This window comes from Agelaius tricolor, unplaced genomic scaffold (genome assembly GCF_023055355.1).
Source record: "Agelaius tricolor isolate 1412-34295 unplaced genomic scaffold, bAgeTri1.0.p SCAF_28, whole genome shotgun sequence".
NCBI classification, from domain to species: domain Eukaryota; kingdom Metazoa; phylum Chordata; class Aves; order Passeriformes; family Icteridae; genus Agelaius; species Agelaius tricolor.
The window spans coordinates 2,113,781-2,666,151 of NW_027269288.1; the positions used below are offsets into that span (position 1 = coordinate 2,113,781).

The window sequence follows — 552,371 nt, forward strand, 5'->3', positions numbered from 1 at the left end:
AAGAATTGTGTTTTCCCTTTCTCTGAGGTTCAGAGAATATGAATCTCAGAAATCCTTGGGAAGAATTGTGCCTTGCTTTTCTCTGTGAAGAGAAATGTGGCAACACCTCACCCCTCTTATTATAATAAAAAGAAAAAGGAGCTGCATTTGTAATTCTTCTGCTGGGTGTTGCCTTCTTGCGAAGGCCACGGCGACCTGGTTTCGGAGTCCGGCACTGCGATCTCCTCCTTGGGATCCTTCGTGACCAATAACAGACGCTAACACCAATGTGGTGGGCGGTTAAAGGCCTTTATTGAAGGGTCTCGAGGGTATTTATGGACTAAGGGGTTTCTCTACGTCAGACAGGGGTTTGGCTATACATTCTAGGGTTAGTATGGAGTGGAAAGTTACTGGCATCCATAGGTTAGGGGGGCTACCTGTTTGGCTACATTCCAAGGGTGATCCTTATCTATGGGGAGGGGGGCAGAAGGATTCCTGTAATTTTCCGTCACAGCCCGAAATCTTCCGAACACCTGTCCCTTACTACTACAGCTGGGACCTTGCAGAAGACAGAACAGACACATCTTGAGAGGTTTATCCATGGCCAATTGAAACCTCAATCAAGTGCTGACATAGAATGATCAAGGAGATTCTTTACCTGTAGAATATCTACTTCTATTATATCACTAACACAAGGTTTACAATATCAGGAACCCAAACCACCATGCAAAGAAAGTTCAAGTTTAAAGTTCAAGTTTCATTGTTTCAAGTCTAAACATCTCAGTTTCAGGAGAAGGCCCATTCATTCACCGGAGATGTTGCTCTTTGACATCTCTGAAGGTCCTTCCTGGTTCTGAAATAGACCTGCTGAATCCTGAAACAGAGAATTGCTAAATAAAATTACTAATAACTATTAGAAATCCAAAAGTATTTAAAAATCTCTGGAAAACCATGGCCACAGCCTATGCATGGCTCTCCAGCACTCTGGACTGACAATGAGAGGTCAGCCTTTTCCACCTTTTTTTTTTTTTTTTTTTTCTCAGAAACACCAGCAGCAGCAAAGGGTTTTTGGACGCTGCGTGGCAGGGTGGGGCTGAGCCCCTGGCCCTAGTCCAGGTGGGCGGACCAAGGACCCCAGACCCAGTTCACGGGACGGCGGCCTGGGCCCGGGTGCAGGGGTCAAAGCCCCCCAAACCTGGCGGTGGGCAGGGCAGGGGCTCCGGGCCAGGGGGATGGGCCAAGCGGCCCAGACCCGGCCTGTGAGGCGGGGTCTGTGTTCTCACAGCCCGCCCCCACCATGCTGCGAGTGTCTCGGCAACAGGAGTGGCCAAATGCCTTCTCCCTCTCCCCCCAGAACCACTGGTGCCCGCGGCTGGGAAGGAGAAGCTTTCCCGGGGATGGGGCACCCAGATCTCGGGGTCCCGTCTGCCCAGAGCAAACAAGTGCCCTCCACCCCTTGCTGCGCCGTTCTCCCCCACAATACAAACGAGTGTTGCCCAGCCCTCTGATCAGTGGCACCATCCCCATCCCCTCGGAGCTTGGGACCGGAGGCAGCACCTCCGGAAACCACCCCCCCCACGCCGCTGGCGCACGCGGGGGGAACCAGGCACCCCAAATCCCAGTAACAACGCCCAGACCAACCCAGAGTCGGCCCGCGAGAAGTACCCTGTCCCAGGAAAACACTGAGTTTCAAAATGTTCAGCTGACAGGCGCCGGCTGGGAGCAAACGAGCCGCGCCTCCCCTGCGGGACAGGCCGGCGTCCCCTTCCTCTGTCCCAGCTCCCACCACAGGGGCAGCCTCAGGACAGCCTGAAAAACTCAGGGGGGAAGCCGGGCAGGTTGCAGGTGCCGCAGCAGCCGGTGCTGGGGGTGGTGGGGGCGGCAGGATCGGCTGCCGGAGCGGCAGAAGAGCACAAGGAAGCCCTGCCGCGGTCTTTCTTGGTTCCGGGCGGTGCAGTCCCGGTGAGGGCTCTGCTGCTGAGGGAGGGGGTGGCGGGCTGGGTGCAGGTGTTGAGGCAGCCGCCGCCGGAGGTGGGGCTGCGGGCGGCATGTGGAGCAGTTCTGTGGGCTGGTCGCCATCCTCAACCTCTTCCTGAACAGGGCCGGCGGGAGGTGGTGGGGGTGGTTGGGGATCGTCCCCAACTTCAACATTTCCCGCTGGCGCGGCGGGCAAGGGCGGGCCCGCCGTGGTTGGAGCGATGATGGACCGTGCTGAAGGCAGGCGGCGGGCGGGGCTGGCAGGGGGCGGAATGCCGCCACTGGAGCAGCGGCCGGCCCTCTCAGCCCCGGGAGGGGCAGAGGAGGTGGCCCCTGCACATGCTCCAGGGAGTCAGACGAAAAACTCTCCACCGACGCCTTGGGCAGAGCCTCGTCTCCCCGCTCTGCGCTGGGGGACAAGCCAGCGGCGGCGACTGTCCTTGAAGAGCCTCTTCTCCCGCGCAGGGGGAGACATCCCCCCACATCTCTGCCGGAGGCCCTCACAAAGTCAGAAACGCTCTTGAAACGAAGGTGGTCCCCTCTCACAAATGCGAAAAGCAGCTCCCAGGTCGGCAGCTACCAATGGACCGACCCAATCCATTAGAAATGCCTCAGAAAATAAGCACCCAGGGCATTCCACACTGGGGGATTGCAGGAGGAATTCATGCCCATGGGGAGCCCATGGTGTTTGACCCAGCCAAAAAACTCATAAAGTTCTTGCTGGGGCACGAGAACTCCATGGTCATGAAGTGTGACCTCCCAGAATTCCTAAGTGAATCTCTCTTCCCATGAAAATTGAGTGCTCATGTCCACAGACATGTCTTCCCAAAGTCAAAGCCCACCCAATCGGGCAGTGTCTGCCAGAAGAGCTTCCCCCGGCCCCGCCTCCAAGGCTCGGGGGCTAAACACAGTCGGAAAGGACCGGGTCTCTGCCTAGGAGACTCAGGAAAGGGGTAATACCTTCCTCTCAGGGGAAACAGGCAGCAGCATCCAGTATCCGGGTCTCGCAGAGTCCTAGAGGCTTTTCCCACCCGTCCCATGAAGATCTCTGGGAAGAATTCAGCAGATTATTTTTTGCTCAGATGTGCTGCAAACGCTGCCAAAATTCAGGGTCTTGGTTCTCCAGTCCAGGCCACAGCCATATGTCAGGTCACCATTTATTGTAAATCAAAGGCGGCTCCAACAATGAGGAGAGAATGATGAGGAGAACTCCATGGATATCAGAAGGCTAATTAATTACTTTATTATACTATATTATATACATTTCATCTAAACTGAATCTACCAAGCACTCACCCTGCACACAACGCTCACACTGCACTAAATCTCGTGACTGTCAGCCGACAGTCCCGACACCCATACACACTTGGCCCTGATAGGCCAAGGAAATATCCTCACTTTGGATAAGCAATCTCCATATTGCATTCTACTATGTCCCTGGTCACAGAGAGCAGAGATCAGAGCTGCCCCTTGGGAGGAGCTGCAGCCTCCAGAGAGGTCTGACCTCAGCCTCCTCCAGCTGAACTAACCATGTGACTTCAGCCTCAACTACTTTTAATCTCTATGGCTGCATAGAGTTTAATGAATATTTTGATACGCTTACATGTTAATTATCAATTACTGTTGTATTCTGTTCATACAATTTATAACTGACACATTAAATCTACAGGTTAACCTAAAGAAGTGTAAGCTTTATTTTTACTAAATGTCTAACATCTTATGTACACCCTATAGGATGTGTCCATTAGCAAGTATTTAACAATATGGGAGAATAAGGGAAAATTTAAAAGAATACAACAAAACTTTGTGAAGTTCATTACTTTTACTTCACTATTGAAGTATAAGTACTCATACAATCCCTTCCATAAAAATTACATGTCAAAAGTGATCTTTACCCACTCCTGGGAATGAGAGCTCGGGACACCCAGGGACACATGAACAAACTCCCCTGACACTGAGCAGCATCCCAATGCTGATGGCTCAGAGCATAGGGAAGCACTGCCCTGACACATGGTGCCACCACATCCTGGGCTCCCCTCAGGGGCATCCAGCACTAAAACACAAGAAGGAGGGAGAAGAGCAGTGGGGCCCATGGAGTAAGCCCAAAAGAGCATTTCCCCATCTCTCCCTCAGCCCCCACTCTCCTCCAGCTCCACCACACACCCCAACACCACAGCTGTGCCACTGCAGAGCTCCTGCTCCACTCTCACATCCACCCAGGATGTCCCAAGAAGGGACAAGCCACTGCAGTCCACATCATGGAAGAGGAAAAGGACAAGACAGAGACATGTGGAGACCCGGGGAGGGGGCCATTCCCTGGTCTAGGGAGACACAAGAAGCTTCCCTCAAAAAGCTGTTAGACCCTACTGGCTCCTTCCCCTATTCCTACATCTGTTCCTATGTCCCAGCACCACTCCTTCCCTATTCTTTGACTGGCCCTTATCTTAGTATTGCCTCGAGACCAGGGTCAGGCCCCAGGCTCCTGCAGAAAGAAAGCTGGAGCCTCCATGTGTGCGTGTCTGGAACCTGACTATCTCACCACGCAGCTGAATGAAACATCTGTGGATATTATGCAAAGGTCCTTTTTGTTTCCTTACCCTGGACTATGCTCGCAGCAATTCAGCTTGCTACAAATGGCGCCCAAACAGGGACCTCTTCTCCTAGAAAACATCTGCACTACACCACCCCAAGAATTTTGTTGTCTTACCCCAGTGTGTTGAGTTTGAAGTTTTAGTTCCTTCCTCCTTTTACTCTTGGGTGTTGGGAAGATACTGGGTTAAGATGGAAACAACACTCACCCATGCAGAACAAGAAGTTCACCTCCACCTTAAAAAGTCCTTTCTTCAAGAAGATTTGGGTTTTTCAGAGGGGGAGTTAAAGTGTTATGTACACTGGTTATTTAAGCATTTTCCTTATATTTCGTGGTACATAGTCCTAACCAATGACTTTCTAGAAGTAGTTTGGGAAAAATTAAGAACTGAAGAAGAATTCCATAAAGAGTTCTATCCTTTTTTTAATATGATGATGATAGGCATTCAGAATCTTGAGACACAGTTAAAAAATAGCGAACCCCAGCTGAAAACCCCTTCTCCAAGCTCTTCCATCTTTACTCCTGATGCCCAGGTTTGCTGTCACTGCATGGCCACAGCTGCGTGGTTGCATTCACATGCTCAAGATGGTGGAGACCACATGGCAATGGCCATGGAGTCTCCCCTTCCACCCTCTAGTCCACACATCTCCTCCAACAGCTTCCATGGTCTCAGGAGGGAGGGAGGGAAGGTCAGAGGAGTGGCCTCTGATTGGCACCAGTTTCTTACAACGAAGGGGAAAGAAACCCCACGGTCACTTGCACTGTTGGAAGGGATAGTAAACAAAAGAACAGACGTGTTTACCTTGGTTGCTATAGCACCACAAGATGTGGCCCGAGTGGCGAGAGCTGTCCCTGCTCACACTGAACAGCTGCCTCCGCGGAAAACCCGCAGCCGAGCCCGGGTCGCAGCAGCCCGCAGCATAGGGGCTGAGGGCAGGTGGGTGAGACAGTGGGCGGGCAGCCCTGCTGGAGGATGGCTCAGAACCGCAATCCTGGCAGCGAAACCGCCGCCCCCCACCCGCCTACAGGGCCCGCACCACCAAAGCCCTGCGCCAGCAGTGCCTGCGGGCATCAGCTGAGAGAGATCCCCAAGGCAAAGCCACGTCTCAGCGCGGCCGCCAGTGCCGGGAGCAGGATGAACCCCACACGGCAGCGCACCAACCTCAACACCAACAACATGTCCAGCACCAGCAACACAAACACAAACCCACTGGCAGAGGTAAAAATGTCCTTGCCATGAATGTTTTGGGGACAGCAAAATGGTTCAATGTAAAAAACAGTTACGGTTTCATCACCCAGCATGATAACTGTGGGAACTCAGCACATCGCTCCCGATGTCCAGAGTTGCCAGGAGAACCCTTGGGGGTCTCGGAAATCCTGGAATGTTGCGAAGAGTGCTTGGTGGCTTGATTTTGATCCATCCACAGAAGTGACAGCAGTTTGAGGACTTGAGAATCACTTTAGAGTGAAGGGTGTAAAAGGGACACATTTATAGGGTGAAATATAAACTTTAAGGTTTTTGGTACAGGGGGGTTATGGAGACAAGATGGAGGGATCAGGGTGTGTCTTGTCCTTCTTCTTTCTTCTTCTTGTCTTCCATCTTCTGTGGTGATGTTGGCACTTGGGGATTGGTTTATGGTAAAGGTGCACTTGCTAACGTGGGTGAAAAGTATTGGAAAATAAAGGTAAATATCATGTACGTAGATTTTAGTATAAAAAGACATGACCACCCTGTGGGTGGTCAGGAGTGCCCGTGGCTGCCTTGCAGATCAGACCTCTGTTGGGCAGACAGAAAATTTTGTAGATAAGAAACAATAAACAATCTGAAGATCGAAAAGCTGAAGAGTCCAGACTCGTCCTTTGAAACGCGGGGCACCCAAGAGCCACCCTACCCGTGTCCGGGCAGAGACAGTCAGCCGAACCGGACAGATAACAAAGGAGATGTGTTTGTTCATCAGACTGCTACAAAAAAAAAAAAAAAAAAAAACAACCACAAGAAATACCTCCACAGTCTAGGAGATGGAGAAATTGTGGAATTTCATATAATACAAGGAAGAAAAGCCCCCCAAGCAGCCAATGTGACAGGACCTGGTGGAGTTCCAGTGCAAGGTAGTAAATATGCACCAAACTGCAAACCTGCGAAATATTACCCACATCATGGAAGTCCTCCACACTCTTACCAAGGAAATAAAACCCAAAACCGACAACCAAGCCCCAGCAACAGTCTAAAAGCTGAAAGAGCACAGAACACCGATGAGCCGTCCTCCATCCAAGAGTCCACCTCCATAATGAAAGAACCCTCCAGTTCAGTAAGTACCACTTTTTCTAATACCCTTCCCCAATTCCTGTGGCCTCCCTGCCCCCCTCCCACTTTCCCCTTTGCCTTTCCGTTGTCCTATTACCCCATTTTTATGTTCCCACAAATTCCTACCACCTTTTCCCCCTTCCATGGTCTCCCTCCACTAATCCCTTTCCCCAGAGTTCCTTCATAATACCAGAGGGAGGGTGACTGGGAGGGAAAAAAATGAAAGTTTCCCTAAAGTAACCATCTTTTTCTTAAAGTTAATGATTTCTATTTGGAGTTTCCAGCAGACACACCACCACCTACACTACCATGTACAGAGCAAATTACAGCCAACGACACTGCCACAGGTGGCAGAGAACCAGTCCCTGCTGAAGGAACCTTCTCCTGACTCAGTTTCCTGATAAACCATACTAAGAAAACCCCACATCCCTCCTGCCAGCTCTAAGAAAATCTGTTTGGACACTGGGGACTCAGAATTGTTTGCATTTTGAAAATTGTCTTATGAGCACTTTTAATTGTTTTCGTCATTTTGTGTTGATTCAATTGATCCTTCAGAGAAGCTTTCTTAATAATATAAAAAACGGGGAATTGTGGAGACCGTGGGGGGGCATTCCCTGGTCTAGGGAGACACAAAAAGCTTCCCTCAAAAAGCTGTTAGACCCCATTGGCTCTTTCCCCTGTTCTTATGTCTGTCCCTATGTTCCTGAGCCACTCCTTCCCTATTCCCTGAGTGGCCCTCACCTTTGTACTACCCCGAGACCAGGGTCAGCCCCCAGGCTCTTGCAGAAAGAAAGCTGGACCCTCCATGTGTGTGTGTCTGGGACCTGATCATCTCACTGCGTGGCTGAATAAAACATCTGTGGCTATAATGCAAAGGTCCTTTTTGTTTCCTTACCCTGGACTATGCTAGCAGCAATTCAGCTTGCTACAGAGCCATCTGTGCCCAAAGTCAAGCACCAGCTCCCTGCACCCCCAGCCCATGGGACAGCCCAGTCCCAAGACTCCCTTGGTGAAAGAACTGGGGAAATAAACAAGGGCAAGTGTCGGCGATGAAGAGAGATGGGGAAGACTGATTCGGTGATCAGAATCTGATTTTAATAGATACAATTAGTAGCATGTGAAAAATAGAAGGGCGATTTAAAACAATGCGTTATCAATTTCTTAAATATTGTACTATTACTTAGAGTCTGTAGTATTTGGCAAGCTTTATTTTTTAAAGTGAGAGCTTTGAAAATCATTCCTGGGTATGATTTCAAGTTCACTTTAAAAGGAGGTTTAGCTGTTATAGGTCCAAATTCAGCAAGTCAAAATTATACTTGAGTATAGTTTTGGTGTAGAAAAATTTCTCTACTAGTTAAGACCAGGACTTGGCCAAGTGTCCAGGCTTATAAGTGGAAGAATCTCTTTAATATATTTTAGAAACCTCTTAGTAATAGTAGTTAGAAAAATAATATATGTCTTATATATAGCTATACAAAGATATATGAAGGTTTGTAAAGTAGCTGGTTTTGTCATTTAGTGTTAGTTAAACAGTTAAACATAGACACATAGCAAATGAATAAAGTAGTAAAAGTCAGTGAATTCACATCATAAGATTAACAGCATAATCAGGGTTACTAATACATCAGTAGGAACTGATAGAAGAAATTGAGGTTATAATTGAGGTCCTTCAGAAATGGAGGTTATATTTTCCTAGACATATATGACATTAAAGCAAAAAAGTAAAAAATAAAGCATTAAATAACCCATAAGTAATAGCAGTCATAATATGGAGACTCATTTTCCAGTACTACTTATAAAAAAAATAAAATAGCAAAAATTGTTCTTATTGCGATAATAAAAAAGTTGTATTTTGTAATTTAAATAAGCAAATTTTGACAAAAATTCGTTCAGGCTTTATGTCATTCACTTGTATAGCAAAGGAATCATATCTTGTAATTCAAACAGGTATGCTTCAACAAAACTTAAAATCAACTTCACTAAAACTTAACCTTAATAAATATATTGAAAAGAACTTAAAGTTAGAACCCCTGAGACTAAACAAAAATTAATCTTAACAAGAATTAACTTATTTAAACTCTATTATTACAAAAAGGTTATTGAAAATTTGTCAAACAGTTAAACATTGTGAAAAATGCATATTATATGATTGGCTCTTTGCAAATATTAAAATGAATACTATATGCGTTATGTTGGAAAGTTATGCTGTATTGATCTCTTTTAAGTAGTGTGGTAAATATAGTTTTTAGGCTATAGCATAGTATTAGATAAAAACTCTGTGATGTAAGATACTTTTTGTAACTAGCTCAAAGAATGGAAAAGATAGAGATTGCAGCAAACAGACAACAAGATCCCAATAAAAGAATTACTGCCTCCTTATCAGGAAGGCCCAGACTTTGAGGAACCAAAGATTGATTTACAAGATGAGGGTGGGGAAGCTGAAATTAAGCAGAAACACTCTAGTTTGAGAGGAATGTTTGAATCATGTATGAGATCATGAATATGCAATAGGCTATTGCTTTTAAGGGGTAATTCTTTGTTAGCAAGGTGTGCCTTTTGGCAGAATGTCAGGCACCCAGACGTCTGTAATTCTTTGCTTTTTATTGTCTCTTATTGTCCTAATTTTTATTACTATTTTCATTACTATTTTATTACTATTAAACTTCTAAAATTTTAACACAAGTGAATGGCATTTTTCACAACATCAAAGTAAACAACATGCAAGTAAACAACTGTACTGAAATATTTACAATAAAATTATGTTGTTAGAACTATGGAGTAAAAAGCAAGCACTTAATAAAGCTGACAGTGGAGTTAAGTCTCAAATAATTACTGCAGATTAAGTTCAAGGTTTGTCTTGAATGTGAGCTAAAGAATCTTGAATTTACAATTTATCTAATTACTCTCAGTGAACTATGCAGGTTTGCTATGTTACTAATATGTAAGAAGACACCACCTCTATAAAAATACCTTTGAATTTTTCTAGTAACAATCCTGTTAAAAATCACAAATCACAAGTTACTAAAATTAGAAGATAAATCTCAACACTGGCTGGTGCCAGGAAGGGGTGGCTGCTCCCCCTGCAGCAGCTTTAAATATTGCTTGTAGGATAGATTTGTTTGGCTTAGTAAGAGTAATGGGATATAAACATTGAAGGCTAAAATAAAAAAATATTTAGTTATATAGTACTAAATGGCTGTACCAAAAAATTCACAACAAAATACATTGTTAAAAAACCACAAGCGACTGGTAATATACCAGTTTGACCAGGGCTAGGTGTCCCTCAGGGCTTTAGATCTGCATGAACTGTGGCTTTTGATAGCTGGGTTGCTCCTTTCAATGCTTCAAAGTGCCTGGGGTTCTTCAGCCAGGGACCATTGTGGGGGTGTGAGTGTCCCCAGTGACTCCTATACAAAATCTGAATGCATGAAGATTCCCCACTGTGTTAACACATCCCTTCCCCATAAAACCAGGGGAACAGGCAGCACATAATGTTTAACTGTGGCTGTCCGCCCATCAGGCCCTGTTATTTGCACCGTGTTGGCTTTGTAGGCTTTTGCTATTCCCACCCACACAGGAGAGTTAATGGCCACTCACTGGGCCATTGGCTTTTTGAGATAACAGTCATATTGGCTCTTGTATCAATGAGTCCTGTTAGGAGTGTCTCTGCCTTTCAGAGTCTCTTTGCACTGGCATGTGGGATGCTGAGACCTGTGGAAGCAAAAAATCTGTGGGACCCCTGTAGAACCGAAACCCCTCTCCCTCTTCTCAGTTATCAGGGATGCAGAGAGTGGTGCTGCCAGGGAAAAGATGAGTTGGGCTATTGTAAATATTTTTTCCCAACATCCAGGAGGACTCCATGTTGTCAGAAGGCTAATTTATTACTTTATTATACTATATTATATTAAAGAATACTATACTATACTATACTATACTATACTATACTATACTATACTATACTAAAGAATACAGAGAAGATATTTACTGAATGCTAAAAAGATAATAATGAAAACTCATGACTCTTTCTAGAGTCCTGACACAGCTTGGCCCTAATTGACCACTGAGTCAAAACAACTCACACCGGAATCCAATCCAGCAATCACCTTGGGTAAACAATCTCCAAACAACACAGAACAACACAGGAGAAGCAAATGAGATAAGCATTGTTTTTCTTTTCTCTGAGGCCTCTCACTGCCTTTCATCTTCCCAGGAGAAAAACCCTGGGCAAAGGAATAATGTTCAGAGAATGTGAATGCCACATTTGCCTATATTGCTCCTGGCCGGGACTACACAGGGCAGCTGGGGAGTCCATACCAGGAGCAGAGTCAATAGCTCCAGGGAGAACAAACAAAGTGTGCATACGCTGTCCAGGTGGTCCAAAAACTCCTGTGGGAAGCAAATGAACAGATGAATCAAGCAACATTACTGTGTTGGAGGTTGGCAGGTCCATTCTTGGACTGCCTGGGGTGGCTGGTCGGTGATGGTCCGGCCAGGGCTGCCTGTGGTCTGGTGATGGCTGCCTGGGGCAGCGGCTGGGCTGAGGCTTGGTCCGCTCTGAGGCATGGGCTGGGGCATCTCCTTCCTCACGTGATGCCACACTACAGCTCCAGTTTCCCGGTATTGGATGCCCTTCAAAATCATACTTAGACCGAAGTTGATCGCGGCACCGAGTGCAAATACTGGGAGTTTTGGATCTGGCCTTGTGAAAAGTACATATTACATGATTGGCTCTTTGCAGATGCTATAAATGATCAATCATGAGCCAAATTATCAAAAATTTTGGAAAGATTTACTAATCTATCCACGCAACCGAATTTCGGTCTCCGAAACCACCGCAGCCAAAGAGACAGTGTCGAGCCTGGGATCGGCGCTGGGTGAACCTGGACCCGACCCCTAGAGTGTCAGAGTCTCCCCCATTCACGAATGCCGCTTCTTGCGGTGAGGTTTTATACAGTTTATTGTGCCCAGGGCAAAGATATCCAAATTTCTTTCGTAACTCTTCTCATTCATCCCTGTTCTTTTCAATGTGCAGAGCTGGACAAAGACTGGTTCCAGGTGTGTAGTCAGTGTTGATGGGCTCCAGGGAAGCCGTGTATTCAGATGTATCAGTTTGGCGCTGCTGACTCTCTTGATTGATGCAATCAGCAAGGCGATAATCGCTCTTAGCTGGTTCTCAAGTCTCGAGATACCAGTGATCATCGTCCTGAAAGCTTCTATTCTTACGTTAAAGCGTCGATCGATCGTAATCTTAGCTTGTGTCCGGGAATTCGTTGTAATCTGAATAGACAGCTGCTCTCAGGCATGGGTGTTCAGAGACATAGTTTTGGATTTTTACAATCTTTTATACCATACAATAATAGCATGAATTATCCCTATCGTATATTACAATCCCTCCCCTTTTATATCACCAATTTAATTCATGCTCCCTTTATAACCCAAATTGCTAAACTCTATATATTTCTACTTCTACCCACCACCTTTAAGGGTCTTTCATAAAGAAAGCAAAACTTTATTAAATTATCCTATGCTGTCTTTGTGGAATTCCCTGATACTCTGTATTGTTCATACTCGTTTTCACTCGTTTCTCAAATTTCGTCAATACTTCAGCAGCATTACTTGCATACTTCTTTTCTCCCAGGCTCATGATTTTAGGTGTGTTGCTTCCGGAAGCCAATTCCAGGTCCATGGGCACTATTGCTATCTGCATTCCCTGCACCACGGAATGAATCAGTCTAATAAAACAAGGAATTAGACATGGCAGAAATAGGATTCCGGCTACTGAACACAACACAAAGAATATTATTTTGTTCCACCAGGCCCCATCAAAGAGTCTGTCCCACCATGATGATTGCAAAATTGAATTCCATTTTTGGACTGGGACATGGACCACCTTCTTGATCTCGGCTGCCAATCCTCTTATGGTCTCCCCATAATTATCAGTCTCAATACAGCTTTCTGATTCATTGAACTTCCCACACACTCCCCCTTCTTCGGACAGCAAATATCTAAAGCTATTTGATTTTGGTACACAAATGCCCCTACCTGTGTGTGCTGCCGACTAAGTAAATCCAGGGCCTCTGAGGTGTGATTTGATACAATTTCCACCACTGCCTGCAGCCTAATCAGCCGGTTCAGTAGATAAATCAGAGTCCTATATCTTCCATCTTGAGCCCATGTGGCCGGTCCATAATAATCAATTATTCTTGCAGCCGGCCACTCTTCCTCCCCCCAAGTTTGCTTGCCACTTATGACAGGTATCATCTTTTTCAGACTAAAAAATAAATAGGTTTCTGTCCGGGGAAGGTAATTCCCCATCAGCATATTGTTTCTCAAGTAATTCATACTGTTCTCCCAGAGTTTTTAATCTCTCTTGTTCAATTCATTTCTTCCTCAATTCTGACTCCTTTCTCTTCAATTCCTGAGTGATTTCCCTCAGGATCCTCACCATCTTTATTTTTTGCGAAGCAGACAACCCTGTCATATTGCAGGCACACCCTATCATCATTTGCCTGTGCAAAATCCAATATGATTGGTTCCCTGCTTAGGGTATATTTGCTATCAAATGTAACAATTCTTCCCATCCAATACATTTTCCTATTCATCATGCATATCCCCAGCCTCACATTGTCATAACACAATGGATTCACCTGGTGATAAGCGACAAAAATCAATTCCATTTTCCCCCAACCCACATTGTCCAATTACATTGGTTGCAAAGAGGGATTGACATTATTTCCACATTCCTTCTCTGTATCTGATGCTGGTGCTTGCCTGACTGCCCATTCCTTGACGTTGCCTCGGGATTGATACACCAAATCCCTTTGTCCAATTTACATAAATTGACCCTCGTGCCGTTTCTCCAACAGTACCTGCCAGGCTCCCTGATGCATTCCTCTGGGGCTTGGTATGCTGAGGATCTCCCGTCCCCTTGCTCAGCTGGGACCACCTGAGTGCAATTTCCACACTCATCTGCAGAGCTCTCGTTTCCGCCTCTCATCAGGACCTCGATGTGCAGACTCTGCATCCTGCACATGGCTAGGCTCAGGTCAATCAGGATTCCCACCAGGCGTACTCCTCTGCCTTTGCCTCCTCCCCCTGGGGTGCCACCAGCGGTGGGGAAGACCATCTTCACGGCAGCAGGAGTATTCTTCAGGGAACACATTTTCTGACCTAGCCGCATACCTCCTTTTAAAGGCGCCTCACCGTGAAACCTTGACGGCATCTGAGCTGCACGGTACCTTGACTGATTTCCGGCACTCCACATCCAGAACCTCTGCCTTAGATCTGAGCTTTCCACGCACCCCATTCTGAAAAATGTGAAACCACTCCTGTGAATCTAATTCAATGATTCCTAGGCTTGTGGCTAGGGTTAGGATTCAGTCAGTCAGCTCAAGCTCCTCCTCCAGACACTGAGTGCACAACCCCTTTGGCCTCTGTCCCCTTCTGCAGTGTACAACAAACACACCCTGACAGTATTCACATTTGAAATGTACAAACGGATAGCATACACAGTCAGACAGTATACAACTTATCTGCTTGCAATCAGTCATTTACAAGGATGTTGGAGTTTGATTTTCAAGTCGCCTGGGGAAGAAGTGACCCTCCACTCGGGTGCTTCCTCCTGGTGTTCAACTTTCTTCACCCTAGACGCATGTGTCCAGCCTTTCTCCACTGTCTGAATGGTCGTGTCTGTTGTCAGAAGCACACAAAAGGGACCTTCCCAGTGAGGGGAGAGGGGTACATCTTTCCACACTTTCACAAGCACTCTGTCACCCAGTTGAATTTTGTGGATAGCGAATCCCAGAGGAGCACTCTGAGATACTATCCCTTGTTTCCTAAGTTCCTGCAAATTTTTGTTGATCGCAACTCAAATATGGTTGAATCTGGCTGTCCTCAAGCCTGGGGTGTCCCACCGGCATCCCATGCCTATATGGCATCCCATGCCGAGATGGCATCCCATATAGCATCTCAAACGGTAGAGCCCCGTCTTTGAATGAGGCATCGTCCTGTTATTAAGCAATGCTAGAGGCAGGCATTTCAGCCAAAACAACCGAGTTTCTAAAATCAATATAGATAACTGTGCTTTCAAGGTCTAATTCATCCTTTCCACCTGTCCTGACCTCTGGGGATGACACGGAGTGTGATATTCCCACCAAATGCCTAGTGCCTCAGCCATCTGCTTAATAATCTTTGACATGAAATTTGTTCCTTGGTCCGAATCAATGTAATTCACCACCCCATATCGGGGCACAATTTCCTCCAGTAATTTTCTGGACACCATCTGAGCCATTGCCCGTGGACTGGGGAAAGCCGCCACCCAATGGGTCAATTTGTCCACAATCACAAGCACAAATTTGAATCTCCCCACTTTTGGCAACTCTGTGAAATCGACTTGAATCCTTTCAAATGGTCGGTACACAAGGGGGCGACTCCCCAGGATGGCCTGCCTTGCCTTAGTTTTGTTAACTTTCTGACAAATCAGGCATCCTTGTACCTCCTGTTTGGCCAATTTGTAAACCCCCTGCACCCAAAAAATTTCAAAAATTGTTCTGCCAGGGCCTGTGCTCCCCAATGTGTTCACTGGTCCAGCTTCCTCAAAATCCTCCTGGTAAAACCCTTAGAGACTAGTTCCACTTACCTTCTTCCAATTTCCCCCCAGTTTTCTCATGGCTTTCGATCGCCTTTTGGGAGAGATGAGGGTCATCTGGGACCTCGATCCCTTCAATCTCCGGGGTACTTACCGTCATCAATGCCACGGTCTTGGCTTCCTGGTCTGCCAAATTGTTTCCCTGGGTTCAGAACTGAATCCCTGCCTGGCATCCCTACACGTGGACCACTGCAATTTCCTACGGCCACCTTAGAGCTTCTAAGATTTGCCGGTTCAATTCCCTGTTCATCAGTCCCTTCCCCCTGGTGTTGATCAGCCCCCTTTCTTCCCAGATTTTCCCAAAGGTGTGAACCACTCCAAAGGCATACCTAGAATCTGTAAAAATTGTTCCCTTTTTCCCTTTCAGTCCTTGCAAGGCTCTCAGAACTGTGTACAGTTCACATGCTTGTGCCGACCAACCCGTGCTCAGGGGACCTGCTTCAATCACTTTTCCCATCTGTCCGTCCATGACTGCATATCCCGATTTTCTTTTCCCATCAATCACCCTGCCTGACTGTTGCAGTGTGATTCCATTTCCTTTTTCACCTATCCCAATCCCCCAGGTGTGCCAACCTCTCCTTTCCCCTCCCCTTGTCCCCGGGCTTAAAAGGAGATGGGACCATGCGGTCTGCATTCTGTTGGGAGCTGTTACAAGATTCAGAGGTCTGTCATCCTGGAATAAACTCTGGATTAAAACTCTATGGCAGAATCCTCTCCTTTTTCTCTTCACCGTCCCCTGAACCTTTTCCACCAGAAGTAAACTGAGTTTCTACTATGCCTGATTTGTTCCGGGTGCCTAGCTGCAGCATTCAGCCGGCCAAATGTATCTCTGAGGTGAAACACCACAGCTGCCGCCTTTGGCCCAGCAGCAATGGTCAGATGAGCCCAGGCACATCCCACCTGATAATATTGGGATTAATATTCCATACTTGACCCATCTACAGACCATTTCTCTCCTTCATCTAATTCTTCCTCCTCCAAATCCTCTCTGATCTTTATTTGTAACTCAGCCACCTCCATGCAATTGTGAACAAGCTCCTCTGAAGCCTCCCCAAACAAGAACTGCGCAGGGTTCTGTGCGGTCGTTGTCCGCAATTCCAAATCCTGTGAGTGAATCAAAATGGCCTCGTACTTTAGCAACCTAGCATCACTGAGCCATTTATCTGCTGTCTGTTGTAGTATGCCCCACATATTTTGTGGTGCAAATACTACCAAAGGCGCCCTGAAGGTTACCTTCTTAGCTTCCTCCACCAGCAATGCTACAGCGACAACCACTTGCAAACAGGTGGGCCAACCCCTGCTGACCGGGTCCAAAAGCCTCGACAAGTAACCCATAGGTTTCCTGACCCCTGCCCAGTCCTGTGTCAGCACACCGTGTGCTGTGTGACTGCTCACATCCACGAACAACTGAAAGGGTCACTTCACATCAGGGAGGCTCAGCACTGGTGCCGCTGTGAGTGCTTCCTTGACTCCCCTGAATTCTTCTTCATCCTTTTCCTTCCATTTGACTCGGTCCGTGGTGAGTTTCTCGTACAGAAACTTCACCTTTTCAAAGTACCCTTCAATCCACTGCCAGCAATATCCCAACAGCCCCAAAAGTTGTCTGACTTCCCTTTTCATTTGTGGGGATGGTAAGGCAATAATCCCTGCCACCCTCTCTGGATCTAATTTCTTCTTTCCCTTGGTTAACCAATGTCCCAAGTACCTGACCTCGGGCTCTGTGAACTCCAACTTTGACTTTGACACCTTCAACCCCTTTTCCCCTAAAAAGTTCAAAAGTTCAATGGTGCTCACCTTCACAACCTCCTCCCTTGGACCTGCAATCAACAAATCACCTACATATTGTAGCAATTTTGTTCCCTCCATTGGTACAAAGTGTCTCAGCACCTGCTCAAGTGCTTGCCCGAATAAATTCCGGGAATCCACGAAGCCCTGAGGCAGCAACATCCATCTGAGCTGCTGCTTTCTTTTCGTCTCTGGGCCTTCCCACAAAAATACAAAATAATCTCTGCTGCCCTCCGCTAAAGAACAGGTCCAGAAAGCATCCTTCAAGTCAATCACACTGTACCACGTGTCCTCAGGAGAAATGTTATTCAACAAGTTGTAAGGATTTGAGACCGTGGGGAACAAAGTCTTAGTTCTTTGATTCACAGCCCTTAAATCTTGCACTAGCCTAAAGCTACCGTGTGTCTTTTTCACAGCCAGAATTGTGGTGTTGTGCCAGGAGGTGCACGGCTCCAACGTTCCTTTATTAATTCATCAATCACTGGTTTCAATCCCCTCCTCCCCTCCATAGAGATGGGATATTGCTTGACCTGAATAGGGTCCTCTGGTCTCTCAATTTCGACACAAATTGGCTCTATGTCCAACCTCCCAGCTTCCCCTTGGACATACCAAACCTTAGGATCTATTTTCTCCTCGTCCTGGACAGTGAGTTTATACATTCTCACCCTGGGCCGGGAATTTTCCACTGCCAAGCCGTTTTCTAGGGCTACCATCAAGTCCCGCCCTAGTAAATTAAAATCCACGTCCCTTATCAATAATATATTTCCTGTACATCTTTTGTTTTCTGTCTCTATTTCTACATCTTTTATGATCGGAACCTCAAAGGGTTCCCCTTTTGTCCCAATGACCGTCATCGAATCATCGTTCAGAGAGCACCCTTGCGGTAGCTGCTGCACCGCTGTCCATTCCACCCCTGCGTCTACAAAAAAACACGTCTCCTGCCTGTGGGATCCTATTTTTAATTTTAGCAAGGGCTCCCTCGGTGTTCTGGACCCCAAACTGAAAAGCCACTGACACCCCAATCTTCTTGAAACATTGCCTGGTCCTTGGCTTTGTTGGGACAATTTCTTCGGATGTGTCCCTTTTGCTTGCAGTAATAGCACTCGAAATCTTTCTTTTGATTGTTTGATCCTTTTCATTGGGAAGTGTTCTGCTTCTTTGCAGGTGCCGCTTTTGCCATGTCTCTGACCTGTTCCTGTTTTTGTGCTTCCCTTACCACAGCTACCAATACCTTAGCTTGGATCATCTGTTTCTCTTTGTCTCATCTCATGCAGACTTCCTGGGCTTCCCAGAGCAGCTCTTGCAACCCCTTGTCCTGCCAACCATCTATCTTTTCTAGCTTTTTCCAAATGTCCTCCCAAGATTTTGCTACAAACTGAGTTTTTAGCAAAACCACCCCAATCAGAGAATGGGGATCCATCCCCGAATACATTCTCAGGCTCTTTTGGAGCCTCTCCAACCACTCTGTGGGTGTCTCATCCTTTCCCTGGCATTCTCTGAGTACCTTACTCATGTTCTGCCCCTTGGGTACCGCTTCCCTGATACCCTGAATTATCATGTTCCTTAGATTTATCATTTTCTGCCTCCCCTCCTCCATCTGGGCACTCCAGGACGGCTTCTGGTTTGGCCACCTCTGGTCCCCACTTTCCCCATTGGGGTTTCTCCGTTCCCAGTCTTTGATCGCGGCTTGTCTGATCATCTCCCTCTCCTCATTGTTGAACAGTGATCTTAGGATCGCGTTGAGATCCTCGTAGGTGTAGGTGCTGGTCCCTAGAAATTCATCTAGCCTTTCTGCCACCCCCAAAGGATAATCTATCAATTTTCCCATCTCTTTCTTGAACATTCTCCCATCTCCGGTATCGATCAGAACGTGTACGAAGCTGATAACTCCCGGAGCTGTCGGCATCTCCGGTAAAGGGAAGATGCTGGGCTTCTCTTCCTCGTCCTCACTGTCTCCCATGGTTGCCCTCCTCATTCGCTGCCTCATTCAATGGGCCAGGGGAGAGCTGACTTTGGGGAAGGTTACCTGGTTTTCTTCAGTTTTGGGAAGGGTCGGCGGCAGCGGCTGCTCACATGGGAGTGGAGGTGCCGCCGCTTGTTCACGTGGAGGGGAAGGCGCCGCAGCCTGCTCCGGTGGGAGCGGCAGTGCCAAGACCTGACCCAATGGGATCGTCGCCTCGAGAGGCAACGCGAGCACCAGCGGTGCCTGAGCTGGTCCAGGCTGGGGCGGAGGAACAAGGTAAGGAGGTGGAAGATTGTCCAAGGGTTCCCATTCCTTTCCCCCGTTTGCTGGGCGTCAGAGGGTTCATACCGCATATAAACTCGTACAAGTGTACCTCCACATTTCAGCATACTCAATTTCCTCAATATCCTACGGGCGGCAATCAAATACGTGATCTTACAGGGACTCGCAAGTCCATGCATCAAATGTGCTGGACACCAGCTAGACCACGTATTTTCTGGTATCCTTCCCTTCCCATTTTTCCATGCAAAAATGTATAATTTTCTCTTTGGACCTGTCCAGTCTCCTGGGGCTGTCATTCCAATGTTCTAGCATTCACCCCAACAGACTCTCCCTTGGGATTTCTGGCAGAACTTTCTTGGGACCCTGGGGAGATTTTTCCTGAGGCTTTTTTTGGAACCTGCTTTTTCCCAACTCCATTTCTCAAAAAATCCCACCTGCGAATTTCCTCACCTTGTCTCCTCCGGCTGGGACACTCGTCGCAAGTCCCGAATTCTTGTCTGATGTCGATTTCCTGAGCTTGCGAAACGCCTCCAGTCTTACTCAGTCACATGGAGAACCGTTCCATGGACTTTTCAACTGATCTGTGGTTTTCTTACTTGTTTTCTCCAGATCAGAAGGCAGACGGGCTCCTAGAATTTTCCAGGACCGTCTTTTTCCCCTTTCTGACCCAACTGTGACTGGTTCCCCCCTGAACTCCCTACAAGTCCTGGGTCCCATGTGTGTTAAGAAAAACAAGCGTCCACTTCCCCCTTGACCAACCACATCCCTCACAGGATGGTGAAAATGCGATCGTGGGGTCCACACTCACTTTGTGACAGAGTCACGTCTCACACACACACTTGGTCACACCCCAATCAACCATGCGATACTTACGGTTCCTTTCCTGCGTGGATTCTTCGTGCACATCGATTTCCAAGTGGAAAAAGCATCTCGGGCTTGGAGATACCCTGGATCTTGCCGAGATTCCGAGAACTGGGCCCATTTTTATCCCTCTTTGGCTGTGGCTCTGGTTTCGGTTCGGTGATTTTTTATTGGTCTTGCGAACTCCCAATCCCATTCAGACCACTGAAATCAGCGGGGCGCCTTCTGGCCAGGAAGGGGTCCCAAACCCCAAATTCAAATCACGTCGGGGTCACCAGATTGTAATAAATGATCAGTCGTTAGCCAAATTATCAAAAATTTTGGAAAAAAATTATTAATCTATCTGCGCAACCGAATTTCGGTCTCCAAAACCACCGCAGCCAAAGAGACAGCGTCGAGCCGTCTCTGGGTGAACCTGGGCCTGACCCCTAGAGTGTCAGAGTCTCCCCCATTCACGAATGCCGCTTCTTGCGGTGAGGTTTTATACAGTTTATTGTGCCCAGGGCAAAGATATCCAAATTTCTTTCGTAACTCTTCTCATTCATCCCTGTTCTTTTCAATGTGCAGAGCTGGACAAAGACTGGTTCCAGGTGTGTAGTCAGTGTTGATGGGCTCTGGGGAAGCCGTGTATTCAGATGTATCAGTTTGGCGCTGCTGACTCTCTTGATTGATGCAATCAGCAAGGCGATAATCGCTCTTAGCTGGTTCCCAAGTCTTGAGATACCAGTGATCATCGTCCTGAAAGCTTCTATTCTTACGTTAAAGTGTCAATCGTAATCTTAGCTTGTGTCCGGCAATTTGTTGTAATCTGAATAGACAGCTGCTCTCAGGCATGGGTGTTCAGAGACATAGTTTTGGATTTTTACAATCTTTTATACCATACATAATTAGCATGAATTATCCCTATCATATATTACAGCAGATATTAAAAAGGAATATTCTATGTGTTATGTTGTATTAATTAGTAGCATAATATATGTTATAAAATAATTTGTGCTAAAGGAAATTAAAAACCACAGCAGTTTGTGTATTAAAGCCAGTGTCAGGCAACAAGCAGTAATAGTGAAGTAGTGTAGTGTAGCAGTAGCAGTAGTGTAGCAGTAATAAGTGATAAGGATGGAGATTCAAACACCAGGAGGACGACTGTCTCAAGAAATGTATATTTCAAGGGATTTTTTCATCTGACAAGACCTCAGCAGGATTCACCAGTTCCAAGAAACACAGCAGCAAAAAAGAAAACACTACAATAATATGCTAAAGAAGGGCCCCTTCCAGAGCCCAAAAAACTGTATAAAACAAACCCCTTAGAAATCACATTTGGAGACCCATGGGGACTTTTGTGCAATAGAGGCCAAATCCTCAGTATCCCCGACTCTGATCGCCTGGCTAAGAGTCAAAGTGCTTTTGGCAATTTCTAAATTTATACTTTGATTATTTAATAAATTTCCTAAATTATTAAATTGGAGTATTCGTTTATAACAGTAATACTGTATTTTTTTTAGGTAGTGGCGTAAATATAGTTTTAGGTTATAACATAATGTTAAAATAGAAACTATGCAATGTAAGATACTTTTTTAACTAGCTCAAGAAAGGGATGAGATAATCAACAAATTCTTTGCACAGAGAAAACAGCAACAAGACACCTAAATCCGCAAGAGAAGAATTATTGCCTCCTTATCAGAAAAGACCAACTTTCTTCTATCTCCTTCCTGCCTGTGAGGAGCCAAGACGATTAAGGGGGAGAAGTTGACAATAACCAGAGAACACCCTCTGTTTGAAAAGAATTTATGCATCATGTATGAGCTATATGAATATGCAACAGGCTATTGCTTTTAAGGGTTAGTCCCTTGTTAGCGGGGGTGCTTTTGGGGCTTAATTGCTCTCGCATCCCAACATCGGTATTTCTTTGCTTTTTATTGTCCTCTATTGTCCTAACTCTGATTGTCCAAATTCTTATTGCTCTAATTTTTATTACTATTTTTATAACCATTTTATTACTATTAAACTTTTAAAATTTTAAAACAAGTGATTGGAGTTTTTCACAGGCCTCCCCCTTTTCGAAACAGTCCTTTTGCAAATGCCAAGATTTCTTGCACGCAAAGAAAGATTGGGGGGTCCAAGTCTTTTTCTTTAGTTGCATCCATTTATCACAAGGCTCAGGACGGAATGGATCAGTCTCATAATCTGAGTCTATCAGCCCTAGATCAAAGGGCTCCCCCTCCTCACTGCTAGAGCCCTGATCAGCAATATAAACTGCTAACGACCGTGGGAAAGGATGCCTTCCCCTCCCTTGTCTGGGCAGTGTTGATGGCTGTGGCTGGTCTTCAGACCAAGAGGTGCCAGTTTCAAGTGGGCAGGGAGAGTCAGAGTGAGGAGAGACAGAGCCGGGTAGGGGGTTAGCAGCATCCGGCCGCTCTCACTTTTTCAATGTCTTAAAAAGTATTCTCCAGGACTGGAGTAAAAGTGACTTAAGGTCCTGCTTTGCCATGGGGGAGTCATGCCTGCCCAGAAGGGCAAGCATGGTTTCACAGATGTCTCTCTTGGGACATTTCCTTTCCCGTTTTTAGTTCTTTTTTTAGTTCCCCTGGCTCACCTGTCAGTCACAGCAGACTGCGGATTGTGGGCCCAAACACAGTTCTCTCACCACCATGATCTCTTGGGTTTCTGTGGTTGAAATGGCTCCCAAGGTATTAGAAAGTCTCTTTTTTCCCAGCCCCTTGACCGAAGTAGAAGTCAAGATTTGTCAGTTCTGCATTTCAAGGTTGTTTATTTTCTCTTATCTGTTACATTCTTTCTCTGACCTGCTGAGATCTGTCCAGCAGGTCGGTTCATGCCACACTGACCGCCCTTGGGGTGGTGTTAGCTTTTTATACTAAGAACTAGGTGTACTTTATTTACAATAATTTTCCAATACCTATCGCCAATGTTAGACAGTCTGTCTCTATTCTAAACCAATCAAATAGTGCCACCATCCCAGCAGAAGATGGAGGAAGAAGAAGAAGAAGGACAGGACATACCCAGATTTCTCCATCTTGCCTCCTGAACCCCCATTCTAAATCCCCAGAATTCTACTTTTTCACCTTGTGACAAATTAACTATCATTCTACCCAAAGTCTTGGGGCTTGTACATCTTCACACAAAGTTGGTAATTGTTTCCATGGGCTAAAATTGAAGGCACAGGTGTTTTTGACTCCGTGCCAAGGTCTCTGAGCCCCGTCAGGGTCTCGAGTCCTCCAGGGCAGCCAGAGGAATGTCCTGGGTTCCAACAAAGATCAGTTCCAGGGGCTCGCCGACTGCTGCCAGTCAGGCCAGTTCATTCCTCACACGGAGGCACCAATTGTCAGCGATGGAGAGAGACAGGGAGACTGATTTGGTGATCAGAATCCGATTTCATTGTGGCATACAAATGCTTATATACTATTTTAGGAAGACTAGTAAATGTGTACTACAATGATTAGGTTAAAATCACATACACAAACTTATGTGTGAAAAATGCATATTTTATGATTGGCTTTTCGCAAATATTGAAATTAATATTATATGTGTTATATTAGAAAGTTATGCTGTATTAATTTCTTTAAGTAGTGAGTTAAATATAGTTTTAGGTTATAACATAATGTTAAAATAGAAACTATTATATGTAAGATACTTTTTTAAAGAGAGGACTCACCAAGATAGCAGCCACAGGACACCTAAATCTTTCAGAGAAAAAGAATTTATTGCTCTCTTATCAGAAGAAACGAACTTCTTCCTGCCTCGGTCAGCCCTGAAGATGATGTTAGGATTAAGAGGAAGAAGTTGAAACTGACCAGACAGAATCCTGTGTTTGAATGGAATTTATGCATCATGTATGAGATGTATGAATATGCAGTAGGCTACTTCTTTTAAGGGTTAATCCTCTGTTAACAGGTGCCCTTTTTCAGGTTTATTTTGCCCAGAAAGAGGTACCTGGACTCTCTGTAACTCTTTGTTTTTATTATCTCATATAGTCCTAATCCCAATTGTTCAATTATATTACTATTTTTTAACCATTTTATTACTATTAAACTTTTAAACTTCTAAAAACAAGTGATTGGCGTTTTTCAGATATGAATATAACAATATCTCTTGCTTGCAGAATTGAATGGGATTTTCTTTTTCCGGTAAAGCCATCTGATGGAATCTTACTGCAATCTAGGTCTAATTTTCAAAGTTCCTTTTGCTTTTGCCAAGGCATCCTGTAATCAAATCTCTTATGTTAACTAGGTCTGAAAGCCATCTTCTGTCTTGTGTCTCCTAACATCCCAATAGGGAAGAATGCAGGGTCACCTTTCCCAAAGGAAAACAGGTCCAGGGGAGATGGGATCAGCACCACCTGTACACCCAGGTGCTCCGTGCAGAAGTAGCAACACAGAACAGGGCCGTGGGGAAGGGGACACATGTGCAACTGAGTTCTTGGAAAACCTTGGGCAGAGGCAAGGCCATTCCAGCCACATCCTGGCTCCTGCTGGACCCCCTTGGGGTGCCTGGCTGGCCCTGGCTCCCTCTGGCAGAAGTAGCCACACCTGTCCAGGTGCTCTTCTCCAGCCACATGTGGGCATTGGCCTCCACCACTGCCCTGGGGCACCCACCACCAACCAAAGATACAAAGATACAAAAAGAACCCCCAAAAATAAACTTCTACAGTTATCTTCAAACACATATCATAAACACAACAATCTAAAATGAAAACATAAAGCAAAGCAAAAACCACCCAAATCCAAACGCATGCAATTGACAGTCATACATGGAATAGCCACTTGCTCCCAGGCTTTCCTGAGCACAGAATGTACCACCAGCATCCACGATGATGCCACAGCCAAGGCAGCAGCCAGGAAGAAGCACCCAGACATGCCAAGGATGGATACACAAGGTGAACAAACACTGACAGGGACTCAGAGATCCCCAGTGATGAGCCTTTCAGGAAAGGGAGAACCTTATCTCTGGGGAACTGAGGGGCTGGGGGCAGAGAGTGTCCTGGGGGAGTCACTGCTCAGGGCTGGGGGGCAGCAGGGCTGCCCAGCCCCTCACTGACAGCATCATGGCTGGGGGGCTGTCCCAGGAGGGAGTGACCCTGTGCCCCAACAGGGACCCTGCCCCTTCCCAGAGCAGGGCCAGGTGTCCCCACCATGTCCCAGCATGGTGCCAGCACATGAGGGGCAGATGTGGCCATTCCCAGGCAGGACCGTGAGTGCAATAAGAGCGGGCAATGGGGCTGAGGAGCCCCTGTGCCCACAGCGTGGGACAGTCCCCACGTGTCAGCAGCCAGCAGGGACACTCCAAGGTCCCCAGCAGTCCAGACACTATAAGAGGGGTGAGCAGCCCCACCACAGCACCTTTGCTCCGCACAACCATGCTGGGGGCCGTCTGTCTCGTCGTGCTGCTGGGCTACGGTAGGTACAGGGGATGGGGAAGGGTCAGGGCAGGGGGGACGGGACCGTGGCGCCTGCCCTGGCCCTGGGCACGGGCACAGGCAGCCTCTGATGTCCCTTTGCCGGGTGTCACACAGCCTACGGATGCGGTCAGCCGGCCGTGCCACCACAGCTGAGCTCCCGCGTGGTGGGCGGTGAAGACGCTGTAGCCCACAGCTGGCCATGGCAGGTGAGGGGGCACAGGGACAGGGATGGTGACAGGGATGGGGACATTCCTGCTCTGACCCTGTGCCTCTGCCCTCGCAGATCTCGCTGCAGTACAGCCGTTCTGGATCCTGGCGCCACACTTGTGGCGGGACCCTCATTGCCCCCCAGTGGGTGCTGACAGCTGCCCACTGCATCAGGTGGGTGTTGGGGTGCTGGGGGGCATCTCTACAAGCAGCATGAGATATCTGTGGGGACTGACACTCTCTCTCCCCCTGGCAGTTCTTCCATGACCTATCGTGTGGTGCTGGGCAAGCAGGACCTGTCAGAGGATGACGAGGCTGGTTCTGTGGCCGTGGGTGTGGAGAAGACGATCGTCCACGAGAAATGGAACTCTGTCCTTGTCATGTAGGGATGGAATATATCCAGGAGTGGGTGGGGGGCAACAACGCTGGGGACCACTTCCTCATGCTTCATGTCTCCTTGCAGCAACGACATTGCCCTGGTCAAGCTGGCAGAGGAGGTGCAGGAGACTGACACCATCCGTGCCTCCTGCCTGCCGGCTGCTGGCAAGATCCTGGCCAATGACTACCCCTGCTATGTCACCGGCTGGGGACGTGTCAGAAGTAAGTGGGATGTCCCCAGGAGGGTCCCCAGGCTCCCTGGGCAGGGGGTGTGCAGAGTGTGAAGTGTGACTGTCCTTGCAGCCAACGGGCCCCTGGCTGATGCCCTGCAGCAGGCTCTGCTGCCTGTGGTGGACTATGAGACCTGCTCCAAGTGGGACTGGTGGGGCAGCCTCGTGCGCGACACCATGGTGTGCGCCGGCGGCGATGGCGTCGTCTCTGGATGCAACGTGAGTGTGGGCACTGCGTGTGGCACCTGCCCCCAGCCCAGAGTAGGACTGAGAGTGGTGCTGGAGCAGTGCAGGGCAACAGGCTCCATGAGAAGCACAGGAAGGGAGGGCATGGAGCTGCGGTGGTGTGTTGGAATAAATCAGCCAAGGCTCCATTTTCTTCATGCAGAAAGCGAATTCTTTATACACAAAACTTATATTTATAGGAAATATCAGAAGGCACTGTGTTAAACCTAGTTGGTCAGCAATGCAGTGAAATTCAGGTCACTGGTTGGTAAGCACTATTGAATAAGTCTACCAAATTTTCTCTTTCTAGATGTTTCCATTTTCCCTTTGTGGGTTCTCATGGGACAAATCTTATTGTTTACAGAGGTGCATTCGTTTTTCACCCTCAGAATAGACTGTTGTGTTAAATGAACTTCTCATTCACAAAATAGCTTCACATGGGAACTTGCAAATCTCTTGTTAGCTGCACTTAGGAAAATGACATGCCAGCTTCGGCAATTTTAGCAGAGCGAGGTCTGACTTCATAAGGCCTTTCTTTTATAATTCTTCTACCTGTCTATGACAGTGGTGGGTCCTGTGTGGGATGTGGGGTGTGCCAACAGGGTGCCCAGGACAGATGGCCCTCACTGTCTGTCTGCACAGGGCGATTCTGGGGGCCCCCTGAACTGCCAGCGCGAGGATGGGATCTGGGAGGTTGAGGGCATCGTCAGCTTCGGCTCCGGCCTGAAATGCAACATGATAAAGAAGCCGACAGTCTTCACCAGGGTGTCCGCCTACATCGACTGGATCAACGAGGTGGGTGCCCCTTCCTCTGCCCCCATGCAGGTTGGCCACACTGCCCCTGCCCTGCCAGAGGTCTCACCATGAGCCTCCCCATGTCTTTCTTTGGCAGAAAATGAGCACGAACTGAGGACACAGCATGGAGCACAAGTACTGACTGTGATAAAGACAATAGTGCTAAGCTGGTCTCACGTGGTTCTTTCAAGGGGATGTGGTGGAGCAGAACCAGGGGGCTGCACCTTGTGGTCCTGGGCTTCTGCCTGTGTGCTGGGGAGAGCCCCCACATTGTGCAGTGAGGCTGGGCAGGCTCCTGGGGAGCCAAAAGTGGGCAGAGATCCCCCACAAGTTACTCCCAGCTACGTAGATCCATGGCCATCACCAAGCCAAAGGGTTCAAACCTTGACTGGTGGTTTGATGGGAGAGTGGCTGGAATCTGGCCTGGTGGTCCTGGGGGGCTCTAGCGAACTTGGGGAGGGGCTACAGGGCTCCTAGCTGGCCCAAGGAGTTTTTAGGTGTCTTGGCCGGTGCTGGGGGTGTTTCAGGGGATCTTGCTGGTAACTGGGCTACTTGATGGCAGCAGATTTATAATGGGGGTGTTGAGGTAACTGGGTTGGTCCTGGGGGTCATTCCACAGCCCCACCACACTCCCTTCACCACCTGTGCTGCTGGAGTGCTCCACTCTGTTCTCATCTCTGCCAGGGATGCCCTGGAGAAGGAACAGCCACTGCAGTCCATGTCATGGAAAGGAGAGGGACAAGGCTGAGCCATCTGTACCCAAAGTCACCCCCACCCCAGTCCCAATGGAACTTACTGAGTGCTTAGTGAGGGAAGCAGGGAAATAAACAAGGGGAAGAGTGCAGGGTCACCTTTCCTGAAGAAGAACAGGTCCAGGGGAGATAGGATCAGCCCTGGGATCACCTGCACATCCAGATGCTCTGTACAAAACTGCATAACATGGGACAGGACAGCCCAGAGCCCCACTCCCCTGGGGGATGGAGAAGGGAAATAGAGAAGGAGACAACCATGAGCTCTCACAAACACCTGAGCACAGGCAAGGCCACCACAGCCACACCCCAGCTCTAGCTGCACCCTCCTTGGGGTGCTCAGGGCAGCCCTGGCTTCCTCCTGCAGCACCCTGAGAGCACCTGAAATGCTCCCACAGGAGTGTGGAAATACACAGTGAGTGCAAAAGCAGATTGGATAGTCCCAGGTTCCCTGGGAATCCCCAAGGACCCCTCAGCACAGACCTACCTTAAGGCCTCTGCACCTCCCAAGGGTGGCTCCAAGGATGCTTTTCCCCCTCAAAGTCCAACACAGATGCAGGATTTCTGACCCAAGGCCATCATGGTAGCAGGTCCTTAAGAACTTTACCTCAGCACTGGTATTTCAATGAATCCTCATCAGTTTCCTGCTCTAACTCCCAACTGACTCCTCAAAAGGATCAGGATGCTCCATAGGTTGGCACAGCCACATTGTAAATGACCAGACAGAGCAGCACAGACATGAATGAAGGTTCTTACTATTCCCACTTTAGAGGAGCCTTCAGGAGGTGCTGAAATGGCAATGAGGAGATGGAACAGACAAGGGAATACAGCTGAAGATTTGCTCTTTAATTGCATTTATTAGAAACACTGACTGCAAAACTCATCCCATTTCACTTGAACATCAGACCCTGGTCCCCTCAATCAGTTACCTGGACAGCACAGGACACAAATATCATGATCAGCAAAGAAAAACCCTCTGAGGCTGAGTGTGGCCATGTCAGGATGAGCCAGAAGTGCTCTCTTTTGGCTCTGTTCTCCAGCAAAGGGACTTCCTGCTCCATCCACATTTCCCATTGGCACAGCACAATCTCCATCTCATCTCCATTCCATGGCAAAGCCAACACTCATGGATCACATTTCTCCAGACAAACATCTGGACACACAGACAAAATCCACAGGGAGCACTGACACCAAGTCGTGGTGGGCACAGATTTCATTCAGCCACAGAAGAATGTCCAGTGCTTGGCAGGGGGCTTGGAGCCCAGGTGTCAGTGGCACATGAAGAAGAATTTTTTACGGAGGAAATTGAAACATCCCGGCATCTGCTTGTACCTCCCCTTGGCAGAGACAGCATGGGCCACCTGGGAACAGAGGAGAGGCTGAGGAATGGGATGCTCTCCCCATCCCTGGGAATCAATGGCTGCCATGCCAAGGTGGCCAAAGAAGCACCGCAACAACCAGAAAACAACAACAAGGTGATTCTGTACGTCCTCTTTCCCTCCACACTGGAACTTTTCTCCTACCCATGGAGAACAGAAAAAGTATCTGGGACACCTACACTTGTACACAACTTTGGCAATATTGAGTCAACAAGGGACACGAAGGAAGATGCTGATCAGCCAGACTCATTCCATATCCCTGTGCATTGTGCTCCTGCACCCCCAGGACAAGCTTACAGGAGCACTCAAATCTCATCAGCTTGGATAGGACAAGCCATGACAGTTTTAGCAATTTCTTCAGAAGTATTAAAGCCTGTATTGCCAAGATTACTTCTCACTGGAGAAACCTCCAATGATTTTTGGCAGATTGAGGCTAGACACTTTCCTTGTAACTAAATCTCTCTGCAGTACCTCCAATGAGCCCATCCCTAAACTCAACACTCAATATTCTCATTCCTTTTTTGAGTGTAGGCCTCCATGCCCCAACTGATCACACCCCTGACTATGTCCTTCATCAGCAAAAAGCAGAACAAAAAAGACATTTACCGTCACTAACATGCTGAGCAGGTCTTCTGAATGGGCATACTGCTCCAGCACACTGTCCAGGGTTTCCACATACCACGAGCCACTCGACTTCTCCCTCCAGGAGACAAAACCTTCAGAGAAAGAAGGAGAATTTTATGCCAAAACCCATCTGCTGTTCTCATCCCAACAAGTTCCTAGCACTCCAACAGAGCTCGGTTGTCCTGAACTGCCCCTATCTTTGGCGATGAAGCTCCAACAGTTTTGCGAATTCCCCCATGCTCAGAAAAGGATTTGCACAGGCTGCTTTACCTGGAAAAGTTGAGTAGGAAACCAAGATGTCGCTAGGTGTGGGCAAACTGGCAATGGCATCGGGCTCATCCACGTTATCCGATGAAACCCGAAACGGGGTCGCGTCCGACTCCAAGGAACCTCCAGGAGCTTCCTCTTCAGGCGAATCACAATTCACTACAAAGCCTTGATCTCTTTGTTCTGAAAAAAGCAGCAACAAGACAGCTCCTGACGTCCATCTCACCCAAGAGATTCACAGTTGTTCATCCGACATTAAGAAAAGATGGGGAAAGAAAAGGAAAAAGGCCCTAGAACAAAGTAAAGCTTTCTGGCCGTTCAGCTGCACTGGTTGAGTCAAAGTCATTGGTAGTTTATACAAAATTCCTCACTGTGTGTGAAGAGCTGGAGCAGCCTCTCAACAAAGGTAAAAGAAGAGGCAGCTGGTGTGAGAAGACAGTTGGAGAGAGGGGCAGTCAATGAACAGAAAGGGAGCCAAAGCCACAGCCTGACCACATCTCCGCAGCCCAATGCTATCGGAGCCAACACAAAGATTCACCTCCACCACAGGCCTGGATGAAGAACAGTTTGGGTTTTCCTCTCAAACTCGGGCAATTGGACCCATTGAAATAGTTCACAATCTTTTCTATGGGAATAGGTTTTCCATCCGTTCCATAAACGCCTCCAGGGAACTGAATATGGCTCGTCTGCAAGAGGAAAATGCAGGAGCTAGTGACAGGGAAGGCAAGGCCAGTTCCAAGGGGGCCCATTTCCCATCAGGTGCTTCATGGCATAAAGGTACCAGAACAAATCCTGGTGTTTGTGGGAATCCCTGTGGCCAAGTCAGGGTGAGGGGACGTCCAGGAGACATTTGAAATGCTCTAAAACCCAGCAATCCAACTTCTGTTATCCAACTCATATCCCACATCCTCCAGCAAAGGAGTTCTTCATCCTTTGGTACAATGGGCACATACCATACACCATTTTTCTAAGAATGCTTCTCCTCATCCTTTAGGAACTGACTTGGAATAAAGAGGCTTTATTGCTAATAACATCTCCCAGTCAGAGCTGGAGAATGGGAAGGACTGAATCACCACAGCATGAGGCTGACTGGGACCTCCCTGGATTTCCAAATTTTTAGCCCCAACTTCCAAAATGGAAAACACTTGTCCACTGGCACCATTGGATCAGACCACACCAGAGAAGCTCCTGTTTTCTTTAACCTGGAATAAGGGTGTAACTCTCTGAAATGCACTGCAATGGCAGAACAAGGTTTTGACAGACCACTTCCCTCTCACCCTTTGTGAGACCACAGGACAGGGAATTAACCCTTCCCCACAGCAAAGGAACAAAGGGAGAGATGGGACAAACCCACCTGACAGCCATGGGAAAGGATCACCACAATGCAGCAGTCCAAAGCACTGTGGTCCTGCCGAGACAGCTTCAGCAGCTCCAACACCATTTCCTGTGTAGAAAATATCACAATGAGAGTCTTTTGAATCATATGTCAGCCACAGGTTACTGCCAGGCCCTGTTCTAACTGCACTGCCATGGATCCTGTCAACCTCTGCCACAGCATAACATGAGCCCCACGTACAGCTGGCAAAAGCCATTGGCAGAGAGTGAGAATTTCTGCATCTCTGCCCTTTTTTAACACTGGCTGCTTTAATCACACAGATTTCTCACCTCTCTACACCCTTTTCAACACAGCACCACAAACCAAAGCACATTTCCACATGATTTATCTGATGAAATGTCTCTGACTGGAGCTGGTGGGTGAGCAGAGAACCATATTTTACTTTCAGATGATCAAGTTCCCCCCAACACTTCCAGTAACAGCCAAGGATGGCACAGACAGACATGACACAGCTGTCCAAGCTATCCCAAAAACACAGTTTCACCAAATCCCTACAAATCCCAATGAGGATTCAACATTCATGCAGAAGGATGAAAATGTGCAAGGTCCTCTCCCCTTCTGCAATTGCAGTGCAACAATAAAGTAAGAGGATGCAAGCGGGTCATTGTTTCTTTGTGGGAGGTTTTTGGTGTGCTGCCAACACAAGACACATCCCCTAAAGCACTCCCATTGCTTCCAGGGGCTGACCTCTCATCCCTCGTGTCAGCAGGACACACCAAGCCTCACCTGAGCTTTCAGATCCCGCCGGGTCAGGACCGTGAAGTGCAAGGCCCTGAAGCGCCTCTCCAGCTTCTCACAGTCAATGTCAGAGCCCTCTCGGGTGGACAGACCCGAGTCTCTAGAGAAATTGACGTTATTGAGGATCAGGCAGTGTCCACAGGGATCTGCTTTCATCTCATAATCCTGGCAGGGACAAGTCACAATTAAACTCCTTCTTATTACAAGTGCTTGCTGGCTAATCCAGCAGGATACAATGCCTGTGAGGAATGGGAGTCCTTAAAGTGGCTCATTTCACAGATTTTTAATTTCTCTAGTCCTAGGGATGGGTAGAAGCACCCTTTCTCCACACAAATCTTCTCATCAGCAGCTAGCAACAAGAAACAACCCAGTAAACTGGGGAAAGCCGTTGTGGAAAACCAGCTGCTGCTTTATCTGCAGCATGTCCAACAGCAAGTTGAAATTTCTGGGAAATTTTTTTAGGCATCATCATCAAACCTCACCAAAAGGAGCCAAGAATTTGTGTTATCACTGTGGTAATCTCAAGGAGGATCTGGCTAAAGACTGATCCACTCTGAGACCATCAGCCCTATTACAGCCTTGGAGCAATTGCTCAGGTATGACAAAGTGAGAACCAGCTCCTCCAGACATATTTTCTGGAGTCACCCCTGAGGCATAGAGCTTTTGCCTAGTAGGGAACACTTTCAGCCTTCTCAAATACTAACCTGGTCACGTCTCCTCTTGTCAACAGCGGAACCTACAACACAAAATGGGCACAGGATTCAGTTCACCACACTCCACAACAAGACCACGCTCCTAAAGTTCACATCTTTCCCAACACATATGAATTTCCCCTTCCCACCACACTGGAAATGAGCCTTTGGCATGCTGTGGCTCTAGGAGTGGAATGTGGCTTACCCCGGGCTGGCACAGGAGGCATTCGAGGTCTTTCACTCTCAGCTTGCACTGGGATAGACAAACGTTCATGAGGAGTCACATCTGTAATGGCATGGGACAAAAATACAGATGATGAATCTGAGCTCAAAAGGTTCTACTGCTGAAAGGCAGGACATACAGGCTACCCTGATAAGCTATGGAGGCCCCACCCTGGCAGTGTTCAAGACCAAGCTGGACAGGGCTTGGAGCAACCTGGGATAGTGGAAGGTGACCCTGCCCATGACAGGGGATGGAATGAGATGAGCTTTAAGGTCCCTTCCAACCCAAACCATTCTAGGATTCCATGATTGTTCCAACAGTCACCTCTACCAGGATAATAAAAATCATGACTTCCCAGACTCTTGCCCACAGTGAGAGGGATCCCAGCTGCCACCCCCTATGCTACTGTTTGCCAAAACCACACCACACCCTCAGCACTGACTTTTACGCTGCTTTTCCTCCCGCAGCTCCAGCTCCACGGGCCGCAGGTCCGGCAGCTGCGGTGGCACCGGCCGGGATTCGCACTCCTGGATCAGCATCTCAGCGAGGTCACCCTGCCCGGTGTCCCGCAGGATGGAGAGGAAGGCAGGGAAAGCCTGCTTCCCTCGAGTCTCCAGGTCGATGATCAGCTGCCGGGCTTGCTCCCCTCGGCTGCCAGTGCTCTGCAGAGGAGAAAAACCCAGAACAGAGGTTTGTGCAGTGCCTGGACAGCCCTTCCGACCGCTCTGAGCAGGAAAATGTGGGATCCACACCCAGGACAGGGACACGGGGTAAACAACAGCAAAATGAGTGGAAATAGCCAGAGACCCCCCCACCAGACCCCCAGGCCTGACCTCCCCCCAACAACAATGGTCACCACTGGGACACCCAGCCTGATGAGCGGTCTAGAGGGAAAGGGGGAGAGGGAGCACCCCAAATCTGGCCCCTGGGGACAAAAAGGCACCCCTGGGCTGTCACCAGTGGGTAAGATGGGGTAAAAACACCCCCAGGCCTGTCACCTGTAACCAAGGGGGGAAACAAGAACACCTTAAGGGTGTCATCAGATTGGGAAGGGGACACAAAGAGAAACCCCTGCACCTGGCACTGGCCAGAGCTGGGGACAAGAAGGGACAAGTGGGGGGGCAGTTCTCAAAAATCTGCATAAGGGCCAACGCCAGGCCTTGTCATCAGAGTGAGGGGCCACAGGGCCATCCCTTTGGGCCTGTCACCAGGACTAAAGGGACATGGAGCTCCCCTATGAGCTTGCCACCACAGTGAGGGGACCTGGAGTCGCCCTTGGACTTGAGAGGCCACAGGACAATCCTTCCCACATCTGTCACTAGAGTGAGGGGACTTGGGGGCCACCCCCCTGACCTGTCACTGGGCTCAGGAGACGTGAGTACCCCCTTTGTGTCCAAGAGGACACGGAGCCACCCCTCTCAGGCCTGTCACCAGGATTAGGAGACACGGGGGCCACCCTTCAGTCCTGTCACCAGGGCTCAGGGGACGCAGGAGCTACCCCACCATGCCCATCCCCGGCTCTCAGGAAACATGAACCCTCCCCGGGCCACCCCCGGTGCTCGGTGTCCCGCTCCCTGGCCCACCTGCAGCTCCTCCAGCATTGGCCGGGTGAAGAGCCCGCGCTGCTCCAGCAGGTCCCAGAGCGGCTCCACCCGCAGCGCCGCCACCAGCCGGGCCCGCCCGCGCCGCAGCGCCCGCCGCTGCTGCTCCTCCATGGCCCCGGAGCCTGGGCTGCCGGAGCCGTGCTCTGCCCGGACACACCGCCGCTCAATGCCCGGACACACCGCCGCTCAGTGCCCGGACACACCGCCGCTCAGTGCCCGGACACACCGCCGCTCAATGCCCGGACACACCGCTGCTCAATGCCCGGGACCGCCGCTCAATGCCCGGACACACCGCCGCTCAACGCCCGGACACACCGCCGCTCAGTGCCCGGACACACCGCCGCTCAATGCCCGGACAGACCGCTGCTCAACGTCCGGACACACCGCCGCTCAATGCCCGGACAGACCGCTGCTCAACGTCCGGACACACCGCCGCTCAATGCCCGGACACACCGCCGCTCAATGCCCGGGACCGCCGCTCAATGCCCGGACACACCGCCGCTCAATGCCCGGGACCGCTGCTCAATGCCCGGACACACCGCCGCTCAATGCCCGGGACCGCCGCCCAATGCCCGGACACACCGCCGCTCAATGCCCGGGACCGCCGCTCAATGCCCGGACACACCGCTGCTCAATGCCCGGACACACCGCCGCTCAATGCCCGGACACACCGCCGCTTAACGCCCAGACACACCGCCGCTCAATGCCCGGACACACCGCCGCTCAATGCCCGGGACCGCCGCTCAATGCCCGGACACACCGCCGCTTAACGCCCAGACACACCGCCGCTCAATGCCCGGACACACCGCCGCTCAACGCCCGGACAGACCGCCGCTCAATGCCCGGACACACCGCCGCTCAATGCCCGGACACACCGCCGCTTAACGCCCAGACACACCGCCGCTCAATGCCCGGGACCGCCGCTCAATGCCCGGACACACCGCCGCTCGATGCCCGGACACACCGCCGCTCAATGCCCGGACACACCGCCGCTCAGCCCCGGAGCCGCCGCCGGTCCCTTCCCGGAGCCGCTGCTCAAGCCCCGGAGCCGCCGCTCTGCCCCGGAACCACAGCTCGCTGCCCGGAAGCGCCACCGCCTCGGAGTTCCAGAATCACACACGGACTCAGGCTGGAAGAGCTCTGCTGTGGATCATCCCAGAGCAAACGGAATAGGATCCGTCCTTTTGGTGTTTTGTTAGGTTTTTTTTAAAATATCTCCAGGGATGAACAGTCCACGCCCTCTCTAGGCAGTGTGTCACCAGCACAGCAAAGTTCTTCCTCATGTTCAGATGGAACTTCCTGTGCATCAGTTCCCTGCCAGTTGTTCTTGTGCCATTGCTGGGCCCCCCGGAGAAGAGGCTGAACCCTCCCAGCAGACAGGGACAGACAGGGACGGGCATGAGGGCCCCTCTCGAGGCAGAATAGCCCCTCCTCCCTCAGCCTTTCCTCAGCAAGGGAGATGCTCCTGGCAAGGAGCCCAGGGCTGGACACAGCACTCAGCTGTGCCCCCCAGGGCTGGGCAGAGGGACAGAGGGGCAGGGTCACTCCCTGACCTGCTGCCAGTGCTCCTCCCAGTGCACCCCAGGGCCCCCAGGACACTCTGCTGGCTCCAGGACAGCTCATTGACCACCCCAGGTCCTCCCTGCAGAGATGCTCCAGCAGCTCACCCCTGCCTGTGCTGGTACTTGGGGCTGTTCCTCCCCAGGGGCAGGACCTGCATTGCCCTTGTTGAGCATCATTAAGTTTCTCTTTGTCTGATTCTCCAGCCTCTCAAAGTCCTGCTGAATGGGAGCACAGCCTTCAGGTGGATCAGCCATTTCCCCAGTTCCATATCATCACCAAAGCTGCTGAGAGTACATTCCATCAGTCTGTCCAGATTGTAGATAAACAAGTTGATTAAAACTGGACTACTGGACCCAGTATAGATCTTTGGTGAAGCCACTGACTGCAGACTTCCAGGTGGATGATGCCCTCTGAGCTCTGCCACCCAGACAGCCCTTGATCCACCTCACCACCCATTCATCCAACACACATTCCCTAAGCTAGCTGTGGTGGGTTAAGCTGAGCTGGAAATTAGGCACTACACAGCTCCTTGCTCAACTTCCCCCTTCTTTTCTCCTCCCACCCCGTGGAATGGGAAGGAGAATCAAAGTAAAACTTGTATGTTGAGAAAATAACAGCTTAATAATTGAAAATAAAGTAAAATACAGTAGTAATGGTAAATTATAATAACAACAACAAAAAAACAACAATAACAATAATAATGATAACAATAATAAAGGGGAAAACAAATGATGCACAATGCAGTTGCTCACCACCCACTGACTGATGTCACATCCCCTTCCTGAACCCAGATCAGTTCCTTCCCAGTCACTCCCCCCAGTTGATACACTGGGCATTCTGTGGTGTGGAATGTCCCTTCGGCCAGTTTAGGTCACCTGTCCCATTTGTGCTCCCTCCCCGTTTCCTTTGTGAACCTCCTCACTGCCAGAGCACGAGACAAGAAAGAAGTCTTTGACTTTGGATAAACACAACTTAGCAAAAAACCAAAATAGAATCACAGAACATGCTGAGTTGGAAGGGACTCACATGGATCATCCAGTCCAGGTCCTAAAGAGGACAGCCCAAGAGTCACATCATGTCCCCTGGAGCTCCTTGAACTCAGACAGGCTCTGTGCTGTGCCCATTTCCTGGGGAGCCTATTCAGTGCTCGACCACCCTCTGGGGGAAGAACCTTTTCCTAAATCCAGCCTAACCCTGCCCTGACACAGCTCCAGCCGTTCCCTGGTCCTGTCGCTGTCACCAGAGCAGAGATCAGGGTCTGTCCCTCCTGTTGCCCTCAGAGGAAAGTGTAACTGGGATGAGTCTCCCGTCATTCTCCTCCAGCTGAACAGACCAAGTGCCCTCAGCCGCTCCTCCTCCCCTCAAGGCCCTTCACCAGCTTCTCTGCCCTCCTCTGGACGCTTTCTAACACCTTAATATCCTTCTTATATTGCGGTGCCCACAGCTGCCCTCAATATCCCAGGTGAGGCCGCCGCAGAGCAGAGCGGGACAATCCCCTCCCCGGCCCGATGCCCCCCAGGACACGGCTGCCACCATCCCCATTCCGAACCCACGCCACGGCACTGCCGCAGCCTCCGAGCCGCCCCGGCCTCTCCGCCGGCCCTCACCTCCGAGCGCGCCGCCGGCAGCCCCGGTCTCCCGGAAGAGCTCGGTCTCCATGGGGACGGCGGGCGGGCGCGCCGGAAGCGGCGGCGCTCGGTGCGGGAGGGCGGCACGTCCGCTCCTCCGCCCGCGGCCCGCCGGACCATGGAGCCGGGACGGGCCGGCTGCCTCCTGCTCCTCCTGCTGCTGCCGGCGCTGGCAGCGGCCGCGCCGGGCGAGTTCGACCCGTACCGCGTGCTGGGGGTCGGCCGGAGCTCCAGCCAGGCCGACATCAAGAAGGCCTACAAGCGGCTCGCCCGGGAATGGTACGTGCTGCCCTTGCACCCCCTCCGCCCGGCCCCGGGAGCGGATCCCGGCCCCGGCTCGGTGCCAGCGGCAGGCCCCGCGGCCCGCGGTGCCGTGAGCCGCCTCGCCTGGCTGTGCGCCCCGGCGTCCTCGCAGGCCGGCGGTCAGCCTGGCACACGTAGATGCTCCATGCCGGCGATACTGCTGTAAAACCCTCTGGAGTCCGGCTGCGGGGGGAGAAGTTCGCTCAGAGTCTGCTTACGAGGGGGAAAAGTTCTCCCAGAATCAGGCTACATGGGGGAAAGTTCTCCCAGAATCAGGCTACATGGGGGAAAGTTCTACCAGAGTCTGGCTAGGGTGGGAAAATTCTCACGGAGTTTGGCTACGGGTGGGGGAAAGTTCTCCTGGAATCGGGCTGCAGAGGGGAAAGTTCTCCTGGAGTGTGGCTGTGGGGGAAAAATTGTTGCAGAGTCTGGCTACAGGAAAAAAAGATCTTCCAGAGTCTGGTTAGAAAGGAAAAAAGTTTTCCCAGAATCAGGCTAGAGGGAGAAAAGTTCTCCCAGAGTCTGGCTGTGGGGGGAAAAGTTCTCCTGGAGTCTGGCTGCAAGGGGAAGAAGTTCTCCCAGAGTCAAGTGATGGGGGAGAAAGTTCTCTTGGAGTCTGGCTGTGGGGAGAAAAATTTCTCCTTGGGAACTTCTAATACACGAGCATTGAAGTCTCAGCTTGATGCCTGGATGTCCAAGGGCCATTCAGTCGCTCTGCTGTGGAAGGGAAATGTGTTGGATGCACAAATGTCACACCCCTCATGCAGGTGCTGTGTGGTGAGGGTCAGGCTTACAGCATAGAAATAAAATTAATAAAGTAGGCTTACCTGCAGCTTTTAGAGCCCATGTTGTTCTGTGTGAGGCATCCCCAAGGCCATGGCAGGAGGTGATTCAAGTAAGAACCTGGTAGTTATGTAGGGCAGCAGCCAAGGGAGGCATTGCTAGGAAGGAGACACGCTCCATGTCCTGGGCTCAGGCTGCTGGGGATGGAGCAGACAGAGGGACTGGTCCACAGGCACACAGCCCACATCCCAGCTGCATTTTGGGATGGGGCTTGGGCAGGGACAGCATGTGTTGGGTTTAAATCTGACCTCAGCCTCGGGGATGTCAGTGCACGCCCTCACTGCCCATGTCCCCCTCACCTCCAAACAGAGGCCAGCAGCTCCCCCACTGACCCCTTTTCCTCTGGTTCTGCCCCACAGGCACCCTGACAAAAACAAGGACCCGGGAGCAGAGGACAAATTCATCCAGATTAGCAAGGCCTATGAGGTAACACATGCTTCCTGTGAACTCCTGGTATCATTAAGTGACCTTAGTTTTCCATACGTGTCTATGTGTTTTTCCAGTGTATGTATATGTGGGAAAGGTGCTTGACTCTGTGGAGGTGGACATTACCCACCCAAATATTTGCTCAGCTTTGTTAACAGAGCTACTGGGGTCACCAACATGGTTTCTGCTGTAAATACTTTGCTACAGGTCTGCCTTGCTCTGCCTAAAAAGCCTCAAAGAAGGAAGGAGTGGGTATTCCCCAAGCCCTGCCCAGCTGACCGGCGTCTTGACTGTGTCACACATACATAAAAGCATTTTGGGGTCATGTAAGCAACGTTCATCATCACAGGGATTTAGTCACCTCAAATTATTCTTAGCAGTAGTTATTTGCACCTTCTGGAAATTGGTCACTCCAGTTTGTGGGAGCCAAGCCCATGGAAATCAAAATAAATCCTTATTTCCCTGCTAAAAAATGCAGTTTCTCTGCAGGGCTTCTGGCTGCTCACTGAAACTTTTGGCACTTTCTGAACCCTCCAGATTTAAAGAGACATCAGCAAAAGCCAGAAAAGAGTGTTTGTGCTCAAAACACAGGATGTAACCTGAGGAGCTGTTGGTTACAGAAGTGGGTACAGCAGTCTGGATTTAGGGGCTCCTTTTCTTTGGGCTTTGAGGGTTTTTTACCCTTATTTACCACAGTGAGCCGAGAAGGATGTGATGCTTCCTTTTTCCAAAATATTTATCTGTCTGATTTGCAGCAAAGACTGCACATTCCTTATGTTATTTACTGAGGGATTTACTGAGTCAGGGCAGTTCCCCCTCATGGTTTCAGGCAATCATTTTTCCATCATTTTCTTTCCAGATTCTCTCCAACGAGGAAAAGAGGGCAAACTTTGATCGCTACGGAGATGCTGGGGAAAGCCAGGGCTTCTCTCAGCAGCAGCATCGCCAGTTCCACCGCTTCCACGATGGCTTCTATTTTGATGAGTCCTTCTTCCATTTCCCTTTCAATTCCGAGAGGCGCGACACCTCCGACGAGAAGTATTTGCTCCACTTTTCCCACTACATCAATGAAATTGTGCCAGATAGCTTCAAGAAACCTTACCTCATTAAAATCACCTCAGACTGGTGCTTCAGCTGCATCCACATCGAGCCCGTGTGGAAGGAGGTTGCTCAGGAATTGGAGGCTCTGGGTAAGGATGAGGTTGTTGGGGGTTGGGTGTGTGTCCCTCGCCTCGTAAGGCTGCAGTGGTTTGCCTTCAGGTTTGTGTGACCCAGTTTAGACCCTGTGGATTCCCTCAGGGTTTTATCCTAATGCTCTCCCAAACATTCCTAACTCCAAAGCAGGCTGCTGGTCATCAGTTTTGCACTGGGCATTTGGGCTGTGGGGGATCTTAGATGTGAACCCAGTGCTCTCCTTTTCCAGGAGCAGGAATCGGCGTCGTTCACGCGGGGTACGAACGGCGCCTCGCCCACCATCTGGGTGCCCACAGCACTCCGACCCTGCTGGGGCTCATTAATGGGAAAATAACCTTCTTCCACAACGCTGTCATTCGGGAAAACCTGCGGCAGTTCGTGGAGAACCTTCTGCCAGGGAATCTTGTTGAAAAGGTAGGTTCTAGCGGGGGTGTCAGATGCTGCTGCTCCTCTCTGCCTGGAGATCCCTCTCTCCTTGGCTGTTTTGGTGGTTAATCTGTTTAATTCAGGCTCCAAGCTGATCTGTGGCACAAAGCTCCAAACCCTGGAGCTGTCAGAAGTGTTCCCACCCCACACCTCTGTAACACTAGTCCTTGAAAAGAGGATCCTGCTACTACATGGTCACACCAGTGATTCTAGTGGCAGCTGACCCCAGCTGTGACACCCCACAGCTGCCAGGGCTCTACCCAAGCTATCCCTAGGACAGGAACCTACTGGATTTCACTTCTCTCCTGCTGTCTTGGCATTTCATCCCGCAAATTAGGGACCACTTGCTACCTCATAGGTCACGTCTGCTAAAACTCACTGACACAGAGTCCCGTTTGTTTTGTCCAGTTTTCCTTCAGACCTTTGAAATGAACTGACAGCACGAGCCCTTTCAAAGTCATAAGTAAAATCTCCTAACTGATAATATATTCCCGTGTTTCAGCCTTCTGGTCATTTTTGACAGAGTCCTAAGATGCCCACCACCCCTGTGATGTGGCTGGGTCAGCCCCCACAGCACTCTCACTTGCCTGGCCTCTGCTCATGGCCTTGTTCACCCCACCCCATTTTCCCTTGGGATCTTTACCAGGGGTCACCTGCCCCAATAGACTCTTGACTTGTCTTCTGGGAGTTATTGAACTTCTCGCCCCAAGAATAGAGATCATTTCCCCTTCTACAGTAACTGCAGCCATTTGTGTACTTTCTGAGAGGTAGCACACCTGAAACAGAGCAAGTTTACTGGAGCTCTCAGGTGTCTTTTAAACCTTGGCTTCCCATTTTTATGTATATATAAATAATATGATCCCAACAAACAGGAGAATAACAGTGATGTTGGCATTGACTTGGAATGGCATCAACAGAGGCTGCAATAACTAAGATGGCTGAGGGAGGCCAAGAGTGATGGTTTTAATTCACTCATTAATCAGGAATATATGTTGGAAAGACCAACCCACCGTCTGCTTCCTGCAACATCTGGACAGCATTTTCAGGCTCAGCCCTTGTTCAGACACCTTGTTGCAGTGTTGCTGCTGTCTGACAGCTCCGAGGTTAAACTGACGTTCTGCTTCTGTCTAAAGATTACAGATAAAAACTACATCCGCTTTCTGTCCCACTGGAGGAAAGACAACAAGCCCCACGTGCTGCTCTTCGATCACATGCCAGTTGTGCCGTTGTTATACAAGGTAATGTCATTTCTCTCACTGCACTGTTGACTTGCTTATAAATCCAGATGTTCCAAATTACAGAACGCCACTGCCATGAGCAGAGGTGGACTGATGCCTCCAGACACCACTGACTGGTTCAAGGAGAGCAAGCTGATTTGTGCAGGTTGTAAATGATGTTGCCAGGTGACCAGCTTTGTAAGGAGTCTGTTTGTTTCTTCATCCTGACACAGTTACCCTTCACGGGTGTGAAGGTGCAGGTGTCTTTCAGAGGTAGCAGCAACACAGGTGCACAACCTTTGTTGGGAATGAGAGGTGTTTGTGGCATATCTAATTTGGGTTGCTGAAAATCCCATTTCCTAAGAAGCCCCTGCCACCCTACAACATGTCAGGCTGTAAATAAAGCTGTGGATCCGTGGAGACTCCTGGCACAATGACTAAGAGGATGCAAAATTTGGTTCAGTGAGGGAGAGGAAGGGCTTGTACTTCTCACAGCACATCTGATGGGATTCAAACAGTGGGATGTGTTCTTGGAGCAAAGTCACCACGGGCACTTGGGGGAGCAAATGCTTACTCTGTAACATAACTGTGCTGGGGATTTCCTCCTGGCCAGCTGACGGCCTTTGCCTACCGAGATTACCTGTCCTTTGGCTACGTGTACGTCGGACTGCGAGGCACCGAGGAGTTGTCCAGCCAGTACAACATCAACGTCTACACTCCCACCATGATGATCTTCAAGGAGCACATCGACCGGCCCGCTGACGTTGTGCAGGTATCACTCAGAGCCCTCTCCAACAGTTTTGGGAAAATGGGCACGGAGCTTTTCTGACCGAGCTGGTGATGAGGGCATGGTCAGTGGTGCAGTTTGGAGGAAGAGTGTTTGTTCTCAGCTTAAACTCAGGCTTTGGAGGAGGAGAGAGAGTGTTAGGACAAGGGAAGTTTGGGGCACTCCAAGCCTGTTGGGGAGCGGGGACACCTGTAACTTTGCAGTCTTGGGGCCTCAAAACATCTTGGGTGATTGCAGGCACGACCACAAGGGCTGGCAGCCTTCTCCAGGAACATCCAACAGCTTTCCCCTCCCCTTCCTGCTCATTTCCGACTTCTGCTTTCTTGGTCCTTGCCAGGCACGAGAAATGAAGAAGCAGCTCATTGATGACTTCCTTTCCCAGAATAAGTTCCTCATGGTGGCCAGGCTCACCAGCCAGAGGCTGTTCCAGGAGCTGTGTCCTGTGAAGAAATCTCACCGTCAGCGGAAGTAAGAGGGGTTCCCATTTTGTTTCCCAAGGCTCTGGGGCTGCTCCTAGAGTCACTTTTGGTTTGATTCTGCAGGAAAAGAGCAATGACTGCATTGGATCATGCTCAATATCCATGCTGTCAGAGAGGTTTGGGGCTCATCAGGATTGTTCTGCCAAGAGGAGAGGGGTTGGTCATTCCTTCTCATCTCCAGACTGGCTCTTAATCTGCATCTCATTGTGTCACCCAGGCACTGCGTGGTCTTGCTTACCGAGGAAGGAGAGAAGTTTGCTGAGGCTTATGAGTCATTTTTGACTTTTGCTGTGGCCAACACAAAAGACACGCTGAGGTTTGTGCACATCTACAGTGATCGGCAGCCGGAATTTGCAGATGCCCTGCTGATGGATGAGGAGAAGTATCGTGGAAGATCAGCTGTGAGGGTTTCCTTTTATTTTTTTAATCCCTTCTTCTCTTAGCCTGTCATTTAATTGATGCTGTACCTTGATGTGACACCTGATTCTGGGAAGTGGTTTGAAATGAATCATCTGTCTAGAAGAAAACAAAAGCCCCTTCCTCTCTGACATGTGCCATGCTCTTGGCTCATTCAGGTGGTCATTCTGGAGAGACGCAATAATGCAGGGAAGATAGCCTATAAAGCCTTGGAGGAGGCCTGGCAAGGCAGCAAAGAGGACAACTTCATCCTCCTGGATCTCCTGGACCAGCTGAGAACAGACCCTGGTCTTCTGTCATCAGAGACCGTTGTGGCAGACCTGAATGATGAGCTTGCTCCTGTAAGTGCACAGCCTTTCCAGATGCCTGACATTCGAGTTACCTTTGTGGACAGTCCCATTATGGTTGTTCAGAGGCATTATTTATATTTCAAAATAACAAAGCAAAACTCTTAGAAGATTTCTTGCTTACAGAAGGAATCTCATGGCATGCTGTGAACCTGTTGGGGCTCTTTATAGTAGTTTTGTCATTTCATTTTTTGCTTTTCATTCTTTTCAAACAGATGTTCCTTATCCGATGGTTCTACTCCACAGTGGACTACATCTCAGACTGGTGGGACAGTTTGTTTCACAGTAACTGGTATGGATTGGGAATCCATTGTTGATATTCACAGCTTCCTTGTCATCTTATTTTAAAACAGATCCAATTTTAGCATCCTTTTGGGTGGGAGCAGGACAGCACTCAAAAATATGATGACCTTTAAGACCCAAGAAACAAGCTGAGTTTCTGGGGAAGGCACACAGTGTTATCTGACTTAGGCAGGAACTGAAACTGAGGCAGAAAATGTGAACTCACAGACCTGACTGCTGTTTGCACATCTTCCCTCAGGCGAGAAATGATGCCACTCCTGTCCTTGCTCTTCTCAGCGCTCTTCATTCTCTTTGGCACCGTTATTGTTCAGGCTTTCAGGTGAGTGTGCACCAAAATGCCCTCAGGGGTAGCTCTTCAGTCCAACCCCAAGGCCTTAAACACACACAAAATGACTTTCCTCTGCAGTGATTCGAGTGACACAAGGGACGCTCCACCCTCGGGGAAAGAAGAAACGGCCGCAAAGACGGAGAAGAACGACGCGAGCTTCAGCAAAGAGAGTAACAGGTTCCCCCTCTTAACTTCTCCAGAATGTTTTCTGCAGAAGCATTGCTCAGGGAGCACCTGTGCAGGGAGGGTTAGTGAAGAGCAGAGAAGTGCTGAAGTTGCACATAGTGCAGTTGTGCAGGGCAGTGCAGGCACAGCAAGGAAGGAGGACCAGTGCACAGCCAGGACCCAGCCAGCAAGGACAAGGGGACACTAATCTGCTTATTAAACAATTCCCACCAAGTTTGTCCTCAGGGGAGAGGTAAAGGTCTGACCCACTCATTGAGAGAGGTGCAAACCAAGCTATTGCACCGGTTACATTGGCTTTTGCTACAGGGCACAGGGATGGCTCAGCATAACAGGCTGGCAAATGCACTCCCAATTTCTCCATCCTCAGTTGCTCCCAGTCCTTTGCCCCCCTTTCACTCGGTGTTTTTGTTGCAGCAGGATTCCCAAAAAGAGCTTTGTTGAGGTGACTGAGCTAACAGACATCAACTACACCAGTAACTTGGTGCGCCTGAGGCCGGGGCACATGAACGTCGTCTTGATCCTGTCCAACTCCACCAAAACCCCACTGCTCCAGAAGTTCGCCCTGGAAGTCTACATGTTCACAGGGTAGGCTGGGCCCTCTCCCAGGCTTCTGTTGCTGTATTAACCACTTGTGTGATGCTGCTCTGGTGACACATCAGGAGTGTGGGTGGTTCCATTGCCATGAGTGAATGCTTCTGGTGATCAAAGCAGCCTCTGCCCTCATCAGTGGCAATGAGCCACCAAAAACCAAGAGGCTGTTCCCAGCCAGACTCGGTGGTGGTGGCCAGAGGGGTTGGGTGCTGGTGCCACTTTGACAGTACCCATGTTTTAAAAAATAGAAAGCACGACAGTGCTGCATACACTGAGCTGAAAAAGGAGCTGCAGCAACACAGCACTGCCCTGTCCTTGTTGACAATTCCTTACCTGTCCAGTAGGAATCCAGCCAGACCCAGGACACTAATCCCAGTATCTTCTCTGCTCTTCCCCCAGGAGCAGCTCTCTTCACTTCTCCTTCCTCAGCCTGGACAAGCACCGAGAGTGGCTGGAGTATCTGCTGGAGTTTGCGCAGGATGCGGCCCCCATCCCAAACCAGTACGACAAGCATTTCCTCGAGCGTGACTACACAGGCTATGTCCTGGCTCTGAATGGCCACAAGAAATACTTCTGCCTCTTTAAGCCTCACAGATCAGGGGACGAGGGGGGAACCCTGGGATCGTGCGAGGATTATGATGCTTTACAACATGCAGAAGCCAGAGGGAAATCCTCCTGCAGCCCAGGATCTAGATCCATTAAAAACAAATTACACAAATTGTCCTTTTGGATGGAACGCCTTCTAGAAGGTTCCTTACAGAGGTTCTATATCCCCTCGTGGCCTGCACTAGACTGAGGAATTTTACAGAGATTCTAAGGGGACAAACTTTTTATGAAGATGACAAGGGACAGCTCTTTCCAGGAATACTCAAACAAGCTTGATGAATGGACTTTAGGTTTTAGATGAACTTTCCTGGGGCCGGCAATTAGAACACACCTCCCGTGTCTGGAGCCCGGGAGCGCAGCCAAGCGCACCCGTGTGCCCTCCACCGCCCCGCCGTGCGTTTGGACGCTGTACAACCCAAGAGCCAAGAAGTCCATTGTGCCCCTCTCGTCCTGCCACGTCTGCTTCCCGAGTCGCCCCCATCCCACCTCTTGTTTTACCTCAGTTGAAGAAATCCGTGACTTCCCTGGGTCCGGACCAGCTGTGGCCGGTGATGCAGGCCGGGTCATGGTACTCCCTCCCCGTCCCCGTGTGCTTAGCCCATGGTGCATGGTGTAACTCTGGCAAGACCCTGCAGACCCTCCAGGCCCTGCCCTTCCGAAAGGCCTCCTCCCACCAGGCAGTGGTACTCTCTCGGCTTTCCCCATGGTAAGTGATGCAGAATCCAGTTAGGAGCATCTCCCTTGTAGCAAACTTTAGCTGGGACCCCCCCATGGTGCAGGCTCGTGGGCGATCTGCATGTTTCATGCTCCTCGTGTCATGGTTCCACCTGCAGCTTCACTGGCTGAACCGTAACAGGGAGGAAAAGGGCACGGCCGTAAAATACTGTCAAAGTGTTGAGTCATTTAAATGTCACGTTGATTTTTCAGATGCCTTTTCTGCTTCTGTCGATTTTAGACGATGTATCCTAGAGCCATAACTTTACCTGCGTCCTCAGATTGTAGGCGTGAGCTGCTATGAGCCAGTAGATGTGTAAGAAACTACGTAGCTGCCAGGGAGTCACCTGGACTCCTTGCAAACACCTTTCCAGCTGTAGTACAAACCAACCTTCCTTTGTATCAAGGAACCTCATCCTTCAACGATTGTACTCTTGAAATGTTGCCCCAGAAGTGCTGTATCATCAGACTGTTGCGTGCGTGTGAAGCTCCTTTGGTTTAGTTGGAGGTTGAGATGTTGGGTTTCAGCCTCTCACCCATTTCCTTCTTACCCCAAACCTCCATTTCTGCACACTCAGGCTGCTCTCGTGGCTTTGTGTTTGTTTGCTTGGGTATTTCTTTCATCTTTTGGAAGCATTGGGGGTGTGTGAGGTTAGAGCAGCTGCACAGCCCTGGGTTTGCATGTTGCTTTGCTATAGCGTCCCAACAGCTGCTTCCAGCACCACAGGGAAAGGGTGCCCCTTTCTGGGTAAGGTAGAAGGATGATAAGCAGCAGCCTGGTGGCTGCTTAACACTCCTCGAGTGGCCAAGCGAGGCAGCAGGGCTTCTCTTTGTGGCAAGGACTGAAATCCTGTGAGGTTTGTTCTTCCTTTTCACTGCACCGGGGCTGACACTGGCGCCCAGGCCTTCTCCTTCTGTGGATCTGGAACCCTGTGGCACCGTCAGGCTCCAGCATTGCCAAGCACGGGGATGGAGGCCAGTGGCCTTTGCCACAGGGCTTAGAGCACGGAGCACTCAGTGAACACATGGTGTTAATTCCAAACTCAGCCCTTGCCACTTTAGTTACCATCTTAGCAGAGCAGCCATTCAGTAGGAATAACTGCCAACCCCTGAGCTAGCTGCTAATCCCGCAGAGAAGTTGGGAATGCTCCAGTCATTGCACTCCCTACGTGCCCTAATTGCTCCCAAAGCCTTGCCTCATTGCATTTCCCCATCCTGGGAGCAGACTGGCATGCTCCAACCCCCACAGGTACCTCAGATCCCCTGTACAACGTGCTTCAAATAAAGGCTGCGATGCTACAAATGATCCCTATGTGAGGTTAGTTCCAGCCCAATGCACTCTGGGCCACGGAATGAGGCACTAAAGTAGAGGGAAGGAAGGCAGGTGATGTCTTCTCCCTGCCCAGGAGCTCCTGTGAAGGCACACAGGCAGTGCTGACAGAGAGCAGAGGGGGAGTGAAACACCAGCCTGATGCTTCTAGACTTCATTTCCACCTGGCTGGAGCAATCACTGCAGCACTCCTGCACTTTTCCAACAGCTTGCCATGCAGGATGTGGTTGGAATAGTTTTTAGCCCAGCAGAAGGCTCCACATAACATCTTAAACATTTGCAGTAGCAGAAGAATGCTCTCTGGCTCTCTGCTGTTTCTTCAGCTGATCAGAAACAAGGAGAAAACCCTCAACTCATGAAAAAAAGTGCCTAGTTATGCTACAGTGAGGGAATTCAGCCCAACCCTGAGGAAGGGGGGAGAAGGCTTTATGGCCTTCACATCCATTGTGTGTTGCATGCTGCCAGAATCATTGGGTTTATTTTCTTTTTAGCACAGGTAACCTCCCCTTTCAGCCAGGGAGTGCTTGCATCAGTCCACCAGTGCTGACTGGGGCTGGACAGGAGCACAGCTCCTGGATTTGTATGGAAATTTTGCCTAAGTTGAAGCAAAAGCCAAGCTGCTCTGCCCCCTGGTTTAATTGGCTGCAGTGCCAGCATGGCACTCCAGGTGTTTGCTGTCTTGAGACCATGGTCAGAGCTGCTTATCCCGGGATCTGCCCTCTCCCAGTAGCCATGAACCATCACCCCATCATTTTCTGAACACTTGTGATTCTGTTCCGCACGCGGTGATTTGTTATCCAAAGATTGAGGAGATTGGGTCCTAGTGCACTTTCCTAGTGAGATTTGAGCAATGGCACAGTGCTCAGAGCTGAGGCAAAGGGATACAGGCCTCAGAGTGGAGATTGTTCCCAAACTCCTCCCTGTCCCTGTCTCTGCCCTTCACCCACAGCAACCAGGAGCCAGGACACGAGCGCAGCCTGACAAGTAGGACTGAGAACTAGGTACCTATTTTGCACTTTTGATACTGGGAGGGGGGGAATTAACTTATTTGGCAAACTTGTCTTTTTTATTTTTGGGGGGTTTTGTTTTGTTTTTGTATTTGTGATCAGGCACTGATGTCATTTTGTTTTAAGACAATAACAGTTTCGCAACCAAAATAAACTATTTTAATGTGTGATGAGGTGGCTCTGCGTCTCCATGTCCGAACTAACCTCACCTCCACGTCCTCTCAGAAATTTCAGGAGTGTTAAACTGCTCCTGCCATAGGAAACGCCTGGTTATTTCACCAGCAGGCAATCTAGTCAAATATCTCCCTACTGTCAGCAGGAGGCTCAGGCCCCCTTCATATCCTCCCTTCTTCTACATTCATTGTCCTGCTGCAGCATCCTAATGGGACAAACCTTTCACCAGTGACAGTTTTTTTCCCAGGAGCCCTGTGAGCTGGGTGAATCATTCCAGAGGCAAAATGGCATTAGCCTCATCTATGCCTTTCCCAGGCCAGCTCCAAAGCTCCAGACCCCAGTTAAATGGGGTGTCTAGCCTGTTCCCTACAGCTTCCCAGCTAAAAAATACATTTTCTAGTGGTCAATGGCATTTATTTCATGCTGCAAAGCCCATGCTGGCTGCAGCTGTCTGAAGGGAAGGGGACATGGAAAGCCTGGCTGAGAACACAGAGAAGCGTTGCCCCAGGGCAGGTGGGAACTGCCCTCACAGTGTCTTCACTCCTGGGAGGACACAGAGCATCTCGAACAGTAGGTTTGCCCCCAGGAGGGCTGTATTGCCTAAAAATACAAGACAAAAAAAGGAAATCTGTTTATATCCAACGGCTTTCACCCACAGGCACATGTGCCAGGCATTTGTCTTGCCCTCAGGCATCTTCACACTCACCAGAGACATCATACATTGGTGCAACTTCCACAAGGTCACACCCCACTATGTTCAGGCCTTTGCAGCCACGAATAATCTCCAAAGCCTAGGGAAAAAAATGGATTTGGGATCAAGAAACACATCTGACCTAGCAGACTGGTCCAGGCTCTGCTTTCCCCATATTCCAGTAAGGAAACCCAACCTCTACAGACCAAATCACATCAGTCCCACATTTTCCTTCCTCACCACCATGAGGAAACACTTCCTGGCCTCTTTAACTCCCACTTTGCTGTGCTGGTGAAACGACCTCCTTTAAGGGAGCAAAAGAGCCCTTTCCCCCTGGGCAGGGCAGCGTGTCCCCTCACCTGTGCAGGTGTGAGCCCGGCTATCTCGGGGGTGCCGGTGCCCGGGGCGTAGGCGGGGTCCAGCCCATCGATATCGAAGCTGATGTAGATCGGCCTCTCCCCCATCTGCGCCCTCACCTCCCTCATCAGCGGCTCCAGGGACTTCATCCAGCACTCCTCAGCTGGGACCACACGGAAACCCTGTGGGAGCACAGACACACGGGCACCTGCTTAGGGAAAGGGGGGAGACGAGGAGCATCCCCTGCCCTGCTGGGGAATATCTACCGGGAACAATCCTCATTCCAGGGCCAAGCTGCAGAAGTGCATCTGTAAGCACCTTCCACCCCACACACACACTAACTCCCCACTCAGCTGACATTCAGTGAGCCGGGAGTGCTTGTCCTGGAGACAAGCCGCTGGCATGGAACAGGAGGCAAAAAAAATGCATTTATTTCCCGTCGGAAGCCGAGTAAATGTTACTGACGTGGTATTTATGGCAGGGGGAGCACACAGCTCTGTGTGCGGATCAGTTTACCTGTTCCCGGCCGTACTTGTGGGGATCGGGCTCATAGGAGGAGCCTCGGATGCCGATCTGTACCACGCGGCCGCAGTCCAGCAGCCCTTCCTCCACACAGCGCCGGAACGGGCTCCCGTGGTAGATCCTCTGCCCCAGGGCCGTGTCCCCGGTGTCCGTGTGAGCATCCACGTGCACCAGCCCCACGGGACCGTGCCTGCTCGAGACAGGGTGGCCACGCTAGTCCTGTCCCGTGCATGGTGACCCTGCCAACAGCAGGGACAGCAAACCTGGAGCCTTGCTGAGGCTCTTTCCCAGGTCCTTTCTCTCCATCTCCAGATTACAAACTTACTTTGCCGCCAGGGCCTGCAGGATTGGGTATGTTATGGTGTGATCTCCACCTGCAAGACACAGGGAAGAGGGGGAATACACTACAGGAGCTGCTCAGTGCTCATTACTTTTGCTCCCAAGTAATTTTTTCCCTCTTTGCATTTATCCTGCACTTATTTATGCAGAGCTTCATTGCCAAAGGAAAACTAACACTCCCATCTGCAGATTGCTTCCTCTCCTGGGTCCTCTCTTCTCCTGGTCTTCCTTTTAGGGAGGACCAGATATGCAGACTGCCAGCAGGGACAGCCTGTGGAGCAGGATCCTTGATTAGGCTTATATAGGTATTTGATCAGCTTCTAGGATGCTGTAACTGGTGACTTGCCCCTCGTTACTCCACACATTCATTGCCTTCAGCATCACTAATGCCAAGCACTAACAGCTGCGAACTTGAACACGCACCCAAATCAGGCCTTGTGTAAAGCCTGGTGCTCACTCAGCTGGAGGGACACAAGGGACAAAACCTGCTCTTGCTTTGGGTCCTGCTCAACAGCATACCAAAAACACGTCACTGGTTTTATTTGCAGACGGACTCATCCTCCTCATTTTTGACCCAAAGGAAGAGGCATCACAGAACATTCTGTTCAGCCGAGAGCCTGTGAATTTACCCATGATACAGCACAACAGCCCGGGCAGGGAACAGACTCATCACTTGCCTTCTGCTAAGCCTGGACTGAATGACAGGAGAAGCAGAGGGAGTTTGACAGAGCCAGGATGCAGTGGCAGGACAGGGAGACTGGGGCTCCTACCCAAGGTGAGGGGCACACAGCCGGAGGCCACGATCTCCTGGTAGGAGTCCCGGATGAGGCGGCAGCTCTCAGGCAGGTTGTAGAGGTTCACGTTCACGTCCCCGATGTCGGCCACCCGCAGGGAGTCGAAGGGCGCGGCCCCGGTGCTGCCGTTGAACCTCCTCAACATGGCCGACTCGGCGCGGATCTGACGCGGGCCGAACCTGGGCCGTGACACGGCTGGGAAATGCCACCAGGCATTGGCCCCAGCACCCCTCTCACCACAGGAGAGCTGTGCCCGATGGCCAGAGGGAAGCATGAGCTTCCCTGACTGGCCCTTACCTGGCTCCCGGCCGGTTGGACGTGCCTGTGTCCAGCGGGACACCGACAAACGCCACGTCCAGTCCCTCCGCAGACGCCTGCACGGGAAGCCTCATCATGGAGCAGACCCCCACAGGCCGGGCCACAAGCAGGGCACTGGGGGGCACGTTGAACTGCGAGCTCCAGCAGCTGGGGACTCTGCTCCCTGGGACCAGGGGCTGGAGGAGTCCTGCAGACACACTGGCTGGGGAGCTGGAGGCGGCCAGAAGCACCAGAGGCCGCAGGCTGTGATGTGATGCGGTCACCATAGTGGTCACAGCTGGCTTGGGAGCGCAGAGCCCAGCTCCCCGGGGCAGCAGCTGGCTGCAGGCAGCCCAGAGCAGAGGCCTCATCCTGACCCACACACTCCCACCCTCTCTCTCACTGGGAATGCAGCTAGGTGTGCTGTGGAGCCCGTTCCCAGCTTGGGCAGAGTGCCAGCTGCCTCTGCCAAGCCTCTCTCCAGGGATCAAAGTGCACCGGACACTTCACTGCCCAGGGAAGGGCAGAAATCCAGCCCAGCCTCCACATTCACCCTCCCAGCCAACCCCTTTCCCAATGGCATAGTCCTGGCAAACACTGGGAACAAACATAGCAGTGAGGGGCAAGAGCCTGTGCAGGGATTAGTGGCACAGGGTGGGAGGGACATGCTGGGAGATGTCCCAGTTTGCTCCCCTTGGGCATTTGCAGACAGCACAGTAGCATTTGTTGCATTAACAGCCTGTACTTTTAACCTGCAATCCACAAAAGCACCTAGAATGCTGAAAAATCATAAAAATGTCTCGTTAGCGGAAGGCAGAAGGGAAAGAAAACAAAAGGCAAGCCTGACCTCAGCAGAACCACGGGGGGGACAAAATGCAAGCAACAGGGGAAGCATTAACAGGGATTTAAGGACTTGAGGGACAAGCTGCAGGACAAGCATTTTAGGCCATTTTTGAGGACAGAATTGAAACAGTTTCCAGGGAAAGCAAGTTTCCAAGGAGTGGAGTTAATCAGTGCAGATAAAACCCTGGTTGGGCAAATACAAACACACTTGATACTGGATGGCTCCAGCCTGTAATTCTGCTCCCTACTTGTATAGAGACAGGACCTGGGAGAGAGAGGGAAAGGCACAGGAATGATGTTCATGGCAGAAAGAGGGCTTAGAGACCTCCACCACACAGCAACAGCATTTACTCCTCAAAAGGCTCCACAGGGTCCAGGGCATGGGACTCACTGCCAGACCCAGGCACACACAAAGCAAAGGCAGCAGAAACATAGTGCAAGAGCTCAGTAATGTAAGAAACAGCAGCAGACACTTTGGTTGGGTCAGGTCAGTGTTACAAAGGCCTTTTTTTGCAGCTTTGTCCCCCAAGAGCTCATTTGCCCCAGTTCCCCAGGCTCTGTGCTCTTTGCTGCACTGGAACAATGTGCAGAACCAGAGTGCAGGTTACCCTGTGATGATTAGGGGTATCAGCCACTGTCTGATACTGCAGGAGCAGACAGTGATTTACCATGCAGCAGAGTATGAAACACATCCCCAGGGCAAGGTCTGTTCCTCTTTGGGAAATTCCCCTTGGAGTAGAACACCGTGTTCCACAGTTAGCACTGGAAAGAGCTGAATTTGCGTTTAAGACACCCCCGAACCAATGCTGCACAGTCCAAATTGGATTGAGAGAACCCACACAGCCACAGCCACATTAAATCTTTAATTTATTGTGCAACAAGCATAAATAACTTTCTCCCCAAGTTCCTCTAAACACAATTATAGCCATGAAATTGAATACTGTTTCATAAACATGGCTGTTGTTATTTAAAGATCCACGTCTCTGTCCTCCACACCAAAGGATATTATTTCATTGAAGGAAACACAGGTAGGTTTAAAGAGCAGAGCATCACACTGAACTCTTTAAACAGGGGCTGCTGCCCAGCCTCACTCTGTTTGGAGCATTATCCCTAACTGGAGAGTCTGACTCAGCCTTGGACCCTGGGGCAGCCACCACCACAGAGCTACAACAGTTAAGAACAAGGATAAGCGGGATTTGAGGATGATGTGCTTCCACTATCCTGCGTACAACTTGAGGTTTTTAGTGCTGCTGACGCTCACGTTACCAGGCAGCACCTCATCAGGAAGATTTCAGGCTGTCATTTCACAGCTCAGAAGAAAATGAGTTTCAAACCACCATGGTTACCCCAAGAAGAGAGACTGCAGTCCCCTTTGTCAGCTTGGATTTCTGTGTGTTGAATTGTTTCTCTGTAAAATGCAGCCAGACAGTGCCTTCTCCCAGTCACTCCTCTGAAAGGAATCTGCTTCATTTAACACACAACTTACAAGTCAATTAATTCCCAAATGGGAGCAAAACCAACCACAAACCTCTGGACACCTGCAAGGTCCACACTCCCATCCCCCCAGAGGGTAAGGAAGCAAGGGCATCTCCTCTAGCAGGGACAGAAAAGCAGCGTGGTTAACACTTGCTAGAGAGAAACTCAAGCTCCTAAACACAGGCCTGCAGCTTGTTCTCTAAAGCACTACAGGACTGCAGACAGACAGAAAGGACAGGTTCCTAAGTGCCTTTTGAAAGTGCCATTTATGTGGGATGCTCATGTTCCAGGTGGTTCCAGGTGAAGCCACTTCACCCAGAGTGGCTTCTCCATGCCAGCAACAGGAATATTGCTGCCCAGAGGTCTTCAAACTCGAGGTTTGCCAAGAAGCACATCTTCATTTTGGTTTCTACCTGGCTCTTCTCTGCCAGCCTGTTGGTGAGCAGGGTGGCTGCAGACTGGCAGAGCAGCCAGGCAATCATCTGGTCAGGTTTCAGGGTCCTGGATGCCACAACACTGTCACCCCAGAGGCTCAGGTGCAGCACGTTCGCAGCCACCCTCGCAGACAACCTCTGCAAGAGGAAAGGGAGGGGAGATCAGCTGATCCTGCTACACTCAGCCACATCACCAGCATGGAGCCTTGGCACCTCCAAAACTCCCTGGAGCCCCCCAAAAGGCAACACCCTGTGAATCAGAAAGCTCTTTCAGACTACTACTGTATATATAATGTTGTGTGGAACCCTCCAGTGTGAGGTCTGGTCCTGACACAAACATCTGAAACAATTCAGCACCACTCAGCAAAGACTTTTTTGGCTTTGATCCTTATGTTGTCCTTTGATCCTGCAGTGAGATCTGGTCTAACCCCTGCACCCACAGCCCTCCAAGGCAAAATGATCTGCCAGGGATACTCCCAAAGAGGATATCTTGAAGGCAACAGCTTCTTACCTTGTTGGGATCTCTCTGAAGCAGCATCTTTATCACCTGCCTCACCTCGAGGGGCACGTGGTTGGGCAGGCTTGGCAGCTGGTCCTCCTGGTAACTTCTGCTTTCCAGAGTGGAGTCCCCGTGGCCATAGAAAGGATTGGCCAGTCCCAGGATCTCATAGGCAATCGCTCCAACAGCCCAAGCATCAGCTTTGCTGTAGTTGATCACCGTGCCTGGACCAGGTGACGCTGTGATCACCTGCCACAGAGAGGGGGCTACTCAAACAAACAGCTTGAGTGCTGAAATTCGATTTTTAATGCTCAAACCTGCATTTTCCCTGTAATAAACTTAGACACTGAACCCAAAGGTGGGTTGCATCTGAATCTGTGCTGTAAATATTCCCTATTGGCATGCTCTAAGCCTCTGGCACTGCTCTGCCCACTGGGATGCTGGGAGGAGTCTGAACATTGCACTGAGGCTTTAGCTGTTGTCCCTGACCAGCACTCCCAGAGTTCCAAGGGCTACCTCCTGCTGGAATTATGGAGACAGGACACCTGCAGACGAACAATCAACACCACAGCAAGGTGCTCCAGGTCCAGCAGACAGTTAAGGGTGTCTTGGCTTTTATTATTTCTTATCATCAAAGAAATAAAAAGGAACTGTAAATAATTTCACAACAGTCTTGAACTTTAGCCAAAAGCTACTGTTGCAACTGCTGCATAAAATTCTTAATAGTTACATGGAAAGGGGCCTGAATAAAGATTAAAGAGTAAATTTGGGGGAGGGGAGGAAAAGCTGATTCTGCCTCTTAACACCAACTGATTACATTTCACCTGTTAGAGCTCAAGGTGTCTATTTGACATAGTTCAGCACAGATGTTTACCAAGCCTAACTCAAGATAGGACACAAACCTTCTATGCCACTAAAACTTTTAGCCCCAACAATGGGACAAGAAGAAAACCAGCACCACAAAGCACTGCTACAGAGGGATTTACCTCAGGTGCCATAAGGCAGCCGTTGCCACCCCGATCCACGTAGGAGCTGGTGAAGGGCAGCCTCAGGCCGATGCTTTCGTCTGCCAAACAGCAGCCAAAGTCAGTGATGACCAGCCAGGGGCATCCAGCTGTGAACAACACAGAGTTAGGGTTCAGTTTGGGAGGACCTGGCAGCACCAAACACCACATCACATCAACATCCAGCTTGGTGTTGGAATGCAAACTGACTGAGGGGGCATTCGATCCCCTCATCAAGACTGTGGGCAAAGACATTCAGTAGAGTGACCTGGTCTAGTGGGAGGTGTCCCTGTCCAAGGCAGGGGGTTGGAATGAGAAGAGCTTTAAGGTCCCTTCCAGGCCAGGTCATTCCATCATTTTATGATTCTAAATCCTGAGCCCTGGAGAACAGAGAATCCTCTGTCGCCTCTGGAGCTGGTCTCCAGGAAGGCAGGGTGGATTCCAGTGGTCTCTCTGTGTCTCTCTCCCTGATACTCTTCAACCAAATTCTTCCACTCCTAATCACACAGACCTGCCTGCCTCCTATTGCTCCTGCCAATTTGAATCTCAATCAACCAAAAAAGAGCTCAGATAATTAAAACTGCTGTTAGAGGCTGACAGGAGAACACGTAGAAGAAAATGCTAGATCACTTTCTTCCCAACCCATGTTTCATCATCCCAAGGTGCAGCACCATTAACCTGGGCATGGGGTGGGATTTTAAGAGGCTCTCTGTACTCTCTGGCTTGGGAAAGATGACAGAACCAAGAGCCTGAAGCAAAGGCTCCTGCAGCATCCCAAATGTGGTGTTCCCGGATGCTCCAGTCAATGTTGGCTGTGCTCATGCAATCCATCATCTCAGCAATACACTATGTCCATGTTAATGATCCAAAACCTCAGGCACAGGCAGGATCGATGACTTGTTGCACTCATAACAAATACTAAGCTAAAAACTAAACCTGAAATTATTCAAAAGGTTTGATGCTTCTTCCCCCAAACACACAGCCAGGTGAGACTTCCCCGAATACCAAGGTGACCGAATCACTTCTGTGAATTAACTGGCATTTATCCTCAGGGATCTACCTACCACAATCAAATTCAACCAGGATATTGTCAGACTTGAGGTCTCTGTGTGCTATTCCATGTCGAACAAGGTGGTCCACGCCTTCCAAGAGCTGCAGAATCATCACTGTGGAGAGGCGAACATCCGGAGTGTTCTCCTGCAGATACTGGCGCAGCGTGAAGGGGTAGCTAGGCAGAACAAGGAAAAAAATGGGAATTAGCATCCTGGAGGCTTATCACTGGCAGTTCTACCTCAGTGTTGGCTCATCTCATTACTGATTCTACTCCATCTCTAGCAGTGTGCTCAGACTAGGGGTGAAGTTCAGGCTTAGAAGGGCAGACAAATGGGGACAAACTCCACATTTCTCATTTTAATTTGGGGTAATTATTAAAAAGAACGGTTTGTCTTCATTGTGGAAGCACAGTCAGAACCTCAAGAACTTGGAACAGGTCCTGGGAGGCGTTTCCAAGAGCATACTCTGCTCTTTGGCAGCAGCCCAGACCCAAGCTTTGCAGGGACAGAGAGCCCAAGTCACGTTAACCAGCTTCTCTCCACTTACTTCTTCATCACCAGGAAGAGCGTGCGGCTGTGACCAATCCCTCTGGGGTTCAGGCTCAATGGAAGGACATCAGGATAGTCAGCAAAGGCTCCAGGCAGCAAAGGGACAGAGGACGTGAACGCTCGGATCACCTGGATTATATTTGGATGAGGCTGCAGCTTCTTCCTCCCAAGGACTGGTTTTCTGTGCAGAGTAAAGACACCACAGATTGCACCAATGCCTCAGTCGGTTCTGATGGATCCCAGGCACATTGCTGTTATTGCTGGAACTACTTTTCATTATTATGGCCTGTCCTCCACACCAAAGGGCTTCCTAGCAGGGAGCAAACACGTTTTTTCTGCACTGGAAGCATCATCAGAGAGAGATTAAAGCTGCACAGGGTGGATTACAGGACTGCACATTAAGCAAACAGTCAGACACTCACATCCTGGAATCCATTCACTGAGCAAGAGCACGGGCAGCAGTTTCATGGCCTATTTCCTAACCAGCATCTCAGCCCAGCACTTCCCAGGTGAATGCAGAGCACCCACAGCCTGGACGGACCCACTGCAGCCACGGGCATCTCCCAGCACCTCTCCAGAGCTCAGAATCCACCCCAATGCCTCCCAGAGCAAACTGAGCCAACCAAGGTGTCCAAGGGGCTCTTCTGTAACTGGATCTCCCTATTCACAATGGCCAAATAGGAAATAAGGTGCTTTACCTGCACTACAAACAGAGCATGATAAAAACCTTCACACATAACATGCAGCCTTCCTTTTTCTCAAGCACCACTAACCCTTCTATGCTGCTAACAAAGGCAGAGCCAGGCACAGGCTGCTTCTCCATTTAAAAAGAGCCACAGCAGCTCTAGAGAGTAACACTCAAACACAATTACTTTGTTAGACATAATAAAGGTCAACTCCACACTGGGAGTATCAATTTAGAACCTCTATTTTATGGCAGAGGCACGAAGCTCTCCCTACCCTGAAATGCAGGTTACCTATTTGTCTGCAACACAGATCTCTCATCCCCTGAATGTCAAATATCCCTTTGGCTGCTCTACTGCATTCCCAGCCAGCCACGGGCACAGCATTCATTATTCATTTGTATTGGCAGCCAGGATGGATTTGAAATTTAAATCAGACAATCTGGGCTGTGGACTCCATTGTTTCAAATGGAAAAAAAAAAGATGCATTTCTGAACAAAAAGGTAGCTAACTTGAGGTAATTTAGAAGTTTCCATGAGATTTTCCACCTTCATGCCATTTGCTCACTTCCCACTCAGGTCAAAGAGTACAAACTAAGTCATTTCCATTTCCCTTCTCATCACTTTTCCTGCACTAAAACAGTTTCAACCTCCCTGTCCAGCACCCATCCTATCCCAAACCAGTTCTCAAACCTCACGGTCAAATTGTATTACAGTGAAATAATTTAATGTTTAATACACTCAAACTGTTACCGATTGCAGCAGTGCAATTAAAAAGCATCACAATACAAATTTAAATGGTGTTCAACCAGTGGCTCCTCCAGCCTTTACCTCAGCAAATGCCAACACATTTCAACACAGGGAAGCTAAGGCACAGCCACTAGACCCTGGTGGGACCCCAAATGCTCCCAAATTCTTGGTGCACCCTTTCAACCCCCTCTGGACCAAATACTTTAGCAATGCAATTCCCTGCATGCAAACAAACTTAACAATCCCCAGGCTTACCTGCTTTCAGCAGCTATTCTAGAAAGCCCTGTCCACCTTCTAACAGTACAAATTGCTGCAAAATTAATCAAGGGATAAAACCAGCACCTTGCCACCTCCATACCTGCGGCCAGAGACAGCTCCGTATTCCCCGGACAAGGCCAGGCCTGTGGCTGGGACGAGCTCTCGGCCCATGGCATCCAGGATGGCTTCACTCGAGGAACCAGCCTGCAACAACAACCACACCCCATGTGGGTTCCAGCTCCGAAATCGCCCGGCCCCAGCGCGAGCTGAGCGCAGATAATCCTGATGCTGGCACCATGTCTGGAGCTGGGTCAACTGAGACCAGATTCCAGGACTTCCCTCCCTTGAAGATCAAAGAAGGCAATTAACTACTTAAAGAGTTCACTAAGGAAGGCCACAAGGCCTTTATTTGCAGAAGGAAATCTATTTGTCACTTCAAATGCACCCTTGACCATCAGCAATCCAGACTACACCTCAGCACTCACTTTCAACTTCCAAACCCAAGTGGAAGAGCCCACAGCTAAATGCCAGGATACATCTGGAGACCAAGGGATTCCAGATGTTGGCATTTTGGAAGATTATCTTGAAATATTCACTTGTCACATCAATGGGGAAAGCCACGTGGATTTTTTTAAACATAGAAGAGCCACATTGAGGAACTGGATCTCCAGTCACCCAGGCTGGGAAACACTGGAGCAGATCTTGGACAGCCACTCACAGCAAGGGGACACAGCAGGCAGGTTACTGTGCACCCTGAGACCATTGACTCTTCAGGAAGAAAACCCACCTCTGTCCTGACACTGACAGGACACCAATTCCGAAATCACTGGCAGCAGTGGCTTTCCCCTTCTTAGACCTTTCCAATAGAGCCAGCCTCAGAAAACCTTTTCTTCCCAAAACATCACCTCCATACCCAAGAGCCCCAGCAGCAGCTCTCAGTGCCGATTCCAGAGGATGACAAACGCCAATTACCTCGCTCTGGGACTCTGCACTAACACGCGACATCTCCAGTGTCACCTACCAACAGCTCTGTTGAGACACACTCATCCTGCACTCCATAATTAGCGCTTTCAACACTTCAATATTAAACATTCCAGCCAGAATTCCCCAGCAACAGACACAGGGGATTCAGCGAACTCCTTACCGAGATGTTCCACATCATTTTGATAGCTAAGGGAAAAGCCCCTTGCGGCTGGTGCTTCACCACAGGCTCCTCTTCAGCGGCCTGGGAAGCTGAGGCATGGTGCTGCTGCAGGGCTGGGAGAGGGCTGCTCTCAGCAGGAGCCCGAGGAGCGGGGCAGAAGGGAATGGCTGCCTCGTACACGGCGGCACTGCAGCCCTTCCCGATGGGCTGGCCGATGAGATACTCCTCCAGCTTGAAGCCCTGCCAGCGGAAGGAGCTCAGGGGATCTTTCTGCGGCTTGTTCTTCCCAACAAACACGGTCTGAAAGGAACACGAACAGAAAAACCCGCTCAGTTAGCCCAGACTTCCCAGTGAAGGAGAACTGGGTGTGTCAGTGGTATTACACACCCTGGTGGGATGGTCCAACCTGAAAGTCTCAATCAGACTCTAAGCACTGGGCTCAAATCACTGTAACCACATGAAAGATCATCTGCAGGCCATATATTTCATGCGATACAATTTACCCCTAAACCAGTCTTTTCTAAAGGTGCCCTTTTTAAGGGAAGAAGAGGAACCAGGAGGGGGAGTCATTTGCCAATCTAGAATATAAATGTATTTTCCCACAGAAGCTGTGGCTGCTCCATCCCTGGAAGCGTCCAAGGCCAGGCTGGACAGGGATTGGAGCAAGTTGGGATAGTGGAAGGTGTCCCTGCCCTGCCAGGGGTGGGAAGAGATGGGCCTAAAGTCCCTTCCAGCCCAAACCATTCCATGATTCTGTGGTTGTGTAAAGAAAAGTTTAACTGAACACTTCTGAAATCAGATGCATTATTACACTTTTCTCCCTCTCCATAAACAAACCAGACAAACAGCATTTTAAAGAAAATTGAATTGAAACCAGCAACAGGAAAAACAGTGGCCTTTTTGAGGCAGTCAGCTGTGAGGGCTGGTTAGTGTGAGGAAGAGTGAATCTATGATGGGAGGGAGCTGGGGGAGAAAATCAAGAGATGTGGAAAAACAACACACAGGAGGCTGTTCTGGAGTTTCATCACAGTTCATGATCCTACAGGTCTGGTGCTGCCCCAGCTGTCTCCATACCAATACAAATAAGTGGCCTTCTCCGTGAGCTGCAGCCCCAAAGCAGCGGTGACACCCTAGGGATGTGTCATTGCACACAGACCAGGGACAGCAAATGGAACAACCCAGCAAGGACAGAGGAGAGAAAACATCCTCTTCAGGAGAAACTTCAGGAATGTGTCTGCTGGTCGGTGGAGCAGGTGACAGCTGGCTCTGAGCACCAGAGGTCTATTTTTACCCAGGAAATAAGTTCAGTACCATCCATGCCCCGTGCCCTGCCAGCACAGCCTGGCCCAGCACCACAGGATCCCCATGGGGATCAACATCAGTGTCCTGGGACATGAAACCCCCACCACCAGGGCCCTGACCCCCTCCCTCTGTGGAGGGACAGGGAGTGAGGGTCCCTTGCTTTTTAAAGTACCTGCTTTAGGGTGGTGAGGAGCTGCTGAGTGAGAGGCTCCCCCAGGACCCTGTTTTTGGGGAGAAGGAGGTGCCTGTGGGGCTGCTCCCAGCACTCCTCCTTTGGGGAGGTGCCTGACAGCTGCTCATTGAAGCACCCCCCACCTTCCTTGGGGAGAGATGGGGAGGTGTCTGGGGGGCTCCCCAGTGTGCCCTTCACAGGGGCTCTTGGGGGGCTCCCCACAGCAGTGACCCCCCCCTTCCCTTCATGAGGGGTGTCTGAGGGGCACCATAAAACAAGGCTCTCCCCTTCAGCAAGGGAGTCTGGAGAGCTCCCCACAGCAGTGACCACCCCCCTCCCCTTCAGAGGGGACATCTGAGGGGTTCCTCAGAACCCCTCTCCCCTTTTATGGATGATGTCTGACGGCTTCTCCAGAGCAATGAGCACTACCCTTAGTGGGGGGTGTCTGAGGGACTCCCCAAAACAAGGACCCCTCTACCCTTCGGGGGGGGCGTGTCTATGTAGCTCCCCTCAGCACTGACACTCTGCCGTTCATGGGGGGGTTCAAAGGGCCCCACACATCAAGGACCACCCTCTCTCTCATGAAGGATGTCTGGAGGACTGTGACCCCCCGTGCCCTTCTTGGGAGGTGACTGAACGCCGCCTCCGCGGCAAGGCCCCCCCTTCCCCTCACGGAGGGCGCCCCCAGGCGCTACCCAGCGGGACCCCCGAGCCGCTTCCCACCTGGATGTGGCGACACGCCGCCTCAGCCCGGCGCTGCTCCTCCAGGCGCGGCTCCACCAGGCCCAGCGCCATGGCCAGCGCCAGGCAGACGCCGCCGCGGCCCCGCCGCGCAACGGCCGCCAGCCCGCCCGCCGGGCCGCGCAGGAAGAGGCGGCGGGCGGCCGGCAGCCAGGCCAGCCAGGGCCGCCATGGGGCAGGCGGCGCGGCAGGCGCGGGGCCGGGCGCGGGGCGGGGGTCGGGGCGGGGGGCACGGGGCGCGCAGGGCGGGCGGCACCGCGGGAGGAGCCGCAGGGCCCGGGCCAGCAGCAGCCGCACCGCCATGACGAACGCGTCACCGCGGGGGGCGGGGCCCGAGCGGGCCAATGGCGACAGACCGCGCCCGGAAACACGCCCACCGGATCGCTAAACCACGCCCATTGGGCACGAAACCACGCCCCCGGCACGGGAAAGGGACGGGGAGGGAACTGGCGGGGAATGGGACAGGGAATGGGGCAGGGAGTGGGACAGGGAATAGGGCATGGAGTGGGACAGGGAATGGGGCAGGGAGTGGGACAGGGAATGGGGCACGGAATGGGGCACGGAATGGGACAGGGGATGGGAATGGGAATGGGACACGCAGTGGGACAGGGAATGGGCATGGAGTGGGACAGGGAATGGGGCACGGAATGGGGCAGGGAGTGGGACAAGGAATGGGACACAGAATGGGCATGGAGTGGGACAGGGAGTGGGACAGGGAATGGGCAAGGAGTGGGGCACAGAATGGGGCACGGAATGGGACAGGGGATGGGAATGGGAATGGGACACGCAGTGGGACAGGGAATGGGCATGGAGTGGGACAGGGAATGGGGCACGGAATGGGGCAGGGAGTGGGACAAGGAATGGGACACAGAATGGGCATGGAGTGGGACAGGGAGTGGGACAGGGAATGGGCAAGGAGTGGGGCATGGAATGGCCATGGAGACAGACAGGGAATGGGGCACAGAGCGAAGTGTGGAGATGGGCATGGAATGGGGCATAGAGCAAGACATGGAGCAGGCATGGAGTGGGGTACTGAGCAGGGCATGGAAGGGGACATGTAGCAAGGCTTGAAGCAGGATATGGAAGGGGAGATGGAGTGGGGCATCAAGCAGGGCATGGAATGGGTCATGGAGCTGGGCACAGAGCAGGGTGCAACCAAGGTAAAGCATTGTGCAATGCAGGGCATGCCACTGCTTGGGAGTGCCTTGGCATGGAGCACAGCACTGCCCTGGAAACAGCCAGGGCACAGCCCAGTGTGTGGAATCGTCAAATCACAGAATCACAGATTGATTTGGGCTCGAGGGGACCTCAAAGTCCATCCAGTCCCACCCTTGCCATGGGCGGGGACACCTTCCACCATCCCAGCTTGCTCCAAGCCTCGTCCAACCTGGCCTTGGACACTTCAGGGATCCAGGGGCAGCCACAGCTTCTCCGGGCACCCTGTGCCAGAATCCCTCCCCTGCTGCCTGTGCTGTGGGATCAGCCCCACAGCTGAGGCACATCCAGCCTCTCATCCACCAGCATCTCCAAGTCCTTCCCAGCAGGAGTGTTCTCCATGCCCCAACCAGTACAGATACTGAGGGGCTGCCCTGAGCCAGGGGCAGCACCCTACACTCAGCTTTGCTGAACCTCATGAGGTTCCCAGGGCACATCCAGCACCCTCGGCCCTGCCTGGGCTGCAGGACAGCCCCAGGACCCCACTCCCTGTGTTTCATCACTTGCTACAACTGCAGGAGATAAACCAGAACTGCTTTTATTTCACTTGGGCATGGCAGAAATGCTCAACCCAGTGCTGGTTGGGAAATGTAATGAATTCATTTATCATTGTATTATAAATCAATATACAATCAACAAATGGCATTACCCTGGAGGCACAAAACCCTCCAGAACACCCCAAAAACTTGTCCTCTTCTTCACCCCAAACAGAATAAAAGCAAGGAAAACAAGTTGGAAAGAAAGGAGCAAAGGACACGGTCAGTGCAATAACCACCCTGCAATCCACGTAATCTGGATTGGGTCACTAATCACTGCTGGGGTTGATGGACCTTTTCCCTCTTGCTTTCACTTCTTTTTAGAGCTGAAGAATCCAGCACTTTCCCAAGCAATGATTTTGCATTATTCAGGAATGGTTTCTGTACCAAAGCCTGATTGAGTTCTGCACCAAAGCCATGTCCTCCCTTGCCTACAGGGATGTCTGGACGCTTTTTTTACTAATAACAGGGAATTTCTATGATTTGATTTGCCATTTCCTCGGGGCAAGGTGGAGCTGGAGCCTGCAAATCAACACTGAATTAGAGGATGAGACAGAGGAACGGGCAACTTAACAGTATAAACAAATTTCCCACTGTGTTGTTCCCAAAAAGTTGCTTACAGGCTGAGAAAATTGGGGAAAACCATTGTCCCCTGTGCCTAAGGGCAAAGGCTGGTGGTGGCCACACTGCTCAGACCTTCTTCAGGTCCTCAGGGCCAAAGGAGGTAGGCAGCAGCTCCTCCAGCCTCTTGACAATGTAGGTGCCATCTCCTTTGGTCAGGTACACATCCCAGTCTGTGCCAAACTGGAGGAGGAGAAAGAAGAGCGTGATGAGGGAAAAGAAGGGAAGAACCTGCATTTCTTCCCCAAATTACTCATATACCCCGTTTTCAGAGGTTCACAGGGAGCATTCCCCTCTATTACATGTATTTTGGGTTGCCTTATCAGCATTACCTCCCCCAGAGGATATTTTGGGCTCAGATCCTGTGTTTTCACCCCACCAGTGTGAGCCCCAGTGCCTCTGAACCTGCTGAATCTGACCCTCGATCACAGCCCCACGACCCATTAAATATTAACAACCCCAAAACAAGGTGTGGGTGCTGGGATTCCCGTGCAGAAGGAAGACAAGAGCTGGATAGAATCTGTGGGAAGCTCAGCTTTTGCAGGAAAATCCCCATTTTCAGGCTTGCCAGAGCAAGGACTCAAGGGCAAAACCCCGCAGCTGGAAGGTGAGCTAATGAATTCCCACTGAACACCCACCCAGGGCTGGAATACCCCTTTGCCGGGAGATAAAGAAATTTGAGGAGCCTGGAGCCAGCCCTGGGGCTGAGGACGGGGGGGTTGCACCCTCCTTGGAACCTCCAGGTGTTTTAGGGGGAGATGCCTGGGGTCAGGGGACGGTGTCTGGGGTCAGGGAATGAGCCATGGAGCCCCACACGAGCTGTCACCTCTCTCATCACTTGTCTGCAGGCGCCACAGGGTGTGATGAAGTGGTCCCCCATGTCACTGCCAAAGGAGAAGGGCACAGAGTCCTGAGGTCAGAGGAGGGGAGAACACCTGCAGAAGACCTTCATGCCCCGATAAATACAGAGCTGCAACAGATTTGTCCCCCAATTCCTCCAAAAACACCATGCAAAAACTTTATTTCCCTCCCCAAACAATGGGGCTGCTGCAAAAGAAGCTGTCCCTGAGGAGTAGTGGGGGTTCTCCTGCTGGTTCCCCACCCCATCCCTCAGCACTCCAGCTCTCGGAGCACCCTCACCTGGTGATGGCCATGGCCTTGAAGCTGGTGTGCCCCTCAGAGATGGCTTTTTGGATGGCACCGCGCTCAGCACACATCCCCAGGCTGTAGCAGGCGTTCTCCACGTTGCACCCTGCAGGGACAACCCCGGCATCAGCCACCCCAAACCCCACCAGCTCCTTTCTTCCCAGGGAATTGACAAAGAAAAGCCATTTTCCCTGCTTCCCTTATTTATTTCCCCATCCGCTGTGATCTTTGGCTCGGTCCGGGATGGCGGCTGCCGGGAGGCAGCGGGGGAGGACACACAACACCAGCACCCCGGGATGACCCCGCTACACCCTCACACACGAGCCAAGGCTTGCTGGGGGCTCCCCAAAATCCCGGGGGGGGTCTCAGATCCCCTCTTACCCGAGAAGATCTCCCCTCCGGCGGTGAGCAGTGCAGCTCCCACCGGGAACCGGCTGTAGGGGCAATAGGCGCAGTTTTTGGCCTCCCGGCTGCGGCGCAGCAGGAGCTGCAGATGGTCACCCTGGGGCTGGCCCGGGGGGACAGCAGGGAGCGGGTGCTGCCCACTTCTCTCCATTGCTGCAGCTGCCTGCCCTGCCCGCTGACGCCGCGGTTAAATATTTCCTCGCCTGGAAAATAGGCTGGCCGGGATAACGCCCCGGCACGCAGCTGAACTCTGGGAAGCATCCCAGGGGCAGTCCTGGCCCCCACAGCACCGTGTGCAGGGATTCCCACATCCTCTCCCTGCCTGCTGCCTCATTTTTTCCAATTTCTCCTGTTTTCGTTATTTACTTCCTCCTTTCTCTGTCCCGGCAGAACAGTTTTCCGCCACCATCCTGGAGGGTTTTTTTCCTCCTCAGTTCAAAACTGGTTCTGTGGCTCCAAAGGAAAATGTCCTTAAATCATTCCTGATGGGAAGGAACAACAGCTCCTGATCAGTGAGATCAAAAGAAATAAATTAATAAGATTAAAAGCATTTAAAAAATTATAATAAAAAATTATATTTTCCCAGGTCTTCTAACTACAAGCAGTAGGGGGAACTGGCTGAAGACACAGGTGGTCAAAAGCCCAATTTCAGATGCCCTCAGGCTGGAGCCCAAATTCATTTTGGCTGGTGCTTCCATGGGAATTAGCCCACACAAGGTAAAGGGCTCCCAGGTGATCATCAAATTGCTTTTTAATTAAAGATTTCTCTATTTTTCCCCTTGCCCAAGGAGCTTCCTGCCCATTTTCTAGCTGCAAGGACGGTTGTCACAGGTCCCAGGGATTTATCACTGGGATTTTTGTCCAGTTTGTTGGATTTTGGGAGGATTTTGGCCTTACCTGCTGGTTTTGCCATCAAATCTTGCTGCTGGGTCACTGCTGAGGAGCCACAACAGGCTGGGAAGCAGCATCCAAAACTGGGAGTGGCTTCTGATGGGGCTGAAACTCCGGGAGCTGAAACTGAGTATGGCACAGTGAGACCACCACAGGCACCCCAAGAAACCAAAGCTGGGATGCTGAGATCTGTACTGTCCAAGGGATAACCAGGAAATCCATCTCCCACACACTGCCAGGGTGCTTGTTCCCTCTGAAGCCCAGTGATGACAGTTCACTACTTGTCAGGGCAGGATGCTGAGATCCCTATTGTCCAAGGGATAACCAGGAAATCCATCTCCCACACACTGCCAGGGTGCTTGTTCCCTCTGGAGCCCAGCAATGACAGTTCACTACTTGCCAGGGCAGTGAGTAAGAGGAGGGATTGGCAGCCCTGAACCAGCCCACAACTCTTTTCCTCAGCTTTCAAGTGCAAATCTAGGTTGTTTCCCCCTACATACAGTGCAGAGCCTCCCTTGCCCCCTAAAATCTGGGAGAAAATAGGAAAACCAGTCCTAGGGCAACTTGTGGGTGGCACTGTGGGATCAAACCAGTGTAGAGGGACATCACAGCCCCCTGACCCCAATAATGTGGAATCTCTAAATAAAGAAGCTTCCAGAGTGGGTTCACATCTGCCCTGTCAATATGAACACTGAGCAAGTAAACACAGTCCTCACCTCAGTCAACAAGAGCAAGAATAGAAATTATGAAAGACAGAGGCTAGCATGGATAGAAATCTCTCTCATTAACACTAATTCCCTAATTGCCATCTCCCCAAAACCATCCTTGCACTGGGAGCAAACCATACAGCCCATGTTTGCATCAGAAAAGCTGAAAAACAGACAAATTCATGCATTTTTTATTATTTTGGCTGCAAAATCCTACAAGGCTGTCAAGGCCACGGCAGTGAGAGAGTGGGGCTGGTGCTGTCTGCCTGTGAAGCTGCTATTTTAAGGTTGTATTTGCTTCACTCAAACTGCAGAAAATCTGGGAAGCTGCTGGAAATGGCTTCCCGTTCCCTGCAACACCCCACTCTGATTTTCTTCCCTAAGCAGACTAAAAGTGGGGGAACATGATGTTATTCTACCCCTTTCTCCTCTCCATTTTTTAATCCCAAGGCAAACAGAGCATCCCCAAGCCCAGGGGTCTCCCTGCTTTATGTCCAGATATCAAGAAAAAAAAAAAAAAAAGGTGGAAATCAGGGCTTGAGCCAAAGGCACTGAATCCTGAGCAGCCTCAGACTCCACTGCAGGGCTGAAACCTTGCAGTGCTCCCCAAAAAATTCCCCCCGAGCTGTGCCATGGGGAAATAAAATTCCATTTCTCCTGGAGAGAAGCTGTCCTAGGGCCTTGGACAGAGATAAAAGCAACAGGTTAAAAGCCAGCTCAGCCCAAAAGGAGAGGAGCAGCAAGGAGATCTGACTGGCTTGGATATAACAGGAGCAAATGGGAGGTTTGGAGGAAAAAATGCCAGCAAACCTGCAGGATCTGCAAACCTGCAGGGTCTGCAAATCCTGGCACACACCCTTGTGACACGTACTGATTTGGGGGGAAAAGCCCCCACCTTTTTGTCGTTCCCGTGTCAGAAGCCATCATCTGACCCTCCCAAAATCATCCCCACACCCAGGTGGGAAATGAGGGAATTTCCCCTGACGCCGGTGTGTTTCGGCGCTGGGGGTCTGGCTGCTGCATGGGCATGGGGGGCTGGGTTCCCCCCCGGCTTCCTCTCGCTGCCGGGGCTCGGAGCGGGCGCGCACGGGGCCGTTCACCGGCGGGGGCCGCTCACCGGCGGCTCCCCGCGTGCTCGGGGAGGTGGAGCAGCCCACGGAGGAGCCGCGTCCCCGCAGCCGCCGCCGCCGCCGCTCCCGCAGCATCAGGCGCAGGCGGCACCCGGAACGCGGCGGCTCCTCGGCTCCGCATCCTCCGTGGGCAGCCGGATCGGACACGGGGCCGCGTCCCGCTGCCGGGGTAGGGCACGACACCCCCTGCGCGGGGGGTGCGGGGACACCCCCCAGACCGGCTGCGGGGCTTGGGGGGGTGGTCCCGCTGCTTGCGAGCGAGGCCGGCGGTAGCGGAGCGGAGCCGAGATGCTGCCCTGGCGCCGGAGCAAGTTCGTGCTGGTGGAAAATGAACGTAAGTGCAAAGGCAAGAGCCTGGGGCCGGGGCTGAGCTACGCGGCGCTGCTGGCCGGCTTCCTCCGCTCCTGCCCGGACCTGCTGCCCGAGTGCCCGCTGGAGCGCCTGGGCAGCGTCTTCCGCGGGAAGCGCCAGAAAGTGGAGCTGAACAAGGAGGACCCGACGTACACGGTGAGGTACCTGGGCAACGCCGTCACCCTGCACGCCAAGGGCGAGGGCTGCACCGAGGAGGCGGTGGGCAAGATCTGGGCCAAGAGCGAGGCGGGCGCCGGCGGGGCCAAGATGACGCTGACGCTGGGCCCTCATGGCATCCGCATGACGCCCTGCGAGAAGGGGACCCGCCGGCCGGGCCACGCGTACCTGCTGCACCGCATCACCTACTGCGCCGCCGACCGCCGGCACCCCAAGGTGTTCGCCTGGGTGTACCGGCACCAGGTGAAGAACAAGGCGGTGGTGCTGCGCTGCCACGCCGTGCTGGTCTCCAAGGCCGACAAGGCGCGCGCCATGGCCCTGCTCCTCTACCAGACCTCGGCCTCCGCCTTCAACGAGTTCAAGCGCCTCAAGAGACAGAGCGATTTCCGCCACGTCCAGCAGCAGCTCCTGGGCGACGCCATCGTGCCCTTGGTGCCGCTCCGCAGGCTCCTCAACGCCAAGTGTCCCTACCGCCCGCCGGCCGAGCGGGCCCGCTGCGCCCCAAGGCTCAGCTCCATCCTGGAGGAGGAGGAGGAGGAGGCCTTCGGCGCCGGGCCGCCCCTGGGGGACCCCGAGCGAGCGGCCGTGCTGCGGCTGGCCAGCGACATGAGGGGCTGCAGCCTGCGCGGGCCCCGCGCCGCCGTGTGCTGAGCGCCGGCGGGACACGAGGTGCCCTCGGTGCGCCCCGAGCCGGTGCTGGACCCTCCTTGGGGAGCAATCTGGACAAGACGGCGGCTCCGTCTGCAGGAAGACCCATGGTGGGGGTGGGTTTGCACCCCAGGGACCCCCACCCGGCCCCGCACATGAACCTGCTCTCGTGCCTCCTCCACAGCGGCCATAATAATAAAATTAATGTGTGTTTTCTGCGGTGTGACGGCGCCTGTGTCTCACCCAGACCCCGGCGGACAACAGAGTTAAGCTCGGCTCTGAGGCAGCTTGGGGGGTTTATATTGCTTTTACCCCTCGAAAGGCAAGCCAAGGAGGGGGGGCTGCAGGGTCCACGGTGCTTTCCTGCGGTACCGAGGGCGGGGGAGAGCTGATCTGTGTAGTCATGGCAACTTGAATTTTTAAATATAGAGCTGGGGGGGAGGCGGTGCCGCCCACGTCAGGGGAGCAGTGATGGGGGTTTGGCCCCTTGGACCCCACTGGAGAGCACAACTTGCCTGCACCCCCCTCCCCACTCCAAATTAGCACCAAGGGCCTGAAGATCAATAATTTACAAAAAATTGCTATTTTTTTTCTTTCCCTTTTGCTGTTTTCCCAGAATAAGCGATGGTAAGGAGATGGGGGGGGTGGGGGTGGGGGTGGGTTTGTGTCCTCCCCGGCAGGGACCTGCCATGGCCCTTTGTGGGGTGGGAGAAAGGACTCTGCAAAGTGGGGCTGGGGGCTGCGTCCTGAGGCTGAGCCCCCACAGTGGGGGCCAGGTGGTGCTGCTGCCCCACAGCCCAGTGAGGGGTTGTAAGCCCTTCCCCAAGGTATTATGGGGCTGGGATTTGGAGAGATAAACCCTCCCAGCCTCCCGGGGGGACAGGCGCTGGTCTGACCACTGCCAAAACTTAGCAGAAGGTGAGATTTGGGTTGCCCCCCCAGCCCCAAGGTGGCAGGGGGGGTATGGGGGATGCTCCCTCCACACGCCCAGGGGCATTAGGATTTGCGGCCAGCTGCCAAGATCCTGATTTGGGCTAATCCCCCTCAGATACTGGTGAGGCTGGAGTTTGATGTCTTTCCCAGGACCGCAGGGTGAAGGTAAAGGGGTGGGGAGGTAAAGGGGTGGGGAGGCTGCCATCTGTCCCGCCCCCCCAAACTCCAAGGATGGGGTTTATCCCCCTAAAGCTCCGTGGGACCGGGATCTGAGCCGCGTCCCCCGACTCACAACCTCTGTGGGGGGATACTGTGTGTGACCCCGCACCCCAGCAGGGTTGTGTGAAGCCCCCACGCCCCGCCCGGCCTTGGCGGACCCCCCGTCTCGATGGCGGCGCTGCGGCGGCCAGAACGCCGCTCGTGACGTCATCGCCGTGCGTCGGCGCGGCGCGCGGTTGCCGTGGTAACGGCGGGCCTGGCCGCCATGGAGGGCGGCGGGCGGCCCTCGGCCGCACAGGCCGTGCTCTTGGCCGCCAGCACCGCCATCACTGCCCTGCTCTACTCCATCTACCGGCAGAAGGCTCGCGTGGCCCGCGGGCTCGAGGTGGGTGTGAGGGGTGCGACGGGGGGATGCATGTGCCCGGCCCCCGAGCCGCGGCCTGGTCGCGCTGGCTGAGCCGCGGCCTCTGTTTGCTCCCGCAGGGCGCCAGGAAGGTCCGGCTGGACGGGGACCTGCGGGCCGTGCTGCTAGAGGCTCCCGGACGCTGCGTGCCCTATGCAGTCATAGAAGGTAAGGTCGTGTACAAACACCAGAGGTTTATGTCCAAAAATGAAACAGAGGAGTCCTATAACTTTATTCGAACCAATGGAGAGGTCATGGGCATTTCCCATGGAGTCTCTCAAATTACTAGAGGATGCAGCCTCCTTTTTATTGTCACTTCCCGGCCGCATTTCCCTCTCTTTTTCCCTATTGGCTGAGGCACTTTAGAGGTGCAGACTGCCCGAAATGCCTGATACCTAAGACTCACTTCTAATGTATAACTTTCCTTTCCTTTCCTTTCCTTTCCTTTCCTTTCCTTTCCTTTCCTTTCCTTTCCTTTCCTTTCCTTTCCTTTCCTTTCCTTTCCTTTCCTTTCCTTTCCTTTCCTTTCCTTTCCTTTCCTCCTTTCTCTTTTACTTTCACTTTCCCTCCCCTGCGTCAGTCAGTGGAAATCCTGTGGAATTTGTGGTTCTTCCCATTGTTTCTTTTATCTCTCAGTATCTAGTTTTATCTACCACAGTTTGTTTGTAAAGACAAATCCCTCATTCCTTTCAAACAAGACCTGAAGTGATGCCCCAAACAGGGGTGGGGGGGGGGGGGGGGGGCACATCCTGCCCCACAGCTGCTCCTCACTAGGGGATTTCATCCCCAGCTCTTCCTCCCATGCCCATCAGGTCATTTCCCCCCTGCCAAGCAGCCACAGACTCCTGACAGCAGAAACCACAAGCTCTTGGCCCTTTTGCCCCCATCTTAGAATTCTAGAAGGGTTTTGGTAGAAAGAGACCTTAAAGCTCGTCCAGTTCCACCCCTGCCATGTGCAGGGACACCTTCCACTGTCCCAGGGTGCTCCAAGCCCCATCTAACCTGGACTTGGACACTTCCAGGGATGGGGCAGCCACAGCTTCTCTGGATACTCTCAGCAGCCTCACAGGAAGGAAGTGATTTCTTCCTAGCAGCCCAGTGAAGCCATTCCCCATGGTCCAGGGTTTGTTCCACGAGCCCTCATGTGGCCCCTGGGTTCCTGTTGCAGGTGTGGTGCGCTCGGTGAAGGACACCCTGAGCAGTCAGTTTGTGGAGAACTGCAAGGGAGTGGTTCAGAGGCTGACACTGCAGGAGCACAAGATGGTGTGGAACAGAACCACCCACCTCTGGTATGTGCCTGGCACCCTCACACTCCTGTGGTACCCTTGGGGGGTCTGACGGCCTGAAATGGCCTCAGGCGTGGCCAGAGTGACCAAGTGCCTCAAAGCTGGGTCCCAAAGTAGCCTTCACAGTGACAGCTGCCATAATGGGGGGTTTGGCTGATTCTAGGGCTTTCACAGAGGGGCTGGAGGGGAAGAGAGCATCGAGTAACCCAACATGGGCTGAAGATTGATCAGCCCCACCTTGTTACCCCACCAGAGGATGGCATTTCAGAAAAGACCCACTTGCAGAACAGAAATTAATTGAATTTGGGTGATCCCCACACCCAGGGGTCCCAGAACTGCTGAAACAGAGCCCAGTGATGCTGTTTGATAAGCATTTGGTAACACCAAATTGGGATGTGTGACACGTGGTGCTTCCCCTCACAGGATGGTTTGTGAATGCCACAGGCACGTCAGGAGGTGGGGATGGGGGAAGCCCCCAGTACTTGTGGAGCACTGAGTGAGGGTGGAGTGGCCTCGTGCACCCCTGACAGTGCCACGAGGGGAAAGGTGTTCTCCAGTGTAGCAGCATGTGGCTGCAGTGAGGATCGTGTCCAGGGAGGCCACAGCCGACAGCAGAGGAAACAGACAGACAAGTCTCTTCCTTGTTTAGCACGAGAGTCCATTTTATTTCCCCCCCTCCACCCCATGCCGTAGGGGGAGGAGGCAGAGTCCCGGGAGCCCGAGCAAAGCCCAGCAAAGCCCAGAGAGCCGAGAACAGAGAGAGAGGGACACAGACCCGGGGCGGGGTTTTATCAGGTGTCCCATGGGAGGAGTCTTAGGATCAGATTACAGCCTCCTCGGAAGGGAAAGGCTCCACACTCCAGACACCCCCATCAAAGAAACTCCTCAGGTCGTGTCCCATCTGGCAGTCCCCAAAACCAGCAGGCCATCCCAGGCTGTGTTTCCCATCGGGGGCAGTCAGTTCACTTACCCCCTTTTCCCTCCCCAGGAATGACTACGAGAAGATCATCCACCAGAGAACCAGCACCACCCCCTTTGACCTGGTCCCTGCCGAGGACGACGCCGGCGTCACCGTCCGGGTGATGAAGCCTCTGGACGCTGCCGAGCTCGGCCTGGAGACGGTGTATGAGAAATTCCACCCCTCTGTCCAGTCCTTCACGGACGTCATCGGCCACTACATCAGCGGGGAGCGTCCCAAGGGCATCCAGGAGACCGAGCAGATGCTGAAGGTGGGCACGGCCCTGACTGGGGTGGGAGAGCTGGTCCTGGACAACGCCACCATCAAGCTGCAGCCCCCGAAGCAGGGCATGCCCTACTACCTGAGCTCCCTGGATTTCGAGTCCTTGCTGCAGAAACAGGAGTCCAGCGTGCGGTTTTGGAAAATCCTGACGGTGGTTTTTGGCTTTGCCACGTGCGCCGTGCTGTTCTTCCTGCTGCGGAAGCAGTACCGGCACCACCGGGAGCAGCAGCACCTGCGGCAGATGCAGGAGGAGTTCCGGCAGGCCCAGGAGCGCCTGACCGGCACCGAGGGCGGCGAGGTTCTCAAAAACGCCTGCGTGGTCTGCTTGAGCAGCACCAAATCCTGCGTTTTCCTGGAGTGTGGCCACGTCTGCTCCTGCCACGACTGCTACCAGGCTCTTCCCAAGCCCAAAAAGTGCCCAATCTGCAGGCAGGGCATCACCAGGGTGGTTCCCTTGTACAACAGTTAATTTTTTGTGGTTCTTCGGGGGGGAGACTTTGGATTTAAAGCTGCCACTGGCAAAGGGGTTTTGTCGCCTCGCTGCTTGGGTGGTGGGTTTTGGGGAAGGGGAGGGAGCTTGAGGGAACGGGTGTTTCACCAAGGGGGCAGAGCAGAGTCTGAAAAGGTGACTCTGCAGCTGATCAGGGCTCACGCTGTGCTATGGAGGTGTTTTTGAGAGAGATGATTCTTTGCAAAGGGTGAGATGCTTGGGGGAAGATGCAGCTTGAAGCTCTTCTATTAAGGTTTGGACTCTCAGGGTTCGTGTCATGGTTACAGAGCCTGCAGCCCCTTACCCAGCTGATAAAAACATGGGAAAAACAAAAATAAAATGTATTAAGGGTTCTGGGAGGCTGCAGAATTCCTGTGAGGCTGCCAGAGGGCTGCAAGGCCTAATGGAGCAGGAGGGGTTGTCGGAGAGCTCGTACCAGGGGGTGTGAACACAGGTAATTCTGTGATCCCCCCAAAATGGCTTTGTCACACCAGGGTATGAGGATGGGGATGTGAGAGTGCTGTGGCTAATGGCTGCTGGCTGTGCTTGGCTTGGCTTGGCTTGGGATAGCAATTGAGGTGTAAAGTAATAAAACAGGATGAAAAGTGTGTCTGTGTCGGATTATTCCAGGTGAGTGGTGACATTTGTCCTCCCTGAGGTGGACATGGTGAGCCTGGATCATCCCAAGCCATGATGGAGGTTGGCTGAGGGGGGAACCTGTCCCTCCTGCACTGGACATGACAGTCACTGCTGTCCCCTTATGACACAGGTAGTGCCAAACCCCCAAACTGACACAAAAAAGGAAAATTCCCTTCCCTGACACTCCTATTTTGCCATAAATCCCATATGCACCCAAGAGGGTTAATGGACCCAAAGTCCTGCTGCACCCTGAACATTTGCTGGGGAGGACAATTAGAGAAACATTCCAGGGGAATGAGGGAGCCTCAAGTAGGAGCAGTTGAAATCCCCAGGACTGAGGCAGCCCCTGGTTAGCCCTGCTCCAGGCAGAGCCATCCACATCCCCCAGGCACATTTAAAAAGAAACATTCCCATCGACTGGCATTTTAAACCCCCTGAATTTACAGTGAAAATGATGAGTTGTTTCTCATTAAACATTAACCAGAGCAGCTGGGCAGTGTCCAAAGGCCATTCTGGCTGTGGGGCACAAATCCACAGCTGGATTTTGAGGAGGAGCAGGTCCCTGGTGATTCCAGTGCTGGATTTTGAGGAGGAGCAGGTCCCTGGTTGTTCCTGTGCTGGGAAAGGGCCGCGTCCCACCAGCTGTAGATGGCGGTGGCTGCCTGCAGGGCGAGGCAGCCCGCGGAACAGAATCCCAGAGGGAACAGCAGAACACAGCTCAAAAAGCCACACTGCAGCCCCAAAACCCAGCAGACAGATTGAAAGGGCAGAATCCCATCTGCTGGAAGAGGTGTCCCTTCTCTTCAGGGGAACGAGCACCCCAAAAAGCCTCATCCCCTCACTGGGGACAGGGGGGAGGTCAATCCCCCTCAGACCAGTGCAGGACACGGCCTTGAGCCTCCGTGTTTTGCCCAGGAGTGGAGCATCAGGCAAAGCCTAAAAATACTCCTTGGAGGGGCTGTGCTTCCCCATTACCCCTCGCCTCCTGTTTCCAAGCTTTCCCTGTGATTTCTCGGGCGTAGCCGCAACCTTATGTAAGGAGCTGACAGCTCGGGGGCGGGCAGGAGTGCAGGGGAGAGGGGCTTGTGCAGCTCTGGGGGCTGAGGATTCCAGCAAACGAGGGCTTTGGAGATGGGAGCAGCCCCAGGACAGCTCACCCCAGCCCTGGCACCACCAGGCACCCTGTCCTTCCATTCTGCTCAGCCCCAAAATGAGCCAGGTTCCCAATTCCAGAGAAACCCTGTAACTCAGCCTTGCACAAACAGGTTCTTTGCTGCTGCTGCTACTGTCCTCCTGCTCCCTTTTGTGGGAGATGCACCACAGATGCCTGAACACCCCAACATAGCTGTGGTCTTTCCCAAAATGTTATCCCCAACCTTCCCATCACTCGCTTTGCCAGGCAGTAACCCCAATGACCCACACTGTTGTGGTAACTCTGCATAGAAAACCCCACGGGAAGCTCACAGTGACTCAGAAGTCCTCCTGCAGTGCCCCAGCAAAGGCTCGTGCAGGAAGGGGTCCTGGGGGCCCCCCGCCAAGCACACCCAGTCCCCCCCATGCTGCAGCCCCCCACAAAGTGCCAGAGGTCTCCAGATGGCTCTGCAGGGCATGTGAGGCTGTGCCCAGGGCTCCTGGGAGCGGGCGCTGGGCTCCCCAGGGCTGTGGAGGGGTCAGTTCCAGACTTTCCCCCGGAGTGGCTGGGGAGGCTCACTCTGAACTCCCCAAAGGTGTCTGTGAGGTACTCTGGGCTCCCCAGATGTGGCTGTGGGGCAGCTCTGGGCTCCCCAAAAGTGCTGTGGGGCCACCTAAGATCTCCGAGGGTCCTTGCAGGGCAGCTCTGGACTCCCCAAGGATGCTGAGGGGCAGGCTGGGGAATCCAGAGCCCGAAGGCGCAGAGTGTGTCTGCCAGGCAGCTTTGGGATCTCCGGGGATGCTGTGGGACACCCCGAGGATGCTCCGGGACAGCTCCGTGCTCCGCGGGGAGCCGGCGGGGCAGGCCCGGGCTCCTTGAGGATGCTCCGCGCTCCCCGGGGACGCTGCGGGGCAGGCGGCGGGGCAGTCCCGGGGATCCCCGGGGTGCGGGATCAGCCCGCGGGGCGGTGCCGCCGCCGGTGCCGGGGGCCGAGCCGGTCCCGCCCCGCCCCGCCCGGTCCCGCCTCCCGCTCCTCTATCGCCGCCGCCGCCGGAGCCGCCGCCGCAGCCGCGGAGCCGCGAGCAGCGCCGGCCGGGCCGGGATGTGACGGGGCGGCTGCCCCGCGCCCGCTGCGCCGCTGCCCCGGGCCCGCGGGCCCCGCGCCCCGGGAGGCTGTCGGGGGGCGGCGGCGGCGGCGGGTCCCCCCCCGCCGCCCCCATGTCGGAGGGGCCGCCCTACGGCGAGGGGCAGCTGGCGGGGGACGCGGCCGTGGGGCAGCTGCCCTTCCCCGTTCGCCTCCGCGGCGGCGACGGGCTCCTGGCCGGCGGGCAGGGCAAGCGGCCGCCCAAGCTGGGGCAGATCGGCCGTAGCAAGAGAGGTGGGTGCCGGAGGGGCCGGGGCGCACCGGGAGCCGTCCGGGATGCGGGACACGGCCCCAGGGATGCGGCGGGATGCAGCGGGTGTCCCGCGGGGTGTTGGGGCTTCGTGCACCGGGGACCTTCCTCGGGGACGCGGGACAGCGGGGACCGTCCTCAGGGACGGGGCACGACGACCGGGCTCCCTGAGGATGTCGGGCATCGCGTCCCGAGGACCTTCTCCAGGGCTGCAGGGCACTGGGTACCGTCCTGAGGGACAGGGTATGGTGCACCGGGCTCCCTGAGCGATGTTGGGCATCGTGTTCCGTGGATCTTCCCCAGGGATGGGGCATCGAGCGCCTTTCGGGGATGCAGGGCACCGGGAAGCGTCCCCGGGGACGGGGCACGATGCACCAGACTCCCTGCAGGATGTCAGGCAGCACGTCCCAAGGACTGGCACCGGGGTGTTGGGTGGCCGGGACCCTCCCTGGGGGCAGAACATCGTGCCCTGGGCACTTCACCGGGTGTAGGGCAGCAGGGACCTTCCTCAGGGACAGGGGACATTCCCTGGGGACCATCCCATCCGCAGGGCACAGAGGTGATGGGACCTTCCCTGGGGACATGTCCTTTGCCAAGTGTCCCCAGGGACAGGGCACCAGTGCCGGGGCGTGCGGTACTGGGGACGCTCCCTGGGGACGGGACGCGGTGCCGGGTGCCCTGCGGCGGTCGGGGCTGTGTCGCTTTGCCAGCAGCCACACCAGGGATGTCGGACCGCTCCAACCCCCTCCAGGGTGACCTTGGGCGGGGGGAGCACGGCGGCAGAAAATTCATCGTTCTTCTGTTTCTTTCTGCTTTCTAGTGGTTATTGAAGATGATAGAATTGATGATGTGCTGCAAAACCTCTCCGAAAAGGCCCCTCCCGGTGTTTAAAGCCTCCCTGGGGACGCTGGGCCGAGGCCCGGGGTGGGGTCGGTTTACAATGGCACAGGTGACCGGCAGAGAATAAACCCCAGCCCCGCAGCGAGCGCCGAGCGCCGGGAACGCCGCCCGCAGCCCCGCGGCTCGTCCTGCCCTCCGGAGACGCGCGGAGGGGAGGGCGGCGAGCGAGCCAGAGCCCAGCCGTGAATTCAAAAATGATAATAAATTAAAATATATCTGTGTAATCGGGAAAATAGTCACCTGCTTCAAACCCCCCACCCCGAGGGATGGACGGAGGAGGCACGCCGCGGCTCTGAATTACTCGGGATGGCTTTTCTTGGGCTGATGAACCTTGTGCCGCGCTAGATCGGGGGGTAAGAGGAAAAGGGGCAGCGGGAGATGGGGGGAGTGGGGGGAACAGCCCCTGGAGTCTCCCTCCAGCCAGGGCTGTTCCCAGCGGGCACCTTGTTTACATGATTTAATCTTGCAAAAATGAATCCGTGCACTTGGATGTACCACGCTATCCCCTTCTGTATGAGTTTCTTTTTTTTTATGTTGATGTCTTTGGATGTTGGGAAATTATATAAAATAGATATATATATATATATTTAATTTTAGTCACGTTTTAAGGTTCTCGAGGGGGAAAACCAAAACTTTTATAAAGGAAAGGCCTGAAGGAAGAATTGCTGGTTTATTTTTTAAAGCTTGTACTTCTTGGTTGCTGTGAGCAAAGGGACAGATTTTATATGTATGGGGGGCGGGGGGGTCGCTCAGCTTTTCTAACTACCATGCAGTCTGTAGTGTGGGTGATCTTGGTTTTCTTTTTTTTTTTTCCTTATATTGTGGCAGTTTCCTCTCTTTAATAGACTGTATTAAAACATATATATAAAAGAAATTATTTAATGTAATCACAAGAGTGCCAAACACTTGGAGATGCTGGAGGGCAGCGATTCCCTCCCCGAGACGAGCAGCACTCAGAGCTTTCTGCTCTTTCCAGGGCTCGGTCGATCTCTCGTGGGGTTTTCTCTGACTTCTCTTTTCTAATCTTTCTTTTTAACTATTTTGCATGATGTGCATAAAAACAAAAGGGGAAAAAAAAGGGGGGAGGGGGACAAAAAGCGCCTCTGGTGCCCGGGCTTGGTTCTTGTTTCTGTTTGCGATTGACTGACAGACCTCAAGGCAGGTTTTTCTTTCCTCCTTTTCTTAAATATTGTGTATGTTGCACTTTTATCCACTACACAGGGCTATTTCTGCAATGTCCGAATAAAAAGGAAAATGAAACAAAACGGAAAAAAAAATTATAAATGCGGATCTGCCGTGTTTTCCCGTGGGCTGCCAGGGCCACACAGCATGAGCATCCATCCTGTTCCCCCAAATAATCCCAAAATAACTAAGGAAAACCTCCTCACTCTCTAGCACAGACCCCTGTTAATCTGAATAACTAATCGTAATTAATATTTATTTGTGAGATTTTTTTGTTTGATGGGAAAACACTTCAGGGGCACAAACTTAATGGAAAAATTCAACGTTGGGTCCTGAGAGTGGCTGTTGGGAATGGGGAATAAAAGGTGGCTTGCCCTTCACTGGTGGGAAAGGTGTGGAAAATGGGCATTTCCCTTCCAGTATTGCCTCCCTTCCCCCCAGACCCCAAATCCTGGTGTTAAAAAAGGCCATTATCCCTTCTGCCCACGCCACCGAGGGCACGAGCCAACCTTTGTGCCCAGGGAACAAGAATATAATCACAGATGGGAAACAGGTCCAGGGGTGGGATTTTATTGCAAAGAAAATCATATATTGCAATAAAAGCAGGATGTTGCTGAGCTGGGATTTGTACAGGATGACCTGGGGGGAGATGGATTAATTTGGGGTGGCACAGGGAGCAGGGGTGTGAAGGCTGCACAATGCTCCTGTCCCCACCACCTTTGCTATTTATTGCTCCATTTTAAACCCACACAGGCTCTCCCACATCCAGGATATGATGAGGAGCTTTGTTAAATTGCTCCCTTGAAAAATCCCCAATTAGTTTCAATTTTTCCCCAGCGAGTTCAGCTCCGAGGTCGTGGCTGTGTGGGTTGGACGCAGCACACACAGTTTTGGCTCCCAGATTTTCTGTGCTGGGGGACCTGCTGCACCTCCAAACCACGAGATGGCCCCCAGAAGGGAGTTTTTTTTCTCCCAGACTAATGGGTTTTGCCCCAGTCAGCATCTGGGGGTGAGCCCAGGGCATTGGGAGAGCAGACACAGCCAGAGAGGAGCAAAGCATCCCAGGTGTGCCAAGGACAGCGCTTGGGAGCTCTCAGACACAAAGCCATGGGTTGGATGCAGCACTGGGGTAATTAAGTTCACCTAAAACCCCCTCTTTTTGTAAAAACCTGATCTATGGGTCTGCCAAACCCAATTTCCCACTTTATCCCATACATCAAAAGATCTCTGAGCACTTAAACCTCCCCAAAACCCAGACCCGTCTATGGGTGCTCCGAGGATGGGGCTCAGGCACAGCCCGAGATCCCCCCAAAAACACCTGGAGGCCTGGGAGGGGCCGAAATGCTCCAGAGAAAGCCTGAAGCCAGAGGGGGAAGGGAGGCTGAAAGAAGAGGAGATTCTGCTAAATTATGAACCGCTCTTTTATATGCATCTTTCATGCACGGCGCATAAATAATGGAGCAGGAGAGTCCGGCGAGATCGAGCACGGGAGGATGCGGGATGGAGGGGCGAGGAGAGAGCGATTCACGGGGGATGGTGGGGAAAGATGCACCCAAGAGACCGAGCCGGGCATCCCGCACGGCCGGGAGATGGTATTCTGAAGGAGGATTTAAGGATTAAGCTGGCCCCGGGGCAGGAGTTTATTGCATACATTATTTAACAGATGGCCCAACGCAGGCGGCGGCTGCCTACGGTCTCCCCGGTGACCTTGGCTGGGAGATGCCGGAGCCGGGAAGGGAGCCCGGTGCCATCACCATGCTCCGGTTACAGGGATCAGAGGAAAAAAAAAAAAAAAACGAACCAAACCCCAGAAGCCAGCACCCAGCAGCTCCAGAGCCAAATCCCCATGGAAACTGCAAAAATCCCCACCCAACCCTGCCCATATGGGCTGCTTGTTTTCGCAGGGGTGGGAAAAAAAAAGGAGGAAAAAATAAAATGTATAGAAAAGAGCCATTTGCAGGTTTATTTACCAGAGGAAACTTGGCACCTTTGGAAGAGCAGGGTAGGGGAGGGACGAGTGAGGTGCAGAGGTCCCAGCGACACCCAGAGCACTTGAGAAATCCCACTCCCATGCCCAAACACACACTTTAATCCCATTTTCCCAGGGACTTTGGTGCTGAGGGAAGGTGCTAACACAGCTGCTCCTGCAGCAAAGCCAACCCTGACCGCTTACACCCAGAACCAGGTGTGTCTTCATTCACCTCTAAACCTGCTCGTGTTCCACAGGCTTTGAGGCATCAGTCCCCGGAAACCCCCCAGCATGACACCAGTTCTGGGGGGCTCAGAGCAATGGACAACGATTTTGGGGCTGGATCAGTGTCCCCACCACTCATTTCCCACATCACCTAGGCAGCAACTCAGAAAAAGAAACCAAAATTGAGGGCAGTGTGTTGCAGCCAGGGCAAAGAGGAGCAGGGGGAGTGGGTGAGTCCCCCAAAGCTCTTCCCAAAAGGACGCCCATGAAGCAACTGCCCAAAATAAATATTCTCTCTCTTTTTTTTTTCTTTCCCCTCCTCCATCAAAACTAGGGCATGTTAAACTAGGCCAGCACTCCTAAAGTAATTTATTTATCATGGCGGGGAGAGAGGAGGGACAGCAGCATGGGCTGCAGAAGGGGATGCTCCATCCTGCCCCCAAATGCTGTGGGTTTGGGGAATAAAACGGGTCAGTTCTTCCCTCTTCCCTTGTTGAAAAATTGTAATTACTCAGAAGGAAGCAGCTTTAGTGACCTTTGGTGGAGAAGACACAAAAACGGTCATTTCAACGGAATCAAACCCTTTTTGATCCATTGGCTCAACTGTTTTCACCGCTGGGGTTCATGTTTTGTACTGTGGCATCAGACAGAAAATACACTTTAGAAAAATGAAAAATGGGAAAAGGCATGAAAGAAATTTTACCTTCCTTAAAAACTTGGGGTTTTTTTCTTGCTTTTTAACCCAAAAATGAGAAAAACCCAGTGGCTGCCCGAAACCTCTCCATCCATCCCTGCCAGGAAATGGGGCCAAGAGGGATTTGGGATGCGGCCCCCATCAGTCATGGCCTTGGAGCTTTTTTGGGGCCTTTGGTCTCCCCATAGGAAGAGTGGCTTCTGGTGGGATGGACCCCCAGCGTTGCTTGTTTGGGGGGCTTGGGGGGCTGCGGGTCCCCCTTTCCTGGGATCTTTGTCCCACAGCCACTAGAGGCCACTGAGGCTCTGTGCTCCCGGCTGATTTACTCAGGCAGGACATTTGGACACACACTGGCACCCAAAAGTCTGAAACAATGAATCCCCAGAGGCAGCAAAGCTGGGGAAAGGCAGGGCAGGGAAGAGCTGTCCCTGAGCTCCGCTGGTGTCTCCAGGGGCATCCCCACACCAGGACCCCACAGGGAACAGGGGCACTTTTCCCAAATCTGGTCAAGCCACTCAGCTGCCCAGACCTGTGCTGAGCACTGGTGGGAATTCTGTGTGTCCTACCCCAAGCTAAACATCTCCAGAGGACAGGGAAATGCTGCCCCACGTGCAGCATCCTTCCTGGGCTCACCAGGAATTTCATGAGGGGTCAAGAAGACACTCCCATGATGTGGCATTCCTTACCTTGGGAATATTCTGCAAGAAAATCCCTAGATCCCGGCTGCTGCTGCCTCAGGGAGCCTGGGAGTGGAGCTGCCTGCCTCCCCAGGCTCCTCATTTTCATTTTGCCTGGAGTTAAAATTTTCTAGGATATTCTAAACAGCCATTCCCACTTAGAAGGGAAACATCAGACATCTTCATTTACACACTGCTCCAGGTGTCAAACTGTTGCATGACAATAACAAGTGGGAGACACCTCACCCAAAAAACAGAGAATTTCCAGCTGCAGCCGAATGCAGCAGCAGGTGCTCAGATAAAACCCAAACCTGAGAACAGCATCAGGCTCTGCAACCTGGCCAAAGCCTTCCCAGACAAACAGTCAGTGTTTGGGAGAGGGACTGTATTTTTTGGAGGTTGGATGTCTGTGCTGCCTCACATTTGGGTATTTTCAGACCCTCGGTGAGCAGGTGAGAATGGCCACTGCCTCCTCTGGGCTGCCTCAGTTCCCAGCCTCACTGGCTTTGGAAGAAGATTCCCTGCCACAGATTTTTCCAAGACAATTCCTCCCCTGAGTTTTGACAGGATGTGCTTGTGATAGAAATTGCCCTGTTAAATTCATGTTGGTAATGCAACACCAGGAACGTGGAGGAATACGAAGAAAACCAGAGGAATTTGGGCTCCTCTCCATGCTACAACACCTCAATTATTAATATATATAGTATTACATTATATAATACTATATAATATTATGTAATATATATGGTATTATATAATACATACAATGGTATATATATATATAATTTTTGCAGAGATAAATGTGACACCCGCACAAGCCCTTTCCTTTGCAGGTGTCCCACCCTTTCCCAGGGGCAAAGGGGAGCAAAGTGGGAACATCTCAGAGTCCCTGGAGCTGTGTGTGCACACAGCTCAAAGCACCAGCCCCTTCTCAGGGTGGGGGGAATAAAAGAAAATAAAGGAAAATAACCAAACGGCAGAAATAAATCCCCAAACAGGCCATGTGACACAAGACTCCAAAATACCCGCGGTGAGTCACGGGTGTGGAGATGGGGCTGATCCAGCTCTGACTCAGCCCGGGCAGCCGGTGCAGCCTGTTTGTGTCCCCCCCACAACTCCTGTTTCCCATTTTTGCTCCAAACCTGCTCAAATATAAATAAATACTCTGTGACTAAGAGACATGTGGTGGGGCTCAGCCTGCAGCAGCCCCTTCAAGACCCCCAATTCCTGGTGGTTCCACAAGGGCTGGACACACCAGTATCCCACAAAAACCAGGCCTAGGGACCAGTGAAGTATTTAATGTGTTTTTTAAAATATGTATTTTTGGAGGGGGAAATACACACACACAGGAGGTTCTTGCTGATGCCACGTCAAGGAAGCACTTGGGATTTTCCAGCTAGCTCTAATTAATTAGTATTTTCTCAGCTTAGCATCGTTTTAAACCTGAAGCACCAATTCCCATGGGTCACAGACAAGGAAGCCAACACAGAGCAGAGCCTGCCCAGGTGGAGTGAAGCCTCCCTCTGGGACACCACATTGGAGGGCAGAGGTGCTGGTGGAGCTGGGATGAGACTCAGTTCCCACCTGGGTGCAATCCAGCCCCAGCCCTTTCGAAGCCACAGCATCCCCAGAGTGGGGGGAACCTCAAGAGATGGCTGAGTTTGGGGGAGGTGCCTTGGGAAAGCTGCTCTTGGATTATTCCCACTGGATCTGGACAAATGCTCGGGGGTGGAACTCCCCTTATTATTTACAGCTGGGTTGAACCCCCACGGTGTTTGACCTCCTGGGATTCTCCAGGTTGATCCCAGCCTCATCCCAGGTTAGAGCACCATCCCTGAGCCACAGGGTAAGGAAAGGGGAAAGGCAGGATCAGGATGAGACCCTGGCAGCATCATCAGCATCCATAACCAGTTTCCATAGCAACAGGTTCAGCCCCAGATCGGCAGCAGGTGCTGGGAAGCAGGAATGAGGAGGGAGCTCGGGGGGACCCTATGAGCAGCAAAAAATAGGGTTTGGTACAGAAAATCACTTTGCAACTCAGCCCCTCGGGAGCGAAGGGAGGCTGAGCTGAGCCGTGGCCCGACACAAACCCAGGACAGCCCTTTCAGGGACACCGGGGAGCTGCCCCCATCCCCCCACCCCTGCCAGGCATGGATCCTGTCCATCCATTCCAGGGGGATCAGCATTCCCAGTTTATTCCCAGCTGGGCACCAGGAGCTCTGCTGCGCCCTTCCCTGGCTCCGGCCAGGAGCAAACAGCCACGAGACCCCAGAGCATCCATCCCACAGTCCTGAACGCCGGGGAAGCGCAGGCCTGGGGAGTGATGGGGAGGGAGAGCCCGGACAGGGATGCTCCAGGCGTGCGGATGCCGGCGGGGCCTCGCCCCCACCCGCGGCTGTGCCCTCCTGCGGCACGGTTACACAAGGCTCCCGGCGCTTGCATAAGCGGCAGCAGCCACTGCAGCCTCAAGGAGAGAGGAGAAGAGAGCGGGAGCCGCGGCCCCGAGCCACGCCTGCGATGGGATCCCTGGCCAGAGCCCGGATCCCACCGGCGAGGGCCGCGGGTCTGGAGCAGGGCATCCTGCAGCCACTCCTAAACCAGGTGACACAACCCCCTGCATGCAGCAGGACTGGCCCCATCCCTTCACCGCCCTTGTGGATAGACTGAAAACAGCAAGAATTCAACGCTTAACAGCCATAAAAGGCTGCCAGAACCCCCAAAGCCAGCGAGCAGCCTGCACACCAGCCCTGTGGCATCCAATACTCACCTGCTGCCACTTCCAGGCCTGGAAATGGGGTTAGTCCCAGGCGAAAACCATTTTTAAAAGCCTTTTAACCAAGCAGGTGTGAGGGAAGCATCCTGTGGGGCTTGGGCTCCCAGGGAGCCTCTGTGGAGCAGGACACCCATGGGTCAGCATCAGCCCCCAGTCCTGCTCTGGGGGGAACGAGCACCGCCTTCAAACCAGCACCCATCAGCACCCAGGGTGCCTTTGGCCAACCCCTGGGAGTTTGGCACAGGGCAGCTCACCCTAAACCACGGTGTTCGTGCCCTAAACCACGGTGTTCGTGCCCTAAACCACGGTGTTCGTGCCCACTGTGGTGCATTGGATCTGGCTCAGCTCCACGGCTGTCAATGAGCACGTGGCCAGAGAGGGTTTTAAGAACCTGCAATGCCAACCAAGTCACCTTTCCCAGGGGATTTACACCCTTTACAGGCTTCCTTTCCAGGATTCCTAGGTGCTGTGCTTGCTGTACTGGGGCTGATGTTTTGACTCCAACTCCTTCCCATCCCACAACCCACATCCCTTGTTTTTCTGCCCAGTGCAAAGAAAGGATTAAAAACCACAACAAAAAGCAAAGAAATCCTCTAATTTAATGAGCAGAGAAGCCCACAAACCTCTAGCTTGGCTTTTTAGGTATGAACAATATCATCTCTGTGTCTTGAGGAGATTTAATTATTTTAACAATTAAAAGGGACCTCCCCAAGAGGCTACACATGGAGGGCACAAGCACCTGCAGGACTCATGTGCATCCCAGCCCAGCACAAACTTCCCATGGCAAAGGTAACTTTACAGGTGGCACAGAAAGAGAAAACCAGAAAAGGTCATTGCACAAGAGGGGCTGATTCTCCTGATTTAAATACAGCCCCACAAAACCACACTGCAAAGCCACAGGCACACCCAGAGCTGCAGCAAACACTCACCAGTGACCCTTGGGCAGTGATGCTGCTTCCTTGCAGGCAAGGGGAAACATTTCCATCCTCCTTCTTTGTATAGGGAATGACTCTATGGGAACAGCTGCCACCCCAAAGGCACGACACTGGGACAACCAGCTCACTGGCAGGGTCAGATACCCCAGCTCTGCACCCATCCCTCCCCTGAGACACCCCCCAAACCTCAGCCTCAGGCCTTTTATTGCCTTCAGGATAACAAATCCCAAAATCTCAGTGCAGCTGCCCTGGGAGGGGAAACAACACAAAAAGACCCAAGCCCCAGGTGCTTAGAGAGCTCCAAGCCCCAAGGTGAGCATCCAGCCATCTGATTGCCTCTGAAAACCATTGTTAAGGTGATTCTCAGCAGAGGACACGTGTGGCAGCCCCGAAGCCCCCCCAGAGTCTGTGTTGTGCTGGGGTGAGGCAGAGCTGCGGGAGGAGCGAGGGCGATGTGTGAAATCGAGGGGCGGCCACAGCTATTTCTGCTCCGTGTCAGCACCCACTGACAGCAGCACCCTGGGAACACAGAGAAGCTCCAGGCATCTTTTTTCTGAGTGAAATTCACCTGTACATGACTGCACTTCCCCATTAACCCCCAGCATTGTGAGGTGTGGAGCTCGCTGGTTCTGGGGGCAAAGCTGGGGGGTCTGGGGACACAGCGAGCTGCTGGCACCCTTGACATCTCCATTTAGGCTCCTGAGATTCCCCCTTATCTGATGGGCAGAAGCTTCTACAAATCCCTTCTCCTTCCTTCTGCTCAGGGTCACTCTTTTTTTCCCCTTAATTTCTTGGGACTTGGAGCGAGACCCAGGCAAATGCGACTGATTGTGTAACGTTTTGCTCAGAAAGCTTCTTAAACAGTCACATATTTCTATTGGATTTCCCTTGCCCTTCACTGCTGATTACTGGAGTATTTATATATAAATAGAAGCTGTCTTCCCCATAATCTGCTTGTTTCTCCTAATTAACTCAGGGCTGCTTTCCTTGGGTTGCTCAGCCCTTGGGTTTTGGGGGTGCAGGCACCCAGCAGCACTCAGTGAACCCAAATGCACCAAATTTCTGCTGAAATTGCTTTTTTAGCTGGTTTTAAAGATGCAAAACCCTCCCTTCCAAACTTTATGTGCTCAGTATCTGCCCCATCCTCCCAACTCCCAGCTCAGGGAAGTGCTCAAACGTGATTTCTTCATCTTCCTCCTTCCTCACAAAACTTTCCCTTAATTCAAGGAACGTCTCGATTTGATAATTATTTTAATCATTATTACTCATCTTTCCCCTTTCTTTCCCCCCTCAAAACTTCGTCCTGGGCCTGTCAATCACTTTAATAGCTGTTTACAACCTATCATCAAGTCTTGCATAACATCCACATGACTTCACTCAGATGCCTCCGACACCCAAAAGCTGCCCCTGGGCTCTATTTCAGGAGTGATGGAGCCCACGGCACCAACTGGCTGCATCCCCCGCCGGCATGCCCGGGGTCCTGGGATGGGGAAAATCAAAGCCAAAGACATGCCCGAAGCAAAACTATTTTGTAGTTAACACAAGGCAGCCCCACGCTGCTCCCCGGCTCAGGTTTTAGGGGTGAGGGTTGGTTTGGTGGGCTCGCACCCCTCCCCAGCATCGCAGGTGGATATTGCACCAATTTGTAGAGATCGGGAGCTGAAGGCATTGGAGCAGCCCCTGGATGGCAGCGTGGCCTCTGCCCCCAACTCCCCTCTCAGCACTGGGACACACGCACACCAAACATGGCAAATTCTGTTTAAAATGTCGTTTTCTAGCGAAGTTCTCCACGCCGCGGCATCGCCCGTCGGCGGCGGGTTGGCGGGGGGACGGGGCAGAGGCGCAATCTGTGCTGGAACGGCTGCCAGCCCTTTTCCTTCGGCAGCGACGGCTGGCTCGTGGGGCGGGGGGGGACACGACGGCTCTTTTTTAAGCTCTCCCGTCCTCCCCCTCTCCCTCAGATTTCATAACCCTTCAAAGCACGAAAAGGCTCCTCCGGTTCCCGGCTAATGAGCCCCTGCGGAGGAGGAGCGCGGCCCCGGCGGGAGCGGAGCTCGGCAGCAAAACCTCCCCCGGCGGGTGGGACGGGGCAGGGGGACACGGAGGGGTCTCTGCGGGGTCTCGCCATAACCCCAACTTGGCCAGTTCTCTCCCCAAAACCGCTCTTGGCACGAGGCTGCCCGGGATGGGACGTCTCTCCCTCCCCGTGCAGATGCTGCATGCAAATGTTTATTTACACAGCATTAGGGGGTTATTTATTAAGCCACGGTTGACAACTGTATTCAAACTAATTTCTCTTAATAAGGCACTTGCGGTCACCCCGGCAACAGCACCGGAGTGCCCTTCTTGAAGGAAAATACTGGGGTGAAATCCCCTTGGATGCCAAGAGGGTGCTCTGAGGGGGCCTCTGGAGATGTTGGGGCTGGAGGCACCAACTCCCTTCTTGGGAGATCTGCTCCATCCCCCGAGATGGAGTCCAGAGGGAGGGAGGAAACTGGGCTAGAAGTGTCTATTTTATGTGATAGATGTATAGATAGAGAGGTCACCAAAAGCAGGAGGGCATCCAAGGGGGTCCTTGCTTGCCCAGGGGAAAATAAGGGATGGCAGAGCTCCCATGTCCTGCTTTGGACTGGAAAACACAATGGCTGCTTTATCAATTCCTGTGATTACAACACTAATTAGGATGATGTGGGATGAAGGCAGGATTTCTGTTTCCTTGCACTGACCAAGGTGACAGGTTAAACTATGCAAAGAAAGACAGCAGATTTCTCAGCTCCATCTCTGTCTCAGAGAATAATCAAACCAAATTTCCCCTGGGTTTTAAAATCCTGGATGCATCAGTTCACCAAATGCTGTGCAATCCAGGGTTTGCAAAACACAACTCCCCAAAACTGGAAGGAAGCTCCTTTTCCCATCTGAAACCCAGACTCACACACTAAATCATCACGGGGTTGTTTTGGGGGTATTTTACTGAACAGTCACTCAGTGCTCCAACCAGCTGGGGTGGCCCCAGGGAAACCCACCAAGAACCCACCCCAAAACAAAGGATTCACACTGGGAATTAGAGCAGGCTGTGATTTACTGGGACAAAAACACTTCTGCAACAACAGAGAACACGACTGTGCTGAGGCACCCGGCCGGCAAACCTGCAGCAGCACTGAGCATTGCCACACTGGGGCCCTCAGAGAGGGGACATCAAAGCAGACACTGGAGGGGTGCTCGAGGTTCTGGGGAACCCAGAGAGCTGACACTGAGAGCAGAGACCAGAGGGAAGCTCCTGGAGACCCAAGAGAGGTGAAACCAGAGCAGAGAGCAGAAGGATAATCCTGGGGATCCCAGAGAGGCCACACTGAGAGCAGACACCAGAGGGATGCTCATGGTCCTGGGGACCTTGGAGAGGTGACACCAGAGCAGACACCAGAGGGGTGCTCATGGTCCCCAGCACAGGTTTCCCTCCCGTGTCACCCCCAGACACACAGACACAAGACAGAAGCCTGCTGGGACAAGGCTGCTACATGCCCAGGGAGGGAGCAGAAGGCAGTGGGTTCCAGACGGGCTCCACGGGAGACAGTGGCACACAACTCCCTCTGGAGGCACTTGATCCTTCAATCCCGGGCACCCTGGCTCTGCCTGTGAAGCTCCAAAGGCACACGTTGGCTGCAAGGGATCTCACAAACTCCTGCTGGGATTGCAGAGAGCCTGAAGGAGCCCAGCACTGTGTGGATGGGATGGGGTTTGGTCCCAGCCTCCAACTGGCCTGGCTGGGCTCGATCCTCCTGGCTGTGACAGCGGGGCCACTCTTCACATGCTCATTCCCAGCCCAGATTCCCTTTTATCCATGAGGTGAGCATGTTGTCAGACTTTGCCTTCTCTGAAAGCCATCTGAGATGGCAGGAGCCAGGCAGGAGCCTCAGGAAAGCAGGGATTTGGGGCTGAGGGGCTGCAGTGGGGGCTTGGCAGTGATTCAGAGCTGGGAAGAGGCATCTAAGCAAGGACAGGGAAAGTGGAACAGGCCACAAGATCTGCCCTGGAAACTGGGCTTGGACCAGAAGAAACCAGAATCAGAGGGAACTGCTGTAGCTGGAAGTGCTGATCTAGTTGAAAATAAAGAGCATCTACTGCAGGCAGTGGTAGGTTCCCTTCCAGGGCAAAATCCTGACTGCTGAGTGCAGGATTTAGCCCAGGCTGCTGTGTGTGCAGGGTTTGCTCTAATAAACACACACATCCCTGCAGCAGAGGAGTTGAGCTCCTTGGAGGCATTTCCTTAAGGATAGATCCCTGCTCCTGTGCCCTCAGTAATCTGCCCAAGCCTCCCTCCTCCTCCTCTTACACACTGCCTGGGTTGTAGCACAGCAGGTTGAACTCCAGGTTCTCATCCCAGTGACGGAGCAGCACAAAGAGCTGCTGGGCTGCAGCTTTCACCGTGGCCAGGCTGGATCCCTCGGGGAAGTCCTGCCCGCTCAGCCACAGGCTGGCTTTGGCAGCCACCAGCTCCCACTCGATGAAGTAAGAAGCTGAGCTGTGCTCCAGCCAGGCCAGGGCCACAGCCGTGGCCCACAGCATCCCCTCGGGCTCCGTCTGCTGCTGCAGCTCCACGTCTGAGAGCACAGCCTGGAGCTCCGAGCCGCCCTCGGTGTCCCAGCCGCTGCCGCTGCCGGCGGGGGAGGAGAAGCTGCGGATGGTGATGGCCGGGGGGCGCAGCTCCTGCTCCTGCTCGGCTCTCAGGGCTCTGGAGATGCTCTCGGCAGCGCTGCCCGACAGGTGCCGAGGGCGGCCCGCGTTCCCCAGCACTGCTCCCCCTGCCAGGTCTGCAGTGGTGGGGCCCTTCCCCTGCCCGCTGGGGACCAGCAGCTGCTGGGGGCAGTTCAGGGGTTTGTGCTCCGAGGAGGAGGAGCTGTTCCTCTTGCTGCTGTAGGAGCCCGAGGGGCTGAGGGACAGGCGGTGGCAGGCGAAGGGTGACGTCCACTTCAGCTTCTCCATGGGGATGTTGACGGCGTCGCAGAAGGCTGAATTCAGAAGGAAGGCACCGCAGGCCAGCTGCAGGGACACCTGCAAGGGATGGCAGGCACAAAGGGAAGCTCTGGCACCAATCACTTGTGGGTAGCTCAGGAAAAAGGCATGTATGGGTGAAACAGCTCTCCATCTCTGAGCAGGTCACTGGACGTGGTTGTCAGAGGTAGCAGGAGGAAGATTTGGGGGGATCCTCCTCTGCTCCCCTGCAGTGACCACACAACCCCAACAAGACCCAGGGAGGAGCTGCTCACCAGGGGAAGGTAGTCCATGCTCTCACTGTCACCCTCAGAGCTGGCTTTGCTCCCTCTGCTTGGAGATTTACTCATGAAGCCTTTGGCAGCTCGAACCAGCAGCATGGTTTTATTGAGGGTCAGCCTGTGAAAGGATGAAAAGGTGTCTGTGACCTCTGTGCTCATCCTGACACCCACCCTCCCCTCCAAACCATCCCTACTCCCCAGACACTGGCACCACGCTTAGCCCCAGCTCCAGTTCCTTGGGTCCCTCCTCTCCCCCTGGCTTGTGTTCACATCAGACCCACACAGGTGGAAGGCACCTGCTGAGGTCAGAGGAAGGTTGAGCTGGCTCATACCTGGCAGCAAAGAGCCTCTCAATGGATTTTTGGGCTTGTGCAGAGGAAGCAGACAGGCTGTGGAGAGGCCCTGGGGAGAAACACAGTGCTGGGTTAACAAGGTGCTACAGGGGAGCAAAAGGGAGCAGAGTCAAGGTCCTGGCTTGTTTGGCTGCTGAATCTTTGGCAAAACTCCTCCTCTCCCCTTGCCTCATTTTTCCTATATGGATAATAAAAATTCCTATACCTTTTAAAAATGAACCTGGGGGAGATTTTTACCAAAAGTCACATCAAGTTCCATCCTTTACACCTCAGAATGAGTCCGGCCCTGTGCTCACAAGCCTAGTTTTAGGTAATAAATTTTTATAAAATTCCCCAAAACTCAGCAGAAGCCCAAACCACTGACTTGATGGAGCTGCACGAGGTGCCAGCAGCTCTTTCCCTACCTTCAGGGCCACGGCAGCGCTCCCAGGCAGACAAGGACGGGGTGCTGGAGGGTGAGGGGCTCCTCTCCTCAGCATCTGCAATTGAGGAACCACATCAGCAACAGCACCCAGCCAAAGCCAGCACCTTCCCTCCCACGGCACGATGGGGTTAATGAGCCTCTTTGGGGCTCTGGTAATTCAGCTCCAGCTCTGACAGTGCCAGACAAGGTCCAATCCAACTCGTCTTCATTAGTGGAGGATTTGGTGACAAGTGAGTGTCTCACATCCCCCCTGCCTCTAATTACACTCGTTTCATCCTTCATGTTACCCACGCTACGGCTGCCAATTAACTCCCAAGCACTGCCAGCAGCACCCCTGCCATGTCAGGGCTGTGGGGGAAATTGAAGCTTCCTCTCCCTTCAAGGAGATGAGCCCCAGCTTGACATGTGTCTGGTGAGCACAGTATGCAAAGGGGAAGGCAGGATTTAAAAGGACCAGAGAAGGTGTCCCAAGCCACTGAGTGCCAGCCTCCTGCTGAGAGCAGGTTTGCCCCCAGGCAGGCTGCACAGGCCGGACAGCTCAGTCCTCTTACAGGTTCAGACTGCCTGAAACCCAAGCAGCTCTCAGTCGCTGGCAACCTTTAGCAAGCATAAGGGATATCAGCTCTTTAGTGATTATCAGCTCTTTTGAGTTCAGCTCTTTTGCTTGCTAAGGCGCTGCAGGCCGACCGGCAGATCCTGGCGAAAGAGGAGAAGGCCATCTTGGTGTTCCACAGCCATGTCTTTACTGGGGGTCTGTGAAGGGTTCCAGAGATGGCTCTTCTAACCAGAATGGGCTAAAACAGCCCATTCTATAGGGTATAGGGGGATCCAGAATTGTCCAATAGCAGGGGTTAAGGGAAAGTGACCTATGGGGTTACAGAGAGATAAGCTGGGGTCTGAAAGGTGGAAGACAGGGGCTTGCCATGACTTGGCATTTCCTATCTTTAGGCCTCTGCTCTCCACGGGGCCCTAGCAAGCCCCTGGCCTGCTACAACTGAGATCTCTAACACCAGGGAGGAGATAAAACCCCAGGCAATCTTACTCATGCTGATCAATCCATAGTCTCCATTCTGGCCACATGCTGCCTGAGGATGTCCCGGGGAAGAGCCACGACGCCTTCTGTTTCCTGAACTCTTCTGTTTCCTCTGGTTGCCTTGCTTGGATGTTGCCCCTTGGCATGAGAGAAGAGAATGGCCAGTTTTAGAGAGAGACTGGCACATGCATGATGGCAATGAAACCACAGAATGAGCTTGGTCAGGAACTGGAGTGACAGGACAAGGAGGAATGGCTTCAAACTGGAAGACAGTAGGCTTAGATGGGCTATTGGAAAAAAATTCTTTGATATGAGAGTGCTGAGGCCCTGGCACAGGTTGCCCAGAGAAGCTGTGGCTGCTCTCTCCATGGAAGTGTCCAAGGCCAGGATGGAAAGAGCTTGGAGCAGCCTGGGGTAGTGGAGATGGTGGCAGGGGGTGGAATAGGATGAGCTTTAAGGTCTCTTCCAACCCAAAACATTATGTGATTCTCTGGTCATCCCTGGGTATCCAGACCTCAGAGGAGACCAATTCCCTGGCCATAGAAAGAGGTTTGTGCCACCAAGATCTTGACCACAACCTTGGGTATGGGTCTGGTGCCAAATTGTGCTGCGGCTTCATAGGCTTTGCCCTGAGAGAAGTTCCCCAGTGACACCTTCCCTGCCAGGCCAAGGTTCCACCCCTGTGCCAGCCCCACGTTACCTGTGTGGGTGTACTGGACCAGGGTGGGCAGGTAGGAGCTGGTGCTCAGGTCCACAGGCACGAAGGCTGTGTACTTGCTGATGATGTTACAGGCCTTGCTGGTGTGGACAGCGCTGAGCTGGAACCGCCGCCCAGACCCTGCCACGGGAGGGACAGCAGGGTCAGAGTCCAGGGGCCCCAGGGGCTCCCCAGCCCTCACACCCAGCTCCCACACCCACCCCCATGCCTGGGGATCCATGCCCAGCAGGGGCTGTATCCCTTTATCTCTCTAAACTCTGCCTACTGCTGCTCCTGCTCTTGTTTCACAAGCCCAGATGCACCTCATGAGGACAGGGTTGACATGGCCCAGGGACATGTGTGGCCCACGGCAGTGATGTGTGGCTGCTGCTGGAGCTGGATGCCACTTCCCAGCTCCGAGTGACCAACTCCTTAAAAATAACCATGTTACCTCATGCATGAAGTAGAGGGATCACAGAATCATGGAACATACTGAGTCAGAAGGGACTCTCAAGGACCATCAAGTCCAACCCCTGCTTCTGAGGAGTGGGAAGGAACATGAGTTCAGGAATGACCATGTGCAGCAAGGCTGCAGAAGCAGAAGAGCACAAGGCAGCTGAAGGGAGCTGTTATCTGGGAGTTGTGTGAGACATTCCCTAATATTTTATCACCAGCAGCTTTTGTTTTCACTCCAGAGGCTGCTGAGACTGCTGGGAAGCCCTCCCGAGGCCGGGCAGGGTCTGCCTGCAGCCAGCTGTGCATTACCATGCTCGATTTCACACTCCCTCTCAGCGAGCTGCTCCAAGTCCTGGATGAGTGACTTGGCTGCCAGGTGGTGGAAGGTCTCACTCCACACGTCTTTGTCACCATCCTCGCGGCTCTCCCGCTCCCGGAACAGAGGGTGGATATCAAACGTGACTTCCCACTGCACAGGCTCGTTGTTCCTCAGCCCCTTCACCACTGCCCTGCAGAGGGCCCTGGGGGAGGAGCGCGGGGAGCCGCAGGCAGCGCCGATATCCAGGTCCTGGGGCTCCCAGTCGGAGGAGGTCTCTGTCTCAAAGGTGAGGGATGGATGCTGGGCAGCCTCTGCAGAGAGGGGAGAGGAGGATAATTATCCACCTCCCTGGGAGCTGAATTCCCCACTGGCACCACAAAACCATAATTAATCCTTCCCAACTGTCACACGGTGGCACGGGGTGCGATGCAATGGCACCAGACCCCGGCACGGACAGGTGAGGCTGGCCATGCCTCCCCCTCTCCCACTCACCCACATCCCCGGGGCTCCGGCTGTCCGATGAGGAGTGCAGGCTCCTGATGGCACCGAGTGCTTCCAAGCCCCTCGCCGGGGCTTCCTGCAGCCCGTCCGGGGGGGCGGCGTCGTGGCAGAAGGACACACAGCTGTGCTGGAGCAGGGCGGGGCGCCGGGCGCCTGTGCCGCGGATCCTGCCCGCAGAGCCGTGCGGGATGGCCGGGAGGGGCTGTGAGCAGAGCAGGTGTTAGGGCTGGAGCCAATGGCACAGACCTGCTCTGTGCCCTCTGATCCCATCTGCTCCGTGCATGGATCTGCTCTGTGCCCTCTGATCCCATCTGCTCGAAGTATGGATCTGCTCTGTGCCCTCTGATCCCATCTGCTCCAAGTATGGATCTGCTCTGTGCCCTCTGATCCCATCTGCTCTAAGCATGGACCTGCTCTGTGCCCTCTGATCCCTTCTGCTCCAAGCATGGATCTGCCCTGTGCCCTCTGATCCCATCTGCTCCAAGCATGGATCTGCTCTGTGCCCTCTGATCCCATCTGCTCTAAGCATGGACCTGCTCTGTGCCCTCTGATCCCATCTGCTCCCTGCATGGATCTGCTCTCTGCCCTCTGATCCCGTCTGCTCCAAGCATGGATCTGCTCTCTGCCCTCTGATCCCATCTGCTCCGTGCATGGATCTGCTCTGTGCCCTCTGATCCCATCTGCTCCATGCATGGATCTGCTCTGTGCCCTCTGATCCCATCTGCTCTAAGCATGGACCTGCTCTGTGCCCTCTGATCCCATCTTCTCCCTGCATGGATCTGCTCTCTGCCCTCTGATCCCATCTGCTCTAAGCATGGACCTGCTCTGTGCCCTCTGATCCCATCTGCTCCCTGCATGGACCTGCTCTGTGCCCTCTGATCCCATCTGCTCCCTGCCCAACCCCTGTGAGGGGTGCAGTCACACAGGTCCTTCCCTCTGCCCACCCCTAGCTGGGATCCATGCCCAGACAAAGCCCTCCACCAGACCTTGGGGTGTCCTCAAGGGACCCTGGCCCCAGGGGCTCCTTCCCCAGATATACAGAAGGTGAAATATGAGTTTCATCCCTCCAGACATTTTAATGACTTTACTTGGGAACCAAAGAAAAGAAGAGAGACAGAAAGATCAAGGACCAGTTGCTTAGTAACGAAAGGAGAGAGGTGCAGGGGATGGGAGAAAGGAATTTTTATCTTTTTATCTTCTTTTTTTTTTTTCTTTTATGAGACTGTTTCTCCACTTTCAGGAGACATGCATCCCCCACTCCAGCACCTGTGGTGCCACATTCCACAGAGATGCTCCCCTGTGCAAGGTCTGGGTTTCATCCCTGTCCCCAGGGCTGTGGGAAGATCCATCTGAACAGACAGACTCTATATTCCTAGGACATCAGCAGCAAGGAACAGAGGTGGTAGAAAGTGGTGGATGGAAGGATACTTTCTCTGAGTGACAGACATATATGACCTCCACCACCACCTAAATTCTGTTGCTCTATGACACCACCAGCAAAACTGGGAGCCAGGTGGCTCCAGGCATGATTTACCAAGCTAATATTGACACATCCTGCCATACCCTTTCTGTTCCAAACCTGCTCCTTCTCCTGCCTGAGCTCTCCTCCCAGCCAGGGGAAGCCAGCTGGGAATGGAGCTGGGGGTTTAAGCTGCCTGTGGCTGGTGCTGACCTTTCCTTCCCAGCATGGCAAGCATGGAGATGAGCTGAGGGCTTGGCTTCACACCCCTGAAAATGTCAAGCCCTGGCAGCAGGACTGGGAGCTGGGAGAGCTGCTGGGAGCCCTGGCAGCAGGAGGGATAGCAAAACCAGGCTGCATTTAATTAAGAGCAGGCTGCATGCTGTTAACCATTTACTCCCCCCCAGAAGGGAGTCAGTTCCATCCCTGCCCGCACACCAAGGGCAGGAGGATGCTCTGGGGACCTTCCCAATACAGGGAATGTTGCCAGTACCCCTAAAACCTGCTTGTTCTTGGTCACTGATGCTGTTCACCACCCTCACTGCTGTAGCCTGAGGGCAGAGGTCTCATCCCTCCCTCTGGAGCCCTGGCTCTGCTTTCCCCTTTGCCCCCTCATCTCCCCTCCCAGCCCTCACCCAGTGATCTCTAACCCAGAGAAGAGGGGAAATGAAAGTCCCTGCTCTGAGTTTCCATGGGAACACAAGTGCTGCTGTCCTCCTAGCCCTGCAGATGCTGATTGCAGAGCAGAGCATCCCAGCGATGCCAAGGATGAGAGAAAACTAAGAGAAAACTATTCCTATCCTTCCCAAAGATCAGCTGAAAAATCTGCCCAAATTCCACCTGCTGCAGGTAGGGGACAAAACCCTGTTCAGCAGATGTATCATCACACAGGTTCACATCTCATCCCAATGCTGTGTAAGGCAATGGATCCAGCTGGGAATCTGCTTTGGCACTGAATTCCTTTTCCCTGCCAGGCACAGAAGTGCCACAGCCATGGACAGGTTTGAATCTTAAATTGTAGGGAGGTAAGAAGGACCAGAGGAGCAGCAAGGTGAAGCACAGGCTGCTAAGGGGAAGGGGAGCAGGGAAAAGCAGGCTCCCATGGGGAGGGACTGCTATGGGATATCAGGATGGGATATCAGGGACATCAGGATGGCACTCTGCCCCCTGCTTGGCTCATTTCCTCAGTGTTTGGGATGTGCTGCAGAGCTGTATCTATTATCTATATCTATATCAATATTTTAGGGCTAGTGTGAGTCAGGCCCTTTCCTTCAGGCTCTTATCCACCTGATATTTTCCTCCTCCTCCTTGCTGGCTTCCACCTGCAGGCAAAGCCTCTCAGGGGATCACCTACCTGGAAATCCACCTGCCAGGGCTCAGGGCTGAGCTGCTGCAGGTCCTGCAGGTGGGTTTTCCTCAGGGGGTTTCTCACCAGGGCAGTGCCAGGGTCGCTGGCTGTGGGCACCTTCCTGCGGGGCTCGTGCTCGGAGATGTGGGTGGTGCTGTACGCCCGTCTCCTGGACAGAGCCTTCACATCCATTCCTGAACGGTGGGAGAGAGGATCAGCTCCACTCCACACTGGGATCAGCCAGCACCACCCTCTGGCTCACAGTGGGAGGCAGGGAGCCCTCACCAAGGTCCTGCCAAAGCTCAGGGGGCCACACTCAGCCCTGCAAAGTTTTAAACAAAGCAGCAAAACCACAGAAGGAAATAGAAACACAAAATTCCTGGGGATGTCAAGAGAGCAGGTTGGGAAGGTTTTGTCTGAGGAGTTTTCAGTCAAAAAAACGCCTGACTGCATTTCCTCAAACCTCCCTGGAGAAGACAAAGGGTTTACTAATGAAATTTAATTAGTGCAGACACGCTCCTGTCAGAGCAAGACTAAAATCTGCCTTGGAAAGACATGATTTCTCATTGCTTTTGACAAGTTTGAGGGGATGCACAGTACAGATCCTCTTGGAATAAAAGGGAAGAACATCCCATGAGTAACAGAGGTTTCCCCAGCTCCAGGGTGCAACAAGCTGCTTTATGCCACATGCTGCTGAAACAAACACCCAGCCAGGCCGTGGTGGGGAGGAGTGACACCCTGGGGAGAGGGCTTTGGATCCATTCTCCCCCTCTCCTGACTGGGAAGCTGCTTTGCAGGTACAGGGATGGTCTAGCAGAGCTACCCATTTGCTCACTCCACTCCTCCTCACACTGCTTGGGAAGCTTGTAAATAATTATGTGGCCAAAGCTAAAGCTGCTTTGAAAATCTCCAGGGAACCCAGCTCACCAGGGCTTCCCTTGATTTCCTGACAGGTTTGGATAAAACATCCAAACCAAACAGACTTGCTCAAGCCTCAGGAGATCTGTCATCTCTCCTGCAAACTCCTCCAGCTCTTTGCAGCTGAAGACATGTGTAAATCAGGCAAAAAACTTGGGGGAGCAGTGACAGAAGTTTGATTAGAGAGACAGGGCATCACCCCCCGCCCCCAGCATGTAGAGAGAAAAATCTGACCCGTGTCCGTGTCCGACTCTCCCCCAGGGTCTCTGCCCACGCCCAGGTGCTCGGGGGAGTGCTCGGTGGGGCAGGACCCCTCTGAGTCTCTGGAGTGGTTCCAGCTCTCCAAGCCTGCTCCCTCCTCCTGGGAGTGAAAGAAAACAGAGCTGCCCGACTCCTGGGAATGCATCGTGCTGTACTGCCGCCTCTTGTCCTGGGGGGAAGCACAGAGAGGGAACAGGTCCCACCACAGTCTCTGTCCACCAGCTCCCAGCTGAGACAGGCTGCACCAGCATCCTTAGCCACTACTGCCCCCCAAAGTCCCACCCATCACTCCCTTAAAGCCACAGCTGGGAAGCAGGAGACACCCCCTGACCATGCACAGAGCCAAGGCTCTTGTGTACACCCCAACACCCCCTGCTCCTGGGACAGACTCACAGCTCTGGGGTTGGACAGGTACGGGGAGGTGTCACAGATGACACCGTAGCTGACCAGGCGGTCACCAGGGAACAGGCAGCTGCTGCTGACAGGGGACACCAGGACCTCAGTGCTCTCAGGAAAGACCCACTCCACGGACACGTCGCTCAGGACCGGAGCCATTGCCTTCTTCAGTGACCTGATCATCTGCAAAGGGCAGGGAGAGAGGTTCAACACCAGCTAGACACAGTGGGAGCCATGGTGCACGTGCCATGTGCTGCAGGGAAGGGGAACATTCCCTCAAACAATCCCATCAGCTGATTCCTACCCTCTCCTGACATTCTGCTTCCTGTTAGTCTACTCTGATGTCCATCCAAACACCCCCATTTCCTTGGCACAGTTATACTTGACAGAGCTGGGTTAATGGTTGGTCTTTTCCAACCTAAATGACTCCATGATTCCATGATTTTTACCATGATCAGATAATGATGGAGCACAGGGCTGATCTCACACACACTGCCAGCCCAGAGCAAGGTGGGAGCTATTGGCCTGAGGGATCTTACTTGATGTGAGGCAGCATCCCTTGCTCCCCTCTAGCACCCAGGCCTTCACTGGTCTGAGCCCCAGCCCCAGCTCTTTTCCTGAGCCCAGCACTCACACACTGATAATTTTGGAACAGCTCATTGCTGGCACAAGCCACTGCCAGAGATCAGCAATGCTCTGCCTGTTACACATGTGGAGAAGACCAATATTCGTGAATACCTCATGGGCAAATCTCCCATGGAGCCATCTACATGAGCTTCCCTGCATGCCAAGGGAACTGAACACCAGATTTAGAGACAGAAGAGCTCAAATATTCCCCATTGTTCCCTGCTTTTTCACAGGCTTGGGAAGACACACCAGGCTGTGTTTTATAAGGCCATTAATTGACGCCTCAGACTGCTGAAGGCACCGAGCTGCACAGCCTGCAAAGCTCTTATTAATAGCTCTTATTAAACACCTCTCTCTTCACTGTCTCTGCTTTTAATTTACATCAGAAATGTTGATGCCATTCTGTCTTAGAGAGGTTTTTGTGTGCTCCAGGCTCCTGCAGAGGGTGGAGTTGCCGAACTCCTCCTTGAGAGATCAAGAAAGTAGAAGCTGGCTTTTTGGAGATATTTAGGAGCTAAAGACCCAATTCTCTCTGGGTTTAGTCAAGCAGCAGGTGACAGGCTGGGCTCTGCATTCACCAGGGGACAGAGCCATCCCTATGCCAGATTTCAAGCACACGGTTTTACTCTTCGTGGGGAGAGAGGGAATGGAGAGCCTTTAAAGCCAGCTTAATAAGCAAAGCCATCACAGCGCATTCCTCTCGCTCCAACCCCGCGTCCTTCTCGCCTGAGCAACGCCAGGGCTGAGCCCGACTTCAAAACTAATTGGCTGCTTTGATGCCGGTCCCACTGCCCTCGCCGTACCTGAGGCAGAGCCGCCTTTGAAGGCAGAGCTGCAGCACCGCGGCCATCGTGGTCCCCAGCCCCAGGCGGAGGCAGACGCACCCTCCGCTCCCTCCGACGGCCGCCGGACACCGAGATGCTCTTTGATCCCCTCCCGCTGCCCACCTGCTGCGGGGGGGGCTGGGAAGGCAGGGCCAGGATGGGGAATGAGCCCCCCGGGAGCCGCGGCCTCCCCCTCGCTGAAGCAGAGCATCCTTACAGCCCCGCGGGTGGCCCCCGGGGAGCGGGGCTGTACCTTGGGCTGCAGCCTCTCGCCCTCCTCCAGGAACTCGGAGACGCCCCTGGACACGGCAGCCAGACCCCGCACCAGCCTCCTGCAGGCGTTTGGCCCGAGGCCGAAGCTGTAGCACCTGCAAAGGGACAGGGAGAATCAGGATCCAAAGGAAAAGCCACCCACCAGCCCCATGTAGCTCACACACTCCCTCAGGCAGAAACTCCCTCTGGCTTTTTGCCACTGCTGTGTCCAGCAGAATAAACCAGCCCCTCTTTTAGGTATGTGGCAAGAAGGTTGAGAACCTCCCAGTGCCTAAAGGGGCTCCAAGAGAGCTGGAGAAGCACTTTGGACATGGTCATGGAGTGACAGGACAAGGGGGAATGGCTTTATGCCAAAAAACGGCAGGGTTAGACTGGATATTGGAAAGAAATTCTTCCCTGTGAGGGTGGCCCTGGCACAGGTTGCCCAGAGAAGCTGTGGCTGCCCCTGGGTCCCTGGAAGTGTCCAAGGCCAGGCTGAAGGGGGTTTGGAGCACTCTGGGCTATGGAAGGGGTCCCTGCCATGGCAGGGGGGTGGAATGAGATGAGCTTTAAGGCCCCTTCCAATCCAAACCATTCTGGGGTTCTATGAACCACCAGCCCCCTCCTCTCAGCAGACCCCAAACCCCTTCCCCAAAGAGCAGCCTTCAGCAGTGACACTCAGGGGTTCCCAGCAGGACCTCCAGCCTTCCCCTCCTCTGCAAACACAAACAAGCTGCTTTGCTCTCAGTTCAGCTCTTTTCCCTGCTGGCTGTGGTCAATAGCACTAAAGATCCAGTAATTATCTCTGCTTGCAATGAAAATAAACATTTTCTCAAGGAAGGATGATCAAGCCAGGTGAGGCTGCTCCCCCTCCCCTCCCAGGTCTGTGAATCAGGGTTTGGTTTGGGCTGAAGGCTGCAAGTCGAGCTGGAGCCCTGGCAGGGAGGGCAGTGCTAGGTGGGGATGGATGTGCCAGGAAGCCAGGAGGATGGGAATGGGTGGGATATTACATTTGGGCAGGGCAGGAGATTGCTGAGAAAGAAAGCACCTTGAGCAGCAAACTGCATCTGCACAAGGGGCTTTTCTCTTGGAGGGTTTTAATCCTCAGCTGCCTGCAAATCCTAGGCCAGCCTCACACCCCTCCTAAATAAGGCTCTGATCTTCTTTTAAGATGGGCCATGCCCAGCACTCTCCCTTCCAGGGTCAGCTGAGACCATGCTCCAGCTCTGATTGCATTTAACCCTCCCTCCCTTCCAGCCCTGCAAGAGCCAGGGGTGGGAGGGTGGGAAACAACCAGACCTCTGTGCAGTTACAAACCCACAGAGCAGCTTCCCTGATAACTCCAAAGTCTGAGAGATGGAAGAGGAATCAGGATTTCTTACATTTTCCCCATGTTTTGTGCCCCTTAAAGAGGCAGAGGAGAAACCAGAACAGCCTGTGATCAGGGCTGGGGAGCCAGGCTGGGAGCTTGTGCACAATTAGCTGCTTTTTACATTGCTGCCTTTCAGCATATTCAATTCTGCACAGCCCCATCCTGGAAGCAGCTGGGGCCAGCCCCAGATGTGCTTTAAAAAAAAAATATAAAAAAAAAGCAAGGAAGATTGTTGGCGTGTCAATCTCTCCTAGCAGGAAGCATCAGCCGAGAGCTGTGAAGTTGTCAGCTCAATTATCCTGCTTTTGATTGTTTAAAAAGCATCTGAACTTCTGGGATTCGTTCCAAACCCTTTGAGGTTCTCCCATGGCTCATAGCAGCAATCTCTCCTGCCTCTGTCTCTGAAGTGGGGACGTCTGTGAGAGGGAGCTGTGCTCAAGGGGAGGCACATGCCAGCCTGTGCCAGGTTTCTGGCCCTGCAGGGCTGAGTCTGTACCTGGTGGAGCAGGAGTGGTCCCGCAGCAGCTCCAGAACCTTCCCAGTGTTGCTGATGGCCCCGGCTGTCAGCACAAAGAGCAGCCGGGGGTGGCCCCTGTGGATGGGCTGGCGGAGGAGCCACTTCAGGGGGGACAGGAGGTTGATGCTGCCCATATCAGCCCGGATCCTCCTGATGCTCTGGCAGGCAATGAGCAGGCTCTCCTGCTCAAAGGAACAGTGGAATTGTCAGCACCAGCACCCTTTGAGCACCAAGGAGAGCCATGGGAGAGGCTGAGGGAGTTGAGGCTGCTAATCCTGGTGAAGGGAAGGCTTTGGAGAGACCTTAAAGCCCCTTCCAGTGCATAAAGGGGCTCCAAGAGAGCTGGAGAAGCACTTTGGACAAGGACCTGGAGTAACAGGACAAGGGGGAATAGCTTTAAGCTGAAGAAGGGCAGGGTTAAATTTGGTATTATAAGGAAATTATTTACCATAAGGGTGGTGAGGCCCTGGCACAGGCTGCCCAGAGAAGCTGTGGCTGCCCCTGGATCCCTGGAAGTGTCCAAAGCCAGGCTGGATGGGGCTGGGAGCACCCATGTATAGTGGAATGTGTCCCTGCCCGTGGCATGTAAGGTCCCTCCCCACACAAACCAGTCTGTGATTCTGTGAACTGTGGGCTCACCCACCTCACAGTAGGCCTGGCTGACAGGAAAGAGGGTCTTGAAGGTGGATCCAAACCCAATGATATTGAAGAGACACGCTGGCATCAGGCTCTTGAGAATGACCAACAGGGCATCCTGAGGGGCAGAAAGCAAACAGACATGAGGACACTTGGATCCTCCCTGGCTGCCCCAACTTCACCAGTAAAAGCTCTGCCCAGAGCCATCCCATCTTATTGCCACTTTCACCTGACAACGAACCAACTGCTTCTTTCCCATGCCTCTATATGACCCAGCTCTTTTCAAAGTCCCTTGATGATATTTGGGATGTGAAGCAGTGAGGAAAATGGGGAGTCTTTGGAAAAAAAAAGACAACAAAGAACTGAACAATTTTTTCTGTTTGTTTTTAAGGGATTCAATTTGTGCTGGCAACACAGTGCTGCAGCACAGAGCTGGTGGGTGAGAAGCAGAGTGTGAAATTGAGAAGTGCGACACGCAATGCATCTCAATGCCTAAACTTGCAGAAAATAAACAAACAGCTTAAAGTTACACAAAAGGAAAAGCCTCCCCCATCCCCAATTCTCTTGTATTCATAGCTGGCTTCAATTAAAATAACTGGGAGACAACAGATTTAAGCTATTTTCTTTACCAGAGGTGGTTATCTAATGTGCCTATTCCTGGGCTTTACATAAGGCAAGAGCAACTTGAATTGTCACAGTGGTATTGTGGACAAGTCCAGGACAGAGCTTGTGATCACAGGAACTGGGCAAGAGCTGCTTAAGGAGCTCTTGAACTTGTAGGAGCAATTATGTGGCAGGAGAGGAGACCCATTTAAAGCAAAGTGTTTATTTAAAGCAAAATGTAAAGCAAAGTGTTCAGGAGCAGCTCAGTTCTATTTAAATGCTGATCAAGGCAGACTCCTGCCAGTCTGCCGAGGGCAGCAGAAACCCTCTAGCCAGCCCCTGGAGGAGCTGCCAAGGTCACACGAGGAAGAATAGCCTCCTTGAGTTGTCCTACCAGTGGCAAAGACCAAGTGACCACAGAGGGACACAGCGAACTCCCTGCCTAGGTCCAGTAGGGATCCCAAAAGCTCCTCCTTACAGGCTCCCAAAGCCTGTAAGACTCAGCAAAAACTCAGAGCTGGAGCACTGAAAATCAGTGGAATAATGTACAAGAACAGGGCTGCCCTTTAACAGGCTCTGGAATACTTGAATCCAAGCTGTTATCTCAAACCTACGAGGATATATTTATACCACTGCTCCCAGATGGCTCCCGGGATGCTGGCTCTTCCAGATCTCAGTGCTGACATCCCATCTTGGAACTCATTACAAGGGAAAAAATACAAATTTCCAAATATTTCTCTTAAAGCACTTCCCAAAATGGGCAACCGATGCCTGCTTGCTATTTCAGCAAGCAGAAAGATTTATTGCTTCTTATGGTAAATATTGATCTTGATCCTGTTGCACTCCATAGCTTTATGGCAACTCAATAAGGAGGGATGTTTGCTTCTAGAAAAGTCAATTCCCAGTTATTAGTGCAGTTTTGCCAGCGAGCACCATCACAGCCTGGCTCTTCTCCCTGGCTGCATCAGGGTGGGAAAGGAACTGGCTGCAGGAAATTTAAATCCCTGAATTTTCCACTCCAGCTGCTTTGGACGGGTGCCCTCCTGCTCTGCACAGGCCCTTCCACCCCATCCCTGAGTGCATCCTGAGGCTACACAGCTCCAAGACCTGTCATGCCATGCATCCAGCCAGCTGAGGATGATGCAGAAGGTTCCACCAACCAAAACCCACCCAAACCCTCTCAGAACAGCTCCTGCTGTGAGGTCCCTGGTGTCTGCAAGTGACAAACAAGGACAGGACACTCAGAAGAGGGACAGTGAGTTTCTCCCTTGAGGTATCTCCTCCAAAATCTCCCACAAAATATTTTTTCCTGAAGGTGAACAGCCTTTTTCCTGTTTCTACAGCCCTCCTGAGATGGGGTTTCCATTTCAGGACCAATCAGAGAAGGGCTCTGATCCTGCAGGTCCCCATCCCCAGGGGACAATCCAGCCTCCACAGAGGCTGCAGAGACTGTGGTGCCCAAACTCAGCCATGCTATGAGTTGGAATGCAAAAATCCACGCTGGGAAAAGATTCTCAGACTCCTAAAGATGCTGGGGGAAGGGGTTACAGGCCCAGAGATATCCTGTTCCCCCTGGGAACAGCCTCCCTATCCCAGGGGATGTGCTGCAGCCATCTGCAGGCTCCCCAGCATCCCAATCCTTGTTGCTGAAGGTGTCTGTCCTTCTTCAGCAGTTCCCATGGAAACTGGAGACAGATGGGAAAAGAGATGTGCTAGAAGATGGACAAGTTCAGGAGTGGGTCTGTGGGAACCTCATGAGGTTCAGCAGACCAAGTGCAGGGTCCTGCACCAGGGCTGGCTCTGGGTAAGAGCCACATCTGACAGAGGAACCTCAGACCCACAAAATATCCTGACAATGCTATTTTGTATTCAGAGCTCTCAGCACAACTCCCATAACTATTCACCAGGCTGCTGGTGGCCATTTGTGCTTGGAAAAGGGATGTCTCATATTTAAATCATTTCTGTGGGTTCACAGAGATGCCCATCAGCAAAACCTCTCCTAATGCATGGTCAGCACCTTGCTCCCCTTGGAGCTCCCTGGAGGTTTCCTCCTAGGCAGCCATCCCCCAAAGCCCTTCTGGATACAGGGAGAACTGGAAAAAGGATGCACAAAACATGCCAGCAAGAGAGGGAAAGAAGTAATTTTATATTTTATGTGCTGATATGAAGAGCAGAGGAGAACAGGGGAGAGTCACCTTTGCTGCAGGTACCAAAGGAGCGCCATGGTTGAGATGACTAAAATACAGCCTATAATTACCCCCCATGCCCTGATAATGAACAGTTTCGCTCTCAGCACCCCCACTGCTCTCTCTCATTCATCCCTGCTGACAGGCAGGTGCTTCCCCTCCTGCAGGTACCTTGGCATGGCTGATGCTCACACCACTCATGCTCCTGCTGCGGTCTACCAGGAAGATGAACTCGCCCTGGGCTTTCCGGAGGCCTGGCTGCACAGTCCTCAAGTCAGGGCAGAAGTTGAGCATGATGACAGGGTGGTGGGGGATGTCCTTGTTCAGCCTCTTCCTGATGATTTCCATCTAAAAGAAAGCAGGAGATAGCTCCAGAGGTTGATTTCTCCACCCCATTTCAATTCAAGAGGAATCAGAGCAGGGCTCAAAATGCAAGTGCATGGCTTTTTGTGGGCCAGTATCTGCTTGTTCAGAGGTGACAACACCAGGGTGGGCCAATATCCAGGTGTCCTAATCTGTCCATACCCACAGTATTCACCATCCCTGCAAGTGTCCAAGGCCAGGCTGGACAGGGCTTGGAACAAGCTGGGGTAGTGAAAGGTGTCCCTGCCCATGGGAGGGGTGGGAGCTTTAAGGTCCTCTCCACCAATCCATTCTGGGATTATATGGAGCAACTGCACACTCAGATAAAAGCCTGGAGAAGAAATCAAAAGACCTCGCCCTACCCAGCACCTTGCAAATCTGATTCTCCAAACATTTCATTAGATCCTTCCCGAAAACCTGGTTCATTAGCACAGCTTAGCATCCCACCGAGGCACACCAGAGGTTTTCTCCGTGGTCACTCACTAATGAAGTGTGAGATGCAGCCCTTGATCTGCTGCATTCAGCACTCCAATTCATTCCTGCCGCCTCTGGTTTGCTGCTTTTTCTGCCCATTTCTTTTATCACTTTTCTTTGTAGGGATTGAAAGGCTTTGGAAAGCTGAACCGTTTGCTCCGGCCATGGCTCGATAGGAACCTGCATGATCTCTGCACTGCACACAGCTCCAATGGCTCTCCACATTTTCTCTCCTTCTATTTCAAGTATTCATTACAAATGGGATAAAATAGAACTGGTAAAAACCTCTTGTCATGGGTTTATAATGTGTTATTACATGCGTATCAAGCAATAACGGGTTCATGGCCTCAGCTGCTTTGGAGGGAGCTCCAGGACCCCACTTCAGCCCAGCCGTGGCCTTTCATCCCTGGGTCTGAGTGTGGAAAAAACTCCTCAACAGCAGCTCGATCCTCAGGGGCTTTGTTTGCCTCTTTTCTCCTCTTTCTGGCTGCTTTTCTCATTGGTTTCACAGGGACTAAACCAGACCCCAGATAACTGGGCTTGTTTTCTCCAGCCATGAGTCACATTCCTCAGTTTATGAGCTGACAACCAACCTTTGTTTTCTAAAACTCACTAACTCCCTGTGGCTCAACACACACACACACAAGCTCTGCTTTCAGCTCCGCTGCCTGAGCACAGCTTCTCTGACCCAGTGAAAAGACAGGTCCCACTCAGAGGAATAAGCCAAGCTCCCACTCATCCTCCTACCTTTCCCTTCTATGCTATGGGGCATAAATTAATCAGCTGCTGAGAAATCAAAGGGCTTTTTCCATTTCCATTTCCCTTCAGCCATATGACATTATTTTCTTTCACAACTTTTCCAGTTTATCACATTCCAGACTAGAGTGGTCCTTGCTGCTTCTGTACAAATACTGAATCATGGTCCTGGACCTATCCACAGAACTCCCTGGAATGCTCTTGGGTATCCATGACATCAATTTCCTGTGTGATCAGGATGAGCCCATACTTTGGGATTTCTCACTGACTGGAGGGAATTTTAGAGGCAAGTCTTCAGTAAACAGCTTCAGTGGAGCTGCTACAGGTCAGCCAGAAAAGAAAACACCTCCTCACCTCCCTTCCGTTCCCCTTCATCCATTATCCAATTACAGTAAAGTAATCAGATTTTGTTGAATAAAGTTGATTCCAGTGTGCATCCATCCCCACCAACCTGCAGCTGACAGCATCCAAGCCTTTTGCATAACAAACAGAGGGAGGAGAATTACTTATCATTTACTGCTGAAATTTCTGGGCTAATTTAATTTAAGCCAAGAAGTGGCCAATGTCCTGCTCTGAGCAGCAGCAATTCCAGCCCATCATCTACCCTAGGTATTCCAGGCATTTTCTCTGCTCCCTGCAGTTGTTTCCCAGTCCTCCTGGGGCACAGGTGGCTTTCCTGCAGGGAAATGTCTCCAGAATGATCCCCCCTTAGATAATTTGACATGCTAAATGTGCAGAAATAATTAGGGAGCCATCCGAGGCGTAGCGTGGGAGTTTCATCTCGTTCCACCTGCCACACGCTGAACACAATTAGAGGAGATGCCTGCAGAGTCCCAGCCCTGCCAGAGAGAGTGGAGGGCAAAGGGAAGGGAGGAGAGGAGGGTTGACAAGTCTCTGGTGAAAGGAGAAATCTTAGCAGCACGGGGAGACACCCCTGCAGCAGGTCAGGGATGTCTGCCAAGAGGGACCCAGGATCAGACACCCGGAGAAGGAGTTTAGGGGGAAATGAGCATCTCTGGGCACACAGGAGAGCCCTGGCTGTGTAAAACAGGAGCTGACACTGTCAGCCCCAGCTCTGGCCACACGAGCACGACCTGTCCCTTAGGGGAAGACGCCCACCCTGGAAATCCTGAGGGCTCTGAGCTGTCTGCTGCTCTCTGCTGATCCCAGACACACCAAAGAGTTGGGCTGTCACTCATTCCTTCAGAACTGCTGGAAGACGAGGCACAAATCCCAGCACAGATATTTTTCTCTTTGCTGCTCAGCAGAACAAAGAGAAGTCTCTCCTACCTTGTCTTCTGTTCAGCTCATTATTCCCAGGAAGATCACTTCTTTCTCTCTGACAGCTACCCAGAAACAGTAAACATTTACCAAGCAATTAAAAGAATATTTTATTCTATGTCATTGCAATAATTATAATACCCTTAATACTATCACAATGCACCTCTCTAATTATGCTATGCTAGACTAGCACTAATTATACACACAATAACCATCTCAGAGCTCCTTCCCCTCTCAGTTTATCAGCAGCACTGCTGAATTTCCCCCTCTTCCTCGACACAAGCCCCTCTCTGAGGGAGGATGCTGCAGGTCTCATTGGGACAGTGTAATATCTGATGCTGGAAACATGGAATAATCTTCTAGCACAGCTCCAGTCCATGGAAAGCCTCAGCTAACACCTGCAGCTTGTGTTTCTCACCTTTTTCTTGGCACTGGGGTCTTTCTTAGTGCCTTTAATGAAATCGTTCTTCCCCTTCAGGTGTCGTTCGTACTCTGCAGGGGTCATGTCACCCTCTTCCATTAAGACATGGGGCATGTGGGGCTCTGTAAATGCAGAGAATTGTGTGAAGAACAGCTGTGGTTACACTTTGAGTCTGGCAGAGATGCAGGCACCCTTGGCTGGGAAAACAGCAGTACCTGCGAGCTTGGAGAGCTCAGAAAACCCTGAGAGAGGCCAGGGTTACCTCCTGGGAAGCCTAACCTTGACAGTATTTGCAAAACCAGCACTAATCCAGCTGTCTGCAGAGCTACAGATGAAGATCCCAGGAAGAGGCAAGACCAGCAGAGGGGAAGCAGAGCCCACCTACCACTTGGATGGATCAGGATCTCCACAGGTCTGTCGAAGGTGTGTTTGTTGGCCAGCGTGATCACGATGCTCTTGGCAGAGTGAGCCGAGGGGTCGGCGTCTGCTCGGATCTCGTGTGTGGGGCTCTCAACTCCTGCAGGGAAAACGAGGTGCCAGTAGGGATTGAGGGTGGGGGACACCAGGGAGAAGGGATGACAAGGCAGTAGAGGACAGGAATCCACGTTAGCATCAATCCTGTACTGGTAAATCCACCCCAGCACAGTTAAGTTGCCAACACAGATTTACATTGTGGAGGAGCAATAAAGCCTCTCTGATTTGGCCTTATCATAAAGCAGAGCAATAGGGCTCACAGGAGCTCAGTCCCTGGGTAGGGACCGGGTGCCCGAGGCCAGCTCACTCATGCCAACGCTGCGGGGCTGCCATCTAGCAAGCATGGTGATTATCAGCTCTACAGTGATTGCAAGCTCTTAGGATTTCAGCTTTGCTTGCTTGGTAGTGGTGCCCCGGGCTTGAGGCTGCAGCAGACGGAGAGAGAGGAGAAGGAGAAGGCGCAGGCTGTTCCACAGAGATGGCTTTATTTGGGGAGGTCCGTGAAGGGTCTCTGCTCTTCTTCTTTCTCCCCTAATGGGGTACAGTATGCTTCTTTTATAGGGTTGGAAAGGATCCAAGATTGACCAATGGGTAAGGGGTTAACATGACATTGCCTTATAGGGTTACAGAGATAGGTTAAGGGCGAAGGACAGGGAAACAGGAATTTTCTTTTGCTGTTTCAGCATTCCTATTGTTCATATTCTCCATGGTGCTTTTCCTAAATCTATGGGGTTTACTACAGAGGAGGGGGAGTGTGGACATTGCCTTGGGGAGGTGATAAATCAGCCTTGTGCAGCAGGACAGCCCCAGTGCTCCTACCTGCCAGCAAACACGGCCCCCGGATCTCCAGGTGGAAGCTGAATTCATACTCAAAGGGGTTGGTGGTCTCACTGTCCAGCAGCTGAGTCAGGCAGAACCTGCTCCCTTGCTCCGGGCTCCCCAGTCCACAGGGGTGCTTGTCCCTGATGGTGAGATAAATCCAAATAAACCCTGTCAACATGTTCTATGCCTCCAGGAACTGCAGGTCTGCCAGAGGTAAAGGCTGCAGCCACTCTCCAGCCTCCTGCAGCTCCTGCTCATTCAGCCCTGCATTCTCCAGGATCAATCCCAGACAGAGCCCACCCCATGGTTTTCCATACATTTGGAGCTGGTGGCTGGAAAAGCTGCTGGCATTCTCCAGGCTGGGCTGGGAGACCCTGGGGACACACACAGCTGGCAGAAGGACCCTCACCACCCCGCTGGGCAGCGTCTGCAGCTCAGAAGAGGTGCTGATGAAGATGGAGACACTTTCCAGGGGAGGAATCATGCCCAGGTTGGCCACAAAAACAATCCTCTCCAGGTCCTCATCCATCATAAGCCTTCCTGCACAGAGATTGGACCATGCCAGGTATTGCAACCATGAAAAATGCTCCTTTCCAGGCCTCTCACAACCCCCAGCCCTGGATCAAACACCCAAAGCTGCCACCACTGCACACATCAGCTTTCTCTAAAGAGCCCCAGCTTCTGCATCACTCCTTTGGCTGCCCAGAAGCAGCAGTGCTTTCCAAGATGGATAAGACTGACACTTTTGGCACAAGCACCACAACCCCTCAGCTTCCCAAAAGGAGCCCCCTTGGTGCAGCAGCATACACCAGCCAGCCACCCCCATCACCTCCCCACTCCCCTTCCCCTCCTTTTCTCCCTAAAACACCCTCAGCCCCCTCACCACATCCATCACCAGCTCTTCCTGGGGGGAGGCTGCAGCTGTTGAAGTAGGTGTCATCCATCTTGGCTTTGTCTTTGATCTGCACAGTCACGGTGCGCCGGGACACGGCCGCCTCGAAGCCCACGACAGTTGTGCCCTCATCCAAGGGGTACACAAAGAGACCTGCCAGCCAGGAAGGGTGTCAGCAACACCCACCTCTTTCCTGGACCCACCAGCCAGGTCCCTCTTGGCACTTCCCAAGTGGGAAAAAAATCCCACTTGTGGGATTTTTCACACCTAAAAAGTTGTAGAGTTGGACACAATACATTTGGTTGTGCTTCCCACCAGCATCTAAAGGTGGAAGGCATGCACAGAAATCCAGCACTGCCATATCCTGACTTTAAAGTTCCCATTCCAAGCTTCACTCCTTAAAACTTGCCTTCCAAAGCCTGGGGGTCTGGGTTGTGGTAGGTGAGCAGGGCTGTCATCCCAAAGGCATAGCCACTGACGCAGGATGTCACCTCGGAGGCAATGAGGGGCAGCCGGGAGAGGGTCACACGGTCAATCAGCCCTGGCATCTTCCTGGGGGTCTCTGGGTGATGTGGGGAGCTGGAGAGAGAAAGGTGAGAATGGCTGTGGAGCCCTGAGTGCCCACAATGTTTGCATGGCTCTGCCACCTCATTCTGAAGCCATGAGGACAGAAAGGTGAGTGATCTGGGACAGGATGGGTTTGATGATTGCATTGATGGGGATGGGGATGAAGCAAGACCCCCATGTGAAGACAAGGCAAACCCTTGCCCCAAATCTCCATTGGCACAAGGGAGAAGGTTCAGATGAAACCTCCCTGGCTGGGGACACAGCCCTGGAGGTGCATAGTCCCCACCTCCCACACTGCTGGAGTCTGAGCAGAACAAGTTAACATCTTTTTCTGTCCCTCTTTCTCCTCATTATCCTCCAAACCAACAACTTTCTCCAGGATAAGACGATGATCATGAGAGTTTTCCTTTCTGGGGAAGGAAGAGTAGGCAGGCAGAGCCATCCATGCTCCTGCCCTCCCATGCCCTTGCCCATCCTCATCCTTGCTGATTACAGGGAAGTGCCATTGCTCTGCTGTCCTGCATCTCCAGATCCTTCCTGCACAGGCTGACTCATCCCTCCATGTGCTCAGCCGACACATTCAGATGCAAAGTGACTCCTTATGCCAATTACATTCCAACCCTTTTCCCTAAGCAGGTTTTCCTCCATTACAGCTCCTCTCCCCCAGGCCTCAGGGTTTTAAAGGAGACTTTTCAGGTGGATTTTAGGGCCCCATCCCGCTCCCCCAGGGAACCGGGAGAAGTTGCTAGGCAGCAGTTCTCCCTGGCTGGCTCTGCAATGCTTTATGCAGTGATTTACGAGGCCCAGGAGAAGCCAGCAGCACTGAAATACATCAGTTTCTCATTCTTGCGTTATTAAAACCCACCTTTATATGAAAATGCCACAGAAGACATCAAGGCCCCGAGCTCGATGAGTGCTTGGGGCAGGAAAACGGCGTTGAGAAAGGACAAAGGGAGAGCCAGGGAGAGCAAGAAGGACTGTCCAGGGTGGGGGAGAGCAGCCAGGGAAACTGAGCACAGGAAACAGCAGAGAAGATGATGATGATGGAAGACAGTAATCCCAAGGCACGCCCCTGGATCCCAGCCAAAAACCTTAAATTCCCGATTTAATCCACCCCTCCTCCCAGCACAAACGCTGCTCATGCCAGGAGCTGCCCAGGGAGGTTGGGGATGCATCCATGGGGATGCAGTCCCCACAGTCAGGAGATGGAGTCCCAGCTGAGCCAGGGAGGCCATCCCAACCAGGATGCTCCAAGCCATGCCAACAGGAAGGCAGGAGCTGGCAAGGGTTCACCTGCCACAGGAGAAATAGTGAAGGTCCCCTCACTTCAGTATGTGGCAGAGGCCATCAAGGTACAGGGAAGTGATTAAATGCCAGGTGGGGGAGGAAGGAGGGAGAATTATTTTACCTTAGGGAAGAAATAATGGGGAAAAGCTCTCTAACAGCTTGGCACAACAGGAATTCATTATGGGACTGCCAGAGGGGTGAATTTGGGCTCCAGGAGCGTGACTTCAGCTTGGAACTGGGGACTTAGTACAGAGCCACGGGTGAGATCCAAGCCCCTCACATCTCCTGCATCCATGGAACACTGGGGACATAGCTCCCATGGGAACCACTTGCCAGCAGGGATTTCTGCATCACCTGGGATAGAACAAGCACTAAGGGACCCTTGGTGAGATGCAGAGCCCTGTGCCATGTCCTGTTTAATCCAGCCAGGAAAGTTGCACCTCTCCTGCAGCTCCGAGGTGGCTCAGAGGAGCCTGGCACCATCTCTCACTGGTGTGCCAGCCGAAAAATCGGCCCAACAAGGACAGGGAGGGCTCAGAGGGCTCTTCCCGGCAAAAACCCTTCGACAGGGGACGCTGCCAGCAGAGCCGTGGGGCTGCTCCACACAGCTTGTGTCACCAACGCCATCAAGTGACTGCAGCATGGAAAGGGAGAGCAGCAGAAAGGCTGGAGTGAGGGAGAGCAGTGGGAAGGCTGGAATCTCTCCCCTGTGCCACCCAGGAGCTCAGCACTGGCCCCATCCAGCCTTTGCTGCTCTGGGATGTGCACTCAGTCTCCATTCAGGCCATGGGGCCTGGACTCTCAGGATGGGACCTGGCAGGACCCTGCATCCCAAAAAAATTACAAACAGTAGGACCCTGCATCCCAAAAAAAAATTACCAACAGCTTAATGCTGCACAGAGTACTCCTAGACACACCCAGTCCACAGCGTGTCCCCTCACTGCCACCAAACATGTCCTGCCTCCCACACACAGCAGGCACAGGGCCGTCCCACAGACCTGGCCAGGTGCCTCCCAACCTTGCACTGCATCTGGCATCCCAGAAGAAAGGGAAACCACTGAGGGTTAATAGCTTCAGCCCTCAAAATACAGCTGCAATCCCATCAACTGGGGAGCACCTCAGGGCTGGGGACAGACATTGTCCCTTGGCCAGCTGTGCTCTGGACCAGGCTGCTACTGGATCGATTTTTTTCCCCCCTCTTCTTTTCCATGACAATCCACTGCTCTTCCTGCCCATGGAGGGGAGGGAGACACGGAAGTGTGATCATCCCACTGCAGGCAATACCCTTGGCCAGGCCCTGTGCATGACTGATGGGGAAGGAGCTGCTGCTGCTGCTGCTGAGACGTCCCTGTGATGTGCAGGGAGCACAGGGCTGCGAGCCAAAGCACGGGCTGCAGCGTCTGTCCCAGCACTCCCAAGAGGATGGGGCTGGATTTTATGGGATGGGAAAAGGTGTTAATGTGCCTGGAAAATGGGGGTGGTGCCTGAAGCACTGCTTGGAGCTTCCTGGGTGTCCATCTGTGTCTCTAAGCACTGATGTGCCCTCAAAAAATCTGTCTGAGCACGTGGAGTAAAGACAGGAGCAGAGTAATGCTCCTCTGAGGTGAATTTTCATGCACTGAAAAGGAAAAGAGAGCAAAACTGTGAGCACACAGCCTGGCTTCTGGCAGGACCCGACTCCCAGGAGTGGGCTGGGGTCCCAGCTGTACCACACCACAGGATCTGTGGCATCCACAGCCGACAACAGGAATAGGGAGAGTCAAAGCAGGTGCTGGGATAAAACCCGACGCAGCTCCACCCAGCCCTGCTGCCTGAAGGGCAGAAATCAGTGGCAGCCCGGCTGCTTCTGCCCCCCAGGACAGAAAGGCTGCCGTGTCAAGCCCAGCCCCGGTGTCACACCTTGCATCAGACGCATTTCTGAGCAGCTGAATCACTGCCCCGCCCTGCTGTAACCCCTGACCGGCCACAAGCTCGTTCCCTTGGAGATCTCGCCTCCAGGTCCGAGCTAGACCTGGGGCACATCCCCACTGCTCAGAGGACGCCTGGTTTTCTGCAGCTGGGTAAAATATTCCTTCCACGTCGTCTGTCTCAATCAACACTGACATCCAGTGGCTCGCCGGGATGACGACAGCCGGAGCGCCCTGTGGAGATGTTCAGGTGGACAGAGCTGGCCAAGGATGCCTGTTGCACCACAGCCTCCCATCAGCATTCCTGGACAATCTCCACCGGGAAAAAAACACCCCCACTGTTTGCAAATCCAGGACAGGAGAAGCCTTGCACTTCCCAAACTGTCAGAGCTCTCAAGTAGACTCACCCTTGGGAATTCTCCCTGGTTTTCAGGGGCAGCAAGGCTCAGGGAGCTGCTGAGGGACCCCTGACTTCACCTACCTGATCCACATCACTGCAGGTCATGACTACGACATGCAGCAGCCCTCCAGCTGCTTTCCCCCAAAGCACAAGGCTCAAACCTGGCCAGGAAACTGGGATCAACCCCCTAAATATCTCTAGGAAGAGGAGGAAATGGGGTTTGAAAGAGCACCCATAGCACTGTCCTATCTGGAAGAGCCCTGGATCCACCATGGCAGACCTGTGAGATACTCTCAGCAAAGGCTACAGGAGCTGTTCTCCCATCTCCAGCCTCCCCTTGCCTCAAACTGCAAGCAGAATATCCCATTTAATGGAAAACCAGGAAAACAGCCACTGCAGGCCCCCAAAGGGTGACAAGAGCCCCCACTGCTACAGCAGTGACAAGGATTGCTGGCCCCAAGGACACCCTGAGGCCTCAGATATGGAAACTGGGGAAAGGCTGGGAAGCAACTTCTCCTGCCAGGACCCAGTGGAAGCAGCCAGGTGCCCCTTCCCGAGGTGACACAGTGCCAGGCTGGGCCATGACTGACAGCCCAGGCAGAGACAGACTTTGGGGACTGTCAGCCATAACTCTGGCAAGTGTCTTGCACCACCAGTCTGGCCCCAAACTTGGGTGTCACAAACCTGGATTCCTGTCCCAAGCCCCTTCCTAGAGCTGTTAATCACACATTTCTGACACAGGGGTTAGTTAACCCCCACCTTGCCAGGCTCACAGCTTGGGGGAAGACCCCTGGGCTGAGCCAGAGGGGAGCCAGCCACCCCTTAGCTAGGCTAAACCTACCAGGCAGCCTGCTTCCCACTTGGGGTGCATCCAGATGCAAGGCACACACAGGGCCCCCAGGAGCAGCACAGCCCTTCTCCATCCACCCCTGTCCTGCCCTGCCCTGCCCCAGCCAGTGTGGTGGATTCCAGCCAGGTCTCAGTGTTTTGACCCTTTCTGGGGGGATCAGCCCCCCTCACCCTGCCAAGGTCACTCCTCCTTCCCCAGACAGTGTGTCCACAGATGGGTTATCCCACTTGGCTGCCCAGGACAGCAACAGCCCATCACCCCCAGCATCATCCCCCCATCCATCCCTGTCCTCTGCCTGCACAGAGATGGACACAGTCACTACTAAAGTCTGTACAATTTTTGGGGAGGGATGGGATGTTCCAGGACTCACCATCCAGCTGGGAAAAAGCAAGGCTGGGAAGCAGCAGCTTGCAAAGTGTGGGCTTGTGCCTGCACAAATATTATGACAGGGATCTCTTCAGTGAGCAGCTTTGTGCTGGGATCGTGCACAGCCTTGGGAAGTGACACACACACACACCCCTCACACCCACCCCTGCGGAGCTAAAAAGGTGCAGGAGCAACTGGAGAGTAGCCACTGCTTTTCTTACCTTTCCTGGGAGAGAGGAGGAGAAGGAAGAAAGGGATGGGGGGGTTGGAGCAACTTCACCCACTCTTCCAGCCCCTCTGCGGCTGGGCTGGGGAGGGCAGGAGGGGCAGGAGGAATCCCGAAGGCGACAGGCACGGCTGCGGAGCGCTGTCTCTGGAAGACAGGGAGAGAGGGAGATGAGGAGAGAGGGAAAGGGAGGGAGAGAGGGAGAGGAGCAAGCGCCGGGGCTTGGGGTGGGGGAGCGCTGCACCACCAGCCACCTCAGCAACCGGTGGCTTCACCCCCCGGACCCTCCCCAGCGGGCAGCGGGGCAGGGGGAACCCGGGGAGGCCGGGGGGTCCCGGGGGGAGCGAGGAGGGGTCTTACCGAACGGGCTGCAGCAACATGTGCCCCGGCGGGGAGGCTCTGCCCGCAGCCCGGAGGGGGTCTGCCTCCCCTGGGATGGGGGGTTTCTGCATCCCCAGGGTGGGGCTCTCGTCCCCCACCGCTGACTCAAAGTGTCCGGAGCTGTCTGGGTGACCATCACCATCATCATCACCTAGTGGAGCCATTTGTTTTGTCAGGGAGGTAACCATGACAATCCCCTCCAACACCCTGGCGGTTCCCCCTCCCCTCGCTCCCCTCCTGAGCCCGGGGGCTGCGGGGGAGAGAACGGGCGAGGGGCGAAGCCCATCCGGGCAGAGGAGATGCCCCTGAGCTGGGCAGGCTGGTGGAAAAAAGAGGCTGAAACTCCCCTCACCCATCCCCGTGATTTATCTCCCCGGGATTTTCCGCAGCAGCTGCCGGGAGGGGAAGAAGCCACCGCATTCACCTTTGTCATCCCCTTTCTCTTTCAAAGGCAGGAAAGCACCCTAAAGCCCCCCAAAATCAGGATGCATCGCTGCTCACTGGCCTCCTGTGCAGCCCTAGGCTGGATCTCTCTTCCAGCCTTGCTATTGCCCCCATTCCCACCTCAGCTCCTGCACCCTCTCCTCCCCAGGAATATCCAAGCCCCTCAGCCACAGCCCCCACCCATGGGGGTCTAGAAGGACCCTCCCCACCGGAGCAATGCTGTCACTGAGGCATGAGCCTGGTGGGATACAGTCCCTGCCCTGAGCAACTTACACTTAAACCCAGGAAAAACAACTTGTAGAAAGGGGAAACTGAGGCAGCTGGGGGGACACAGACCTGGACACTGTCCCAAAGCAGAACTGGACACCGAGCCTGGGTCACAGCACACCGAGGGTAAAGCTCCTCTTTCTCCCCCTGGCCTCCAAGAACACATCTACAGTGTAGGATTGGGATGACCAGACATGTGGAACCCCTAATGACCCATCCTCTCCCCCAAGAACAATGTGTTTTAGAGGAAACAGCAAGAAACTCCACAAAAAAATGCCTGATCAAGAATTTTTTCCTAAGCCCAGCTCCCAGGGCTGACTTCAGCCCTGACCCTCCAGAATTTATGGTTCTTGCCAGACAAATAAGTCAGCCATGGAAAAACACAGGTCCCGTGTTCCCAGTGCCTGTAAATGTTTGTTTACCACAGCTTGTGGCTTCTGGGAAGAAAATAACATATGCCAGGAGAAATCCTGGGATTCAAACCTACAAATGTGGTAGCAGCAGGGTATTTGTTTAGAAGATAAAGCAACATCTGATATGGTGGATGAGGCAAGTGTGAGACCTCAGGAAGACACACATGGAGTTGTTTGGGGGGAATTAATATTTAGTGCTGATGCTGAAGCTGCATCACCACAGTGATCAAAAGTGCTGCCCAGAAGAGCTCACAGGGGCCTCCAGCAGGTGTTTGTTACTCCTCATCTTCTCCAGGCTGGCTTTGCCCAGGACACCCCAGCATGGATGAGGGCCAGCCCCTCCCAGGGAGCAGCAGGGGGAATGGGATGGGTATAAATGAGGCAAAACTGGGGAGGGGACAAGCTAGAAGTAGCATTTGAAGTCACCTAAGTGCCATCTCAAAGCTTGTGGCTTTACCCACCTGGGGCCAGGCAACAGCAGCACCTCCAACCACCACAGAGGAAGATTTCCAGTCCTGGTTCATGCCTGGGTGGATTCTGGGACTGGCCAAGCACAGGACAGGCTTTCCAGGCTCATTACCCAGCTCACCCAAGTGTGCAAGTGTGGTGCTCTTGTGCTGGGAGATTCAGATGGGCTCAAAACTTACAAAAAAAAAAAAAAACAAAAACGGAAAAAAACCAATACTAAACCAAATCTCCTGCTGGATGGACAGCAACGAGCACTTCCCATGATCTCCATGTGTGTTCTGTATGTAAATGCCATTTTCCTCAGCCTGGAATGCTCTGAAGAAAGAAATAATCACTTTGTTGGGAGACTGTGATGATTAAAAGTGATGGTACAGGGCTGGGCAGGGACTGCCTCCTCCTTCTCCTCCTTTTCCTCCTTTCCTTCTTCCTCTTCCTCCTCCTTGCAGCAGGTCTGTGTGTGGGCAAGGAAGACTCTGACCTGTTTGGGGTGTAAGGACCAGAGGTAATTTCAATGAAATTCCACTGTCCAACCTCCACCATTGTGAGCTCTCTCATTCCAGCACAGCCAAAGTCTGCTGGTTTAAATAAATAAGCGTTTATTTAAACTAATCTGAATATTTATCTCATGTTTAAATGAATAAATATGTAATTGTATGACAGCAGAGTCTCCAGCAAATTCAAGGACCCTGCATGGAACCCACAGGAAACCCACACCTCCAGGAGCCCGTCCCTGCTCCAGAGACTGAGGAGAAAAGTCCTTCCCCATGGACAGAACAGAGAAATACCCACCACAGTCACACCTCACTGACAGGCTGCACAGCCCTGAAAATCCCAAGGAATGATTGCAGCCAAGGTCAAGGAGCAGAAAGGAGGTGTTGGAAGGATCTGCCCCCAGCCAATGCTGTCTGATCACAGTTGTCTTCTTCTCAGTACCTCTGTTTTCCCCTCTCTAAAATGGGACTAATCCTGATTAAATGTATTTATGGGAGGTGTGTCTGCAAGAAAACATTAAACTGGAAGCATGAGCCTGTCAGCCTCTGGGATTTCCCACATTCATCTTTATTTTTACCCTAATTAACTAATTAACATCTCAGACTTGCCTTTGGCTGCCTGCTCTGTTGCCATTGAAAATCTCCTTGCGTTCAGCTCCAGTGTTCAGCATCCTCCTGTTGCCATGGAAAAAAATGCCATGATGTCACCTCCACAAATACAGCTCCAAATACAGACCCCAAAGTTCACGTGTGGGGCTGGGGAGGGATCCCCACAGACTGAGGGACATGGGGCTACCACCTCCATGCAGGAAACTGAATTAGATGGAAAAATATCAGATGATAATATTTGATAATAACAGGGTTTAGTTTAAGGAAAAAACCAACCATGGTTGGTGTGAAGAGAGCAACAGTGAAGGGTCCAGCCCCACCTGGGATAAGATTTCTCAGCACAGAAAGAAATAACAGCTCAGTTGGAAGTTTCAGGCTGTGGGAACAAATGAAGTGTCTCCATTAAAGGGGATGGGGAATACTGAGACAGGGAAATAATCCTTGGTTTGGGAACTTGTGGCTGATGCCTGCAGGCTTGGCCATTTTACTAGTTCTACTGCATGGATAAAAACACAAATTCAGACCATCCTTGAGAGCTGCTCTGTCAAACAAGGCTCAAGGAAGGGAATAGCAGCCCAGCAAGGAAATCCCACAGGCTCTTCCCACACTTCTTTCATTTCTACTTTCCCTTTTACTCCTCTTTATTCCAGGACCTTTAAAGAACAGGTTTGATACCAAGTCTAAGCTGGCTCCTGCCCTACAGCACGAGACAGGACGGAAATTACTATTGCAGCTCCTGTCACTTCTAGACCTCCATGACTCATTCTCCTACCTTGTTTTCACCTCCACCCCTGTTCCACAGACGGAGCTGCAGTTCCCTCACGAATGTCACAGTGTCTGCATGATTCTCCCCCAGCCCTGGCTCCCAAAGGGACTCCATTCCATGGGAAACAGAAGCTGCAGCCTCACACCAGATGGCACAGCAGGGCTGATCCCCAGCCCCAAACCAGACATGGGGATCAGCCCCACCCCACCCCACATGGAGGGCCTGACCCCCAGGGATGGCCACATCATGCAGGGGACTGAGCCCCACATCATGTGAGACACAGGCTGACCCCAGATCATAGCAGGGTCCTGATCTCAGCCCCACAGCATTCAGGGCACCAGGCCCCTGACCTGACCACAGTGCCCCTCAACATACAGGGGACCTGAGCAGCCAGCCTCACACTGCACAGGGCTCACAGCCCCACTGAGCACCCAGCCCCGCACTCCACAGGGCTCACAGCTCCACAGAGCTCACAGGGCTCACAGCCCCACAAGGCTCACAGCTCCACAAAGCACAGGGCCCACAGCCTCACCCCACACAGGGCTCACAGCCCCACACTGCACACAGGGCTCACAGCCCCGCTGAGCTCACAGCCTCACCCCACACAGAGCTCACAGCCCCACAGGGCTCACAGCCCCACAGCGTCACAACCTCAGCGCACACAGGGCTCACAGCCTCACCCCACAGAGCTCACAGTCCCACTACTGCACACAGGGTACACAGAGCTCACAGCCCCACAGAGCTCACAGCCCCACAGGGTCACAGCCTCACAGCCCCAGAGGGCTCCCAGCCTCACCCCACAGAGCTCCCAGCCCCACAGGGCTCACAGCCCCACTACTGCACACAGGGCACACAGAGCTCACAGCCCCACAGGGTCACAGCCTCACAGCCCCAGAGGGCTCCCAGCCTCACCCCACAGGGCTCCCAGCCCCACAGGGCTCACAGCCCCACAGGGTCACAGCCTCACAGGGTCACAGCCTCACAGGGTCACAGCCTCACAGCCCCACAGGGCTCCCAGCCTCGCCCCACAGAGTTCACAGCCCCACAGGGTCACAGCCTCACCCCACAGAGCTCACAGCCCCACTACTGCACACAGGGCACACAGAGCTCACAGCCCCACAGGGCTCACAGCCCCACTACTGCACACAGGGCACACAGAGCTCACAGCCCCACAAAGCTCACAGCCCCACAGGGTCACAGCCTCACCCCACCCCGTGTCACCTGTCCCCAGCTCAGACACCCCGCTGTCACTCCTCACGCCCCGTCCCCTCTCCCGCCGCCCCCGGAACGCGCTGTCCCCGGAACGCCGGTGCGCGGCCGCGGTTCGCGGGTCCGGGCGGTGCCGGGGCGGTGCCGCGGGCGCGCAGGCGCCGCTCCCGCCCGGCGCCATCGCGGCTGCTGCGGCCACCCCGGGCCGGCCATGGCCACCGACTCGTGGGCCCTGGCCGTGGACGAGCAGGAGGCGGCGGCCGAGTCGGTGAGTGCGCGCCGGGGCCCGCGGGGGCTCGGGATGGCTCGGCCCCACCGGGCCCGGTCCAGCGGCGCGGGGTCCCCCGGGCCGCGCGGCCCCCGCCGCCTCCTCACAGAAAAGAGCGATGGCAGAAACCCTTTTCGCCCCATTTTCTGCCGTGGCGGCAGGGAGGGCCCGGGGTATCCGATTGTCCCTGGGCTTGGGCTCTTCCTTTATAAGCAAAACCCCAAATTTTTATTTATTTATATATTTATTTATTTACTTACCATTATTTTTAAAATTTCTTCGCCTTCATTCATTTTTTTTGCGTATCCAAAGGGCAGGGACATCCTTGCGATCCCCTTCACCCTCCATCCAGACACTGCACCGCTTCAGGCACTCACCCAGCCTCAGCTCTGTCTTCCAGCATCCAAAAAAATTCCTCTTTCTCTCATATTTTTTTAATGAAAAGATGTAACTTTGTACCTTAGAAAAATCGTTTTCTGTTTTTTCTGTGCTTGGGCACAGAACACTAACTGAGGATGTGGGGAAGATCCTCAGGGCTGCTCTCCCTGCACATTTCAGGTGGTGAAACAAATTCATCCTGGGGCAGCTTGTGCCCGCCAGGACAGGGCACAGATCCTATTTCCATCCTGGAATGCTGATTTTCTCCCATTTTCCATCAGCAGAGCTATTGGGGAATGGAGGCTACAGGACAGAAAACAACCCCTTCCCTGTGTTGTCATTACAGTTTAAAAAACTTGTATTTCTGTTAAAACTCCTGCTTAGAAATAGTTATATTAAAACTCTTGAAATCAGGTTCCTCTTGTGTCTTCATCCCTTCCAGTTGAGCAGGGTTTGTGCGATACTTGATAAATCCAAAGCTCAGGTTTTCCTGGCTGGAATTAGAATGTAGGGAGCTATATTTGAATTTCTCTGATTTTGTGTTTTTCCTCATTTCTAGTTGAGCACTTTACACCTGAAGGATGAAAAAACCAAACCAGATGCCAATGGTGAGTTCCAGCTGCTCAGATGGGCTTGGAAAGGGGGGAATGTTTCCCTGTGGGGGTTCAGAGCACTGCTGCCAAAGTAAATTCCTGGTAAATCATGAGATTCCAGGAGAGCTGAGATTAAACAGCAGCACAGACTAAATATTTTGGTGTCTCAGGGAGCTGTGTGAACAAAATCTGTTGGTGTGGTTGCTAAACTGCACTTGGAGCTGGTCCTTGGGTTTCCTCTGCACAGCAGTGGAGCAGGGCAGTTCTCCTTAGGAAAATGAGCTGTTTGTAGATTTTCAGGATGTTCCAAACAGCTCCTCAGGAAAATGAGCTGTTTGTAGATTTTCAGGATGTTCCAAACAGCTCCTCAGGAAAATGAGCTGTTTGTAGCTTTTCCCAGGATGTTCCAAAGCTCTGGGGGTGTGGGCTGCCCCCGAGGCCTGAGCTCACCTGTGCCCCCAACCTGTTCCCATCCAGGTGCCGTTGTCAAGGCAGATGACAATGTGGAGAAGACAGAGGATGAGGAGAAGGGTAAGTGCCTTCCTGAAAAAAGCTTTGGCAAGGAAATTAATTTAATTTAATTATAATTATATTGATTTAATATATACTTAAAGTAAGTCTGCCTTATGTCTCAGGACCGCTGATCTTGTATCCTGCCCCAAGGACTTAATTGTAAGACATGTCCTACCTCCATAACACTTTTAAAGGCATTGTGTCCTGTAATAACTTGGGAGACTCCTGGATTAGAGTGGAGAGAAATAAGGGGATAGCAGTGTCCTCAAGGCAGGACTGGATACAGGAGCAGTTGGATAACCTGGAGCTGGGATTGCTGTAGCAACCAACAAGTTGCGTTTATGCAGTGGCTGCTGAGAGGTGGGTAAAGGCTCACATTCTTTCAGAAGATGGTTTTAGGAAACAGATTTAGTAGCAAAACCCCAAAGTGCAGCAGTTTAACCTCATTTGGATCTCTCGTATCCTCAACCCTTGTGATTCAGCTCTGAAATCTTTTAAAGTACTGTTTATCCTCAAACCTTCCTTAAAAATAAAACCCTGGGAGGTGTCTGCCCACATGTCAGAGTGAGGGTTGAGGAGGCCTTATCCTGTCCCAGGTAGATGCTAAGCTAAAAGAATCTTAATAAGCAGAGATCTGGATGTGTTAAAGTCCCCCTTAGAACAGTGCTCGTTTGATTTGTCTTCCTGGGTATTAAATGGGGGAATCTCTGGGATCTCTCAATGTCTCATCCAGGAGGTTTGGGCTCTTCAAGCCATTACACTCTAATGAAGAATTTCAGTATTTGGAGGGATTTTGTCCATTTTAAGTGTCTCAGGAGTTCAGTGGGAGCGAGACCTGGAACAGGCTGTGACTGATGGATTCATGTTTTCCACCTCCTTTCCCAGAGGACAGAGCTGCCCAGTCCTTACTGAACAAGCTGATCCGCAGTAACCTGGTTGACACCACAAATCAGGTGGAGGTGCTGCAGAGGGACCCCACATCACCCCTCTACTCTGTGAAGTCTTTCGAGGAGCTGCGCCTGTAAGTGCCTGCTGGGAGGAGCCAGAGCCTTCTCTTCATGGAGCTGTCAAATCCTGGGATCAGATATATTAAATAGCCTCCCTTATAACTGGATTTTTCAGTTTGTCATGGGGAGCCTTATTTGTAACCTCTGAGAGAGAGAAGTTTTGCTGTAACTGGCAGAGCAGATATGAGTTTGGAGCCCATCAGGTAGTTGGAACCTCTCCCTCATGTCCTGAAAAATTCTTTGGTGGCATAGGAGATAGCACCTAAAAGTACATGGGTTTGTGTATCAGGTTACTGCCAACCTGTCATTAATAAGTGACTGTATCATTTGTATTATTTAAGTGCAAGGAGAGTTGGTTTATCTGGGTGCCTGGTAGGGGTTTCCATCTGAAACAACAGCAGTGAACAGCACAAAGGAAACAGCTTATCTTTTCCAGCAACACTGGATTTATGTACTAGAGACATCAGTATTTTCTGACTTCCTTCCCTTTGACAACCTCTACCAGTGCAGCTTTCAAGGGATGATAACTGTGTTTAAGGCATGGTTGATGGATATATGTATTAATGTGCTGAAGGGTGCATCCTGTTGGAATTGTTGTGTTTGCATTGATCTCAGGTTTGTTGCTCTACAAGCTCTGCAGCAAAATGGAGCTAAAGAGCCTTCTCCCCATGAAATGCCAGGATGTTTTGCTTTGTTAGTGTTTGTGGTTGAGTGTCTGCAAAAAGAAGCTGAGGTCCTGCAGTGCCTGTTAGACTAATTCATTCCTGTGTTTCAAAAGGCAAACAGTCCCAGGGAGTTAATGACAGGGACAGCCAGCCTAATTGAGTCTTCATTTTGTTATGACTCGGGGTATCCTTGGCAACTGGTGCAGAGTTGGGCTTTGTCTGTCCTTGCTTGGAGCAGCACAAGGTTACGTTTTCAAAGAGCTTTTGTTCCAGCCATCATTGGAAAGCAATACAGGATTTTTGCAAAATTATATTGTGCTGAATGGGAAGTTACTGCAGTGGAAAATGTGGGCAGGAGACCTGTAACCTGCTTGGAAAGGAGAGCCCTTCTGAGAGCACTCACAGCATCCAGGGAGCACCTGGGGGTCATCAGCTGAGAATTTCCAGCACCATAACCCGGATTTAGGTTGTTCTGGGGTCTCCTTGTCTACACAAGTGTCTGCTGAGAGCAGAAAACTCCCTGGAGAGAAAGCAGCAGATGAGAGTTTGCTAGCCAGCAGTGTCACCACACAGTTCTGGGTGTGAGGGCTGGCTTGCAGCCACAGATCACAAGGTGTAGTCACAGCAAACTGAGCTAATTATCAGTCATTTACCTGAGCCAGCATCACTGAGCTGTAGTACAGAATCCACAGAACCTGCTGAAGTCCTTGCAAGGATCTCATGATCCCTTCATCCTGTTCCTCACGCTTTGTCCCACGTTTGAGTCATCGAGGAGTGATAATTTTGGCACCAAGATTAGGCATGGCTGAGGAAATGGGACTGGCCTGAAGGACAGGATTAACACTTTCTGCTCTGTGACTCCTGGATTGTCTGAAAAGCTGCTTTGGAACAAACAGTGCTGGCTTTAGACACAGGCTTTGCCCTCGAGCTGGGACAGGCAGGCTGACTTATTAAATCCAGGGGTTTTTGCAAAGCTCCCTGTCTAGACTTCCTGTTGTCACTTATTCCAGGTTCCAGATGCTGACCACAGTTGTTTCAGGGCTGGGATTGTAGCAGAGACAGTTCTAGGATGTCTTCTTGAGGGTTTTTCTCACCTTTTTGTACGCAAATGAAAACTAAATGAACTTAAATAGGTCAAGATATGAAAATTTCTCTTTTCAGGAAACCACAGCTCCTGCAGGGAGTCTATGCCATGGGCTTCAACAGACCATCTAAGATCCAAGAGAATGCCCTGCCCATGATGCTTGCTGAACCGTATGTACACATTCTTCCTACTCTCTACCAGAATAGAAGGATTTGAAAGGTTCAGTGTGCTGCTCCTGAATTTTGGGTGGGAGGAGGGTGATGGAGAAACTCCCAGGGGATGGAGAAATATCACAGTGTTTCTGTGGTTATTAACTATGTGACAGCAGCCCTGGATTTGTCCTTTTCCTAGGGCTTGTACTGAGCATGCAGTGCTGTGGGGTTTGGGACGTTGTTGCCAATTTCCTCATTAGTTTGGGAAGAAATAATACAAAATGGCTCAGAAATCCTGGGTGGGTAGGAGTAGCTGAGGTGCTGATTTTCCTCTCCACAACCCTGAGCTGGAACATGTGAGGTACTGAGACACTGGGGAGGAAGTGTGAAAGGGGAAATTACTGAGAGATAACCACAGCTCTCCTTCCAAATCTCCATAACTGAGAAACGCAGAAGGAGAGTGTTGGGCAGGAAGAAATTCCTGCCCCTTGGAGCGTAGCTGGTCAGGTTGGCCATGCCTGCAGAGCAGGGGTAAATGTGACAGGACTCAGGTGCCCCCGTGGTGCTTCACCCTCTGAGCTGTGCCTGCTGTGCCCCCAGCCCGCAGAACCTCATCGCGCAGTCGCAGTCCGGGACCGGCAAGACAGCTGCCTTCGTGCTGGCCATGCTCAGCAGGGTCGAGCCTGGGAACAAGTATCCACAGGTAAACGCTGGCATGGGGCTGTGCCAGGGCGTGCCTCACCCTGGCCGTGCAGTGCCATCTAGTGAGGAACCTGAGCTGCTGGAGGCCTTCGGATGTAAATTCATGGCTTGATGGAGCCGTGGTGTTATTTCTTTAAACGGCTTAGAGGGGATGGAGGTTTGGGGATTTACCAAAATGCCTTCAGTGCAAAAGATGTGGATTTTGCTCAAAGCTTGTTCCTGTCAGTCCTTTCTGTGCATCACACAGGATGCTATTGCTCTGTGAGTCTGTGAAGGGTGAGATAATACAGATGTTATAATTCACACTATCACAATCAGAAGCTAACTATTTCTTAATTACAATACATTATAAGCATTTCTTAGCTTATCAGCTTTTATCACACCATACTACTAATACCTTAAAACTAATCATCTAAAATTACCCCCATAAGTCTTACTACAATATATCTTTCATAGTTCTATTTCTCCAAAATATTTACTCTTATTTATAAAGTCATTTTTAAAAACTTGTTTCTCATTCCATTTCTCTCTCAACAATGTTTATCCTATTTTATAAAATTTTTAAGCAATATATGTTTACATACAAATGTATACTATGTGAACCTTCTATCAAACTTTGAGAATTTTCTACAAATCCATTTCCCACATGTGAGGAATTAAATTTTTCTGTGAGGACTTAAATCAGAGAAATAGTGCAGGCTGAAGGGGATTGGTTAAGTGGCTTTGGGGTGGAAGAGAAGGTAACTGTGACAACAGAGCAGACAATGCCTGGAGAGGGACTTTTAAAATCAGATTTCCTCATGAGATGATTGAGAAACTGTTCAGCCACTTGCATATTTGTCTTGAAGAAAACTTCAACAAGGATTTTAAAAAGCAAGTGTGATAGTGTTGCCCTGGATGTTGATCACCTCACTCATTATCCTTCTGTTCCTCCAGTGTTTGTGCCTTTCCCCAACATACGAGCTGGCACTTCAAACAGGAAAAGTGATTGAACAGATGGGAAACTTCTACCCGGAGCTGAAACTTGCGTATGCTGTCCGAGGCAACAAACGTGAGTAAGGGGAAACACCACAAACAGGACTGAGGGAATGATGCTCCTCAGGTGCACCAGAGCAGTCAGGTGGTGAAATGGCTCAGTCAGAGAGGGCCGAAACATTCCCTGTCTGCAGAGCCCCCCTAGAGCAGCCCTTCCTTCTGTCTCGGCAGTGGAGAGAGGGCAGAAGATCTCGGAGCAGATCGTAATCGGTACGCCCGGCACCGTGCTGGACTGGTGTTCCAAACTGAAGTTCATCGATCCCAAGAAGATCAAAGTGTTTGTGTTGGATGAGGCAGATGTGATGATCGCCACCCAGGGCCACCAGGACCAGAGCATCCGCATTCAGAGGTACGGAGGGACACACGGACAGTGGGATTGGTGTCCTCACCAGTGAAACAACAAGACTGAAATGACAGATTAGCTCTAGTCCAGGGGGTTCATAGAGGCACAATGTCAGGGGATGACAAGCAGTTTCATTTCACAGAATAACACAGAATCACAAGATTGGAAGAGACCTTCAAGATCATCCAGTCCAACCCAGCCCCAACTCCACAACTAAACCCTGGCACCCAGTGCCACATCCAGGCTTTGTTAAACACACCCAGGGATGGGGACTCCACCACCTCCCCAGGTGGCCATTCCAGAACTTTATCACCCTTTCTGTAAAAGACTTTTTCCTAATATCCAACCTGTATTTCCCTTGGTGCAGCTTAAGGCTGTGTCCTCTGGTTCTGTCAGTGCTGCCTGGAGAAAGAGCCCAACCCCACCTGAGCACAGCCACGTTTCAGGAGCTGTAGAGAGTGATGAGGGCACCTCTGAGTCTCCTTTTCTCCAGGCTGAGCACCCCCAGCTCCCTCAGTCATTCCTCACAGGGTTTGTGTTCCCAGCCCCTCTCCAGCCTTGTTGCCCTCCTTTGGATGCACTCAGGCATCTCGATGTTCTTCCCAAACTGGGGGCCCAGAACTGGACACAGTGCTCAAGGTGCAGCCTCACCAAGGATATGGGGCTGCACAGAGGTGCAGCCCTGTGCCAAATACAGGGACAGAATGAGCTCCCTGCTCCTGCTGGCCACACCATTCCTGATGCAGCCCAGCATGCCGTTGGCCTTCTTGGCCACCTTCCAGAATAAAAATCCTGTCCCTGGAGCAGGGTTTATTCCTCTTTAAGAAGGTAAGTCTGGATGCCTGTGATCCATGAGGGAGTGATCATGGGTGGGTAAGATTGGTTTTAGTCTTTCCAGCCAATGAAATAACTGGTTCCTGGGTTATGGTTTTCCTTTGCCTGTAGCATGAATTCCATCAGGATATCAGGAGGTGACAGTATTGTGTGGGAACCTTCCCTATTTCTCTCTCTCTTTCAGAATGCTCCCCAGGGACTGCCAGATGCTCCTGTTTTCAGCCACTTTTGAGGATTCTGTGTGGAAGTTTGCTCAAAAAGTTGTTCCTGACCCAAACATTATCAAACTGAAGCGTGAGGAGGAGACCCTGGACACCATCAAGCAGTATTATGTCCTGTGCAATAACAGAGATGAGAAGTTCCGGGCTCTCTGTAACATCTACGGGGCCATCACCATTGCCCAGGCCATGATCTTCTGCCATGTGAGTGCTTCCAAGGAATGTTAGTCCTAGTGACCCCTCAGAGTCTGCAAGTGCTAAAACCACGCCAGACACAGTTTCCAGAAAGGAACTGAGAACAAAATTGCCCTTTTTGCCTTCTCTGGCTCCATCTTTAAGGGAAATCCCAAAAGCCACATTAGTGCTGGCTGGTTTGATTCCCTGGGTTTGTCCATCCAGGAGACAACATTGGACTTTTTTATTCCTGATAGGTCACTGTTATCCCTGAAGTCCTGTGAATCAAAGATCAGAGTAGTTACTCCACATTATTCCAAAACTCTGAACTGAAAAGGAAAAAAAAGTGGGGTTGGAAAATGGAGGAAAATAGGCCATAATGAGGGATTGGGAAGTCTTTTGCTTCTCTAGCTGATACAGAGCTGTTCCTGGGACTTCATTTCCCTCAGGTAATTGGGGATACACCTCTGGGATCTCACTGTGAATCATACTGAGACTTGGTTTTCTTTTTCTGGAAGCTGCCATAATTTTTAGGGAAAAATCAATGCTGACAGCACCAAACAGCCAGGGAAAGTGAGCTCAGACAGGATGAAAGTGTTTGGAATCTGCTGCAGCAGTGTGCTTTTAGGCTGTCTCAAGACATAATTGGAGCTCAAAAAACTGTTTAATTCAAGGCTGTGCAGAGCTCTGTGGGATTTCACAACTACATTCAGGTCTGACCCTGCCATTTTCCAAGCTGAGTAGTTGTGGTTTTGTGACAAGTTTCATGAGTTTTCAGTGTACACATGTAGTGTCAGTCTCCAGCAGAGTGAAATCCAAGGAACAGAGCACAAAGAGAATGTGTCTTATTAATCAGGGGCTCCTGTGGTGGCTGAGGTGTATTGTCCTCCTTCTTACACGGTTTGTAAGTGAGACAAAAACAGAGCAGCCACAGAGCTTCCAGTGGGCCCCCAGAGAGGTTCATTGTCACTTTTCCAGCAGTAGAACCCCATCCCAACCGTGGGGCTGCTGTGTGTTGCAGACCCGGAAGACAGCGGGGTGGCTGGCGGCCGAGCTGTCCAGGGAGGGCCATCAGGTGGCCTTGCTCAGCGGGGAGATGATGGTGGAGCAGAGAGCGGCCGTCATCGAGCGCTTCCGGGAGGGCAAGGAGAAGGTGCTGGTGACCACAAACGTCTGTGCCAGAGGTAGGATATGGAGGAGTGGGGCCAGGTGATGCTCTAGGGTTTGAGCTTTTATATTTTTCATGTATTTGTGACCCTGCAGTTCTTTAGTGTGTAACTCCAAACCCCACAGGCAGTGCCAGCTGCTGTTCTCCCGTTTGGGGCAGACACAACAATTCCTCTCCAGGCCTGGCAGTCAAGGACACCTCACTGCCTCAGGCCCCCAGAGATTCAACAAAAGGGAGCTGGGGGAGCAAACTTGGGGTAAATGACTTCATTAGCTGAAGCTGTAATTGGAGGATTAACCCCCAATATGCAAATGAACCAAATTTATAAAAGTGAAAAGTGAAAACCTGTGGTCCATTTTTGAGTGTGGCCTCTGGGGAGCTTTGTCTGCCTGAGATGTACCTGAAGGCCCTTCAATAAATACACCCACTTTTTATTCCCTTTATTTTGTCTGGCCTCTGTTTTTAGGTGGCCTGAAAAGGCATCCCAGGGAGGGCTGCAAGCAGCACTTCCTAAGACAACACATAGCCCTGGCCAGCTCACAGGAAGAATTCACATCCTCAGGTGTTCCAGTTGGGAGAAATTGGTGTCCTTAAACTGTGTGCCTGTGGGCAAACACAGGATTGCTTGTTGGCTTCCTGCTGCTTGAGATGGAAAAGTCCATCCTGTGAGAGTCTGGCACCAAGCCTGCCTTGTGCTGCTGACATTCAGAGTTTGCAGTGAACATGTGCCCAAGTACGGAAAACTGAAAACCAGTGAAATCCAGTTCACTATCCCAGTAGGAATTTGTGGTGTAATTTGACATCCTAGAACAGTTAAGACAGGATCATACTTGAAAAAAAAACAAGTGGTCTTTAGAGCTTTACAGGGAAGGAGAGAGTTTCTGACATACTTGAGTGCTGGTAGAATTTCCAGAATATTTAAGTGCCTTTGGCTGTTTCAGTGGGACTCTCTTCCCTAAAGCTCAATAGTTTTTATTTCCACCCCATGAGGATACTGTGGAAAAGCTCCATTTCAGAGTGTGAGGAGGCTGTTCCTGCTGCAAAAAGATTTAAGTGAAGTTGTGTAACCCGATGCTCTCTTTTTCCAGGGATTGATGTAGAGCAGGTGTCTGTTGTTATCAATTTTGACCTGCCTGTGGATAAGGATGGCAATCCAGACAACGAGACCTACCTGCACCGCATCGGCCGCACCGGCCGCTTCGGCAAGCGAGGGCTGGCCATTAACATGGTGGACAGCAAGCACAGCATGAACATCCTCAACAGAATCCAGGAACATTTCAGTACGTACCCTCAGGCTTTCTCCTTGCTCTGAGCTGTTGAATCATTGCAGAATTTGACTTGTTGGATGCTGAGCAGGTCTCAGGGTGTTTGTTGAGCCTTAAAGGGGTGGCAGAGGAGCACAGCAGGAGTGTTTGGTGTAGCATCACTTGGGATTGTGACCTGCTGCCTGGGACAGGAGCAGAATAAATCAGGCTGTTTGCTGTCTGCCTGGATAGTCCTTGAAGTGGATGTTCTGGAGTACCCAGATGGGCCTTTGATAAAAGGGAATAGTTTTAATTTGTATTTTTAAAACCTGACAGAACATTCCCTGATAAACCAGAACTCAGGTCCAGCTGAGGAGAGCAGCGTTCCCTTCTCTGCTCAGTGCTAAGAAATCTGACTTATTTCTCTTCTTTCCCAGACAAAAAGATAAACAAATTGGATACTGATGACTTGGATGAAATTGAGAAGATAAATAACTGAAATAGCTGCTGGAACTGGTGTGTGCCCTGCTGTGGAAGCTCTCCCACTACAATTGGATCAGCGTTTGGATTGGCACAGCCTCTCGGCTCGTCCCGAAAAGGACTCTTCAAGATATGAGTACACAAAAATTACCTCATGTTCAAAATTGCAGTTGGACTTCAAATTGTGCAACTATGGGGAGGAAGAGGAAATGTTTACAGAAGCTTTTAACATTTCTTAGTTTAGCCTTAAAATGGGATGATCTTTGGAATTCTGAGAAATACACTTGCCAAAAGAGAGGCAATAGGGAATACCTAAAATTTTAAAAGGAAAGAAAAATTATTATCTTTAATTGGAATAATGTGCAGCATTAACCTGATCAGTTTAAATCCAACAGCTGAATATATAACGGACATAAGGAAAGGAAAAAAAAATTTAAAAAAAAGAAAACCTGAAAACCCCAAACAAGGCAGCTGGTTTTTGGCTAAATACTTAACTTGTACAAACTAGGATGTCATTCTCTTTGGCGCTCCCCTGAGCTCTTTAAGACTCATTTCTGGCTTTCTGATGGATTTGCCCTGCTTTTCCTTCCATAAATTGTCCTGAGGATGTCTCCAGTAGCTCCTACTTGCAAACACAGGTGCCGTGTGGCTTTGCTGGGCAGTGTTTTCTTTTCCTTTGTCCTGGATTTGTTGGGATGGCCTCTCTCCGTGACGTGGGTGGTGGTGACACTACAGAAGTTCATCCCAAGTGTTTAACCTGGCTATGGTGTGGTTGGGTGGGGTGGGAGGGGCAGTATGAAGGGAACTGTACTAATGGATTGCCTGATTAAATTCACCTCTGTGAATGAAATTCACCATGTGATTAAATGCACCATGCTCTGAAGCTCAGCATGGGTAATGTACAGAGCTGTTGGGCTTCACCCATCAGATACAGGATTAAAAGAACAAACAAATCATGATAGCCTGGATTGACCAAAAAAATGTACCCTTAGTACACCAAATTTACCTGTTGCAGTACATTTCAGTACCAGAGTTTTGAGTCAAATTGCTCAGCCAAATTGCAGGTGGGAAGTGCTCCATAGTGCAAAATAGGTTGTTGGTCCCTGCCCCGGGGTGTTCCATGGAGAAGGAAGGATGATGCCTCCTGTGTGTTGGGACCACTCTTGTGCACACAGCTGGACACTGTGGGCTGTCCCCCAGCCCAGTCTCCAGGAGAAGGAGGCTCCTGAACCAGAACTTAGGGTGCACAGCTCTTTGTTGGGGGGAAATGGGACATGCATGAGCAGCCATGGGCCTGCTACTCAGCGTGGGAATCATGTCAAAACAAATGTATAAATTGTAAATTTAAACTGAATTGTTTTCTTTGCAATTTTGGCCATCATATTCTGTTCAAAGACAGGAATATGGATCCTTTTACCAAGTAAAAAAAGGCTCATTTAAAATGTACCTAAAATTTTAGGAAATTGTGCACCCTTTTATCAATTTGTATAAAGGCTTTAGTGAAGAAAAAAAAAACAGCTTAAAATTAAACTTTTTGTATTCTGGGGTGTATCTATTTTTATTCTGTTGGAATCCTATTTAAAGTGGCAGGTGAGTGAGTGCTTGCGTGTGGAGTGGAAGACTTGATTTAATCACCTACTTTCCTAGTACAGTTGAATGACCTGGTGACAGCAGAGTATTGGGTTGAATTGTCATGGAAGCTGCTGCTGGTCCTGTGTGCTGTTTCTAATGTACTTTTAATTGGAATTAAAGAACACATAGTGAACAATCCCTTTGCTGACTTCTTGCTTGAATACTTTGTTGGTGTTTAAAAGCCTCAGTAAGGACATTCTCAGTCAAAAGTCCTGATAAGTTTTATATTTGTGACAGAATTAATTTTAATGCTGAAATTCTTAAAAGATTCCCACTAAGAAGTTTGTTAAATGATGCCACACAATAAATGAGGTCAGATAAATATTGTTCTTCCCCCCCGTGCTCCTTGTGCTGGACTTAGAATTGCTGCTAAAATCTCCCCAGAACAGTTCTGAAGGGAAGAGAAGAACTGAGGGAGAAAAGAGGTGTTTTCCCTGTGCTGTGCTTGCCTAGATCAAAACTTGATACTTTTTGCCCATCTTTGGAGATGCTGTAGCCTGGGTGAGGTGATTAGAACCAAACTCATCCAGCTTTACCAGGAGGAACATCCTGCAGCATGAGAAATCCACTGTGAGCCAAGTTACTCTGAACTGTCTGATTGTTCTGTTCTTGCTCAGAGCCCCTGTGCTCTCACAGCTGCCTGGTGCTCCCCAGCTCAGGTCACAGCTTGTCACTGATGGATGGAGAGTGCTTCCTTCCTCCTTGGCTGCAGGCTTGTGTTGAGCACAGGATGCAGGTACAAACTTCAGGAAGGTGGTGTGGAGGGCAGCTGACCATCCAAAGGCTGATTGGGGCAGCCCCTGAGGTATTTGCCATCAAATTGGAGGTTTCTTAAGAGCAGGTGTGATGGATAAACCTCAGCTCATGTAAATCATTTAAAGTTCAAGTTTCAGCCTAAAAGATTTTATTTAACACAGGATGGAGATACTCTGAAATACAGGAGTAACAGTACCCACAACAGGAGAAATAGGGAATTAACTACCTAACTCTGAAGGAAACCTGGAAAATGGTCCCTTTTCCTGAAAGCAAGTGATATGCTTTGTGGTTCTGTTGAAGGCATCCATATGTTTTGATATCTGTGACTGCTGCTGAGTCATTCCCATCACCAACAGCAGCAGGGACCACTGTTCCATCAGATACTGGTTTTACAAAGCTGCTGGACTCTGAACACTGGGTTTAGCATCAGGTACCACACTCAGAGCCAGCACCAGCAAACAGCTTTCTGCTCCTGTGGTGTTTGTGCTCCTGTGCAGAGTTGGTTTGGCATTTACACTGAGCTTCAAAATAAATTTGGTTTGCCTCAAAACATTTAAACTCACTCATCTGTGTGGCAAATGTCCATTGTTAAAGGCGATTAGAAATTACTGCCTTTGAAGTTCCATTAGAAACTAGAAGATATTTCTCTTTTTTTAGCACAAGCACATTGTGTTTGCATAAACATGCTGAGTCACCCAACCAGCCTTTTAAAGATGGTGCAGTAAAAGATGGCTTACTCTTTGAGCCAGATCCCAGTCAAATCCCATTAATATCTTATTTAAAAATTCCCAAAGCAGCACTTGCTCCTTGGACTAACTCACTTCAGTATAAAGGGGTTAAATGGAATTATCTCTAACATCCCTTCTTAACTATCCACCTCTTCTTACCTATGGATCACATGAGCCAAATAAGAGAAGGAAAACTAAGGAGAAAATCCTGTTGCTCCCCAAGACAGCCAAATTAATAATTATTTGTTCTTAAAAAGATGATTTAGTCACAGTTAGAGCTGGACTGAGGTTACCCAGAAAGACCTGAGTCCTCACAGCTATTTTACAATCAGTCTTGCAATTTAATACTTCACAATAACTCATTCCTGTGTTACTACTGTTATTTCCAGATGGGTTTGGGGTTTGATCTCCTTTTCAGTCTCTTGAGAAGACATTTAGGATAATGATAAGCTATTGAAGGTGGTCCTGTAGCTAAACCAGTTCTGTTTCTACCTTCCCAAATGGTGCTTCTGCATTCAGAGAAGTGGTACCTTCCCAAAACATGGAAAAGGACAAGAGGAGAGGTCTTGGAAACCTGAGTTTTCAAAGAACATCAGGAACTTCAACAAACCAGAAAGGCTGAAGGTTGGTGGTGCTGAGGCAGAAATTTGTGATGGCACAGGTGACACAGGCTGTTCTGTATGAATCAGGTTAATGCATCTGAAATACTATTTTCTGAAATACTATTTCAAGTACTATTAGATATCCCTAACTCTGCTTCCTGGGGATTTTGTGGGAGATAGAAGATTAAGAACTAGGTGCAGGAAGCATCAGACTCTCAGTTTTTTGAAGAAGCAATGCAGCTCACTGAGCAGAAGGACCACAGTGTCTCTGTGTGCCTAAAGATCTGCTGCATCGTGCTGCTCGTCCTGTCGGATGCACAGCACGGACTTGGGCAGGATCCTGCACTCCTGAAGGGACTTGGTAAGGTCAGAGAAGCTCCTCCGGGGCACCTCCATGGTTTCAAGGCTGCAGTGTTGGTAGTTGGCCAACAGTTTCTGTCCTGCCACAGCAAGGACGGTCTGGAGGCTGTCAGAGGGCTTGAAGTGGTGCTCAAACCTCTGCCCAGAGGGAGACCGGACAGCGAGCAGCACGTGCGGCTCTTCCAGGCTTGCAGGGAGCACCCAGGGGCTCTCCTGCCTCCCCTGCCCTCCCCACTGCTCAGGGGCACAGTGCACATGTGAGCTCTCTTCAGTGGGAATGCCACTTCCTGACAGTGTGCTGGCAGATCCCTGTCCTCCAGAAAAAGCCTTGGTGGCTTTTGGAGCATCCTCCTGGCCCTCGCTCACTCCCAGCCGGTTGGTGCGTTCAGCCAAGGCTTCCACGGCACTGCTCCCTGTGCCCTTCCGGCCGATGGAGGGGAGCACCCGGTACCTGTTCAGGGAGGAGGAGGAGGAGGAGGAGGAGGTCTTCAAAGGCACTTGCTGCAGGAGCTTTGGGATTTTCCCAGGAGACACCTTGGCAGGAGGGAACGCCGCTTTTGTGAGCGGCGCTCTCCGGCTCTTCACCAGTTCCCGAGGAGAGGCTGCCGGCAGGGAACTTGGCACGTGGCACGGACAGGCTTCCGTGCCCTGACAGTGGCTCAGGCTTGGCCTCTGTCCCTTGGCAGATTTGGGCCTGGAGACGTGCATGGTGATGGTGCTGCCCCACGGCAGAGTGGCTGTGCCCAGAGGGAAGCGGAGCTGAGCTGGTGCTGAGTCCTGGAAAGCCGCTGTGGCCATCGCACCTGTGGGGCAGGAGCAGAGGGAAAGGTTACAGGGACTGGCCAGGAGTCTCCAGCCTCCCTGAGGCTCCCACGCTGTGCTCTGTGTCAGGTAATGCCAGAATAAATCTGGGCTATCACTGCATGGGCACCACTGGGTATCACTGGGCATCACATGGGCATCACTGGGCATCACATAGGTATCACTGGCCATCACTGGCCCTCACTGAGTATCACTGGGCATTACTGGGCATCACTGGATATCACATGGACATCACTGGGCATCACTGGGCATCACTGGATATCACATGGACATCACTGGGCATCACTGGGTATCACTGGGCATCACTGGGTATCACTGGGTATCAATCACATGGGCATCACTGGTATCACATGGGTATCACTGGGCATCACTGGGTATCACATGGGCATCACTGGGTATCACTGGGTATCTATCACTTGGGCATCACTGGTATCACTGGGCATCACTGAATATCACTGGGCATCACTGGGCATCACTAGGTATCACTGAGTATCACATGGATATCACATGGGCATCACTGGGCATCACTGAGCATCTCTGGGCATCACTGGGTATCACTGCATGGGCATCATTGGGTATCCCTGAGCATCACTGGGTGTCACTGGGCATCACTGAGCATCACTGGGCGCCACTGCAACCCTGCTGTGCTGTAAGGGCTGAGTCCCAGAGGGTGGGAGATGTGTTCTTTGGAGGGACTGGCTTTGGCAGGAATTGTGTAAAGCTGACCCGGAGCTTTGGGGAGTTGTGCTCTTTGCCACTGAATGTAAGTTTTTGATGGAAAGAACAATTTCTTTCTTCTGAAGCTGGAAACTCTGTGCAAATGGGAGAGGAGTGAAGCTCAGAGCATAGCTCTGGCCTTTGCACTGTTCCTGCAGTGGCAGATTCAGTTCCCATTGTGGATTTTGGGATAAGACTGACTTCACTTCATATTTTAGATGTATCTCAAGACCAGTGAGATTAAAAAAGCCTGATTCAATACACATAAACCTGTTCTGACTCTCCAGAGACCAAAAGTTTGGTCCAAAACTGCCCAAAATTTTCTCAACAGAGAATGATTTACCTGAGGGAACGGCTGGAGCTGTGTCAGGTTTAGGCTGGATATCAGGGAAAGGTTCTTCCCCCAGAGGGTGCAGGCACTGCCCAGGCTCCCCAGGGAATGGGCACAGCCCCGGGGCTGCCACAGCAGCATTTGGACAAGGCTCTGAAGGAAGCACAGGATGGGATTGTTGGAGTGTGTGTGCAGGGCCAGGAGCTGGGCTGGATGATCCCTGTGGGTCCCTCCCAGCTCAGATATTCCATGATCCTGTGATACAACCTCCACTGAGGAGGAAGCCACGTTCTGCTGCATGTTTCCCAGAGGAAGCTGTGCCTGGAGCTCTCAGCTATGCCAGGCCAGACAGCCCAGCCACTGGGTCACAACCTCACAACAACGCTTTGGAGAAGTGCCACAGGGAACCTCCTCTTCCATTCCTGTGGGTTTTGTGGCAGCATTTGCCAAGGGAGGGGAAAAAGGTCACCTTGGATTGCTTGGCATTCTCCAGAAATGAACAGTCACATTCAGCTGCTGTTTGTCCCCCAGCAGTGCATTGCTCAGTGCAAACCTCAGGAATTCAGCAAAGCCAAGGGCAAAACCCTTACACCTGGGCTGGGCAATCCCAGGCATACCTGGGTGGAGGAGGGATGAAGAGCAACTCTGGGAGAAGAGTGACCCGCAGGGGTCCCCAGCCCTGGAAGGACCTGGAGCTGCTGGAGAGAGCCCAGAGGAGGCACCAGGATGAGCAGAGGGATGGAGCAGCTCTGCTGGGAGGACAGGCTGAGAGAATTGAGATTGTTCAGCCTGGAGAGAGGAGGCTCCTGGGTGACCTCATTGTGTCCTTCCAGTACCTGAAGGGAACTAATGGGAAAGATGGAGAGAGACTGTGGGCAAGGGCCTGGAGTGCCAGGGCACAGGGAATGGCTTCCCACTGACAGAGGGCAGGGTTACATGGGATCTTGGATTAAATTGTTCGCTGTGAGGGTGGGCAGGCCCTGGCACAGGGTGCCCAGAGCAGCTGTGGCTGCCCCTGGATCCCTGGAAGTGCCCAAGGCCAGGTTGGACAGGGCTTGGAGCAGCCTGGGACAGTGGAAGGTGTCCCTGCCATGGCAGGGGTGGGACAAGATGTTCTTTAAGTTCCCTTCCAACCCAAACCCTTCTGGGATTCTATTCTAAACCAAACAGAGAGAACAGCCCCTGTGGCACTTTGCCAGGGATGTGTTTGCTATCTAACATTTCATTTCTCCTCCAGCTCAGCACGGCCAAGGCAGAGTCCCAGCACACCCTGCCCAGCCCCAGCTGACAGACCTGTCCCCCCTGAGCCTCCAGCAGAAGGGGACAGGGACAGTGGCCCAGGTGACTCATCCCAGCTTCCCAGGAGCCCGTGGGAGGGACAGGGGCTGCACCTCCTCCTTACTGCTGCTAACAAATAAACTCCAAGGCAACAAGGCACCGAGGCACAACTCCCAAGCGCCCGGGAGCGCTGACAAATATCCCCAGCCATGCTGCCACTGCCAAGAATGAACCCCCAGCCAACCAACCTGGCAGAGGCCCTGGTGGGGCCCTCCGTGAGTGCCTGTACTGCCCCAGCACGGTGCATGACAGAGGGGACAGGCTGAAAACCGGGTCTGGTGAGGGCTGGCATGGGGACCCACAGCCAGGGAGGGCTATGCCCCCAGGGCCTGGGAGGCTGGGCACTGCACAGCCCTGACCCACAGCACGGGATCCCAGCTGGGCCAGGCTGCAAGGGACAAGGGCAGCTCAGGTGGTGCCACCTCCCTGCCCCAGCAGGGCCAGCCCAGAGCACAGGGCACAGGGCACAGGGTACAGCAGGGCACGGGGCACAGGGTACAGCAGGGCACAGGCACAGAGCACAGGGGACAGAGCACAGGGCACAAGGCACAGGGCACAGGGCACAGCAGGGCACAAAGCACGGGGCACAAAGCACGGGGCACAGAGCACAGGGCACAGGGCACGGGGCACAGGGCACAGAGCACGGGGCACAGAGCACGGGGCACGGGGCACAAGGCACAGGGCACAGAGCACGGGGCACAGGGCACAGAGCACGGGGCACAGGGCACAGGGCACGGGGCACAAGGCACAGGGCACAGGGCACAGAGCACGGGGCACAGGGCACAGAGCACGGGTCACAGAGCACAGGGCACAGAGCACGGGGCACAGAGCACAGGGCACGGGGCACAGGGCACAGGGAACGGGGCACAAGGCACAGGGCACAGAGCACGGGGCACAGAGCACGGGGCACAGGGCACAGAGCACGGGGCACAGGGCACAAGGCACAGGGCACAGAGCACGGGGCACAGAGCACGGGGCACAAGGCACGGGGCTGTGGGGAGACGGGTCTGGGATACCTCTGGCAGGGACACTCTCTGGGCAATGTATTCCAGGTGTTTAAAGAAGTCCTTCCTCATGCTCAGGTGGAACTTCGTGGGCATCACTCCCTGCCCACTGCCCTTGTCCTGGTGAGGGCTCCCCCAGCCCCACGAGAGCCCTCGGTTCCACAGCCCGGCCGGGCCCACAGATGGGCCGGGGGCTGAGCCCACGGCCGAGCCCACGGCAGGAGCGCAGCCCCGCCGGCAGAGCCGGGCCCTGTAGCGCGGCTGCAGAGCCCCAGAAGCAGCCCCCGCTCCCTCCCCCGGTGCCAGTGCTGGTGCCGGTCCCGCAGCGGCCCCGCCGCCCCTCACCTGCCCCGCGCCCGCCTCACGGCGCCGTTACCGCGGCCACCGCGGCGCTGCCGGGCGCGCGCCACGCCCCGCCCACAGCCCCGGCCCGGCCCCGCCCCAGCCCCGCCCCCGCCGCGAGCCGGCCCCAGCCCCGCCCGTGGGAACGGGAACGGGGAGCGGGAATGGGAACGGGAATGGGGAGTGGGAATGGGGAATGGGAACAGGGACAGGGAACGGGAACAGGAATGGGGACAGGGAATGGGAACGGGAACGGGGAGCGGGAATGGGAACGGGAACAGGAATGGGGACAGGGAATGGGGAATGGGAACAGGGACAGGGAACGGGAACAGGAATGGGGACAGGGAATGGGAACGGGAACGGGGAATGGGAATGGGAACGGGAATGGGGACATGGAATGGGGAATGGGAACGGGGACAGGGAACGGGAACGGAGACAGGGAAAGGGAACGGGAACGAGAATGGGAACGGGGATAGGAATGGGAATGGGGATGGGAACGAGAATGGGAACGGGGATAGGAATGGGGATGGGGATGAGGAATGGGAACAGGGAACGGGAATGGGAATGGGGAACAGGAATGGGAGCAGGGAATGGGAATGGAGAACAGGGATAGGGATGGGAATGGGAACAGGGACAGGGAATAGGGATAGGGATGGGAATGAAGAATGGGGAACGGGGATAAGGATGAGGAATGGGAATAGGGATGAGGAATGGGGATGGGAATGGGAAGGGAACGGTGATAGGGAATGGGGATGGGAACCTGGACACGGAATGGGAACAGGAACAGGGACAGGGAATGGGGAAGGGAATGGGAACAGAAAATTGGGATGGGAATGGGAACGGGGAATGGGAACCAGGACGGATGGAAACAGTGATGGGAACAGGAAAGGGTACAGGGATAGGAATGCGAGACAGAACAGGGATGGATGGGAATGGAGATGGAAACAGGCAGGAGCGGGGCAGTCGGGATGTCCCAGGACGGATCCCGGGATCGGGGGGGGGGCGGGGGGCAGGGGAGGAATGGTCAGGATGTCCTGGGATGGATCCAGGGACAGACCCAGGGATGGGGCAGCTGGGATGTTACCGGGTGGACCCAGGGCTAGGAATGGCTGGGATGTCCTGGTGTGGATACAGGGATGGGGCAGCTGGGATGTTACCGGGTGGACCCAGGGCTGGGAATGGCTGGGATGTCCTGGTGTGGATACAGGGATGGGGACAACCAGGCTGTCCCGGGTGGATGGAACCAGGGCTGTGCTGTCCCAGGGGGTCCTGGGGATGTCCCCAGGCTCAGGGACAGCTGTGACCCACTGTGGGCTCTGTGACACGGCCCCAGGCCTGGCGTGGCACAGGAGCAGCCCTGTGACTTTGGGAAGGTTCTGGAAGCTTTGTCCTGCCGGACATGGAGTGCGGGGAGCAGGGGGTGCTTCAGGGTTCTCACAAACTCCAGCCAGAGGTGACGCTGGTGCTGGGGTGTCCCAGCCCTCCTGCAGGAATTCCCATTCCTCCAACTCACCCAAAGCAAAACCACAGCGGTGTCACCCTGCTGAAACACCCAAATCTTTGGGGTTTAGCCCCAACAGTTTAAAACCAGGGTGCTACAGCCCCTCCTGAGCAAAGGCAGCACGATGGGAGCACAAGACTGGCTTTAACCTCCCTGTGATTCAGTGGCCACTGAATCAAACCAGACAAATAACCCCAAACTCATGAATTCTGAGGAAAACACCTTTTTAAAATTACACTTTACACACAAGATCACAAGGGGATCTAAAACAACTCTTTTGGGGGAGTTTCTTTGTGCTGGGAAAGCTGCAGCTGGGAGGGGGGGGGAGTCCTCCTGATCCCCCCTGGCTACAAATGATCCCTGAGTCAGTTTTCCTTCTGGGAAACAGCCCAGTTTTCCTTCTAGGAACACTCCACATTACACCAACCTTTTCCATCTCCCCCCATTAATCCCTTCCTAAACCCACTCCTACTTAAGCAGCTGCTGCTCCCACTGACAGATGCCCATCGAAGGCAGCAAGAAACAAGCAATAAATTTCCACCATAAACCTGGGGTCTCCACCCTGCAGGGTGGGAGGATCAAGGCCAACCTGTGCACTAAAAAGAAATAAAATAAGTAGGGAAATAGTTTCCTATCAGCTCACCCCAGCCCAGGATGTTTAGCAATGTTGCAGATCAAAGCACACGGGGTGTTTGCACTTCAGTAAGGGCCTGAGCAAACAGATGGGTGGGAGATACCCAGCTCTCCTTGCTCCACAGGAAGGCTGAAAAGTTCCACATTTCCAATGGGATAATAACTTCCACAGGTGGTTTTTAAGGCCTCGAGTTTGTGGGTTAGTTAAAGACAGGGTTTAGCTTCAGGTGGGCACTCCCCTGAATGGGTCCTCCACAGAGAAGGAGGGTTTTAAATGAGAGTATTTGGTTAAAACCACGATGGGATCCCAGCTCTCTGCTCTCCATTTATGTCTCTGGACAATGCTTTCCACACAGATTTATCAAAACTCTACAGCAAAACCTCAGATTTCCCCCCCAAATCCAAGGGCCTGCCAAAGAAGGTGCAGCACAGACAGCCACTACCACAGTGGGGAAAACCTTCTGGAAGTATTTTGTAGAGGAAGGGGGGAAAGGATTGATTAATTTATTATTAGGGATGCCCTGGTTTTAAAAGTCAGGTGGGGAAAGCAAGGGTTGGGGTATTTTGGAGTGGTTTATTGTGCAGATGGCGAGTAGGGAGGCAGGTGAGATGTCACTCCCCATCCTTAACAGGCTTGGATGGGGTTTTATTCCACTTGCAGCAGGAAATAAAGGGTTAGAGGGAAGGAAAACCCTGGGACAGACAGCTCTGCCACCCTGGAGGGCAGCTGAGAGGTGACATCCCTTCCAGTGTCGGCTTTGGTGGCTCTCAGGAATTTCAACAAAGGTTTCTCGACTCCAGACCAGTCTGGAGGTCATTTCTTCGCAATTCCCAACCCCAAATTCCCCTCTCCAGGAGTGTGGCTAATCCTGAGGGTGGGGCCCTGCATACTGCCTGAAACCTGCATTTGTGTCTGTGTTTGCTCTTGGCCCCATGGTTTCAAGGGAAAACAGCAGCTTTTGTTCCTTATCTTCTCTGCTTTTCAGTCTCCCCCGTGTCTCTGTGTCATGCTTGGGCTGTGGTAATTAAATAAACTGTATTCCCAAAGCATTCCAAGTTGGGTTTTCATGGCTTTTTCAGCCTTTGCTGCCGGTGGTATTCCTTCACAGACCCCTCGCCTTGAAAACCTGAGGGCAAGACAGAAAAACTGCAGACCCAGGATCTGCAATCCTGGTGTTTGCTGTTCTCCCTTGCAATTTGGCACAGCTGGATTTGAATGCAGCCATGGATTTGGGGGGGGCAGTTGCAAGGAGCCAAGAGAAAGCATCTTTGAGGCTTCAGGGTGTGAGTTGGCAAAACAGGAAAACTGAGCCCAAAGTGCCGCCTCCACACCTGGAACAAGGATTCAACAGCCTCTGAGGTGCCATCCTGAGTGTAAATCACTTTTGTCCCACTTCTCCAGCCACCAAATCCCATGGATTTTAAAACCATGGCCATGGCCAAGGCCTTGAGTGGCCTCATGCAGGGATGGAGATGGACTCATGCCCAGTGATGAGCAAGATGATGGAGGAAGAGTTGGTGCTCACTGCAGTGGGAAAACTCATGTTTTTTGGGGAAGAGAAGGATGGGAATCAGCTCCCTGTTCCTGGCAAGCCTGGCTTAGGACAACTGACACCATCAGCACAGACAGAGGAGGGGGTGGGCCTCACAGGGATATAAACCCACCCTGCTGAGCTGGCAGCGCTGCACTGCAGGTCCAGGCAGGGTAAGAAGAGGGGATTTCACTGCCCGGGTGCTCATCAGGCAGCTCAGGGCATGGGGGGAAGGCTGCAGATCCTGAGCTGCTCCAGCAGCCCCAGGCAGGACAAAGCACTGGGTCCCTGCCAAGCCCCACATCCCAAACTGGGATACAGAGCAGCCAGGATTCACCCAGGGATGCTTCCAGGGCTGTGCACCCACAGTGACAGCAACGTCACCTGAGGCACTGCCCGGGTGCACCCAGCTCCTCTGGGCACTGGAGAAGCTTCTGTCCTGCCCTGGATCATCACCCATCCTTGTTGTTCCCTCTCCAGGGCAGCCCCAGGATGAGGAATCTCCTCCTTGCCGTGCTCCTGGCTTGTGGTAAGTGCCCTGCTGTCCCTGGCCAGGCCAGAATCCACCTAAAAACCCTGAGCCTTTGTGCACAGTTCAGGTTTTTGCTTAAATCTGGCAGTTTCTCTCCAGTGCTTCGTGTAGAGCTGCTGCAGTCCTGGAGGGCTGGGGAAGGGGAGCCTTTGGGATGTGCAGATTTCTTTTGGGAGGCCCTGGGGCCTGTTGTCACCTTTCCTGCCTGTGCCAAGCCCATGGCTGATCCTGGTGATGGGGGATTGCAGTTTGCAGCACGGCAGAGCCAGACTAGGGGCTAAAATATCTTGTGCCAGACCAAATCCAGAGGCTGTAAAAGCCAGACTGAAAAAGCCATTCTCCCTGAGAGGAGGCTGTGGCTGAGAGGAGGCTTTGGCTGTGGCTGCCCCCATCCTAGAAGTGTCCAAGGCCAGGTTGGACAAGGCTTGGAGCAAGCTGGGACAGTGGAAGGTGTCCCTGTCCATGGCAGGAGGTGGAACAAAGCCAGATGGGCTTGGAGGTTCCTTCCAGCCCAAACCATTCCATGATCCCATAATTCTGGAGGAGGGGATGAAGCCTCTCACGATTCCACTCCTGAACGCACCCGTTTGGGCAGTGCCAGAGCAGGGATGCCCGTGCCTGGTGCGAGGTGCAGGGATGCCCGCGGGCTCCCTGCCCTGCCGCAGCCCCGCTGTGCCCCCAGGGCTGCTCGGGGCCGGAGGCAGCGTGCTGGAGCTGGAGCGGATGATCCGGGCGGCCACGGGCAGGAGCGCCCTGCTGTCCTACAGCTGGTACGGCTGCTTCTGCGGCATCGGCGGCTCCGGGAGCCCCGTGGATGCCACCGACCGGTGAGTACCGGAGCGGGCCCACGCCCCCAGCTCCCGAGGAGGCGCTCGCTGGCTGCCTCCCAGCGCTGAGGGGTTTGCACCGCTCCCCAGCCAGCTCCCGCCGTTCCCTTGCCACCTTCTCTTGCTGGTCGCCTTCAGTTTGAGGCTGGACCTTCCCCTGGCCTCCAGCTGGGCCGAGGGGGGCTCTGGGGGCCGCGCTTTGACCTGGTGTCCCCGCAGGTGCTGCCAAGCCCACGACTGCTGCTACAGGAGGCTGAGGGAGGGCAGCTGCAGCCCCCTGATCACCCCGTACAGCTTCACCTCCAGCGATGGGAACATCACCTGCAGTGAGTGCTGACCAGGCAGTGGGCAGCAGCAGCACCACCCCCAGCCCCCTCCCAGGCCCAGTCCCCATCCCCATCCCCATTCCCAGCCCCATCCCTATGCCCATCCCACCCCCAGCCCCATCCCAGGCCCAGTCCCCATCCCCATCCCCATTCCGATCCCCATCCTCATCCCTTCCCCATCCCAGCCCCATCCCAGCTCCAGTCCCCATCCCCATCCCCATTCCCAGCCCCATCCCTATGCCCATCCCAGCCCCATCCCCATCCTCATCCCTTCCCCATCCCAGCCCCATCCCCAGGCCCACGCCCAGGCCCATTCCAGTCTCAGCCCCAATCCCATCCCCAGCCCCATCCTCAGCCCCATCCTTATCCCAGTTCCCATCCCCATTCCCATTCTCATCCCCATCCCAATTCCAATCCCCATCCCCGTCCCCATCCCAGTTCCCATCCCTATCCCCATTCCCAGCCCCATCCCATCTCATCCCTATCCCTATCCCTATCCCTATCCCTATCCCCATCCCATCCCCATCCCTGGAGCAGGGCACACACAGGGGCATCCCCGGCTGCATCCATCCCCGTTCCCACCCGGCTGAATCCAGCCCCGTGCCCCCCGGCCGCGATGATTAAACGGGCTTTGAGGGTGTGTGCGGGGCGAGTCCCGGCACACGCTGCTCTTTCCCCTTGCCCCGGGGGAAAGGCGCCGCAGGGCTCCGTGCTCGCCCCGCAGGTACCGAGCAGAGCTGGTGCCAGAGGGAGACCTGCCTGTGCGACACCGCGGTGGCCTCGTGCTTCGCCAGCTCCCTGCACTCCTACAACAATTCCTACCGCTTCTACTTCAAGCTCAAGTGCCAAGGCAGCAAGCTCCAGTGCTGAGGAGGGCAAATCTGCACACTGAGTTCCAGGTTTTGCTTTTCCCCAGCAAGAAAAGCTTGGGCTGGGAGCTCACTAAAGGCAGAGCCCCCGAGGCTCCCTGTGAGGTGCAGCTCAGGGTGAGAAGGGGACACACACCACGGATGGAGACCCCACCAGTTCCTGGAAAGACACAGCAGCTTCCTCTTTTGTGTCCCTTCCTCCTCTCTAGATTTCATTTCCCAGCAAAGATATCAGATACAATAAAAGGGATGCAAACTGGTTCTCCATGGTGTTTTTCTGTAAGGGCTGCAATGGTGGCTGCCCAGTTTGGGGAGCACTTCCACATCCCTCAGCCACACCATCTGCCTGACACCCCAAAACTCCCATGGTCCCAACAGGGCTGTAATTCACACATCTATCCCAATGTGAAGTTTGGGGAACAGGGTGCCCAGAGCAGCTGTGGCTGCCCCTGGATCCTCTTGGACATGTCCAAGGCCAGGTTGGACAGGGCTGGGAGCAACCTGGGACAGTGGAAGGTGTCCCTGCCATGGCAGCGGTGGCACTGGATGGGCTTCAAGGTCTCTTCCAGCCCAAACCAATCTGGGATTCTATGAATTTCTAATCCCTACCTCAGAGGGCACATCCCAACAGCTTTGTGAGGAACGCTAACAGAACAGTCCCAGGAATGCAATAAGAGGCTTCACACCACAGGGATTTCTAAGCTGGATGTCATTTTTCTGTTCCTCTGGTCCAGTGTCAGGACAGCCTGAAGCACAGCTCAGCACAGGGAGAAGCTCACAGGAGTATCCCCAGTATCTTCTGGGATGTCTGGCTTGTGGCACGTGAGGATTTTACTAGGAATGACACAACTGCTCTTTTATATCTATTTCCTGCTATAAACAATTCCATATAAAGCATCTCATAGAAACACATTTTGTTATGTAAACACACTAAAAGCAGGAAAAAAGCATGAGTACATAAATTAATTGTAAATTATTAATGAGGCAGTAATTAGCCAGAGGAGCATTAATGGGCTGTGAGCAATTCAGATAAGCACAAGGCACATGCCAGCCAGGGAGCATCACTCAGTGACACCAGAGACAAAGCGGAGCCGGAATCAGGGCTTGGCTGAAAACTTTGTCAGTGGAGGCCAAGAAAAAACAATTTTTCCAGCACAAAAGACAAAAGACAGACAAGTCACCTTCCTTCCTTAATGTCCTTCCCAAACCAAATCACTCTTGGATTCCATAATTCTTGGAAATAAGGGTTAAAGGATAATCATCCACAGAGAAAGGAAGAAGATTTCAAAGCCTTGACCACTTACATTATTAGACAAGTGCTAATTTAGGAGGGCAGTTGATGACTGAATGGCTCCTGCAGGAGGGTGTAATGAGGGGGTGGAAAAACCACAAGGAGAGAAATAAAGGGAAGTTGGACTTTCTCACCTCAGAAGATTAATTTTGCTTCTGTTTTCTCATGGTGAGTGAGGTATAATCATCCAGTGTCTGCCCAGCCTCGTGACTCTGGGAACTGCACACTTAGAGATGCTTTCAGTGCTGCCCAAAGAAGTGATAACTCTCCTTGAGCCACCTGACACCTCCTTGAAAGCCCCAAACTTGTTGTGTCCATGCCCAGCTTGAGCCAGAGCTGTTCTTTTCCCCCCTGATGTGGCTCCTTGGTGCTGGGAAGGGCAGAGGAGGAGGCATCTCTGACTGAGGCAGAGTGTGTTTGCTTCCTCCTCAGGCTGGAAGTGACGCTGCTTTTCCACCTCATCCCACCCAGCACCCACCCCCGTGCATGGGGTACGGGGCTGGGCCCTCAGGGGATTTCAGGCATTCCTCAGAAGGGGAAGGATGGCACCTTCTCCATTGCAGGGAAGCCCAGTCAGCAAGACTTGGGTCAAAGGAGACCCAGGCAGATGGGAGCAAGGTATATAAAGGAAGCACAGCTGGCTGCAGGGCACTGCAAGCCAGCAGGGCTTTCCCAAGGTAAGTGGGGATGGAGGATTGCTTTCCCTCTTTTCCTCCTTCCACCAGAAGCTGGGCAAGTGCCATGCTGGGAAGCAGGATTGCAGGAGATGCTGCCTGAGATGCCAGCCCAGAAGAGCAGTGGGTGCAGCCCTTGAGGGCTGAATATCCCTCCAATTTTTTCCCTTTCTCCTGATTCTGCTTTTTCTCACCTCTCCCCCATCTGATTCCCATTGCTTCCCATCCCTGATGCTTTGTGCTGAAACAAGGGGGCATCTTTACCCCCTCGTTGCTCCTACTCCCCAGAGAGAGGGAGAACCTCTGCTCCCGGATGATGAGGAAAGAAAGAAGGTGGTTGGAATAACAGAGAATGGTTTGGTTTCCTCTCCCAGAGCCATCAGAAGGATGAACTCTCTCCTCAGCCTCTCCGTGCTGTTTGTGTGGGGTAAGTGTCCTCTCTCAGCCCCAAGGCTCTCTGTGCAGTTACATCCATTGAAATTAGGACCAGGCTGGTGATTTCTCCACCTCTCCCCATCACCAGCTCTCCCAGACATGCCACAGCTCTCCCGTGCCAAGCTGGGAACACATTTCCTCTCTGTTGTGTTATAATTTCTAAGACATCCCCACCCTGGTGCCAATTTGGGGGCTGGAGGGATGGAGCTGCTCTTGAGGGGCCAGGGAATCAGCGTGGTCTCCCTGATTTCCCCCCTCCAGGCTTGTCCCCAGCCCACGGGAACCTCTTGCAGCTGCACCAGATGATCTCAGAGGTGACAGGGAAAAACGCTTTTCTGTATTATGGCTTCTACGGCTGCTACTGCGGGCTGGGGGGCAGGGGGCAGCCCAAGGATGCCACAGACAGGTGAGAATCCACTTAAAAACCCCCTGCACAGACACGTTCTTGAATATTTTTAAATTTGTGGCATGAGGGGGAGAAAATGCCATCCCCTAAAGCTCCAATCTCCTGTGCAGATGCTGCCAGCTGCATGATGCTTGCTACGAGAACCTCCGTAGGTACCACTGCGATGCCAAGACACGCCCCTACTCCTACAGCTGGCACTACGGCAGCCTCTCCTGCGGTGAGTAGGGCCCTGGAAAAGGGGGTGCCAGCCCCCCCAAAGCCTGGGCTGACCCTGGGCTCCCCTCGTCTCGCAGGTCAGGACTCCCGGTGCTCCTTCTTGTCCTGTGAGTGCGACCGCAGCCTGGCGCTGTGCCTGAGGAGAAACGCCAGGAGCTACAAGAAACGCTACCGGCTCTACCCCAACTGGCTGTGCCGGTGATGGGAGCTGGGATGCGGCGCCGGGATCGCCCTTCATCCCTCTGCCTGTGCTGGCCACACCAGAGCCGCTGTAAATTAAATCAGCGCGGAAATAAAAAATGCTCGTGTTCAACGTCCTCTGAGAGCTGCTGCTGGGCAGGGAGAGAAATCCCCGTAAATAATCAACATCTTCCCAAAACTTTCCAAGAACTCGGGCTCGGCCCTGCGTCAGCCGCGGCAGAGGGGGGCTGGCCGGGGGAAGGGGCGTAGCGCTCCTGGCTTTGGGACAGACGAGTCCTCTTGGAGCTTCCAGTTGGAGCTCGCGGGCTGCGCACGGAGGGCAGGCTCTGCCCGGGAGGACAGACGGACAGCGAGCACCATCCCTGGTGAGCAACACCCCCCTCACTCCGCTGCTGTGGACAGAAAAATCCGGGGGGGATGTTGGGAGGAGGCAGCGAGCGGCCCGTGCCGGTAGGAAAAGCGAAATCGCTTCCAAATGGAAGCGGTGCGAGGCTGCCCTGCGCGGGGAGAGCTGCACTGGGGGCCAAAAGCGGTGGGGCGGGAAGTGAGAGGTGCTGGAGGGGTGGGACAGGAGCTGGGGGATGCTCAGGTGACACCGCTCGCTCTCGGCCAAGAGGCAGCAACGCTGATACGAGGGGGCACAGCCGCTTTCCTCCCTCCAGATTTTGGCGTTGATCCGATTTCAGAGGAAGCTTCTCACGGCTGCTCCCATCAAACTGGCCATGCTGCCTGGCTGAGCCTGTCCCCTGTTTCTCCTCCCAGGCCCAGGTGAGAGGAAGATGAAGGTCCTGCTGCTGATGATGATGCTGTTTGCCTGCTGTAAGTGCATCCCTGACCCACAGACAGGAGCCAGGCTCATCCCCAAACTCCTGTGCACTCCTCAGGGGGACTCCCAGCAAAGCCTCCTTCCCTCCCCAGTTCCCCAGGCCTCATAACTCATAAGAGGCACATAACTTACAAAAAAAAAAAAAAAATCACATTTTATGGTCACTCTAGGTGTGTTCACAGCGCACGGGAAACACCCACGCCCATTCACACCGGGACTCGAGGGAAGCACCGTAGGAAACCTGACTGCCCATGGATGCTACAGGGGATGGGGCACCTCGAGGGCTTCGGTGGATCGGTACAGGCAACGCTGCCCCAGAGGGCTAACGCTGGGTAACCCCGGGGCTCTGCACCACCCCAGCAGCCCCCGCTGAAGCTTTGCAAAATGCAGACCGGGTGCTTGGCAGCCACAGGAAGGAGTCAGGTTTTCGGGAAGCAGGGAAAGTGATGCAGGGTTCACCCCTAACTCCATCCCGGAGTGGGCAGGGCGGTGCCAGTGACAGCTGCTCGGTCCGTGGGATGGCACCAGAGCAGGGGGACGCTCCTGAAGCCGGGATGCGGGGCAGGGCCTGCACGGGGAGGCAGAGCCTTGGCGTGGGAACGGGCAGGACACAGAAGCTTCTGGGCGATCCAGAGCAGGAGGAAGCAGAGCTGGCGGCTCTCCCGCCCGGCTGGCAGAGCCTGTGGCAGCTGGGGCGGCAGCAGCCGGTGCCACATTCCCGACGAGCCCAGGCTCTGCTCCTCCCGCAGGTGCTGCCTGCTCCGAGCCTGCTGCTACGCCAGGCTGGCAGCGCGGCGGTGCCCGGCGGGACCGGCCCAGGCCCTGTCTGCGCCCCGGGCGGGGATCCCGTCCTGCAGTGAGTGCTCGCCCAAAGGGGCTCGGGACGCCCCTTCCCGCACCATCCCCTGTCCGGGGCCCCGTTCCCGGGCTGCTCGGAGCTCTCAGGCTCGCTGTCGCTGCCGCAGGTTCGGGGACGCGCTGCCAGCGAGGCGCCTGCAGGTGCGAGAGGGCGATGCTGCTGTGCCGGGCTCGGCTGGGCCGGGCTCAGCTGGGCCGGGCTCAGCTCCGCCGCCGCGCCGGGTGCCGGGGACGAGCCGGGCGCTGCTGAAGCAAGAACTCCCTTTGCGGAACCATCTCCGGGCTGATCGGCGAAGGGACGGCGCCGGCAACGCCTCCCAGCCCTGGCGAGTCTCCCGCTCGGGGCCTTTTGGCTTCCAGGCGAGGACGGGAACCCTCCGGTGAAGCCGCATGCGAGGAGGGGGAGCGGCGCTCCCTGAGGTCCAGCACAGCAAAACAAGGGAGGAGGGGACCCCTGCCCCTGTCCCGGGAGGGGCGGGATGGGAAGCGTCCCCTTGGCAGCCTGTCCGCTCCCTCCGCTTCTGCTTCTCAGCAAATTCCCTCCTGTTGCTCCAAAATAAAACCAGAGAGCCCAAAGCACCGGTTCACAGCGTGCAGTGATTCAGCTGAGCCCAGTGACCACCCCTCACCTCTCAGACAGGTTTCCTGTTGAAACCCAGCAAAAATGACACTTGAGAGGTGACACAACTCACCCCTGAACTGCCCCAACTCAGCTCTAAACCTTCAGGCTCTGAAAAGGTCCAGTTTTCCTGAGAGAGGGAGAATGAGGCTGGTGGAAGGGCTGGGGGCAGGCACGATGGCGTGGGAGGGCCAGGCTTGGACCTGGATGATCCTTGTGGGTCCCTTCCAGCCCGAGACATTCTGTGATCCCCTAAATCTCTGCTGTGACACCATGGCCGGGAGCTTGCGTCACACCCAGTGCTGAGCAAAACAGAGATCTCACCAGAAAAGAATGTTTTGGCCCAATTCTGCAATAACCCTGAGCACATTCCTTAGGAAAAGGCAGCTCAGGCAGCGGCTGCTTCCCCCCACTTCAGCATCCCCAGGTTTTGTGCCTTGGGGTGCTGATCCCGGCAGGTCTCCAGGCTCCAAACCGCCTTAGGGGGGGCTCAGCAAGGAAATAAAGCCACAGAAACGGCAACAAAACACTTTCCTCAGGGGCTGATGCCCAGCTGGAATTCCCATCTTGGATTGCCCCATAGCTGCAATCAATGGCACCAGGAAATAGCCCTGAAATCAGCGATGCCACCCGGGAATCAGGGAATCTCCGTGTGCAATCCCGGGGGAGAGGAGGAAGGAGCCCTGTGCCCACAGCTGATAATTGCAGGGCATAAATCAAGGATCAAATCCTCACCGAGAGCACAGATAGCCCAGACAGATTGCAGGCTGGGACAAACTGAATCACACTCTCCCTTTGTAAATTCTGGGTGAATTTTAACCATCCATGAATTTTCCTGCTTGGACATCCGGCTGTACAAATCTTCCAAATGCTGATGGTTTGGCTCAGATGCTGCACCCCCAGAGAGCATTGCAATAAACTGGGCTGCAATAGTTGTGGTTTTCATACTATGAAACAAAATCCACAGCTTCCCAGGAGGCATTTGGCTTGGGGGGGGGGAATTATTTCCCATTTGGGGAAGGGATCCTGCAAACCTGCCACAGGTAGAGGGGCTGGGGTGGAGAGACTCTCAGTGGAGCTCAGCCACTTTGATGGACAAGAATATCTCTTATTGCCCTGTGATAAAACTGGTTGTGGACTTGGAAAACCCTGAATTATGGCAAATCCTGGTTTAGCCAATTAACTCAACACCACCCCAGGGGACTACTTAAATTAGCCCAGAGAGCTGATGAGGCAAAGGGCCCATGCCAGAGGGGGGAAGAGATTTTGCTGAGCTGAGTTCCCTTCTCTCAGCATCTCTCTGATTCCCACACAAGTTGCATCCTTGTTCCCTGCCTCAGTTTCCCTACCAGCCCTGTGGGGATTTCCTCCTCTGCCTCAGTGCTAGCCCATGCTGGGGTTCCCCAAAAAGCACCACAAAGCAGCTGCAATCTCTGCCAGAAGATATCTGCTAACTGATTGCTCAGTACCACCAATTTAATCAGAGATTCTCCCCAAGCAAACGACACAAGCAGCCTCTTTTCCCACACTTTCCATCATACATCACTTGCATTTTTTCTTCTCTGCCATTTGCCTTATCTTGCTTCTAAATAAAGGTGAACCACACACCTCATGCCATGAGGTATTTGAGAGCAAAACACCGTGCCCAGCACACATGGGGAAAGGGATGGAGCATCCCCACATGCAGGAGGGAACTGGGCACTGAAAAAGCCCCACTAGCAAGAAAACCACCATCCATGGCCTCTGCTCAGCTCCATCTCCAGCAACAGCCATTCTGGAGACCATGGGACCTTCCTCCACTCCCAATGCTGCATCTCAGCCACTCTGGTAAGTTGGAAGGGGAGGAATCTTTGCACTGGCTGCATTTTCTCCCTGCCCAGCTAAGTCAGGATGGAAACAGTAAGACACAGAACAGTGTTTTCTAGCCAAGGCATACAAAAAATCTGTCATCCAGGAAGAAAGTGTATCATGGAATCACAGACTCCTCAGACAACCTCATTCCACCCCCTGCCATGGGCAAGGACACCTCATACTAAATGGTTCCTGTTCTCCCTCAAGTTCTCTCATTTTACTCGGGGAAGCACTGGGAATGCTGAGACACCCAGAGCCATGCACAGACTCAGCCCCAGGCTGCTCCACACATCCAAAACCTCCTGCCAAGACCCCACACATCCAAACCCTCCTGCCAAGAGCTCCACCATATAAGGCATCCCACAGCCTCCAGCAGTGCCAGGACACCTGCACAGCAGCGGGACCAGTATGGTGAGGATTGTCAATATTTGCCCACTTTGGGCTCCCCAGAGGAGGGGCCCTGCTGAGGGTGCACAGCCATAAAAGGTGTGACCAGCAGCACCTTGGGCTCACCAAACCCCAGAGCTGCCACTGCCAGGATGAAGCTCCTCTCGCTGCTCCTCTTCTGTGAGTATCCCCCACCAGCTCCCACCCCGGGAAAGCTCCCAGGCCCTGTCCACAGCCAGGTGGGGATGGTGAGATCCCATTTTTGCTGTGGAAAGGTGGGATGGGAGGTTGCTTTTCCTGGTGCTTTTAACCCTCCCTTATGCAGTCCTAGGACTGACCCTTGCCAGCTGCAACCTGGCCCAGTTTGCAATGATGATTAAGCAGAAGACGGGGAAATCGGCACTGGCTTACAACGGGTACGGCTGCTACTGCGGCTGGGGCGGCTCCAAACAGCCCCTGGATGCCACTGACAGGTACTGGCACAAGGCAGAGCCCCCAGCCCTCCTCACCTCCCTGCGTACAGCACTGCAATCTGGGTCCTGCTCCTGAGGGGGGAATTAGCAATGAGAAAATTGTTGCTTGTCCTTAAAGCCTCGGTAGAAGCGGTGCAGCAGCAGCAGGCGGCAGCAAAGATGCAGTGGTTGATGTTTTACCTTATTGTCCCACCTGTCCCTGACCTCGGCTCTCCTGCCCCCAGGTGCTGCCACGCCCACGACTGCTGCTACAAGAAATTGGTCGCGTCCGGCTGCAGCCCCAAAACGACCACCTACAATTACAGCTTTCGAAGAAACCAAATCACCTGCGGTGAGAGCGGGGCGGGGGCAGAGCTCTGAGCAGGGAGGCACAGCCACCCACACTCGGGGAGCTTGGCTTCCAACATCCCCTGTAGATCATCCTGGCCTGGAAATCACACACAGTGAAGTGGGTGGAAATACAGGAAAAGTGCCAGGAATAAGGCAAATAAGTATCTGCTGGATTATGGTGAAATTTAGAGCTTGGGGACTTCCCTGAGGAGGGGCCTTGTCCTTCCCAAGAGGCCAAACACCAAGGGTTTGAGAGGAGCCTCCCATGCTGGATGGGGACCTGGCACAGCTGCCCTGAGCGCTCATTGTTGCACAGACCCCAGGAAAGCTCATCCCAGAGACCCAGGGAAACACCCACAGACACATCAGAGACAAAGTGGAGTGAATGCTCCACACCCCAGACACGAGACCACCTGAGACACCCCAAACTCAACAGAGGGGCTGTGAGGACGGTCAAAAAACACCCCCTGACCCTCACACCCTTCAGCTGCCTCCATCCCCCCCAATTTTCTTCCAGAAAAGGGGAACTCGTGCCAGAAGCGGACGTGTGCGTGTGACAAGAGGGCAGTGGAGTGCTTCAAGAGGGCAGCCGGCTCCTACCGCAAATCCTACAGCAACTACCCCAACTACAAGTGCAGGGGCAAGACACCCTCCTGCTAGGCACTCCTGCCATGGCCCAGCTCCAAACCTGGCAGGAACCATCAGAACTGGGGAGTTCTGCCGTCCCTGTGGCACTGAAGAATTGTCCAGCACCTTTCCCCAGAGCCTTAGCACAGGGAAAACCTGCTTCCCATGGTTGAGTAACTCATAAAAATCAGGTAAACCCTGCAAATAAAGATATGTTTCAAAATTGTGGCCAGTGTTGTGTTTTGGGAATCAGTGGTGGAAGGGGTAGGTAACAGCATGGAGCTTGAGGGCTGATTTTTTGAAGAAAATGTTCCTTCCTGCATATACTTTTTCTTTAAAAGTGACCAGAAGTAACATTCTGCAGCCAACCAGTAAATCTTAAAAGCTCCAGAGGAAAAAAAAGCCCACAGAAACAGCAAGTGGCTGCTGCACCCCAAACCCAAAGCAGGCTCCAAGGCCAGCTTCTCTCCAGGAGCTCAGCCTCAATCCACAATCCAGCCCCATCCCGTTTCTAATGACTGTTATAGCAATTAACACACACTGAAGGCACAGGGGAGCCCAGTGGGGGTTTGGGTGGCTCTTTCTTGCACACAGATGTCTCCTCAGGCTGCAGCTCCATGCAGCCACCTTGTCCCACACCACAGCAGCACATGATCCCAAATTAGCCCTAATTACCTCTAACAAGCCAGGGCTGGCTGTACCCTGGGCCTCAATGGAGGCACCTCCAGCTGTAATGTTGCCTCTGAGATGTGATCAGCCTAAAATAAAGGAGTTTTAAGGGTAATTTATTTGATTTCCACATCAGTGCTGAGGGCTCCTGCCTTGGTTAGGTGTTTCACTACAAGCAACAGCACCTCTGCTTCAAGCTCCTGCAGTAAATGTGGTATCTTTATAACTCCAAACCACTCATTCCTTCTCATTTTCTACAGGCAATAAGGATTCTAGAAGCTGAGACAGAGCCAATGCTGCCTTCTAAGGCTGCTGCTTGCACCCACAAAGCTCCAAGGAACCACCCCATAGCTCAACACCAGCACAAACCATCTTCTTTTATCCCACTCTGGATTATGGAGCATTCTTCATGCCCAACTTCTCTCCCTTTCTCTCCCTTTTCTGTTCTTTTATCCCACTCTGGATTATGGAGCATTCTTCATGCCCAACTTCTCTCCCTTTTCTGTTCTTTTATCCCACACTGGATTATGGAGCATTCTTCATGCCCAATTTCTCTCCCTTTCTGCAGCTCCCAAAGCTCTGCAGGCATGGAGGCCATGGGTGCAAATGTGGCAAAGCTGTGAGATAAACCAGAAGGCAGCTCCTACGTAGGAACAAGGGAAAGGAGACACAGAACAGCACGGGCAGAAAACCCTTCCCATACACAGCCATGCTAATGGAGGTCAGCCAGGACCTGCCCAAATGCTTACAACTTCCAGTTCAACTGAATTCCTGACCTGCAGGGGCAGGATTTGGGAAAATAAGTCCAGGGAAGATGATGGAGGGAGACAGAAGGCAGGGACAGTGGTTTTCTACATCCTCCTGCTGTGTATTTACCCTTGAGAGGCTCACACTGACCCTGCTGCAGCAACAGCCAAAACACCCTCATATTTGTCAGCCAGCTGCTAAGAACAAACAGTCATCCTCCTCAGAGCCCAGGGGAACATCCAGGGCTTATTGTCCACCCCTGGCCCGTGGATTACAGAGCACTCAGCTCCACCAAGGAGTAAACACACACCATGGATGAATCACAGTTGTTCTGCTCTGCTCTCTTGCCTGCCTTCCTCCTCCCAGGAAAACCCACCATCAGTTTTTAAAGCAAATTCACTGCAGAAACTGAGTTCTGTGAAGAATGCAGCACAAAGATTCCCTAGGAAAAAAAAAAATACACTGGTAATGTGGAAATTTCAATGGGAAAAATGTGAAATGGACAAAATCAGTTTTAACATCTTTGGCTATGGAATGGCTGTGCAGGCACAAAGCTACCCTGGCAAGATAAAGGGAATTTGACTGGTTTGTCAAGATTTATGAGCCCAGCACATTAAGAGTTTATTTTAATCATATTACACTTGGAAATGAAAGCATTTTCAGCCCCAGATTTTGTTCCATGTACCAGAGGCCACGAGCTGTGGGCCAGTCTCTCCCTTTGCTGTTGGTGCTGCTGTTGCAGACCCTCCTTTCACCCTGCACACCATGGGGTGAGGTTTGGGCTCCCTCCTTGGCCTCCAGCCAACAATGAATGTCTTATCAGCTCTGGCTCCACAGGACAAAACCCCAATTCATTGAGATCAAAACTCTTACTCACAGTGCACAACTGCAATTTCTTATCTCTTCAAACCTGCAGAACACACCTGCCTTTCAGACCAAAACACAGGACAGGGCAGGACACGGGTGACACAGTCACCTGCACTGCCTTGCCAAACCTGCTGTCACAATTTATCACTCCCTGAAAGAACTTGCACTTTCTCCCCACTAAGCTGTGACTCACCTCCCTTCCCACTACTGTAAAAATGACTGTCTTGGAGAAAAAGGAATTCCTACACCACCAGTTCTTACAGGAGAGCTCCTTCCTTTTTATTCTTCAAGTATCAGCCCAGTTCTTGGCAGTTCAGTAAAAAACCCATTAATATTTCCATGCTGATTTATAAACTTTTAAGCACAGGCAAGTTTTTCAAATGCAACACTCCCTACTTTTAAAAAATCCCTTTCACCTCTGCCCTGGCTGATGAGGTGTCTCAGTGTGTAAGTGCACATGTGCTTTCTTCAAGCTTAGTGCTTGTTACAAGCCCAAAAACCTGAGCAGAGCTGAAACCCTGGGAGCTATAAATCAAAGGCTGATCAATCCCACAGTCCTTTCACCTCTATCCAAATTCTCAGTCCTACAGTGGAAAACATCACAAGAGTCAAGCTGTGCATCCTACTTGGTGACCTCACTAAAATGGAATTTAAGAAGAAAAAAAACCTACCCTGGAAAAAAGCTTGATTTATGAAGTGAAATAGGCAGGTTTCCCAGGGATCACTGCTGCTTGGGAGGTTCTCCCCAGGACTCTTGGTCCTTTGGCTGTACTAATTTCATTTGGAGACTGACACCTATCCAGCTCCTGACTTGGACTAAAGCCCTGGATTGGCCCAAAAGCTCTGGAAAGGGCAAAGGGGACAAGATTCCAGGTGTCCAAGTAACACCACTCATCAGAAACTTGAAGCCTGTTCCTGTCACATTTTACCAGGTCAGAAGAATCAGCTCTGCATTCTCGAGTCCACTGGGATTATTGTTTTGGGGTTTTTTCCCTCCTACAGGTCTCATCATAAAGTAGCTGATCCCAAACCCCAGCAAGCATGGATGCAGCAATCCCCATCTCCCTCCACGTATTCATCGCTTCTGAACCTGCTCAGTGCAATGCCAGCAGTTCTACTGAGATTAAAACTTGTCACTGTATTCCTGCATGGCAAACAAAAGATGAATGTCATGTTTGAGACATGAGTGCTGGCTGACACACTTTGCTTTGGAAAGGATTCTGGGACTCTGTTTTCTTACTTTATTTGAATTTAAATAGAAAAAGATCCACTAGAGATATTCCTGAGTTGAGATTTGTTAAGAGATTGTCTGACACCCTGACAGCAAGGTAAAATAAAGCTCCTCCAGGCATAACCAAATAAAAGAAAAAAAAAACCAAAACAAAACAAAACCAGGCACATCAAGAGCTGTCAAAATAAATCTGACACCGTTGCCTGAAGAAAAGGTCCAGACCTTCATGTGACTCCAAGATTACAGACCCAAGTCTCTACTTCCTCTTAAGTTGAAACAACTTTTCTCACCACAGGTTGATGCAGAATCAATGAGCAATTGTCCTCCCCACAAGCAAAGGAAGAGGAAGCTCACTTGTGTTTGGAAATCCCAGCAGAGATGGATTTCAAGATAAACAGGGGTGCCTGGAAATTCTCCTGGGGGAATTTTGTCTTCATCAGTTTTATTTGCTTTTCTCATCAGAGCACTGAGTCATATGTTTAGGGCAGCCATGGCCTTGACCAGGGTGACATGGCTGGCTGCTTCTGTCTCTGTCCTGGTGTCTGCACTGTCCCTCTTGGTGGCCAGGACCTTCTGCCGGTGCCTCTCCTCCTGCCGCTTCTTCTTCTCCAGCCGCTGCTGCTCCTTCCTTTGCTTCTTGGCCACCTGGAAGGGAAGGATGAAAACACAAAGTTCAAACCACACGTGCTCTGCTCAGCCAGGGAAAAGTAATAAAGGAGACAAGCAGATAGCAAGGCAGCTGCCAGAGGACATTCCTAACTATTTATCAGGACTTTATTCCAAGTTGTTTAGGGAAGAGTGCTGCATGTCACCAGGAAATGTTTGTGGCAGAGCACTCACAGCTGCAACAGTGACAAAATGCAGTGAGCAGAAGCTCTTTTTAACTGAAAGGAGAAGAGAGCTGCTGGGGAAGCAATGCTAAGGCATCCCCCAGTCATTGAGGGGTGCTCACATTGCTGCCAAACCCCTCACACACCTTTGGGTTTCTGCTGGCTTGGTTCTCTTCCCTGGATCCAGCTTGTCCCTTGTTGCTCTCTGCTTCACCTTGATGCAAGCTCTGATTTCCAAAGATTCTTGAACCAGTTCCATTCTCTTCCCACAGTGTCCTGCTGCAGGATTTCTGCTCCCTCCCCAGGGGCTCCTGCTGCTCCTCAGCACCTGCCAACAGCAGAGGTTTCCTCAGACATGCTCTACCCAGGAGCTGTTGCACTGTCAGCCAATTCTTTTCCCCAGAAATCCTGGGGCTTTTTGGAAGCTGGATTGAAGCTGCCCTCACTAACAACCTTCCTGAGCACAGGAGGCTGAAGTGGCAGCACACAAACCCCACCTCTCCTGCTCCTGTCCCCAACACCAACACCACAGTCACCAAAGCCCCAGGTGACAAACTGTGCACTCACCTATTCCTTCCCCTTCCTTCATCTGCAAGATGGCAAATATTGCAGACTCCACGTTGTAGTCCTCCACCTCAAGAACGTGGCTTACTAAATCCATGTCCTGTCCACAAGAGGGGAAGGAGAACACTGAGGAAGTTCAAATCTCTGACCCACATACACTTAACACCTGCACCACTGAAAGGGGGCTGCTGCTTTTATGATCATTCAGTTGGTCTGTGCTTCATTTCTGAAAGGGTGAGGGGGGAAAACCTTAAATTCCTGAAGCTATCAGAAAAAGCTTACACTGAAAACAGCTATGCTTCCCTCTTGGCCCTTTCTGTTCTATGCACCTGCACAGTGCCAACAGCCAAGAGTCACAGATTATCCAATTATCTGGGATCTTCAGTACCCCCAAAGGATTTCAGAACTTACAGGATTTCTTTCCAAGTGAATTTTTATGAGAGCCTCAAGACAAACCTTCCAAAATTATCAAGTATCCACAAAAAAGTTGGTATTTCACCTGCATTTAAGGGCTGATTCTAGGATGAGATGCACCCTGATTGATGGCCATGGTTTGTACAAGATGTACAAGTTTGTACAAGATGAGTGGTTTTTACAAATTTTCCCAGGACTACTTCCATGTATCAAGGTTTGAACATTAAGCCCAGAATGGCTCCTTGATACTTACTGAACACCCAGTTGCACTGCACACTTTTTGTACAGCATCTTCCATCTCCACCTCAGTCTCATCTTCGGAGTTGCCCTTCTGTGGCTTCACTTCCTCTGCCTTATTGGAATCGTTCTTGCAAAGCATCTGAAGAAGAGCAAAGCCCAGCAGATCACACAGATCACACACCCAGCAGATCACACAAGCATGCAATCCAACAAAGTCTGACATCCTAGCAACAGTAATCATCATGGCACACTTTTCTTGGGAACATCCCGTGTCAAACCCTCTTGGAAACTGTGTAACTTCCACCATGGCTGAGAGCTTCCCATCTCCTGCATTGCTGAACAAACTCCAGTGCACTACAACATCATGAATCACAATAAATGAGCTTTTAAATTTAATATTTTCAACACAATACCACACCTCAGCTGTGTGCAGAGAACCTCAAGCACAGCACAATTACTCCTCAACATCAAAAAAGGAGATATGAGGAAGACAACTACATCCAGCTCTGTTGCATTTCCAGCTCTTTCCTCCCTTCCCTCTGTTTTTCCATTTGAGGTGCAGATTGCATCATTTAGATGAAGTTGCTGCCAGACAGCCCACATCACAGCATCAGCTTTGATTCCATTTCCAGCCCAGAGGCTGAATCCTCCTTCACAGCCCCTCTGAGAGAGCCAGCAGCATGAGCTACAACCTCAGGGCTTTGCTCTCCCAGCACAACACGGCGACCCCGCTCCTCCCTCCCTCCCAAATGAGAGTGGAAATCAAGAGGCAGCATTGCCCAGCCCCGTGTGCCACCCCCAGCTGCTCATTCCAGCAGAGCCCACCTCCATCCGAAGGTGGGCCGGCGCCTCCGAGTCGTCGCTGAGCCTGCGGACGCTGTCGTAGTGCTCCCCGTGCCTGTAGGCGATGTGCAGCTCCCTGGCGCCGCTCCTGTCCGTGCCCCGGATCTCAACAAAAGAAACAAACTGCAAATGAGCATTTGGAATCAGCTTCAGCACCTGATTTCTCAGAGTATTCGTTTTTTGCAGCGATGGCAAACACTAGGAAGGAGGCAAGTGCGTGGCTGCTGAGCATTTGAAGCAGGAAGAGAAGGAGGTATGAAAGCCAGATGTAAAATATCGGGCACTTACAACAGAACAAACAAAACGTGGAATGAAAATATTTTTCTGGAAAGCTCAGAACTATTTCCTGAACTTTCCTCAGGAGCTATCTGTTTTCTGATCATCTTCCCAGAACCAGCTTCAGCAAGATCTCCCAGGGAATGTACCGTGTCATTTTACTCTCAAATATGAGGGAAGAGAGGCCATTCAAGTGACAGCAACAGTGGAAACAGTCACTCAGAGTAAATTTTGATGTTGGGACAAGATGCTGTTTTAACAGCATTCCAAGCAGCTGTGTTTTGTTTTTAAAAGAAAGCAAATCCATGAAAATGTATTAACTCCATTCAGGAGCACTGTTTAACAACCAAATGTTGCTTTGCTTTGTCAGCACCAAGTTACAGCAATTTCCACAGAAAATTCCTGCTCTGAGTATTATGTGTACTGATGTGAGAATAGTTCCTACCCTGATTATCAGTGTCTCAAACTATTAGATAAGAGTAATACAGCATTCCAGCTCCTGCCAGGAATGCAGAAAATCCCACTGCACTTGCAACCAGCTTGGCTTGACCTGCCAGCCCAAGTTCACCCAAAGCTCTCCAGACGTCAGCAAGCAAAGGACCAGAACTCCTTGCTCAGGGCTCCAGAGTTTCCCAACCCTTTTACGTCTGTGAACTGCCTTATCTCAGCTCCCAGACCACCCACCAAGGCACCTTTCAGCCCTGCCTGCAGTCTGTACTGCACTAATGACATCAGGTTTTTCCAACAAATAATTCTCCATTCATCTATTTTATATTTTACCCTTGCTCACCTTCAGGTTCCAATTCAACACTTGGTTACACTTAACTCCTGCTTTCTATTCTATTAAATTATTCCACTGCAGAAACTTGCTAAGATTTATTTTAAACATTTCTCCTCTGCCAGAGCTTGAATAGGTATCTAACAACTCCCAAAGCTCTTGGAAGATTTGAAAATGAGCCAATTTAGCTCTCATTAGGGAAGCCTCTTTCCACTCTGGTGTGGGCCCAGAAGAGGCCACCATATTGATTTAGAGGGATGGAGCAGCTCTCCTATGAGGAAAGGCTGGGAGAATTGGGATTGTCCAGCTTGGAGAAGAGAAGGCTCCAGGGTGACCTAAGTGTGACCTTCCAGTGCCTGAAGAAGCTGACAGGAAAGATGGAGAGAGACTGTGGGCAAGGGCCTGGAGTGTCAGGACAAGGGGGAATGGCTTCCACTGCCAGAGGGCAGGATTAGATGGGGTATTGGGAAGGAATTCCTCCCTGTGAGGGTGGGCAGGCCCTGGCACAGGGTGCCCAGAGCAGCTGGGGCTGCCCTTGGATCCCTGGCAGGGATACCTAACCCCAAACCCTAACCCTGGTAGTGCCCAAGTCCAGGCTGGAAAGGGCCTGGAGCAACCTGGGACAGTGGAAGATGTTCCTGCCCATGGCAGGGGTGGCACTGAATGAGCTTTAAGGTCCCTCCCAACCCAAACCAACCCAGGATCCTCTCATTCTATGAACACACTAAAACTGGTACGTAAATTAGAGCTGCAGATTAAAAACAGAGGGGAAAAAAACAAGCCTGTTATCCAAAAAGCCAATAAATAAATAAATAAATAACCTACAAATCTCAGCTAACTTCAGTCTACAGTTGAACTCCATGATTTTAAAGGTCTTTTCCAACTTTAACAATTCTATAACTTACAGTCACTATCAAAAAAGTTAAGGGGTGTTCAAAGACCAAACAATTCCATCCAGAGCTGTCCACCTGCAAAGAACTTTTCATGATGGTACAACTACTCACAGTTCTCCTAACTCACACCATTCTCAAGGGCCTGAGACAACCCTTCACTAACAGCACTGCTCAGGCAGGACAGAACCTCATCACAAACTCTGTACTGACACCCTGACATGGGCACTGAGAGGAGATGAAAGAATCAAGCACAACAAAACTGCAGTAAGTGATAACACTGAGGAACAACACATGAAAACCACCCCGTGACCTCCCCTGCAGGTACTTCACCCACCTGTCCCTCTGCCCATGGCTACCCATAAATGAGAGTTTAAAACTTGTTTCATTTCAGGAATCCACGTGAGGCTGTTTTAAATGCAGTTAAGATGTTACTGACAGCTTTCATCTGGTTTTTTATCTTTATTGCCCTGTTTAACCTATACACTTCATTGGTTCTGTCTGTAAATAGAGGCCAGAAACAATCCTGGCTTGAATACAGGTTCTCATTTGCAGACCAGGCTGACTGAGCATGGACCCATTCCACCTGCCATGGAAAAACAACAACAAAGAGAAAACAAGGGACCTGATGGATTACTTGTTTCAGTGTCCCTGTCAGAGGAAACACACCACACAGTTCTTTCCATGAGTTGATTAAACACCACTTTAAGGTTTTAAAAATTATTTTAAAACCTCATTTCTCTATCTGTCAGAAACCTTGGCATTCCACATCCCACGCAGAATTGATGGAGCTTCACTCCAACACAGTGCATGCCCTGCTATACCTTCATTTCCACCTTCCTGAGTCTTATTGCACAGGCTTCCTTAAGCCTAGCTCAAACTCCAGGGTTTGCTGCCCTTCAGAAGGACTCACCAGGTTGGAGATGGGCAGGGAAGAACCACCTGGGCAATGCCCTTCAGAAGGACTCACCAGGATGGAGATGGACAGGGAAGAACCACCTGAAGTTCAACAAGGGCAATGCAGGTCCTGCCCCTGGGGAGGAACAGCCCCAAGTACCAGCACAGGCAGGGGTGAGCTGCTGGAGCATCTCTGCAGGGAGGACCTGGGGTGGTCAATGAGCTGTCCTGGAGCCAGCAGAGTATCCTGGGGGCCCTGGGGTGCACTGGGAGGAGCACTGGCAGCAGGTCAGGGAGTGACCCTGTCCCTCTGTCCCTCTGCCCAGCCCTGGGGGGCACAGCTGAGTGCTGTGTCCAGCCCTGGGCTCCTGGGGCAGGGCCAGTGGAGGCTGCAGATTTGAGGAAGGGCCTGGAGCATCTCTCTGCCCAGGAAAGGCTGAGGAAGCTGGGGCTGGGAGACAGGACCAGAGATCCAGTGTGGTCCCCTCCAACCTGACCCATTCTGGCATTCCTATCAGAAAACTCAGCTCAAATGGAGTCTGACCTTGAGGAGACAGAGCATGGCACTGAAGGTCATAGCTTAGAACCCAAGTAAAACACATTGTTCTGCCCCCACATACCCATCTCTCAGGCATTCACTGTTTTCTTTCTTTCCCTCTCCTCCTAGCCAAAATCTCAAGTATTTCCTCTCTTCAAAAACCAAGCACAGCTCTGCACCATGCCCAGATCATTGCAGCTAATGCTTTTTTTTAATAAATCAGGAATTTTACACAGTATTTATATCCCTCAGGTAAAAATTAGGCAAAAATATAGAAGCTTTGTGTCTCACCTGCCACAGTGGAGTGTTGAGCTGATGAATAACCACATTCATTTGATTGTTCCTTGCAAAGGCCACAATAGCATCATTGCCAGCAAAAGTACCAGGCTTGGCCAAATTGGCAACTAAAGGAGAAAACATTCACAAGAGTTGGAACCTAATTTCTGATACTTCCAAAAGCAGTGGAGGGATAATGAGGGGTGAGATTTCAACATGAGCCCAAGAAATTCTGGAAGGGAAATCCCACCTGTGAAAGAAGAATTTGGCTGCAGCATGAGGTAATGCATCTAAAGGACCACAGAAATCTCTAAAAAAGGCACTCCACCCTTAGACAAAGCAAGGCCACTGGCTCTGGTAGCTCAGAAGGAGGAGTGCCATGTACTGCATGACCAAACTACCTTTGTGCATCATCTGCATGGTACCTGACACATCAAGGGCTGTATTTGTCTCTGGTTTGGATCCTCCCTTCGCTTCCCAGGAGGAAATACTGAGTGCCAAGGAGAAAGAACCCCAAGGAAATCAGCCACTCACCAAAACAGCCAAATACCCACCAGTATTCAGGGAGAACGAGACAATTCTTCTTAAATTCCTTTGAAAACACCTAATTTTTACTCCTTGCCTTTTTGGTGTCTCTTTCCTTCTCCAAGTTTCTCCCAAATTTAAATAACGTCCAGGACAAATTCAATGAAGATTAAACAGCTCATCCTTCCACAGCACCACAAGAGCCATAAACATGAAGTCCCTGTTTCTGAAAACTAGAGAGGAGCCCTAAGGTAGCTCTGGGATGAGGAACTGCTTAGTAAGGAGCTGCATGACACACGGATGCCTCCCAGGCCATCCCACGGAGCCCATACCATGCTTGTCAAAGGGCACATCGTCCTCCACGAAGGGCTCGAAGTCGGCGCGCTGCCGCACCATGAACTGCACGGTCTCCTGGCGGTGGCGCAGGTGGTTCCGGGAGTGCCCCTCCAGCTGATCCCCCAGCGCCCGGAACAAGCAGTTCCTGCAGGGAGGGAATGAGGAGTGGCCGTGTCTGGGGCAGCAGAAGGAATACAGGTCACAGGGAAAGGGGCTGTGCTCATTCTGCCCGGTTTAGCGAGGCTGTGAATGCGGAGGTGCGCTCGCTCCCTGTGCTTTGAATTTCCTGCTCATTCCCTGTGCCTTGAATGGCTGGGTCTGAGTGATCGTGTCATGGTAAAACTGTCCCACACTGACACCGGACAAGGGACATAAAGCAACGAAGGACAAACAAATGCCCCACTGAGCAACTTCTCAGCAGGAACGCTTGCTACCTTTTCACCTTCTAGAAAAAAAGGGGGTGAAAGTATTCCCTAAGAACATTTATGGCCCTCCCTATGCTCAGTTCCGCTGGACACTGGAGCCCCCGGCCCCCTGGGCACCAGGGCTGGGACTGGCCGAGCCGTCCGGCCCGGCAGAACCGCAGAGAACAGCAGAGATCCCTGAGGGCACAGCGGGGAAATCCTCATCCCTGCGGAGCGCAGGGCCCACTTCAACCGGGAGGGGAAAGCCCTCGGCCCCGGGGACACGGGCTCCCACCCCGGGATCAGCGAAAGCCCTCGGGACACGGGCTCCCACCCCGGGATCAATGAAAGCCCTCGGCCCCGGGGACACAGATTCCCCACCCCGGGATCAATGAAAGCCCTCGGCCCCCTGGACACGGGCTCCCACCTCGGGTTCAATGAAAGCCCTCGGCCCCTGGGACACGGGCTCCCACCCCGGGAGCGATGAAAGCCCTCGGCCCCGGGGACACGGGCTCCCACCCCGGGATCAGCGAAAGCCCTCGGGACACGGGCTCCCACCCCGGGATCAATGGAAGCCCTCGGCCCCGGGGACACAGATTCCCCACCCCGGGATCAATGAAAGCCCTCGGCCCCCTGGACACGGGCTCCTACTCCGGGATCAATGAAAGCCCTCGGCCCCTGGGACACGGGCTCCCACCCCGGGATCAATGAAAGCCCTCGGCCCCCTGGACACGGGCTCCTACTCCGGGATCAATGAAAGCCCTCGGCCCCGGGGACACGGGCTCACACCCGTGTGATCAATGAAAGCCCTCGGCCCCAGGGACACGGGCTCACATTGCCCGGCGAGGAGGAAGCCCTCAGCCTTCAGGGCTGGATGTCAGGAGAATCCCCGGGATTGCTGGGTACACCCGTCGCGGCGCTCACCCATCTCCCGGCACCTCCCGCAGCTTGAGGCCGAGGGCCCGGAGCTGCCCGGCGAGGCCGCCGCTGGCGCCCGCAGCGGGGCCCGGGGCCGGTCCGGCGGGGCAATGCCGGGGCCGGCGGCCCTTCCTGGCGGCGGGGGCGGGCCGGGCCTTGCCCGCCTGTTTGCGTGACATCCCCGCCGGCCGCCGCGCCACGTGACCGCAACCGGGCGCGGCTCACGTGACCGCGGCGCCGGGACGGGGTCACGTGAGCGCCCGCCCGGCCGGGGAGCCTCGAGGAGGAGGAGGAGCAGGAGGAGGAGGAGGAGGAGGAGGAAGGAGGGGGGGGAGGGGGAGAAGGAGAAGGAGAAGGAGAAGGAGAAGGAGAAGGAGAAGGAGAAGGAGAAGAGAGGGCACAGAGGGGTCCCGGGGGGAAACTGAGGCTGCGCATGGAAAAGCGGGAGCGGCGAAGGGAAGGGCGGCGCAGCCAAGTGCCGAGAGCGGCGTGTCCGCGAGGAAAGGCTGGGGAGGCTGCGGAAAGCCGCGCTACAGTCACCGATGTTGTACCAAAAGCTGCCGGCTTCCCTCTAATTGGCCTCTGCTGCTAATTGCACTCCCCCCGTCCAAAAGCATTTCCCTGCTGCCCGGCAAAGTTCCCGGCTCTGACCTCACGGGTGGGCGCTTTCTGCTGCCGCTCCGCACCGGGACACGCCACCGCACACCGTGTCTGCTCAGCCCGGATCAGCGCTGTTCAACCCCAAATGACCGCTGCTCAGCCCCAAATGGCCGCTGCTCAGCCCCAATCCCGCTGCTCAACCCCAAATCACCGCTGCGAAATGAACCCCCAGCAAACAGGGAGCTGAGCAGATGAAGTACCCGCGAGGTGGCACCAGGAGAACAGGGCTGACACCGGCGGCAGGGCAGGAGCGGAGCCGAGACAGCGATGATTAATTAAATGTGATAAGTGTAATAAACTGAGGCTCCGCGTCTTGCTTCCTCTAGCGCTGAGGGAGACGCCTCATAGGATGCTGGAAAAGGGGCACAGCAAGATGGGTGATTTGTCTGGAGCAGGGCTCTTGGGGAGGATTCCCTGCCAGCCTCCTGCTCTTTGGCTTTTCCACGTGTCCCACAGGAACCGGTTAAAGGAATCATGCAGCAGCAGCAGCAGCCACCAGGGCATTGCTGTGCCCGTGACTCTGGGTTCCTCTGCTGGCATCGGGACAGAAACTGCCTGGTGCTGTCAGAACTGCTGCACATCGAGTCCACAGGAGGCCAAGATGAGCAAAGGGATGGATCACCTCTCCCATGAGGGAAGGCTGGGAGAACTGAGATTGTTCAGTTTGGAGAAAAGAAGGCTCCAGGGTGACCTAATTGCAGCTTTTCAGTACCTTTCTCGTCAGGGAGCTGACAAGAAATATGGAGAGAGACTGTGGACAAAGGCCTGGAGTGTCAGGACAAGGGGGAATGGCTTCCACTGCCAGAGAGCAGGGACAAATGGGATATTGGGAAGGAATCCTTCCCTGGGAGAGTGGACAGGCTCTAGCACAGGGTGCCCAGAGCAGCTGTGGCTGGCTCTGGATCCTCTTGGAAATGTCCAAGGCCAGGTTGGACAGGGCTGGGAGCAACCTGGGACAGTGGAAGGTGTCCCTGCCATGGCAGCGGTGGCACTGGATGGGCTTTAAGGTCCCTTCCAGCCCAAACCAATCTGGGATTCTATGAATTTCTAATCCCTACCTCAGAGGGCACATCCCAACAGCTTTGTGAGGAACGCTAACAGAACAGTCCCAGGAATGCAATAAGAGGCTTCACACCACAGGGATTCTAAGGTGGATGTCATTTTTCTGTTCCTCTGGTCCAGAGTCAGGACAGCCTGAAGCACAGCTCAGCACAGGGAGAAGCTCACAGGAGTATCTCCAGTATCTTCTGGGATGTCTGGCTTGTGGCACGTGAGGATTTTACTAGGAATGACACAACTGCTCTTTTATATCTATTTCCTGCTATAAACAATTCCATATAAAGCATCTCATAGAAACACATTTTGTTATGCAAACACACTAAAAGCAGGAAAACAGCATGAGTACATAAACTGACTGCAAATGATTAATGAGGCAGTAATTAGCCAGAGGAGCATTAATGGGCTGTGAGCAATTCAGATAAGCACAAGGCACATGCCAGCCAGGGAGCATCACTCAGTGACACCAGAGACAAAGCGGAGCCGGAATCAGGGCTTGGCTGAAAACTTTGTCAGTGGAGGACAAGAAAAAACAATTTTTCCAGCACAAAAGACAAAAAACAGACAAGTCACCCTCACCCACTGTTAGAACACAGAGCAGATAGACGTGGAGCATAGATTCATCCCAACCAGTTCTAAACTTTTTATGTTGGGAGTGTAGTTGTCCCTCTTGGTGTCTGTTCCAACTTCCAACATCTGCAAGGTGTTTTTATACTGTTCTAGTAATTACAAATCAGGAGATTTTAAGACATTTCCATTTTTGACATGGGAAAATCTGAAGTTTCTAAACTATTGCAATAATGGCAAGTCTGTTTTCTGCTTTCCCAGATCTTTTTAACAGCATGAACTTGCTGACAAAGACAATTTTGAATATGAAATGCAAAAGAAAATTTTCTTTTTAAAGATAAGTGAGTCTTGCAGTTCACCAGCCTACTTCCAGACATTCCTGCACTTTGATACCAGCTTCTGCAACTGAGAGATACTCCGGCTCCTAAAATTTGGGGCAATCCAAAAGTCCATCAAGCACCACCATGTGCCACATCAGCAGAAACACAGGAGGGCTCAGGCACTTTGACGAAGTTTGCTTACGACAAACCTTCTATTTCTCAGCAAATAAGAACAAGTTCTTCTCACCTCATCCCCCTCCAGCGAGTTCATGAGATTAGAGCCTTCCTGAACTCCTTGCCCTCCTCATCTGCAGTTCTTTCATTTCTTTCTGCTGCTCCTCTCTGGGGCAGAGGGGCTGGGACTCGGGGGCACGGGCAGTGTGAGCATTCAGGTGCACTTGAGGCTACCAGTGTGGTACTGTGTGTCTTCTGCTGCTAACACTGACCTCATCTGGCTTTTTGGGATTACTGATCCTTCCCTTCCTTCTTTCATTCCTTCCTTCCTTGGGATTCTTGCTGAGAAACTATCTGTATTTTACTGCTCAAATAAAAAGGCAGAAAGAAATTAGAGACTGAGGGATTTTGTTCAGGCATTTTTTTCAGATGAGATGAATATTCACAAAATCACTCAAGAAGGGCATGAGGTTGTTTGGTGAACACCACGGGAAAGAAGATGGTTCCACCCTCTAGGACACTGCTCTTGCTTTTAGTTTTCTGATCTCTTTCATGGACTCTGAGAGACCCTGTGTGAGCCTCAGTCATGCTTCAGTTTGTACTGGAAACCTTCTGATGACTAAAACAAACAGGACAAAAGAGTCACCCTAGGCTGAAAAAAGAGATACCCTATGATAAAAGAGCTAATAACAATTGGACATTCAACAGTCAAATTAGCAATTTCAATCTCATTCTTCACTTGGTGCTGTCAGGTAGTGTTTTTAAACCAAGAGCAAACTTCCTACCCAGAGAGCCCAAAGCTGTTGATACATATGCTTTAATCAAAGCACTGCATTCAGCACGCCAGTGTCAGAAACAGGTAATTCCCTCAAGCCTGTCACTCTCTAGCAGAGCACTCTTTGGAGAACAATGAAATTGCTTATATCTAAGAGAGTTCTAATTTAATAATAATGGTAGTGTCTGGCTGTCAGAGTGGTCTGCTAATGCCACGGAGTCTGCTTCCAGACAGGAATTGCCCACTGATATTATCACTCATTGTAAACTGTCTTGGCTGGGAAGTCAATCATTAACTCTGGTCCCCATGTCATAAAAACATCATATTGTAAGAGCATGACTGGCTTAAGGCTCTCACTAATCAATCAGGCATACAGCAGGAATACAGCAACACATAAAAGGAGCCAGAGACTCAGGAAATCCTTCAGCTAAGGGGAGACAAGCTGCAGCGAGGTTTATCTCCATGGAGAAATTCACTGACAAGCCAAACAAGGAAAACAGATTGTCAGCTCCTGGAGTACTGCAGGCTGAGGCAGACAGTCCAGCGCCCGTGGCAAGAGGTGCTGCAGAAATGAGCAGAGCAGGATCCTTAACACAAAACTCAAAACATGAGAAGAGAGTGAGATTCACTGAGGAGCGTACCGAAGAAATGGAGAGACCTTCAGGAACAGAGACAGACAGTCCTGCTGCCTTTAAACCAGCAGGTTTGGAACGAGACTCTCCAAACTCACAGCCACTTGCCGTGCTAACAGACACAAACTCTCCCGAAATGAGCACGTTGGACCTGAACCTCCAGTGCTCAGACACAGCCACCCCAGACATGGACTGCATGATCTGCTTCAACAAGTACAGCATCTACAGAGTCCCAAAGCTCCTGGACTGCCAGCACACCTTCTGCGCCGTCTGCCTCAAGCTGATCCTCAGGAAAGAGGAGAGCACCTGGACAATCACCTGCCCTCTCTGCAGAAAACCCACCTTCGTGTCAGGAGGGCTCATCCGCACACTCCAGAATAAAGAAGAGATCCTGGAGCGCTTGGAGAGCCTGGACTCAAACCCTGAGGTGTACATCTGTGCCATGGGGCTGGACGGCAACAGCTGGACTCAGAGCAGCCAGGGCATTTTGAACCCAGTGGAAAGCAGCCCAGCACACAGCAGCCAGGCTGTGCAGAGACTCCTGCTGCTCCTGCTGCTTGGGGTGATCCTCGCCATGCTCATCCTCCCCTTCATGTACTCGGGGACGGTGAAATGGGTAATCTGTCTCCTGCTTACTTTGGGGTTGCTCATGTCTATGGTGCTTTGCTGCACTCCTAAATTCCACTGCAGGTGCAAGAAGGACTCCCCTGCCTCCTGTGACAAGGAGATCCACGTTGTTACTGTGGCCTGAAACAATTAACCTGCCTGTCCCAGAGATCAGGGACTGGGCCAAGGTGCTTGCTGGGCACACCAGTGAGTTTTGGACTTAAAAACAATCTCTCAGAGAATAAATTCAACAGTTGGCTGAGCTGGCTCAATGTCAATGCACACTGTTGTTAAATCTCATTACTGCAAACAAAATGAACTATTTATTTGTTGATATTTATGTGTTTTCACACTTTTTTTTTTTTTTTTTTGTAATTGTGTTGGTTTGCTTTTGCCATTTTGTTCATGTCTGTGTCCCCTCCTGAAGTGTCCTGCAGGATGTTATCTGGAACACCTGGGAGGTGATGTCCTGCAAAACCCCGGAGTTGCTGCTCGCACTCTGAAAACAAGGACACCGTTCCTTGGGACAGAGTGGGAAATAAGGCTGCTAAATCAGGGAGTGGGTGTTTGAAAGAGAGTTTTTTTAACCCAGATTATCACCTCAATCCCTGGCAGGGATGGGAAAAGGGGATGTCAGTTGATGTCATTTGAAATTACACACAAAATTGGAGAGGAAGACGCAAAATCAACACTCCTGATCTTGGTATGTGGCTTGCAAAGGGCAAGGCTCAAAAACCTCATGACCCTCCAAATTCCCCACATTATTTAGCACTGAAATAGTTCCTCTCACCTGAATTCCTTTATCTGGCAACCAGCAGGACCTCTCTTCTTTCCCCCTTAACATTGGCCTTGAAAATGCTCACAGAGGTAAACAGAAATCCACTGACTGCTGCGCCACACCATGTGTGATATTTTTAAACAGAATGTCGCCATTAAATTTAAATAATATTAATTGCTCATTGACTTCTTTGTTTCAATTCCTCATTGACAATCAATGTCAAAACAATTCCTAGTTTCCTTATTGACAGGATTTGCAGCTGAGAAAGAGTATTAGGGAGTGTGCAGAGCTGAGCTGGTGAGTAAAGCAAAGCAGTAAAGTGTTGGAGTGTTCCTGCATTTAAAAAAATACTTAGTTGCTAAGAAAATACCCTGAAACCCAACTAAAATTAAACTGAGGGAAAAAATACATTTCTCTAGTTAAACTGCATGTTTAAGAGTGTCAAGGATCTCAGGAGACCTTGGATCAGGTAAATATTTGTGCTTGATAAGAATGGAAACTGATGTCCTGCAGTTGCTCAGTATATAAATACACAGAATGTCTCACAGCAGATAAAACAGATTAGACTAAGAGGGTAAGAGCTCTTGTGCAGCTAAAGTCTTGGAAAACACAGGTTTGTTTGCTGCCAGGAACGGGAGCCTTCAGGGGATATAAATCCTTTGGATTTGCTCATCTCTTTGGACAGCAACAAGCTTACTGCAGAATACATATGACACTTGCTAATAACCAACCAGAAAAAAGCTTTCCACCTGGGAAAGAAGGCAGGTGGTTTTTAACCCAAATACTATATAATTCCAAATATAAAGGCCGGACCAGATATTTAGCTGCACTGAAAATAATTTTAAAAACACTGGGCAAGTTGTAAAGCTCACAGAGAATATTCTTGTCAAGTTCCCTTCACCAACACCAGTGGGTGACTGGTACTGTAAAGGTCTGTAACAAATGAATTCATATTGGCCTGAACAGATCACTCACAAGGGATCCTGCAAGCAAATGTATGTTTTCAGCACATGGGTGTGAAGAAATGAAAACAGAATGAACATGACCAGTGAAATCTCTTATTATGCTTCACCCTGCTCTTCCAAAAGAATTGTTTTATTACACTACTTTCTACAGAGCCCAAAAAAAAGGTCAACAGGAAAGGGCAGCATACAGAAGTGTGGTTTCCAGGGTGAGACTGTCCCTCTGAAGGAATCCTTATGAATCCACAGAGTTGTAGTGCAGCACCTTCTAAGTTTTCTTTCAGGAGTTCCACTAAAATGATTTTCAGCCTGAGAGCCACTAACACCCTGGTGAGTCAGAGTTCGCCCATGCTGTGGCAGTCATGAGGCTCTGGAACCTGCTATCTTTTGAACACATTCCCATCTGACAAGGTAATTAGGCTCAATAACCATGCAAGACTGAAGCGGCAATTACGTTTATAGAGAAAAGGCTAATGGGATTATATTCCTATTCCAAAATGTAAAGGATTTGCTTGCACTCAAGTTTAATTCATGCTGGTCATTTTGTTAAGAAAGTTTCAGCTCTGAAGTCCCATGCCTTGCTTACCTTACCTGGCTAGCTCCTGATTTCGGATAGTGACTGGGGAATACACTATGCCCTGAGAGAGAGGGAATTACAGTGACAAATGGGGCTAGGCAGCATCACTCATCCCTCGCCATGCCCTCAGCCCTCACCATGCCCTCAGGCGATCCCGGGGTCAGCTCGGTTGGTTGGAGCATGGTACTGACAACACCGAGATGGTGGGTTTGACCCCTTCTGTGGGCCATTCACTTCAGGAGTTGGACTTCATGATCACTGCGGGTCCCTTCCCGTTCAGAATATTCTGTGATCCCCTCAGTGCTCTCCATGCCCTCAGCCCAGCGCAGCTCCCGCTCTCCCCACGCTTTCGGCCGCGCCGGTGGCGCAGCGCCGCCAGGCAGGCCGGGCCGGGCCGGGCAGGAAGGGGCGGGCGCTGGCGGCGGTAGTCGATGCTCGGTTCCCGGTTCGCGGTGCTCCGTTCCCGGTGCTCGGTACTCGGCCGGACCGGCGGCAGGTCGGGCCGGCTGGGTGGGAGAGGGGCTGGGCGGGGGCAGCGCCGCGGGCTGAGGGGCGAGCGGGCGGCGCCGTTCCCTCAGGCCGCCTCCTTGCTCTGGCCGCTGCTTCCCTCCCCTCAGCGTAGCCAGAAGCGCCGCTTTCCGTAAATAAGTGCCTGTGTTGGAGCCGCAGAGAATTCAGACCTGAAGGACTTGTGGTAAACGTGAACACGGGCAGCTGTGGCGGTGTCCGCCCTCGCAGCTTCCCCAGCTGAGGTGCTGCCTTCAGGCTTCTCAATGTGCTGTTCCCTCTCCGCAGCTTTGCTCACTTCACTGAGAGGACATCGCTTCTCAGCCGCTGCTGTGCCACCCTTAGGATTAACTGAATTAAACACGCTCACTTTTCCAACTGCTTAAGCTTTGGGCTTCTCCGTGTCCCTGTCCCCTCGAGTTCTGATCCCTGTGGCCCATCCATAACGCATTTATGTGTTCTTGCATCGAGACAGAACTGAATTAACGGCATTCTGTGTTTATACCTCGTATGTACAGATTAAAAGCAGAGGCTGTGGTGCTCCCAGCACCTCCGGAGCCATGTGCAGGTCCCCAAAAAATCTCTTTTGCCCAAATGTTTCCACAGCCACAGCGTTGTGTGTGATGTGTAACTACAGCTGGGCTGTGCTGTCTCCACTGTGCCTTACACGGAACTCTCTGGCCATCCCGTTAATGAGATGCCTCATTAACTTTGGGAGGTTGTGGATATGATGGCTTGGTTGCCTTTGTCACAGTTTAGTACAAACACGATGCCAGCCCGTCTCTATTTCCTCTTTCAGCTGCAGGGAACACGTGTATCGTAAAGCTTTAGATCCCCAAAGGAATTATCTTTCTGCTTTCTAAACAGGATTGTGTTATTTGCTGTATAAAATACATAATTTCTCAAGAAAACAAAGGGCTTTGTTTGAAAAATGAGAGCTGGAAGTGATAAAAAAATCTCTTTTAAGTGACAGTTCAGATTATGGCAATGATGTTGATTGCTGAACTACATTGTTTGAGGCAGAGATCGGAATTCCAGTGCCATGAGACTTAAAACCTTTTGGAATAAATAACTTTTGGAATATGTTTCTAACTCTCAATTCCCTCATCTTGGATTTGTGGCAAAACTTCTTGGCGCAAGTTTTCTTTAGTAAATCACACACTGCCCTTTTTTTACGCTGTATGTCTGAAAATCCCAAGCCCATTTTTTCCTACCTGTTTATAAGGAAAAAGATACCTGTGTAGAGGGAAGTACATTGATCTGAACATCTTCAGAGCAAAGCCTTCCAGAAACTTTCTCTGGGTATTTTAGCTATCAGCACTCTGAATTATTTGTTGCATGCCAGGAGCCATCATGGTATTGCTCCATTATTGCTCCATGTTTTATGTTATTAGGAAATTAGGTTAAACAGTTGTACTGCTCATGGATCTTTTTTAGCTGCCTCACTTTTCATATGAGCCCAAGCTAAGAAATCAATAAATCTTTCAGGGGAGGGGGTTTTTATTTTTTGTATATGGGAGTGCTGTCTCCCATAATGTGTCCAGAGGTGAGCAGACATGACAAATAATTGTAAAATTATTGAAACTTTAGCGTTAGATTGTTGCTGGGAAAATTGGTCTGGAAGTTTGGGTGTTTAGAGTTTCTGAGTGGGAAGGCAGGAGAGACACCTTTCCTAAAGGACCATGACAGATGGCAGGTAGATAATAAATTCTCTTTAAAAAGAATAGCTCCTGTTGAAGTTTTTTCTTTTAGGGCTCTAAAACAATCCATAAATGGTCTGCATCCCCTGAGAGTCACTTGTAGTGTCATGCGCTCCTAATTCCTATTTAGCCAGGGTGTGGAAGAAAATAAACATTTTAATTTGAACTATAAAATGAAATGGGTGATTTGGGCCCCTTAGAAACTGATTGGATCTTAAGGTAATCCGTAGAAATTCCAGGTGATGGAAGTGAGCCCTGGACCAGGTTGTCACCCAGGTTGAATTTGAAATGAGCTAACTCTTGTCACCTCTGCCTGAGGTCTCAGTTTGCTGCTGGCACCAGCAGGGGAGCAGCTGGAAGCCCATCACTTGGAAGTGTGTGCACATCTACACTCTAAAAAATACTGCCTTGGCCCAGCTCATGGTCCATGTGGTGCACGGATCTTATTTTTAGGGAAAGAGCAGTGATAGGTTGTATAGAGGAGGAATAAACAAGCAAAGCACAGCAATGACCATGGGGCACATCAAAGTCCTTCTCAGAGGCTGCAGCTGGACTCAACTTTCTTAATGCTGTCAGCAAAACAAACAGGAGCAATTTGGGCTGAGGATGAGAGAGGAAAATTATTTCCCAGGCAGCTGTACACCAGGGGCAAAGCTTTTATTTTCATGTTATTTTTGCAGTAAATGTGGGACTGATAGTCCTGAATGGAGCCCAGTCCTTTTGCACCCCAAGGGGAACTTGTCCTTTTGCAGGTTGAAATATTTATTGTCAGCTAATTTTGTGCAAAGTTTGAGAATTGATGAACAATTTGATGAAGTGTTCATCTGTGTCCTGTTCCTGTGTCTTCTTTGGTCACAGCAGTGTGTTGGGGGCAACAGACAGGCTGGACTTAATTCCAGCAGCAAGTGTGGCAGTGAAAACAAAGGCAATTTGTCTCCTCACTTCCTGGTTTCCAACTGTTCGTTGCTGGTTTTTTTCTGCTGCCTTTTCCTCCTTGAACTTGCAGGTGAAGATGGCTGCGGAGGAGAAGGGGAAAGGCTGCGCTCCGGAGCAGCAGGCGGAGGCTGAGCCCTGCGGGGAGAGGGAGCCGGGCGCGCTGCGGGGCCGGCAGCTGCCCGAGGCCGGCAGGTTCGCGTACGCCGCGCTCTGCGGGATATCCCTCGCCTGGCTGTTCCCTGAAAACGAGCAAAGGTACAAGTGGAGCCAGGCCTGGGCAGGCCAGGGGGAGTTTGGGTGGTGGCTCAGCCGGAGCTGGTATCACACTCTATGCGGGGTCCTCTGAAGTTGGGGGAGTGGAAGATCCTTTCTTGCACCTGTAAGGCTTTTACAGTTCAGCACGAAACACATCTGTTAACACTGCAGACATCAAAGCATGTTCTGAAGCAAGGTCTAGTCCCACTCAGATTGTTTCCTTGTTTATTTAGCCAGTTGGTTTAGCAATTCACCTTCATCTGACTCCTGATGCTTTGATTTTTGTTTGAACCGATTTTTGAAACCAAAGACTGCTCAAAACTTCCAAAAATACCCAGTTGTAAAGCCTTGAAATACCCAATTGTGAAGCCTTAACTGCTTCTGTTGCCTTACAGCTCCTTCAGGACAGAATTCATCAAAGACTTTGTGAAGTGGCTGGACCTCCCTGATGCTGTCTTACCTGCCATGACAGCCTTTGCTGATGGCTTGGGAGGTGAGGGCACAGAAACTTTCACTGAAATTTTGCTGAAGGATCCCATCTTGAAAGAAAATCCACTTCTCATTACCCAGGTAAGTCCATGTGCTCCCCTCACCCTTGTTTGCTTTGCAAAAGAGGTTTGTCATATCTGTCTGTTTGCACTGAAGTGATGTTTGTGCAGTCAGGGAAATAAAACCAATATTTCTGATAGGCATTTATTTATAAGCAGCTGTGGGGGAACTGGCAGTCTATCCATAAAGACTTCATGGAAATGATGAACGTGAAGCATGGTCACTGTCTGCTGAGCTGTGTCTTTGATGGTTTCACTTTACAGAACAGAGAGCTGACAAAGTTTTTACTTTGATTGTGTTACTGCAGTGGTCTCCATTCATACACGTGTTGTACAGATTTTAGTGACACCCTGAACATAGTAGACATGATTCTCACTTGTTTGAAAGCCCCTTCACTATATGTGTATCACAAACCACCTCCACACACGTGCTCCAGGGAGCACAATTTCCAAAGTCTTTTTTCCCAGAGTATATTTTGACCAGAAGGAAATTATTGTGACTTTATTTTCTTTCACTGAGGAAGTGAAACTGGGACTGCTCCATAATGTTCTGCTGTAAAAGCTGGCAGAAAGATAAAAGAGGTCAAGCATTTTGGCAGCATTTGCTTTTGCTGGGGAAGATCTCTCCTCATCCAACTTCATGTTATGCCATGCAGGGTGAAGAGAGTGTTAGGCTGCTGCTGGTGCCACACAGAACATGGGCACTGTCACCCTGAGCCAGACACCCCAAGGGCACCCAGTGCTCTGATATTGGCTGATTAAGGGCTATCACACACTCACCTTGAGCAATGGCCTGGCAGAACAGCAGATGTGAGAACTTGGCTGTGTTAGGGGAGATAAGAGAGCACTGAAGTTCTCTGGTCACCTTGACTGGCTCCCATTTCCTCAGCCACCTTTTTCTCTCTCCTGTCAGTCCATGAAATGCCTCAGAGAACCTGCTCCTGGTCCAAATGTTCCAGTGCCCAAAGTCCTACAATGGTACAGGGACAGCAACAGAGATCTTAATCTTAATAATTTGGAGCAGATCTTCTAAAATAAAAGTGCCTCTTTGGATGCTGTTTCCTCAAATTCAATACATCCACACTCATTCTTTCAGCCTTGATGTGCTTCCTGCATTGTTCTCTCATTCTCTCTGCCTCAGGATGGGTTCTCTGCATTGAGGCAGATTTTCCTGTGTTGCTGCTGAGTTTATTAAGGATGGAATTTAGCTTGTGCTTGCTCCAAGCTTATGCTGCATGAGGGCTCCATGTGCTTGTACAAAAGTGGCTCTGGATCAGTGGAAGCGCACGGGTTTTTGCCCTGACAGGAAACTGAGGATATCCCCTGGATTTTGGTGGAATACAGAGACCATAGACTTTGATCAGTTGAAAGCAAAGATGAGGAATAACTATCAGTCTAATACCACAGCAGCAATCTCTTACATAGTCATCTACATGTCAGAGGAGAGGCAGAATGAAAGACTTCAGTAGAGCAGAGGTGTGTCTGGAAAAAACCCTGGTGTGTGGCAAACATCAACAATAAGCTGAGATCAGCTTTTTCCTTCTTACCTGGAAATAAACAAGCTGCAGGACAAAGCTTTATGAATTATTGATTTCTTGCTTTGTGGTTCTAGTGCTCCTTTGTATTCAGCAGCTGCTGATGCAATATTTACTGTTTATTAAGTATCTGCTTTAATTGCTCGGCGTGTTCAGTGCAGGGCCTTGCTGGCACTAATGCTGCATTTTGAAGGCTCTTCTTGTCAAAGGAGCTGAAGAGATGATCCATGAAGTCAGGAGATTAGATGTGAGCTCACCATTGATTCAGTGAACATCTGAGGATTATGGATTGTTATCTTTGTGTCTTTTGTGTCATTGCAGATGACTAACACACAGACAGATGGTGGTAACTGAATCCTTTAAAGATAGTAGTCATAGCAGGCTATGGGTGTCCTATGGGAAGGCAATGTAATAAAAGAGGTGTAGAAGCTGTGATAGGTGATTATATGTTGAAAATTCTTATTATGAATATGTTTTTTCTCTCAGCATACTTGCAATACCCATATTCCAGTGGTTTCCTACCCACATTCACTGTAATGTGGATTTGAGGCTCTCTGTTGTTAAGGAAGTGGGTTTTGAACTTGCATCAACTCAGAAAAAGCTGGCAAGGACTGAATAAAGACTCCCTTCTTTTGTAAGGCTTCTCAGTCATATGGGTGGTTGTCTTGTCATGGAGTTTTCATGGAGATTCAAAACACTGACTTCACAATAAGGCTGCAATATAACAACTGCTGCTTAGGGAGGAAAACAAGCCAGTTGTGAACTAATCTAATCACTGCTGGTAGGATTCCAGCTGCCTGCATGTGCAGTATGTGTACAGCCTAAACAGCAGCCTAAATTTGAGTTTGCTAACTGGCACAGATGCCATAAAAACAGTTGTTGCAGTTTATCACCTGTTTACTTACGTGCCTCCCTGACCTTTTGAAAGGCACATGTGTACATGCTTAGGCCAGATTTATTTGGGGTGGTTTGATATGAGGTGCCCCAGGTGATCCTGGGCAGACAGGACCAGACCTCAGTCACAGCCCTGGCTCCCTGAGCCTCACTCAGTGAGAGTTTCTTGCTCACAAGCCATCACCTCTTCCAGAGGCTGCTTATGGCACTCCATGGAAGATTGTGGCAACAAGGTCACAAGCTTCACCTTATTCCAGACTCGAGGCCCTTTGCTTGGTCAGCTTTTTGCTCAAGGCTCCCAGCCCTGCACCTTCTGCTGGGCTTTAACACCTCTGTGCCAACCCTTCCCCCAGAAACGCACCCAGAGAGGAGGTGATGGTGGACACAGAGTTGATCCCTGGGCACTCCCAGTACTCAGGCTTTGGGAAACCAGTTGCATTTCTCCCTCTGTACTGGTGCCTCCAATTCCCACACCCCACCAGCCAGCCTGGGGAGCAGCCTGCAGTTTGTCCCTCTTCTGGTTGGTTCAGGATGGTTTGTTCTGCATTCTGCACTCCTCATGTGTAGGACTCTCAGGTTAGAGTCGTTTTTACTATACAAACTGTGCTTGGGAGCTTACAGGACTAATAATCATAAACTCTTTGGCAGCCTCCTACATCTTTGGCTGCATTTTTTGTGTTCCCAGAGGGCTGAAAGGATTCTGTGTAAAATTCAGCTGTGCTGTATTTCTGTGTAGGAGAGGGAAGCAGCTCAACTGAGCTGGTGCTTAATGTAGTCACATAAAGAGCTTAGAATTTGTCCAGTGGCAATAAAAGAGGAGAACACAGTTGTAAAAACACTGGCCTCCTTTTCATGGATTTATCCATAGAAACCATCCATTGAATTGATCTGTTTTTCCATTTTTTTATGGTAAAGAGCCAACACAGGAGTCAAGTCCCTCAATCTTGACAGATGTCCATAAATTCTGAGTTTTTTAATTCACTTAATCCAAAAGAACTTCATGCCAGTTCAGCCTTACTGCCTAAGGCTGTGAATTCCCAGAATGCCAAAGAAAATAGGGGCCATTAGAGGAACATTCAGACCTGTTAGTGATGTTGCATATGTGACTGTAGGGAGCAGAAAGCATTAGAGTGGGTGGATTAGAACCCTGCTCCTCCAAACTTTAAAGTCTGGTGTAAGATCAGGTTCATAACAAAATAACAAAAAATGTGGGATGCCTTAGCATATACCACCCATTATCTGCTTCTATCCAGCCCTTTGTACTGGCCTTCAGAGAATTTTGGACTGCTTTTGCTCTCTGCTGCCTCACTGAATTGTAACTTTCTGCTTCCCTCTTATGAACTGAGTTGCTGCAGTAATTCAGTCAGTGTGATGGGTTTTATGCCTCCATTTTGATCCCTCCAGACCTACATTATCAATTTTAAATTGAATATTCTTTTTTTTTCTCTCTTTAGGACCTTTTATCGTTCTCTCTTCGAGATGGTAAGTTTACTTTTTCTTTGTAAAAATAATATAGTTGAGTTTACATCTGATGCTTTGAAGTGCTCAAAAAGGTACTGTCCTATTTCATCTCAGCTTCCTCTCTGGCAAAAGCTGCACACTCCTTCCCTGCATCCCCTTCAGGAAAAACAGCTCTTCTTTTAGGAATGGTTGATAATAGCCACTGAAAATTGAACAGCTCTTCACCTCCTTACCTTCACACACCATACATTGCCAAGCAGATGTAAATAGTGGTGGAGTGGGGTGTTTTTTCTCCAATGTTTCCAGGGAATCAGGTGATCTCTTCCTTTAGGAAGGCAGTAAAGCTGTTATGAAAATCTCAGCCTAAAATAGTTTCTGCTGGTTGCCTAAAAGAAAAAAAAAAAATATCAGGGTATAAATTCCAGAGTGTCCTGTGAAGCCCATTATAAATAAATGTGATTTTTCTCATATATTATATTACACATAAAACAATTCTCTGGCTTGCAGTCCATTACATGGATTAGTCTGATAAAATTAATGAAATAAAGACTGTCTGCTGAACAGAATGTTCATTTCTAAAAGAAGCCTGGATTCTATCACTACTTGCATTTTTTAAATCTCTGTGTTTTAACATGTCCTCACAGGAAAGAATTCACTGGTTGCTGATAGCCTGTTGCACTGCAGAACAAAACAAGTTTTGTTCTTGCTTTATTTTTAATGGAAAATTGACAAGTCAGTTATTGCAAAACGGCTTATTTTGTGAAGCTGGAATTTAGGAGCAATCTCTTTCCAAGCCTCACTGCCTTCCCACCAGGCTGGTGAGGAAGGAGCCCAGCAGTGTCAGCAGACAGAAAAAAGAAGGGGGCTCGTTCCACCTGCCTGGACTTGCAGGACGTGCCACATTTCGGGAAGGAGTGAAGATAAATCCTGTCCTCATTTCTCAACTACGCACAAACCTGATCAAGAGTGTCATTGAAAGCTATGGAATTAGTTTGGTATCTTGGTAATGATGGTAATAAATAAACAATCCTAATAGATTGCCCAATGCCCTGTTTGATCTACGTGCAGCGGGTATCACAAACATTCTTTGTAATTGGGTCTTGTTGGTATCTTCACCCACCTGGAGAAAAACAATTGTGTTTTTCATCCCAGAGTGCACCAAGAACCCTTTATAAACCCAAACATCGGGAAGTAGTAGATGCTGCTGAGAGAAACACATGAAAAAAGCAAGAGTTGGCACAAATAATTTAAAATCTATTACATTTAAGCTATTTTTTCTTCTAAGATGTCTTTTCTTGAAGAACACCTGCTCACAAAACCAGGAGTATTGAGTTCATTTGTCTGCAGTTGTCTGAGTGCATTCTGCATCTCCAGCAGGGAATGTAAAAGCAAACATTTGTCCGTGGTGCTGCTGGGGGAGCTAGTGTGTAGCTTTACACTCCTGAGTGCCTCTTGCTGCCCCCAAAGGAGAAGATAAAGCTTTTGCATGGAGGTGAATTTTTACAAAATGCCACCTTCCTGCAGTGGTGCAGTTGAGGTGGGCTGTGCCCAGTTACCCACACAGACATGTTTGATATTTCCAGTTAGCAGTGGTCCTGCTGCAGCATTTCTCTGTTGCAAAGTTGCCAGCAGCCTCTACCACAGAGGATGGAGACCAAAGGATCTGAGATCCTTTTCCTGCCACAGAGGCATTACCTGGTGTGGTGGCTCTGTTTGCAGGGAAGAAGGATTTTCCATTTATCAGTCTCTTCTCATGTTCCTGGAAGAAAAGGAGGGCCTGGGGGAAGGAGCTGCTCTGTGACACATTCCTGGAGTGCTCTGCTCCTTAACTAAACTGTGTCATCAGACTGATTTCCTGGGCTTTTCTCTCTTCAAGGATCCTATGATGCTCGTGCCAGGGTGTTGATCTGCCGTGTCAGCTGGCTGCTGAGAATTCCCTTGGAAGATCTGGAAGTCCTGGAGGAATCTCTGCTTGAGAGCCTGAAGGAACAAAAAGAGGAAGAGTCAGAGTAAGAATGTTTGGGTAGATATGGGATCAAAAAACACTGCCAGTGCTCAAAAACTTAGCAGTAATTACTTGTGCCTAAGTCCAGTCTCTGATTATTCCCCACATGGCTTTTATTGTAATCATTTATGGCTTGATTAGGGTTGCAGAGCCCTCACAACATTGACAAGAAGAAAAGCTCAGCATTCTTAAAATCAGAGCTGAGACCTGGCCTTGCACACTGGTAAAGGCTGTTCTGCTCTGGGCTGCCTCCTTTCCTCTTTCCAGTTGCTTCTCAGAGACTGTAGATTTTGCATAAATACATCACACAGATCTTGTTGTCTCTTGGCCCAATATCCTTCAGATAGAACTGCCTCTTGCAAAATGAAATTCCTACAGATAATCAGGGTTAGATCCTCAGCTGTTCACTGTCTCTGGATCTGTCTTTAAGCATCTTTAAGAGACAGCTGGATAATTCCTATTGAAGGGAAATTTCTGAGGGCAACAGGCTGAATCTTCACATATGTACAGACCTGGCTCATAATTCTGTGTTATTAACATAGGGTTAGTTCTTGGTATCTGTAAGAAATGTAGTATCTTTATATTCCTCTCATCAGGCAGGAATTGTGTGAAAGTTTAGCAATATTTAAGGCAGTAAAACATGTCCGTAGTGAACTTTCAAGGGAAATATTTTCATCTGTCAACTCAGCAAACAGGTTATGAGATTACCCTGAATGCTAATAAAGTCTTTAATCAAGACTCTTGTCATGGTTCAGCTCAGATATTTACCATGGGGTCCAGCATGTGATGGGTATCTTCCAGTAACAGCTGTGTTTCAATAATGCTTAACTTTACAGCACACTGTAAAAAGGCAAAGTCAGAATAATCTCAAAGATCGTGGACTTCTAAACATTTGGTGTGCAGGAGCAAGGGTTGTTATTAATGGGGACTGTTTTGCTGTAGTTTGTGAAAGCAGACTCAGTGCTGGGCCTTTCACTGTCTGATAACAGTGAAAGAACAGTGAAAGAACAGTGTGGATTTCAAACCCTGCTGCCAGCCCAGTGGGTTTCCTCTGTGTCTGCTGTGGGATTCCTACTTGTCCTTTGCCCAAATTGCAGCCATGGGAGTAAATGTCTATTGGATAAAAATAAAAGAAAAATCCTTATGGTGAGAGGGGCCCAAGCCCACAGTGTGAACACATTGTTGTTGCTGTGCTTAAACAAGGCTGAGATTTGTGGGGAACTGATGACCCTTTCTTTGGTTTGAAGTCAGGAGTCAATGGGGAAAGGAAGCAAAATATAAACCTGTCACCACCTTGACCTCACGGATTTTGGGGCTGGGAATACCATTATGTGCTTGGGATGCTTCCAGCTTTGACCAGCAAGATGTTTTGGAACAGAAATAACCAACCAGGGGTTTGGCAGCTCCTGCACAGGTGTTTTTACTGATATTTGTTTACAGGAGGTTTGCTCCTGCCTTTGCTGATGTGGATATGTTGGATTGAGGCCCAGAACCTATGAGATTAAGTGTACAATACTCTAAAGAATAATGCTCAAACCACTTAAACTGTGTTAGTTGCACTAAATGTGCTCTGACCTGCAGGTGAGAACCTTTCTTTTGTACACAGTTCTGTAGGAAGCTGGAAAACATCACAACATTCACTTGCTGATGTGTGCTCCTGCACCTTTCCTTATTGGAAAATCACCTGAAATTCCATAACAATCTCTCTGAATATAACTTGTGATTCAGGCTAGAAGCTGCACATCTGAGCTCATTGAGGGTAGAGAAATACCAGAAGCAGCAGTTAATTACCACAGTGGATAAAAGCAGTCTGGTAATCCAGTGATAATGGTAATGGAGGAGCCATTAGGAAGCAGCTGCTGGCAGCTCCAGAAGGAAGCAGTGACAGGCAGAACTTCTTTTATTTACTGCATCAGCAGGCAGGATTTAGCTGCCACTCTCTTTCTCCCCACATAACTCAAATTGCTCGTTATTCCAACTGACTCCAAGTTAGACATGTTCCAGCTCTCTTGTCATTATTGTCAGCCTGAGACACACTGCAGTGACTGTAAAAGCTGATGAACCTCATGTAGAACAGAAATTGCTGGGTATTGCCAGCTTAGGTATGAACAGCCTGGCTGCAGCACTCATATAAAGAACTCCAGGAGCAATTTTATCCAAAGCCAAGCATTCAGACTGGTGACTAAGGCACAAACTAGAGCATTTGGAAAGGATGAGAGGAAATGACCTCAGGCTGTGCCAGAGAAGGTTCAGGTTAAATCAGGAGGAATTTCTTCATGGAAAGGGCTGTCAGGCATTGGAAGGGGCTTCCCATGGAGGTGGTGTAGTCCCCATCCCTGAAGGTGTCCAAGGAACAACTGGACATAGCACTCAGTGCTCTGAGCTGGGTGACAGGGTGGGCATTGGACACAGCTTGGACTTGATGGTCCTGGGATCTTTTCCAACCTCAGTGATTCCATGATTCTCTGATAGCCAAATCCTGCTTTGTCTGTGGGGCTGTAGAAGTAGCTGTGGCTGTGCAGAAATTGGAGAAGTGTTGCTCTCAGTACCTGGCAAGATAATGGAGCAGTTTATACTGAGTGTCATCATGTAGCATCTACAGGATGGCCAGGGTATCAGACCTAGTCAGCAGGGGTTTAGGAAGGGTAGGTTGTGTTTGACCAGCCTGGTCTCCTTTTTTGAGCAGGTGACACTCCTGGTGGATGCAGGAAAGGCTGTGGATGTGTCTGTTTGGACTCCACCAAGGTCTTTGACACTGTCTCCCACAGGACACTCCTGGGAAAGCTGCAGCCCATGGCTTGGACAGGAGCACTCTGTGCTGGGCTCAGACCTGGCTGCATGGCTGGCCTAGAGAGTGGTGGTGAACAGTACTGCATCCATCTGGCAACCAGGCACCAGGGGTGTCCCTTGGGGCTCTGTGCTGGGACCAGTTCTGTTCAATATTTTATTGATGACATGGATGAGGAGATTAAGTCTTTCATTAGTAAATTTGCAGATGACACTAAGCTGGGAGTGTGTGTCGATCTGTTGGAAGATATGAGGGCTCTCCAGGGAGACCTAGAACAGTTGGGCTGAGTCTAACAGGATGAAGCTTAATAAATCCAAGTGCTGAGCCCTGCATTTTGGCCACAATAACCCCCTGCAATGCTCTGGGCTGGGGATGGTTTGGCTGGACAGTGCCCAGGCAGAAAGGGACCTGGGGGTGCGGCTCGACAGCCAGCTGAACATGAGCCAGCAGTGTGCCCAGCAGTGTGCCCAGCAATGTGCCCAGCAGTGTACCACAGCAGTGTGCCCAGCAGTGTGCCCAGCAATGTGCCCAGCAATGTGCCCAGCAATGTGCCCAGCAGTGTACCACAGCAGTGTGCCCAGCAGTGTGCCACAGCAGTGTGCTCAGCAGTGTACCCAGCAGTGTGCTCAGCAGTGTGCCCAGCAGTGTGCCCAGCAGTGTGCCACAGCAGTGTGCCCAGCGTGTGCCCAGCAGTGTGCCCAGGAATGTGCCCAGCAGTGTGCCCAGCAGTGTGCTCAGCAGTGTGCCCAGCAGTGTGCCCAGCAGTGTGCTCAGCAGTGTGCCCAGCGTGTGCCCAGCAGTGTGCCCAGCAGTGTACCACAGCAATGTGCCCAGCAGTGTGTCCAGCAGTGTGCTCAGCAGTGTTCCCAGCAGTGTGCCCAGCAGTGTACCACAGCAATGTGCCCAGCAGTGTGCTCAGCAGTGTGCCCAGCAGTGTGCCCAGCAGTGTGCCCAGCAGTGTGCTCAGCAGTGTTCCCAGCAGTGTTCCCAGCAGTGTGCCCAGCAGTGTTCCCAGCAATGTGCCCAGCAGTGTGCTCAGCAGTGTGCCCAGCAGTGTGCCCAGCAGTGTGCCCAGCAGTGTGCCCAGCAGTGTTCCCAGCAGTGTGCCCAGCAGTGTGCTCAGCAGTGTGCTCAGCAGTGTGCCACAGCAGTGTGCCCAGCAATGTGCCCAGCAGTGTGCCCAGCAATGTGCCCAGCAGTGTGCTCAGCAGTGTGCCACAGCAGTGTGCCCAGCAGTGTGCTCAGCAGTGTGCCACAGCAGTGTGTCACAGCAGTGTGCCCAGCAGTGTGCTCAGCAGTGTGTCACAGCAGTGTGCCCAGCAGTGTGCCCAGCAGTGTGCCACAGCAGTGTGCTCAGCAGTGTGCTCAGCAGTGTGCCCAGCAGTGTGTCCAGCAGTGTGCTCAGCAGTGTGCCACAGCAGTGTGCTCAGCAGTGTGCCCAGCAGTGTGTCCAGCAGTGTGCTCAGCAGTGTGTCACAGCAGTGTGCCACAGCAGTGTGCCCAGCAGTGTGCCACAGCAGTGTGCTCAGCAGTGTGCTCAGCAGTGTGCCCAGCAGTGTGTCCAGCAGTGTGCTCAGCAGTGTGCCCAGCAATGTGCTCAGCAGTGTGCCCAGCAGTGTGCTCAGCAGTGTGCTCAGCAGTGTGCTCAGCAGTGTGCCACAGCAGTGTGCCCAGCAGTGTGCCCAGGATGCCATTGGCCTTTTTGCCAAGAAGGCCAATGGCATCCTGGCCTGTATCAGGAATGGTGTGGCCAGCAGGAGCAGGGAGCTCATTCTGCCCCTGTACTTGGCACTGGTGAGGCCACACCTTGAGCACTGTGTCCAGTTCTGGGCCCTCAGTTTGGGAAGGACATTGAGACACATCCAGAGGAGGCAACGAGGCTGGAGAGGGGCTGGGAACACAAACCCTGTGAGGAACAACTGAGGGACCTGGGGGTGCTCAGCCTGGAGAAAAGAGACTCAGGGGTGACTTTATCACTCTCTACAGCTCCTGAATGGTGGCTGTGCTCAGGTGGGGTTGGGCTCTTTCTTCAGGCAGCACTGACAGAACCAGAGCACACAGCCTTAAGCTGCACGAAGGGAAATATAGGTTGAATATGAGGAAAAAGTTTTTTATGGAAAGGGTGATAAAGTTCTGGAATGGCCACCTGGGGAGGTGGTGGAGTCCCCGTCCCTGGGTGTGTTTAACAAAGCCTGGATGTGGCACTGGGTGCCAGGGTTTAGTTGAGGTGTCTGAGCTGGGTTGGACTCCATGCTCTTGTAGGTCTCTTCCAATCTAGTGATTCTGTGTTATTCTGTGATTCTCTCTGCAGACATCATGTTTGCAACTGCACAAGGTAATGAGCAATGGTTTTTTGGAGGGGCTCTGTGGAGACAAAGTCTCCATGACGTGCAGGTCCATAGGAGTTCTGCCAGTGAGTGCAGTGACTCAGGGATTTCACCCACTGAGCTCCATTCCCCTCCTGCTGCGCCTCACAAAGCTGCATATTGTTTGGGACTCGTGTAAAATTGTCTTAATCAAAATTACAGTGTGCTTAGGGGGTTCCAGGAAAGATTAAGCAATTATATGGATAATGAAAATCCAAAATTAGGCTAGGATTAACATGAAAATATCCAAGTTTGGAAGCAAGATAAATGTCACATTTCAAGGCCTGGATTAACTGCTATGTAAACAGGCCAGAAGGAACCTTCCTCTTGAAACAACTTATTCCAGTATCCTCTGTTTCTCCCACTTTCCTCTGAAATGGAAGTACTTCTTGTAAGACAGAAAACAAAGACACTGGAGAGAAATCAAAAGTAGTGGCTAATAACTGGTATTTGTTCCTTTTTTGGTTTATTTACCTCTTTCTGATAAGCTTGTTAAAATACAGCTTAAATGCACACTGATGACTGTGTTTAATTCCTATTATATTATTATATTGTGATGTGCAATTAGAAAGCAGCTTGTAGTAAACACTGCTTTTGGAAAACAGTTTAATTGCACCTCTCTTTGTTAGTGCAAATTACCCCTATTCCCTTTTATTTCAAACACTTTTCCCTGTTCCTTCTTAGCTTTCTTGTGGTTTTTTAGGACACTTAGGCAGCATATAGTTAATGAAATGCTTTTGACTTTTTGTTTCTTTCTTTTTTTTTTTTTTACAAGCTTCAGCCCTATTAGGAAGGGTTTTCTGAGTAAGTAATATCTGTTGGCTTTTGTCAGCAATTAAATTGTTTCAATTTAAATCTGTGGTCCATTTAATCCATTCAATTTAAATCTCTAAATCCATGCTCATAAATCTCAGTGTGCTGTCACAGTCCACACCTGCATGTTCCTTTTTACTGTTCCTGGGAGGGAAGTTACACTGAGGAGAATAAAAGCAGATTCTGATGCAGCATTGTTATCCATTGGGCTTTTCCCTTAGTTTTTGTACTTTTAATCCCCCCACAGAACTGCAGAAGTCTCAAGAAAAAAGAAGGAGAAAAGGAAGAAGCTGAAGAGATACCTGCTGATCGGTCTGGCAACTGTTGGGGGTGGAACAGTGATTGGTGAGGCTGCCCTTGGCCTTCTGGGGACACAGCACCAGGGACAGAGAGGGGTCTGACTCCAAGAAAAATATTTTCAGCCCCACAAAAATAAACATGAAAGCCTCAGCTGGAAAAGTTATTCCAGTGTAGCTTCATTAGCTGGGGCAAGTATTAAATTGAGGTTGTCACCCCTTAAAAATGTTTTCTCCTTTTTTGCTGTCATATTATAAGAGGATCAGATCTTCAACTCTGAAATCAAAAGTGTGGGATTAGATCAGTGTTTCCTGAGCTAACAGAGCACAGCTCACCCCAGATCACCACATAGTCTTCCTTTGACTTTGAAATTATTCTTCATTTATCTGAAGTCAGTCAAAGAATTTGGGCAGAGATTCAGGGCCTGGGGAGGGTCTCAGAAAGCCTCTTTATTGGACATGCAAAAGGCTCTTCCAGCAGCAGTAGCAGCACTCTCCCAGCACAGAGGAATGCCTGCCTGGGGTTTTTAGGGGATAATAGTTTGGTGATGTCTCTTGCTGCATCCTCAGGTCTGACAGGAGGCCTGGCTGCCCCTCTGGTTGCTGCGGGAGCTGCCACGATCATCGGGAGTGCTGGAGCAGCTGCTTTGGGATCCACTGCTGGGATTGCTGTCATGGCATCCCTTTTTGGAGCAGCAGGAGCTGGTCTTACAGGTAAGAGAGTGACCACACTATTCTCAGCCACTGGGGCACAGGATCATGTCTGCAAGCACAGTTAATGACCCCACTGAGCTCTCTGCAGAGTGAGGGAAGCGATTTGAGGTGTAATCTGTGAGATTTTTGTCTCAGTGCTGATTAAGGTACTGTGTAGCCCCTGGTGACCAAATAGGGAAGGAATATTTGGTGTGTGGTTAATGAAGGAAATGAAAACTTCCTGCTTTGGGTTAGAAAGATGCTGCCATGGAGAAAGCAGCTGTTACAGCAAAAAAAATCCTTCTGCTGGATTCCCCCAGATCACACAACCTCAGAAAGATCATGTTGGCTCCTTACTATGCTATAAGTAATGCATGGGCTGACTGAGGGTTTTGGAAAGGAAAAAAACCCTCTCCAGATTACCCAATTAATTTCTTAACGAAGTCCTACTGTTAGCAGAGGGTGTCCTTTCTGTGCCATCTCTGAGCCGTGTGTTTCTTCCTGGCTCTGTGTAGGATACAAAATGAAGAAACGTGTGGGAGCCATAGAAGAGTTTGAATTCCTCCCACTTACGGAAGGGAAGCAGCTCCACATCACCATAGCAATCACTGGATGGCTGTGCACTGGCAAATATGGTAAGAGCATGATGAGAAACTGAGAGGAGCTCCAAGAGCTGTGGCTGTGTCCTACTCCAGGCTGTGTTTATGCTCACAAATGCACCATATCTGCCCCACATTTCCATGGCATGATAACTGAACCACATCAATTCTCACCATAAGACTTTGCAACTCAATCTGCAATCCCAGGCAAACAGAGGAAAAAAAAGAGGGCATTATGTTGGTGGTGGTAGCAGGACTGGGAGCAGCCCTAGCAGGATTGTTTCTGATAGGAACTGTTGCATGATTTTGCCAGAAAAGATCTGTCTGGAAGATGATTGCCAGCACTAGTACAAAGTGTCTCTGAGACCTTATGTTTATCCATCAGGAATTAACAGAAAATAGTGTGGTTTTGCTCTCTCCATATCTGCCAGCTAATGAGGTTTATTGGCAAGAAAGTTCTGTCAAGTAAATCCTGTTAAGGACAGCACTCCGGAGGTGACTTACAGGGGAAACCTTGAAAGGTCTGTAGTGCTTTGTTTTCCAGTGTAGCTTGTCATATAAAATATGTCACCTGTCTGCTAATGTGCTCAGCTTCAGCTGACTGAACAGCTGCCAGTTTATTGAGAAGCACCATAATTAACTCTGGATATCATTAATGCAGAAGGATGCCTTGCCTGTCACTTGCCAGGCTGCAGCTTGCTGTCACAGGGAAGATCTCATTTTGCAGTGCTATGCTTTGGCTTCTCTCTTCACTTGCCAGAGGTCCAAGTCCTCAGAGCTGGAGGGCTCCCAGGCACAGTTAGAGAGGCAAGTGTGTTCCTCCAGGAACATTTTGTGTCTGTTTGCCCGTAAAAGGGAGTTACAGATGACACACATTCTTCTTCCATAACTAGTAATCTGCTAGAATGTTTTAAAGAACAAAACTAGGGTTGTCATCCATTTTCCCCCTTACAGCAGTGTCTGTCTGTGTACACACTCCTTCAAGCAGAGGGACTGAGGACAGGAGTTTTATGGAATTTGCCACCTTGTGGTTTTGGAGCTGCAAGTAGTCACAAATCAACGTGTCCCCAATTAAGACAGACTACAGTGGGAATCTTGTGTCACTTTGGTCAGCAGCCTCAACCTGATCTGCATTGCTTGGGCAAGAAACAATGTGGGAAGGCTTTTAATTAATTAAGATGACAGTTCTGCTCTGCCCTTCAGTGTTGATCTGTCATTAATAGCGTTGCTAGAATATTCCAGTGTCCTGCAGGTTCTGTTCTGATCCTCTGTTGGGCTCCTCTTGCCAGGAATCAGCCATTGTGTTCTCTCCCAACATGAATTCCATCTTTGCAACCTTTCCCAGGGAGCTTCACAGCCCCGTGGAGCAGCATGTTGCACTCGAGTGAGCAGTACTGCCTGGCCTGGGAATCCAAGTACTTGATGGAGCTTGGCAACGCCTTGGATTCCCTGCTGAATGGCTTTGTGAACATGATGGCTCAAGAAGCCCTAAAATTCACTGTCTTGTCAGGTAAGAAACTAAATCCTGTCAGATCTGCTTGAGTGGCTGTTTTGCAGTTTCAGTGCTAAAGGAGCTTTCCTAAAGAAGGAATGTTTTGGAGGAGGCCATGCTGGCATTGCCCAGAAGTGACCTGAGAACCTCCTCTACCACACCTGTAATTTAATTGTGCTTTCCTGGACTGCTGAGCCACCATGTCATTGCATCATTCTGTTCAAGTTACAGCTGGAAACACCTTCCTTCACCTGGGACTGTTCATTTCCCTCTATTATTACACATTTACTGCTCTACAGAGACAGCCCAACATGTGGGTTGCACGCATTCTCCCTGTGCCAGAACATCAGATTCTCTCTTATCTTTAGTCCAGCAAAGCATTTCTCAACAAAGCTGTTAGGAAAGAAGAGCTGGAAATGACATAAGCTCCTAGGCTTAGCCTTTAATTTCAGTGAACTCTCTTGCTTTTGATGTTTTCTAAGGAACCTCTGTGTGTGTTGCAGGGATTGTGACAGCCTTGACTTGGCCAGCATCACTCCTGACTGTTGCCAGTGTCATTGACAACCCCTGGGGAGTGTGTCTGCATCGCTCTGCTGAAGTGGGCAAGCACCTTGCACACATCCTGCTCAGCAGACAGCAGGTAACTGGCTACAGTTATCCAGGAGTAACAGCTGGAAGGGACTGGCCCAGGGAGGTGAAGTTTTATAGTCATGCTGGTTAAATGGTATCTTTCTAAGGGTACAAAAATTAATAAAACAAAAACACAGAGAGTGCTGCGTGAAGGTGACCAGCAGATATCTGGCTTAATGGGGAAAAGGAGGAGGTCCCAAGTGGATCAGAGAAATCCTGCTGAGATTTGTTCCATTTAAGCTAAAGCTTTTTTCAATGAGGAAGAAGAGATCCGGGTCATAAATGAGCCTTGGCTTAACCATGTCACAACACAGCCAGGCCCACTGACCAAGTGGAAGTCAGAGAGCAGGAGGTGAGGATGGGTGAAAAGGAAGGGAGAATACAAAGTGTTAAAAATATTTATGGATCATTAAGAGGCACCTGGAAAACAACGGGAGAGAAAAGTGGGTGGCAGCCAATGCCCAGTGGCTCTGTGGCTTTGCCTGCAGGGAAGGGGAACGGGCTGGTACCTGGCAGAAGTAACAGAAGTTTCTCTGAAAAGGCTCAATAAAAGACATTTCTGCCCCCCAGAGCCTGCCATCATTTACTGGGCCAGAGCTGGTGTTTGCTGGCCACGTGTTTGTCTCACACCAGGCCCTGCTGATCATAGAGGAGCCCAAGGGGAGCTGTGGCCCCAGAGCCATGTGTCCCAGCAAGGTGGAACAGCAGAGGAGGAAAAAACTTGATTTCTCATAAAAACCCAATCCTAGAAAATTCAATAAACTTTATTTCATACAAGCCCTTTCTTTTGCTATGGGGCATTGGTTCTTGCTTGTTAAGCATTTGCTGTTGTGAAAACACACATTCCAGTATGCTGGAGAGTCTAAAACTAGTTAATGAGATGTCTGGGGTGTCCATTGCACACCTGCTCCCTGGATATTACAAAGACCATTTTTCATTGATGTTGGGATTAGGCTCCCTTTAATCTTACAGAAAATCTTATTAGGCTGTTCAAAATAAAAGCTTAAAGCTTAAAAGCCAAATCATCTTTTATAACCGTCGCATGCTGCTGCTGTCACTCAGCCTGAAATCTGGAAGTGGTCAGCATTTTTGTACTACAGCTTCTTCTTCTGTGTATGGAAACATTTCTAGGAAAATTTTGTTCCTTGAATAAGGTTTTTGGAAATTTCAAACCAACAATAGCATCTGTTTTGGTTCTGTTTGAAACATCCCCTTTGTTGTAACTTCTGATCTCTAGATTGTTTTCAGTTGATTTTCTGAAAATCAAAACATACAAAATACAAATATGTAGCATTCTTCATATTGAACTGGGCATAACTTTGAGGAGACCTGATGCCTTTGAAACCGACCAAATTGCTCCACTATTTCACAAGCAGGTGCTCTGTGTCTCAGGCTCTCAGGGATCCCCAGCCTGATCTCTTTCCAGAGAAAACACCATTTGGTGGCAATTTTTTCCTCTCCTTCTTTCTCAGGGCCAGAGACCTGTCACTCTGATTGGCTTCAGCCTGGGTGCCAGAGTCATTTACTTCTGCCTGCAGGAAATGGCTCAGGAAAAAGGTAACATTCACCTTCTAACCATTTTTTCTTTTATTTTCCTTACTCCTGGTGGAGAAATTTTTCTTCCAAGAGGAAGAATACAGCTTGGCTCTTTTACGATGGGAATAAAATTTAAAAAACCCCAAGGTTTAAATGCCTTTGGAGCCAAATTCTTCTGTCATTTCCCCCAGTCCAGCAGAAAAAATCTGCTGTCTTCACTTGAGGGGTTTCAGTGGCTCATTTTGGTCTGTGAACAACAACGTGACATTTGTGATCAGTCTGGAGCTGCCTGTGCACTGCCTGATCCCAGCAGAGGATGCTTTGCCTTTCTTGGGAGCTCTCTGCAGCTCTTGTATCTGATTCCCTGAGTCCTGCCTTCCATTTAAGTCTCTGAAATGCCACTGTCATCTGCTATTTTCATGGTAATTTTCCCCCAAAGTCAAGTATAAAACCATCTGCCAATTTATTACCCATTGTGGTTCTGTTTATTAATAGATTTCTATTTTTAATTTAGTAAAAAAAGAAAAGTGTAAAATCATTATGATCAGTTGATGAAAATTGTATCTTGGAGTTGAGTCAGCAGTGAGTGCGTGCAGCCTGCCTTCCCCCCACATAGCAATTGAGCTCATTAACCACTTACTTCACAGTAAATCATAACTAGGGAATTTTATAAAGGAAAATGTCCAGTAAAGTCCAAGAAGGTGGGAACAGAGTCAAGTGAGGATGGAGAAGGTCAGGATTGACAGCTGTGTGCCAGAACTTCACTTCTGATTTAAGATAAAAGTCTTGAAATACAGGAATTCTGTTCTCAAAATAAATATAATCAAATCCAGAATAATCCTTATGGAGTTACACTGGAGCCAGAACCCAGATCCTAATCTGGCCCTAGATCTACACATTTTGTGTCCTGAGAATGCCAAGGGCTGAGGTATTTCCAGGTTTTTATTTCAGTCTGCAGGCTCTGGAATGACACGATCCCATAGCTTAGGGAGGAAATCCTTAGGGGTCTGGAAGGTTGGCTGCCACTGCAAGGAAATCCAAGTACTGTGGTGATGTATCAGAGCAGCTCCCACTGTACACTGATTTTTCAGTTCTTTAATTGAATTCTGAAAGCTGAGCTGTTTGTGAGATGAAAAGCAGCATGTTTAGCACAGATTGCCAAGGCGTTCTCACAGGCACATTCCAGAGCAAGCCACAGAAGGGGCAGAGCTGGGACCTGGGACAGCTGAGACTGATTTGGGTTTGGACGTGGATGTCTCACACGAAAGGAAGGAACATACGGCCTCGTCATGCAGGGCTCTGCATCCAGATGGCACTGGCATTTCTGAGGACAAAGAGCTAATGATGGATTGGCCAGTGAAACACCATGGCAGAAACACAGATTCTGTTCAAATGCTTCTCTGCAAAGCAATGGAACAACCTTGGGATACTTCATCACGGATCACTTCGGGAGCCAGAACTCAGCAGGTTTCCAGAAAATGCCATCATGGCAGGAGCTGGAGTCAATGAGCCATCAGAGACACGTTACTGAGTGGGAGGATTCCCATGCCTTTTAGTAAATACTTAGCAATTAGCAAACTAATGCAAATTGATAATAGCTGTTACCACCAGAGACCAAACCTTGAAACCCAGCTGTGTGTGACAGGGGTGAGGTGTCACACACTGAGTGTTTGTACTGATCACAGCTCATGTGACCAGTATCCCACTGGGCTGTGATCCCTGCTGTGCTCAATGTTGGGAATATTGCAGCCAGCTCTGCCCTGGAACATCTGTACAAAGCCAGAGCTGAATTCCAGTGCTGTTCTCCCTCCAGTCAGGACTGATGTGCTGAGGTGCTTTCCCTTTCCCAGTGAGTTGCATCCCTAGGGCACAGCAAAGCCCAGATCCCAGAATTGGTTATGGTTTCTGGGACAGCTTCTTTCTTCCACACCTTTTCTGGAGAAATCATCTTAATCAGGTTTGAATTTTGGCCTCTTATTCTTACTCTGTTCTCACCTGCTTGGACTTGATTGGAAATTTTCCTTTATAAAACCCCTTATTCATTAGCCACTCTCTCTGAGGGTAAATGGTTAAGTAATTTTTTTTTCACTGCTTTTACAGACTTTATTGTTCTTCATAATCTAAAAGATTTACAAACTGTGAAATAGATTTCATTTATCTCGAGCCTCAGCTGCTCTGCAGGCCAGTGATCTGTTCCCAGGTTTCTATCCTGTCAACATTTCAAAGAAAATGAACATTTTTCAGCCAAGGCTAAACTTTTTTTTTTTGTTCTAAGCAAGAAATAAACTGGACAAAGGACTGGAGAAACAAAAGCTTCCAACACCTTGCCCAAACATTCAGGATCCTGATGAATTAGCTGCTTGTTTATTCACTTGGCTCACACCACGGACATGGAATTTAGAACCTTGGTTGGGACAAGCTTCCTGCAAGACTCTGTGCTTCCTTTTCATTGCCCATAATTATGGGTACAGGGCTTTATTGCTCACATATTACACTCACAAAATTGAATTGCTCTTTGCTCTTTTTGATTGGTGCAAAAATTGCTCTGCAATAAGAAATAATTCCAGGAGAGCTCATTTGAATTTGTCAGGCACGGGATTTACACGGCAGAGAAGGATGCAGGCTCTGCAGGCAGCTCCAATCCTTTACTGCTGTCAGGGAAAGGAAGCTAAGTGATGTGCATTTGAAAAGTGCCCAGGCAGAACCTCTCCCTCAAATGTTGGGTTTAGCCTGATCTCCCACAGGTGCCGAGTATGGATTTGGAATGTTCTGCTCATGAGTCTTCCATTTAACTGCTGTGGCATCAGAGGATTCATCTCTCTTTACAAAGATTTATGGAAGATACTGATATATTGTTCAGGAGTTTAGGAAAGTTGCAGGGCTGCCCAATATCTCTCATTCCATCATTATTTCTCCTGAAATTGCCCAGCTGCAACTCTCTGGTAAGTCAGGAAGATTTATTATGCTTAAAAGTTAACAATGCTGTTCAGCAAATCAGGCCCTGGGCATTCGGGTTACAGCAGAAGGAAATCAAAGCAGTTTGGTGGATCTTCACTGGGTATTGGCAAGTGCCTCCATTGTTGCTACTTCCAAATCAATATTAACAATTTGGGATTTCCCCTTGCATGTTCAGGTCATGTTTTTCATAGAATCAGCTGTGGCAAGAGCTCCTCATGCTTCACGTAGGACAACATTTGCTCACACTGTGGGATCTCAGACCCCTTCACCTGTTTCAAAGCTCTGTGCAAACCCACATCAGTGAGTCTGCAGAAAGACCTTTCCAGGGGTTTCCAGACCTTTCCAGAGGCTGGCTGCTTGAACAGCACCTTTCTGGGCTGAGGCCAGGCCACTTCTCCTTTCCAGTGCTTGGTCCTTTGCACTGTCTGAGGATCTCAGTTGTTCACTTTACTAACTCCAGGTGAATTGTGGACACTTAAGATGTGTGCAAAGTTTTATTTATGATCCTCCTTTCCATTGTTTCTATCTTTCAATCAAATTGATTTTCACCTAAATTATGATTTTTGTGCACATCTGAACACACTTCACATAAGAATATTTTCTGTTCCATCTTCTAAATCTGAACTGTTGTGCTTTCACCTTGACAGACTCACAAGGGATCATTGAAGATGTTGTCTTACTGGGAGCTCCAGTGGAAGGAGAGGCCAAGCACTGGAGAGCTCTCACCAGAGTGGTGTCAGGCAGGATCATAAATGGCTTCTGCAGGTCAGTGTGAGCTCAGTGCCCAGCCTTGTTAGCCTGGAAATGGTTTGGGGCATTTATCCCTTTCAGCACTCTGTGAGTGCTGGTGAGGACATTGATTGAGCAGTGCCAGAGCCTGCTCCCTCCAGGCCTCTGCCTCAGATCCATTTGAGATGGCAGCTTCAGGAGGCACCTGGAGGCTGTTTGATGCAGCTCTTGGCTCTTTGTGCCACTGGAAACTTGTATTCATAGAGGGACAGTGTTCTGCCACTCACAGCCTAAAGTGGCTGGGTTTGTGTGTATAATCTGATGTATTCTGAAGGCCCTTTAAATCTCAGCTTTGTGTCAAGGACTATAAATACAGCAGTTAAGTTTGCTGACTTAAAGATTGGGAATTAGAATCTGTAAAAGCTTTAAGATGCAGTTCACTTGTGGCTGCTTATGGGGAAAAATATGTGAAAATCACAATGGAAGGGAAGGAGCTCAAGCAAATTGAAGGGTTTTATATCTGGAGTGGGTTTCTGGTCAAGATAGTCCCCATGAACAAGATATTTAACTTGCAAAGGAAGAATAACTGGAATAGCTGTGGCAAATTTAGTAAGGATATGAAAGAATACAAAGATTGCCTTCAAAACAAATACCAGCCCTTTAAAACCACATTGAAAAACATTCTAGAAATAAAAGCAGACAACTGTTTGCAGAGTTATGGGAGCTGCTGGGTGAGAAGAGGGAGGTTCAGAGGTCTGAAACAGCTGAAGCAATCTCAGAAAAGCTATTAAGTAGTCAAGTGACAGCTTCAAACCTAATGACTGTGTCTTGGAAGATAATTGTGGCAGGAACACTGCTTACCAGCACAATTAGATAAGGGGAAATTAAAACCAAGGAATAAGCGGGGAAGACTAAGAACATGGGGAAATAAATTGAGAAATAACCAGGCAAGAAAATTAGCAAAGAATCTTCAAGTCAAGACAGTTTGTAAAGCTGTGAGCCCTTGGGTCAAGGACAGGTGAAAATGCTGCTGGTGTTTCCCATGCATGCATCCATATGGATGCCTACACATGTACATAGAAGGTGGGGAAGTGCTGTGTTACTATGATTCTAACAGAATGTTTGAACTTAGAAAGAATAATTAAATAAATTAATTAGAAGTATTCAAGGTTAAAACAACAAATTATCAATCCTATCTCTCAGCTAGACTGGGAATTGTTGCTTTTGTCCTCTTTGGATCCCAGGATTTTCAGGGATGCCAGATGTAAACACCACTTGCAGTGTTTCTTCCTGTACCATTAGGAAAAGCTGCCTCCCTGGGAGTGCTCTGAGTTCCTCCAAGAAGCCATAAATCATAGAAATCATTGCATATAACTGAGTTTATCCAGAAAATATTGTTCCTGTCTGTGTTCTACAAAAAGAAATTTCACTGTATCACTGCTTATTGTATCCATTTCCTATAACACACACAGAGACACAAAAAAGATTTGTTACAGTTTCTAATCCTGATTGTGCTGTTGGAATAAAATACAGTGTGTATGTGTCCAGAGGGTTATTCAGGCAACCTGAGGGGCAGCTAGAGGAGGGAATTGAGAGATTTAGGGAATTTCTGTGAGGATTGAGGTAGAGAGAAAGATTATACAAACATTTTGTGGTAAGGCCTCACCTGATTCTGATTTTTCTGGTCTCTTGCTTGCACAAAGGGTGGCCTCATTCTGTCACTTCAGGAGTAACTCTGTTTAGGTTGGATGAATTACACTGAATAGAATTCCTGTGAGATCAGATTTGAGCCCAACTGTTGAGCTTCAGTTCTTGTTCTCCTTTGGCTTTGGAATATGAGGGGACAGGGCGAGTGAGAGCCCTGTCAGCTCTTGGAGCTGTTCCCTCCCACTTAAACAGCAGGGCTGCAAATTCCCAGTGGGAAACCTCACCCAAATCAGTTGGATTGGCTCAGCTTTTGAAAGAACCAACACCTGAGCAGTGTGAATGTGTTCTAAAGGTTTTGCAGGGCTCTGCATAGACAACTCCTAGTGTGGATTATTTGGGAGTAGCCAGGAATGGGCACCTTTGCCAGGAGCATTTCACCTGCTGCCATCACAGAGCACAAATCTCACTCATGTACCACTTAAATCTGCTCTGTAGAGTACAGTGGCATTTTGGTACCCAGATTTTATGCTGTTGCTCAGCTCAGAATTGTATTTCCTTCTCTCTTCATGCTACAGTCTACCCTGAAACTGTCACAGTGACTTATGGCACTGCTTTAGAGTGGGAACAAACCCTTCCTAGTTCTGTCACTGAAGCCATGTATTTCTACAGCACCTATAAATCAGGAGCACTCCCAGGAGCTTCACAGTCAATATTTATGTCACAGCATCAGTGTTGTAGGTCTCATCACTTTTGCAGCTTTATGGCCTGCAGAACATACCAATACGTTAAAAGCATCAAATATGTCAATGTGCAAACCCTGAGCAAACATAGAAATAAACAGAAGGGTCAGATTTTTAAACTCACTGCAGTAAAGACACGACAGCCATGGATCAGAATTCAGTTCAGACTTACACCCCTGTGTCCCAGGAACCTGCCCTGAATCCAGCAAGTCATTCCTGGTGTGGTTGCTACCTCACACAGACCTGCAGCAGCTCTTGGTCCAGACATCACTGTGCTTCCCAGCACTTCCACTCTCATGGTCTAAGTAGTAACACACTGGAAGTGTTCCAGGTCAGGGTGGACAGGGCTTGGAGCAACCTGATCTACTGGAAGGAGCCCCTGCCCATGGTGGGGGGTGGAACAGGATAAGCTTTAAGCTCCCTTCCAACTCAAACTGTTCTGGAATTCTTTGATTCCACATGGCATTGATTGGGCAACAAGATTATTCCCACTCTTCTCTGCTTCCAGGGGGGACTGGCTGCTGAGCTTTGTTTACAGAACCTCCTCTGTCCAGCTCAATGTTGCAGGCCTCCAGCCAGTCGACCTGGATGACAGGAGGATGGTGAACATGGACCTTTCCTCTGTGGTAAGTTCTCATATTCTCATTTTTTCTCCATCATTCTTTGCCTGCAGCACTGTAACCCCACACTGCACTGGGGAAGCTGGGGACTGAAGAGAGCCCCTCTAGGTACATTGTCCCTCTTTCCTGACTTTGAGAGAACACTTATCCTCACTTCCCTCTGGATTTTGTTGGCCCAGCTAGTGCTCAACACTGAGCAAAACAATGAGACTCTGCCTCTCCTGTTGGATATGTTTGGGTTTTTTTGGTTCTGACATATCTCATAGTGGAGATAGAAAATTCTGTCAGCCCTCAAGAAGGGCCTTGCTGTCAGAGAATCATGGAATGGTCTGGGTTGGAAAGAGCTGAGTCCCAAGCCCTGTGAGAGTGGATCCTGGGGAGGTGGGATCAGCACCTGGAAAACGTGGATCTCAAACACGCACATGGCAGGTGCTACCCACTATCTTATCTTGGTGGAGCCTCCACAGTGCTCAGGTTCAGGCAGGGCCAGGCTCCTGGCCCTTGTACCTTGGTCCCCAGGGCTGCAGGAGCTGGAACTGCTTTGGAATTACAGAAGCTCTGTGATAACAACTGTTGGTTTGCCAGGTCCTGCTGCCTTTTCAGAGTGTGTCTCCAGGAAACAGGGAGAGATTCACTGGTATATCTGGGAAACATTTAACTTCCTCAAAGCTGTCTGGTGTCATTAGTGATAAGCCACTGTTAGAACATCTGGCAATATATCTAAGCAATATTCAACTCAATTATCTTACACTCATCACCGTGTTGTTGGCTCTTCCACAGAAAACCAGGCAGAGCTTATCTTGTGTATCCATATCCACAGAAATCTTGGGCATGCCATTGTGTTTTTTCCATTTCTTAATGTTTTAATTTATTGTTTACTCTCTGCAAACTGGAAGATGCCCAACACAAAGCTCAGGATATTTCCATGGTCAGCTCTTCTTCCCAAGTGTCCCCACAAGCTGGCAGGGACCATCAGTGCTGCTCTGGAGCTAAAGGCACTTTGAAGAGCTTTTAGATTTTTTGGAGCACCAGCTTGCTAAGCCTATAAATACCCAACTGTTCTCAACTCATTTCATTCATGATAACTGAGCTCTGCACAGCCCTTGGCAGCACAAGCAGGGCTTGGTGCTGAGCAGAGAGAACAGAGCCTTGGAGGAACAAAACAGGGGCTTCCCAGGAGTAGGGGGTTTAGTGGAGGCTTTTAAACATGGCCCATGCATCTTTGCATCTCTCTGGGTTGTCAGCATTTCCACACTCCCACATCCATTTTCTCACCATCCTAGAGCTGCCAGTACTCATTTGCTCTCTGACATCTGTTGCTGGCATGAAAATGGCCCAAGATGCCAAGTGGTGGCATGGGGTTGCATTTCCTGTCAGTCAGTCCATGTCACCCCTCTCTTTCTGAGTTCTCTTCAGAGACCCTCCTTCTCATGACCCTCTGCCTCCTGAAGCTGAAAACCCCTGGAGCCCTGCACACTTTATCCTGCCTGGATCACAGCAGCTTCTCCACTTCCCTCAGAGGAGCAGATTTACATTTCACTGAATGAATAAGGTTTGCAGAGCTGCTCTCTGCTCATCTCCCAGGGCCATGTGTCTGCATCCTGGCTGCCTGCTGCCAGCAGTCAGTCCCAGTGCTGCTCTCCTTCAGAAGGAATTGACACTTCCTTCATCTCACTGCAAAGCTTTGGGGAGGAAAAATATATGTTAAGTAGGTGTCATTGCCTTGATCCATTTTCCAGACCATGGGAAGAAATATAGTGCATTCTGGTGAACAATTTAGAAATAAAAAGAACAGGAATGGGGAAGGAAATATCCAGGGGCAATATTTTTTAAAGTGGCAAGAAAGCAAAGATGGATTTTGCTGCAAGTACAGTGCAGTAGCATAACAAAAAAATACAAAGTGATATTCAGAGATATATAGTGATACAGGTATTTTCTTTATGGAGACCAGCTCCACCCCTGCAGTTGCCCTTGTTGGAGGTCTCTGTGAGTGTCCTGCCAGGAGAAGGACAAGCTGTGATAGAACAATAAAGTATAGCTGATGCAAAGGGCTCAGCATGAAAATATTATGAAGCACCATCATTGTTTTTGGCATCTCCCGGTCCATCCATAATGAAAACTGGTCTGTATCCAACCAGGTTGGTTCTCTTTGCTGTAGCACCAGAATTCTCAAAAGAGTGGAGGATTAGGAGCCCTCAGTATAAACAGCAATTCACCTCCAAGGCCTCCATCTCATGTCTCTCTTGATTAGTGTGATTTTATCTGACTGTCAGTAAAAAAGCAGAGAGAAAAATATCCTCCCACTCAGCAAATGCAGTTATAAAATCCTTCCTCATGGTTACAAAGGGGCTGATTTATGCTATGGATTTATTTGACAGCACCTGTTAGAGACCAAGGAAGTTGTGGAGCTGCAGGGGATTATCCTGATTGCTGTTTGTTCCCAGAGGAGTTTGTTCAGTGCAATCTGAATTAATATTTGAATATTGCAGAATTGCTCAAGGAGCACCTTCAGGGAGACTCAGGAGTCAGCAACAAGTCAGGAATGGGCAGTTTCACAGCAGCAGCAGTTAGGGATGAACTTGCAGGTTTAGAGGCAGTGAGAATGCATGGCTGGAAGTCCAGGGGAGAGCAGGGATGGATCTTAGAATTGTGGAATTGGTGAGGGGGGAAAAGCTCTCAAGAGACCCTTGAGGCCAGTTGTTCCCCCAGCACTGCCAAGGCCACCACTAACCCAGGTCCCCAAGTGCTACATCCACACAGCTTTTAAATCCCTCCAGGGAAGGGAATGCCATCCTTGCCCTGTGCCAGGGCTGAACAGCCCTTTCCAAGGAGAAATTTCCCCTAATATCCAATCTAAATGTCCTCTGGCACAGACTGAGGCTGTTTCCTCTTGTCCTCTCACTTGTCAACTGGGGGAAGAGACCAACCCCCCACCTGGATCCAACCTCCTGTCAGCTCTCAGAAAAGGGACCAAAATTCCCATTATGAGGGAAGACAGCTTCAAGGCAGTCAGGTACATCAATACCACGAGCAGATGGAAAGTCTGAATTTTGTAAAATCCAATTGATTTGCCACTTCTGTGAGTCAGGCTTTTTTTCTCCAAGCACATTAAATTGTGGCTTTTCCCACTGTATTCCCAAGACTTGCAGCAAAGAATTAATTGTGGTTACAAAATGTGGATTAATTAAGAACCCTGGGGAGTTGGAAAGGCAAAAAAAAGGTTGCCAGTATGTCATTGCTCCTTTGTTTCACTTGTTCCCAGTGAGCTGTGCCACCTCCCCAAGGGCAGGATCAGAGGAACAAGAGTTTGGAGCAGAACTCGGCTCCAGGCAGCTGCCTGGAGGAGCTGGGAGAGCCCCTCTCGCCTCAGGGCAACATCCAGGGCCTTGTGGAAACAATTCCATCTGTCTGTTAGGCTGTGAGGTCACAGGGATGGCTTCCACAGCCCTGGAATCATCAGTGGCTTCATCTTCTGTGCTCCTCATTGCTGTTGATTTGGGAGCTCCAAGAATCCCACATTAAATACATATTCAGTATGTTTTTCCCTTTGGGACACAAGCAGAGAGTGCTGGCAGTGTCACTGTGTTAGAACAGAGGAAGAAACTGAAAAAGCTTTTCCAAAAGAAAAGTGCAAAGGAGGCCATTAATAACTTGCAGTTTGTTTTTGCTTTGTGGCTGACAAACCTCAAAGGCTGATGTCCCTCCTTGCTGCAGCACACACAGACTGCTCGAGCTGGATGTGCTTTGTGGGAGCCTGGGGATGCTCAGCTGCTTCTAAGGCACAGAGAACCATTTTACAGGACTCATATTTCGTAAGGTTGGTGCCCAAATTCCCAAATTCCCACAACTGGCAACAGGCAGAGAGCCACAGTTTGCTGCAGATCTACAGGAGGGATTTCCCATTCCCCCTTGGTGCCTGGAACACGTGTGTATCCTTCCACAGGGGATTCCCACATCATCTGTGGAGTGTGTAGAGTGTTCACAGCCCCCAGCTACCCTAGGCAGGGCTGAATTCCTGGGACTGCAGCTTCTCCTCCAGCTCCAGAGGAGCTGAGGGGACCAGTGCCACGTTTGAGTGACTCACAGGTGGTCTGTATTTCCATCAAACCCAGTCCAGCAGAGGAAATTCACTGTTCCTCTGCAGAGCCAGCAAAGTTGTGATGCCAGCACATCTATCTCCCGTGGAACATAACAACTGGCATCACAAATCACCTTTGACAGATTTTCTATTCCCCCTTAGAGCACTTTGCATGTGGAAATGGGACAGTTCCTGCAAGTGCAGGCACTGCACCCCCTGTTCTTTCCTGGTTTGCAGTGGGCAGGTCTGTAGCTGTTGGCTTTGCAGGCAGCTTTCCTCATCCCAGCCCTTTGTGGAGCAAAGCAGTGGGAGTTTTCCCAAAGTACTGTTCAGCTGGATTCTTCAGGAATGGCCACACAGAGCCCAGACAGGTAGGATACTATTATTATTATTGTTGTTGTTGTTGTTGTTGTTGTTTTGTTGTTGTTGTTGTTGTTGTTGTTATTTTAACAGTAACAATAATAGCAATAATAGCAATAATAGCAATAATAGCAATAATAGCAATAATAATAATAATAATAATAATAATAATAATAATAATAATAATAATAATAATAGTTATGGATAGAAAATTCAGCTTTTAATTTCCTGTCTTCTGCTGGAACACAAAAACTGATTCTGTGTTATTTCTCTGCTCCCTTCGAGCTCCCCTTCTGACCTTCTCAGCTAACATGGAAACAAAATCCCAGTGCAGCAGCCAATTAGAAGTGTTAATCAGGGGGAAGGCTGACTTTGCTGACACCTTGTGCACATCATGTGTTTGAGATGCTGCAATTAGAGCAGCTGAATTATTGATAGGAGCTGAATGTCACTGAAATACCACGAAGGTGTCACTGCCCTGGTGACACTGGGGGAACGGGAGGGTTTAAACCTCCTGCAAATCCCCATGAGGTGGATTTATAGGATATCACATTGCTGAGGAGAGACATGGCACTGCTCCACAGCTCTTGGAATTTTCCAGATGCCCAAGACTTCTTGCCCAGACACATTATTGCCATCAGCTTATGAGAGATGAGTCAGAACAGGTCATTGTCCCCAAAATCAGCAAAAATTCCTTTAGTTAATCTCAGACCTTGTTTTGTGGGGTTGGGCTGAGAACCTGGTTTGAAAGCAGCAGAGATGGTAATGTTTGAGCTGCCAAATCTTGTGTATTCCTGGAGCAAGATGGGGAGAGGAAGGGTGACAGCCCCTTTGGGTGTTGCAGGAGTCACCCTCTGCTTCAGGCTGGTCCTGATGCATCCCTCTGGTTGTGGACACCTCATCTCAGTGTTCTTGTGTGGAGTCCTGAAGAATTTTCCATAATCCTGGTGTGATCAATATGTTCAGTATTTTGGGTCACTAGTGGCCTGCTGTGGTTTCTAGTGGCAGACACCTGGATCCCCAAAGCTCTTGCTAGGAACACTCCAATTCAGTGTATCAATCCAGTCTTTATTTTTGGGATCTCTTGTCCTCCATGGCCCAAGACATTATGTCCAAATTGTTTCCCAGTGATAATTATATGCACTGTTTATACTGGGTCTTTTAAAACACTCTTTAAACCATTGCATTTAAATAATTTCCACTTGGATTAGCACCAAAAAATGAGTATTTAATTGTAGCTACCTTATAAAGGAGTGGCAGTTGTTGGGAAAAGCATCAACAAAAAATAGTCAACAGCAGCTCCACAAACAGCTGAAAAATCCATGGAAGAGCTGTTTCCTTCAGGGGGCTGGCTTGGAGTGCACTACTGGCAATAGAGGGACATTTCTGAAGGCACAGTTCCCCTTAAAATTCTTTCAAGGACTCTTTTACTAATTCAGAATATTAATTGCCAGTTTTGTGCTGCCTGTTGTCATCAATGTACAGCTGCTCTTCATTTGTCCCTTAGACCTTCAGAACTTGATTCCTCCATTTGCTTCCTGGGTTTTCTTGTTATATTCTGTATTTTACTCTTCTCCATCTTCCTCTTGGAATTGCTGAAAGTAAATTGAGCATAAAGCTGGCAGAGATTGTCAGCAATGGATGAATCCAGCAAAAGCCAATGATTACTCAGAATTTTCAACATTGATCACAAAACATATCAAAGTTTGATGGAAAAAACTCTTGGAAAAAACTCTTGCCTTGGTGTAGAATTGCCTGAGGGTGTCTGAGGGGAACATCCCTCAATTACCACCCCAGAAGTGACAATGACTGGATCAATCTGTTGTGGCTGAAAGATGATTGCAGGGAAAAATTACAGTCTGGCTCAAAAATATCACTGCAATGAAAGGAGAACTTTTACCAGTCAAGTGAGTTTTGAAATGAGAAGAAAAATAAGAATTGAGTGGCTTATTCTCTCCACAAGGACTGTGATTGTGCCAAGGGATGATGTGAAAGCAAAGCCTCTGAGCCTCAGCAGAATAATTCTTTATTCCCTCAATTTGGCAGAGCAGAAATAGAAACATTAAAGAAGAATAATGCAAATGGCATTGTCAGGATTTCCAAAATAAATTCAGCTCTATCAAATTTTCCTCAAATATATTTTTATTGGTTTCTCAAGGACTGCTGGTGCCCAGGATGCACCATTGCTGCAGGTGCCAAATTCAATTGGTGAATTGAATCAATTTTTTAATAAATCCATTTAAATTGTAGCTTCTGAATTATTGGGTGTATTCACTGTCCTCACTTTGACATTGTTTCCTGAGGATCCAAACAGAAGAATTTTATTCCTATTCTAACTTCATTCAGCACAGCCCGTGTCAAGGTATGTTGAATGGTTTCTGTTTCCTGCTGTCTCTGGATTTTCCAGCTCCTCTGCCCAGGCAGTATCAGGGCTTTGCCATGAGCTATCAGAAAACTGTGGGGAAACCCAGGACATTTTCTGCCAGGCTGAGAATGGGGATTGTTCAGCCTGGAGAAGAGAAGGCTCCAGGGAGACTTCAGAGCCCTTTCCAGAGCCTAAAGGGGCTCCAGGAAAGCTGGAAAGGGACTGGGGACAAGGGATGGAGGGACAGGACACAGGGGATGGCTCCCACTGCCAGAAGGCAGGGTTAGGTGGGATATTGGGAAGGAATTGTTCCTGTGAGGGTGGGCAGGCCCTGGCACAGGTGCTCAGAGCAGCTGTGGCTGCCCCTGGATCCCTGGCAGTGCCCAAGGCCAGCCTGGATGGGGCTGGGAGCAGCCTGGGACAGTGGGAGGTGTCCCTGCCATGGCAGGGCTGGAATTGGAGGATCTTCAAGGTCCGTTGCAGCCCAAACCACTCTGGGATTCTGTGGATGCCCTTTGTCATGCAGGATGTAGCCAGAGTCACAATTAAGACTTTCAGTGACATGTGGGAATATCTGTGACCAGAGGAGCCTCCCAGCTTGGCACAGCTGACTGGAGCTTGAGGGAGAGCCTGGCAGAGCTTGGGAGCCCTGCAATCCATCAGCCTGTGCCACCATTTGGGCTGTGTGGGTTCTGAGGCAGCATCCAGAACTGAGGAGTTTTTGGAAAGCAGCAGGGACATCTGAGCTTCTTCCCTTCTGCACCATCAGCTCCCAGACCTGGCAGCTCAGTTCAGAGCAGGGCTGGACTCCAGTGCTTGTCCTGGACATCCCCTTCACTGTAGCTTTGGGAAAGGGAGAGTGAAAAATAGCAATACCTGAGGGGCTGAGCTGGTTGTGCCCTTTGGTTTCACTCTGAGTGACACCCAGGGCAGGTGAGGGCTCCTGGGAGGTGAGCTGTGATTATCCACTGAGCTCCAGAACCTTCAGCTCACTCCAGGAACTCCTTCAGCCCCCATAAAATGCCATTTGCTATGAAAACAGACAGTACTAGCCAAAAGGGAGTCCTGAAGGATCCCCTCCAAGGTTGTTGCTGCTCCTGCTGAAATAACCAAGCTCTGCAGAGGTGTTTGAACTTAAGGGGGTTTTTTGCTGTGGACCTTGATGGGCTTAAACCACATCAAAGCAGTGAAATTCTCGGGTGTATGAGTGACCTGTGCATTCCCCAGCACACTGCCTGCCTCCATGGTGATTCCCTGTGAATCCAGGGGGGTTTGGTGAGGGGGAGCAGGAGGAAGGCCCAGCTGAGCTGCCCTGCCCACAGGGAGCTGAGGGGTGAGGGACACTCAGCTGAGCTCTGGCAGTTCCATAGCCCTGCAGAGCATTTGGAGCCATGTGCACTCCTGTGTTGGCTGCTTGGGATGGGTGGAGGAGCTTTTATTGAAGGACACTGGACGGGATCTGAAGGTTCTTGACTCTGGAGTGAGCAATGAAGTGTTATCTTGCTGTACTGAGCTTGTCCCTGTGACATCATTGTTGTGACATCAGTGTTGTGATACCCGTGTTGTGACATCAGTGTTGTGATACCAGTGTTGTGATACCCATGTTGTGATATCAGGGTTGTGATACCAGGGTTGTGATATCAGTGTTGTGACTGAGTCCTGCCTGTGCCTGAGTCAATGGTGTTCCAGGATCCTGGGCAATGTCTCCTTTCTCCTTGTCCTTCCTCTGCCCTTCCCTTGGCAGCACCCACTCCAGGACACGCTGGGTTCCTGGCAGTCAAACCAGAGAGAAACCAGGATTCTTAATCCTCTGTATCCAACAACAACACTGCCCTGGCAGTTTAATCATCACAACTGATTGTTCTCTGGGACTTTTTTGATACTTTGGGGTGGATTTGCACTTGAAAACCTTTCCAAACATGCTGAGCTGACTGGCTGATGGATCCCCTTGGGCAAAGCCATCAGCTCTGTCCTCTGGAGATCCCCAGTGTGGCACTGGAGTCCTGCAGCAGCAGTGCCAGAGGCAGCTGCCTCGTGGCTCCCAGTGAGTCAAAGCAACCATAAAGTCAAATGGCTGACTGGATCAATCAACCAAATATGTCTGGGGCAAGTCACTTAAACAATCCCAATAAATTCACCCCACTGCTTTCCTTAAAACAAGCAAAAATGTATTTGCTCTGGTGCAAGCACACTTCCTTTTGTCCTAAATTCCCCCTGCACTTTGTTCTGACAAATATAGTTCTTTATTTGCCTTTTAAGTTTTTATTGACAATGTTGTAGGTGTTCCCCTCCCATCTCCAGCACCACCTGCCCAGCAGAGGAATTCAGGCTTTCAGACTGAAGATGAAAACAGGCTTTAGTGAGCTGGAATTGCTGGGGTTTCCCACCAGGATGCCTTTAAAGAGGCAAGGCAATTTGTTTGCTGTTCTTTTGCTGGTGGCTCAGTGCAGCAGAGTTCTTCCTCCTCTTACACTTCTCAGGGGTTACTCTGGTCCAGCTTTATGGAATCCTCTCCTCTGCTATCCTAGAGACAGCTGTGAGTTTCCTTGGAAGAGACTGAGCAGAGCTGCAAGAGGGACAGACTCTCATGAGGTCTCAGCTTTTCTTTCAGCTGCATGAGCTCCTCAGAATGGCTCATACCCAGCATCTCTCAGGGATCATGGTGCTCAGGGAAGAGGAATTCCCTGTTGTTTTAGTGGAAGCTGCTGGATACTGAGGAGTAATGAAAATCAGTCCTTAGGGTGGCAGAGGAAATTTGTTCTCTCTGACTAATGACTCAGTAACAGCAGGCTGATCATTCCCAAGGCAGGGCAGGCAAGTGGTGTGACTGGAGAGGTTCTGAATGCAGCAAACCAAGAGCCTTCAGCCCCTGCTCTCAGTAACTCCAATTCCTTCCTGTCTCTGCCCACTTTGCCCAAGGCCATGCTCGTTCCTTCCTACAGCCCCCCTGAGTCAGAAGTAAAAGGGTTGTACTTTTCCAGGGGACAATGTCCACAGCTCCCAGCCCTTCCATGGTTAATTATTTTAATTAACTAATCTGTTCAAAACATCCAGAGACTGTTGAGCCATCTGGACTGATTGAAGTCACATATTTGTATTCCTGATCTGCTGATTAAATCCTTCCATTTGCTCCAAGCCCTCAGTGCAGCCAAATGTGCCCTTCCAAAGCTGCTTCACACAAACAGCTCAGGGGGTTGGGGGTTGGATCTGTGGGGAAAAGGTTGTCTTTAGCTTTGGGAGAGGTGTGCTGGGAACCCTGGTGCTGACACAGCCCTGAATCCCACAGTGGCTTGCATTGGGAGGGACCTTAAAACCCATCCAGTGCCACCCCCTTTGCCATGGGCAGGGACACCTTCCACGATCCCAGGTTGCTCCAAGCCCTGTCCAACCTGGCCTTGGGCACTGCCAGGGATGGGGCAGCTGAAGGATTGCTCTGGCACCAGGCAGGAGCAAGCAGGAGATGAGCAGAGGGCCCAGGGCTGGGGTCTGTACAGAGCTCTGTGAAAAGCTCTTACCATCATTGTCCCTTCCTGGGGGTGTCATTCCTGTGTCTGAGAAGCAGGAATCCTGGGACTGAGGTTATGGGGATTCCCTGCCATGGAAATTCCCTAGTTACCAGTAAGGCTTGGAAAAATAAAAGGCCAAGACAGGTCTCTGGCTGGGTCAGGAAGGTTTAAACTGCTAAAAATTGGATTTACCAGAGAGGCTGAAGTATCTGGGGATACTGTTGGTACATCAGTGCTTGGGACACCTGGAATGGAGAAGGAATTTCAGCCTCTCCAGCCACGTGGCCTTTAGCATCAAGAACAATCACGTGCAGAGGAGATTTCCTCTCCTCCTGTGCCCTGACTGGAAGGAAACTTTCCAGTATCCTTCTCAGAAGGGGTTATCTTGTCGTGGAATTCATTTTACAATAAAACTGCCTGGGTTTTTACACATACCATTGACCTTTAATTGGTATATGAACCCATAACTCCTGGGCTCCCAGTTTTATGCAGGGCAGGATGGATCAGTGCTGAGAATCTCAGCTTGGGAGTTGTGTGAGCTTTAATGACTCTGCCTTAATTTAAATAAGATAATCTTGGCTTTTACAAGGGAGCTGAGGCACCTGGAGGACACCTTTTGCAAGAGCAGGCAACTGAACTAAGAGAACTCTCCTGCCTGGGTGTCTCTCCCCACAGCAGAGCTCCTCCCTTACCCTCCTGGCACCCGGGATTTGGGGGGTGGAACTCAGCCAGGCCCAGGCTTTTAAACCTCTCAGAGGAAAAGTCATCCAGCACCAGAGTGCCCCAAACACTGCAGCCACTTCAGGCTGGTCAATGGACACTTAGCCAGTGGTGATTCCACCACTCCTGGAAATGTTTGAAAAACACGTGAATGTGGCACTTCAGGACATGGGTTAGTGGTGGCCTCAGCCTGATGGACTTGATGGCCATAAACATCTTTTCCAAATTTAACAATTCCATGATTCTGTGATTTTTTCCAACCTCATTCTTTCCATCTGTCAGAGCCAAACCCAAGTCTCTCGGTGGTGGTGTGGCTGTTGGGATGAAGGATTTGGCTGAGCTGGGTTCCTGTGGGTTCCCCCTCACAGGATCCTTGTTCCCTGCAGGTCAAGGGCCACCTGGACTACATGAAGCAGATGGACACGATCCTAAAAGCTGTGGGCATTAAAACCAAGGACTGCCAGCTGGAAGAGAGGAGCAGTGGCAGTCTTTTTTCCCCTCAAGCCAAGAAATCCCAGCGGGCAGCTGGCAGCGAGGCTCAGGGAGAGGAAGACACCAGGAAGGAGGAGGATGAGGCTGGGAGTGAGGCTCTCCCAGCTGGCTGTGCTCACCGACAGAATTCCTCCAGCTCTGCCCTGGGAGAACCCTCTCCTCCCTGCCCAGACTGCTCACACAGCACAGACAGCAAGGACCAGGCAGTGGGGAAGGGAGCAAATTAGGGCAGAGCTGCTCAGCCAGCACAAAAACCGCTGTCAGCACATCCGTGGCTCGGGGATTCCCAGAGGATGGAGCTGGCGGAGCTGCAGCTGCAGTTTCCAGCCCCTCCGGAGAAAAGTGTGGCCCTGGCACGGCACCGGATCAAAGCACTTGGAGCAGCCGCCCACGGCACCTCCCCGAGGCGAGAGAGAGCACATTCCTGCCGGAGTCTGCACTGCTCCAAGGAATCCGACAGATCCCATCCAAATCCTTGCAGGAAGCAGCTGCACCCCTCGGCACCGTGTCCCTGCTGTGACTGGGGAAAGCAGGTGGCTCCGAGGGGATTTTAAACATTTCACAGAGAAGGGTTCATTATTAGGAAATTAAAACCATTTTCCACTGGAGATGAGTCTGGTTTGAGGATCTCAGATGTGTTCCAGGCTCTACCTGCCCCACTCTGGACAGATCTGGATCTGCTCTCCAGCTCTGCTGACCAGGAGGGGAAAGGCTCAGGCTGCCAGGCTTCCTTCCCTGCCTGCTGCAGGTTTACTGCCAGGGCTTGGGCACTTTCCCATCTCCAAGATGGTTTCCCTGTCTCCAGGCTGAGGTTGGTGGGTGTTGGAGGCCCTATTCCTGTTAGAAACATGTTTGGGACCCTGGGGGAAAGCAGCAGGAAAACCAAGGGAGTTTTGGATGGTTTATGAAAATCCTGGATTCTCCAAGCCAGCAACCCACTGAGACTTTCCTTTTCTGTCCCACAGACATCTCCAACCTTAAAACCTCCATCCAGACATATTTTTAATTGGCTTAGAACAAAACCAATACTTGGCACAGGATAAACATGGATCTGTTTGATTTCTGCCTCCTTTCATAAAAGTGAGTTGGCTCCACTCTCTTCATCCCCAGTCTCAGAGCAGAGGGAAGAACCCAGCCCTACATTCCCTGCCAGCACAGCTCCAGAGCCTTGTGGGAATGATCCAAATCTTCCATAAAAGCCCCTTTTCTGGCCACTTTTGCTGCTGAGCCCAGGCAAGTGCATCAGGCAGGGGTGTGGCAGGAGGGTAACCCCCCTCTGGGGGTTTATGCTTTGCCACTAGGGAGGGTTCAAACTCTCCCACCTCCATCTGGGGGCTCCTGTTGACTCATGAGAGGGAAAATACTGGGATTGTACCTTCCAATTTTGGTTCACACAGGCTTCTCCCCCTCCTCCTCCCCACTGACCCAACAGCCATGTTAATCCCCCTCCCATTCCCAGCTTCCTGCAAACCTTACCTGCAGATCATTCCTCATGGAGTCAGACATGGCTGGCTTTGGGGGTGATGCTGTGACCCAGCAAAGCACCATGGTTTGGATACAGTGCCTGGCAATTCCTGCCCCTAAATCCAGCATCCCAGGGGGCTCAGACCTGCCCAGCTCTGCCCTGGAGGGGTGCCTTGCTGCAGAGACAGGAGGGACTGGCTGTGGGATCCCACAGGGATGGGGCTGTTCAGCCAGCTGCTGTTGGTGCTGCAGGCTTGGGATGGGATTCCTCTGCTCATCCGAGGCTTTGTCCACAAGCAAACACCAAATTACACAGAACTGCCTGCATGAGACAGGAAAGAATTATTGCTTTTGAACATTTGGCTTGAAGAGGTGACTCTCCCTCTCTTTCTGTCCATCTCCTGAGGCTGATTTGGTACCTAACAAACTTCCAGACTCCACAGTACCTTTTTCTGCTCCTTTTTAACTCGGGTTGTAGTCCAAGCTTGTGAAACCATTGTGGGAAGATGCACATCTTGATCTGGGTGCTCAACACCAGCCCCAAGCTCCATCTGTGGCAAAATGCATTGAACAGTTTGAGGTTTGAGCCTGTGCTCGGCCCTCGGCGTGTCCTGGTCACTCATCCCTGGCTCCCAAGGGATCTGTGGCAAAGAAATGCTGGGTTGGTCATACAAACTCCAGTTCAGTTCGGGAACATCCGTGGGCAACATGGAAAGAAAACTGAAAGTGGCCTGGCATGTGGCTGCTTCTTCCAGCATCCTGTATCCAGGGATGCTCTGTGTCCATTTGGGTATCAGGGAGTTCTGGGAGAACAGTCTTGGAATTAGGCAGAAGACTTGGAGTGAAGGGTCCAGAGAGGACACAGCAGCCAACTTCCAGCCCAAAGGCACTTGAGAAAGAATTTACTAAAATAATTTCTTTTATTGATTTTTTGAAGCGCCCACTTGTCACATTTACTCAGTGTTCCCTCTGCTTATGGCTCTGGGAGGGAGCTGGCATTGTCATTTAAAATACAATTTTCATTTAGATTCTTATCTGAAGGAGGGGAAAAAGTGTAATTTCTAACTGCACCATCAAGGACGTGATGGATTGTCAGAGGGAAGCGAGATGGTCCTGTGCCAGGAGTGGGCACTGTGGGATGGGGGATCCTGTGGGAGGAGCTGATCCCATTGCTACTGTGAGACACACATGGAGCCACCGTGAGTCGCACCCCACGCCCCCACTGAACATCCAGAAATCAGTGTTGGACCTTCTGCACCAAGCTCAGCCCCCACAGTGCAGCTCTGCATGACAAACCACGGCACTGCCACTGAGCTGGAGTGCACTGTGTGACAGCAACCTGAGACAGACCCAGCCCCAGGGAGGAGATCCAGCCCCAGCTCCTGGGAGGAGATCCAGCCCCAGCTCCAGGGAGGAGATCCAGCCCCAGCTCCCGGGAGGAGATCCAGCCCCAGCTCCCGGGAGGAGATCCAGCCCCAGCCCCAGGGAGGAGATCCAGCCCCAGCTCCAGGGAGGAGATCCAGCCCCAGCTCCCGGGAGGAGATCCAGCCCCAGCTCCCGGGAGGAGATCCAGCCTCAGCTCCAGGAAGATGTGATGTTCATGGGCTGAAGCAGCCCCAAACCTCAGTGTTCCTGTTGAAGCAGCTCCAGACCTCTTGCCCATGAGCCACAGGACGTTTTTCCACCACTCCCCCCAGTGCACTTGGAGGAGATCTGCTGAGCTCTGTGTGTGCAAAGCCAAGCCTTGGCTTGAGGTTAGGGAGACACAGAGTCTGGAATCTGAGGTTCAGACTCACCAGAGATGGAAAGGCCACAGGAAGGGTTAGAGGATGGTGATGGTGAGCACAGGAGGGACGAAAGAGAGAGACAAAGCAGGTTAATTCAGCAGCCACACCTGGCTTTGCAGGGTTTGATCCTCCTTGTGGTAGTGCCAGGGCCATCATCCCCTCCATGAGCTGCACCATGTGCTGGAACAGGGATCTGGGGAGCTGGCTCGTGGCAAATCAGCTCCCAGAGGGCTTGTGTGGGGCCCCAGGGATCCTTCCTAGCACCCAGAGCTGTGTGTGCCCGCTCAGGCCACGGGGGTGCCAAGCTGCAGCTCCGTGCCCGGGGGCTCTGTGTCCCAGAGGCTGACGGAGCGAGCGCCAGGGCCCCGCGGCACCGGGAGCAGCCTGGGCTCACTGCCCGGGGCCCCGGAGTCCATGGAGTCGGTCTCAGCCTGCAGGGTGAGCACGTTCTTGAGGGAGGTGGCAGCGCGGGCCCCGCTGTTGGAGTTCCTCATGGACAGGGAGATGGCGCTGGGCCGGGGCTCCGCCGAGCGCCGGCAGCAGGGCAGGAATTTGCCCATGGCCCTCTTGAAGTCCCTCATGAAGAGCGGGTAGATGATGGGGTTCATGGTGCTGTTGCAGTAGCCCAGCCAGGTGAGCACATCGAAGAATCCGGCCGGGACACAGTCACAAACTGCCTGGGGGGACACAGCAGGGATCAGCAGCCTCCCACCTCAACCCCAACCCAGAGGGGTTTCCCCTTTCAAAGGAAACCTTCAAATCCCTTTTGAAGAGTTTTTTCCTTGCTGTTCCTCCCTGGGGAATTGCATCCTTGGTCCCGGAGGTCCAGCAAGACCTTCTGGTGCCTCCAATTGAACCCAGCTGGATTCCAAAGGGAAAACTTCGGGAAACCCAACATCAAGCCCCCACAGGCTCTTACCTGAGCTACATTGGTGACGAAGAAGGGCAGCCAAGCCACGAAGAACATGCCCAGGAGGATGCCCAGGGTCAGGCTGGCCTTCAGAGCCTTCTTGCTGTGCTTGTTGGTGAACCTCCTGCTCTCACTGCCGGCCAGGGGCTGGCGCTGGGCGCATGGGACCTGCAGCCAGAGACAGGCAGTGGTGGGCAGCTCTCCCTGGCACCAGCACTGCCCTCTGCTCAAGAAAAGTGACATTTGGTGCTCCAGATCCTGCAAAAACCCCTGCCAGTAATTCCCTTCTTTGAGGGGCAGGAGCCGGGCACACACTACGAGCCCTGAGGCACAAATTAGGAAGGGGAAGCAACAGAAACCCTCAACACTGAGGGTATGATTTTATTTACTGTAAAATAGTGTGTTTGTCATTAGGCTGCTCTTTGGAGAAAAACCCAGCTCAGTCCATGTGAGGATAAAGCTGCCCTAAACAGGCAGCTCCAGCTGCTGATTACAGCAGCAAACTAATTATGGTTTTAAAAGGAGGACATAAAACATTTCAGCCTCCAAACACCATAACCCAGCCCTCCGTCCCCTCCTGCAATCTAAAATTAAGTGATTATCTCAGCCCTCCCCTGTAATTAAATTATGCCCAGTTGCAACTCAGCTTTCAGCCCAAAAAGAGAACAAAAATCTCTAAAATTAGATGAAGATGAAAAAGGTTAAAAGATGAATCTGAGGGTTCCCTGGTTGACACCTTGTTCCTCAGCCAATTTGGGTCTTCAAGGAACCTTTTGGGCCTCAGCTGAATGACAGGGGGATGGATGCTGCTCTTGCATGGCACAGCAAAGCCCTGAACATCCCCTGATTCTGTGGAGTCCAAAAACCTGGCATCCTGCGAGGAAATAAGCACTTTATGATATTGTGTGTTTATTCTTTAATTCTCCTTTTCCTTTTGACAGTCTGGTCCAGCTTATCACTTGTGGGAGAGCTGGCCGGAGTCCTGGCTCTGCTCTTGGAGAGAATAAACTCAATCAAGGTATTTAAAGGCAATTAAGTTTGCCTTTTCCCTGTAGGATATGAGGTCAATAAAGCCTATTACAGGGAATTAAGGCTGTTAGATTTAGTGGCAATTACCTTCTCCTGGAGAAATACAAACAAGTGCAGCCACGTTTTTGTTATAAAACCCACACACTCCGGTTCCACCGGCGAGCACACGAGGAGGGCTTTGGCAGCTCCTGTTATAGAGCAGGTAACAAAAATAGAAGCTTCTGTTCAAAATAAGGTGCTCTTGGGAATCTGGCATTTGCTATTAGTTAAAATCCTTCTCCCCCGTATGTCTCACACCCACCATGGCCAAGATTTATGAGTGGAAAGTCAGATAAGATTAAACCCCTCGGGGATGACGCCAGTCAAGAGAGGGGGGAAACTGTGTTTATTTTGCACTGCTGAACATTTTTGCCTGAATCTTATTTATTTCTCTGCTTCTGCTCACGCTGTTTCTGTGCTCATGAGCAGCTTCAGAGCTCTCCATTGCTGGGACAAGGCACGGGGCACCTCAGAGGATGTCAGGGAGGTGGATGTTGCCCAAAATCTCCCTCCCTGCAGTTGTCAAAGCTGCTCCAGTCCCGAGGCCATCCAGGAGGCAGAAACAGCCCAGGCACCCAAATTGTGGGGTCCGCCAGAGGCGTCACGTCCCTGCGGGCTCCTTACCTGTGGCGTGGCCTCGTCGGCGGTGGTGGCCACGTTGGAGGCCAGGGAGGCCACCTGCACGGCCTGCTTGCGCGCCGCCAGCAGGATGCGGCAGTAGGTGAAGGAGATGGCGGCGGAGGGCAGGAAGAAGGTGAGGCAGGAGGCCACCAGGGCGTAGGGCAGGCTGACCAGCAGCCGGCACTGCTCCTCGTCCCCCCGGCCCGTGACGTTCAGGGGCCGCACCTGGAACTCCAGCTCGTGCCACCCCATCTTGATGGGCAGGAAGGAGGCCAGCGCCGCCAAGGTCCAGGCGGCCAGGACGAGCGCCAGCGCCCTGCAGGACGTCATGCGCAGCTTGTACCGCAGCGGGGACGTGATGAGCAGGTACCGGTCCAGGCTGATGAGGCACAGGTTGAGGATGGAGGCGCTGCAGCACATGACGTCGAAGGAGGCCCAGAGGGAGCAGAAGTCCCCCCGCAGCACCCAGCGGCCGTAGAGCTGGTTGAGCATGGCCGGGGGCATCACCACCAGCCCCACCATCAGGTCCGACATGAACAGGGACACCAGGAAGTAGTTGGAGGTGTTGCGGAGGGAGCGCTGGGTGACGATGAGGAGGATGAGGAGGAAGTTGCCCGCCGTGGTCAGCAGGATGATGAAGCAGAGGAAGGCGGCCACCCAGCTGCTGCCCACGAGCAGGGAGTGCTCCCCCAGCACGCTGGCATTGGGGGCCCCCAGGTCCCCCTCCATCAGGAGCCGGGGGCAGGGCTGGCTCTGGGCTGGGCACCTTCTCCAGCGTGGCCCGTGCTACGTGATCATCACCAAGGCTGGGGAAGGAGGATCATCTCTCTGCTCTGTGTCTGTCCTCCCTTCTCCTCTCCTCCTCCTCTCCCTCTCTTCCCCCACTGTCTCTCCTCACTGGCACTCAGGGCAGGGTGACATTCCCAGGAGCCGATCAGCAAGGTTACTCACAGCAGTTCCTGTAAATCCCCCTGCTCTGGGGTGTCCCTGGATGCTGCTTCTGGACGCTGGGGACGAGCTGGAAGGCAGGGAAACCAAGGTGCCAGGGATGGTAGGATGCTCTGGATAGCCTGATGCTCTGGATGCACCGGACCAAGGAATAGTACAACACCGAGATGCTCTGGATGCTCTGCACTTCAGATGCTGGGGATGCTCTGCATCCCAGGATATCCCAGGTGCCAGGGCTGCTCTGTACCCAGGGTACCCTGGACGCTGGGGATGCTCTGGACTCCAGGATGCTCCAAATGCTGGGGATGCTCCGGCCCCCCGAGGCTCAGCCGCCGCCCCCCAGCTGAGTTGGGCTTCCTGCAGAGCTCTGTCCCCGGGGTCCCGGAGCTCCTCCGCTGCTGCAGCCGCTGCAGCCGGAGCCGCCAGGAGCAGCAGAGCAGCCTCAGGAGAGGAGGACCGGGATGCTTCCAGCCGAGCCCGCCCGGGAGGAGGAAGATCCGGAGTATGGAAGGGATCTCTGCCGCGGCAGAGGAGCGTCCAGCCCACAGGGAGGGGTGGGAGTGGGTGTGTGCAGGTGCCAGCCCGACTTTCACCTGCTGCTGTGGATGCACACAAAGGATGCAGAAATGCCGATCGAGGAGGTGGGGCTGGGGGGAGAGGAGGAGATGAAATGGAAGCGCTAATGAAAACGGGGATCTGGGCTAAACTCCACAAAGTGGCAGCCAGAGAGTTCCCGTTCCTGCCTTAAAGAGACAGCCCCGTGCTCTGCCATCCCTGCCATCTGTGCCAGCGCTGCAGCCCTGGCTGGAGGCACCTGGGCCAGCAGGTCAGTGGCCAAACCCGGCTGGCAGCTCGAGTTCCAGGCTCCACCCTCCACATTGGGCAATAAAAAGCAAAATTTTGCAAAGTCAAATAAAAAAGCAACAAACAGCTGCCCACAAGAGCCCTCAGGCAGCAGCCAGAGGACTCGCTGGCAGATATTGCAGCAATCGGCAGCCACGGATGGAGGAGCAGAGACAAGGCAGAGCCTGGCCCTCTGCTCCAGGGTTATTTGGATTGGCTTGGGGCAGCCCAGCTCCCTGCCTGAGGGGCAATCCTGGATGGCCCCACAGCAACAACGGAGAGGAGGCAGCTCAGAAAACCCTTCTGAGTCTCTGTGTGCTGCTGGGGATTCCACACTGCCACCTCCACACTCAGGGCAAACACCTCAGGGGGCTGGGCAGGGACGGCTTGGGGTTCTTTAAATACCCAGCTGCCCAAAGGTGGGGTTTTCCCAACCAATGGCTGTGATTTCTGCTGGGGGAGACTGGGGCTGAGAGCAGTGGCTCCAGCACAGACCAGAGCTGAGGGTGTGCTCCTGGCACCCACCCTGTGCTCCCAGGGCCAGGCCCTGCCCTCCCCAAGTGCCCACTAAAGCTTTCCTTGGCATGCCTCCCTGGGCAGTTGTGCTGCAGATGTGTGGGTGAGAGCCAGGTGTGCACACCACACCCCCAGCCACCCACCCCGGGACAGAAATCAGCCTCTTTACCACGTCCTGCTTTTCCAGTCACCTTTCCAACACATTTGTTGTGCTTTTCCCAGTGCCTGAACGGGCATTCCAGGCCTGGAAACCATCTGTGAGCAAGGCACAGGAGGTGGAAGGCAGGGACCCAGCCCAAACACACACAGTTATCCCCCCAGGATCTCTGGGTCAGGCTGCCACTGGGAAACAGCTGCTGCCACTTGTGCCAGGACAGGCTCTGCCCAGGGCCCTCTCCCTGGATGCCCCCAGCCAAACCTCCCTGGCCACCTCTGTGTCACAGTGTGTTGGCAGCAGTCCCCAGGCAGCACCACGTGTGAGGCTCTGTTTGCAGCAGGAGGTTTCCTTAGCAAAGCCTTTGCCCCAGGAAAGCTTCACCTCCCATCTGTGCTGGGAGCAGAGAGAAACCCCACCCCGAGCCCACCCTGAGCATCCTCCCCAGGCAGGGTGAGTGAAGGCAGCAGCTCAGATTGATCCCAGCTGGATGCACAGGGAGGAAGTGATGTCCCAGTGCAGAGCCAGCCTTCCTTCTCAGCCCTGCTGCACACCAGCAACATCCCAGATTGTCTCCTTTTGCTTCTGAGGGGAGACTGGATCAGAATCATGGAGTCCTGGAATGGTTTGGGTGTGGAGCTCATTCCATTCCCAACTCCTGCCATGGCAGGGACACCTTCCACTGTCCCAGGGTGCTCTGCCCAGCCTGGCCTTGGGCACTGCCAGGGATCCAGGGGCAGCCACAGCTGCTCTGAGCAGCCTCTTCCCAACATCCACAGCACATCCTCCATGCATGGGAGGTTTTGTACATTTGGTTTGGATGTGTTGGCTGGGGCAGCAAATCTGAACTGATGGAAACAAAATGTGTTTCAAAAAACCTGCCTTAAAATGAAGACCAAATCCTACCATTGTCCCTGCAAAAGCTTCTCTGTGCTGGCAGCTCTCCTGGCCTGTCTGTGCTCTCTCCCTGTGCTGCATTTCTGGACACATCTGCAGAGATCATGGACTCCACCAGCTCTGCTCTCCAGCACCACTAGCAGGGAAAGCAAAACCAGGTTGTCAACAGCCACCCAAGTGTCAACATGGCAAAAAAAAAAAAAAAAAAAAGAGTGAGACAGGGAGAGTCAAACTGGGAGCTGAGAGACTTCAGTGAGTCTCCAGCAGTCCAGGGCTGAGCACAGAAACATCCAACCCTGCAATGCTCTCTCGAGATGTCCTTCCAGGCTGTGTCTGGGATGGCTCCCTGTGTTTGAATTTGGGCAGAGCCTGGCTAACTGCCTCAGTTTATGGTTCCATCTGCACAGCAGCCCTCACTGCCTGCCTCTGCTGGAGCTCGGCTTGTGTGGAATGGAGGTGGAGACATCCTGCTCCAAACACCTTGAACTGCAGCTCCTGGAGTTTACAGGAACAGCCCCCTGCTGAATCCAGCTTGTTTCCTCTGTACACCAGCAAAGGGGCCCTGTGATGGTGCTCAGTGACCACCAGAGGCTTCTCCACCTTTGCCTGGCTCTCAGGTAAAGCTCCCTTCCTTGGGAAGACACTTCACAGCCTAAAACATTACAGTAACACACTGAGCACCTCTAGCCCTGCCAGGCCCTCCCTGGTCAGCCCAGCCCCTCTGCTGTGGCAATTCCTGCCTAATGCAAACCCTCTCCCACTTCCCAAAGCACAGACCTGCTCTCCCAACCTGTGCAGAGTCCCCAGAGCCTCAAGGAGGGGGCAATGAGAGCTGAGCTCAGTGAGGGACAGTCAGAGCTGAGCTCAATAAAGGGGACAGTGAGAGCTGAGCTCAATAAAGGGGACAGTCAGAGGTGAGCTCAGTGAGGGGCAGTCAGAGCTGAGCTCAGTGAGGGACAGTCAGAGCTGAGCTCAATAAAGGGGACAGTCAGAGGTGAGCTCAGTGAGGGACAGTCAGAGCTGAGCTCAGTAAAGGGGACAGTGAGAGCTGAGCTCAGTTAGGGACAGTCAGAGCTGAGCTCAATAAAGGGGACAGTGAGAGCTGAGCTCAGTGAGGGACAGTCAGAGCTGTCTGCTGGCCCAGCACAGCCTCTGGCCCCTCCAGGGCCAGGCTCACATCAAGGAGCATCACTGATCACTGCTCAGGGCACATCCATGCTGGCATCAGTGGGACCAGAGGTTTGCATGGGCACACGGAATGCCCGATCCAAACCCCCTTGGGAAGAGCCCTCAGGCTCCAGCCACGGTGCCCCTCCGTCCCCCGAAGGGGTGGCCGGTGCTGTCCGAGCCGGCCTCCCGGAGCATCCCGGGGCCGTGAGCACGGGGATGCCGGGGACACGGCGGAGCGAGGCTGGCACCTAGCGGCTGTCACCTAGCGGCTGGCACCTAGCGGCTGTCACCTAGCGGCTGGCACCCAGCGGCTGGCACCCAGCGGCTGTCACCCAGCGGCAGCAGCAGCCCCGGAGGCTCCCGTGTGTCACAGACATCTTTTATGAAAAATCCTTTCCTTAGGATTTTTTTCCTCCTGAGGAGCTGAGAGGCCTCAGGAACAAAATGTAACCAATGGTTATCTGCTGCTGTGGAATGCAACAAGTGGATCTGTAATTGATCTCATAGAGTTGTTTCTAATTAATGGCCAATCACAGTCAGCTGGCTCAGATTCTCTGTCCGAGACAGAAGCTTTTCTTTCTTTTTCTATTCCTAGCTGGCCTTCTGAGGAAATCCTTTCTTCTATTCTTTTAGTATAGTTTTAATATAATACATTACTATCATAAAATAATAAATCAAGCCTTCTGAAACATGGAGTCAGATCCTGGTCTCTCCCCTCATCCTCGGACCCCTGTGACTCGGTCACACCCGTGCTCCCGGGGCTGCCGCAGCGGCCGCACAGGCGGGAGGGACCCAGGGCTGCCGGGCGGGCTCCCCTGGCGGACTCCCCCAGCACATGCAGCTCATACCCTCAGCATTTGGACTCGCTTTTCCTCCCAGCAGCTCTCTCCTCCTTTTCCCAGCTGGAACGTGGCTCAAAGCTGTGGGAACCACGGCTCTGCCCTGCCCTGCAGCCTCCTGCCTGTCCTGGCCTCAGCGCTGCCAAAAACCAGACAGGCGTCAGAGCACTGAGCAGTGGAAGTCAGAACTAATTTATTTAAGAAAAAAAACCCCAAAACTTGTCAAAAGGAGGGGGAGGCATTCGATTACAAGCTCTGGAAGCTCTTGTCAGGACGATGCCAAGGAATCAGCTTTATACATCAGAGAGAGGGGCAGCAGAGGCCGTGCCCACCCCAACCCCCAGCCCTGCCCAGGCACTCCCTGCACAGGGACATTCCAGCCCTCAGCCCCTTCTCCCTCCACCACCATGAAAGTGCAGCAGGGAAAGGGGGGACAGGGCTGGAACTGCCCCCAGACCCCCCCTCAGCTCTTGGCCTTCCCCTGTAGCCCCAAAACATGAAGTCCCAGTGCTCACAATCCAAGTTCCTCATCCACAGGGAGCAACGTGGTGGCCCTGGGGACAGCAAGGTAAGGGTTGGCACCACCGTGGTTTCCATTGCCCCAGAGGCACCTCCTGGGCAAAACACTCCCCAAGAGCCACCTGATACAAAGGGTTGGGCTCAGACCAAGATCCCGTGGGTGCCAGGAGCGTGTCCACACTGAGCCCTTGTGGGCAGGCAGGGGGAGAGGAGGCAGGAGGGTGCTGCTGGTCCCACCACCCCAGAGAGATGTGGATCCCTCCTGGAGCTGTGGAGAGGCTGCTTCCCTTCCTCCTCCACGCTGGGCATGAGGAGAACCCAGTAGGACTCAGAGGGATCCCCCCAGGGCTGGGAGCCTGTGGAGAGCCCCAGGAGCCCGGCCCAGCCCCTGCTCTCAGCCAGAGCCCCTCATGCCACTCCTCTCAATATATTATCATCATTATTATTATTATTATGTGCATCTGGGAAGGCCAAGCCCTGGTGTCTCAGCCTGCAGCTCCAGCCTCAGCCCTGCCTGTGCCCCGCGGGGTCGGGGGCGATGCGAGGGCAGCGATTTGACAGGAAAGACTCCAGCACCCCCCTCCCTCCCCAAAGCCCGGCCCAGCCCTCACAGCCCTGCCAGGACAGTCCACACGGTCACTCCTCGCCCTCCTCCTCGTGGTGGTGGTGGCTGGAGGGCGGCTCCTCCAGCTCCTGCTGGTGGTGGGGGTAGTGGTGGGGCGCGGGCCCCTCGTGGGCCATGTTCTCCTCGGCGTTCAGGTACACGTTGAACAGGGCTCCCTCGTGGCTGGGCTCCTTCCCACAGGCCTGGCAGCTGCAGTGCAGGATCTTCTCCACCAGCTTGTCCACCCTGGGGATCTCCTCGTTGCCTGGGCAGTCCAGAGTCACCTGGGCAGCGGGACAAGGACACAGTGGGTCAGCGCTCAGGCTCCCCTGGTGGGAGGTGTGACCTGCCCCAGACCCTGCAGATTTGGGGTGGTTTTAGGCCAGATGTGATGGGTTTCTATCCATAGAAACAAACTCCTGGCCAGTCTGCAAGGTGGGAGCTCTCTGGGAATGTCTTGTTCCAGACACTCAGGGAACATCACAGAATTATCAAGGCTGGAAGAGACCTTCAAGCTCATCAAGTCAAACCATCAACCCAGCACCACCACAGTCATCTCTAAACCATGGAATCACTGAATCATTAAGATTGGAAAGGACCTCCAAAACCATCAAAACCAGCCTATGACCCATCCCCACCTCGTCACCCAGCCCAGAGCACTGACTGCCCTGTCCAGCCATTCCTTGGGCACCCCCAAGGGACAGGGACTCCACCACCTCCTTGGGGAACTTTTTCCAAAGCCTGACCACCCTTTCAGTGACATTTTTTTCTTATATCTAATCTGAACCTCCCTTGGTGCAACCTGAGGCCATTTCCTCTCCTCCTTTCACCTGAGACATGGCAGGAGAGACCAACCCCCACCTCACTCCCACCCTTCAGCACCAACTCCAGCAGGACTCAGCTCCCAGGCACTGCTGGCACTGGAATATCCCTGAGACAGCAAAGGCCACCCACAAGAGCTGATGCCAAGCAGCCCAGTTTGGGCTAAACCCTCTCATCAAATGAGAGCTGAAGGGGAAGCAGAGGGCAGAGGCAGTTCCCTGGGCTCTGGGCTGCTCTTGGACCTGGGTTTATGGCTCTGCCAGGATCAGAGGTGACACGGAACTGTGAGATCTAAGGATGAACTTCTGGACATCAAACACAGCCAGATCTCCCAAGGGGATGCAGGTGGACAAAGGGAGCAGTGGAGACAGCAGGAATGTGGATAAGCATAGGGATAAATAATGCAGGGACTGACAGGGGATGGTGCTGCAAATAGAGGGATAATGGATTATCCAGCGGAGCTTCCAGCAGCTCCTTCCACCCAGGCATCTCAGGACATGGTACAGCCACCTGAGAGATGCCCTGGGAGGAAACTCTGAGTGGGAAAAGCCCAGAGAAGGAGGAGGAGTGGCCCTGAGGTGGTGTCAGAGCAGAGCTGGGGCCCCATGGGGCAGAGCAGGATACTCACAATTTCCCACATGGACTGGGCTGGCATGCAGGAGTCGCAGTGAACCAGGGACTCTGTGGACTGGGGGAAGGTGTTGGGGACGCTGTAGCTGAAGCACTGTCCCAGACAGGCCCTGCAAAGACAGCAGGAGAGGGGCTCAGGGGAGGTGCTGCCCTTCCCAGCCAAGGCAGAGATTTGACCTTCCCTGGGACAGAGGCAGGACACGGTGCCTGGTGCCAGCCACAGCCCCAGAGGCACTGCAGTGCCAGCAGCTGCCTCCAGCCCTGGCCTGAGGGCAGCTCTGTACCTGTTCTGGATGGATTTGGACTCGCAGCCGCTGTGCCCCACGATCTGGGTGATGTTCTTGGCCTCACACCAGGCGCTCTTGTCAGGGAAGAGGGCGAGCTTGTTTATGGGCGGTGGGGCAGCCAGGAGCAGCGCTGGGAACAGGGCCCCCACCAGGAACCATAACATCATGGCCAGCTCTGCCAAAATCCTACACCTGCACATGGAGAGCACAACGTTAGCAGCAAAGAAAACTGGCCAAGCAGCCCATTTCTCCTACCCCAGGGAGCTCTTGGGTGTTACAAGCACAGGTCCAGCCCCACTGGACCTGGTGTGTCCTGGTTTGGTCTTGCAGCATGCAAACTGGATTTCTTTCTGCACAGTATTAATGCTATTTCCTAATGTTATGTCCTCAGCACTGCGAGTTTCATTGTAAAAGTCTGTTGTAATTAGAACACACTGCTGTATGTATGACCAATTCCTCACTTCTGCTAATCAACCTATTCACTTTCTTTTGCTTCCCTTCCTTAATGACGCCAAGGGCCCTGCTCCTCTGTCAGCCTGCCTGGGGGTTTAAGCAGAAGGCTTAATTAATGTCTTCAGCTGTGATCTGGAAAATGCACTGTCTCACAATTTGGATAGATCCCTATGATCCCCCTGCACAGCTCCCCGAACTCTGCCTGGGGAGTGGGATGTGCTGCTCTGCCTCTTTCCTCTTCCAAAGGAGCTCTGGGCTGGTCAGAGACCTGCCTTGCCTCTCCCAGGCTTTTCCTCATTTCCCACCCAAAGCTGGGCTGGGAGAACTTTGCAAACCAAAAGTGTCACCGCCACGAGCCGAGCGGGGCTGGGGAAGTCCCGCACCACAAAAATGTTTTTATTTGAGGAAGGAACGAGCTTTCCCCTTCCTTTTCTCCCAGCTGGGAAGCCGTGGGGGACCCTTCTCCTCCTGGGAGCGCGCAGCAGGTGTCGCTGCAAGGCAGCAGCAGAGACACGGGAAACCTCAGCCCAGGGCTGGGAACCCGCGGGGAGGAACAATACCGCGTTTATTTATCCAGAGCCACTCAAATTCTGCACAGGGTATTCCGAGGACGGGACAAGGGGGGGCCCTGTCACAAGGACACGAAGGTGGTGGGCTTGGAGGTCGCTGCCCACCCCCAGAGAAATCCCCCCGAATTTCCTTGCTCTGCTCTCCAGCCGAGGTGCCTGAATTGACACCCCCAAGTCGCTGGGGAAAGGCAGATGGAAAAGCAGCACAGAAACAGGGAGATTTTTTTCCTGTGTGGGGTTTGGATGGAGTCATGGTGAAAGGCATTTATACTTCCTAAAATATTTGTTAGAACCATGTTATTTGTTATTTCCTTCTATTTATTTATCCAGACGATGATGCACAGCCCACACTGGAAAGGCTGCTATTGATTCCCATGGCTCCTGGGCCCAGCCCTCTCACTCTTGCTGGGAGGAGAGGAAAAATGCCCTGCTCCTCTGGAGCCCTCATCCACACTCCCTGGGCTGCAGCACCATCAGATTTATCTAAATGACTGAGACACCTCCTGAGCACTCAGGGATTTTAAGGTCGTTATGGGATTTTGCCCTGTTATCGCTCCACTGAGCTCAACCTCCTGGGTCTGAATCAAGAGACAGAGCAGAAAGATTCTTCCCTGCCTTCCATCCCATGGCACACAGAACAGAGCATCCTCACTCACGGGATCTCTGGAGGAATCTTGTGGGGTCTCTGCTAAATTTCCTCATTTCTGGTGATACAAGAACCACGGTAATATAATGCAGCAGCACCTGCAAAGCCCTGGCTTTGTAATCCTCCCAGCACTCGTGGGATGTGGATCCCACGGCTCCCTGGTGGGAATACCTGCACAAAGGAGACTTGCAGGTGTTGGCTGGAGATAAGCAGAGGGTTTTAACTCCTGAGCTTGCGCTGCCAGTAATGAGAGTTGTGGGGTTAAATACATCTGTCCTGAAGAGGACTCTTGTGCCTGAGGTTTTTTTCCCATTTCAGTGGGGGAAATTCTGCAATTTCTGACGGAACATGGCTAAGCTGCACACACAGACTCACACACACTTGGTTTGCTTTCTGAAACAAGCATCACTCATTCCTCAAATGCCAGCAGCTCTGTGCTGAGGAATCCTGCTCCCAAAGGCAAGTCCGAGATCAGAGCTGGGATGTGACCCAGAGAGCAATCACAACCCCCCGGGGAACAACCCAAATTCCTCTGGAGTCAGCACACAAGTTCACTTCCACATGCCCGATTAGAGAGCAATTTCCTTCTTTCCTAAGAAAGGTGGGGTTTTTCCAGGTTTCTGTGCATCTCTACCCAGCTGCAAAGAGGCAAAATTCCTGTCTGTGCTGGCAAGTCCTGGGGTCTGTTCCATGGAGGTGTTTCTGCTGCTCAGAGCAGACCCACAGGCACAGGGGATCCTCTCCCAGCATCCTGTGAAGATGAGTGAGGCTGTGCTCTGCTCAAGCACGGGACCTGGCCTGGATTCAGGAAAGCACTTAAACATGTGCTGCAGCTTCTCCTTTCCTGAGCAGGGTGTGTTTGTAACCAGGGCCCCACGGCTGCTGTCCGTGTGCAAGGGGTGGGGAAGAGTTGGGGAATTCCCAGCAGGGGAAGGGGGCACCCCTTTGGAGCTGGAGCCGTTCCAAGAGTCCCCCATCGCTCAGGGCACCCTGGCCCCAGCCCTGCCATCCCCCACTGCCGGGCAGCCCTGAGCACACCACATCCCCAGCACATGGTGTTTTCCTTCTCCCAGGAATGTCCTGGAACCCGCAGGGCTACTTTTCTAGTAAGTAACGAGGTTTATGCCAGTGCCTAGGAAAACATCTGATGCAGCTGAGTTTGGGAGGGAGCCGGGGCTGGGAGTAGCGTGTCCATAGCTCAAACCAGTCATGCGGACAGAGCTGCCACCAGCACCATTCATCTGACAGCAACCACGGAGACAAAAGCACCGTGTTCCTTCTCCCCCCCAGCCTGGGAAGGGAAAAAGGAAGACGAGGCACCCGAGCAGGTTTGCAAACTCCCGATTAAATAAAGGCATTGAGCACATTCCTCCGTGACAAGCTAAATTACACGTTGCAGCCCAAAGGAACAAGTGTGTTCCCCGGCTGACCCGGCGGGAGCAGCCACTTCCCGGCACACAGGGGCTTCTTTCTCTCCCCCGAACCGAGGCACATTTTTTTCCCCGTTAGTCAAAGCTCTTCAAGCAGAAAGTTCAGCTCAGTTCCGGCAGAGCCACCGGCCCGTGAGGGTCTCCCCCCGCTCCCTCTGCAGGGAGCCCATGGCAGCTTCCCCTCCATCCCTCCGGCAGCATTTGGGAAATAAATGACTCAGCCCTGAACCTGGCACATCCCAGCTCCCGGCACAAACAACTTCTCAGCGCAGGCACAGCTGCAGCCCCGTGCTCCGGAGCCTTTTCCAGCCGTGCCCGAGGAGCTGAGGGGCGGCTGGGGCCAGGGCTCCACCCCAGCACCCCCAAACTGGTTCCACCCCAGTTCCACCAACAGCTTCCCGGCATGGAGAGCTTCTGGAACCACCTCAAATGTTCTGTGTCACCTGAAGAGCTCCTTCCTCCCATCCCAGCAATCCCAGCACTCTCAGGAGTCCCCCCAGCAGAACAATACCAGCGCCTGGGAGCAGCTGGGAAAATCTCCATCGTTCCATGGACCGAGGACAATCCCTGGAATTACCTCGGAGGCCACGTTCCCACCATCCAGCCCACAGCTGTTCCCAGACATTTGGAAACCAAACACTTCTGGAGGAAAATAAAACAGATCTAATCAGTTTTACCCTCTTTTTCCAGTGGGAAGTTTACACCATAACACAAGACAAGCTTGCAGGTGGACATGGGGAACGTTTCACGAGTTGTTTAATATGTTTATAGGTATTTTTCTTATCCAGGATCTTGCAATTCTGCCAAATACAGAGAACCACAAACGCAGGTAGGTTGTGCTCAGGGCCACACACGAGGCACCGCAGGCTCTGAGAGACAAGAACCCCCAAAGCTTTCCAAACACCACTGGGGCTCCCAGGCTGTGAGCACAGCACAGACATGGGGCCCTCTCCTGCTGTGCCTCAGGGATCCCAGCCCTTACACATGAGCTCTCAGCAGAGATGGACAAGGGGAAGGTTTTGGCTCCTGGTCTGGGTCAGAGCTGGGATCCCCTCCCCTGTCCTTCCCTTTCCAGCTCCCCACCCAGCTGTGCCCTCGCTGGGCCAAGGAGTGACCCCAGGCTGGTGTGGGACAGGAGCCACAGCCCTCTGTGTGCCTCTGGTTATTTGTGCTGTTTGACAAGAGCTGCCACACGGAGCAGAGGAGGGCCCAAAGATGCTCTGTGCCTCAGTTTCCCTGGCTGCAAGAGCAGGGGCAGGGAAGCTGATGGGAAGCACAGGGAGGTGTCTGGAGAGCCCAACTCCCCTGGAGAGAAGGGGCTGCCCGGGCAGCAGGGAGGGCTGGGCTGGTGCCAGAGCCCTCAGCCCACATCCCTGGGTGCAAAGGGCAGGGGGAGGCACAGGGCAGGTGGGAGCCAGGTGGGGACAGCCAGGTGGGGACAGCCAGGTGGGACACGGCGCTGCAGGCAGGGCAGGGAGCTCTGCAGGGACCCTGTGGGATCACTGCTGTGTGCAGGAGAGATCTCACCGCAGGAAATGCTCAAAGGAAAATTATTATGGAGGCACCTAAAAGGATGCAAAGCCAGAGTAGAGTGTCTGCTTGGTGGCAGCTGGAAAGAAACATCCCAGGAAGATCCAGGGCACGGCTCTCCTCAGGGGCAGGATTAGGTCTGTAACTGCTGAACACCACTGGGGACTGGCTCTTAGGAAACTCAACTCAAATAATATTTGCTTACATGGAACAAAACAACTTATAAGCCAGCATTATTAAAAGGGAAAGCTTAAATCTCAACTGCAAAAAATGGAGAAGTCACAGTGTATTGAAAAACATCTATCAAAACAACTTAATACCTATTATTAAATACTTCCCCCTTTTTGAAATTTGCATTTAGCTAAAACTTTACAATTTTAGGGACTCTTACTGTAGTGACTGTAACAGCCCAAAAGAACCTGATTGAGGTATGATATGGGCAGGGGAGAGGGAAGAGAACTCTGCACTGAGAATGTCTGGAGCTAATTCTTCGGGACAGCAGGACACAAGAGTGCTTAACTGAGCACAGAAATCTCTCCAAGCTCAGAGCCCCAGTCTTGCTTTGCTGAGCTGCAAAATCTGGGGAGAAATTACAAAAAAATAAACAGGGAACCACCACAGGAAGACATTTGATATTTAACAACCACAAGAATCTATCCTAAGAACTTTTTGATAGTGGAGCAAAAGCTGTGTTGTTTCTCACTGCGGACCTGGCTGTGTCTGCTCCTTTCAGAAGCAGATGTTAGAGCTTCCCTTTCTGTAACATATTAATTTCCACTCAAGCATGGTTGGGCAACTTGCAGAAATAAAGAAAAGCAGTGCAGCATTTTTAAAGCCTTCTGCCCTCCCCACATTGGCCAGAATGTGAAAAGATGTTGGTACACTGGGAGTTTTAATCTGGCTCCTCAACCATGCACTAAGCTCTTGGGAAACTAATTTTTTGCAGCTGGAAAAAAAAAAATCCAAGATGCTTTACCTACAAAAGTCATTGGAAAGCTACCTCTGGACTTGGGTTTAGGATGGGATCCTGAAGGAGCTCTGCTGGAAAAGGGACCCACTAATGGCCTGTAGAAGAGGCAAGAGTCATATAAACAGTTTCTGGTAATTTATTTCAATTGCTTCATTTCTTCAGCATTAAGAACAATCATGGCCAGGAAAATGCATCAACCTAAAGCTCAGGAGCACATCCTGGCCCCACACCTCCACTGCCCCTCTTCCTGAGGCATGTGGGGCTCTGCAGCCCCCAAGAGCAGCTGGAAGAGTGGGATGGGAGCAAGGATCAGCTGTGTGGGGAGCTGGAAAAGGAGCCCGGGACCAGATCAGCTTTGTGGGGAGCTGGAAAAGGAGCCCGAGACCAGATCAGCTGTGTGGGGAGCTGGAAAAGGAGCCCGAGACCAGATCAGCTGTGTGGGGAGCTGGAAAAGGAGCCCAGACCGGCCTCCAGCAGCTCCGGGAGCAGCGGGCTGGGCAGCCCCAGCTGGCTGGGCAGGGGGTCCAGGCTCTGCCCAAGCCCTGCACGGGCCAGGACCGGTCTGGAGCCATGCCTGGAGCATTCCCAGCCGGGTCGGGCCCGGTTCAGCTGATCCAGCCCAGCTGGGAGCAGCGTTCCAGCCCTGGGCTCGCTCGCATGCCCGGGCCTGAGCGGGGCCCGGCCGCCTCCTGCTCTCCCTGGGCCTGGTGCTCCCCACAGAGCCGGGGCTGGTGCTCCCCACAGAGCCGGGGCTGGTGCTCCCCACAGAGCCGGGCCTGGTGCTCCCACAGAACTGGGGCTGGTGCTCCCACAGAGCCGGGGCTGGTGCTCCCACAGAGCTGGGCCTGGTGCTCCCCACAGAACCGGGCCTGGTGCTCCCCATAGAGCCGGGGCTGGTCCTCCCACAGAGCCGGGGCTGGTGCTCCCCACAGAGCCGGGGCTGGTGCTCCCACAGAGCCAGGCCCAGCCCGGAGCCAGCCCGGGCCGAGGGCAGCCCGACGGGCACGAGAGTGTCCAACAGCTCCTTCGGAAATCCCGTGGGTAACAGGGATTGTGCTGCTCTCTCCAATGCTATCCCCGACCCCTGCGAGTTCCCCACCCAGCGTAGACAGGAGGATCTCCTCCTCCTCTTCCCCGTCCTCCCCATTCACCCGAGCACCCCTCAGAGCACCGGGCTCGGTCACTCGGGTCCCCGCAGGCACAGCCTGGCCCGTCCTTGTGCGAGCACAGCTCTGAGGAGGGCAGGAAAGCCCCGAAGCTGCGGGAGCCGCGGCTTTTCCCCGGTGGATCTGCGGGCAGGCACCGGGCACTGCCCCGGGAGGGAGAGCTTCTCCCAGCAGGGCCCGTTCTGCTTTCGCTTAGAGTGAGGTAAACTGGGACCGGCTCCTCCAAATGACTCCACTGGTGCAAATGAGATCAGAATCTGGCACCGCTTGTCTTACTCAAAACAAGCCTAACTGGAACCAGATAAAACCAGTTCCAGTGCAGAGTGGCCACCAGGATGATGATTTTTTTAATTCCTGCAGGCAGCGAGGGGAGCTGTCTCGGATGCCAACCACGCTGGCTTTCCCTGGCTCGGTCATTCATTACCAAACTTGCATAAAATCCCAGCGCAGCGGGGTTGCGCCTGCAGGATCAGGTTCCCAGCTGCTGGAGCAAGAAGGGGAAAGAGCAAAGGAGAAAAGAGCTTGTGGATGGAGCTGTGGATCTTTCAGGATCCTCCCTGCTGTCTCACTCTCCCTTCATACCCGTTTGGGCCATATCTTGGTCACAGCAGCTTCAGAAATTCACTGACCTGATGCGTTTTTGCCCTCTTTTAGTCTCTGCTTTACACCACAGGAGCCTCCTCAGTTCTGATGGCACAAACCAATGTCTGTGTTATTTACCCATGGCACTGGCCAAAGCAGAAAAACACATGGAAGTGCAAGGCCAGGGGGGTTTGGAGGTAATGCAACAGCCCACAGCCCAGCTAGTATTTTCAGTCGGTACCAGGGCTAACCTCACACTTGACATTTAGACCGTTTCTCCTAAACCTGCAGGATTGGGCCCACAAAGAAATCCCACTGCGACCCCAACAGCACTCCCTTCCCCCCTCTGGACAGGTTGCCTGAGCTCTGTGTCAGAGAAGAAGGAGGCTTAAACCACATCTAAGAGTGACCCTGGCAAGGGCTCCATCCTGACGCCATTTCCAAGGCTCAGCTCTGCAGGGCTGCGATCCTGGCTGGAACGGGGCAGCAGCCCAGCCCAGCCCAGCCCAGCCCAGCTCCACAACTGCTGTGATGGGTGCTGGGCTGTTCCCTTCCCACCCTCGGTGCTAATTTATGTCCAGGAAAGCCCTGGCCCCCACGGCCCTCCCTCCCTAAACAGCGCTGCACAAGAAACAAAGGTCTGGAGAGCAGCGAGCACAGCCCTGCCAGGGCTAACAGGACAGACCACCCCAGACTCTCACTGCAGAACTCCCCCAGAAGGACAATTTTATCAGCTGTTCGGGTTTTTAAGAGTCCAGTTTGAGCGGGTGTGAAGTTTCTTTGCCTTCAGCCATGCTGGACCCCTGTTACTGTGCTCCTTGTTTTGTCACAGGGGCTCTCTGAGCCCGTGCAACCACAGAGGAGGGTGTTTTTTTCCAGCGGACTTCAAAACAAAAAGAGCAGGAGCAAGGCCCAAGGACAGAGCAAGAACCTGGCTCTGCCCGCCCCGTGGTCGGATATGGGATCTGGCAGAGGAGCTGCTAAAGCTTTAATGGGAACAGCACGGAGTTTGGGCAGGAATAACTGCCCAGGAGTTTCCTCTGCTCCTTGGGCAGCTTTCCCATGGCTGCACCAGCCGAATCCGCCCTCGGCAATGCCAACGCACGCCGCAAGCAAAGTCACTCCAACACGGGCAGCTCTTCAAGGCTCCTTTGGCTCAGGGCCTGATCCTGCACCTCCAGAGCACCCAAAATTCCCTCCAGCTCCACTGTTTTCCCTGCTCCGGAAAGACGAGCGGGCACTCGGGAGGACTTTGCTCGTTTGCCCTTTTTGTGAGACCGCAAACTCCCCGAGCTGGAATCCAGAGCTGGGAGGTCACGCCAAGAGCCCAGATTCTTCTCAGGGCTGTTTGCAAACACTTGGGATTTTTATACTGAAGGCAAATTCCATTTCCCATCCTGCGGTTTGCAAATTTGAGGCGAGCAGCCTTTTACGAGATGGGAGCCTGCCTTCAAAAGGCAGAAGTGCCCAGTGGATGCAGCTGATTTTTGGCTGGTTGGACATTGCAAAGAAGGCACCGAGTTCTTCAGCTAAAAACACAAGGGAAAATCTGTGTCTCTCCATCTCGCTAGGATCTTTCCCACTTGTTTCAGCAGGGTTCAGATTTTTCCCAAAAAACCCCGCCTGGAAAAGCTACCATTTCCTAAATCCACCAACACTTCACACAGGCTGAATTTTTAATTTGATGGGGCTAATCCTGTATGTAAAAGTTGGATTGTGGAGTGGAGCAGAACTTGCTGGTGCCCTCGTAAGAGAAATGTTAGTAGGAAATAAGGGATTGTCCAGATCAACTGTAATGCAGCCCAAAAGCAAGCTAAAGCATGTTCTGTTTCCAAAACACCTACCAGAGAAAAAGAGAAATCCCCACTGATCTTAAAATGCAGAGACTATTGTATGGAACAAATAAAAACTGCTGCAAATACGGATACAAATTGAAATGCTATGCTGGGGTTCAAAAAACAGGTAGGGATATATTGGATATAAGCTTTTACAGTAAGTGCCTAAAGTATTTCCATGAAACAAGGATGTAAATTAATCCCCGGGATGAACTTTTCAAGGAACAAAAGTTTACTGCCTTGCCATCGGGAAAACTTCTTCCTTTTATGATCGTTGAACTACCCTGCGTCCGCTGGTGGTGTGGTTAATCGATACTGAGCGTTCCCGTTCTTCCCTCGGCACTTTTGTTTCAAACCCCGACAGGGATGGGAAGGAGGGAAGGACTCTGTACCACAGATGTGCGACCGACACAGCGCGGCTCCCCGGCTCCCAGGCTTTTATTCTACTCGAGCTGAAGCGGCGGTGGAAATAGTTTAACGATTGCAGAGCAGATCCCCCCAAGTCCGCCTCATCTGCAACCGATTTCTGCCCGTGGCAACATCCTCATCCTCCCGGCCATCCATCACCGGCGGGGGGGAGAAGAGAAGCGAGAGGAAAAGAGACGGAAAATCTGGTGCGGGGAAAAAGCGGCGGGGGCGGGGGGCACACAAAGCCAAGGGCTACTCACCAGCCAGGGAACGGCGGGCGCATCCCATGGGGTCCGGGGCCCGGCGGTGCCCGGCGGCTGCCGCATCCCCGGCGCGGCGGGGCGGCCACGGAGGAGGCGCGGGGCGGGCGGGAGCAGCCGCCTCCCTCCCCCCGGTGCCGGGCTCCGGGCGGTGCCGCCGGCCCCGCCGCTCGCGATTGCACAATCGGGCTGGGAAGGGAGAGGAAAGGAGGGGAAAGGAGGGAGGGACGGCCGGCGGGAGGAGGGAGCGGCGGCGGCAGCGCCCGCCCGCCCCGCCGGGCTCCGGGCGCACCGAGAGCCCCGCGGAGAGGAGAGCTGGGACCCAGGACCCCGGGTACGGAGCTCTCCCACCGACCTGCGCCGTGGAACCCCCGGCAAATGCTCGAGCTAACGGGGAGAGCCCGCTGGAAACGCCCGGGCACAAAACCAGGGGGCTCTCTCGGCCAGGAGAGCCCAAGGGAATGTCCCAGCACTTGCTCCTGCGGTGGCATAAACAGTCTGGACTGGGCTCACTGAACGCCAACAACTCTTATTCAAACATAATTCGTGATAGAGAATCCGTGGGGCAGAGTCCCAGCTGCAGAAAAGACTTTGGGAAAGTTCTCCAGCTCTAGAGACGACGGTTTCCTCTTTTCCTTTCTTTTCCCTTCCTCTTTCTCCTCCTTTTCTCTTTCTTTTTTCTTTCCCTCTTTCCTCTCCCATTAAAAAACAGCCAAACCCCAGTGAAGCCCCATTCCCGGCTCTTTCAGATAGGATAATTGCTGGAGACCGAGGGCTCTGTTTCTGTTAAGGCACAATTAATCTGAAGAGGCCCCCACATTAAACACTACCCAAATCAAAAGATACCTGCCAGGCTTGGCTGGGTTTTGCTGGTTGCTTCTGGTGCGAGGATTTGCATAGAGATCAGAGAAGCAGGAAGGGGAGATGGCAAGAAGCAGCAGCTGTGCTGGGAGAAGTGCTGGCAGTGCCCTGGCAGCAGCTGTGGGGAGAGGCTTTGGGGCTGGCTGTTTGCTGGAGGAGGCTGTAGGCTGCCACTGAAGGAATGGTTTCCTGCTGCCCAGTTCCTTCCAGCTCCAGGATAACAGGATTTGTAAACAGGGTGGCAAAAAGCTACTTCCAAAATCGCTTTCTTATCCTGCTAAATGCAACCTACCCATCCCCAAACTGGACTGCACTGCTCAACTCCAAAAGGGCCAACAAGAGGAACAGCCTCTAGCCATGACCACACACCCCAACAGGAGCCAAAATGTTTTCCCAGCATTTTCACCCACTGCTGAACCCAGGCCTTTGACCAATGCTCTACCTGCTCCCCATGGCCAGCCTGACCAGCAGTAAACTCCTGCTTTATTCTGAATAATATGAGTGAAATAAGAGACATCTGAAACTTTGAAGCAAGTTCTCACAAGGAAAGTTAAGATGTAGATGCAACCAGCTACACAGCAACAGACCATGGGCATTGTGGTGAAATCCAGCCGAGTGTTTGGGGTCCGTGGTTCAGTATTTGGATGGGATTTGTGGGATCCTCAGCACTGGGGTGTGATTGCTCTGCAAGGAGCTGCGAGCCAGCATGCAGTTAGTTCATTCACTGCTTCCTACTATTCATCCCTGTTCCAGTTCTGTAAACAGCATGAAAGGGAAGCAGCAATCAGTGGATCTGGGGGTGGGGAGGCAGGAGGAGCAGGGTTCAGGTTTTCTGGTGTCAGGAGGAACAAGCAGAGGTGCTGTAGGACAGAGCGCCTTGGCTGGGGGATGAAAGCAGCTGCTGAAAGGCTGTCAAAGCCCTGGGCCAAGACTTTTTCCCTTCTCCTTGGCAATGTGATATCACAGCCAGAACCAGGAGTGAGGACCTGATGCCTGCAGATGTCATTTGGACAGACAGGCACAGAGCAGAGGCAGCAGCTCTGCAGGGAGGGCAGGAGCCGAGCTCAGCCCCTCTTCCCCAGCCAGGGCTCTGCCCTCAGCAGCAGCTTTGGGCTCCTGCTCCACACATCAGCCCCTGTTTTACCAGCTCCCACTCCCCTCAGGCTGGGGGGGTTTGCTGCCTGCCCCTGAACAGCCAAAGCACAGTGATGTTTTCCCACGGTGACACAGCTCCTCTCTCTCCCTCACAAACAACCCCTTCCATGCTGGTTTTCCACCAGGTACACACAGGAGGTGTGTACAGCATGTTTTGTGCCCAAAACATCCACACACCCCCCCTATGCCTTCCCCTCAGCCCTTTCCCTGTTGCTGGATCACCAGGGCTTTGTGCACTGGGACACAGCAGGAAGCCAGGATGTCCCTCCTCACCCTCTGCTGCTGCTTGGGGCTGCTGACAAACGCCCACAGCGCCAGGGGCTCCCCGCTTGTCAGGACAGGACCTGGCACTGTGGGCGTGAGAATGAAAAGGGTGGATGTGTAAGTCAAAAATAAACCCATTTCTTTATTTGTGTCAGTGCAGAGCCCAAAGCTCCCATGGTGGGAGGCTAGAAAACACATGGGGGGAAGGTGGGTGGGAAATGAGGGGGGAGAGAGTGTGTGTGTCCATGAAGGGCTGCAGTGTGGGGAGAATGGCCCTGCACATATCCCACAGCTGGGCCTGAGTTCCATCTCCTCCCCACTGGTGTTCTGTTCACTATCCCTGAGATAAACCACACAGCATCCAAGGGGGGCTCTCAGGGATAAAGCCCCTTCCTTGCATGACCCATGAGGAACCTGGGGGCCATGGATCACCCATGTCAGAGCAGCCCCTTTCACCTCTGCCCATCTGCAGATGGGTGCAGAATTGCACTGCTGCTCCCTGAAATAAAGACAGCTCTTTATCAGCTCCCTTCTGAGGGAGGCTGGATCAAAGTTGGTCAAGGCCAGGCTGGACAGGGCTTGGAGCAGCCTGATTCAGTGTGAGTGGTGTCCCTGCCCTTGGCAGGGGCTGGAACAAGATGATCTTTAAAGTCTGTGCCAACCCAAGCCATTCTGGGATTCCATTCCATGATTCTCCCACCACACCATCACCTGCTGGGGTTAAACTCCAGCTTTTTGGTTCCTAAATAAACAAGAACACATCTCCAAGATACCAGGGCCCCAAACTGCTGTGTAAGGGCATAACACACCCTGGGTGAATGGAGCAGCACTCCTGCCAGAAGAGAGACGCAAAGTTTTTTAGATTTAACAACTAAAAAAGCTGAGGGATGATTTCCCATCTCCACCTCAGGTAGGAGGAGGGAGGGACAGTGGTGGCAGGAGGGGTGTGAGGGCCACATCCTCTCAGTGCTGCAAGCACAAACCCTCCCATCTGTGCAGCCCCAGCACCCAGGGCAGGGGTGAATCTGACCTTACAAGCACAGCTCTTGCTTCCTGGGATTCCCCTAAAGCCCGTGGGTACAACAGCCCCCACTGTAAAAATAGGTTCGAAACTGTTGTCAAATAGTTGATAGATTGTTAAGCATATACTGTTAGTTCGGTTGTTATATTGTAAAAAAGGGGTTAAAATGGTAGTAATAGGAAATACAGTACTCAAGGTACCATAACACAGCTCAGTAAAGTGCACCATGAGCCAGCCTGGACAGAGCTACAATGGCCAATCAAGCACCTTAAACCTTCATGCAAATGAAGGATCCAAACAGAAACCAATCCAAAGGGACAGAAAACAGGATAAAAAGGGGCTTCTGACCCAGTGAACCTGTGCTCCTCCACCTGGAACACCGGGCACATCGCTGCTGAGCAGCCCCAGCGCCGGCACTGCAGCATTCCTCCACGGGAATGCTCCTGCTCGGCCTGGGCCCCCTTGCTTCAGGCCTTTCTTTTATTATAATAAATGCTGAAATCACTTTAGTACTGGGAGCCTGCTCTCATTTTATCACCCACTGCTCCTTCAGACCCCCAGAGCACCCCCTGAGCTTCACAGCGTGCAGGGAGAGGCTGGAGGGGAGGTTCAGCCATGGCAGGAATTGTGTGGAGCCATGGAGGGAAGGCTCAGCCAGGGCAGGAATTGTGGAGCCATGGAGGGAAGGTTCAGCCACAGCAGGAATGTGGAGCCAAGGAGGGAAGGCTCAGCCACAGCAGGAATTGTGGAGCCATGGAGGGAAGGTTCAGCCAGGGCAGGAATTGTGGAGCCATGGAGGGAAGGTTCAGCCAGGGCAGGAATTGTGGAGCCATGGAGGGAAGGTTCAGCCATGGCAGGAATTGTGTGGAGCTGTGGAGGGAAGGTTCAGCCAGGGCAGGAATTGTGGAGCCATGGAGGGAAGGCTCAGCCAGGGCAGGAATTGTGTGGAGCCATGGACAGGAGGTTCAGTCAGGGCAGGAATTGTGTGGAGCCATGGAGGGAAGGCTCAGCCTCAGCAGGAATGTGGGGAGCAACAGAGGGAAGGCTCAGCCACAGCAGGAATGTGGAGCCATGGAGGGAAGGTTCAGCCATGGCAGGAATTGTGGAGCCATGGAGGGAAGGCTCAGCCAGGGCAGGGATGTGGAGCAGCCTCCATCACGTTGAGGAGCCCAGACTGGAGCTCTGTGCTGGTTCCCCAGTGCAGCAGAGGAAAGGCAGCAGCCCTGGAGGAATCTGGCTGGATTGGGCTGCAGGGCCAGACCTGGGGACAGACCTGGCTGGCAGGGACTGCTCAGGAGTGGAGGAAAAGGGTTTTTCATCGGGCCCATTAGCAAACATCTGGGCTCAGCAGTGCCCTGGAATGCGGCTGGGCAGCGGGGTGCTCCTCTCCTGCCCGGGCCGGGAATGCAGCTCCTGCAGGCTGCGACTCCAGCCAGCTGCTTCCTCTAATCCCATCAGCCCTGCCTTGCCCTGCCTTCCACTCTGCAGAGTGTCCCCTTCCCTCCCCTGGTCACTGGCGTTAGTGCTTTCTCTCTGTGCCGTGCCAATGCATTTTGGGGCCCTGGGGCAGCAATAAAACCCTTCCCCTCCCATCCCTGAGCAAGTCCAAGTGTGTTTAATCACTTCATTTTCACCTTGCCCAATCACTCCCCGCTCCCAGACACTCCAGGCCCCTCCATTCCTCCCTCCCTAGCTTCCCCAGCAGCTCAGGCCATGCACAATCCTCCTCTCATTCAGTTCATGTCTGCAGGGGCAGTTCTGACTGTTGGGCTTCATTTGCAGGTGCCCTCATCCCTATGAGTTCAAACAGCTTTTTTTTTCCTTTCTACTTCAAAAATAACCAGTTTCCTCCACCTCCATTACAACCAGTTAAATTCCCTCTGATAACCATCTTATTCTCTGCTGCACAACTTCCCCCTGCTGCAATCACTCAGAACCTCTTATTAAATTAATTATTTTTCTTGCAGCTCTGCCTGAAGGCCTCAGCCAAGTTCAGGCCTCATCACAATAGGTGCCTGTGTGTGTTCAGAGACACTTCTGGCACCAAAGCTCCTCCAAACTGTCAACCAGCAGGACAAACTTAGAACATCCACATGTGTGCAGGGAACATTTTGCACATTACTGAAAGGAAACCAGCACCCGCCTGAAACGGGGTGACTCACAGAGCAATATTGCACTGCTCTTGCATGGGAACAGCCTCATGCACAAAGTCTCTGGCCTTGAAGAAAAGCACCCAAAATCAGAGATCTTAAAGTGCCAGTTTTTCAAAATCCTGCTACAGCAAGCGTCAGTGTTGTTTAGACTTAGGACGACTAAGAAAAAAGAATATATCTGCATTTGTTAGCAGATTAAAGCCCTCAGCTCACAATCCCCCCACCTTCCAAAACACAAATTCAAATACTATTCTTAAAGCAATAATGTGATTTTCATAATTTAAAGGGTCTGGTTCATAACATCAGAAATGTGTGACCCTGAGAAATTTGCTTAATGCCTCCCTCTCCTCCTCCCCTGGAGCAGGATTGGGATTTTTGAGACTATAACTGCAGCTGATGAGGAATAAAATAAAAGTGGCCATGAGTTGTCAGCTTATCACAGCTTTCCTGAACAGGCTGAGACATCTGTGTTAGACCAGCTTTGCATCATTCAGGTTTAATTTTGGCAGCAGTGGCTGCTGCAGTGCACGACAAGAGTTAAATGTGCAGCCCCAGTGAAAGAATCGTGGGCTCATCCGGTGCTTGGAGGAGTCACAGTGACCTTGCCTCTATCTGCCAGCCTACCTCTATTTATACCTAATATGGATATAAAATCCATGACTCTGCAGATAGTAAACTGGAGCCTCCCACAAGCATGTGGCCTGCTAGGATGCTCCCAAAGATTTAAAGGAATTATTTCTCAGGCCTTAAAAGAAGCCGGTGCAGTCACTTTGCCTGCCCAGCCTGTGGTGCAAACAGCAGGACCCCGTGGGCTTTCCCTGCAGCCATTCCAGCACCTCCTCTCCCATCCCAATAACCCTCCTGCAGCTCCAGCCCCAGGCTCCCATCCATCATCCAAAGATGTATTTATTGACATATGAAATAGCCATCTCTTGACAGATTATCTTGGGAACCATGGCATCTTCAGAGAGAATGAAACAGAAAATGGGCCCTGTGTCTGGAAAAAGGAGCAAGGGGAGCTCACACCATCAGCCATTCCCTCAAACAAACCCAAGGAAAACAATCCAAAAGGGAGGAGCTGAGGAACAAAGCAGCAAGAACAGCACAGAAATAGGTTGTGTTCCCTCTGAGGTCCACAGCAGGGAGATCTTCAGGGAGTGTCTACGAGCAGGGTCCTCCAGCTAAGAACACTCTGCCTTTAGTTCAGATTAAGCCACGAGACAGAAACCAGGAATTCTGCAGGCAACCTTTGTGGCCTTACAAGTTTCAGAGAATTTATGGCCAACAAACACAGTTGGATCATCAGATCTGGACCCACGTGTGTTCCAGTCATTTGATTTCCCCCAGTCACTCCCAGGTGGAGCTCAGTAACTTCCATTTAAGACCTCGGGAGTTGGAAAATCCTCCCAAGGCTCTCCCAGCTCATCCCAGTCTGTAATTCAGTGCCTCAAGCCTAAGCCTCCAGCCCTTGCTTCTTCTCACTGTGCCTCTCCCTGTTTGCAGCAATCCCTTCAGTTCCCAGGGCTCCATAACCCCCAGGCTGTGCCATCTCCAGGTATTATCAGTGTTTGTTGCACCTGGATGCTGAACTTCACATTTGTCTGGGCCAAAACCTACATTGCCCCACTTTCTTTTTCACTTACACAGCATCCCAACCAATAGCAGTTATTTGTCTGCCACCCTTTCATATTTACTTCCAGATAATTAGTTAAAATTACAAACACAACCTGCTCTATTGCCTCCCCACCCTCTCAGGGTAGAATTCCTTCCCAAGATCCCATCTGACCCTGCCCTCTTGTCCTGGCACTCCAGGCCCTTGCCCACAGTGTCTCTCCATCTTTCCTGTTGGCTCCTTCAGGCACTGGGAGGTCACACTTAGGTCACCCTGGAGCCTCCTCTTCCTCAAGCTGAACAATCCCAGCCTTTCCCCACAGTGGAGCTGCTCCCTCCCTCTGGTACCCTGGGTGCCTCCTCTGGACTCTCTCCAGCAGCTCCAGGTCCTTCAGTCCAAATCCAGAGGGAATGCAGAGCTCAGGGGAGCAGCCATGGGTTTGGGTTTAGCTGTTTATCACTGCTAACAACTTCAAGTGCAGCACTGAGGGGGAGGAAGAATATCCTCTAAAACCTCTAAAAAGAAACACACTCCTTTGCATGATTTATGAAGTGAATTTGAACTGATCAGGGCATGACCTTTTCCAGGAAGGGGCATCCACTCCTAACGCAGAGCTGGAGGCTTTACAAGCACCACCAATAAAGCCAGGAGATGAAGAGTGATTTATTAGTCACCAGCAACTTTCTAAGCATCTTTATAAGCTCCAGGAGGTGGGTATCCAGCACCATGAGGAAAATGCAGCTCCAGCAGCCTGCAGTGCTGTACAGCAAAGTGCTGACAGCCAGAAGGCACAAGAGCACGGCCATCCACAGCTGAATTTCCATAAACTGTGCTCCCATTTAGCTTCAGGCTCAGTTAAGCATTTCACTGTGGGTGGGCTATAGGCTGGACTCTCAGAGCAGTGCAGACACACTGCACATTGCATCCAGCTGCCTACAGAGCTGGCATGCCAAAATTTGCACCAGTCCTACTTCCAAAGGCAGGAGTGGGGTGGGAGACAAGGAGAAAGTTTATTTCTTACTGGGGGTGTGTGTGGTGTGGGGTAGGTACCAAATCCTGCCAGCTCACAGTGAAAGAAGGGTCAGCAGTGCCTTGCTGGGTCAGAACCTGCTGAAAAATGGGGTTTTCCCAGCAGGTCACTCATGGATCAGGGGTTCCCCAGCTCCAGAAGCCTCTCCCTTCCAGCTGCAGCATCACCTGTACCTCATGGCACATCACTATCACAACAACCTGTCACCTTCAGTCCACTTGTGCACCCACTATTTGCATTTGCAAACCAGCACCTTTGTCATTTCTTTTACATTGCTCCCAAACTCAGAGGGAACCCAAGAAAAACAGCTGGGAAACCAATTCCTCCTCCTTTGGAGAACCATCCCTGTGAACTCTCTGGAAGAGTTGAGTTACACCATCACTGCTCTGTTTCCACTACTGGAGAGGGACTTTGGACATGGGCCTGGAGCGACAGGACAAGGGAAATGGTTTCAAACTAGAAGAGAGTGGGTTTAAATTGGATACTGGGTGAAATTCTTCCCTGTGAGGGTGGGCAGGCCCTGGCACAGGTGCCCAGAGCAGCTGTGGCTGCCCCTGGATCCCTGGAAGTGTCCAGGGCCAGGTTGGACAGGGCTTGAAGCAGCCTGGGACAGTGGAAGGTGTCCCTGCCATGGAAGGGGTGGCACTGGATGGGCTTTAGGGTCTCTTCCAGCCCAAACCACTCCATGATTCAATGGTACTGGAATGCTGCTGTCTCCTTGATCCTCCCTCTTTCTCAGTCTGTTGCCTAAATTCATATTTAAGGTAGATTCACTAAGGCATTGACTTTCTCCTGGTATTGTATTTATGTTCTGATAACACAGCAGTGTCCTTGTCCATGAGGCACAAAGGACTGGGAATACATTTCAGTATTTTCTCTGCTTATCAGATTCAGATTATCACCAAAGTCAATATTGAGGATCACAGTGGTTTACACCTACCAGTGATTCCACAAGATATCAGCCTCTGGACAGTAAAACATCATTCCTGACATTCTCAGGGATTTGCCAGTAAGAATTTGAGGCAATTTGAAAATAGCAAAGGGTGGCACAAACACTTCTGGAGTCTCCCAGTCTGTGAGGGGCAGCCTTCCCCTGAGACTCCACCACCATGTGAAAAACCAGTTGGGAAGGATGGGCTGGACTCAGTCAGGGTCTGGCTGCACACCACATTCCCTGCACGACTTCTCCCTGACCTTGCCTACAGCTTCTCCCATCTCTAGAATGGGAATTACAAACCCTCCTACCTCCCTGCAGCCCATCTGTTTAGTTTGTAAATTCTCCAGGGCAGAGGCTGGTTTTTATTTGTGTGTACAGCACCACATACAGCCAGGTCCTGCTCTTGGCCACGGCTCCAGGCAGGATTGGAACACAAAGCAATGACGGTATCTTGATCAAACATGAACAGCTCAGATAAACAATACAAAAGCAGCTTGATATTTTTTTCCCCGCTGTCTCTGCTTTTCCGTGACTTGTTTATTCATCTCAAAGCCTCAGCAGACATCTAATCAAGCTGTTAAAGAGGCAGATTTGTGGTCAGTCGAGCACTTGGGGAGTTGTTAAACGTTCAAAACCAGTTCTAGTCAGCAAACAGCTTCTTTTTTTTTCTCCCCTTCTCCTGGGTAGTGATATAGTTTCCTTACTCACTGTATACTCCAATTACAATTGGGATACAAGTTCTCTCCTAAAAGGTCTCATTAACTTTGGGTAGGGACACCTGCCTTTTTCAGCCCTATCTTGTTTGCACTTTTTGGTCCCGATCCAAATCACGCCACAGATGAAGCAATGATTTCAGCAGGCTTAAGAAAGAAGGAAAAATGTGATAGTTTCCAGATGAGTGTATTATACTAAATTTAACATGCCTTTTGGTACTTAGAATTTCCACTTTTCCCCCTTCCATTTATGCAATTAGAAATTAAGAGGCAGGAAACCATTCCTACTCCAGCCTCAGCTGGGAAGGGTACAGGCTCCTTCCACAGAAGGAAAAAGGAGACCTGTCCTCACAAGAAGATATTTTGCACAGCTTACATGGACAGGTTCAAAAATAGGTTTGGGATAATACATCTTTAATTAAATAAAGCAAAACAAATACAGACTCTTCACGTGGTAGTTATATGTGCATATACATATATATATATATACATCAACACAGACAACAAGAAGCAAGGCAGCTGTGAAGAAAACCAAAAGGTTAAGCTTTTATCCTATTTAAAGAGCAATGACAAATTTAAATTCCACTTTTAGAATTGTGCATATTTTCCACCCTCACCCATGTTGACTTGATCACCTTTGTTGTGACTGTTCTCACTCTACACACTGGGAATTGACACACTGGGAATTGATATCTATCATGGATATCTCTGAGTTCCAGGGCCAGAAGAATCACCTGATCACAGGCCAGAGCAGCCCACAGTAAGAATTAACTCTAGGAAGTCACATTTGAGCTGGAGCAGAGCATGTATGGGCAGGATGACTCGTTACCAGGGACCCCAAATAAAAATTGAACTCATCATCAGCCTGAAGGACAGAGCAGGAGCTGAAGCTCTCTCTGCACACTGACAGTCACTGTGTGAGGTGCTGCCACCGCCTTTGGTTCTCCTGGGCCTTGCCCAGGCTGCTGCTCCTCTCTCCAGCAGATCCCACTGGCTTCCCAGGCTGCAGCACACACACAGAGAGCTCAATAAAACCCCATTCCAAACCACAGAGGAGCTATGGCTCCAAAGTACATAGTTCAAATTAAAAATTGGGGCTGGATAAAATGATTCAAAATTGGGAAGAAAGAAAGATATCCTGTTTTCAATAAGCTGTTTTGACCTGACTGATGAATGCAGTCCGGCAAGGGAGGAGGTGGAAAAACCAGGACATGCTGGAGCAATGGTCCTGGATGGTATCATGCTCTGACAATCTTAATGCTGCTCTGGCACTGGAGCTCTTTTATTTCACAAGTCCTTTGCTCCAGGCGAGCTCCTCAGCGTCTGTTGACTCTGGGCACAGCTCAACACATTGCTCAGAGTGCAGGATCCACAGAGCAGTGCCCAGGAGAGGCGGGCATGCAGGGCTGCAGCAGCACCCACACCTCAGGCCTGGAAGATAAGGAGTTTCTCAAGCCCTCTGAACTCCAGCTTACCCCTCGGTCCTTCCCCTTCCTTTCCTGGCACGGTTTAAAAAACAACAATCACACAACTTGTTTTCCTTTCTCCTATTTGCTGTGCAGAACAGGAGGAGTTGCTCTGTCACTTTTCCATCTCTCAGCACTCACCAAGCAGCACCACAGGCTCTCAGTGCAGGGATGTTCTGCACCAACCTACATCATGTCTGGAGCCATGCACTCACTCCTTGTGCTACATGGACAGCACACAAGTGTGGGACAAAGGAAAGGGATCCTTGAGAGTCATCTCCAGAGCTAGAGAATGGTCTGAGTGAAGCAGTGCAGACAGGCTTCTGAGCCAGGGAAACAGCAGCAAAATGTGCCAACAAGGCAGCTCAAGGACTGCGGTGGAGGTAAAGGGAGTGCTTGGAGCAGTGTCCTGCCAAGGCAATGAAGAGCTCTAAGAAGTTGTGACCCATTGCCAGACACTGAAACCTCTCTGCTCTCCCACAGAAGAGGGGTGCAAAAACAATCAGCCTAAAGGGTAAGCTGAGAGCCAGATGGCACAAGGATGTGTTTAACTCACCCACTGTCCTGGGAAGTTTCAAACAGGGGTCACTCCATGACCCAAAGCTACAAGAGACAGCAGGGCCTTGCTGCATCCGTCACACAGTTTGGATTCTGCCTCTTCTGAGAGGACAAAATCCCAATTTTAAAGGGCAACTGTACAAACAGGACATAGGAGTATTTATATTCCTCTCCAAACACCGACACAAGCAGCAGGGGTCTAGAGGGTGATTTATGAGGTGGGAATGCTTCTTTGAACTGGATGGTGGATGGGGGTTGCTCTCAGGCCTGGGGAGGAACAGACGACGCTGGCTTTGCTGAGGAGCTCTCCCAGTGGCCCAGGTGGTCCCAGCTGCTGGCTACTCCAAAGGAAGTTCTCTCCTTCCATTCTCCCTCTCTCTCACTCACATACAAAGTCAACACACCAGAGAAGGCCATTTTTCTTTTATTTATTTCCCAGAAGAGCTCTTCCTTGCACTTTTCAGACACGATACAAAACAAGCAACAGATCTTTGTTTCATAGACAGAAACAGTTTGTTGGAGTATAAAGAGTTACTGGTGATCGTTACTGAAGAATGTTGGCTTATTCCAGGGGCACTTCAGTATTCCTGAGGAATAATCATTGATTTCTCCTTCCTTCCCACTGGGATAGTCTCAGCCATTAGTCACTGTTCCTGTAAAGCAAGAAGGCTTCTATTATTAAAAAGCCATTTGGGTTCCTGACATGGAAGGTGCTGCAGGATGTAAAGCAAGTCACGGAGCTCTGTAACCTTTCCAGAGGGTAAGGGAGCATTTTCACCCTTTGCTAAAGCAAGAGGGTGTAGATGGAGGAATTAAGCAGCTGTTTTCATGCATAACCCTCCATTCTGATAAACTGGATACTTCAACAAACCCCACAATATTGGTCAAGTTAACTCTTCACAGGCTGAAGAGAAATCAGACTGAGATCAAAGCCACAAAGAGCAAGAGGAAAGGCTGCAAGTTGTGTTCTTGTGTTCTTGCACATCAATATAAATCCACATTCCTATCAAAGCACAGGACCTGTGAGGTTTGGGTGATAATACAGGCTAAATAACCTGAAAACTAGGATATTTTCCATTCTGCAAAGACATCTAGGCTGTGTAATACACAGCCATAGCATTTTAAGCCTTGAAATAATTGTGACACGTTGATTTTAAATTCTGCTGAAGTCACAGGGAAAACCACTTGATCAAATTACTTAAAAAACTCAGAATATTCTGACCACAAATTACAACTCTGCTGCACTTTAAGTATTCTTTTGGTCTAGATGAGTGGCTCCTGCACTGGGGTTGGGGTTTCATGGTGGAATGTCTAACCCAAAGGATGGGCAGTGTGATGACCCAAGTTACAACAGCTGCAAAGTCACTGTGACATCTCCTGATTATCCAGTACCTTGAAGGTCCTCCGTCCTCTCTCATTCTGACTCAGGAGTCAGAATCAAGAACTTGATCTTGAAGAATCAACAATCCCAACTGAGTCACCTGGTCTGACCTCACAGCCAACCCCCATGACCTCCCTCAAGTCCTTTCCAACTCGAGTTCTCCTGTGATCCTGTGAACTTGACAGACTCAGAAAACTAGAAATAATTTTGACCAAGTTAATCCATGTTACATTTCTGTCTAATAAAGGCAATTTTCTTGCAGATTCTATCATTTTGACAAGTTAGCATTTGAACAGAACTCAGTTTTGTAAAGGAAATCCTACAAAGTTTAGTTATAGCAAATTTTTCTAGGGAAAAAACCAGATGAGTGATAATGCAACAATATCTTCCATGTTCCTAACCAAGAGAAATGAAATAATTTTGTTGTAATAACCCTGGAGCCATTACCCATGACATGACATTTGGGAGGGAATTAATGACATTAACCATTAGATGGCTTCATCTGTGTTTTCTCTCTCTCAGCCTCTTTGTGGCAGAGAAAGTCATGGAGACTGCACTGGAAACTGTTTGTCTTGTGCCATGCATGTCCTTCCAGTTAGCTCATGCTTCCAAGGACCACCCTGCTCCACATTAGTTCTTAATCCAAAGGAAATCCCTTCCTAGGCTGACCAGACAGTGTTTTCTGCTGCCCAACACCCCTAGGAATCAGCATCCTTGAATGAAAGAGGCTCTCTCAGAACATGTGAGCAGTCATTCACACTCACATGAAGCCACAGTCATGTCACTCCAGCTTTTTTTTGGAGACAGAAACTGGAGGAACACCCTCAGGATGGTGTGCATTACTAACACATTTTAATGTTAACACATCCAGCCACAAGAGCTACAGAGTTTTTATTCTGGGCAGTAGCTGGCAATGCTGAGCAGCTGCATCCAAGCCAGTTTCTCTATATTGCTCTCCAAAGATTTTATTTGTTGGAGAATCTTGTTACTGTTTCCCTTTAACAGGCAGCTGGAGAGAATATTTGCAAGCAGGTATGTCTGGTGGGGCTGCAGGAGGCTGGCCAAAGCTCATCTGCAAAAAAGTAAAACAGGAGGACTGTAAAAGAAGTAAAAAAGCTCATCTGCAAAAAAAAAGTAAATCAAGGAGGACTGGGCTCAACTTGCAGCTCTACGAGCAGCAGGAGAAGGCTGGAAATGCCTGCAGGCCTCCTGAGCAGGCAGAGGAGCCCTCCAGGAGGGAATTCTGTGCCCTGGCTCCTGCATGAGAAGCCCCTGGCAGAATATTTTACCTTGATACTTCCTGAAGTACCTTAAAGTTACATAAAGGAACTGTAAATATGTGCTGTGATGCCCCTCCAGCAGTGGCACTGAAAGCATTTAACCAGGCCATGGCTCTGTGGATCCAAAGCACACACACACAAACACACACACACACACAAACATACAAACACACACAGAAAAACACAAACACACACACACACACACAAACACACACACACACACACAAACACACACACACAAACACACACACACAAACACACACACACAAACACACACACACAAACACACACACAAAAACACACACACAAAAACACACACACACACCCACACAAACACACGAACGCACACAAACACACACACAAACACGCACACAAACGCGCACACACACGCACAAACGCACGCGCGCACAAACGCACGCGCACATTCCTTTTGCTTCCAGGTGCCACAGGGATAAATTACCATGAGAACAGCCCCAGCTCTGACACATGAAGAAATCAAGAAAACACCAATGGAGTCAGTTTGTGACTGCACAAATGGTTCCTGCTAATTAATCCATTCTTAAAAATGGTAAAATATTTTAAAACATTTTACTTCAGTGCTAATACTGAACTCATTGAAATGATCCTCTTCAAAACTGCTTACAGGGTACAATTATTACATTACTGTGCAGACAAACAAGCCACAAAACTTAAAAGTGATCATTGTCTTCATATTGAAAAAAAAACCCCAAAACCCAAGAGAAGATCAAAGATCTGCTTCCACAGGCAGATCTACCTGACGTGCCTGACGTGACTCTCAGTTCCTTCCCAGTTCATCTCTTTGAAAGTCTGAAGAACCTTAACAGCAGTTTAGTTTTTCTGCTTTTCTGACATTATTGTATTTTTATTGTGTTTTCAGGTTGTGGGAAAAGCTACCTGCAGGATCTGTTCAATTAATTCCATGTATTCAGTCTAGTAAATCTACTGTCAAACACACCAGATATTCAAGAACAGGGGAGCATTCCAGCTTTGGCAACACAAGTTTCCTCCTACTAGCACTCCTCTGGAACAGGCAGAGGAACACCCATGTAAATGGATAATGTGACTTCAATAAAGCAGTTCCCAAGCAAGGGCAGCTAGCACTGTGGGGTGGTTTTGCACAGCCTCTCTTTTGGTAGCAGGCTGGGGCACAGAGGTGGCTTCTGTGAGAAGCTGCTGGAAGCTTCCACCATGTCCAGCAGAGCCAATCCCTGATAGCCAGGGCCTCCCTGAAGAGGGACAGGCTCTGCTGGCCAGGGCTGGGCCATGAGAGATGTGGGAATGCCTCTGGGATAAAGACTTCAGAAGAAAACCAAAACAAAGGTGCACAGCTTTTCTTCAAGCCAGAGAAGAGGAGGAGGTGAGAACATGTGAGGGAAACAACATGGACACACCAAGGCCAGTGGAGAAAGAGGGGGAGGAGCTGCTCCAGGTGCTGGTGCAAGGATTCCTCTGCAGCCATGGTGAGGCCAGGCTGGAGCAGCTGTGCCCCTGCAGGCCCTGGGGATCCCCAGGGGATGCAGAGATCCACCCAGAGCCTGTGGAGATCCCCAGGGGATGCAGAGATCCCTCCCCAGCCCATGGGGATCCCCAGGGGATGCAGAGATCCCTCCCCAGCCCATGGGGATCCCCAGGGGATGCAGAGATCTACCCAGAGCCCATGGGATCCTTGGGGGATGCAGAGATCTACCCAGAGCCCATGGGGATCCCTGGGGATGCAGAGATCTACCCAGAACCCATGGGGATGCAGAAATCCCCCCCAGCCCATGGGGATCCCCTGGGGATGCAGAAATCTCCCCCAGCCCATGGGAATCCCTGGGGATGCAGAGATTCCCCCCCCCCAGCCCCTGGGGATCCCTGGGGATGCAGAGATCCCTCCCCAGCCCGTGGGGATCCCTGGGGATGCAGAGATCCCCCCCCAGCCCATTGGGATCCCTGGGGATGCAGAGATCCCCCCCAGCCCGTGGGGATCCCTGGGGATGCAGAGATCCCCCCCCAGCCCATGGGGATCCCTGGGGATGCAGAGATCCCCCCCAGCCCGTGGCAGAGGTGCCCACACTGCAGTGGGTGGGTGCCTGGAGGGGGCTGTGCTCCAGTAGAAAGATCCCATGGGGAGAGGGCCCTGCTGCCAGGCTGGAGCTGCCTGTCCTTGCAGGACTGCACTCCATGAAGAGTGACCCAGGCTGCAGCAGTGCTGGGAGGAGTGTTTGCCCATAGCAGGGACCCACACTGCAGCAGTGCTGGGAGGAGTGTTTGCCCATGGCAGGGACCCACACTGCAGCAGTGTTGGGAGGAGTGTTTGCCCATGGAAGAGTGACCCACACTGCAGCAGTGCTGGGAGCAGTGTTTGCCCATGGCAGGGACCCACACTGCAGCAGTGTTGGGAGGAGTGTTTGCCCGTGGCAGTGTTGGGAGGACTGCTGCTCCTGAGAATGGAGCCATGCTGGAGAGGTTCATGGGGAAGTGTCTCCTGTGGGAGGGACCCCAGGGCCTCACAGGGCAAGGACTCCTCTCCCAGAGCAAGGGAAGAAAACCTCGGGTGATGAACTGACCAAGATCCCCACCCTCCTGCCCCCCTGTGCTGTGGGTGGGAAGGACAGAGGGGCTGGGGGGAAAAAGGTGTTTCAAGGCCTTATTTTACTCCTCATTATCCCCCTCTAATTTTGCTAGTAATAAATTCACTTTCCAACTTAAAGTTGAACTTGTTTTGCCCTTGAGGTGTTTTTTCCCGGTCCTTATCTCAACTCATGAACCTTTTGTTATTTCTTTTCTCTCTCCTCTGCCCAGCTGTGACAGGGGAGGGTAATCCAGGCTCTCCTGGGTACCTGGTGTTGGGCAGTGCCAAACCAGACATGTTGATACTTACTTTTACAAATTTACCATGGAGGAGATATGGAGACTGGAAGTCGTGTTGACAATTGGAATAAGCCATTCCTAACCCCATCCCTGACCCAAATGCAATAGGCCATGTCTTTCCTGTGGAAGAGGCAAGCACAGAGGAAAATGTGAAGTCAAGGAAAGCTGTTTGTTATGTAGAACATCCTCCAAACCAGCCCACTACAGAAGAAGAAGAGGAACAGGAACACGTGTTTAGAACTTAACAGAGAGAATGTCTGAATTCAAGGCATTACTGAACCTGATTCTGTTTTAAAGCCCAGCTGAAGAACTAAGATCAGTTTTACAGCCCTGGTGAGGCTGGCATACACTGATGTCTAGACACAGCTCCAGTGATTTGGCTCAGGCTCTCCTGCCAGTCCAGGATTCCAGCTGAGCACAGGAGGAGCTCAGGGAGGTGCCATGGATAACAACCTTGTTACACAACAGCTGCAAGTTTTGGGAACTCCATTTCAATGGAAAAGACAGGCCAAACAATGGAAGAATTGGTCTAACAAGCTGATTAACTTCTACATGCCTCAAAGGCTTCTAGCTGTACCTACACCAGAGGGACAGTGGGAAGCCAGGCAGCCAAGATTAATGCACTGTACTTACTCTTGAAGAAGATGACTGAGAAAACAATTCCTAGTCCAAATCCAGCACCTGTAAGAAGAAATGCAGTGGGTGAGGAAAAAGATAAAGCAAAGTCATGGAAAATGATTTAGTTCTTTACAGTAAGTCTTGATTCCAACTCAGGAATATCAGACTATGAACATCAGACTATGACTATCCAGCTACATGTTATTTCAGCACACCCAACCAGAGAGTTCTTACATAACAAATCTGAAAAAACCAATTCTTGTTTTCTTAAGTAACTGTAAGCAGCTAATTCACATTAGAGTCCCAACATATGTAATAAGTACATTATCAGAAATATCTGGGGAAAAAACCAGACTCTCATCCTAGGGAAAGTTCCTGAATTTCTGTCACCATCTACAATGTGGAATCAAAATTTATTTGGCTCATTGTCAGCAAATGAGAAACATTTTAAATGAAAACTTATTGTGTCCTTGAGCTTCAGATTCTGCAGATGAATATCTCATTGTATTTCGTTTATCTCACTACTTTAAGTGCTTCAATGTGTGTCCCGAGGGCAGCAGAACTTTGAAGCTTTGTGTTACCCTATACCTTACAAAGAAAGCTCCAGGCTGCTTATCTTTCACATCCCCAACATTCATTATGGAGCATATTTAAACACATTAGGAATGAATGACTTTTCACATCCTTATGTTATACATAGAAATAACTGCAGTAGTTGAAACAAAATTATTCAGCGTCACTAAAAAAACTCAGCATATTTAAAAATAATCTTTTGCTTTCCTTGGAAGGTGAGCTAATGATTTTATGTAAGATGTCAGGCAAGTCTACAAAACTCCTCTCAGGACCCAATAAATATCATAGTGAAAACATGCAGTTGAGTGGGCAAATTCTACCTTTAATTATATCCACTGAAGAGAAGAATTTTAGATAAGGCACGGAAGTACAGAAGTTTGAAAAAAGAAAAAAAATCAGTCATGCACATCCTCATTAAAAAAACAAACCAACAGCTTCAGGTTTATTTTGCAGCAAACACATCCTGTTATAGGTTTCAACTCTCTCCTTTCAATACAAGAAATTAAATATTATGAGTTTGCTAATTAAAATACATCCTTTTTTTATATTCCTAAAAGCACATGGTCCTGTTGAATGCATTAGTTACTGGGTTGAGTACAGAACAATGCCAAGGAATCCTGTACTCTCGTGGTATATAGGATGCTGGTTTTTTGGTTTTTTTTAAGTTTCCTTGTGCTCTTCAAAATGTTTTCCTTGTAAAAAATATATTGATAGTTTGTATTGAAGAACAGACTAGCAAAGAATACTTGACATCCTCAGTACATTAGGATGCACCACCTTGTACCTTAACTAAGCATCCCACGTTTTTGTTGATGATAAACCCCTGAATATTAGGGCAGAGGTAAGCAAACACGATCTGAGCAAAGCACCCCACCTTCACTCTCTGTTAGCACTTTACTCTGTGTATTTACTGAGAGCTGGAAAAGGCTTTGAAAGCCCTTTTCATGTTACTACAGATTGTCAGTTGTGCCAGAGGTAACTACTTTACCAGGTCATTACAATGGGGAGCAGGCGTACAAAACATGCAGGAGGAGCTCTGACCGCTGCCAGGCAATGCTGACGTAACTCCCCCAGACACTGCAGAGCCCGGGCGCTGCACTAAAGGTCAGGCCTTCACCCTAATCATTTGCACAGCCAAGGGAAAGTCTGGGATCCTCAGGTGTCTGCTCAGAGCTCCAGGGTCTGTGCCTTTCAGACAGTAAGAGACTCCTTGGAGCAGCTCGTTGAGAGCTGAGCACTGAGCAATGCTCACCACAGCCTGGAGGAGACACCAGGCTCCCCTCAGAGCTCACCCCCCAAGCCCCAGCAGAGCCCTCCAGTGCTGCAGTGCAGCTGCTGCTGGCTCTCCCAGTGATTATGCCACCCAGGATTATTACTCTCCTCCAGGACCCATCCTGGTTGGTGGCCTGGCCTGCATCCTCTGCCAGTCCCTACTGAGCTGGTTTGCTCTGGGCTGCTCAGAGCTGATGAGGATTTGCTGGAGGGATTCTCTCTGCTCACACAGCACCAGGACTGTCTGAAGTGCCCAGCTCAGCAGCCCTGCCATGAGGGAGCAACCCTTGTCCTACACTTGCTGTCCCTGGGAAGATCCCCCTGCCAATCCAAACAGCTTAGCTAATCAATGAGAAATCATGTACAGGATGACAAATCCTGCATCATCTCCATGCATAGCCTGGGCAGTTTCTAATGTCACCACATTTTCCATGTCACCAGTCAAACCCACGTTCTCCTCACCAGCCTGGTGCTGAACTGCTTCCTGTCTTGCATTAACACAGCTCTGCACTAAGGAAGCAGCTACAATTAATACATTTCTTTCCATTTACTTCCAGAAATTATCATTATCTCGTATTCTCTTCACCTCCTTCAGATGTTCTCTGACATTACAGCCCCTCTGTAAAGGCTGCACTCACAGGCCATCAATGCTGCTTCCTGTTGGCCATGGGGGAAGCTACAGGATACACTTAAAAGGTGAAGAATTTATTATTTATGTCAACTGCAATTCAGACTAAGTCTAAAACACAAACTTGGCCTTCCCCCACACCAACACCACTGTTAAACAGATGTGGTCCAGCATGACTGGCTTAGGAAAAACTACTCTGCCTTAAGGAAGCTTTTTCTGAAGCAGCTCATTTGAAAGGATTGTTCTTCTTCATGCAAATGCATTTTTGTGCAATTTTGTGCTATCACTGCACTTTATTCCAGCTGTAAGGAGTCTACAGCAACAATGAGTACCAAAAAATGATGGGAGGATGGCTAAGACCTTGCTTTAAGTAATGGAAATGCTACAGAGAAGTGAAGGAGGAGATCTGACAGCTAATGGGTTCTGGCCTTCTGTACAAGAAGGCAGCTTGAGAAACAAAGCCAAAAAAGCACCTGAGCTTTCCTAATCTGCCAGGCAGCTTGGGTCACCCCTTTCCTGAGGCACAGCCTGTGAGCACAACGCCCTGGCCACGAGGAACACCAGCTCTGCCCCTCACACCAGGCACTGCATGTACAGCATCTGCTCTTTTCTACTTGGCTTCACCAGTCAGGAGTTGGTTTTAACTCCAAACCAGAGCCTTCAGCTACATTTAATTCCTTAGCCTGTCTGGCTAAAACCTCTTTCTGTGGGAAGTTTGTCACTCATCTTCATTCCACTAGAAAGTATTTGTGGTTATGTGGTCATTTCCTGTGTCTCCAAGACCAAGGGGGAGCAAAACCATCTTGCCTCGGGAGCAAAGTAATGCATTTCACTTTAATTCTATATAAAGTTACAGCAGAGATAAACAATGGCAGAGCTGCTGATGAGTTTTACAGGTTTAAGTTCTCACATGCTCCATTTCCTCCTAAAGAGGCAACATGTCGCTTCAAAGAGCCTCCCACCTGACCAGGGGATGCTCCAGCTGTTCCTCCTAAAGATCAGCACCTCTAGGCCAGGCTTTAACTTCATAACAATGAAACATGAAAGGTTTATCTTACAATAAAAACAAACGAACATGGAAAAGCAAAGGGCTTGATCCACGCCAGGCACATTTTCCCTCCCTTTCTTGCCTGACAGACTCTTTGGAGGAAAAGGCCACAGGAAAGAGTACAACCCATTTTTCACCTTCTCTGACAGTTTAAAATGTTTAACTAGAAAAACAGCCTCTTCCAGCCCACATTCATCACTGCAGCCTAAACTCATTTACAGTGTCAACAGGGGACAGGACACTTGTGTGGACACCTCAGCCCTGCTCCCCCTGTGCAGCACAGCCACACGGAATTGGCATTAGGCAGCAAGCCCAGGCACCAAAACTCTTTCTTTCTCCTTTTTTGGCTCCTACACCTTCCAAGAAAAACCTCCCAGTACCTCCAATCAATCTAACACGCAGGAGAGCACACGCTGTATGCCCAACAGGACATCATAAAAGTGTCTCAGAGAGAAACACAAATCTTCAGGATGGGCTCCTGCCCCGTAAGAACATCTGGGAAAAGCTTTTTCTATAAATTTAATCAGCAGTCACTCCAACAGTGATACTACACGGTTCTTTCCTAGGCTACCCAAGTAGCTGCAGGCTGAGGCAGCTACTAACACAGCCACACCTAGATGTACTTTGCTTCAATAGCTTGAAACTTAAAATAGAAGGATTAAAATATGCTCATTGACATCTGGCAGATGTGCTGCTGTTACTATAGCAGCTGGAAGGTTTTCAATTACTTAATTCCAAAACGAAAGCTGTTCGTTTCCTTTGCCATTCCACACACACTAATACAAAACTGAGAGCTTCAGCCTCCAATCCCACTCTGACAAGATACCTAAAGAATTGCTTTGTAAAAATGTGGAGGGAAGCTGCCCTCATACACCAGGGCCTTCACAGGACAGCACTTAGCACCAGTTAGAAATCCGAGACCATGAAATCACTTATTTACAGAGAGAATTAATTTCAAGCAGACTCTTTGCAAGGTCTTAGTGGCAGGAATCAGATTTTCTTCAAACACCAACTTTGAAGCTTTCATTCCCATCTCCCCTGTGGTGTGGATTGTTTGCAGAGCAGACAGAAAAATGAGCATGGACACTAGAAGAAAACACAGTGAAATTATATACCAAGTACTCAAGAAAGAAGCAGAAAAAAGAGAGTTTTGTTTTATACTAGCATCTAACTGTAGTAACAGAGAAAAATTGGAATAACAAAATATTAACATCCAAATATCATTATAATCAAAAATCCCAACATGCTTTCAGGGCTTGCTTTCACCCTTAAGCACTCAGGGTCAGGTCAAGTGCTGCTCAAAGGCAAACCCTGGGTAAACACCAGCACTGCTGCAGAGGCACAGGCAGCAGCACCAAGGTCTGTGATGTCCCCAGGAACCACAGTGACACCAGAAACTCCAACATGACAACATCACAGCACAGTGACCTGCACCAGAAACTCCAACATCACAGCACAGTGACCTGCACCAGAAACTCCAACATCACAGCCTCACAGCACAGTGACCTGCACCAGAAACTCCAACATCACAGCACAGTGACCCTGCACCAGAAACTCCAACCTCACAGCCTCACAGCACAGTGACCTGCACCAGAAACTCCAACATCACAGCACAGTGACCTGCACCAGAAACTCCAACATCACAGCCTCACAGCACAGTGACCTGCACCAGAAATCCAACATCACAGCCTCACAGCACAGTGACCTGCACCAGAAATCCAACATCACAGCCTCACAGCACAGTGACCCTGCACCAGAACTCCAACACCACAGCACAGTGACCTGCACCAGAAATCCAACATCACAGCCTCACAGCACAGTGACCTGCACCAGAAATCCAACATCACAGCCTCACAGCACAGTGACCTGCACCAGAAACTCCAACATCACAGCCTCACCCCACAGTGACCCTGCACCAGCAACTCCAACCTCACAGCACAGCCTGGTGAATGAACTGTGAGACCTGAGGGCACAAAGGTTTTCTCCCTCCTTCAAAAGGGAAGGGGACAGGAGTGGAAGCTGCTCTCACACAGTGCCACTTCCCTGTGAAGGTGGGGAGGCCCTGGCACAGATTTCCCAGAGAAGCTGGGACTGCCCCATCCCTGGAAGTGTCCAAGGCCAGGCTGGACTGGATGAGCTTTAGATGCCTCCCACCCCAAACCATTCTGGATTCTGTGATCAGTGATGCACCAAGCTTTTAGACAATCAGGGCTGTGCTTGCTTTAGAAGCTCCTGGATAAGAAATCAGCAATTTTCTCATAATACAGAAAGCACCCCTCTGACAGGAATACCTTGTCTTACTGCAATTACATGTTCTGCTAATAAAAACAGTAACATTGCTGAAAAGAAAGGTTTAGCAGGAGTAAACACCACTCTCAGGGCTTTTGCAGCCCAGCTGTGAGGGTTGGCAGTGCTGCTGCTTCACACCCACCCAGCACAGGCTGCCAGCACTGACGTCTGCTGGCCCAGCTCAGAAACAGAGACAACTGAGAGCAAGGAGAGTTCCAGGGGTGTCTCACTGGCAGGAGTGAACAGAAAAGGAGCCTGATCCTTCTCAAACCTCTCACTATTCATTTATGATCACCAAGGATGTGCCAGCAGCCCTGAAAGGATTTTCTCAGAAAACTGCTTCTGATATAAAAAACCAGCAAAGTCTTGTTCCCACTTACTGCTGGAAGTTCTCAAGGAGCAAACTTCAGGATATCACTGCATGCCCCCTATCAATGCACCAAGGCTGAGGTTCAGAAGTTGGGTGTTTGGGGCTCAGGAGGCCTGGGCTGTGCAGAGGCTGCAGATGGATTGTCACAGCTCTGCTCTCTCCTGCTGGGGCACAGCCCACAGGGCACAGCTCCCTGGCTCACCCAGAGCCAGCCAGGGAACAGCAGGACACAAAGCACTTAGGAGGAGACCTGGGTTCCTCAAGAGTTTCCTGTCTTTTTCTTCCAACAGAAGATAACAGCCTCTAATTTGTAAATGGACATTGTATTCAGAGCTCTGCTAACATCATTACTAAAAATTGCTGTTAGATTTTGGACTAAAAGCCTATTCTCAGAACAGCACTGCCCACCTCTTCCAAGGAAAACATTTTTTATTGTCTGTACTGCCTCCCTGCACAGCCTGAGCCATGAGCAGTTCATATTTACACTACTTGCTCTGCTGCAAGACACAACTAGTAGAGCTGGATCTTCTGTAAGACCAGGAAAAATAACTTGGGGTTCCAGCAAAGCTCACACAACAATGCAGCTGGGTGCTCACATCGTATCCATGTTCTCCAGCATTAAAAACAAAACCCCAAAGGATTGGGAACAAGCCTTCTGGCCTGGTAGCCAAGCCTGGATGGCCATGATACAACTGCCAAGCAAAAAAAACACTTCAAAACAGGAATTTCAGGATTTTTGTATATTTAGACAAAGTCTAATCCAGTTTTCAGAAAGTGTAATCAAGTTTTATCATTATATAGACTGACTTTATCCTACTCATAACCATGTGAAGGATTATTTAAAAATACTGACATTACAATCCATACAATGATTCTTTCTGAAATATTCAATCTGTGGAATGACACAAACAATACAATTTCATCCTTGCCATTAACAGAACAGCTATTCAAGCAGACCAGATGATGAAAGGCAGAAGAAATCATGTTAACAGTTGCAGAATTCAAAGTGCCCTTTTCTCTTAAAAAAATCCCTATTAAATGGAAATTAGAAGCATTTTATTTTCAGATGTCAAAACAGAGGATTAGAGGAAAATGAAATCACTACACTGGGTTATTTACAAGCTTCCAGGCTGAATTTTGGTCAATCACAGACATACATCAAAACATTTCTCTCCTGAAAAAAAAAATTAACTTCAACACAGCAACTTCACACACACAAGTCAAGAAGCAAACAGCTTCCCTAGGATTATCTTCCAGTATCAGGAAAATTACAGCCTTCAACTCATTTAAAACAACAACAGCTTCAAAACAAACCAAGGCATGAGGGCACCTAAACCTCCTTCTCTTCCACACTGCTCTTTATTGCCTCTGTCCCCTGGAAACAGCACATAATAATAATTTGTCCAAAATTACAGCCTTTCAACAAAAAACCACCTCTGTCAATCTTCTGTGAGTAATTGTAATTCCAAATAAACAGCCATGAACTATCAATCAGTTAAACAAACAAACCAAGCCTTTGAACAGGGTTTGGAGCCTGCAGGGTGGAGGAAGACCACGGCAGTGTTTACTTCATCTGCTCAACTGATGAAAAGGAAGAAATGGCTGTGGAGGCTGGAGAGGACACAGGAATGGAGAAAGGTTTGGAAGCTGGGAAGGAAAAGAAAGCCAGGCTAGTTCAAGTCTCTGCTCCCACCTGCCAAACAAACAGGTTTTCTGTAAGAAAGTCACAAGCAGCTTTTCTGCATCAAAATCAGAATGAAAAAAAGGAACAGGAAGTTAAATTATTTAAATGACTGCCTGGGTGAAAAGCTCTGAGGATGGTGCAAAGCCAGAGCCAGCAGGACCTGGATTGTCTGTCAGAACCCCCCTGGTCAGCTAAGACAGCACAAGCCAGGCCTCTGCACACAAACACTGAGCTCACAACTACCTCTGGGATGGAAGAGGAACAAAACCACCTGGATACAGCCTCATCATTAGCAAACAAATAAATATCATGCTAGTAAAAACGAGCTGACCACAAGCTCCATGTAACAATGGCTCAATGTTCTGAGCAGGCATAAAAAGGTTGACCTACTCTTTGAAATGAAATCCTGTCCTAACAACGCCTGACAACATCCTCTGTTTGGAGCTAACAGGAAAAAGTTCATACTAAATTACAAGATCCACACAGGTAGTGACCAAGAGCTCCAAAACATAATACAGCATTTCAAAAGATGCAACACAAGATAAATATTTATTTTGGAAGCTTTAGTGGCAGGAGATCAAGTTTTTTTCAGGAGCCTGGTCTCCAACTAAAACAGTATTGCACAACTACAAACAGAGCTAAGGACAAACCCTGACTTACACAGGGAATCCTGATGGGCTAAGGACAGGCAGCACAGCCCCAGCTGGAATTTAAACCACATTTTTGTTAATAAAGCCAGCCTGGGAGCTTCACCTCCCCTTCTCACCCTTTTCTGTTTCCCATGTCCCACCAGCCCTCAAACTAATCCACAGGAGTTATCTGTGCACAGCTCTCCCAGACACTGGGAAATGTTGTGCATGCACAGCTCCAGAAATGCAGTGCTTCCCTTTATTTAGAGAGTCTGGAATGGGAAACACTGGGCTAATCACAATGTTTGTTTTTCCCCAGCATTGGCTGGGGAGATCTCCCTGGCTGTAGCACTTGGGAAGGATGTAAAGGAGTGTTTGGGAAGGAAATTGTGGCCACCAAAAGGAAAAGTCTGACAAAGTTTACCAAGCCCTGTATCCCATGTAACAACTAAATCCTCGAGTAAAAAAAATTATTTTCTTTCCTTCTTTCTTTCCAGTACAACAACAACCCTTGATAATTTATATTGGAAACTCCAGCAAACTTTGCAGTAATATTACAAAACCAATCAACCCAAGCACTCACAGTTTTAATGTCCCTGCAGAGAAAACAATCATTCCCACTGGGATACCACAGAAAAATGTGTGTTGTCAGCACACAATTCATGCAGGAGGTTGCCAGCACAAATGCTTCAGCTACTGATCAACTGTAAAAGCACACAAAGCAGCAAAGTGCCCTCACACAGGAAGAGAGCCACATGTCTGAGCCCCCAAACCCCACTGGGTTTGGAGGGAAGATAAAGACAGCAGCACAGGTGACCCTTTTGGGCAGCCTGATGGAAAACATGAATTTGACTGAGACCTCTGCTCATCCTCATGATGCCAACACTGGCAATCCTCAGACCAGAGCCCCAGAGCACAATGCAAAGCAGCCTCTCGTTCTTCTGCTGCCCCCTCAGGCTGGAAGAAAACACCAAATCCAAATGAAAGGTCCACAGCAGAGCCAGGAGTGCAGGTGACAGACACCAGGCAGGGGACAGGAGGTGACAGACACCAGGCAGGGGACAGGAGGTGACAGACACCAGGCTGAGGGCAGGGGACAGGCACCAGGCAGGGGACAGGAGGTGACAGGCACCAGGCAGGGGACAGGAGGTGACAGGCACCAGGCAGGGGACAGGCACCAAGCTGAGGGCAGGGGACAGGAGGTGACAGGCACCAGGCTGAGTGCTGCACACACCTGAAGGACAGGGCTGTGCAGAGGGACCTGGGCAAGCTCCAGGAGTGACCCATGGGAATCCCATGAGGTTTCCCTGCAGGTGGCTCAGGACAGCCCCCAGGACCAATCCAGGCTGAGGGATGAAGAGATCAGGAGCAGCCCCAGAGAGGAGGACCTGGGGGTGCTGTGGGTGAGAGCTGGACACAACCCAGGCAGGAACTCCTGTGCCCTGGGGGATCCCCCAGCGTGGGCAGCAGGAAAGGGGGGGCTCTGCCCCTCTGCCCCACTGAGGTGAGACCCCAGCCCTGGAAGGACCTGGAGCTGCTGGAGAGAGTCCAGAGGAGGCACCAGGAAGATCAGAGGGATGGAGCAGCTCTGCTGGGAGGACAGGCTGAGAGAAATGGGATTGTTCAGCCTGGAAAAAAAGAAGGTTTTGGGGTGACCTCATTGCAGCCTTCCAGTACCTGAAGGGAGCTGACAGGAAAGAGAGAAAGAAACTGTTTGCAAAGGCCTGGAGAGACAGGACAAGGGAGAATGGCTTCCCAATGACAGAGGCAGGATATGGTTGGATAATGTGAAAAAATTCTTCCCTGTGGGGGTGGTAAGGCCCTGTGAAGATTTCCCAGGGCAGCTGTGGCTGCCCCTGGATCCCTGGCAGTGCCCAAGGCCAGGCTGGACATTGGGGCTGGGAGCACCCTGGGACAGTGGAAGGTGTCCCTGCCATGGCAGGGGTGGGACAAGATGAGTTGTAAAGTCCCTTCCAGCACAAACCACTCTGGGATTCTGTGAAATGAACCCTGTATCCACTTCCTTCAGCCTCCAGGGCAGAGGATGTACAGGATTCTGACATGTACAGCTGCAGCATGGAACAAGTTCTTGTTTATAATTTGGCATACTTAATATTTTATGATAAAGCAACCAATGCTATGGAAACATAAACATGTCCAGATATGTTTGTCAGACAAACCTGAGTAGAATTTCATAAGGAAAAACACTGCTCTGGAGCACTTGACACTTTTCAAAGGTCTGTTATAAACAATGGAAGTTTCAGTTTACTTAAAATTATTAAACATCTTTTCTAATGGAAAAGTATTAGGCAACTAAAACCCCCGAGTTCCTCATCAGCTTTCAAGCACAAGGCCCCTGCAGCCTCAAGAAATAAACATTCACATTTCCCAGATATTATTTATGGCTCTAAAAGAGACATCTGCACCAACATGGGACGACATGTTGTGTCAGACACTGCATTTCTTGCTCTACACACTGCATTTGAAGATCTGGCTTTGTAAACACATTTTGTGAAGCCACAAGCTCTGCCTGGTGTCACTCTGCAGCCGGTCACAGGGTGAGCATGGTGCTGCCACCACAGCCACCACCACCCCTACACCTCACAGCACTCAGTGAAACCTCGGCAATGCTTTGCTGCACAAAACTGAGGCACGTGCATAACTCTCACTTTACGGACAAATAAATACGGGAAAAAACCACCAGAACTGTTCCCTTGCTTGACGAACAGGCAGAGCCACAGGGCTGGGACAGGGACGGCGCTTCTCAATGTCACACTCCACACTAAGTGACACGTGCCAAAGCCCTCAGCGTGTCACGCTGCCTATTGCCTTTAATAAACGCAGCCCCTCGCACACGGAGCGGGGTGAGCAGCTCTGCACGCACCGATCCAAACCCACCGGCGCAGCAAAGCCGAAGGCAGCCGAGGTCGGGCACGCCCGGAGCCGGTGGTGCCTGCCCGCCGCTCATTCATTCCGCCCAGATTTCCTACGGATCGCAGATCTCCCGCGGACACCTCTTACCTCCAGCACAGGCAGTAGCCAGAGGTCAAACACGCCCGGAGCGCGGTAAGCCGGGGCCGGGCCGGGGCGCAGAGCTGGGAGCGGGCCCGCCAGGGGTCCGAGCCCGCGGCCAAGGTCACCTTGCCAGGCCCGGGGCCGCCGGCTCCACCCGACGCCGGAGGCAGCCATGAGGGCGGATCCTCCGGACACCCCGAGCCCTTCCCGGGCTCACAACCGCCCTAAGGCGCACCTGGGGTGGCGGGGGACAGTGGGCCCCGCGCCGCGGGGACACGCTGGGGGCCGCTCTCCCAGGTTCGGGGAGCCCGGGGGGACCACCACCGCTCTTCCCCGGGCCCTCCCGCTCCGCCGTGTCCGTCCCGCCCTTACCCAGCTTGACGGCGGAGTCTGCCACACACCGGTCCCACTTCCTGCCCAGGTCGCCCTCCGACGCCATCTTGCCCGTCCCCTCACCTCCTCCCCCGCGCAACTCTCGCGAGATCAGGTGCTCCACCTATCGCCCGCACCGGCACATCTCGCGAGATTTCGCTGCAACTGCCATGGTAACCAACTGGAGGGTGTCATGGCCGCCGCGCCCGACCTTGGGCTCGGCCCAAAATCCCCTTTTTCCCCGTAGGATCCGGCCCAAACGCCATTTGCCCCCGTAAGACCGGGCTCGCCACGTCCCCAGCCCGTCCCGGACTCCATCTCTCCGTCTAGAGCTCCCGCTGTGTCCTTGTTAGTCCTCGTCTCCCTCAGGCTATGGCAGCATCCCTCCCTCCTCGCAGGCGCCCGTGTTGGGCCCGCGCCCGGCGCCCCCCTGCCCGCAGGGCTCTCGCCTCATCCATGGTAAGAGCCAGGCTGTGCTGCAGGGCCGGGTTTCTCACTGCAGCGGTGGGTACAGCACTGGACACACACTCCCGTGTAGGTTTTCCCTGTCCTACGTCCTGCACAGCTCCTGCGTCACCTCAGCAGGAGAAGAACGCTCCGGGAGGGTGGCAGAGCTCTGGACAGGTGCTCAGGGAGGGCGGGGAGTCTCCCTCGCTGGAGACATTTCAAACCCACCTGGACGCATTCCTGAGTCACCTGCCCCAGGTGTGCCTGCCTTGGCAGGGAGGTTGAAACGAATGATCTCCAGAAATCCCCTCCAGCCCTAATAATTCTGGGATTTTTACTCTCTGGCCTGGGCTGCTCTTCAGGGCCTGAAATGAGATACAGGTGTGTGACAGCTGGTGTCAATCCCTATCAATGCCCCAGGAAGAGCAATCTGGGCCCTGCACATTCTTGTTTATTTGAGAAGAGAAGCCAAATAATTTCAGCACGATCATTCGGTCCCGTTCAAGAAGTTATTCCACACAGTAGGTTGATAATGAGAATCACAAAATTGCAGAATGGTTTGGGTTGGGAGGAATATTAAAGTTCATCCAGTCCCACCCCCTGCCATGGCAGGGACACCTTCCACTGTCCCAGGCTGCTCCCAGCCCTGTCCAGCCTGGCCTTGGGCACTGCCAGGGATCCAGGGGCAGCCACAGCTGCTCTGGGCACCCTGTGCCAGGGCCTCAGCACCTTCACAGGGAAGAATTTCCCTCTTAGGTATATTTTTATATTCTTTAATTTCACTCTATAGGTATAAATACCTATATATTTCCTAATATGTACTTATATATTTCCTTATTTTGGGGGAGGAGGTTGTGGGAAGAGTTCCCACTGACCTCTGGGGCTTCAGCCCATCCTGCAGCCTGCTACAGCTTTGTGGAGCCAGCAACAACTCTGGATGCCTCCAAACCTCCTAGAATGAATTCTTGTGTTGCAAATGGTGTGTAGGCTGCTTGGAAGGCATCCTCTAGAAGCCTTGTGAAAAAAACCCAGAGTGTTTGTCAAGTGCTGATGTCCCCATTCACACTGGGAGGCAATTTTTAGCTGTGATTACTTGTTTTGATTTCTTCAAGTTCAATTTTCTTTATGGAGGTGGAGGAGGCTCTGCTGCTTCATAAAACTGGAAATTCTTTTGCAAGTCAATTACAGACTAAAGCCACAAACAGAAGTAAGACACTAATGAAGTTGGCAAACATTTCATTAAGTTATTGTTGGTATAGGTCTTTAATTTATCCTAAAAATACAACTGGTTTTGATCTAGAGTCAGGATGAGTCAGGTTTTACTTTTCATTGGTTTGGTTCAATTCCTTCACATATCACAGAACAATCACAATTAACCATTATTTTCTCTTCCTTATAAAATCTAAATGGCTTTTAAAGAACTTTTCTTAAAAGGCACTGTTTAAACTGAGCCCCTGGAGGTTCAGGAGCTTTCCCTGGAGAAGGCAGCCCTTGTTCTGCAAGGGGATCTTCCTTTTCTCTTCCTCCCCCTGCAATTTGCTCAAATCAATCTGCATTGCTGCATAGTTGGTATCCAAAATAGAACCACGCATCAAGTTACTTATAAAAATACCAACATGATCCAGCAGTTTTTTCCCCAAATAGCTCCAGAAGTGCTTTCTGTAACCACTGCCCCAGCGGTGCCAGCTCCACCCTCCTGTTTCCAAACAGCTCTGGAAAATATCATGAGGGGAAAGATAACTTGAAGCCTCCAAAATAATTATTTAATTTTCATCCTGAAAATTAAATTCCAGAAGGCAGTGTTTAAAACCAACCCAGAAATGTGGTCTTCTGTTGGCAAAAACAAATGCTCAGTGCAGGCCAGTGTAGTCTCACTTCACACTTACTCATTTTCAGGCTGCTGGGCTCCCTGGAAAATGCTGATTTTTGGGATGAAGGAAGCACTGGTGAGCAGCTGCATTGTGAGGCACTTCATAAAGGGTTGTGTTGCTGTGTCTCAATGGATCCTGACAGCCTCACCTCAGGACCTGGTGCATTAAACCCTTTCCAAGGGGATGGAATAGTTCAGGGTAATTGTTTTGAATGTTCAGCTTCCTTTGGAGAAATCACTCTGCTGCTTTTAAATCCCAGAGTCACTGAGTGATCAGAGGGGGCTCTGGAAAATGTTATCCATTAAGGATCTAGAGCACATTCTCTGTACCCCTTCCCCACCCCAGGGAAAAATTAAGGCAGGAGGGAATGTGTCCAAAGCCAGGCTTTTCTTTTCATTGCTATAGTTACTTGGCAGTTGGGCCCTTGCAGTGTAATATCAAGTATTTATTATTGTGGGACTCCAAGGTGATGTTTGGAACATGCGGTTTTGAAAAACCTTCCTTGCATTTTACAGCCCAGCATGTGCTGTCCCAGGATTCCTTCCCTCCCTCGTGCTCTCCTCTCCTTTCTTTCCAGTAAATAAGTGTATGAATAAATGGAGAAAATGAAGCCAGAAAGCTTCAAAATGAGCCCTGTATTTCTCTGGTGGAAGGCACCTTCTAGTTGAAACAGGTTCAGCCCTTGGATCCCCAGTTTTGTTAACAATACCTGGCTGAGTTGTGTGTGGAATTAAGAACTGCTCATAGGAGTTGGACACTGGCTGGGTTTGCAGCAGAAAGCCATCAGTTAAGGCAGAGGCAGGATTGGGGATCTCAGATGAATTAGTACCATTATTAATCTTCAAATTTGCTGCTTCCTTGGTGTGCTGTGGAAGATCCATGCAGACAGCATGTCCAGTGCTCTGTCCAGCTCTGGGCCCTCACCACAAGAAGGACCTGGAGGGGGTGGAGCATGTCCAGGGAAGGGGCTGGAGCCCCAGGAGAGGCTGAGGGAGCTGGGCAGGGGCTCAGCCTGGAGCAAAGGAGGCTCAGGGGGCCCTTGTGGCTCTGCACAGCTCCTGCCAGGAGGGCACAGCCGGGGGGGTCGGGCTGTGCTCCAGGGAACAGGGACAGGAGGAGAGGGAACGGCCTCAGGCTGGGCCAGGGGAGCTCAGGGTGGACATCAGCAGGAATTTCCCCATGGAAAGGGTGCTCAGGCCTTGGAACTGCCCAGGGAGGTTTGGAGTCCCCGTCCCTGGAGGTGTCCAAGGCCTGGACATGGCACTCAGTGCTCTGGGCTGGGGACAAGGTGGGGATTGGTCACAGCTTGCACTGGACTGTCTGGGAGGGCTTTTCCAACCAGAAGGGTTCCGTGGTTCCATTGCTGCACTTGGAGGTGAGGAGCTCCTCTGGAACTGCACCAGCTGGAATTCAAACCCTTTTCAACAGAGCAGACTTCCTTTCAACTGTTACCTCTGGCTTGGCCATAGAGCAGGACGAGTTTTTGTTTCAAAAGTTCCCAGCAAGTTTCCTTTAAACCTTGAACCTTTCCCAGCATGAGAATATCACCTCTTCTACTTTTTCAAAGACTCCTAAAGCATCCCTTGTGTCATTTCCCCAATGGATACTAATACACTCTTGGTATCCTCTTCTCCAAAGAATACACATGCAGCTTCTCCCATAGATTTAAATAACATGAATCACCTCCCACACATGTATTTTTTATTTATTTTTCTGCCAAGATCTGCACAGGAAGGCAGCAGTGTAGGAGTTATCTGCTTGTAATGGTTGACATAGCCTCAGTGTGGGCCCCCACTCCCTGTTTCCTGTACTTCCAGAACAATTCTTTCATGTTACAGAGAGCTCAGACCTGGGTGGGAACCTCCAGCTCTCAAACTCCATTCTGATGTGTTGGGTTTTCCCTCCAAACATAAGCCACATTCACCAGCAGACACTGATGCTTCTTTCTCTCTTTGAAAACCTTTTAGCTCTCTGAGCAACAACACCAACAAAAAAAAGTCTGAGGAGAATGAAGCCCCTCCTCAGCAGGACTTTGCCCTGGAATGGGAAAGGTGCCAGCAGCTCCATTAAGCCTCCTGTGCTGTCCTTATTGATTTTCTGTGGGCAGCAGTTGGATGCTGTGGGGTGAGCAATGCTCTGAGGCTGAGCTGACTTCATTAGGAGGGACAGCCTGTGCTGCAGTGGAACATCCCTCGTGTCACACACATCTCTTAGGAAAAACCCTTTCCTTAGGATTTTCCCTCCTGAGGAGCTGAGAGGCCTCAGGAACAAAATGTAACCAATGGTTATCTGCTGCTGTGGAATGCAACAAGTGCAGCTGGGATTGGGCTCATGTGGTTGTTTCTAATTAATGGCCAATCACAGTCAGCTGGCTCAGACTCTCTGTGCCACAAACCTTTGTTATCATTCCTTTCTGTTCTTAGCTTAGCCAGCCTTCTGATGAAATCCTTTCTTTTAGTATAAATCTATTCTTTTAGTATAGTTTGAATATAATATATCATAAAATAATAAATCAAGCCTTCTGAAACATGGAGTCAGATCCTGGTCTCTTCCCTGGTCCTGGGATCCCTGTGAGCACCATCACACCCTCAGGCTGTGCATGGGGACCAGAGCCACGTTCATGAGCACACTCTGTGCTGCTGCTGCTGCATTTCCACACCACTCTGCTTGGATTCTGTGTGCTGCTGCTGCTGCATTTCCACAGCACTCTGCCTGGACTGTGTGTGCTGCTGCTGCTGCTGCATTTCCACAGCACTCTGCCTGGACTGTGTGTGCTGCTGCTGCTGCATTTCCACAGCACTCTGCCTGGACTGTGTGTGCTGCTGCTGCTGCATTTCCACAGCACTCTGCTTGGACTGTGTGTGCTGCTGCTGCTGCTGCATTTCCACAGCACTCTGCCTGGACTGTGTGTGCTGCTGCTGCTGCATTTCCACAGCACCCTGCTGGGACTGTGTGTGCTGCTGCTGCTGCATTTCCACACCACTCTGCCTGGACTGTGTGTACTGCTGCTGCTGCTGCATTTCCACAGCACTCTGCCTGGACTGTGTGTACTGCTGCTGCTGCTGCATTTCCACAGCACTCTGCCTGGACTGTGTGTGCTGCTGCTGCTGCTGCATTTCCACAGCACTCTGCCTGGACTGTGTGTGCTGCTGCTGCTGCTGCATTTCCACAGCACTCTGCCTGGATTGTGTGTGCTGCTGCTGCTGCTGCATTTCCACAGCACTCTGCCTGGACTGTGTGTGCTGCTGCTGCTGCTGCATTTCCACAGCACTCTGCCTGGATTGTGTGTGCTGCTGCTGCTGCTGCATTTCCACAGCACTCTGCCTGGACTGTGTGTGCTGCTGCTGCTGCTGCATTTCCACAGCACTCTGCCTGGACTGTGTGTGCTGCTGCTGCTGCATTTCCACAGCACTCTGCCTGGATTGTGTGTGCTGCTGCTGCTGCATTTCCACAGCACTCTGCCTGGATTGTGTGTGCTGCTGCATTTCCACACCACTCTGCCTGGACTGTGTGTGCTGCTGCTGCTGCTGCTGCATTTCCACAGCACTCTGCCTGGACTGTGTGTGCTGCTGCTGCTGCTGCATTTCCACAGCACTCTGCCTGGATTGTGTGTGCTGCTGCTGCTGCTTCCAGCTGTCAGGTGTGGCTGCTTGAAGCAGAACGTGGAGAAATGGGACAAGATGTGGCACAGCTCCTTGTGCTGATTGTGCTCTAGGCTGCTTTTGCTGTGAACATGAGGTTTGCCCCAAAAAGCTCGGCAGGAGAGCACTTGCATGGAAACACTGACCTGAGTTTTTGCCAGCTCTGAAATTCCAGGCAAAAGCAGTGCTCTGACATTTCATGGCTTTATTTTCTGTGTACTATTTTGTGATCATTTTTTAGAATAGTAGAAAGAGAAAACTTGTGCTGTATTGATGAGGTTTTCTAATGAGTAAGCCCATGAACAAGTGCTGGTTTTTAGCCTTTTCCTACGTTTTTCCATTCGTCCATGTCTCTGGCTAATTCCATACAGATTCTAACTACTGAACCGTGACCATTGTATTAAGAAAGAATCCAGGCAGGCCTTTACAATTCTTTTGGCTGGTATATTAGCAGGCTTCAAATGAAGTGCAACGTGTCAAGGAAAAAGTAAGGGAATGGAAAGTTTTGTTTCTTTCTGCTGTGTTTAATCAGCTTCTCCTTGATTCTTTTTTAATGAAAAGCCACGGACATTATTGCTAGTTAATGACCGAGTTGGACAAGAATGCCCTCAACACTCTCTTTGCTTTGGTAAAGACTCTGTCTCTCAAGTTTTCTGAGGTGAAAATACAAAGTTAAAGGAGCAGCTGCAAGAAGAGGAATGAACAGTGTCCTGGGATCTGCAGCTAAGTGGGATGTGCTGCAACAGAGGGCTCCCAGCAGTCCTGCAGTGCACGGACACCTTGGGCTGCTGCTGGGTTTATCCTTTCCATTGAGCAAAGGAGCAGATCTGCCTGGGTGCTGGTGGAGTGGAAAAAAGTCTGCTTCAACATTCTTAGTGCAGGGAGGGGAATGCCTCAAACCTCACACTAAATGGGTGAAATGTTGTTTTTCATTAAACCTGGTATTTGGAGTTACTCATCAGTTCATGCAGGAAATGGGGAAACTCTAACAACTTTTCAATTCCAAGAATACACTCAGCAAAGCTGCTTTGCATTCAGGATGGGGATCTTTTATATTGTTGGTGTGCTATTTTGACACTGTGTACAAAGATCTCCATAGTGAGAACTATCTGTGGCTTGAACATAGAATTCCAAGACATTGGGTAGTGTTGTAGGTACCTTTTTCCTATATTAGTTTCCAAGAAACACTTGGTTTTCAGCCTCAAACCAAGTGATGCTGCTGTTTTAATGACTCTGACTAATAAAACCCAGCAAGCTAAACTTTACCATTGCTGGAAGACTCTTGCAGCAATAAATTCAATTTATGAGAACTCCTAATAAAAGTTTACATATCTTTCAAGTGCCATGAAAGAAAATGGGCAATCTGACCAAAAAAAAAAAAAAAGGTCAAGATGTTTCTTTATTACAAAAAATGACTATTCAGTGAAGCATGAAGGTTTTCTCTCAGACCTTGTTCCTCAGCATGTTCTCACAGTCACCCTTGGTCCTGGATAAATGCTGGAATAAACAAAACAAATAGCATTTCACCACACATGCAGGAGGATAAAATAAAAACCACATCGTGCTGGACCACAAATGCTTCAGGAAGTTCTGGCTGAATGTGAAAAGTACTTTGTAATGCTAATAAGTGTTTATCCTTTTGCTTCCTCGAATGTAATCAAATGTACAGGGAAAGCACATGGATTTTAGAGCTGCTGATTGCAGGATCAAAAGCCTTGTTATTAACTGCACATGAATCTGATGTTGTGGGGCCGTTAGGATGGCATCTGACATCATTGTTTGCTTCCTTTGTTGATAGCCCCTCCTTTCAGAGAGGGGCAGAGCCTGCAGGAGCCCTTTGGAGAGCTCTTTCCTGTAGGTGGGTGATCCATGGCAGCAGCTCTGGGAAATGCCTGGGGCACAGGGAACCCTCCTCACAGCACTTGGATGATGGAATATCCCTGAATTTGGTGTCAACCTCTCCACAAATCCCAACAGAAGGTGGGATGGTGGTGACAGTCATGGAGCTTCTGCCTGCTGGGATCCGCTCCCCACACCAAACTGCAGCAGTCTGGTTCTACATCTTAATAAACAAACAACAAAAAATCCCTGAAACATGGCCTGCTATAAACAAGCAAAGCAAACAGCTGGTCCTCATTTGAAAAAAAGATGTGACATCAATTTCAAAATGAATCTGCAGATCTTCTTAATGCAAATATTCTTGGGAAAACAAAAAGCAGCTGTTTATGCTTCTTTATACCTATTAGCGGGAGAACAAAATCCAGGATGCTTGTATTTCTTCCACTAAGAAAAACATCCTCTTGGCCTTGACATTCATTTAGAGCTCAAATTGTTTGAAATATACTGGGCTGCCTAATTGTGCTATTGCTGTGCTGCTCCAGCAAGCAGCTAGGAGCTGTTTCTGTTCAAAACTGAAAGCTGCTACAAGTAGAGTTGTCATTGAGTGCTTTGCATTAATTTTGTGACAGAAAGAGGGAATTTTAGAACAGGCATTTTCAAATTTATCAGTTCTGGCCTCCCAGCCCTGAGGAGCATGAGATGTGTGGATCCCTGGAAAAAGAATGAATAATTTGGCCTGTAATGAACAGGTTTGCTTTTCTTAATTACTGCTGGGAGGCAGCTCAGAGGGAATGCAAGGACTGGAGGAGGATCTGGGAGCAGCAAAACAGAGCCATTCGGGATTGCTCCATCTTACAAAGCAGATTGAAGGAGCTTAGGCTGAGAAGTAGTGGCAAAGAACTGAATTTGGACTCTCTTGAGCCTTCTGAGGTCCTGTGGCTGCTCTCCCAGATGTTGAAGGATAATTTCCCACCTTTGGGGTTGTTTGGTACTGGCTCTGGATGGAGTTTGATGTGGGTTTGTGTTTCTGTGCAGTAATACAGCTCCTGTTTGTCCTGACATCGTTCTACTGTTTTCTCTCCACCTTTCCGGGCTCATTTTGTTTCTGCCACCACTGAGAGCTGTTCTGTCTGCATGGGCTCCATTGTGGTGCAAATCCGTGTGCTGCACTCCTGTCTCTGCCTTTGTAACCCGATCCAGGGCCAAGCTGTGCGCTTCCCTGGAAACTGGGGCTGTCTGTGAGAGCCAAAGGACAGCCCTGTGTGACACCTGTGTCTGTGACACCCAAGGACAGCCCTGTGTGACTCCTGTGTCTGTGACAGCCAAGGGACAGCCCTGTGTGACTCCTGTGTCTGTGACACCTAAGGGACAGCTCTGTGTGACACCCCTGTCTGTGAGAGCCAAGGGACAGCTCTGTGTGACACCTGTGTCTGTGACACCCAAGGGACAGCCCTGTGTGATTCCTGTGTCTGTGACAGCCAAGGGACAGCTCTGTGTGACTGCCCTGTCTGTGAGAGCCAAGGGACAGCTCTGTGTGACACCTGTGTCTGTGACACCCAAGGGACAGCCCTGTGTGATTCCTGTGTCTGTGACAGCCAAGGGACAGCTCTGTGTGACTGCCCTGTCTGTGAGAGCCAAGGGACAGCCCTGTGTGACTCCTGTGTCTGTGACACTCAAGGGACAGCCCTGTGTGACACCCCTGTCTGTGACAGCCAAGAGACAGCTCTGTGTGACACCTGTGTCTGTGACACTCAAGGGACAGCCCTGTGTGACACCCCTGTCTGTGACACCCAAGGGACAGCTCTGTGTGACTGCCCTGTCTGTGACACCCAAGGACAGCCCTGTGTGCCTGCCCTGTCTGTGACAGCCAAGGGACAGCCCTGTGTGACACCCCAGTCTGTGACACCCCAGGAAAAGCCATTTTTTCACCCCATGTTGGCATTCCCAGCTCCTACATCAAACCCAGGGAAAGGCTTTTGGCTCCCCAGGGCCCAGGCTGCAGCACAGAGAGGCCCAATTGGGGTTTCTTGGGGTCCTGGCAATAAAACTGGGGTTAAACACGGCCTGACCTGTTCCAAAAGAAGCTGCAGAGGAAACTGTTGGTGCTTATTGAATCCTAATGATTTCCTGGGATCATTGTGTGGTGTAGGTCTGAGATTCCCATATTGAGGACAGGTCAGGAGTCTGCAATTGGGATGTCTTACCTGAAATCACTGTAGTGGGAATTACTCCAGTAATAGGAAAAAATGCTTTATTTTGGGACACTCTGAGCAAAATAGAAATGTTTTATTAGTACATATACCCTGATTCTGGAGATCCTGGTTCAGGTCACCTCTGGGGAACTCTGCCTTGGTGGGGGGTCGGTTTAGGTGTCCCCTGAGGTCCCTTTGAACCCCGACAAATCTGAGATCCCGTTATCCCTGGCACAACTGCCTGAGCCCTGAAGGCCTCCAGCTGTGGCAGCACCTGCCGGGCTTCCAGCAGGTACCTCCCAGCCCACACCGAGCACTTCCTTTTAGAAATAATTAATAATTCCTTTTAAAATAATTTATCATTTCCTTTTTAAAATAATTAATAATTACCCCTGGCCTTAAGCAGCTGGAGGCTGCTTATTCTTCCACGTCACTTCAGACCTAGCAGATGCATTACAGGCATGTGTAAAGTGCAGTTTACCTGTGTAAAACGCAGCTTTAGGTAACGAGTTTGCTACTCGTTACCTCTTCTGGGCGGCGTTTGCCGTGCAACCCGCCTGCCTCGTGCTGCCTTTGGTTTAAACTTGAACAAGTGCGTTTAAGGGAGCGACGTTCCCGCGCAGAGGCTCCGGGACCGACTGAGGGCCGGGCCCGAGCTGCGGGCGGGCCCCCCGCAGGCCCCGCCCCCAGGCCCGGCCTCGGGCTCTGATTGGCCGTCGCGCTCACCCCCGCGCTGCAGTTGGTGCCGCCGTGCGCCGCGTCCCCCCCCCGCGCCGGTGGCGTGGTTCGCTCCGCCCCGCCCTCCCGCCCCGCCGCCGCGCATCCATACTTGGCGATGGCCGGCGAGCCGCGCGCTGATTGGCGGGGAGCGGAGCGGGGGCGGGGCCGTCGGCGCTGACCCGGATGTTCACTGCCGGGCGGCGGCGGAAGCGGACGGGCCGCGGCGTCGAAGCGACAGGGACGGACCGGGAGGCGCCGCCGTTCTACCGCCCCGCGCACCCGCCCAGCCGACATGGTGAGAGCGGGCTGGCCCCGCGCCCCTGCCCGCGGCCCCCGCCCTTCCGCACCGCCCCCCCGCGCCGGGCCCCGCGCCCACACCGCCCCCTCGCACCGGGGGGCCTCTCCCGGCCTCCCCCGGGCGGCGGGGACGGAGGGAGGGACGGCCCAGGCGGTGCTGCCGGGACGCAGGGAGGGCTGGCCCGGCCTGAGGGCGCTGCCGGGAGGGGCTGGGGCTGGCGGAGGCTCTGCCCGGCGCTCCGCAGGGCCCGGGGGCGGGGGGCTCGCCCGGGGCTCCGCTGCCCGGGCACTGCCAGACCTCCGGTCCCGGTACCGGGCGGTGCTTCCAGGGGGAAGGATGTAGAATTACACGGGCAATGCTTCCGCTTTGGCGGAGAACGGTGCCGCCCCGGGCGCTAGGAGCGTCGGGCCCGTGGCCGTGGCTCCCGAGCCCTGGCTGTGTCCCCCGCCGGGCCCGTGGCCGTGGCTCCCGTGTCCGAGCCCGGGCTGTGTCCCCCGCCTGGAGCTGCCCCTGGCCTGCGTGTGCTGGGCTCGCCTGGAGCTGTGAAATGCCGAGAGCAGAGGGGCTGCATCCCTGGGTGCTGCTCCTCCACAGGGCTGCGAGCTTAACTTTGCCACGGAGAAGCTCCGGTTTCCCCGGCAGTGTGGAATGATCTACCTCGCTGTGTTCCCGAATGGATTAGCCCGGGGCACGAACCCTTTCGATTTCCCTTTGGTGCTGTGCAGAGGGAGCAGCCTCCAGCAGCTGGCCCGGGCCCTGCTCTGCTCCCTGCCTTGTGCACAGGGGCTTTTCCCGAGCCTTCTCAGGCATGGAGTCACTTGGAGGGAATCACATCACTTCATGCTCTTGGGGATTTGTGAGTCAGGTTTTCCAGCATGACAATTGAACAATGTTCAAATGTGTTTAGCTCACAAAAGATCAACCCAGAGCCTGGCTCTACAGCAGTGTAAAGGCTGTTTAACCACACCAGTGTAATCCTTTACTTCTTGCCTTCATCCTTAGGAATTTCAGAGGCAATACCTTATGTTCTTTCTCTGGAGCTGGAGCCACCAGTATCATGCAGGATAAAGATTTTAATGTCAGGTGAAAGGTGAAGAACAGTTATGATCAAAGTTCTGTTCCGTGTTGGTTCAAACAAGAGCAGGTGCTGTACCTGAGTCCTGGCAGCACAGAGCATCTCATTCCAGCTGTGGGCCTGATTTTAACACACTGACATCTGTGTGTGCAGGACCTGCCTTGGAATCTCAAACTGGGATTCCAGCAAACTGTCCTGACTTATACCACTGCAAAAATTGTCACAGGAAAAGAGCTCAAAGAAAACAAGGAGGCTTCCTGGAAAGTAACAGCAGTGGTACCAACTTCTTTGAAGGGATATAAAAACGTGCTGTTAGGAGAATCCAGTCAGGGTTTAAATGTAACTGTGCCACTTGTTTGGAGGAGGTACAGCACAAATGCTTTGGAAATTTCCTGAGTGTTACCAGGTTTTGCTGCCTTCTGGTTTTTTCCTGTTTAGTTGTGGAGACCACTGGGCATAGGAGAAATTGGATCAGAACTTCCAACATTATTGTGGTGCTTTCCAGTGTTGAGTGGTGGTTTCCAATGTTGGGTGGACTCCAGGAATGAACCTGCAGCCTCCAGTTTCAACTCATGTGCAAACCCAGTGTTTAGGGTTCTTCCAGGATCTTTGCTTTTAGTGGTCTGAGACCAGAAGTGGAGCATTGAGAGGATGGAATGGCCTTTCCATTGCAGAGAGCAGTTGGTGTGGTGCAGGATATTGGGTGAAACACCTTCCTGGTACCTCAGGGTTACCAACATTTGTGTAGAGCAGAGCTGGGAACCTTTGTCTCCTTGGAGAGCTCGGAGCTGTGCCCACATTTCAGTCAGGTGCTCAGGGAAACAGGGCAGGGCAACACATGAAGCTTGAAAACTGCCTGGATGGATGGTGTCTCCTGTGCTAAAAATAAATGGAATGCACTGTTCAGGGCAAAGCAGGACTTGGGAGAGTGGATCTGCTGAGATTTCTGGAATTGTGGGTTATGAATGGATGGAATCCAGTTACTCTTTGTAAAAATAAAACCCTTCATTTCCAGGTTATGTAAACTGGCCTGATCATGTTAGCAGGGATTTCTTCTGCCATGCAACTCTTGAGGAAAAGGAGGACAATTTTAGCAAAATTTATGATTTAATCATCCATAAATTCAGACTGTCTAGTGTAGTGCTGGCTGGGCATCATCCATCTAGGATTTGTGAGGCAGATAAGGAGCAGTGAAGCACAGCCCAGGGTGTGTGATGTGACAGTGACACCAACACAAACCTCGTGTGCTGCTCAGGGTCACTCAGATTTTCAGGACAGGAGTTGTTTGTCTGCAATCAGGGCCCATCTGTGACCTGGTCGTGTCCCTTTTGGACCTCCACCATGTGCTGTGGGGGTGTGGGGATGTTTTCAGTACCCACAGCAAGTCCTTTGCACCTCATGCCTTTGAGAAACACCAACTTCAGCTGTTTTGTAGAGTCCGTGTTGTATTGGGCAAGCCAAGTGTGTGAGCTTAGCTAAATATTATCTTAAACAGCAAATGCCCAAAATAATCAAGTCAGAGGATCTCTCTGGGAGGGGCAGTGCTGCCATTGCAGTGATGCTTCACCCCTGGTTTACTGGGCAGGGGAAAGCATTCAGCAGCTGAAGTTGTTCAAACAGGATTTCCTCCTATGGTAAATGTATATACTGATATGGGACTGGTTCACATCTGGGGGTGAAACAGAATGAAAGTGCATCTCAGCTCTTTTGGGGGACTATTTTTAGTCCTTATTACTGGAGTTGAGTTGAGAAATTACTTGCTTTGGAAAAATGACAATGCTGCCCTTCTCAATTTCTGCTTCCACAGCTGTCAGCTTTGCTTTCCATCCCTCCCTGACTTCCCTGGGGGAAGGATGGCTGGGGAGCTCGGGGTGCTCATCATCATCAGCCAGCACTCCCCAGTGCTCTCTGATGGTTCAGTTTGCCATTGGTGCATCAGAGAATGTGGAATGGTTTGATCTGGGAGGGACCTTGGAGCCCATCCCATTCCATCCCTTCCACTGTCCCAGGCTGCTCCAAGCCCCATCCAACCTGCACTTGGACCTTGGGCTTCCAGGAGTTCCAGTGCTGCTCTGGGCACCCTGTGCCAGGGCCTGCCCACCCTCCCAGGGAACAGTTCCTTCCTTCCTTCCCACCCATCCCTGCCCTCTGGCAGTAGGAAGCCATTCCCTGTGTCCTGTCCCTCATCTCTTGTCCATATTCTGTCACCATCCTTCCTGGCAGCTCTTTCAGGCACTGGAAAGCCCCAGTCAGGTCACCCCAAAGCCTTAAAATTCAAATTCAGGCTCAGGATGCTTCTGTAGCCTGGATGGGCAGTGCCAGTGCCCCTGTTTGTCTTTGTGCCTGCCCTTTGTGGGGGTGTTTGGTCAAATCCAGCTCCTTACCCTGCAAAGTGAACTTGTAGAGAAGTGTTTTGCTGCCATTTGAGCTTGTTCACACTCTGACAGACCCACCTCAAGGTAAAATCAAACTCTTTTCAGTGCCTCCTGAAGAGACCAGCTTTACTGGAGAAATGTGAGGTTCTGAGGGGTGCCTGTACCTAGTTTAGGGCTGTGGAATCCCAGGATAGTTTGGGTTGGAAGGACCTTTAAGGCCATCAGGTCCAGCCCCCTCTGTGAGCAGAGACACCTTCCCTGGAGCAGGCAGCTCAGAGCCCTGTCCATGCTCAGCCCTGTTGTTTACCCTGCTTTGGTCCAACCTGCTTTAATAACCTTTCTTTCCAGGTGAAGGAGATGATGATTGCAGAAGTAGAAGATACTCAAAAGAGATGCTGATCTTCTGTTTTTATCAATATGTTTTAGTCAATCACTTTCTAAAGTGATTCATAAACTGATTTTTAAAGTGCATTATAAAATTTCTCGCTTTCCCACTGATTCATGCTGGGAGTCCTGAAGAATTTAAAAAGCCTCAAGCAAATAAATCTTTGTGTCTCTCCTTAATGCAAGGAGAAAGGCCCAAAGCTTGTGTATGCTTCAGTTCTTCCTAAGCCTTTGCCATTTCCAGGAATAAGGGCAAAAAAACCCTCACTTAAAAACATAGGATTTCAAATTTGAATTTCCTTGCAGCAGAGGCTTCATCCCTGAAGGAGTAATTAATATGTCTGACCAACACAAGCTTTTCCCAGGCTTCCTGCTCTCTCTAGTTGGGCTTTAGCCCAAATTATGTTTGCTGATAGGTTGTGATAATTAAAAAGCTTCTCTAACTTGAAGATCAGGAGCTCAGGCCAGTGCAGTGGGGGTGTGGCCACTTCAGACAGGAGTATAAACTGATCTTTTTCTTCATCTTTGGTATGATGCCTTCTGAAATATTGAATAGTCTGTGACTGAGGGGCTCCTCTGAGAAGTGACCAAGCACTGTAGTGGAACAGTGGAACCCTGGTTAAGGTGTGACTGAAACACTGGGAGGGTGTGAAACTCTTGTGACTTTAGCTGAATAATTCAGGGGTCCTGGACCTGATCCAGTGGCCAAAATTCCCTTCTTAGTCCTGTGTCCTAAAGCAGGATGGGAACAGATGTTGCAGACAGGCTGTCCTGGGGAGTTGGAGCTCTTGCCTGTGTGGTAGATGAGACATTTGCTTTTGAGACTTCCTTGGTGTGGCATGAGGGGAAATGTGGTATTGAGGAAGTTTTAAAGCTCTGATGGTAGATATGAGAGGGTTTCTCATTTGAGGAAGGAGCTTTGCTTGTTTCTCAGCTAAATCATTGTAATTCTCCCCTGGAATGCCAGATGCAGTGGAACCCTGTCCTATCCTGTGCTTTTGATGCAGTGAAGTTTTGAGTGAGGAACTGAAATCAGGCTCTATTCTGTAGTTTTGTGCCCAAAATTATCTTCTATTTAGAATGACTTTAGTTGCATTAGGTAATACCTGGTGCTGTGTTTCCTGGAGTGGTGGTCTGAGCCTTGGCACCAAGCACTAGATTATTTTCCTTGTATTCTCTGGTGCTGCTGTTTTGCCCTCCCTCCCTCTCTTAGGCTTCAGAAGGAAATATGCAGCTTGCTTTGAGCTGCTGCTCTTTGTGCCACACCTTCCAAGCTGGCCTGAAGAATTAGGGAATGGATTTGCAGGCCCTTGACTTATCTGGCTGCCCTGCTCAGAAGTTGCCTGCTTTATTCCTGCACTATGCAAATTAAACCTCACTAGTTCCTATTTCATCAGTGGACCTGCATTATTTCAGTGCAGCCTTGGTTTGAGAGCCCTGGCTGTGGGTTTAGCCCCTGGGGACAGGAGTGCAGGTGTCACAGCCCTGCTGCAGAGCCTGGCCCTCCCTGACCTGGAGGGGACTGGGCTGTCCTTCCCTGATCTAAGGGGACTGGGCTGTCCTTCCCTTATCTAAGGGGACTGGACTGTCCCTCCCTGATCTAAGGGGACTGGACTGTCCCTCCCTGATCTAAGGGGACTGGACTGTCCCTCCCTGATCTAAGGGGACTGGGCTGTCCCTCCCTGATCTAAGGGGACTGGGCTGTCCCTCCCTGGCCCTGAAGGGGACTGGACTGTCCTTCCCTGATCTAAGGGGACTGGGCTGTCCCTCCCTGATCTAAGGGGACTGGGCAGTCCCTCCCTGATCTAAGGGGACTGGGCTGTCCCTCCCTGATCTAAGGGGACTGGGCTGTCCCTCCCTGACCTGGAGGGGACTGGACTGTCCCTCCCTGACCTGGAGGGGACTGGACTGTCCCTCCCTGACCTGGAGGGGACTGGACTGTCCCTCCCTGACCTGGAGGGGACTGGACTGTCCCTCCCTGACCTGGAGGGGACTGTCCCTCCCTGACCTGAAGGGGACTGGACTGTCCCTCCCTGATCTAAGGGGACTGGGCTGTCCCTCCCTGATCTAAGGGGACTGGACTGTCCCTCCCTGGCCTGAAGGGGACTGGACTGTCCCTCCCTGGCCTGAAGGGGACTGGACTGTCCTTCCCTGGCCCTGAAGGGGACTGGACTGTCCTTCCCTGGCCCTGAAGGGGACTGGACTGTCCTTCCCTGGCCCTGAAGGGGACTGGACTGTCCTTCCCTGGCCCTGAAGGGGACTGGACTGTCCTTCCCTGGCCCTGAAGGGGACTGGACTGTCCTTCCCTGGCCCTGAAGGGGACTGGACTGTCCTTCCCTGGCCCTGAAGGGGACTGGGCTGTCCTTCCCTGGCCCTGAAGGGGACTGGACTGTCCTTCCCTGGCCCTGAAGGGGACTGGGCTGTCCTTCCCTGGCCCTGAAGGGGACTGTCCTTCCCTGGCCCTGAAGGGGACTGTCCCTCCCTGACCTGGAGGGGACATCCTCCACACAGAGTGGAGCCCAGTCCTTTGCTGCTGCACTGCCTTGGCATTTCAATCACGTCCTTGTTGCAAAGTGGGTGTGTTAGGAGCCTGGGTGAAAGCAGAACTCAGGAGCTCACAGTTTTAGCAGCATCAGCTGAAACAAGGCTGAAAACAGCACTTAAGTAAGAGGATTTTGTGTGGAAGGAAAAATGTTTGAGACTGCACTGAAGACAGAAGCCTAGTGGTTGCCTGAAGCCACCATAAATAAAATACTCTTTATTCTCTCAGGGAGTTCTGTTTGTGTTTCTTTAGGTGATACTTTTTCTTTTCCATTAGACAAACTGCTGAGTTTGACAGTGATGTCGTGTTACCTGCCTTCCCTAGACATTTTTGCCTTGGTAAATACCAGGATTTAAAAAGCTTCTGCTGGCCCAGGCAGTGGGGCCTGGCTGCCAGCCTGGGCTTGCAACCTGAGACAGGCTCAGGAAACAAGAGATGGGGCTTTTGGTGTGTTAATTCAAGGGAGGAGAGAGGCATGAAATGGAGGAATGAGGTAAAATATCAGCTGCATTGTGCTGACTACAGCTGTATTTATCCACCAGGTGCTGCCACCCTGCAGATGCAGGTGTCATTGAGAGAGCTTTGGTGTGATCTTGGCTCAGCATTGATGGTGCTCCCCTGGGTGGCCAAGAACAGCTTCAGGCAGCCATGAGTCCAGGCAGGGCTAATGCAGAGCTTGGTAAGGTGCAGAGTGGCCAGGTGGAATAACTGTGAACTTCATGTGGGAGTGAAGGAAGAACCTGATGGGGCTTGAAGCTGGCACGGGTGTGCCAGGGGAGCCCTGCTCCCACAGAAAGTGTCAGCCCTGCTGGGAATGGCCCAGAGCCTGTGTGGAGCTGGCTGCCTGTGTGCAGGTGTGATGGAGGGCAGGGCAGGTGGGCTCAGAAGGGATGAGGAAGGCATGAAAAACCTGCAGGGATGGGCAGGTCTGGGAGTTCCAGCAAAGGAAGGAATGCTGGCAGGTGTGAATATGTTGTTAGGTGTGATATTCCTATGGCTAGAGGTGTGCAAAAGCAGGAGCTTCCTGGTTTAAACCTTGAATTCCTGGGGGCAGAACTGGACTGCTGGGAGCCCTGCAGGGCAGTGACTGAGCTCTGTCATGTGTGACCCAAGCAGAAGGCATATTAACCTACTTCTCTGACCTTTGAGGAATGGGAGAACTTTCGGGGAAGAGGGCTAATGAGAGATCCTCTCTGCCTGCCTTGCCAGGCATCCGCTTACTTGCCAGAGTTATCTCCTGAATTTACAACCCTGGCTGCAGCCTCCAGGAGCTGGAAAGTGCTGAGCTTGCACCTAATGCCAGGCAGCTGTTGGCTCCACAGAGAGCTGGGATAGAGCAGATCCTGAGTTTGGGATGTTGACAGTGTGTTAGTTGTGCTGTCAGTAAGCACGGGGTGTTTGCTGTCACCTTCAGATACAGTGCATGCTCCCTGCTGCTCTGCAGTGTGGATTTTCTCAAATGTTTTTGATGGGATCTCTCACAAAACTGAATTTAAGTTGCAGTTGACTGGAAGGAGAACCTGGATCTGTCAGGCCAAGACCAACTTGCCCAACTTTGCTCTTTCTGCACAAAAAAACTTCTCCATTTTATTTGAGCAGTTCTAAAACTTCTGTGACCAGCCTGATTGGAACATGAAGCAAACAGGAGTGCATAGAAGAAAAGAGCATTTGAAAAGGTCATTGGGCATTAGCAGGATTAAAAGAAAGCATCACAAATGACATGTTTGCAGATGGTCAGGATGGCAAATGGCAGTGCTGAATCTCAAGAGCTGCTGTAGTTGTAGTAATTATGGTTTCAATTAAAAAAAAATGAAAGAAGTGACCCCTGTAAAAATTAAGCAGCCCTTCTCTAGGGATGGACTGGGGCTCTTCCTCAGAAGATTGGAGTGGAAGGCAGGAAAACAGTGTGAAAAATAGGTGACCAGACTTGTGAACTGACTCAGACCTACTGCATTGGGTGATTTCAAAACATTTTGGGGCACAAACACATTTGTGTTCATCTCTCCTGGTAGTGAAACCAGGTGTTGCAGCTGCCTCAGGAAGAGTTTGCAAAATCAGGCCAAGTTCTTGTCTCTCAGTGCTGTGCTGTAATGGGTTATTTGCATTTTGTTTAGCTAAGATTTCCTATCTGTAGTTAGAGCTAACAAAGAAAATGGTATTTTTGTGAAATCTAGATTTAAAATGGGGAAAATCCCCTACTGTGCAGTAACATTAATCATAAAACCTGTTGGCAAAGTTGGTCAGTTCTACAGGCAACTTCAATGTCTTTAATCCATTTATTAGAAGTTAAGCATGGTTCTTTTCGCAATCTGTGCAACTTTTATCTGTAGCCCCATTTCCTCTTTCATGTGGGGCTAGCAGATTGCATAGTCACTCACTGCCACGATTGACTGGGAAGTGACTTTTTGCAAACTTTATGCTTCACAGGAATTCTTGGCACCAGATGAAAGCCAGTAAATTGCATTGTCATGTTCAATGACAAGTTTAATAAATAAAACATTGTTTCTGTTACCCAGAAGACAAATGCTAGTGCAGAAATCATTAGTGATCCTGGCAAAAGGTCGGCATGAGAAGCTGTTCCCAGAAGGCCTTGGTGCTGCTCCATCCTGCTCTTCTGGTGGTGTGTGATGGCTCTTTTCCTTGGGCACATGATGGAGACTTGTCTTGGATTTATATAAGCTAAAGGGATACATTAGTTTGGAGAGTAGACCCAAGTTTGTGCCACCTGCAAATACATCCTTACTGGGAAGGAGGTGCCAAGGAAATGTTAATTTTTCCCTGTGTGCTGTGCACCTCTGTAGATGTGCTAACAGGAACTGCATCTGGTCAGAAAACACCTACAGAAAACAGCCACACCTGCAGAATGGGCTCTTGGAGATGCCTGATCCTTACTTGTGAACAGTTAGGGAATTACAGACAAGTGCCCTGCTCCAGGCTATCAGGGGTTGTAGTTCCTTCTCCCTGGGTGGAAAATGTTTTGAACAACTGGTTGGTCCCTGAGATCAGGCTGCAGGCAGCTCTGGATTATTTAGAAGCTCACAGATGGGAGGGAGTGCCTTCAGTGTATTAGAACCCCCTTGGTAATTGTTCTGGAGTTGTCCTGGGGGCAGAGAACTGGCCTGGTTTGGAGGTGGGGATGAGGAAGGGAAATCAGGCCCAGCTGATTGCAGGGATGCTTGGAAGAGCTGCTGGAGGCTAAAGGGATCACCAAGGATTTGGCAAAACACTGATCCTTGAGCTTGTCTGGAGGAGGAGGAGATCTCTGTGGTGGCTGCCCTAGAAGCCCATTGCTGCTCCTTTAATCTGTGCAGGACTTGCCCTGGCTGGGCTGGCAGCCTGAAAGGGTGAGAAGTGTCCTGTGTCAGCAGCACCCTGGTGCCAAAGAAAGTGAAGCTGCCTTGCCTCTCTCCTGCCCATGGATTGTTTTAGTTCCTCTTCACGAGGCTTCAGGGCAGATGTATGAGCTACTTGTTCCTGGAGAACCTCTTCAAAGAGGTCCCTCTGAATTTCACCTGAGTTCCATTCCTGGAGCAATGGAGGACAAAAGCTGCTTGGTGTTTTTGTGGGTTTTTGGCTGTGTTTGCAGCGTGTACAACACCAAAACCTGAACTCAGGGAACAAGGTGTGAGTGTGTTCAGTCATTAATTGGTGCTAGTGCTGCTGTGTGCTCAGTTGTACTCAAAAGTTGGAGCACTGCAGAATGAGGTGAATAATGTGCAGGAGAACATCTCCAAGGAGGATTCGCTGACTCAGAAGCTGTGATGTGACTTTGTACAATTGCTCTGTAAATAAATACAGATTACAGGGGACCTGGGGGAGCCAGAGCACAGCAGCCTCTGCTAAAGCCTTCTGATCCATCACTTCTTGCTTTTATTTTAATCTCTAATCCTTCTCCCTTGGTATTCCTGGAAGGAGTGGTGGCAGCACTTGGGGCTGTTTGGGCTTGACCACAGCAAATTGGGCTGGGCTCATTCTGAGCATTCCATGTGCTCAGAAGTGTTGGAGATAATAAAAACCACTGCATCCATCCCAACCAGAACCAGACAAAGGTAAAAGTGGCTGAAGAGAAGGAGAATGAGGTCTGCATCAGTGTCTTGTGTTTTAATAATCTTTGACCTTTTATGACAGTCCACAGCAGAGTCTGTGTTCAGGTTTTATTACCTTTGATTGTTTCCTAACTGTGCTATTGCTGTTTCTTCCAGCACACCTTGCTGTCACAGAGCTGTGATTCATGAGTCCATTACAAATGGTTTTAGATAGGATCTGCCAGAGGAGGGTTAATAGTCAAGGGAAAAATCATATGGAAAAACAGATTGCGAGGAATATGTGCAGCTGATGGAAATGTCATGAGTGCAGAACTTCTCTGGGCTTTCCCAGGTCAGACAGTTCCCATCCAATATCCTAAAAAGTGAATGCTGACAGTTGAGAAGGGAACCTTGCAACCTAACATACTACTACTGTACTTTTTATTACCCAAGGGTTACAATAATTCAAGCCTTGCTGCAGCTTCTAGCAGTAATGCTATCCTATTGTGTAATTGGAAAAGGGAATCTTCTGCCCTTGCAGCTCTGGAAGTTGGCAGGGATTAAAATGACAAGCAGGAGGGGAAGCTGGGTATCTGTTTCAATTAAAAAAACTTAGTGTTGTAGTACCACAAAGCTGAAACATTAGTCAGACATTCCTGTTGGGAGAACTGACAGGAAATATGTGATTTACAATCTTGAGTATGTCTGCAGCTTGGAAGGAAGGAAAAAGAGTCATTTGCAGGTTGTGTACTTCTGGCCCTGGATTAATTCACAGAGATATTTTGCCTGTAAACTGACCAGTGACCAGAGTGATCTGAGGTGTGGTTGCTTTGAATTGCATGGCATTGAGCAGGTGTTCTGCTTGCAGTATCTCTTGAGGTTTTTACCTTATATTTTTGCTGTCTGAACACTGAGATTCTGCTTGTACTTTGAATTTGGGTAACCTTTCAGGTGCTGGTCTTGACTGGAACTTGGGTGTGAAGTGTCTCCAGGATGTTTATCTGTCACATCAGGGGTGTGGCGTTTACACCTGCAGTAATTTCTGGGTCCCCCAGTTGTTCTCAGCTGATGGCAGAGATGGAAAAGGGGGTTGGGAGCACCATCATGCCTGGAACAGAAATAATAATAATAATAATAATAATTTTTTTTAAAAATTATTTTTATTTCCCAGGAAGGGCTGAAGTGGGAGGAGCTCCCACTGCTGTAGCACTGAGCTGTCTCAGCTCTTGGCTCAGGGAGTTGCAAGTGGGGCTAGTACAGAAATAGAGCCCAGAAGTGAAACCAGCCTGGGTTTCTGTTTGCAAACACTGCCCAGCTCTGTTTGTGTTCAGCAATAACAGGCTCAGATGGGCAGGAGTGTCCCAGCAGAGGTGTGGAGGAAGATTCAGTCCTCTGGGCTTTGTAATAAAGGGACCAAATTCCTGCAGACTGCCAGGCCAGGAGCTTTAAATGAGTCTTTTACCTCCTTTCAAGTGGAATGGCCTTGGCTTGGGGAGAGCTGCAGGTCTGTGTAAGCCCTCCTGGAAGATGGAATAGGTGAAGTCTCAGGTAACTGGCAGTGGAGAACTGTCCATTGCCACACTTGGCAATGAAGCCTGTGGGTTTCTGTAAATGTATGCAGTCAAAAGCACTTGTAAAAATATGTTAGAAATGCAGAATACCTGTGGTAACTCAGCCAAGTGCTGGTGTCTGTTGGAAAGAGCAAACAGGTGAACACTTCAGTGAAGTGTTTCTGCTGGGGCTGGGGAGGCTCTGGCTGTGCCTCCTGGTGCATCCAGAAGAGCTCCTTGGTCAGTGCCAGGGCTGCAGAGTCCAGCACAACAGTGCCCTGTGCCCACGGAGCTCTGGGCTTTAGGCACAGCAGGTGGGAGTCCAAAGGAAGCCCAGCTTGCTGCCTGTTTCATTGTTTGTGATTTCCATACCTGTAGTAACTACCTGGGATTTTTTTATTTGTGTTTTCTGCACTGAATGACATCTGCCCATACTCAGCCTTTAAAACTAAGGTGCCCAGCTGTGCCCCTTTACAACTGCACATTTATACAATTATTTTTATTAATTTTTCAGCACTGGTTTTTTCTGATTTGAGCTTTAACACAGAGTGCCCAGATGACCAGAGACCTATGGCTGTTGTGAGAAGGTTTCTCTTTTGTAAATAAGCTAAATACAGCCAAGAGACCAAAAAGAAGAGGAGGTGCAGACAAAGGAAGCTGTAAAATAACTAGGACAGACATCCTCATAACCTTTTTCCCTGGGGCAGTGCCATGGGAATGCTGTAACAGGTGCTTAAGTGGAGATTCTAGATAGGCAAACATCTTTAAAGGAAACTTATTAAAGAGCTTTCATCTAAGCTAATATTTTTAGTCTTTTGAGATTGCTGTGATCTCTAAATCCTTCAGTGACTTCAGCTGTAATAAAACTTCATTTAGAACTTGTGTCTGAACTCCCTGCTCCTCCACAGGAGGTTGTGGGTTGGATGGAACAGGAATGGTGGAAAGGGGCCTCCTGTCAGGTAAACACTGAGCTCATGAAGTGCTGCAAGCTCAAAGAGCTTGGCTGTGGGAGCAGCCCAGCCTGTCTGAGCACCTGCCCAGAGAGCAGCAGCCTCTCTTGGGTAATGGCAAAAATTCCATGGAAATGTTTTGTCTGGAGGCCTGGTAAGAAACCTGGTCTTCCACATGTGATTTTACAGAAGAATTAACAAATGGGAATCCAGGACAGGTGAAGTTGAGAGAAGTAGGTGGGGTGTTTGTGGGTCTCCAGGACGAGGGAAGAGATGAGAATCTTGACTCCATGTTTCAGAAGGTTTATATTATATTATATTATATTATATTATATTATATTATATTATATTATATTATATTATATTCCATATTATTTTATACCATACCATAGTCCATATTATAGTCCATATTATATTCCATATTTTATTCCATATTTTATACCATACCATATATTATGTTAGATTAGATAATATATAATATTCTATATTTCTATTATATTTCTATTATATTTCTATTATATTTCTATTATATTTCTATTATATTTCTATTATATTATAATTACATACTAAAACTATACTAAAGAAAGAGAAAGGATTTCACCAGAAGGTTAGAAAAGAATGAATAATAAAATCTTGTGACTGACCAGAGAGTCCAACACAGCTGGACCATGATTGGTCATCAAGTAAAAACAATCTACATGAGACCAAAGATGCACCTGTTGGTGAATCATCTCCAGATGATTCCACAGCCATCAGATAATTATTGTTTACATTTCTTTTCTGAGGCATCTCAGGAGGAAAATCCTCGTGACAGGATTTTCATAAAATGTGTCAGTGACCGTGGGCTTTGGCATGTCCTGAGCTCCCCCAGAGCCCCTTCCTCTGACGGCTGTGGGAGGCTCTGGGGGGTTTCAGCTCCACTGACCCAGTGCCACTCTCATGTGCAGGGGCAGCACACGCTGGGATTTTCACCCCCTGTGCCCCAGGGAGCCGGGTGCTGCTGGCACCTGGGCTGTGTGTGCTGCCTGTCCCTGTGTGTCACTGCTGCAGCTGCTCCACCTCCTCCAGCCGGGCAGAGGCTGAGCCAGGGCCTGGGTTTGACCACACACCTGCCTTTGAAATCTTCACCTGCAGAGAAGGAACCAGGAGATCCTGGTTCACTTCTGAACTAGGATGTACCAGATGTCTCTGATACCCCAGGCTACCACTTTGCTCTGTGATTTGTCAGCTTGTGTTGCCTTTTTGACCATTCCAGCTGGATTTATGCTGGATTAAAGTGGCTGAATAGTCATGGATTTAGGGACACAACTGCAGCAGAACCTGCCTTTATTTTGGTGCTTTAGGAGATCTGCTGGCAAGCTGTTTAATTACCTAAATGCTCTGTGAGAAGCTGAGGAGTCCTGCTGCTCAGCCTTGCTTTTCCCTCCTGCTACCAGGGAAATGCACTGTACCAGGCACTGTATGGGCCTGGATATTTTTGTTTTTCCATTGCACACAGCCATGGATGTCAGCTGTGTCTGAACCCCTTGGAGGATCTCTGCCTTAAACAATCCTGCTCGTGTCTTTTACAGCTGTTACTGAATATTTTGGGTAAAAATGGTCACTCTGGGTTCTCTTGGTTAATCCATAAACACTGCAAGTGTGCATTCTCCTCCATGCAGTGTATTTTATTTTCAGTTTGCCTCCCTGTAAAATACTTACTCTGGGCTTGCAGCTTTAGTGTGGTTTTTAACATCCTTCCCTAGGCTTTTTTATCTTTTCAACAATTCCAGCTGGCAGAGGAGGACAGAGCACTTCCCTGAGCGTCCCCATGATCACAAGTGAGGAGCAGGACCCTGTGACAGTGTCTGTGACAATGGGCCAGGTTTCCTTCCTGGCTGCAGGAGGTACAGACAATATCTGGGAAAGGGAGATCCCTCCTGGCCTGGCTGCACAGCTGGGCAGGCACAGGCCACCTCCAGAGTCCTTGGGCTCTGAGAGTTCAGTAGCTAAAAGTGAGGAGTTCCCTTCCCATGGCCATCTAATGCACAGCTTCCTAATGGATGTCCATGAAACTCCCTCCTTCCCTCATTCCTCAGGTTTGGCTTCATTGCAGGAAGCTTGGCTTCCTGTTTCTCCCTGTCCTGGGGGCTGCTGTGCTGGATAATGTGATAATGGAACTGTGTTAGTATTGAAGCTGTTTTTAAATAAGACCTTGGGAGCTTGGCAGAACACAGGAGGGTGAAATTAAACCTCAGCTCGTGGGATTTGGGTGGCTGGAAATGGCAAAGAGAAAAAGGAGGGGAGGAGCAGTGAGAGCAAACTGGTTGTGCTTCACCTGACCTGGGATCAAAGGAACTTGTGCAGGTTTTGGGTGTTGTTAGGTCAGCAGGAAAGTGTCTGGGTCTGTTGGTGGAAGGGACAGCTAAAGGTTATGTCAGGACCATGGTTCAGCTCCTCAAGTGTCTGGGGCACATTTTCTGACACTGAAGTGGAGTTTAAGGTTGTTTCTTTGTGTGAGAATTGGTGTGAGAGCAGCTCCAGTGAGCCCTTTGCAGAAAGCTGCTGTGTTAGCTCTAGATAAATAACTGGCATCCCTGATTTCTTAGGTACAGGCAGCTCTTGGTGTGTGTTTTGTAGGAAGAAGGAAATAATGGATAATGCTTTATGTGCATGTTTCATTCTGGTTTTCTGATAAAGCTGCAGGGGAGAGGGAGCTCTGTGGTGGAACAGAGTTTGTCTTGGGTGCTGGTTATCTCAAGCTGATCAGTGCAAACGAGGAAGTGTTAAACCTGCTTTGGGAGAAGGAACTTTCAGTTCCCTAACCCAGGTTATTATTGAGATAGTGTGGAAAAACAACACATTAAACACTTTCAGAAACATTGGAAGGAGTTTGGTGAGGTAAGGACTGCCCTCCTTTCTATCAACTGCACGGTGTTAAGTTGCCAAGTCCATAATCCACAATCAAATGTAGTGAATTTTAACTGTATTAATGCAAAGCATGCTGCTGCTGGGAGCTGTGTGTTGTGTTTCTTGTCCACCTTGTGACCAAGGGCTCTTCTTGTTCCTGCAGAGTGACCAGCAGCTGGATTGTGCCTTGGATTTGATGAGGCGCCTGCCTCCACAGCAGATAGAGAAGAATCTCAGTGACCTCATTGACTTGGTGAGTACTGGGTGCTGTCCCAGGAAGTGCCTCTTGACAAAGGGCTGGCATGTAAGAACTTCTGGGGCATCTGGAAGGTCTGCTGTGGTATTTTCAGGGTGCCCAGGACGAAGGAGGAATTGAGAATCTGACTCCATGTTCTTAGAAGACTAATTTATTATTATATTATATTTATTATGTTATACTTATTATGTTATATTTATTATATTGTATTTATTATATTATATTTATTATATTATATTATGCTATACTAAAACTATACTAAAGAATAGAGAAAGGATACAGACAGAAAGTTACAAAGAATGATCCATGAAAACTTGTGACTGCTTCCAGAATCCCGACACAGCTGGCTGTGATTGTCATTAAGTCAAAACAATTCACATGAAACCAAACAACCAACCAGCTGTTGGATAAAACAATCTCCAACCACATTCCAAAGCAGCAAAACACAGGAGAAGCAATCAGATCATTATTATTTTCATTTTTCTCTGAGGCTCCTCAGCTTCCCAGGAGAAGAAATCCTGGCAAAGGGATTTTTCAGAAAATATGGCAGTGACAGTCTGGTGAGTTGTCTGTGCCCTTGTCTTTGGGCAAGGTTGAACAAACAACCATTGGCCAAGCAATGTCAGGAATGCAGGGATTGTTTTGGGCTGTGTGTGCAGGGACACTTAGTGAGTGTGAGCAGTCATTAGCAGCTCTCCTAATGAACTCAGCCCAGGTGCCAGCTTGGAGGCTGCTGTTGGAATTTGGGACAGCGTGTGCAGATGGGTGCAGGCCCTTGCACCTGGGTATTATCTCCTGATGAACAGCCTGCTCTGTGGAGCTCTGGGAGGTGCAGTGGCTGTGCTGCCCCACAGGCTGCAAAGACACTGCTGAGAAGGTCTGGGCATCTGGAGAACACCCAAATCTATTTATAATTTGTGCTCTCTCAGATGTTCTGCAGTCTAGTGTCAAAAACCAAACCTGGCTGACCATCTTGTGTCTGATACATTTTTTTTTTGCTTGTCCCTGGAACTTTTTGTTGTCCTTTGCACACTGCTAAGGGAGGAAAGCTGATGTAAGAAGGATTTCTAGGCTCCTTACAAGTGGCACATCCTGTGATGCATGTTTGGGCTGTGATAACCTGGTCAGTGCCAATTGTCCCTTCAAACAGAGTGTGGCACAGTGGCCTTTGGAGGAACTGAAGGTGTTACTGAAATATGGATTTAATCTGCACAGAGTCTGTTAGTAGGAAAACTGGATTCTCTTGTCATTGCTTATTTCTGACCTAAGCTTCTAAATTTGTGCAGAAGAGCAGCTGCTTACCAGGTAGAGGTTTGGTTGGGAAGTGCTTCTAAAGCTGGTGCTGGTAAGCTGTGGTCAAAAAGTTGTGGCTGACTTAAATTTATCAAACATTTCTTTGACTTATGTAAGCCAAGGTACAGGTAAGAGAGCTCTGGGGGTCAGGAAAGAATTATTCCCTGCAGGAAAGGATTATTTCTCTTTCTTGAAACCATTTAATAATTGGCTACATCTGTGCCCCCAAAGCCCTTGGCAACCTAAAGCATTGTTTTTGTGGCTGTGGTTGGAGGTGGGACACAAGTAACTAAATCTCTGATCTGATCTGGTGTGACATGGTTGGTTTTGTGATGAAATTGGGAGGACTGAGTGGGTATTGGGGTCTGAGCAGCTCCCAGGACCACTCCAAACAAGGAGTTGTTTGGTCAGCCATGGTAAGCTTGACTGTGTAATTGATCTGAGGTTTTTTAATGACTCAGAAAATTGCTGGGTACCTCTAAATGCTGGAATTACTTTTGGATGGTGCTCATTAGTGCTCTACATGCTTTCCATCAGCAACACACTCCCTGGGCTCCTTTTCACAGTGTAACATGAACCAGACCAGGTTGGGGCCTGTTTGGAGGAGGGTCTGTGTGCCCCACATGAGGCATTGCAGCCCCTCCTCTGGGGCTGAGATGAAATAATTTATTAAATCCAGCACAACTCCTTTATTGCTGAGACACCTATAGACCTGTTCTGCAGCCACTCTCAGCCTGAGCTCCTGGAGTGTGCACTGGTTAGACAAGAGCAGTGTGTGCTCTGCCACCTGTAACAGCTCCAGAAACACCAGGAGCCAGACTGGAGTAAATAGATTTTTCACCTTTTTTTGGCAAATTTCACCCCAACCTTTACATCTGTCATTTTGATTCTGCTGCCTGTCCCATTAGCAGGCAAGAACCTCCTTGAGGAAAAAGGGCAGACTCCAAATGCTCCATGAGCATGAGCAGGTTCATTCAGCTGAGGGGAAGAACTGTAAAACATGGCAGCCTGACTTTTTGGCTCCCTTGTGCTGGGTTTCCTTGCTCAGTCCACTGCCACAGTGGAGGAGGTGGCAAGCAGAGGCTCATGTCAATATTTGGGGTGAAGCTCAGGGTATTACTTGCAGCTCAGTGTGCCATGGTGTTTTCATAGGATTTAATCTCCAGACTGATGGTGGCTGCTTGCTTAAGATCCATTGAAAGGAGAGAAGATGGCCCAGAAATGTCATTGTATGTAGAGAGTTTTCCAGAACTGAGACAGTGAGGAGCAGGCATCTCCTTCCCAGAGTCCCAGAGTGGTTTGTGCTGGGAGGGACCTTAAAGCTCATCCAGTCCCACCCCCTGCCATGGGCACCTTCCATGGCACCACCTCACTCCCAGCCCTGTCCAGCCTGGCTTTGGACACTTCCAGAGATCCAGGGGCAGCCACAGCTGCTCTGGGCACCTGTGCCAGACCCTCACAGGAAGGAATTCCTTCCCAATATCCCATCTAACCCTGCCCTCTGGCAGTGTAAAATCACTCCTGGGCTGGTGTTCCTGCTGGGAAGGATAACCACACTAAGCTCCCTCCCTGAGGCCCCTCTTACTCTATCCATGTTCTGCTGCTTGTGGCTCCTGCAGGAGCATCTTGGTACCCAGCTGAAGAGATGGAGTGTGTCCAGGGCTGTCCATGACTGCCCCCAAGTGTTGTGCTGACAAGGGAAACGGCCCAAACTTGAACAGAAGTAAAAGGGTGGGTGGAAAAAGAGAATTTTTGGGTCACTGGCCCTCATCAGCCCAGACACTTTTCATTCATTAGCAAAACAGTTTGTGGTTTGCCCTTTCACCACATCTGTTGTTGGGTTTTGCAGACTGCTGAGGCTTCAATTAGAGTTCATTAGAGACCTTGTCAATCACAGCCCTCCAGAAGTCTGCCTGAAAGAAGCTGTGCATGGTGCTGGAAATGGGCCTTGGCATGGAATGCTCTGCTAGGGGTTCAATTAGTCATTATTTGTAAGTACACTGCTCAGAGGCTGTCAGAATGTGCAAGAGGACTTCTGAATCTCTACAAAGTTTGCTGTAGGCACATGCCTTTTTAAGGACAACTAATTTCAACTGGAATCATTTTCCATGGAGCTCCTCTGGAAACTGTGAGCCTTGAAGCACCTGCCTGTGGGCCAAGTCCAAGCTGAAAGGAAGTTCCCAGAAGAGGAGAGGGAAAGGTGATTGCACTGCTCTTAAATGGGTTTGTTGTGAGGATGCTCCAGGTCAAAGGTTGGACTTGATGAACTTCAAGGTCTTTTCCAACCTAAATTATTCTGTGTGTAGTGACAGCACTTGGAGCATTAGTTCAGATGTTAAGTCACAAAAATGCTGTGTCACCTCCTTACTGCCTCACATTGTCCAGGAGCTGCTGGTTCACTGTGCTCCCAGGGAAGCCTGCTGTGGATCACATCTGTTCTCAAAACCTGCTGGAAGGGGACTCTGAGGTGTTCTGTGCTTGGAAATGTCCTGGGATCAGCCGAGGGAGGTTTTGTGTGGCTCATGGAGTCCCTCTGAGTGTCAGGAGCTGTGAGGGAGGGAAGCTGGTGGAGCTCACTCTGGGTGGCCAGCAGCTCACCCTGAAAGGTCAGAACAGTCCATGGCAATTGCTCTCCTGCTTCCTTCTCTGAAGGTCAGCTGTACACAAAGTCAGCCCTCTGTGCTTTTAGCTGGGCTCTTTGCAGGAGAAATCCCAAAGAAGGATCAGCTTCTGGGCAGTGCTGCCATGGAGGGTCCCTTGCTGGGACATCTTGGCAGCCCAGGACAAGGTGGGTGAGGGGTGTCTGGGGTTGCAGCCTCCAGAGTCCTTTTGGGGTATTTTCTTCAGACACCTTCAGTGATGTGTCTTTGAGGGCTGAGGTGGCAAAGATGGAAGGAAAGTGGATTTATTGTCCTCATGGGCCATGTGCAGCACATCACAGATCTGTGGCAGACTTGCCTTGGTGCTTTGATGGAGTGTGGAGGTTGATGCACTCTTGGTCTTGGTGAGAGTTAAGCAGGTTCCCTTAGCAAGTACAAATTTCCTGCTGAGTGTTTCATTTGGATGTTTGCCTGGGTGTGTATAATACAAATTAGATGAAGAATCTGGCTGACTCAGGGATATCAGCTGCCTGGCATGAAGTGGGGACAGAAAAGGGTCCTCACAGGATGGACAGGCTGGCCAGGAGAGGGAGGGAGGGAGGGAGGGCTCCTCACAGCCACAGCTTCTCCCTCTCTCCCCCTGTAAGCTGGTACTGAAGCAGCAGTCATTCCCAAAAGTGAAAGCTTTCCTGAACAGAACCAAGTCATGCTGCCATTGAAGAATTGAAGTGAGAGCTCTTTATAGACACAGCAGTCATAACTTTGCTGGTTATTTTTGAAGGCTCTGTTTGCAATTAAAGATCTGGGAGGTGATCAGCTCTCCTTTCTCATCACAGGGGAATACTGAAGTGTTTTTAGTAGAATGTGTTACTTTTTAGAAAATCCTGGAGTGATGAATCTTAAAATGAATAAACTGATGATTTTGAAATATTTGAGCACAGTTCAGGCTGTTGCTTCATATGAGCTCCAGGCAAGTCCCAAATCTGCTTGCATGCCTTCAGTCACTGAAGATATATGAAGCTACAGAATTTACCCCCAGGCAAACTGCACTGCTTGGGCTGCACAGACCATAAAGAACATGAGAATGTGACTGGAGCTTTTTGTGTTTGGAGTCCAAGAGCCTGAGCACTGTGCAGTGTTGCAGGGAGAGATAAAATAATTGGATGCAGATGGCCAGCTGAGCGTCTGGTGAGGCTGGAAGATGTTTTAAACAAAAAATCAGATCCAGTCAGTGAAAGCTGAAAAAGAGGTGGTGGAAGCAGAAGTGCTTTGACAGCCCTGTGGGCTCAAAGCTGAGTCTTTGACCTGATGTTCTGCCTGGACTTGCTGACCTGTGGGATGAGCTCCCCGCAGCCAGGCAGGTTTCTAACACAAGGATTGTTGGCTAAAGAAAGGGGCTCTGGCTCTCTAAATAAATGTATGGTGGTTGAGAGCCAGTTTTTCCATTTAGTGAGTGGCTGCAAGCAGGAGCTTTTCCAGCCAGCAAAGATTACCTCTGAATATCTTGATGGTAGTTGGAGATAGCAATTAATATATGTAAACTGTTAATGTGATGCTTGGCTTAGCCCTAGCAACCCCTTTCCTGGCATGAGATTGGAAAAGGGAATTTCAATTCTGGCCTTATATCACTTATTCTTTCTATTTTTAAGCCTTTTTGTCTTCCAGGCTCCTGCCACTGCACTGCTGGTGTTAGAGACCCTTAAAATATCTGTTTAAATATCATTGGAAGGGAGTGTGTGTGAAGATGGAAACCTCCCTAACCTCTCTAAAGGATGGAGGGGAAAGCTGGGATAGAGAAATACTCACTGCAGAGAGAATGTCCTGCATATCCCTAAATTGTTGCTGGGTGTCTCCAGCCCCAGCTGGACCCTGACACAAACACTCAGGACTTCCCAAGACACTGATACCCTGTGATGGCTCCTGGGACTGGGGCTGGTAACAGGATCCAGGAGCTTCACCTGCAGGTCACAGGCACAGCCCAGGGCACTCTGGCTGTGCCTGCCAGATGGCTGCCTTTGTTTCAGGAGGGGAATCCAGCAAAAGCCCTGTTTTATCCTGCAAGGCACAGGGAGAAAGCCAAGGATCCTGTTTTATGAATGGTTCTCACCTTTTTAAATGGAGTTCCTCGAGCTGAATTAAAACATTCTGTAATTAATGTGGCATGTCTGCTATGACACAGTTAGCTGGACAAACCTGAATTTGCAACCTTGTTAACATCTGTCTTTTTTCCAGAAAAGTTCATTTGGTTTAATTTTGGTTTTGCCAGTTCTTGCAGTGCTGGAATTCATGCAAGGACATGAATAATACTGAGCTGTTTCCAGTATCAATTATATCTGAACACTAAAGTCCATTTAAGTGTCATTTCATAAACAAAGCTTGATGGTTGTGTGGCCTTTGGACCTGTGATGGATCCAATTAAGGTTTAGCACTGTGTGGATTTGTGGGAGTGACTTCACTGGTGGCTTTAGGCCCAAGATGAGTGGAGCCAGGCTTCCTTCTTCAGCTCCCACAACATTCACTAGGCTGTGCCTGCTTCTGCAGGAACAGGAAACTCTGGGGCTGTGCAAGGACTCTGAACCATGAGAATAATGCTTTATGAGAGGAAGGATCTGAGCTGGAGGTGTGCCAGAAGGGTTGTTTTGTGAGAGGGCCAGGGAGCTTCCATGGGCTGGTGTGTCTTTGAGTGGTTTCCCCAACCACTGGAGCAGCTCTTCTGATTTCCTTTAATGTTGAAAATTCACAAGTGATAAAAATACTCACCTTCCTGGTGGGATTGGGCTTTCAGTTAAAAACTGCTCTCCTCACAGGCATGTTCAGATACCTGCAGGTTCAGATTCCTGCAGATGCAGATTCAAAACAGGATGGATCTGAATGACTCCTTAGCTAATTGAAGTTTGCCTCATCTTCCAAGAATTGTAGAGATGTTTGGGTTGGAGGGGTCCTTAAAGATCACCCAGTGCCACCCCTGCCATGGCAGGGACACCTTCCCCTGTCCCAGGCTGCTCCCAGCCCTGTCCAGCCTGGCCTTGGGCACTGCCAGGGATCCAGGGGCAGCCCCAGCTGCTCTGGGCACCTGTGCCAGGGCCTGCCCACCCTCCCAGGGAAGAATTTCTTTCTAATTTCCAAAGTAAACTTAATCTCTTTCCGTTTAAAGTCATTCCCCCTTGTTCCTTCAGCTTCTTTAAGGAAAAAAATCTTTAATTTTGCTGCATTTAGCAGAGTTTTCCAGTGCGTAAGGTTCCTGTGGAGGTCAGTAACCCTGACCTCTGAATAAACATGGAAAAAGACTCTTTCTTAAGACTGGTACACCAGGAATGTTCCTGTTTCAGTGGGAGATGTGGTACATTTCAATCAAGGCTGCTGAAGAAAACAACCACCTGGGTGTGCTCAACTGGAGGGGACACAGCCAAAATATTGTCCTGAGTGTGTGAAGTGCAGAATTTGATGCAATTCAGTGTGGTCAAAGCAAGGATGGGGGCTGTGTGTCAGACATGGAGAACTGAGGTATTACTCCTCTTCCCTGGATGAATTTGTTTTTAGATATTGTTTAAAAATACTTTAAAAACTAATGCAGAAGCAATTGTTTAATTGCTAATAAGCTCCTTGAACCGTGAAGTGAGTCCAGAAGGAACGACTGAGCTTAGCTACTCCAAAAAGGGTATGGTTTCCACTTTGGCACAAGTGATTATTTGTCTTGATAGAAGAGCAGTTGCCTTAATTAAAACACTGTCCACATACCTGGGCAGCTCTGCAGGAGAGTTTGGTTTCACAGGACAACAGGATCCTTGTTCGACATGTTTCCCTCACTTTCTCATCCAGGTTTTCTTTCCTCTGCACTACACATCCTTTGTGTATCTCCTTGGAAAAAAATATCCCCCAAACACTGTGCCCTGTTCCTTGTGAATGATGCTGTTATTCCAGGCTGAGCCCCAGATCTCCTTTTTTCTTTCCAATTTACAGCGAGGGTGGTCTCACTCCCTGAGTAGCCAGAGCCACCAGAAGGGATGGCTGAGAGCTGATCTGGTGAACAAGGGTGCCCTAGGGCCAGGTGACATTAATGCTGGCCTCTAGCTGGAGATACAAGGTGCAGATTGTGTTCTGCATGTGACCTTGCAGTGCCTGGAGTGGGGAGACATTGTGTCAGAACAAAGGTGGGAGCCCAGTCTTTGCTTATAAAAGAACCTCATCCTCTAGTGTTTGCAGCACAATGACATTTATTTGTAGTGCAGTGCTAAATGGAACCAAATCACTGCTTTGCTGTTTCAGTTTGCACTGAGGAGTGGCTTCATTCTTGTGTTTCTAAATTGAAGACAAAAATCCACATGTAATGACTGCTCTAGATAAGTGCTCAGGCACCTGAGTGAGTTTTGGCTCTTCACTTAACACAGAACAACCTTAACAAGAAAAATTAACAACACAAATCCACTGTTGTTGAAAACTCAGCATCAGATGCCTTCCAAGCAGAGTTGCTTTGCTGGGATCAGAAGATAAACTGAATCCTGCAAGAGTCTGAATGTGCACAACAGTAATTTAAATGATTCAGTAAGATTCAGTTTAAATGTTTTAGTAAGATTCAACACTCGACATGGAAAAGAATCCAAAGGACCTAAATTCAGAAGGAATCATACTCTCATGAACATAAACCTGAAGTGTTTAAAGCTGCAAATTACCTTGTTCAAATTACTGCCTTTGCCTTGTAAGCAATTTTCAAGAGTAGAAGAGGAAAGGCAGTGTGCATAAATTGTAAATTCATTCTTAGGAAGTACAGGTGATGTAATAAATGGTATAAAAATAACATTCTTGGGGTAACTGTACCTCACTTTGGTGCTTTTCCAATAATTAGTATTACACTAATAGTTCCATCAGCTGGAATATCTGTTCTTTTTATAAATACTGTCAAAATTCTCTAATATTTCCAAACTAGATGAGTGGGGTTTATTGTGTTTTATTCTGAAAGACAAGAAGGGAAAAAATAGATTGCCTGAAGTCTTGTGGAGTGTCTGTACCAAGGAGATGGGATATACAGCTTGTTTTACAATGCAGGGTTATAATACAGTGCAGTATTATATTGCAGTAAGTGTGTGATATAATGCAGTCACTGTTATGGCTGTAGGAATAACCACAGCCCTCAGAAATTGGGAAAGAGACCCTGCTCCCGAAGATTTGTTACCAAATCATCCACAGATAAGTTCAGCTCAGTAGATTGCATCTTAAAACAACAATGGGTTACAAGTTCCTTCTAGTCAGTATGGGATTGTGCTCTGAGCCCTGCAGAAACCCCACACCAGGCATGTGCTGTTCTTAAAGTTAAATCTAGAAGTTACTTGTGAGGGGTTTTTATAAGGGCTGTAAATTCAGCTTTTCTGCAGGGGAATCAGCTCAGCCTCGGTTGGGGTTTTTGTGAGAAGGCTTTGTGTGGATATTTGGGGTTGGAGGAGTGCACAGTGAGGCCTCTCCTGCTCCCTTAGCACACGTGTAGTGTGGGCTGTGCCCAAAGAACCAGAGTGGAAGCAGAGACTGGGGAAAAGCCACTTCCCCCCAGTTCTGTTTCCATCCCTGCTGCTCATCCCAAAGGCAGCTCAGAGGCAGAGTCTGTCCCTGTGCTGAGGGGCTGCTGGCCAAGGGCTGTGCTCCACTGGTCCCCTCTGCATCCAGCTCCAGGGCTGGGCTCTCCTGAGGCCAGGCAGGCACACTGAGATGCTGTCAGCCTGAAGAGTCAGCCCAAAATGAATGATTAATGGGGAGGAGAAGGAAGGGACAGAGGGGATTCCACCAGATGTGCTCACAGATGGATCATTTCACCTGCCTTGTGCCCACACTGCTGATTTGGATCAGCCCCTGTTGGGTTGTCTGGTCTCAGGAAAAGGAGGAACTTCCCTAAAAGCTGCTGCTTGTCCACTTGTGTTTACCCAGAAATGTGTTGTAGGTTTGAGGCCTCCTCAGCCAGACCTACAGGTACCAAAGGAGGAGCTCTGAGAGCCCCCGGCTGGGTTAAACCTGAACTGCCCTGGGCTCTGCAGTTCTCACTCATGGCCATGTTACAGTCTGTAGAGACCAAAATAAAAACACTCAGATGAATATTTCAGCTTTTTCAGCACTTTACCAACCATGTCTTGGTTTGCCTCTGATTTTTTGTGTTTAAGGATAGATTGTGTGGGTCAGGTGTTGGATCACTTGGAGAGACCTTAAAGCCCATCCAGTGCCACTCCTGCCATGGGCAGGGACACCTTCCACTATCCCAGGTTGCTCCAAAGTTGGTTGATCCAAGCTGGCCTTGGACACTTCCAGGGATGAGGCAACCACAGTTTGTTTTGTCATTTCCATTTAGGATTTTCTTTTTTTTTTTTCCATAGTCACATTGGTTTATGTGTGTCCCTGCTCACTCTGACTGTCATCCTCTGTACTGCCTTGTACTTGGGGTTAGGAATGTTTTTGTTCCAGGCAGTTTGATCTCTTCTGTCCTGTCTAGTGCATTAAAATCATTTCGAGGCTGTTGCACCCCAAATTTGTTTTTTCTCCTCCAGGCTTCTTTCCTTTGAGATGGTGCTAATCCATTCACTGAATCAATGGCTTGAAGAGAAGAAAGCACATTTCCATGTTTTCTTTATTCCTCCCTCCCCCTCTTTTCATTTCTTATGAGTTGTGAATTCATCACTCCATGATTAATTTTGCCCTTGATTGCCTTTTGTCTCCAGTCTCAGTTAGGTTTTCATCTCTATGATGCAGAGTGATCTGTAGAAGACATTCCACACTGCTTATTCCTTTCTTGTTTTATTAGCACATTGTTACCAATCTGTTCAAGAACTTACCAGTTGTGCTGTCACAGACATCTTTTATGAAAAATCCTTTCCTTAGGATTTTTCCTCCCGAGAAGCTGAGAGGCCTCAGGAACAAAATGTAACCAATGGTTATCTGCTGCTGTGGAATGCAACAGGTGCATCTGGGATTGGGCTCATGTGGTTGTTTCTAATTAATGGCCAATCACAGTCAGCTGGCTCAGACTCTCTGTCTGAGACCAAAGCTTTTGTTATCATTCTTTCTTTTGCTATTCTTAACTGGCCTTCTGATGAAATCCCTTTTTCTATTCTTTTAGTATAGTTTTAATGTAAGATATATCATAAAATAATAAATCCAGCCTTCTGAAACATGGAGTCAGATCCTCATTTCTCCCCTCATCCTCGGACCCCTGTGACACGGTCACACTGTGGTCCTGCTGTGTTGTTGGAAAGGACATTTTGCTTCAGTCCATTTCTCTGGCAGTGAGGTCTGGGCTGTGTTCCAGCAGGAAGCACACCTGCCTGGTTGGTTGATGCCAGCAGCTGCAGCAATGGTTGCTGGTGGTCCCTGGGCTGGGGCACAGGGCTGCACATGGCTTCAAGTGTGTGCAGGGACATACATGAAGCCTCGTGTCCCTGTAGGGCATCACAGGCCCTGTGCCACGCTGGGAGCACAGCTTGTCTTTGTCCATGGGCAGGGCAGGGGGGCAGCTGGTCCTGGATCCATGGGGGGCTGTGCAGGATGCAGGAGGTGTGTGGGGTTTGACATGTGCACACACACACACACACACACACACACACACACATGTTTATTCTCCTTAGCCAGCCCGGTCATCCTTGGCTACTGGAAACTGCTCTGAGCTTGGGAAAGCTCACTCCAGGCTAGGGATGGTGGATTCCTTCAGCAGCTCCCTCATTCCCACTGCTCTGTAAATATTTACTTTTATCCACCAGCCCTGGACAGTCACTGCCCTGGCTGCCTTGGCACAGAGTGAATTGGAGTGTGTGTGTGTGTCCCCGTGTGTGTGTGTGTGTCTGTGTGTGTGTGTGTGTCTGTATGTGTGTGTGTGTCTGTGTGTGTGTGTGTCTGTGTGTGTGTGTCTGTGTGTGTGTGTCTGTGTGTGTGTGTGTGTGTGTCTGTGTGTGTGTGTGTGTGTCTGTGTGTCTGTGTGTGTCTGTGTGTGTGTGTCTGTGTCTGTGTGTGTGTGTGTGTGTCTGTGTGTGTGTCTGTGTGTGTCTGTGTGTGTCTGTGTGTGTGTGTCTGTGTGTGTCTCTGTGTGTGTGTATCTGTCTGTGTCTGTGTGTCTGTGTCTGTGTCTGTGTGTGTGTCTGTGTGTCTCTGTGTGTGTTGAGGTGTGCAGGACCACACCAGTGCTTTGGTCATGAAACCTGAAATTACAGGAGGTGGGAGCACAGAGCTGTGTTGGAGTGAAATGATTTCTTGAAGAGTTTTGGCTTTGGGACTGATGTGGGCTGTAAATAACAAAATCTGTTCTTTGGGGTGCCAGTGCCTTCCCACCTTTACATGTTGCCCTCTCTGCCCCCTGCAGGTCCCCAGCCTGTGTGAAGATCTCCTCTCCTCTGTGGATCAGCCCTTGAAGATTGCACGGGACAAGGTGGTGGGGAAGGATTATCTATTGTGTGACTACAACAGAGATGGGGACTCCTACAGGTGAGTTCCCCAGAGCTGGGGCTGCCTGCTGCTCTCTGAAGGGCATCCATGGGCAGGGCTTGCAGCCCCTTCTCCCTCTTATTTTCAGCCAAAAAATATCAGTCATTTAAAGATTTAGAGCCCCAAATGTGCTGTTGTTATCGTGCTAAAGGGGGTGACTGATGTATTTCTCTTTGTTTTCTGTATTCTGGATTGAAACCAGTCAGTTCTCTAGCAGAAATGGCCTTGGTAGGAAATTAGACCATTGCAAAGTTATAAAATCTCTGGAATGCATAATGACAGAAAAGAGATGATGCAAGCCATGGGTTTAAACAAAATCATCTTCAGCTTGTACAAAACAGGGGGGATTTGCCAGCTGGGAAAGGTTCTTTCACTCCATATTTTACAAGGAATTGACTGACTTTGGACTCAGTGTCATTCGTTCTGTTTGAAAATCTTGGCCCAAGTTTTTACCCAAGAAAAGGAATCCCCATCTACCAAAATAGCTGATATATTCTGAGAACTGGAGACAAAACCAGTAGAAATACTTGAACCCTATGAGCTGTGTATAATTATAAATAATTTTGAAGCAGGAGGGGCTGTAATACTGGAGTGGTACAATCAGCTTTCAGTGTTTTGGCTGCCACACTGAGCACAGTCTCTCTTTTCATATGTTTCCCTCTACCTTGCCATTAGGATGATCTTTTTCATTTATGTTAAAATCATCCCTTCCCTTTCTCACATTGCCTGAGTTTCCTTAATGGCTGTAGTGACAGTGGCAGAGTTCCAGATATTTAATATAATAATCATGAGTTTACAGTGCAGAAACCTTTGTGACTTTTATTCTTTCCCTTAGCAAAGGGTGCTGGGCTCTGAGGTAAGGACCCCACTCATCTCCTGCCCTGAATTACCAGCTCAGCCATCCTGCTGCTTCTAGGGATGATTCTCAGGCTTCCACTTGTCTCTCCTTTCATAATTTACATTTTAGTGCTTGGAATTATCTCCAGGAAGAACCTCACTTTGCTCTGTGTAGATTTGATGTGGTGTTTTACATTCATCTGGCCAGAATGTTTGAAGAATTGTGTTTCAAAGTGGAGTTTCAGAAAATATTTTTTAACAAATCTTTTTTCTTTGGCTCAGGCATCAGTGCAGAAGCAGCTGAGCTTGCAGAGGATTTGAGATGAATTGGTTCAGTTGCCGTGAGTGCAGGGAAGGTCCCTCTCTAATGTGAAGCACGTGTGTGTGGATGATTTACACAGAGAACATGCTGAGATACATTTTGTCCTAGAAACAAGAGATGGAGAATGAGAGTGGATGCAGAGTTTGACAGTGCCTCTGGGTTGTGGCTGAGTGTAAATCCTAAAGAGTTGTTTAAAATCTAACCTATTGCAGGGGGCCAGCAAGTGAGCAGGACCCCAAGGTGGAGTGTGACTCATGTTCTTTAGGGCACTAATCTCATATTTAGAAACTATTCCAACCTTCCACAGAAGAGCCTGGTACCTCCTATAAAAGCATTTTGCATGAATTTTGTGTGCCCCAGCTGGCTAGATCCACATTAGCAGCTACTTTCATTGAATCAGTTCTGAATTAGGAGTTCAGAGCTTCTGCCCCCCATGAGATGTGCCCACAGCTGCAGCCCCTCTGGCACATGCAGGAGGTGGAATTAAATCCTGAATTTCTTGTGGATCTTTCAAGAGATGCTTTCTCCCTGAAGCTGTGATGTTTCTTGCAGCCCCTTTGCATCCTGCTCAGGCTGCTGATGTGGGCATCAGTCACCAGAGACACAGGGAGCTGGAAAAGGCACTGGTTAGACACTAATGGGACACTGTGCACTCACTAATGACCCCTGTGGTAATTAGGGCACATGACAGCCCCTCCTCTAAGGTCAGTGTCACTCTTGCCTCTGAAATTTGCTCCATCTCTTTCTGAGAAGGTATTAAATAGCTACAAGGAAGCAGGAGGAATTTGGTTTTTAAAATCACTTTGAAATTTTCGGGACTTATTAAGTAATGAGGTTTCAGAAAAGCTCTTTCATTTGTTCCTCTAGAACAGGCACCATGTGTTAATTGCTGGCAGGAAAGAATCCTGCTCCTAAGGCTTTTGATTCAGGCATTCTGGATTGAAGTGATTCTTCCTTCTGGAATTGATTGGTCTCAGCTCTGATTCATGAAGTAAATTCTTTCCTTCAGCACACAGCAGAAGCCTTTGAAACCCCAGCAGCTCTGCCCTGTGCATGTTAATCCCATTCTGTGCCTGTGTCCAGACACTGCTTCACCTCATCAAATCTGCACTTGTTACTGGGAAGTGCCTCTTATACTAATTTAATCAATTAGGCCAAGGCCTAGGAGGAGTTCACTGGGCTTTTAAAAGCTTTTGATATTTCCACAGCCATTTTCCAGAGCCACACGCTCCATTAGAAGTCCCAGGGAATGTTATTCCCTGCCTGCCACGTGCTGCATCCCCAATTCCTGCACTCTCCAAGCTAAACACCTTTCCTTCCTATTGGACAGGTTGCTAATTGCATTTCTTTTAGCAAGAAATACTTTTAATCCAAGTATTTCCAAGCATTCCCTGCTCGGCTGAGCCTCGCTGTCCTTCAGCAGAGGAGGTGGGGCTGGGTACTCAGACTTTCTCATGGGATTCCAGTTTTATAGGGCTGGGTTTTTCCAGTGGCTTTGCAATTTGACTGGGAATTTGCCTGGAAAAAAAGCAGCTGTGGGAAGTGAATATCCTAATGCTTAGCCCATCACAGTTTAGTCTTTCCTTATGTTTAGACAGACTTGGTTTGCTTCATGTCAAATGTGGATCAGACTAAAAGGTGGATTTTGGAGTCTCCTTGGATCTTCATAAATAGATAATTTTTATTTTCTTCATATTATTAAATCCTGCTTGTGGGAGTCTCACAGGTACTTCTGTGAGTGCTCCTGGAATAACAAAGGTTTGTGAAGGATATCAAGCAGTCATGGAATCCACATTGTGAAGGCAGAGCTTTTATTAATTTTATTTTTTAATATTAGACTTCAAGGTCCCTGACTTTGTCCATACATTTCCACTTGAAGTGTGTTTGATCACTCTGTTAAATGGAATCCTTATGGGGAATTTAGGGCCAACAACACTGAAACCTGTTAGCTGAAACACAAACCATTCTCTTTTGGGGAAATTAGAGGTCTGACTTTTGAAATTTAAGTGCTTGTCCATCTGTCTTTCTTCAAATAGCCTCCAGTTAAGTGTTTAAATGTGTTGTGAGTGCATTTCCACAAAAATAAAAAATACAGGGCTGTGTTAGGAGGGTTTTTTTGTTGGTAAAGCTGCTGCTGGCTCCAGCTGGAATGGGATGAAAATGGCACAAGCTGCTGGCTGGAAGGGTCTGTTCTGGCAGCCCCCCAGTGCCATTCTGCAGCCAGGGGAAGAGTTTTGGGGTTTGCACTTGGAGCATCTCCCAGTGGTTCTGCAGGAGCTCCCTGCTCACCCTCTGCAGCAGATGGGAGCACCAGGGGGTGTTTATGTGAATCTCTCCCAGATTTCAGAGATTTTAGGTAAAGAAGTGAAGAAAGAGCTGAGAAGGGAGCTGATCCCTGTGTGTCCCTGCCTGCAGGGAGGGCCCTGAGCAGGCTCTGCTCCCTGGGACCCAGCAGTGGCACCAGAGGAGCAGGCGGGGACTGATCCAGGGAGCTCCACCTGAACATGAGGAGGAGGAGGAACTTTACACCCTCTGGGACACATTGCCCAGACAGGCTGGGAGGTTCCCTCCCCTCCCTGAGGGTGTTCCAGACCCATCTGGACTCAACCCTGTGCCCTGGGCTGGCCCTGCTGGAGCAGGGAGGTGGCACCAGCTGAGGCCCTGTGGGCCCTTCCAGCCTGACCCAGCTGGGATCCTGTGGCTGGTGACTCCTCTCCAGAGCAACCACATTTTAAGCAGCTATTTAAAATCACAAAACCCCAGAATTACTGAGGTTGGAAAAACCCTCCAAACCCATTTAGTCCTACCTTGACCAGTCCCCAACTCAGAGCACTGAGTGCAATATCCAGGTCTTCCCTGGACACCTCCAGGGATGGGCACTCCAGACCTCCCTGGGCAGTGCCAAGGCCTGAGCCCCCTCTCCATGGGGAAATTCCTGCTGATGTCCACCCTGAGCTGCCCTGGCCCAGCCTGAGGCCGTTCCCTCTGCTCCTGTCCCTGTTCCCTGGGAGCACAGCCCGACCCCCCCGGCTGTGCCCTCCTGTCAGGAGCTGTGCAGAGCCACAAGGGCCCCCCTGAGCCTCCTTTGCTCCAGGCTGAGCCCCTTCCCAGCTCCCTCAGCCTCTCCTGGGGCTCCAGCCCCTTCCCCAGCTCCCTCAGCCTCTCCTGGGGCTCCAGCCCCTTCCCCAGCTCTGTTCCCTTCCCTGGACACGCTCCAGCCCCTCCAGGCCCTTCTTGTGGTGAGGGCCCAGAACTGGACAGAGCACTGAGATAGAACCATGACCTGAAAACATCACTTGGGTGGATGTGACACAACAGCTCCACTTTCCCTGGTGTCACCTTTCCTGTCAGGTGTGGTTGTCAGGAGTTGTGGGGGCAAAGAAGAAGCTGGGCTTTGTGTTTTGTACCACACAGGTGCCAGACCCCGCTGCCTTTCTGAGAAATGAGTGACAAAGAGAAAAAACCTTTCCCTGTGGCCAGCACTGGGACCTGGTGCTGCAGCCAGGGGCTGGAAAAGGGAGTGGGGAAAGGGGAGAGAAAGGGTAGAGGTGCTTTTCCTTGAGCCAGCAGTGTGATATGTGGAAGTTGGTTACTCCAAGGGGAAATGAAAAGCAAAATGCAGGTTTCTAGAATGGGAGTTATAAAAGCCTCAAGCAGATGGGCAAAGGGTTCCATTAATCTTTTAATACCAAATCTTTCATTAAGAACACAAAAATCTCTTCCACACCTGCAGAAATTGTAGTAAAACCTGCAGCTTTACAAACCCTGTTAAATCCTTCAAACTGTTCAAAGGGTTTCCCAGTGTTATGCTAAAGGTGGAGTTTATTTCAAAGCAGAGTAGTGGAGGAAAATGTGAACCTTAATCATAGCCAGCAGTGTTTGGCTGAAATACTGTCAGATCCCAAATAAACTACACAATCGATTTGTATTTGCATGAAAACAGGTTTTAATATTTAATGTTCAGCAGCTGAAGCCTTGTTGTTGAATATATAAGAAGGAACAGATTGAAACACAATTTTTTTTTTATATAGAAAACCTGAAGCCAGGGAATGGCCCCAAGGTGAGTTTTGAGGGCTCAGTGTCCCCTTTTTCCAGTGTTTGAAATGGCTGTGGAGAGTGCAGCTCTTACAGGTAGATTGCTCTGGGCATCTTTTGGGTTTTTGTGGAAGTTCAGCATCTGTGGATGAGCTCAGACCCATCAATATTAAACCTTTCAGAGCCATGGCATACCCTGAGCTGGAAGGGACCCCCAAGGACCATCCAGGCCAACTCCTGGCCCTGCACAGACACCCCCAGCAATCCCTGGGAGTGTTGTCCAGATGCTCCTGGGAGCTCTGGCAGCCTCGGGGCTGTGAGCAGACTCTGTCTCCTTGTCTCAGTTTGAAAAGCCAGGTGTCTGCTGAGGAAGGCAGGAGCCTGCCCTGAAATGGAACATGTAAACCCCCTCCTTCCAAATTATTATAATTTTGAAATTAAGGGACTCTCAGGTAAAGATATGGGAGTAGGAATAACAGCTCTTTACTAGGAAAACTTAAAATACAAATGTTATAGTACAAATGAAAAAAAAAAAACTGGACAGAGTCAGAACATGCCCTGTCCCCCTTTGTGTCAGGGGGTGGCACAGCCCCATCCCATGGGGGCTCAGCCCTCCTGCAGTGCCAGCTGTGGCTCTGCTGGAGCAGGGATCCTGCACAAGGGGGGATTTTCCTCTGCAGCTCCAGGGCTGCTGCAGATGGGCCTGGGCTCCCTCTGGCAATGCAGGGCAGCAGAAGCTGCTCCTCTGGCAATGCACTGGGCAAAGGCTGCCCTGGTGTCCCAAATCTCAGATTGTACCCAGGTAGGAATGCTTGGCTCCTGCCCTGGGTGCAGCATCTCCCCATGGGATGCTGGAATTGGATCAGCCCTGCAGGGACACTCAGTGGCCATGGACAGCAGAGATCTCCTGCAGGGAGGATTGGCTGGGGGAGAGATAAAGAAAACTGCCCAGTGAGCAGAGATAACTGCCCCACAGACAGGAATGGAACACACAGCCCCATTTCCAGCCTAAGACACTGTTGTCTGTTTTTCTGTCCCCTGGTGTGACTGTCCCTTGTGTCCCTGCAGGTCACCGTGGAGCAACAAGTACGACCCCCCCCTGGAGGACGGTGCCATGCCCTCGGCTCGCCTGCGCAAGCTGGAGGTGGAAGCCAACAATGCCTTCGACCAGTACAGAGACTTGTATGTCAGTCCTACCCTCTGAGCCCTGTCTGTCTGTCTGTCTGTGTCCCTGGGGCAGGCTGGGGGGAGGCAGTGCTGGGTTTGTGGTGCCAGACGTGATGAAATCTGTCAGCTGGTGCCAAAGGCAGGTGCTGAGGTGCTTTCCCACCTCCTTCCCCCTTGAACAGATTGATGCTGTCTCTGTCCTGGCATGACCTGGCTTCTCTTTGATCTCTAAGTTCTGGCTTAAACCATCTGCATTTTCCATTCCCTCAAGGCTGTACTCTTAAAAAAAAATCTCTATGTGCAGCAGCAGCTCTCACATGTCCCAGTGAAAGGACAGGCACTGAAGTGCAGCAGTTGGGCAGGGATTGATGTGCTTCTGCTGCAGGGTGCTTGTTTCAGGCCCTGTCTTATGAAAGAGGTGTACAACAAAGGAATTCACAGGGCCTGTGTGGGCTCAATGTAGATTAGGCAGTGGCTTTTTAAAGCAGCAAGAGGAAACTGTCTGGGTGAGTTACCAGTTGAACAATTTTCTGTAAATTGGGGCTGTGCTGGTCCTGCACTGAACTTACCTCCACATCCTTGGGATGTGATCAAGTTCAGCTGTGGGCTCTGTGGTCTCCTAAGCAATGCTGGGGTGGAAAGTGATGCTAAAACTGCACAGCAAGTGAGTGTTGGAAAGCAAAATGAGCCAGTGAGTCCTCTCAGGGAGGTGTCTAAAGCCCATGAACAAAGTGAACAAACTTCATTGCTGCTTCATGTTGCCTGAAAAGGGAGATAAAACACAGCCTTAGATGTAGTTTATCATGTTACAGTGCTGACAGAAGCACATTAAAAGGGACTTTTCTTGCTGGGTTCTGTGGCTCAGTGTAAATGCAGCCTGTCCAAATGTGTTAAACATCACACTTCTGTTACAGGTATCAAATCTTTACTTCTTTTTGTGCATTATTTTCATAGCTCTCCAACTTCTCTTGTAAGTAACAGTTGTTATTGGTATCTGAACTGACTGGAAGAAAGGAATTTTGCATATTCAGCAAAGCCAAATTTGCAGTTACTCCCCAGATGCAGAACAGAGCAGGAGCAATAAGATTTTTAATACCCTGAGATGAAAATGGGGAGGTTTTTGGAACCAAGGTTGTCTTTTTAAATCCCTCTCTGCTCAGATGACCATGAAGTTATGGCTGGATACAGAAACTTCTTTAAACAGCTTGAATTGGCTGAGAGGAAGGCACAGGGCAGGTTTCTGACTGAGGTGAATCTGCTGAGCCCTGCTCAGCGTGGGGTACAGCAGTACCTTTATATAACAGTCTTCATGTATTGTGTGGAAGGGAAAGGTGATTGTTCCAAATTCCATCTTTCTGTTTGTCAGTGCAGGTTTTACAGGCAGGAATGGTCAGAGGGGACCCAGGAGGGATCACAGCCAGGAGGACAGGCCAGACCATGGGCACAGGTGCCAGCACAGAACCCTTCAGTGCTTGTTGTGATCCCAAAAGTGGAGGAGGAAAAGAGGACAAGGGTAGCTTAATGTTTGGCTGAACAGTGTAAAAAAATTGTGGCATTTGTGGAAAGAATTTGGAAAGTTAAGGAAACTTAACCTCAGTGCCTGAAGGGTTTGTTGTGCTTAAAATCAGGATTTGTTCTTTACCTCCAACAGAGGTGTGGAGAGGAACAGGCTTTTGTTCTTGTAGTTGGGCTCTGCAGTTTTCTGAACAAGACAATTGGATTTTTGTGTTTTGACAGCAGAAGCTTAATTTTTACTTGGAGATCAGAGGGTGGAAATTCAGAGGTGGAAACAAATGCCAGCTTCTCTCAGTGCTGCTCTTGCCAACACGTTGGGTTGGCAATGGCTGCAGCAATTCCTCATGGAGCAGCTGCTGGAGCTGCCCCTGGGCAGGGCTGGGGTGGCAGGGATGTCACCCCATGGGTGGCAGGGGTGGCAGTGGCAGGGATGTCACTCCATGGGTGGCAGGGATGTCACTGCCTGGGCAGGGCTCTGGTGGAAGGGCTGGCAGTGGCAATGGCAGGGATGGCACTACCTGGGCAGGGCTGGCACTGGCAGGGATGGCACTCCATGGGTGGCAGGGATATCACCCCATGGGTGGCAGGGGTGGCAGTGGCAATGGCAGGGGTGTCACCCCATGGGTGGCAGGGATGGCACTCCATGGGTGGCAGGGGGGCAGTGGTAATGGCAGGGATGTCACCCCATGGGTGGCAGGGATGTCGCTCCATGGGTGGCAGGAGTGGCAGTGGCAATGGCAGGGATGTCACCCCGTGGGTGGCAGGGATGTCACCCCATGGGTGGCAGGGATGTCGCTCCATGGGTGGCAGGGATGTCACCCCGTGGGTGGCAGGGGGGCAGTGGTAATGGCAGGGATGTCACTCCATGGGTGGCAGGGATGTCGCTCCATGGGTGGCAGGGGGGCAGTGGCAATGGCAGGGGTGTCACCCCACGGGTGGCAGGGGTGGCACTGCCTGGCTGCTGGAGCTGGAGCTGCCCCGGCAGTGCCTGTAGAGCCAGCAGTGGGGCTGGGCCAGGCAGGGTCCATGGAGGTGTCACTGCCCTGGCAATGTCACTGCCCTGGCAATGTCACTGCTCTGGCAGCTCCTGCAGCTGGGCAGGGAGGGCTCAGGGCATCCTGGGCCAGGAACCCGTGTCCTTCCCAGCTCCAGGGCCAGGCACAGCAGAGCTTTTCCAGCACTGGGAGATACTTCAGGCTCCTTGATGGATTAATCAAAGAGCTGAGCATGCTGGCAGCCCTCAGGATTGTGTCTTTTGTGGAAATTCTGGTTACTGTTGGATGGGGAGATCTCTGCCAGGTTCACCCTCCAGGAGCAGGGATCAGTCTGTAGGCAGTGTGCAGAAAATCTACATTTTGAGTTGACCTGCAGAGGCTTTCATTGTTTCTGCTCTCACTGGTGAGGTTGCCTGCCCACACAGATCCTTCACAGAGGACACCAGGCTAATTGATACTTCACATTACAAATTCTTTAAAAATGCCAGTTTAAGTGCAGTGGCTAGAGATGAAGAGGATGAAAATGGTGCTGAGGGAGAAGCCTCAAATCTGCCACATCAGCTCCTCACCAGCAGTCCCTTAAGAGGCTCTTCTGTCCCTCTGTGGGGCAGAGAATGTTCCTGAGCTGCCTCTGTAGCCACAGCTGCTGTTTTATGAAAGAGAGGTAACAGTGAATACAGAATTAATCACAGCACTCACATGGAACACCAGATCCAGCCTGCCTGAATTTCCTGGGCTGTTCAGGTTTTTTATTCCTGTAATGAGAGTTTCTGCTGGGTTTTTCAGAGTAAGTCATGCCTTTGTGTCCAGACTTGCTAGACAGCTTCTGCTGTCCCAGCTTGCTCCAAGCCCTGTCCAGCCTGGCTTTAGGCACTGCCAGGGATCCAGGGGCAGCCACAGCTGCTCTGGGCACCCTGTGCCAGGGCCTGCCCACCCTCACAGAGAGGAATTTCTTCCCAATATCCCATCTAACCCTGCCCTCTGGCAGTGGGAAGCCATTCCCTCTTGTCCAGGGTCTCTCTCCATCTTTCCTGTTGGCTCCTTCAGGCCCTGGAAGGCTCCACTCAGGTCACCCCAGAGCCTCCTCTCTCCAGGCTGAACAACCCCAGGTCTCTCAGCAGTTGCTGTGCACAGGGCTCACTTCCCTCCTGAGCTTCCAAACACACCTGGTGCAGCTCATCCCAGCATCTGTAGATAAATGGGCCCTTCTGGAACATCTCCAGCCCACTCTGCTCTCCCCCTGTGGTCCCAACCTCCCCTGGATCAGCTCCCCTTTTACCTTTTACACAGAAAGTGCTGATATCTCACAGGATTCATCTCAGGCCTCTCCCAGCACTTCACATTGCTTCAGTTCTTCCTTGTGTCAGTCCCATTTGGCCCACACACCTTTCCTTTTTAGATTTCTCTTTTCATCAGGTGTGGTAAGTCTCCACCTACGTTCAGTGAGTCACTGCATTGTGTTTGCCATTTCCCAAGGGGCTGGCACCTGCTGTCGTGGGTGTTTTGAGGGAAACAGCCTGGTATGGGTTTGTTAACAGTTTGTGTGCAATAATCCACTCAGATTTGCTTGCTAGAGACCTTAATATTCAATTTTGTCCCCAAAAGCTTAATGGCCACTGAGTGACTGTAGTGTGAAAATGAGATTGGGGAAGTCTTGTAGTATTGCATGTAATAAAATCATGTAAACTGGAGAAGAACAATTCTGCTGAGCCTTCAGTGCCTGTGAACCAGTGCTGAACTGGCCTTAAGTGTCTGTTTTAGTGCAGACTCCCTTTAGTATCTCTGGAGTTTCCCACCTTTCCTTTCTGGAGGTATTTGGGTTAAAGAGGAATTACACCAGGTTTCAGTTCCCTCTCTGTCCTCTGTGTTAACAACAAGCATGTTTCTTGGTTATCTGTTTTACCAAAATCCATGTCACTTTCCCAAAAAACAACTGTTCCATTTCCATCTCCTGCTGCCAGGTTTAACTCCAGCAGTGCCTGGAGCTAATGCTCTGGCATGTTTGTGTTCAGTAGGTTATTATTCCCAGATGGAACTCTAATATCTTACACCACTCACTTAGAGCCTTGGCTTTCCACTTCCAATATGGTGAAGATAATTTCTTCCAACACATGGTTGTAATTTATTGCCCTTTGCTTGACGTGTGTGTGCTTGATTGAAATCAAAGCGTAATGAGGACCAGGGCAGCTGCTTAAATCTCCCTATTTTAGATTCTGCCTTCCCTTGTTTGGGGTTGGAGATAATCAGGCCTTTAATTAAGTAATCTAATGGCTCTTTGTTGTCTGGAAGAAATAATTTCTGAAGTGATTAAATAGACCTCCCCTGGGAAGGATGCTGCTGATCTGTCTGCAAACAGGATGAGTTTTGGCAACTTTGGACTGGTTTAGTGACTGACATACATTTAGAAAGCTATTCCTTCTTTTTTCTGTGGCTTAAATTGGATTTATTGGTCTTTTGATTTTTAACAGCTTTAGAAAAAGATAAAACATCATCTTAATCATTCTGCTGCTGGAAAATGTTTGTATTGATTAAGATTTTGAGTTTCCTCAACAGAGTGAGAATGAACCTTTTGAACTTCTGCTTCTGTCTCTGTTTTGATGTTGATCCATTTACAGTTTGTTATATTAGAGCTCTGGACCAGGAATTTGGTAGGAGTGGAAGGAGGCCTGGGAGAGGATTGACCTCTGAAATGTCTTTGTTGTGTGTAATCCTCTTATTATTGAATTTTGATTGGAATCTGGTCCAGGATAGTTATTCCAGTTTTGGACAGTGTTAGCAATGCTGAGGTGGCAGCCAGGGCTGTGCTCTTTGCAGTGTGGGGATATTCCTGTCCTGTGGATAGAACGCAGGTGTTCTTTGCAGCCAGGTGAGCATCCAGTGCCTTTCCCTGCTCTGGAGGAGGAATTCTGAGCCCTGGGCCTCAGGAGTGTGGGGCTTGAGGAGCCTTTGGCCAGAGTTTGGGCAGGCACAGCAGTGAAGTCCAGTGACAGATGAGTTTGCCCTTCCATTTTTAGAGTGCTAAGGGCTGAGTGTATTTTTTATTTTTATTACTCTGTTTAATCTTGTGGAACAGCCTGGCTTTGCTGGGCTCAGGGATGTCTCATTTTGTGCCATCATCTCTACTGAGCATGTTCAGATGTCCCATAAACTGCTGGATAGTTCAACTTTCTTTAGCTGTTTTCACCCTTTTTCCTGGTTTATTTTGGATTGTGTGCTTGAAAAAATGGAAACCTCTGTTAGTGCTGTCCTTGGGCTGTGGCTGTTCCTGAGATCTGCTGTGGTGCCATTGGAGTTCTCCTCCCCTGGCAAACACCAAGAGCCTCTCAGAGGAGCTCAGGCCAGCTCACAAATTACTCTGCACTTCTCACAGGGTTTGTAGCAACTGCTGCATCCATCTGTGACCAGCTTTGCTGTGCTTTGTGCAGGAAGAGCCCCAGCTCCACCAAGTAAAGAACAGATGTCAGAGGTGTGACCAGGGGGTTTTCAGCACAGCCTGCCCTGGCACAGGGTGCCCAGAGAAGGAAACTGTGGATGCCCAACCCCTGGAAGTGTCCCAGGCCAGGTTGATGGGGCTGGAGCTCACTGAGGGGTTTGCAGCTGTGAGCCCTTTATGAGCCCTGTGCCTGTGCTCGATGCAAACCTGGGCTGCCTGAGCTGGGAGCCCCTGGAAAGCTTTGAAGTGACTTTATTGCCATCAGCTCCCTGTTCCTCATTACTGCTGCAGCCCTTTGTGCTGCCTTTCTCCTGGGCATGGGAGTTCCTGGGGCCTGCACAGCCAGGGCCCTGCAGATTGAATCCAGATGGGTTTGTTGTGCATCCCAGCACTAAGGAAACTGCCTGGGGATGTGCACCATGGGCTGGGGCAGCAGGGGAGATTCCTGCCTTGGGCCAGCCTAATAAGGGTGAGATGAAATCTCCTAAGACAGGTCTAAACCACCAAGATTTTCTCTGCTTTCATGTCTGTGTGCTTTTACAGTTACAGCCATGCTGTTTTCCCAAGGAAATTATTTGGATGTGGAAAATGGAGCAGTGTTGGGATCCCCTCCTCAGCGTGCCCATGGGCAGCTCAGAGCAGAATTAATATTGAGGTTGTTGATAAATATTAGAGAATCTTCTTAGAAAGAGGGGAAAATTAAATGTACTGGCATGCTGGAAAACTAAATCAGTTGCTTTTCATCTGATTTTTTTTCTTTGGGAGTTCCATTTTGGAGCAGCTCTGCACACACTGCATTCTTATCTTCTGAATCGGAGATGTTGGGTGGAGGAGGAGTTTTTCCCTTGGGTTCCCACGGTTCTCTGTAATTACATAAAAACTGAACACTTGGATTAGGAGGTCAGCATTGATGATGCAGCACTGTCCTCAAACACTGCTCTCTGAAGGCTTTAAATCCCTAGGAAGAAATGACTTACATTCAAAAAGGAGATGAAATTTGAAACTGTCAGTTTATTGTCATCTGGAATTTTTGAACTGGTTGTCTCTAATAATACAAATGGAAATTTACCTCATGCCCTCACAAATGTGCAGTGCTTTATTGATGGAATTTGAGGACAGAGTAACTTAAACAGCAGCAGCCTTCTTGTGGCAGACCTGATACAGAATTGTGTTACAGAATTGATGTCACATGAGATCTTCTGAGATCTGCAGCCTCCAAAGATTTTGCCAAACTTAAACCACGACACAGAAGATTTCTGCTGCCTGTTCCCCTGCTGTCCACGTTTGGATTTCAGTGGCAGAGTGTGGAGTGTGGCAGACTGAGGGTGGCTGCAGCAGTGTCTGTGCTTCAGGGATGGCCATGGGAGAAGGGTTTGGAAGCAGTGGGAGCTTCCTGCTGTTAATGAGGCACTCCCTGGTTTGGACACGTTCCAGAGTGACCCCTTGTCCTGCTCATGAGCTGCCTGATGGAGCTGTTTCCAGGTGACTTCTCCAGAGGGATTTGGTCATTGGTTTCCATCTGCCAGAGCAGTCAGATGGGAAGGAAAACGTGAGCAGTGCACTTTCCACTAAGTAATGAAAGGTGCTAGAAAGCACAAACTGGGAAGTTCTGGGAGACTTTGAGCCTTCAGGATCCCATTGTTTGGGTACTGTTGTCCTTCCTTGCAGAGTTCCTGCACTTCACAGCTCTGCTGAGCAGTTTGAGTCATCCCACTGTGGTCCAGATGTGCTTTTAAGTACAACTGGCATTGAAGTTACACATACCTAAGTGGATTGGTATGTTTGCTCCAGGGATTTTTGCACCTGTGTATGCTGGAAAGAATTCCTGTAAAATACCTGTACAGAGCCCCCAAGCATAATTTGGGCTGAGTTCATCAGGTGGGGTGCAAAACCCCTGGGCTGTGCACAGACATTGTACCTTCATTTTCATCTCTGGGTGGGATTGTGGAAGTTGTGCTCCTGGGGCCAGGGAAGGAGAGAGGAGCTGTAAATCCCCTGGCCTCCCAGCAGTGTCACATCCTGCTCATTCCTGGTACCAGCCTGTCCTCTCATTAGAGAATCCTGAGCCTCATCACTCACAACAATTATTGAGGGACAGCTGATCTCCTGAAGAGTCTGTTCCTCCTCCTTGAGGTGTGAGGTTGCAGGGCATTTGTCGAACACCTGAGCAGTGTTTTGGGTTTGATGAAAGGTGGGTTGCTCAAATTTGCCGCTGCCTTCATATTTCTGTTGTGATTCCTGTGCTGGCTGGAGGTGACAGGGGAAGGGCTGGGTGGGAGTTGTGCCACGTCACTTGGCACTCCAGCTCCTGTTCCCAGGAGAGCTGGAATGTGCTTCCTCACCTCAGCATTTAGGAAATGTTTTGGGTTGCTGTGAGACACCAGCTGCTCACGCTGTGACTTCAGTCATTGTCACTCTTGTAAAAACATGTGAGCTGAATGCTCAGTATTTTCCTTTGGGGTAGGATTTTTAAATGCCAGTTTTCTTGGAAGTCTGTTGATGTAAATAGTTGGAGACTTTTCCCTTTCTGTGCTGAACTTCTGTAGCTGGAAGAAATAACTATGTGACCTTTAGGGAATAAAAGAAAATATATTTTTCTGCTTTAAATGAGCCAGTTTGAAACCCTGTGCAAGCCTTTGGAAGGTTTGCAGAGCCAGGCTGAGGTTCCAGGTGCTGGTGCTTTGGCATCAGGGGGTTGGGAGAGCCATAAGCCACAGACTTTTTGTCTCTGGCTCTCAGCTACTTACTGGAAAATACACCAATGTTTTTATGGATGAACGATTTGGTTCTGAGGTGTAATTGAAAGTCAGAGCTTGTTTTTCATTGCTGTGTGGTGGAAAGTCATTTTCTCCACACAGTGTCCAGGACCTTTTGGTGAGGCTTGGAGGAGAGGAACATTATCAGGAGGGTCATGGGGCCTTCCTGGGCTGTCCCTCAGTGCCAAAACAAAGTGATTCATCTGCCCTCCTTCCCTGAAGGCAGTGCTGGAAGCTGGGGGATTTCCTCCCCTATCACATCCCTCTTGAAGTTGCAGCTTTGTTCTGGCCACAGCCTCTATTTCATGGGTACAGCTCCTGCTCCTCAGACAAGTTTCCATCCTGTGTCTCCACCCGCTTCAACTTCAAACACTTCATAAAGCTTTGGATCACTCTTAGCTTAAATATTTTCTTTTATTCTTGCATTTGTAAAGTAGGTCAGTCTTAAGTGTGACATTTTTTGTATAAAACAGCTTTTTCCAGGAGTTCTGGAGTGGTTGATGAGTAACAGATATAAAAACTCAGTGTTTGATCATGACATTAAAACTATAATTGATTTTGAGTGAACTGCTGTTCTGAATTCTGTAAAGGGAATGAATGATTACTTTGGGCCTTTTGCCTTTTAGTCACCTTCCTGGACAGCCTTATGAAATGTTATTTAGAGATAGAGCACTGGCTGTCCTCTCCAAGGACAGGGATGTCACTTGGTCTTGATGATCTTTTAAGGTCCTTCTAACTGAACCCAACTATGATATCATTTATCATAGTTATCAACTATGATATCAGTGTTTTCCTTGTTAATAAAGGGATATGACAACCATAAAAGGATTTTTCATTGTTTTGTAACAAAGTTTTGTCTGTAGGTAAAGCCTGATTGATCTTGGTTGGAACATCCTGGACTGATGGGTGTCCTTAGGCAGAGAGCAGTGATTGCTCTGCTCTGAAGCTGTCCCTTGAGAATGGTTTGTCCCTTGGGGTGTTTCTGAGGTACCACAATAGAAATTCCTCCTACTTGAGGCTCCTGACCATCCCAAAGGCATCTGCTGGTTGCTTGGCTGCTTTGGGACAGGCAGTGTAGCCAAATGGGGGTCGGTCTCTTCTCCAGGGCATAAGAGGAAATGGCCTCCCAGCTTGTGCCAGGGGAGATTTAAGTTGGATATTAGGAAAAAAATTCAGGGAAGGGGTTATAAAGCATTGGAACAGGATGTCCAGGGCAGTGGTGGAGTCACCAGCCCTGGAAGTGTTCAGAAAAGCTGTGGGGCTGTGGCTTAGTGCTGGACATGGTGGTGCTGGGCTGATGGTTGGGCTTGATGACCTCAGAGGGCTTTTCCAGCCTCGAGGATTCTGAGATTGCAGCTCCCAAAGAAGACAGATTGCCTTCTCCAGCCACAGCTGTGCAGGAGGATCAGGGGAGGGGCATCACAGCAGGACACTAAGGCAGGAGGTGGTCAGTGCAGGAGCTGTGTCCAGTGCACTCTGCTGTGTGTGGCTCTGGGGCTCTGCTCTGCCTTGTCCTTCTGTTTCTTTAGCAGAGAAGGTCCCAGTTTGTGCCTTCCTGGGGCCTTTTCCAAGCTGGTTCCTCTCCTGCTTGCATTTCAGTATGTGCTGCATTTCAGTCCATGGTGAAGGAGATTCTTGGAGGGAGCCCAGCCCTCCTGCAGCAAATCCAAATCCACCAATGTCAATTGAAATTCCTCCCAATCTATCATCCCCTTTTCTATTATGGACCAATTAGCCTGTGGCACCTCTTTATTTTTATTTTAAAAAACCAGGAATGTTCCCCTCATATCCAACTGTGACTTTCTGAGGTTCAGAAATCCCACTTCAGTGCTATTTGAAGGTGAAAGGCAGTATATATTGTATATATATATATATATATATACACAATATATTCCTCCCCATGAAGGAGGAGGGGATTTGGGAGCCTTTGGATAATGTATATCCTGGCGTGCCTTGGATTCAGTCACTGGCATTGTTGTTCCAGCCTCCAGTTCCTGGGCCTGGCCATGGCAGAGCAGCTTTATTGAAATTGCATGTTGGTATTTAAAACAGTATTAATTCTATATTTGATTCATTAGATCTCCAAAGGCCCTGAAAGCGTTTCCATGTGTGCGCTGTTGGTTCTGGCGGGAGGTTCTTCACATGGTTTTATGTGGTTTCAGACAACATTTTAGCACATTCTTAAAATACCCACAAAAGCCTTTATGTAAAATCTCATAAAGGTGAACCACATAAAAATTATTTTTTTCCTGTTTCATGTCATTAGGATCAAAGTACAGTAGGTAAGAATAAATTTCCCAAAACCTTGTTTCGGTCCCTCTCTTAATTAATGTTTCATGCTTGTAGCAAGGTCATAAAGTGGGTAATGGGGAAACTGTCTGTGCACACTGTAATGTTCTCAGTGACTGCCAGCTCATTTTGAGTGAATTCACTGATTCTGTAGATGAAAAAGGATATATTATATATATATTTTTAAAGAATCTGACTCTGAGAAGGGACAATAGCTGCTTCTCTCTGGCCTCTGATTCCCACTGCTGAAGGAAGGGTGGCTTAGGTTGGAGCTGAGGTTCACTGCAGGACTGGAATTTAAGTGCATTAACCAAAATCCATTTGTGAATTACACCCCAGGGGATGTAAAGAGGGTGTTTGTTGGTTTGTTAGGTTGAAGTTGCCTGTTGGAAGCCTGGCTTTAGTGTGGCTGGGCTTTGCTTTCCAGGGCTGTGTTATCAGTGATTGGCAATGCCCCAGGACAGTGGGTCCTGAACTGCCTGGGCTGGGCTTGGTGAGGAGAGGCAGAGCCACCCATTAGAAATAAAAGGCTGTGGTGAGTTTATAGGAAATTATTTACCCCTCCTGAGGTCAGCAGTGGTTTGGGAAAGGCTTGGGTGTCTGCAGTTAAAGGGAATTGGGGCTCTTTGGTGACTCTGCCCTCTTGAACAAGGTAATGAGCTGATCTGTGGGTGCAGGGAATGTGCTGGAAGTGTTGGAAGTGTCTCTGGAATTCACTTCCAGTGTCTTTTCTCCTGACTGCTGGCAAGGGAGGGGTTGGTGTGCTTTAACCCACAGTGCTTAGGGGTAATCCAGGAACTCCAAATTGCAGTAAATTGCCTTTTAAGCACCATTCCCAAGTGGAAGGCCCAGGGTTAGGAAGGAGGGAAGCACAAAGGTGGGCAGGGTTGATGATTTTTCATGTTGGCCGTGAGGATGATTTGCTCTCTGGCAGAAGGAGTGAGTGGTCACTCCCACGTGTGTGTGACAGAGGCAGGACTCAGACAGGTTGATCTGCCTGGGAGCTGCCAGTCCTGGCACCTCCTCATGTCTTTGCATGATGAGATTTTGCCCTCCTGCAGGCAATGAAAAGTCTGACTACCAACATTTCGTGTTGTTGATGAAGTTTATGACGTTTCCTCTCCTCCTTTCACATGATCCTTGTGTGCCATGGTCCCCCCTGAGTGTGAGAGTTGTGTGCCATGAAGGAATATTTATTCTTCCCTTTTCCTTCATCCTCCTCATGGCTTTGGTACCTTGAGAATGGAAGGGGTAGAATGCTGTGGTTGCAATTCCAGTTTTCTAGAAGACAGAATTACTCCTTTCTTCCAACAGATGGGTTGTTTACCATTATTTTATAAAGTGCATTTTCCATCTGCACCAGTGTCACCTAGAGGGAGTGGGGCTCTGCAGATCCCATTGCTTGGTTGGTTTTCTGAGTGCACTTTCAGCAAAAGACACCTGAGATTGAGGCAGTCTGGCTTATTTTCTCTTCTTCCCCATACCTGATGCTGGAATAATAAAACCTCAACAGCATCTCTACATTTCTGAGATCCCTGGTTCCAGTTCAGCTCCCTTTGCAGTAAATCAACGTCAGCTTCACACAGACTTTTGAGGCAGCAACATAAAGTTACTTACTTGCTCCCTTTTGTCTTAATTAGTGAACTTTGCTGTAAAGAACTTCCAGACTTTGCCAATAGCAAGGGAGAAGAGGGGGAAAAAGACCAGATTGTAAAATAAAGCCTTACTCTCAGCCCACTTTGTAGCTCGTGCTTTTACCAGCTGTTGTAGGTAATTGGAATCAGAGGAATTGTTTGCTCAAGTCCTGTAGAAATCTGTAAATAGCTCTGCTTCTCACCAGACCTTTATTCTCCTTCAGAGACATGTGCAGTTGTTTTGCAATAAAGTCTCTGCATTATGAAGTGATTTGAAGTGCTGTGTTTCTGGGTGTGTAACTGGGAGAGTGCTGTCTTGAAAGAAAAAACAAATCTGTATTAGGACTTAGAAATTCTGCTTATTTAAGATTATTATTATTGATATCTGACTCTGGCTTGGGTCCTGCTTGCTTTTAACTTGCCTTTGGGTTGCATCCTGCAGGTATTTTGAAGGTGGAGTCTCCTCTGTCTACCTCTGGGATCTGGATCATGGCTTTGCTGGGGTGATCCTCATTAAGAAAGCTGGAGATGGATCAAAGAAGATTAAGGGATGCTGGGATTCCATCCACGTGGTGGAGGTTCAGGTACAGCCTCTGGGGCAGCTGATACACCCCAGTGAAAACAAAACCCACTTAATTCCAGACAATTAAGGAGCACAGGTGTTCCACTGAACAATGCAATACTGTGTCAGGGCTGTAAACTTCTTTCCCTTGTTAATTTTTGAAAATGCCCCGAAGCAATTTGGATAGAGATAAGTCAGGGCTGTAATCAAAAAGAATCCCAGAAGAATTGAAAGTATGTTACTTTCTGTGCATGTGATCCCGAGATGTGGGGGTTTTTTAACATAAAGAGCTACAGATAAATATCACTAATTAGGTAATAAAAACAAGGTATTAGGAGAGTGAATTGCTCCAACTAGATTTGCTTTGGAAAATTAGAGGAATGAGCACACTTAGAATTGTCTGTAAGAGGCTGTGCTGTGTGAGGGGGTTAGACTTACCTGGCCTGTTGCTTGTGGGGTGTGCCAGCCCCCATTTAGCTTTAGGAGGGATTTTAACCCCCTGCCTCTGTCCCTTTTTGTTCCCTTGCACTTGCAGGAGAAGTCCAGTGGCCGCACTGCCCATTACAAGCTGACCTCCACAGTGATGCTGTGGCTGCAGACCAACAAAACTGGCTCTGGTACCATGAACCTGGGGGGGAGCCTCACCAGACAGGTAAGGCTGTGTCCTCCTCAGGCCTGGGCAGCCCCAGGCAGGCACAGAGCCTTGGCTTTGTCAGCTGTTGCATGAACATCTCTTCTGCTGCTGTTCTGCAGCCCAGTGAAATGGGGAATGCAGTGGGTAATCAGCAGAAAGCCCCTTGAACTGTGCTTGACACTTTGGGGCTTGCAATTAAAAATACAAAACATCCAGCAGGAGTTCAGACTTGCTTGTAAGTCTCAGTGTGTCTTTTGGTATTCCTGAATTTTTATTCTTCCATGTGTGTTGCAGATTTTTTTATCTGTAAGATTTGCCCATTTTCTCACTGGAAGATTCCAGCAGGGTTGTAAAAATACAGGATGACTTCTTTTCTTACTCTCTTTTAAAAGCCAGCTAAACCACTGAGAACAAACCTGTATTTTGCACTGACAGTAAGATTTTGTTAAGGACATCAATTACATGGTGTCTTCCTTTAGTGCTTTCTCCCTGCAGTACCAGAACACTGATTTAAAAAAATCTCCTAGAACAATAAGATAAATCTGTCCTAAACATCTGGGGGTTTTGTGCCAGCATTAATGACTTTGTCTGCCTCCTGAGAGCTGCTTTTCACCAGGAAGGTTTTCACCAGGCTGGCAGATCTCAGCAGTGCTGCAGTCCCTGACAGGCAGGATCTGCTCAGCTGGGCTGCCCTGGATGAGGCTGCTGCTGCTGCCCCACCACCTGCCAGGGCCTTCTCCTCCCTGCTGATGAGCTGGGCTTGCTCTGGGCTCTGCAAGTCAGTGGCTGGAGCAGAGTAATCAACTCTGCAGGACAGGAGGCACATTGTAAGGTCATGAGTGACTGGAGAGATTGGCAGCAGCTGAAACTCCTTTATGAGCCTTCCCAGGGCAGACTGGGGCTTTCCATACAAAGGACAATGCAGACTCTGTTAAAAACCTCCTGGTTCTGAGCAGGTTTGAGCCAGGTGAAGCCAAGGAGGGTCTGGGATTGCTGAGGGACTGAAACTGGGTTAGTCTTGCACAGCTTGCCCCAGCCTGGGTGATTTTTCTTTCCATGTTGTTGACATTGAAGAAGCTGATGGAAAAGCAAGTGAAGGAAAAAGGCATCTGGAGAGAGTTTTGAGCCTTTTTTTGACTCTTTTTGCAGTAATTACACCCGAGTTACGGTGACCCGGACAAATATTTAATCACAGGCCCTGCTGATGCTGTAAATGGGAGCTGTGAAGTGCAGGCCAAGGCCTTGACTCTGGCCATGGCCCTGAGCAGCAGCTGGGCCAAGGCAAACAAGGGCCTGTGCACAAGGGCTGTCCTCAGTGCACCTTGGCCCGAGTGCTGGCCCTTGCTTGCTTTGACTTTCCCTCTCCAAGCTGCAGGGGGAGATTGATGCCCCTGTCATCATTTCACAGCAGAACAGTGGATGCAGATGTGGTGCAGGAAGGCAGGGCTGGTGCAGTGTCAGGAGCAGTGCTGGGTGAGGATGCACAAACGGGGGCCTGGGGCACATCCCAGCCTGGGGTGGGACAGGATCCTGCAGAGCCCTGGGAAACTGGAAACTGCAGAAGCTTTACCTTTCAATTACCTGCAGTCTCCACACTGCCCTCAGCTGTTCTGGGTGAGGAGGAGCTGTTTGTCCCCAGCTGAAATTCACCTGCAGCTGAACTAAACTGAGTGCAGGGCTTGGACTTGGCTCTGAATCCAGTGTGCCACATCACCCAAGCTCTGCAAGTTTTACTTCTCCTTTTTTGATCAGCCTTTTATGCAGCCTGCAGCAAAATGAGCCACCCAGAGTTGGTTTTAGTTTCCTCTTGAATAGCCTGTTACAGTTTCACTTTGACAGGTATCAGTGATGTTTTGAAAAAACTTTGTCCATGGTAAATTTGCACAGTTTTGGTCAAGTCAGCATTTACTTGGCCACCTTTGATCCTAAATGAGAGTAGCAGATGTCCTTGTGTTTGAGAGGAAGCTGCTGAGGTGTTGCTCATGGCCTGGCTCACAGCTGATGGCACAGCAGCCTCAGTGCTTGCACAGGGAGCTCTGCTCAGAGCCATTGCTCCAAAACCACTTTGGCCTCGTGGCTGCACACAGGGCATTGCTGGCTGCTGATGGAGGGATTGACCTGAGAGGAGCAGCTCAGGGAATGCCACGTGGTGGAGATGGAGCTGCATGAGGCTCTAGAAATAGCTGTTTTCTGCAGGTGAGATTGTTGCCCTGCACCCCACACAACCAGGGGGTTTTGTTGCCTTTGTCAAGGCCATTTGGAAAAACTCTGCCTGTCTTGAATATCCCCAGGGTCCTTCCTGTAAGGCTCCCACTTGGGCTGTTCCTAAATGTTGCCCTCAGTTTTTGAGAAGGATTTTTCCTCTCTCAAGAGCTCGTGTTTGTTGCTGTGGCTGCACCTGGATCCCTGGGGGTGTCCAGGGCCAGGCTGGATGGGGTTTGGAGCAGCCTGGGACAGTGAAGAGTGTCCCTGCCATGGCAGGGGTGGCACTGGATGGGCTTTGATCCTTCAACCCAAACCACTCCAGGACTGTGGGGTTCTCTTGGAGTGTTCCTACAGCTGCCTTGGGGCCACGTGCTGGTCCCTCCTGGGCAGATACTGCTCAGAGGTCACATCCCTGGCCTGTGTCTGTTTTATTTTATGCACTGGGAGTTGACATCTCTCTTCCAGTGCCTTGAACTACTTTTTCTTGATTTCCCCAGTGCAGTTTTTTGTCTGCTACAATATGAGTTGTCTCTACTTCTAGGAAGAAACAAACATTTTACATTTGTGAGTGGACAGAAAAAGGAAAGTGGGAGACAGAGAAGATTCAGCCTGTTTTGGGAAGCTGAAAGCTCATCTTAGTGTAGCTTTAATTTACTTGACCTGGTGCATTTTGGAATTTCAGGCTTTTGCTGTATCAGTTCAGTTACAGAATTTCAGATTCTGTCCGGATCCAGTAGAGGAATGGGTGTTTATACACACACAGGAGTGTGCAGCACAAACCCCTGTGTGCTGCCACATCCACTCCTTTGTACAATTTACCTGTGTGCATAATTGCTTCATGTGTGTGCAGGGATGAATTTACCTGGAGGGAGTGAGATCAGCTCTTAGCCAGCTCAGGACCCATGGATTAATCCTGCCCTGAAAACTTTGGGGCAGTTAAAGTTGAGGTGACATCTTCACCCTGGAAGCTCATTAGGTCCTGGCTGCAGAGTGCCTCTGTGTGGCACAGCCTCTCCTTTGCCCAGGGGGTTTGGCTGGAATTTTTAGGAATAAACGTTGTTCTACATCAACACTGCCAGAGAGGACGCAGGGAGCAGGGCTTGCAGGGAAATGAAACGTGCCAGCAGCTTTTCAATTACCTTGCACGTTCTCTGGGGACTGCAGGTACCTCCCAGCCCTCCTGATTGAGGCCAGATGTTTGGCAGATGTTGTTCCCTGGCAGCTCTGGGGCTCCTGGCCCTGTTGTACCTTGGAGCCGCTCGTGTCGCTCGCACTCGGGGCTTTCATTAGGCTGCCCTTTATTGGAGGGAGGGAGAGCAGCTGTGGGTCCTGTTCCCCTGGTGCACAGGAGATGTGAAGGGTTCCCTTTCCTGGCAGACCTGTGCAGACTTTCAGCAGCCCTGCTTTGCTGAAGGGCTCTGCAGCAGGAGCAGGTGCCTCCCCTGTGTGTCCCCTGCACAGACCCTGGCTCTGTGCCCTGGCCAGGGGCGTGTGCTGAGCAGGAGCTTGGCTCAGTCCTGGAGTTTATTTACATGGGGAGACGTGGGAAGGGGAGGATGCAAAGTCATGGGGAACTAAATAGAGGAACTAAAATAATCCATTCCTGAGGGTGATGATGAGGAGGCTGATTCCTGAGGGCTGAGATTTGGGATGAAAGGAGCACTGAGGTTGATTTTTGAACTTGGAACACTCTCTAGCGAGGGCAGAAGGTTTTGCAGAGCTGGATGAAGGCTGAACTGTGCAGACAGAGCAATCCCTGCCTGCAGGAAGAGCTGCCCTGGCATCTGCTGCTGCTCAGTGAAACCCCAGCAGAGCCATTCCCCATTTATCATGCAGGGAAATCCCTGTGCTCAGCAATCAGGAGCCTCATCCATTTCCATCAAGGGCAGCTTTCATGGAAAAGCCCATCCCACCGACTTCCAGATGTTGTAACTTTGTTTTTCCACCAGTGGTTTCTTCTTGTGGTCCTTGAGCTCCCCCTCAGCAGTTACAGTGCCCTGGAGTCTCTGTAGTGCAGGGACAGCAGGGATGTGCTGCCAGGGGTTGTCCAGGGAATTATTGCTGCCTCACTTCTCTTTCCATCATGAGGGTGGGGAAGCCCTGGCTGCTCTCAGGCTGCCCCTGGATCCCTGGCAGTGTCCCAGACAGGGCTCAGAGCCACCTGGGACAGGGGAAGGTGTCCCTGCCATGGCAGGGCTGCAGTGGGATGGGCTTTGAGGACCCTGTGGACTTCACAGAGGTTCAGTTCTGGAAGAGGTGAGAAGAAGGGAGCAGAGCAATGGAGGCAGGTGAAGGTTGTGCAGCATGCCCAGGTTTGCCCATGGTTTTGGCTGGACAGTTTGGCAAAGGGAATGGGAAATTTGGTTACACTGCTGAGAGCAAATCTCTGTGGAGGGGTGGGCTCAGTTCTCAGCTGATTCCTACAAGGCTCCAACCCTGCAGAGATCACAGCCTTCACTTACTGCTTGTAGTTTGAAATAAATGCTGGAGGGGCAGGCCAAATTCTGCCTTACTGATATCCAAATAATTCCACATATTTTCCACCTGGAGCCTTCAGCCTGCCTGTGGCTTTGGGAGCCCTTGGCACACATTGCTGTTTGTGTTTCATTAAAGGGATTTTCACTTTGCTCCGTGGCCAGAGCAGCTGTGGGTGTTGTTGGCTTTTCAGAGCAAAATGGAGGATGAGTTCCCTTCTACCTTTGCTGGTATTTTCAGACACTTTCACGATGAAACAAAGTGTTTTTCCAGCTTAAATGTCCCTCTTTATATTATTCCTCCAAATAATGTTTACAGAAAGCCCAGGCAGCTGCTTTATTCTGGGCAGGAAACATCCCAAGTGAGCAGGGAGCCCTGGAGATGGCCCAGAGGAGTGAGATTAGTGAGTGTCCCTGTGAGTCAGCCTGGAGCAGATGGCTGGGGGAGCCAGGAGGGGAGCCAGGGCTGGGACTGAGCTGGGACTGAGCTGAGACAGAGCTGGGACTGGGCTGGGACTGGGACTGGGCTGGGACTGAGCTGGGACTGGGCTGGGACTGGGCTGGGACTGAGGAGCTGGGACTGGGCTGGGACTGAGCTGGGGCTGGGACTGGGCTGAGCTGAGACTGAGGAGCTGGGACTGAGGAGCTGGGACTGGGCTGAGACTGAGGAGCTGGGACTGAGGAGCTGGGACTGGGCTGGGACTGAGGAGCTGGGACTGAGGAGCTGGGACTGAGGAGCTGGGACTGGGCTGAGACTGAGGAGCTGGGACTGGGCTGAGACTGAGGAGCTGGGACTGGGCTCAGCCTGGGCTGGGACTGAGGAGCTGGGACTGGGCTGGGACTGAGGCTGGGACTGAGGAGCTGGGACTGGGCTCAGCCTGGGCTCCCCCTGGGTTTGGCTGAGCCCAGCAGGCAGTGGGCAGTGCCAGAGGGAGCATGAGCTGCTCCTGAACTCAGCCTGTAGTGGGAATTTCCCCTCAGAGCAAACCCAGCTCTATTTGAGCAGCAGAAGTGCTGCTGCTGCCTGAGCCTGAGCAGTGCCAGCCACAGGAAGGAACCTTTAAAAACCCCAACAACTCAAAACCCAACTGTTTGTAGGACATGGCTGATCTTGACTCTGCACTCCATTAAACAGCCTCTTGTAACATCTGGCCTTCCAGAGCACATAAAAATGTTTTCCTTCTGGCAGCAGTTTTTATGGACATGTAATAATATACAGGGTTTTTTTAATTAAAAAAAAAAATCTATTTTCAGATTCTGCTTCTTAACCAGAGCTGAGCCTGTCCAGGTGTGGAGGAGGCAAGCAGGGAGCCTGTGGCAGTGCCTGCCCCTCTGCCAGCCCCCAGCTGCCCCACATTGGGGCAGTTTGCTGATGGCTCCAGCTCCCCATGGGTGTGTTGGTGTAGGTCAGGTCTGCATTGTCCCTGCACTGCAGCTGGAGCCCTTCTCCAGGCAGTGTCTCCATTCCATGGAAACAGTCTGAAGGCAAAATGAAACGTCCTGCTGCTCTTTCTCCCCCTCTTCCAGGTTATCTCTTGCCTCCAGGGGTCCAGCTAAATTACACGCTTCCCCAAGCCTGTTCCAGCCTTGGCTTATTAGAACAAACCTGTGGCTGGCCCAGATTTTTAAACTCTGCCCTGAGGGAGGGATAGGAGCAGATGGATGAGAGAATTCAGTGGGATTAGTGAAATCCTTTGAAGACTGTTCTTCCCACTGCATTTGTCTCCCAGTTTTGTTTTCTTGCTGTCTCAGCAAATCCTGCTGAGGTTCCTGGGTCTGATGTTCACAGTTGAGCACTTGGCTGTGTCCTGGCCACAGTTACACCTCAGGAGCTGGGGAGGATGGACTCTGCTGAGCACACTGAGGAAACCCAGGGCACTGGGAATATTTCTGAGTCTGCTCTGGGGTGCCCTGACCCCCAGGGCAGCACTGACTCTGACCCTCATCCATGGAGAAAGTTTCCCAGTCTTCAAGATAGACTGGAATCCACAAAAGTGTGAAATAGATTATAGAGAGTAGTGTAGGTGGATCACTGGGTGAGAAATTGAGGTTTGGGGATTTTTAGTATGTTGTGGATGGCAGCAAGATGCAGGGCACAGGGTGCTGTCCTGGGTTTCCTCTTCATGCTTCTTCTTCCTCCTTCTCCATGGGTTTGGGTGGCATTTTGTGATTGGGCAGAAACGTCTGCATTGGGGGCTCTGTGGGATCAGTTATTGGGTTAAAAGGGAAAATAATCTAGATGTCCTTTCTTAATTGGATAATTTAGTCATAGAAGACCTTGGAACAAGAGATTGTTGGCCATTTTGTGCCTTCTAATGAAAAGCTGCCCAACTCACAGCAGTGAGACTGTTTTACTGATAAGAAACAATAAACACCTGACTCTGAACATGAACTATCATCTCAAGTGTCTTCAACCCAGAGCCAGGGAAACCCAGAACTGGTGCCCCCACAGCACACAGGCCATGGAGGGCCAGGGCTGGGTGCCCCATCAGGCACAGCCAGATGGAATCCAGGGAGTGCTGCAGCTCCCAGCTCTGGGGTTGGGCTGGAAGAGCTGAGCTGGCTCAGGAGCTGAGTCCTGTCCAGGTCCTGCACTGGGGCTGTGCTGTCACTGCACCCCTGAGTTGTTCCAGCTCTGAATTTCTCCTGCAAAGGACACTTGGCTGCTCTGTGCTGGGAGGGGGTGGCTCTTGTGGGGCCTGTCTGCAGAGGGGCTCTTGCCATTCCTGGCTTTTTATTCCACCACATCTCCCCTGCCAGCCTGTGCCTGTGGGGAGTGCTGGGGCTTTCTCAGCACCTTCTCCTGTGTTTGCACATGGGGGAGGTGGTGACTGCCCCTCTCCCAGCCCTGCTGGGCCCTGCCCTGCCCCCAGCTCCCTGAGATGGATGGATCTGTGCTTTCCTTTGCAGATGGAGAAGGATGAGACTGTGAGTGACTCCTCCCCACACATAGCCAACATCGGCCGCTTGGTAGAGGTGAGTGCAGCTTCTGCTGCCCACAGTTGCTCCCATTCCTTGGAATTTTGTTGCATTTTTCTTTACAAATAACTTAGTGATTCCTGTTCTTGCTGGGTGTGTGGTCCTTCCACCTCCTTCCATCCCTCCCAGCTGTCTGGGTACAAAGCCACCCTCTGCCCCTTGTGTCCCGCTCAGCCCTGCAGTGGGAGAAAAGGGGTGCTCCCTTCCTGAGCACCAAGGAACAACTTCTACCCTCAGGTTTGCTTTTGCAGCCACTTCTGGGGAGAATTATTTCGAGTCAGGTTGCTACAGCACTGTCCCTTGGACTGAAAGTTCAGTGTGGATCCAGTGTTTATGAAACCCCCTGGAGCTGGGTTTGGTGTTGGGTTTGGTGTTGGGTTTGGTGGCAGCTCTCAGCCCTGGAAGCTCAGCACAAGGAGTGCAGCTGCTCAGAAGCTGCAGCACCACTTTGCTGTTTCACTGCACTGTCCTGACTGAAAGTGTCCCAGATTTTCTTCATTGTTATAGCCAAGAAAGGAGAAAATTCTCAACTCTGATGCATCTTTAGGGAACTGGGAAATTAAAGAAAGGCAGCTGCTTCTTTTGTGATCCCTTTTAAAAGTTGTTTGCTTGAGTGAAAGCAATGGAAAAAAGCTGCTTTGTTACAAGATCTCCCTCAGAGCTCTGTCGTGCAGCTGATAAGAACAAGTCAAGGATTCAAAGTCACTCCTGAGCCCAGAGCTCTGGCTCGTGGTTGTCCTGCAGGACTGGCTGGGCTCCTGGAGCCGTGCAGGGCCGGGAGCTGCACGGGAAGGTTGGGCTGGTGCAGCTCCCTCTGTGCAGGGCTGGAGAGACGCTGCCCTCTCGTGGTGCACAGAACTCCCATAGCTGGGGAGATGGGCTGGGAGGGGAGAGCAGGAACAAAGGCCTGAGGTGTTTGCTGGGTCCCCAGGACCAAGGAGGAATTGAGAAATCTGACTCCATGTTCTTAGAAGGCTGTTATATTATATTATATTATATTATATTATATTATATTATATTATATTATATTATATTATATTATATTATATTATATTATATTATATTATATTATGCTAAAACTATACTAAATAACAGAGAAAGGATACAGACAGAAGGTTACAAAGAATAATAATGAAAACTCATGACTGCTGCCAGAGTCCTGACACAGCTGACTGTGATTGGTCATGAACTCAGAACAATTCACATGACACCAATCAAACATGCACCTCTTGGATAAACAATCTCCAACCACATTCCAAAGCAGCAAAACACAGGAGAAGCAATCAGATCATTATTATTTTCCTTTTTCTCTGAGGCTCCTCAGCTTCCCAGGAGAAGAATCCTGGGGAAGGGATTTTTCAGGAAATTTGACAAAGCCCCAGTGCTGGGATGGGAGCAGGGGCTGGGCCCAGGGGTCTGTGGGCTCTGAGTGCAGGCAGTGCTCCAGGGGCTGTGCTCAGAGTGGCCCTGGTGCTGCAGCATCCCTGCACACAGTGAGGGCACTGAAGAGCTGCTGTGCTGCTTTCTTTTCCAGGACATGGAAAACAAAATCAGAAGTACACTGAACGAGATTTATTTTGGAAAGACAAAGGACATCGTCAATGGGCTGAGGTAAGGGACCCTTTGCATCCCTGCAGTGCCACCCCAGCCTTGAGCTGCTTGGTTTTCCCCTCCCTGTGCTGTGGGACAATTTTTGTTGTGTGGAGTTCAGGGAACTCTTCTGTGGCAGAAATCTGAAGCAATGTTTTAATCACTTGTTTCCTCACCAGGAGTAAAACAGCCCAACTAACACTTGTATTTTTGGATTATTTTTCATTTGTTTTATTCACAGTCCTTAAATTCTGTCTTCTCTTTCTACTGTCCTTAAAAATATTCCCAGAATTAAGTCATGACAGGAGTGGTTTGTGGTATTTAGATTTTGTTTTAAATTCTGTCTTTCTCTCAACACCACTGGTCAAAATACAGTGTATGAGAAGAGATTAAATTCCCTGTGCCTTTCTGTGGGGAAACTGTGCTGTGCTGTTCAGCCCCTGCTCATTCCTGGACATGGAGATCCCAAGCTGGTAATTCTTATGCTCACAGAGGAAATCACTGTGATGCCAAATCACTTCATTTTAAAGTACAGAGAGACCTCCCAGCACAGTGTGGTAATGTAGAATAACCAAAGGGCACAAATAAATGCTCTGCTCTTCCCTCACTCACTGAGATGTGGAAGAAGAGAGAAAAATGGTGTTAATTCAATATTGGTGCTGCTGTATGGGCAGAGGGAGCAGCAGGAGCTGTGGGAGGGGTTCTGGGTTCTGCCCCAAGCCCAGGACAAACCAGCCTCAGTTTCCTTTGTGCTGAGCAGGGTTTAGGCAGGAAGCTTTAATTCCATCAGAGGTAATCTGTAATTGAGCCTTTCTCTTGTGAACGTTGCCTTGAGCTGCTGTGGTTGGATCTCTGCTCTCTCCCCATCCCTCAGAGTCCTGGCCCTGTGTGCAGGAACCACCCAGGCTCCTCCAGCCTGTCCCTGCTCCTTCTCTCCTGTGTGTGTCCCCTTCTCCTCCCTGGAGCTCCCCAGAGCCCCAGCTCTGTGTTACCAAGTTCTTCTGACTGTTCTTTTCCCTGTTTGCTCCCTGGTTTCCCACTGCTCTCTGTAGATCTATCGATGCTATTCCTGACAACCAAAAGTATAAGCAGTTGCAGAGGGAACTTTCTCAAGTGTTGACCCAGCGCCAGATCTACATCCAGCCTGATAACTAAACCAATCCAGGTACCCCTGCTGCCTGTGAGGTGTGAGCCAACACTAAACCAGGACTCACCAGCCCAGCCCCTGCATGGTAACGGGAAGAACTAACCCCTAATCCCACAGGGAGCAGCCAGCCCAGCCTCCTGGGGCTGGCTCAGTGCTGGGGTTCTTGTTTTCAGTGTTTTCTCCTCCCTCATGGAATCCTCATGCTCGGAACTGGGGCAGGATTTACCACTTTGCACTCTGGCTTGGGAGCAGGAAAGGAGCACGTGGAGTGCTGTGGGATTGGGCTGATTCCATCCAGCAGCCCCAGGACTCTGTCCCTTGGGCACCAGCAGTTCTGTACACCTGTGGTATTCCACTTCATGGAGAAATTCCCTGGAATCCCAGTGTACTCCCTGCAGAATGAAATCCTGGGAGTGTCACAGTTTGGAAAAAAAAAGATTCTGGTTCTTCCATGACTTGAGAGTAAAGGTGTGCTCACCTCACACCTTCCCCGTGAGCCTGCTGGAGTTTGAGCTTCCCTGGAGCCTCAGTCCTGCTCAGGCTCACTCAGACATTGCCAGCCTCCCCTGCTCGTGCTCTGCACAGCCTCCAGAGGGATCTGGTGCTGTGCTCGTTGCTCTGGAGCTCCGAGTGTCAGGGCAGTGACTAACCCTGAGCCTCCTTAACCTTCCACTCCCTTCCTAACCAGTTACAGACGTTGTTTCAAACACTTCAGCTGACGAAGGGGGAAACTCACTATTTGTTGATAGTGGCCAAGAACCACTTCTTCAGCCTGTGACAAATGCAAATATAAATGTATATGTTTTTATTAAAGCAGCAGAAGTCTCCAGAGACAAGAGAATGGAAATACTGTTACAAAAATGGTTGGAAAATCACCACCACAAAGAGCAGCCTTGCTTACAGGAGACAGCAACCAGGGAAAATGAGGTTGCTCTGAATCACAGAATCCCAGACTGGTTTGGGTTGGAAGGGCCCTTGAAACTCATCCAGTTCCAACCCCCTGCCATGGGCAGGGAGATCTTCCACTCTCCCAGGTGCCGTAAAGGCTGTGAAATGTGGTTTAGGTGGGGAGAAACTCTACCCAGCTGAATCCTACCACTGCTCTGTGGTATCCACTCTGGAGAAGTTTGGTCCTGGATAGAACCCATTCTATCAATTTATTTAAGAGGGGCCTTTTTAAAAGTGGAAATTTCTTATTGTCTTATTGAAATCAGAGCTTCCTCCACAGGCATCTCCCAGGACAGTGATCCCAGGTGATTCCTGACAGGTGGAGCTTTTCCTCTGTTCTCTCAGGCAGAGGGAATCCCTGCAATAACCTTGTGACAGTGTCTCTGTTCTTCAGCTGCTTTGATCACTCATTCCTTAGGGAAAGTACAAAAAAGGCAAATTTGAGAGCAGAACCTCCAGCTGCCATTTCCCCTGGTGCAGAGGCTGGAGGGGGCTCCAAGGTGACCCTGGGTGAACAGAAGGGTCAGAGCTCCCCAGCCCAGCCCTTCCCTGGGTGGGGCTGGGTTTTCTCTGCATCTGGGGGCAGCAGCAGGAGCAGGGGCAGGAGCTGTAACCCCCCTGGCTGTGGGATGCTGGGCTCTGCAGTCTGTAACAGAAACCTTGGGACTCTCCCTGCAGCCGGGGCTGAGCGGAGCTGCTGGGGAAGCCTTTGGTGCCTTCCTTGCCAGAGTGAGTTTGGCTTGGTGTTCTCACTGAGTGGTCACTTCACTTCTGCTTCCTGGGCTCCAGCAGGCACAGCTGAGCCTGGGCTCAGGGGCTTCTCCTTCCTCCTGACTCCCAGCCCTGCCCTGCCCTGCCCTGCGCTGCCCCTGACCCCCCTTTCCTTCTTCCCCACAGGTCTGTGCAGACTTTTGCAGACAAATCAAAACAAGAAGCTCTTAAAAACGACCTGGTGGAGGCTTTGAAGAGGAAGCAGCAAAGTTAAAGTCCTGTCAGTGCTAACCAGCCATGCCATGCACTCGTTAGATTCCTTTCCTAGAGAATCATCCCCGCCCTTTTCTGTTGGTCACATCACGATTTGCATCCAATACTCTCCATGCAGCGCCATCCTCTCCCATGAATAAAGCTGTACAAACTTTTTCAGTCTCTGAGGCCTACTTTGCACCACATTTTACTATTGAGACCTTAGGCTATGTTCCTGTAGAAGTCCATGTATTATTTTTTTTCTCCTCCCCCCTTTCCCACCCTCCCCCATTTATATGCATCACCACAGATCATTGTTTGTCTTTTCCTCCCTCACCCCTCCTGCCTTTTGTTACATTGGTGTAAAAAATGTAAAACAAAAATTTATTAAATACTGTGGTGTGTGAAAGAGGAAGAACTGGAAAAACAAAAAAAAAAAAAGAAAAATAATCTATTCCACGTATGTTTGGGGGCTGGGCACAGGGGCTGGCTGGAGGGAGGGAGGGAAGAGAGGGTGTTCCTGGGGGTTGTACAATACTGAGTAACCCAGATGTGCAGGAGATGGTGATTTCAAGACCTGCTGAAAGTTCTGCTCTTCTATAGCCTGGTTCCAAGGCGCTTTTCTGTCAATTTTTATGGAATGCAAAAGGGGTTTTTGTTTTGATTTTTTGTTTTTTTTTTTTGTAAAGCTTAAATTGAATCTACATCTGATACTTGAGCCTCCATACTAAAAAATGGAAAAAAAGAAAAGGAAAAAAAAAAGACTAAAACAATAAAAACAACAAAAAAAAATCCCAGGAAGATGTTTGTGTGATCGTGTCCTCCTTGTTTCTCTTTCCTTCCTTGCAGGGTTACTTGGGGTTTGTTTTTTGTCCCACATCCAGAAATGTTTGTCTGGAAGGGGCTGTGATGTCCCTCTGCTCCTTGGCCCTGGGTTGTTCATTCTGCTGCCCTTCCAAGGTGCTGGGATTGGTGCTCCAGGCACCCAGCACATGCCCATGCAGGTGTGCCCAGGGGAGAGGGGTCTGCCCAGCTGTGCTGGAAGCAGCCTGGGGGCTCCTGTGTTTAGCCCTGGGCAGAGGGGCTGTGCTGGGGTGGCTGCTTCCTCCCTGCCATCCCTGCTGACCCCAAAGCTCCTCCCTGTGTCACTGGGACCTCCCCCACCGTCCCCTCCTGAGCCCTTGGGGGGCAGAGGGACCTGGCACAGCTTTGGGTTCCCTGCCTGCTGCAGGCTGTGGTTGTACCAAGCCTAATGCTGGGGAAGCACAGAAAGATCTGCTGGGCTGCTCCTGGCTCTGGGAGCTGCCCTGTGTGAGCCTCTGCCAGTGGGGGCTGTTGGCATTAACAGGGATTAATTAATGTGCTGCAATTTGCTTTTGTACCATGACCTGTGCCCACCAGACTCCTGCACGTGGCCAGGGCTCACCCAGAGCCTGCAGCAGCTCCTGTGGGACACGGGGTGGGAAGGGCTGGGATCCCCCAGGGAACACTCTGGGATTTGTCAGTTCTGTCCCAACACAAACCTTTCCTGAAGCTGGAGATGTTTCTGTGAGCTCTGGGAGGGGGAGACTCCTGCTGAGGTTCCCAGTTACCCTCTCCCTCAGGGAGGGTTGTACCTGCTTGGCCTTTTCTGCTTTACCATTTGCCTCTGCAAGATCCTGAACAGAGAGACAGGACTGCAGCAGTGCCTGGGAGGGATGGGAACTCAGGGAGAGCCTCAGGAATCCCAGGCACCCTGAGCTGGCTGGGGGGGTGAGCTCTGGGTGCAGCTGCTGCCCTTGCTCCATCCTGCCCAGCCCAGGGAAAGTCAGAGGAAATCAGCTTTGAACCTAACCCTGCTTCAGGTGCACTGTGGGGACAGACTCTGTGATACATTTATATATAGAAATATTTATACACACACTCTTTCCTCCTTATGGCAGAGGTTCTTTGTCCAGCTTTAGGAAAACTCCATATGTGACAATTATTCAGTGTTGTGAGTGGCAGAGATGAGAGATTGGCTCATGGTTTGGATTAAAACAGGATATGAAATGTCCTACAGGACAGGAAATGCTGCTGCTGCAGGATGAGGTGAGCAGCCCCTTTGCCTGTGAATCTGGAGGGGCAGAATTGTGAATTTTTTTTTTTATGGCCAGAGCAAAACTATTCTACAAACCTACTTTCAGTTCAGCCAACTGAGTTACCTTGCTGCACTTTCTTGCTTTGATTTTCAGTAATATATATAAATGTGGATAATTGGAAAAAGAATTAAAGGGGAGAAGTCTTACAAATTTCCTGAACACAGGAACCACATTTTTTGGTCCATCCTACTCAGCTACCTGAGATAAAGTCTGTTTGCAAACAGAGATGTGGGAAATGTGAGGTTTGCTGACTCTTGAGCAGAGCCAAAGAAGTGCTTGAAGTTTGAAGTGAAAATGCCCTGAAATGTCTGAAATCCTGCAGCAAACTGTTCCTGAATTTTGGAAGAATCTTTGAAAAAGTTCACTCTCCTGTGCCATCTTCCTAGACTCTAACAGTCTCCTGGAGAACAATTTGGCCCTAAAAGGGGAACAGCCCCTAACCCCAGAACACGTGGTGGGGTCCAGGGTGGATTTTGGGATCACAGCATCCAGCAGGGCATCCCCACCCAGAGCTCTCTCCCATCTCCCAGATTCAGGAACTGGCTCACCTTTGGTCCAAGCTCATCCCCAGGAGCTGTGAATTAACCCAGTAAAAACTCACTTGGTTCAGGTGGCTCAGAGAGACTGAAAGCTACATTTCCTTTCTGAAGACAGCTGGGTCAGTCCAAGACCTGGCCCAGTTTGTGTTTCCATGAACCTGGTGCTGCAGCTTGGGGGGCACTGAGCACTTGGAATCCCATTTAATGTGAGATCCATAGATTGGTGTCCTCAGTGTGAGGACAAAGCAGAGTAACTTCCTTGGGAAGGACAAATGCCATGGACTGGCTGAGGAATCATAAATTAATGATAAAGCCAAAAGGGACACAATGTTGGGTATCAGGAAGGGAACTGGAGAGGGGAAAGGGAAGCAAAGAAGAGCTGACAGGAACTGCAGGAAAAGGAAAGCTCTTGTTTTCACAAGGCCAAGCTGTGATCATTTTCCTGAAGGGTCTCCAAGCTTTGGTTCCTCATTTTCCCAGGGACACTGAGCTGCTCATCCCCAGCAGGAAGAGCTCAGCCCACGGAGGGAGCCTGGCTCCAGCTCCACTCTGTCCTGCTGGGGACACAGCTCCTCCCAGCCCAGCCCTGCTTCCTGACCTTCCCTGCTGGAGGAGCACTGTGCTGAGCTCAGGGCCCCAGAGGGGGATAAACTCATCAGTGTTGCAGATAAACTCATCAGTGTTGCAGATAAACTCATCAGTGTTGCAGATAAACTCAACAGGTTAAGATAAAATCATCAGACTGAGGATAAATTCATCAGACTGAGGATAAATGCATCAGATTGAAGATAAATTTGTCAGAATGAGGATAAATTCATTAAGGATAGGGGGCAGGAACTGAAAAAACCAGAATGAGCAGCTCTGCTCTTCTGCTGGGGAACAGCAATGGAGCAACTTCCCCAAGGAATCCATGCAATTAAAACATGGGTGAGGCAAAAAACAAGAAATCAGGGAATGGGGACTGTGAGACTCATTAGGAAAGAGGCAGGAGCTGCCAAGTAAAGCAGCAAAATGAAACCAAGGGAGGCAGGTGGGGAAAGATGTGTTTTATAGATGGGTGAGCCATGCTAATTAAAACAGGTGTGGACTGAACACTTGGGTTCTGCTGCTCCTTCCCCACTGGATCCAGCCCTGTGTGTCCCCTGAGGGAGCTGTGAGGCCACAGGGTTGTGTCTGTGGCAGGTCAGTCTCCTGTGCCCTCCCCACTCAGGCTCTCCCCACGTTTTTCAGCACCAAGGAAGTTCCAGATCACCCTGGGCAGACACAGCAGTGACCAGGCTCAGCTGTGGGGCACCGGAGCAGCGAAGAGCAGCTGAGGTATCCAAAAATTCCCTTTGATCCTGAAAGCATCATTGGTATCAAAGAGGCACCAGGTGTCCCAGCAGCATCCTCTGCCACTGCCTTGGCAGCACAACGTGTCACCCATGGGCTCAGGGTCTCTGCTGCCAGGAGCCACCAGGATGGAGGGGCTGGTGTGGCCAGCCCTAAGGCCACCTTGCTCATGTGCATCCTCCTCCTCCTCCTCCTCCTCCTCTCCCTGCAGGGCAGGTCCCTCTGTCAGCTCTCGGGGCTCTCATCTGGCTCCCCCAGGAGAGCACCCCTCTCCTCGAGGCTGCCAGGCCGTCCTTTCCTGTAGGCCAGGAACTGGAAGGAGATCTGGGGAGAGGTCAAGGCTCTGCACACTCACAGGGGGAGCTGGGCATGCACTGGGGGTCAGCACCCCGAGATTGTGCCAGGAGAGGTGGGAGCAGGCCAGGGAGCTCGGTGCAAAGCAGGGGCTGAGCCTTTCCCAGCCAGAGCAGCAGCACAGATCCCCCAGCACCCCACCCTCCTGGCAGCCCTCCCAGCCCTGGCAGGATGGATCCCAGCCCTGGGGAAAGGATACAGCCACGTCCAGGGCCAGCACTCCCAGGCTGCCCACCAGCCAGGGCAGGTGGTGCAGGATGTAGTCACCTTGGGCCTGGCCTGGCTCCGGGTTCTTCAGGAGGACACTGAGCCCATACAGGGAATTCCCCAGCATCACCAGGGCAAAGAGAGAGTAGGAGACCCCACTGGTGGATTTCCTCTTGTACTGGGAAAAGAGGGAGAGGAGAGGAGCTTGGGTGCAGCTCTCCTAAATCTCTCCACAACTATTAATTTAATCATGATATTAATCATGCTCACCCCCAGCATTAAGAAAGAGAAGTGGTGACTCAGTGCTGGGAGTCTTTTAGTTCCCCTTTGGCTTGTAAATTAGACAAAATGAAAGCCCCACCCTGAAAATATTGGTAGGTTAAAGAGAGGGGAGAAAACTAAATACAGAGAAGTTGTCCCTTATGGAATGATCAGAGATGGGGCCTGGGACCTCTGAGCAGAGAGGAAAAAGGAGAAGCTCCCCCAGGGAGAAAGGAGAACCCTCCAGGGGAGAAAGGAGAAAAGGAGACTCCCCAGCCCCCAGGGAGTGCCAGGTGAGGAGCCCCGGGGTGCCAGGCTGGGCACTCACGTTGGTGCAGATCTGGGGCACCCGGGAGCACAGGTAGAGCACGGAGGACACGGAGCCGATGGCAAATCCAATGATTTCGGTCCTGGAGAACGGCTGCAAGGCAGGGGCGGGGACAGGGCCAGCCCCCGTGCTCAGAGCCCCAGCACGGCCACACCCACCCCGCGTGCGCCCGCTGCCCTCCTCTGACAGCCCGCTGATAATTACAGCTGGTAATTAACATTTCACCTTGCCACGGGAAAATACCCACTCAGGCTGTTATAACGGGAACTGGGTTTACTTTGCTCAGAGGTCCTTTTCTATTGCCAGAGCAAAACTGTTCTACAAACCTACTTTCAGTTCAGCCAACTGAGTTACCTTGCTGCACTTTCTTGCTTTGATTTTCAGTAATATATATAAATGTGGATAATTGGAAAAAGAATTAAAGGGGAGAAGTCTTACAAATTTCCTGAACACAGGAACCACATTTTTTGTCCATCCTATTCAGCTACCTGAGATAAAGTCTGTTTGCAAACAGAGATGTGGGAAATGTGAGGTTTGCTGACTCTTGAGCAGAGCCATAGAAGTGCTTGAAGTTTGAAGTGAAAATGCCCTGAAATGTCTGAAATCCTGCAGCAAACTGTTCCTGAATTTTGGAGGAATCTTTGAAAAAGTTCACTCTCCTGTGCCATCTTCCTAGACTCTAACAGTCTCCTGGAGAACAATTTGGGAACAGCCCCTAACCCCAGAACACGTGGTGGGGTCCAGGGTGGATTTTGGGATCACAGCATCCAGCAGGGCATCCCCACCCAGAGCTCTCTCCCATCTCCCAGATTCAGGAACTGGCTCACCTTTGGTCCAAGCTCATCCCCAGGAGCTGACAGCAGAGACCTCCCTTTGAAAGCCCCTGGAGCCTCAGTGCTGGCACTGCCCAGGAGGGAGAGGCTGGACAGGGACCCCACGGAGAGGAACACAAAGGCTGCATTGATGGGAGCAGGGACTGCAGAGAGGCAGACAGAGCCTGATCAGGAAGAGCCCAGCAACCCCAACAGCCCCGGGGCCGCCAGGACCCTCTGGGCTGAAGAAACCTCCAAGCTCCCCCTTATCTCACCAAGGCACTGAGCAACCTCTGAACTGTCCCTTATCTCACCAAGGGATGGGGCAGTGGCTGCTGTGATTTATCTGCCACTGATGTGCCCAATTTGTGCCTTATCAGGAAGGAAACTGCTCCTATCTTGGTTTCTTTGGGTTCAGGGCTCTATAGAATCATCCCCACTAGAAGATTTCACTGTCTTAAGTCGCTCTCAAATCCCTGCCAGAGCAAGCCCTGCTGTGGCTTATTTGTTAGTAGTAATTTACTATTTTTCAGTAATTTTTAGTGATCATATTCAGTAAGCAAGCTCTCCAACTTAACAAAACCATGGATCTGATGGGTCAAATACCAATTGGCAATAACTTTACATGTCTAAGTTAAACAATCACCCCAGTCCCAAGGAGCCTGTTTGGGGTTCAGCAGTGCTGGAAAGGGGATTTTCTGTTTTCTCTGTCTGTTTAAACCCTGCAAGAACTGCTCAGGTTCCCTTTTCACTCCAGTTGGACAGACAGGAACTTCCCTGTCAAGTTTTGGCCCCAAGACAGCAGGGAAACTTCCCCCTTTCCCTTGCAGCACTGCCTGAGTCAGGAGTTCTGCGAGTCCCAGCTCTGAGGTGGAGTCACCACGTAACTGTGGGATATTTATTTGTTTCTGTGCCCCCTGAGGCTCATGGGGGGGTTGTTTTCAGCCTGGACACCATGGGGGGGTGGGGGTTGCAGGGCCTGCAGAAGCCCAGGCCCAGCCTGTAGCTGTTTGTTGGCTCTGGCTCTCCGAGGGGCTCAAATTATTATAAGGAAAAAAAAACCAAAACCAAACCACCAACCCAGCAAGCAACAAGAGACATCATCTACTAACAGTGCCTGGAATCTCCCTGGGTCCCAGAGTGCCCTGGAATCCCCCCCTCTCTGCTCCCAGTGCCCAGGGCAATAGAGGCCCCCCCGTGCCCCAACTCACAGGCTCTGCCCCCGTTCTTCACCCGGTAGTAGCAGTAGAGGGAGAGCATGGCCAGGTCTGCCAGCACGTAGTAAATGGCTGTGTACACCTGTGGGGAGGGGAATGCTGGGGACACCCACGGGGACCTGGGGGGCTCCCACAGGGCTGCTCCCTGCCCTCCCCGTGTCCCTGGGGGAGAGGGGAGTGTCCTGGGGTGAAGGGAGCAACCCTGGGAGAGAAGGGTGTCCTGGGGTGGAGAAGGGAACAGCCCCAGAGGGAGGGAGAGGAGTAACTCCAGGGTGAAGAAGGGAGCATCCCTGGGAGAGAAGGGAAAACACCAAGAGGGGAAGAAGGGAGCATCCCCAGGGAGGATGGAGGGAGAATCCCCGGGGAGGATGGAGGGCGCATCCCCGGGGAGGATGGAGGGAGCATCCCTGGGAGGAAGGAGGGAGCATCCCTGGGAGAGAATGGACCACACCCAAGGGGAAAAGGGAGCAATCCCAGGATGGGAGAGGGGAGGATTTCTAGGGGCCAACGAGGGAGCATCCCAGGCAGTTTGGCTCTCGGGCTCCCAGTGCTGGATAAAGCAGCTGCCAGCCCCTCCCTCCTCCCTGGAGCTGGGGCCCGGTACCTGCAGGGGCAGCTGATCAGCCAGGAAGGAGCCGATGAGGTTGAGGAGGTCTCCGCCCAGCCATCCCAGCAGGAAATAGATGGACAGAGCCTGGTCCATGATGCCCGTTCTGCAGGCCTGGTAGAACTGCCTGCAGGGCATTGGGCAGGGGAGCAAACATCACCTCAGCGCCTTCAGCGCTACCTGGGAGCCATCCCCAGCACTCTGTGGGTCCCAAAGCAGCCACGGGAGGAAAAGCAAGGCCCCACGTTCCCCTGGCCCCAGGCAGAACTCCTGAGCCCCACCGGCCTCACCGAGTGCCCTGTGGGAGGAGCAGGAGGATGATCCCAGGGAGGGGAGGATGATCCCAGCTGCAGGATCCTCCCCTCTGGTTTCGAAAGAGCCGTGACTCCTCATGTGCCTCTCTGCCACCCCTGTGTCAGCACTTCCAAGTACCCCAGGGCTCCTGGGGACGGGACATTCCTTCTGCAGTGTGACCTGTCCTGCCGGGCCTGCACGTGCCTGACGTGGGACATTCCCGGCTGGCGAGCACGGCAACAACACCGCGGCCACCACCGGGCTCTGGGGCTGCGCTGCCTGCTCCCCTCACCCTGCCGAGATCTGCCGAGCCCTCGCTGCTTGTGCCGCAGGGATTTACTGATTCTGGCACCTTGTGCTTGCCAGAGGGTGTCTGCCATCCCGCGGGAAGGGCTGCCCGGGATGAGGGGGCAGCCTCGGGGATTTGGGAGCGGTACCCTGGAATTTGGGAGCCATACCCAGGGATTTGGGAGCGGTCCACGTAAATACGGGAGCAGTCTCCAGGGATTCTGGAACGGTCCCCGGGGGTTCAGGAGCTTTATCCAGGGATTTGAGAGGGGCCCCCAGAAATTCTGGAGCAGTACTCAGGGATTCGGGAGCGGCTCTCTGGGATTTGGGAGCGGTCCCCGTAAATTCGGGAGTGATACTCAGGGATTCGGGAGCGGTCCCCATAAATTCGGGAGTGATACTCAGGGATTTGGGAGCAGTCCCCAGGGGATTCGGGAGCCTTACCCAGGGATTTAAGAGCGGACCCCATAAATTCGGGAGTGGTCCCCATAAATTCGGGAGCGGTACTCGCGGATTTGGGAGCGGTCCCGGGGGATTCGGGAGCAGCACCTCGGGGATTCGGGAGCGGTACTCGGGGATTCGGGAGCGGTACTCACGGGAAGGCTGCGGCGATGAAGCAGCCGATGGAGCCCAGCCCCAGGACGATGCTGGCGACATCCCGGCTGTCCTGGGCACACTCATGGAACACATCCATGATCCAGCGGGAGCCGTTGGGACAATCAGAGACATTCCCAGAGGGGACACCCCTCCAGCGCCGCGCAGCCATGGAACTGCCGGGATAACACAGAGAAAATTTAATAACAATGGGGAACGAAAGATCTGTGGGAGGGACAGGTCTGGGGATGTTCCGGGTACTGGCTCATGTTGCAAAAATGCATCGTTAGTGGATAATTCACTTTTATTGGGTTTGCTGCCAGCCTGGCAGCATCTGGCCTCAAAAGAGAAACAGAAGAAATGAAAGAAGAAGAAGAAGAAAGAAAGAAGAAAGAGAAGGGGGAAAAAGGAGGAAAAGAAGGGGGGAAGGGAAAAAAAATAAAAAAAAAAAAAAGAAAAAAGGAAATGGAAGCGGGAAAGAAAAAAAAAAAAGAAGCAGAAAAAAAGGAACAGTGAAAAAAAAGTGTGGGGAGAATAAATAAAAGAAGTCGAAATCAACCCAACCTGTCCTCGCAGCACCCGGCACTCGCCTCCTCACCGACGCGGTTCGGAACTGTACTTTTCCTTGAAAACCCGCTCTTTTTGAAACTTGGGCTGTTTTTCTTTGCGAATCCACAACTCCTCAGACACCCGCCGGGTTTCCTTCGCCGCTGTCCCAGACCCTGCCAGTTTCTTTCGCTGCTCTCTCAAACCCTGCCGGGTTTCCTTTAACGCTGTCCCAAACCCGCCGCTCCTCTGCCGCTTTCTCAGGAAGTTGCCGGACACCAGGAATTTTTCACGGCGTGAAATCAGCGAGCCTTTTCACAGAGTCGCTGCTTTCGCCCCCGCTCCCCGCGGGCTCCCAGCCCTGCCTTTCCCGAAGTCGCTGTTTTTTCCCGAGCTCGGTGTGCCCGGGCTCGGCCCCGCCGTGTGAGGGGCCGGGCGGGGCGGGGCCGCGCAGGCGCGATGGCGGCGCGGGCGGCGATGGCGGCGGTGGCTGGCAGCGGGACCCGGCCCGCCGTGGTGCTGGGCGCTATGGAGATGGGCCGGCGAGCCGGGCCCGAGGCGAGCGCCGAGCTGCTCCGCGCCTTCCTGCGCCGCCGATACCGCCTCGTCGACACCGCCTTCATGTACGCGAACGGCGAGTCCGAGCGCATCCTGGGCACGCTGCTGGCCGGCGGCACCGAGCCCGGTAGGGCGGCGGAGGGCGGGCTGCCCTCGGGGGAGAGGGGCTGCCCTCGGGGGAGAGGGGCTGCCCTAAGGAGAAGGGGCCGCTTTGCCAGGCTGACACTGTCCTTGAGGAGAAGGGACTTGGCCTGGACTCCTTCTGTGAGGAGAGGTGTCTTTCCTGAGGAGAAGGGATTTCCCCGAGGAGAGAAATGCTGGGAACCGTGCCCTGAGGAGAGGATCCTCCCTTGAGCAGGGTCGTCCCTGGGGAGAGGGGCTCAGCTCTTCTTCCAGGCTGACACTGTCCTTGAGGAGAAGGGACTTGGCCTGGACTCCTTCTGTGAGGAGAGGGGTCTTTCCTGAGCAGGGATTGCCCTGAGGAGAGGGGACTTGCTGGGAGCTGTGCCCTGAGGAGAGGGTCCTCCCTTGAGGAGGGTCGTCCCTGAGGAGAGGGGCTCAGCTCTTCTGCCAGGCTGACACGGTCCTTGAGGAAGCAAGACTTGCCCAGGACTCTTTCCCTGAGGAGCAGGGTCTTCCCTGTTAGGCTGATGTCCGCCCTGAGGAGATGGCACTTCCCTGGGGAAGGAGAAAGAGAGGGGTCATCCCTGCCAGTCTGAGGCCGTTCCCAGGGACAAGGGCGGTCCCCAGAGTCCATTCCCTGAGGACAGGGATATTCTCTGCCTGGCTGACTCCCTCCTCAAGGAAAATGGACTTGCCCCAGGCCCATCCCCTTAGGACAAGAGTTTTCCCTGCTGATGCCATGCCTGAGGGGAAGGGACCCCTGTGCTAGTGCTGAATCCCAAAACCTTGAGGAGCAGACCTCCCCTGCCTGGGGCAGACCCTCAGTCCCTGCACAGAAGAGCCCCCTCTGCCAGGCTGATGGGATTCCTGAGCAAAGGCACCTTCCCTGAAACACCTCAAACACATATATCACTTGTCCCCACTCCCCTCCTCAAGGTGGAAACATCATTGCTCATTCCTCCTCTCTCTGCCAGTGGAACTGGCCACCAAGGCCAACCCGTGGGATGGGAAGACGCTGAAGCCGGAGAGTGTGCGCTCCCAGCTGGACACGTCCCTGGAGAGGCTGCAGAGGACGAGTGTGGAGCTCTTCTACCTCCACGCTCCTGACCACGGCACCCCAGTGGAGGAAACCCTGCGTGCCTGCAACGAGCTGCACAAAGAGGTGAAGTGCAGAGTCCAAGCCTGGGCAGTCCTTGATTCCCTCCTTCCCACTGCTTTGTTTAAACCAGGGCTGCTTGTTGTGCCCATCTGCAGCACTGGGTTTGTGCAGCTCTGCAGAGACAGAGGCCAGGGCAGAGCTGAGCAGCCACTGCTCTTTGTGTGCTCACGTGGTGCACTTTGTTCCCAAGAGCTCTTGGAACATCTGGACTTTGCTTCCAGCCCTGTTAACAGTCTGGGTTAAGATTAGTGCTGGTAATGGGTAAGGAATTCCTGAGTTTCGTTTACCTGGTTATATCATTTAAACTAGAAGGTGTGAATTCCAAATGAACAGAATATTTTTGTCATGTCTTAATAATTCATAGTCTGTCAGAAAAGGTGGACAGGAATTAACCCTTCTGGACTAAAATTTGGTGACTGTCCTTTTCACTGTACCCATCTTGTGCTGTCTGGGTCCAGATGAACTTTGAAACACTGGAAGTGAATTCCCTTTTATTCCTCTGCAGGGGAAGTTTAAAGAGCTTGGCCTGTCAAACTACGCCGCATGGGAGGTGGCAGAAATCTGCACCATCTGCAAGTACAACAACTGGGTGATGCCAACTGTGTACCAGGTGAGGGAGGGAGGAAGCTTGGATCTGGGCTCCCCAAATCTAGGACCAGCCCCAGTGTGCCACATAAACACAGAAGGAATCTGCTGCAGTTAGTCTGGGAAGTCACAGACTCATTGAGGTTGGAAAAGACCTCCAGTCCCAGCTGTGCCCAGTGCCCACCTTGTCACCCAGCCCAGAGCTCTGAGTGCCACGTCCAGGCCTTCCTTTGACAGCTCCAGGGATGGGGACTCCAACACCTCCCTGGGCAGCCCCTTCAAGGCCTGAGCACCCTTTCAGTGAGGAAGTCCAGGAAGCTGAGCGAGGTCACTGCTCAGAAACAGCTCAGTGTGTTCATTGCTGGAGCCAGCGACTCCCCTGCCATGGAACTTCAGTTACTGGCAGTCCTTCAGCGAGTCTGTTCCTAGGCAAATCATCACCTTGTGTGACCTGAGGCTGCTCTCTGGGAGGGGTATTGCCAGGGAAGGGTGGGAAGAGGCAGCTGCTGTGCCCTGAGCTCTGTGTGAGGCTGTCTCCCACCCCGTGCAGGGAATGTACAACGCGACCACGCGCCAGGTGGAGGCCGAGCTGTTCCCCTGCCTCAGGCACTTTGGGCTGCGCTTCTACGCCTACAACCCGCTGGCAGGTACAGGGTACAGGGACAAGGCTTGGGACAAAGCTCTGAGGAATGGGGGCTCTGCAGAGCCAGCCCATCCCCAAAGCTGCTGCTCCCTTCCCTCCCAGGGGGGCTGCTGACCGGCAAGTACAAGTACGAGGACAAAGACACGCGCCAGCCCACCGGGAGATTTTTTGGGAATGACTGGGCTCAGGCTTACAGGGACAGGTATGTCCTGAGCTGACAGACAAGCAGGAATGGCTGCATGAAAAAAACACTCTAATAGTCAGCTTAGAGGAAGCAGAATTGACCAAAGCTTGGGGTTATGTCAGCTCATGTGGTTGGGGCTGTGGTGTGTGACTGAGCTCTGCAGGGTGGTTTTTAGGCTCAGCTTCCTCACAGCTCCCAAGGGAGACCGCAGAAGTCCTCAGAGGCTACAGAGTTGTGTGAGGCTTCCTGAAAGCCTTTTGATTGGAATATAGATGTACCACTGACTAGAGGTCCCAAGGGCAATTACAATGGGGTTTTTTGGCAGGTACTGGAAAAAACACAATTTTGAGGGAATTGCACTGGTAGAAAAAGCTCTGAAAGAGGCTTATGGCTCCACTGCACCCAGCCTGACGTCTGCTGCACTGCGCTGGCTCTACAACCACTCCAAACTGCAGGTGAGAGCTTGACTGGGCACTGCCACCAGCACTCACAAACAGGGAAATTTCAGCGTAGGTGTCTTTTAATCCTGTGGGATTGTGGCATTCCAAAGGGAGTATTGCTGTACAGACTGCCCGGCCGTGGCAGTGAGGCAGCTCTGCCTTTTCCCATGTGGTCAGAACTGGAAGCTTCAAGTGGAAGATTTTAGGGGTCTTGGCTTCCCTGCAAGGAGAGGACTCACCTTTCACTGGACTAGGAAACTAATGCTTAGAATTCCTGATGTTCCCCAAATGTTCCTGGAGCCCATCATAAAGTAGGATTTGGCAGCCTCTAAGGATTTGGGGTGCCTTGGGGATGTCCTGGCCTAGTGAGCAGAATTTGTGGTCTCAGTTGCTTAATTCCTGGATGTTCTTTAGTGGAAAGAAACGCTTTGTTTGGCCCGCAGTGGCTCGGGAAGTGATCTTTCTTTTGGGATCAGCAACACCTCCCATCTGTTCCCAGGGTTCTCTTGGAGATGCAGTGATCATTGGGATGTCCAACATGGAGCAGCTGGAGCAGAACCTCAACTACAGCGAGGAGGGTCCCCTGCTGCCAGCCGTGGTGCAGGCGTTCGACGAGGCCTGGAACCTGAGTGCCCACGACTGCCCCAACTACTTCCGCTAGGGAGGGAAGGCTGGCACACCCAGCCCAGGCTCTGCAGACTGGGAGAGGTGCTGCCCCCCCTGCCCTCCATCCACGGCTGGAGGGCTGCAGGTTTTTCCTGAATCAGTGAAGCTTTGTAGGATCCACACCCGTGCCTTATCCTCCCTCGCAGCCCCTCAGCTCCCCCAGCACAGCCCGTGATTCAGGATGCAGCTGATCAGGAAAATGAACACCTTGACGAGGTGAAGGCCCCTGTTCTGCTTTAATGTGAAATCTTAAATAATTACATAGAAGAATAAAATCTCTTTCTAGTGCAGAGCCCATCTCTGACCTGTGCCTGGAACCTGTCATCTCTTTGGCAGCACTTGGGACTTGGAATCACAGAATATCAGGATGGTTTGGGTTGGACAGTCCTTAAATCTCATTTGTTCCACCCCCTACCACAGGCAGGGACACCTTCCACTATCCCAGGGTGCTCTAAGCCCCATCCAGCCTGGCCTTGGACACTTGCAGGGATAAGGCAAAATTCCAAGGGTTGAGCTGAATATCTTCTGTGTCAGAATAACAAACCCTCAGCATCTTTCCCTTTGTGCTCTATCAAAATTCCATTACATTTACGCCCTTCCTGCCCAGTTTTCATGTTTGAGCTGGCATTTCCTCAGATCCCAGGATCCACCATCACTAAACAAGAGCAACAGCAGCAGCAACCATCTGAAGTTTCACATAGATATTTATATAAATATAAAAAAAGCATAGGTGGGTCATTTTCTATAAAGATCATCCCAGTCCAGGTGTACCCAGGGAATGGAAATATCCTCCTCTTTTTGTCCCTAAAATAGAACTGTCTGGTGTCCAAGCTGTTAGTCCTCATTGCTGTCATCATCATCCTCCTCCTCTTCCTCCTCCTCTGTGGTATCTCCCGCGAGCTTCTGGAAGTCTCCCGTCTCAGAATTCCACAGAAACTTCATGGTGACTTTAAATTCTGCCATCTCGTAGCCAAAGAGTTTCTAGGAGAGGACACAAATCCATCATTCCTGCTTTACTGTCTCTGTGCCCAGTCTAGCAAAACAGTAAATTCTGCTTCCAGGTGGGAAGTGGAGTAAAGCAAGAACCAAAATAATTGCTGCTAAGTTTTAGGAGATGTGTTGATGAATTATTTTGTGTCAGGAAGCAGGGCTGCTGTGTTACTCACCAGCACACGGGCCTGTTCTGGGGTGAGAACATCCCCTTCCTTGCACACTTCATAATCCGACAGCAGCGTCACCACCCCTGCAGAGCAAAACCCCTGGAAATGGGATCCCAGGCACTGGGGGCTCCCCTGGAACGTGGGGGCAGAGCCAGCACTCCCTCCAACACCACCCCTTGGAGCTGACACCTTCCCATGCAGCATCAGAGCACCCCAAAGAGAGGGGTGAGATCAGCTCCAAAACCCCACACCTGGTTCCTGAGTGGGTTTTGAGCTGTTTCCACTGGAAAGGGAAAGCATGCTGCAGAAATCTGGGGGCTTTACTCAGCCTCTGACACGACTTTGGGAACAAAGCACAAGGACAGAAGGAGTTCTAGCCCCAGCCCACAAGGACAAAGGTGTCCCTCAGTTTCCTCCAGCCCCAAATGCTGCTCTGTGTGTAGCACTGTCCCTCAGGGATCCCAGCTGCACAGCAAACCCCAGCCTGGCCCTGCTGTACCTTTCTTCAGCGCCGTGGGCAGCCCCAGCTGCCGCAGCTGCGGCTCCATGGAGTGGGGGAACTGCTCCAGGGGCCCCGTGTCCAGGCTGACCCCGTAGGGAGCCTTGTTCCCAGCACGGGCAAAGTCCAGCTCCCGGAACCTGGAGAACCACCTGGGACAGAGCGGGGCAACAGGAGCTTCAGCTGGGGCAGGAACAGCCCTGGGCTCAGACAGGGACTGGGGCACGGCCTCCCCAGGATCTGGTCCTGCTTAGGGAGGTTTTGGCTGCCCCTGGATCCCTGGAATGCCCAAGGGGGTGGAATGAGATGGGCTTGAAGGTCCCTCCCAGCCCAAACCCTTCCATGATTTCTGCTGTCACAGGAGGGGCTGACAAAGGCCCATGAGAGCATCCCTGCTCTAAGGGAAGCAGCAGGGCCTGTTGGGGTTTTGTGGCAACAGAAAGGCTGTGCCAGGCTGGTACTCACTCATCCACCTCGTCCCTGGTGCGGTTGGTGAAGAGCAGCCCGACCTCCCCTCTCAGGTGTTTGCTGACCTGAAAGAAAGGAGCAGCCATGGGGACTGGGGAGCAGCAGGGACTCACCTGCAGGGGCTCAGTCCTGCACTGCTGCACCTAACAGAGCCCTCGTGGCAGGACATGGATGGACTCAGTTAACACTCCCACAGAACAGTGACCCTGGGATGTGATTCCAGGATGTGGAATGCATCAGGTGAAGCTTTGGGACACCCAGAGAAAGCCCAGCAGGTACCTTGTGCAGGTTCTCCTTGTACTCGCTGCTCGGCTCTCGGCCCAGCGCCACCATCATCACCTTGTTCTTCCCGAAGAAGATCCTGCCCAGGAGGAGGAGGAGGAGGAGGAAGATGTCAGCCCTGGAGCCCCCCCTTGGGCAGCCCCACCCCGCAGCACCCCCTGCCCACCTGCTGTGCTTCCAGGCGTTCCGCACATCCTTCAGCTTGTTGTTCCTCATGTTGGCCACGGAGAAGACGAAGATGTACTTGTAGGTGTCCACACAGCGCCGCAGCTGCGGGGGAGCCGTTACCGGGACGGGCACCGGGGGAACGGGCAGGACAGGGAGAGGGGACAGGGGAGAGGGCTCGGGGCCAGACTCACCTCGGTGATCAGCGCCTGCTTGGCTTCCAGCCCCTTGCGGGGCGTCCGCGTCAGGGACACTGCGGGGAGAGGAGGGAGCGAGAGTCAGGGAGCGGTGGGGAGGGAGGGGGGAATGGAGGATGGGAGAGGGGATGGAGGATGGGATGGAGGGGGTAATGGAGGATGGGAGAGGGGATAGAGGGGGGGATGGAGGATGGGAGAAGGGACCGGGAGGGGATGGTGATGAAGGGAACGGAGATGGGCAAGGAGATAGGGATCGGGTAAAGGACAAGGGAAGGGGACGGGAAGAGGGAAGGGGGCGATGGATGGGGCCGAGAAATGAGAAAACAACGGAGAAGGGGACAGGAGTAGGGAAGGGGACGGTGAAGGGGGTGGGGAGAGGGACGGGGGCGATGAGGGATGGGATCGAGAAATGAGAAAGCGACGGAGAAGGGGGCAGGAGTAGGGCATGGGACAGGACCGGCGGTGTAGAGGGATGTGCCCGTCGGGGTGCCTAGGGCTCGCTAAAGCGCCGCTCCCACCTTTGCGGTCCCGCTTGGACTTGGGCATGGCTCCGCCGTGCTCCGAGGCCCCCTCTCCGCGCGCGGCCTGCCGGGAGCGGCCGGGGCTGTCCCGCGCGGTGCCTGCGCGCTCCCGGCGGTGCTGACGCCCTTTCCCCGCGCAGGCGGCGGCGCGGGCAGCCCCGCGGTGCAGAAGGCCCCCGGGCGCCGGGGCCGCTGTCATGGCGGCGGGGCCGCTGTCGGTCCGGGCCCTGCTGCCCGTCCTGCTCCTGCTGCCCTGGGCCGCCGCCGTCTACGAGGACCAAGTGGGCAAGTTCGACTGGTGAGCGCCGGGGTCCCGCCGGGTTGGGTCCCCCTTCCCGCGGACAGGCCCCGGTTCCATTTCAGCGGCGCTGCCGTTCCCTCTCGCAGGAGGCAGCAGTACGTGGGGAAGCTCAAGTTCGCCTCCTTGGAGGCCTCGCAGGGCTCGAAGAAGCTCGTTGTGGCTACCGAGGAGAACGTGGTGGCCGCTCTGAACTCGCGGAGCGGCGAAATCCGTGAGTGGCCGCTTTGAAGGTCGCTGAGGGCTGTCGCTGGTTTAACTCTGAGGGTCCCTGCGGGTGCCGGTGTTTAACGCTGCTGAGCGGCCCCGGCGGGCGGGAGGGCTCGGCCGGCGGCTCGGAGCCCTGTCTGAGGGCTGGCTCCGTGAGCAGCCCGGGTTTAACCCCTGTTAGTATCGCAGGAACGCCTGTGCGGGCACAAATGCCCTCTCCCTTGCTCTGTCTCTCGCAGTGTGGCGCCATGTGGACAAGGGCACCCCGGAAGGAGCCATCGATGCCATGCTGATCCACGGGCAGGGTAAGGCTGTGATAGATGAGTAATGCCCTGATTGACGCTCACAATTAACAGACAGATAACATGTATACACGCTAAGAACAGTTTTATAGATTTATACTTTTACCCCCTCGTGTGGTTATCAAGGACAGCCGGGTTGGGACATTTGGGGGAGTTGTCACTATGGAACACCTGAGCTCCAGTCAGGATTTGAGGAAGTGATCTCCACCACTGGACAGTGAGGAAGGGGTTGATGGACAGAACTTTGGGAAAGGCTATAGGGTTAAAAGGCCAAACCCCCATTGTGTGGGTGAGCACGTGGTGGGGAAAATCCTCTGCTCCCAGCACTGTAACATTTTCTCTATTCAGCCTTCTGTTGTATTTTTGAAAACCTTTCTAAATTTCTGCAAAGTGAGTGGCTGTTTCTCACAGGGGCACGGGGCAGGACTGTCAGGGCTCCTGGAGCACAGGCTGGGCATGCAGAGCCCATCCCTTTGCTGGCCCGTGCTGGGTGCCAGCGCTGTGTTTGTCCCCTCCCCTCCTCTCCAGATGCTATCACCGTGTCCAACGCTGGGCGGATTCTGCGCTCCTGGGAGACCAACATTGGGGGCTTGAACTGGGAGACCTCCCTGGACACTGGCAGGTGGGAGTTCCTGCCTGCAGGGTTTGTTCTCCTTGGAGGGCTGCTCTGGGAAAGAAAAAACAGGTCATGGACTCAGTCTGGGTTTGCACTGTAGAGAAAGATTAGTCAGATGTAAAGGTTCCAGAACAAATTTTGGGTGAATTCTTTGTGAATGCCTGAACCTTGCAGAGAATCGCTGAGGTTGGAAAAGCCCTCCCAGATCATGGAGTCCAAGCTGTGACCAATCCCCACCTTGTCCCCAGCCCAGAGCACTGAGTGCCACATCCAGGCCTTCCTTGGACACCTCCGGGGATGGGGACTCCAAACCTCCCTGGGCAGTTCCAAGGCCTGAGCACCCTTTCCATGGGGAAATTCCTGCTGATGTCCACCCTGAGCTCCCCTGGCCCAGCCTGAGGCCGTTCCCTCTGCTCCTGTCCCTGTTCCCTGGAGCACAGCCCGACCCCCCCGGCTGTGCCCTCCTGGCAGGAGCTGTGCAGAGCCACAAGGGCCCCCCTGAGCCTCCTTTGCTCCAGGCTGAGCCCCTTCCCAGCTCCCTCAGCCTAGGAAAAGAATTCCCTAATGGCTGGTGCCTGTGCTCAGTTTCCAGGGGGCTGCCCTGGTGGGGCTCCCTGAGGCAGTGAAGTACGTGGCAGTGCTGAAGAAGGCGGCCCTGTCTCTGCACTACCTGTCCAACGGGCACCAGAAGTGGGTGGAACAGCTGCCTGAAAGGTGAGAACACCTCTAAGGAGAGGTGTGAGCCCCTGGCACGGGGCTGCCCCTGCCTTGTGCTGCTGCAGTGTGAGCGAGAGGCTGATGCTTCATGCCTGTCTTGCAGTGAGAGCACTCAGTACGAGCTGCTGTACTCCCGTGGCACCGGCGTGATCCACGTGGTTGGCATCGTTCCCCAGAGCCACCTGAGTGTGCTGACCTTCAGCGTAGAGGATGGGGAAATCACAAGACAGGTAGGGGAGCCAGAATGCTGGATTTGATGGGAACAAATGCACTTCCAACACTGTGGTGTGGTGAGCAGAGAAATCAATTGTTGTGCCACAGAGAACCCTCCCTTTCCCTGAGGCATTGCCTCCACACCAGGGATTTCATGGCTGAATGCCCTGGGAGCCAGGCTGGCAGCTGTTAGCCAAGATTATCCACAGCCCTCAGGCTGACAGGTAGTTTTTGTCAGCTGTGGCTAAAAATAACTGACTTAACTTGCCTCTGTGTGCCCGTGGGTGCAGTGCAGGCTGAGTGCTGCTGAGCTGGCTGTGTCTCTCTGCAGGTGAGGGTGGCAGCCCCGTGGCTGGGGGCCCTGCAGGGCCCCTGTGCCGTGGTGGGGGAGGCTGTGCTGGTGTGCGTGGACACGGCCACGCGCTCGCTGCACGTCTGTGCCCTGGACACGGAGCAGGACATGAGGAACATCCCCCTGCAGGTGAGCACTCCTGTCATTCCTCACCCAGCTGGTCTGGTTCCAGCTGGAACTGGTTCCCTGTGGTGGCAGCCTGGTCAGAGAGAGAGAAAGCTGGATAAGTTTTCCCAGGATTGGCCTGGGAAACAGGAGGGAGCTGGAGAGAGAGAATTCTAAACAATTGCACCTGGCGTTTGTAATAAGCTGTATTGCCCAAACCTTTGTTTACCAAAGGGTGGCTTCTTAATCAGCCAGTGGTGATGTTGTTTTAGTTAATGGACCAATCAGGTCCACCTGTATAGGGTATAAAAAGCACTGGCTTTCTTAATAAAGTGAATTAGCCTTCTATGAATGTCTTGAGAGTCTCTGTCACTCATTACCTGGTTCTGACCTGTTATGGTGACATCTCCCCAGTCTGTTGGTGAGCTGGGGGGTGACTGGAGATGGGGGGGTCACGCTCTGTAAATTGAGGGAAGGGTGGGAAAGCTTTTTGTCTGCTCTTCCTTCTGGATTGATGTTTTCTGAGCTTTGCTCCAATGGAGCCTCAGCCTTCCCTGCTCCTGCTCTGTCCCCTGACTCAGGGGATCTCTGGCTGCTGCTGTTGGTCCCACTGCAGGATGACTCCCCAGCACATGTGCTTGTCTCCCCTGCAGTCCCTGGAGCTGGAGTTTGCAGATGACTTCCAGGCCAGGATCTTGGCCACTCAGCCCAGCGTGACCAGTGCCTCACGGACTCAGTTCTTCCTGCAGCTGTCCCCAAGTCACTTCTCCCTGCTGCAGTACAAGCAGGGGCTGCTCAGCCACCTCCGGGACTTCCAGCAGGTGAGAGATGGGCCAGGGCCAGTGCACCTGAACATCCTTCACCCTGCTGGGCCAGCTGGCAGCTTCTACAACTCTCAGTAACTCTGGGCAGCATGGCTCAAAAATCTGTAGCAGGTAACTGCTCCCATCTTTATGAGATGTAGGATTTTTCCTGTTTTTGAGCTGGGAGAAACAACACAATTTAAAATTTGGCTGTGACAGTTCACCTGCTTTCAATTTCACTGTGGTTTTATTTACTTCACAAGTACTTTTTAGTGAGGTTTAGGGGTTTCTTGAGGGCTTTTTTTTTTAATGATTTCTTGCTATTTTTTTTCCTTTTCCAGGCAGCTCTAGTGAGTTTTGCAACAACTGGGGAGAAGACGGTGGCTGCTGTGCTGACCTGCAGGAGTGAACTGGTGAGCACAATTCCTGTCCTCTGGGACCAGCCCACTGGGGTTTCACAGGCCCAGGATGGGGAGCCCCTTGAGGAAGAGGAGGATTTGATAAGTTTCAGTGATAACACAAGCAGGGCTTGGTTATGTCCAGCTCAGTGAATATCCTGTTTCAGGAAGGTGGGCATGTGACAAGTATTGGCTTTCCTGATCCACAGAGGACTTCAGTTCTTGGGGATATCAAACATTCATTTTTATCAGAAACAAAATAGAACAGAACAGAGCTGTTTCTTGCCTGATATCACAGGCAAGCTGAGATTTGTCAGGCAGTTGAAAACTCAATTTTTTTATCCTTTACTGGTGTCTGAAGCCATGTTACATCTCCTCTCATCCTCACTTCAGAAACCTGGAAGCTCTGAAGGGCTCCAAGCTGGCAGCACTCTGGAGGATGCCCGCAGGCAGGTATGGGCTGCTCTTGTTCCCAAGTTCTTGTCAGGCCATTTTATTCCTTCACCTGCAGGAGCAGAATGACAGAGGTCTTACACCAGCTGTACAACCTAAAAATACAGCCTAAAAATATCTTAAAGCCCCAGTTTTTTGCTGGGCATGGAATAATGCTGCTGCAGGATTTGGTGTGGTGTGGGTGTAACCCTTGTTTTCTGCCCATTGCTACAGGATTCCTTAACCTGCTCCAATCAAACCTACAACATAAACCTCTACCTGGTTGAGACTGGGCAAAGACTGTTGGACACCACAATCACCTTTACCCTGGAGCAAGGAGGGGCCAAGCCTCAGCAGGTGAGCAGGGAGGGGTTATTTCAGTCCCTGCAGTGCTCCCCCTTCCCTGCTTTGGCAGCCAAGGAAAAGCATTCCAGGGATTCCAGCATCACTTTGCTCTGGTTTCACCTGATTTCTGCTGTCTTCAAGGAGATGATGTGATCATTAATCTTGCTCTTTTCCTTGCCTCTTTTGGTTTGGTTTGTTTTTTTTTCCCAGCTGTACATCCAAGTTTTCCTGAAGAAGGATGACTCCGTGGGCTATCGAGCCTTGGTGCAGACAGAGGACCACATGCTCATGTTCCTCCAGCAGCCAGGTGCCTTCCAAACCCAGCTTCCTCCCTTTGTAACAGTCACCAGGACAAAATTCTGTGTCCTCGAGGATTGTATTTTATCATTACTTTCCTTGGAAACTGAAGAAATTAATTTTAACTCTCCTGAGTCCCACAAAAGACACAGGAGACTTTCACCCTCACCTGGACAAACAATTCTGCCCTGCTTTGTGTGGGCAGAGCCTTTGGATTTCAGGGCTTTTCTGCAAATTTCAAAACTTTTTTTGTAGGATGAGAGTGTAAGTTCTGGTGTGGATCTTTCTCAAAGATTTTCAGATAAGGTCCTCGTGGCAAAAATGTTAATTTGCAGAAAGGGTTGAAAGTCCCATCTCAGCAACAGGAATTTGTGGGACTCTAAAGGAATCCAGGGGTTCACACTGTGAATCTCTTGTTTTAAATAGACTCAATGACTGGATCCCTTTTAAAGCACCAGGTTGCTTTTACTGATCCTGAGGTTTTCTTCCCAGAAGTGGCTCCTGTTTCATGAAGTATTTGTCTTTTATGAAATAATTAATTATAGTAGATATTTATACACTGTTTTGCATTTATTTAGAGGTGATTGCATTTCAGGGTTGTGCTGAAAGATACTCTTATATTGAGTGAGTTAGTTCCCAAATATTAAGTTGATTTTTCCAATATTCTGCTCTTATTTCTTTCCAGGAAAAGTTGTGTGGAGTAGAGAGGAGTCACTGGCAGAGGTGGTAAGCTTGGAGATGGTGGATCTGCCTCTGACAGGTGCACAGGCTGAGCTGGAGGGAGAATTTGGAAAAAAAGCAGGTGAGTTTAACAGAATTACCTCTGTGAGTTTGTTTTCCTTCCTAAATAAATGTGTTTATTGTTTTTTGTTTACTCTGAGCTGAGAGATTAATTTAAATCTCTACTGATGCCAATTAAATTGAGCAGAAAGAAACCCTTTTCTGTCTAAACTTTGGAAATCCAATCCAGATGACATGAATACATTGCATTGTTACATTAAAAAAAACAATCAGCAGCAGTAGGAGGGATTTGGGCCATGTCTCCTGAATGTTTTCTGTGGCTCTTTCTGGAAGATTCATTTCCAATAGCTTTTTTTTTGTTTTTTGCTTTGTTTTGTCTTTCCTTGCTGTCCTGGATGCAGCCATCCAAGGTAACCCCATCCTGCATGGAGTGTGCTCTGCTCCTGCCCAAAGCTTCTGGTGCCACTGCTCCCCTCTGCTTGCTCTCCTCAGGGGCTGAAACAGAGTTGAAATCTGGTGTTTTGGTTACTTTAAGAATTTAAATACAAACCCTGATTGGGCAGAATTAAGGATTTTTAATTGCTCTGAGGGATTTCTGTAGAGGTGGGGCAGCTGTAAGTGGGCACAGTGAGAAGGAACACAAAATCCTCTGCATGAAGGTTTGCTTTCAGTTGATCAGGGCATATTTTGGAATGAGTGTAGAGTGGGAAAGGTTGGTAAATGCCAGAGTCTGTGACAGAAATGGCAACTGTAACTTACTGCAGAGGGGGAGGCAAGGAGCCAGCCCAGGTTTGTGCATGGCAGCGTTTGACAGCACAGTTTCAGCCCTGGGGTGGGATGGGTGTGTTTTCCCTCCTGCTCTCACTGTGGTGCCCCTTGCAGATGGTTTGCTGGGAATGTTCCTGAAAAGACTCTCATCCCAGCTCATCCTGCTGCAAGCCTGGACTGCCCATCTCTGGAAGATGTTCTATGATGCCAGGAAGCCCCGGAGCCAGATTAAAAATGAGATTAACATTGACAACTTGGCCAGAGACGAGTTCAACCTCCAGAAAATGATGGTGATGGTCACTGCCTCGGGCAAGGTGAGGAGGCCAGGGCAGGAATCTGTTTCCAGGCTGGAGCAAAGAGTCTCAGCTCTGAATTCTCAGCCCTGTTTTAAGCCAGGCTTGGGCAGAAATAATGGGGAGATGCACGGGATGTTTGTGGTGGATCTAAAGGGAGACTAAGGCTCAGCTTTCTTTGGGGTATAACAGAGAAGGATGTAGTGCTTGAATGGGAGAGGTGTTTCCTAAACTTTGGCTTTCCTGTGTTTCCCATGTGTTTTTCCTCAGCTTTTTGGCATTGAGAGCAGTTCTGGCACCATCCTGTGGAAGCAATACCTCAGGAATGTGAGACCAGGCTCCTCCTTCAAGCTGATGGTGCAGAGAACAACAGCCCATTTCCCCCACCCTCCACAGTGCACTCTGCTTGTCAAGGACAAGGTGAGGCCCTTTCCTGCCCCTCCATGGGCATAGAAATCTGCCCTTGGACAGGGCAATAAAACCTGGCATCATTCTTGGGCATCATCTGCTTGTCACTGATGAGGGGATGGCAGGGGAGAAAGATCTGGAGGGAAGCAGACACAGAAGCCTAAGTATGATTGTGGTTGTTGTAGACAAATGCAGGATAAGTTTGGACAAATGTGTATTTCCAAACAGAATATTTTCAGGATGGAGTAGCTGAACACAGGGTATGAATAATCAACACTAGCAAGTAAAAGTTAAAAAACCACCCTTTTTTTGGACTTAAAAAGAGGCAGAACTTACCCTGTTTTTCAGGAAACCAAGATGAGTTTTCTGTACGTCTTTAACCCCATCTTTGGGAAGAGAAGCCAAGTAGCTCCTCCTGTTCTGAAACGTCCCATTCTCCAGACTTTGCTTCTGCCTATTATGGACCAAGACTATGCCAAAGTGCTGCTCCTGATTGATGATGAGTACAAGGTAAATTGCTTTGCCTGGAGGCAGTTTTCTTTACATTCTGGTTAATTATTCCCCTCCCTTTTGGAACAAGATGGAAAAAAATGCCATTGAGGCACATTTCACACAAAACTATGAGGTTATTCTGGTAAGACAGACCTTATCTTGATAAACATGTTAGAAATAATCTTTCTGGTTCATTCTGGGGTGGGTTTTTTGTCTGTATCAGTTGTTTCTGACCTAATTTTTCTTTTCCAGGTTACACCTTTCCCAGCCACTAAAAACGTCCTTCGCCAGTTAGAAGAAATAGCCCATTCCATCTATTTTTACCTAGTTGATGCTGAGCAAGGAAAACTCTCTGGATTCAGGCTGAAAAAGGTATGGAAGGCCCATTGCACTTCCCTGAATGCCCAATGGATAATGGCAGGTCTCAGTTCCCTTCATGGAGCTTTGCTCAGCTGAACCTTCAGCCTCAAACCGCGCCGAAGGAACTTGGGAAACTCCAAAAAAGCAAGGGCATCTGCATCCTGCTCGTGGAGATGGTGTCCTTGGAAGATGAGATCCAAGCTCCCACATGCTTTTTCCCTGCAGGACCTGAGCACAGAGGAGAGCTGGGAGGTGGCCATCCCCACGGAGGTGCAGAGGATTGTGGCTGTCAAGGGGAAGAGGTCCAACGAGCACGTGCACTCCCAGGGCCGCGTGATGGGCGACCGCAGCGTCCTCTACAAGGTGCTGCTGAGCTCTCTGCTGGCTTTTTGTTGAGGGTTTATGCCATGGGGAGATCCCAGTACCATTCCCTACATTGGGATGAGCTGCCCTGTGGTGCCAGTTTTTCTTTCTGAGCACCAGTGTCTCAGTGGAAGAATGCTCACTTTGATGTTTTAATGCAGCAGTTAAGTCAGTCACAGTCTGAAACTGTGGAAATAGCAGCTTGATTTCTTGAGGTGATTTATGCTAATCTGTTCATAACATGCCCAGTGCCAGATGAAGAGAAGGAAGGAGGTGTCTGTGGCACTGACAGGGGGTCTCAGCTGTTTCTCCTTCATCCCCAGTCCCTGAACCCCAACCTGCTGGCCGTGGTGACCGAGAGCACAGACACGCACCACGAGCGCACCTTCATCGGGATCTACCTCATGGATGGGGTCACGGGCAGGATCATCCACTCCTCTGTGCAGAAAAAGGCCAAGGGGCCCGTGCACATGGTGCACTCTGAGAACTGGGTGGTGGTAAGCTGCTGCTTCTTTGGGGATGCCCCTAAAATCACATGCTGGACTATATGAAGGTGATAAAAAGCAGTGACCTGTAATGAAGGTCCTTCATGGTGCAAATATGGCAAAATACACATGTAATGGCAGACTCTGACAGTTTTGTAAGTTTAACAAATTAGCATGCCTAAAGAAATCATCCAGTTAGAGGCACAGTGAATCAAGTAATCCCCCCTTTCAATTCTGCTCCCACTGAAGCCCCCCCTAGCTTCTAGCTCCCCATTTATTATGTCTGTGATAGAGAAAATGAGATGTCCTTGGTTCACTATATAGCAAAGACTAAATAAGATTCCAGCAAGGTTTGCTTATTGTTCTAAAATCTAAGGGAGGGGTAGGAAGGTGCTACAGTGACTTAACGAGCTATGTAACTATATAATAGCAATCTACAGAGCTACAAATATATAGAAAACGTATAAAAAGCAAAAATCTTTTTGGCATGGAGGCAGTTTAGTGAGCACCCTCTGTGATTATTGGATATTCCCTGATCCTCCTGAACTCCTGCCTGCAGTACCAGTACTGGAACACCAAGGCCCGGCGCAACGAGTTCACGGTGCTGGAGCTCTACGAGGGCACAGAGCAGTACAATGCCACAGCCTTCAGCTCCCTGGACCGCCCCATCCTGCCCCAGGTCCTCCAGCAATCCTACATTTTCCCCTCTGCCATCAGTGCCATGGAGGCCACCATCACTGAGAGGGGCATCACCAGCCGCCACCTGCTCGGTGAGTGCTTGCTTGGGGAAAGGGGAGCTCTGAAATCCAACAAAATGTGCTTTGCTGCCAAAAACTCGTGCCTGGGGGTTGTGCTGGACTCCTGCAAGTGCAGGGATGAGCACCAGGAGTGTGTCTGTGTTGGCTGTCAGAAAATGTTGTCAGGAATGGCCATGAGGTGCCAGACTCTTTCCAGTGGTGCCCAGAGCAGCAATGGCCATGAACCAAAAACCCAGTGAGTTTCACCCCAACACAAAGAAGAACTTTTCCTTGAGGGTGGCAGAGCAGTGGCACAGGTGCCCAGGGAGGGTCTGGAGACGTTCCAAAGCCACCTGGATGCATTCCTGAGTCACCTGCTCCTGGTGACCCTGCCTGGGCAGGGGGGTTGGACTGGGTGATCTCCACAAGGCCCTTCCAGCCCTGGCTTTTCTGGCATTCTTTGAGATTTTTGAGATGCTTTTCCTTTAATGCACAGTTGGGCTTCCCTCTGGGGCCATCCTGTCCCTTCCCAAGGCTCTGCTGGACCCTCGGCGCCCGGAGATCCCCACGGAGCAGAGCAGGTAGGGAGGGATGAGAACCTCTCTTCTGGGCTCTGCAGAGGGCTGGATTTTGTGTGAAGAGGAACAACCTGTCCTGCCTGGACTCAGAGGAGTCTTGGCACAGAATGAAGGGAAGCTCCTTCAGGTCAGAGGTTGGACTTGATCTTGGAGGTCTTTCCCAACCTGAAGGAATGTGTGTTTCTGTCCCCAGTCTGTGATGATGGGATGCATTTGTGTGTATTACAGCAGGGCAGTGGTTGAACCAGCCTGGTGTCTGTGTTCTCAGGGAGGAGCATTCAGAGGAAATGGATTTTCTAGAGTTACACTTACTTGTAAAACTTAACCTGACCCAGCTGATACATTTGATTTTCATCCTGCACTGGGAAAAGCTCCCAGATTTGCTGCTTTAGGGTAGCTTTTGATAATCAGGAGACACTGGTGGCATCTGCTGTGTGCTGTCTGCCTGGGGTTTGATCTCTCCTGGTGCCTTGCAGGGAGGAGAACCTGATCCCGTACTCACCAGACGTGCAGATCCACGCCGAGAGGTTCATCAACTACAACCAGACCATCTCCAGGATGAGGGGCATTTACACAGCCCCCTCTGGCCTCGAGTCCACCTGCTTGGTGAGTGCAGGGGGGAGGGGAGGTGCAATCTGGGGGTGGACCTGAATTCTGTAACTCCCATAACAACTGCTCCCAGTGTAACCATCACTCCTTCCCATTCAAACTGTCACCCTGAGGGGATCATTTTGGGGTTTTATGCTCCAAGCTGCACCCCCAGCTCCTGATCTCCCCGCTGCAGGTTGTAGCCTACGGGCTGGACATCTTCCAGACCCGGGTGTACCCCTCCAAGCAGTTTGATGTGCTCAAGGATGACTATGACTACGTGCTGATCAGCAGCGTGCTCTTCGGGCTGGTCTTTGCCACCATGATCACCAAGAGACTGGCCCAGGTGAAGCTGCTGAACAGGGCCTGGCGCTGAGGGAGGCCCAGCCTGGAGAGCAGCTGGACTGGGATCCCAGCCCCACCCAGGGATGGATCCACAGGCCTCTATTCCATTGGGCTGGAAGATATTTGTGAGGAAAAGCTGCTGGAGGAACAAAACCCGCACTGCCCACGTGTGTCCTGCGAGGAGAAACGGAAGAGATGAAAAATAGAGACTGTTTTAGTCTGGTCTGACTGAAAAAGAAGCTCCCAAACCTCCCTTAAAGCCCCTACATCAGTGTCTCCCTGGTGTTGGTGAAGAGAACCCTGAGGATGTGTGTCCTGCTCATCCTGGGCTCCCCCTTGCTGCCAGCTGTGCCCCACATCTGGCAGAATGGAAGGGTTGTTGGCTGTGCCAGCTGTGCCCCACATCTGGCAGAGAGAGGAAGGTTGTTGGCTGTGCCAGCTGTGCCCCACATCTGGCAGAGAAAGGAGGGTTGCTCCAGCTGTGAGGGAGAGACCTTGCGTGATTTCTGTAGGAAAAATGTTGGGATTTGGGTGTCTGGTAGTGGGAAACGGCCTCGTGGAGCCACTGATGAAGCTGCAGAGCGAGGGGAGGATTTTGAACCTAAAGCCTCTCCGTGTTCTTTATTTATTATGACAACATCAGTTCCTTCCCATTTGTTTCTAAATTTTCCTGCATTTTTTTTGTGTTCAGAGCTGTGGTCAAGGTGGGGTGGCTCAGGGGGAGGAGCCTCTCAGCGTTTCCATCGGGCTCACGGCTCTGAGCACTGTGGGTTTGAATTGTTAAGGTCCAGTTTGACATCGAGTTTGTCCCCCGGGAGTGGCCATGTCCCCCACACCCCCCAGTGTCCAGATCCCAAAATAAAGCTGCGGAGCAGGGAGTGCGTTTGGGCTGCTGAAGTGTTTCTTGGGCTGTTTGAGGGGCTCGGGCACTATTTAAGGGGCTCGGGCGTTATTTAAGTGGGCATTTGTGGCTCTTTGAGTGGGTTTGGGGGGATATTTAGGTGTTTTTTAGGTGTTACTTAGGTGATTTTGCAGGGCTGTTTAGGTGGAGGTTGGGGGCTATTTAGGTGGATTTTGGGAATATTCAGGTGGGTCTTGGGGGGCTGTTGAGGTGCTTTTTGGGGACCATTGAGGTGGGTTTTGGGGTGTTTAAGTGATTTAATGGGGCTATTTCGGTGGGTTTCGAGCTACTTAAGTAGGGATTTTTGACTGTTTAAGCGGGGATTTTTTTGGTATTTACGGGGGGGGATTGTTTTCTTATTTAAGTGTTCTGGGGGACTCTTGAAGCGGTTTTTTTTCGCTGTTCAGTGTTTTTGGGGTTTTTGGATGATTCCTCGGCCCGCTCCGAGCCCTCCCGGTCCCGGGGCAGCCGCGGGGGCGGGGCGCGCACACAGCGCATGCGCGGAGCCCCGCCCCGCCTTCCCCGCGCCGCGCACGCGCCGCGCGCCAAAAGTTGCTGACTCACGCAGTGCGCACGCGCTCGCGCCGCGGGCCAATGGGGCGGCGCGACGTTGCGCGGTCGCCGCCCCGCCGGCAGGGGGCGCTGTGCGCGCCGCGGCCCCCGGCCCAGCGCAGCCCAAGATGGCGGCGGGCGGCGCGGGGGCCGCGGCCGGGCCCGGCTGGGACGTGGCCGTACGGCCGCTGCTCTCCGCGTCCTACTCGGCCTTCGACATGAAGGAGCTGCCGCAGCTGCTCGCCTCGGTCATCGAGAGGTGAGCGAGGGCGGGCGGGGGCTGCCGTCCCTCGGCGTCGCCCGCTCAGGGGCAGCGCCGGGGGTGCCGCTGCGGGAGCGGCTGAGGGGCGGCTGAGGCAAGGCCCGGCCGGTGTGAGGGGCCCGGGGCCGGGGTCGGTGCCCGGCGGGGCTGCGGCTGCCCGGGCAAAGCCCCGAGCTCCGTCCCCGGCTCCTCCCGCTGTCCCGGGGCCGGAGCTCTCGGAGGTGCCCTCGGGCCCCATAACGGGCTGAGGGTGCTCGCCCGGCCGCAGCACCTCGGACAGGCGCCCGCCGAGAGGCTTCGGGACTGTTCTTGTGGTTTTGCTTTTGTCCAGGCGTGTCACGGTTTGCCCGGTTGGGCCGTGGGAAGTGTTGTCTCACCGGGCTCGGGGGTGACCAGACTTCCCTCTAAGTCTTTTCCACTGCAGTGTTTCTCCTATTTTAAGTCGAAATAAAGCAGAACCAAATCAAGTCTGCCTTGTCTTAATCACCCAGATTGGAGTCAGTGCATAAGAGTGCCCACTGCAGCTACTTAATTCAACTTACAGTTTGTTTTATGATCTAAAACATGATATGTGAATACTGCAGCATCATGCTTAGTTACAGAGATATAACCCCGGCCACAGTAAGTTGTTAGAAAACATAAAATAACCAGTGCACTGAGGAAGGTGGTGAAATAATGCCTTGAGGTGTTTTGTTTAATGTACAATGGCTGAGTGTGCAGTGGATGATGCTTCAGGTTCAGAGAGTGAATTGGAGGAGTTCTGTGCCTGCACACAGAGCAGTTGTTCCCCCGGGAGCTGCACCCTCGGTGTCGATGGGTTTGGGCTGTTCTTTGGTCATTCTTTGTTTTAGGGACCATTCCAGTGTCACTTGTCCCTGAGCAGCTCTGCTGTCCCTGTGCCTAAAGTTCATTAGTGGAGAGTTCCATCAGAGTATCCCAGGGACACTGGAGTGGATCCACTTGAGTTCTGGGAGAGGGCTGTTTCCTCCTTTAGAGGCAACCTTGGCTCTGTTTTCCACTTGAGACAGTAATTTGTTGCCTCCAAGCAGCTCTGCCTGGGGTTGGAGTTGTGTGTCTGGTGGTCTGGCAGGATTTGGGCTCTTGCAGGATGGTATTTTTTGTTTCATGCCTTGGTGTGGTGTGCTAAATGACAAAGGATTAAATACAACTTGTTCATGTCTGGAGCTATGCCTTTCTGTGCTGAACAAGAATTTATCTTTAGATTTCTCACAGAAAATCTTTTATGTCTTCAAGTTATTTTTAGGAGGCAGTTGTTCAGCTCTTGATGGTGTCAGCCAAACCCAAAGTGGCTGGATTTCCCCTTAAATAAACTTGGTGCAGTGACAGGGAAATCACCAGTATTACCCTTTTCAAAATAAACAGTAAACTCATTTTTTAACTACTCTGGTATTTCATTTGTAAGTTTAAGCATCATCAAGTTACCAGTATTCCTCTGTTAGCAGGTGTCTTTGAGAATTGACAGAAGTTAGGCCCTTATTTGACATAAATGATGGAAATGCTGGTTTGGAAAGGTGCAGAGGAGGGGAACTCCCAGTCTGTGAAGTCTGTTCAGGCTGGTTTTGGGGAAGGGGTTTCCACAGGGGGAACTCACCTGGAGCAGGGCCTTCCTGAGGAGGAGGAGGCTGCTTTGTGCCCACTGCCCCGAGGACAGGCTGTGTGTGGGGCTGGGGCCAGGCTGTGTGTGGGGCTGTCAGGACAGGCTGTGTGTGGGGCTGGGGATGAACTGTGTGTGGGGCTGGGCCAGGCTGTGTGTGGGGCTGGGGATGAACTGTGTGTGGGGCTGGGCCAGGCTGTGTGTTGGGCTGAGGACATGCTGTGTGTGGGGCTGGGGCCGGGCTGTGTGTGGGGCTGGGGCCGGGCTGTGTGTGGGGCTGGGGCCGGGCTGTGTGTGGGGCTGGGGCCGGGCTGTGTGTGGGGCTGGGGCCGGGCTGTGTGTGGAGCTGGGGCCGGGCTGTGTGTGGGGCTGTGTGTGGGGCTGTGTGTGGGGCTGGGGCCGGGCTGTGTGTGGGGCTGGGCCAGGCTGTGTGTGGGGCTGGGGCCGGGCTGTGTGTGGGGCTGGGGCCGGGCTGTGTGTGGGGCTGAGGACATGCTGTGTGTGGGGCTGGGCCAGGCTGTGTGTGGGGCTGTGTGTGGGGCTGGGCCAGGCTGTGTGTGGGGCTGGGGGCAGGCTGTGTGTGGGGCTGGGCCAGGCTGTGTGTGGGGCTGGGGGCAGGCTGTGTGTGGGGCTGGGCCAGGCTGTGTGTGGGGCTGTCAGGAATGGGGCCGGGCTGTGTGTGGGGCTGTGTGTGGGGCTGGGGCCAGGCTGTGTGTGGGGCTGTCAGGACTGGGGGGCAGGCTGTGTGTGGGGCTGGGGACAGACTGTGTGTGGGGCTGGGGCCAGGCTGTGTGTGGGGCTGGGCCAGGCTGTGTGTGGGGCTGTCAGGAATGGGGCCAGGCTGTGTGTGGGGCTGGGCCAGGCTGTGTGTGGGGCTGGGGCCAGGCTGTGTGTGGGGCTGGGGACAGACTGTGTGTGGGGCTGGGGCCGGGCTGTGTGTGGGGCTGGGGCCGGGCTGTGTGTGGGGCTGGGCCAGGCTGTGTGTGGGGCTGGGCCAGGCTGTGTGTGGGGCTGTGTGTGGGGCTGGGCCAGGCTGTGTGTGGGGCTGGGATCAGGACTGGGGGCAGAGCTGAGGCAGGAGCTGGGGTTTGGTGCTCATTAACGTGTACAGTGACACTGAGATTTCTCCCAGCCTGAGCAGTGAGCTTCCCTGGGAAGCAAAACCCCTCCAAGCAATAAAGCACAGTCCAGAGGCTGGAGAGTCATTATTAAAGCTCACTGTGTGCTCAGAATAACGCTGCAGCACATCCCAGATTGAGCTGTTATCTTCTGTCCATGGTTATTTGCAAGGGTTGACGATGACTTGACTGCTGCCTTCCACTTTGCATTATCATAACATCCACAGTGTGTTTAACTCAAACCTCTCATTGCCCAATCCCTATCTGGTGCTGGATTCTGCACCTCTGTGTTCTTTACACCCTCTGGGCACTGTGTGGTGCACAGCTTGACCTATGCAGTAATTTAGGAGCTGTCAGCCTCTCCTGTACTCTGTTATTCCCAAATTGTTCTCATTTGTTCTCCTAACAATGCTTACATACATCTACTGCTGCTGGCTTGGAGTTGGGCCTGAGAGGAGGGTGAGCAGAATGAATGTGTGAAAAGGAGAGAGCAGAGGCTGCTTTGCATGTTCAGTCCCTGGGTCCTTCCTCACCAGAGCAGTTCTGGCAGGGAGGGTGAGCTCAGGCCTGAGGTGTTGGAACTCGGTCGTGTGATGCTGTTGAATATATTCCAGTAAAGCCTCTCTTAATTTTCTAGTTTTCTATTTGTATTTCAGCTTTTTAGGCAGACTAAATAAAAACTCAGACCTAGGAAATCAAGCTACAAAGCTGACAAGTATTTATTTCTGCTTGTTGTAGTGAAGAAATGGTTCTGTTTCAGAGTTGTTTCTGTTCTAGCTGCACCTCCTGTTACAGCTGGAAACGATGGCTTAGGGTGCAGAAAGGGAAGGTGACTGGGCATAAACTGGGCTTTGTTCAGGTCAGCAGGGAATGGTGAAATCGTGGCTGGAGTTGGGTACAGCCTGTGCCATGGGCTGCTGCCCTCTGCTCCCCACCTGCCCTCCAGCAGTCACCTCTGGCCCAGAGCTGGAGGAGCCTGGCTGGGTTTGGAGAGGCAGAGTGAAGCTGAGTCTGATAGTCTGTTCTTCCAGCTTGCTTGTTTCACTGCATGAAAACGTAAAGAAAGTAAATTGATTGATTAGGAGGCAAATATGCACATCCCTTAGTCTTGTCATAGGAAAAACAAGAGCAAAAATTAGGTGAGGAGGCAGAGCAGTTTGTGTTCTCCGTGTCTGTGCAGGTGGGATCTGGTGGGACACCTTTAAGGTGTCACCTCTGCCATAGAGGGCTGATCTCTGAGGCCAGGGAGTGTAGCTGAGAAGCCTCAGGGACTCTGCCTTACCTGCCCAGACCCTCCCAGGTGGTCCCAGGTGCTGTGCCTGTGGGTGCTGTGCCTGTGGCTGCTGTGCCTGTGGCTGCTGTGTTCTGCTTTGATCCCTCTGATCTGCAGCCCTGCGCAGGCTCCAGTTGGTGCCGTGCCGGGAGGGGAATGCCCGTGCTCCAGGCCTGGCAGATCCTGCCAGCCTTAGCAGAACACACAGCCCAGGCTCTCTGGGCAGCTGAGTTTAGAACAACTTAAAGGTTAATGGGCCTCTGGCAGGGAGTGTGGCTGGTGGAGCCTGACCTGTTGGTGCTATGGAGGAGAAACACTGGCAGCACAATATTTCCTTACAGTTCCTGTGTGGGCAGTGGTGCTGATGCCATGATGTGGCTGCTGCTGGAGGACTCAGCCCTGGGGAGATGAGGGTTGTGTTCCCAGAGCTGTCACCTTGCCTTGCCCCTGTCATGGGGCACTTTGGGGTGCTGGGTGGTGCTGCTGCTGTGCTGGGTCTGGCTGACCTCTGTCCCCTTCTCCCTTGCAGTGAATCTGAGATCCTGCACCATGACAAGCAGTATGAGCCTTTCTACTCCTCCTTCGTTGCACTTTCCACACACTACATCACTACTGTGTGTGGCCTCAGTAAGTGTTCCTTTGCTTCTCTTGCTCCTGTGTAATGACTGGATGCAGTAAATCAGAACTGTTGATTTTTATGTTTGTTTTTTGCCCTCTTGCTGAATCAGACTTTAGGGCCAGCATTGCTGGCTTTTGTACCATGAAATGTCAGCTCTGATGGAGAGGGAAGCTTGTTGATGGGAGTGTTTGGCCACCAACTCCTGGACAGTGTTGCCTTTTTGGCTGCTTACTCATTGACCTGATTGAATTTTTGGTCAAGTGTTTAAATCAGTGTTCAGGATTTTTAGATTATCCTTCAGCAGTTAGAACACTGCCAGCCCTGGAAATGTCCAAGGCCAGGTGGGATGGGGCTTGGAGCAACCTGATCAAGTGGAAGGGGTCCCTGGCCATGGCAGGGGGTGGGACAGGATGGGATTTAAGGTCCCTTCCAACCCAAACCGTTCAGGGCTTCTGTAGTTACGTTACTGTGTTGGAGTTAATGATCAAAACATTGTGACTCAAAATATTTTCTGTTATTTTGGCTGACAATTTATCAATTTCAACAAAAAATGGGCTTTGTGAACTTGTTTAATGTTCTTCAGAGCTTCTGTCAGCATTAAATAATGTTGCTGGGGAAACTGCTTTATCTGTCTGAATTCCCCTGTCTGGCAGAAGGAATTATCCTCACTTTGCTGACATTTCTTGGGTTACATTGTAATGAGACTGAGTTTGTATTGCATCTGTGTTAGGCAGGAGAGACTGAGTGTGTACCCACACTGCAGAGCATCCTGCTTTATTGACACCATTGGGAGCTTATTACTCTGGGCTGGTTTAAAACTTACTGTGAGTCCAAGGATGTGCTTTTTTCAGTACCCAGGAACCAGCTGCAGTCAGTGGCAGCTGCCTGTAAAGTCCTGATTGAATTCTCCCTGCTGCGCCTTGAGAACCCAGACGAAGCATGTGCTGTTTCACAGGTGAGACAGGTTTGGACCTCTGGGCCAGCCTCAGTGTGAGATGGACATTGGGCTCCAATTCTGAAATACCTGCTCTAATGTTGAATGCATAAAGCAAAATTAATGAAGCTCTTAAAATAAGGTGTACACTTTGATAGACTCTGATTCCTGCCCCTTTGCATTCTATAGTCAGAATCAAAGCTCGCTCACAACTCTAAATAAAGGTGACCTGAAGCCTTGGTTAATTCAGTTTGTTTCCTGCACTCTGATTTGGTTTTGTGCAACAGCTTGGGTCACAGCTATCTGTTGAGTTTTTAAAGATGTTTTCTTGCCTGCTTGTATTTCTGTCTTGTGGAAAGCTTAAATATATTTGAAAGAGGGAAGGCCAGTGAGGAGTGTTCTGTAATGTCGTGTGTCACAGCAGAGAGAGCTTTTCCAGGTGTTTTCCATGGGAAGCACAGGCAGTGTCAGTGACCTGGATTACCTGCAGTCAGGGATGTGTCTCCATCCTTGGGGGAGATCAGAGTGGCTCAGGGCTCTTGCAGTGGCCTCACCAGCTGAAGTTGCATTACTCTTAATCCATCTGCTTAGAGTAAACGATATGGAGGAGGGATTGGACTTGAGAGAGTTTAAATGGTACTTGATGTCTCTGTTTTCTGTAGAAACACCTCATTCTGCTGATCAAGGGGCTGTGCACGGGCTGCAGCCGCCTGGACCGCACAGAAATCATCACCTTCACAGCGATGATGAAATCAGCTAAGCTGCCTCAGACTGTCAAAACCCTCTCTGATGGTAGGGAGGGGCTTCAGCTGTGTGTGTTTCACTGCAGCACTGGAGTTAGGCCCAGAAAATCTGAGGTTTGCTCTCTGAAATGGGGGTTGTTGTTTTCCCTGCAGTTGAGGACCAGAAGGAATTGGCCTCCCCAGTGAGCCCAGAGCTGAGACAGAAGGAAGTGCAGATGAACTTCCTCAACCAATTGACATCAGTCTTTAACCCCAGAGTCTCATCATCACCATCAATCACAACAGAGACACAGGTAAAAAACCTCTAAAACAGAAACAGTCTGAGTTTCAACATTATTGATGCAGTGCAGGGAAGGACAGAGGGCTCTAAGTGGTACTTTTCAATACAGGTGTAAAGAGAACCTTCTTTAAGTACATAAATCCTGCTTGCATGGGATAAGTGGCAAACAACCAAATACTGTTTGTGCTGCATTGGCAATACTGGATTTGTTTCCTCATGGAATGCAGCATTCAGTGACACCCATGGCTGTTAGGAGTTGTGCTGCTGATACACCTTGATCTGTATCAGAGACTTAGAGAAATACTTAGAGAAATTAAGATTACTTACTTAGAGAAATACTATGTATTTTTAGTGCTTCCATAATACATTTAGTATGTCCTTGCTTTAGGTGGAAGGAGAGAGCGAGGATCAAGCTGCCACAGATCAAACCTCTGCAACAAAGACCAAGAGCATATTCATTGCTCAGAATGTGGCCAGCCTGCAAGAGCTTGGTGAGAATCAGCTTTCTAGCTTGGGGCCAAAAAAGGACTGGAAAAGTGTCTCTCCAGTGTTACATCTCACAGCTCTGAGTGGGAATAAACTCTGTGACCTAAAGGGTTCCCTGAGTTGCCTGGTCAATCACCAAGGGAGGTTGTGGCTGGAATGGAGTTTTTATTGCAGAGATGAGCTCAGTGTACTTGTGTTTGGAGGGGTAAATTAGGTGGACAGTATGAAATACCTCATGGGATGGATTGTTGAGTAGATGTAGACTAGAATCACAGGATTGTTAGTGTTGGAAGAGATCTTTGGGTCATCAAGTCCCACCAGCTGCACCTGGTGTGTCCTGTAACGTGGACATAGAGGTTGGTGACCCCCAAGTGTGGGCTGCAAACTTCAGCAGCAGCTGCTGTTGTAAAGCACTCTTTATCCTGTTCCTCACCTCCGATGGCATTTCCTCACCACCAAGAGCAATTAAGTCAATGACTGAGGGCCCTTAGGGCTGCCTGAAGCAGTGACACAGCCCCGCTGCTGTGCTTGGCAGGTGGCTCCGAGAAGCTGCTGCGCGTGTGCCTGAACCTGCCCTACTTCCTGCGCTACATCAACCGCTTCCAGGACGCCGTGTCCGCCAACTCCTTCTTCATCATGCCGGCCACCGTGGCTGATGCCACGGCCGTGCGCAACGGGTCAGTGCCACCTGCCTGGGGTGTCCCCTGGTGCCAGGGGGAGCTCCCTGTGTCTGCCCAGGGCTCACCCCGTGTCCTGCCCGCAGGTTCCACTCGCTGGTGATCGATGTCACCATGGCTCTGGATACGCTGTCCCTGCCCGTGCTGGAGCCCCTGACGCCCACGCGTCTTCAGGATGTGACTGTTCTCGCTCTTAGCTGTCTCTATGCAGGTGAGTGGATCTCCAGTAGTTTTTTGGAGCTTTTGGCTGTGCTTTGTGACCTGCGTGTTTGAGGCTCAGCCCACAAGAAGCCTTTATTTCTCATGAATTTGAAGCTCTGCAGCGCAGTGTGATGATCGGGTTAATATTGAAGCTGTTACTGATATGTTCTGCCACTGTTCCTGTCAGTATCTAAGAAATGACTGAAAGAATGACTGTTCCTGTCAGTATCTAAGAAAGACTGACTCAACATTTTCTTAACAGCCTGTAATTTCTGCTCTTTCTTATTATATTCAGAGCATAATACATTTTTACTTTAGGCTTCAGCCTAATTTGTCATAGCTCCAAATCAGCCTTGTTTCCCAGGAGTGGTTTAAGCACACCAGAATCCTGAGTGTTTAATTGGTATGGGGGAGACTTTAAGGAACTGTGGCACTCAAGTCTAAAGATTGTCTTAAAAATGGTATTGAATTACATGGTAAAACATTACCTCCTTTAACTGCTCCCATGTGTTTCTGTAGGGGAAAACTTCACTCTTTGGAGGGTACTAAAGATTTTTTAATCTTTTGCTGTAATACTGAGCATTCCCAGCTCCATCAAGTTGATGGACACGTTCAATACACATGTCTTAATGTGCTAAATAGGAACATTTTGTCCCAAGACTGGCTCTTCCTAAGAATGTCCCCTGCACTTGTTTTCCCTGAGGTGTGAGCGTGGCCACCTGCATGGCCATCCTGCACGTGGGCAGCACCCAGCAGGTACGAACCGGGTCAACAAGCTCCAAAGAAGAAGATTATGAAAATGATGCTGCTACTATTGTACAGAAATGTGTAAGTAAACCACAGGGTGTTCATTGCTTTCCTCCTCAGCAAGTGAAGAGCACAGAATTTGTGTTTATTTGCATTGCAATACACAGCTATGATTTCAGGATATAGCCATTGCTGGTAAAGGAGTTAAAGGGATACAATTGCATTTGGAGTTTTTATTTTTGTTGCTCTCTGGTGGGGTGCCTTACTATGGTTTTGGCTTTATTTGTAGCTTGAAATCTATGAAATGATTGGACAAGCCATCAGCAATTCACGCCGTGCAGGGGGGGAGGTAAGATTTCCATCTCAGTACCTTTTTCACCCTTTTTGCACAGTGTCCTTTGGCATTTGGATTGATGGTGTTTTGTCTTTTTGGTGCTTTTTTCTCCCCGCTTCCCCACGACTTTGGGCACGATAGCATTATCAGAACTTCCAGCTGCTCGGGGCTTGGTGTTTGCTGAACAGCCTCTTCCTCATCTTGAACCTCAGCCCTACGGCCTTGGCTGATAAGGGGAAGGAGAAGGATCCCTTGGCTGCTCTTCGCGTCAGAGACATCATTGCTCGCACTAAGGAGGGCGTGGGGTCTCCCAAGCTGGGACCTGGGAAAGGGTATGTGACACCCCTGCAGGGAGCACTGGCCAGGGGTCTGACCAGCCCCAGCAAGCAGCTACTGCAGGGTCTTGTTGGTCTTGTGAAATTTTATCTCTATTTGCAATTCAAGTCCCGAGTCTTGGAAAGAAGAGAAGTTGTTGTCTCCAGTTTAGCAAAGCAGTCACTTTATTGAATATTTATTTGTTTATTATTTTCCCCCTGAAATGATATTCTGTCCTTTCTGTTGCTGCAGGCATCAAGGGTTTGGGGTGCTGTCAGTGGTGCTGGCAAATCATGCCATCAAATTGCTGTCATCTCTTTTCCAAGATTTGCAGGTGGAGGCGTTGCACAAGGTATGCAGGTAGCACAGACAATGTCCTGAGACATTCTGCCTTCTCCACTGATGCACACTTGGAATTCTCCTGGAATTTTCTTTCAATTCAATTTGAAATTCCGTCCCCCAGGGCTGGGAGAGCGACGGCCCTCCAGCAGTGCTGGATATCATGGCTCAGAGCACGTCCATCCAGAGGATCCAGCGGCTCATAGACTCTGTGCCCCTCACTAATCTGCTGCTGACTCTGCTCTCCACTTCCTACAGAAAGGTAGGAACTGGCACACAGCTAGAGAACTTCTGGAGCTGAGCCACTCCAGATGGTCAGCACTTAACAAACTGGGGCTGTGCTGAGAACATACAATTCTTCTTTCAAAGGTTGTCAGCCAGGGCCTTTCTCTTTCCTCTTTTCAGAAATGTAAATTTGACAAACTTGTGCTAATGGAAATGCACTTTTTTGTAAGTTCAGTGGTACTTGTGATTTTAGTGGGAAGATGAAAAGGCTGCAGTGGTAACAGATGATTTTGTATTGGAACTGTTACTTCAGTGTTGCTTACCAGCTTGGTGTAGATTGTTTATTTTCAACCATGCTGTGTATTTTTTAGTACAACGTAAACCTTGAAAAACTGTTAATAAACTGGTTGAGACAAATTTACTAGAAGACAATTAAAAGGCATGATGAAGTTACTCTTATTTTCAAATGACTGTATTTTATAATCCCAGAATTTTCCTGGTTGTGCTGTTCTTTAGGCCTGTGTCCTACAGCGCCAGAGGAAGGGCTCCATGAGCAGCGATGCCAGTGCCTCCACTGACTCCAACACTTACTATGAGGATGATTTCAGCAGCACTGAGGAGGACAGCAGCCAAGGTAGGAGAGTTTGCAGCAGCTCAGGATTTTACACTGCTTTTCACATTTAATGGAAACCTGGCTACTGTGCTGTTGCCTTCTCAGACTATGACTTATAACACTGAGAATACAGAGCAGTTTCTAAGGTTTGTGTGGCAGGAGTAGTGCTGACTGCACTCTTTTGTGTAAACTGAAGCCTGAGTGGCTGGGATTTGACAGTATTTGCTTAAGAGGAGAGTGGAAATAATTTCATTGTGTAAATTCCTGCTGGACCTCTGTGAAAGGGCTTTGCTTTGTGATTTGGACAGAAGAAATGAAGCTAGCAGACACCTTAAGGCTGCTCAGTGAAATTCTGTTTTAGGCCTTTCTCAGGCTGGGTAATTTTGTGAGGTGTTTGCTTTTAACAGTATGGGTTTGTTGTTCCTGCCCTGTGTGCTAGATGATGACAGTGAGCCAATCCTGGGACAATGGTTTGAAGAGACAATCTCTCCCAGCAAGGAGAAAGTGGCCCCACCACCACCCCCTCCACCCCCTCCTCTGGAGAGCTCACCAAGGGTGAAGAGCCCCAACAAGCAGAGTGCTGGGGAGAACGGGAACATCTTGGCCAGCCGCAAGGACCCCGAGCTGGTACGGCCAGAGCTGGGCTGGGGGGCTGGGAGAGGGGCTGGGAGAGGCACTGCTGGGCTGCTGTGGCACCCTGCTCCTGCCAGGGACTGCTGGGCTGCTGTGGCACCCTGCTCCTGCCAGGGACTGCTGGGCTGCTGTGGCACCCTGCTCCTGCCAGGCACTGCTGGGCTGCTGTGACACCCTGCTCCTGCCAGGCACTGCTGGGCTGCTGTGGCACCCTGCTCCTGCCAGGCACTGCTGGGCTGCTGTGGCACCCTGCTCCTGCCAGGCACTGCTGGGCTGCTGTGGCACCCTGCTCCTGCCAGGCACTGCTGGGCTGCTGTGGCACCCTGCTCCTGTCAGGGACTGCTGGGCTGCTGTGGCACCCTGCTCCTGCCAGGGACTGCTGGGCTGCTGTGGCACCCTGCTCCTGCCAGGCACTGCTGGGCTGCTGTGGCACCCTGACACTGCCAGGCACTGCTGGGCTGCTGTGGCACCCTGCTCCTGCCAGGGACTGCTGGGCTGGAAACAGCAGGGGCTTCTGCACTGCTCAGGGGAATCAGGGAGCGTTGTGACTGTGGAGAAGGATCCCTCTCCCTCTCCTCTGGAGTGTCTCAGGAGTTTTGCTGCCAGGGAAGCAGAGGCTGGAGATTGTATCTGTTTGGGTTACAGAGGGAGAGGGAAAATGGGGGCAGAGCTGCAAGTGGGTGACTTGCTGATGGAATGCTTTTAGCTCCAACTCTGTTGGGTAAAGACAAAAATAAGAACTGCAGTGGAGAAGTTGGAGGCCTCCAACCTTCTCAGAGAGTTCTGGAATCAGTCCTGGTGCAGACCACAGTGCAGGGAGTTGGATTGCTATGAGTGCACCTTTCCTCCACTGCAGGGGGGTGAGGTTTAAGGGACTTGATTTATTTTGCTGGTGGTTTAGTTTTTGTTTAATGTTGTCCCTCTGCTTTTGTTGTTTCTATAGTGTGTTTCTCTTTTCTTTTCAGTTTTTGAGCCTAGCTTCAAACATTTTGAACTTTATCACTTCTTCTATGCTGAACTCCAGGAATAACTTCATTCGCAACTACCTGAGCGTGTCCCTGTCGGAGCAGCACATGGCCACGCTGGCGAGCATCATCAAGGAGGTGGACAAGGATGGCCTGAAGGGTAAGGGAGCAAACCTAGCTCTGCTATAGCCCAGGGGTGTCTCTTTTTTTAGTTTCAAGTCAAAGTTTTAAGTACTGGAGAGCAAAGGTAGTAAGGGCTCTGGATCTCTGTCTTACAGGCACATCAGATGAGGAGTTTGCTGCTGCTCTGTATCACTTCAACCATTCCTTGGTGACCTCAGATCTTCAGTCCCCTGCCCTGCAGGTGAGCTGGGATTGAATGCATAAATAAAATGAAGAAGTGTTGGTGTCTGTTTATGCCTCTGTATGGGTTCTCCACACCTTGAGTAGTGTGTTGGTTGTTCCATTTGGCCTTGAGTATATTCTGCAAAAACAGGTTGGAATATCTTGAGTCCCATGATTTGAATGACCTTTGCAGTCATCCAGCACAAAACATCCTGCACAGTGTAAACTTAACATTTAGAATTCAGACTAATCCATTGGACTTTGAAGGTGATGAAAGCTGAGAAGGAAATGAGTTTGTGTATTTTGTCTTGGAGAGTTGCCTCTATCCATGAGTTTATCAAGAGACATTCCTACAGATTTGCTCTGATGTCAGGACTCATGCCAAAAGGCCTTGGAATTTCTCAGGAGAGAATCAACTTAATCCTTTTGCTTTCATGTCCTGACTTTGTAGCCTTTAGGTTTCTTTGCTGAGTCATGGGCTGACCCCTGACTTAACCCTGTCTTGGAGGTTATGAATCTGCTTCACCCATCACTGAATTCAACTCCTATACCTTGTGGGCTGTTTTCTACTGTATTAAAAACCACTCTGTTGTTTGTTAATTTTTAAAAGCAGTTGGACTTTTCATCCATGTGCCTTTTTATTACATTTGAAAAGAAGCAAATATTGCTGTGATCAGCCAAAGGGCTGTTCTTGCAGATGCACAGATACTGAACACAGTAGCATAGTCTCTCCTGCTCTGATATTGCAGTGAATGAGAAAAACTCATTAATGCCATCTTTTCTGCCTTGGTGTTGAGACTTTGTTGTGTTTAGGTGGTGAAGTGCCAGCTTTGGGTGTCTCTCACAGCTCTGCCCTGTGTCTGAGCCAGGAGAGGCATTGCTGTGTGAGCAGAGCTGAGAGCCCTGCTGTTTACTGTCAATGTATGCTCAGATCATACTTATAATTAATGAAAGCATCAGACAGGACTTGCCTCTTTCCAACAAGCCTGTTCTGTTCCAGAACACACTTCTCCAGCAGCTGGGAGTTGCCCCTTTTTCTGAAGGTCCGTGGCCTCTCTACATCCACCCTCAAAGTCTGTCTGTGCTGTCCCGACTCCTCCTGATTTGGCAGCATAAAGCCACTGCCCAGGGAGATCCTGATGTTCCAGAGTGCCTTAAAGTCTGGGAAAGGTGAGATCATTTCATGTAAAGCTGGAAATCAGTCATCTCTTACCTCTCTCATTTATTGTCAAGTGAGAATTCTCTGGCCCCAGCATTCCAAGTGTGTTCACTGATCTGGGATCCCTGGAGGGAGTAGAGGGTCAGCCTGCTGTGCTGGGGAATCCTTCACCCAGAGCCCAGGAAATGATTCCTGCACTCAGGAGTTAGAGGGGAGGAGGCTGGATTGCAGCAAGGCTGACTGTAAAAAGGGAAGGAGGATCTCTTATTTTTCAGCAGGTTTCTGATAGGTCCTCATAGGATGGTGCTGAGATTGCTCCCCTCTGCCATTACCTGGCTTTCACTGATAGGGTTTAGTTGGTTTAAAGCTCTAATGAACAGGTTTGAGTCACCCCTTCTCCATTTGAATGATTGTTCCTGTTCTCCACTAAATATATTTGCCACTGATTTCATTTCTGTAGGTTTTACTGCTCACACAGTCTCATTCCAATACATAATGTAGTGAACATTTGTGAAATTGCCACTATTAGAACAGTAAGCAGAAAAATAAAATTATTTCTAGTTAAAGAGATTTTAAAGGGGGATCTAAACTTGGCAGACTTCCTCTCCTGTTGCCAGGTTTGTGGGCACCCTGAAGCAAAACGCCTTGCAGGGGACTCTCCCCAGTGACACAGAAGATCTGAATGTGGAGCATCTCCAGCTGCTGCTGCTCATTTTCCACAATTTCTCGGAGAGGGGCCGCAGATCCATCATGATGCTCTGTATCCAGACCATCGTGGAGCTGACAGCAAACATGGAGACCCAGCAGTGTTCTGTGCCTCTCACTGTGGCACGGCTGCTGCTGGTGTTTGACTACCTGCTGCACCAGTATTCCAAGGCCCCCGTGTACCTGTTTGAGCAGGTAAGGCTTTGACAGCTGGGTATGGAATTGGTCACCCAGCAGGAATCTGTAATGTGATGTGTTCCCTCCATGACCCTTGTGAGTAAATCAGTTTTGATGTTGTTACCAAACCTCAGAGTTCCAAGGAATGATTAATTATGGCTGGTTCCTAGCAGCAGGTTCAGTTGGAGTGTAAATTCCTGGTGTGACTGGTGTCTTAATAAATCCTAGCAAGGACAGGATGATTGTCCCACCATATCTTTAAAATCTCGAGTATTTGGCTGTTTATTTCATGAATACCTTTTGTACTTCCTTGATTTAGTGTTTGACCATGGAGGTTTTTGTCACTGTTCTCATTAATGGGACAATATGGGGCTTTGTGCCCGGATTTTCCAACTGTGGAAGCTTGGCCATGGATTTAAACTGCTCAGTCCAGAATAAAAACCATCAGTGAGGGTCCAGGGCTTCCCCCAGAAGAGTGGAATATTGTGTTTTGAGTAGGACTGTTTCTATGTTGTGTTTCTTTCCCTGTGGGGTGATATTTTCCCCCCACCCCTCAGTGACAAGGATGCCATGGGTTGGTTTTGGTTTTTTTTTAATTCAGGTACAATATAATTTGCTGACTCCACCCATTGGCTGGGTGAGTGGATCCCAGGACAGCAGCAGACGAACATCTGTCCCACTTTATCATGGCTTTAAAGAAGTGGAAGAAAACTGGACCAAACACTGTTCATCAGGTAAGAAAGAAAATGTAAGGAATTTTTTATTGCAAGATTTGCTTTTATAAATAAATGGGAGCCTTTTCTGTGCCTTGGTTTGGGCATCTTTTCCTTCTTTTAATGGCCATAGTTACAATAGGTAAAAATACATCTAATAATGCAAGAATTGTTTTATTTAACAAAATTCAAAGTTGTTCTCTCCTAGGAATACGCAACAAGTAATTAAAAATAAGAGTGTGTTTATTTTGCCAGGATTGTAGGAGCAGGAAAGCTTTGGCTGCCTGTCCCACAGCTTAGAGCACCTCTAATGTGTCATGGAGCTGGCTTGGGATCTGCCAGGGCTCATACAGTGCACAAGGTTGTGGGGATGAGGAGAGGATATAACACCATGTGGCCTGTTTAAACTGCCACTTGGAAGGTTATTTTTTGTTCTCACATTCCAGACTCTGCTCCACAGCCCAGGTTCTACTGCATCCTGTCTCCAGAAGCTTCTGAGGATGATCTGAACCGTCTGGATAGCACGGTATGGTGCTGCTGGTAGGGACTTTCTGGAGGGCCATGGGGGGGTGCCAAGTGCCAGGGAAAACAGACAAAAAGGAAAGACTTGATTAAAAAGAGGGACCAGGAATCTTTCACTAAGTGGAGAAAAGTGGCCATGTAAGATAACATGGGATTCCTTCTTACCCCTAGTTGGATGTCAGGGCAGTCACTGTGCTGAGTCTGTGAAGAGCTGTTCTAGTACTTGCAAGAATGCTTGGGATTCAGACAAAGACACATTAGAGTTGTTTTCTCATCACTTTGCTCCAGGTTCTCCTTGGGTTTTGTTGCCACCAGGGTTATGGGCTGTCTCTCCTGCCTGCTCCTTATCCCCAGTCCATTGATCCTCAGTCCCAACAGAACTTCTCTCTGAAGTTTATTTTGCAAGCTTTTGGGCTGTGGGTATTCTGAATGCTTAAAGAGCTTTGCAAAGCAGGGTCCTGATTTCCCATCTCCTGCAGGTATGTGAGGTCCTTTTCTCCAGGGCTACAAAGTACGATGAGCTCTATGCAGCCCTCACCTCATTACTGGCTGCTGGCTCCCAGTTTGATACACTCAGGAGGAGGGAGAACAAAAACGTCACTGCACTGGTAAGACTCTCATGCTGCCTGTGTTGAGGAATAATGAGTTTTCAAATGTAGTATTTTCAAACAGAGTATTTAACTGGAGTATTTTGGACTGTGCTTGGAGTAACGAGGAACTTAAAAATCTCATAGCTAACCATAGTGTTTGTGATGGCTGCACATCTCTTGAGCCTTTAATTCATAATGTGCTTCAGACTTGCTGTAAGTCCATGGTAATCCCAGGAGATGTGGCTAGAGCATGATTGAACAGGAGAAAAGTGTGTAATTTTTCCTTTTTCTTTTCTCACTCCTGTGTTGCATATTTTATTGTTTAATATGACAGAAACTCAGTCCAGAATGTGTTCATCTGATTTGGCACATCTGCAGGAGTGTGGGGTCCCTGAGGAGATACTTCATTAGCTGTAATGATGCAGACTGCAATCTTTCTGTACTAATTTTTCCAACTGTTGCTCTGTTTAGGAAGCCTGTGCCCTTCAGTACTACTTCCTGATCCTGTGGCGGATCCTGGGGATTTTGCCTCCCTCCAGAAGCTACATGCACCATTTGGCCATGAACACCCCTGAGATGAGTGACTGTGACCTCCTGCACACCCTGCGCTGGTCCTCCCGCCTGCAGATCCCGTCCTACGTCGTGTGGATCAAGGTGCAGCCTCAGCTCCATGGGTGTGGGGTGGTGACAGTGACAGTGACAGTGACAGTGTCAGTCCCTCCCTGCTGACTGCACGTGGGATTTGTTTGGGGGCACTTGTGCCTGTCTGTTCTAAACTGGTTCATTGCTGAGCACTGTTCAGGTGTGATGGATCTGGGTTTTGGCATTTGTAGGATCACCTTATCAAGCAGGGCATGAAGGCTGAGCATGCTGCTCCTCTCATTGAACTGACCTCCAGCAAGTGCATCTCAGTGAAGTACGACGTGGAAATAGCAGAGGAATACTTTGCTCGACAGGTGAGCTGTGGGAGGGCAGCTGGACATGCAAACTCCTGTTTCTGTGGGAGGATCTGCACTGACTGTTCTGTCTTCTGTGTTTGCAGATCTCTTCTTTCTGTGCTGTTGACTGCACAACCATTCTCCAGCTGCACGAAGTCCCCAGTTTACAATCCATTTACACCCTTGATGCTGCCATCTCCAAGATCCAGGTTTCTCTAGATGAGCACTTTTCCAAGTCAGCTGCAGAAACTGATCCCCAGAAGTCCTCAGAGATAACCAAGAACCTCCTCCCTGCTACACTGCAGCTCATTGACACTTATGCTACTTTTACCAGGTACAGTCCTTGGGATTTCCAGCAGGAATAATTTCCTGCTGTGCTTTGAGCTTCCTCTGCATTTTGTGTGTTGTTTTCTTAGAAGTGCCTGGGAGTTTTATAGTCTGGAGTAATTACTTTGTGTCCTCTAGAGGGTCCATTGCTTTAAAAGAGGAATAGCAAGTAGCTTCTCAAGCCATGCATGGGACTTGGTTGTTTCTGAGTAGCCTCCTTGTCTGATCTTCCAAGGCTTCCAAAGCAAAACCTGCTTTTCCTCCAAAGATAAAACCACCCTCTAGGATAGTGCTACTTAAGGTTATTTCTCTGGCATAGTACTGAGGCTGTCAGACCATCAAGAAAGAGAAGGGGGGTTAATTCTTAGATTAAAAAAAAATCTAAATTCTTCTCAACTCTCGTTAAAAAACTGTGTAGAAGAAAGCAAAAGTAAATCAGCTTTTTCTTTTTGGGCACTTCTCCTGGTAAGTAGCTTAGAGGGGATAAAAGCCCAGAAGTCCCTTAGTGGTGTGAGATGAAGTGTGGGGCAGCACTTGAGAAGTTTGTGTTGTATCTGTCACTCCATGGACACACTCAGCTGTGAGCTGCAGAGCTGAGGTGAATCCCCTCCCTCCCTCCCTCCCTGCAGGTCCTACCTGCTGCGGAGCCTCTCGGAGGAGGCGGCCTCGGACAGCAGAGCCTGCGAGGAGAAGCTGCGGGGCTACGCCGCCGTGCTGGCCATCGGCTCCGGCCGCTGCAAGTCCAACACTCTGGGTGAGGGCTCAGGGTGCCTCCCTGTGGGGGAATCTTCCCACAGTGCTTCCAGTACCCGATTTCAAAGCCAGTGAGTTGTGCTGCCAGCAGCACACTGCAAAGTCTCTTCAGTATCCTACCAGCTGAAACAGTTGGGCAAACCTTGAAAGGATCATTATCTTGTGAGCTCCTCTGGATCAGTGAAATGTTTTTGTAACCATATTGGAGCTTGTGGCATGGAATAACAAGGGGAGCTATGAAATGTTGATATGCTGAAGACTTCTGTGAATTGGTATTTGTGCCATGTTTTCTGCAGTTTTAATGAAGTGAAAAAGCTGGGATGCTCTTAAACACTTAGGGATGATTTTTACTTGTAGACTTTTGAATTTATTCAGTGCCTGATTGTTCTGTGTAACTGCAGGTCCAACCCTTGTCCAGAACTTGCCATCAGCTGTGCAGACCCTGTGTGAATCCTGGAACAACATCCACACCAACGAGTTCCCCAACATTGGTTCATGGGTGAGTCCAGCCCCGGGGCCTGCTGTGGTGTGAGTGCAGCTGCAGGCATTGCTGTGAATGGGGGCAGTGTGTGCCTCTGTCCCAGGTCCAGGGCTCTGATGTGTGTGTGTGTGTCCCTCCCCAGCGCAACGCCTTTGCCAACGACACCATCCCTGCAGAAAGCTACATCAGCGCCGTGCAGGCTGCCCACCTGGGCACCCTCTGCAGCCAGAGCCTGCCCCTGGCAGCCTCCCTCAAGCACACCCTGCTGTCCCTGGTCAGGCTCACCGGGGATCTCATCATGTAAGTCAGGCTTGTGTTACCCTGTGTGTTCCACACACTGCTGGGTGCTTTCCTCTGTGTGCTCCAGGGCTGTGTCTGTGCAGCACTTACTGACCTGGTGCTGCTTCTGACCTAAACCATCCAGTTCACAGTTCCAAATACCAAATGAATGACAGTCAGGCTTTCTGTTTCCTGTGGTATCTCCAAAAGTCCAGCTCCCTGAGAAACATTTTTGTCAAATATGGACTTGAAGAAAGGGGGATATAAACTGACACAATAGGATCTAACTAATTTATTTGTGTTTTGTTATCATTCACTTGTGTGAAGTTTTTAACGTTTAAGGGAAAGTGAAATGCCATTTTTTTTCCAGGGACTTGGTCTAAAGTACTCTGAAACCAAAAAGTAGCCATTGACACTGCAGACAAGCCCCAAAGCCACCATATGTGATAGTGGGACTGTCTAGGCAGATGCTGTAACTGTATATATGCAAAAGTAACACGTAGAATTTTCCAAAGGGTGATTTTTTTTTCTAAGGGGGAAAATGGCTGGGCCAGTGTTTTTACCCCACCTTTCCAAAAAGGATTTAATCACTGACTTCCCTCTGGAGTTGTACCTCACTTAATGTGAATTCTGGTTTCCAGTAGGGATGATCTGGGATACATCATGCAAAGAATTAACTTGTGTCCTTTTCTTTTCAAGCTGGTCAGATGATCCCAACCCACCCCAGGTGATCCATTCCCTGCTGCCCCTCCTTCTGGAGACCAGCACAGAGAGTGTGGCAGAAATCAGCAGCAACTCCCTGGAAAGGATCTTGGGCCCTGCAGACTCCGATGAGTTCCTTGCACGTGTTTATGAGAAGTTGATCACAGGGTGCTATAACATACTGGCCCATCACTCTGACCCAAACAGGTAACAAAGCTGTGTGCACAGATTGGCTACAGCAGGGACGCTTCTGGAACAGAAAAAATCAGCTTATTTTTATCTGTTGAAAGCTTCTGTACTTGTATACTATAAATATGAGATATTTCTTTCACATTACCAGAATTGTGGAGTGGGGGTGAGAGCAAGAGAGAATGGAGAGGAGTAACAGTAGAAGATACTTAAAGTGTAAAAGGAGCAGCTCTTTATAAGAATTTGTGTGAGAGGTGTCTGAAAGGTCTGGGTTATTTTAGGTTTCTGGCTGGGACTTGCCTTACAGCATCATGGGTCCCTTTGTTCTAACTTGGTGGATTTGTTGATGTTTATGTAAAATTGTTCATCAATTGTTTTTCTCCTGTCTGTTGGAAGAAGAGCTGCTTTCAATTAGGAAAAATTGCTGGAACTGTAATGGCAAATAGATCACTTCTGGCCTCTCAGAACTGTTGTGATTGTTGAAATTGTTTCTAGATGTTCTTATTTCATCCTCATGTATTTGATCCCTATCTATTCCTCTTTTAATCCTCAGTGGCCTGGATGAGTCCATCTTGGAGGAATGTTTGCAGCATCTGGAGAAACAGCTGGAGAGCAGCCAGGCCAGAAAAGCCATGGAGGAATTCTTTTCAGAAAGGTGAAGTCACCATGGAAGTTGTATTCTCATCTTTGTTTGGTTAGCTTGTCAGTGTAGACACCAAGGTGATGTTAATGCCATTGTGCAGGAAAATAGAGACTCTGTAGAGCCAGGCTATCCTTCAGGCAGTTCAGGAGGGTGGGAAGAGACTCTTGAGGGGGAGAGCACCTGGATCTTTGTCCAAATCAAATACTCAGTGTGGCTTCACAGTAATGACCAGTGGGGAATCTTGCAGGATGATTGTTCTGCCAGAGCAAGTTTCTGAGAGATGCTGCTCCAAGCTGCAAAATCCCAGATTCTCTCAGTGCTTCTGTGGGGCCACGGGTTGATAATTTTAAGGGTAGGGGAAGGGGGTTGGCCTGACTTAGAATCATAAAGATAATTTGTGCTGGCAGCAGCCTAGAACAGCTAGAACAGCTGTGATAGAAACAGCCTAGCACAACCACAGTGTTCTGAGGTGAGCAAGAGGAAAGGCTTTCTCCATCACAAAACTGACCATTGCCTGGTTTTTCTCTCTACCTGTTGAACAGTTCAGAATAAAGGCAGCCTGGGGGCTGTACATTGTTAGTATGGAAGGGAAAGATAAGGAAGAAAATCTGTTTTGGAGCCAGTTCAGGCCCTTTTGTGACTGGATATTTAGAGAACACTGAAATACTACTAAGGAGCCCATTTATGAGTTTTGGTCTGAGCTGGGTTTGCTGTTTGCCTGAAAGCAGTTTCTGTGTTTTGGCTGCTGAGCAGTGTTAACACAAACTCCTGCCAGTCTGAAACGTGAGGGTGGAGAGAAGTGGAGCCAGTGGGAAAGGGGAATGGGCTGCTCTTTACAAAGCTGATTTAATTCTCCCCTCTGTACAGTGGAGAGCTGGTGCAGATCATGATGGCGACGGCCAACGAGAACCTCTCAGCCAAGTTCTGTAACAGGGTGCTGAAATTCTTCACCAAGCTCTTCCAGCTGAGTAAGTGCCAGTAGAATCCCCTCCCTCCTGCCTTTTCCACTTCACACTGTTCTTGTATTGCCTGAGATTGGAGGTGCTTGGAAGAAAATCTGTGGGAGGGAGTGGGATCACAGCTTCATGCTTTCAAGGAAAGCCATTTCCACACGTGTTCCTTGGAGCATCTGTCACTGACAGTAACTTTCCCCCCAGCTGAGAAGAGCCCCAACCCCAGCTTGCTGCGCCTCTGCGGCTCCCTGGCTCAGCTGGCCTGTGTGGAGCCCGTGAGGCTGCAGGCCTGGCTGACCAGGATGACCATGTCCCCACCCAAGGACTCGGACCAGCTGGACGTGGTGCAGGAGAACAGGCAGCTGCTGCAGCTCCTGACCACCTACATTGTCCGGGAGAACAGGTAAAGCACAGCTCGGTCCTGTCTTATGTGTGCTCTGCCTTCCTCTTGCTCTCTAGAACAATCTCGTGTGAGTTGCTGCTGGTTCTTTGTGGTACCTGTGTGAAACTCTCCTGTTTTTGCTCAGCCAAGTGGGGGAAGGCGTGTGCACTGTTCTGCTCAGCACTCTGATTCCAATGGCAACGGAGATGTTGGCCAATGGGGATGGCACGGGCTTTCCTGAGCTGATGGTCGTCATGGCAACTTTGGCCGGTGCAGGACAAGGGGCAGGACACCTCCAGCTTCATGGTGCTGCTGTGGACTGGCTGGGCAGATGGTAAGAGTGAACTCTGTACTGCTGATGCTTCATTTGTGGGAGGTTTTTAATTTATTTTCTGGTTTTTCAGGGATGGAAATTTGTGTTTACAGATAATCCCTTCTCTCTTAGTTTATTGTTTGTTGTTTGGGATACAAAGTATCTGAGGAAGGCAGATCCATGTTTTCCAAACAATCATGGTTTTTTTCTTTACTCTGGATGGCTTAGTTACTGCAATTATGCATTCCCTGTTGTTAATCTAAAGCAAACTGAATGCTTGAAGCAGTTGGTCAGGACTGAGTTTATACTTCCCAAAGGCTGTCAGCTGGAGTGAGGGGTTTTGGACTCCCCATCCCAGGACTGTTCCATCCCAGTTGGATGGGGTTTGGTCCAGCCTGGGATAGTGGAAGGTGTCCCTGCCCATGGCAGGGGTAGGATGAGATGGGCTTTAGGATCCCTTCCATCCTGAACCATTCTGTAGTAATTCCCAGTGTTCTGTGTTGCAGCAAGAAATACCTGTCTCAAAAGAACGTGGTAGAGAAAATGAATGCTAACGTCATGCAAGGGAAGGTAAGGCTTGTGCTGGTGCTGCACTTGCAGGAATGACTCCAGGCACCAGTTCAGCTGTCCTGGTTTGGTGGGACAAAACCTGGTGGGAATTTTAAAGCAATTTGGCCAGGGGTTATCTGTCCTGTGTTCGTGCCCTGTAGCAGCTGTTGTGGGCTGTGAGCTCTGGGGCTCTGATTTTCCTTGCCTTCTGCTCCCCAGCACGTGACAATCCTGGAGTGCACGTGCCACATCGTGTCCTACCTGGCCGATGTCACCAACGCCCTGAGCCAGAGCAGCGGGCAGGGCCCCAGCCACCTGTCAGTGGACGGCGAGGAGCGCGCCATCGAGGTGGACTCGGACTGGGTGGAGGAGCTGGCTGTGGAGGAGGAGGACTCCCAGGCTGAGGACTCGGTAGGCAGCAGGCACAGTGCATGCTGCAAACGACAGGAGGGCAGGAGGGCTTATTTTACACCTCCCACATCACTCAGTTTATCAGTTGAGATTTTGTGTTCACTGAATGAAGGACCCTACATGTCAGGTCTGGAGGAGAGGATCTCTCGTTCCTGACTAGATGTGTTGACTTTGTGATGTCAACAAAAATTTAATATTTATTTTATAAAAATTATATATTTATTTTAATAATATTTATGAATATTATAGATTTGTTTTTAATTAAAAGGAAGAAATGGAATAAAATGGGTTTGTTCCTACTGGTTGGCTGGCAATTACTAGTTTTTGTATCAGCAAGCAACTTTGATTAACACTTTAAGTGCTGTTGGGTGGTGAACAAAAGCTGTTAGGGTGCGTTCTTTATTCTTTGTATCAATATTTTTGTTACTGTTTCTTTTTCTTGTTAACTATTTCACGTTACTACAGTGTGTCACCATCTCCTCTCTCCATGTGGTTTGATACCAGCTGCCTTCTAGAGCAGTGTTGCTAAAATTTGCTGTTAAAATGTACCTTTGGTTTCTTGGGAATTTATTCTGTACATGTACTTCACTGTAGCTGCAGTTATGACACCTTCCTAAAACAATTTTCTTCTGGATAGGATGAAGATTCTCTCTGTAACAAGCTCTGTACCTTCACCATCACACAGAAAGAATTCATGAATCAACACTGGTAAGAATCTCAAGCTTGTGTTCAGAGTTTCAGCCTGGTATTTCTGGCCATTGGGAAGGAAACCAGTGTAGTTTGTGAGCCTCAGGGCACTGCCTGTCAAAACTCACCTGGCTTATTTTGGGCAGGTACCACTGTCACACTTGCAAGATGGTTGATGGGGTTGGTGTTTGCACGGTTTGTGCTAAAGTTTGTCACAAGGATCATGAGATTTCTTACGCCAAGTACGGATCCTTCTTCTGTGACTGTGGAGCCAAGGAGGATGGCAGCTGCCTGGTAAATTCTTTATGTCTTCAGATTTTCAAGTCCTTTGCAATTTTCTGTTCTGCAGTAAGTTATGTCAGGATTTGTGTACTCAGGAGTGCTAAGACTTGAAGGCTTTGACTTTATAATGAACCCTCAGAATTTATAGCTTGCCTGGAAATTAATTTTTTTTCACCAAATAAGAGCATTGGTAAATCTGTGTCCTAGTGACTCCTGGGATTCCACCTGCCTTTACAAAATTTGCTGCACAGCAAAGAACACCTTTTCCTGTGTTTTCCACTAGCAGCAAATGAAATAATTATATCTTAAATATGGAAAATTCTTAATCCTTGGGTGGAGAGTCACGTGCAGGATGTTATTTCTTTAGAACTCTGCTCAAATTGCTGCTCTTGCAATCTGTGTTCACTTCATCAGTAGCCAGGTTCAGCCTGTTTGGGATTTTAGTGTTACTCTGTTGTTCCCAGGCGTTGGTGAAGAGAACTCCCAGCAGTGGGATGAGCTCTACCATGAAGGAATCAGCCTTCCAGAGCGAGCCCCGCGTGCCCGAGAGCGTCATCCGCCACGCGAGCACGTCCCCAGCTGAGAAGGCCAAGGTCACCATCAGCGAGGGCAAGGGCCCTGATGAGGAGAAGCCCAAGAAGAGCAGCCTGTGCAGAAACGTGGAGGGCTGTCGAGAGGAGCTGCAGTCCCAGGTATAATTGTCAGCTGCTAAACAGAGATGGGTTATTGTGAGGATCTTGGGCAGGCTGAGTTAGCTGTAAGCTGAGATGAGAGGGTCAAAAAGGGGTTACAGGCTTTAAAAAGCAGTTTGTATGCAGCTCCCATCAGGAGCATCTCATTTGCCTGATCTGTTTCTTGTAGGCCAACTTCTCCTTTGCACCTTTGGTGCTGGAGATGCTGAATTTCCTGATGGATGCCATCCAGGTCAACTTCCAGCAGGCCTCAGCCATGGGGAGCAGCAGCCGTGCCCAGCAGGCTCTCAGCGAGCTCCATACTTTGGACAAATCCGTAGAAATGACAGATCAGCTGATGGTATGAACAAAAGGAATTAACAGAGTGTGGATGGGGGGAGTGGCTTTGGAGCAGAGACATTGCAGTGACACCCTCTGGATGCTTTCCCTGGCTCAGGTCCCCACGCTGGGCTCGCAGGAAGGCGCCTTTGAGAACGTGCGCATGAACTACAGCGGGGACCAGGGCCAGACCATCCGGCAGCTGATCAGCGCGCACGTGCTGCGGCGCGTGGCCATGTGCGTGCTGTCCTCGCCCCACGGCCGCCGCCAGCACCTGGCTGTCAGCCACGAGAAGGGCAAGGTGAGCCCCAGCAGAGCCCTGGGCTCCTCCTGGGGGAAGGGGAACAGTGCTGGAGCCACTGGGCTCCCAGGGAAATGGAGCAGTGCTGGAGCCACTGGGCTCTCAGGGAAATGGAGCAGTGCTGGAGCCACTGGGCTCTCACAGGAAATGGAGCAGTGCTGGAGCCACTGGGCTCTCAGGGAAATGGAGCAGTGCTGGAGCCACTGGGCTCCCATGGGAAGTGGAGCAGTGCTGGAGCTGCTGGGCTCCCACAGGAAATGGAGCAGTGCTGGAGCTGCTGGGCTCTCAGGGGAAATGGAGCAGTGCTGGAGCTGCTGGGCTCCCACAGGAAATGGAGCAGTGCTGGAGCTGCTGGGCTCTCAGGGAAATGGAGCAGTGCTGGAGCTGCTGGGCTCCCAGGGAAATGGAGCAGTGCTGGAGCCACTGGGCTCTCAGGGAAATGGAGCAGTGCTGGATCCTGGGTTTCCTGAGGGAAGTGGAACAGCACTGGGTTCCCAGGGAAATGGAGAAGTGCTGGATCCTGGGTTTCCTGAGGGAAGTGGAGCAGTGCTGGAGCTGCTGGGTTCCTAAGGGAAAGGGAACAGTGCTGGATCCTGGGGTTCTCAAGGGAAGTAGAACAGTGCTTGGAGCCACTGGGTTCCCAGGGAAATGGAACAGTGCTGGATGCACTGGGTTCCCAGGGAAATGAAGCAGTGCTGGATCCTGGGGTTCCCAAGGGAAGTGGAGCAATGCTTGGAGCCACTGGGTTCCCAAGGGAAGGGGAACAGTGCTGGAGCCACTGTGTTCCCTGAGGACAGGGAACAGTGCTGAGGAAAAGGCAGGGCTGTGGTTTATTCTGCCCATCTTGAGATCTGGGTGTTGTGTAGCTATGGAGAACCTCTCATAGGAAACACTGTTAGGGAAAAAGAGTTCCTGCAGCAGGACCAGTGAGAACAGCTCACTGCCATCATCCACCTCACTGCAGCCCCCTGAGAGGAGGCTGGAGTCAGGTGGGTGTCCATGATTCAGTGAAAGGACAAGAGGAAATGACCTTAAGGTGCACCAAGGGAGCTTCCAATTAGTTACTATAAACATTGGAATAGGTTCCACAGAGAGGTGGTAGAGTCACCAACTCTGGAATTGTTCAGGAGGTGTCTGGACATGGCACTTGGGGATGTGGTTTAGGGGTGATTATGGTGGTGCTGGGGTGATGGTTGGACTCAGTGATCTCATGGATCTCTTCCAGCCTTGATGATTCTGTGGTTCTGATTCAGGATCAGCTGAATAACTGTGGGATCTGGAACTGAAATCCAGCCTGACTCCCCCCAGTTACAGTCAGATAACCAAGCTCATTCTGTAGTTCTCGTTCTGTAACTGTGGGATCTGGAATTGAAATGCCTGACTCCCCTCAGTTACAGTCAGATAACCAAGCTCATTCTGTAGTTCTGGTTCTGTAACTGGGATCTGGAATTGAAATGCCTGACTCCCCTCAGTTACAGTCAGATAACCAAGCTCAGACTGTGGTTCTGGTTCTGTAACTGGGATCTGGAATTGAAATGCCTGACTCCCCTCAGTTACAGTCAGATAACCAAGCTCAGACTGTGGTTCTGGTTCTGTAACTGGGATCTGGAACTGAAATGCCTGACTCCCCTCAGTTACAGTCAGATAACCAAGCTCAGACTGTGGTTCTGGTTCTGTAACTGGGATCTGGAACTGAAATGCCTGACTCCCTTCAGTTGCAGTCAGATAACCAAGCTCAGACTGTGGTTCTGGTTCTGTAACTGGGATCTGGAACTGAAATGCCTGACTCCCCCCAGTTGCAGTCAGATAACTGAGCTCATTCTGTGGTTCTGGTTCTGGAACTGGGATCTGGAACTGAAATCCAGCCTGACTCCCCCCAGTTGCAGTCAGATAACTGAGCTCATTCTGTGGTGCAGATCACCGTGCTCCAGCTCTCAGCCCTGCTGAAACAAGCTGACTCCAGCAAAAGGAAGCTGACCCTCACCCGCCTGGCATCGGCGCCCGTGCCGTTCACTGTGCTGAGCCTGACTGGGAATCCCTGCAAGGAGGACTACCTGGCTGTGTGTGGGCTGAAGGTGAGTGCCTGCCAAACCCTTTTCCAAGGAGCTGCAAACATCAGCTGAAAGCCAGCTGTGTTTGTTTCCTCTGAGGAGTTAGCACGGAGCTGCCTCCAAAGTTCTGTCACTAATTCAGCTCCTGATCCACTTTCCTGCTAGACAGATAAGGTAAAAGAAGCAGGACCTGGATGAACAATATAATGAATGAGACAGTGCCTTGAAATAGTATTTCTTAATGTATTTAAGCTGGTTTTCTTTTAAGACAAGAGCCAATGTTTGGCTCTTGTCTTTAAACAAAACACACCCAAACTTAGTGTGTTAAAACTAGTCTGTAACAATTAGTGTTCTTTGGCAAGGACTCCTCTTTTTTGTATTCCCCCAAATTTAGATTCAGCTTTCCCAGTGCAGAATCTACATATGTGTTATTTAGCTGAGAAAAAAAGCTGTGCTCTCTGTAGCTTTTTCTTTTCAAATCTTCATGTCATTTATCTTCAGTGCAGGAAATTGAGATTTAAATTCTCTGAATCATTATTTGGCATAAGAGAAATGCTGACTTTTAAGTCCATTCTTGGCTTCAAATATTTGTGAACACTTTGTTTTAATATTTAACCAATTTTCTCCATTACTCCAGGATTGCCATGTGTTAACATTCAGCAGCTCTGGCTCAGTCTCTGATCATTTGGTGCTTCATCCTCAACTGGCCACTGGGAATTTCATCATCAAAGCCGTGTGGCTGCCAGGATCCCAAACAGAGCTGGCCATTGTCACTGCAGACTTTGTGAAGGTATGTCTGGCCATGAGCTGTTGATTATACAGCTTCTGGCAGGCATCAGAGTCTGGATCCTCGGGGAGTTGCATGTGGGAGAATGTGGTAAAATTCTTAGAAATGAATTGGAAATATAAATTTGGGATATTTCTTTCAAGGAAAAGCAAACCCAAAGAACTTGAAGAGGAAAAAAGCCCCAAACTGTAACTGTAAAATCCCCAATCTCATGGGGATTCCCTCATCTCAGCTCTTGCTCATTTGCACTGTTTTGTATCGTAGCAGTTAATTACTGCCTTGATAATCATTGTGGTTAATTATTTCCTTGGTTCTTCCCACAGATTTATGACCTCTCAGTAGATGCCTTGAGTCCAACTTTCTACTTCCTCCTACCAAGTTCCAAAATCAGGGATGTCACTTTCCTGTTCAACGAGGAGGGGAAGAACATCATTGTGATCATGTCCTCTGCTGGCTACATCTACACACAGCTCATGGAGGAGGCCAGCAGCGCCCAGCACGGGCCCTTCTATGTCACCAATGTGCTTGAAGTCAACCACGAGGACCTGAAGGTGCTGGTGACTTCCCTTTCTCTCTTTTTTTGCATCTTCCATTTGAAGGCAGAAGTTTCTTTCTTTTTTTCCTTCTCCTTTTAAGCCCCCTGATCTAGATCAAGGAGCTTTCTCATTCCTCTAAAGAGAGAAATATCCTTACAGTAAAAGGAGGTGGGGGTGAAAATTAAACCCCTTGATCCTTTCATCTAGAAAATGGAGCATGTTTTCCATGGCTGGCTCTGAAGTCATGCCCAGCAGGATTTCTCAGCAGGGAGATGGCTTCAGAGCAGTGCTGTTCTCAGAGCAAGGCACTCCAAAGGTGCAGGAGCAGAAGGGATAAATCACCATGGCTGAGGCTGGAGAGCTGCAGTCAGCCTTTGTTTCTTCTCTTGAGGATGACCTTTAAAATCTCTCCAGTGTTTTTGCCCTAGCCTGCTTCAAAACAGGAATAGATGAGAAGGAGGCTCTCAGGAAGGTCTTTTATGAGCTGGGCATCCAGGGGATGCTCCATGTGACACTGTCACACAGAGCTGAGGCTCACAGCTGCGGGAGCTCTGGGTGTTACCTACAGCCTCCGGGTGTGCAGGCTCAGCATCCCCTCCCAGAGCCTTTGAAGTGTCTGATGGATGAGTTCACCCAGGAGTTCAGCTTAGAAAATTGTCATGTAGGGCTCTGTTCTCTCACTGCTGGGGAGGAGGGGCGGCTTTGGGAATAATTCCATCGCAAATTTAACAGCCTGACAGAGTGTGTGGGGATATTTGTGTTTATGTTAAATGTTGGCATTTCTCTGGATCCCCCAGGACAGCAATGGCCAGGTGGCAGGAGGGGGGGTGTCAGTCTATTACTCCCACGTGCTGCAGATGTTGTTCTTCAGCTACTGCCAAGGCAAATCCTTTGCAGCCACCATCAGCCGGGCCAGCCTGGAAGTGCAGCGGCTCTTCCCAATTAACATCAAGAGGTGAGGATCCTGGGGGACACTCCCTGCATTTTTATTGCCTTCTTTTTGTAATAAATATTGCTTATTATTAAACAACCCAGTTCTGAAGGGCCAAACTGTGTGGTGAAAATTCCCTGTTGGCTGATATTTCTTGCTACTTTTCATGGTCCTTGTGTCCTAATGGACTTGGATGATCCTTGTGGGTCAGGAATTCCATGATATCCCAGCTGCAGGATAATTAGAAACCAAAGCTGGCTGTTTCAGCAGTGGGCCACGCATGCATTTTGTCCTCCCAGCAGGATTTCAGAGCAGAAAGGTGTCTGCAGAGCAGGGGAGCTGCCCAGAGAGAGCTGCCCGAGGTGCAGCCGCTGGAACCGATGGGATTATCCGCCCTCACCCAGGCGGCCGAGGAGGGAGCCTTTGTTTCCTTTCAGCACCACTGCTGCAGTGGACCTTGTGCATTGTGCATGTTAAGGCTGATTATCAGACTCCCTTGAGGGAAACCAATCTCTTACTCTATGAATGTGGCAAGAAAAAGACAGTTCTATTGTGTGTTCGGCTACGCAGTGCTGGGCACTCAGGCCACAGGCTCTTCACTGGCCTGACACAAAGCCACTGGCACGAGTGGGCTCTGAAGGAGGTCAGGTTCCAAGAGCTCCTGAACTCCAGTTGAGTTTGGCTTAGTCTTTTTGCAGTTCTGTTTCCACTTTTTCCAGTGAGCAGACACTTATTCTCCTGCACTGGTCTTTGCTTATTGCTGCTGGGTGTGTTGAAACATGAAACTGTTCATCCATTCAGATAAAAACATTGCTGAAAGCCATTTATAAATTGCCTCCTTGATTTGGGGCATAAAATGCAACACTAAGCCAGATTTTCCTTGAGTTTGCAGGGTAGGGATCAGAGCTGAGGACTGGGATGCTTGTGGTTTCTGCCCACTGTGGTGACTGTTTTAGGTTGCTCACCTGTAAACCAGACACTGTTCATTGATGCAGTGCTTGAACCCCTGCTCAGGACAAAGTTTTAACTGATTTGAGCACAATGAAATTCGTGTGGTTTTCCTTGTGCTGCTCCTTAGGTGAATGTCATTGTGCCCTTTGTCTCTTGCAGTTCCAATGGTGGCAGTAAGACTTCTCCAGCCCTGTGTCAGTGGTCTGAGGTGATGAACCACCCTGGCCTGGTGTGCTGTGTCCAGCAGACCACGGGTGTCCCACTGGTGGTGATGGTGAAGCCTGACACCTTCCTCATCCAGGAGATTAAGACCTTGCCAGCCAAAGCAAAGGTTAGTCAGGGTTCCCTGTGTTTCTGACTCTTAAAATTTGGTTTCTTGTTGTTCTATCAACCAGATCTCCAGTCTTGGCAGCTTTTCTAATACAAAGAGTTTGTTCCTCCAAGCGAGAGTTGCCAAGCCCTTGCCTTGCCTTGCTTTGCAGATCCAGGACATGGTGGCCATCCGTCACACGGCCTGCAACGAGCAGCAGAGGACCACCATGATCCTGCTGTGTGAGGATGGCAGCCTGAGGATCTACATGGCCAACGTGGAGAACACGTCCTACTGGCTGCAGCCCTCCCTGCAGCCCAGCAGCGTCATCAGCATCATGAAACCCGTGCGCAAGCGCAAGGCAGCCGCCATCAGTAAGGGCTCCTCACGTCACCTTTGTCACTCACTGTCCTGGGCTGTGGATAAGTGGGTGTTCTGTCTGCCATCTGCTAGAGGTGTGGCAGTTCTCTCCTGTTAGTAGAACAGGATCAAGGCACCAAAATGTGTCTTGGATTGAAAAAACAGGTGTGTGCTAAGGAAGGCAGGAGCCTCCCCTGAAATGGAAAATGTGAACCCCTCCCTCTGAATTGTTATAAATTTGAAATTAAAGGGCTCTCAAGCAAAGGTATAGGAGCAGGAATAACCCTTCTTTATTAGGAAAGAAAATAAAAAAGAATAAAATAAACAATGCAGTAACACAAACCACCACTGAGAGAGTCAGAACAGGACCTTGACCCCCTGTGGGTCAGGATGGTGGCAGCAGTCCCATTCAATGGTGGCTCAGCCCTCCTGCAGTGCCAGCTGTGGTTCTGTTGGAGCAGGGATCCTGTAGAAGGGTGTAGTCTTCCTCTGAAGATTCAGTGGTTAGATTAGATTAGATTAGATTAGATTAGATTAGATTAGATTAGATGGGCCTGGTTCCTCTGAAGATTAGATGGGCCTGGTCTTGCACTGGGAATCCAGTGGAAAGAAAGCTGCTCCTCTGGGAATGCAGTGGGCAAAGGCTGCCCTGGTGTCCCAAACCTCAGATTGTACCCAGGTAGGAATGCTTGGCTCCTCCCCTGGGCAATGCAGCATCTCCCCATGGGATGATGGAATTGGATCAGCCCTGCAGGGACACTCAGTGGCCATGGACAGCAGAGATCTCCTGCAGGGAGGATTGGCTGTGGCAGAGATAAAGAAAACTGCCCAATGAACAGAACTGCCCCACCTCTAACAGATGGCAAATAGAATACACACTTACCTTGCAATCCAGGACATTAATGGAGATGTAAAGATTGATCTACATCTTCTAAATACTTACAACACTCATTCTGACAATTACATAAGTACTGGTTAAGTGGATAAAATGTTTCCATAGATGGATGTTGGAACCCTGGTTATTGAGAATTTTAGGCTTTCTGATAGGCACTGACCCTCAAGAGAACACTACATTTGACCTGAAGCTGTAGAGAAGGCCTCCAAAATTAAATAACAAAACTAAGATTATTAGTGCATAGTTTAAATAAAAGCGTATAGTATCACATAATAGAAAACTTAGAGTTTTAAATTTTAAAATATAGTAATATATAAAAACAAGACAGAAATTTTAAAACAGAGACTAGTCCTTCTTTTTCACCTTCTTCATAAGTTTGAGTAGTAAAAAATACAACAGATGCATACAGAAATACCTTCCAAAGGAGGCAAGTTGTTTCTGCAGGTTTTTTACCACAGCTTTCCCTGTTTAGAACACCTTTTGTCATAAAGATCTCTTTCCCCTTTTAGCAACTCGCACATCCAGCCAGGTGAACTTCCCCATTGACTTCTTTGAGCACAACCAGCAGCTGACAGACGTGGAGTTCGGGGGCAATGACCTGCTGCAGGTGTACAATGCCCAGCAGATAAAGCACCGGCTCAATTCCACGGGCATGTACGTGGCCAACACAAAGGTGAGTGGGCAGTCTGGGGACTCTTTGGGCTTGTGGGTGACATTACTGTTCATGTTGTCACCATGCCTTGCCTAAAGGAGTCTGCTTTGTTCAAATGACCCCGCACATGTGCTGTACCTGGGGGTACTGGTTGACAACAGACTGAACATGAGCCAGCAGTGTGCCCTGGTGGCCAAGAAGGCCAATGGCTTCTGGCCTGTATCAGGAATGGTGTGGCCAGCAGGAGCAGGGAGCTCATTCTGCCCCTGTACTTGGCACTGCTGAGGCCACACCTTGAGCCCTGTGTCCAGTTCTGGGCCCTCAGTTTGGGAAGGACATTGAGACACATCCAGAGGAGGCAACGAGGCTGGAGAGGGGCTGGGAACACAAACCCTGTGAGGAACAACTGAGGGAGCTGGGGGTGCTCAGCCTGCAGAAAAGAGACTCAGGGGTGACTTTATCACTTTGTACAGCTCCTGAAAGGTGGCTGTGCTCAGGTGGGGTTGGGCTCTTTCTCCAGGAACTAGCAGAACCAGAGGACACAGCTGTGTTGGGGAAATATAGGTTGGAAATTAGGAAGAAGTATTTCACAGAAAGAGTGATAAAATATTGGAATGATCTGCCTGGGGAGGTGGTGGAGTCACCATCCCTGGATGTGTCTAGAAAAGGACTGGATATGGCACTTGCTGCCAGGGTTTAGTTGAGGTGTTTAGGGCATGGGTTGGACTTGATGATCTTGAAGGTCTCTTCCAACCTGGTCATTCTGTGATTCTCTGATTGTGTAATTCAGTAAACAGTGGAGGCACCTCTGTAAAGTGTCCTTGGCTTCAGAGGGTGTTTTTGAGCTGTGGTTTGTTCTCTGCAGCCTGGGGGTTTCACCATTGAAGTGACCAACAACAACAGCACCATGGTGATGACGGGCATGCGCGTCCAGATCGGCACGCAGGCCATCGAGCGAGCCCCCTCCTACCTGGAGATCTTTGGCCGCACCATGCAGCTCAACATGACCCGCGCCCGCTGGTTCGACTTCCCCTTCACCCGCGAGGAGGCCCTGCAGGCTGACAAGAAACTCACCATCTTCAGTAAGGCTGGCTGCCCTGCTTGCTCTGCCCAGCTGCTGGGCTGCTTTGGGTGGATGAAGCTGCTTCACCTCATAGCTGGCAGTTGCCACAGTCCATTCGTTTGCCCTGACTGCAAACACAGTCTGAGGGGGGAACTCTGAGCATTTGGTAATTTTATTTATGGCCCAGTTTCTTGCTGCTGTGAGTGAACGTTCTGTAGTTCAGCTCAATGATTTTGTGCTGAGGTGAGAGAAGGAAAGTGGCCTTGCAAAGGAAATGGCAGTGTCTGTGATGGTGTTCTCAGGGGTCTTAGGATGAGGGAAGAGATGAGGATCTGACTCCATGTTTCAGCAGGCTTGATTTATTATTTTATGATACATATTATAGTAACACTATACTGAAAGAATAGAAGAAAGGATTTCATCAGAAGGCTGGCTAAGAATAGAAAAGAAATGAATAACAAAGGCTTATGTCTTGGGACTGAGAGTCCGAGGCAGCTGACTGTGATTGGGCATAGATTAGAAACAACCACATGAGACCAATCCCAGATGCACCTGTTGCATTCCACAGCAGCAGATAACCATTGGTTACATTTTGTTCCTGAGGCCTTTCAGCTTCTCAGGAGAAAAAATCCTAAGGAAAGGATTTTCCATAAAAGATGTCTGTGACAACTGTCAGTGGCTGTGTGTTAATGGCAGTGTCATTGCTGTCCTGGTCCTGTGAAACGAGGCTGCTTTGTATCCAAAAGCAACAGTTCTCGCAGTTTTTAAGAAATTTCTCTCATCGCTACAGTTGGGGCTTCTGTGGATCCTGCTGGAGTCACCATGATGGATTCCATAAAAATTTATGGCAAAACCAAGGAGCAGTTTGGCTGGCCTGACGAGCCCCCCGAGGACTTCCCGTCTGCTTCCGTGAGCAACGTGTGTCCCCCCAACCTCAACCAGGGGAACGGCACTGGGGACGCCGAGTCAGCTGCCCCTGCTGCTGCCAGTGGGACTGTCCTGGAGAGGTATTTCCACAGTCTTTCCCTTATTTCTCCTTGGAAATGGGTTGTTGTTGTTTTGGTGGGCACTTGGGTGCTTTTCCTGACTTGGAGAACTGGAGGGAATTAGTGAGTTGTTCTCACTGCCTTACACAGCAACAGCTGAAAACAGGGGTTGATTATCTTGGTAGGAGGGTTTGTGGTGGCTCTTGGTTGATCTGGTGCAGTAGATGGGTAGATCTGTGTGCTTGCTTGTGCTGCCTAGTTCATATTTCAGCAGTCTCGAGGAGCTCAAAGCAATTCCTGCTGCCCTGGTACATTCTCTCATTTCAAGTTGGCCCTTTTTTGGTCTCTGGAGCTCACAAAGGTCAGGCCTCTCTGAAGCTGAGCTCAGTTTTGAGGAGGGCTTTGTGTGTGACCCTGCTTTAGGCTTGTGGCTCCCACAACTTGCCTTGTAGCCCACGTGCCTCAGGCTGAGCTGTTGTGCTGGGGAAGGTGTTGGGTTTTCCCCCATATCCCTGCTGAGAGCCAAACCCCATGGGTGACCTGGACATAAATTTAGTGAATCAACAGAACTTGTGTTCTTTCTTTCTTTCTGATGTCCATGCTGTGTTTTCCTTTGAACTCATACAATCTCTATCCTAAGGGTTGTAAAAGCAGCAAGGACAGGAGGGAAACAGCTCAAATCAAAGCAGTGACATTTGCTTCTTTACATTCTGGTCATTGCATGGCAGATGGTTTAGCAAAGAGGAAGTGGTACTGCTGAAAAATGACCATTTCAGAGGAAACAATCACTGCTCAGCTGTGAGAAAGTGGTGGTTAAGTTTGTCTGACTGAAATTCTCTGATAGAGGCTCAGGGCTTGAAGTGCCACTTAGGCCCAGTTGAAGGACCTGTTCAGCCATCCTTTAATATTTTGTCTAATAGTTCATGGGATTTTTTCCTGTGTTTATTTTCCCTTTCCTTCCCTCCTCTGCTGTGACATCCCCACAAGATGTCCCTCTCAGCACAGACATGCTCTCTGGTTTTTCAGAGCAGTGGGATTATATTCTAAACATTCAGATGTAAAAAAAATATTCTTCCTATTTGGTGTTCCCTTCTGAAAGGTTCTCTGGAGTAGGAGCAGCTGATGGCAGGCAGGAGGCAGCTTTTCTATCCAAATGTGGTGTCTGCACTCAAATTTAAGCCTGGGTGATGCTTTAAGTGGTGCTTGGCTTCTCTGTGTGAGGTGCCCTGGCTCATCTCTGTCTTTGTTTTGCTCCAGACCAGTGTGTGCTGCCCAGGTAGAGACCCTGCTTAGACTGACGCTCCCCGGCTTCCTGATTTCCCCATTTAATTTGCCTTTTGCTTAGAATGTGTTCTAGGGAGTTTTTCTGTGAGCTTTACACATTTTTATTTTTTTTTCCTTTTTCTTTGCTCCCCCAAAGTTCTGACACTGAGTCCCTAACCACCCTGGACCGGTTAGTATGGCATCCTTTTCTCTGCACGAATGAGTGTGTGTCAGAGACAGAACACATGGTGTGGCTTCTGGTGACTGGGGTTTTTTTGTTTTCCAAGTGACATTTGCTTCTTTACATTCTGGTCATTGCATGGCAGATGGTTTAGCAAATGTAAAGATGAGGTGGTTTGCAGATTTTTGCTGTACACAGCATAACTGTTGCTTATTTGACAGACTCCTCTCTGCTTTGTTCCTTCCTTGTGCCTTTTTATCCCACTTCTGTTCCCTCCAAGCTTTATGAGGGTGGCTGTGGGGAGGGGGATGTTCTTTATCACCACCAGACCAGACAATTGTTCCTTCTACCTTCCAATCCTACACTGCTATTTTTCCCCTTAATGCTCTCTCTTCCCTGCTTTTTCCTGTATCTTCCTGCTCCTTCTGGTGTGTCAGATGGCATTTCAGGTAGTTCCACCTGGGGGCATGGAGTGCTGCTACAGGGACTTTGCTGCCACTTGTAAATCAGGTTTTCCCTCGGGACAAGTGTTTTCCCAGCCTGCCTGAACCTCAGCATCCCTCGCTTGGGGTCACACCCAGTGCTCTGAGTTAATTTTCCTCTGGAATATTTTGTGCTGAAACTCCAAATTGGAAAGAGCAACCTGTGTGAAAATAGCAAGCGAGTAGAACGTTGCTCCCTGAGCAAAGTCGGTTCCGCTTTTTCCCATGTGTCATAGCCAGCCTTGATCTGCAGTCATCTGTACGTCTGGGGGCCATGGTGAATTGGGACTGTCAAGACAATCCAAGTTATCCCTGCTGCAGGCTGCGTAAGGAAATGTTTTATCCTCTTTGGGAGAGAAAAGCCCCTGTCTTTCAGCTGTGGATTATTAAAGCAGTCCTAAGTTTGTCTGTGAGCGTGAGCCAGGTTTAACTCTGGTCTGTAACACAATGAAATGATATGCATGGTGCCTGTGGCAGGTTTTATCATGCTTTGATTTTGTACTTGGCATTCGTTAGCTGTCTCTGAGCTACTCATGACTGTAGCCTGCATAAAGCAAAGTGCTAAGGAGAGAGAAGGGTTGCTGTACTCAAGCCTGCTTTCCTCTCTCCCTCCAGGCTAGTTGTGAGTTCTTTAGAAGCGCTGGAAAGCTGCTTTGCTGTGGGACCAGTCAACGAGAAGGCAAGTAACTTTCTGAATACATTCCTGAGCTTTGGAGCCGGGGGAGGAGGGGCCAGCTCAGCACTACCTCCTGCAGCCCCGGGGGCCTGATAGGAGCAGAGCCGCATCCCTTTTGCTCAAAGCACTGATCTGAAAGTTGCCTTAGCCAAAAGCGTTTGAAACTAGTTTAGAATGACAATTGGCATTTGCATTTAGCGCTGGTGGGCTTTTTGTGCTTCGGAGTGACCTCGTTTACAGAAACAGCAGGGTGGGAGCCCATAAATCTCAAAAGGACTTTTCTTGTGGAGACATGTGAAGTGTTCCCTAAATGTCAATAGTAAATGGAGGGAGGCTATCAAAAGGGTATTGAGGGAAGGGAGCTGTAGGTACACTGAGTGATGGTAAATATACTGAATGATGGGGTTTGTCTGTTCTTAGGAGAAGAATAAGATTGCAGCTCAGGAACTGGCTACAGTGCTGCTGTCCATGCCAGCCCCTTCCAGCGTGCAGCAGCAGACCAAGAGCCTGCTGGCCAGCCTGCACACCAGCCGTTCAGCCTACCACAACCACAAGGTACTGCCCAGGGCATGGATTTGGGGCTCCTGGAGCCTGCCAGGTCATGGCTGAGGTGCAGCAGAGCCCTAGAGAGCCCTTCCTCCACACAGCACAATCCTCTTGTCTCATCTCCCTTTAGCTCCTGCTGCCTGCCCTGCTGGCTGCTGTGTTTCACCAGGGTTGTGTGATTCTGTGACCTTTTAGCATTGGTTGCCCTTCCTTAGATGAGGAGTGCTGGATTTCCCCAGGATCTGTCCTGTGGTTGTGCTTCAGCTGCTTTCTCATGCTGCAATCAGTTGTTTTTCTTTGCCTGTGTTATCTCTCACTCTACAGGATCAAGCACTGCTAAGCAAAGCCATTCAATATTTGACTTCCTCAACCAAAGAAGGAAAGGACCTCGATCCTGAGGTGTTCCAGAGGCTGGTCATCACTGCTCGGTCCATTGCTATTATGAGACCCAACAATCTGGTCCACTACACAGAATCAAAGCTGCCACAGCTGGAAACAGGTAGATAAGTCTGTAATTTTCTCTAAGTTTCTGTTGTGATAATTGAAGCTGTGCTGGGGTGTTGGGTTCAGAGTGGCAGAGACTGTATTTGACACATTTGCTAGGTGTGTGATATCCTGCTGATGAGAACATCAAAGCCATTTCAAATAAACTTGGTGTTACCCTCATTAAGGTTTTCCCCTGCACGTTTCTGAGAGGTGTTTTTTAATCTGTGCAGAGAGTGAAGAAGGGCAGGAGGCCCAGAAACACGTGGAAGGAGAGGGCTGCACCTTCATTACCCAGCTGGTGAACCACTTCTGGAAGCTCCATGCATCAAAACCCAAAAACGCCTTCCTGGCCCCTGCCTGCCTGCCAGGTGGGAGAGCTCTTCCTTTGCTATTGGCAAGCCTGTGGCTTCTGAAGGGGCCTATTTTAAGTTTGTAAGCAGAGAACATGACTTTCCAATGCTGGTGTTGCACTGAGGGCTTTGTGATGTGGGGCTGCAGATTCTGCTTCAAAGCTTTTGTTCAGGGACACGTGTATTGTGCCAGGAAGAAGGGACTGATGATTGATTTACCCACGTTTGTCTTTGTGGGTGCTGTTAGAGGATATTCAGTGGTGCTGGTGTATGGAGTTCAAATATTCCATCAGACAGACAAGACTGGCTCAGTCTGGATTGAAAATCAATATATTTGTGCTGTTAACATTGTGCCTTGAAGTCTGCAAACAAAAGATGCTTCCTGCAGTGCCTCACTCTGTGCTGAAATACAGAGAGAGCTGATTTCAGTCCTGCTTTTATTCCTGCTAGGTCTCACTCACGTTGAAGCCACAGTCAATGCTTTGGTGGATATTATCCATGGATACTGCACGTGTGAGCTGGACTGTATCCATACTGCATCCAAGATCTACATGCAGATGTTACTTTGCCCAGTATGTCACCTTGTTCTTCTCTGCCTCAGCCTCCAGTTGCACCAGGGGAGGTTTAGGTTGGGCATCTGGAAACATTTCTTTGTGGAAGGCGTGTTTCAGCCTGCCACAGGCTGCCCAGAGCAGTGGTTGAGTCCCCACCCCTGGAGGGCTTTAAAAGTGTAGATGTGCCACTTGGGGACATGGGTTAGGGGGATTGGCATTGTTGGGTTTATGGTTGGGCTTGATCTCAGAGGGCTTTTTCAACCTAAATGCTTCTATGATTCTATAGTGGGGAAAAAATTAAGTGTGGGCAGAATGTGAATACATAGTACAGACACAAAATACAGCCAAAACCACCCAGCCAGAAGTGAATGGAGGAGAATTTTCCCTCTCCTTGTGTTCTGGTAATGTTTGTCATGTGCTGCATGTGGAATTACAAATGTTGCTTTGTGGGAGGTGGCTCATGTCCTACATGAACCATGACTGACGAGAGTCACAAGTGCATTTTTAGCCATCATCCCAAATGCTGTGAAAAAGGACTTAGAGCAGAAGGAGTGTCATGATGAACTGTTCCCCCTGCAGGACCCAGCAGTGAGCTTTTCCTGCAAGCAAGCTTTGATCAGGGTGCTGAGACCCCGGAACAAGCGGCGCCACGTGACCCTGCCATCGTCCCCCCGCAGCAACACCCCCATGGGTACGCCAGGGCAGCCCTGCTTCAGCCAGCATGGCCTTGACTGGTCACAAAGGACAGGGAAATAAACTGGTTTGGTTAGAAACTGAGACTAAAAAAGACTAAAATCAGCCTTTTTCCTTTCTTTTGCTCTCCCTTGCCCCCTAAACCCCTTTTTATTTAATAAACTCTCACCTTTTGGTTGATATTTTGGGATTCACAAAGGAGATCTCTCTGAGATACTCCCCTTTCAGTGACAGGGAAATCTGATCATTCTATCTAGAGAGTAGTAATCTAGAGTTATATTTCTATGCATGTTTTCAGGTTCTAATAAATCAGTCAAAGATGTGTGCAGGTCAAAATTATCAGAGCTGTATGCAAGAGAGGTTTTTCAGTATTGAAGCAAATTGTCAGGAGGTGTCAGGAGTCAAGTTGACACCAAGTAGGTGTCAGGAGTCTCTTGGTAACTGAGGGCAGTTTGGGTTTTTTCCCAGCATTAGCAGCCTGGTTTGGGATGGGATGAGGAGCTGTGCATTTATGAACTCCTGCTTTGCCACTCAGGAGATAAGGATGATGATGATGACGATGATGCAGAAGACAAGCTGCAGAGCTCTGGGATAGCAAATGGAGAGCACATCCGACAGGAGAGCCAGGAGCAGAGCGAGGTGGATCACGGGGACTTTGAGATGGTGGTGAGTCCAGAGCTTCTCCTTGGAGCCCTTGAAGTGTGCCAGGACTTGAGTTAATTTAGTTCTGATGAACCTTGCAGTGCTCCCTTAGTGATGGTGGTCTGGGGAAAGCTCTCACTGTGCTTCCTCTCCATAGTCCGAATCCATGGTTCTGGAGACTTCTGAGAACGTGAATAATGGGAATCCTTCTCCTCTGGAGGCTCTCCTGGCTGGAGCAGAGGGATTCCCTCCGATGCTGGATATCCCTCCAGATGCAGATGATGAGACAATGGTGGAGTTGGCTATTGCCCTGAGCCTGCAACAAGATCAGCAAGGTCAGATGTGGGCACTGTTGGCAGGCAAAAAGGGAATGGAAACTGGGAAAGAAATGAGGCAAAGCTGTTGGTGTCATCACCAGTGAAGCAAAGATAGCAGAACTATGAAATGTACAGAAAATGTCAGAGTTAACTTATTCTCTCAAAGAAGGATGCTCATAAGTTGTTGTCTGCTTGCAGGGAGCAGCAGCAGTGCCCTTGGGCTGCAGAGCTTGGGACTGTCGGGCCAAGCTCCCAGCTCCTCCTCTCTCGACGCTGGAACACTCTCGGACACAACAGCATCAGGTAACTGTTCACTGCAAGGCAGCTTCTTTTTCACATTCTGACCTAAGTAATGCCTTAAAATTGGTCTGCAAATACGGTTTGGAAGAGTCAGTTATTACTATTGGCTTCTTGTATATTTGAGAGTGTACTTACAGCTTTTTCCTGCTTTGATTGACTCTCACTGTAGACTTCTGAGGAAGTTATTTCCTCTCCTTGACTAAAGCAGACAAAACAAAGCATGTCCTGTATTTCCCTGGCATTTATAAACAACCAGACGTGGTTCTTTAAGTAACTGTGCATGCCTGTATATTTGACAGAGAAGCTTTCCTCTTGGGATATCTCCCCTGCACTGCTTTAACTCTCCTGCTGCTCCCCCCAAGCTCCCTTTCCCTTTGGAGCCATCCCCAAACCCCAAACCCAGTCCCTGCAGCCTTTCCCTGGTAGCGAGAGCGTCGTTTGCAGTTGTTCCCAGGCAGTGTTTTTACTTGTAACAGCTCTCTTTATTCTCTTAGCTCCAGCCTCTGACGACGAGGGCAGCACGGCGGCCACGGACGGCTCCACGCTGCGGACGTCACCTGCAGAGCACGGGGGCAGCGTGGGCTCGGAGAGCGGCGGCAGCGCCGTGGACTCGGTGGCCGGGGAGCACAGCGGTGAGTGAGCCCTGCTGCAGCCCTATTGCAGCCCTGCTGCAGCCCTGCTGCAGCCCTATTGCAGCCCTGCTGCAGCCCTATTGCAGCCCTGCTGCAGCCCTGCTGCAGCCCCTGCTGCAGCCCTATTGCAGCGCTATTGCAGCCCTGCTGCAGCCCTATTGCAGCGCTATTGCAGCCCTGCTGCAGCCCTATTGCAGCCCTGCTGCAGCCCTATTGCAGCCCTATTGCAGCCCTATTGCAACCCTATTGCAACCCTATTGCAGCCCTATTGCAGCCCTATTGCAACCCTATTGCAGCCCTGCTGCAGCCCTGCTGCAGCCCCTGCTCCTTCCCTGCTGCAGCCCTATTGCAGCCCTGCTGCAGCCCTATTAGCCCTATTGCAGCCCCTGCTCCTTCCCTGCTTCACCCCCTGCTGCACCCTCCCTGCTGCAGCCCCTGCTCCTTCCCTGCTGCAGCCCTATTGCAGCCCTGCTGCAGCCCTATTGCAGCCCTATTGTAGCCCCTGCTCCTTCCCTGCTGCACCCTTTGTGCTGCACCCTCCCTGCTCCTTCCCTGCTGCACCCTTCCTGCTGCACCCTCCCTGCTGCACCTCCTGCTGCAGCTCTGCTGCACCCTCCCTGCTGCACCTCCTGCTGCAGCCCTGCTGCACCCTCCCTGCTGCACCCCTTCTCCTTCCTGCTTCACCCCCTGCTGCACCCCTGCTCCTTCCCTGCTTCATTCCCTGCTGCACCCCTGCTGCACTTGTGCTCCTTCCCTGCTGCACCCCCTCCTACACCCCTGCTGCACACCCTGCTCCTTCCCTGCTCTTTCCCTGCTGCAGCCCCTGCTGCACCCCTGTTGCACCCCCTGCTCCCTCCCTGCTGCAGCCCCTCCTGCACTGCTGCTGCACCCCCTGCTCCCTCCCTGCTGCCACAGCCTTGCCCACCATGGGAGCGTGTGGGTGATCCCTGACACAGAGAGAATCTCAGTTCCCAGTGGTTGCTGCCATCTGTCATTTCGTGGGTTTTGCCCCAGTGCCCACAGATGGGATGTTGTCTGCCTTTTGTGATGGGATGTTGTCTGCCTTTTGTGGTTCTCTGCAAGTGTGGAATCTGCAGCAGATTTTGCTGGGCTGTAATAAGAGAATCATTGAATCCCAGAATGGTTTGTGTGGGAAGGGACCTTAAAGATCATCCTGTACTGACCCCAAGGCAGGGACACTTTCCACAATCCCAGCTTGCTCCAAGCCCTGTCCAACCTGGCCTTGGACACTTGCAGGGATCAGGCAGCCCCAGGTTCTCTGGGCAGCCTGTGCCAGGCTTCATCACCCTCTGAGTAAAGAATTTCTCCCTAATATCTCATCTAATCCTGCCCTTGTTCAGCTTAAAGCCACTGCCCCTGGTCCTGTCACTCTCTGCCCATATAACAGGTCCCTCTCCCTGCTTTTCATAAGTACCATGAGTACCCAGTACTCTAAAAGGTATGGGAGGCCACAGCAAGGTCTCCCCAGAGCCCTTGCCTCTCAGAATGCCTAGAGCAAGACTGAGACAATTCACTATGCTGCTGGTTAAGTTTGAATGAGATAGGATTAATTACTCTCTTTTTAGTTTGGGACTGATAGCCAGGTAAAATAATCACAGACTCTTACTAAAAAAATTATCTGATTGCCCACTCTGCCCATCCAAGCATTGTCTGATTGAGTTTGAATTACTGCTGTGGGACCAGTTCAGTTTGGGCTACAAAGATGAGGGTGGCAAAGAAAAGATTTCTACAAAAGCATCTTCATCCTCTCTGTGGCTTTCAGAAGAGAACCAAAGCCAGCATCTCCTTTGAACCACGATTCATTCCAAAGAATGTTGAGTTGCTGAGGGTGTGTTTCCCCGTTGAGTTGCTGAGGGTGTGTTTCCCTGTTGAGTTGCTGATGTTTTGTGTGTTTCCCTGTTGAGTTGCTGATGTTTTGTGTGTTTGTTTCCCTGTTGGGTTGCTGATGTTTTGTGTGTTTCCCTGTTGAGTTGCTGATGTTTTGTGTGTTTCCCTGTTGAGTTGCTGATGTTTTGTGTGTTTCCCTGTTGGGTTGCTGATGTTTTGTGTGTTTCCCTGTTGGGTTGCTGATGTTTTGTGTGTTTCCCTGTTGGGTTGCTGATGTTTTGTGTGTTTCCCTGCCCTCCTGTCCTCCCCAGTGTCCGGCCGGAGCAGCGCCTACGGGGACACGGCGGCCGAGGGCCACGCGGCGGGGCCGGGCAGCGTCAGCTCCAGCACGGGAGCCATCAGCACCACCACGGGCCAGCAGGAGGGAGAGGGCTCCGAGGGGGAAGGGGAGGCAGAGGGGGACGTCCACACCAGCAACAGGCAAGAGACTTTGTTTTCTCCTGAGGAAGAACAGCTGTGCTCTGGGGGAAGGTTGCAGAGGAGGGGGCTGCAGTGCCAGGAGTGGGATTTGTGACTGCTGGGTAAGCAAAGTGGAAAGTCAGAAACACAAACTAGAGCCAAATGCCATTGCAAAATCATGGAGTGTCCTGAGGTGCAAGGGACCCACAAATGTCATCCAGTCCAACCCCTGGCCCTGCACAGACATCCCAACAATCCCAGCCTCTGCATCCCAATGTTGTCCAAACGCTCCTGGAGCTCTGGCAAGGCTCAGAGCTGTGCCTGTTCTGTGGGGAGCCTGGGCAGAGCACCCTCTGTGCAATCATCATGTGGTGTGATAAACACACCCAGTGTGTGTCCCACAAAACTGCTGCCTCTAGGAAGTGATGAAAAAATGCTGCATGAGTCTAGTTTACATGGAATCACTGAAATCTTGGGAGCCTGTGAAATTCACTGTTAGGACAAAAGCATGTGGAAGTGTCCTTTGGGAATATGGGCACTTTTCATTCTGTGGGAGCAGGTGCTCAGTCCCTTCTCCAGAGCTGAGGATGTTCCCATGCAGTTGCAGTCCCCGGGTGGCCAGGCCTGGGCAGTGGGGCTCCATTGTCAGGGGTGCTCTGCATCTTTGGCTTCACTCCCCTGTGAAGTCTGAGCAAGTCCTGTCCTCCCTGAGAGGATTTGATGGCTTAGAGGTTTCTGGGGCAGATTGCAGTGCTCTCCTGGAGACCCTGCTGGGTGTGGTGTGTTCTGGGCTGTGTCTGATTGCTGATTACTGAATCCCCAGGCTGCACATGGTCAGGCTGATGCTGCTGGAGAGGCTGCTGCAGAACCTCCCCCAGCTGAGGAACGTGGGGGGGGTCCGGGCCATCCCTTACATGCAGGTGAGTGAGGAGGGCTCAGAGTTAAGCCCAAATCAAACAGTTCAGTCACTGATTTCTATTTGCATTGCTTTTCTCCTTCCTGCCCAGTCACAGTGTGAGTCCATCTGTTGCAAAGCATTCCTTACCCACAGGTTTTTGCTGGACTTGTGCCCTTTCTCAGTGTGACTTTACAGCTGACTGAGGAGCCTGAGGGCTCCAATCCTTGAGCTCCACTGTGTTTGGGAAGGTCTTGTGGGTTTATGCTGAATGTTCATATTAGGATGTGAGGCACAGGCTGGATTTGGGAAAGAACACATAAATCAAGATAAAATCAGTGCTGTTTTGTGAAAGATAAATAGTTATCTTGATAATGTGGAACCTGCCCTCTAATAATTCTCTGACTGCTTTCCCCAGGTTATTCTGATGCTCACAACAGACCTGGATGGGGAGGATGAGAAAGACAAGGGAGCTTTGGATAACCTTCTGTCCCAGCTGATTGCAGAGCTGGGCATGGACAAAAAGGTAAAGTGCAGTGTGGGCTCATGCTCTGAATTTGCTCCTTCTAGATAGGGTTTCTTTTCTTGGAGGAATTAAATGCTTGGGAATCACAGAAACATTGCTGTGTGGATGTGGTCAGGCAGTTTATTCCTCTTGCCTCCTTTCATGTAAGGTAGAAATGACATGAGTGGGACTCCCACTGTTTCCTGGGTCTGACATCCACAAGTGAGCCAGAATGAAAATTTGTTTTGCTGGAATTAAACTCTGAGAAGAGCCATGATCAGTAAATGCATGATTGACATATGTAGCTGTTCATTTGTGTGGGACTGTTCTCTGGCAGCCAGGCCACTGCCTACCCTTCTGTTGAGGCATTTGTGCTGCTTTTTTCAGTCTTACTCTTTGAGCTTAAATTAGGAATGCTTCCTGAGGATCAGAGCACTGAACTTGAGAGGCTTGGGACCCTGCTCAGCTCTGGATTGAGCAGCAGGATGTGTCTTTTCCTGCAGGATGTGTCCAAGAAGAATGAGCGCTCCCCTGTGAACGAGGTGCACCTGGTGGTGATGAGGCTGCTCAGTGTCTTCATGTCCAGGACCAAGTCAGGATCCAAGACTTCCATTTGTGAGGTACATTCTCCAAATTGCTTTGTTTTGATTTTGATTTTCTCCCCCTTTACTCAGCTCTCACAAGATCCCACCTGGAGCACTGCTCACAGTTCTGGGGTTCTCAACATGAGAACTCATGGAATTGTTGGAGCAAGTGCAGAGGAGGCCATGGAGGGCACTGGAGCACCTCCCCTATGGAGACAGGCTGGGAGAGTTGGGAATGCTCAGCCTGGAGAAGAGAAGGTTGTGTGGAGACCCCACAACACCTTCCAGGGTCTGAAGGGGCTACAGGAAAGCCAGAGGAAGACTTTTCATCAGGAGCTGGAGTGACAGGGCAAGGGGGAAAGGGTTAGACTGAAAGAGGGAAAATTTAGATCAAATATTGGGAAGAAATCCTTCCCTGTAAGGGTGGAGATTGCCCAGAGAAGCTGTGGCTGCCCCTGGATCCCTGCAAGTGTCTAAGGCCAGGCTGGACAGGGCTTGGAGCCATGTGGGACAGTGGAAGGTGTCCCTGCCCATGGCAGAGGGTGGAATAGGATGAACTTAGAGGTCCCTTTCCACCCAAACCATTCTGGGATTCCATGATGTCCTTGGGGGGCTTTTGTTCATCAAAAACAAAGCTGCTAACTGAAATAACAGGTGTAAAACTGAAACATCCTTGAGAGTGCTTTGGAAAAATTTATAGGGAACCTGTAGTGTTACTGAGCTCTTGTGGAAAAAGAGTTCTGAAAGTAGGGCTGGAGGAAGCAGCCGTGTAAAGACAATTGGATGCTCTTGTTTTGTGCATGGTTCCAGACTGAGCTCAGGGCAGCACATTAATGATGGTACTTAAAACGGTCTGGCAGATTTTCCCCTTGCATCTCACCAGTGCTGAAGGGGTTAAAGAGGATTTGTAATGTGATTATTGGAAAGCAATATGCTGCTGTGTCAACGTAAAAGTCGCTAAGAGGATTCCTTAGATATTTGTTGCTAAAAGGTGCAGTAATAAGGCATAAAAAGCAGTATGTGTGGTGGGAAGGAGATTAATAAAAAAGCATAGAGGTTAAAAAATTTAGTCTGAACTGCATCAAATTTTAATGAGCTTATGAGCTGTGGGGTTTGTTTGGATTTACAGGGCTGCTTTAATAGTTTTATTTACAGTAGCTTTTTCTCCAGCCTTTGTTACTCACTTGAGCTTCCCACAGAAATCAAAGCTCCTCGTCTTGCAGAATGCAGGTGGAGCAATACCTGGGTGGAGCAGAGCCTGTGAGCGGCAGCTGCAACAGGGACTCTTTCTCTACCAGGATTCACGCCCAGCTGGCCAAATCCCAGATAAACAAATAGAAATCCCAACTTAAAAACAAAAAAAAAGAAAAGAAGGGGGAAAAAAAGAAGGGAAGAAAGCCCTAGTCGTCTAATCCACAGCAGAGTGGCCTCTGGCACATGTGTCGAGGGGAGATTAGACTTAAGAGGAGATTTTATTTGTTTTCCTTTACTAAGCACTTGTTCAAAAGAGTCTCTGTAAATATTTGAGTTGCTTTTCATAAACACAAAATAAACCAAAAAACCCCAACCTCAAACAAACCCCAAACTTAAAAGCTGCCTGCAAAGTTTCATCCAGACCTGCTCTCTTGCCCACACTGTCAGCAGCTGCTCAGGGCTGCCCCAGCTCTCCCCACTGCAGGTTCCCAGGTGTGTTCCTGATCCAGCTCCTTCCCTGTGTTCCAGGCTTCCTCCCTGATCTCCAGTGCCACAGCAGCTGCCCTGCTGAGCTCTGGTGCTGTTGATTACTGTCTGCACGTGCTCAAGTCCCTGCTGGAGTACTGGAAGAGCCAGCAGAACGATGAGGAGCCTGTGGCCACCAGCCAGCTGCTGAAGCCTCACACCACCTCCTCTCCCCCCGACATGAGCCCCTTCTTCCTCCGCCAGTACGTGAAGGTGAGTCCTGCCCTGTGCTGGCAGCTGTGCAGGGCCTGCACTGAGGGGAGGCTGCACAGAGCTGGGAAAGCAGCCCTGCACCAGGAGTTTGCCCTGAGAAGACCAACCAAAATCCATCTTGTAGTACAAAGTTACAACTGGGAGTGCTCTGAGTTCTCACAGGGCAGCCCAGCTCCTCTCTCATCTCTCCCTGCATCCCTTGGTGCACTCCTAACCCAGGAGTTCTGTGCAGCTGTTCCTGGAGGAATTGTTAATCATCCTGAAGGAAAGCTGCTCCAGCCCATGACTCCCTGTGCTTGGCAGGCAGAATTCCTGAACTTAGGATACCAAGGAAGTGGAGTGGTGGATGGGAATTTCCACAGTAATTCCCAGGCTTGTTCCACTGCCGTGGTGCCATTATGCCATGGTTTGGTGTTTGTACAGGTGCAGTGCAAAAAGCCTGATTAAATGTAAGAATGTCTCCTAAGCTGAAAGCTCCTGAGTTGAACTGCTTTATTACTCCAGACTAGCTTAGGGCATCCTCACAGCTGCCATCCAGTTCAAGGCCTTGTGCAGGTTCTTATTCCATCATTTGGGAACATTCTTTGGGCTGCAAAGGGGCAGAAATCCCTTGTTTTTAAAAAATCAGCAAAAGCACCCTGTCATTCATCATGGCACCACACAGGGTGTGCTCAGAGCCTCAGGGATTTCTCTTGCTGCCAGGGTCATGCTGCAGATGTTTTTGAGGCCTACACTCAGCTCCTGACAGAGATGGTGCTGCGCCTGCCCTACCAGATCAAGAAGATTGCAGACACCAACTCCCGCATCCCCCCACCCATCTTTGATCACTCCTGGTTCTACTTTTTGTCTGAGGTAAGCAAGAACGTGATACACCTGCAGATTTCCACAAGAAAACTCCAATAATGATTTCTTTCATGGGAGAGATGAGCTTTTGCAGAGCTGATCTCAGCTCCATCTTGTATTTTTAATCCTCTTGAAAGAAGGTGAACTGTTGGCTTTGTGCATTCCTGTTGAACAGGAATCTGTAGGAAAACATACATGAAAAATGAGGTTGCTGTTATTTCTTGAAACTCAGTGGTTGCTGCCACAAAGCTTAGGGAGAAAACCTGCTGTGAGATGGAAAAATGTAACATCATGCTCAGCTGTTGGTACTTGGGCCTTAAAAAAGAAACCAGGGAGATATTTGGTGTTTGTGTTCTCAGTTTGCTTCCTACTGTACATAACAAGTTATCTTACATTTACACAAGTATGAGTTAGGATTTCTTAATTAGCCTTGGTTGGGTGTTTATTTGAGGTTGGAGATGACAAGAGATGGTTTCCAGCAAGTGGTGCAGTGCTGCTGTGCAGTGTCTATTCTGCCTGGGACTTACAGAATTAAAGCTGGGTGAAGGCATCTCCCATCTGTTTACCTTTTGGAAGAAAGCCCTCCTTTTTGGTGGTCAGTGTGTCCCTGGTGAGCTCACTGTGCCCTGGCTTCCCCCTGCAGTACCTGATGATCCAGCAGACGCCGTTCGTGCGCCGCCAGGTGCGCAAGCTGCTGCTGTTCATCTGCGGCTCCAAGGACAAGTACCGGCAGCTGCGGGACCTGCACACGCTGGACTCGCACGTGCGCGGCATCAAGAAGCTCCTGGAGGAGCAGGGAATCTTCCTGAGGGCCAGTGTGGTGACAGCCAGCTCAGGCTCTGCCCTGCAGTATGACACCCTGATCTCCCTGGTACGGGCAGCAGCAGGGACAGGGCCTTGGGGTGGTGTTGGTGGGACAGGAGCTGATGTGCTCTGATCCCATCCCTTTGTGCCTGCAGATGGAACATTTGAAGGCTTGTGCAGAGATTGCCACACAGAGAACGGTGAACTGGCAGAAATTCTGCATCAAGGATGACTGTGAGTTCTGTCTCACAGGGTTTGGGGGAGCAGTGGTGTCGTGGTTGGGATTGAGATGGCTCACATGGGGAAGCTCAGCACAGATGAGGGTTTTGATAGGACTGAACTGTTTCCAGTACTCATTATCCCAGTGCCCTAATTGCATCTGGTCCTTGGCTAAAGAGCAAAATGTGGTGTAATGGATAACTTAGAGGAACAGGAGATCTGTGTTCTCTTGCCTGTGCTGCCACTGTGCCAGAGAGTAATTTGGGATGAGCCACTGTACCTGGTGTACCCCAGTGTTAGGCTTCCATGGTCCAGGGACAGGACAGTTCTGGGAGCTTGGTTCTTGTGTACAAAAGCTTTTGGTTTAGGCTGGGTTTTTTTTTTTTTTCTTTTTTGTGTCTTTCTTTTCTTTTTTAATTCAGGCTTTAGTGGCATGGAGCTGTGTCAGGGCAGGGTTAGGTTATTAATATCAGGGAAAGGTTCTTCCCCAGAGGGTGCTGGCACTGCCCAGGCTCTCCAGGGGATGGGCACAGCCCTGAGGCTGCCAGAGCTCCAGGAGCATTTGGACAATGCTCCCAGGGATGCCCAGGGTGGGATTGTTGGGGTATCTGTGCAGGACCTGGGTTGGATTCAATCTCTGTGGGCCTTTTCCAGCTCAGGATATTCCATGATTGTGTGATTCAAACATTTTCCCCTTTCCTCCACAGCGGTTCTCTATTTCCTGCTCCAAGTCAGCTTCCTGGTAGACGAAGGAGTGTCCCCAGTTCTCCTGCAGCTGTTGTCTTGTGCTCTGTGTGGCAGCAAAGTGCTGTCTGTGGCTTCATCCTCTGGAGCTTCCAGCACCTCTTCCAGCTCTGCTCCTGCAGCATCAGGCTCTGGGCAGGCGGCAGCGCAGAGCAAATCCTCCACCAAAAAGAGCAAGAAGGAGGAAAAGGAGAAGGAGCGAGAGGGTGAGGGGCAGCTGGGCCCTGTCCTGTGGTTTTAGGGAGCAAGTCTGCTCCTCACAGCCTTTCTTACTTTGTTCAGAAAGAGCTGGATGATAAATCCTGCTGTTGGGAAAGGGTCATGGCTCGTGGCAGGGCACCCACAGCCACAATCAGGGGAGAGGAGCAGCTTTCCCATGTGCAGAGGGGACTCAGGTGAAGCAGTGTGTCCTGGGAGTTGGGCTGAAGCCACGTGCTGAGAACATCCCAAACCCACTGTGTTTATTGCCTTGAGTGGGTTTGAAGTTGTCTAATGGTGTTACCTAATCTAGTGATGAAGCAGCTTCCACTTAACTTGCCTGTCCTGGGTTGTAGGAGGCTGAAAGGCTCATGAGGATTAAAACAAATCCTGGGGATGCACACCCAGTTAGCTGTGCTCTGCAGTGATTGTGTTCAGACTTGTTTCCTCTGGCTGCCTTGGAAGCTCTGCTGGAGCCAGGGCTGCTGCTTAATGAATATCCACAGTCCTGGGAAAGTAATTAAGCTTCCCTATAAAAGTCACGGGCATAAATTCTCTCTTGGCTTTTCTTCAAGGAGCCGCTTTGGCTTTCACCATCAGATGGTTCTCTGTGAGTCTTTTCATTGCCTCATGGTCAGTCCTTTCTTTTTATCAGGATGTGTAGCACATTTCTCACGTCCTCACTGGCAAGTTTTCCTGCAGTTTTTTTTTTCCTGTTAGTCAGGAGTGCTGGGTTATAGTTTTGAAAAAGACAGGAATATTAAACTTTCTTGTTACCTGAAACATTATCATTTGTCCCCATTATCCTGACTCTTTGAAAGAGGAGAGTGGCCTGCCTGTGAGGTGCTGCATTTATCTTCCCCCTAAAGCCTTCCCTGTGTCCCTAGGTGAGGGTTCAGGCAGCCAGGAGGACCAGCTGTGCACGGCCCTGGTGAACCAGCTGAACAAGTTTGCTGACAAGGAGACCCTCATCCAGTTCCTGCGCTGCTTCCTGCTGGAATCCAACTCCTCCTCAGTGAGGTGGCAGGCCCACTGCCTGGCCCTGCACATCTACAGGTGAGCCTGGGGCTGCCCCAGGGCCAGAGCCTCTCCCTGAAGGATGCTGGAGCCTGCAGGTGTTGGGCCCCTCTGGAATTGCCCTCGTGCTTTGCAGTTACTGGGGCTGGAGGTGGAAGTTGTGACCCATGATCAATCTCAGTTGTCATCTGCAAGGAGCACTTTATTTCTGCCTGCAAAATCTGACCCCTGTCATGACCAGGAGCAGGTGTTCGTGGGCAAAGTGAATTTCTGGGGCAGATCCCAGACTCCCACCATGAAAAGTTGGGAGCTGTGTGAGGAAAGGAGTGCTTTAGGGGGCCGGAGTCCTTCAGAGCTCTGTTCAGTTGTTGCAGGACAGCTGCTTTTGTTTTGGAGTGCTGGAAAACAGATGGGTTCAAGGGATGGTGGGATTTAGCTCTGTGAGCTCTGCAAGATGATGGTTTCCCACTTTGGTGGACTGGAGCTTATGTTCTCCTTCTGCACAAGAGCCCTGATTGTCTGTAATCCACCCAACAGGAACTCCAACAAGTCCCAGCAGGAGTTACTGCTGGATCTCATGTGGTCCATCTGGCCAGAGCTCCCAGCCTATGGAAGAAAGGCTGCCCAGTTTGTAGATCTCCTGGGATACTTCTCCCTGAAAACACAACAGACTGAGAAAAAGGTACAGGGACACTGCAGAAGGGAGGCACAGCATCCCAGGTGCTCATTTATGATACAGCTGGCACAGATTTTCTGTCACAAGAGCTTCTGCTGGAAATTTTTCATGTTATTAGAACTTCAATGTTAAAAAAAAGCAGAACCCTAAAGAATTTGGAAGTGTGGGTTTTTGTTTTATTGTTTTGGGGGTAAAATTGTGCTGGTGAGTTTTTTATTTATTGAGAAAAATATCTCTTTCCAACATGAGGCTTTTGTGGATCTGGCAGCTCCAGTTTATAGATTTTTGATATTGCAACTCCTAGAAATCTTTTGTAACCATGATATTTGAACAATGGAAGTTGTGGCCTCTTGTAGGGGATCAGTGGGATTGAGAACAAATAATTTAGACCCATTGGTACTTGCATGAGTATGTTTAAAGAGTGGGGATTGCTGTACAAATCTTGGCAGGCATTTTCAGGGATTGACTGACAAACAGCACTTACTGTGTAAATTTACACAGCTTTACTGTGTAAATCTCAAATTTTAGGATCAGTTACAGTCCTGGGTAATGATTTAAACACGTAAATTCCTGTGGGTGTGGTGTGTACTCCTTTTGGGACACCTGGAACACTACAAGATGAGGATGTTTGTGTCTGTGTAGCAATAAAAGCATTGTTTTGAAGACTGACTTTGCCTGGTTTTATTTCAGCTGAAGGAATATTCCCAAAAGGCCGTGGAGATCCTCCGGACCCAAAACCACATTCTCACCAACCACCCCAACTCCAACATCTACAAGTGAGTCTTTGTGCCTTTGATCCAGGTCATGCAGGGCTTTCCAGCTGAGCTCCATCCATGGGGAGCACCCAGGGAAGGTGGTGGGGATGGGCCCTGCTGAGGTTTGTGCCTGCTGGGCTTGGGAGAGCAGCAGAATCCTTTCTGCCAGATGCACACCTGACATTGTGCCCTGCCAGCAGAGCTTGGCTTCAGCTCTTCTGCTTTCACTGTCAGTAAATGTTATAAAATCTTAGGCCCAGCTGGAGAATAGAGATTTGCAGTTTTGAGGGTTATGTTCTTGGTCCCACCTTGGCCATTGATAATTACAATAAAAGTGCTTAGTTAAAAGCTGTTATTTCCAGTGTGATTTACATTGTAACAGTTCTGTTACACACTGGGACTGGGAAATGGGGGAAATTAAAGTGATTCTGGTTGAATGGCCTGGGTTTAAAGCAGCAAATGCTCAAGTCCATTTGTGAGTGTTGTTCCCTCATTCCAGCACATTGTCTGGGCTCGTGGAATTTGATGGCTACTACCTGGAGAGTGATCCTTGCCTTGTCTGCAACAACCCTGAGGTGCCTTTCTGTGTAAGTAACCCTGGAATCACACAGCCATGGAATATCCTGGGTTGGAAGGGGCCCACAAGGATCAAATCCAGCCCTGGCTTTGCACAAACATCCCTACAATCCCACCCTGGGCATCCGTGAGAGTGGTGTCCAAATGCTCCTGGAGCTTTGGCAGCCTCAGGGCTGTGCCCATCCCCTGGGGAGCCTGGACAGTGCCTGAACCCTCTGGGGGAAGAACCTTTCCCTGATATCCAGCCTAGACCCTCCTGCCACAGCTCCAGCTGCTCTGCATGGCACCAGCACTAACTGCAGGTATTAAATCCTTTCCAGTGGTGGGGATCCCAACCCTTTCCAGGTGTGGTTTCCTTTGCCCCTGAGGTTTTGGGGTGCCCTCACACAGGCAGTGTGTCCTTGCTTTGTCTCCCCAGTAGAGCAGGGATCCCAGTCCTGGGTTTGCTGTGCCCCTGAGGTTTTGGGGTGCCCTCAGACAGGCAGTGTGTCCTTGCTTTGTCTCCCCAGTAGAGCAGGGATCCCAGTCCTGGGTTTCCTGTGCCCCTGAGGTTTTGGGGTGCCCTCAGACAGGCAGTGTGTCCTTGCTCTGTCTCCCCAGTACATCAAGCTCTCGTCCATCAAAGTGGACACACGCTACACGACCACGCAGCAGGTGGTGAAGCTCATTGGCAGCCACACCATCAGCAAGGTGACAGTGAAGATTGGGGACCTGAAACGAACCAAGATGGTGAGAACCATCAACCTCTACTACAACAACAGGACCGTGCAGGCCATCGTGGAGCTGAAGAACAAGTATGTTCATCAAGTTTTGTGTGCAGTCTCTGAATCAGATTCGTTCCCTTGGCTTCTTGTTTTTCCCCAAGGTTCCTCCTTAGACTATTACTCATCACTCTCAGCCCACATTGGGTGGGATTGTTCTGAATCCCCTACAGTTGTTGAAGCAAAGATCCAGATTTCCTCTGAAGCTTGAAGAATGTCTATAAAATTTGTGGATTCTGATTTTGTCCAGGCTCGCTTTTAAGCACCTGACTTAATTGTGTGGGAACCAGCAGTAATACTGAGAGCACTTCATGGGTAGTTTGACTCCAAAAGGGATTTGGACTTTGCAGCATGTCCAGGAATGCTGAAAGCATTAACATTGTTTCTTTGAAGCCATAGAGTAGAATTAAAATTATAAGTTGGATGGTCTCACTCTCAGCTCTGCTTTACCTACCAGAAATGGCTCCTTTTCAACACACTGCTCAGTCTGGAGCCAGTCCTGCTTATGTGCTTCCCCTTCTTACTTCTTGAGATGTTCTCACCAGAATCAGATCTCTTTGGCTTAGGGATTAATCTGTGCCCGCTGCTTATTGCTTATTTGAAGTCTTAATCCTCTGTGACATCACAAGTGGCTGCTGTGGAGAGGATTATGATGTCACAAAGAGAGGATTCTGACTTCAGGTTGAGAATAAGCAGTGGGAGCAGATGAGATCTTTAAGAAATAAATATCCTGTTTTCATGCAAATGTCCTTACTAATAAAAAAATGGAGGTGAAAATCCCTAGAAAATGTCTGTAGAATTAAAGTTTTTCCATGAGGCATCAACAGCTCTTTAATCCCAAACAGTCTCTCTCTATGAAGAGGATAAAGGCTTAAAATGTATTTCTGGCTACATATCATGTCAATACAGAAGCTAAGGAAACGAATCCTAGAACTGCTCTCCATTCATCCCACTTAAAGGAGATTTGGAGCCGAGACGGTTGCATTTTGCTTTTCCTCACACGTGGGTGGGGAGGGACCTTCCCTCTGGAAAACCTTCCTTTCCTTTCTCTTTTTTTCCTTTCCCTTCCTTTCCTTTGGTTCCCTTCCCTTCCCCCTCGTGCAGGCCGGCTCGCTGGCACAAGGCCAAGAAGGTGCAGCTGACGCCGGGGCAGACGGAGGTGAAGATCGATCTGCCCCTGCCCATCGTGGCCTCCAACCTGATGATCGAGTTCGCCGACTTCTACGAGAACTACCAGGCATCCACCGAGACCCTGCAGTGCCCGCGCTGCAGCGCCTCGGTGCCCGCCAACCCCGGCGTGTGTGGCAACTGCGGCGAGAACGTCTACCAGTGCCACAAGTGCAGGTCTGTGTGTCACTGAGTGTCACTGAGTGTGTCCCCAGAGTCACTGTGTGTGTCCCCAGAACGTCTACCAGTGCCACAAGTGCAGGTCAGGGTCACTGTGTCACTGAGTGTCACTGTGTGTGTCCCCAGAGCGTCTACCAGTGCCACAAGTGCAGGTCAGGGTGTCACTGAGTGTCACTGTGTGTGTGCCCAGAACGTCTACCAGTGCCACAAGTGCAGGTCAGGGTCACTGAGTGTCACTGTGTGTGTCCCCAGAGTCACTGTGTGTGTGCCCAGAGCATCTACCAGTGCCACAAGTGCAGGTCTGTGTGTCACTGTGTCACTGTGTGTGCCCCCAGAACGTCTACCAGTGCCACAAGTGCAGGTCAGGGTGTCACTGTGTCACTGTGTGTGTCCCCAGAGTCACTCTGTGTGTCCCCAGAACGTCTACCAGTGCCACAAGTGCAGGTCAGGGTCACTGTGTGTGTCCCCAGGGTCACTGTGTGTGTCCCCAGAGTCACTGTGTGTGTCCCCAGAACGTCTACCAGTGCCACAAGTGCAGGTCTGTGTGTCACTGAGTGTCACTGTGTGTCACTGAGTGTGTCCCCAGAACGTCTACCAGTGCCACAAGTGCAGGTCTGTGTGTCACTGAGTGTCACTGAGTGTCACTGAGTGTCACTGTGTGTGTCCCCAGGGTCACTGTGTGTGTCCCCAGAGTCACTGTGTGTGTCCCCAGAACGTCTACCAGTGCCACAAGTGCAGGTCTGTGTGTCACTGTGTGTCACTGAGTGTCACTGAGTGTCACTGTGTGTGTGCCCAGAACGTCTACCAGTGCCACAAGTGCAGGTCAGGGTCACTGTGTCACTGTGTGTGTCCCCAGAGTCACTGTGTGTGTCCCCAGAACGTCTACCAGTGCCACAAGTGCAGGTCTGTGTGTCACTGAGTGTCACTGTGTGTCACTGAGTGTGTCCCCAGAACGTCTACCAGTGCCACAAGTGCAGGTCTGTGTGTCACTGAGTGTCACTGTGTGTCACTGTGTGTGCCCCCAGAACGTCTACCAGTGCCACAAGTGCAGGTCAGGGTGTCACTGTGTCACTGTGTGTGTCCCCAGAGTCACTCTGTGTGTCCCCAGAACGTCTACCAGTGCCACAAGTGCAGGTCAGGGTCACTGTGTGTGTCCCCAGGGTCACTGTGTGTGTCCCCAGAGTCACTGTGTGTGTCCCCAGAACGTCTACCAGTGCCACAAGTGCAGGTCTGTGTGTCACTGAGTGTCACTGTGTGTCACTGAGTGTGTCCCCAGAACGTCTACCAGTGCCACAAGTGCAGGTCAGGGTGTCACTGAGTGTCACTGAGTGTCACTGAGTGTCACTGTGTGTGTCCCCAGGGTCACTGTGTGTGTCCCCAGAGTCACTGTGTGTGTCCCCAGAACGTCTACCAGTGCCACAAGTGCAGGTCTGTGTGTCACTGAGTGTCACTGAGTGTGTCCCCAGAGCGTCTACCAGTGCCACAAGTGCAGGTCACTGTGTCACTGAGTGTCACTGAGTGTGTGCCCAGAACGTCTACCAGTGCCACAAGTGCAGGTCAGGGTCACTGTGTGTCACTGAGTGTCACTGTGTGTCACTGTGTGTGTGCCCAGAGCGTCTACCAGTGCCACAAGTGCAGGTCTGTGGGTCACTGTGTCACTGTGTGTGTGCCCCCAGAGTCACTGTGTGTGTGCCCCCAGAACGTCTACCAGTGCCACAAGTGTGGGTCAGGGTCACTGTGTGTCACTGTGTCACTGTGTGTGTGCCCCCAGAGTCACTGTGTGTGTGCCCAGAACGGCTACCAGTGCCACAAGTGCAGGTCTGTGTGTCACTGAATGTCACTGTGTCACTGTGTGTGCCCCCACTGTCACTGTGTGTGTGCCCCCAGAACGTCTACTAGTGCCACAAGTGCAGGTCAGGGGGTCACTGAGTGTCACTGAGTGTCACTGTGTGTGTCCCCAGAATGTCTACCAGTGCCACAGGTGCAGGTCAGGGTCACTGGGTGTCACTGTGTGTGCCCCCAGTGTCACTGTGTGTCCCCAGTGTCCCCAGAACATGTAAAGTGCCACAAGTGCAGTCTGTGGGTGTCCCCAGTGTTACTGTGGGTGTCCCCAGAGTCTCTGTGTCCCCAGAACATCTACCAGTGCCCCAAGTGCAGCTCTGTGGGTGTCACTGTGTGTCCCTCATGTGTAGCAGTGCCCCAAGTGCAGGTGTGAGTGTCCCCCAGAGCCCTCCCGGGTGCCACACACCCCCTGCCATGGAAATTCCCCTTTCTGCTTAATACAAGCACACAATCAAATTAGTGGGGAAGTATAAAACAGGCTTACAGGGATTTAATGTAATGCAGGCTAACAAAGGGAGCCTGGGAGCACAATTCTCAGCCAGCTGAAGTTTCACATCCAGCCCTCGAAGTTCACAGCACAGAATTCCCCCGAGCAGGTTATTTTTGGCCTGCCTGGGCTGGAGGCTGGAGTTCAGCTGGGGGATTGCAGGGCTTCCCCCAGGATCCCTGGCTGGGCTGGACACACAGTTCTATTCATGGCTTTTGTTGTGCTCTCCTCATTCAGAGCAGGCTCAGGGGTAATTTACTGTGTGCTATTCACACTTCTACCACAGCCTTAGAAATCCTTCCCTTTTGTCACTTTTGTCTCCTTATCTGGTATCTCTTTCCCCTTATTGTTGTCCCTATTCCTCTCTAATTCCCATGGGATTCGAGGTGTTTTGCAGGCTCTTTCCTGGTGATTGCTGGTGTGTGGAAAGGTTTCCACATCCCTTCTGGAGCTCTGGGAGCTATAAATCAGTGCTGTCTGCTGCCCTGCTCTGCAGTGGGGAGAAGTGCAGTCAATCCCAGTGCAAAGGCCAAACCCTACAAACCAGAACAGTTCCTTCACCTGTGTTCTCCTAAAGGACACAGTGCCCCAGCCTGACTGGGAATTACTGTCATTAGAGTGGAATTGTTAGGAACAATTTCTCTTCCTGCTTTTTCCAGCCAGAACGTGGCACTGCTGGGAGAACTTTGTTTGTTGCCTGATCTGTAGGTTTTGATTCTCAAGTATTTCCCTTCCCCAGGGCAGTCTGGTCACCGAGGGGTTTTAAGTCACCCATCTCTTTTACTTGAGCCTGTCCAGTTTGTTCCATTGCCTTGAGCTGCAGGTTTTGAGCTGCTGCTTTCCTTGCAGATCCATCAATTATGATGAGAAGGATCCCTTCCTGTGCAATGCCTGTGGCTTCTGTAAATACGCCCGCTTCGACTTCATGCTCTACGCCAAGCCCTGCTGCGCCGTGGACCCCATCGAGAACGAGGAGGATCGCAAGAAGGTGGGGCTGGCAGGAGCTCCTGGGGCTCTGGGCCACTGTGGGCACTGCAGGGCCCCATCCCCTGTCAAAATCAGGGCTCCATCTCCTGTCAAAATCAGGGCTCCATCCCCAGTCAAAATCAGGGCTCCATCTCCTGTCAAAATCAGGGCTCCATCCCCTGTCAAAATCAGGGCTCCATCCTCTGTCAAAATCAGGGCCCCATCCCCTGTCAAAATCAGGGCTCCATCCTCTGTCAAAATCAGGGCTCCATCCCCTGTCAAAATAAGGGCTCCATCTCCAGTCAAAATCAGGGCTCCATCCCCAGTCAAAATCAGGGCCCCATCCCCTGTCAAAATCAGGGCTCCATCTCCAGTCAAAATCAGGGCTCCATCCCCTGTCAAAATCAGGCTTCCTTCAAGGCTCCTCACTGACCAATGCATTCTGAGTTTGTGTCTTGCTCCACCAGACAAGTAATTCTTCAAAAGGCATCATTCAGTGCCTCACAAATGAACTGACTGCATCTCCTTGCCTTGCTGTAGAAGGGGATGGATTTGGGTTATTCTGTTGGCTTCCCATCCCACCTGAGGAGCCCCTGCTAATGAACAAAGAGCCCTGTGCACTCTGTGTCCTGTCCCAAAGGATCAGTGTGCTCAGTGTAGTGTCACAGGGTGTGCTCATTAGTGTCACCACAATGCTTCTCAGGGCAGAACCAGGCTGCAGGGTCACAATTTAGTGATTTCACCCCCCCAAAGAAAAGCAAAAGAGAAGATTTGGAGCTTGGTGGTAGTGGTTCTGAAAAGGAAATACGAGTTTCCTTTCCTTTTCCCTGGGCAGGCAGTGACAAACATCAACACTCTGCTGGACAAGGCTGACAGGGTGTATCACCAGCTGATGGGACACCGACCACAGCTGGAGAGCCTCCTGTGCAAAGTGAACGAGGCAGCCCCTGAGAAGCCCCAGGTGAGCAGGGCCAGGTGCAGCTGGCACAGAGCTCAGGCTGGGCACAGCTGGCCTTGGCTGTGCCCAAGGCAGTCCTTGCCTCAGGTGCTGCTCTGCTGTTGTTATTTTTGTGATTGCCTCCCTTTGTGATTCCTCTTTGCTTTCCCCGTTCCAGGATGAGTCTGGCAGCAGTGGAGGGATCAGTTCTACCTCAGCCAGTGTGAACAGGTACATCCTGCAGTTGGCCCAGGAGTACTGTGGGGACTGCAAGAACTCCTTCGATGAACTTTCCAAAATCATCCAGGTACAACGGGCTTTGGTTTGGATTTGGGCCAGGTGTTTATTAGGGAAAAAAACCCAAGATGTTGCCATTCTTCATTTAATGATATCATTAACAGCAGGTGATCAGCTGCATATTTTCAGGGAAATAATAATAATTTCTAAAAGCTATGTGTTAATTACTAAATTTTCAGCTAGCTTGTGAAACTGGTTTTCTCAGCAGCTACATCATGAAGAGCAGGAGACTGAACAGATGGTTAATTAAAGAGAATTGAATTTTTGCATGTATCCAAGTGTTTGAAAACACACCAGTCTGAGGGGTGACCTACAGAAGTGTTTTATAAATTAAATATGTTTATTTGTGCTCCACAAGTCACATAAACACTGGAAAACCTCCTACATCATGAATGTCCTTTTGGCTGTGATATTTAAGCATATTAAATATATTTGGCTCTTTCTATAAAGAATAAATTACTCTGACAGTATTCATAGTAATTAATACTACAGATTTGTCACATTTCCAGTGTTACATTGCTTGTAGTTTAAACAGCAGGGAGGATAAAGGGATAAAGTTCTGGAATGTCCACCTGGGGAGGAGGTGGAGTCCCCATCCCTGGGTGTGTTTAACAAAGCCTGGATGTGGTATTGGGTGTCTGGGTTTAGTTGAGGTGTTGGGGCTGGGTTGGACTCCATGATCTTAAAGGTCTCTTCCAACCTGGTGATTCTGTGAATTCTGTGGTAAATGAGAGTTAGGCTGATATTCCTCATGGATTTCCCAAGTCTGCTGTTGCCATGAAGGATTTCAAGTTTGGAAGCACTTGGTTAAAAATGTCAGGAAAATAATCCACAAACACCAGAGGTTTATGTCCAAAAAGGAAACAGAGGAGTCCATTTGGCTTTATTTGAATAAAGGCAGAGGCCATGGGGCATTCCCCTGGGGTCCCTCCAGTTTTTGGAGAATGCAGCCTCCTTTTTATCCCAATTTCCCAGCCACATTTCCCTTCTCTCTTTCCCCATTGGCTGAGGTACCTGAGAGGTTCAGACTTCCCAGAATGCCTGATAGCCAAGATTTCCTTCTAGTGTATAACCCTCCCTTTTAATTTTTAATTCTTATGGAATTTAGGGGGTTTCCCCATTGTTTTCAACATCCAATTTCATTGGATAAAGTTTATTTGTAAAAGCAAATCTCTTTTTTCCAATCAGTGGCATCCTTCTCATTGTTTCTTTGATTTCTCAGTGCTAGTTTTATCTACTACCTTGCTTGTAAAGACAAATCCCTCATTCCTCTCCAAAATATTTCTCCCTGAAATACTCAGTGAAAATGTCAGGAAAGTTAATCCACAAACACGAGAGGTTTATGTCCAAAAAGGAGACAGAGGAGTCCTTTTTGGCTTTATTTGAATAAAGGGAGAGGCCATGGAGCATTCCCCTGGGGTCCCTCCAGTTTTTGGAGGATACAGCCTCCCTTTTATCCCAATTTCCCAGCCACATTTCCCTTCTCTCTTTCCCCATTGGCTGAGGTACTTGAGAGGTACAGACTTCCCAGAATGCCTGATAGCCAAGATTTCCTTCTAGTGTATAACCCTCCCTTTTAATTTTAATTCTTATGGAATTTAGGGGGTTTCCCCATTGTTTTCAACATCCAATTTCATTGGATAAAGTTTATTTGTAAAGGCAAATATCTTTTTTCCAATCAGTGGCATCCTTCTCGTTGTTTCTTTGATTTCTCAGTGCTGGTTTTATCTACCAGCTTGCTTGTAAAGACAAATCCCTCGTTCCTCTCAAAAACATTTCTCCCCGAAATACTCAGTGAAGATGACCTGTGTCTGGGGGTGGCATTGTGCTGGCTCACAGTTGCTCCTGTGTGTTCCCAGAAAGTGTTTGCCTCTCGGAAGGAGCTGCTGGAGTACGACCTGCAGCAGCGCGAGGCGGCCACCAAGTCCTCGCGGAGCTCGGCGCTGCCCACGTTCACGGCCAGCCAGTACCGGGCCCTGTCCGTGCTGGGCTGCGGCCACACCTCGTCCACCAAGTGCTACGGCTGCGCCTCGGCCGTCACCGAGCACTGCATCACCCTGCTGCGGGCCCTGGCCACCAACGGCGCCATCCGCCACATCCTGGTGGCACAGGGCCTCATCCGGGAGCTCTTCGACTACAACCTGCGCCGGGGCGCGGCCGCCATGCGCGAGGAGGTGCGGCAGCTCATGTGCCTCCTGACCAGGTGAGAGCTGCTCTGGGGAGCATCGTCCTGGGAGTGGTGCCTGAGGGCCTCAGCTTTTGGATTTTCCATGTATTGGTGACCCTGCAGTTCTTCAGTGTAGAACCCCAAACCCCACAGGCAGTGCCAGCTGCTGTTGTCCCTCACAGCAATTCCTCCCCAGGCCTGGCAGGCAAGGACACCTCACTGCCTCATATATTCATTTAATATATTTTTTATTATTTGTTTTTGTAACTTGTAATATAACCCTGCAGTTCTTTAGTGTAGAACCCCAAACCCCACACGCAGTGCCAGCTGCTGTTCTCCCACACAGCAATTCCTCTCCAGGCCTGGCAGGCAAGGATGTGACCATGTCACAGGGGTTTGAGGATGAGGGGAGAGATGAGGATCTGACTCCATGTTTCAGCAGGCTTGATTTATTATTTTATGATATATATTATATTTAAACTATACTAAAAGAACAGAAGAAAGGATTTCATCACAAGGCCAGTTAAGAATAGAAAGAATGATAACAAAAATTTCTGTCTCGGACAGAGAGTCCGAGCCAGCTGACTGTGATTGGCCATTAATTAGAAACAACCACATGAGCCCAATCCCAGATGCTCCTGTTGCACTCCACAGCAGCAGATAACCATTGGTTACATTTTGTTCTTGAGGCCTCTCAGCTCCTCAGGAGGAAAAATCCTAAGGAAAGGATTTTTCATAAAATGTGTCTGTGACACAAGGACACCTCACTGCCTCAGGATTTCATAGATTCGTTTAATACATTTTTTATTATTTGTATTTGCAATTTGTAATTTGTAATATAATCCTGGGTTCTTTAGTGTGTAACTCCAAACCCCACAGGCAGTGCCAGCTGCTGTTCTCCTGTTTGGGGCAGACACAACAATTCCTCTCCAGGCCTGGCAGTCAAGGACACCTCACTGCCTCAGGCCCCCAGAGATTCAACAAAAGGGAGCTGGGGGAGCAAACTTGGGGTGAATGGCTTCATTAGCTGAAGCTGGAATTGGAGGATGAACCCCCAACATGCAAATGGACCAAAGTTATCAAAGTGTGAAAACCCGTGAGCCATGGTCCAGTTTTGGGTGCAGCTCCTGGGGGGCTTCATCTGCCCAAGATGTACCTGAGGGCCCTTCAGTAAATACTTTTTATTCCCTTAATTTTGTCTGGCCTCTATTTTAGGGTAGTCCCAAAAAGGCATCAGGAAAGGCCCCTCAGGAGGGGAAAGCCTCATAGGGAGTTACCTTAGAATCACAAAGTGGTCTGGGTTGGAAGGGACCTCAGAGTCCCACCCCTGCCATGGGTCTGTTGTGCACCAGCAAAGTGTAACCCCCACCTCCCTGTGCACTTGTTACCAGCTGAGCTGAAATCCCAGGAGCTTTTGGCATTTAGTACAAGCAGAGCATAACAGTGTTGTCTTTTTCCTCCTGGAATCAGGGACAATCCAGAGGCCACACAGCAAATGAATGATTTAATCATTGGGAAGGTTTCTGCAGCTCTGAAGGGACACAGGGCAAATCCAGACTTGGTGAGAGACTCCAGTGTTTTCCTATTTCTTTGTTCTGCCCCTCTGCATTGCTGGTGTATTCTAATCATTGCATCTTCTCTCTTATGGTCTGTTTGTAAGAAAAAAGTTTGAGTTTCGATAGGAAATTGTGGGGGCACCAGTCGTTGGTTTTTCTGGGTCTGGATTAAGTCTTGAGACAGTAGTTCATGTTGGGACTCAAGTGTTTTTATTTCTTATCAGTAAAACAGTCTCACTACTGTGAGTTTGGCAGCTTTTCATTAGAAAGCACAAAATGGCCAACAATCTCTTGTTCCAAGGTCTTCTATGACTAAATTATCCAATTAAGAGCTGACACCTGGATTATTTTCCCTTTTAACCCAATAACTGATCCCAAAGAGCCCCCAATGCAGACTTTTCTGCCCAATCACAAAATGCCACCCAAACCCATGGAGAAGGAGGAAGAAGAAGCATGAAGAAGAAACCCAGGACAACACCCTGTGCCCTGCATCTTGCTGCCATCCACAACAGAGTAAAAATCCCAAAACCTCAATTTCTCACCCAGTGATCCACCTACACTGCTCTCTATAATCTATTGCACACTTTTGTGGATTCCAGTCTATCTTGAAGTCTGGGAAACTTTCTCCATGGATGAGGGTCAGAGTCAGTGCTGCCCTGGGGGTCAGGGCACCCCAGAGCAGACTCAGAAATATTCCCAGTGCCCTGGGTTTCCACAGGAAATGACATAAATGTCAGAGTACAGCACAAAATTTTGTGTGCAGGTCCCTGCTGAAGCTTCCTCAGGCAGTTCCCTGCCTTGGCTTTGCTTGTACCTCTCCAGCAGGTCACATCCCCCTAGGTGTGCATGGGATTAAGCTAACCTAGATCCATGTGTTTTGAACCTGAGTTGATTAAAGCTGGGAAGGGCATGGGGCACCCCAGGACTGGAGCTGTGTGTGTTGCAGGCGAGCAGCCTCCAGTATGAGATGCTGCTGCTGACAGACTCCATCTCCAAGGAGGACAGCTGCTGGGAGCTGCGCCTGCGCTGCGGTGAGTGCCGGCCCGGCAAGGGCAGCATTTCCACCTCTGAACCCACTTCAGGTGCTGCCCAGAGCTGTGCAGGTGTGTCCTGTCTGCAGCTCTCCCAGGATAATGAACAGCCCTGTCTGCTTTCAGCTCTCAGCCTCTTCCTGATGGCAGTGAACATCAAGACCCCGGTGGTTGTTGAAAACATCACCCTCATGTGCCTGCGCATCCTCCAGAAGCTCATCAAGCCACCTGCTCCAACCAGCAAGAAAAACAAGGTACTGCCTTCAGGCTGAGCAAAACGTTGAGAATTTGCTGATTGAAGTCTGGCACGCTGATCTCAGTGAGGAATTAGTGTGTGAGGAAGCCAGGACTCGATTTTCCTGGTCTCTGTTCCTAGGGAAGCACAAGCCCTGTGACTCTGATCATTGCACACTGCAAATTACAGATGACTCCTTTCTGTTTTTCACTGGCTTTTGGTGACTTTGACCACAACTGTTGAGGGTCCCCTCAGATCTGAGGTATAGGGAAAGAGCTACTTCAAAGCCACAGCTTGGTTATTTTGGGCAGGCTTTAGGCTTTCAGCAGCTTTGTAGAATCAGGTACCTAAATTTGAAAGAATTAAGTACTTTTGACTCAGAATTTTAAATACAGAGCTACAGTTCTCATTAAAATATATTGATTGATTGCTGTTGATTTTCATTTAGGATTAGATTTGCAGGAGACAAGGTATTTTTCTGCTTTGATCTGCCTATCTGATAATCACAGATGGATGTCAGAGATGGGTTTACTGATATTTCAGTAGAAATTGGAATATCTCTCTTAGTTCCCCATTAACAGACACTGTATTACCCTCCTGCTGTCCAAGAGCTGCATTTGCCTCTTCATGGCCCAGCCCCAGGGGTGGCTCTTTGGGAGCAGACTGTGGCTTTCTGAAGAATCACAGAGCTTTTTGATTTGTTAGGATGTGCCCATGGATGCTCTCACCACTGTGAAGCCTTACAGCAATGAAATCCATGCACAGGCTCAGCTGTGGCTCAAGAGGGACCCCAAGGCATCATATGAAGCTTGGAAGAAGTGCCTCCCTGCCAGAGGTAACCCCTGTGCCTGTGACCTGCTGCAGTTCTGTGCAGGAACATGTGTGTCCCCACATTTAATAAGGAATGTGCTTCTGTGGAGTTGGGTTTGCTTCTGTCCTTCTGTGACATCTGATTCCATCCTCACATTTAGTCCTTAGAGTTGTAGCACTGACTTTTCTGGGCTGTGTGCCTCAAACCCTAAACAGAAAATGCTCTGTGCCCAAAGAGAATCGGGGACTGTAAAAAATGAAACTTGTTGCTTATTGAAATTGATAGCAGCCAGCTGGAAAGCTGATGGGATTCCTTGAGAGAGGCTCTGGGATTTGCATGAGGCTTGGAACTGAGCATGGCTCCACAGGAGTGAAAATGGCAGCAGGAGGAGATGGGAAGCACTCAGTTCCCAGCTGGAGTTTGGAGAGTTCCAGTAGGAACACAAAACTACTCTGGCAGTTTGCAGCTCATGCCTGCTGACAGTTCTCTTGGGCTCTGCTCAACACTGCAGGTGCAGATGCCAACGGGAAAACTCCCAGCAAAGCTGAGCTTCACCAGCTCTACTTGTCAGAAAAATACGTCTGGAAGTGGAAGCAGTTCATGAGTCGCCGTGGGAAGAGAACTTGTCCCCTGGATCTCAAGCTGAGACACAACAATTGGCTGAGACAGGTAAAGGTGGGGAGAGCCCGGGGCAGGGTTCAGTCACACACTGGGGGTGCTTTGCTGCAGCTCCTCTGCAGGGCTGTCTGGGCAGGCTGGCACTCACTGCCTCTGGTTCCAAGTCAGGTTTGCAGCTGTGCTCCCCTAGAAATGCTGCACCAAACGTTGATCTGGGAGTCTGTGGGTTCCTAAACTCTGAACCTTTGATTGCCATGGTGTTCCTGTGCCTGATGGGCTGCACTTCTGAGGGTCCTGGAGCAAAGCTTTGCTTCCTGTGTGTGTGGACCAGCAGGTCCATGCACTCTTTAAACACTCTGGTGCTGAGGAGAGCAGGAATTGTCACAGAACCAAGTGTTGGGAGAACAAGAAAACGCTGCCACCAGGTCACCCAACAGCCCCTGTGTTCTGCCTTCTTGTGAGCTGTCACAAATTCATCTGTGCCCAGGGGTCTGACCTGGCTTTTCCTGCCCCTGGCCCAGGTGCTGTTCACTCCTGCCACCCAGGCTGCCAGGCAGGCTGCCTGCACCATCGTGGAGGCCCTGGCCACCATCCCCAGCAGGAAGCAGCAGGTCCTGGATCTCCTCACCAGGTATTGCAGTGCTGCCACACCCGGCAGCTCCACCAGTGTTTGTCTTCAGTTCCCATCAGAATCTCTCCCTTCTTGCAGCTTTTCTCACACCTCTCACTGTGTACCTGCAGTTCAGGGGTCTTTTTGAGCTGGATTTTTCAACTTAATTAGCTGGGAGGGTATGGATTTGGGGAGAGTTGGGGTTTGCTGGCTATGAGCTCTTGCGGTCTGTACTTTTTCCAGAAGTAAGGATCAGCTGTTCAGCTCTGTGGCCAACATTTCCCCTGCCTCTTCAATGGCAGAAAAATAGAGTGAACTCTGTTCCACCTGCTGTGACATAACTTAGCCCAGCTCATGCTGATAGCACAGTCAACTCCTTCTGGGGACAAATACTGATTTAGCCAGCAAGGAATGAATATCAGTGATGCTGTTAGCAAGGACACCTCACTGCCTAGGAGATGATGGATGGATGGATGGATGGATGGATGGATGGATGGATGGATGGATGGATGGATGGATTTATTTCTGGAGGCTTTTTCCTCCTTTCCACAGTGTCCTTAGGCTGGAATGTCAGCTTTTTGGGTTATCAGCTTGTGTTTCTCTTTCCCAGCTACCTGGATGAGCTGAGCATTGCTGGTGAATGTGCTGCTGAGTACCTGGCCCTGTATCAGAAGCTCATCAAACCTGCCCACTGGAAGGTGTACCTGGCAGCCAGAGGGGTTCTGCCCTACATTGGCAGCCTCATCACTAAGGTATGGATTTGTGTGCAGGAAATGACCTGTTAGCTTGGCTTTTTTTGCCTTTGAAATTCCATCCCTTTGTTCAGTGCCCTGTTGCTGACCCTGCCAAGCTTCTCAAGTTCACTCTTCAGTGCTGGTACCTCTGAACAGAGGGGGAGCCACGGGGGGGTTTTAGCCCCAGCTGGAGAATTCCTCAGCACTTGAATTAACTGCTCTGGGATTGTCAATATTGCTGCACTGCCTTGGCACTGGATCTGTTGTGCAGCTCCCAGGCTGGGCTCTGAGAACCCTTAGGGACAGGGGAGGATCAGGTGTGCTGCCATTGCTGGAGAAATGGGAATTACAGCCTTTGGAGAGGCTGCACTCTGGGTTTACAGTGTTCAGAGTGGTGAGAGTTTTCTGTGGGGGTCCCTGCTGCACTCCAGAGGGGCAGGTGGCACTCTCCATATCAGTGGTGGCTGTGAGTGCTCCTGGAGGGCCACTAGAGCCAAGCAGTGCTAGCAGGGAGGTGCAGGGAGAAAATGAGAGGGATATTTGTGGCAGGTTTCCTCTCCTTTTCCCCTTCCCTCCCTGCTGTTGCAGTTGTGCTTTCAGTTTCTGATTTCTTTGCACCCTGTGTTAGACACCCCAAAGGTTGTTGGCATTGCAGGGCCATCTTGGCCTGACAGGCTGTTAATGATTGTAATTCTTTTCAGGAAATAGCTCGTTTGCTGGCCTTGGAGGAAGCAACTCTCAGCACGGATTTGCAGCAGGGATATGCCCTGAAGAGTCTCACAGGTATTCAGTGGGCCTGCAGCAGAGTTAGAGCTGGTGATCATTGTTCTCTAACAGCTGTGGCAGAATTTCAGAGAGATCTCATTCAGCTGTGTTGCCATTGTCAGCACTGGATTTTTGCCATCATTTAGCACTTAATCTCTAAATGGATTTTTCCTTTTTTTTTTTTTGTGGTCAGTAAGAGTTTTTAGCTGAACTGTGGTAACATACCAGGCAAGCTTCATCATTTCACTTTATTACCTAATCCCTGGCACCACTGTAAACACTGCTGCTTTATTCCTACCTGTTGTTCTTACCTCCCTATTCTATGGGAGCTTTTCTTTTATCTTCTAGGGTGTATACCCTTTTACAAAAATGTGTTGGAAATGGAAATACCTCATGAACTAGATCATTGTTTTTTGTGTCCTCTTTCACATTCTTCAGCCATTAATGGGTGAATCCATAAAGCCTGGCTTCTTGCAAGAAGCAGCATGTTGATCAGTGTGTCATGGGAAAGAATCCTTGTGTTTGCTGATTCTTTGCTTTATTGTAGGAGTGACCAGTTTGCTGATGTCACTGATAAGTCATTTCACATCATCAGAGGTATTAGAAGTATTACAAGAGGAGCAATCATCTGTTTTTGGAATAGCTTGTGACAGGAAAATGCCAAAGAGTGCAGAATTTTGTATCAAGCACACAGGAAACTCCTTAGGCCCTTTCCTCATTCCCAAACTATTTTTCATATGTTACAATTTACAAGCCAGGCCAAGGCTTTTGCCTGCAACCACCCAGTTCACAGGAGTGAGCTTTAAACCCCATGCTGATGGGAGCTGGAACAAGCCATTTTTATGATACTGTGCTCTGTTTGCTGCTATGAAATTTAGAAATCAAATTCTCTTTTACCTGCCTTGTGGGGGTCCCAGTTGCCAGAGTACCAGTTGTGGGTTTCTCTGGGTCTGGACTGAAGGCACTTGAGACAGTAATTCATGTTGGGACTCAGGTGTTCATTATTTCTTATCAGTAAAGCAGCCTCACAACCATGAGTTCAGCAGCAAGGCACAAATGGCTAATTATCTATTGTTACAAGGTCTTTTAAGACTAAATTATCCAATTAAGAGCTGACACCTAGATTATTTTCCCTTTTAACCCAATAACTGATCCCACAGAGCCCCCAGTGCAGACTTTTCTGCCCAATTACAAAATGAGAAGGAGGAAGAAGAAGCATGAAGAGGAAACCCAGGACAGCACCCTGTGCCCTCCATCTTGATTCCATCCACAACATACTAAAAATCCCCAAACCTCAATTTCTCACCCAGTGATCCACCTACACTACTCTCTATAATCTATTTCACACTTCTGTGGATTCCAGTCTATCTTTAAGTCCAGGAAACTTTCTCCATGAATGAGGGTCAAAGTCAGTGCTGCCCTGGGGGTCAGGGCACCCCAGAGCAGACACAGAAATATTCCCAGAGCCCTGGGTTTCCACACTGCCTGAATTTCTGTGTCTTTCTAGGTCTTCTCTCCTCCTTTGTGGAGGTGGAGTCCATCAAAAGGCACTTCAAGAGCCGTCTGGTGGGCACAGTGCTCAATGGCTACCTGTGCCTGAGGAAGCTGGTGGTGCAGAGGACAAAGCTGATTGATGAGACCCAGGACATGCTGCTGGAGATGCTGGAGGACATGACAACGGGTAAAAACCACCTCTGTTCCATAAATCCAGCCTTGGGATCAACCAAGATGGAAAAGCAGAACAGCCACACAACTTCTCTAAATGACTGCTGTAATCAGGGGGGTTTATGGCTTCCAGTATTTTCTCTTGGCACAGAGCAGTTGAACAGCATTCCTAGTCACCTCTTATTTTCCAGGAATCTCAGCCTCCTCATTTTTATGGGGCTGTTTTAGTGCAGCCCAGCCATGCAGAGTAACCCTACCAAAGAAATACCTTTGGTGTGGATTCCAAAAGGAGAGAGCACCGAATTGTGGGGCTGGCTGCAGAAGGATTTGCTGCATGTGCTGAGTTAAAGTGGAATCTATAAAATTGACTGCAGTGTCCATTTCAAAGCTTCCTTTTCTTGGCAGGCACAGAGTCAGAGACCAAGGCGTTCATGGCTGTGTGCATAGAGACTGCCAAGCGTTACAGCCTCGATGACTACAGGACCCCAGTGTTCATCTTTGAGAGGCTCTGCAGCATCATCTACCCTGTGAGTGGGGCAGGGGCACACTGCCTGCACAGAGCCTGCAGTGCTTTGGGAAGGGCCTTAAAGATTGTCCAGTCCCACCCTCTGCCATGGCAGTGACACCTGCCATGACCCCAGGATGTTCTGAGCCCTGGCCAGCCCAGCCTTGGACACTTGCAGGGATCCAGGGGCAGCCACAGCTTCTCTGGGCACCCTGTGCCAGGGCCTGCCCACTCTTCCCAATATCTGACCTAAATTTCCCCTTGTCCTGTCACTCCAGCTCCTGATGAAAAGTCTCTCTCTGGCTTTCCTGTAGCCCCTTCAGACCCTGGAAGGTGTTGTGGGGTCTCCACACAACCTTCTCTTCTCCAGGCTGAGCATTCCCAACTCTCCCAGCCTGTCTCCATAGGGGAGGTGCTCCAGTGCCCTGAGCAACTCTGTGGCCTCCTCTGCACAGGCTCCAGCAGTTTCATGTCCTTTTTTTGTTGAGGGTCACAAGAACTGTGTGCAGTGCTCCAGGTGAGGTCTCGTGATAGAGGAGGAGAATCACCACCAAGCACCTCTAGCAGCCCTAGATCTGGTTCCTTTTTCCCAGGAGCAGCAGTGTCTGCAGTCATGATTTCACCATTAGCCGGTGGACACCTGTACCCCAGTGTGTCCCTTTGGGGGGGTTCAGGTTCCCTGAGGAATTTGGTTACTCAGTGATCCTGGCCATCCTCTGAGTGTGCCATGCAGAGCAGATGCACCAGCGGGGAAAGGACTGAAGGTTTAGGAACATTCTCCCATTAAAATGCAGGAATGGGAGCATGGTTAAGGAAAAACTTACTGACTCTGTCTCTGCTGCTGCTCTTTAGGAGGAGAATGAAGTCACTGAGTTCTTTGTCACTCTGGAGAAAGATCCCCAGCAGGAAGATTTCCTGCAGGGCAGGATGCCAGGGAATCCCTACAGCAGTAACGAGCCTGGCATCGGGCCCCTCATGAGGGACATCAAGAACAAGATCTGCCAGGACTGTGACCTGGTGGCTCTGCTGGAGGATGACAGTGGGATGGAGGTGAGAATTTCTGGAGGTGGGGATTGCTTGCACAGACCTGTGGGATGCTGGTTTTGGGCAGCTGGTGGTTGCTGGGGTGGTGATGTAACAACCTGAGCTTGTTCTTGACTTGTTCTTCTCTCCCTTTCAGCTTTTGGTGAACAACAAGATCATCAGTCTGGATCTGCCTGTGGCTGAGGTCTACAAGAAGGTGTGGTGTCCCACAAACGAGGTGTGTGTTACCTTTGTACAAGTTAGCAGCACAGAGCACCTGTCCTTCACATCAACAAAAAAAAACGGGGAAAAATCAAAACCACACGCGTCAGGATTTATTTCCTGGCATATAATTTATTGGGTGTAACTGCTCAGCAACTTTTGGTGCTCTGTTAGGACAGATTGTGCATGGCCCTGCAACGTGAGTGATTGCAGAGCACTGCCCCAGGTGAGCTGTGTCCTGTGTCACACGTGACTCTTCCTGAGGAACAGCTTTCCCTGTGTTCCCTGGGGAGAGCTGAACGTTTCAGTGCCTTTCAGAGCACATTTCACACTCCATCTGCACACAAAAGTTTTGTGTGTGTGCACACAGGGACACCAGACTGCTCCATCAGTCTGTGCCTCAGGGGTGAACCCAAGTTATTTATGCACAGAGCATCCAGTGCTTCTCCATATTTGCACTTCTGCTCTCATGTTTTCCATCAGGATCTCAAGCACTTGGCAGATTCATCCTTTTTTTGTTTTTCATTGTATGTGTTGTGTGTTTTTCACATGAAGAAATGGACCCTGCAGTCTGAGGGGTCCAGTCCACCATGTCATACTGAGCTTGTTCAGAGGTGGATGTGGTCCAGAACAAGCTCTTCCCTTCTTTCCTTGTGACCATTCAAATAAACTCCCACTGAGACCATCAGGCTCAAGCTTGCCCACTACAAATATATTTTTAGAGGCCCTTGAGATCATAAAACAAGACTGATTTGCCCAGCATTTCTTGGTCATTCCTCATTTCCTCCTGCCCTCAAATCACCTTTGAAACCTCCATTTCCTGAAGCCATTTGTGGGAAGAATTCAAACAAAGTGCCAGTTAGCAGTGAATGATGATAAAATGGGTCTCATTAAGCTTTATTTCAGGAACAAAGCCTTCAGTACTGCAAAATCAAGCCCAAACCTTGTGACAGTGATAATTTTTTAACAAGGTACCAACTTGGAAAGGGAGACGAGGCACTGGTGTTAATCTGTGAGTTCTGATTTGAATTCTGATCGAGTGGCTGGTGGGAATGTTCCCCATGCTGCCCCTGGAGGAGCTGTTCCCGTGGGATGCTGGGCGTGCAGCTCTCCCGGGAGGGAAGCAGCTCTGCTGCTGAAAGGCAGAGTTTGCTCAGCATTCCTGAGGATGAACAGCTTTCATCTGTCTTCCTTTGTGAGCACCTCCTGGAGCCGCAGCTCCGTTCCCTGGGAGCGACAGGCTCACAAGAAACGCAACCTCAGGCCCCTTTTTGTTTCCCTTGTCTCTCAGTGGCTTTTTTTGTTCATCTGCCGTTTTACCAGGGCCCCTGTGGTGTTAATTGCTGGTCGCCAGCGTGGCCTTTGAGCAGATCTTCCCCCCGGGGCTTTCCCTGTGCTTATGTATTTGCTGTGACATTAAGCACTGCTTATTCCACATTAGGCTTAGCACGATCCCTGACAGGTTTTCTCTTGCAAGGTCTCCTGCTCCCAAATCTGGGATTTTTCTTTTCTGCTTTTTATTCAGACCTATGGATTAAAAATGGAAAGTTTTGTGATATGCTGTCAGTATTTCCAGCTGGAAATGCATCTGGAAAAGTGTCCCTTTCTCAGGGTAAAAGCACAGCTTCTTGGCTGTATCAGTGATGTACTGTCTTACTGAAAGCTCATTAAATTGCCTTTTACTCCTCTTCCATTTGCCATCACTGCAGATTTTATCTGTTTGAAAGCTTTCATCCAATTAGCCTGTCCTGCTTCATTTCCTGGGCTGTGCCTGTTCCCTGTATTTCCCAGGTATGCTGTGCCATACCCTCAGAGGAGAGGTTGCCATGGAAAGCAGGTGAACCCATTTTCCATGGCTGCATCTTTCACTGGTGCTGAAGGAAAGCTGGAGGAGATGGAAGAGACTGTTTATCACCAGTCTGTCAATTAACTGGCAGTGCCAAGAAAAGCTGGGCAGACCAAGGGATGAGTTACTGATGTTTTTGCAGGTGGCTCTGCTGTTGTTTTTAATTCATCTCAGGAAGGGGAGAATGAGGGAGTGAAAGATTTCCCCGTGCTACCATCAGCAGGTGGAACAGCACGAGGGAGAGCTGGGGCTGGAGTGTCTGTACACACTGAAACCAGAACCAGCCTTGTGTCCAAGTGCCCAGAGACAGAATGAACAAAAAGCTCTGCTCTTGCAGGGGGAGCCCATGAGGATCATTTACCGCATGCGGGGGTTACTGGGAGATGCCACGGAGGAATTCATCGAGTCCCTCGACTCCACCACTGGTAATGCATTTGTCTGCTGAAAGCTGGGATTAGATTTGAAATCTGAGGTTTGCTGCAGAGCAATGACATTATTATCCTCACAGCAGTGAGCTTAAAGTTGATTGACGTTGCTTTTGCAGCATTTACCTGCTTCACCTCGAGTGAAGGAGGATTTTAGCAGCGCTTTAAAGCTGTGCTTCAGATGTGAGCACTTGCTTGGCACGGGGACCATCCTGCCCAGCCCTTCTTCATATCTCTGCTCTTAATTCTTTTTGAATTCAATACAACTGAAGTGACTGGCATTGCTGGGAAATGTGTGCTGCTCTGCTCTCCATTTCTGCTCCCACTGCACGAGCGTGTCCCGCTGTGGCTGCCCCTGTCCTCACCGCTGTGTCTGTCCTGCAGATGAGGAGGAGGATGAGGAAGAAGTGTATAAGATGGCAGGGGTGATGGCCCCATGTGGAGGCCTGGAGTGCATGCTCAACAGACTGACTGGCATCAAGGACTTCAAACAGGGCCGGCACCTCTTAACCGTGAGTCTCCCTTTGGCACCGGGGTCAGGAGTTATGGGGAGGAAAATTCCACAGACATCCCTGAGGTTTAGACAGTCCCCCTTGAGCTGGAGCAGCTCTTTCCCTCTCCTGTTCTTTCTGGGTAACAATTCCTTACAAAACTTGAAATGTCTAGAACCCAAGGAGTTGGTAAGACTAAATCCTGTCTTCTTGGAAGAATTGTTTTCTGCCTTGGCCATATCTGAAAACCAAAGCTGTGCTAAGAGATATATAAATATACATATATGTGTAGAGATGTAAAAATCTGGGGTGTACTGTATCCCAGCATTCTGGATATCAGATCTATTACTGTATTAAACTATTACTTCACTTTCAGCAAAATCCCCCCTCGTTGTGAAGTCCCACAGAGAATCCCTTTGCTGTATTTTGCAGGTGCTGTTAAAACTCTTCAGTTACTGTGTGAAGGTGAAAATAAACCGGCAGCAGCTGGTCAAGCCAGAGATGAACACTTTGAATGTCATGCTGGGGACTCTCAACTTGGTAAGAACAACCTTGACTTCCAGAAGGTTTTTTTTCCATGGATTCCAATGAGTTTAAGCTACTTCTGACTGCCCTGCTGCCTTGTGACAGCTACAGGAGATGGGAAATGTTGCTGTGCTGGCACTGCAAATTATCCTTTGGACATTCCTTATCTTTTATGGGTGGGAGTGTGGGGGCAGTTAAACCAGCTGGTGTTCCAGTGCCCCTTCCCACCTCAAACCAGTCACTGCTGGTGTTCCAGTGCCCCTTCCCACCTCAAACCAGTGACTGCTGGTGTTCAGGGACTGCTTCCACCTCAAACCAGTGACTGCTGGTGTTCCAGTGCCCCTTCCCACCTCAAACCAGTGACTGCTGGTGTTCAGTGCCCCTTCCCACCTCAAACCAGTGACTGCTGGTGTTCAGGGACTGCTCCCACCTCAAACCAGTCACTGCTGGTGTTCCAGTGCCCCTTCCCACCTCAAACCAGTGACTGCTGGTGTTCCAGGGACTGCTCCCACCTCAAACCAGTGACTGCTGGTGTTCCAGGGACTGCTCCCACCTCAAACCAGTGACTGCTGGTGTTCCAGGGACTGTTCCCACCTCAAACCAGTGACTGCTGGTGTTCCAGTGCCCCTTCCCACCTCAAACCAGTGACTGCTGGTGTTCAGGGACTGCTCCCACCTCAAACCAGTGACTGCTGGTGCTCCAGTGCCCCTTCCCACCTCAAACCAGTGACTGCTGGTGTTCAGGGACTGCTCCCACCTCAAACCAGTGACTGCTGGTGTTCCAGGGACTGCTCCCACCTCAAACCAGTGACTGCTGGTGTTCAGGGACTGCTCCCACCTCAAACCAGTGACTGCTGGTGTTCAGGGACTGCTCCCACCTCAAACCAGTCACTGCTGGTGTTCCAGTGCCCCTTCCCACCTCAAACCAGTGACTGCTGGTGTTCCAGGGACTGCTCCCACCTCAAACCAGTGACTGCTGGTGTTCCAGTGCCCCTTCCCACCTCAAACCAGTCACTGCTGGTGTTCCAGTGCCCCTTCCCACCTCAAACCAGTCACTGCTGGTGTTCCAGTGCCCCTTCCCACCTCAAACCAGTGACTGCTGGTGTTCAGGGACTGCTCCCACCTCAAACCAGTGACTGCTGGTGTTCCAGGGACTGCTCCCACCTCAAACCAGTGACTGCTGGTGTTCCAGGGACTGCTCCCACCTCAAACCAGTGACTGCTGGTGTTCCAGGGACTGCTCCCACCTCAAACCAGTGACTGCTGGTGTTCCAGGGACTGCTCCCACCTCAAACCAGTCACTGCTGGTGTTCCAGTGCCCCTTCCCACCTCAAACCAGTTCCTGCTGCTGTTCCTCTGAGCACTCCCATGTCTTGCAGGCTCTGGTGGCTGAGCAGGAGAGCAAGGACAGTGGGGGAGCAGCAGTGGCAGAGCAGGTGCTCAGCATCATGGAGATCATTCTGGATGAATCCAACGCGGAGCCCCTGAGCGAGGACAAGGTGAGTGGCTCCTTTGCCTGGGGTTCAGGGCTTGCACAGCCCTGCTCTCAGGGATGCTGAGCTCCAGGAGCTGGAGGGGAGTGCTGATGGAGTCTGACCCTCGTTACACTTCTGGCAGGTCTTAGCAGGCCTTGGGGAAGGGCTCAAGGAGGGCCCTGAACCAAAAGCACTGCGAGGCTGCGTCAGGATGAGTCTTGCATGGTTGGGTGAGGGTTGTTAGGCACTGCTTGGATCCTTTCCTGCCTGTTTTGGGCCATGGGCCAGTGAGAGACAAGAAAAGACACAGCTTGGCCTTGTTTTTTGGAGTGTTTTTGTATGTGCTGAAAACATGATTGATTTTCCAGCTAATTGAGAATAAAACTGTATCTCATCTAGACTGAGAACAAGAAGAGCTTCTCACTCATCTTTTGAAGCTGTGGGTGAACAGGAATCTGGTGTGCTTTGGGTTGGAATTATTAGGCTTTTGGCTGGAAAATGCTTGAACAGCACGTGGAATAAGCCAGGTGTCAGCTAGAGGGGTTGGTGCAGCCATTCCACGAGACCTCTGGGACGAGACTGAGTTTTATTTTTATCAGTGACTACCCCTTCACAACAGGAGTAACCCACCAGCTCCCAGAGTGAGAATTTTCTTGTCAATTTATTGAATATAAATCCTGCTGCTTTTGCTTCACAGGGCAACCTCCTCCTCACAGGGGACAAGGACCAGCTGGTGATGCTGCTGGACCAGATCAACAGCACCTTTGTGCGCTCCAACCTGAGCGTGCTGCAGGGGCTGCTGCGCATCATCCCCTACCTGTCCTTCGGGGAGATGGAGAAGATGCAGATCCTGGTGGATCGCTTCAAGCCCTACTGTAACTTTGATAAGTACGTTGGCACAGCTCAGCTAAAAGCACCTGAAATGGCTTCTACTGACACGTCCCTGCCTTCATCTCCTCATTGATGCTGCTCCAGTCTAATGCCAGGCTTCAGCTTCATTTCTTCTTTCACTTTCAGGCTAATTTTGAAATAAAAGTGTGAGCTCTAGCTTGAGGAATAGGTCTTCAGAGAGTACTTTGAGATGACAGGGGCCTGAATAGCTTTTCTGAGTCTCTGAGCTGGGGCAGGTACAGCATTCAGTTAGAATTACAGGCAGAGTTACCATCTCTTTTCTTTGTTCAGGTATGATGAGGAGCACAGTGGAGATGATAAAGTTTTCCTGGATTGCTTCTGTAAAATAGCAGCAGGAATAAAGAACAACAGCAATGGCCATCAGCTGAAAGATCTCATCCTGCAGAAGGGGATTACACAGAATGCCCTGGATTACATGAAAAAGCACATTCCAAGTGCAAAGAAGTAAGAGTCACTCTTTAATGTGTGTGGTTAATGTGTGTGACTGCCCTGGACATCCTCCTCATCCCATCACCACAACCTCCCAAGAAATCCATGAACAAGTGCCCATTCAGGAGCATTCAGAGCTGTGATGCAGAGGTCTGGTGAGGCAGTGCACATATAGGGATGACCTAAAAACCCTGAAATCTTCCCATTTGATACCCATCCAAGCTGATTTCTTGGATATCTCAATCCTTGTGTTTCCTGCCTGTTCCCTCCCGTTGCACAGCAACAGAGTTTTTGCTGTTGGTAGCCAACTCATGAACACAAATCCCCAGGCTCAGAGCTGGCACTGTGGCTGTGCACAGCATGGGAGTGGGAGTGTGACCGTCCCTTCATTAATGAGCTGAGCAGGGACACAGGGGAGGGAGGGAGGGAGTGTTCCCTGCAGCCTGGAGCCATGCTGCTGTCTGGGACACTCCCTCAGCTGCTGCCTTTTGTGTTCCATGCAGTTTGGATGCAGACATATGGAAGAGGTTCTTATCTCGACCTGCACTTCCTTTTATCCTGCGCCTGCTCCGAGGCCTGGCGACGCAGCACCCTGCAACACAGGTGAGCCCAGGGCACTGGCACTCTGCTCTGGGGCTGCAGCTGAGCAGAAATTCCTCTAAGACCTGGTTCTACACTCATTCTTCTTGGGTTTTGTTTTGCCATCCTCATCACAGCTGGAACAGTTTTGCTCACAACTTTTTTCTGCTGGAAGATTTTGGTTCTAGTCTAAAGGGAATTCTGTTTGGGGGATAGAGCAGAGAGAAAATCCAGTTCTCCTTGGCTTACCTCTTATAAGAATGTGAAATTCTTATAAGAATTGCTGATTCTGTTGGAAATCTCAAAGTAGGCATAGGTATGGAAGCTGTTCAGGTATTCCCTGGGCAAGTTCTGCCTTTGCAGAGCATCCTCTGAGTTTTGTGTGTCACATGACAATATTGGGAACATGACTCTGTGTCTTTGTCTTGATGCCTTGAGCCTCTGCTGGGCAGCTTCAGGCATCATCTGGAAAAGTCTGAGATTCTGATTTGAATATTTCCTCCTGCTGTGTGGTGTGAGATTGACATACAGTGTGAAGAGAAGGTAATTATTGATAAGCTCCTCAGGACGTGATCGTTGGTGTTTGAAGGCATCAATACAATGTCTTATCACAAAATAAACATTTTATCCGACATCCCCATGTGAGCTGGTGATGACCAGTGGAGAGGCAAATTGCCCCAGAATTACACACAGTTTTTAGGGCCCAGGAGCATTAAAAAGAAGGAGCAGTTGTTGTAGCTCAGTGCTCTGCCCAGCTGTGCCCTGGGATCAGCAGGGACAGTCACTGTCCTGAGTCCCCTCCTCCTGAGCAGTGCTGTGTTCCCATGCCCCCAGGTGCTAATAGGAACAGACTCCATCTCCAACCTGCACAAACTGGAGCAGGTGTCAAGTGATGAAGGCATTGGGACGTTGGCAGAGAACCTCCTGGAGGCTCTGAGGGAGCACCCCGAGGTGAACAAGAAGATCGACGCCGCGCGGAAGGAGACGCGCGCCGAGAAGAAGAGGATGGCCATGGCCATGAGGCAGAAGGCCCTGGGCACCCTGGGCATGACGGTAATGGCTGGGTGCTCTGCTCCTTCAGGGGTTTTCCTTCCTGCCCTGCTCAAGCTGCCTCAGCAGGAAGTGTGTGAAGGGATTTATTGATGGATATTGCAGAGCTCCAGCCCTCCTGTTTGCCTGGTGCTGCCAGGAGGGAACAGAGCTGCTGGGAGATGGGATGGGCATTCCAGTGCCAGTGGTGGGCATGGCATGGTTTGTCATTGTTTTTAACCTGCTTGAGCTTTTCTCTCTTCCAGACAAACGAGAAGGGCCAGGTGGTGACCAAGACTGCACTGCTCAAACAAATGGAGGAGCTGATAGAGGAGCCAGGACTGACCTGCTGCATCTGCCGGGAGGGATACAAGTTCCAGGTACTGGGGGCTAAGAGTTCTGCATAGTGGGAGCTAAAAGTTCCAGGTCATGGGAGCTAAGAGGTCCAGGTCATGGGAGCTAAAAGTTCCAGGTCATGGGAGCTAAAAGTTCCAGGTCATAGGAGCTAAGAGGTCCAGGTCATGGGAGCTGAAAGTTCCAGATCGTGGGAGGTAAGAGTTCCAGGTAGTGAGAGCTGAGAGTTCCAGGTAATGGTGATGGGAGATTGAAGTTCCAGGTGAAGGGAAACACATTTTCAGCGCCCTCAGCTCCTATGGGGACTTGCCAGTAGCTGGTTGCACAAGTGCTGGCACTGGAAGATCAGGAAGTCTCAGGGTTGGTTCTTCAGATCAGTAATTCCAGAGGTGGCTGGGAAAGGAAAGTGAAAGCTGGAAAAACACAGGACCAGTTTACGTTTGAGGTCGATATTGATGCAAGGAACCCTGAAAGGGGGAATAACATGCCCTGACTCTGTGATTCAGAAGGTTGAACAAGTGCTTTATTAAGCTATGTTATATTATACTACATACTATACTAATACTATACTAAACTATACTAAACAACAACCTGTGACCCTTTCCAACAGTCACAACACAGCTTTGACCTAATTGGTCAATCAGTCAAAACAACCATCACCAGTGTCCAATTAACAAATCCCTTTTCAGCAAACAATCTGCATAACACATTCCACATGTGCCAAACAACAGATGCAGCAAGTGAAGATAAGAATTGATTTCTTCTTTCCCTGAGCTTTCTCACTGCCTTCCCCAGGAAAAATCTTGGGAGGGAGAATTAATGTCTCTCTCTGTTCAAAGAGTATGTGAATACCATAAGGTTGGGACTGGGAGAGGTTCAATTCAGTGTGGTGTGGAAAGAGCAGGAGATGAGTTGCAGAGCTTGCTAAGGCAGCTGTGGGGTGGAAAGAGCAGAGATGTGTCCTGTGCAGAGCTGAGTGCTTGCTAAGGCAGCTGTGGGGTGGGAAGAGCAGAGATGTGCCCTGTGCAGAGCTGAGTGCTTGCTAAGGCAGCTGTGGGGTGGGAAGAGCAGAGATGTGTCCTGTGCAGAGCTGAGTGCTTGCTAAGGCAGCTATGGGGTGGAAAGAGCAGAGATGTGTCCTGTGCAGAGCTGAGTGCTTGCTAAGGCAGCTATGGGGTGGAAAGAGCAGAGATGTGCCCTGTGCAGAGCTGAGTGCTTGCTAAGGCAGCTGTGGGGTGGAAAGAGCAGGAGATGTGCCCTGTGCAGAGCTGAGTGCTTGCTAAGGCAGCTGTGGGGTGGGAAGAGCAGAGATGTGCCCTGTGCAGAGCTGAGTGCTTGCTAAGGCAGCTGTGTGTCCTTGCAGCCCACCAAGGTGCTGGGGATTTACACCTTCACCAAGCGCGTGGCGCTCGAGGAGTTTGAGAACAAGCCCCGCAAGCAGCAGGGCTACAGCACCGTGTCCCACTTCAACATTGTGCACTATGACTGCCACCTGGCAGCTGTCAGGTACGTGTGCCCACAGCCACACAGCCCCACAGCCTGGCCTGGAGGCCTTTCCAGCTGGTTTGGGATCACTGTGGGACTCTGGGTGGGCTGGGTTGTTGATCACTTTGCAGGGCTTCTCCATCAGGGTTTGCTTTAACACTGCTCTGGCCTGGACTCTGCCAGGTCCAGCATTGAGAGAAGCTGTGGAATTGTCATTTTTGGGATGTTTCCTTCGACAAAAGCTTGCATCCTCCTGACTTGCCTGGTGTGCTCTGTCTCTTTGTGCAGACTTGCTCGGGGCCGTGAGGAGTGGGAGAGTGCAGCCCTGCAAAATGCCAACACCAAGTGCAATGGGCTCCTGCCAGTGTGGGGGCCCCACGTGCCAGAGTCTGCTTTTGCCACGTGCTTGGCACGGTGAGTACAGGCAGGTTCTTCCCCAGGTGGTTGCATCTGAGTGAGTCAGATCCTTGCCACACACTCCCCTGAAATCTTGGGATCAGAGGTGGTGCAGCTGAATCTTGGTGAAACGGAGCCATTTCAGGTTCTACCATCAGGAGTGAATCTCCTAAAAAAGTGCAGGTGTCTGTTTGCTCCTTGGCTTCATGTAAATAATTTCAGAGCCTCCTTAGCCCCCAGTCACACCTGAAGATGCAGCGTTGATTCATTTGTGGCCCAGTGAGCCCCTACTGTACAAAAGAAACTTTCTGACACCAGTGGATTCCCTGGTGTAGTTTTCCAGACTTCTCTTGGATGGTACTGAGGTGCTTGGGCACCTGTCTGGAGCAGATGGAGATGCTGATGTCAGGATTCTGCTTTACCTTGTGCTGGGTTTGTAATGTCACATTAGAAGTTTTGAACCTGACAGGGGATAGGTTTTGATCAGATATTGGGAAGAAAGTCTTCCCTGTGAAGGGATGTGCACTGGCACAAGATGCCCAGAGAGGTTATGGATGTCCCATCCCTGGAAGTGTCCAAAGCCAGGTTGGACAGAACTTGAAGCAACCTGGGACAGTGGAAGGTGTCCCTGCCCATGGCAAGGGTTGGGACTGGATAATCCTTAATGTTCCTCCCAACCCAAACCATTCTGTGATTCTGTGGAATCAAGAGTGGCAGCATCCTGGAACCATTTCAGCCAGGAGCTGTATCCCAGGTCCTGGGCATGGGAAAATAGTATTGATGTGTGGACAGATATCTGCAGATGGAATTGGATTTGCCAGAGTGAGCTGAAAGCCTCCCTTTGGGGAGGTTACTCCAAGGTAGCAGGGCTGCCTTTGTGAGTTTCTGTGCCGTGCTTGCTGTGCTCCTGGGCTGTGCTGTGGCAGGAGCAGCTCTCTGCAAGCTCCCTGCTGATTTTCAGCCACAACACAAACCTGCAGGAGGGGCTGTGCTGTGGCAGGAGGAGCTCTCTGAAAGCCCCCTGGTGTTTTGCAGCCACAACACGTACCTGCAGGAGTGCACGGGGCAGAGGGAGCCCACGTACCAGCTGAACGTGCACGACATCAAGCTGCTGTTCCTGCGCTTCGCCATGGAGCAGTCGTTCAGCATCGACACCGGGGGCGGCGGCCGCGAGAGCAACATCCACCTCATCCCCTACATCATCCACACCGTGCTCTACGTGCTCAACACGTCAGTGCCACCCCTCCCACCCTCCCCCAGCTCTGCACGGGCCAGCACAGATGGGAAATCACATAAAGTTTTGGGAGGGTTGCGCATCCTAAGTAGGTTGTTAAGGATTCGCATTGTTGGGAGTGAAGCCTGGACATGCCGGATAACAGGGAACCTATTGAGTAAAAGCAATTGGGAATTAGCTTCTCTTTCCATTCTAGATGTAATTATTACCTCTGGGGTGAGCAACAGGGTTATTACATTAAAGAAACTCTGCCAGCTTAATTTTCTCCTGAGCAGGCAGAAGAGACACTGCGATGAAATAATTGTTAGTTGAAAACTTAACCCTGATACAATTTTATTCAGTGTTCAAATAACACAGGTTGGTTTCCAGATTTGACATCCTGGAGGAGGGTTCAGGTCCACCAGCTTTTCCCGATATTTTTAATTTTTTGGGGGGGTTACCATTATTATTTTTTTGCCAATAAACAGCAGTGTATTGGCACTGCACTGAGGCTGTGTGGCCACATCCATGGGCACCCAGATGCTTTGGAATACATGAGCTGGTTCTGATCCTGCAAAAATGGGCTGCCCATGTATATCCTCTATTGGAGGAGTTAAATATTAGTAAGTAATACTAATTAGATGAGGGTATAAATATTAAAATACACACCAAGGTCACTCCAAATGCAGTGCAGTGAAATCCCTCTCACTTTCCCGCCTGGAACTAATCAAGGTTTTGGCTGTAATACAATTTCTCTTTTGTTTTTAATATCTATCTCCAGATCCCTGTGCTATTGTTTTCCCAATCCTTTGGGAGACAAATAAATGGAACTATTTGTTTCATCTTGTTAGGTTGCTGTTGGCACCACAGAGCCCAGAACCCGCTGGGCAGACATGGAAAAAAAGTCTTCTGTACTTCCCAGACAGAATTTTTAATATTAAATGGAGAAAATAAAGAGCTACTACTTGGCTCCCAGCTGCATCTTTTAGCAGATGAAAAGGTCACACAGCCCTGACAGCCTCATCTGCTGGGATGCTGCTTGGTGCCTGATAGGGAGAGTTTATCTCACTTCAGAGTCACAGGTCTGACCTGGCTGGCAGCCTCTGCTGCTGCAGTAGAGCCACAGATGTGGCAAAGTGTGATGCAACTTCCCAAAGTCTCCTGTGACACGTGCTTTCCACTGTCAGTTCTGGGCTGTCAGGACTCCTGGGACACTGGAGCTCTGAGGGAAAGGAGGAAAAGGATAAAATATTTATATAAGCTGGCAGTCATGTGCAGTGTCTTTTGGGTTTGAATTTGGCCTGTATGTTCCCAGGGGTTGCTTTTGCAGTAGAGGAATTTTATAAATGGATCCAGGTGTGGCTGCAGGAGCTGCAGTGGCTATGTGGTGTCCCATGGGAGTTGGCACCACTCATCTTTTTCTCAAAAAAGGGGGAAAATACCTCTACAGTGGTGTTACCTTCCACTGGGGCAATAGTAGCTGTTTGGCAAACCTCTAGTGCCACCCACAACTCCAAGGAAAATGTGTTTGCTTCACTGGGAGCAGATCTCAGCCAGGGATGAGTTTGGGAAAAGCTGGTGGTGTCCATTGGGAGCAAATCCTCAGACAGGGTGTGAATTTGGGGGAAGCTGGTGGTGCCCACTGGGGGAAAATCCTCAGCCAGGGGGTGAATTTGGGGGAAGCTGGTGGTGCCCACTGAGGGAAAATCCTCAGCCAGGGTGTGAATTTGGGAAAAGCTGGTGGTACCCAGGGGGGCAGATCCTCAGCCAGGGGGTGAATTTGAGAAAAGCTGGTGGTACCCAGGGGGGCAGATCCTCAGCCAGGGGGTGAATTTGGGGGTGCCCAGCTGGCTGCCTGTGCAGGGTGCCTGGGCAGCACCCAGGGCTGCTGGGGGGCAGAGGCTGAGCCCCTGGAGCTGAGCAGCCTCTGAGGCTCCTCCTGTGTTGCAGGACCCGGGCGACCTCGCGGGAGGAGAAGAACCTGCAGAGCTTCCTGGAGCAGCCCCGCGAGAAGTGGGTGGAGAGCGCCTTCGAGGTGGACGGGCCCCACTACTACACCGTGCTGGCCCTGCACGTGTGTCCCCCCGAGCGCTGGCGCGCCATCCGCGGGGACATCCTGCGCCGCCTGCTCGTCACTGCCCACGCACGCGTGGTGTCCCCGGGAGGGGCCAGCAGGTCAGTGCCTCCTGGCTGGGCATGGGCACAGAGCCACTGGGGGCACTGTCACTGAGCCACTGGGGGCACTGTCACTGTCACAGAGCCACTGGGGGCACTGTCACAGAGCCACTGGGGGCACTGTCACAGAGCCACTGGGGGCACTGTCACTGTCACAGAGCCACTGGGGGCACTGTCACAGAGCAACTGGGGGCACTGTCACAGGGCCACTGGGTCACTGTCACTGTCACAGAGCCACTGGGGGCACTGTCACTGAGCCACTGGGGGCACTGTCACTGAGCCATTGTGGGCACTGGCACAGAGCCACTGGGGGCACTGGCACAGAGCTACTGGGGTCACAGGCACAGAGCCACTGGGGGCACAGGCACAGGGCCACTGGGGTCACTGTCACTGTCACAGGGCCACTGGGGGCACTGTCACAGAGCCACTGGGGTCACAGGCACAGAGCCACTGGGGGCACAGGCACAGGGCCACTGGGTCACTGTCACTGTCACAGAGCCACTGGGGTCACTGGCACAGAGCTACTGGGGTCACTGGCACAGAGCCACTGGGGTCACTGTCACAGAGCCACTCGTGTCACTGTCACAGGGCCACTGGGGTCACTGAGACAGAGCCACTGGGGTCACAGGCACAGAGCCACTGGGGTCACAGGCACAGAGCCACTGGGGTCACTGTCACAGGGCCACTGGGGTCACTGTCACTGTCACAGAGCCACTGGGGTCACTGGCACAGAGCTACTGGGGTCACTGTCACAGAGCCACTCGTGTCACTGTCACAGGGCCACTGGGGTCACTGAGACAGAGCCACTGGGGGCACTGTCACAGAGCCATTGGGGTCACTGTCACAGAGCCACTGGGGGCACTGTCACAGAGCCACTCATGTCACTGTCACAGAGCCCCACAGGCCACTGGCACAGGGCTTGTGTCACTGTCACAGAGCTGCTCCTGTCACAGAGCTGCCATGTCACTGTCACACCCATTTGTGTCACTGTCACAGAGCCCCACGGGCCACTGGCACAGGGCTTTTGTCACTGTCACAGAGCCACTGGGGTCACTGTCACACCCACTCATGTCACTGTCACACCCACTCGTGCCACTGTCACACCCACTCCTGTCATTGTCACAGAGCCACTTGTGTCACCATCAGAGAGCCACTTGTGTCACTTTGACAGAGCCACTGGGGGCACTGTCACAGAGCCACTTGTGTTACTTTCATAGAGCCACTTGTGTCACTATTACACTTGCTCGTGTCACTGTCAGCCCCCACTCGTGTCACTGTCACACCTGCTCACAGCCCCACTCACAGCCGATGGAGTGTGTGTAGTTTACACCAGGTGTTGGCCCCTCTGAGTAACCTTTGCACTCAGGGTTGTGGAGCTGCACAATCCCAGCCTGGCTTGGCTTGGGAGGGACCCTGAAACCCTCCCAGTGCCACCCCCTGCCATGGCCAGGGACACCCCCAGAGCCCAGGGACACCCTCAGAGCCCAGGGACAGCCCCAGAGCCCAGGGACAGCCAGCAGAGCCCAGGGACAGCCAGCAGAGCCCAGGGACAGCCAGCAGAGCCCAGGGACAGCCAGCAGAGCCCAGGGACAGCCAGCAGAGCCCAGGGACACCCCCAGAGCCCAGGGACAGCCAGCAGAGCCCAGGGACAGCCAGCAGAGCCCAGGGACAGCCAGCAGAGCCCAGGGACAGCCAGCACAGCCCAGGGACTGCCCCAGAGCCCAGGGACAGCCAGCAGAGCCCAGGGACACCCCCAGAGCCCAGGGACAGCCAGCAGAGCCCAGGGACACCCAGCACAGCCCAGGGACACCCAGCACAGCCCAGGGACTGCCCCAGAGCCCAGGGACAGCCAGCAGAGCCCCGGGACACCCCCAGAGCCCAGGGACAGCCAGCAGAGCCCAGGGACACCCCCAGAGCCCAGGGACAGCCAGCAGAGCCCAGGGACACCCAGCAGAGCCCAGGGACACCCCCAGAGCCCAGGGACACCCCCAGAGCCCAGGGACTGCCCCAGAGCCCAGGGACACCCCCAGAGCCCAGGGACAGCCAGCAGAGCCCAGGGACAGCCAGCAGAGCCCAGGGACACCCTCAGAGCCCAGGGACACCCAGCACAGCCCAGGGACACCCCCAGAGCCCAGGGACAGCCAGCAGAGCCCAGGGACACCCTCAGAGCCCAGGGACACCCCCAGAGCCCAGGTTGCTCCCAGCCCTGTCCAGCCTGGCCCTGAGTGGCTGCAGATGCCCCCCAGGGCTGGTCTGAGCAGGAATTTCATTCTGGCTGTTCCCTGGAGTGCATCAATCAGCTGATCCATGGAAATGAAGCTTTTCCTTCTTCCTCCCCCACCTCAGCACTCAGCCATGAGCTGGCTGAGCTGTGCCTCATCCCTGTTTGCCTCCCTAAAGAAGCTCCTTCTGGGCCCTTTTGATCAGTGCTCCAGCCTCCCTCAAATAGAAAAATAGAAATAGAACTCAAATGCCATTGCTTTTTAAAAAGAAAAAAATCAATAGCAGCTGTCAGGCACTTGAAGCACAAGAATAAGTGGCTGTGCCTGCCTGACAAAGGCACAATATTTCCAGAGAGGGAAAGGGAATTCCAGTTTCTGAAAGGATGATTTGAAATAGCTGTCATAATTAGGAATCAATTCATTATTATTCTAAGTCGCCTTAAAGGGCATTTTTATGCTGATGACAGTAATTAGGTGTTTGATAAAGTCATTACATTGTAGTTGCACAAACCCAGCATGAACCAGTGCTCTTGGAAAAGGCAGAGAGCCCTGAAAGGGCTCCTCCATTGCTCCCTGTGCTGCTTTCAGCCTCCCCTGGCTCCTGTTTCCCATTTCCTGGGGGTTCTGACAGACCCAGGGCATGTCCTGGAGCCTCAGGGGTGCAGCTCTTCCCCTGGGCTGGCAGGGCTAAGCCTGGGGTGAGTTTGCTGCTTTTTAAACCTCCCTGGATGTTCTGTTCCTTCCCCAGGTGCTGTAATAAAAGCACACTGGAACAGGCAGAGCCAGGAACTTCCAGCTAAAGCATCCAATGTCTGGAATTTCAGGGGAGCACACTCAGAAACAGCGCTCAGGAATTATGTCAAGGTTTATTCAAGGGCTTTCTTTAATCTCTGCAGACTAAGGGAGCACAAAGCCTCCCTCTGATAAAGCCTCTCAGAAACAGCAATGTGGCAATTCTGATTTCCAAGCTCTGGGCTTATTTATTCTTGTGGAAAATCAGGAAGAGGGTGATGGATGGTGAAAGGCTCTGCAGATAAGTGCCAATATCTTGAATTTGTAGGCTGAGGCAGAGAGGAAGCCACTGGCTCTGACACCAGGGTAATGTCTGCATGCAAAGCATTCAAATTAGCATTCCATGTTCAGGGTGTTGTCTGGGAGCAGCTCCATTCCCAGAGCTCTGGGATGGAGGCTGGGGACACCCAAGGACTCACTGCTACCTGTGCATCTTAAAAAAGGACAGAAACCACTGCAGGAACCCCAGTGCATCTTAAAAAGGGACAGGAACCACTGCAGGAACCCCAGTGCATCTTAAAAAGGGACAGGAACCACTGCAGGAACCCCAGTGCATCTCAGCAAGGGACAGGAACCACTGCAGGAACCCCAGTGCATCTTAAAAAGGGACAGGAACCACTGCAGGAACCCCAGTGCATCTTAAAAAGGGACAGGAACCACTGCAGGAACCCCAGTGCATCTTAAAAAGCTGAGGATCTGCTGATCTGAAACCTCCTGTAAATGCTGGGAAGGGCAGGAGGGCTCTCCATGCCCTCATCCCAAGGCAGCAAATCCCACCCCACGGGGAGGTGCCCATGGAGCTCCTCAGCTGGGCCAGCCAGGGTCACAGATTTGGGGAGAATTGAGCCAAAAAGGGCTTCTGGCTCTGCCAGGAGGGGTGGGAGCACAGGTACCAGGGGGAATGATCAGCATCTCCCTTGTTTTGGTAACACTTCCTATTTAAACCGAAGATGAAATTCCCAGAATGGATCCCAGTTCTGGGATTTTGTAAATATAATTTACAGATCCCAAAGAACTGAATTTAGTGCTCATCGTTACTGAACCACAAATTCAGGCTAAAAAATCTTGTAGATGTTTTTTAGTGTAGCTTTCCTCTGGAATTTAGGAGGAAAAGACCATTTTGATTGTTTTCCCTTCCCTTTGCAAGCCAGGCCTGCCCAGTGTGTGGCTTTGTGCTGGCAGTCCCTGTCCAGCTGCAGGAGTGAAACCCAGCAGCTCCTCCATGGAGCAGCTGCTCCAGAAGGTAACTCCCAGCCCTAACCCACAAGGGCCTTTTAGTTTTCAATTAAAGGAGCAGACTGCAATTAGATCAAACCCATTCACATGAAAGGAAAAGTCTGGCTTGCAGGATTTGGGAGGCCAGAATTAGCCTCGCTCGGAGTTCTCTTCATCCCGTGGAAATTTAGTCACCTTTACTAATTGGTTTTCCTTTAAATAATTAAGCTGAGCTGCCCGAGCAGGCTGCCACCTACTAAGATGTCTGTTTTAAGGGCACAGACACACAAGTGGAGTCTTTTAATAAGAGCAGCAAAATGTTCATTTTTCCCCCAGAAAAGCCCAGTCTGGGGCAGTTGCAGTGGGAGCCCCTGTTTGTGTTGCTGACTCACAGCAGCAGCAGCTGAGCTGGTCCTGGGTGCAGAAAAAATGGTTTTGATTTTTCCAAAGCTCTGGAGTGTTGAGCAGGAAGCAGCACGTGATGGGGCAGATGTACCTGAGGAGCACAGGCACAAAAATTCCAAAGCCATGAGAGCTGCTGGCAGGAGGTTCCTCCTTGCCAGAACCTGTTTGTGATTAATCCTGCAGACTTTGGGAGCTGCTGTCCCAGCACAGCTCTGCACCTTTTAGGGCATTCCTACTGCTCCAAACCCAGGTGCTGCATTTCCAGAAGTCCTTTCCTGGCAGGAGAAGAACCAAGGATGTATTAAATGGAAATTCCTCCATTTCTTCAAGGACAAGAGATTTCCCTCAGAGTCTTGCAGAAATGCTTTTATGAGTTGGAAGCACAAAGCTGTTCTGTCATTGATACCCCCTGGATTTGGTCTTTCCTTCAGGAATCTGCTGTTCTCCAGCAGTGAACACACAAACAAGGCCTGTACATTGTTTTTCCCACTCTGCTGTTGATTTCCTGGGTATCTCAGCCCTCCAGTTCCCTCAGTGCTCGTTTTCCTCCATGGAAGGAGGTTTGGCTTGCAGAGCTCCCTGGAGCAGAGGGGGTGCCCAGAGAGCCCCAGGTGCCCAAAGTTTCCTGGGCAGGAGCACCCAGCCAGGCCCTCTCAGAGCCCTCCCTGCTGTCACAGCTGGGCTCTGGCTGCTCCTGCTGCCATCAGGGGGTTCCAAAGCCCCATGGTGTTGGGTTTGGTGTTGCTGAAATGGCTCCCAAGGTATTGGAAAGTCTCTTTTTTCCCAGCCCCATGCTCGAAGAAGAAGTCGAGATTCCTCGGCTCTGCTTTTCAAGGTTCTTTATTTTCTCTCATCTGTTCCATTCTTTCTCTGACCTGCTGAGATCTGTCCAGCAGGTCAGTTTGTGGCACACTGACCACCTTGGGGTGGTGTTGGCTTTTTATACTGAGAATTAGGTGTACTTTATTTACAATAATTTTCCAATACCTATCACCTGTGTTAGACAGTCTGTCTCTATTCTAAACCAATCAAATAGTGTCACCATCACAGCAGAAGATGGAGGACAAGAAGAAGGACAGGACATACCCAGATTCCTCCATCTTGCCTCCTGAACCCCCATTCTAAAAACCCCAAAATTCTACTTTTCCACCCTGTGACAAATTCACTATCATTCTATTCAAACCCTTGTGGCTTGTACATCTTCACACAAAGTTGATAATTGTTTCCATGGGTTAGAATCAAAGGTGTCTTTGACTGCATGCCAAGGTCTCTGAGCCCCCTGCCAGGCTCTGGAGTCCTCCAGGGCAGCCAGAGGGATGCCCTGGGTTCCCCAGCATGGCAGAGGGGTTAAGTGAGCCTGCTTTGCCTCCCCAGACTGGCAGACAAGGCAGTGAAGGAATACGCCACGTACCGCTCGGGGCTGCTCTTCTGGGCCCTCGTGGATCTCATCTACAACATGTTCAAGGTAAGGAGAGCACTGCAGGTCCTCTGCACACCTCCAGCTCAGCCCCACTTCAGCTTTCCTACCTGAGCCATGCCATGAGTTTGAAATAGAAATCAAAATTTGAAACCCCTCTCTCCAAGGTCCTTGGAAATGAAACTTCACAGGATCCCAAGATGGTTTGGGTGTGGAGGGGCCTTAAAGCTCATCCCATTCCACCCCTGCCATGGCAGGGACACCTTCCAGTGTCCCAGGCTGCTCCAAGCCCATCCAGCCTGGCCTTGGACACTGCCAGGGATCCAGGGGCAGCCCCAGCTGCTCTGGGCACCTGTGCCAGGGCCTGCCTACCCTCACAGGGAAGGATTTTTCCTTCTTTTTTTCTTCTGCCCCTTGTAAAAGCAGAAAGGCCACAAGAAGCTGCCTGTGCTCATTGCAGCCCTTGCAGTAGCTGAAGAATTGAGAGACTTCTCCAGCTGGCAGCACTCCTGTGTTGTGTATTTGCTTACTTTTCCTGCTCATTGTTGATGGAAGGAAGGACATTCCAGGCTGTGCCAGGGAAATGGTTGGGTGAGGAAGGGGCCAGGGGCAGAAAGAAACCTGCAGCTTCCAGAGAGGGTTCAGTGCTGAGGGTGAGAGAATGCCTGGGACCTTGTTTCATCGTGCAAAAAAGGATCATGAAGCTGCAGTCAGGGAATTCCTTCCTCTCTTGGTTGTTTGCAGGAGGCAGGGATGGAAATCCAGGAGCAATGGGAGAAGGCACCAGGGTTTGCAGTAATTTATTTTTTAATTAAATCATTCTTTTTGGCCTGATTTGGTGTGTTTGTCCCCTGTCAGAAGGTGCCTACCAGTAACACAGAGGGAGGCTGGTCCTTCTCTCTGGCTGAGTTCATCCGACACAATGACATGCCAATCCACGAGGCTGCAGACAAGGCCCTGAAAACCTTCCAGGAGGAATTCATGCCAGTGGAAACGTTTTCTGAGTTTTTGGATGTGGCTGGTGAGTGTTTGCTTGCCCTTTTATAGGCTGCCTTGTGCAGCTGGTGACTGGAGCCAGCAGCATTCCTGACACTGCTGCAGCTCCTGGGGAGGGGACAGGGAGAGGAGGGCTTGGCACTGCCCAGCCTGGGCTGGCCCCAGACTGCTGGGACACACACCTGAGCAGCCCCAGGCAGGAAAGCCTCCCCCTGCCCTGTGAAACAGCTGTAGCACAGCTGGAGGGTGGTTTGGGGGTCTGTGGTTGAGGGCTGGTGAGCAGATGGGACCTGCAGCAGGTGGGTGCAGCCAGAGCTGCTCCCTGAGGATTTTGGTACCTCCAGGAGTCAGGAGATGCTCAAAACCTGCAGGGGAGCTGGAACTGCTCTTTCCTCTCTCAAAATCTGCCCCAGGCCAGTCTCTCACTGCCCAGCACAGGGAGCAGAGCTGGGGAGCCCAGCAGCAGCTCCATGTGGATTTAGTGTTTGATTAAATTCACATTTCAGTCCCTCCTGCACGTGCAGCCAGCAGGGTTTGCCCTGCTCGTGTCCAGCCCTAAAATAACCCTGCAGCTGTCAGTGGCTCACACATGGCCCAGCACAAATCCCCCTGGGCAGGACAAACAGGGGCTGATTCTTCTCTCTTGCCTTCTTCTGTTCAAAGGACTCTTGTCAGAAATCAATGATCCCGACAGCTTCCTCAAGGACCTCCTGAACTCCATCCCCTGAGCTGCCAGCACGGAGAAGCTTTGGGCAGAGCCTCCACTGCTTGCCTTCCACCCCTCTGTGTCCCTCCTCGTGCAGTCTGTCCCTTTCCCAAGGAGTGCTGCAGTTTTTTGTTGGAATATTTTTTGTTTTGTTTTCCTTTTTTTTTTTGTTTTGTTTTGTTTTGTTTTTTATTTTCTACAATTTTTCTTCATGGAGTGATTTGAAATTTAGAAATTTGTGTTTCAGCGCTTCTATCTGTAAAGCCTTGTGCATTCAAGCTGTTTGAAAGAACTTGTACAGAGAGGAATCCAAACCAGTAAATCCTAATGCTTTAGTGTGCACCTCTTTGAAGTTAAATAAACAGAACAAATGGGTAAGCTGGGCCTGACTAGTGCTTGAACCAGGCAGGAGCCTCAGTGCCGAGGTGTTCTCACATTTCCTTCCAGAGCTGCTGCTCTCTCCAGCCCTGGGCCTGCTCAGGGAGCCCCAGGGAGCAGCTGGGCACTGCCTGCTGCCCTGGCAGGGGCTGGGGCCTTGGGGGTCTGCAAGGACAACATCCCATCCCAAACCTTCCCATCCCAAACCTTCCCATCCCTTCCCTTCCCTTCCCTTCCCTTCCCTTCCCTTCCCTTCCCTTCCCTTCCCTTCCCTTCCCTTCCCATCCCATCCCATCCCAAACCTTCCCATCCCATCCCATCCCATCCCATCCCATCCCATCCCATCCCATCCCATCCCATCCCATCCCAAACCTTCCCATCCCATCCCATCCCATCCCATCCCATCCCAAACCTTCCCTTCCCTTCCCATCCCATCCCTTCCCTTCCCATCCCATCCCATCCCATCCCATCCCATCCCTTCCCTTCCCTTCCCATCCCATCCCATCCCATCCCATCCCATCCCTTCCCATCCCATCCCATCCCATCCCATCCCATCCCATCCCATCCCATCCCATCCCTTCTCTTTTCCCTTCCCATCCCTTCCCAAACCTTCCCTTCCCAAACCTCCCCTCCTGTCCCCAGCTCTGTGTCCCCTCCATGGAGTGTCCAGGGCCTGTCCTGGCTCCCTCCCAGGCTGGATCCAGAGCTCTCTGTGCCTCTGATGGATGTCCCCTCTCTGGGGGCTGCTCCCATCCCTGTCCCCTCTCTGGGAACCCTTCAGCTCCAGCCAGGGCAGCCCCAGGGCCCTGCACAGCCCCCCTGGGCCCTGCACTGCCCCCCTGCATGCCCAGCCCAGCTCTGCCCCAGCCCTGCTCCCCACCTGTGCATGCTGGAGCCTCCCCTGGCTCAGTTCTGCTGACACCTGGTGAGGCTGGAATCTAATAAAGCTTCCCTGGCTTCCTCGTCTCTGTTTGAACTTGAATTCCCCAGCACAGTCCCAGCCCAGAAATAACAATAATAATAATAATAATAATAATAATTGAGAGGCTGAATAACTCCCCAGCCCTTTGGTGCCTGGTGTTAGTGCTGGATTGGCAATTAGCAGAGGGGTGAAGGTGCAGTGTTTGTGTTCTCACCTCTGGGCTGGGGTCACTCCTGGCAGCTGCAGCTGCTGCTGGGGAGGGGCTGGGCAGGACCTGCCCCAGGGGCTTTGCTGGGTGCCCCACAGGGGCTGGGGCTGGGCAGGAGCTGCCCAGGGGCTTTGCTGGGTGCCCCACAGGGGCTGGGGCTGGGCAGGAGCTGCCCAGGGGCTTTGCTGGGTGCCCCACAGGGGCTGGGGCTGGGCAGGAGCTGCCCCAGGGGCTTTGCTGGGTGCCCCACAGGGGCTGGGGCTGGGCAGGAGCTGCCCCGGGGGCTTTGCTGGGTGCCCCACAGGGGCTGGGGCTGGGCAGGAGCTGCCCCGGGGGCTTTGCTGGGTGCCCCACAGGGGCTGGGGCTGGGCTGGTGCCTCTGCCTGGCCCTGGGAGGTGCAGGAGGGGCTGCTCTGGAGTTGGCTCCTTGGAGCAGCAGCCCTGCACCTCTGCTGCCCTGGAACCACATCAGAGAGCAGGCACAGCTCCGTGGGAGCCCTGCAGAGCCAACAGAACCTGCTCCAAGCTGCAGCTGGGCTGCTCAGGGTGGCTGCAGAGTCACTGGGGCAGCCTGGGCAGTGCCAACCCCCCAGCCCTGCCAGAGGTGCCCCAGTGCTGGGAGCAGCTCCCCAGAGCCCCCCAGGGCTGTGGGGCTGGGCTGCTCAAGGCTCTCAGCAGGGCCAGGGCTGAGCCCCCACCGTGTTCTGGCTTTGCCATTTGTGGCCAGGCTGGGGAAGGTGTGGGAGCTGCAGGAGCACCAGGGCTGCCTCCCTGCCCTGCTCAGGCCCTTTGCTGGCCAAAGCAGCTCTGGTGCCCTGCAGCCACAGCCTGGGGGTGCCCCCAGCCCTGCCAGGGCAGCCTGGCTCCCTTGGGCAGCACAGCTGAGCTGGGAATGCTGCTGGGAATGCTGCTGGGAATGCTGCTGGGAATCCTGCTGGGAATCCTGCTGGGAATTCTGCTGGGAATCCTGCTGGGAATGCTGCAGGGAATCCTGCTGGGAATGCTGCTGGGAATGATGCTGTGCCCCACTTGTGCTGGCCCTGATCTCCTGTCAAAGCAGATTCAGGAGCTGCTGGGGCTCCTGGCAGGGGAACCTTGGGCTCCTCCCCTCGGCTGGGGCAGATCCTCGGGGCTGCCAGCAGCACAACCTGGGCCCTGCTCAGCATCAGGGACACTGAGGAGGTGGCACCTCAGAGGGAGCTTTGAAATTTCTTGCAGCAGCTCCCCAGAGCTGTCCTGGGTGCTCTGCAGAGGCCCAGAGATGGATTTTGGAAAATAAAGGAGCTGCAAGCAGTGGCTCCCTGCCCAGGGCTGTGGTTTAGGGACAAGCCAGGGCTGAAGAGAAGGTGGGAACATCCTGACAGTGCTGGGGAGCAGATGGGCCTGGGAGGGACTGAGGGTGACAATAACGACCCCAGCAGAGGTGGGGAGGGACAAGAACAAAAGGGAAGTGCTTTGGAAAGTTCAGCTGGTCCAGGCCACACAGAGAGGCTCCAAAGTTCTCAGTGCTGCACGAAGGCAAAGAGCTCCAGGCTCCAAAATCCCCTGGGCTGGGGCTGGAGGTCAGCAAAGACTTAGGGGAGTTTGTTACTTAAATTAAGAATGAGAAGACTGAGGGGAGATGCCTCAGAATGGATGAAATTACTCAAAGTGATGAGCTGAACCATGAGCTGAACAACAGAGTCAACCCGCTCTCCAAAAATATTAATTTATTTGCCAAAGACATTATCTGGGGGAAAGAAGCCCTTTGTGATGCAGGAGAGGCTGGGTGAGCTGTGGGATTGCTTTGAACCTGACTGTGGGCAGGAGCTCCCCGAATTTCTGACATCCCTGCACTGGGTTGGGCTCCAGGATTTAATTAATGTGGGGATTAATTAAACCTGGGGAGAGCAGGGACCTGCTGTCCCCCCAGCTGCTGCAGGTGCCACAGAGCCCTGACCTCCCCTGGCTGTTCTGTGCTGCTCCTGCCCTGGAATTCCCTTTCCCAGCTCAGCTCAGGGCCCTTCCCTGCTCCTCTGCCCACCAAACTCTCCTGCTTTGTCTCTGCAATTCCCCAGAAATGTTTTCAGATGAGCAGGGCTGGAGCTGCTGCCCATAAACACAGCCAGCTGCAGCGCTCCAGTGCCACAGAGCATTCCCTGCACTTTTCCCAGTGGAGAAAAAGGAATTTCCTCCCTGGACCTGAGTCTGTGGCACCTTCCAGGACATGGCAAGACCGTGGTGGAGCCTGGAGGGACGTGGTGGGGACATCCTGGGGCTGCAGTGCCCCAGAGCTGGATGGAATCCCACATTTTCCTCCAGGTTCTGCAGGGTTGATGATCTGGCCATGCTGCAGGAGCCTGCAGGCCCTGGGTGCACACAGGGAATCCTGCAGGGGGAATCCTGCAGGGCTCCCTCCCGGCCTTTGGGCCAGCCCAGGGCTGGATCCTGCTCAGGTCACAGCCCAGGGACCCTCCAGGCACTGAGTGACAGAAAGGAGCCCAAACCCACCAAGTCCAGGCTCCTGAATTCACTCCTGGTGTGACCAGGCAGGTTTGGAGCTGCCCTGCAGCCCCAGGAGGCTCCCAAAGCACCCAGGGACGTCCTGAGGCTGGGTAGGAGCCACCCCTGGTCACGTTTCTGTTCCCTGGTAAGAAAATCAGGATTGGCCTTGACTCGTTTGCTGCACGGCCATGTTCCCATCCAGGTGGGGGTGAGTCACAGCTCAGGTGTGAGGGATCAAGGATCCAGGGAAAAACAAGCTCTGAGCTCACCAGGAGGGCTGGAAAAGGGTCTTGGGTGCATTGAGGACAAAATCACCTCAGGGATGTCACCCCTGGCTCTCCAAGCTGATGGGAAAAGCCAGGGGCAGCCACCTGAGCCTCCAGGAATGGTCACTCCCTTCTTTCCAGGAGGGAAAAAAATAATGGTTAAATCCCTGTTTGCAGACACCTTTGCAGGATTGATCCCAACCCTTCACATCAGCAGCTGGGGAGGAACCAGCTCCAGCCCTTTATCCAAACCCTGGGATCCCCCTCCTCTCCCAAAGGGGAATGGCTCAGCAGGAGAAGATGCTTTTGGGCAAAATTCTCCATCAAATGGTACAAAGGACACATGGAGGGGAAGCCCCTGTGCTGTGCTTTAACCCCAGGCAGGTTGGGGACCTTCAGGCATTGCCCCCAAAGAGGTTTTGGGGTGTGTGAGGAGCTCTGGATGTGCCTCTGGGAAGATTTTGTTTTCCTGGTGCTTGTTGAGCCTTTCTTGAGCAGGATCCTCCCGTGCTCAGTGCTGTTCCTGCAGCCAGGCCCTGTTCCTGCAGGTCCCAGGTGTGGAGTGGGAATTGCAGCCTCCCTCCTGTCCCACAGGGATTTTCTCCCGCTGCTGCCACAGAGCCCAGGAGGGATCAGAGCATTCCTGCTCCCTGATCCTCACTCTTGGATGCTGCAGAGCTCTCCTGCCCCTTCCCTTCCCTCTGGGAGCATCAGGACCTCACAATGCTCCAAAAATCAGAGTTTTCCTTCTGGAAAGGAGGAAAGGAATCCCCACCCTGGCACTCCTCAGCCTGCCTCAGCCTGGTCCCTTCCCTTGGGAAACTCAAACCCTGAGTGGGTGAATCATGGGGCTGTGGGAGAGCCCAGCCAAGGCTGGTGCAGCCCTCCAGGCCCTGGGGGACCCACAAATGTCCCTGGAGCTGCAGGAGAGGTGGGAATGGGGAGAGAGCCCAGCTCTGCCTCTCCTGGGGCTGCTCCATCCCCTCCAGCCACCCCACAGGGGCAATATGCTGGAATTGTTCTGCCACTGCAGAAGCAGGGTAACACTTCCCTACAGCCCTTCTCCAGTGGGTGTGTGACATTAAACAGGGCAAATATTGAGTAGAAGTTGGAAAAATTCAGGTGTTTGTGGTTTAAGTTCAGCTTTGACATATGGAGAGAGGCTGAGCTTTAAAAATAAACAAACATCAAGATCTCCATGTTTAGTTTGGCTGCTCCTGCCAGGGATGTTGGGTCTGACTCCTTTCCCACCTTTCCCTGCCGTGGGGGCTGCAGGAGGGACAAAGGAGATGTTTGGATTTGGGGGAGGAGGAGAAGGCCAGGGCAGCCAGGGCCACCCTCTCATTAAAGGGCTCGGGTGCCTCAGAGGGAGAGATCCCTGCCCTAACGAAGATAACCCGATAATTACTGTCATTAATCACAGCCCCGCTGGTTCTTTCCCAGGTGTGGTGCCAGCAGCGCCTCAGCCACGCTCAGCACCTGCCCTGGGCAGAGTCAGGGCTGGGACAGGAGATTGGGATGGGGATTGGGATGGGAAAGGGCTCAGGGTGGAGCCTGGAGCCCTCTGGGGCTCGGCCCCGGCTGCATCCCGTGCTCAGCCCCGCTGGCTCTGGGGCTGTCCCTGCGTGTCCCGGCCTGGAGGAGTTTGAGTTTCCCAGCGCAGGGTCCGTGTTTGGGACACCCCGCGGCTCCATCGCTGCGGCTTCTCCCGGCCGCTCTTTTTAATCCCATTTAATGAGCGAACCCAGCAGCATCCTGTAATTACCGCTAGCGTTTGATGGCAGCCGGCCCAATGCCAGGGGTGACATCAGGCACCGAGGGTGGCACAGGAGCCCAGCTCAGTGCCCGGCCCTTCCTGCAGCCACCTCTGCTGCTCTCAGCAGCTTCGAGAGGACTGGGAAAGGCGGGAGGGAACCGCTCCAAAGCCCCAGACTCACGGCAGGGACACCACAGGGACGGGCACAGCATCCCCGGGCCCGGGGGAACCCGAGAGCTCCAGGGGAGATGGCTCCGTGTCCCTGTGGGTGCCCCAGGGGAGATGTCCCCTCTCAGGGCAGGTCCCCGTGTCCCTTTGGGTGCTCCAGGTGAGATGTCTCCTCCCCCGGACAGGTCCCCGTGTCCCTGTGAGTGTCCCAAATGAGATGTTCCCACTCAGGACAACCCCCGGTGTCACTGTGGGTGCCCCAGGTGTGATGTCCCCGTGTCCCTGTGGTGTCCCCGTGTCCCTGTGGGTGCCCCGGGTGTGATGTCCCCGTGTCCCTGTGGGTGCCCCGGGTGTCCCCTCCCCAGAGCAGCCCCGCTGTCCCTGCCGGGGGACAGGAGGGGACAGGGGGGAGGTGCCGGGGGATGCTCGGGCAGTCCCAGCCCCGCATTCCCGATCACGCCCGGATCCCTCACAGCTCCCACCGGGAAGTTTTTCTTCTCCCCGTGTCCTGCAGAACCTGTCAGGCTAAAACCCCCACGGTGCAAGCAAGGAAAAGAACCAGCCAATGGCTTCTGGAGGAGAGGCTTCGACAGGGAGTTAAAAATAAAAAATAAATCCCAATTCAACCTAACCCCCCTCAGTGCTCGGAGCTTTGGGTGCCGCTCAACCCAGCAAAGTTTGGGGCAACAACGAGACAGGAATCGTTTGTTCTGTTAATTTGAAATCATCCTGCAGCTGAGTTAATCAGGCCGTGCTCCTGTAGAATGAGGAGTTGGAGCATTTGGGGATGGCAGCGCCGCGCGTGGGCGCGCCCGGATCCCGCAGCGCATCCCGGGCTGGGCCCGGAGCCGCTGCCGGAGCGATCCCGCCCCGGGCACCCCTGGGCCGCCTGTCCGGGCCCGTCCCGCATATTTGCCGCCCTACTCAAGGCGGATGAAATGTTTGGTTCCTAAGGAAGCAGCGAGCGCTGCCGCCGTCGCCAGGGAAATCGCGGCGTGCCCCGAGCGCGGATGCTCCGCTCGGCACCTTCATCTCCTCCGCCCTCCGGGGCTGCACCCGCGGCTGCGGCTTTGTTTGCAAAATATTGACGCCTCTCCATGGAGGAGATCAGCCCGGCCGGGCTGGGCCCCGTCCCTCCCGCGCATCCCCGAGTCGGGGCTGTGCAGGAGCATCCTCGCTCCTCGGGCTGGCTCTGGTTGGTGCTGCTGAAGCCCACAAACCCCCAAATACGGGTAAATGAGGTTTTTGTGACTGCAGGAACGAACCTGTCACCCTGATTTTTTAAGATTTTCTAAGCCTTCTGATGTTCACATTATTGTAACGAGCTTTCTCACGCAGTTTCTGTAAATAACTCATTGTTTTGCATTCTTTTATGGAAGAAGAGAAATTTGATAGACTGTTAGATTGTCCAGTGTCATTGGAGAGGTGGCACTGTCACCCTCCAATTCACTGTCACTTTTAGAAATCTATAAATGTTAGAGTCAAAAAATAAACTTCTCTTTTTTGCCTTGAGGACAGCGCTGTGTGCGCGTCGTGTTGTTTCGTGTCCTACAGTGGCATTGGGAGGAGGCGCCGGGTTTCGGCAGCGGCTCCTTTGTCCCCTGAGCTGCCGGGACAGGGAGGGGACAAAGCCGGGGAGCAAACACGGCCTGGGGAGGAGAAACCTCCTTTAAAGGCAGAAAGGTGCGGGGAGGAGAAGCTGCTGCCCTGTGGAGCTCATCCCTCCCACGCCCTGCCGGCAGCAGCGCCGCAAGCGCCTCCGAGCCCGGGTGGAGATTCCCGGCACCATCCAAAGGTTCCCTGAACGGAGCCACCCGGGGCTGGCCCGGGTCACCCTTCCCGGCCCTGGTGGCACCGCGGGCGTTTCGGTGCCGCTGAGTCACCTCGGAGGCTCCGGGGCTGTGCCCGGCTCTGCCCAGCGTGCCCGGGCAGGGCAGGGCAGCTCCTGCCCCCTTCCCACCGGAGCTGCCAAAATCGCGGCCGGGATGGGACTGATGGCACCCCCTGTGACCGTGTCACAGGCGTTTGAGGATGAGGGAAGAGACCAGGATCTGACTCCATGCTTCAGAAGGCTGGATTTATTATTTTATGATATATATTATATTAAAACTAAAAGAATAGAAGAAAGGGTTTCATCACAAGGCCAGTTAAGAATAGAAAAAGAAAGAATGATAACAAAGGTTTGTGGCACGGGCAGAGAGTCTGAGCCAGCTGGCTGTGATTGGCCATTAATTAGAAACAACCACATGAGCCCAATCCCAGATGCTCCTGTTGCTCTCCACAGCAGCAGATAACCATTGGTTACATTTTGTTCCTGAGGCCTCTCAGCTCCTCAGGAGGGAAAATCCTAAGGAAAGGATTTTTCATAAAATGTGTCTGTGACAACCCACTGCTGATGCTCGTGCCCCATCACGGGCTCTGTGGTAAAACCCAACCATTTTGGGATGGACTGTTAAAGATTCTGCTGCTTTCCTCAGCCCTGAGCCAGGAAAGGTGCGGGGTGAGAGCCCCAGGGGAGCCACCCCAGCCCTGGGTGCACCCCAGGCCCTGCTGGGTGTCAGCAGCACTGAGGTGGAGCTGATGCCTCAGGATTTCATAGATTCATTTAATATATTTTTTATTATTTGTATTTGCAATTTGTAATTTGTAATATAATCCTGGGTTCTTCAGTGTGTAACTCCAAACCCCACAGGCAGTGCCAGCTGCTGTTCTCCCGTTTGGGGCAGACACAACAATTCCTCTCCAGGCCTGGCAGTCAAGGACACCTCACTGCCTCAGGCCCCCAGAGATTCAACAAAAGGGAGCTGGGGGAGCAAACTTGGGGTGAATGGCTTCATTAGCTGAAGCTGGAATTGGAGGATGAACCCCCAACATGCAAATGAACCAAAGTTATCAAAGTGTGAAACCCCTGAGCCGTGGTCCAGTTTTGGGTGCAGCCCCTGGGGCTTCCTGAGATGTACCTGAGGGCCCTTCAATAAATAAATAAATAAATAAATAAATAAATAAATAATTTGCCTTCATTTTGGCTCTGTTTTCAGGCAGTCCCACAGGGCTGAGGCCCGAGGGAGGGTCAGGGGCTGCAGCCTCACCTGATGTGAGAAATGAGAAAATGATGAGGAAATCCCAGCCCAGCAGGAGCCCCTGCAGTCACTGAGGGGCATTTGGGGGCCTGGGGAGTTCTGTGGGTGCTGAACCAGAGGAATTTTTCTTGTTTCAGAGGGGTTTTGTGCAAACACACAAACCAACCCCCAGTGATGCCACCAGCCCCGGGAGCAGCACCCTGGGGTGGGTTGGGGTTGCTGTCCTGGTTTAGGGCAAATCTGAGGGAAAACCTCTAAGGGGTTCCTCTAGAAAAGCAGATTCAAGCTGCCCCTCCTCCAACTGGCTGGGGAAAATATTTCCTTGGAGAAGAGTGGAAAAAAATCCCCTTTTTATTTAACAGGCAAAGCATTCACCAGCATGAAAAATGGACAGTATTAAACAATAGAACCTCTCACTGCTCTGAAGAGATGGCAAACTCAGAAAGCCCCTCCATGGGCTGTAGCTCAGCTCACTCAGTCTCTTATCAGTCTCTTATCAGTCCCTCCAGACCCAGCGTGGCCACAGGGGAGAGCTCCCCGTGCTCTTTGGGGTGTTCAGTGCGGAGCAGCTTCAAAAGGTCCAAAGAAAAAGAAAAACCACAGTCCAGGGAACTTCTCTGCCTCAGCAAACTAAAATCAGCTGAAAGCACAGGAGAGCTCTGTCCTGCTGTCTGTCTGTGCTGCAGGGGGGATGTGGGGGGCAAATGCACTTTCTGAAAAGCTCTCAGAACCAGTCTTAAAGGTGTAAAACACATTTCTGGGCTAAACAGACACATGGGGATGCAAGTATCTTAAAGTCATCCTGGAACACTCAGTTTGACTGGAAAATGGTGACTTTACCAAGGAAAAAATAACTTTCCATGACTGCCAGACTAACAGAGCCTCAAAGGATGCAGCCAACCTCAGGAACATTCACATTAAAAATCAGAGCCATTTTTAGAGAGCAGCCCTGAAAACAGTCACCGAGGCTGGGGAGTGCAGGGTGCTGCCAAAGGGAGAAGAAAGTGAGTGCAAAACCAAAAAAAATGAGTGCAAAACCAAAAAAAAAAAAGAGTGCAAAACCAAATCCAAGGTCTGGATACCCCAATCCCTGTTGCACCCCGAGTTTGGGTGAAGCAGCTGGAAGCAAACCCATCAATCAATCAATCAAACAAACAAACAAAGTGTGTTGTTGTTATGGTTGGCATCATCAGGGTGGCCATGGAGAGTCCCTGCCCTCAGTACCAGCCCCATTTCCCTTTCCAGAGCCCTTTTCCTGCCTGTCCCAATAGGAAAGGGCTCATCAGGGCTCTCTTATTTCTACTCCCTCTTGGCAGGATCCAGGAATCTCCTGCAGGAATTCCCTGCAGGAACATCCCCAGCTGTGCCACAGGGCCTGGGCGGCCATTCCCATCTCCCCCTGCCAGGGTTAATTATTGTCTCTCATTAATTCAGGGGGATTCAGTGGGGCCACAGCACAGGGGGACCCTGACCATCCCAGGGAGGGGCTGGAGCTCATTAGGTAAAGGACTAATTAGATTTAATGACCTTGGGATGGGTGCTGGTGGATCCAGGGAGCTGCAAGATCACGGGGCAGGAGCCAAACCCTTCCTTGCCTGGTTTATCCCCCCTCGGGTGCTTTCCTGCTTCCTCAAGGGAAAAATGATAACAGAGAATGATAAAAAATGATAGAAAATTAAAGGGAAGGGGAAAAAAGTGATAAAAGAATGAAACCAAAACTGAGCTGGATTTTCCCAGCTGCTGACCATGGGGCTCTGCAATCCCCCGGCTCCTTCCAGCAGCACCAGCGAGGTGCCAAACCCAGGGAAATCCAAAAAATCCTGCAGGGTTTGGGTTGGAAGGGACCTCGAGACCCGACCCATCCCCATCCCCATCCCATCCCCATCCCCATCCCCATCCCCATTCCCATCCCATCCCATCCCATCCCCAGGTGGTTCCAAGCCTTGGAATTTCCTAAACCTGGATGAACCCACCCTGGCAAGTGCTGCCCCAAACTCTGCCCCCATTCTGGGCAGTTTGAGCCAATTTTTGCCTTTTCTGGGTGTTTCTGTGGCTCTGCAGGGCGGCCCAGAGCAGGAGAACATTCCTGGGCAGGAAAATGGGTTTGGGATGGAATCCTGGCCCTGCTTGGGAACACCCCGAGCTCCTGGAACCCCCAAAGCCAGCCCAGGGTTTCTGCTGGGCACAGACAAATCCTTCAGGTGCTGCTTTGAGTCACCCTCTTATGAAGCACCTCCACCCAGCACATTATTTTATTTTTTTTTTTCCAGGAGGTGCTGGCAAAACACAGGTTAGTGACACATTAAATAACAGAGCCCTTTGAAGAGCCCTGGTTTCGGTGCTGAGCGTGGCTGGAGGTGCTGCTGGAGTTTCAGCAAGTGGGGCTAAATAAATATAAATATAAATATAAATATAAATATAAATATAAATATAAATATAAATATATTCAAAAATTATATCAAACATTTACATATTAAAATATAAATAGAAACTATAAATCTAAATATATATGAAATATCAAAATATAGAAACAAATACAAAATAAAGTTATAAACATATAAAGACATAAAAATATAAAATGTAAAATATAAATCTAAATATATAAGATATATAAAAATATAGAAATGTCAATGCAAAAATTAAAAATATAAAAATATAAAAATTATAAATATAAGTATATATGATATATAAAATATAGAAATATCAATATAACTACAAAAATAAATATATTTATATATTTATGTATTTATATTTGTATATTTTTATATATAAATGTATAAATGAAAATAATCACATAAGCTAAATATAAATATATATAAATATACAAATATGAAGATATAAAAATATAAATATAAATACAACCAGCAAGTCCCATGGTTTTATTTCAGCAATGACATTTGGGTGAGCAGTGTTCCTGCAGCTTTACACCATCCTGACAGAGCTGTCCCCGTGTTTCCCTTGCATCATTGCCAGCAGAGCAATGATCACATCATTCAATTAAACAATATCCTTTGATTGCCCAGAGGTCTGGGAGCAACAGTTGGGAAATGTTTATTTAATAACTTAATTATTATAATATCAGCGTTATTTAGCACTTAGGCAGGGCTCTGCTTTGAGATAACAAAACCCAAGGTTTATAATTTGGCCTGATCTGAGCTAATCGTGGGATCACAGAGCGCTGAGGGATTGGAATGGACCTGAAAGATCTTGTGCTCCCAGCCCTGCCGCGCACGGGGACAATTCCAGTTCCACCCTCGCGGCTGCTCCAGGCCTCACCCAGCCTGCCCCGAGCGCTGCCACGTCTGGGGCAGCCACAGCTCCCGTGTGCCCCCTGTGCCAGCTCTGCCACCCTCAGGGCTGCCCCATACCCACAATTGTATTGTGCCTGATATCCAGAATTATATTGTGCCCAATACCCACAATTATATTGCTGTCCGATATCCACAATTATATTGTGCCTGATATCCAGAATTATATTGCTGCCCCATACCCACAATTGTATTGTGCCCGATATCCAAAATTATATTGCTGCCCGATATCCACAGTTATATTGCTGCCCAATATCCACAATCATATTGCTGCCCGATACCCCAAATTATATTGGTGCCCAATATCCACAATTGTATTGTGCCCGATATCCAAAATTATATTGCTGCTCGATATCCACAGTTATATTGCTGCCCAATATCCACAATCATATTGCTGCCCGATACCCCAAATTATATTGGTGCCCAATATCCACAATTGTATTGTGCCCAATATCCAAAATTATATTGCTGCCCAATATCCACAATTATATTGCTGCCCAATATCCACGGTTATTTTGCTGCCCAATATCCACAATTATATTATGCCCAATATCCACAATTATATTGCTGCCCGATATCCACAATCATATTGCTGCCCGATACCCCAAATTTCCCCCTTCCATTTTTACCCGTTCCCCCCGTCCGGTCACCCCCGCGCCCGGGGCAGCTCCTCCCGCGGTTCCCTCCATCCCCTGCATCCCCGGAGGAGCGGCGCTGTCCCCGCACGCCGTCTCCTCTCCGGGGGGATCGTTCATTCTCCGGGGGAGCACTCCCGGCGCTCCCGCCCGGCTCCGCGGGGCTCAGCCGGGGATCCCCGGCCCCGCGGTGTCCCGGGAGGCCGGGCCGGGCCCGGGGCTCCTGCACGGGACCGTAGCCCATCAATGCGGGGACCCCGCGGGATCCCCAAAATTCACCGAACCCGCGGACACGTGCAGGGAGAGGCTGCGGCACCGCGGGGCGGGGCCATGCAAATGAGCTGCATTGTTATGGAGATGAGGGCGTGGCTATGGACCGGCACAGGGATACGGCAATGGGGGTGGTTATGGAAATGAGCTGCTGCGTATGGAAACACGGGGCGTGGTTATGGAAATAACGGGGTGTATATGGAAATAGGGGGCGTGGTTTGGGGCGTGGGCGGTGCCTCGGCCCCGGCGCGCGGGGTGGAGGCGGGGCCGGTCCCGCCCCGCGCTCCCGCCCAGAGCCCTCAGAGCCCCCGGAGCGCGGCGGCGGCCGCAGAGACAGCGGCGGCACCGGCGTGGCCGCTCCGCATCGCTGGGATCGTCCATCACCGCCGGCCCGTCCATCACCGCCGGCCCGTCCATCACCGCCGACCCCTCCGCCACCGCCCCTCCGCCATGAACTCGCTGCTCTTCGGGGAGATGGCCCGCGCCTTCTCCCCTACCGCCGCCGCTGCCGCCGCCTCCTCCTGCCCGCTGGGCCCCGGCGGCGGCGGCCCCGCGGCGGCCGCGGGGGGCCCGCCGGTGACGGCGGCGCTGCGGAACGACCTGGGCTCCAACATCCACCTGCTCAAGGGGCTGAACGTGCGGTTCCGCTGCTTCCTGGCCAAGGTGCACGAGCTGGAGCGGCGGAACCGGCTGCTGGAGAAGCAGCTGGCGGCCCAGCAGAGCGAGCGCGACCGCCGGCTGCGCTACAAGACCTTCTCCCGGGACCAGGCGGTGCAGACGGACGGCGGGACCCCGCCGCTGGTGCCGCCGCCGGGCCCCGGGCACGGGCCGCTGCCGTCGCCGCCGCACTACGGGCGCCTGCCCGGCACCATCTGGAGCTACACCCAGGTGCGGCGCACCGGCGGCGGCGGCCTGGAGACCGTGCAGGGCCCCGGCGTGTCCTGGGTGCACCCGGACGGCGTCGGGGTGCAGATCGACACCATCACCCCCGAGATCCGCGCCCTCTACAACGTGCTGGCCAAAGTCAAGCGGGAGCGCGACGAGTACAAGAGGAAGTGAGTGATGGGGGATGCGGGCGGTCCGCGCTGCACTGCGGGGAAACGGGGCCAGCCCTCCCCGGGAGCGCCCGGGGACAGCGCGGGCACCGGCTCCTCCTGCCCGGGGCTCGCTGCGGGCCGGGGATGCGCCCCGGGGGTCCTGGGGTTTTTTTCTGAGGGGGGGGTGGGGGTTGAACCTCCTTTGATACCCAGAAAACTGCGGGATCCATCCCTGGGGGGATGGAGAGCCTGGATCTTGCAAGGAGCATTGTCAGCTTAACTTAAAAAAATATATATACATATATATATACCCACACGTATATACGTATATATATTTTTTTGTTTAGAAGGGAAATAATCCGTTATTAATATTGCATTGCATAGTTACTCCTAAATTTAGCTCGCCTTCTTTTTTTTTTTTTTTTTTTTTTTTTTTGGTCTGATTACTCCAGTAGTCGCTGGTGTGTGCCAGCTCCCTGAAATTAGCTCAGCGCTGCAATATTTGGGTTGCAAATACTGCAGGGCAGGGTTTGCACTCCGAGATGTTGCTCGGAATTATCCAAAACAAAAGCCTTTGTAAGGCCGGCGGGTCTGGAGGTGTCCCCTGGCCTGTGGATTGGGGTGGAATGGTGATGGATGGCGTTCCCTTGGATCGCTGTTTGCTGTGGCAGAGATGGAGGCCAGAGGGGAAAAAAATGTACTTGGGCTTCTGCAGGAGATTCCTGCATTGTCTGAGGAGCTGCTGCCCTTCGGGGCTGCCGTTCGCTCTCCCGGCTGCAGTTTGGGCGGCTTTAGCCTCAAAATGCATTTCCTGCTCACGGGGCCGGGGTTTTCCCTGCAGAACCCCCCGGATCCGTCCTCATTTCCCGCATTTCCCGGCTCCGTGGCCTGCGGAGCGGGGCCGGGTCCCTCCTGCCCGGCTTTGCAGACTGCAGTGAGCTCCCTGCACACTCAGGGCAGCTTTTGTAACAGCCTGGAATCAGCTGGAGGTGAGGTCTCCATCAGACTCTCTCCAATGCAATGGATTTCTTGCACACCTCTGTCCCATATGCTGCTTCTCCACTGGCTTCCCCCAGACCCTTTTTCTATGTGGCCCTTACACATAGATGTAGTTTCTGCCTAACAACATTTCCAGGCCCTCTAGTTCCTTTTATGTGACAAATCCAAACAAATTTTTCCCTGTCCCCATTTCCCAGGCCGTTCACGCTGTTGCAAACCTCTCACATCTATCTCCCATTTGATTTCCAGACTGAGGAATCCCATTCAGTCTTAATGTAGAAGCTGCTCTGTACTTACTAATCTTTCCTTTGTCCCTTTTTTATTTGATTTGCAATGCTCCAGCTTGGTTTTTCAGATCAGACCAATATAAAATATTTCAAGGCTGATGTGGGTTTGGACAGGGAGATGATGACATTTCCTGGGCGGGTTTGGTGCCCCAGCCGGGCTCTGTGCTCCGGTCCTGGGCCGGTGCCGGTCCCTGGAGGTGCCTCGGGTGCTCTGTCCCTGCTGTGGCTGGAGAAAAGGAGCTGCTCTCTGTTTTTTCCAGCCTGCAGTCGTGGTGGCTCGGGCTGGTTTTGGTTTCTGTGGCCGGTCTCAAGGAATGGGAGGAGCAGGGAGCACAAAAAGTGGGGCTGGGTGGGGAAAGGGGATCCCACAGCGTGTGGGGTGTGGGTTGTGTCACCAAAACTTGGGGCTGCTTCTCCTTTTTCCATGGATATTTGATTTATTCCTGCTTCTGGAGGAAGAGGAGACTTGGGGGCCTTCGGGTTCAGCCTTTCTGCTGATACAAAGTTGATTTTTTCTGCTTTTACTCACTTGTGTAAAGCAGGTTTTCCCCCCAGTCTGTGTTCTTCTTCACTCAGGGGTTGCATAAAACAGATAAATTCAGCAGAGCAAAGGGGAACCTCAGATCTTTTTCTTGCCCTTGAAAGGTGTTTTCCTTGTGGGGAAAATAAAGGTAATTAACAGGTATCAACACGTTTCATCCCACGTTGGTGGTGCTGTGTCTGCAGTGTGGGTTTGATGGATGCTCATTTCTCTGGAACTGGGGTTGGTCGCTGCTCTGTGACCTTCAGTCCCACATGGACAGCACACCCTTGCTTTTGGGGATTTTTCTTTTTCCTCTGAACCTCGATTTGCCTTGGGTGAGCTCGGGGAGCAGGGCTGAGCTGTGTGAATTCCTCCTGGCACTCGGGTGGAGCAGCTGAGCTCCATGCCCTGGGCTCTGGGTGCTGCAGGCTTTGCCAGCCACCCTGCAGGGCTGGCCTGCCCTGGCACCTCTGTGTGTGTGTGCCTGCACTAAATGCCCTCTTTGGGGTTGCCTCCCCCTGCTGGGATCCCCTGGCTGCTCTGGGTTTATTGAGGGAGCTGAGCTCCACGTGGAACAGGAGGAGCCTTGTGCCTCTCTCCTGGTGGGGCTCTTGTGGAGAGCTGGGCACCAGCACGGGCTCCCAGCCAGGTGTGTGAGCAGGGAAAGAAGGAAGGAAAAGGAAATGGAAAGAAAAGGAAAAGAACTTTCCATTGCTCAGTCTGAGAGCCAGCAGAGCCTTTGTGGAGCAGCCAGGCCTTGTAACCTCACCCAGGAGCCACCAGCCCATAGCCAAAGACCTTTAAGTGATAATTCCATTTATCTCCTGGGGCAAGGGAGCCTTTTCCCCCTTTCCAGGGTGGCCACTTGGCCCAGGAGGTTGTGGCTGCCAAATGTTTTTGTGGTTTGCAGTATTTGGCTGTGAGGGAAAGCCAGGCAGGGCATGGGTGGGACACAGGGCAGTGCTGGGTGTGCAGGGCTCACCTGGGATGTCTCTGGTGCTATTGATGTCCCAGCTGGGAACTGGGCAAGGCAGGGCTGCAATCCAGAGGGGAAATAATCCCTTTTGTTTCCTTTCTTTTAAAGGACAAGCAGCCTTGCTGCTCTAAAACAACAGTGGGAGATGATCCAGGATGTTCTTGCCAATGGAATTCTGCCTGTGCAGTTTCTGGGATTAGCAATGGCTTCATTTGGGGGAAATTTGCTTAATTTCTTTGTTCTGTTCCCTCAAATAATTTTCCTTGGACGTTGTAACACAACAAACTGGAGCTCTGAGAGGGCATAGTCAGTCGAGCACACTGATATTTTATTTTATTTATCATATTTTACCCTGGCTTTTGTTTGTGTCTGAAGCAAAATGAAGAACCCAGCAGATATTTCAGTCCAAAACTGCTTTTACTTTTTCCTCCAGCTGATGGTATTTTACTCAAATGATGTATAAATTTGCACATTTTCTACTTATTGTGCTGCCTTAATCTCATATTTTTTTAGCAATGATCATGATTTTACACAAGATTATGACTTTAGTGAGGGAGTCAACAACTGGAGAAGTTGTAGAGGGAAAATGAAGTTAAATTAATTTTCTTTATTTTTTTCCAGCTATGCTTGCATTTAGAAGAGCTTTTGGACATAGATCTGACTCCCAGTCAGATAATTTATTGTTTATCTGTCAGATCTTTCGTAATTTTTACCTCTTGTTACCCTTTTAGCAGAAAAAAGCAAAATTGTGTTTCTGCAAAATTGCACTTTGGCAGTCAAAGCAGCTCAATAAAAAACACTTTTAGGGACAGGTAATTGAAAACAGAGTGGGGTCACATTTTTAAATTTAAAACACTAAGGTGATTTTTTTTTTAGACAGAATACTACTAATAAAAATGATAATAATAATGATAAAAATAATGATAATAATAATAATGATGATAATAATGATAATAATAATGATAATAATCAGCCGTGGTGCTGCAGGTGCTCGGAGGTGCAGAGCACTTCCTCCAGGAGCAGGGCTGGCATCCAGGCTGGTATCCCTGGATTTGGGCTTGGGCCCTCAGGTTATTGAGGAGAAGAATCTGCTTTTATCTTTATCTGCCCTTGGGGGAGCAGCTGGGGCTGAGCCCGGCCCTGGCCCGGCTCCTCTGGGGATCTTTGTCCCCATTTTGGGACACTCGGGAGCCTCAACAGCCCCAGTGGCACCGCAGGGAGGGCCCTGCGGAGAACGAGCGGGATTCTCCCCCCAATTAGTTAATGGTTGTTAATTACTGACCGAGGGGCTCTGCCGGTGATGGCCCGGACGTGTCCCCGCCCCGGGGATCGCGGGGACAGCGACAGGGACAGGGACAGGGGTGGTGCTGCTGTGACGGGGACAGTGCACGTGTGACGGCGCTGCTGTGACAGTGACGGTGCTGCTGTGACAGCGGTGACAGCAGCAGTGCAGGTGTGACAGTGACAGTGGTGGTGCTGTGACGGTGACAGTACTGCTGTGATGGTGACAGTGGCAGGGCAGGTGTGACAGTGACAGTACTGCTGTGATGGTGACAGTGACAGTACTGCTGTGATGGTGACAGTGGCAGTGAAGATGTGACAGTGACAGTACTGCTGTGATGGTGACAGTGGCAGGGCAGGTGTGACAGTGATAGTGCTGCTGTGATGGTGACAGTGGCAGTTTGGGTGTGACAGTGATAGTGCTGCTGTGATGGTGACAGTGGCAGTTTGGGTGTGACAGTGACAGTGATGGTGACAGTGACAGTTTGGGTGTGACAGTGACAGTGATGGTGACAGTGGCAGTTTGGGTGTGACAGTGATGGTGCTGCTGTGATGGTGACAGTGGCAGTTTGGGTGTGACAGTGATGGTGCAGTTGTGACAGCAGCAGTGACGAGCAGCAGTGCAGGTGTCATGGTGATAGTGGCAGTGCAGGTGTGACAGCAGCTGGGACCCTGTGACAGTGCAGGTGTGGCAGTGGCAGTGCCCCTGTGACAGTGACAATGGCAGTGCAGGTGTGACAGTGACAGTACTGCTATGAAAGTGGCAGTGCCCCTGTGACAGTGACAATGCACGTGTGGCAGTGCCCCAGTGACAGTGGCAGTGCCCTAGTGTCAGTGCTGCTGTGACAGTGGCAGTGCAGGTGTGACAGTGTAGCAGTGACAGTGCCCCAGTGGCAGTGGCAGTGCAGGTGTGACAGTGTGGCAGTGGCAGTGCCCCAGTGGCAGTGCAGGTGTGACAGTGGCAGTGCAGGTGTGACAGTGCCCCAGTGGCAATGCAGGTGTGGCAGTGGCAGTGTCCTTGTGGCAGTGCAGGTGTGGCAGTGGCAGTGCAGGTGTGACAGTGGCAGTGCAGGTGTGACAGTGTGGCAGTGACAGTGCCCCAGTGGCAGTGGCAGTGCAGGTGTGACAGTGTGGCAGTGGCAGTGTCCCCGTGTGTGCCAGCCCAGCTGGCTGCAGCGCTCCCTCCCTCGGTGGCTGTCCCCAGCCCAGCCCCAGCCCAGATTTGTGTATTTATGGTTCCACCATTACTCTTCATTGCTGCAGATATTGAGGCTGCCAGATGTTGGTTGTCTTTTCCAGCATGGCCTTAGCTGCTAGTAAGAGTTGAACTGGAAAGAATTGTTTTACCTCAGGATGGTATTTCACTGGCAAGATTAATAAAGTCCACTTGGAAAAGAGATTATCTTAAATTTGCTGCAGCTGGGAAGGACAAAGATTATCATTGTCAAAGGCAGCGCGCGTCAAAACTCACTGGAGCTTGGTTTTTTTTTTTAGAGAAGGGAACTTAATAAAAATGTGCTTAAGATAAGCCCTGGAGGAATGTCTGAGAACTTTTAAGGCTAAAATATCAGCAGTAACAAGATGCAAATGTTCTGCATAGACCCAATCAAAACCAAATCATTTTTTCATCCCCCTGGAGGAATGTAACCAGCGTGGCAGACCTGTCCCTGCCTCGATTGGTCACAGGGCTGGCAGGAACAATCTCTGTGGAAAGCCACCTCTTTAATTCTGCTATTCCTGCTTTTCTTTCTCTGTTTTAGAGGGATAATTATTTTTCAATGTGGCTTTTCACAGAAATTCCCGATTTTCCACCGCTTCCAGAGCAGTGGAAAATCCCTGGTCTGGGGGATTTTTGGCTGCCTCTTACAAGATGTGAAGTTTGATATTAAATGCTGGCTCTGCTGAAACCTGAGACCCAGGCTTGAAAAGCCCCTTTTTCCCTGGCCTGGGAGAACATCAGTTTTCCTTGTGGAGAAGGGATAAAATTGCCTGATGTGAAAAAACCCCTTGGCTGTGTGGCACAAATATCCAGTTGTAATTGCTGGGTGGAAAGTGGCTCTGCTTGGAGCTGTGCAAGTGAAGCCCCATAAGAGTAATATTTCCTTAAATAATTCCATCTTTTCTTCTAAAATGCTGCTGCACAGACACACATTTAGGGTACACATGGCATCCCTCACAAAGCTCAGGTTTATTTATTTTTTTCCAGCTGGAAACTGGGACTTCTGGGTTGTAGGGGGATGCAGGAGAAGGTTTGTGGGGAGGGGAGGATGTTTCTGTTTGATCCTGATTCCTAGCAGTGCTCCATGCTGGGGTTGGGGCTGTGCTTGGAAAATGTAATAGACAAAGAAATCTGTGTGTGTGCCTTCAACTGGTTTGTAATGGGAGGGCTGAGTGTGTTATGACTGACTTGAAGGAGCTGCTGTTATTCTGAACTTTGTCTTTCAATTAGAATTAACATAATGAGTTTGTAGATGAACTCAGTGAGGAGAAAAATCCCCCCCCTCGTGTTGTGGTTGGAGTTTTAAAGGAAAAAACTTCTCCTTGAAGCTTCCCCTGCTGCAGGAGAACCACAAGACTGTGTGTGTGTATTTAGAATTTACCTTTTGATTCCTCCTGTGACTCACTCTGGGCTTTCTGAAGGCACTAAAACCCCAGATTTTCAGAGCACAGCTCAGCTCTGAGTCGCTCTGGGAGCAAACCCCTCACACAGCTCCGATCTTAAACCCAAGGAATCTCCCCAGCTGCTGCTGCAGGGTGGGCTGAGGTGGAGGCAAACACAGGAACCAGTGATAACCAGTGCATTCCAGCTCCTCTCCTGGGCCTTTGGAGCAGAGATGCCTCTGGAGTGCTGGACCTGGGGCCAGGGAGGGCTCTGCAGCCTCCTCCACTCAGCAGCTGCTTTTTTGTGGCTCAGCCTTTGTGGTGCTGCTCTGCCAGCTCTCGGCTTGGTTTCCTGCATCTGCTTTTCTCTGACTAAATTTACTTTTTTTTCTGTGCTAGAAATACTCACAGGATGTTGTTTTTTGGTCCTGCAGGGGCCCTGTGGGTCCCTTCCAGCTTGGGATATTCTGATTCTAAATCTCCCTCTTGGTGTTTAAAACCAGCTCCTTTAAAACCAGCTCCTTTAAAACCAGCTCTTTTAAAACCAGCTCTTTTAAAACCAGCTCTTTTTTGTGTGTGTGGTTGTATGAGAAAGGAAGGGATTTCTTCCAGTTTTTTTTGAAGTTTAAAAGCTTCACAGTGTCTGTGTGTGCACTGTTCAGAGAGGCTGAAACTCCTGCATAGCCTTGTGACCTCTTCCTATTAAAAATTACCTTGCTCCAAGAACTGCTGCTGGAGGGATTAGTGAGAAGTGATAATAAAAGGCAATAAATGATAAGGAATAGCATGAGACTGGGTGGGGAAACATGGGGAAATATGGCTTGGGAAACGGGGAAATTCTGGAATCACAGGGTGGTTTGGGTTGGAAGAGCCCTTAAAGATCCCATTCCAAACCCTCTGCCATGGCAGGGCCACCTCCCTCTGTCCCAGCCCTGTCCAGCCTGGCCTTGGGCACTGCCAGGGATCCAGGGCAGCCACAGCTGAGTTTGTTTTTCTCACATTTCTAACCTTGAACCTCCCACTCTCACATCTGAATGGAAGCAATTTGCCTCCACTTCATGATAAATTTGGAATAAGGGACAAAAATATTATTGTAGTAGGGCAATAGCCTGAGCACCTTGAGAGCTTCTTGAATTTCAAATGTATTGTCAAAAATGCCTGAATTTGGGTCAGGCTCTTCTCCCAGGGAGCAGTGACAGGAATCAGCCTTGTGTGGCACCAGCAGAGGTTTGGATTGGGGAGAGGGGAAATTTCCTCATGGAAAAGCTCCCAAAGCCCTGGCAGAGGCTGCCCAGGGAGTGGTGGAGTCACCATCCATGGGAATGTTCAAAAATGGTGTGGATGTGGCACCTGGGGATGTTTTGGCTGCCTGCTGATGCTGAAGGGATCGTGGGGGGGATCTGGTTTTGATGCCAAAGAAATCCATAACTTGTCTGGTGTTTCCTAAGCCCTGGTGTCACCTTGTCCAGGGACTCTTGTGGTCCTGGATCATAGATTATCAGATCATGAGATTATCCTGATTATCAGATCATCCTGCTTCAAATCAAACCTGGATTTTCCCAGGTGATTTACCTGACTTCAGGAAGCTTGGGAAAGGTTCCCTGACATTCTGCAGTGCAGTGGCAGCTGGGGCACACACACATTTTTACCATTACTGAATTACCGTGGTGCTGTGTTTGGAAAATTAAAAATGTTCGAAATTTTTTAATTTTCAGGAAACTTGGGAAAGGTTCCCTAAAATTCTGCAGTGCTGTGGCAGCTGGGGCACATTTTTACCACCACTGCATTACCAAAGTGCTGTGTTGGGAAAATTAAAAATGTTTAAAATTTTTTAATTTTCAGGAAACTTGGGAAAGGTTCCCTGACATTCTGCAGTGCAGTGGCAGCTGGGGCACACACACATTTTTATCATTACTGAATTACCATGGTGCTGTGTTTGGAAAATTAAAAATGTTAAAATTTTTTAATTTTCAGGAAACTTGGGAAAGGTTCCCTGCAGTGCAGTGGCAGCTGGGGCACACACACATTTTTACCACCACTGCATTACCATGGTGCTGTGTTTGGAAAATTAAAAATGTTAAAAATTTTTTAATTTTCAGGAAACCTGGGAAAGGTTCCCTGACATGCTCCAGTGCTGTGGCAGCTGGGGCACGCACACATTTTTACCATTACTTAATTACCATGGTGCTGTGTTTGGAAAATTAAAAATGATAAAATTTTTTAGTTTTCAGGAAACTTGGGAAAGGTTCCCTGACATGCTCCAGTGCTGTGGCAGCTGGGGCATGCACTTATTTTTACCACCACTGAATTACCGTGGTGCTGTGTTTGGAAAATTAAAAATGTTAAAATTTTTTAATTTTCAGGAAACTTGGGAAAGGTTCCCTGCAGTGCAGTGGCAGCTGGGGCACACACACATTTTTACCACCACTGCATTACCATGGTGCTGTGTTTGGAAAATTAAAAATGTTAAAAAATTTTAATTTTCAGGAAACTTGGGAAAGGTTCCCTGACATTCTGCAGTGCTGTGGCAGCTGGGGCACATTTTTACCCCCACTGCATTACCATGGTGCTGTGTTTGGAAAATTAAAAATGATAAAAAATTTTAATTTTCAGGAACCTTGGGAAAGGTTCCCTGACATTCTGCAGTGCAGTGGCAGCTGGGGCACGCACACATTTTTACCCCCACTGCATTTCCATGGTGCTGTGTTTGGAAAATTAAAAATGTTAAAAATTTTTAATTTTCAGGAAACCTGGGAAAGGTTCCCTGACATTCTGCAGTGCTGTGGCAGCTGGGGCACATTTTTACCACCACTGCATTTCCATAGTGCTGTGGTATTTTGGAAAATTAAAAATGTTCCAAATGGAATTCTGAGCCGTGGTTTGGAAGGCCTGGGAGCCCCTCCTGTGGCCCTGCTCCTGTGGGTGCTGCTGCTCCCTGGCAGCAGGGACATCAGTGACATCAGTGACATCAGCTGTGGCTCTGGTGCTGCAGGAGGGGAGGGCTGGCAGAGAATGGAGCTCTGTGCCCGCTAACGAAGTGCCCAGCTCGTTAGGGAGCCCGGCCAGCGCTGAAATCCCGGCACAGAGTCCCTGCAGCCCTTTGTCCCTGCCTCCAGCACTGCTCCGTGTGACTCTTCTGGCTCCCTGTGTCCCACTTCCCCCAAACCTGGCTCGTTTGGAGCCCTTGCCAAGGGGACTTTGTGGCACTCACCAGGTCACGTCAGCTCTTTGGGCCTGGGCTGCTCCTTCTCGCTGGGGACAGGTTCAGGGCTCCCTTTTTTGGCTTTTCCTGCCTGGAAGCAGCACCATTCCTTGCTTTGAGGTGGAATTGCCCTGTGTGTGATCACAGTCTTGGGTTTAATCTTCAATGTGCTGCTCATTCAGGGGATTTGTTCTGAATTTGCACTGAAATCCAGTCAAAAACAAGGCTTGGTGTTGCAGCCTGCACCTCAGTTCCATGTAACTTCCCAAATCTCTTGGTTCTGTGGACAAAGCACTTAAAATTTCCCACTCTTCAGGCTTTGGGAGCAGGTGAGCTTCATCCAGAGCTCTGTGTTGGGTGCTTTGGGCACTCAGGGGTGCTGGCTTTGTTTGCTGTGTGTGCACAGACAGCAGACCTGGAACAGTGCTGGAAAACCTGACAGCCCCAAGATCCTGGACTAAAAAGAGGAGGAATTAACTTGCTCCTCTTCATGTGGGCAAGGGAAGTTGGTCATTTGCAGTGGCTCATTGAGGCAGGGAATGCTGAAGGAAGTGATGATTTACAGCATCCCCCTTCCCCTCAATGCAGTGACTCAGGCTGGGACCCAGGATCAAAGGGATCCTGCCTCAGGACTGATTCCAAATCTGGGATTCCACTGCAACAATCTCTGCCTGTGCATTCTTACAGGTAACATTTGTCTCTGAGGGGAGAAAATGCAACTCTGCCATTGTAATTTCTTTTTTATAAATGCAGCTCCCTCTGACACAGAGCACAGAATTGAAATTGTCAGATCAGTCACAGAATCTGACCCTGACGAGTCACATCTGGTTAAAGAGAAAACCAGGCACTGCTGTAAATTTACTGAATTCCATCAATTGGCAGGGGGTGCATTAATATTGAATTGCAATGGGGATATTTTAATATCAATATTTAATATTTCAAACAGCTGCTGTCATTAAAACTGCTACAAGAAATCCCCCCTCTCGCAGGCAGAAGAGAAATCTTTATTTCCCTCTCTTCCATATGCTGAAGCATTGGGCAGTCTGGAATATTTTCCCAACTCTTTTATCAAATGTTTTCCCCAAATGTCTATGCCAAAATCACCTCACCTTTGGCTCTTTCTGCAATTTTTATTTATTTATTTATTTATTTATTTTATTTTAATTTTTTATTTTTATTTTTAAATTTTCCTCTCTCTTTTTTATTATTTTCTTTCAAGAAAGGGAGAAATGTGGAGAGCAGAGCAGTTAAAAAAATTCCTTAATGCTCTGGAAAATACATTCCTGCTAATCTGTATTCCCCCCTGGCACAGAGCTGCTGGCTGGCAGCAGGAGAGCAGCTTTCCCTCTCCCTTTCCCTTTCCCTGTGCAGAGACAAAGTCACCCTGGGAATGCTGTCCCTCATGCTGCCTCCCCTGGGGAAGCACAGAGAAATCTGCAAATAAACCCCTTCTCCTTCCTCCCTCCCCTCCTGTTGTTATTGCATCGAGGATGGGTCAATAAAGTGATTTATAAAGTCTCAGAAAGTAAAAATGTTGAGTTTATTAGGAACCACACATTCTTTTATAGATAGCTATGATAAAAGTGGACTTAACTGGTCTTTAATCACTACTTTTTACATTATTGCTTAATTAGGAGCAACATCCTTCTTGTGAACCTCTTACAGCTACCAACACTGTCCCTGTGGGGTTTCCCTGTGGGGTTGCCCTGTGGGGTTCCCCTTGGGGCCAGTGGATCCATCCCTCTCTCAGTGGATGTGCAATGCAGGCAGGCTCTTCCCTGTTCCCCTTTGGTGGCTGGAAGAAGGAATTCACTGTTTTTCCACTTCTTATTTAGTGGAGGGGAGGGTGGGAGCCTCGTGTGGAGCAGCACTGAGCTGCTCTGGGTTTGTTTCAGCCCTAACAAAGAATGTTCCCCTGTTTCCAAAGGCAGAGCCTTTTTCTTTTCCCAGCCTTCAGTGGAGCATTCATTCCAGTTTGCTCTTTCTCCTGTAAAATTCCCAGTGAGATTCAGCTGCAGGCCTGTGGGCAGGGATTGATTCCCTGGGGGAGCTGTGGTCTGGGGGGGTTGGCTCCATGACTCAGCTCCATCCTCCTGTAATTGTGGGGCAGGGGAATGAGGTCACTGCCTCAGTCACTGTTCCCTGGCCTGGTACAGTGGGAAAGGCTGGGAGAGCTGGGATTGTTCATCCTGGAGAAGCTCTGGAATGACCTAATTGTGGCCTTTCAGTGCCTGAAGGAGCTGCAGGAAGTGTGGAGGGGGATTATTTACAAAGGATGGAGGGGCAGGACAGGAAATGGTTTTAAACAAAGAGGGACAGTTTAGATGGGATTTCGGGGAGGAATTCTTCCCTGTGAGGGTGCCCAGAGCAGCTGGGGCTGCCCCTGGATCCCTGGCAGTGCCCAAGGCCAGGCTGGAACACCTGGGACAGGGGAAGGTGTTCCTGCCATGGCACAGGTGACACTGGATCAGCTTTATGCTCTTTCCAACCCAAACCAGTCTGGTTTTCCATGCAAACCAAGTGTGCACTGGAACTCTGCTGCTGCCCATCCCTTCCCCTCTACAAATACCCCAGGGCTGCCCCTGCCCTGGCTGTTTGTCCCTCACTGCTAAAAATTCAAGTACTAAACAACTCCAGTTCTGGGAAATCTGTGCAACTGAGGCAGCAAAAGCACCTGGTTTGTTTGTGTGAATTGAAGACCGTTCTGCCTTTATGTAAATATTTAAAAATGCCTCATCTTGAATTTTATACCCGTGCTGTCACCTTTATTCATTTGCTTCCCTCTCAATGGCAGGGTGCTGTGGTTGATGGTAATTCTGTAGTCCCCATGATGAACTGGAAGCCCTGAGCTCCAGAGGTGACGAGGGCAGCCTGAGCAGGGCCACATTCTGGTCCTGGGGTGGGTGTTCAGGTGCCACTGCAGCCCCTGAGGAACAGTTTGTTTCTTACCTTCTGTTAACATTTGTGTTGTTACACTTGTGGCACAGCACATGAAATAGCTTTACCTTTGTGAAGGCAGTAAAACTCTTTAAATGCAGATTTTAAACTCTTTAAATGCAGATTTTAAACTCTTTAAATGCAGCTCTTGCCATGCAGATGTGGGGATGGATCTGTAGGAGCTCTGCAGGGGTGCTGGGTGTTCCTCAAGGCCATGGGAGCCCTTGAAGATCAGTTTATTCCTTACCCTCTGTTAACATTTGTGTTGTTACAATCTTGGCACTGCACAGAAAATATGTTTACATTTTCCAAGGTAATCAAGCTCTTCAAATGCAGATAAGGGAATGGATCCATAGGAGCACTCTTGGGAGTGTTGTGTGTTCCTCAAGTGTCTTCGGAGCCCTTGAAGAGCTTTTTATTTCTTCCCTTGGTTAATCCTCATGTTCTTACAACCCTGACACTGCACATGAAAGCTACCCTTCAATATATTTACATTTTCAAAGGCAATAAAACTCTGGAAATGTAGATAATGGATCCATAGGAGTACTGTAGGAGTGCTGTGCATTCCCTCCAGTGGCAGCGGAGCCCTTGAAGAAAAGTTTATTTCTTTTGAGGTCAGAACCTCCACACTGCACATAAAAGCTGCACTTAAATATATTTACTTTTACAAAGGTCATAAAGCTCTTCACACAGAGATAATGCATGTGCAGGGCAGTGTTGGGAGGCTTTGCTGTGCCCTAGGTGTGTGTTCCACCTGTGTTCCTGACTCCTGGGAGCAGATAAGCTTTATCTCATTGTTTTCTTTGTTCTTTAGTGGGTTCAGTAAAAGTATTTAGGGCTGGGACAGAGATTAGGGTGAGCCGAGCTCTCAGTTTTGAGTTTGGCTCTGTTTTGAGGCTGGTTCTTTAAGGATGTGGTGGAAGAGGGAGATAAACCCAAACGAGGTGAGGAGGGCATGGGCACTCCATTATTTTTGCTGCTTCAGGCTGAAGAGCTGCAGAGGGGAGTGAAAATGGTACAGTAATGAATTCCAGCAGGTTCCTTTCCACAGAAGGGTGATCCTGATCTATTATCACTTGTTCTTATCAGGGCCTTTCCCAGTGACTGAGGTGATAACAGCAGCGTGGCTGGGCAGGGAGGGCTATTTATAGACAGCATTTACTCAGGGAATCAGAAAGTAAATAAAGGCCTTTTAGGAGAGAGGATGTTCAGCACCAGCGTTCTGAGCCTTGTGCAGGTTCCATTCTAAGGGCTGAGCTCAGCCCATGCACATTTCATTGCACAGTTCAGTGCTGCACAACAGCATGGATCAGCTTCTCCCAAAAATGGGGGATTTGTCTGAGTGCTGGGGTGGGAGGAGATGGAACATCCCTGGGTTCAGGTGCTGCTGTGTGCCTGCAGGTGCTGGCAGGGGTGCTGGCCCTGCTGGGCTTGTGCAGGAGTGTCAGGGGTGGGATGGACAGAGATGAGAGATCCCTGCAGCCAGGGCTGGGAATTTGGGGTTATTGCAAAGGGCCTGGGGGCAGGGCCCTGCTGGGAGCTGCCAGGCACAGGAGAGGGGGAGAGAGGATGAGAGGGTGAGAGAGTAAAAGGGTGAGAGAGTAAAAGGGTAAGAGAGTAAAAGGGTGAGAGAGTAAAAGGGTAAGAGAGTAAAAGGGTAAGAGAGCGAAGTTCCTGTTACAATACCATAAATCTTCTTCTGTGTTGAATATTCTAATTCTCACTAACCAATCTAGTACAAGATACAAATCCTACAGCATTTACACACAGCCCATAAGAATCATTACATTACCATCCTGTGTTACATTTTAAACCCTACAAACTCCTCTTTGGGCCCCTTCTGCCAAGCTGTAGGTTCTGCTCTGACCCTTGGGCCTGTCTGCAAGCAGAGGGTGTTGTTCCATCAAAAGGGGATCACCTTCAGCTGGCCACACCATTGTTTTCCAGTAGTTCAGTAACTGAGGGATCTCAAAGCTTGCTTTCATTTCAATCTCACTTGGAGTTTCCATATTCTCAAAATCTTTTGCCAGACAATCATATTGATAAGGCTTTCCTGTTTCACCTTCCCCAACAGGCTTGTGCCACCCCAGGGATTTCTTTCCTTTTTTTCAGCTGCTATGTCCCTGAGAGCAATCCTTCAGCAAGGCTGTCAGCCTCCTGGGGTGGCTTTCCAGGTCTGGCAGTCAGGGTTTGCTGCCAGGGTCCCACTGAGACCTGTCCTGGCTCACCCTCCTCACCAGAGACCTCGCTGGGAGCCTGGGTGGGAGCAATTCCAGTGGCAGGGAACCCCAGCTGTGTCTGGAGAGCAGGAGACCCACAGCCCCAGTCAAACATCCACGTTCCCCTCTCCACCAGCCTGCCATGAAGTCACAAGGCAGTTGTGAAACAAAATAATCCTCACCCTACAAGGGCAAGCTTTCCTGTAGCCACAGCCTGGGGGACAATGCTGGGAGCTGTGATGGAGGAGCCTTGCCCAGAGTCATGTGCAGCAGCTGAGAGAATGCACTGTGCTCCCTTGGCAGCCTCCAGGACAGCTTCCACAGGCTGTTTATAGGGGAGAGAAAGGAAAAACATGCCACAGAAGTTTGCCTGGACTTTCCGACAGCTTAGATCTTATTATGGCCTGAAATCCCTCCTGGAGCTCCTGCCAGGACTTTGGCCAAGTCTCTGCTGGTGCTGAGAGCCTCAGTGGCAGTAGGAGGTGAGAAATGACAAAGGAAATGTCCTGAGCACCATAAAAACACAAATGTATTTTTAAAAGGGTGATGCTGTATATTGGAGCACGCTCTTATGTCAGCTCCTCAGAGTGGCTGCCAGGCTGGAGCTGGGTGGAATTATTCTGCTTTGTTACAGCATGTTCTTGATTGGGATTTCAAACCTAGTTTGTTGTTTGTGCTCCTGCCCGTGATCCCTCCTCTGTACTCATGTTTGTATCAGCTCTGGAGGATTAAAAAAAAAACCAAAACACAAACCAGAAAAAAGAACTGAGAATTCAGGGTGAAAGAAGAAGGAAAGGTCAGAGAAGAGGAAATACAGGTGTATGTGGAAAAATATGGGTTCTTCTCATGCTACCTAAAGAGTTGAGGGAGAGCCTTGAAAGTCAAGTCAAGTTTTGTGTTCTGGATTTTATTTTGAAGCTCTTGGGGTGCTTGGCCTCCGAGGTGAGTCCTGCCAAGGCCTCCAGGTGCTGCAGTGCCCTCCAGGGCCTGTGGGATTGATTATTGGGCATTTTATGTTCCCCTAAGATTCACATTCTGAAGGGGAGGTGAAGGAAGAAGAAGTGGGGGGAGATGAAACAGGGTGGGACCCCTGCTTTGGGGGCCTCAGGACATGGAGGCAGTCACATTTCCAGGGCAGGGAGCTCCCAGTCATGTTTGGGGGCAGCTTGCAAAGAGCTTTAATTTCTTACAAATATTTGCTTAACACCAGGTTCCAGGGCATGGAGTCCTCATGCGGGCAAATCCTGCATCTTAGCAAATTATCAAAGCTCTGTTGAGGGCTGGGATAAGACTTTTGTATTATTTTTATTTGTTTTTTTTTATTTCATTTTTTTTCCTATTACATTCAGTCCAGGCATGCCTGTGCCCATCTCCTGCTGGTTTATTCCATTTGAATAACCAAGGAGCACGAGGCAGTTTCCAAGTGTCCACAGACAAAGGCTGGATTTTGCAGCCATTATCCTGTGACTCAGGCACGATCCCCCTTCCCAGAGATCCCCCAGAGATCCCCCAGAGATCCCAGAGATCCCCCTTCCCAGAGATCCCCTTTCCCAGAGATCCCCCTTCCCAGAGATCCCCCTTTCCCAGAGATCCCCCAGAGATCCCAGAGATCCCCCCTTCCCAGAGATCCCCCAGAGATCCCAGAGATCCCCCCTTCCCAGAGATCCCCCTTCCCATTGCTGCTCCAGTTCTGCTGGGAGCTCCCTTGTAAACAGCACAGCTCCAATGGGCTGAGCTGTGCTGGGCTGTGCCATGCTGTACCATGCTGTGCCATGCTGTGCCATTCTGTGCCGTGCTGGGCTGTGCCATGCTCTGCTGTGCTGTGCCATTCTGTTCCATTCTGTGCTGTGCCATGCTGTGCCATGCTGTGCTGTGCCATTCTGTGCTGTGCCATTCTGTTCCATTCTGTGCTGTGCCATTCTGTACCATTCTGTGCCATTCTGTACCATTCTGTGCCATTCTGTACCATTCTGTGCCGTGCTGTGCCATTCTGTTCCATTCTGTGCCATTCTGTGCCATGCCATTCTGTGCTGTGCCATTCTGTGCCATGCTGTACCATTCTGTACCATGCTGTGCCATGCTGTGCCATGCTGTACCATGCCATTCTGTACCATTTTGTGCTGTGCCATTCTGTGCCATTCTGTGCCATTCTGTGCCCTGCTGTGCTATGCCATGCTGTGCCATGCTGTGCCATGCCCTGCTGTGCTGTGCCATTCTGTGCCATGCCATGTTGTGCTGTGCCATTCTGTGCCATGCTGTGCCATGCTGTACCATTCTGTACCATTCTGTGCCATTCTGTGCCATTCTGTGCCATGCCATGCTGTGCTATGCCATTCTGTGCCATGCCACTCTGTGCCATTCTGTGCCATGCTGTACCATGCTGTGCTGTGCCATGCTGTGCCATGCTGTACCATTCTGTGCCATTCTGTACCATTCTGTGCCATGCCATGCTGTGCCATGCTGTGCCCTCCTGTACCATGCCATGCTGTGCCATGCTGTGCTGTGCCCTGCTGTGCTGTGCCATGCTGTGCCCTGCTGTGCCATGCTATGCCATGCTGTGCCATGCCATTCTGTACCATTCTGTGCCATTCTGTGCCCTGCTGTGCTATGCCCTGCTGTGCCCTGCTGTGCCCTGCTGGCTCTCAGTGCTGGTGTGCTGGGCTCTCTGAAGGGCTCTCAAGGCCCAGTTCCAGGCTGTTTCCTCCCCTTTGTCTGCCCAGGCTCTCTGGAGCTGCTTTTCACCTTCCCTACAAGTCTCTCCCATTAGCACTTGCACCAGAAGCATTGGAGATCATTGGAGATGATGAAAAGTCCATTTGATGTTTAGATTTCGCTTCTCTGTTTTTCAGACCCTGCACTGCCTCAGTGTAGAGCTCTAAACTCCACAGCCTGTTCTCTCAGCTGCTGTTCTCCTGTTTTATTCAGACACAACAATTCCTCTCTGGGCCTGAAACTCAAGGACCCCCTCCAGCTTCAGGCCCCAAAAAGTACAAACAAAATGAGCTGGGGGGCAGCAAACTGGGGGTAAATGACTTCATCACCTGAAGCTGTGATTGGAGCATGAACCCCTGATATGCAAATGGGGTTAAAAATCTATAATTGTCTGAAAAATTCGTGTCCATCGTCCATTGTGGGTGTAGCCTTGGAGGCTTCTGACTGCCCAAGGTGTATCTATGGAAGGTTTTTAATGAATATTCACTTTTATTCTCTCAATCTTGTCCAGCCTCTGTTCTAGGCAGCGATCCCAAGGCATCACATGAGTGAAATGAGATTTAAAAGCACTGGATGGGCTTCTTCTTCCTGCCCTGCTCTTGCAGGCTTGGCAAAAACAACTCCTTCAAGGTGTCCAACTTCTGCCTCTGGTTTGTTCAGGGCTGCCTGGGCCTGGCTGCAGACCCTCAGAGTGAAATTCAACCCCTGCATGCCATAGGTGGGGAGAGAAACACAGAGCACTTTCTCAGGAGCAGAGAATAGCTGGGTTTGGGACTTGTGCAGCAAGTTTAAAAAAAAGAATGACTTAAACCAGTGCTTTCTTCAGGCTCAGCAGAGAGTAACTGGGTTTGGGACTTGTGCAGGAAGTTTAAAAGATACTGACTTAAATCAGTGCTTTCTTCAGGCTCAGCATCTCTGTTCTTTGCCCTTTGCTGAAATTTTGTAGGAGTCCAGGATCTTTTGCAGCCTTAATGATTCTAAAGCATCTGCTGCTGAGTTTTGGTTGTATTTTCTTCAAGGACCGTGGTCATCAGTGAGTTTGTTCAGCTGAATTTTCCCAGCAGATTTTGATATTTGCCTGTGCCACAGTGTTGGGACAAAACACCTGAATGCACCCACCCTAAATCCCATGAAATTGCAGCTTGTCAACAGGAGAACTGTAAAAGAAATGTAAATAAATGTGTGCTCATGAGGGGCTGTGTTAATGCAGGGCCTTTGTAGTGCTTCTGTTTGCAGGAGATTCCCTTTGCTGGGAATTCAGATTTGATAATTAACTGTAGCCAGCAGCACTCCCAGCAATGTCCTCCTGTGCTTTTCAGAGCCCTGTTTGCAGAGGAGTCTCAGGAATGATTTTATCTGCAGTTGTGCCAGCACTCGTACAGGAGTGGGAGCTCCGTGGGGCTGCTCCCTGAGCTGTGCCCAGCCTTGGCTTCCCAGGCCTGGGGCCATTCCCTGGTGCCTCAGTGGCACAGCAGGGCAGGGTTTGCTAAGGTGCAGAGAGCAGTGTGGAGCTGCTGTTGGGGACACAACAGCTGGATCAGAGTGTGGTGCAGAGACTGTGGGGCTCTGCAAAAATGGGATTTCTACCCAGCTTTAGTTGAGTGCTGTGGAACTTCCCCTCTCCCTTCCATGCAGGGGTTGGAATGAATGGGTCCTTAAAGTGCCATCTGACCCCAACCCATTTTCCTTTCCCTCTCTGTTCCCCAGTCCATGAATTCCCAGCAGCACCCTGAGACCCCTCAGGGAGCACCAGCACAGGAAAAAGCCTTGGAAATGTGATGCCAGTGCCATCCTCCAGGCTGAAACCAGCATGTGCCCAGGTTAAATTTGCCCTTTGCTGTTAACAAAAGTCTGTATATATAGAGAAAGGGAAAAAAGAATTGGCTAATTCAGGTTTTTGGCAGCTCACTTGTCCCTGGGGTGTCTCTGGTGGCTCCAAGCCTGTCTCAAACAAACGAGGGCCAGTCTCAGAAATTGAGAGTTTAAAGTTCATCACCATATTTCCCTTTTTTTTTATTTTTTATTTTTTACTTCCTAGGGGTATCTGGCTTTGGAGAGGCTCCTCTTCTCCTCTGTGCTGCCCATTTTCCCCTTCCCCACTGATGTTTTTGTCCAGCGTTCCCATTGATGTTTTGCTCATTGTGGACTTGTTTGTGCTTGTTCTCTTGGCTGCTTTTCCATGATTTCCCAGGGATTTCCCTGTCCCCCAGAGCAGAGGCCCTGCAGACCTTTCCCAGGCTGCTGTTTCCCACCAGGTTCTTTTGTTGGGAGCAGTTCTGGGTTGCTGCAGTCCCAGGAAATGGCTGGGAATGGGAGGCAGAGCTGGATAAATCCCTCTCCCTTTCCCTGGCAGCTCTGCCTCCCCAAAACCTGCATTTCAGCTGTCAAAAACTGCAGCAGATCCCCACTGCAGAATGATTTGTTCGTGCTTAAGAGCCATGCATTTGTTCAGGGGTTGTAAACATCGTCAGCAAGGTTTTGACAGCAGTGAAAAATGAATTTTAGTTGCTGGTGCAGAGGGAAAATAAAACCAGCCTTGGCTCTGCCTGCAGCCTGCCAGGGGCAAAGCAGAGGGGAAAAGTCATTCCCTGTGAGGCCCTGGCACAGGTTCCCAGGGAAGCTGGGGATTCCTGGTCCCTGGAAGTGTCCAAGGCTGGGCTGAGCGGGGCTTGGAGCAGCCTGGGACAGTGGGAGGGGTCCCTGCCATGGCAAAGGGAACTGGATCAGCTCTCAGGTCCCTCCCAGCCCAAACCATCCTGGGGTTCAGTGAAATCCAGTCCAGCTTGGTCTCTTACTTCTTGTGGTTCAGGCTGGGACAGGTTGGGCACAGATGTGCAGAGGAAGAGACAGAAAGCAGAGTTCAGTTCTCATTCTGTCTCCCTTACCACATCACAAATCACAGCCCAAGCCTTTCTGCACACCTGGTGGTGTCTTATCAGCCAGAGCAGTTTATGGCTAACCCCAAATCCTCTCTCTGCAGGAAACTCTGTGTTCCTGCCATGGCACAGCGGTGGGAGGTGTGATAAAATGTACTTTTAATTACACTCCAATTTCTTGAGTGTGGATATTTTATTTATAAAGACTGCACAGGCAGAGGCCTTTTGTGGTTTTGCTCCTCAGGATGAAACTGCTCTGGAGCAGCTCTGATTTCCTGAGCTCAGGAGCAGCAGAAGGGCCAGGCTGCAGTGGACAGATGCTGTGAGCTTCCATGAAACCTTGGGAAGGAGTTCACTAAGGAATGAATTGCCATGGCCTTCACTAAGGAATGAATTGCCATGGCCAGGTTCTCCTCAGGAGCGTGTACTCCTGGCCATCGTGGGTGGGAGTTGTGCTTTGGACAATCCTCATGGGCCTAACCTGGTAAACAATGTTAAAAATCATTTGGAGCTGGGGAATAGGAACAGCAGTGGTGATAATCAGGCTGGGTTCTGCTGATCTTTCTCTCCAGGAGATAAGGAATCTGATTAGGCAAGGGAAGAGTGGGCAGCAGAAAGAAGAAGCTGAGATGTACAAAACTTTTCTGTCCAGACTTCTCCTACTTGCAGAAGCTCTGGACTCTCCTGTGGAAAGGCTTTGAAACCAGGACAGTGATCAGATTTTCCTTCACTTGGCTGGGTGTGAGACTGAGCAAACCTGAGGGCCCCCATCAGCAGCTGTGTGCAAGGCCAGGGGATCTCCTGGATTTCCTCCCTTGTGTGGTGTCAGAACTCAGTGCATCCCTCTGGGTGTCCAGAGCTGCCAGGACCCTGCCAGGGGGCTCAGAGACCCTGGCACACAGCCCAGAGCACCTGGGGTTTGATTGTGACCCCTGGAGCAAGTTACTGGCTTTGTATGAGGACATGAAAGCCACAGAGCTTCGAATAGTTTAACAATAAAATGATCACAGGGTGAAAATGTAGATTTTAGGATTTTTGGTATGGGGGTTATGGGGACAAGATGGAGGAACTTGGGTGTGTCCAGCCTTTCTCCTTCTTCTTGTTCTCCATTTTCTGCAGTGATGTTGGCACTTTGGGATTGGTTTAGAGTAGAAGTGCACTGTCTAACACAGGTGATGGGTATTGGGAATTAAGTGTCAATATGTTATATTATAAAAGGACAACACAAAGAGTGCCTGTGGCTGCCCTGCTGAACAGATCCTGGCTGGGCAGAAAGAAAATTTTATAGATCAGAATTAATAAACAACCTCAAGACCGAAAAGTGAGGAGTCCAGACTCGTTCTGCAGTTGCATGGGCCGAAGCAGAGACACCCTGCACATCTCAGGGCTGCAATTATCAACCAAAACCCAGGAGTGTGGAGCACACTGGGACCCCCAGAGCAGCCTCACCTGCTGTGCTGGGCTGGTGTTGGGATCTCCAGCTGCTCACAGTGACCCCCAGATTGTTAAAAGTCTCTTTTCCCAGCCTGGTGCTTGAAGAAGGAGTCAGGGCTCTTCATTTCTTGGTCTCAAGGTTGTTTATTGTATCTTATTTATAAAATTCTTTCTCCTGCCCTGCTGAGGTCCATCCAGCAGGACAGTTCCAGGCACTCTGCCTGCCCCCAGGGCAGGGTTATGTCTTTATACTAAAAACTACCTGTACAATGTTTACAATTACTGTCCAATACCCATCACCTGTGTTAGACACTGAGTTTCTACTCTAAACCAATCCCAAAGTGCCACCATCACAGCAGAAGATGGAGGCCAAGAAGAAGAAGGAGAAAGGCTGGACATGCCCAGTTCCCTCCATCTTGCCCCCTGAACCCCCATTCTAAAAACCCCAAAATCTACTTTTCCACCCCATGATAACTTCACTATGATTCTACCTAAACTGTCATGGCTTGCAGATCTTCATCCAAGGTTGGTGATTTGCTCCATGGGTCATATTCAAACCCACAGGTGCTTTGGGCCCCATGCCAGGGCTTCTGAGCCCCCTGGCAGGGGTGCTGGTGTCCTGGACAGGCACAGGCAGGTTCTGAGGGAGTTCCTGGTGTCCTTGGGGATGCATTTCTGTGCAAGGGGCTGGGCAGGGATGAGCAGAGGGATCCTGAGCCGATGCAGGGTTCAGAGGGCTCTGAGCAGTGCCCTCCCAGAGCTCTGTGCTGCAGGGATGGCTCACCCAGGAGCGGTGACTCTGCAGGGTGTCACAGCCCCTGTGGGTCCTCCTGCTCTGCTCACAGCCCCATAATTTTCCCTCTGAAGGAATGCAGGCACAGCTGCTGCTTTTACTTGATGTTGTTGACCTGTGGTGTCATTAAACCTGGGTTTGTTTGAACAGCCCGTGTGGGCAGCAGGAGACACAAAGGAAGCTGCAGATGATTTTTCTTGTGGTTCCACTGACAGGCTGGAGCATCTGCCTCGCTGGCTGTAAGCAGGGGCTGTAATTAGGCAATGTTTTCCTGTAGAGTAACTCCTTTTAGCAATTTTCTTCACAAGGAATTGCTGTTCAAAGGTCTGCTTGCTGCTTTAAGTAGAGCCCAGGTCTGGAACAAGGCTTTAATATTAAACCTCTCCTTTATGGGGAAACACCCAACAGGAGCAGGGCAAAGGGGGCAGGTTCTGCTCTGCAGAGATTTGATGGCTCACAGTAAAGACTGAGGAACAAACTCCCCCATGGGTCTGATATTTGGGAAGTTCTGCTCTGCAGAGATTTGATGGCTCAGACTCAGGGATCAACTCCCCCATGGCTCTGATGTTTGGGAAGTTCTGCTCTGCAGAGATTTGATGTTTCACCACAGATTCAGGGATGAACTCTCCCATGGCTCTGATATTTGGGAAGTTGTGCTCTGCAGAGATTTCACCACAGATTCAGGGATAAACTCTCCCATGGCTCTGATATTTGGGAAGTTCTGCTCTGCAGAGATTTGATGTCTGAGACTCAGGAACAAACTCCACCATGGCTCTAATGTTTGGGAAGTTCTACTCTGCAGAGATTTCACCACAGATTCAGGGATAAACTCTCCCATGGCTCTGATATTTAGGAAGTTCTGCTCTGCAGAGATTTGATGTTTCACCACAGATTCAGGGACAAACTCCCCCATGGCTCTGATGTTTGGGAATTTTGATGCTGGAATGGTTTTTGGCGAAAGAGCTTCTGTGGAGAGGGTGTTGCAACAGGCAGAAACACAACTTCACTCAGTGCTGCATCCTCTGTTCCAGCCAGGCTCTAATGGAATCAGCCCTTCCCATTAAATTAATATGTTCTCCATGGAGCCCATCAAGTAACATTTAATTTGCTTCAGTGAGGTTGGGCACGTGGGATCAACATGATCAACGCTTGGGATAATCAGGAGGAATCCCTGTGTTGTGCAGCATCTTAAAAATGCTCATTTAGACAGAGGTAGCAATTGTGAAGAACCTAATTGGTTGATGCAATTTTATGTCTAATTTAGTGCAAAATGAAAACTGGAAGGAAAATGATCTCTTAGGTGAGGGTTCCAAAATCAGAGAGAATGGTGAATTGTTCATTTGTTTTGGGTTGGTTTGTTTTGGGTTTGGGGTTTTTTTTTTGGTTTGGTTTTATTTTGTTTTTGGTGGTGATGTTATTTTGGTTGTTTTTTTTTTTTTTTTTTTTTTTTTTTTCCTTTGGGTCTCTTGTTTTATTTAACAAGAGCCAGGAGTTTGTAGTTGCCCTGTGCCTGGCAGTGCCCAAGGCCAGGCTGGATGGGGCTTGGAGCACCCTGGGGTGGTGAAGGTGTCCTTGCCCATGGCAGGGGGTGCAATGGGATTATCTTTAAGCTCCTTCCAACCCCAGCCACTCTGGGATTCCATGGAAAGAAGGCATCACAGAGTTACATTTTTAAAATTAAATCTACCCTGCATGGTTCAGACCTTTGGAGCTCCTGTTCCTGTTTGTGTTTACAATCCCAAACTCCCTTCCAGCCCTAGGTTTGGTGAGGGGGCAGAGGTGGCTCTTCCCATGGCTGACAAATGGTTAAATGGACCTGGCACTGCAGCAGAGCTTTGGTGTCTCTGAGGCTGTTTGGAAGGTCTGGAACACAATCCTTTCCCATCCCCAGCAGCCAAACCCCTGCCCAAGCAGCCAAACCCCTGCCCAGGTTCCTGCCCTGGCTGCTGGGTTCATCTGGGGGCTGCCAGGTGCATGGCAGTGCCCCCAGTGCCCAGCACAGCGTCCCTCTGAGCTGCTGCTGGGTTCATCTGGGGGCTGCCAGGTGCATGGCAGTGCCACCTGTGCCCAGCACAGCGTCCCTCTGAGCTGCTGCTGGCTGCTCTGTGCCTGGGGGATGGCATCTGTGGGCACGTCCTGCACCCCTGGGCCAGGCCTGGGCAACTGCCAGGGGCTGAGTGCCACCAGGGATGTGCCAGCGTGGCGTGGGTCACACAGTGCCAGTGTGGGTCACACAGTGCCAGCCTGGTGTGGGTCACACAGTGCAGTGTGGTGTGGGTCACACAGTGCAGTGTGGGTCACACGGTGCCAGTGTGGGTCACACAGTGCCAGCCTGGGTCACACAGTGCCAGTGTGGGTCACACAGTGCCAGTGTGGCGTGGGTCACACAGTGCCAGGGTGGGTCACACAGTGCCAGTGTGGGTCACACAGTGCCAGCGTGGCGTGGGTCACACAGTGCAGTGTGGGTCACACAGTGCCAGGGTGGGTCACACAATGCCAGCCTGGTGTGGGTCACACAGTGCCAGTGTGGGTCACACAGTGCCAGCCTGGTGTGGGTCACACAGTGCAGTGTGGGTCACACAGTGCAGTGTGGGTCACACAGTGCCAGCCTGGTGTGGGTCACACAGTGCCAGCACAGGGTGGGTCACACAGTGCCAGCCTGGGTCACACAGTGCAGTGTGGGTCACACAGTGCCAGCGTGGGTCACACAGTGCAGTGTGGGTCACACAGTGCCAGCCTGGTGTGGGTCACACAGTGCCAGTGTGGGTCACACAGTGCCAGTGTGGCGTGGGTCACACAGTGCAGTGTGGGTCACACAGTGCCAGCCTGGTGTGGGTCACACAGTGCAGTGTGGGTCACACAGTGCCAGCATGGTGTGGGTCACACAGTGCCAGCGTGGCGTGGGTCACACAGTGCCAGCCTGGTGTGGGTCACACAGTGCCAGTGTGGGTCACACAGTGCCAGCACAGGGTGGGTCACACAGTGCAGTGTGGGTCACACAGTGCAGTGTGGGTCACATGGTGCCAGTGTGGGTCACACCGTGCCAGCCTGGTGTGGGTCACACAGTGCCAGTGTGGGTCACACAGTGCCAGCACAGGCTCAGGTGGTGCCAGCGTGGGCACAGCCTCATGCTCAGGGCTCCTGTGAGTGCCACACGTTGCCAGTGCAGGCACGGTCTCATGTGGGCATAGCTTCATGCTCAGGGCTCCTTGGGTGCCACACAGTGCCATTGTGGGCACAGCCTCATGCTCAGGGCTCCTTGGGTGCCACACAGTGCCATTGTGGGCACAGCCTCATGCTCAGGGCTCCTTGGGTGCCACACAGTGCCATTGTGGGCACAGCCTCATGCTCAGGGCTCCTGTGGGTGCCATGTGGTGCCAGCACAGATGTGCCCTCGTGCTCAGGCTCCTGTGGGTGCCCCCCGGGCCCTGGAGCAGCCCAGCCCCGCTGGAGGAGGGTGGGAGCACAAGGCTGGCTCTGGGAGCAGGGCATGGCCTCGGGGGCATCGCTGCTGTGCCAGGGGAGGAGGAGCTGCCGTGCTCCAGGAGGGCTGGGCTGGGAGCAGCTGGTGCCACACTGGGGTGCTGCAGGGAATGGTTCTGTTCCTGGGGTGCTCAGTGTTCTGGGTGTTTGTGCTTGGGAACTGTTCCTGTCTCCATGGGCAATTTATGGGTACTGCTCAAACCAACGCTTCAGTTTCCCCTTGTGGACTTAAACCTGATAGCTCTGGAGCCCTTCCCTTCCCTTCCCTTCCCTTCCCTTCCCTTCCCTTCCCTTCCCTTCCCTTCCCTTCCCTTCCCTTCCCTTCCCTTCCCTTCCCTTCCCTTCCCTTCCCTTCCCTTCCCTTCCCTTCCCTTCCCTTCCCTTCCCACCTTCCCTTCCCAAACCTTCCCAAACCTTCCCTTCTTCTTTTTGGGGATTTTCTCCCCTCCGTGACCCTATGAAAAAGGGTCTTCCTGAAGAGTTTTGCTTATGGAATAAATACTCTGTTATTAGTATGACTTGGTGAATGTTTTATTCCTTGAGGGAGGGATATTTTTAATGAAGGACTAATCCAGCTGATACCATCAGGCGTCATTAATGATCAGCTGCTCTGTTTGTGCCTTTCTGCCTTGAGCAAAAACATTCTGAACCCAGCATGTTTGTACCTGGTGCCTTCTGTGAGCACCTTGTTCGTTGGTTCAATCAAACCAGGCATCTCAAATCCCTCCAAAAGGCAATTACTGAACAGCTCTCTGCAAGGCAAACTTGTCTGGAGCTGACTTGCTGTTCCACAGGGGTTTTTGGGAATCTGCTGCCCTTCCCTGTTCCTGAGCTGCACGTGGGTGGCACTGGGACAGGAGGAGGGAAGAGGATCCCGTTCCTTGAAAGGGGCTTTAAGGCAGTGCTGATGCCTTGGCAAGGCTGAGCTAGAACAGAGACTGGACAGAGTTAAAGAATAAAATAGGGATTTATTGAAAGGGATCCACCTTGGGCAGCACAAGAGCCCAGCCAGGGCTGCACCCAAGTTGAACCAAAATGGCACAAAATGAACCCAAGATGAAGCCAAAATGGCCACAAAATGAACCCAAAATGATCGCAAAATGAACCCAAAATGATCACAAAATGAACCCCAAAATGGTCACAAAATGAACCCAAAATGATCACAAAATGAACCCAAAATGGCCACAAAATGCACAACCAGTCATGGGGTCTCTCACTTTTATAAATTCTGCTCCATTTGCATCTTGCAGTTCATTGTCCAATTCCACCTTTAGCCCATGCAGTCCCATCCTTGTTTTTCTCTCTCCAGCCCACGGGGTTTGTGCTCCTGGGCTGAGATTTGGATCATTTGTCCTTGGTCCCAGCTGGAGCAGGAATTGTTTTGTGTCCCTGCTCTGTGCAGAGCTCACCATGCCCTGATGTGAGCCCAGACCCACACACTAAAGCAGCCCAGAATGTGAAAAATAGAAAAGCTAAACCTGAGATATCAGCCCAGAATGTGAAAAATAGAAAAGCTAAACCCGAGATATCAGCACAGAATCTGAAAACCAGAAAATCTAAACCTGAGGCATGGGTGGCAAAGTGTTTTGGGGCTGGTGCCAGCACAGAGCTTGGTGCAATCCCATGGATGCTGAGACTGGAGGAGCTGGGGAAGCTTTTCAGGGCTGTTATCCCGAGGTGTGTCCGTGTCCATCTCTTTGCTGGGAGCCGGTGGCTGCTGTCCCAGCCTCCGAGGGAGCAGAGCTGTGCTGTGACTCAGCTTTACAAGGACACTGCTCGGAGCCGTGCTAATCCTGGCTGCTCCGGGGGTTTGTTTGCCCGCTGTCCTTCCCGGAGAGCCGGGGCTTCCTTTGTTCTCCTCTCAGACAGCGAGGCAGGGCTGAAGGAGTGACGGAATGGCCCTGGAATGTGAGAATGTGATGTGTCACATCTGGGAAAAAAGGGCTTCAGAGAAGTCAGGCTTGCCCTTTATTTGCGGCTGGATGGGACTGACACGTCCTTGGAAGGTGGGAAAGAAGGGAGAAAAAAAATAAAAAAGCCTGGCTTAGGCATGAACAAATTCATGTCGCTGATCTTTTTTTAGAAGAAAGAACTAAAAATGTAATAAAAAGCCCCAAAGTCTGGGAGCTTTGGATGGCAACATTTCTGAGTCAGAAAAAGGATTTTTGGATGCAGCTGGAAACCATTGCAATTGCTGCATGTGAGCCAAGAAATGAAGTGTGCTTGGGGAGCAGCAGCAGCAGCTCATCTCCTGCTGCAGTGGGAAGGCTGCTGGCTTCCCAGCAGTTTGGCTATTGCAGAATTGTAGGATCTGGAGTCTCCTGGGCTGGAAGGGACCCTCAGGGATCAGGGAGCTCCTGCTGTGCAGAGCTGGAGGTGCTCCCCTCTCCCTTGGAATTGGGGGTGCTCCCCTCTCCCTTGGGATGGAGGTGCTCCCCTCTCCCTTAGGATGAAGGTGCTCCCTTAGGAGGGAGGTGCTCCCCTCTCCTTTAGGATGAGGTGCTCCCTTAGGATGGAGGTGCTCCCCCTCTCTTAGGATGGAGGTGCTCCCCTCTCCCTTGGAATTGGAGGTGTTCCCCTCTCCCTTAGGATGGAGATGCTCCTCTCTCCCTTGGGATGGAGGTGCTCCCTTAGGATGGAGGTGCTCCCCTCTCCCTTAGGACGAAAGTGCTCCCCTCTCCCTTGGGATAGAGGCAGCTCCTGGAGCTGTTGGGACCCTCTGTGGTGTTTTTGGGCTGCATCCCCTGGTTCTGTGTGCCAGGGAGCACAGGGGCACCCACAGCTTGCTGGGGTTACAATTTGACCTCAGATGGTAACTGAGGAGAGAAATACTGATTAATGTAAATGACCAGGAGAATAATGGAGTGTGGTGAATAATAAAGGCAGCAGAGCCATAATTAGCATCCTCTCAGTGCCCTGACCTCCTGGATTTTGGGAATGTGCAGCAGCACAGCTGCCAAGGTCCCTTTAAAGTCGGGTGTGCTGCAGCAAACACAGGATGATCACAGAATGAGCAATCTTCTTATTGTCTCACCTCCCTGGAAGTTGAGATGCACAATTAATCCTCCTCTCCATTGTCATCCCCTGCCTGGCTCTGTCCTCTCCTCACTGTGAAGATTCTCCCGAGGTTTAAGTGTGAGGGGAAAGTAAGATTGGCATTTTGAGCTGGTAAATGAGGTTAATCAGCTTGGTGGTGGGTGGGAGGAATGTGCTCTGGGGTTAAGAATTTGATGTTAATGGTTAGCACGACCCTCCTTGCCCAACCTGTGAAAATTCCCTTCAGTCAGGCAGGAACTTTAAAAAAGTCAGGTTAAAAACTGGTTGGAACTGATTAAAAATCACCTGATCCTTTTATTGTTACTGTAATTAAGAGAAACACAGGGACTGTGGGAGGGTGTGTGGAAGGTGCCACCTTTCCCCCTCTCCTGAAGAAGACACTGGGTTGGGTTTGCTGGGCAGGAATTAGGGCTGTAAATCTCTGCAGAAAGCACCAAGTGAAGAAATGGAGCTGCTGGGCTGCCTGCAGGATGAGGGAGGCTGGGGATGTGTAATTCTGGCAGCTGCCCTGGCTGACCTGCTGGGGGGAACTCAAATCCCTTCTCCTGCCTTTTGGCAGAGTAGGGCAAACCCACGGATGACGTTCTCCAAAAATCCCTGCCTCCCTCTGCAGAAGGCAGGGTGAGGAGGCAATAATTCAGCAGGAGGGCTGCATGCAGCCAGGATCCCTCCTGCCAGGAGTTCAAACCCTCAGAAACAGCAGATCAATTTTTGCAGTGTCTGCTCCACTCCCATCCAGCACTGGCAGCAGAGGCAGCAGGGATGATTGCCCTGAAACAGGAGAGGCAGCTCACACATTGCCAATATAATTGCCTGCTTTAATTAATTTCACCTTCTTGCCTGTGATATTAGAACGTGGAAGGCAAAGTTGCTATTTTTATAGCAGTGCACATGTAATTAGTACAAAACCCACCCCGGGCACGGAAATCCGAGCTGCAACGTTTGGTGACAAATGCAAATTCCAGCCTAAATATTTTTCCCCTGCTTGGCAGTGAATCCATGCTGGTAAAAAGATGCACAACAAGTCCTCCTGTGTAAGAGCCTAAATGAGGGATGCAGGACTCCAGGTGGCTCTCCAAAATGCAGTTTATTGTATCCAAGAGGTTACAGCAGCCCAGGGTGTGGGTGACAGAGCTGTGCCCACAGCTGTCAGCTCCAGCTGCAGGCAGGCCTGGAGACCCTTTTCTTTTGGTTACATTGCATTATAGACTTTTCTTTTGATCACAATGCATTCTATACTTTTCATTTGGTTACAATGCATTATAGACTTTTCTTTTGGTCACAATGCATTATAGACTTTTCTTTTGGTTACAGTGCATTATATACTTTTCTTTTGGTCACAATGCATTTTATACTTTTCTTTTGATCACAATGCATCCTATACTTTTCTTTTGGTTACAATGCATTATAGACTTTTCTTTTGGTTACATTGCATTATAGACTTTTGGTCACAATGCATTATAGACTTTTCTTTTGGTCACAATGCATTCTATACTTTTCTTTTGGTTACATTGCATTCTATACTTTTCTTTGCTGAGCATCTTAATACAGTAGAACCAATCTATACCATAACTATGATCTATAGCCCATCATAACTGCTATAATTACCAGATTCATGTTACTGTTCTCCAGTCACTAAAAGTCAGTACATTACAGTTTAAGCTAGAAGTTGCTTTTCAGTTTTCTTGCAGTGGAAAATTCTGAGACCTTTTTTCTGCTTGCCACATTTGCTGCCTTGTTTGCCTGTGCTCTCTTTCTGCTTGGTAAAAACATCTTTTTTTTTTTTTTTTTTTTTTTTTTTAATGTGGGTTTATCCTTTGCTCTAAGCCATAAAAACCCCTTCTAACTAACACACCCTTTGCCTCCTTGGTTATCCAGTGAGACTGGCTCAGCAATTCTTTTCTTCTATATCAAAACTTGCTTCCATCTCTACCCCTCCATCAGACTCTATATTTAAAAATCCTTCTGCTAAGCACACATATCTGTGAGACTTTCTTGTCAAACTTTCACCCTTCCCCACACTCCTCTCAAATGCAGCTCTCACAGGCTGCTCTGCTGGGTGTTCTGCCCCCAGCAGCAGGGAGGAGTGCCTGGGGTGGGGATGTCCTCAGAGCTGCACCATGTCCTTCCTTCCCTGCCCAAACACCCAAACAGCCCCTCTGGTGCTGGCAGGGGTGAACCCTGCCCAGTGCAGCTGTGGGCACCAGATCAGCCTCCTGGGGCTCCTCCTGCATGCAGCCATCCCCTCGTGCTCTGTGCCTTGGAAAATGGAGGGAATCTCTGCATTTTGGTGCATTTAACAACAGGCTTTGTTTTTATTTTTTTAATTTTTTTTTTATTTCTGGCCTCGCAGTTCCAGCTGAACTCTGAGAAGTGTTGAGGTAGCAACAGGAGTGGTTGTGATGGCACGTGGAGAGTCTGTTCACAGGATTCTTTTTGATTTGTGGTGGCCAAAATTTCTTTTCTAGGAGGGTAATTCCTGTTGTCCCACCAGACAGGCAGGTCTGGGGTGGCACTGGTGCCTGTTCAAATAGGGGTACATGCTTGGCTTTCCTTCTCCTGCCAGACTCAAACCATGCCCATGTCTGTGGATGTGTATCAGCATTTTTCCAGAATGTTTCCAGTTAAAATTGTCAGATTTGGGCTTTGCTGTAAAGGGTTTCAGTGCTTAAAAATAGAATTAAAACAAACAATACAATACAATATAAAAATACAATATAAAATACAATACAATATGAAATACAATACAATCTAAAATACAATACAATATAAAAATACAATATAAAATACAATACAATATAAAATACAATTATAAAAATAATTGTAGGACCCCAGAAGGATTCGGGTTGGAAGCAGCATTAAAGTCATTTTGTTTCACTCCCTTCCACAGACCAGGTTGCTCAGAGCCCCATAATGATCTCAGCCATTTTAATGAAACAATTTCTGCTCTGTCTCCTTCCCTGGCACCCCCAGCACTGAGGGTGGGCACCCAGCACTCCGGGACTTGCTGGAGTGTTCTCCTGGCAGCTGGAGGGCTGGGAAGAGGCTGGGGCATGGAGCTCAGTGAGGATTTGGATACAGAAGGCACAGAAACACTTGGACTGCTTGGACTGAACTGGGAAATTGTAACATTTTTGATTGACATAACTTCCCTGATTCTTTCTGGACCAGAAACTTCCCACCTCGTTTGCAGCCAAATAGCAAATGAACTGAAAGAGGGGAAATGTGGGTTAGAAACGAGGGAGGAATTGTTCCTGTGAGGGGCTGGCACAGGCTGCCCAGAGGCTGCCCCTGCATCCCTCCCTGGCAGTGCCCAAGGCCAGGCTGGAACACCTGGGGTAGTGGAAGGTGATCTTTGAGGGGATGGATCCCTGGGATGGGATCTTGGAGCTCCCTCCCAGCCCAAACAATCTCTGATTCCCTGGTTCTGCTGGAGCAGTGCTGGTCCCAGTGAAAGTGGAGACAGCTTTGCTTCCCTCCCAGACTCCTGTTCTGTCTGAGGGACACCATCTGCTCTGCATTTCCAGTAACTGTCACATTTCCTCCCACAGCCATCAGAACTTGTCATTCTGAGGGGAAAAACTGCTTTTCTCTGCTCTTGACACTTTGCACCTCTTGTCTTTCAGATGGGAAGAGGAGCTGACCAGAAGGATGAGCCTGGAATCCATGGTGGAAACCTTAAGAGAGGTGAGGTTTGGGCAGTGTGGGGTGAAAGGTGCAGGGCTTCCTGCAGCTCTCCTCATGCTGCCCAGCATTTTATTTGTCTTTTAATTAAAAATTTGCCCTCTGGCTAGAGCAGCTGTGCTGCTGTAGAGGACAGGGCTAACGCTGGGAAGCTGGAGCAGGAAATGATGAAGTTTGTGACAAAGTTTGTGACAGAGTGGGAGGAGGGAGTGGAATTTATAACACAGGGTAACAATTACATTTCATTAAAGAATGAAGTTCCATTCTAACCCCCTTTTTAAACAGCCTGCTCAGGCTGAGTGGGAGCTGGGCTGGGCTCTCACCCCCTGGCTCTTTGCCTTGCAGGAGGCCCAGGAAGCAGAAGCTCTGCAGGAGGAGCTGAATGAGAAGATCGAGAGGCTGAAGGCAGAGCTGGTGGTGTTTAAGGGTCTGATGAGTGATGTAAGTACCCAGGGCCCTCTGTGGGAGTGTGTCCTGCACATGGCCCCATCCCCAGCCAGGTCATTAGCGAGTGCTGCTGTGTAATTAGCGAGTGCTGCTGTGTAATTAGCGATGGCTGCTGGGATCCAATGCATCAGACAGATCCCCCTCCCCTGCTTCCTGTCTGGTCTGTGTGGAGATGCATTAACTGCTGCTTACCCATACCCAGGACTCTGCCCTCCCTCCCTTCCCCACAGCTGCTGGGCAGCCTCGGATCTGGGAGAAAAGGGCTGGAGAAGGCCCAGGCTGGGGAGCAGGCTCAGCCCTGGGCAGCTCCAGCAGCTGCTGGCACGGGGACTTTGCCTGGAGCCATGCAAAAAAAAATAAATAAATCCTTTAGGAACACATTGTATGGAATCCTGGACTGGTTTGGATTGGAAGGAGCTTAAAGATCATCCTGTTCCACCCCTGCCATGGCAGGGACACTCCCCCTGTCCCAGGCTGCTCCAGGCCCTGGCCTTGGGCACTGCCAGGGATCCAGGGGCAGCCACAGCTTCCCTGGGCACCTCTGCCAGGGCCTCACCACCCTCACAGGGAGGAATAAGTGTTTCCCATCTCCCTTAATGAACTCTGAAAAGATGAATCCTGGTTCAGGTATTGGCTTTGCTTCCAGGGCTGGTTCAACCTCATGGATAAAAAAAAACAAACAAAAAGTCTTGTTTTCTCAGGAATTTCCTCATGTCTCATTAGATACTGAGCTCTCTTCAAAGGCAGAGGATCTTTTAGGCCTGAGTGGATAAAATTCTTTTATTTAGAAGTGAGATCATGCAGCTATCTGGAAGGATGAGCCAGGTGAATATTAAGGTGCCTTTCTCAGTAAGTCTGAGGTAGTGCTGAAGCCATTTGTCTGAGGAATAAACCCTGTTACGCTGATTTACTCTGTAATTTTTGCACAAACAGCCTTCTCCTGACTTCACAGAAACCTGCAGAACCCGCTCCCAGGTGTCAAATCCATTCTCTCAGGGCCACTAGATCTGCTCCTGGGAAATTTGGCAATTAGCTGTGTGTCCTTCTGTGCTTAATCAAGGGTGGCTGTGCTGGGTTAGAGCCTGGAGGGGAGAGGCTGCTGGGGCTGGGGCCTGGCTCCATTCACCCAGGAGCTGCTGTGTGTGCAGAGAGGGAGGTGCTGCTGCAGGCAAACATCCTCTGGGCTCAGGGAAAGTGCTCTGGGCAGGCTCTGAGGGGTGAGGGAGCGCAAGGAAAGCACTGGGAGTGCTTGCTTTGAGCCTCATGGGCAAATATTTAGAATAGAGAAGTGCAAAATGTTGGCACGTGGCTCTTTCCTTCCTGCAGATAAGGATCAGCAGCTCAGCAAGTGAGACTGTGTCAGTGTTGAGAGATTTATTTTCCTCAGAGTGTCTGGAAAACACAAATCTCCAAAGGTGATTCACAGAGGCTGGAGAAGACTGTGTAAAAAATTAAACCAAAAAAACCTCAAATTCTAAAGGTGCTTCACAGGGGCTGGAAAAGACTCTGTGTAAAAATTTAAACCAAAAAAACCTGAAACTCTAAAGGTGCTTCACAGAGGCTGGAGAAGAGACTGTGTAAAAATTTAAACCAAAAAAATCTCAAATTCTAAAGGTGCTTCACAGATGCTGGAGAAGAGACTGTGTAAAAATTTAAACCAAAAAACCTTCAAATTCTAAAGGTGCTTCACAGATGCTGGAGAAGAGACTGTGTAAAAAATTCAACCAAAAAAATATCAAACTCTAAAGGGCCTTGAGAGGAGTCTGTGTAAAAATTTAAACCAAAAAAATCTCAAACTCTAAAGGGCCTTGAGAGGAGTCTGTGTAAAAATTTAAAACAACAATCTCAGACTTTAATGGTGGTTCACAGGGCCTGGAGAAGACTCTGTAATAATTTAAAACGAAAAATGATGGGGAAAAACAAATCAAACCAACAAAAAGCCCAAAGTTTTCTCTTAGAAAGGGGATTTGTTGTTCAAGAATGGTCTGCAAAGGGTTTTTCCACTTTTGTGTCCCAGGTGGAAGCATTGCTTAGGAGTGGAACTGTCCAGGAGAGAAGTCTCAGCTAGGATGGAAAATATGCTTTGGGGGTTTTTTAATGTTTCTTCCTTCACAAGGAGCCAGATTTCTGTCTGAGTGGGAGGATCTCAGAAATTAGAGCTACTACAAGGCAGTGTTTTCACTCAGAAATTCTCATGCAGAACTTTAGCTGGGCTGGGAGCCAGGTCAGTGCCAGTGAGGAGTGTTCTCTGTGCCAAGGTTTTCATGGATCTCTTTGGATCCAATCATGATTTGCTGGTCCCATGCTCTGTGTGCAGTTGCTGTGGAGCCTGGATTCTGGTTTTTCAGCAGCTTCTCTGTGCAGGCACAACTTCAGTGTCTGCAAGAGGGGAAGTGTTGCATCCTCACCAGGATTTACATTTCACTCTGCTCTGCTGCAGAGGGGGGTGCTCTCCATTTTTCAAGTGTTATTTATGGAATCCCAGATTGGTTTGGGATGGAAGGGACCTTCAGGACAATCCAGCTCCACCCCCTGGCCTGGGCAGGGTCTCCTTCCACTGTCCCAGGGTGCTCCAAGCCCAGCCTGAGCACTTCCAGGGCCAGGGCAGCCTCGCTTCTCTGGGCATTGCATTGTCCTGCCCTGTTCCTGACCCACTGAGGCTCCCTTGCCACACTGAGCAGTTGTTTTGGGGTGGGTGCAGGTTTTTTTTCAGTGGCAAACCCCCCTGAGTTGGAATTTTGTTAGAATCAGGGGTGAGCTGTGGAGTCCTCAGATTTCCCCGGTTGGAAATTTATTCCCTGGAACAAAGGTTCTGTGGAAATTCCTCCCTGGAATTAAGGCTCTCTGGAAAGGTTTCCTGTCTGTTCCTTGCTGGGGTTCTGTTCTGGAGGCCACAGCTGTGGTGGTGGCAGCACAGGGAGAGTTCTGTCCCTGCTCTGTGCCCGGGCACTGCCCATGCTCTGCCTGCCCCAGAACAGGGTGTGAGGTTCAGCACTGGTGTGGCCTGGGGTTCCAGAGATACTGTGGGGTATCTCCTCTTGCCTGAACTGTCTAATAATAGAAGATAATCCCTGCTGTCCTTCCTGCAGCCCATGACAGACCTGGACACAAAGATCCAAGAAAAGGCCATGAAGGTGGACATGGACATCTGCCGCCGAATCGATATCACGGCCAAGCTGTGCGATGTCGCGCAGCAGCGCAACTCGGAAGACGTTTCCAAGATTTTCCAGGTGATTAGGCCCTGAATTTTCCATAGGGCAGGGCAGGAGGGAGCAGTGCTGAGCAGTGTGGCCCAGGTCCTTTGCCTTTTCTTGAACTCTCTCTCTGGAGCTGTGTTTCCCCCGCTGTCTGTCAGGGTAGCTCTGCTGCGGGAGCTGCTGCAGCACCAGGAGCACAAAGTGCAGAGAGTTGGACAAAAAAAGGAGTCCCAGGATGATCTTTAAGCTGTGCTGTGAGTCTGATGTTAGTCTGTACTGAATGCAGGAAAAAAAGCAGTGTTACAGGGTCTAGGTTTGTATCATTCCTCCCTCCCATTTGTTCCCTTCACAAGTGACAGGTTTTAAGCTCGTGGAACTGTCATCTGAATGTTCTTATTTCTGGCTCGAGCTCTGTGGCCAGAAATAACATTTCTGTGATGGTGAGCTCTGGCTGCTCCAGTTGCTTTCCTTGGAGCTCCTTGGATGGAGCTCGAAGGAAAGTCCTTTAATTTGCTCCAAAAGCGAGCAGTGACAGCTCTGCTGGATCAGGGCTGTCACTCCCAGTGCTGCTGGTCTTGTCATAACTGCAGTTCCAGCTCTGACTAACCCACCTTCCTTCTGCTTCCATCTAAATGTGTCTTGCTCAGGCTTTCAGTAAATCTGATGCTTTTCTGTGTGTAGTGGTAGCACACAGTGTGCTAAGTGCTGTCAGAAACACTGTAAAAGATCCTTGTGGGCTCTGCTGGTGAAGCTGCTGAAATGTTGGATGGTTTCCCCTTGTGTTCCCCAAAAGACTCAAACCTCCTCAGAGGAGAATTGTTTCTCTGGCAAGTTGAGCCACTGTATGGTGCCAGGGCTCCTCCTTGTCTCTGAGGGGAATTGCTGAGTCTTTGTGCTCAGAGGTGACTGCAGAGCACACTCCTGCTCAGGCCTGCAGGGGTTAAAATGACCAGGAGAAGAAGGCCAGCAAGGGATGGTCTGTGTGCCAAGGAGAGGGAAAACTGCTGTAGGGTGGGAGTGGATTGTGTGTTTGAGGTTCTGGCACTAGCTGTGCATCCTGTGTGTTCCCATCCCTCTGGGATCCTCTGGGAGCATCCTGTGTGTTCCCATCCCTGTGGGATCCTCTGGGATCTGGGATCATCCTGTGTGTTCCCATCCCTCTGGGATCATCCTGTGTGTTCCCATCCCTCTGGGATCCTCTGGGATCATCCTGTGTGTTCCCATCCCTCTGGGATCTGGGATCATCCTGTGTGTTCCCATCCCTGTGGGATCCTCTGGGATCTGGGAGCATCCTGTGTGTTCCCGTCCCTCTGGGATCTGGGAGCATCCTGTGTGTTCCCATCCCTCTGGAATCTGGGAGCATCCTTTGTGTTCCCATCCCTCTGGGATCCTCTGGGATCATCCTGTGTGTTCCCTCTGTGCCCCTTGCAGGGCTGTCCCTTGAGTTCCCTGAATTTCATTTCTTGGGGGCTCTCCAGGCTTTTCCATGGCTCAGTCAACCCTTCTTGTGTGCTGAGGATCCTCAATTTGCTGCTGCTGCTGCTGCTGGGGTGGGAAATTTATTCCCTGGAACAAAGGCTCTCTGGGAATTCCTCCCTGGAATAAAGGCTCTCTGGAATAAAGGCTCTCTGGAAATTCCTCTCTGGAAGTTCCTCCCTGGAATTAAGGCTCTCTGGAAGTTCCTCCCTGGAATTAAGGCTCTCTGGAAAGGTTTCCTGTCTGTTCCTTGCTGGGGTTCTGTTCTGGAGGCCACGCCTGTGGTGGTGGCAGGAGAGGGAGAGTTCTGTCCCTGCTCTGTGCCCGGGCACTGCCGCCCCTCCTGCTTTGTCCCGGCTCATCCCAGCCTTTCCCTGGCTCCTCCCAGGCTGTGCATGGCCCCTGGCCGGTGCCAGGCTGGCTCGGTGACCGTCCCCAGAGCTCTGGCAGCCCCTGCCGCTCGCTTTGCTCTCCCCAGCCGCTTCCTGTGCTCCGTGCGCGCTCCTCAGGCCGGGCAGGGAATCCTGGGCAGCCGCACCCCAGGCTCAGCCCTAACCCCCCTCCTCTCCTTGCACCCCAGTTCCCCTCCCAGGCCCCCAAGGCCTGCAGTCAGTGCTGTCTGTGCCCCCAGGTGGCTTCCAAGAAGAAGGAGCGGAAGCTGCCGTCGGACGAGGAGCTGTCGGAGCAGGACGCCGACAACAACGGGCGCTTCTCGGACGATGAGGTCAGCTGCTCCCTCAACATCACGGATGAGATGAAGAGGATGTTCAACCAGCTGTGAGTACCCTGCAAAACTGCCTGAGCCTGCAGTCTCTGAGCTGGCAGCCTGGCACAGGCCAGGAGCTTTTGGCGAAGTTCAAATGAAGTGATCGGATTTTAGCTCCTCCCTCAAAGTGGGAGGAACTACAGAGGGTGTAAAAAATACAAACTGGTTTTGCTATGCTGGGTTGCTGCAAAAGAGGAAAAAATGCAACAAAAAGAGGCAAAACCAGGAGTCTGTTCTGCATCTTGGGCTGAATATTTGATTTCTGGAGTTTGCTGCTGCTTGGCTGGATAGAATTTGAACTGAGAGCTCAGCTTGGGGTGGATACAAACCTCTCAGGTTTTTTGGGAGGTTTTTCAGTTGGGCTGCAGGCAAATGGGAGTGGTGGATGTGTCTGGAAGATCAGTGGACCACAGTTTATAGATGCCAGGAATGTTGGTGTTGTCAGCTGTTGCTGCAAAGTCCAGTCTCCCACACTGGAAGAACTGGAGTTTATTTTGCCTAAAGCTTTACCCCAAACCACAGCTTTACCCCAAACCACATTCCTCCCAGGAAGGAAGTTTGCAGCAGCCCAGGAGGGACTCCCAGCACGTGGTGCTGTGTGAGCAGTGCAGGGAGGTGGCTGGAGGTGTGCCTTGTGTCCCCTTCTCCCATCAGGGCCAGGGTAGGGACCCCCAAAATACTCCTAAAACACCCCAGAATATCCCCTAACCCCACCCTGGGACCCCCCAGACCTCCTGGGAGCCTCACAACGCAGGTGGGGACCCCCAAAACCCCTCCACAATACTCCTCAAATCCCTTCAAATACCCCAAATATTCCTAAATTCCACCTTGGGAGCCTCAAAATGCAGGTGGGGACCCCCAAAACACTCCTCAAATATCCCCAAATATCCCTAAAATACTCCTCAAATACCCCCAAATATCCCCAGATACCCCCAAATATCCCCTAACCCCAGCCTGGCATCTCCTGGGACCCCCAAACCCCCCCCAAATCCTTCTCAAACACTCCCAAATATCCCCAAATTGCATCCTGGGAGCCTCAAAACACAGGTGGGGAGCCCCAAACCCCCCCAAAATATCCCCTAACCCCACCTTGGGATTCCCAAACCTCCTGGGAGCCTCAAAATGCAGGTGGGGACCCCCAAACCCCCCCAGAATAGTCCTCAAATACCCCCAAATACCCCCTAACCCCAGCCTGGGATCTCCTGGGACCCCCAAAAGCCCCCAAATCCTTCTCAAACACCCCCAAATATCCCCAGATTCCACCCTAGGAGCCTCAAAACGCAGGTGGGGACCCCAAAACCCCCCCAAATATCCACCAGTACAACCTGGTGAGGCTTTTTCAGCTCTCTGCTGTTCTCTTTTGGGAGAACAGAGAAAAGCCCCAAGCAGCAGCAGCGTGGGTGTGACTGCAGCACCCCAGGGCATGGGGGTGTCCCCTGCCAGCCCCTGCAGGGACAGCAGAGAGAGGAACTCCCAGAGCTTTCCTGTGATGTTGTGAGGTGCCCAGGACGAGGTGGGAGATGAGAATTTGACTCCATGTTCTCAGAAGGCTGATATTATATTATATTATATTATATTATATTATATTATATTATATTATATTACTATCTATAATATATTACTATATTATATATTACTATATAGAATAGAATAGAATATAATTTTAGTATATAATATATTATATTATATACTAAAACTATACTAAACTACAGAGAAAGGATACATCAGAAGGCTAAACAGGAATGATAATGAAAGCTCATGGAACTGATTCCTCAGAGTCTGCCACAGCTGGCTGTGATTGGTCATTAATTAAAAACAATTCACATGGAAACAATCAAAGATGCACCTGTTGCTAAACAATCTCCAGGTCACATTCCCAAGCTATCAGATCATTATTGTTTGCATTCTTTTCTGAGGCCTCTCAGCTTCCCAGGAGAAAGTCCTGGGCAAAGAGGATTTTTCAGAAAATCCCCTGGTGGCATCTCCCAGCCAGGGCAGGGCAGGGTTTGTGGTGGGGGCACACGAGGGGTGCTCTGAGCACCACCAGCTCCTGCTCTGCTCTCAGACTCTGCCAGCAGTTCTGTTTCAGGGCAGCTTTTCCTCCTTTCTGCCTGAATCCCCTGTGTGGATAGGATGGTTTTGGCCAAAGCTCTGATGATTCCCCCTTGTTAGGGCTCCTTTCAGATGTCTTTAGGCCCTCAGTAATAATCAGTGTAATAAATACAGAATTTTGACTTTTCCACTGCTAAATTCAGTGTGACAAGCAGGCAGTGTGTGGATTTTTTGAAAAGCAAGAAGGTAAATGTACCTGCCAGGTTGGTCATGCATTTAGGTTTTAATTTTGTTCCCAAACCTGCCCTGTGCTACCCAGTTGGTTTTGGTCCTGCTAATGAAATTCTTATCTCCATGTCCTATTACCCGTGGCACAAAGTGCTACAGGAGCCTTGTTCTGTCAAGCTGGGGTGAAAACGTTGGTGGGGATGGGCCCTGGGGTCTTTGTGAAGCTTAGAAATAGATAGAGGAGCTGGTATCATTAACAGAAACAAACCAATTTGCTTTTTAGCTGTAATGAACATGATTTTTAAGAATTAAGTAGCACAAAATCAGAACTGCAGTGGATTTTGTGTGAGGTCAGCTCAGGGGCCGTTGTACTCTCTGACCAGGACAGATCTTGGAAAAAGAGAACAATTGGAAGAAGTGGAATTGCAAAAGGCACACTCAGGAGTGTCCAAGTGTTTAAAATGACATTTTCCCAGTGCTGCTGATCCAGACAAACCTCCTGGCCCTTGCCAGGCTCTGCAGCCTCCTGGGACAGCATCAGGCTCCTTCCTGAGATCTTATCAGCTCAGAGGAAGTGAGCTAAAGCCATAAAAATGCATCAGCCTGGAATGCACGCTGCTCAGGGAGAAATTCCAGCTCTTTGTCAGGGCTCCTTAACCACCATGAGAGCTAGTGCTGTGTGCTCTGCAGCTTTCCCTCATTGCACAAGGTTAGAGCAGAAAAGGGTGTGAAAGGCCACTCCTGCCCTGTGCTCTGCCCTCAGTGGCTGCAGCAGTGGCTGTGCTGCTCTGCACATTGCAGGGGCTCAGCCTTTTCATCCTTGTTCCTTCCAGTCCTGCTTCCTTATAGCCCTGGTTCCTTCCATTCCTGGTTCCTTCCAGCCCTTGTTCCTTCAGCCCTGCTTCCTTCTAGCCCTTGTTCCTTCCAGCCCTGCTTCTTTCCAGCCCTGCTTCCTTCAGCTCTTGTTCCTTCCAGCCCTTGTTCCTTCAGCCCTGATTCCATCTATCCCTTGTTCCTTCCAGCCCTGCTTCTTTCCAGCCCTGGTGGTTCCTTCCAGCCCTTTCTCCTTCCAGTCCTTGTTCCTTCCAGCCCTGCTTCCTTCTAGCCTTGGTGGTTCCTTCCATTCCTGGTTCCTTCCAGCCCTGCTTCCTTCTATCCCTTGTTCCTTCCAGCCCTGCTTCCTTCCAGCTCTTTCTCCTTCCAGCCCTGCTTCCTTCCAGCCCTGCTTCCTTCCAGCTCTTTCTCCTTCCAGCCCTGCTTCCTTCCAGCTCTGCTTCCTTCCAGCTCTTTCTCCTTCCAGCCCTGCTTCCTTCCAGCTCTTTCTCCTTCCAGCCCTGCTGTGTTCCAAGGCTGCAGGGGAGCCCTTGGCTGAACCCCTCTGTGAAATCCTTGTGGGTTCTGAGCCCTGTGACATCCCCTGAGCTGCGTTTGGGCTCCTTTGGAGGAAAGAACAGCTCCAAACACTTCTGTGGTTTTGCAAGCAGGGGAAGCTCCTGTGCAGCTCCCTCTGGAGGGCAGAGCCAGGCCTGGTGCTCCAGCAGCAGCTCCACCAAGGAGCTTTTATTGTGCCCTGGGGTGGCAGAGAGCCCAGCAGAGAGGCCCTGGGCAGTGCCATGGGCTGTTGGGAAAAGCTGTGAGGATTTCCAGCGCTGCATTGTCCCCATTCAGCTCTCAGAGCCCATTTTTCTAGACAATTAATTAAATTAAGGACTGAGGGAGTGGGGCTGCAGTGCCCTGGGTGATGGCTCTTTGTTCTCCCAGCCGTGAGACCTTTGATTTCGATGACGACTGTGACAGTTTAACGTGGGAGGAGAACGAGGAAACGCTGCTGCTCTGGGAGGACTTCACCAACTGCAACCCCTCCATCGACCTCCAAGGAGAGGTGAGTTCATCCCTGTTATTTTCTCCAACTCTTCTCTGCACAAACTCTCCCCCAGCTACTCCTTGACAGCCATTTGAGCCTGTGGGTGTTGGACTGGTGATCTAGTTTGCCACACAGACTGACTCTGATTTTGAAATCCTCTTAGTGCTTCCTCTCTGTGGCTGATTTGCAGTCTGTGCAATCACTTCATTGGCCAAACTTTACTTCCTTGGCTCCTTCAGAGTGAGTATTTAAAATACTGAGTGAGAGGTGAAGGATCCAAGGTGTCTGTTCCAGGCCCATCAGGGAATTTGTCACCCTTCAAAGCTTTCTCTGAAGCTCTGGGCTGACAGGAGGGAGATTTAAATTTGATTTTAGGAAAAAATCCTTCCCTGTGAGGGTGAAGAGGCCCTGCTGTGGCTGCTCCATCCCTGGCAGTGCCCAAGGCCAGGCTGGATGGGTTTGGGAGCAGCCTGGGACAGGGAAGGTGTCCCTGCCCATTGATGGGGTGGAATTAGGTGAACTTGAAGCTCCTTCCAGCCCAAGCCAGTCTGGGATTCTGTGATCTTCCACAGCACCTCACTTTCTGTGTGAATTATCACTCCCACTTTATGATGATAATGTGTGGAGTGCAGGGCATGGGGTTGCACAGCTGTTCCTGTGGGGAGCTGAGCAACCTTGGCATGGTCTGGGGAGGTGTTGAAGGGTGCAGATCCCATCCCAGACAAAGAACCTGTGCTTGCAGGGCCACAAAACCCCCAGGGATCCTCTGGACCCCTGAATCTTGGGCTTCCCTCAGCCCACTCAGTGGGGATCTGCTGGCACTGGTGGATAATGAACAGCTTCCTTTTAATCCTGAAATCCCAGGGAAAGGCAGCTAATCCAGCCACTCCAGAGCCTTCTTAAACCAGCCTGGAGAGGGCTGGGAATGGGCTGGGGATGGGCTGGGGATGGCTGGGAATGGGCTGGGGATGGCTGGGAATTGCAGGAAACAGTCTGGGAATAACTGGGAAGGGATGGGAATGGGCTGGGAGTGGCAGAGAATGGCTGGGAACAGCTGGGAATGGCAGGGAACAGCCTGGGAATGGCAGGGAACAGCCTGGGAATGATGGAATGGCTGGGAACAGCCTGGGAATGGCTGGGAATGGCAGGGAACAGCCTGGGAATGATGGAATGGCTGGGAACAGCCTGGGAATGGCTGGGAATGGCAGGGAACAGCCTGGGAATGATGGAATGGCCAGGAATGGCAGGGAACAGCCTGGGAATGATGGAATGGCCAGGAATGGCAGGGAACAGCCTGGGAATGATGGAATGGCTGGGAATGGCCGTGTTACTGCATCCTGAGCAGCACAGGGCGGGAGGTGGGAGGTGGGAGGTGGGAGATGATCCCTCCCAGCCTGGGAAGATGCTGAGGCAGCAGCCTGGGGGATGTCTGGCTGCCAGGGCGTGTTCCTGTTCCACCTCCCTGCTCCTGGATCATCCATCCAGAGCTCAGGGAGCCTCTGGGGATTACTGGGAACTGCTGGGGCTGCAGAAACCACGGGGAGTGGCACAGGGATAACAGAGAGTGGCACCATAGGGATAACAGGGGCAGAGAGTGGCACGGGGATAACAGGGACAGAGAGTGGCACAGGGATAACAGAGAGTGGCACCATAGGGATAATGGGGGCAGAGAGTGGCACAGGGATAACAGGGACAGAGTGGCACAGGGATAACAGGAGCAGGAGAGTGGCACCATAGGGATAACAGAGAGTGGCACCATAGGAATAACAGAGAGTGGCACAGGGATAACGGGAGCAGAATGGCACAGGGATAACAGAGAGTGGCACCATAGGGATAACAGAGTGGCACAGGGATAACAGGAGCAGAGAGTGGCACAGGGGTAACAGAGTGGCACAGGGATAACAGGAGCAGGAGAGTGGCACAGGGATAACAGAGAGTGGCACAGGGATAACAGGGACTGGAGAGTGGCACCATAGGGATAACAGAGAGTGGCACCATAGGGATAACAGGAGCAGAGAGTGGCACAGGGATAACAGGGACAGGGAGTGGCACAGGGATAACAGAGCGTGGCACTATAGGGATAACAGAGCGTGGCACCATAGGGATAATGGGGGCAGAGAGTGGCACCATAGGGATAATGGGGGCAGAGAGTGGCACAGGGATAACAGAGAGTGGCACCATAGGGATAACAGGGACAGAGTGGCACAGGGTTAACAGAGAGTGGCACAGGGATAACAGGGACTGGAGAGTGGCACCATAGGGATAACAGGGGCAGAATGGCACAGGGATAACAGAGTGGCACCATAGGGATAATGGGGGCAGAGAGTGGCACCATAGGGATAACGGGGGCAGAGAGTGGCACCATAGGGATAACAGGAGCAGAGAGTGGCAGCGATAACGAGGAGAGGGAGAGTGGCAGGCTGATAACGAGCAGCCTGGTGCAGGAATTAATGAATTAATGACAGCTGATTTGCATAGCCGGGCGTGCCGGGCTAAGCACAGCAATAGCGCCGAGCCCAGGCCCCGCACGGGGGAAACTCTAAAGATTTTAAGAAGCTTAAATCCTTCTAAATGAAAATTATACAAGGAAAGGGTAGATTTGGCTTGTAGATGGAGGTTCAGAATAAAGGCTGCTCCGGCTGTGCCTGCTCTTTAACACGTGCTTTACATGCCTGAATCTTCCTTCCGTGGGTTTTATTCCTTTCAAGTTCTTACACGCTGCCCTCACCACCTTCTTTTATGACCTTCCTCCTTAAAGCTCTTCTGCATATAAAAGGATCAGAGGGATGATTCTTGTAACTCCAGGCTGGATAGCCTGGTGTGGGTACCAGGAATGAGCTCTGTAAATCTGCCACAGATGTGGCCAGAGCATGGAAACCCCATTAACACTCATTGGTGCAGTTGTGCTAAATTGAGGAGCATTTTTTAATGGAAAACTGAGGTGGTTGAAGGCTTGAAAGAGGGAACAGTGACATTGTGGTGCCTTTTTGGGCAGCACCAAGCAGCTCTGTGTGATGGGAGCCCAGACTGTGCTGTCAGTCCAAAGGAGGAGCTTTCCTGTGGGACTGCATTTGTTCCTGCTTTATCCAGCAGTGCAGGAATTCCAGTGGGAATCCATGCATGCACTGGGGAGTGATGATATGCAACTGGAAAATGAGAATTCCAGTACAAAGCTGGGAGTAGCAGCGTGGTCAATTCAGGGAGAATTAAAAGTTTCATGTCTGGAGAGCAATTCCAGTCTGTCCAAGTGAGATCAGGCTGTGAAAGGCTCAGGAAAATCCAGGGGGTTGGTGCTTTGGAATGCAGCAGGTGCTTGGGTTTAATTGCTGGAGCTTTGATCAGACCTTGCCTTTGTGTGTCCAGAGCTGTGGTCATGGCACAGAAATGTGTTTTCCTGGTATTCCAATTGAAGAAGAATATTCCTAGGCTGTGAAACAGTGTCTTTAAAAAATCAGTGCAGGAAGGAACACAATAACCTGCATTTCCAGGGAGGTTAAATAAAATCTTCACTTCTCTCCTGAATTCCTTTATTTCCTTACTAATTTTTTGTTTCCTCCTCTCCCCTGCAGGAAGAAAACCTGGGAAACTTGATCCACGAGACAGAGTCTTTCTTCAAAACAAGAGACAAGGAATACCAGGAGACAATAGGGCAGATAGAGGTGAGGAAGGGGAGTTGTTCCTGATGGATGGACACAGCACAGGGGTGTCCCAGAGGGAAGCAGGAATGTCCATATATCCAACAGTGCAAAGGCATTTCCCTCTGCTGTGCCCTGGGGATTTTTCTAAATGCCATTCTCTGGGCTATTATTGCTCCATACTTCAGCACTGAGCATAAATCTGAGGCTGGTGGAGAGAGAACCTGCAGAACAAAGGGAATAAAACACATTATTTTTCTTTTCCCCTGCTTTGTTCTGCATGTCCACCCTCACCCTGGGAAATGCTTCCCAGGATGGGGCCTCACAGGTGGCCAGAAACAGCAGCTGGAGCTTCTCAAAATCTCTGTCCTGCCTGGAGCTGCTTTCATTAATGACTGCCTGTTGACAAACAAGGTGCCAAGAGCAGGAAGAGCCCTCCAGGGTGATATATGGCTTTTTTGAGCTAGGTCTTACAAGCTCTTGGAGATTTATATTACACTTAAGATAGTTCAGGTACTTTAGAAGGCATAAAATCAGCAGGATGGCTTTTGTGGTAGTGCTAGAAACAGAAAAGTTTTAATAAAAAGCCAAAGCAGGGTTGTTCAGAACCAGTGTGGAGCTCTGACTGCCCTTCCTGGGCTCATGGGTGCCTCAGCAGTCAGGAGCAGTGAGTGAAATGGGCACTGTGGGGTGTCTGGGTGGGCTCTGGGCAGCTCAGGCAGTGTGAAGAGTGCAGGAAAAGGAAAGAAACGCAGGAAAAGTGGGATTGCTCCTCCCCTGAAGCTGATTCTTTGCCCTTCAGCTGGAACTGGCCACAGCCAAGAGCGACATGAACCGGCACCTGCACGAGTACATGGAGATGTGCAGCATGAAACGGGGCCTGGACGTGCAGATGGAAACCTGCAGGAGGCTCATCAAGGGTTCAGCTGACAGGTGAGGGCTCCTCTGCTGCCCCAGCAGCTCCTTCCTGCTCCTTTCAGCTCCCTCCTGCTCCCTCCTGCTCCCTCCTGCTCCCTCCTGCTCCTTCCAGCTCCTTCCAGCTCCTTCCAGCTCCCTCCAGCTCCCTCCAGCTCCCTCCAGCTCCCTCCTGCTCCCTCCTGCTCCCTCCTGCTCCTTCCTGCTCCCTCCAGCTCCCTCCAGCTCCCTCCAGCTCCCTCCTGCTCCTTCCAGCTCCCTCCTGCTCCTTCCAGCTCCCTCCTGCTCCCTCCTGCTCCTTCCTGCTCCCTCCTTCCTGCTCCCTCCTTCCTGCTCCCTCCTTCCTGCTCCCTCCTGCTCCCTCCTGCTCCCTCCTGCTCCCTCCTGCTCCCTCCTGCTCCTTCCAGCTCCCTCCTGCTCCCTCCTGCTCCTTCCTGCTCCTTCCAGCTCCTTCCAGCTCCTTCCTGCTCCCTCCCTCCTGCTCCCTCCTGCTCCTTCCAGCTCCCTCCTGCTCCCTCCTGCTGCAGCTCTGCATGCTGAGAATTTCAGCCTTTCTGTGCTGCCAGGCACTGACCCCCAGGAGAGCACTGCATTGACCTGAGGCCGTGGAGAAGCTTCCAGAATTGAGTGATAACACTGGGATTGTGGTTGATTAGAAGTGTGTCATATCACAGGGTGGAAAACTTAGAGTTTGGGCTTTTAGACTATAGTAATAAATATAGAGCAAGATGGAGGTTTTAGAGTGGAGGCTGCTCCTTCTTCTTCACCTTCTTCTTCACCTTCTTCTTCACCTTCTTCTTCACCTTCTTCTTCACCTTCTTCTTCACCTTCTTCACCTTCTTCTTCCTTCTTCTCCATGGGTTTCAGTGATCTTTTCTAACTGGACAGAAAAGTCTGCATTGCAGACTTTGAGGGATCAATTATTGGGTTAAAAGTAAAAATAATTCAGGTGTAATTTCTTACTTGGACAGTTTAGCCTTAAAAGACCTTGTAGCAAAAGATTGTTGGCCATTTAGTGCCATGTTGGTGAAGAACTGCAGAACTCACTGCTGTGAGACTGTAACACTGATGAGAAATAATAAACACCTAAATCTGAACACAAACTATCGGCTCCAGTGCCTTCCATCCTGACCTCAGCAGAGGTAGGAAAGAAGGTGAAAACCAGCACATTTCTTTTCTGGGTCTGATGCTGGAGAGGGCACCTGGAGCAGAGGCTGGACACTGTTACAGGAATAAAGTAGGGATTTATTAAAAGGCCTCCAAAGATACACCTTGGGCAGTGCAGGAGCCTGGCCCAGGCTACACCCAGGATGCACCATGGGGGATCAGTTTTCACACTTTACAAGTTTATTCCATTTGCATATTGTGGGTTAATTGTCCAATTACAGCTTCAGGTAATGAAGTCACATTCTCCCAGTTTGCTTCCCCCCAATTCACTTCTGTTTACACTTCTTGGGCCTGAAGCTGCAATAGTTCCCCTTGTTTCTGGGGCTGGAAAAGGAGAGGAGAACTTGCTAACACTCTGTGTGAAGTTCAGAGTTATACACAAATGCAGCACAGAATCTGAGCAATATTAAAGCTAAAACTTAAAGCATCAATCCCTGCCAGCTTGGGCTAAAGGCAACGCTGTCACTCGATGGCCTTGTCCTTGGAGAATCTTGTGTCCCAGCTCAGCCCTGGAAGGGGGAGTGTGGAACAGCCCCAAGGGTTCAGCAGCTGCTCCTAAGCACAGGGAGCTCCAGCTCAGCTGGACTTCCAGTCTTTAACATCTCAGATTTAGAACTCTTAAAACCCCAAATTAAATCTCGACTCTGGACTTACATGAAGAACTTGTTTTTTAATCTTCTCATGTGTTAAGAACCTTACACTATGAGGGATTTCTCTTATCTCTTGCTCAACCCCAGTAGAACAAGATGATAAACTTTCAATTTTCAGGGCTCTGGGTATTAGGGATGCTGAGAGTCTTTGCTCTCCATTTCCCCATCAGTAAACCTGGGACAGCCTCTGTGTTTGAGTGGGGGATGGCTGGGGTGGCACCTTGATTTTTCTGCTGATATTTCCTGTTTAGCCAAAAGTTTAATGTTATTAAAGGGGTTTTTGAATAGCTTGGGGAAATTCCAATGTTGAATGTTAATAAAGGGGTTTTTAAATAGTATTGGGAAGGGAAAGTGACTGTTTTCTTGTAAGACTTTTTTTTTCTTCCTTCAGTCATGGATATTTAACTTTTTGGCTGCACCTTTCCCTGTGTTTCCCTGCAGGAATTCTCCATCCCCCAGCTCTGTAGCCAGCAGTGACTCAGGAAACACAGATGAAATTCAGGATGATTTGGACAGAGAGACGGACGTGGAGCCCATGGTCAGCTGATAGAAGTGGGAGCATTCCAGTCAAGGGGGAGATGGAGAGAGAAGAAAAATTCCAAACCAATTGCTGGGGGAAAGGTGAAAGACTCGAGAGCCCCTGCAGAGGGACTCTGAGGACTCATTCCTACACGCATCCCCTCCCAGCCAAGGATTGGTGCTGTACATTTCTATTGTTCTACAAACCATAAATGCAGAGTCCTGTAGGGAAACACGGTGTTTTAATTGTGCCTTTGCCCCAAGCTGAGCCACTTTGAGCTCCAGTGGAATATTAATAGCAGGTGTTTTTATAAAATATATTATTAAAAAAAAAAACCTACAAACAACCAAAGTTGTTGGCAGCAGAGGATGGTGCTGCAGAGGCTCTGGGTACTTCAATAAGCTGCTGGTTTTATTGAGCTGCTGCACTGATTGGCAAAAGCAACATTGGCAAAAAGAGCAGCAAAACCAAGACAATTGTGGTGCAATTACAAATGTCTGGCACAAGAAAAAAAAAAAAATAAAGAATTGCCTCCAAATTGAACTGCAAATGTTTAACAACAAGAGCGGGTTTGGAGTCAGCTCGCAGGGCGAAGCAGTTCTACAAAATTCAGAGGGTTTCCTTCATCCCACCTTCTGGGCTGAGGGAGCCTTTGGGATGTGTCCAAGGTTTCTTCTGGACTCCAGGACCTGGAGGAGCAGGACTCAGCTCGGTGGCAAAGCAGGGGGGCACAGGAGGGGTCACTGGGGGGGGACTATCACTGAGTAACTACTATGCAAAAACAACAAAAAAAGCTCGCCTTATTTCTATGGAATGTTTGGTCCCTGCTGGGCTACAGTTATCCCTTGGGAAAAGGAAAGCTAAACCCACATTTGCACACTTAGATGTCTGTAGAGCTTCTTTTGAGGTGGAATGTTGTATCACAATGCCTTTGTTTCCAGTGCTGGGTTAGGAGGGGAGTCAGCCCTGGTTTGTCTCTTTTTTCAGGGTTTTTTTTTTTTAGTGTTTGCAGATTTTCCTTTGCAGACAGAGAAATAACTCCATTTTATGCTGCTTCCATGATGTGTAGGTGAAGCATCAGGATAAACTGCCCTAGGTGTAGGCTGGAGACAGGACTTTGGGAGAGCTCCTGACCACTGTTCTTGGGGAAAGCTGAGCACTGGGAAATGCTGTCATCCTTTTTAGGGCATGGTAAACTGAATCCCAAAGTGCTGCTGCCCTAGAACTGGGGAGGAACAGCCACGTGCTTTCTCTGTGAGAAAGTGGCAAGACCTTGGCTTTGCCCATCTTTCTGCATTTTTACCCAGGAGAAGCAGCATCCAAGTCGGATCACACAGTGGTGGCTGAGGAAACTCCAGCCCCACCAAGCTCTTCACGGTTAGAATGGGAATTGTAGCACCTCAGCCAGGTAAAAACAGGGTATAAACCTCAGCCAATAACTTTATGTTTGTTTTTAAATCAAGATTGAGAGTGTAGTTGATACTGCCCAAAGCCAGCTGTGGGGTTAAGCAGTGGTTGGAACTCAGAGTAAATTCCAGATGTGTTTGTTTTGCCTGCCAGGAAATGCTGTGCAGGAGCAGTGCTAGAGCTGGACAGGGAAAATCCCAATTCCTGCAGCCTCTGTGTTAAAGAAAGGAAAGTGGCCAATCCTGTGAGCTTCCTGAGTGCTGTTCCCAAGCCTCTGGATCTCTGGAGCTGCACTGCAAGCAAGCAGCCAGTGCAGATCCTGCTTCTCCATTCCATGGAGAGCATGGGTGTCCTGGAAAATGCCTCATTCCTGGCTGGAACCCCTCAGTGTGGCATGACCATGGAGAGGGCAGGGCTTGGGGTGTTCCTGGGGGAAGGAACTGTGGGCACAGGAATGATTCCCCTGCTGTGCTGCTGCCTGGCTGTCAGCTCCTCCTCCTGCCTGGACACGGAGCAGCCTTGAGGCCTCGTGGGTCAGAGGAGCTCCCTGAGCTTTCCAGGCTGGGAAGGAGGGACCAGGCTGATCCCTCAGCATCCACAGAGTGCAGAGCCACAGCTGATGGCTTCTGTCCAAGGCCAAGGCTATTCCTGTGGTGGATCCCAGGATATTCCTGTGGTGGATCCCAGGATATTCCTGTGGTGGATCCAAGGCTATTCCTGTGGTGGATCCAAGGCTATTCCTGTGGTGGATCCAAGGCTATTCCTGTGGTGGATCCAAGGATATTCCTGTGGTGGATCCCAGGATATTCCTGTGGTGGATCCAAGGATATTCCTGTGGTGGATCCAAGGCTATTCCTGTGGTGGATCCAAGGATATCCCTGTGGTGTCCTTACTGGTGGCAATGCTCAGTGCAGAGTAGGTGACAACTCCTTGGCTCCTAGGGTGAGGGCCTTTCCAAAGCCTGGTCTGTCCTGTAAATAACTTTTCTCTGGAAGAGAAACCTCATTCCAAAGTGCTCATTCCTGTTATTTTTTAGGTGGCCAAAGTGGTAAATGTGATGTTCACTAGGGCTGCAAGCTGGGGGTTGGGTAGAGGAGGATTTGGGTTTTTTTTTGGGCTGGGACTGCATGTTTGAAATCTGCAATTTGAAGGGTTTTGAAGGGTTTTGAACTTCAGCTGCTCCCGAGGAGCCTCTCCCGAGGCTGAGGAAGCGTCTGCCAAGTCTGGATGTCTGTGATGCTTCAGTGGCTGGGGCAGGCATTGCTCAGCACAGTGAATCAGCTCCTGGAGCCTGCCCCAGCTCCCTTCCTGGCTCCCTTCCTGCTGGGAACGCTCCCGGAGCTGCCCCTGGCTCTGCCCTCACCCCATGAAAGTTCCTGGAGCTGCCCCTGGCTCTGCCCTCACCCAGAACACTCCCCGAGCTGCCCCTGGCTCTGCCCTCACCCCAGGAATGATCCCAGAGCTGCCCCTGGCTCTGCCCTCACCCCAGGAATGATCCCAGAGCTGCCCCTGGCTCTGCCCTCACCCAGGAACGCTCCCAGAGCTGCCCCTGGCTCTGCCCTCACCCAGGAATGATCCCAGAGCTGCCCCTGGCTCTGCCCTCACCCCAGGAACGCTCCTGGAGCTGCCTCTGGCTCTGCCCTCACCCAGGAACGCTCCCAGAGCTGCCCATGGCTGCTTCACCCCAGGAATGCCCCCAGCCCTGCCCCTGGCTGTCCCCTCCCAGCCCTGCCCCTGCCCCCCTCACCCTGGCTGGCTCCATAGCCCCAGCAGCTGTTGAGGTTGTGCTTCCCTTCCACTCTGGGTTTGTTATTTTTCCCTAAAACTGAGGGTCCTGGTAGGAAAAAGGCTGAGTGTTCCCAAAGGCAGGAGCTGTTTTGCTGAGGGCAGGGAATTCCCACAGCTGGAATTGGGGTGTGGGGTGGGCAGGAGCACCCACAGTGGGGGCTGAGGGAATTCCCATAGCAGGAATTGGGGTGTGGGGTGGGCAGGAGCACCCACAGTGGGGGCTGAGGGAATTCCCACAGCAGGGATTGGGGTGTGAGATGGGGAGGAACACCCACAGTGGGGGCTGAGGGAATTCCCACAGCTGGAATTGGGGTGTGAGGTGGGGAGGAACACCCACAGTGGGGGCTGAGGGAATTCCCATATCAGGAATTGGGTGTGAGATGGAGAGGAGCACCCACAGTAGGGGCTGAGGGAATTCCCATATCAGGAATTGGGTGTGAGATGGAGAGGAGCACCCACAGTAGGGGCTGAGGGAATTCCCACAGCAGGATTGGGGTGTGGGGTGGGCAGGAGCACCCACAGAGGGGACTGAGGGAATTCCCATATCAGGAATTGGGGTGTGAGATGGGGAGGAACACCCACAGAGGGTGGGTGAGGGAATTCCCACAGCTGGAATTGGGGTGTGGGGTGGGCAGGAGCCCCACAGAGGGTGGGTGAGGGAATTCCCACCGCAGGGATTGGGGTGTGGGGTGGGCAGGAGCCCCACAGAGGGTGGGTGAGGGAATTCCCACAGCTGGAATTGGGGTGTGGGGTGGGCAGGAGCCCCACAGTGGGGGCTGAGGGAATTCCCACAGCTGGAATTGGGTGTGAGATGGAGAGGAGCACCCACAGTGGGGGCTGAGGGAATTCCCACAGCTGGAATTGGGTGTGAGATGGAGAGGAGCACCCACAGAGGGTGGGTGAGGGGGATGTGGGGTGTAGCAGAGGGTGTGGAACTCAGGTGCACGGGGGTGATGTGTAGGACAGTAGAGGTTCCCGTGGGTGTTGGTGTCTTTCTGTAACCACATGTAATCCATTCCTAAAGCAGAAAAGGCGTTTTCATGTTCGGGGTCGGGGTTTATTTTCATTTAGGCTGGGCCAGCCTTTTGGGGCAGCTGGGGTTGGTCCTTGGGGGTTTTTGGGAGGTCGTTGGTTCCAAGTCCAGCCGTGCTGCTGCTCCTGCTCCGTGTGTGTGGCACCAGATCAAAGCTTGCCAGAGAAAAAAAATGGAAAAAAAAAAAAAAGGAATTTAATTGTAAAAATGCTGGAAATGATTTTGATGACCTCTTTCTTTTTTCCTTTGTAAAGCTGTAAATACTTTATTTTTGTTTTCTATTCTTAATGCGGTGTCATATTGACACTTTTTTAGATTTACAGTCAGAAAATCCTCCTCATCGTTTCTCATTTTTTAAAAGGGGATTTCAAGGAAGCAAATTTTTTTGCTCGCTAGCAGTGTAATAATAGATCAAATTCCTAAACTGGGTTTGTACAAAAAATGTTTTCAGTAAACAAATGGCAGTTTGTGGATGCATGTTGTTCAAAAATGTCCAAAGAATAATGTGGTACAAATGTTTTCAAGAATAATGTGGTACAAACATGTTTTTCAAAGACTTAGTGATGATCATCTTAGTTCACACAAGGAAAAAAAGCAAAATTCTTTTAAAAAAAAAATGTTTGGGGGGGAATGTAATGAAACTCATCTAAGCTAAATGTGTAATCTATTTATAAAAACACAGTATATATTCTATTTTTATCAGAGGTTTTTAAAGTGCAAACAGATTTCTGTTGGCAGATGCAATTGTTCCCTTGTAAAGTCTCTTCTGCTCTGATGGGACCCCCAAATTCTCTGATGGTTCCAGGAGTCAACGTGGAAATAACCAGGACAGGTTTGGCTGTGGAGCACTCACAGGTGGCTTCCTGCAGGGGAGGCTGCAGCTTCAGCATCTCTTCTGCCTCTGCAGGATTGTTGCTGTGATTTCATTCCCTTCCCTGCAATTTTATTCCTTACTCCTGACTGGGAGGATGCTCCTGGAAAGGGTCAGGACCTCCTGGATCCCAGGAGCGTGGCAGGACAGGGGTTAAACTCTGCCTGGATAATAAAGCATTAAATAAAAATTCTATTTGTACCTGTAGAAATTGGGATTAACAAAACAAAACAACAGATGGGAATCGTGCCTGAATATGTATCCAGAGCTGCTTCTAAAGTGAGGTTATATTAATTTTCCTTTCCATGATCATTCCTGCCAGCAAAAACACGAGCTGGCTGTGGAAGGGCCATGGGTGCTCCCAGAGCTGTTCCTGGTGTTTCCCTTGGCTCTGGGAACATGGGATGGATGTTTGTGTTGGAAGAGCTGCAGAGCTGGGAGCTTCCACGTTCGAGTGCTTCATTTTAGAGCTGAGTGTTTCAGGAGTGATTTATCCTGGCTAAATTACGACATCCCAGCGCTTGCACGAGGCAGGGGCACCCCAGGGAGGATTTCCCACCCTTGGCTTCAGGACTTTTGGGGTTTTTGTCCTTGTGCTGGGCTGCAGGGGAGCACACAGCCCTCAGAGCTCTTTGCCTCTGGGCTTGCCACCCCAACGCTGGATTTTAGGCTTTGTAGTGGGATGTGTTTTGTGTCCCTGTGAGTTTTAACCGAGAAACAAAATTACCAAGGAGGCAGCAGGCGGTGTCCTGGTGGGAATAACAGCGGAGGGGAGCTGGGGGCACTGCCTGGGAATTCTCCATGGGAATGGGATCCAGCCCCTCTCCCTGCACAGGGAACACCCAGGGCTGGGCCAGGCCCTTGGCAGAGCACTGAGGAAACACCTGAGCCTTCCCTCCTGTCTGTTTTTGTGTGAGTTCAGTGTCCACAGACCCTTCTGCGTTTGCAGGAGCCTTTCCAAGCTTCTCTTTTGAAGGAGCAACAAATTGTGTTTAAATGTGGGTATTTGATTGCAGAAATCACCATTCCCCCCTAATGTGAGGCACTCCAACAGTGAAGCACTCGGGAAGGGGGTGCTTGTGGGTCTGGCCAGCTCCCTCTTTTGGGAAATGATGTTAAACAGCCTAAACCAGCCCCTGGAGTGGCTTCAAACCGGTGTCATCGCTGTGGCAGCACAGCCCAGAGCACCACGGTGCCACAAACCCGGTGGAGCTGCCCAGACTGGCACCCCCAAAACCCCAAATTTCTGTTTTATTGGAGAGGGTTTGAGGGCGGTCCAAGCTCAGTCGCTAAACCACGCTCCTTTGTGTAACCTGGTTTCACCAAAAAACTCACGAACCAGTCCCTAAAACACCTTCCTGTGGTTAAAGTAAATGTAGCGACCTTCTGCCAAAAAAGATTATTTATTATTTATCGTGTTCGAGTGGGAGGTATTGATGCCTCTTCCCTCTTGCTGTGTCACTTCTTGTCCGTTCCTCTTTAGGTCACCTGAGAGTTTCTTTTATCCCCGTGACAATGAACTACTGATGGTGTGGGAACGCCCCTGGTTACCGTCCCCGTGTAAATACTGTGCTTTATATTCTGTATATTAGCTCATTTTAACAGAAAAGACTGGACTGATGATGCTGTTGGATGACCCCAGGTGGGGAAAGGCTGGAGGATGACCCAGCTCCCGGCCCTGGGGCTGGATTGGGACACCACCAGTGGATTTGGGACCACGAAAGGCTTCGAGACTCCAATCCACGGCAGGAGGAGCCCTGAGAACATCCTCAGCCAGAGCCAGAACCACCCAATCTCCTCTGAGCTCGGCGGATTTGCTCCATTTTTCCTTTTTTTAGTGCCAAAACCGACCCCAGTGTCCCCTCCCAGGTGTGCTGGTGTCCAGCCCGTGTCCAGCCCACCTCGCCCTCCGTCCTGCCCGGGCCGGGGCTCAGCCCCCGCTGCCGGAGCTGCCCATGGAACAGGTCCCAGTCGGTCTCTGGTGACGATGAAAACCACAAAAAACTATAAAATAAATACCAAACTCCTGGTGCAACGGCTCCGCGTGTTCATTCTTGGGGTGGAAAACGCCTCTGAAGCAGAAGGATTTGGGTCTGGGGAGGGAGGGACCATCCTCATTACTGAAAATCCGCCCAGCCCAGGTGATTTGGGATCATAAAATAGCCCCGACTCCCCTCAAAATTAGGGTCCTTCAGCTGCAGCTCTTGAAACATGAGGAAATTAAAGTACGCCCTGCACACCTCAGCCTCCTCCTGGCCCTGTGCCCCAGCCATGCCCCTCCTTTGGGTTAAAATCACCCATTTTTGGGTAATTCTCAGTTTCCAAAGGGATTCTCAGTTGCTTTTCTCTTTTTCTCCCCGCCCAGGTCCTCTCGGGCGGCTCGGACCCGCCGCGCTCCGGGCGCAGTTCCAGCCGCTGCCTCTCCTCGGGCCGCTTTTGTTGTTGTTTTTTCCGAATTTCCCTTTTTTAAATGATTTTTGGCTCCTTCCCGCGCCCCGCCCCCTCCCACGTGCCGCGCGCGCCACCGCCCCCCGCTCCGGCCGCAACCATCCCCGCGCGGGGGGGGGACGACTCACGGCTGGGGACACTCCACGGGCACCCCGCGGGCAGGGGGGGGACAGGGCCAGCACCCTCACACACAGCGAGCAGCGGGCGCGGGGCTGCCCCTCCAGACCGCCGCACGCGGCGGTTTATTAATTTATTAATTAATCGATGGTTGCGTCTCCTCCCCGCCCCTCCCTCCCCCCGCGCGGTGGGTGGTGGCGGCCGCGGGCCGGGAGCGCGGCGGGGCCGGGATGTGGCGGCGGCTGCGGGCGCTGAGGGGCTGCGGGTGAGTGCGGGCTCCTTCCTTCCCTTCCCTTCCCTTCCCTTCCCTTCCCTTCCCTTCCCTTCCCTTCCCTGGCCCCCTTCCCGCACCGTCCCCACGCGTGGGGCGGGCTCGGGCTCCGCTCGATCCGCGCTGTCGCTCTTGCCATCGCCGGGAACTCTCCCGCTGCCAGCTGCGGGCACTGCCAGCCCTCAGTTCCCCTTGTTCCCCCCTCCTTCCTCCTTTTTCTGCCCTTGTTTCCTTCGTTTTTCCCCTTTGTTTTCTCCTTTGCCACCCGCTTTCCACAGTTTACCCCTTGTTTTCCCTTTTACCCTTGTTTTCACCTGTTTTCCGCTGCTTCCTCCTGGTTTTCCTCCTTTACCCCCCTTGCTTTCCCCCTTTTCTTCCCTGTCTTCCCCTTTTCTCCTTGTTTGCTCTTTTGTCTCCCCTTTTCCCCCTCGTTTGCCCCCTTTTCCCCCTCGTTTGCCCCCTTTTCCCCCTCGTTTGCCCCCTTTTCCCCCTCGTTTGCCCCCTTTTCCCCCTCGTTTGCCCCCTTTTCCCCCTCGTTTGCCCCCTTTTCCCTCTCGTTTCCCCCCTTTTCCCTTCGTTTTCTCCCCTTTCCCTTTCGTTTTCCCCTCCTTTTTCTCCCATTTGCCCCTTTTCCCGGGCATTATCGCTGATGTGGACAGTGTAACCCATTCGTGGGGCTGGTCAGTGCCAAGGTCCGGTGATCCGGGGGCAGCTCAGGGTGCCCGTCCGGCTTTTGCCCCCTGGACTTTGCCAGGAGCCGGCGGAGCGCGGGGGTGTTGGAGCAGCCCGGGTCGATCCACAGCTCATTCCTTAAAATTCGATCCTGTGCCTCGTTCCTTAAAAATCCACCCTGTGCCTCGTTCCTTTAAAATGCCTTTCCCAGCGCTTTTTGCTGAGCGAGAAGCGGTGCTGGGCTGGGGGCGAGGGCCGGGGCTCGGCTCCCGGCTCTGGCATCCCCATCCAGTGGGAGGGATGGAGCAGGGGCTGGTTTGGGGGAGCAGCCCGGGACCGAGGTGTCCCCCGGGGATTGAGATGTCCCCGGGGCTGAGGTGTTCCCCGTGATTGAAGTGTCCCTCAGGATGGAGGTGTTCCCCGGGGGTTGAGATGTCCCCCATGATTGAAGTGTCCCCGGGACCGAGGTGTCCCCGGGGCTGAGGTGTCCCCCGGTGCTGGGGAAGGAGGGAATGGCAGAATTGCAGCGGTTCCTGTCCTGCCGTGTCACAGGCGGAGATGGCAGCACCGCCCGGCCATCCAGGTGACCAACGAGCCCATCCTGGAGTTCAAGCCGGGGAGCCCCGAGCGAGCGGCGCTCCAGAAGGTACCAGGGCCAGGATTTGGGGGATTTGGGGGCTGGGAGGGCCCTGGGCTGTGCTGCAGGGCACCCCAGGCTCTCCCTGGTGTGACAGCCCCATGCTGCCCAGCTCCTGCTCATTCCCTGTGGGCACAGCCGTGCCTCCTGTGGCCAGCCCATGCCTGCAGCCTGTTCCCAGTTCCCTCTGCCCTGGGAAGGGGGATGGAGGGCAGCTGGAGGGGCTGGGAGCTGCTCCCACCACGTTCTCCTCTCTGCCAGGCCCTGGCTGACCTGAAGGACAAGACTGAGGACATCCCGTGTGTCATTGGGGGGGAGGAGGTGTGGACCCCCACAGTGAGGTACCAGCTCTCGGTGAGTCAGGGGCTCTCATTCAATGGGGGGTCCCTGCAGGAGGACCCTGGGACTGGTTCCTACAGAGCCTCTTCTTCTCTCCCCAGCCCTTTAACCATGCACACAAGGTGGCCAGGTACTGCTATGCCAGCAAGGTGAGTGCCCCTCTCTGTCCCCCCTCTTCCTGGCTGGTTTTTTGGGGAAGCAGCAGCACTTGGTTTAGCAAGTGCAATGCAATTTGTGAGCAGGGAGGCTCCAGGAGCATTTCCAAGCTCCAGGGATCCTGGAACAAAGCCACCAGGAGCTGCAGACTCAGGGTTGTGATGGCACCACTGCTCTGTGCCTGGTGGGGGGTTACCCCTTGCTTTTCCCTGTGACCTGGTGGTGGGCAGTGTTGGTCTGGTTTTTTAAGATTTTCTAAGCCTTCTGATGTTGACATTCTTGTAGCAAACTTTCTCACACACTTCCTGTAAATAACTCATTGTTTTGCATTCCTTTATGGAAGAAGAAAAAATTGATAGACTGTTAGTCTGTCCAGTGTCATTGGAAAGGTGGCACTGTCACCCTCCAATCCACTGTCACTCTTAGAAAACTATAAATGTTAGAGTCAGAAAATAAACTTCCCTTTTTTCTTCACCTTGAGAACAGTGGTGTGAGCTTGTGTTCTGTTGCAGACATCTTTTATGAAAAATCCTTTCCTTAAGATTTTTCCTCCTGAGAAGCTGAGAGGCCTCAGGAACAAAATGTAACAATGGTTATCTGCTGCTATGGAATGCAACAGGTGCATCTGGGATTGGGCTCATGTGGTTGTTTCTAATTCATGGCCAATCACAGCCCAGCTAGCTCGGACTCTCTGCCCGTGCCACAAGCCTTTGTTATCATTCCTTTCTGTTCTTAGCTTAGCTAACCTTCTGATGAAACCTTTTCTTCTATTCTTTTAGTAGAGTTTAAATATAATATATATAATAAAATAATAAATCAAGCCTTCTAAAACATGGAGTCAGTTCCTCATCTCTTCCCTCATCCTCAAACCCCTGTGACACGGTCTCAGTGTTCTTTCATCCTATAGCGACAGGGCAGGAACCTGGAGAGGCTCCTCCTCCCTGCTGCCTTTTCCCCTTTGCCTCCACAGGAGCTCATTAACAAAGCCATTAACGCCGCCCTGGCCGCCAGGAAGGAGTGGGACCTGAAGCCTGTGCAGGACCGGGCTCAGATCTTCCTGAGGGCAGCTGACATGCTGAGCGGGCCGCGGAGAGCTGAAGTGCTGGCCAAGACCATGGTGGGGCAGGTAGGGATGGGCTTGGCTTGGAAAGCCAGGTGTCTGCTGAGGAAGGCAGGAGCCTCCCCTGAAATGGAAAATGTGAACCCCCTCCCACTCTGAATTGTTATAAATTTGAAATTAAGGGGCTCTCAGGCAAAGATAAGGGAATAGGAATAACAGTTCTTTATTAGGAAAATTAAAAATACAAATGTAGTAGTACAAACAACAACAACAACAACAAAAAACGACAAAAAACAAAAAAAAAAAATATTGTCATAGTGAGAATCTGACCTGACACCCGGTGGGTCAGCCCCATCCCATGATGGCTCAGCCCTCCTGCAGTGCCAGCTGTGGCTCTGCTGGAGCAGGGATCCTGCACAAGGGGGGATTTTCCTCTGCAGCTCCAGGGCTGCTGGAGATGGGCCTGGGCTCCCTCTGGCAATGCAGGGCAGCAGAAGCTGCTCCTCTGGCAATGCACTGGGCAAAGGCTGCCCTGGTGTCCCAAAGCTCAGATTGTACCCAGGTAGGAATGCTTGGCTCCTGCCCTGGGCAATGCAGCATCTCCCCATGGGATGATGGAATTGGATCAGCCCTGCAGGGACACTCAGTGGCCATGGACAGCAGAGATCTCCTGCAGGGAGGATTGGCTGGGGGAGAGATAAAGAAAACTGCCCAGTGAACAGAATATCCTGAATATCCCTCAGACCTCCCGTGGACGGGAGAGGGAGCTGGGAATGCTCCCAGTTCATCCCTGTGTCTCAGGTTGGAAATGGGTGTGTGTTTTCTGCTCCTATCTGTGGAGCAGTTAGCTCCTGTTCCTTGGGCAGTTATCTGTGGGGTTTTGCCCCACTTCTAACAGAAGGGAGTAGAATACATAGCCCCATTTCCAGCCTAAGACAGGGGTGCTGCAGAAGCTGGGCTGAGCAGGAGGAGCAGGGCAGGAGGGGCTGCCAGGGTGGTTTTTGGCAGTGGGAGTGGCTGGAGGTGCTCTGTGGGGGGATCCAGGCTGATCCTCACTCCTTGCTGCTCCTGGCAGCAGGATCAGCGTGAGGCTGTGCAGGAGGCCCCGTCCTTGGGAACTGAGCTCGGGAGGTGTCGCCACATTTCTCATCCCAGGGGAAAGCAAGGCACATTTCTTCCCAAGAATATTTCTGGGTTTCACATTCTCTGAACCTCAGAGAAAGAAAAAACAGTTCTCATCATTTGCTGTGCCTGTGTTTGTGCCAAAGTAGAATGCAATATGGAGATTGTTTGCCCACAGTGATGGTGGTTTGTTTCCTTGGCCTGTCAGGGCCAGGTGTGTGTGTGTGTGTGTGTTGGGACTGTTGGGTGACAGTCACGAGATTCTGTGCAGAGTTGAGTGCTTGGCAGATTCAGTTTAGATGTAATGTAATACAGTGTAATAGAGTATAGATAATAAACTGTAATAAAGCAATTAATTAGGCTTCTGATATCAATGGAGTCAGATGCATCATTTCCTCTCCCCTTGTCGGGGGGCATCCTGATTCCATAGAGGAGCACCCACAGCCAGCACTGCAGCATTGCTGCACTGCCCCATTGCTGCACTGCCCCATTGCTGCACTGCCCCATTGCTGCACTGCCCCATTGCTGCACTGCCCCATTGCTGCACTGCCCCATTGCTGCACTGCCCCATTGCTGCATTGCCCCATTGCTGCATTGCCCCATTGCTGCATCCCCCATGCACCCATTCCCCCGTGCCCCATTGCTTCATTCCCCCATGCCCCATTGCTGCATTCCCTGTGTGCCATTGCTGCATTCCCCCGTGCATCCATTCCCCCATGCATCCTTGCTGTATTCCCCTTGCCCCATTGCTGCATCCCCTCATGCACCCTTACTGCCACCCCCTCAATGCACCATTGCTGCATTCCCCCATGCCCCATTGCTGCATTCCCATGCACCACTGCTGCACCCCCCATGCAGCCATCCTCCATGCACCATTCCCCCATGCCCCATTGCTGCATTCCCCCATGCCCCATTGCTGCATTCCCCCATGCACCATTGCTGCATTTCTCCATGCACCTATTCCCCTGTGCACCATTGCTGCATCCCCCACACCCCACTGTTGCATTCCCCATGCACCATTGCTGCATCCCCTGTGCACCCATTCCCCATGCCCCATTGCTGCATTCCCATGCACCCATTCCCCCATGCACCATTGCTGCATTCCCCACACCCCACTTTGCATTCCCCATGCGCCATTGCTGCATCCCCTGTGCACCCATTCCCCATGCCCCATTGCTGCATTCCCATGCACCCATTCCCCCATGCACCATTGCTGCATTCCCCACACCCCACTTTTGCATTCCCTATGCGCCATTGCTGCATCCCCTGTGCACCCATTCCCCATGCCCCATTGCTGCATCCCCCACACACCATTGCTGCATTCCCCCATTGCTGCATCCCCCATGCACCCATTCTCCCATGCCCCATTGCCCCATTGCTGCATTGCCCCATTGCTGCATTGCCCCATTGCTGCATTGCCCCATGCACTGTTGCTGCATCCCCCATGCACCCATTCTCCCATGCCCCATTGCTGCATTGCCCCATGCACTGCTGCTGCATCCCCTCCCTGTCCCTGCAGGCCAAGACCGTGATCCAGGCCGAGATCGACGCCGCTGCCGAGCTCATCGACTTCTTCCGCTTCAACGCCAAGTACGCGCTGGAGCTGGAGCAGAGCCAGCCCCTGAGCGTGGACATCAGCACCAACTCCATGGTCTACCGGGGGCTGGAGGTGAGCTGGGCCCCTGCCCCGCGGGGTCACCCTGGGGGACAGCAGGGTCCCCATGGCCCTGTTCCCTGTGTCCCCGCAGGGCTTCGTGGCTGCCGTGTCCCCCTTCAACTTCACGGCCATCGGGGGCAACCTGGCGGGGGCTCCGGCGCTGATGGTGAGTGCTGGGGACAGGGGGATGGGACAGGGGACAGGACAGGGGGACAGGGCAGGGGGATGGGAAATGGGGGCAGGGTCACAGGACGGGGGGTGGGACAGGGGGGACAGAGCAGAGGGACAGGACAGGGAGGCAGGACGGGGACAGGAAATGGAAAGCAGGACATGGGGATAGGGCAGGGGGACAAGGGGACAGGACAGGGTCACAGGATGGGGGACAGTGCAGGGGGCAGGACAGGGCAGGGGACAGAGGGGCAGGACAGGGGGACAAGGGGACAGGGTCACAGGATGGGGGGACAGGACAGGGGGGCAGGGTGGCAGGACACAGGGACAGGGCATGGGGAAAGAGCAGGGGGAAGAACAGGGGGCAGGGGGACAAGGGGACAGGGCAAGGGGGCAGGGTGGCAGGACAGGGGGACAGGGCAGGGGGATGAGGGGACAGGACAGGATCACAGGACAGGGGGATGAGGGGACAGGACAGGGGGGCAGGGTGGCAGGGCAGGGGGATGGGATAGGGGGGCAGGGGGACAAGGGGACAGGACGGGGAGCAGGGGGATGGGACAGGGGGGCAGGACAAGGGAACAGGACAGGGTTGCAGGATGGGGGGACAGGACAAGGGGGAAGGGTGGCAGACAGGACAGGGAGCAGGACACAGAGGGACAAGGGGGCAGGGGGGCAGGACAGGGGCACGGGGGACAGGACATGGGGATAGGGATACAGGGCAGGGTCACAGGATGGGAGGGCAGGGTGGCAGGACACAGGGACAGGGCAGGGGACAGGACAGTCCAAGGAAAGGCTGGGACAGGGATCCCAGCCCTCAGGTTCAGCGGGGCTGGGGTGGGCAGGGGGGGAGCTGAGCCCCCCTGGGGCTGTTGCACAGACCCTCCTGGGGCTGTTGGAGCCCTTGACCCCATCAGCATTTAGGCTTTAATTAAACACCCCAGGGTCTGGATTTCCAGTGTGATGGGAGAAGTGCTGGAAAAGCACAAATTCCCCAAACCTGCCTTGGGGTTTTTGTTGTGTCTTTTCCTTCCCAGGCTGGGTTTGGGATCTGGGAATGAACACAGCAGGGTTTGATTTCCTACCTGGGCTTGGAGTGCTGTCGGGACATGGCAGTGGAACCAGTTTGTAGCTGCTCACATTCCTCTGGGATGACACTTTGTGGGTGCAGTGGGTGTGTTAGGGCCAAGGGCAGGCCATGGCTCTGCCATTTAGCACTGAGCTGACAGATAGGAGAGCCCAGAAAGTCTGAAAAAATATATTAGAAAAAAAGGTACTGGTAAAAAGCATTTCTGCACATTCCCATTTGTGTCCCAGCCCATGGAGCACAGGAGCTCCTGCCTCTGCAGGGTGGATTTTGGGGAAAGACTGTAATAACCTGGTGATTTTGGACCAGGAATAATTAATTTATTGTTGTACTGGGATAGAAAAAAAAAAAAAAAACAACAACAAATTGTCCTCAGCTCTTTGCTAATCAGGCTCAGATTTCCTGCTGGCCCCTAAGAGCCTGGGGAGTTTTTAATTTGGGAACATCACATTTAAAGCCACATTTGAGTCAAGCATTTGAACCTGTCACTGGGGCAGGACTGGGGGGGACAAGGAGAGGGTGAAGCCACTGTGGAGCTGGGAGGATTTCTGGGGAGAGAGGTGCCCAGGACCCCAGGGACACCCTTGGCTTTGGGGGATCTGGGGATGAGCTCATCCCAAAGCGGGTGAGCCCTGCTGGGCTGGGACAAACCCCTGCTGGCAGCTCTGAGTGACAACTGGGGACATCCCATGGCAGTGAATTGCCCTGGGATGCTGCAGGGGACTGGGATCCCTGCCCTGGGCTGGGGGCAGGACAGGACAGCAGCAGTGCCTGGGACAGCAGCAGGGGACACCTGGAATTCCAGTCAGGGGAAAACGCTGCTTAATAGGGGAATGGTAATTAGAGCCCCAGTGAAAACTCTGCTTAATAGGGGAATGGTAATTAGAGCCCCAGTGAAAACACTGCTTAATAAGGGAATGGTGATTAGAGCCCCAGAGTTTCTGTCCCCACGGGGGGTTGGACACTGGAGAGGTGCATGCAGTCAGTCCTGGCAATGGGATTTCCTTGGGATCAGAGCAGGCCAGGCTGCTGGGAATGCTGGGCCCATTTCCCAGCTGCTGCAGCTTCTGCAGGGCTCTGGCAGTGTTGGGAGTGGGGGACTGGGGAGCCCAGGGGCAGCTGTGCCCAGGGAAGGAGGAGCTGTGCCCAGGGAGGAGCTGTGCCCATGGAAGGAGGAGCTGTGCCCATGGAAGGAGCTGTGCCCAGGGAGGAGCTGTGCCCATGGAAGGAGCTGTGCCCATGGAAGGAGCTGTGCCCAGGGAAAGAGCTGTGCCCAGGGAAGGAGGAGCTGTGCCCAGGGAAGGAGCTGTGCCCATGGAAGGAGCTGTGCCCATGGAAGGAGCTGTGCCCAGGGAAAGAGCTGTGCCCATGGAAGGAGGAGCTGTGCCCAGGGGGGAGCTGTGCCCAGGGGGGAGCTGTGCCCAGGGGCAGCTGTGCCCATAGAAGGAGGAGCTGTGCCCAGCAAGGAGCTGTGCCCAGGGGGGAGCTGTGCCCAGGGAAGGAGGAGCTGTGCCCATGGAAGGAGCTGTGCCCAGGGGGGAGCTGTGCCCAGGGAAGGAGGAGCTGTGCCCATGGAAGGAGGAGCTGTGCCCATGGAAAGAGCTGTGCCCAGGGGCAGCTGTGCCCATGGAAGGAGCTGTGCCCAAGAGGAGCTGTGCCCAGGGAAGGGGCTGTGCCCAGGGAAGGGGCAGTGCCCAGGGAAGGGGCTGTGCCCAGGGAAGAGCTGTGCCCAAGAGGAGCTGTGCCCAGGGGGCAGCTGTGCCCATGGAAGGAGGAGCTGTGCCCATGGAAGGAGGAGCTGTGCCCATGGAAGGAGCTGTGCCCAGGGGAGTTTTTCCTGCACAGCAAATCCCTGGGAAGCAGAAGCCAGGAGTCCAAAGCTGTGTTCACAGGGGTTTGAGGATGAGGGAAGAGATGAGGATCTGACTGCATGTTTCAGAAGGCTTGATTTATTATTTTATGATATATTTAAACTATACTAAAAGAATAGAAGAAAGGATTTCATCAGAAGGCCAGTTAAGAATAGAAAAAGAAAGAATGATAACAAAGGTTTCTGTCTCGGACAGAGAGCCCAAGCCAGCTGACTGTGATTGGCCATGAATTAGAAACAACCCCATGAGCCCAATCCCAGATGCACCTGTTGCATTCCACAGCAGCAGATAACCATTGGTTACATTTTGTTCCTGAGGCCTCTCAGCTTCTCAGGAGGAAAAATCCTAAGGAAAGGATTTTTCATAGAAGATGTCTGTGACACAAAGCTCCTGTTCTGGGCTGTGACCCGTGCAGGGGAGGCTGAGTTGTGGGACAGGGGACAGGGACACGGGGCGGTCACAGGGAGCCCGTGGGGCCCAGGGCTGGGGTGGCACAGGGCCAAGGGGGCGTCACCAGGGGAGTTCTCCAGCCCCTGGCGCTGTTGGTGCCTGGTTAATCCAGCAGGAGCTTTGGTTTCACTGCCCTGCTGGCCCTGCCTGGGCTGGTGGCAGTGCTGGGGACATTCCCGTGTCCTGAGGCAGGAAGCAGCGCCTGGTTTCCAGCTCCTCTTGGGGAAGGCAGAGCTCAGCCCTGGAAGGGAGGGGGGGAAGGCTGGCACAGCCACCTGGTGAGAGAAAAGGGGAGGATTTGTGCCCTCAGCTGAGCAGGGCACACCCAGCCCTGCCCAAACAGTGCTGGGTGAGGGTGGTGCTGCCACCCTGGAAATGAACCTGGAGATGATTTTAGTAAAAGAGCAGATCTTTATTTGAAGGCCTTCAGGGGCAGTGATGGAAAGATGTCCACAAAAGCCCACCCCACAGGGATGAGGACATTTTTACAGGATTTAGGAAATCAGCATCATTGATAAAAAGCACCAATTAGGAGGATAAGTGGTGATGCAGTCCCCCCCTGGTCTGGAGCACCCCTCAGCACTGGCTGCCCATGAAATAATATCATATTTATATATAAACATAAGAATATCCCAAGAGTTGTTCTCACCTTTGGTTCCCTGGAAGAGCCAAGGCAGCACTGGGGCCTTGTACCCATGGGGCTTGGAGTTTGGGGATTTTTGTCTTTCTGCCTCAGGAAAGGCCATGGAAAAGTGCTGGGAAATGTCACTAATCCAGCAGACAACAGAGCTACACATGAGTGTGTGTGAATATATGGAATAATAGGGAACACAGGAAAGAAATAAAGGCTGTGTGTCCATGAAATATCTCAAGAGTTGTTCCCACCTTTGGTTCCCAGGCAGAACCAAGGAAGAACCAACTCCACTGGCTTGGAGTTTTGGGATTTTTGTCTTTCTGCCTCAGGAAAGGCCATGGAAAAGTACTGGGAAATGCAGTCACTAATCCAGCAGGCAACAGAGCCACACGTGTGTGGGGAATATATGGAATAATATAGGGAATATATGGAATAATAGGGAACACAGAAAAGAAATAAAGGCTGTGTGTGCATGAAATATCCCAAGAGTTGTTCCCACCTTTGGTTCCCTGGAAGAGCCAAGACAGCCCTGGGGCCTTGTACCCCTGAGGCTTGGGGAAAGGCCGTGGAAGAGTACTGGGAAATGCAGTCACTAATCCAACAGAGCCACACCTGTGTGTGGGGAATATATGGAATAATATAGGGAATATATGGAATAATAGGGAACACAGAAATAAAGGCTGTGTGTCCCTGAGGTGCCACCTCTATGGGACAGCTTCCAGGGAGTTCAGCTGTCCCTGCTGAGGTGTTTGTGGTGTGTCCCCAGTGACACGGCCCTGTGAGGTGTTGTGTGTGTCCCCAGTGACACGGCCCTGTGAGGTGTTTGTGGTGTGTCCCCAGTGACATGGCCCTGTGAGGTGTTTTGTGCCCGGTGACACGGCCCTGTGAGGTGTTCTGTGTGTGTCCCCAGGGGAATGTGGTGCTCTGGAAGCCCAGTGACACGGCCCTGCTGTGACACGGCCCTGTGAGGTGTTTGTGGTGTGTCCCCAGTGACACAGTCCTGTGAGGTGTTGTGTGTGTCCCTAGTGACACAGCCCTGTGAGGTGTTTGTGTGTGTCCCCAATTACACGGCCCTGTGAGGTGTTGTGTGTGTCCCCAGGGGAACGTGGTGCTCTGGAAGCCCAGTGACACGGCCCTGTGAGGTGTTCTGTGTGTGTCCCCAGTGACACAGCCCTGTGAGGTGTTTGTGTGTTCCCAGTGACACGGCCCTGTGAGGTGTTCTGTGTGTGTCCCCAATGACACGGCCCTGTGAGGTGTTCTGTGTGTGTCCCCAGTGACACGGCCCTGTGAGCTGTTGTGTGTGTCCCCAGGGGAACGTGGTGCTCTGGAAGCCCAGTGACACGGCCCTGTGAGGTGTTTGTGTGTGTCCCC

General features: G+C 50.9%; 29 protein-coding genes and 2 long non-coding RNA genes across 61 annotated transcripts in view; 18 read left to right on the plus strand and 13 right to left on the minus strand.

The window, feature by feature from the left end:
* Positions 1-25,386: 25,386 nt before the first annotated feature.
* LOC139600783 (chymotrypsin-C-like) lies at positions 25,387-27,762 on the plus strand. The gene is made up of 8 exons (XM_071449227.1): positions 25,387-25,799; positions 25,916-26,007; positions 26,085-26,182; positions 26,265-26,390; positions 26,472-26,608; positions 26,690-26,835; positions 27,484-27,636; positions 27,734-27,762. Exons 1-8 carry the CDS (start codon positions 25,616-25,618, stop codon positions 27,749-27,751), a joined length of 954 nt encoding a protein of 317 aa, XP_071305328.1. The 5' UTR covers positions 25,387-25,615; the 3' UTR covers positions 27,752-27,762.
* Positions 27,763-29,210: 1,448 nt separating this feature from the next.
* Positions 29,211-38,523, minus strand: CASP9 (caspase 9). Its single transcript, XM_071449226.1, has 11 exons — positions 38,479-38,523; positions 35,288-35,451; positions 34,147-34,366; positions 33,687-33,767; positions 33,494-33,525; positions 32,778-32,954; positions 32,010-32,099; positions 31,194-31,341; positions 30,659-30,838; positions 30,371-30,480; positions 29,211-29,746 (listed from the first exon to the last, which is right to left on the minus strand). The coding sequence occupies exons 2-11, from the start codon at positions 35,417-35,419 to the stop codon at positions 29,654-29,656; spliced, it is 1,263 nt and encodes a 420-aa protein (XP_071305327.1). The 5' UTR covers positions 35,420-35,451; positions 38,479-38,523; the 3' UTR covers positions 29,211-29,653.
* A 14-nt stretch (positions 38,524-38,537) lies between these two features.
* DNAJC16 (DnaJ heat shock protein family (Hsp40) member C16) lies at positions 38,538-50,173 on the plus strand. 2 transcript variants are annotated; one of them, XM_071449228.1, is made up of 14 exons: positions 38,538-38,778; positions 40,005-40,071; positions 40,931-41,261; positions 41,495-41,679; positions 42,825-42,929; positions 43,522-43,680; positions 44,033-44,163; positions 44,392-44,575; positions 44,750-44,932; positions 45,154-45,230; positions 45,480-45,560; positions 45,648-45,746; positions 46,170-46,340; positions 46,746-50,173. In XM_071449228.1, exons 1-14 carry the CDS (start codon positions 38,618-38,620, stop codon positions 47,140-47,142), a joined length of 2,331 nt encoding a protein of 776 aa, XP_071305329.1. In that variant the 5' UTR covers positions 38,538-38,617; the 3' UTR covers positions 47,143-50,173. The 2 variants fall into 2 exon arrangements, with proteins under 2 accessions (XP_071305329.1, XP_071305331.1); XM_071449230.1 differs by having other exon boundaries at positions 46,173-46,340.
* On the minus strand, positions 50,054-54,743 carry AGMAT (agmatinase (putative)). Its single transcript, XM_071449232.1, is given in 8 exon segments — positions 50,054-50,777; positions 50,884-50,968; positions 51,228-51,407; positions 51,742-51,937; positions 52,073-52,121; positions 52,857-53,059; positions 53,178-53,569; positions 53,571-54,743. Coding segments are annotated over 8 exon segments (1,518 nt in total). The 5' UTR covers positions 53,910-54,743; the 3' UTR covers positions 50,054-50,703.
* Positions 54,744-54,870: 127 nt separating this feature from the next.
* On the minus strand, positions 54,871-64,415 carry PINK1 (PTEN induced kinase 1). The gene is made up of 8 exons (XM_071449231.1): positions 64,066-64,415; positions 61,869-62,168; positions 60,825-60,928; positions 59,033-59,215; positions 58,498-58,661; positions 57,416-57,543; positions 56,442-56,678; positions 54,871-56,068 (listed from the first exon to the last, which is right to left on the minus strand). Exons 1-8 carry the CDS (start codon positions 64,384-64,386, stop codon positions 55,808-55,810), a joined length of 1,698 nt encoding a protein of 565 aa, XP_071305332.1. The 5' UTR covers positions 64,387-64,415; the 3' UTR covers positions 54,871-55,807.
* Positions 64,416-65,820: 1,405 nt separating this feature from the next.
* CDA (cytidine deaminase) lies at positions 65,821-70,430 on the minus strand. The gene is made up of 5 exons (XM_071448904.1): positions 68,904-70,430; positions 67,983-68,511; positions 67,596-67,707; positions 67,282-67,339; positions 65,821-66,638 (listed from the first exon to the last, which is right to left on the minus strand). The coding sequence occupies exons 2-5, from the start codon at positions 68,155-68,157 to the stop codon at positions 66,525-66,527; spliced, it is 459 nt and encodes a 152-aa protein (XP_071305005.1). The 5' UTR covers positions 68,158-68,511; positions 68,904-70,430; the 3' UTR covers positions 65,821-66,524.
* Positions 70,431-70,706: 276 nt separating this feature from the next.
* On the plus strand, positions 70,707-72,126 carry FAM43B (family with sequence similarity 43 member B). Its single transcript, XM_071448903.1, has one exon. It carries the CDS (start codon positions 71,023-71,025, stop codon positions 71,911-71,913), a length of 891 nt encoding a protein of 296 aa, XP_071305004.1. The 5' UTR covers positions 70,707-71,022; the 3' UTR covers positions 71,914-72,126.
* A 234-nt stretch (positions 72,127-72,360) lies between these two features.
* On the plus strand, positions 72,361-77,089 carry MUL1 (mitochondrial E3 ubiquitin protein ligase 1). Of its 2 annotated transcripts, none has more exons than XM_071448902.1 (4): positions 72,361-72,537; positions 73,546-73,633; positions 74,634-74,754; positions 75,740-77,089. In XM_071448902.1, the coding sequence occupies exons 1-4, from the start codon at positions 72,535-72,537 to the stop codon at positions 76,458-76,460; spliced, it is 933 nt and encodes a 310-aa protein (XP_071305003.1). In that variant the 5' UTR covers positions 72,361-72,534; the 3' UTR covers positions 76,461-77,089. The 2 variants fall into 2 exon arrangements, with proteins under 2 accessions (XP_071305003.1, XP_071305002.1); XM_071448901.1 differs by lacking the exon at positions 72,361-72,537 and adding an exon at positions 73,161-73,447.
* Positions 77,090-79,298: 2,209 nt separating this feature from the next.
* Positions 79,299-81,830, plus strand: CAMK2N1 (calcium/calmodulin dependent protein kinase II inhibitor 1). Its single transcript, XM_071448854.1, has 2 exons — positions 79,299-79,630; positions 80,467-81,830. The coding sequence occupies exons 1-2, from the start codon at positions 79,471-79,473 to the stop codon at positions 80,535-80,537; spliced, it is 231 nt and encodes a 76-aa protein (XP_071304955.1). The 5' UTR covers positions 79,299-79,470; the 3' UTR covers positions 80,538-81,830.
* Positions 81,831-92,062: 10,232 nt separating this feature from the next.
* Positions 92,063-121,260, minus strand: VWA5B1 (von Willebrand factor A domain containing 5B1). 2 transcript variants are annotated; one of them, XM_071448938.1, is made up of 23 exons: positions 120,900-121,260; positions 120,535-120,686; positions 115,346-115,515; positions 114,940-115,089; positions 114,362-114,584; positions 114,042-114,184; positions 113,134-113,265; positions 112,746-112,870; positions 109,625-109,801; positions 106,672-106,782; positions 106,008-106,210; positions 104,141-104,255; positions 102,434-102,619; positions 102,014-102,209; positions 100,868-101,055; positions 98,046-98,256; positions 97,544-97,864; positions 96,782-96,919; positions 96,091-96,219; positions 95,029-95,103; positions 94,604-94,673; positions 94,266-94,389; positions 92,063-94,050 (listed from the first exon to the last, which is right to left on the minus strand). In XM_071448938.1, exons 3-23 carry the CDS (start codon positions 115,482-115,484, stop codon positions 93,328-93,330), a joined length of 3,879 nt encoding a protein of 1,292 aa, XP_071305039.1. In that variant the 5' UTR covers positions 115,485-115,515; positions 120,535-120,686; positions 120,900-121,260; the 3' UTR covers positions 92,063-93,327. The 2 variants fall into 2 exon arrangements, with proteins under 2 accessions (XP_071305039.1, XP_071305038.1); XM_071448937.1 differs by having other exon boundaries at positions 114,928-115,089.
* Positions 121,261-125,700: 4,440 nt separating this feature from the next.
* LOC139600571 (ATP-dependent RNA helicase DDX19B) lies at positions 125,701-138,213 on the plus strand. The gene is made up of 12 exons (XM_071448851.1): positions 125,701-125,855; positions 126,793-126,841; positions 127,304-127,357; positions 128,225-128,360; positions 130,173-130,265; positions 130,848-130,950; positions 131,886-132,000; positions 132,156-132,333; positions 133,346-133,583; positions 134,575-134,737; positions 135,810-136,001; positions 136,403-138,213. The coding sequence occupies exons 1-12, from the start codon at positions 125,799-125,801 to the stop codon at positions 136,462-136,464; spliced, it is 1,440 nt and encodes a 479-aa protein (XP_071304952.1). The 5' UTR covers positions 125,701-125,798; the 3' UTR covers positions 136,465-138,213.
* A 751-nt stretch (positions 138,214-138,964) lies between these two features.
* UBXN10 (UBX domain protein 10) lies at positions 138,965-145,154 on the minus strand. Of its 2 annotated transcripts, none has more exons than XM_071448852.1 (2): positions 145,081-145,154; positions 138,965-141,326 (listed from the first exon to the last, which is right to left on the minus strand). In XM_071448852.1, exon 2 carries the CDS (start codon positions 141,319-141,321, stop codon positions 140,440-140,442), a length of 882 nt encoding a protein of 293 aa, XP_071304953.1. In that variant the 5' UTR covers positions 141,322-141,326; positions 145,081-145,154; the 3' UTR covers positions 138,965-140,439. The 2 variants fall into 2 exon arrangements, with proteins under 2 accessions (XP_071304953.1, XP_071304954.1); XM_071448853.1 differs by lacking the exon at positions 145,081-145,154 and adding an exon at positions 144,748-145,011.
* A 4,081-nt stretch (positions 145,155-149,235) lies between these two features.
* On the plus strand, positions 149,236-151,298 carry LOC139600566 (phospholipase A2, membrane associated-like). Its single transcript, XM_071448834.1, has 4 exons — positions 149,236-149,272; positions 149,958-150,102; positions 150,322-150,428; positions 151,153-151,298. Exons 1-4 carry the CDS (start codon positions 149,236-149,238, stop codon positions 151,296-151,298), a joined length of 435 nt encoding a protein of 144 aa, XP_071304935.1.
* A 2,351-nt stretch (positions 151,299-153,649) lies between these two features.
* LOC139600696 (basic phospholipase A2 homolog) lies at positions 153,650-154,521 on the plus strand. Its single transcript, XM_071449068.1, has 4 exons — positions 153,650-153,689; positions 153,959-154,103; positions 154,214-154,320; positions 154,397-154,521. Exons 1-4 carry the CDS (start codon positions 153,650-153,652, stop codon positions 154,519-154,521), a joined length of 417 nt encoding a protein of 138 aa, XP_071305169.1.
* Positions 154,522-159,213: 4,692 nt separating this feature from the next.
* On the plus strand, positions 159,214-160,524 carry LOC139600695 (basic phospholipase A2 caudoxin-like). The gene is made up of 4 exons (XM_071449067.1): positions 159,214-159,241; positions 159,387-159,534; positions 159,759-159,865; positions 160,382-160,524. Exons 1-4 carry the CDS (start codon positions 159,214-159,216, stop codon positions 160,522-160,524), a joined length of 426 nt encoding a protein of 141 aa, XP_071305168.1.
* Positions 160,525-163,992: 3,468 nt separating this feature from the next.
* On the minus strand, positions 163,993-172,969 carry OTUD3 (OTU deubiquitinase 3). Of its 3 annotated transcripts, none has more exons than XM_071449258.1 (8): positions 172,741-172,969; positions 171,409-171,557; positions 170,567-170,679; positions 166,879-167,019; positions 166,067-166,192; positions 165,403-165,499; positions 164,982-165,163; positions 163,993-164,650 (listed from the first exon to the last, which is right to left on the minus strand). In XM_071449258.1, exons 1-8 carry the CDS (start codon positions 172,911-172,913, stop codon positions 164,477-164,479), a joined length of 1,155 nt encoding a protein of 384 aa, XP_071305359.1. In that variant the 5' UTR covers positions 172,914-172,969; the 3' UTR covers positions 163,993-164,476. The 3 variants fall into 3 exon arrangements, with proteins under 3 accessions (XP_071305359.1, XP_071305360.1, XP_071305361.1); XM_071449259.1 differs by having other exon boundaries at positions 166,879-167,001; positions 172,741-172,968; XM_071449260.1 differs by having other exon boundaries at positions 172,651-172,767.
* Positions 172,970-173,077: 108 nt separating this feature from the next.
* On the plus strand, positions 173,078-177,806 carry RNF186 (ring finger protein 186). Its single transcript, XM_071449261.1, has one exon. It carries the CDS (start codon positions 176,749-176,751, stop codon positions 177,667-177,669), a length of 921 nt encoding a protein of 306 aa, XP_071305362.1. The 5' UTR covers positions 173,078-176,748; the 3' UTR covers positions 177,670-177,806.
* Positions 177,807-180,256: 2,450 nt separating this feature from the next.
* TMCO4 (transmembrane and coiled-coil domains 4) lies at positions 180,257-219,956 on the plus strand. Its single transcript, XM_071449256.1, has 14 exons — positions 180,257-180,337; positions 183,055-183,239; positions 183,635-183,809; positions 187,671-187,698; positions 189,554-189,686; positions 195,897-195,994; positions 196,516-196,659; positions 197,154-197,273; positions 198,583-198,747; positions 199,233-199,369; positions 200,832-200,916; positions 204,501-204,618; positions 207,478-207,595; positions 219,005-219,956. Exons 2-14 carry the CDS (start codon positions 183,061-183,063, stop codon positions 219,335-219,337), a joined length of 1,833 nt encoding a protein of 610 aa, XP_071305357.1. The 5' UTR covers positions 180,257-180,337; positions 183,055-183,060; the 3' UTR covers positions 219,338-219,956.
* On the minus strand, positions 187,970-226,636 carry HTR6 (5-hydroxytryptamine receptor 6). Of its 3 annotated transcripts, XR_011682670.1 has the most exons (6): positions 224,964-226,636; positions 223,281-223,439; positions 220,587-223,038; positions 189,373-189,657; positions 188,798-188,878; positions 187,970-188,063 (listed from the first exon to the last, which is right to left on the minus strand). XR_011682670.1 is itself a non-coding variant. In XM_071449257.1 (3 exons), exons 1-3 carry the CDS (start codon positions 225,687-225,689, stop codon positions 222,646-222,648), a joined length of 1,278 nt encoding a protein of 425 aa, XP_071305358.1. In that variant the 5' UTR covers positions 225,690-226,636; the 3' UTR covers positions 220,100-222,645. The 3 variants fall into 3 exon arrangements, 1 of the variants encoding a protein (XP_071305358.1); XR_011682669.1 differs by lacking the exon at positions 188,798-188,878; XM_071449257.1 differs by lacking the exons at positions 187,970-188,063; positions 188,798-188,878; positions 189,373-189,657 and having other exon boundaries at positions 220,100-223,038.
* Positions 226,637-230,496: 3,860 nt separating this feature from the next.
* On the minus strand, positions 230,497-243,212 carry NBL1 (NBL1, DAN family BMP antagonist). Its single transcript, XM_071449078.1, has 4 exons — positions 243,039-243,212; positions 233,187-233,381; positions 232,901-233,012; positions 230,497-231,734 (listed from the first exon to the last, which is right to left on the minus strand). Exons 1-4 carry the CDS (start codon positions 243,059-243,061, stop codon positions 231,483-231,485), a joined length of 582 nt encoding a protein of 193 aa, XP_071305179.1. The 5' UTR covers positions 243,062-243,212; the 3' UTR covers positions 230,497-231,482.
* Positions 243,213-255,216: 12,004 nt separating this feature from the next.
* Positions 255,217-272,985, minus strand: MICOS10 (mitochondrial contact site and cristae organizing system subunit 10). Of its 2 annotated transcripts, XM_071449406.1 has the most exons (5): positions 272,842-272,985; positions 260,977-261,024; positions 260,354-260,463; positions 256,954-257,261; positions 255,217-255,461 (listed from the first exon to the last, which is right to left on the minus strand). In XM_071449406.1, the coding sequence occupies exons 1-4, from the start codon at positions 272,906-272,908 to the stop codon at positions 257,175-257,177; spliced, it is 312 nt and encodes a 103-aa protein (XP_071305507.1). In that variant the 5' UTR covers positions 272,909-272,985; the 3' UTR covers positions 255,217-255,461; positions 256,954-257,174. The 2 variants fall into 2 exon arrangements, with proteins under 2 accessions (XP_071305507.1, XP_071305508.1); XM_071449407.1 differs by lacking the exon at positions 256,954-257,261 and having other exon boundaries at positions 272,842-272,981.
* An 11-nt stretch (positions 272,986-272,996) lies between these two features.
* LOC139600860 (uncharacterized) lies at positions 272,997-277,824 on the plus strand. The gene is made up of 3 exons (XR_011682692.1): positions 272,997-273,300; positions 275,185-275,234; positions 275,675-277,824. It is a non-coding gene; the product is annotated as an uncharacterized lncRNA (long non-coding RNA).
* A 2,356-nt stretch (positions 277,825-280,180) lies between these two features.
* Positions 280,181-283,450, minus strand: LOC139600763 (uncharacterized). Its single transcript, XR_011682659.1, has 2 exons — positions 283,313-283,450; positions 280,181-280,297 (listed from the first exon to the last, which is right to left on the minus strand). It is a non-coding gene; the product is annotated as an uncharacterized lncRNA (long non-coding RNA).
* A 238-nt stretch (positions 283,451-283,688) lies between these two features.
* CAPZB (capping actin protein of muscle Z-line subunit beta) lies at positions 283,689-344,897 on the plus strand. 2 transcript variants are annotated; one of them, XM_071449209.1, is made up of 10 exons: positions 283,689-283,846; positions 299,803-299,892; positions 312,115-312,236; positions 318,499-318,612; positions 331,662-331,803; positions 332,317-332,433; positions 340,005-340,070; positions 341,608-341,684; positions 342,716-342,828; positions 344,656-344,897. In XM_071449209.1, the coding sequence occupies exons 1-9, from the start codon at positions 283,844-283,846 to the stop codon at positions 342,816-342,818; spliced, it is 834 nt and encodes a 277-aa protein (XP_071305310.1). In that variant the 5' UTR covers positions 283,689-283,843; the 3' UTR covers positions 342,819-342,828; positions 344,656-344,897. The 2 variants fall into 2 exon arrangements, with proteins under 2 accessions (XP_071305310.1, XP_071305311.1); XM_071449210.1 differs by lacking the exon at positions 342,716-342,828.
* A 3,516-nt stretch (positions 344,898-348,413) lies between these two features.
* Positions 348,414-354,636, minus strand: SLC66A1 (solute carrier family 66 member 1). 3 transcript variants are annotated; one of them, XM_071449206.1, is made up of 8 exons: positions 354,239-354,636; positions 353,677-353,850; positions 352,496-352,625; positions 351,886-351,973; positions 350,690-350,838; positions 349,863-349,955; positions 349,266-349,451; positions 348,414-349,036 (listed from the first exon to the last, which is right to left on the minus strand). In XM_071449206.1, exons 2-8 carry the CDS (start codon positions 353,844-353,846, stop codon positions 348,938-348,940), a joined length of 915 nt encoding a protein of 304 aa, XP_071305307.1. In that variant the 5' UTR covers positions 353,847-353,850; positions 354,239-354,636; the 3' UTR covers positions 348,414-348,937. The 3 variants fall into 3 exon arrangements, with proteins under 3 accessions (XP_071305307.1, XP_071305306.1, XP_071305308.1); XM_071449205.1 differs by having other exon boundaries at positions 353,677-354,636; XM_071449207.1 differs by lacking the exons at positions 353,677-353,850; positions 354,239-354,636 and adding an exon at positions 352,789-353,474.
* Positions 354,637-354,654: 18 nt separating this feature from the next.
* Positions 354,655-358,882, plus strand: AKR7A2 (aldo-keto reductase family 7 member A2). The gene is made up of 7 exons (XM_071449204.1): positions 354,655-354,905; positions 355,876-356,063; positions 356,566-356,670; positions 357,196-357,292; positions 357,391-357,490; positions 357,798-357,927; positions 358,412-358,882. The coding sequence occupies exons 1-7, from the start codon at positions 354,680-354,682 to the stop codon at positions 358,571-358,573; spliced, it is 1,008 nt and encodes a 335-aa protein (XP_071305305.1). The 5' UTR covers positions 354,655-354,679; the 3' UTR covers positions 358,574-358,882.
* A 382-nt stretch (positions 358,883-359,264) lies between these two features.
* Positions 359,265-361,998, minus strand: MRTO4 (MRT4 homolog, ribosome maturation factor). The gene is made up of 8 exons (XM_071449208.1): positions 361,868-361,998; positions 361,347-361,405; positions 361,154-361,257; positions 360,985-361,066; positions 360,703-360,770; positions 360,238-360,389; positions 359,745-359,821; positions 359,265-359,559 (listed from the first exon to the last, which is right to left on the minus strand). Exons 1-8 carry the CDS (start codon positions 361,893-361,895, stop codon positions 359,413-359,415), a joined length of 717 nt encoding a protein of 238 aa, XP_071305309.1. The 5' UTR covers positions 361,896-361,998; the 3' UTR covers positions 359,265-359,412.
* A 13-nt stretch (positions 361,999-362,011) lies between these two features.
* On the plus strand, positions 362,012-373,994 carry EMC1 (ER membrane protein complex subunit 1). 2 transcript variants are annotated; one of them, XM_071449202.1, is made up of 24 exons: positions 362,012-362,168; positions 362,258-362,382; positions 362,618-362,683; positions 363,209-363,302; positions 363,882-364,010; positions 364,117-364,243; positions 364,558-364,707; positions 365,337-365,504; positions 365,828-365,899; positions 366,278-366,337; positions 366,551-366,673; positions 366,872-366,968; positions 367,644-367,760; positions 368,101-368,109; positions 368,582-368,781; positions 369,031-369,180; positions 369,517-369,678; positions 369,913-370,032; positions 370,246-370,383; positions 370,707-370,880; positions 371,428-371,638; positions 372,102-372,186; positions 372,660-372,789; positions 372,968-373,994. In XM_071449202.1, exons 1-24 carry the CDS (start codon positions 362,068-362,070, stop codon positions 373,145-373,147), a joined length of 2,988 nt encoding a protein of 995 aa, XP_071305303.1. In that variant the 5' UTR covers positions 362,012-362,067; the 3' UTR covers positions 373,148-373,994. The 2 variants fall into 2 exon arrangements, with proteins under 2 accessions (XP_071305303.1, XP_071305304.1); XM_071449203.1 differs by lacking the exon at positions 368,101-368,109.
* A 677-nt stretch (positions 373,995-374,671) lies between these two features.
* On the plus strand, positions 374,672-469,100 carry UBR4 (ubiquitin protein ligase E3 component n-recognin 4). Of its 8 annotated transcripts, none has more exons than XM_071449195.1 (107): positions 374,672-374,828; positions 379,367-379,464; positions 380,308-380,411; positions 381,053-381,182; positions 381,287-381,426; positions 381,802-381,904; positions 382,435-382,576; positions 382,663-382,787; positions 383,481-383,605; positions 383,814-383,873; positions 384,000-384,190; positions 384,426-384,525; positions 384,637-384,774; positions 385,254-385,371; positions 385,790-385,977; positions 386,949-387,108; positions 387,227-387,312; positions 388,294-388,463; positions 389,070-389,352; positions 389,936-390,068; positions 390,494-390,573; positions 391,049-391,177; positions 391,631-391,813; positions 391,993-392,115; positions 392,202-392,431; positions 393,054-393,178; positions 393,579-393,676; positions 393,801-393,958; positions 394,637-394,846; positions 395,382-395,483; positions 396,339-396,439; positions 396,629-396,827; positions 396,952-397,140; positions 397,626-397,689; positions 397,888-398,079; positions 398,717-398,787; positions 398,913-399,060; positions 399,513-399,740; positions 399,910-400,080; positions 400,177-400,359; positions 402,276-402,434; positions 403,048-403,200; positions 403,521-403,748; positions 404,531-404,688; positions 405,775-405,946; positions 406,098-406,299; positions 407,690-407,853; positions 408,698-408,914; positions 409,686-409,902; positions 411,302-411,334; positions 412,423-412,486; positions 412,904-413,038; positions 413,354-413,528; positions 413,746-413,883; positions 414,316-414,437; positions 414,999-415,110; positions 415,648-415,778; positions 415,912-416,089; positions 416,270-416,374; positions 416,848-417,003; positions 419,163-419,331; positions 420,134-420,230; positions 420,624-420,731; positions 421,214-421,330; positions 423,017-423,226; positions 423,929-424,078; positions 424,713-424,940; positions 425,029-425,107; positions 425,800-426,042; positions 426,922-427,090; positions 427,589-427,733; positions 428,418-428,503; positions 428,982-429,069; positions 429,659-429,852; positions 430,924-431,163; positions 434,345-434,483; positions 435,297-435,422; positions 435,577-435,705; positions 437,555-437,898; positions 439,333-439,423; positions 440,365-440,449; positions 440,576-440,703; positions 441,390-441,519; positions 442,007-442,164; positions 442,635-442,744; positions 443,334-443,475; positions 444,159-444,240; positions 445,730-445,903; positions 446,293-446,414; positions 447,245-447,442; positions 447,573-447,653; positions 449,821-449,908; positions 450,293-450,420; positions 450,832-450,939; positions 452,302-452,421; positions 453,095-453,285; positions 453,580-453,753; positions 454,242-454,341; positions 455,152-455,370; positions 455,613-455,726; positions 457,064-457,206; positions 457,474-457,599; positions 458,617-458,811; positions 460,745-460,969; positions 466,978-467,068; positions 467,879-468,041; positions 468,680-469,100. In XM_071449195.1, the coding sequence occupies exons 1-107, from the start codon at positions 374,698-374,700 to the stop codon at positions 468,742-468,744; spliced, it is 15,540 nt and encodes a 5,179-aa protein (XP_071305296.1). In that variant the 5' UTR covers positions 374,672-374,697; the 3' UTR covers positions 468,745-469,100. The 8 variants fall into 8 exon arrangements, 6 of the variants coding, with proteins under 6 accessions (XP_071305296.1, XP_071305298.1, XP_071305299.1 ...); XM_071449197.1 differs by having other exon boundaries at positions 467,882-468,041; XM_071449198.1 differs by having other exon boundaries at positions 416,866-417,003.
* A 13,373-nt stretch (positions 469,101-482,473) lies between these two features.
* On the plus strand, positions 482,474-540,353 carry IFFO2 (intermediate filament family orphan 2). Of its 5 annotated transcripts, none has more exons than XR_011682602.1 (10): positions 482,474-483,252; positions 516,241-516,301; positions 516,644-516,739; positions 519,835-519,975; positions 522,050-522,195; positions 526,226-526,346; positions 529,898-529,987; positions 530,766-530,896; positions 533,137-536,605; positions 536,791-540,353. XR_011682602.1 is itself a non-coding variant. In XM_071448856.1 (9 exons), exons 1-9 carry the CDS (start codon positions 482,648-482,650, stop codon positions 533,240-533,242), a joined length of 1,497 nt encoding a protein of 498 aa, XP_071304957.1. In that variant the 5' UTR covers positions 482,474-482,647; the 3' UTR covers positions 533,243-540,353. The 5 variants fall into 5 exon arrangements, 2 of the variants coding, with proteins under 2 accessions (XP_071304957.1, XP_071304958.1); XR_011682603.1 differs by having other exon boundaries at positions 533,137-536,543; positions 536,668-540,353; XR_011682604.1 differs by having other exon boundaries at positions 533,137-536,543; positions 536,730-540,353.
* A 548-nt stretch (positions 540,354-540,901) lies between these two features.
* ALDH4A1 (aldehyde dehydrogenase 4 family member A1) overlaps positions 540,902-552,371 on the plus strand; it is a 28,854-nt gene continuing 17,384 nt past the window's right edge. For 3 of the 7 annotated variants that reach the window (XR_011682690.1, XR_011682691.1, XM_071449393.1), the window contains exons 1-7: positions 540,923-541,144; positions 542,375-542,468; positions 542,721-542,813; positions 542,900-542,947; positions 543,925-544,080; positions 546,656-546,805; positions 546,885-546,959. Coding sequence is in view for 5 of the 7 variants with exons in the window: in XM_071449393.1 (XP_071305494.1) it covers positions 541,110-541,144; positions 542,375-542,468; positions 542,721-542,813; positions 542,900-542,947; positions 543,925-544,080; positions 546,656-546,805; positions 546,885-546,959 (651 nt within the window). In the remaining 2 variants the exon portion in view is untranslated. Of the gene's footprint in view, positions 541,145-542,374; positions 542,469-542,720; positions 542,814-542,899; positions 542,948-543,924; positions 544,081-546,655; positions 546,806-546,884; positions 546,960-552,371 lie in introns of all 7 variants that reach the window. The other 4 variants (XM_071449394.1, XM_071449395.1, XM_071449398.1 and 1 more) reach the window with 4 other exon arrangements.

Coding starts and splice junctions, on each gene's coding strand:
- HTR6 (XM_071449257.1), bottom strand. CDS start 225,689: ATGGAGGGGGACCTGGGGGCCCCCAATGCCAGCGTGCTGGGGGAGCAC. Junction 223,440..224,963: donor CCGACGAGGCCACGCCACAG/GTAAGGAGCCCG, acceptor CTCTGGCTGCAG/GTCCCATGCGCCCAGCGCCA. Junction 223,039..223,280: donor TCGTCACCAATGTAGCTCAG/GTAAGAGCCTGT, acceptor GTGTCCCCCCAG/GCAGTTTGTGACTGTGTCCC.
- LOC139600571 (XM_071448851.1), top strand. CDS start 125,799: ATGGCCACCGACTCGTGGGCCCTGGCCGTGGACGAGCAGGAGGCGGCG. Junction 128,361..130,172: donor TCTTTCGAGGAGCTGCGCCT/GTAAGTGCCTGC, acceptor TTCTCTTTTCAG/GAAACCACAGCTCCTGCAGG. Junction 132,001..132,155: donor TGCTGTCCGAGGCAACAAAC/GTGAGTAAGGGG, acceptor CTGTCTCGGCAG/TGGAGAGAGGGCAGAAGATC.
- LOC139600566 (XM_071448834.1), top strand. CDS start 149,236: ATGAGGAATCTCCTCCTTGCCGTGCTCCTGGCTTGTG. Junction 149,273..149,957: donor TGCCGTGCTCCTGGCTTGTG/GTAAGTGCCCTG, acceptor CTGTGCCCCCAG/GGCTGCTCGGGGCCGGAGGC. Junction 150,429..151,152: donor CGATGGGAACATCACCTGCA/GTGAGTGCTGAC, acceptor CTCGCCCCGCAG/GTACCGAGCAGAGCTGGTGC.
- LOC139600696 (XM_071449068.1), top strand. CDS start 153,650: ATGAACTCTCTCCTCAGCCTCTCCGTGCTGTTTGTGTGGG. Junction 153,690..153,958: donor CTCCGTGCTGTTTGTGTGGG/GTAAGTGTCCTC, acceptor TCCCCCCTCCAG/GCTTGTCCCCAGCCCACGGG. Junction 154,104..154,213: donor CCCAAGGATGCCACAGACAG/GTGAGAATCCAC, acceptor TCTCCTGTGCAG/ATGCTGCCAGCTGCATGATG.
- LOC139600783 (XM_071449227.1), top strand. CDS start 25,616: ATGGGGCTGAGGAGCCCCTGTGCCCACAGCGTGGGACAGTCCCCACGT. Junction 26,183..26,264: donor ACAGCTGCCCACTGCATCAG/GTGGGTGTTGGG, acceptor TCCCCCTGGCAG/TTCTTCCATGACCTATCGTG. Junction 26,391..26,471: donor TGGAACTCTGTCCTTGTCAT/GTAGGGATGGAA, acceptor GTCTCCTTGCAG/CAACGACATTGCCCTGGTCA.
- MRTO4 (XM_071449208.1), bottom strand. CDS start 361,895: ATGCCCAAGTCCAAGCGGGACCGCAAAG. Junction 359,822..360,237: donor GCCCACGGCGCTGAAGAAAG/GTACAGCAGGGC, acceptor TTTGCTCTGCAG/GGGTGGTGACGCTGCTGTCG. Junction 359,560..359,744: donor CAGAACAGGCCCGTGTGCTG/GTGAGTAACACA, acceptor GTCCTCTCCTAG/AAACTCTTTGGCTACGAGAT.
- PINK1 (XM_071449231.1), bottom strand. CDS start 64,386: ATGGCGGTGCGGCTGCTGCTGGCCCGGGCCCTGCGGCTCCTCCCGCGG. Junction 62,169..64,065: donor CGGCGTGTCGCCACATCCAG/GTGGGAAGCGGC, acceptor TGTTCCTTTCAG/ACCGTGTTTGTTGGGAAGAA. Junction 56,069..56,441: donor TTCAGAGAGATCCCAACAAG/GTAAGAAGCTGT, acceptor TTCCTCTTGCAG/AGGTTGTCTGCGAGGGTGGC.
- SLC66A1 (XM_071449206.1), bottom strand. CDS start 353,846: ATGGCTGCGCGGCGCTGGAGGGGTGTCCCCTCTGGGAATGTCTCTGAT. Junction 352,626..353,676: donor TTCATCGCCGCAGCCTTCCC/GTGAGTACCGCT, acceptor AATGCCCTGCAG/GCAGTTCTACCAGGCCTGCA. Junction 351,974..352,495: donor CTGATCAGCTGCCCCTGCAG/GTACCGGGCCCC, acceptor CCCTCCCCACAG/GTGTACACAGCCATTTACTA.
- MICOS10 (XM_071449406.1), bottom strand. CDS start 272,908: ATGGCGTCGGAGGGCGACCTGGGCAGGAAGTGGGACCGGTGTGTGGCA. Junction 261,025..272,841: donor AGACTCCGCCGTCAAGCTGG/GTAAGGGCGGGA, acceptor TTCTTCTTACAG/GTGCTGGATTTGGACTAGGA. Junction 260,464..260,976: donor CTCAGTCATCTTCTTCAAGA/GTAAGTACAGTG, acceptor CCTCTTCCACAG/GAAAGACATGGCCTATTGCA.
- MUL1 (XM_071448901.1), top strand. CDS start 73,328: ATGGAGGGCGGCGGGCGGCCCTCGGCCGCACAGGCCGTGCTCTTGGCC. Junction 73,448..73,545: donor GCGTGGCCCGCGGGCTCGAG/GTGGGTGTGAGG, acceptor TTGCTCCCGCAG/GGCGCCAGGAAGGTCCGGCT. Junction 73,634..74,633: donor GCCCTATGCAGTCATAGAAG/GTAAGGTCGTGT, acceptor TTCCTGTTGCAG/GTGTGGTGCGCTCGGTGAAG.
- NBL1 (XM_071449078.1), bottom strand. CDS start 243,061: ATGCGCCCGCCGTTCCCTGGCTG. Junction 233,382..243,038: donor CGCCCGCCGTTCCCTGGCTG/GTGAGTAGCCCT, acceptor CTCCATGTGCAG/GTGTAGGATTTTGGCAGAGC. Junction 231,735..232,900: donor CCCAGTCCATGTGGGAAATT/GTGAGTATCCTG, acceptor CCCGCTGCCCAG/GTGACTCTGGACTGCCCAGG.
- AKR7A2 (XM_071449204.1), top strand. CDS start 354,680: ATGGCGGCGCGGGCGGCGATGGCGGCGGTGGCTGGCAGCGGGACCCGG. Junction 354,906..355,875: donor GGCCGGCGGCACCGAGCCCG/GTAGGGCGGCGG, acceptor TCTCTCTGCCAG/TGGAACTGGCCACCAAGGCC. Junction 357,491..357,797: donor GCTCAGGCTTACAGGGACAG/GTATGTCCTGAG, acceptor GTTTTTTGGCAG/GTACTGGAAAAAACACAATT.
- CAMK2N1 (XM_071448854.1), top strand. CDS start 79,471: ATGTCGGAGGGGCCGCCCTACGGCGAGGGGCAGCTGGCGGGGGACGCG. Junction 79,631..80,466: donor GATCGGCCGTAGCAAGAGAG/GTGGGTGCCGGA, acceptor TCTGCTTTCTAG/TGGTTATTGAAGATGATAGA.
- LOC139600695 (XM_071449067.1), top strand. CDS start 159,214: ATGAAGCTCCTCTCGCTGCTCCTCTTCT. Junction 159,242..159,386: donor CCTCTCGCTGCTCCTCTTCT/GTGAGTATCCCC, acceptor TCCCTTATGCAG/TCCTAGGACTGACCCTTGCC. Junction 159,535..159,758: donor CCCCTGGATGCCACTGACAG/GTACTGGCACAA, acceptor TCCTGCCCCCAG/GTGCTGCCACGCCCACGACT.
- CDA (XM_071448904.1), bottom strand. CDS start 68,157: ATGGAGAGAAGTGGGCAGCACCCGCTCCCTGCTGTCCCCCCGGGCCAG. Junction 67,708..67,982: donor CGGAGGGGAGATCTTCTCGG/GTAAGAGGGGAT, acceptor TTGTCCCTGCAG/GGTGCAACGTGGAGAACGCC. Junction 66,639..67,281: donor GCAGACAAGTGATGAGAGAG/GTGACAGCTCGT, acceptor CTCCTCCTCCAG/TTTGGCACAGACTGGGATGT.
- EMC1 (XM_071449202.1), top strand. CDS start 362,068: ATGGCGGCGGGGCCGCTGTCGGTCCGGGCCCTGCTGCCCGTCCTGCTC. Junction 366,338..366,550: donor TGGAGGATGCCCGCAGGCAG/GTATGGGCTGCT, acceptor CCATTGCTACAG/GATTCCTTAACCTGCTCCAA. Junction 369,679..369,912: donor TGATTGATGATGAGTACAAG/GTAAATTGCTTT, acceptor TTTCTTTTCCAG/GTTACACCTTTCCCAGCCAC.
- VWA5B1 (XM_071448937.1), bottom strand. CDS start 115,484: ATGCCAGGGCTGATTGACCGTGTGACCCTCTCCCGGCTGCCCCTCATT. Junction 114,585..114,927: donor AAGAGCTGGTGATGGATGTG/GTGAGGGGGCTG, acceptor ATCTCTGTGCAG/GAAGGCTTATGATGGATGAG. Junction 106,211..106,671: donor TCAGCCAGGCCTACTGTGAG/GTGGGTGAGCCC, acceptor TCCTTTGAGCAG/GAGAGCCTGCTCATTGCCTG.
- FAM43B (XM_071448903.1), top strand. CDS start 71,023: ATGCTGCCCTGGCGCCGGAGCAAGTTCGTGCTGGTGGAAAATGAACGT.
- CASP9 (XM_071449226.1), bottom strand. CDS start 35,419: ATGGAGGAGCAGCAGCGGCGGGCGCTGCGGCGCGGGCGGGCCCGGCTG. Junction 33,526..33,686: donor GCCTCCTGTGCCAGCCCGGG/GTAAGCCACATT, acceptor TTTGTGTTGTAG/GTTCCGCTGTTGACAAGAGG. Junction 29,747..30,370: donor TGCTCAGCATGTTAGTGACG/GTAAATGTCTTT, acceptor CTCTGTTCCCAG/GTGGCCCATGCTGTCTCTGC.
- CAPZB (XM_071449209.1), top strand. Junction 331,804..332,316: donor TCCACGTGGTGGAGGTTCAG/GTACAGCCTCTG, acceptor TTGCACTTGCAG/GAGAAGTCCAGTGGCCGCAC. Junction 340,071..341,607: donor ACATCGGCCGCTTGGTAGAG/GTGAGTGCAGCT, acceptor TTTCTTTTCCAG/GACATGGAAAACAAAATCAG.
- UBR4 (XM_071449195.1), top strand. CDS start 374,698: ATGGCGGCGGGCGGCGCGGGGGCCGCGGCCGGGCCCGGCTGGGACGTG. Junction 397,690..397,887: donor CTAACGTCATGCAAGGGAAG/GTAAGGCTTGTG, acceptor TCTGCTCCCCAG/CACGTGACAATCCTGGAGTG. Junction 429,070..429,658: donor ACCCTGAGGTGCCTTTCTGT/GTAAGTAACCCT, acceptor CTGTCTCCCCAG/TACATCAAGCTCTCGTCCAT.
- UBXN10 (XM_071448852.1), bottom strand. CDS start 141,321: ATGGCCACAGCGGCTTTCCAGGACTCAGCACCAGCTCAGCTCCGCTTC.
- TMCO4 (XM_071449256.1), top strand. CDS start 183,061: ATGGCTGCGGAGGAGAAGGGGAAAGGCTGCGCTCCGGAGCAGCAGGCG. Junction 197,274..198,582: donor GCTGTGCACTGGCAAATATG/GTAAGAGCATGA, acceptor AACCTTTCCCAG/GGAGCTTCACAGCCCCGTGG. Junction 207,596..219,004: donor ACATGGACCTTTCCTCTGTG/GTAAGTTCTCAT, acceptor TGTTCCCTGCAG/GTCAAGGGCCACCTGGACTA.
- OTUD3 (XM_071449258.1), bottom strand. CDS start 172,913: ATGTCACGCAAACAGGCGGGCAAGGCCCGGCCCGCCCCCGCCGCCAGG. Junction 170,680..171,408: donor TGTGCCCTTTGACAAGCATG/GTATGGGCTCCG, acceptor TTTCTCCTTTAG/TTGCCAATTTGGCCAAGCCT. Junction 167,020..170,566: donor TCAACACTCCACTGTGGCAG/GTGAGACACAAA, acceptor GCTCATTTGCAG/TTTGTTTCTTTTGTTGAGAT.
- RNF186 (XM_071449261.1), top strand. CDS start 176,749: ATGGAGAAATTCACTGACAAGCCAAACAAGGAAAACAGATTGTCAGCT.
- DNAJC16 (XM_071449228.1), top strand. CDS start 38,618: ATGGAGCCGGGACGGGCCGGCTGCCTCCTGCTCCTCCTGCTGCTGCCG. Junction 41,262..41,494: donor TCAGGAATTGGAGGCTCTGG/GTAAGGATGAGG, acceptor CTCCTTTTCCAG/GAGCAGGAATCGGCGTCGTT. Junction 44,933..45,153: donor TGAATGATGAGCTTGCTCCT/GTAAGTGCACAG, acceptor CTTTTCAAACAG/ATGTTCCTTATCCGATGGTT.
- IFFO2 (XM_071448856.1), top strand. CDS start 482,648: ATGAACTCGCTGCTCTTCGGGGAGATGGCCCGCGCCTTCTCCCCTACC. Junction 516,740..519,834: donor TTAAGGGTCTGATGAGTGAT/GTAAGTACCCAG, acceptor TCCTTCCTGCAG/CCCATGACAGACCTGGACAC. Junction 519,976..522,049: donor ACGTTTCCAAGATTTTCCAG/GTGATTAGGCCC, acceptor CTGTGCCCCCAG/GTGGCTTCCAAGAAGAAGGA.